The sequence below is a fragment of the Triturus cristatus genome, chromosome 10 (assembly GCF_964204655.1).
Source record: "Triturus cristatus chromosome 10, aTriCri1.1, whole genome shotgun sequence".
NCBI lineage: Eukaryota > Metazoa > Chordata > Amphibia > Caudata > Salamandridae > Triturus > Triturus cristatus.
The window spans coordinates 323,905,914-324,372,866 of record NC_140593.1 but is presented as its reverse complement, the minus strand read 5'-3'; the positions used below and the strand labels follow the sequence as shown (position 1 = coordinate 324,372,866).

The 466,953-nt window shown below is 44.6% G+C and overlaps 2 protein-coding genes across 3 annotated transcripts in view; one reads left to right on the top strand and one right to left on the bottom strand.

Moving 5' to 3' along the window:
- Window positions 1-52,116, top strand: part of MRC1 (mannose receptor C-type 1) — an 841,411-nt gene extending 789,295 nt beyond the window's left edge. Inside the window, exons 27-30 of the mRNA XM_085631521.1 lie at window positions 5,263-5,379; window positions 40,599-40,763; window positions 41,288-41,323; window positions 50,727-52,116. Coding sequence (XP_085487647.1) covers window positions 5,263-5,379; window positions 40,599-40,763; window positions 41,288-41,323; window positions 50,727-50,974 — 566 coding nt within the window. The 3' untranslated portion in view covers window positions 50,975-52,116. The remainder of the gene's footprint in view (window positions 1-5,262; window positions 5,380-40,598; window positions 40,764-41,287; window positions 41,324-50,726) is intronic.
- Window positions 52,117-217,459: 165,343 nt separating this feature from the next.
- Window positions 217,460-466,725, bottom strand: STAM (signal transducing adaptor molecule). Of its 2 annotated transcripts, none has more exons than XM_085631519.1 (14): window positions 466,514-466,725; window positions 407,756-407,840; window positions 395,067-395,142; window positions 394,884-394,979; window positions 381,732-381,878; window positions 372,597-372,687; window positions 356,008-356,179; window positions 326,745-326,839; window positions 312,245-312,333; window positions 309,613-309,700; window positions 285,768-285,822; window positions 273,714-273,864; window positions 259,848-260,020; window positions 217,460-219,359 (listed from the first exon to the last, which is right to left on the bottom strand). In XM_085631519.1, exons 1-14 carry the CDS (start codon window positions 466,551-466,553, stop codon window positions 219,149-219,151), a joined length of 1,569 nt encoding a protein of 522 aa, XP_085487645.1. In that variant the 5' UTR covers window positions 466,554-466,725; the 3' UTR covers window positions 217,460-219,148. The 2 variants fall into 2 exon arrangements, with proteins under 2 accessions (XP_085487645.1, XP_085487646.1); XM_085631520.1 differs by lacking the exon at window positions 466,514-466,725 and adding an exon at window positions 453,925-454,002.
- Between the last annotated feature and the right edge of the window lie 228 nt (window positions 466,726-466,953).

The window sequence follows — 466,953 nt, the reverse complement described above, 5'->3', positions numbered from 1 at the left end:
ACCGAAGCCGAGTCTCGAACCCGAGTCCCCAGTCCGAAAGTTGGCAGCTTTGTATGTTGTGCCACATTCAGCCCGTTTGTTGTGTGTGATGGCTAAATGCTTATAAGGTCCCAAAGTATTCATTCCCACCAAAGCTCCGACTCAGCAGTTTCTCCTGCAGGTTTTTATTTTTTATATTTGCTGAAATCTGTGCAAATGACTCAGTCTGTCACTAATCCCGGCAAAGTCACTCAGGCGAATAAGCCCCTCCCTGCCACACACTACTGTCTAAACAAACATACTCACCGGACTTTAGTGTAGGACTGTCCTGCCCCCTTCTGAATTTGCTCCCTCCAAAGCTCTGACTCCCCAGCTCCTCCCGCTGGTTTGTATTTGAAACAAGGCTACAGCATAGGACTTCCAAAAAATCTACTTTGCAGTGCATATTATATGAAACTACTAGTTGTTTTGAAACTGTCATAATAAATACATGCAGTAAAACATATTAATTTATGCTGTGCCGAATGAGTGTAGTTTGCACTCGCCATAGGCAGCACAGCGATAGACCTGCTCATGGGTTTCAATAACAAAGTACTTTATCTTGCAGAAAATGTATTCACTGGCATAGGAGCTTGTCATAGGCAGAAGCGCATCTACACGATCTCAGAAGGCTGCAGAGAGGAAAATGAACAACGCACAAACTAACACAATGTTGTGACAGCCCACACAACATGAGTGAATCACCAGGGCACTTTAGCTGAAAGTGATCAGCTTTATTTAATAAATGGCCCTGGAATAAAATAACTACAGCAGCTGTTTTCTCTTTGGCAAGTACCTGCTTGTCTCGTTGAAGTCACAGGCTATTGGCGTTTCACAACATCATTTCATTTCTTGGAAAAAATCCTCACTTGTGAGAAAGTCTATGGATCTATTGTGTGGGTGTTAGTTTTCTGAGGTTCCTCATCCAATATGGTGGTGCAGCCTGACCTTTTCTAACCTTCCTCTTCCTGGTGTGTGAGTGCACTCAGTCATTTATTCTGATTAACAGATGTATGCTGTACGCCCCCTTTCGCCATCTGAAACACTCCAAATGACAGCTTGCCATCTCTCAGTCCTGCAGGACATGAGGAACGCACACGCAGTTGTTGACCTGGTACAGAGTGAACCATTTCTCAGCTTTTATTTTCTCCCCCCAAATAAGACTTACCACACACATTAAATCCAAGTCCGCATTGCACCTCGTCCACTTGTGCTTCACTTCACCACCTGGAAAGTTCCTGCATAAGCTTTGACCAATCAAATTCATTTTGTTCCCAGACCATGATGCTGTGTAAATAAACACACTCCCCGGACGTTCGTGTATCGCCGCCCAGCCCCTTCTGGGTCTCTGGGTACATACTGTATCTACATTTGGGTTCCCTGGTATACATATTCTATCGCTCCTTTTTTCCAGTGCCTCTTAATCTGTGACAGTTGTGATGCTTGGCATTTAATATTAATAATGGATTCAGAACATATTAACCTACATGCATAGTTTAAAGGATTCCAGCTTAAGGAACCCATTTCTGTTAAAAAAAAAAGAAAAGAAAAATTAGACTCCCCTGGGAGTTGTAGCAACGCTGCTGCCGGCGACACACCTCGGCATTGGTAATGCACGTGCGCAGATTGTTATAGTGTTACGCGCATGGCTGGCAATCTGCCCACTGTCTTTACAAATACCCCACCGATCCTGGCAATGCTCCGAGGCCTCTACACCACCCCTCCCCCTTTCTATCTCTACTACCCCGGAGTGCTGTATGTTTATTCAGCAGCAGAAAAATCGGTGCTCGCTTAGTGCTGAAGGTACAAAGGGTCTGCACTTTTAAAGTTTAATTCCCAAACTGCATCTAAAACACAACTGATTACATCGCTGGCCTTTTCAATTTGAATGTCAGTAGGTGCCTACATTTATCTATAATGGGCATTGGCTTTATTGTTGCAATTCTCGTGTCGGACACAGAGCGCCATCTTCAAAGCTGGATTTTGTTTGTCATTTCAATTTAACAATGAACGGCAGATCCCATAAAGCTGCTTCTTGACCCATGATAAACTAACAATATAATACCTCCTCTGTGTGCATCATGCTTGGGCAGCGCTTTTACTGCCTTTCTGTTGCTTCAACAATCCAAAGTGACGCAGAAGAGGGAAGGTAAATGATTTTATAATATGTTACTTCATGATACTTTGCAGTCACACAGAGAATTTTATAGTGCTGTTCACATGCATGGAGGCATTTGTCTTTCTGTAGGCGTATTAAAAAGACTTGGAGTGTGTCTATAGATCTTTACTGAGGCAAGCATGAATTCCTGCATCAGAATGCATGACCCAGTGAGTAGTAATCGTATAGCTCTTCAATCACTGATGGCACATCACCCGTACTATTATGCTGCATAGCTAAACACTTATAAGGTCCCAAAGGCGAGACCTATTGGCTATGCCATTGCTTGTTTTTAAATGCAGCCCGTTTTTCTCAAAGGAAAATGGGATAAATTTAAAAATAAAAGATGAAACTTTGCAGATACATTTTTTTTAAAAGCAGGGACCACTGCCTGCTCTTAAAAAATGTTTGTTTTCCATTCTCAAAAGGGAATGGGCCCCATAGGGACTCCCATTTGTGAATGGTTTAGATATGAATGTTTTGCAACCGAGATTCGGTCGCAAAACATTCATACAGCCCATTCAGATTCAGTTTTTGGAAGGGACGCCCTGAACACTCCGCTTTCAATTACCGAATCACAACCACAAATTGTAATTGGGTAACGTGTTACAAAATCACAATTTGTGTTTCAAACAAATGTAAAAGCATTTTTGTGGTTGGAAACAAACCAATCAGCCATATCAGACTGCAATTTTTTTTAATACATGTGGCCCTATGCTCTCCTTTCACAGCCGCTTCTAAAGTCTGAAATATTCTATGTAATTTAGTCTGTCTGGAGTCTAGTCGGGAGCAAGGGCCTGAACCAAACACTTAACTATTGTATATCAAGCTGTCTGCTCACTTGGTGATGCTCAAGGCACAGAACTAGGGGCTAGATGTACGTACAAATGGTCGCATAATACTGGTAGCAATTTGCGACCAGTGTGCCAATTTGCAAAGCAATCTATGTACTGATAGGTCATTTTGCAAACTACTGTAGTGGCGTAACGAAAGTGGAGGGGGCCCCCTTGCAAAGTACATTGAGGGCCCCCCTGTGGACACAGTCAGGAGCTTTCAGACCAGGATACTGTGGTGAGGGGGTCCCCCTGGAGCTCGGGCCCCCCATACTGCGGGGGCCTATGTTAAGCCACGGAATTACCGATTCATGGTGGGTCGCAATTCGACCTACCCCAAGATTATTAATGAGGAATGTTGCAATATGTGACCCACTAGGAATCACTGCCATCATAGATATGATGGCCTGCTGGGGTCAGCAGATCACATGTCTGTGATTGCTTATACTTAAAGCTTTAATTTGTGTTTTTAAATGCAGCCCGTTATCCATAAAGCAAAACAGGATGCATTTAAAAATATAAAATGAAATGTTTCATTTACATTTTTTACAAGTAGACAGTGGGGCGTGGAGCAGCTACCTGCTCTTAGAAAGTAGTTTTAGATCATTCTCAGAGGGGAAGGGGTCCAAAGGAAACCCCTCAAATTTGCAAATGGGTTACCGCCAACTTTGAGTTGGCAGTACAGTACAAATGTTTTGCTATTGCATTTCGGCCACTAAACATATCACTACGATTTGGTATTTAGAAGGGATGCCCTAAACATGCCCCTTCCAAATATCAACTCGTTATTAGGTTGCAAACCCAAATTATTTGGTGTACTGTAGTATTTAATTCAATAAATACACATAAAAGTTCCCATGCATCTTACAAAAGCGAAATTCTTTGTATGTACCTCTTTTTGAATCAGTCCTCACATTCTATGGCAACTCCTGTCAGGTAGTTTTGTGCATATATAAGACTGACATCCTGGATGAATTGCAGGAATACTCCTGGTAATTCAACAAGGACTGTTAACATAGTGTCAATCCTCATGTTTGCTAAATACGTTGGCAAATGGGTATACCTCAAATACATAAACATCTATAATGGAAAGCACTAGCCTGATGACCACATTCTTGTGTGTCTCCATTTTAGAGAACTGGTGAAAATCAATTTTTTTGAGAAAAAATGTATTTCTGTGGGAACAAGCATTGACAAAGCCAGTAGGAATGGCTTTAGTGTGCTAATGCATTCAGCGGAATCACATTAAAACCTGACAAATTAAGAAGCAACAAGCTATCTACGTTGAAGGCTTCCATTAATCCAATACAGTCCTATATTTATTTCTATGTCACATAATGGATGGCAAGCAAACATCATTATAGTTCTTTTTTAGATTCTATGATATAAATTTCAGTAAGTTTGAACAACCGAAATTTGTTTGTGGAAAATTTTGTGAGATGCAACAATTACCAATGCAATTAAATATCCTACCCCAGTTTGCATTGCAGTAATTATGTCCTCTGAGCAAACACTCCTTTGTGTGCAAGGATCAGAATTTATCCCTGCTCTTTAATCAGGGATAAATCCCTTACTGCCAATGAATGAAACACGTTTCTTATATACGTGTTTTAGACATTTAGGGGCATATTTATGAATGTGCTGTGTCACCCTTGCGCCACGCAAGGTGTACAAGGGCAACGCAACAACAAAGTCTGCATTTATCAAGCAATCTTGCGTGTTCCTGCATGGCTTGATAAATCTGGAGTTATGCAAGACAGTGTAAATCGCTCCCACGCCTCCACTCATGGAGTTTGGTGCATTCCCAGATTTACTATTATTGGTAGACCTGGGAATGTGTCAAAATACTACGCTTCCATAGGTGAGGCGTAACGAGGAGAAATATCTGTATTTCTCCTCGTTCTTTCCTCTTTCACTGTGTGCAAATGCCTCTTAGAATTGATTTGTTTAGGAAGGTGTCCCTTCCTGTACAAAAACAATCCTGCTTACAACATAGGCACCCTTGCACCATGGCACTAGCCAGCCAAATGTGCACCAGAGCATAGCCACTCTCCGTATGATGTTAACTATGGCGCATTCCTTCCCTTTCACGCAGCGCAGCACAGCAAGGTGGCTTGCTGTGTTGCGTTGTGTTGCATTTTGTGAAAGTTTGACAAATATTTCCCTTAAGGTAAAAGCTGAAGTGAACATTTCAGTTTTCAGAATTGTTATTTTTATTTTAGAAAGTAACTATATATGATTTATGATTTGCAGGAGCCTCTCTAACTTCTATTGAAGATGTGCATGAAAACACATTTATATGGCAAGAACAGGAACAACAAAGATATAAATCATCAGATTTTTGGATCGGACTATTCAAAAATGTCGAAGGTAATATGTGCGTTTTTTTCATAATAGTTACCTATACTGCATGAACATTAAGAATGAATGATCAAAGAATGGCTAAGACTTCTGAAAACTATGGTTAGAAAATAAAAAAAATGCAAATGTTGAGAATGTATTTATATCTTTATTAAACAAAAGGAGGTAAAGTACAACCACGAACTATTGGGCCAAAACAGCAAATGACTCAAAGGTAAATGCTTGCATTCCGTATGTGCGATGATGTTTTGAAATTATATTCACAGTGAGGTTTTTCCAAAAAAGTTAATTCAAATAATGTTTTCCCTTTTTTTTTTTTTTTTGGCAAAAGTAGAGGTGTTTTTCTATTGTACTGCTTGCTTTCACAAAAGAATATAAATAAGACTATGTCAAATAAAATATCGAAAACTTCCTGATATACTGCAGTTCCCTGGATATTGCCTCTTCCTGTTGCATGGTCGCCTTAATCCCACGAATATACCAGTCATTGACAAAGGCAATAGGTCGACTTTAATGTTCTTCTATTGCACACATTATGCACGCCTATGTATGTAGCGCCAACACATTAAAAACTATTTGCTTTGCCAATGCTTGCTAATAATCTGAATCGCTTCAGAAGTAAACATAGTTTTGTTAAAACCTATCAGCTCTGTATATGAAATAATGACATATTACTGTACTATCATAGAGTGCTAACTATGCATGACCTTCACCAGGAGAGTCGCAGTTCCTATTTCTGAGAACGGGTTGGTATAGCAATAAGCAACAGTCAACTTTGCAAAAGGTCTTCAGGAGCGCTACAACATGTATTGCAGCATTTTAGAAACTTTTGATTCCTTTCAGCTAGGAAGATTCGTTTCAATATGCATATTATACAGCAGATGATAGATTATGTGGGAAATGCGGCAAACCCATCATTTTGCGGAAAATGCTACAGCCATAAAATTGCATAGTTCCATTGGTGCTGACTATAACCTGAGCATGTGCAATGTACTGTACCAATATATCAGGATATAAAATGCTTAGATTTGTAACTCTGCCATAACGGTGAGAACAAATTCAGCCTAACACAATATCTCACTTGAAATAACACAGTTATTTACTTCACATCAGCATCTAGCAAAAAACAGACACACACTCTTAGCACCTGATTCAAAAGGTAAACTTAAACTTTTGTGTAAGTTGATTATATTTTGGGTATTCATAAACTACAAGTTTAATTTTACAGATAGTAATTTTACGGCTGTAGAGACTCTGCAAAAGATGGCAGATACTCTGCATAGAAAAAGTTAGGCCTGTCCTATCTTTTTATGTGTGGAGCTCTCCATCCAGAATGCGGAGTCTCCAGAGTCAAAAATTACTGTTAGTAAAAATAAACTTGTAGTTCGTGACTGTTAGATGATAGTTCTGACCATCTGAGCCGCCTGGATGTTTTGCTTTTTGGACACCTAATTGTGGAGCTTTTACTGTGGGAGAGCCACACAAGTTGGGACTCACCCACAGTGAACTCATGATGAAAGAGACTGCATGTGGATTTTACCGGTGTCCCCCTGGCTTGACTATGCCGCTGCGCTGCAGCTGGAGTAAGGGGCACCGGGCTCGTTACATGCAGACACATGTGTACATGTGTGTGCACATGTGTAGGGCTGCACAGGGGAGATTCCTGGCGTGCGCAGCCCAGGAGCAGGTACAGATAGAACGGTGTGGCAGGAATTATGCAGAGCTGGGTGTGACATGGAATAGGCTTTATACAGTGGGAAGAAACATTCCAGGGAAAGTCAGTGTGCTTTACTGTTTTTCACTTCATTATTCTTCTATGAGGATGAGAGCACCTGGGATAGTTTCACTTTCCTAGGGCCTACAAATTCCAGACACACACTAAATTCCACTGTAACTTATGTGAGAGGAAGTATTCTGCGGAGTCCAAAGTCATATTTGTACTGCTTTTGGGTCATCCAGAAATGTTATATATCTTTGAGTCAGCTCTTAACCAGGGCCTGGCTGGTGCTGACCCTGCCAGGCTGAATTAATGACCTTCCTCCCCCAAGCCAGTCCAGCACAACAAGCATTCCAAGGGCGAAGGCCTCCACTCCAAGAAGAGAAGATGGGTGGAGCTACAGGTTCATCCATCAGCAGCTGACACCTGGTGCCAAGCACCAAGCTGCTTCGGAGAGAAGGCAGTGAGGGGGGAAGGGGCTCTCAGAGACCATGTGGCATGAGACCCCTGGACGATGCCATTTTGAACAAACCCAGAGGCCTGGGCAGGAAGGAGGGAACAGGGGCAGAGAAGTGATATGTCGCTGTGTGATAGGGCAAACAGAGACTTCCTGCCAGCCCCCACCACAATCTTTTAAAAGAATCTGAACAGGAAGAGGAGCTCTCTTTGGGGTGTGGTCCGCTGAGGCAGAGAGTGCAAGAGAGCGGTCCAGGACCAGTGAGCAGAAGCCTGGGCCTGTGCGCAAGGAGAAGAGAGGCCCAGGAGGAGAGCCAGGTGAAAGGCTGGTGCAGGGAGTCAGTGAAGACAGCTCCCTGCTGCATGCACCCTCTTTGAGACAAGGAGGGCAACGGAGAGTGGTGCTCCCAGTGGCTGGGGAGCACCACTAGGAGCAAGAAGAGGCCAGAATTAAGAAGATCGGACCCCTGGGGGCTGAGATATAACCCCCAAAAGGTAGGTGACCTTTGAACTCTGGCCGACCGACGATGAAGAGTGTGGGGCTCCGCCGCCGGTCTCAAAGATGCCCCCGGGGTGGGTCAGGTCCCAGGGGCTGCCCCCAGAGGAAGTGAAGTCGGCGTGCGCCGTCGCGCACCCCGTGAAGATCGGGGGAGGGGCCCGAAATCCCATTCCGGGCCCCGTGTGAGGAGGAGGAGGAGAAGGGGAGCACCATCGCGCCCCCCACAAAGATGACTCTGGGGCCCGGGATCCCAACTCCGGGCCCTGCTGAAGTCGGGGAGTGCCATCACACTCCCCATAAAAAGTGCCCAGTGGGGCCCAGGACCCCATCTCCGGGCCCCAAAGCGAGGGTAGCTGGGTAGCTCTGTCGCGCTCCCCGTGAAGGTCGGTGAAGCGGGGGGCCAGTAGCCCGCCCTGGCTCCTAGCGTAGAAGCTAAGTCGGGGAGCGGCGTTGTGCTCCCCGTGAAAATGGCCTGTAGTGAAGACAGAGTTTTGCCTGCACACACTGCTATGTAAGCATAAGCGTTTTAGACGTTAAAAGCCATCTTGCCACTTTGGCGCTTTTGCACACAATACTACACGCAACTGTTATTACTTACTTGCTTTTTCTTCACACGAAAACTGTCTGTTTTTCACATCCCTAGACTTTCACCACGACCTTAGTCTGAACACTGTGTGCAGAAGCCTTCAAGGTCAAATAACAAAGTATGCTGTTGAATTCAGGTTGATCGGCCCACGCTCTAGACACAACAAGCACACAGCTGCAAATATCTGAAACTCGGGTGCCTTTAATATTGCATTGCATTCATGATACTGTCACTTGGAGAAAACATTTCCAGCTACAGAGAGTGTTGCTGATCCTGTGATGTGATTCACCTAAGCTGATCTTGGAGGTATGGGGTTCCCCATTCAAGCCTAGAGACCTTCTATTATTATAAAACTAGCTTCTAGCCAGGGGAGGGTGGAACACAAGGTGCTATAGGACCTGTTTCCACTATCATTATAATATGATTTCTCCCTTTGTGTTTTATGGAATTGTAACAATGCTGATTGTTTTCTTTCTAATCATTTGCCTGCTTATGTTAGCCAAAATACTGCATCTTAGAGCACGTAGTTAAAAATAAACATTTTAAACTTGTCCGTGTCTCAGATTACTCACGTTGTGGACTTGTATGAGAATAAAGACGAAATAGTGTTCTTGATTCCCACCATTCCTGAGAGTACTCTAAGTCGCTTGTTCTGGGTTGTCTAATCATTGGTAGCTTCGCTGTAGTACGAAGAACAAATGAGACACTGATGCTAGTCGGATAGGGGTTCTGGGCACTGGGGTGAGTTTTTGGTACACCACAATTCACTGAGGTCCTGGTTTCTTGAGCATAGTTCTGTTCATGTGCAGAATCCCCGCAACAGGCCCAGGGGCCTGGGACCCCATCCCCGGGCCAAGAAAAGACGAGGAGGATGGGTGAGTGCTGCCAAACTCCCCCGCGGCCAGAGGAAGGTGGAGGGAGTACTGTTGCATTCCCCCGGGGTCCAGCAGGAGTGGCGGGTCCTCCATGTCTGCCCGCAGCAGCAGGCAGACCAGAACAGCAGTGCCGGCTCCCACGGCAGCATGCGAGGGTGCTGGCCGGGCAGGGAGCCGGCGGGGCAGCCGGGGTTGGACTCCCTGGGCTGCTGATTGCCTTACCTGGGGGTGTGGGTGGGACCGGGCCCCCCAACGAGGCAAGAATGTGGCAGAAGACCACCAGCACCACCAGCGAGGCTCTCCCTGGCTCAGCGGGAGAACCGCTCATCTAATTTCCACGGGGCTGGAGGAGAAGCACCCCATAATGCCTTGCAGGCCCGGACCGGCCTGCAAGTGAAAGCAGCGTTTCCTCTGTTTGTGGTTGCCCCAGGAGAACGTGGTCACCACCCAGTGAGTGCCAAGGTGCAGGGGGTGCTGCAGGAGAAACGCAGTCTCCCCCAGCACAAAGAGGAAAAGTCCCTCCCTAAGTTACTGGAAACTCAGGAGAAATAACCCCTCAAGAGCTCAGCCAGCAGTTATCAACATCCTGAAGCTGGCACTTTTGTTCTGCAGCTGGGGGGGTGTTAGGGACTGCTTCAATGTATGGAAGGCTATGCTGGGAGATGTCTGGAGCATGGCATCCCCTGGAGGCAAAGAGGTGCAACTGCATGAGAAGTGCATTTGCTAATGTTATTTCTATGGAGGAACTGTAAGTCACATGTACAATGTCAAGTCATAAGCAATGAGGGGTTATGTTGCAAGACATTCCCGCTAGGGTGTCTGGCTGTACATGCTTAATCCTGTGATTTCATCATGAGAAGTGCAATTGCTAATGTTATTTCTATGGAGGGACTGTAAGTCACATTTGTAATGTGAAGTCATAAGCCATGAGGGATTATGTTGCTAAACATTCCTGCTAGGGTGTCTGGCTGTATATGCTTAATCCTGTGATTTCATCTGGGATGCCTTTTAGAGGTTGTAATTGCAATGCATTATAAATGTTAACAAGTCTAATAAGTACCTCATTTTAAAGGGATGCCTAAACATGTATTCTTGCTACTGCGTTAGGTGAAGAAGAACCCAGACTGTTAGCCCCTAAGATGTAGAGGTGTGTACTTCATGGTCAGTATGGGATGCTCATTCAGGGTTATGTGTCAACAGGGCAGGTGTGCCTATTTTAAATGCTGGTTGAGATAATGGGGTGGGTCTCCACTGGGATGGTGCCAGTGTGCAGAGCCCTCGCTCCAGGTTATGTTCAACTAACTGCATTAGGGGGCAAGATTATGTGCATACATGGGAGTGGTGGTACTAGACCCCACCCCCCCTGCGGGAGGGGTGGAGATGTTATAAATGTCACAAAGTAATTCCAACAGCTTATGTATATTTGTAAATTGGTGCATAGGATTGAGTAGTGTGGGTGTTTAATAAATGTACTCTTACTTTTATAAAGCAAAATACAGACTGGACAATCACTTATTGAGTGTTATTTCTGCGTACCTGTAAATAGTGATTACTAGCCCACACGACCTCCCTTAAGTAAGTAAGCCTTAGACTGCTCTGCAACGCTACCCTCTGAGAGTCAAGCGTTACAATAGGGTGTGTGGTTCCCAGTGAAGGACAAATGTGACATGTTATTTGTGCAGGCCTCACAGATACTGCCTCGTGTTCCAACAGTGAATACAAAAAAATAGTAAACTTTTACAAAGGTGTACGTTTACCTTTGTGAACCCGGGCCTTATGTTATTAAGCATTGTAATTTCACATTAATTCTTGAGGGGCATTTATGATTCCCTCACCCTGGTTATCTGAATAGTACCAAGCAAACATAAGGAGATGATGGACAGAGCACTTAAGCTTTTCAGACACTCACCCCCAGTCACAGATCTGGGGTTAATCCATCATCGTTCTTTATCTCACTTCGCCACCTCAGTTCAGACCCAGCTATATGCAAATCAGTCTTGGCCCTCTGCCTCATGGGAACAGTCCAGGAAAAGGCGTTTACAACGCATGCTTTAGATCGCATGCCATTACAACACGGTCGTGACAACGACCGCATTGTTACAACGTGAACCATTACATCGCAAGTTGTTACAACGACTTGCTCTAGGGGGTCAGACTGTGTTGGATTTACAATCCAATACCTTCCCTGCTCTTGCATAAACTGGAGTAGGAATAGTAAATTATACTATTCCTAAATCCAGCGCACCTCCTACAGCAAGTAGTTGTAACGACTTGCGATGTAATGGTTCGCGTTGTAACAACGCAGTCGTTGTAACAACCACGTTGTAATGGCATGTGGTCTAAAGGAGGCGTTGTAAAGAGATATATTCGAACAGTCCAGCCTGCCCTGCCAAGCCAGGTCTTCCCTGGACTGGAAGCAAGCATCCTAGGACCGGTTTCGGGGTACATGCCACATCATTAGTGCATGCATCTTACACAAGCTAAAATACATAAACACTCTCAGAACCCCCACACAGACTATAATTGAGTTTCAGAAGGCCTTTCACAGGCCTGGACCCTGGTGTCACTGTAACTGCTGCATGCTTGGAAGGCAAACTCTCAACTACAGAGTAAAAGCTTGATATGTGCTTGAACCTGTTGCCTAACTCTGGCTCAGGTCAAGGTGCTCTTGGAACTTCAAGCCCATTATGAGACGAGCTTTCATGTATCCTTTGCCTGCCACCCTCAGTCTACTCAGGATGTGCTATTTTGGTGAGAACTTCCAACTTTGGAACTGAACAAGCTAGGTTCACGTTTTGTGATTGGCTCAACAGCCTGTGATTCCAGGTAAATTTCCAGTTCTTAACAAAATGATTGTGACCTTGTGTAATATAACTGCTGTTCATTTAAAGCGCTTCAATACCTCTAGGTCAAACTCACACTAAATAAAAACTGCAGAAAACTGCACAAAGTGGTAAAAACAAAGCATTAACATAAAAAGAAGAGACAAAAGGATAGCCATTTAGTGGCTGATTAGTACAAAGTGAAAACATAAAACCTGGATTAATTGCAGCTTTCCCACTTAACTTGTGTGATCCTGGGCAAATATTTTATTCACCAAAACTATACTAATGTTGCTCTATAATAATGTGGGCCACATACAAGGTCCACAAGTGTGAGTTCAGGGGAGGGTATGACTCAAATGTCATGTTAAAAAAATATCAATTTTAATAAGTACTTCTCAGTGCAGCGCTATATTGTGACATATTAATGTCAAAGCTTTCATATGTTATAGAAATACAGTTTTGGGAATTTTGAAGAGACTGTATCATATTTTACGTGATGCTTGTTGTATGTTTTACATGGCAGACAATTTCAGGGCCCGGCTCATGAATTGGCTCTAAGAGCAAAGCCAGATCCTTAGCTTGGCTGTGGGGATCTCCCTGTCAATTTTTTGCCTCGCCCAGTTTCAGTTTTAAAGACAGTGAAAAGAACATTACAGCGTTCTGTCACTGAGATGGAGGAAGCACTTAACAGGTTCCTTCTCCATGGCCTCTTATACCATGACAGGATGGTCCAATGGTCGTGATTGGGTGGGCCTGGCGCACTAGCCCCCCTTCTCTGCGCACCCACTGGCTAGAACCGGGCCAGTGCCCAGGGCTGGCACCTTCATGCCATGGATGAACATCAATACACAAGGGCCAGCCTTTTGTTCAGCATAGCATCCCTACAAAAAGAGGTACTTAAGATTACAGTAAAGTGCTTGCAATGTATTGCATAGCTGCCAATGTTCCCTCTAATTTTATTTTCTGTCTGCGGCAAAACAAATGGGCGTGTAAGCTTTCTTAGCTGTGTAACATTGCTCAGGCAAAGGCGATAGTACATCAGAGAGATTTATCGACCTTTGTGCTAGCCTTACCCTCGAATAACAGTGGGACTGAGCATGTAGTTGATTCTCTCCCACCGTCATGCAAGCGGACAAAAAGGGATGGGACTGTCTCAAAAGAGAGCCTTGGGCCGCTGGCTCAAACAAAGGCTATATCTCTTACTTAACCAATAGATGGTGTTATTAGTAATAAACTTCAAGGCTGTATGGATTCGCTTTACACAAAGTTGGAATCACTAAGTAAGGGGCTACTGCATCCACTAGAGCTGCACTGTGGGAATATTGACCAAGGTATCCCAGGAATCAATGGTGTTTTGCCCTGGTCAGTTGCACCAGTTCCATCATCCTCAGGCCAGCTGGCTGGCGTGCTGGATTGGGTAGTGGACTACACAGCCATCAACTCTGCAAAGGGTGATACCCTGGCATCTAGACAAGGGAGCAGACATATCCCCCCAAGAGTGCCACCTGTTGTAGGCACCATGTTTCCCCTTGTCAGCTCCGGTCCTGTCAGTCGTGATTATCAACTCAGCCTAAATCCACAACCCCTCATTGACATCCCCCTGAAGCAACTCTCTTTGTTGTGATCCTTGGAAATGTGCTGTCTCTGATCAGGCACATGGCTGAATCATTTGCCCAATTAAAAAACTAATTGTCCCACTGGATAAACAGACATTCCAACTTGGGGCCTTCTATTTACAACTGGATTAGTACGGTTAGAAAGGTCAGCTAGTTGGGTTAATGGCGAAAAGTCACTTAAGGGGGAGTGTGTGGTAGTTAACTTCAACCGGCCAAGCATGAAGGAGCAAGTCCTTGCCGGAACAAGCTCTTTTAGATCAGCTGCACCATCCTCAATAAAGGTGCTCCCCCTAGGATTCTTCTACAGACCTGAAGAAGTATGCTCCACACCTTGGATAATGGTTGGGCCTCAGAGTTTTGGCATGTATATATAAGGAGAAGCTTAATGGGAGAAAAAAAGGTTTGAGGGAAACAGCTTGGGATGATCTTATGTAAGTCAGTACCTTGAAAAACAGCTCTGCATTTTGGTGTATCATTTACCACCCCTGTTTCACACAAGATGTTATGTCATCATATACGGCCAACTGATGAGTTACTCCTTTTGAGGGTATATAAAATTGTTTATTTCCCTCTGCACCCCTGAGATAGGGACTTAAAAATGGGAGAAGACAAACATCGAATTTTCTTTAGATGGGATTACCCGGGGTATCATGATTCTCACTAGACAGTAGGCCCCAGGCCCTGACGGAATCCCCCGGACCTGTTTGTGCAATGTGGAATTTTTGGGACACACATTGACTATGATCCTGAACACAGTGCTCAGGGATGGTCCCCCCTCCTCTTGGCCTACGACAGTCATAGTGCCTATTTTAAAAAGGGAGCTAAAGACAATCCCCAGTGTTACAGGCTCAGCCATTCTGTTGTAAAGGTCCTGGGCTGGGTGCTATTGGATAGACATTCATGCTGGGTGGAGAAGAACTATGTTTTTCTAGACTCACAATATGGTTTTAGGTCGGGCAAATCTATTCTTGATCAATGTTTGAACCTCTATATGGTTATCAATAAATATACATTTGCCCACTCCAAATCTGTCCACCTCGCCTTCATGAACCTTTCATAAGCCTCTGACAATGTTAATAGAGATTTCCCCCCTGCCTGAAATATAAACATTACTTAGTCATAGGGGATTTCAATATTCACTTTGAGAAAGCCAACAACTCTTCAGTCTTGCACCTGGAGAATGACATGCAGTTTCTTCAACTAAAGCAGTGGGCCACAGGGTCCACTCACATTGCAGGGCATACTCTGGATTTACTATTCTCAAATTTCTATTCAATTTTCATACAGTAGATTAAACCCCTGTCCTGGACAGACCACTCACTTATATATTTTGTACTTAAGCTCCCAGTAAACTCAACTAAGCCCTTGAGGCGCTCACAGGGGATAAGGAGAGCATGGAGGCTGGTCACCGAAGATACCTTTCGGTCCCATTGTCGCCCAGGAATCCAGAGGCCCTAAGTATCCTCCAGACCAATAGCGAAACAACGAACCTCGAAAAAGCAATCACCAACACTTTAGATTTGTATGCACCTAAGCTGCCATTAAAGCAGTCAAACAAATCTCAACCAGGAAAGTGGTATACACATGAAGTCAAGGCAAAGAAAGTGCAAAACAACAGAGCATCACTGGAGACTATCTAAATCACAAACAGATAGACAGATATACAAGACAGAGTTGAGGAATTACAATAAAGCCATTAAGAAAGCTAAGACCTATTTTGCCAGACGAATTAATGAGAATTGTAACTCAAATAAGGAGTTGTACAAAATAGTAAGGAAGCTATGCAACCCAGTGAGCCTCACCCAAACCTTGCCACCCTCAGAGGAATGCTGCAAAGAAATCAGAGAGTTTTTCTCAGACAAACTTAGTAAAATATACTCCACATTTAACACCAACACCCCACGGTTAGCAATCAGCTGTGAAACTTCAACCCCTCTCCCTGAAGCATTTGCTTGCATGGGCAGCTTCTCCCCATTTACAGAGGAAGAAGTTGCTAAAACAATGGGGGAAGTTAAGTCAGGGTCTCCCCTTGATCCCTGGCCTCATTTTGTTTTTTCTCGGATCATACTCATAATCTGCCCATACTTCACCCAGCTATTTAACAACTTGCTGGATACCACAGTATTCCCAGAAACATGGAAATAGTGACCCCCCTTCTGAAGAACGCAGGAACAGATGTGCGCAATTCCGCAAACTACCGACCTCCCAACTCCTGTACCTTTACAATGTCATGGAAAAACTGGTTAATTGACAAATGTCGAACTATCTTGAGTCAAATGACCTAATGGACCCCTCCCAAACTGGCTTCAGAGCCACTAATAGTATGGAAGCAACTCTCCTAGCCATGTCAGACAACATAGGATCCTTGGTTGACCAAGGGAAAGCCGCCGCTCTGATTTTATTAGTCCTATCGGCGGTGTTTGACACTGTCTCACACAATCGTCTACTGGAGATTCTTCATGGAAAATGAATTCATGCTAAAGCCCTTCAATGGCTGAGCTCTTTCTTAAACAACAGACTTAACTTCCCCCTTTGTTTTAGGAACTTCTTCCTTTGTACAAATGGGGGAGTTTTCATCTAAACCAAAATCCATCAGCTATGGTGTTCCACAGGGGGCATCCCTGAGCCCCACACTCTTTAATGTCTATGTGTCATCTTTGGCAAAAATCAGCGAGAAGTGGGGCTTTGGTATTTGCTCCTATGCAGATGATACCCAACTGCTGATAACCATTGAAGAACGACATGAGAACACAAGATTAAAACTGAATAACTGCCTCTCGGAGATGGCAACCTGGATGGCAGAACACTACCTTAAATTAAATGCAGGGAAATCTGAAATTCTACTTTTTGGAGGAGCTAAACTTGTCTGGAATCCCACTTGGTGGCCCCAGACACTGGGTAATGCCCCAGCTCCAAAGCAATGCGCAAAGAATCTGGGGGCCCTTATGGACAATACCCTATCCATTCAGGACCATGTGCAGATTCTATGTGGAAGAAGTTTCCTAATGCTGATGCTCTTAAAAAGGCTATTTCCTTGGATCCCGCAAGATTGTAGGAGAACTGTCACGCAAGCATTACTTACCTGTAGATTAGCTTATGGTAATGCATTGTTCGTGGGCATGGCAGACTACCTCTTCTCGCACCTACAAGTGGTGCAAAATGCCGCCGCGAAACTGGTATGTAACAAAGACAGACTCAGCTCAGCGTCTGAGTGCCTAAGACAACTTCATTGGCTGCCAATGCACCAAGGAGCGAAATTTAAGCTGCTCAGCTACACACACAAGGCTCTGCACCAACAAGGGCCTCTTATCCTACAGAATAAAGTTGAATTTTATGTACCTACCAGGTGCCTAAGATCACGGTCTCTAGCTCAAGCTAGAACAAAACGCATTAAGAAAGCAAGGGCAGGGGGTCGTAGCTTTTCATACTTGGCAGCAAAGCATTGGAATGAACTACCACAAGACCTCCGCCTTACTGAGGACGATGTTGTCTTCTGGAAAAACTTAAGACCCTCCTGTTCTCTAAAACCTAATACTGACCAAACTCATTAACCCCTCAGTCATCTACCGGAGTCTTAGCACAGCGTCGGGATATCCTTCCGCATGAATATTGTGCTTTACAAATAAATATACAAATATACAGAAGGTGGAGTATTCTTTTGGGTAAGGGGTGGACCCAAACATAGTTTATTTGTTATGGGATATCCATGCAAATATGACTGTGTCAATTAGATACACAAATGATTCTGCACGTACCAACAGTTTTAAAACGAGGATAGGAGTACGCCACAGGTGCATTGTAGGAGGCTGGCTTAGTTTATGTTGCACACTTATTTAAGTGAAGTACCCTCCACTAATCCAGCCAGCCCTAATGGTGATGTTAGTCATCATAGACAACCGTAGAAAGTTCTCTAAGTGGTAGCTGTGGAGAGAAGCCTCAGGCTTAGTCCAGAAGGAGCGTTAAGCAGCTTGTTTTACCAGAACTAATCATGTAGTGTAGGTTAAACGAAAAAGAATCAGACAGTGTAGTTATAATAATAGTTATATTTACTATACACACTCACTAACACATTGGTATATCTTCTACCCGGATATATCAACACAATACACACAATATTTCAAAAGTAGAACAGGTAAGTAGCTCAAATACTCAGTGGTCTCCAGGAGGAGACCAAACCATACAGGGCCTGACTGCCTGTAGCGGGCACCAGGCATTCCCCAGGTGGGCTGCCAGGGTTGGGGGCTGGTTTTGGGCCCCTGAGGGCCGATTTTGTTACAGGGCCGTTTTTGCAGCATAGCTGCAATATCGGCCGCTGTAACGAAATTGTCCGAAACCAGTTGTGGCAAACAGCTCGGCCGCACCCCCAACCCCCCAGGGGGCCAGCCGAGCACTCTGCCAGGGCTGATTTTGGTTCCCAGTCCGGCCCTGAAACCATATACTAATAAAGTGGAATGCGAACTGCGCCCGAAGTCCAAACTTGATCCAGAAGACTTAGAAGAGTTGAGGACCGAAGGAACCACCTGAATTAAGTACCCAGGAACCCCACAGGAGCTGTGTAGAGAGTGGAAACACAGCTGCATACTCAATACATGTCATTGGGAAAGTCACGGTTGCAGTTTTGGAGGCGAAGGACCCTTCCCAGTGGACCCTGAAGAAACCCTGAGGAAGATGAAGGTTGGAGAGTCACCCCACCTGTGGATATCCCAGGAACCAGGATACCTACACCAGGGAAGCCAGGTGCATTTGCTTGCATGGGCAGCTTCTCCCCATTTACAGAGGAAGAAGTTGCAAAAACAATGGGGGTAGTTAAATCGGGGTCTCCCCTTGATCCCTGTCCTCATTTTGTTTTTTCTCGGATCATAGTCATAATCTGCCCATACGTCACCCAGCTATTTAACAACTTGCTGGATACCGCAGTATTCCCAGAAACATGGAAACAGGCCATAGTGACCCCCCTTCTGAAGAACGCAGGAACAGATTTGCGCAATTCCGCAAACTACCGACCTCCCAACTCCCGTACCTTTCCAATGTCATGGAAAAACTGGTTAATAGACAAATGTCGAACTATCTTGAGTCAATTTACCTAATGGACCTCTCCCAAACTGGCTTCAGAGCCACTAATAGTATGGAAGCAACTCTCCTAGCCATGTCAGACAACATTGGATCCTTGGTTGACCAAGGGAAAGCCGCCGCTCTGATTTAATTAGTCTTATCGGCGTTGTTTGACACTGTCTCACACAATCGTCCACTGGAGATTCTTCATGGAAAATGAATTTATGCTAAAGCCCTTCAATGGCTGAGCTCTTTCTTAAACAACAGACTTAACTTCCCCCTTTGTTTTAGCAACTTCTTCCTTTGTACAAATGAGGTAGTTTTCATCTAAACCAAAATTCATCAGCTATGGTGTTCCACAGGGGGCATCCCTGAGCCCCACACTCTTTAATGTCTATGTGTCATCTTTGGCAAAAATCAGCGAGAAGTGGGGCTTTGGTATTTGCTCCTATGCAGATGATACCCAACTGCTGATAACCATTGAAGAACGACATGAGAACACAAGATTAAAACTGAATAACTGCCTCTTGGAGATGGCAACCTGGATGGCAGAACACTACCTTAAATTAAATGCAGGGAAATCTGAAATTCTACTTTTTGGAGGAACTAAACTTGTCTGGAATCCCACTTGTTGGCCCCAGGCACTGGGTAATGCCCCAGCTCCAAAGCAATGTGCAAAGAATCTGGGGGACCTTATGGACAATAGCCTATCCATTCAGGACCATGTGCAGGTTCTATGTGGAAGAAGTTTCCTAATGCTTATGCTCTTAAAAAGGCTATTTCCTTGGATCCCGCAAGATTGTAGGAGAACTGTCACGCAAGCATTACTTACCTGTAGATTTCTTATGGTAATGCATTGTTCGTGGGCATGGCAGACTACCTCTTCTCACACCTACAAGTGGTGCAAAATGCCGCCGCGAAACTGGTATGTAACAAAGACAGACTCAGCTCAGCGTCTGAGTGCCTAAGACTACTTCATTGGCTGCCACTGCTCCAAGGAGCGAAATTTAAGCTGCTCAGCTACACACACAAGGCTCTGCACCAACGAGGGCATCTTATCCTACAGAATAAAGTTGAATTTTATGTTCCTACCAGGTGCCTAAGATCACGGTCCCTATCTCAAGCTAGAACAAAACGCATTAAGAAAGCAGGGGGTCGTAGCTTTTCATACTTGCCAGCAAAGCATTGGAATGAACTACCACAAGACCTCCGCCTTACTAAGGACTATCTTATCTTCAGGAAAAACTTAAGACCCACCTGTTCTCTAAAACCTAATACTGACCAAACTCATTAACCCCTCAGTCATCTACCGGAGTCTTAGCACAGCGTCCTGATATCCTTCCGGATGAATGTTGTGCTTTACAAATAAATATATAAATATACAAAAGGTGGAGTATTCTTTTGGGTAAGGGGTGGACCCAAACAGTTTATTTGTTATGGGATATCCATGCAAATATGACTGTGTCAATTAGATACACAAATGATTCTGCACGTACCAACAGTTTTAAAACGAGGATAGGAGTACGCCACAGGTGCATTGTAGGAGGCTGGCTTAGTTTATGGTGCACACTTATTTAAGTGAAGTACCCTCCACTAATCCAGCCAGCCCTAATGGTGATTTTAGTCGTCATAGACAACCGTAGAAAGTTTTCTAAGTGGTAGCTGTGGAGAGAAGCCTTCAGGCTTAGTCCAGAAGGAGTGTTAAGCAGCTTGTTTTATCAGAACTAATCATGTAGTGTAGGTTAAAAAAAAAAGAATCAGACAGTGTAGTTATAATAATAGTTATATTTACTATATAAACTCACTAACACATTGGTATATCTTCTACCCGGATATCTCAACACAATACACACACTATTTCAAAAGTAGAACAGGTAAGTAGCTCAAATACTCAGTGGTCTCCAGGAGGAGACCAAACCATACAGGGCTGGACTGCCTGTAGCAGGCACCAGGCATTCCCCTGGTGGGCTGCCAGGGTTGGGGGCCGGTTTTGGGCCCCTGGGGGCCGATTTTGTTACAGGGCCGTTTTTGCAGCATAGCTGCAATATCGGCCGCTGTAACGAAATCGTCCGAAACCAGTTGTGGCAAACAGCTGGGGCTGCAACCCCAACCGCCCAGGGGGCCAGCCGAGCACTCTGCCAGGGCCGATTTTGGTTCCCAGTCCGGCCCTGAAACCATATACTAATAAAGTGGAATGTGAACTGCGCCCAAAGTCCAAACTTGATCCAGAAGACTTAGAAGAGTTGAGGACCGAAGGAACCACCTGAATTAAGTACCCAGCAACCCCACGAGAGCTGTGTGCAGAGTGGAAACACAGCTGCATACTCAATGCATATCAATGGGAAAGTCAGGGTTGCGTTTTGGAGGTGAAGGACCCTTCCCAGTGGACCCTGAAGAAACCCTGAGGAAGATGAAGGTTGGAGAGTCACCCCACCTGTGGATATCCCAGGAACCAGGAAGTGACATCGGAAATCACCGTAGACCACAATGGAGGACTTCAGTGAAGATACCACTGGCGAAGAAGGTGAAAGAGTGCGGTGTACTCCAAGGGTGCATTCTTGAAGTGGAGTACCTGGAGGAAGAGGGGACAGAGTCTATGCCACTCCGGAGTGGTCAGGAGGCACGGAAGACCAATGAGCATCGATAACGGAAGATGAAGAAGAGTTGGTGGTGACATTGTCGCTGCAACTGTGAGGTCCAGGTGATGCTGTGGAAGACCAGGAGCCGCTCATGAGCTGTCCCATGTCAGAAGTCAAGAACCAGGGGGTTGTGTCCGGCGGGAACACCAACAAGCCTTGGCAGCAGCAACAGACATGGAAAACAAAGAAGGTGCAGTGTCGGTACCAGCAAGGTCGGGAAACTCACCAAAGATAGGAGAGTCAGAGCAGGCCCGAGCAAAGAGGGGAGCCCACTGGAGCCAAAGAAGACCCTCAAGAGGACCCACTGGCCGAAGGCACAGAAGTCGCAAGAGGACCTCAAGCAGCTCACCAAGGATGCAGACCCACTGTGCAGAGGATGTGGTGAGGATGAAGATCTTGATAGGAAGAGATGCTGGAGGCTGGAGTTTCTTGGAGCCTCAAGATCTTTGGAGGAAAGAGTCAACAAGCCTTGGCAACAGCATGTCACGCTGTGCACAGGGGTTCTGTTACAGTGGTTCTGACGAGGGATACTGGCCTCAAATTCGGTGAGAAGACAGTGTAGGCCTCGAGGGAGTTTTAGATGCTGGGCCTTTAGAACTCCGGAGGACGTCAGGAGCTGCAGACTGGTCAGCTTAGTTGCAGAGCCTGCCGCTGCAGGGGAGTGACTCCTTCACTCCAAGGGAGATTCCTTCGGGTGTCTTTGATGCCCACAGGTCTGGAGAGGATCCTAGATGAAGCACAGGCACAGGCAATGCAGATGTCTGGCAGGACGACAAGACCAGGAGAAGCAGAAGTCTTCCCAGATACAGTCTCGGTTCCCAAAGAGTAGTCCAACCACGTCCAAAACGCCCAGATGGTAGAAGTTGAAGGGGTTTCGGATCTGAATCTTGTCCCAAAATGAATCTGAAGAGCCAACCACAGGTGAGCCCTTGAGTACCCAAAGGAAAGGGTTGGGACGATTCAGGGGTCCCTCCAGAGGAGGGGCTGTACAGATGGGAGGACACTCCCATGTCCTTTGTCCAGTTTCGTGCCAGAGCGAGAGCCAACGGCTCCCTGAACTGGTTCCACCTGGAGTATGCAAGAAGGGCACCAAATGTGCTCTTCAAAGCAGTCTGGTGGTGCTGGCAAGCACCCCCACCCCAGCCCAATACACTAAGTCCCGTCTGGGAGGTGGTCACACCTCCCTGTGACAGGAAACCTATTGTTCTACCTTCCCCTGCTTGTGCTCAGCTCCGCAGCAGAAGGGCAGAGTTGTGTGTGTGTGGTCAGCAGCAGTAGTAGCCTGAAAGGCTGGTACCAGGAATACAGGGGGGCTCCCTAGGGGAGCCCCAAGTACATGGGATCCTGCATCCAACACTGGAATCGGTGTTGAGGTAGGATTTCAAGATGTTTGATACTAAACCTGACTGGTTTTGGTGCAGCCAATATATAGTTAGACATCTCGTGATTGACTTGATGTCCATTATATGTATAAATTGGCTGATCACACTTAGAAAGCCTGGAGAACTCCTGGGTTTGTATGAAGTGTCCTGCTCCTGCAGGTCACCCTCACTCCTGTACCAAGCACCCTGCCTTCAGGATTGAAAGGCCTGCCTTAGGGGTGACTTATTGGTTTTAAGCACAGTAATCTCAGATATCAAGAAACTTATGTCTGTTGTGAGTGGTGTTAGCACCAGCTCACACAGGCTGCAATGGCAAACCTGTAGTCACAGTTTGAGTGGTCTCTCATGGGTGGCATAATACAGGCTGCAGCCCATGGGAGACCCCTGGTGTACCTATGCCCTGGGCACCTTAGTAATATATACTAGGGACTTAGAAGGGTACACCAGTAGCCAATTAGAAAGGTACCAAAGAACTTAAAATAGTCCAATTTAGGGAGAGAGCACAGTCGCTGGGGTCCTGATTAGCAGGATCCCAGTCAGACTAGTCAAAAAACAGAATGACACCATCAAAAAGTTGGGGTAACTATGAAAGTAGATTGTACTTTCCTACATGCATTCTTTCCCGTTTTTATTTATCCTTTATATAAATGGGCTTGAACAGGCACTAGTACCAGCCAAGGTAGATTGCTCCCATATCGGTCCTCGACCACTCACAGTACTTTCATATGCGGATTACGGTGTATTGATAGCAAGGCAGCCAAGGGCTTGCAAAGCCTCTTGAATGCCTTTGACATGTTCAGGAGTAAGTTGGATCTGTCCATTAACTTTACTAAATCATTTATTATGGAGGTGGGCCCTCACTGGAAAAGATCTAAAACATTCAGCATGAGTAATCACTTGCTGGCAAAGGTTAGGTCATTTCCCTATCTGTGTGTGTTATATGGTTTCAACATGAGCTGGAAACCTTCAATCACAGCAAAGAAAGAGGAACTCACAAGGTCTGTTGCAGCCATATTTAACTTTGCTACAGGATCGTGGAGTAGACCTCTCAAGGCATTCGTTAAGATAGGCAGGGTATAAAGCGGCAAAAAAAGTTGTTTACAGTACTGTGCCACATTCTTTTGTTTTCCCTATATCTTTGTAGTGCGGGGCCTCCTAGTACCTGAGCAGTGTCCAGGTGAGGTGAGGTCTATTGCCCTACCACAAAGGGTAAGCATAAAAATTAAAAAAATGTTTTTGACATACATTGGTTGGTTTGGTGACACATCATGCATATGAGACCGATACACCGTACTAATGATATAACGTTTTCCTTCACAGAATTCACAGTAACCATTGTGAATCGGAGGGCTAATGTTCATGGTTGTTACAGGTTGTACCGTTCCGAACCATTTTTACTTTAATTTGTTCTTGGTGATGGTGGTGAATTCTATATTTCACTATTAGGAGTGCAACTATTATACGAACAGAGGCCCTGACGAATGCCAAGGGATTCAATACCCGTTAGGCAGAAACATGTTGGCCCTTATGTAGACAGATAATTGTCACTGTCTTCTTTTGCACTGTTCTATTTTTTAATTAGGAGGTGTGTCCAGTCCGCAGAATAAAGTATTTAAAAGGAGGACATTCCATCCTATTTTAAATCACTTCTTTGTTCGTTGCACTATTTTTTCTATCTTTACCATTAAAAGATCAGTCATTATGGACAGTTTGTGTATTTGGTGGATCAAATCCTGATACAACAATAAGGTGCGGAGCTGAGTGTCTCACTGATCAGGGGACCAGCTTCATTTGCACATGGGTTTGGCCAAATGATATGACTGATCATTGAGTCTAATTTGATGGAAACCCTTTACAATCTGTTGTGGATTAATCAGCCATTTTGTGAATAATCAATGATGTACCGGTCTTTTTTATGCATGTAGTGTTAGCCTTTTCTTTCTTCATCTTTATTAATACGTTATGTATGTGCGTTAAAGATATTTTTGTTGACTCAGTATCGATAGTGTAGCCTCTCTAATCTGGCTGTTAGACCCCCCTGTATTTCGTGTGTTATACATTCGTTAAGATTTACCAGGCCAAGTACATCCCAAAGGTAGCCTATGTGAGTGATATCTGGGGTTTTGTTGGCATAAATGAATTTCAGATCATAGAAATACATTTCTCAGATGCTTTTTGTGTGTTCCGGAGTCAAGTATCTTGGTGATCAGCTTGACCTTTGTCCTTTGTTGGGCTGGATTATGGTATGGGCCAAGGAGGGATTCAGCCTCAACCATTTAATACTCAGGAGCCATACTTGACTCTGGTGAAAAACAACATGGAAAGATTTTTGCTTTTAAGATTCAGATTGAACCTACTGCATCTATCTTTAGCCCACCCTAGAGGTTGCCATGATCTTACATCCCTGAGACCCTGCATCTGCGACAATAGGATTTAACAGGATAAGTTGTATTTTATTATGTTTTGCACATTATATAGTGTGCTTAGCAGAGCTTTTATTGCTCCATCACTCAAAGGTAGAGGCTTCACACAGGTTCACCCAGCTCGACTGCTCTTACAGATGTTATAGCATGAGTTCATCATCTCAAATGTTGTGTGTTTTTTACAAGCTGTAATTATCCTCAGAATTGTACAGGAAGATTAACCATGTTGCTTAATTTTCACAGTTTTTATGGATTATTTGTTTTTATGATAATGCTTTTATGACCTTGATGTATGCTTTTATGGTTTTAAATGTAACCAAATCCATTTATACTGATTGATTGATTGACTGGGCACTGAAAGAGTGTTCAGTAGAAGTAAATACCTGTGGGCATATTTACAAGAAAATGACACAGAGCAGAGCTGCGTCATTAGGAAAGTGCAGGGATGCGTCGTATTTGTGCACAATTGGTTGCCAAGCGCCAACGCAGGCACCTTTGCACCATCGTGCAAGGGTGCCTGTATTGCAGGTATGATTGTTATTGTGCAGGAAGGGGCACCTTCCTGTACATAAACAATCATTTATGGTGTTGTCCTCCTCCTATGTGGGCTGCACACATAGAAATAGCAAATAATGAGGAGAAATGAAGGTATTTCTCCTTGTTGCACCACTTTAGTGCCTCCCCTTGTAAATCTGGGAATGCGTCAGAATCCATGCGTGTTGCGTGGCAACACACACAGCAACACCCATGGAACGCCCTTTTCACGCAGAGTAATGCATGATAGGGCGCCATGATTACAAGGCCATGAAAAGCCATGCAGGCTGGCTTTGCAGGCCTTCTAAATATGGCTCAGCTTTGTGCGCCACAGAGCGTAAAAAAAAGTGACACTCAGGTGGCCAAGGGGCCTTGTAAATATGCCCCCTGGTGGCTACGAGAGTTGTGAAAAAACTAGAAAAGATAATATTTGCAGGAGCACACAAAAATAAGTAAGTATGTTTGACTTCTGACCTTTATACTCCCCTGGAGGCAGTAGAGTTTAAAGTAATTGTCTCACTGCTAAAAAAAATAAGCACGTTTTAACCAGCATTCAAATATTTTTTGATATTGTGAGCAGAGACATCATACACATATTAGGTTTACTGCAGCAGAAAAAAAATCAAGTGTGGTCATAAATTGATTATATATTGTTAGAAATGTGGTTACTGGTTGAGGGGGTGAAACTCTACTCAAGCAGCAACCACAATTCTTGTCAGGGTGAAGCACCAGCAAACCCCACATTAATCTGCGTTGAACTCCCTGGTAGCTTGGCACAAGCAGTTAGACTTATCTCAGAGGCTTAACTTAGAGGCAATGTGTAAAGTATTTATGCAGCATTTCAAACAATAATAAAGAGAAAACACAACTCAAGAAAAATCCCACATCAATTTAGATCAAGATTTAATAAATAATTTAAGACAAAAATGATAAAAATCAAATCAGTACAACCTGAGATATACAATTTTAAAGATTTTGTGAAAATCAAGCACTTAGAAGCAAGCACAGCAAATGCCATTACCTGGCTGCGCCAAACTAGGACAAAGTCACAAGTTCAGTACGACCGTGATTAAGGGCTGAATACATGGGCCAACTTAGGCCCACTTATCAAAGTACCTTGAGCCTGTTGGTAAATGTTGCGTGGTCCCGTTTGGAGGATGCGTCGCACAACGGTGTTGCAAAGTCCTGTGGTGGTTCCAATGAGCTGCAGCTGGGATGCCAATCCCTGCATTGAGGATGAATCACGCAGTGGCAATTCCGATGAATAGTTGCTATTATGGGAGGCCCTATGTCAAGAATGCTTCACCCAGTGGCAGTTGCTATGAGCTGTGGTTGCAATGCGACGTCTGGTGTGGAGGATGCATCGCACAGTGCCAGTTTCGATGATCGGCAGTCGCAATATGAATCCCTGCAGTGGGGATGTATCATGCAGCAGCGGTTCCGATGCGAGGCTGCGAGGAGATGCATTGCGCTGTGTAGCCTGGTGAGTCCCTGTTGCTTCAGAAACAGGAGGTCAGCCGATTGACCCTTGAGCTTGTTTTGGAGTCTTGGGACACATGGGCATGCTGGAGTCAGCAGGGCAGAAGCAGCAGCAGAAGAGTCCTGGTGCAGCAGAGCAGACATTGGGCAGTAAGTTGTCCTTCGTCAGCAAAGCAGCCATGGCAGCGGGGCACACTTCAAAAAGCTAGTCAGTTCCTACTGCAGGGTCTACAGGTTAAGAAGGGCTCTGGAGAGGGTCAGAGGCTCCTGTTCTTATACCTGGTGTCTTCTTTGAAGTGGGAGAAGTTTTTAAGGGTAGCCTCCCCCCCAAGGTGTTGGAAGTCTTCTTCTTCCTACAACTGTCCACAGCTGTCTGAGGGCACAAATGACTAGTGTGAAACCCTTTGTGAGTGTGCTCAGGCAGAAACGTTGTGATGTGCAAGTGTGGTAGGTGACAGCTCTGCTCCCTCATTAGGCCAGAGTGGCCCTTACTGCCAACACCTATTCCTCCTTTGTCTCAATGTCTGGGAGTAATACACAAACACCAACTGCCAGATACACCTAGTCATGTGATAAAAGATACAGCCTGTAGGCTTAAAAGTTCCATTTTCAGAATTTTGATTTAAAATCCGACTTTAGCATTAAAGAGGATTTTAAATTCCAATTCTTTAGACACAAAACTCCGTATTCTTACCTGCTCCAAACTGACAGCACTTATTAAATGCAATGCTGCAACCCAATGTTATCCCATTAGCGAGGCAGGCTTTGCAGTAGTGAAAAACTAATTTAAGAGTTTTTCACTACCAGGATATATAATACTGAGATTTACATGTCTGACTTTGTAAATAAACCACAGCCTGCCCTTTGGGCTGTTTAGGGCCTACGCTAGGGGTGATTTATATGTATTAAAAAGGAAAGTTTAGGCTTGGCAAAAGGTTTACTTTGCCATATCGAAATGGCAGTTTAAAACTGCGCACACAGGCTACAATGGCAGGCCTCAGATATGTTTAAAAGGCTACTTAAGTAGGTGGCCCAACCAGTGCTGCAGGCCCACTAATAGCATTTAATGTACAGGTCCTGGGTACATGTAGAACACTTTACTAGGGGCTTACAAGTAAATTAAATGTGCCAATTCGGCTAAGCCAATTTCACTATGTTTAAAGGAGAGAGCACAAGCACTTTAGCATTGATTAACAGTGATAAAGTGCATAGAGTCCTTATAGCCAACATAAACAGGTTCAGAAAACAGAAGGGTAAAGGCAAAAAGTTGGGGGTGACCCTAGCAGAAAGAGCCAAGTCCAAAATATACAGTATGTTTAATCTTAGATAATAAGTTGTTGAAATACAGTGTAAGTAGCCCCGAACTGACACAGCCACTACTCTTTGAACACCACCACTTAAATTACAATATGTTGCACATCCCGCGATTTGTGGGTCAATTAAACAATTACTCAGTTCTACTATTTCCTGGAAAACTGCAAACCAAAACATATATAATTTTTAAATATGCCTATGACTGTGACAGGTGGTACAGAGTCGTGGAGTGAAGTGTATTTCAAAGTGCATGTATGAGTGCATGCAAACAATATTCTTGCCAAGGAGAAGTAGAATAATACAGTGGCGGCTCCTCCGCTAAGGCGGAGGTGCATCGCCGCACTGCTCACGGAGCAGTGTAAATGGAAAAATAAATTGATAATAACGGAAGTTATTACCATTTTATGTATCATATCGTCAGGCTAGGGCGGGGCTTGGCTCCCCTGACGTCAGAGACGAGGAGTGGTTGTGCAATATGTAAAGTGCGCATGAATGTTTGACCGGCCCTCTCGGGCCAACCAACCAGCCATGCTCACTTTGCATGTTCTCCATGCAGGTTGCATTACAGCCTGCATGGAGAACATGCCCAGGCACCCATTCCCTCGCTGAGCACCGAACCACGGCGCTCAGCACAAATCACAATGCTACATTGTAGCATTGTGATTGGCTGTGGGGAGCCTGGGTGCATCCTGGAAGAGATTCACTCAATGTGTGAGAGACGAAGTAGAGACGTGGCGTGATCAGGTAAGTGACTTTTTTTTATTCACCCCCCCGCATCCACCTCACCCCGTCACACCCGTACCTTACCGGACACTACATCAATAATAATAACAGTTAGTTCTTTCTGTGCAGATGTATGTGCTCCCAAATAAATGGTTGCATTTTGAATTTAAGATGCGTGAAACATAGAGGGTCCGCTTCACAAAGCGTCTCCGCATTTGAGGAGGAGGCCCCGCAGTTGTAGAGGGGGGCCTGCAATTGTGGCTGGACCTCCACATCACAGTTTCTCATTGCAGCGGTCCCACCATGAGTGTGGGCCCACACCATTAGTGTGGGGCAACCACCAAGACTGCGGGCCTCCAACACGAGTGCGTTGCGGTGCAAGGGGGGTCACCTGGGTTTTTGGCCCCAGGCTTGTCGGCCATTTTGGGAAACTACCAAACCCACACATTTATGAAAACTAGACACCCGGGGGAGTCCAGCGAGGTATGGCTTGTGTGGATCACCCAACGTTTCTCTAGTCAGAATCCCCTGCAAACTTCACATTTTGATAAAAAATCACTTTTTTCTCAAATTTCTGTGTGGGAAAGTTGTAGGATCATCGGGCTGACACAAATTTCTCCCCCATGTCTCCCGATAAAAATGGTACCTTACTTGAGTGGGTGGGTCAAGTACCCGCGACAGGCAAGGGCCCAAAACGTATTGAGGAGACAGCAAAATTACCTATTACAAAACAACCTGGTATTTCAAGGGGGGTCACCTGGGTTTTTGGACAGGGCTCGGCAGCCATCTTGGGAAACCTACCAAATCCACACATTTCTGAAAACTAGACACCTAGGGGAGTCCAGCGAGGTATGGCTTGCATGGGTCACCCAACGTTTTCCTACCCAGATTTCCCTGCAAACCTCAAATTTAGCTGAAAAAATCTCCACAGGGCCATTTCCTGTTGCAGCCACTATGCCTACCCACACATGTGAGGTCCCATTTTTATCGGGAGACATGGGGGAATGCTGGGTAGTAGGAAATGTGTGTCAGCCCAGTGATCCTACAACTTTCTCACACAGAAATATGAGAATAAATTGATTATTTCAACAATATTTGAGGTTTGCAGGGGATTCTGGGTAGGGAAATGTTGGGGTACTCACGCAAGCCATACCTTGCCAGATTTCCCCGGGTGTCTAGTTTTCAGAAATGTGTTGGTTTGGTATGTTTCCCTAGATGACCGCCGAGCCCCGGGCCAAAAACTCATGGGACCCCCTTGCAAAACCAGGTTGTTTTGTGATAGGTAAATTTGATGTCGCCTCAATAGGTTTTGGGCCCTTTCTTGTCGCGGGTACTTGACCCACCCACGCGAGTGAGGTACCATTTTTATCGGGAGACCCGGGGGAACGCTGGGTGATAGGAAATGTGTGGATCCACGCAGATTCCAGACCTTTCCCACACAGAAATTTGAGAAACAAGTAACTTTTTCAGCACAATTTGAGGTTTGCAAGAGATTCTGGGTAGGGAAATGTTTGGGGACCCATGCAAGCCATACCTTGCTGGACTTCCCCGGGTGTCTAGTTTTCAGAAATGTGTGGGTTTGTTAGGTTTCCCCTAGATGACTGCTGACCCCGGGGCCCAAAACTCATGGGACCCCCCCTTGCAAAACCAGGTTGTTTTGTTTTAGGTAATTTTGATGTTGCCTCAATTGGTTTTGGGCCCTTGCCTGTCGTGGGTACTTGACCCACCCACACAAGTGAGGTACCATTTTTCTCGGGAAGACTTCGGGGAATGCAGGGTGGGCGGAGTTTTGTGGATCCACACAGATTCCATAACTTTTTACCACAGAAATGTGAGGAAAATATGTTTTGTTTTTACAAATATTGAGGTTTGCAAGGGATTCTGGGTAACAGAACCTAGTGAGAGCCAGACAAGTCACCCAATCCTGGATTCCCCTGGGTGTCTAGTTTTCAAAAATGTATAGGTTTGCTAGGTTTTCCTAGGTGCCGGCAGAGCTAGGGTTCAAAATCTACAGCTAAGCACTTTGCAAAAAAATGGTCAGTTTTCAATGTGAAAATGTGGTGTGTCCATGTTGCGTTTTGGGCCGTTTCCTGTCGCGGGCACTAGACATACCCATACAAGTGGGGTACCATTTTTCTCGGAAGACTTTGGGGAATGCGGGGCGGGTGGAATTTTTGTGGATCCACGCAGATTCCAGAACTTTCCTCCACAGAAATGTGAGGATAATTTGGGTTTTTTGACAAATTCTGTGGTTTGCAAGGGATTCTGGTTATTAGAACCTGGTGAGAGCCAGACAAGTCACTCCATACTGGATTCGCCTGGGTGTCTAGTTTTCAAAAATTCATAGGTATGCTAGGTTTCCCTTGGTGCCGGCAGAGCTAGGGTTCAAAATCTACAGCTAGGCACTTTGCAAAAGAAGTGTCTGTTTTCACTGTGAAAATGTGCTGTGTCCACATTGCGTTTTGGGTTGTTTCCTCTTGCGGGCACTAGACCAACCCACACAAGTGAGGTACCATTTTTCTCAGAAGACTTTGGGGTATGCGGGTGGGTGGAATTGTGTGGATCCATGCAGATTCCAGAACTTTCCACCACAGAACTGTGAGGAAAATGTTTGTTTTTTGACAAATGTTGAGGTTTGCAAGGGATTCTGGATAACAGAACCTGGCGAGAGCCAGACAAGTCACCCCCACCTGGATTCCCCTTGGTGTCTAGGTTTTAAAAATGTATAGGTTTGCTAGGTTTCCCTAGGTGCCGGCACAGCTAGGGTTCAAAATCTACAGCTAGGCACTTTGCAAAAAAGGGTCAGTTTTCACTGTGAAAATGCGATGTTTCCACGTTGCGTTTTGGGCTGCTTCCTGTCATGGGCACTAGGCCTACCCACACAAGTGAGGTACCATTTTTCTCAAAAGACTTTGGAGAAAGCAGGGTGGGTGGGATTTTGTAGATCCACGCAGATTCCAGAACTTTCCACCACAGAAATGTGAGGAAAATGTATTTTTTTGGACACATTTTGAGGTTTGAAAGGGATTCTGGGTAACAGAACCTGGTGAGAGCCAGTCAAGTCATGCCATCCTGGAATTCCCTGGGTGTCTAGTTTTCAAAAATGCATAGGTTTGCTATGTTTACCTAGGTGCCGGCAGAGCCACGGTTCAAAATCTACAGCCAGGCCCTTTGAAAAAAAAGGTCAATATTCACTGTGAAAATAAATTGTGTCCACGTTGCGTTTTGAGCCGTTTCCTGTCACGGGCACTATGCCTACCCACACAAGTGAGGTACTATTTTTATCAGGAGACTTCAGGTAACTTCAGGTAACAGAGAATTATAGAGCAACTGTTATTACCAATTGACTTTTGATGCATTTCTGCCATCCAAATGAAAGACAATGTGTAAAAAAGAAGTCATTTTGAAAAATTACCGGTAATTCTCATGCTAGTATGGGTACTCACAATTTCGGAAATGTGCAAATATCTACTGTTTCTAAATTCTATATTTTGTTCCAATTTCAGAAATACATAGGTGTCTTTCATACTGATTTTTCCATGTATATATTTTCCCGAATTAATTGCTATATTCCCGGTACATAGTAAAAAACCATTGCAAGACACTTCTCAGTTATTGGCTCTGGGTTCGTCGGGTTCTTGGTGAACCTACAAGTCCTATATATCCCCTCAACGAGAAAGGTCCAGCAGATGTAACGGTATATTGCTTTCAAACAGCTATCATAATTAGAAGAAGTTATAGGTTAGAACGTTGATACAAATGGCTACTTTTTTCAACTAATTTTCAATGTTTCCTATATTCAACTGTTATTTTCTATAAAGAAACCTTGAAGGATATACTCAAATGACCCCTCGCTGAATTCAAAATTCTGTCTACTATTCTGAAATGTATAGCTTTTTCAGGATCCATTATTGATTTAATGACCTTTTCTACTATTAACTGGAAGGAGGTTGAAAGCACAAAAAATAGCAAAAATAGGCTATGTCCCAGACAAATGCCAAAACTGTGTAAAATCTTATGGTTTTCCGACAAAAGTCTACTTGTCCCTGAAATCTGGGAAAATTGTGATTTCAGCACCACAACCCATTTGCAGGGAAAAAAAACAGAGGCTTTCATCTGTAGCCCTTTTTTCCAATTTTTCCAAAAAAATACAAAATGTAGCTATATTTTGGCTAATTTCTGGGTCCCCTCCAGGGTAATCCACAAACCCTGGGTACCTTTAGAATCCCCATGATGTTGGAAGAAAAGAACACAAATTTGGCATGGATACCTTATGTGGTCAAAAAGTTACAGGGGCCTAAGTGCAAACTACCCCATATAGCAAAAAAAAGGCTTAGCACGGGGGGAAAGGTCTAGCAGCGAAGGGGTTAATAGGCTATGGAAATATAGGGCACAGAGAAAGAGAGAGAACAAGACCATAGTGTTTTGCATGAACAGCGTGTTTTTAAATGTCCTTTTGCTTTGCTCGTTGATTGGAAATGCAGCAGTGTTATTCCACTGCACGTAGATCATAAACTAACCAAATTGTCTGCATATCTATCCATTGATCTGCTTATGCATTTGTCTCTGACAATAAGAGGGGGTTGTTGCAAAGGATTGTGGGTATGCAGATGAATTGGGGCGGGATATCTGCATACCTAAGTTCAGTGCTTAATTTGAGCCAGTGGATAAAGTTGGAGCCCCGGGCACTCATTTTTGGGGACTGGCACTTATTTTTCCGCTCCGAACTTCGAACAAGAGAGGAAAAAAACACACGAGGGCAAGAAGGACAAAGAGATAAACAGAAAACTGTAACAAGGGGAGAAGCAGGAACCTGCAAGAATGAGATAAAGGGACCAACCGAAAGTGTGTGGTGGTGGATTAAAGATGCATTATGTAGAATTAACATTAAGCTGCTTTGGTATTCGGCATTCTGACATTCAGTAGCACCATGTCCTATAGTGGGCAGTCCCAATACGGTATACTGCCTGAGGGGTTGGGAAAAACAAAGTGATTAGAAAGGTTCGCGGTGATGTCTAAGGTGTAGGCCAGATACTCCTGGGTGGTTTTCCAAGTGCCCTCACACACCCTTGCGGGTGCAAAGCATCATCATCGGGCGTTGCTCCTCGTGGGGGTGGCGCTGCAGTCCCTCACGGGCCCTTCAGGAGGGCTCTCTGTCAGAGATCTTTTTATTGGAGTAGCCGTAGTTGTGCATGCGGGTGTGTGGGGATTGTGGGTGACGTGGTGAGACTAAAAAGACCTGTAGGGACCCCAAACGGTTTATTAATGAGTCCTACGGGTCTGGTTAAAATCTAACGGGGAGTGGTGCCTAAGTAGCACTCTAAAAAAGTAGGGGAAAGGTAGGCTGTTCTGCTACTCTCGACCCGTATGTGATAAAGTATGAGTGAGAGTGAGAACGTGAGGTGGGTGGTCAACATGTTTCGCGCTTCCCTGCGGTCCCTAACGGATCCGTAGCGCTTCGTCAGGACCAGAAGTAAAAGAGTAACAAAAAAATTGATATAGGTGAGAATGTATCCTATATGTCCATATTCTAGGGATCACGGTTTATTCGTGTCCCTAAGACATCACCGCGAACCTTTCTAATCACTTTGTTTTTCCCAACCCCTCAGGCAGTATACCGTATTGGGACTGCCCACTATAGGAACTGGTACCATTTTGTGTATATAACTATCTTAGGAGCGCTGGTACAGGACCTTCTCTTTAACTCTTGCTCCTGGTCCCCCTCTCAGTGTGTTTACGATTCAGTAGCACCAGTCACGAGCTTCTGACCAAAACCTTGGGTCCCGGCACTCATTTGTTTGTCTACATTGTTTAGATGTCATGACAAGCATAGAACATTGCCCAAATACACTTTATTTAGAGAAGGGATCTATGCTATGTTTACTAAAAAACATGTTTAATTTGCCAATGCCTGCTTTGGCATCTTATAGTTTGCATGTAGGCACTCCCAGCTTCTTTATGCCAGACTTGACAAGTGCCACGCATCACAGGTCAGACATTTCGCAAATCATTAGTCATTCCCGCATTCCAGCACAGGAACATTTAGTCACGCAATTTCGAGTTGTTCTGGGCTCAGAAACAGTGCTTTTTGTGCCACGAGTGTGAAAAGCTATTTGTAGGTGCACTGAAAAAGACTCTTAAAATCAGCATTTAGCTGCTCCCAGTGCCTGCAGCCAGGACAGGGGTGGAAGAAACATTAACAGCTGTCATTGTTAAACCTCGGAACACTGCGCACTGTTTCAAAAGGCTGATGCTGGATGGCCCATACTTACTGCAGAAGCCGGTAACTTTAAATTCAGTGGCATTATGCACCGGTGAGCAGCACTATCCCAGTGCAAGTAGATTTGAACAGAAAGTGGCACTTACTGCTAGCGCTCCATATGACACCTCTTTGGATAATTTCTGATGTTTATCTCCACAGCCATTTATCTGTATGGTTTTAATCACAATTAAGTTTCACACATAACAGAAAGGAATGTCACACATCAGCGCACTTGAACTATGGTAGTGTCTCACATAAGCAATCTAGTACTTGGCAGCTATGTGAGGCACTGCATGGACATACAGTGTACACAGGTGCTCAAGCACACACATTACAGGGAATATAGATTGCTGATGAGGAGCCCCGGGCAAGGTTTGCTGGCCTGCTTTGAAGGACTTGGCAGCACTGCTAAGTACAGGCAGACTACTACAACCTACACTGAAGTTCTTGGAGAGTACTGCCACCATTTCAGGCAGAGCTGCAAAAGTTCCTGAAAATAATGCTCCCCTTTGGTGTACTGCACCTGAAGTATTCCTGCCTTGTTCACATATATAGAAGTACTATGTGCAGATCAGATGGGCTGAATTCTGCGGTGCTTTCTCTTTATTGAAATACCCCGCTCACCCTGAGATCGACAGTGAGTCTTTTTTACTCCAGACGAATCTTGGAGAATGTCATGCTGTGACAGCCTCTGCCCCCCAATCAGGAACAATAAAACACTTTCTAACTATTGAATCAAGAATTTTCAATTCTAGTTCAAACATAGAGGCGAGGATTACTCTTCTCTTTTCTTCACTGTAAGACATAGCAGCAAATAAAAACATTTCAAAACATTAACTACATTCCCCCTCATAATGTCATCCACCAATCACCATGAATCAAACCCCCCAAGTGTAAGAGGGAAATCTGGCTCCTGCTTTCTTTGAAGGAAAAGTCTTGCTGTCAGTCCATAAGAACCTAAAACTTCAATACTGGTAAAAAACCAACATTTTAGAACTTAGTCCACCACAAACTGTCCTTGATCTTCAGGCTCAAGTACCCCCAAAACAGGTCACTGAACACCGATATGTTGACCTTGCATATACTAAGCAATGTCTGCAAATTGCATTTCTTCTGTCGTGATCTTCATTCCATCACCAAGTCTACTCCTACTTCTGTTCATTTCAGGAAATAGAAAACTCAACAATTGCAACAGCCTTTGCCAAATCAGGAAAGGAAACTTAATTTAATTGTAAAATAACATATCAAGCATTAAATCATGCACATATGTGCATTAATCACTGGCGGGGTAATCCTCACTTCCATGTCATTAATAGAATAGAAGATTCTTGATGCAATAGCTAGAAAATTGTTATTCTATGGCAAGACCGGGTGCTCAGATTAAACTGGTGTAACACTTTCCGACAACAACAGAAGCAACATTTATAATAGGTTTGTAATATAATGTTTCAAATGTACATTCAGCCGCATTCAAGATATTCTCTATCCTGGACCCCAAGTAGTAAGCTTTTAAGGCCATAGCAGCTCCTGCAGAATGCCCTCCTAACTTGGAGATAGCAATACCAGCCTCAGACAATAGCCACCCTACCCACCTGGGCAAAGATGCTGAAGTCACTGGTAGAAAAGGTTTTTGTAGAGCAATAAACTGTTGCCTGATGACTCTTTTCTAAATTCCCTCCTAAAATCCATGTATGCTTTAGAGCATTGTACCACACACAATTTAGGACTATTTGGACATGCAGGGTAAGAGATACATCTAGAATGTGTAATTATATTCCTAGAAATATGAAATCAAACTCAGAAGAAAACAAAATACATGTTAAATCCAGACCCATGCATATAAGATACCCATCTGCATGAAATCAGACAGAGCAGCATTGTCAATTTCACAGATAATTGTTTACATGCCACGTACGTTTTCCAGCCATCTCTCAATCTAGTGAAACACTACATTACCTTCCCATAACACGAAGGAGTATATTTACTAAAAGCTCACACAACACACGGCAGCAATGAAAGTTGATGTGCTGCATTGGATGAATGGAAGATAGCTGAACAGCGCCATATCTACTAATAAATGACCCTCTTCAGCCCACTTTCTGCGCAGGCGCACTTGAAGCTGCCTAGCATCAACGCTTGCACCCTTGCTTATTGTTTGTGCTAGAAGGATTACCTTCCTTCACGAAACCAATCCGAAGAGGCAATTTCCTCTTTCTATGTGTGACGCAGAATGTATCACACATAGAAAGAGAAAGTAACAAGAAGAAATCAACATTTTCTCCTCATCACCATCATCATCATCATCTGTGGTCGGCACACTATTTTGATCCCAGGTTTACTAGCTTTAGTAAATCTGGTATTCCCTCAAATGTCAATTACAAAGTCACACAAGTTGGCACAAATAGCTCCTACCCTGGATTTATTACTCCCATTAAAAGGCATGTTTTCTCTTTCAATGATTGGCATCACGCAAGAGCAACGCAAATCCCAATAAATCTGGGCCTAAATATTTAGGCTCGGAACGATTATAAAGTTGAATGCCACTTAAAGGTTTACAGACTAAGGGGTATTCACCCACTGGTTTACCATCTACCGTATTGTGTCCTGCTGAAATAGCACAGCAGAATGTATTCATTGACCTGTATACCAAACACTTAGCTGCTACCTTATGACAGAAAATTAATCACTGGGTGTACACATGACCTCAAGGAACCCACATCTCGCTTGGTGCACCAATATACCAATCTCTTCAAGGTTGAAAAATATCATTTATGCGTGTTGTAGGACCATGCCTGATGATTGTAAAATTCTGTTTGCTGCAACATTCCAGCTATTTGCCAACAACTCCCAAAACCCTTCAAGCCATGAGCCATAGCTGTCGGGTCCGAATCAACTGGTGCAGTTGACCCAATGGGTCTCTGAGTGAGAAGAAATAATAGGGTTAAGAGTTTTGAGTCCTTCACATCAAAGTCAATAGCATCAAGTCCGCATCCAGCCTCATCACTTGTGATATTACCCTCGAAATCATCATGAGGGTCAAAACGCATAGTGAAGATTCTCATTCCAGTCTTGAAGGGTCGCATCTGTCTCTATTGCCAATGGGTCCGGCCTCCAACTAAAGAGATTCTCCTGTTTGGTTCTACAGCCTGAACATAAACAAGTCCACACTGCACAGATCCTGCTTCTAAATGAAAGACTGAAACACCTGAGAATGCAGCTTCTAATCATTGTTATCCATTAGATATATATAATTCGAATCCGCTATGTTAGCCGTTGTCCCTGAATGTTTTCTGCTATCACAGATATGCAAAGAATCCATGGCTATTTTCATCAATATCTGAGATTTTGTTCCTACCTAGCTTGTTGATGTAGCTGATCATGGATATATTGTCCATCCTCAGAAGAATGCAGCAATTCTCCACTTGAGGCAACAGAGTCTTGATGGCAAATGAACCCACAAGGAGTTCCAAGCAATTGATGTGATGATCTAGTTCCATCTCTGACCATCTGGCCACGTGGAGACTGTGCCACATTTGGCTCCCCAGCACCAAGTGCTGGCATCTGATTCTATATCTATCTCTGGTTGGCAGCCAAAGATGGCTCTGCTGTTCCAGGCTTCCATATGTGCTAACCGCCATGACAGCTCTGCTGTGGCATCCGCCAGCAACCTCACCTGGTCCACATATTACAGACCCCTGCAAAGGTGTAGAATCTTCAATCTCTGAAGGGCCCTGTAGTGTAGTGGTCCTTGGAAATATGCCTGGATTGACTATGCTAACAGACCCACAATCCCAGCCAGTATTCTCAGTGGTTAAATCTGTTTGGTCATTGCCAACCTCAATTCGTGCTTGCTACTTTACATTTTCTGCATCAAAGCTGCAATTGAGTTTTTAATTGCACCTGAAATCCCAGAAAGTCAGATATCCTTCACCAATGGCCTGACTGGGTTGTGGCTGTCCATTTAAGAGCATTACATCATCAGTCCTATTTAGAGTGGATGGCGTGATTTTTTTTTCACTTTGGGACAGCCAAAGTAAAACTGGCAGTTCCAAACTAAAAATAATGAGAATCCCCCCCCCATATCCGGGAGAATACTCCCAGTACATCCGGACTACTATATGTTTATTTTTCAAACAAGAACTCCCACCATGGGTGTTTGATTTCGGAACACAAAAACATTTGCTGAGCTCTGCCTGAAACATAGCGGTCACTCAGCAAGCTTCCAATGCCTTTAGAGGAGCTGTCATGGTGGTGCCTCTTCTGAGGGCACCGAGATCTCTATATGGCCAGCACAAATCTCTAGGTAACGTGGGCAGTAGTCCAGCCAGGGTGGCGGAAGCATTACCTACACAACCCTGACAATGGCGACCCAACTGCCATAGTCTAAATTCAAGAGACTCACACTGGTCACAGCCTTTGAACTTGCCCTGCTGGAGCATTTTGACTTCCATTAAATGAAAAAGTCAGATAGTAAAATTTCTGACCGGGACGACCTGTATCCAACATCAGCTTCATTGGGGTTGGTACAAAATCGATCCTATGTCCCAAAACAGATTAATTGTCAATGCTGTCTGGGATGTAGAAATGTGGAAACTCATACATTGGTACAGTGATAAGAATCACATTGATTAGGTTTGATGTACTGCAAAGGTTTATTAAAACTGTTTTCAACTAGATTTAAGATTCTAAACTAGGTCATATTTTGAAGTACTGAAATATTGCTGTGTTTGTTAGGATTTTATAAAAGTATCTTTTTATTGTTCAGAATTGAATCATAAAATTAATTTATTTGACTTGCTTTGCTGTTTTAATGTAACATTGTTTTATACATATATTTTTATTTTAGGAAGTTGGTTGTGGTTAGACAACAGTGTTGTTGATTTTGTAAATTGGAAGAACAAGTATCCCACGGACGATTCATCACAATGTATCGGGATGAGCAGTCTTGATGGTGAATGGTCCGATCATCACTGTTCGTCCTACAAATTTTATGTTTGCAAAAAAAAGAAGGGTGAGCAGAACTACGTATTTTACTTTGATTATATCAAACCTTTCGTGTAATGAAAAACTAGATCATGTTGAGAGTTACTTTAAAACATTCTATGACTTATGTTTAAAGTTTACCAAACTAGATTTATTTAGCAATGAAGGATGAAACAAAACCATTGTATGAGTCTTCTGGTCACAGGCTTTTTAGGTTCTAATGAGAAACTTAATTTACAAATGAACTACAGTAATCTAAATGAATGCAAATCCATTTGATATTTTATTGCGCATTCTAAAATATGTATTACAGCATAATAAATCTTACTATTGGCCTGTGGTTCTTCATACATTGCTTTATTTATTCATACATAGAGTGCATTAATGGTGATTTAATGCCATTCTTACATTTTTTACAAATAATATATATCTGTGATGGAGCATACAATATGAAATGTACTAATATGAGTATATTTTACACTGCTATATTTCTTGTGGGATAAGAAACATTATAAAAAGTAATAGGTTTTTTATTTTGGCTTTTTTTTCTAGTTCTCGATGCAACTGTATTACCAGCAAAACCGCAAGGTAAGATAAATGTCAACTTTTACAAAAACCATTCTCATTGCTGCTATAAGACAATGAATGATCTCTTTTTTGGAAGACATTTTTTCTCAAATGCACAGCGTTCAAAATATATTTCAGCGAAAGAAAATACATGAAATACAACAACAACAAAATGAAACAAGATAGCTCCTCTGTAAAGTTTCGAAACCTTTTTTAAAACATGACAATAAGTATTTTGTAAATGTGTCCAGATGCTGAATTCCTAAGTATTTACTTTCATGCGCATATGCTTTTTACCCTCCAGCACATGCTAATATCAACATATAGTGATTAACAGAAATGTCTCAATATTTCACATATTTTTTTGTTCATTTGTTCTTTATTTTGTCTAACACATGTTTCGACACCCCTGGGAAACAATCCTGCGGCTTCATCAGGGCGGTTGATTTTCTAGGTCTTCCTTCCGGTTATAATTCCATCCCAGCCTGCAATTATGCAAACCTCGGTTAGAAGACGGGTTTCCTGGTGCTTCAGTATCCTGCATTTGTATATTACGTGTGTTTTTTCTTTTCCTTGCATGCCCTATTTTGTGTGACACAGGCTGATCTTAGGCAGAAACAAGTGCGTACATTACTCCAAAATAGGGCACGCAAGAAAAAGAAAAAACGCGTGTAATATACAAATGCAGGATACTGAAGCAAGAGTATGTATCTACCAGAAATATTGTTAGTGAAGGAAAATTACTTTTTCTTTTAAACATTTACCACTCTTACATTTAAAATACTGGTGCGAAAAATCAGTGGTCACAGAATGCAGATGGAGCAGAAACCCATCATCAAGATAAATCTGATTTTTAAGGCTAACTCAGAAACGTGTTTAGGAAAACTAGAGCAGCCTATGAAGTAGAAATGTTTGATCTAGGAGGTGGTTTGAATTTGACTCCCCTGAAAGGTCTGCATAACATACGATTGTTGGTCCGAAGACCAGTTATTGGATGACAATTTGGTATAACTTAGCTCCATAAGTCATTCTTCAAAAACATTTTAACATAACTAGCTGCAAAGATGAAATGTTATTAGTGCCCAAGTAACTTGCAGTAGAAGACTGCTAAAAGCTTTACATGTGGCACAACATCACCAAAACTGGCTTATTTATAATTCCATTAAATGGTCACTGCACAAGATTATTATTATTGCTAGCATTGTTATTGCTATTATTAATATTATTTTAAAAGTGCATCTGCACTATAGCATCTTGTTGCAAGGTATTATCTATTGGCAGGACTTAAACTAGACCTGATCAACACAATAAATGTTTTGACTGACAGTGTACAAAGTCCAAATCTAGTGATGCTTTGAACATCAAAGGGAAGGTCATTTTATATTTTCAGGGCCAGGACTCAAATGACTCTTGGTCTGGTTCAAACGCAGATAAAGTGAGGAACAGAGCAGTGAAGAATCAGAAAATAGTTCTGTAGGAAATTACCACCTTTTGTGAGGCGTACCTCACATTTCTGCCCTTTCTGTTTTTGCTGGCTGTAGAACTCTGTGCACTTTACTGCTGTTGATGTAGAAAAGCACCCATGCTCCTCCTTTTAAAATGTTTGAATTGGTATACTCATAATTGGTATATTTAACTTACAAATAAGTCCCTAGTATATGGAACAAGGTGTGCCCAGTGCCTGTAAGTTGAATGGAATCAGTGGAGGGCAGCAGCTATTGTACCATCCACAACAGTAGCAGTGCAAACATGGCTTCAGGCCTTCTACCACTGAAGACTGACTGTAGTTGTATAAAAACGGTATCTTGACCTGTCAAAATAAATCCTTTTGATGGGTCGAAACCTCCCTATTAAATACTGATACTGACACCCCTATGTAGGCCTTATAGTTCCTAAGGCAGGGTTTAAAGGCAAGAAATGTAGGATTTGGATGTAACATGTCCTCACAGTGATTAGACACGAAAAGCTCTTTTCATTGTGAAGCTATGTAGGATGATAGCTCCTAAGGCAGCATGCATGGTATTCAAAAGCAGGATATGTAGAAATTGGAAGTAACATGTCCGTACAGTGAAAAGCCCCACTCAAATGACAAACACAATCCTGGTCAGCTTGGACCACAAACGCTACTAAATAAACCTGTGCTTAACTCCCTGATAGCTAGGCACAAACACAGTCAGGCGTAACATAGTGGCAATGTGTAAAGTATTTATGCAGCACTTAAACAGTAATAAAGAAAAAACACAAGCCAAGAAAAATGACATACCAATTTAGAAAAATAAAGGGAAACTAATAAACCATATTACAACAAATTGACCAAAATCCATTCAGAAAAACCAGAGATATGAGTTTTCAAAGTTTTAGGTGAATATAGCTCAAAGAAGCACAAAGCACCACTCACGGTTATCTCGTTGTGCTGGACTGGGGGACAGTCACAAGTTTAGGCCAACCGTGATTGAATGCGGGTTGAATAAAGGAACCAGGTTGGTCATTCTGGAGGGTTACCTTCTTAAGTTAACGGAGAGGTCATTGTCAGTTGGATCAACCGACTGGGAATCACAGACAGTTGCTGCTGTAGTGCGAAGAGCCGATCTTCACTGGAGATTTGCATTGGCAGCCAACACGGGTTGTCACTGTAGGCATAAAGAGCAGGTCTCACTGTAGCTTTGAATTGGCTGTTGACACCATCAGCTGCTGTTGGCACGAAGAACAGGTCTCAATAGAACTCAGAGCTGTCGGTCGACGCTGACGGCCATATGTCGACAAGAAGAGGTCACTTTGCTGTCAAGAGGAGCCCAAACCTCTATATCTTCACCTTTTTCTTCAGGAGGAGTGCACTCTGATGCCAGTCAAGGGTCCAGGACCTGGGAGGCACCTCTTGGGGATCAGGACCGCTCTAGCAGAGGTCAGCAGCAGACCACATGCAGGTTAAATTGGTGCTAGTCAGCTGGGCAGTTGCAGGGGGGTCCCTGGAAGCTTGGTGTGTCGCTGCAGCTCAATACAGAGGTCAGCCAACTGACTGTTAGAGTCACTATTGGGGTGCTTGGGTTCAAGGCAAGGAGGTTTAGTCTTCCTTTTCAGACAGCAAGGCAGTCCTACTTCTGAATCTTCAACAGGTGCAGAGGTGATCTGATGAAAGGGTCTGCAGGTGTCACCTTTATAGCTAGTGCCAGCCTTTGTGGGGGAGAATTCCCTGACCTAACCCAAAAACTCGTTCTGGTCAGTTCTTCCCCTTCCCCTGGTCCTGGCTCCAAACTGTCTAGGGTGACAAAGGTAAGGTCAGACCTGTTGTCAGTTTTCTTTGTGTGTGCTGCAGGCAGGGTCTTTTGAAGTGCAATCAGGGCAGGATACAGCTGCTTCCTAGCCATTATGTCCGGAAGACCCACTCCCCTCACACCTAGGACTTCTTTGGTCCAATGTCTGGAAAGAATAAATAACCCACAACAGTAGTGTCATTCACGGTCCTGTGACCCAGGACACTGGTAGACAGGCACAGTTGGTTTAGTCAGAAAAATGCATACTTCCTAAAAGTGGCATTTTGAAAATTATAAATTAAAAATCCAACTTTACCATTGAAGCGGATTTAGATTAGAATTAATCTGAGTGGAAACAATATTTCTCTATCTGGTCCCAAACTGAAGTTAGCACTTAATAAGTGTAATAAGACAACCCAGTTTATGGGAGAGAAAGCCTTACAGCTTTCAAGATACTTTTTGGGGAGTTTTCACTGTCAGGGCATATAAAACTTAATCCCACATATCCTACTTTTTAAATACTGTGTGACCAACCCCTTGAGCCTTTACGACCTACCTTAGGGGTAGCTTATAAGTATTAAAAGGGAAGCTTTAAGCCTGGCAAAAGGTGTATTTGCCAGGTCGAAATGGTAGTTTTAAACTGCACTACAGGCTGCAGTGACACACCTGAGACATGTTTTAAATGGGTACTTTAGTGGGTGACACCATAAATGCTGAAACCCACTAGTAACTTTTCATTTATAGGCACTGGGTAGAGGTGGTAACACATACTATGGGCTCACAAGTAAACCAAATGTAACACTCAGGTTTATGCCAATTTCAAAATGTTTTAGAAAGAGAGCACAATCACTTTACTTCTTGTTAACAGGGGTAAAGTCAACAGAAACCTAATGCCAACAGAAAAAGGGTCAAAAAAATCAGGGGATGACGGCAACAGTCTGGGTGAATACCACCCCGAGAACGTCAGTCCAAAAAAAACCCTTCCAGGCTTCAGACAGGTCCAGAAAAGGTGTCCACAGCATTAGCTCTCCAGCACCACCAGGTGGCATCAGGCAGCCCCAGCTGCGACTGTGCACCTACAGGTCACAACAGGGATTATTAGGAGCAGCTTGTGTGCTAGTATCGGTTTGTGAAATGTTTCTGTGTCCATTGAGACATGCATAGAAGAACTGAGAGAACAATGACAGCGACAAATACAGTACAAGTTTACATACTTTGGGACATTGGCATTCACAACACTACCTCTTCATGGTAGGGTGATGAGAAATCTGTGGGCAAATTATAAAACCACTAGAAATGTTACTGAAGGTAAGTATCTTTTATTTCTGATGGTAGAACTTCCCAAATATTCATCACAATATGATTGAGTCCCAAAGCCATAACTCCCTGGGAGGAGAGATAGATTAGTGTCTGTTACCCAAAGATGTCATGGACCATTGCTTTACAAAGAAGCTGTCACTGCATGCCTGTGATCCTTGGCTATAGTACTTGGAGGCAAATGACACACAATTGATGGACGGAATGCAGAACAAATAGAAACATTGACCCCCAGTCAAGAGATCTGGGTTACATCCATCATTCTTTTGCTCACCATGCCACCCCAGTTTAGACCTGGCCATATGCAAATCAGCCTTGCCCCTGTGCCTCATGGGAACAGTCAAGCCCGAACTGCCAAGCCAGGTCCTCCCTGGACCGGAAACAAGCATCCTAGGACCGGTTTCGGGGTTTCACCATATAGTGCTTGGCAAGAGTATGCAGAGAACACCTTTTAGTACCTGGCAGATATCAGCCACTTGAACAGCTCTGGAGGAACAATCACTAATGAAGTATAGCAAAACCCGATACAGTCAATGACCCAGCCCCTAATGGTGTGTTTGATCACTGCCTTGCCCTTCTTAGCGCCTGTGTAGCCCACAAAGAGCTGATCATCCACTCTGTCTTGATAAGAGCAGTCTATAAAGTAAAATACTGTGCGTCTTAGGTGCAGCCTGTTCAACCTGTTCAATTTGACTCACTGTGTACAATTACATGTCCAATCTTTTCCATCCACAATCATGTATTTTACAGGCAGCAGATATTCGTTGGATACTATTTGCTTTATGTATAGACTAAGGACAGATTCTCAGCATTATAAATATCCGGTGTTTAAACCATGGACAAATTCATATGACACCAATTTATTCTGCTCCTCTTTGAAATTGGTGCCCATGTGCCTTTAAATTTCCCCTAGGATCATAATTGATTAGAGTAGGTTCACTGGGTAACATCTGATAGTAAATATGTAGCTATGCCTGAGATATTCTTAACCTGAGTTTGGTGTGCTACAGACATAATTGTATTGTTGTCGTTCTCATAAACAAATCCCTGACCTTCGCCATTCTATATTTTCACACTCTCACTTCTTCAGATATGATCATCTGAACGCACCCACTTGCTACCATAAGCAAACTAATTATGAGCATTACCTCCAAATCTGCTTTATGTTAGTCTACAACCCACTGCAAGGTGCCACCCGGCTTTCAGACAGACTTTCTAGACAATAGTGGACAGTCTTGTCTATTTTTATAAATGTTACACTCTCACTTGCACCGTTCTATTATTTTCTGACATATCAGTATTTCCTGCAAATCCAATTCAGGGCCAATCTGAAACTCTTTCCCCCTTCATCCACCTCCTTTAGTTACATAGGTGGACCTGCATATCACCTTTAAGTACTTTTTAAATATGATCACTCCCACCAAAACTGACATGTTTTACAATATTGCATCCCCACTTCCCAGGCATTAGCTTGTCTAAAAACATGATTTCAGCATTATACATTTCTTGCACTAGTACTTATTAGTACTTCATATACATCCTTATTGGCATCTTTCAGGACCGCCCCACCTCTTTTTTCAATAGCCGATCAATCCCACTTGCAGAGGTAGAATCTAGCATATATAACTCTCCATCACTCAGTTGGCGTACATGCGGTTTCTCACAACTTGCCATCCAGAACCAGTTATTAAATGCCTGGCACACTTCCTCCACTAACAAGAGCACCAGACCACAGAGAACGCGGCAGCAGTACTGCAAGTTGGCCCAAAATGCAGACCACTGCACCCAACACAGTCCTCCCCTAATGCTGCTTCTCTATGGCACCTTGTGGGAGCTCAATAAGGATCCCTGTGCAACTAACACGGTATCCTCAATATCTCAATATGTGCCCTGCTCCCTGGCATCAAAACCTTTTGTGACTGCCACAATTAGTTCGACCCTCTTTTACGAAGTGAATCTTTTTGTTATCATATGTCTGTAGGTTTAATCTGCTGCAATTTAAACAGGACTACTGCTACCTAACTATTAAATCTATTAAATAAAGCCTCTAACTCAGACCTGATTTCTTCAGCAACTTTGAACCTAATGGTCTAATTTATCTTTTCCTATCCTTTCTGATAGGGTTCTCCAGTCTCATCAATTCAATTATAAAGGAATGATCACAATCCCTTAAGGAAGTCATTTCCCTGAATCTGTCTTTTAACAAATAAGCATTATTCATTCCTCTCCTTCTTATGTTAATAGGTATTCCTTGTTAAATCCTATTATGTTCCCATTGATTGCACTTTGTATAAAGACACAGATAGGAGAGTAATCAGTCCATCCTAGTAGGGATGTCACATAGAATTAAGGTAATCTACCATCATATTATAACTCTGTAAGGGCAGAGTTCTGAGTTTATGCCTGAATACACTCCCAAGCATCAACACAATTTCATTATGGCTTTTGATATCCCTTTTCTCACGTCAATCTAATTCTTCTCTCTCTTTGTGCATCAATCTGCCTGCGCCATATCAACTGGACAAATAGCTCTGTTACTTTACTCATAATGAATCATGTCTTCATAGGCTTTTGTGATTTGTCACTTGTGCTATGATCCACTGTGTGCATTGGGGCATCATAAGAAAAGAAACACTGATTATGACCAGCTCCGCTCTTATCTTTGGCAGCCTTGAAAAAGCCCCAGGCTTTAATGGTGAGAACGAGGTGAAACACATGCTGGCTAAAAAATTACAGAACGACGCCAAAAAATTATATTTGAAACATAAATATAAAATCAATAACTTTTTTTTTTTTCTCTGATAGATTTTACTCTTTTGTAGGTTTTTATGTATCATCTTCTGCAGGGATTCAGGCCCTCATAAATCAAGGAAGATGAGTATTTGGGTAGATGGATATGATGAGCTAATAAAATGATAGCATATGCAAATTAATTGCCACTTTATCTGGCAGTACAAGAGTGGAAATTACATTTTTAAACTGTTGATGTCCCAGCTCTAGGAATCGACCTTTAGAGAAAAGACAAAAGCCCACAATTCAGAGCGTTGGCCCCACCTCTAAAAAACGCCGAGGCTGATTATTGTTAATGGCGGTCAGCAGCGCTCGGCTCAGTTACACGAATAGGTCCCCATACTGTGGGTAATAATAGGAGCACTTAACCTTACCTTCCAATTCAGCTCCCCACAAGATGAGGTCTGCATATCTAACCAGTTGCCACTAATCTTGTGGTAAAGAAGAAGATAGCTATTTAAGCAAACATTATTTTTTACTGCAATTTTAATTATGGAGTAGCCTCATACAGAGGCAACCAATTGCTAAGTCTTTCACATTGACAAAAGGCGTCCTATAGTAGCTTGTGGTGCTGGCCTCTCTTAGGAAAAGTGAAATAGATTTGTCCCGCCTCAAGACTATGGATAGCTACTTTTGGAAAGTGATATCTCACACTCATCTCCTATAATGATGACATCATTTGAGAGGATGGCGCTTCTGTGGTAGTTTTCATTCAATCAGTGGAAGCCTGCACTGATGTTCAAGGAGGAAAGTAACTGCAAACGTATTCATTTGGAATGTTAAGTCCCAGCCTCCTCATAATATCTCTTTTTTGCACGCTTTTTGTAAAGTAGAAATAACAATATTCCCTTGCGATTCCTTTGGAGGGAGATAAAAAGGTCTCTAGCTTATGCAAAGTGTACAGCATCATTTCTAAGCAAACACTAGTCCTGTCATTTAGTATGCAAGCATGTGTCAAAACTGGTAAAAAGTAATTTATGTATATAATAATATATTCTAAGTGTTAAGATGCAAGACACATTTACATAAAAGGTAGCTGGAAAGTAAAACAGTGAAACGGCCCAGTGATCAGTGTAAGGTGAAAAGGGTGTGGATCATTTAAAGGTGTGATCACTGTACGATAGAAAGGGTGTGGCTAATTTAAAAGTGCAAACAAAACAAAATATTTCAATTAAGTTACAATTGCAATAGAGTTTCCCTCATGATCAGTAACTAACGGGTTATCAATGATGTTACTCCTAAGGACGGTGGATCTTTGAACCATGTTGCAGACAGCAATAGATCAGTTAAAGCTGTTTCATGATGCATGTCAAAGTCAAAAATGTAAAACCGCTGTTTCACTGGACTGTGCTTTTCATACCTGCTGTGTTCTGTGCTGTATCCCGACACTTGCCCACTGTCTGCATATCGTTAACATTTTTATTTTACCTGCATGTTTCGCAGGGACTGTTTGTTTTTATGGAAATGGTTATTGATGTGCATATTGTCCGACTACTTCAATGAGCTAATACAAGATCACTGCTTGTTGTTTTGCAAAATGACCAAATAAAATTTGTTGTTAAAAAAGAAAACAGTAAAATCGGATGCATCTCTCAAGAGGAGCATTCCAAATAGTGGCGTGGGTAACCCGTCACTCTGTCATCGGTCATAGGATTCCAGATAGGCAAGTCCAAAAATGAATTTCTGGAATCATTAGGCACAAACAGGTCTAGTTTTGTGAAAAAGGGGCTAAGAGTTCAATACTCCTGGTGACCTTGTAACTTACAGGAGTCTGACACTACATAGGAAAAAAGCTAATTTTTGTACGATGTAAATTATTTGAACCGAATATCTGAATTGCAATAGGACTTTGTAGTTTTGAACATGCATCTTGGGGTTTTCTTATTTTCAGTCTTTAAATATCCTTCGCTTTTTAATGAATATATCAAAAATAAAGTTACGGCATCAACTATGCATTATTAAACTAAACAAGTTATTTACCTGTTTGTGGTCTGTAATGCATTATTAACTAGTATATAATATGAGCGTGTACATTTATGAAAATAATTAGATTTTTTTTTCCACAGAACATAAAAATGAAGACACCCCTGTTCATTCCCACGGCAAAGCTGGAATTATAGTTGGAGTGGTTTTGTTTGTTGCGGCCGGCACTATCCTAGCGCTCTATTTCATCTACAGACGAAAGCATAGCCAATTAGTACCAGACATTAACTTTGAGAACACGTTGTACTTCAATGGAGCCAATGCACCTTGTGCAAGTGAGACCAAAGACCTCATGAACAATATTGAACAGAACGAACATGCTCTCATTTAGTGCAGCACAAAAAAGGGGTGATTCTGGCTGTGATTAAGTGGCACAGTGGAACTACTTGTACCAGTAATGCAACATCATTACCAATGTTAAAGAGCCTGTGAGCAGGCATGGAGCAAAACATTTATAATTCATGAAACTGTACTGGGCAACAACTATCTTAAATTTATGTTTTCACTGTGCTGCTGTTCTTGCCAGATGAAACACAACTGTGGGATGCAAAGCTTGATTAAGTCACGATTGCAACAGAGGTCAATGCACAATGATTTGCTTATAAAAGCCTTTGAGATTCTTTGAAAATTCGAAAATACTCAAGTGTTAAATAAATAACTGAGAATCTCCACACCACATATTGTCCAACATCAGACATGTCTTACAAAGTTACTGATATCAGGACAATCATCACTCATACTAAACATTTCCCAATAGCAAGCGAGGATAAGGAGATTCAGGAAAGAAGTTGTTGCCTTCAATAGATTTAAAGTCTGTACCCCTCCTCGCTATTACATAAACTGCAAGTATCCTAGTAACCAGGCTCCCCCCGCTCATGACTAAGTTAACACACCCTGACCAGGTGAGGATTATCCCTGGCCGTAACACGACGCTCAATATTCAATGCCTTCTATTGGAGTCCAACGATTACGACCACAGTGAAACAGCAGTGTTTGCTGCAGATACAGAGAAGGCATTCGACACCCTAGAGTTGGACTATGTCTACGGTGTAATGGTGCACATGCGGATCGGTAGGGGCTTCCTGACATGGACTAAGCTGCTGTATACACACCCTGTAGCTAAGGCCACACCGGTAGGACCATATCGGACAGTTATCGGGTTGAGAGCGGAACAAGGTAGGGGTGTCCTTTGTCACCCTTGCTCTTTGTGCTAGCTATGGAGCCTCTGGCTAGTCTTGCCCGGAAAGAAAATAGATACCATGGGTTGCAGGTTGGTGGTCACCTACATCGGATAGTCCTATATGCAGACAAATCACTAATTTTCCTTAAAAACATGTCAGGTGATCTGGCCGGCGCTAGTGCCATTCTTGAACAGTTTGCCTCGTTGTCAGGCTTGAAAGTTAATAGGCATAAATCTAGACTGTTCCCAACAGAGATAGGCTGCAATCCACTGGAGGGATTAGAACTAATGCAGTTGGAGCCCCTATGCCTGTCATATATAGATCAAGCTGATTTACTGGAAGGAAATGTGGGGCTGGCTATCAGGTCACTTCAGATGAAAATGGATTTTTGGAGCACCTTACCATTGTTTGTGGCGGGACGAATGGTGCTTCTAAAGATGGTGGCACTTTCATGGCTCCTCTATTTCCTTGATCATTGCATTCAGATAGGGGCCGGGCCATAGGAGGATGGTGCTGATGACCATGCAATGCCCGATGACAGGAGGAGGTCTGGCAGTCCACGACTTTGAGGCGCATTGTATCGCAGCCCAACCACAATGGTTTGCACAGTGGTTGGCGAGCAGACAGACCCTGGACAGAGTTGTAGGGCTGCCTGTTCGGGAGATACCCTGTTTAATTACAGCACTGATGGGAGTGGCATGTCCTGCAGTGGATAACAACCAAGAGTTCCAAGTGATATCCAGGCACTGGCACAGGTGCTCCCACAAAACACGTAGGAAGGTCCCATTTTCACCTCAGTTACCCATTAAAATGTTAGCACATCTACCGCATGGTGGACATGGGGGGAATTAGAGGATTGGTACGCCGCCAGGGTGACAAAAGTACGTGACCTGTTCGGAATGGAGGAGCTCCTTCAGTTCGAGGAATTCCATGTGGAATTCAACTTCCCACAGGGCCACTTCTTACTCCATAAAGTGGTAACAGCAGCATTACACAAATTGGAATACTGGTACATCAGAACCACAGCTCCATAAAAGCTGCCAGTATATTGTCTTATCTTCAGGTACCTTTAAGGTGGTAACATGCCTGTATAGGGCAATACAAGAGGATATGCTCTGACCACTGGTGACTTTACGGGATCACTGGGAAGGAGATCTAGGCAAACCTAAAACCAGAACGTGACTGGGAATTAATGCTGGCCAGAATTCCTAAAGTATCAAAGAATGCCTGATTCAAATTGATCAATTACTATATCCCTCACAAAGCGTACTTCACTCCGTGGTGCATCAATAAGTATTTCCATTTAGCCGATGCAGCATGCCAGAGGTGTAGGGAAGTGGAAGTTGAGCTCCTCCATATGTTGTGGTCTTGCCCATCACTGAAAATTTTCTGGAAAGAGAGTACGCGAATAGTAGCTGCAGTTATAGAAGAAAAGGAGGTCCCTGCCTCTCCTGGCTATTGCTTACTGAGCTAGTTACCTCACAACTCTAAAACCAAAGTCACAAGTGGATTTCAAGATCTGACTTTTATACTAGCAAAAAGGGAGATCACTAGGAATTGGAAGGCCCCTGGGGGTATCCGGGTGACCATATGGCGCAAGGAATTGGAGAAATGGGTAGGGTGCGAGTGGAGAGTGTTGTGGAGAAAAGCTAGGAGGGGAATAGGCACCTAAGATGAGGCCCGAGCTTGGGAAGCACTGGTGGATAGCCTTATAGATCCAAAGCCAGAATCACAGATAGTATCGCCTGTGGAAATCGCCTGCTTCATTCGTGCTAAAAGCCTTAGTAACAGTAATTTGCAAACTGATACACTCCATAGACACAACCACTGAAACCATCACCAGGAGGTTCCATGCGTATCATTCTTCTCTCTAGGCCGTCGATGGACATGGATTGGTGTTTTACACTCATACAACTCTCTGTTGTAACTTCTGGGGGGAGGGAGGGGAAAGCAGGGAGTTCAAAAAGGCTGCAGGATATGAATGCGAGGCACCGAGATGTGTTATTGAACAATGTATGACAATGGAAAATGCCTGTTTTTGTGCTTTGCATTTGCCTTGGAGCCCAATAAAATTTGTTTGAAAAAAAAATACATCAACTGCAAGTGCACTTACTAACTTTTAGTTTTTGACAACAGGGAAAACATTTTACCTATGGAAAAAGCACTTCAGCCACACCTCCATCAATTATGCAAGTGTTCATTTCCCATTGAAGGGATTAAGGACCTGATTATGAGTTTGGCGCACCAGTGGTCTGACTGTCTTATTACGACTTTGGTGGTCAGACCGCCATTGGACCGTCACAACCTCTGGGCATCCTTGATCCCTCAGCAGTGGCATGGCTGTTAGAGGCTCGCAATATGCTGGCGGGGCCCTGCGGCACCGCCAAGCATATTACTAGTTTCCTCATTGCCACACTTTTAATGGCAGTGAGCCCGCCATGAAAAGTGTGGTGGTAAGAAAACAAAGGGGCCCTACCGGCCCTCCTGTTACCTCAATGGCTAGGGATGCATTCAACGGGGCACATGGCATACCTCCCTATGTGCATGCACCCCCTGCTCCTGCCTGGCATGGACTTCACAGTCCATACCGTGCAGGAATGGGCTTTGGAGCTCCCTCGGCTCTGCAGTGCTAAGGCTCACTTATGAGCTTTTGTACCACACCACCGCGCGACCGCCAAAAGACTGCCCTCCAGACCACGTGGAAACTCCTAATCTGGCGGGTGTATGGCAGTGGAGTTTGGCTGTTTGGGAGCAGGGCGGTGGCATGCCGCCCCGCTCAAACACAATCAAACTCACAATCAGGCCCTAAATCTCCATCCTTCTCTTGGGTGAAAAGGGGACAGAGGTGCGCTTGTCAACATCCACAAATTCGCCCACTTGTGGATTCCTTGCATAAAACCCTTTAATGTGAGATTTTACAAGCGAAAAAGTAATTTTGGACTTGGGAGATAAGAATTTCTTCCCTAAAGTTAGTCTTACCATTTATGAAAAACATCTGGTACATTTACACACTCATAAATTGCATATGCCATTTGTTTTGGAAGCTTTTCCAGATTATTATTATTTTTTTTAAATCTAGACACATATGGAGCATATTTACCGGATAATAGCCTACCGAGGTGCAGCAAGCCATCTTGCTGCGCCAAGCTGCGTCACTAGGAAAAAGCATGGATGCATCGTATTTACAACAATAGAATGTATTCATGTGCTTTCCTCTGCACTGGCGCACAATAGGCTGCCTAGCAACCACGTAGGCACCCTAGCACCATGATGCAAGGGTGCCTGCATTGCAGGAATTATTCTTTTTGTGCAGTAAGGTGTCCAATTGATGGCATTGTCCTCTTTCTTTGTGTGCTGCAAAATGAGGCACACATAGACAGAGGAAAAAACGAGGAGAAATAAAGGTATTTCTCCTCGTTGCACCACTTTTACGCCTCCCCTGGGGAGGCGTTAGAATCTGACGCATTCCCAGGGTTACAAAAGGTTTACGAAACCTTGTAAATTTGGGAATGCGTCAGAATCCATGGGTGTTGCATGGGAAAACCCACAGCAACACTCTTGGAAATACCCCTTTCGTGCAGAGTACTGTGTGAAAGAGGGCCATAGTTACAAGGGCATTAAAAAAGTCACTCATGGTGGCTTTTCATGGCCTTGTAAATATGGGCCAAGACACTGCACCACTGGAGTATCAAAAAAAGTGATGCTCCAGTGTCGTCTAAATATGCCCCATGATCCCTTAATCTAAAGTATTTACCTCTTTCTGTACGACCCTATCTGGAAACACAAAGGTACAGGTTGAGATTTACACCGTGGACTGAACATACTTTTAAATACATTTCCAATTCACAAACATTCCCATAAGTACGACTGAAACGTAGCACTAGGTACAGGTTTCCTTCCTGCCCTCCAACTGGGAATGTCATGTGATAGTTCCCAACTGTGCCTCATTCTCCTGTGCAGTATGTTAGATAATGTAGAATTATACATAGGGAAAAAGAAGCATCCTCTGAAAATGCACTGCTTTTTCCCCCCTTTTCTCTGCGAGGAAACCATTTTTCCCAAGGAAGGAAGACCACCCTCTACACCCCCAGCAAATCTGGAGGTGATCTGATGATCTCCTTCCGATTCTAGAAGTGGAATAAAAATCTCCGATGATTTCCAGGTTGAGATTATTTGGAAATGTGCATGTTTAGGATGTACCCTATCTTCTAAATTAACCACATTTTGGAACTCCCCCTTCCCTTACTCCATGAATGGACTACTACTGTGTATTATTCCACACTAATTGCAGGAAAATCTGCAGTGGTAAATTCATTTATGCCTGCCAGAAACCCTTCTGTGAATGTTTTTCAGCTTTAAACATATGTTTATGGCCAAAAAATATCTCTGTGAATAGGGCCCTTTGTGGTCCAGTTCCTATCCAGATTAAGTTACTATCCTACTTAGGTGTACTTCTGTCCCTACTACAAAAATGTCAGTGATGCTCTTGGTCTTGCATGTGTCTTAAAGAGTAAACTTCGAGTAAAAAGAGTAGAACACTTCTATAGTTTAAATGTTTTTATTGCATTTTCAACATAGGTATATGCATGTAACAACTCTCATACAGGCTCAAGTGCGAACCCCTGCCGGGCCGGTCCACATCGTTTCTCACATGGGTAGCATGTACCGGAGCTGCTCAATACTTTGCTACGACCACGCTCCTTGCTTATATAGCACATAACATAACATATCCCCCCAAAAGAAAGGGAAAAAAAAGAAACCCCCACCCTTCCCCATCCCTCCCCGTGCTCCGCGTCATTCCTAACCCCTCGTTGCGCTGCTAGTGCCCTCCTTCTTCCGAGGTTTCCGCAATGCGCAGCAGTCTCAGATATCTGGGACAGGTGACTTCCCTAAATTCAGCGGCCAGGATCGACAGGAAGGGCCACCATAACTCTCCAAATCTCTCCCCCCACCCCCGCCATGGTCAGTGCTAGTTTTTCCATACCCAAGACATACCATAAACGATACAACCACCCCGTAAAAGCCGGCCCCTGAGGAGTACCCCAATGGCGGAGGATGTTTTGGATAGCAGACCCTAGTGCAATAGTCATCAGGCGACCCCTACGGGACCGTAACGGGTAAGTCAATGGGTTGGGCAAACCAAGGAGCACATATGCCGGGAAACGCGGTATCTCCGTCTCAAAATGCCTATCAATTTCATCTAACACTTGCTGCCAGTAAGATCTGAGACGGGGACACTCCCACAAGACATGGGTGAGACTGCCCACCACCCCACAACCCCTCCAGCACCGAGCCTCCCGCGCCCGATCCATCTGATGCAAGCGCTCCGGGGTGTAATACCAGTACGTCACAATCTTAGAGAGAGTCTCCGTGAGCCCCATATGGTATGCAGAGTGCCTTGCCCTATAATATATATCCTCCCATTCCTTATGGCTCAATGTTCTCCCCAATTCTCGGTCCCATCTAGTCCTGCTAGAGTTATAGGAGTGCTTATATATGATCTGCAATTGCTTATAAAGGTCAGAAATGAGGTGTTTATCTGTCGTGCGGGTGATGAGCCACCGCTCATAGGAGGAGAGGCGCTGCTCCGCCCCAGAGCGAACTTGTGGCTGAAGCACCCAGTGTCTTACTTGCATGTATCGCAGTCTCTCCGTCTCCCGCAACCCAAAGTCCTCCCGTAGCTGCGTAAATGAATGTACCCCTCCCTCCCTCCCATAAACATGGCAAAGGGACCGGCAACCTGCCTCCTTGCATCACGCATAGGCGGTTTCTTCCAGGCCGGGGGTGAAGTCGGGATTGCCCATCAGCGGGGTAAGCGGAGACGGAAAGGTGGTCAATTCGTGTAGAAGATTGGTGGCATCCCAAACCTCAAGCGGGACCCGCGTGATATAAGAGGCATATAGATTCAGGGGCCTGTGGTGTTTGCGTAAGAAGGGGATCTCCTGCAGAGGGCGCGCTGCTATAGCCTGGTCCTGAAACAGCCAATGTTTCTCCGATTCCCATTTACTCCATTCTACCAAATATCTCAATTGGGCAGCTTGGAAATAGAGTCGTAAGTCCGGAACTCCGAGGCCCCCCGCCTCCGGGCTCAGCATCGTCAGTGCCCGCCGCATGGGTGGCCTCCGCCCCTTCCAGACAAAGCGGGACAACTCCGACTGCATCGCATTGATCCATCCCGTCGGCGGACGGAGAGGGATAGTACGAAAGAGATACAGAATCTGCGGAAGGACGGTCATCTTTACTGCTGAGATCCTACCCAACCAAGAAAGGGGGCAGTGCCGCCACCGTTCAAGCTGACGACTAATTCTGTCACGCAGTAGCGTATAATTCAGGTCGACCACAGCGGGCAGCGATGGGGCCAGTTGAATCCCCAGGTATGAGATTGCAGTAACCAACCAGCCAATGGGAAGGCAGGTCTGCAGTTTCGCCCGAGTAGAACTAGATAGCGATAAGTCCAAGGCCACGGACATCTCTGCATTCACCTTAAACCCGGCCGCACGAGCAAACCCATCCAGCTCCACCCAGGATGCCGGGAGAGCAGACAGTGGGTCAGACAACGACAACAGGACATCATCCGTGTATAAGCTTATCGTGTGGACATAACCCCCGAACCTAATCCCCGTGACCTCAGGGTTCTGTCCCAGCCTCTGCGCCAAGGGCTCCATATAGAGGGCAAAAAGGAGGGGGGACAGAGAACACCCCTGCCTTGTGCCTCTCTCAATTCGGAATCTGGAGGACGTGAGGCCATTCACTCTGACCACCGCGGTGGGAGACCTATAGCAATTGAGGATGTGCGTGCGGAACCGTGCACCCAGACCCGCCCTCTCCAACACCTGTTCCAGGAATGGCCAGTGGACGCGGTCAAACGCTTTTTCAGCGTCAATGGCCAACATCATAAATTCCCCGAGGACCCGAGTAGCCTTTTCAATAAGATGCAAAATCAGTTTCGTGTTGTCCGCCGTTTGGCGTTCGGGGATAAAGCCCGCCTGGTCTGGGTCTACGAGGAGTGGCATCTGGGGGCCGAGGCGGGCAGCTAGAATCCCGGTATATAATTTTAAATCCACGTTAAGGAGGGATATTGGACAGTACGATCCGCAGCGCGAACTGTCTTTCCCAGGCTAGACCGCAATCGAGGCATCCAGTAGGTCGCCGGGAATAGCTCCCTGTGCAGCGAAAGAGTTAAACAGCCGGGTGAGGATCGGGGCCAGCTGGGGGCAAAATTTCTAGTAAAAGATGGCTGAGAAGCCTTCAGGGCCCGGGGACTTGCCAACCTTGAGACGAGAAATGGCGGATACGACCTCCTCAAGCTGAATATGTCCATCTAAATGATCAGCTTGCGCCTTAGTGAGGACCGTTAGAGTAACCGAGTCTAGAAAAGCCGTTCCGTCCCAACGGTCTAGGGGGGCCTCCGCGTATAGAGTCTCGTAGAACTCCCGAAATGCGTCCGCGATGTCCCTGTACTCCGTCGCCTCCACCCCATCCGCCCGAGCGATCATCCTGACTCCCTGCCGCTGACGAGTCTCCCGGAGCTTGTGGGCTAAAAGGTGGCCGCATTTGTCCCCCCCTGCATAATAGGCATGGCGCAACCGTAGCACCGCAAACTCTGCCCTATCCTGGTCAAGTGCCGTTAGCTGGTGTCGAGCGGCCTTAAGCTGCCGCCAAACTCTCGGAGCTCCCGTCCGCTGATGTATCCGCTCCAGTTCCCTGACTTTCTGCGAAAGCTCGCTCCGTTTGCTCTCCCGCTCCCTATTGTCCGCTACCGAGATGGAGATGAACTCTCCCCGCAGTACTGCCTTCAATGCCGACCACTGCGTGGCAGGTGTGGTGTCTGTGTTGTCATTGTGTTTGAGGAAATCCCGAATCTGATGCTGGATTTTTTGGAGCACTGCCTCCCGGTGCAGAAGGGCATCCCGTAGACGCCAAACCCTAGATGGCCGCGACATGGGCGGGAGGGTGAAAATCGCGGTCACCGGAGCGTGGTCCGACAAAGATGCTGTACCTATCTCCACTGCCATAGAGATCGCCCTCGGCGACGAGGATACTAGGAAGTGGTCTAGCCTGGCGTAGGTCTTATGCACGTTAGAATAGAAGGTGTATTCCCTGTCCCGCGGATGCAGACTATGCCATAAATCGCAGAACCCCAGCTCCTGCAGGTGCAGGAGCCCCTCTTTAGAGATAGCCCCAGTCTGGTGAGAGCGCTGGCTAGATCCGTCCAGGGCATTATCAAAAACCAAATTAAGATCCCCTCTGATGACAACATTGCGATCAGGTGTAGCCGTGGCCTCCAGAATTGCCGCCCTCAGAAATCGCTCAGCCCCCTCGTTTGGACCATACAAGGAACCAATCGCAAACGACGCTCCCCCAAGAGCAAAGCGGTATATCAATAATCGTCCCCTGACCTCCGCTACCTTGTGCAAAACCTCCCCCCGAAATCGCTGCGCTACCAGGATCGCCACCCCCGTTGTTTTAGCTGGACCCGAGGAGAAGAACTGTGTGGGGAACTTCCGGGACCGAAGTCGGTGACAGTCCCGCCCCAGTAGATGGGTTTCCTGCAACAAACAGAGATCCGCGTGTGAGTTTTCTAAGCAAGATAAGACAGCCCGTCGTTTAACGGGATTGTTAAGACCCCGAACATTCAGGGTCAATATCTTAAGTGTGGTGGGTGGCATGATGTGTTTCCCCTGGACTACTCTGCCCCTGTGTGGTGTCCCGTGTGGTGGCGTCCGGGCCTCTGTAGTGTGACCCTGTCAGCGCCATAAGGGCCCTAATGAGCACTCTCCCCGTGAAGGAATGGTAGACGTGGAGCACCGTCCCTCCCCCCTCCCCCATCCCAGAAACTCCAAACCCAAAAAACACAACCTCATAGAAACTTAGAACAAAAGGTCCATCATTCGTCCATGATCGGCAATATGACATTGGGGAATACCCACTAAAAAGTGGAAAGAAGCCCTCCCTCCCGCCCAGGTCTGGATTCACTAAGCAGAGTTACTAAGATACCTTGCTTAATCAGTTCAGCCAGTGTTTGTACCAGAAAGGTCCGAGGAGACAGCCTCCAGCGCCGACCGGCGGCCCCTCGAGATCTCTGCTGCCGGCGGCTTCTTGGGCCGGCGTTTACACCCCTGTTGACGCCAGCGAGGCCCAGAGTTCTCCGCCCCCACTGTGGGGGGGTCCCTCAGCTTCTGCCTCATCCGGGGGGTCCACCCCCAACAACTTCACATGCCAAGCCAGTAACAACTGTGTCTCTTTCCTTGACATTGAACTGTACGTGAAAAATGACACCCTACACAGCAAGCTGTTTCGCAAGGAAACGTCTTGCAACGCAATCCTTCACGCAAGCAGTGCACATCCCCTGCATCAAATACGAACAATTCCCTACAGAGAGTTTTCCAGGGCCAGGAGAAACTGTAGCGAAGAATCTGAATTCAAAGACTGTCTCAACGACATGCAACACAGATTCTGTCAACGCGGTTATAAACCCTTGATCATCAAGAAAGCAACCAACAGGGTTAAAAATATCCGAAGAGTTATGACCCTACAACCAAAAAACCAAATACCAAATATCCGAAGAGTTATGACCCTACAACCAAAAAACCAAAAAACCAAAAACCTCTAAAGAAACAGACAAACAAACTGTGAGACTCATCACAGAGTACAATGCCATCAGCACCACCATGCGCAAAAGCTTCAATAAACATTGGAACACTCTACTGACCGACAAATCGCTAAGAAACAACATAACAGCACACCCACAAATTACCTTCAGAAGAGGAAGAACCCTTGGAAACAGACTGTGCCCCACCACACCACGCTCAGCTCCAACTTCCTCCTGGCTAACCAGTCACACGGTCGGTTTTTTCAAATGTGGAAGCTGTGGAACTTGCAAATGGGCCATGAATGGCACCAAGGATTTCAGTGGATGGAATGGCAAAAAATACAACATCACTGCTAACATTAACTGTAACACCAACTTTGTCGTTTACATTCTACAATGCACCTGTAAATTACAATATGTGGGAAGTACGATCAGACCTCTAAAAGAACGCATCAGCGAACATGTTAGAGCTATGCACAACGAAGATGCCAAGTACCCTATGGCTACGCACATAGCTACATGCAAAACTCAAGGACCACGCAAGAGCCTGACTTTTTTTGGAATTGACATCGCCAAAAATAGTGTCAGGGGTGGTAATCGTGAATTAAGAGTGAGAAGACAGGAAGCATCATGGATCATGCGTCTTCAGTCGGTCAAACATGGTCTCAACATTGATCACGAGCTTCAGTACTTCTTAGGGTCTTGACTCCTCATACCTTATGCTTTCTGCTTAATCATGTAACTCTATCTGCTTACTCCTACTGGCCCGCCAGCTGCATCTTATCTACATGTATCTCTGAACATAGTGATGATTATTATGTTTTTCACCCACCAAATTACCGTTGTGACTTGGGTATTTTACCCTATTTATATGTGCATATTCTGGTCTATTTTCTCTCCTTTGCCCGTTTCAGGTGTTTATCTCATGCATTTTGTTGATATCCACGATTATTGTCACTTAGCCTCATTGGCCTCTCCATTCTACTTTAACATGTTTTGTCTTTTCTGTTGTCCAAGTTTATTCTTGTCACACTCTTACATTCGTACCACCCCTGTTTCTCTTCTTATAATTCCTCTACAGGTGCCTTTTGAACCTTTACTGATGTTTTTTCATACTCAGTAACACACTTACTATCCTTTTCTCCTTTTATTTTCCCCGGTAAATATCACCCCTGTTGTGTCTTTCCCTCTGTTGACCTTCCGTCCCTCTATTTCATGCACGTTACCAGTTTTACCACTCGACCCATTCACGCTACCCTTTGTCCTCACTTCCGGTTCTACAACCGGAAGCACCTTCATCCGCTCTAGTTGTTTCCAGACCTGGAGACTATTTTACTTCCGGTCTTACCGATACTCGCCATTCCGCACCCAGGAATCGCGAGTTGATCCCATACCCGAGACCGCTCTTCAACCGGTAAGGCCCTGCACTACACACCCCTTCCCCTTCCCTATATTTTTTGTAATTCTACCTGTACTGATCCACATTCCCTGTCTCTTCATGGTTACAGATCCTGCTATTATAGCTTTATCCGTGCGATCCCAGTTCCCGCCGTTTCCTCAGCGGGTCCTTCACCTCGCGTGACTTCGCACTGAGGTCTTTATTGACATATACAATACCTTCCGTACAGGTAGCTGCCACTCCCCTTACTCTTTTTCTTTTTATTCACGACTTATTCTGTGCTCCTGTCACGTTTCTCTATTGTTTTTCTACCCAGGATGTTTTTTCTCATTAGCATTTCACCTTGTATTGCTTACTAACTTGTGCCCTGTACCTGCCATGCATTTTTTCCATTTAACTCTTGTCACTGACAGACACGATCTACTGTTGCATTGTGTGCACTTATGTCTGTTACTGTCATTTTTTGACTTCGTTACTGTTTCCTGAGTTTTCAGTTTATACTCTAGTTCGCAATTTTGTTTTTACCATGAATATCATCATTTAGAACCGTTACTTTTCTCAAAAGGTTTCACTCTTAAAGTTTATGTTGGGTTTTGACCCCATGTGACCTTCAGGTCGTTTCCAGTTCTACATGTGTTCTCCAATGACTGTTTTCCGTCCTGATTGTTTCCACCATTAATGTGTTTACTCTATGAATTCTCTTTCATGATTTGATCGCCATTTGCTATGAATCCTTCCTCATGCCTTTCTATATCCTCTCACTGGCATGACTCACTATATTTAGCTTAGATCATTACTGCCCTCGCACTTCTCCACTATGGATTACTAGTCTGTAGTATACACGTTACACGACCTCTTACTTTTACTTCTACCTTCCACCTTGCCTACAATAGGCACTCTCTTATTCTTTCTTGTAAAACTTAATCATTCCACGGTTATTTTAATGTTTTGCATCATAGGCACTCACTCACTCTTTCTTGTAAGACTTAGTCAATACACGGTTATTCTAATGTTTTGCAACACTTTGCCTGCCTCACTTGTTTACACTCTCCGTTTTGCGTTGACCACGAGCTTGCTTGACCATTTGTTATAATTGGCTCCCCCTTCCTAATACACCGTAGAATCCTCCGTCTCCTTCACCAACACCATACGTCGAGCCGGTCTTTATGACATCATCCTTTTTCTTGGCTTTCATCATTTTGACTGTTGCCATGGCTCCATTTATTAATATTTATTGATTTTTAATCCTTTTGTTGTCATTTGACCTTGCGTTTACTTTCATTTTCATTTATTTTTCCCTATTCCTTTTCCTTCCTTAGCCCTGATGAGTCACAACAGCTACACGTTGTGACGAAACACGTGTCGGCTGATTAATTTCTTTTGTATATTGAATTGAAACTTTTCATTAAAAGAAATCTTGCACGCAACACGCCTGATGTCGACCAGTGTTTATCCATTAATAAGAATTTTTCTCACACCTTCTGGCTCATGTTGAATACATACAGAACCTGATAACTATCCATACGTGTGCACAGGATCTCATTTTCAGTTATTGTTGTAGGTCTTGACCTACGCATTGCAGGGGTAATTTCATTGGGTTTGTCCCCCCTGACCTAGTTGCACCGGACACCATTGTTCACTTTACTCAACTACGTACACGCTTGAGCGCCAAGCTTCCTCCAAATCAATCAAACCCTTACTACTGTCAAAACTACCTTCGGGAGGAAGGGCAGCCGCATCGTGTGATTCAGCAACTTCTGGTATATTACCCTAAACATTCTCTCTGTGATATGGATAGAGACAAGGTCGCATCAGATCTATTCGAGAATCTAGCCAAAGGTATCCCTCTAACCAGCGCTACCTCCAACAACAACTCTCAACGTAAGGAAGGACAAAAGGATAAGTTCATCAGACTAGAACGACTTAAGAAGACGGAGAATTCTCGGTGGTGGGATAGCGCCACCTTGAAACAATACCTAAGGTTGAACAGAGTCCCCAGAGGACTACGCTCACAAATATTCCCCACATTTGATGATCTGGATGACGATCTGTTGGGAAAATGGGAAGAAACTCTAACTAACAACTCTAAAACTCTCATTCACATCCTGATAGAAAATGCAGAACGAAAAGTGACGAAACTCCAATTAGAAATCACCACTCTGGAGAAAGAGATAGAAGAGCTCAACCTGAAAGACACAACTGAAAAAAACTACGCTATCCTCAACGAAATCCTAGCTAAACACCAGAACGATATAAAGGAAAGAAAAACCAGACAACTTAGAAGAGACGAAGCAGACTACAAAGAGGGCCGTGTCTTCACCTTCGCTCGCAAATACGACCAACTAGTATACAACCCCACCAAAGCTGTGAACATCTCCAGATCCTCTATCTCCTCAAGCACATCTTCTCTTAATACAGCACCCACAAGTGATAGTGATCCAGAAACCACAGGACAGTCCAATCCCACACCCACGACTTCAAGTAGTTTTTTACGAGAAGTACAAGCAATCAGACGAGAGACCAGGACGCAACAGAGACCAGGACTAGGAGACAGAAAACCCGTAGAGGGAAAAGATCAGGACAACGATCAATACAAAAAGAAACTGAGATCTGGCGACGGCAAGAAACAATAACAGCCAATACCAACATTCAAGTAGTCAATCTTTCCTCCACACCACTCAATACCAACATGGTCTCTCTTCTTAACAAAGGTCTCAATTTCAACCCTTATGAATCAGGAGACTTATGCAGATCAAAGATAGATCTCTTCAAATTCATCAGGAATTTGAAACTAAAAAAACATTTTGAACTCATGCCCATATCTAACACAACAGGGAGAACCAATATCTGTCTCCTGGACTCCCAGACCATCAAAGATGTTAACAACACACATCTTCTCCTCTCCATTACTGAAACGGATGATCCACCATGCAGCCTGGAATCACTTCTACAAGACCTAGATATTGATCCCTACGGTACTATACCCAGTGGCTTAAAAACCAAATCCAAATGGACACCCACTCTCCCGGGTGGGAATGCCATAGATGTCTTCCACAATCTTGTACTTGAAGATCTTGACAAATATGAAAAAAGACTCATGAACAAAACGATTAGGATCAAAGACAATTTGACTAAAGGAGAGAGATCGGCGCTCAAAACACTCAGTGCTGACCCCAATATCATCATAAGAGAAGCGGATAAAGGGGGTAATGTGATCATTATGAACCGTGCTGACTACCATAATGAAATAATGGGCCAACTCCGAGACCAAACTTGCTATGAACATCTTAACTACAATCCAATTGGCCAGTTGAACAATCTCATCAACAAAAAAATACTAACCTGGCAAACTCTAGGTATCATCGATGAAGACGAGGCACGGTACCTGAAAGTAACTAAACCCACCTTTCCCGTGCTTTATACCCTTCCGAAGATTCACAAACGAGCACCTTTTCCACCAGGACGACCAATAATCTCAGGTATAGGCGGTCCCACAGAAAGGCTTTCACAATATGTTGACCTCTTTCTCAACCCCATTGTAAAAAATCTGCCGTCCTATATTCAAGATATGAAACACATTCTCAGCATCCTTACAGACATACAATGGCAACCCAATATGATCATGGCTACCCTGGATGTAGTTTCTCTGTACACATCCATCGAACCAGACCTAGGTTTAAAGGTGGTGACCAAGTCTCTCCAACACCGTTCGGCATCATTGTGGGAACACACTAATATGATCTCAAGTATGATGGAGATTATACTTAATACCAATTACTTCCTTTATGACAACCAATGGTACAAACAAACCAAGGGAGTAGCAATGGGTTCGAAATTCTCCCCATCTTTTGCCAACCTGTATATGGGTGCACTGGAAAATGAATGGCTGTGGGGCAAGAAAGCAGCCCAATGGACGGATTTCATCGTCTTTTGGGGAAGGTACATTGACGACTGCTTGCTATTCTGGTCAGGCTCACAAGATCAACTTGATTCCTTCTGCAACTATCTTAACTCCAACAACATGAACATGAAATTCACATGCCAAGCCAGTAACAACTGTGTCTCTTTCCTTGACATTGAACTGTACGTGAAAAATGACACCCTACACAGCAAGCTGTTTCGCAAGGAAACGTCTTGCAACGCAATCCTTCACGCAAGCAGTGCACATCCCCTGCATCAAATACGAACAATTCCCTACGGAGAGTTTTCCAGGGCCAGGAGAAACTGTAGCGAAGAATCTGAATTCAAAGACTGTTCCAACGACATGCAACACAGATTCTGTCAACGCGGTTATAAACCCTTGATCACCAAGAAAGCAACCAACAGGGTTAAAAATATCCGAAGAGTTATGACCCTACAACCAAAAACCTCTAAAGAAACAGACAAACAAACTGTGAGACTCATCACAGAGTACAATGCCATCAGCACCACCATGCGCAAAAGCTTCAATAAACATTGGAACACTCTACTGACCGACAAATCGCTAAGAAACAACATAACAGCACACCCACAAATTACCTTCAGAAGAGGAAGAACCCTTTGAAACAGACTGTGCCCCACCACACCACGCTCAGCTCCAACTTCCTCCTGGCTAACCAGTCACACGGTCGGTTTTTTCAAATGTGGAAGCTGTGGAACTTGCAAATGGGCCATGAATGGCACCAAGGATTTCAGTGGATGGAATGGCAAAAAATACAACATCACTGCTAACATTAACTGTAACACCAACTTTGTCGTTTACATTCTACAATGCACCTGTAAATTACAATATGTGGGAAGTACGATCAGACCTCTAAAAGAACGCATCAGCGAACATGTTAGAGCTATGCACAACGAAGATGCCAAGTACCCTATGGCTTCGCACATAGCTACATGCAAAACTCAAGGACCACGCAAGAGCCTGACTTTTTTTGGAATTGACATCGCCAAAAATAGTGTCAGGGGTGGTAATCGTGAATTAAGACTGAGAAGACAGGAAGCATCATGGATCATGCGTCTTCAGTCGGTCAAACATGGTCTCAACATTGACCACGAGCTTCAGTACTTCTTAGGGTCTTGACTCCTCATACCTTATGTTTTCTGCTTAATCATGTAACTCTATCTGCTTACTCCTACTGGCCCGCCAGCTGCATCTTATCTACATGTATCTCTGAACATAGTGATGATTATTATGTTTTTCACCCACCAAATTACCGTTGTGACTTGGGTATTTTACCCTACTTATATGTGCATATTCTGGTCTATTTTCTCTCCTTAGCCCGTTTCAGGTGTTTATCTCATGCATTTTGTTGATATCCACGATTATTGTCACTTAGCCTCATTGGCCTCTCCATTCTACTTTAACATGTTTTGTCTTTTCTGTTGTCCAAGTTTATTCTTGTCACACTCTTACATTCGTACCACCCCTGTTTCTCTTCTTATAATTCCTCTACAGGTGCCTTTTGAACCTTTACTGATGTTTTTTCATACTCAGTAACACACTTACTATCATTTTCTCCTTTTATTTTCCCCGGTAAATATCACCCCTGTTGTGTCTTTCCCTCTGTTGACCTTCCGTCCCTCTATTTCATGCACGTTACCAGTTTTACCACTCGACCCATTCACGCTACCCTTTGTCCTCACTTCTGGTTCTACAACCGGAAGCACCTTCAGCCGCTCTAGTTGTTTCCAGACCTGGAGACTATTTTACTTCCGGTCTTACCGATACTCGCCATTCCGCACCCAGGAATCGCGAGTTGATCCCATACCCGAGACCGCTCTTCAACCGGTAAGGCCCTGCACTACACACCCCTTCCCCTTCCCTATATTTTTTGTAATTCTACCTGTACTGATCCACATTCCCTGTCTCTTCATGGTTACAGATCCTGCTATTAAAGCTTTATCCGTGCGATCCCAGTTCCCGCCGTTTCCTCAGCGGGTCCTTCACCTCGCGTGACTTCGCACTGAGGTCTTTATTGACATATACAATACCTTCCGTACAGGTAGCTGCCACTCCCCTTACTCTTTTTCTTTTTATTCACGACTTATTCTGTGCTCCTGTCACGTTTCTCTATTGTTTTTCTACCCAGGATGTTTTTTCTCATTAGAATTTCACCTTGTATTGCTTACTAACTTGTGCCCTGTACCTGCCATGCATTTTTTCCATTTAACTCTTGTCACTGACAGACACGATCTACTGTTGCATTGTGTGCACTTATGTCTGTTACTGTCATTTTTTGACTTCGTTACTGTTTCCTGAGTTTTCAGTTTATACGCTAGTTCGCAATTTTGTTTTTACCATGAATATCATCATTTAGTACCGTTACCTTTCTCAAAAGGTTTCACTCTTAAAGTTTATGTTGGGTTTTGACCCCATGTGACCTTCAGGTCGTTTCCAGTTCTACATGTGTTCTCCAATGACTGTTTTCCGTCCTTGATTGTTTCCACCATTAATGTGTTTACTCTATGAATTCTCTTTCATGATTTGATCGCCATTTGCTATGAATCCTTCCTCATGCCTTTCTATATCCTCTCACTGGCATGACTCACTATATTTAGCTTAGATCATTACTGCCCTCGCACTTCTCCACTATGGATTACTAGTCTGTAGTATACACGTTACACGACCTCTTACTTTTACTTCTACCTTCCACCTTGCCTACAATAGGCACTCTCTTATTCTTTCTTGTAAAACTTAATCATTCCACGGTTATTTTAATGTTTTGCATCATAGGCACTCACTCACTCTTTCTTGTAAGACTTGGTCAATACACGGTTATTCTAATGTTTTGCAACATTTTGCCTGCCTCAGTTGTTTACACTCTCCGTTTTGCGTTGACCACGAGCTTGCTTGACCATTTGTTATAATTGGCTCCCCCTTCCTAGTACACCGTAGAATCCTCCGTCTCCTTCACCAACACCATATGTCGAGCCGGTCTTTATGACATCATCCTTTTTCTTGGCTTTCATCATTTTGACTGTTGCCATGGCTCCATGTATTATTATCTATTGATTTTTAATCATTTTGTTGTCATTTTACCTTGCGTTTACTTTCATTTTCATTTATTTTTCCCTATTCCTTTTCCTTCCTTAGCCCTGATGAGTCACAACAGCTACACGTTGTGACGAAACACGTGTCGGCTGATTAATTTCTTTTGTATATTGAATTGAAACTTTTCATTAAAAGAAATCTTGCACGCAACACGCCTGATGTAGACCAGTGTTTATCCATTAATAAGAATTTTTCTCACACCTTCTGGCTCATGTTGAATTCATACAGAACCTGATAACTATCCATACGTGTGCACAGGATCTCTTTTTCACCCCCAACAACTTGCAGGCTTCCGACAGTGAGCGCAGCTGGTATAGTTTGTCCTCCTTCCGAAACACCAGGCGAAAGGGGTGACCCCAGCTGTAGGGGATGTTGTTCTGCTGAAGGTGCGTCGTAAAAGAATGATCTCCTGCTGCAATGTCGCGACTTCCTCATCTCTCCCATCACTCTTGCCCTCCAGCTCCGCTACCCTCTCCCCGATGCCGTCCACATCTCGGCGGACCTCCTTGAGTTCTGACTGGAACTCCTGCTTGAAGGATTGTATGTCCGCCCGCAGCGCGGCGAACATAGACTCCGTGAAGGCTTTAGTAATGGGCTCAGACCCTCCGCCTTCCGGGCCCGTCCCGCCCGCGCCCCCTTGATCCGAGGCCACGGGCATCTTCCCGTCCGGACCCCTGGAGAATAGGTCTTTAATGGTTTTGTCCTGCCTCTTCCTCTGGTTGGACATCACCCCGCTCTCCAAGCCCCGGGGTCAGCTTGTGGGGATCCGCGGCCCCCTCCGCCACTCCTCCGCCAGGGAGCCGCTCTCCGACGAGCCTCTGCGCCCCAAGACTCACCACCGCCACCACCAGCTCCTTCAGCGGCCAGCGCGGACCTCCAACGTCCCAATGTACACCAGCTGCTCTTCTTTTCCCACTCGGTCCGCCAGCTCACTCCGGCTACCGACGTCGCGGGCCTCGCCCCCCACGTGTGTTGACCTTCTCCTCACCAACGCCCTCAACGGCCGGCAGGGTCCCCCAACTCTGCAGCGTTCTCCTAGCGCTCCTCCAGCCCAGCTCGATCCTCCTGTGCTCTCCGGTCGCCGCCGTCGCGGTCCCGACCCCCGGCCCTCAGCGTCCGTCTCGTTGTTCTGGCTCGGGGCTCTATTCGCCCCTCACGCTCCCTGGCGGCGCTCTCCCTAGTGTGGCAGATATCCGGCTCAGCGCCACCGCACCGACGGGCCCCAGCAGCCAATGTTTCCTCCTAGCCTCGACCCAACTCCAGCCAGTCACTCCGGCGTCCGGGGGGGGGGGGGCGCTGCACACCGCCTGCGACTACTAGTGACCCAGTCCCTACCCAGCGCCTCCAAGACCGCTCCACCAGGCTCGCGGTGTCCCAGACCAACCTTCCACAAGCGCCGAACTCCGATACTAAGGACCCAGCGACAATCTCCAGGTGCCGCTGGCCGCCAGACCTCCAGCCCCAGACTCCTAGGCAATCACCAACTCCAGATCAGGACGTCGCCTCCAGCAGGGGGGATGCGCGCAGCCGACCCCAATCTCCAGGGACGCCGATGGACCGGTGCGACTCGCCCTCCTGGGCTGCCCCTCGGCTCACTGCTCCTCACTTCCTTTGCTGCCGCCGCTCGGTGGCGCGGGGGGGGGGGGGACACACGCAGCTCCAAGCTCTCCCGGGCCCCGACCCCGCCACTGCTCAAGAACCCGGCTCCCGATCCCACTGACTCGCCTCTGGTGTCGCTCCCGGCCGTCCAAGATGGCGGACCGGTCTCCGATGCAGCAGCGGCTCCACCACGCCGGTTCCCGGGACTCTCACTTCCGTCCAGGCAGCCCTCCTGAGTATGCGGGTGGCCGCCGCCCCGGGGGCCAGAGATCTCCACAGCCGCTCCTCTGTCCTCCAGTAGCCCCTCCAGGACCAGCCTCGTCTGCGCGGCCTCAGCGCCTCCGCCCGCCGCCTCTCTCCCCTTGCTCCCGACTCCGCTCACGGCCGCCAAATGTGGCTCCGCTTCCAGCAATCTCGTTCCGGGGACTCTGGGGATGCCACTCGGGTATCCTGAATGCTGAGAATGACCTTATGGCCGGTGCTAGATCCGACCTCGGCGGGAGCTCCGGAGCAGGACGATTGCTCACTCCGCCATCTTGGCTCCGCCCCCTCAGTAGAACATTTTTAAACAACTGGAAGAATTAATCCTAACATCCTTTGTTTATTACTTTTTAATATTGCTACGTGATCAGGTAGTCAACAAACACATATTCCTCAAATGGGTTTTAAAGGGATGCTATCATTTTGCCAGATAGATTTGAATCTCACTTTAAATTAGCCAAAGAAACCTTCACGACTATTTATTTTTATGGCCTGATTGTGAAGGTCTGTAAAACTAATTCCTGTTTTATTCAAGGGATGTCATAAGAGAAAAGAGCCACACTTCTTCTCTAGCACCAATCTTTTTTTGCCATCATCACATTAAGGGTTTCTTCTGGAAGTGCTGGTCTCCCAATACGGTAATACCGCACACTGGAATTCTGATGCTGCTGTAGTAATTCTTGGGTTTAAGATTAGCTACCTATTCCTCTTTTCTTTGTGCAGTGGGGAAACGCAGCTGAATGCTACTGAAAATGGATTTCATCACCAAATTCCACATGTTACAATTGAATTCTGGGGAATTCAGGGACACATTCCACGGTATTTTACTGATTAAAATGTTTCCTCTGAAAATCCCTGTGTGGTAATATCGCATTGGGTTATACCACCTATATTAACATACCAATTTGGGCGGAAAATGCAGTTTTCTTCCAAATCTAGAATTCCACTATACTAGGAATGATGGCCTAAATGTAGACATCGCACAAGGGGCCATGTCTCCATTATATCTCTGCTGTCTTAGAGTTAAAACAGAGTTCACTGTACATCTTGCCTAGATCCATTTAACACTCCCTGAATATTTACCATTCACAGATACCCTCCATGTACTACAGGCACACACATGTACAGGAAACTACAATACCTCAACTTCCCCAAGTGATGTATTCACATGTCCATGAAAAAAACATTGTGTTCAACATATCTATGTTAGGGTTGATAATAGGCCTGGAAAACGGACCATGCATTAAGTTATTCGTAAACATCTTTGTGGATATAGCCATTGACCGTAATCACAATTTGAAATACATGCTTCCACTCTTCGATATACCACAGAGAATGTTCATACAGGCGACAACTTAACCCACTCAACTATTCCAGCAGCAAATTGAAAGTCAGACACTTTATGATGAAACTGAAAGTGGAAGACAATTCTGTTTAATTTCATAATTGTAAAACATATTAGTTCAGGAACAAACTCGCTATCTTATGTTTCTCTTGCGAAATACAAAATGTTACTTGCTAAAATCTTTTAAATTAAATAACTGTCCAACGAATTAACATAATTGCCTTTCTTCATTTTTAGATTGAGCCTAGACAGCGCTATTCTATGTGTATTAATAAATTAACTGCATTCTGTTGGCTGATGTCTGTGCCATTCAAAAATGTAGCCTTTGTATTGGTTTTGGGTTGGAAAAGTCCCTCCCTTTTCTCCTTCTGGAGATTTCACTTAGTGAGTATTTAGTTTGGCCATCACACTGTGTAGCGTGTGATGGCCCCTGTTTCCAGAGACATGCATCTGTTAGCAAGTATCCTTATCTTAACTGCAGTTTTTTTCCATTCGACATAAAGAAGCCCTGTGCGTTAGTTTCTGTTTTGGCATGCATCTGTTACCAATTATCCTTATGGTAACTGCAGTTCGACTTTTATTCCAACCTAAAAAGCCATGTGGCTTTGTTTTCGTTTTTTTTTTGTAAGAGAGAATAATTGATTAATTTAAAAACCAATTCCTATTTGTTGTTGCGAACGTAAAAATGCTATTAAAGAACTACTGAGCAATTTATTGTACTAGTATTAAACATTGTCGTCCGGTATCACTTTCTGTCTGCACGTGTATTCCGCTGCAGTGGGTGCAGTTCTCCGGAACCTAGATGAAGAGGTGTAATTTTAACTGACAAAGAGGATGCTAAGGAACTATGTTCAATGGCAGCCTTCTCGCGTGGACGATAGAACCTCCATCTGGTGGAAAAATCACACTGCCTCTGAGGCTCATGTTTTGAATCGGTAAATGACATTTGTAAACACTCATTGTTCACAAGTACAGGTCCAGCCTTCGATTACATGCTGGTTACAGTAATCCGGACTCAAGCGGACAGCACCCCAAACTGTTGAATGCACAACACCTCTTGTAGCAGGTGCGCCTTGCTCCGTGCAGTTAGGTATGTGTGCCACAAAATATAAATACACACTGCCAAGCCTTTGAACTTATATATTGAGAATGTGTGCAAGTGCTAAAAAGCAGTTTTACCATAAACAAAGAATCGCGCACTCTCAATGTTATGTTGGCAGTCACTACCACCAGCTGTCTAGGAGCTGTGGTTATGTGAAGGAAGCTTACACTGCGACTACCAGTGCCCATGATTTATATTCATGAAGCTTCGCCAACACTGGCTCAGTATAAAAACAGCGAAAGTAATTGGTACTTTTAAGAAGCAATATAGGGAAAATGTAGGTGTGGTGCAAGAGAGGGCCAAGCTCTCCGTGGGGACCTGTTTCCCCAACATCTTGTTGAACTGCCGGTAATGAGGCCCGGCTCAGTTAACACCATGGGTGTAACATACACTACTATATGTCACATGGTGACTTGGGGAAGGGCTGCATGCTCTGTTGAAGTGCATTAGGAGTACATTGGGGCGTTTAAAACTCACTCGTGCGTGGCTTATAGGGCATTATGGATGAATAACCAATACATTGTTTAATGTTTCTAAAAGCAGATTCTTAAATCGATATAATTGTCAGTGAGCCTACGGTGCGGGAGTTACCTATTTAAAACAGTGTAGTAAAGTGGCTTTGTGTTTTGTGTCTCAGGGTAGGATCTGTGGTGCAAGCCCCTCAGGCAGCATACACCTTTTCAGTGGTTCCACCATGTTTTTTGCCTTGTCCACAGAACCGCATAAAGCAATGTTAAAGCTACACAGTCAGATTGTGTTCTCCACCTAATCCCCAAATTTAGCGGGTAAGAACAGTGGCAATAAACAGGACATATAAAAAACTATTTAATGCGTTCACAGCACTATAGACTTTTTATCTCTGCTACTCTGATTATTTTTACCAATCAAATATGTATGCAGTAACACTATTACAAACTCAACAACACACAATACAAACTAATTCCATTGCCACAGACTTCTTGGAGCATGCATCCTATTTCTTTCAGTATGTATATGCGTATGCACTTCAAAGAGCTTTCTTTAAAAAGGTAGACTGTTGGAAACTGTTTGTTTTCTCGCCAATAAAATGCAGATTTTCAAAAACACAAACTGCTCCCTCTATCACAGACTTCTTGGCACGCACCCCTCTGTTTTTTTTTTGCAACTACATGTCTACACATTTCAAACAGCTTCTAATATAAGGGTGGTCTTATGGAAACTGTTACTTTTCACGCCAATAAAATGCACATGTAAACAAAAGCAAACTGCTAACAAGGCCAGACTCCTTGGCACACGTGTCCTTCGTTCTTTTATCATCTACGTGCGTGTAGCACTATTGGCTAACTAACCTATATCTTCACAAAAAACGGCTGAGTTTTTAGGTCTCGCCTAGCGATACTGCGCACATGCGCAGCTCGCTCAATGAGATTTATTGTAAATGAGGAGTTGGAGAAAAGGGCAAGAAGCCCCGCCCCTTATTTCCATTGGCTTGCCTCACCGTTTATGGTAAACGGTGGGCTGCCATTGGAAATAAGCTTTCTGGGGTGCCTCCTTTTCGCTTTTTTGTCCGGCCCACCTGGACTGGCTCTCCTGCTTTCCTTCTGTCGCAAAGCACTTTCTTATCTTTATGGGGCCATGTGTTTCTAATTAGAAACACATGGCCCCATAAAGACAAGAGATCGATGCTTGTTAAGACTGGGCATTCTCTACCTCAGCTTGTTCTCATTCTTTTCAAACCAAACAATTCAGAAACACGAAATGTATTTACGAGCGACCCTGAAACCAGATGAAAGAGGCACGTTCCTGTCGCGAACAAATAACCGCGGGCCTCTTTGATTTTCTGCAGGGCTAGCCCGCAGCAGAAATCGCCATGAAAGCCCGGGCTCATGGAGGAAGCAGGGTGTTAAAACTTGAATTTCCAGTCTGTCAGGAGAGGGTTCGGCAGAGAGCCGACACCAGGACCTCGCAATGTGACCCCCCCTCCCTCCCACTACCACCCAAACAGCGGGAATGGCGAGAGCTTGGTTTGTTTGGTAGACACATTGGCTGCTCATAGTGAAACACATCCCTGGGCACCTTCGCACATCTCAAGCTGTCACCTAGCTGTGCAACAACTTTTGCGGCAATGACTGCAGGGAAAAGTAACCAGGCCCGGCCAAGGGTTATTACTGAGTTACACAGCATTTGTTGCATTTATATTCTTTCTGCTTTATCTTTACCTTCGTTGCTGCCTCTTTGTTTTTATTGCCCATCTCCCTCCTCGTGTTAGGAACCCCACCCCACCCCCACCCTCCTAACACAAAAGCAGCTGTGGGGTTAGGATACGGCGGAGAGCCGATGCCAGGACCTCACACTGTGACCCCCCCCTTCCAACACCACCACCTCCAACAGCTCCCACCCGTTGCCTGCCTCCGTTTATTTGGGCGGAGGAATGTGTAGGTCCATTAACCCTTTCAACCTCTGTGTCTACTTACAACAGTATGCAGTCATATGCAGCGTGCTGCCGCTTTAAATTTGCCCTGCACCTAGCTTACTGACTTGCTGCTAGTTCCAGGCCCCCGGACATTCTTGTCATGTATTGTTGAAGTTTTTCATTTCAGAGAACAAACATTGCATACAATATTCCACCCACGCCTTCCTTCTCGTCTTGCACTTTCACTCAGTCAGTCCCTCAAAGGCTCATTCTCCCGTCTGTGTTTTCTCCATGTTAGGTAATGCTGCGGCAGGAGAGGGGGTGAAAGGCCGCCCCTTCCCCGGCATGAACTCGCCAAGAAACGGCAAACATGGTTTTGACAAGTTACGTGAAGTGGAACATTTTGGTCCATAGTAGCAGTAAAAACAAGCATTTGCAATGCAATAGGTCTCGCAGTTACACGAGTTAAAGCTATTGGCATTGTAAATGACAATGCCTTTTATATATATTTTTAAAACGAAAACCAATATAAAAGGCATTGTTATTTGCAATGTCAATAGCTCAAACTCGCGTAAATGCGAGACCTATTGCATTGCAAATGCTTGTTTGCTTTTAGCATCCGGCTGTGTGCCATCTACACAGTTATCAACTATTTTTACCACTGTTAAGCAGCACATGCGGAATAAAGCAACCGAACTGTGAATGGCTTTTTCAAAAAAAGACTCTAAGAAAAGCTTAACTCTGACCGCAAAATCGGATTTTAAAACGTTATGGAGCGCAGTCTGAAGCTGAACGTCCGAGAGCGCTCCTTGTCATTGGTGTGCGCCAGCACACACTGCCCTTTACTACTATTTATATACTAAACTCCAGTACAGGGCGAAACCGATTGGCTTTGCCAATGCTTGTTTGACATGGCATGGTACTAAGTGGGACTGCCTACAGGAGTTGATTTGCAGGAAGTTCGAGTTTTTTTAAGGAGACGCTAGAATTGAAATATTGAATCAACTGATAATCTGTCTCAACACCCCATGCAGAAATACTCGAATTTTAACCTAAAAATATTCGTATCCTCTTTTTGTGATTTTATTGATGTTATGGGCTGAGCTTCGGTGTAAGCACTTAATAATTTGGAAATCTCAAATACTCAAAAATTTGAAATTCTACATTTCATATGAGAAATTTGCCAAATCCATTCTGAAGAGGACACCGAATTCCTTCCCTGTGATAGGATAAGATATGAAAAACAAAATTGGATAGACAGAAGAAATTGTGAGTCAACTATACAACGAAAGATGTGTAAATATATATTTATGACATTGATTATGCATCTTAATTTACACATTATGAAAAAGTAGATGTTTGTCTTCAAAGTGGCAGATGGTGTTTATGTATTTAATGTTAAGGTTTGATTTTGTGCCATATCTTTCAGTACATGGGTTGTCATATTTTTGTTGCCGAATACAGTTGAATATGCAGATGGCGTCCTCAAAGAATTAGAATTTGTAATTTATTCCAGTGAGGAATATTTTTCTCCTGCAGTCATTAATGGTTCAATCTATTCATGCTCTTCAGTCATGGACAATATCAAGAGATAAATACATAGGCCTCGAACACGAATACCTATATTTATAACCGTGCCCTCAACCCATGGGACAATCTAATTGTTTCCTGTAAACTTCGCTCCTGCATTCTTATTTGAAATTACAGAGGCCAAAACACTGAAGGCTTCAAATGAAGACGCATCTGTACCTGCTCTGAGAAGCTGGAATATCTTGTGACTGAACACAGCACTTACTCCTGCTCTGTTCCCATTTTGCAACAAGCAGTGGCAAAGCATATGTGTCTGTCATTTGCCGCAAACCTTTTCTTTTGGCTTTGGCAATGCTTGTTTTGTTTTGTCATGATTTTTTATACAACTTTATTGCTGAGGGAGCACAATAATATTTTAGGCTGCAAAAAGGACACATTGCTATAGTAGTCACAGGAGCTGAAGTTAGTTACATTGTGTTAGAAATGGGGGTCTCTAGTTGGCGGAGTTAGCTACCTTTGTCCAAATAGGGACCATTGCTTCTAGTCAGGGTCAGGGGGATACACACTTTAGATAACCCTTGCTCACTCCCTGGGCAGCTTGGCATGAGCAGACAGATTTACCCCAAAGGCAATGTGTAAAGTATTTGTACTCAAAACACACAGTAATACAGTGATAACATCACAGATGGACACCACACCAGTTTAGAAAAATCAAGCATCTTTATCTAAACTCAACAAGACCAAAACAACAAAAACCCAACATACATGTAATAAGAATATTACTTTTCAAAGTTTTCAAACAACTTGGTCTATAGAAAACTATGGATGCATGATTTCTCTCAAAGGACCTGTAGTTGTGATCAAATTTACAAGGCCAAACAGCCGCAGAGATGGGAAGTGTCGAGAACACAAAGAGATGCGTCAGTTCCTGAGACCATGGGGAGGCGATGAGACAGTTCTGCTGCATGCTGGCGAAGTGATGCATCGTGTCCGGTCTGAAGGGGGAAGTGATGCATCGACTGCAAGACGATTCTGGTCCATGGGTGAGGAGTCGAGAAAACTAGCCGCACAGGTAAATTGTGGGGAAATCCGGGATGCATAGGTGATCGATGCGGTGGCGTCGAGCGGCGCTGCATCAGTTTTTTCAGCAGCGAAGCGTTGGTTCATGCAGTGGCGCCAGGTGCTTCGTCGGTTTCAGAAGCGGCGATGTGTGGACATTATTCTCGCACAGCGGTGCTGCGTCAGAAAAACAGCTGCAAGAAGAGTGATGCGTCAATTTTCTTGTAGTTATGTTGCTTTATTAGCTCCCAACAGCAGGAACAACCTCCAGAGTCACAGGCACCTCTTGGTAGTTCAGAACTCCCAGCAAGGAAGTTCAGGGGAGCTGGGGTGAAGTCTTTGTGTCCCTGAGACTTTAGAACAGGAGGCAAGGTCTACTCATGCCCTTGGAGATCTTCCTCAAGCAGGGGGACACAGCACACAGCAAAGTCCTTCTCCTTTCCTTGGCAGGAACAGCTACTGCAGGCCAACCCCAGACAGCACATAGCAAAGGGGCTGTACTCCTCCTCCAGTTTCTCTAGCTCTTCTCCTTGGTAAAGGTTCCTCTTGATCCCAGAAGTAATCTAAAGTTCTGGGGTTTTAGGTCGAATACTGAGACACCAAAATGCATTTGTTCTATTTGTGCAAGGGTCTCTGAGCCCAGTTCAACCCACTTCTGTCCTTACTGGTGTAGTATGACCACTGGGGGTGTAGACAGCATTGTGCAAGGGAGACAGGCCCTGTTCAGGTACAAGGAAAATCTCCTCCCACCACTCTGAATGCAGCCCAGGTCTATGGAGCCCAGACCTGACTCATTCAGGAAAGGCAGGACACACATCAACCCCCATTGAGTATATACTTCTCGCTTTGGGGCATGCTGATAAATGGTCCAAAATAGGATTATCTGCTGGCAAACGACTGTGGAGACAATAAAGCTTGAAAATGTGCAAACTAACATGACCAGTCGGTGATTCAATTTTAATATCCACCATATGTCTTCACAAAGGCACACTTAGGATGAGCATTGCCTCCTTTTGATATCCCTCTTAGATATATCTGCACTGATCCATTCTGCAATTCATGATTATGTTTCTAGCTCTATTTTCCGAATGTTGTACATTAATCATGAACAATTCAAAGACTTCATTCAAAGACTTAATTGCTAGGTTTTAGCGATATTTGGAAGGTATTTTCTTGACAAACTTCCTGATATGTAAATATTTTTTAAAAAGGGTGTGTCAGATTTAGTCTATTAATCTTGAATTTCTACAAATACGAAAATCCCATCCATCATCACTTAAACCAGATTTTCATGATCACTCCTCAACCCAGAGCCCATTACACCATTCCTAAAAATACTAGGTAAGCTTGGGTTTTCCCATAGTTTTCCCCATGTTGTAATGGGTGAAGTTTTCATCATGATGCAGAAATGTAAACAGATCTGAAAAGATTTTCATCAGAAATTCTAAAATAATTTAGCATAACTGAGCTGCAGAAAGTATCCAGACTGATATTTTGCTTCGACTATTTGCAAAAAAAAAAAAATAATAATCTCAGAAGATATAGAGCAGCCCCATCGACATATTCATTCAAGCATTTGCCAATGGCAAACCAGAACTACAATTGAAGGTGGACATTACCCTTCCCCCTTTGCCGGACAACAGTGCGAGACTTCACTAAGCTGATCAAAGTGTATTTTTACGCGTTATGAAGAAGGTAACAGTCACATACATTTAGATTTTCAAAAAAGTGCATTCAAAACATAAAATGAATTGTGAGGTCAATACTTTAAGTCTAATATGATGTCAGGAGAAGCCCGGGGAACAAGACTCGCTGACATGTCATGACTCTGATGTCCTGCTGCTCCGTATACAGGATGTGGATGGCCCCGGGATTTTCTCCGCTGAGCCTCCCTGTTTCCTGCCTTCAACTGAAATCAACTGAATTCCCAGCCCATTCCAGGACTCCGGGCCGGGTTTTGCTCCGCCGCAGCTACTGGGCGGGCTTGGCTCCGCCAAACCGGGACCACAACTCCCATCACCCCCGATTGCCGCGCCCGGCATCAGCCAGCGCCTGGAGGCGCATAAAGGTGTGCTTGGTTCCTCGTCCCGCGAGACGCACGCGGGTCGCGCCGGGAGAAGCCCGGGACAAGGGCGGGACCGTCTGTGGCCTTCAGGGGCCATAGGAGGCCGGGACAGGCCACCCCACTGTGTACTCTGTATGAAGTAAGGTTCCCGCTGTAAGGATTGTCAGGCGTTCGCTATCTGTGATTGTTGCTCATATTTGTCAGTTAATACCTGTTGGTTGCTTCCCTTGCTGTTGGGGCTATTTATCCTTCTTGCCCAGTAGTGGGGTTAAAGGACTTTCAAGACATTCACATAAATGCAGAGACTATTGGTTTAACATTGGCTGTGTTTTTGTTATTTTGGAATGAGTGGCCAATGCACCTTACAATAGTGTGAATCATCATAGTACTACCAACAGACGTACTGGTTAAAACTGCCAGTTTTTTAAAGTGCCGTGACTAATTGAAAAAAATGTTATCTGTAATTCTGCAAGTTTGATTTAACACAAACGAGTATCATTTCTGTGCATCAGAATGGGGAAAAGGAAAGCTGTGGATAGTGGGGAAAGCGGTCATCTAAAGAAAGGTAAAAGAGCAAAAAAACCTTCTAAAACATCGAACCAACCTCACGCTGTTATGGACCGTATTTCCAATCATGTTGGAGAATGCGAGGACATTCGTCTCACTCAGCCAGGGCTGTGTAGTTCCTCTGTTGTGGCCTGTGAACCCTCCGCTACAGCAACCATTAGCAAAAAGCAACCATCCTCAGTTATTCCAGAAATGTTTAAAAGGCAGCTTCCAAAGGTCCAACAACCTTCCAACTCAGACTATTGCTCGCATGCAGTTAGTATCAACTCTCCCCCGTCTGGTTCCTGCCCTCTTCCATCTCAAGCAGATGAGCTTTTTATTACTTGTTCTAATCGCTTTTTGCCCTTACTTCAAATTCCCCTGGAAGACACTGCTCAGTCAGTGTCTCCAGGGAATAAAGTTGCAAAATGTTCTTGTTCAGTCCAGTTTAATAACCAGATAAATGACCTAAAATATCAGACGAAGCATCTTATGAAAGAAGTTACAGCACTAAAGGAAATGCTGGCTAGTTTAAATCAAGCGCTAATATCAAACATCAATAAACAGTCTTTAGCTACCCAAGATTTGCCCCACACACAAGCGATTAGTGTATTTAATGTCAAAGAAGGGAATCTTAATTGTCCAACTGATAAGAATGTAGCTAACGTACACAAGGAAAGAGTTTTTAAAACTCCGTCTAGTGATCCTTATGGAATCGTGTGCCTATAAATGAAGTTGCAATTAGAACAGGTAAACCGTATAATCGACCAAACAGAAGTGAAACCCTATCTGAGCACGCCCATCCAAGCCTGACTAGACCAGGCCCCTTTATAAAATCAAGACCCAGTGAGTATTCTCGCTCCGGGTCTACAAAGTCACATATCTTCTTAATTAACGTCCCTAAAATACAGCCTAGTCTAATTAGAGAGGATGAACAGTCCCTGATTAAAAAGAGTATCCAGTGGCTTCAACATGTACGTAAGTGCAGATCACCAATCAGGGAGGATATATCCTCTGCTACAAGATACTGTACAAAGGACGGAGCTACCGATTATGTGGGTCTTGTCCTTGTCTCACCACTGTTGGTAGAGAACCTGTTAGCTTTTGAGTTAAGGGCATCTCATCTTATCCACACAAATATTAGACTGAAATTGAGCCCTCCTGAACCTTCTTCCTATTTTTCATATAACTCCCATGATAGAATGCTAATTGGGGATTCATCCCTTCAAAATATTGACTGACCATCAACTGGCATGTATTTACAGGGAGGAATTGTGAAGACTAGCAATGAAAAAAGTTACGAAAGCTCTTGCACGAACCTTCCCAATGGTATAAGACCAGGAGGGATGGACTGCGGCAGAAAAGATGATTGGTCATTGACAAATTTGAACATGTTGAGAGTAATCAATTCCAAATTGGGAAATATAAACCCAAAAACAATGCAGCTTCCAGACTTAACCACTATCGAATTAAGTGCACCATCTATGACTAGTTCCGTTAATAAACTGGGAATCCACGATCTACCACCACTGAGATTTGTATCGTGGAACATAGCAGGGTTGCTTAGTAAGACTAGCTCATCCGATTGGATTGAATTTATTGACACGTTAGATATTGTAGCATTCCAGGAGACCTGGGCGGTGACTCCGATTTTTCGTCATGGCTACCTCACTTTCCATAATCCTGCTCTGGGTGGACATAAGGGTAGGCCTTCTGGTGGCTTAATTGTCTGGGTCAGGCAGTCTTTAGCCTTTAAGATAACCGAACTTGAGACTGATAATGTGGATATTTTGGCGTTGGCCAGTAGTATTAAAAATCAGCAATAAATTCTTGTAGTCAACCTATATGCTCGGGGGCTGGTAGGTGGTAGGTCCTCAATGACTATCACTGACCTTAATAATTTTTTAGCCAGTAAAGGGGAAGGGTATAATGTAATCATAGCTGGCGATTTCAATACTACCTTTGAGCCATTAGACTATGAGGATAGCCAATTAAGTATAGATGAAGACATCCAATGGGGTATTCCCCAATTGGAAATTGCACCAATCAAGAAATGGACACAGGCAGCTCTCCAGCTCACCAGCTGAAAGCTTTTAGTTTGGAGAGAGGTGTGCGAGCAGTAAATGGTTGTACTCCATCTGACCGCTTAGGATCCCACACATACAATAACGGCTTGAGAAGTAGCCAAATAGACTATATTTTTATAAATGTATAGTACTGGTCCTTTGTAGTAGATATGAAGGTCTGTAGTAGGAACGAAAGCGACCATACCCACTGTTGCTTTATAAAAGGTTTAGCCCAAGTAGGATCTTTGTTACCAATAGAGCTAACTGAGACTGCCGATGCTGTAATTAGTAATGATATGAGGAGGGTTAAGTGGTCCCGGGTAATCTAAAATGAAAATTCCATCACAAGCATGAATGCTGAGGTGCAAAAGACGCTAGACCTCCTTGATCAATATTCAAACCAGGATGAAATAAATGAAAATATTAAGCATATTCATTAATCCCTGTTTGAAAATATTAGGAGGTTCTTTACTAAACCTTATACAACCCCAAAGCTATCATACTTAAAGCGTGACCACTGGTACAACAAGGCATGCAGGTTAGCTTATAGACAGTTGTCATGGGCGATAAAATCTAAAGATATACATATGATAAGACTAGCCCGTAAGGAGTACAAATCGATCCAATACTCTGCTAAACGAGCTTGGGATGAACAAAGATGGAAGGATCTTTTGATAGCTAGCAAAGCGAAGAACCCTCAATCATTTTGGCAGCTTGTCAAATGAGGTCGTGGAGGCCAAGGAAACATCCCGTCAAACCACATTGCCCAAGACCATTGGGTATCGTTTTTTGAAGGTCAATTCGCTGTCACGGGACAAGTATCTCCATTCCAGCTCTAAGTATAGAGACACCGGCCCAATTTTCCCTAAGGGAAGTTGAATTAGCTGTGATCTCGGCCCCCATAGGTAGGGCTCCAGGTCCCGATTGTGTCCCAGTGGATTTATTCATGTCAGACAAAGAACTCTGGTTAAGGTATATACTGTTTCTGGCAAATGCTATCGCCAGTAGAGCATCCATCCCTGACTCCTGGCGTGGGGCGGAAATCCTCCCCATATACAAGAAGGGGGATCGTTCGAGTCCCAATAATTATAGGCCTATCAGTTTGAGTGACTCTACGCAAAAGATCATGGCCAGATTGGTCTTGAATAGAATTTAATCATGGATCACGAAGAACAATATATTATCCCCCTTTCAAGATGGTTTCAGGGCTTACGTGATTACGATAGACCAAGTATTTTATTTATTTATTAATCTAGGGCTGAAAGATGAACTGAAAGATATTCTGTCGCAGATTGTAGATCCGCCCGAAGAATGTGGTGCCTTTATGGATTTAGTGGTTAAATTAGACCATCGACTAACAGAGAGAAAGGGAGAAAAGACTAGAGGGGATTATTCTCGATTATTCCTGGCAAAGAGTGAAAAGAAAGAAGCCAGGGACACCTGTGAACCTATGCAGATAGGAGGGATCAAAGGACCTCTGACTCCCGATGAAAAAGAAAGACGAAGGAAAGCAAATCTCTGTCTTTATTGTGGCAAGGGAGGGCACTTCGCAAGAGAATGTCCAGTTAAACCTAAGACGTCATTGAAAACCACTACTGGTAAAACCAGTATGGTGGTGCAGGCGGAAAACTAACAAGCTTGGGGAGTAGCGAGGTCGCTCTTCCAAGTCTTATTGTGTCACAGACCTCTAAAGATCTAGCCTATACGGTGGATTCAGTACCTAGACATTTTTCCATCAATGTGGTGTTTCTTTTACCTTCTCAGTTACGACATGCCATGGCCATTTTGCTTGACTCTGGAGCTACTGGAAACTTTTTGGATATAACCATTGCCAAAGCCTTGGGAATAGAATTCGTTCCAAAAAGGCATCCCGAAAGAGTTCGAGCAGTAGACGGGTCAGAGTTGTCCTCTGGCATGATAACATACCAAACCCCTGACCTTCTTATGCTATGTGAAAATGATCATACAGAAGTTATTGTATTCGACCTCATTGATACTTCTACGTTTGGAGCCATTCTAGGAGTTCCTTGGCTCCAGCGACATAACCCCCAAATCGATTGGATTTCTAGAAAGGTCACATTACGGTCCCATTATTGCATAAATCACTGTTATAGAGAAGTCACTCCTGTGCATTTGCCTGTATGTTGTGCTCTTTCTACAATCGACAACTCTCCTTTACCAGAGACTTACCATCAGTTTGCAGACGTCTTTGATGAAGTCAAAGCGGTGGCTTTACCACCCCATAGATCCTATGATTGTAGAATTGACTTGGTACCTGGCGCAGACCTACCGGTCAGTAGAGTTTATTCCCTTACGGAACCAGAGATCAAGTACCTGTCTGAATATCTATAAGACATGTTAAAGAAGGGCTTTATAAGGCACTCCACCTCCCCAGTTTCTTCTCCTATATTTTTTATCCCTAAGAGGGAAGGAGGCCTTAGGGCTTGCCTGGACTATCGCGCCCTTAACAAGGTAACCATTAAGAATAAATACCCTCTTCCTCTCATCTCCAACCTCTTGGATCAGGTCAGAAAAGCCACCATTTTTACTAAACTGGATCTGAGGGGAGCGTGTCATTTGAATCGAGTCAGAGAGGGGGATGAGTGGAAGACGGCCTTCCGCACGAAATTTGGACTCTATGAGTATTGCGTTATGCCGTTCGGTTTGTGTAACGCTCCGGCGGCTTTTCAATTTTTCATAAACGAGATCTTGAGAGAATATCTAGATATTTTCGTCATTGTCTATATAGACGATATTTTGATCTACTCTCAGAATGAGGAAGAACATGTGAAACATGTGAGCACGATTCTTAGTAAGCTGCAAGAGAATCATCTGTTTGCTAAACTGGACAAGTGTCTTTTCCATACCCGCAAAGTGGCCTTTCTGGGGTTTGTTATCTCTCCAGAGGGAATACACATGGATCCTGCCAAGGTGTCTGCCATTACCAATTGGGCGAGTCCTACCACAGTGAAAGAGGTCCAATCCTTTCTAGGATTCGCTAACTTCTATAGAAGGTTCATCAATCATTTTTCCGAACGCATCACTCCCATTACCAAACTACTCAAGAAAGGAGTAGAATTTGTATGGACCCCAGCAGCTGAAACCGCTTTTCAAAACCTAAAAGATAGCTTTACCTCTGCTCCCGTTATTCAGCATGCAGATGAAACACAGCCCTACTATCTAGAAGCTGACGTATCCCAATATGCAGTAGGGGGGGTTTTATCTCAACGGGACTCTAAGACTAGAACTCTCCACCCCGTAGCCTACTTCTCTAAGACATTGTCACAGGCAGAACAAAATACACCATTGGAGAAAGGGAATTATTGGCCATTAAGCTAGCTTTCCAAGAATGGCGCCATTACCTGTTAGGGTCGCCCCATGTAATCACTATCTATTCCGACCATCGGAATTTGCAATATTTCAGGACAGCTAGAGCACTCACTCCTAGACAGATGAGATGGGTGTCCTTTTTCAGTGAGTAAGATTTTGTGATCCAATTCCGTCCAGGAGTGAAACAAGGAAAAGCGGATGCCCTGTCTCGATTAGGCAAGGAACATAGTATGGCGGTGGAGACGCCTGTTTCTATCATCCCTGAGCATAAGATAGTAGCTATGGGAGACAGTGGTAGCTTAAAACCGGATGATTTCCTTCCTCAACTAGAGCAAACCTTGACGTTAGTGAATCAGGAAGAATGGCTAACTAACCCCCAGAACAAGATAGTCCACAACCTCTTTTATCATGACAATCGGTTGTTTCTTCCTACCAAAGACACCCAAGTATTGATAATGAAATGGTGTCATGCTTTACCCATGGCGGGTCACCCGGGAATAACCAAGACTCTGCAGACATGTCAGCGATGGTTCTGGTGGAAAAATATGTCACAAGATATTGCTTACTATGTCAAGGCATGTCCGACCTGTGCTCGACAGAAATCTCTACACTGTGCCCCAGCTGGACTGTTGCACCCTTTGCCTGTTCCCTCTAGCCCGTGGTCTTCCATTAGCATGGATTTCATAACAGACCTCCCGCAAACTCGAGGATACACCACTATCTTAGTGGTAGTTGATATGTTATCAAAGATGGCTCATTTTATCCCTCTTAAACTACCCACTGCCATGGAACTCACGAACATATTCATACAACATATTGTCCGTCTTCATGGAGTGCCATCTGTGATTATATCCGATAGGGGCCCCCAATTTATTTCCAAGTTTTGGCAGGGATTATGTAAGGCTCTCCACATAGATCACCGTCTCTCTACAGCCTACCATCCACAAACTGATGGACAAACAGAAAGAACAAATCATACGTTAGAACAGTTTTTGAGATGTTTACCATTGTAGGAGATTGGGTTCAAGCCTTACCTCTGGCCGAGTTTGCATACAACAACACCACACACTCAGCCTCCAAGATTTCACCTTTTTTCTTTACCACGGGATACCACCCCAAGTTCCTTCCTTTGAATCTACCCTCTTCTGAAACACACACTCCTGCAGTTGCTGATCATCATACTCTTCCCCTATCTATTTGGGAACAAGCCAGAATTGAATTACTTGAGGCTAAAGAAAACATGAAGGTTCAAGCTGACAAACACAGGCGCCCAGCTCCTGATTATAAGGTGGGAGATCAAGTGTGGCTAGCAACCCGCAATCTCAAGTTAAACGGACCACGTAAACTACAACCCAGATACATAGGTCCTTATAAAATCACTCAGATAGTTAATCCTGTAGCCATGAAGTTACACCTCCCACCTGAAATGCAGATACATCCTGTTTTCCATACGTCTCTACTAAAACCCTACGATTCACCCTCCTGTCCTGAAACCCCCCACCTCCTATTACGGTTGAAGGAGAGCTAGAATAGGAAGTTAACCGTATTATGGATTCCAGGAGACATAGAGGTAGATTGCAGTATTTGATAGATTGGGTGGGTTACAGTCCAGAAGACAGAACTTGGGAACCAGCTGAAAACGTGCATGCCCCTCTGCTAGTGAGACGATTTCATGCTTTACATCCCTCTAAACCCAGACCTGTGAGGCGGCCGTTAGGGGGGAGAACTGTCAAGGCTCAGACCACTTGTGTGGTGTTTCGGGACTACAGGTCCCAGAATGCTTAGGTAGATGAGGGTGTGTGCTGTCCCATACTGCCTGGGGAAGTGGCCAGCTGATTGGGAGGTTCTTAAGCCTTCCACGAACTCGCGCTCATTGCTTGGCTTCACCTGGGAACCCTGCCGGTTGCCGTTTGTTTGCACTTGCCTTTGCCTCCTGTAAACCCGTGAAGGATTTCTTTTTGGCTTTCAGTCTGTTGTTGTTTGGCATTCCGAGGATTCTGCTATTCGACCTTCACCCCCTAAGTATCTCCCGGTGAGATTTTGAACTGCCTCTTCGCACCTGTTTCATTTCAAGCTGCTAGAGGACACGGACTTCTAAAAACAACAAACCATTGGATTGTTCGTGATATATTTTTTTTTGTTGCAAAAGCTTAATTACGAAGCACCGCTTGTCAACGCCAGTCCGTGTTGACTTCCCTGGCGGTATTTATTTCTTTGCATTTCTCAATACTAAAGTGACCTCGTTCGGAACAGTGGATCATGTTAAAAGAAACATAAAGACATCTTTGGTTTTGAAAAGCACGAGACGACAGAAATGGTGTTACAAGTCACCCTTTCCTGCTCCTGAATTATATCGGTGGTTGGAGTTTCTGTTTAAAGGATTTTTTGCTAGAAGGCAGCTTTCCTTTTTTTTTTTACCTTCACTTTACCAAATAGACTTCGAGACTGTCACCAGATGAACTCTGTTGCTTAATTTTTAAACTGTTACCTCTGCAGATGTGGAATGCTAAGGTAACCTCCTATTCTACGTTGGTGAATTCTGACGCCTTTTTGGTTTGCACTTTGAATTAACCACCATCCTTATTTTTCCTTGGTGGAGAGACTCGTGCATATCTGAGGAATCATTTCAAAGGTACAGTATGGGAGAGTACCCAACCTAATGTATGAGATTTAATGCTAGACAGTCAGTCAATGCAGTTTACACATAATTTCCACGTTTAAGATTCTCTTATGCTTTGTCTTTGTATTTAGATATTGTCCAGTGGGCGAGCGACACACCAACGCGTTTTGGATACGGTTATTGAGTATCCTGCTGGGTCTCTTCACTTTTTTAGGATAGTAGTATTCCTCTAGTGTATATTAGTATAGCACTGGGGAGACTGTATCCTGGAAGAAGGGAGAGATATATTCTTCGCTCCTGGGGAACTGGTGGAGGACACCAGTTGTAAGCCCAACAATTAGTATATAGCCTGAATTGAAAAACATAGAAATTTACCAAAGCAAATGCATTTTAATTTTTATTTAGGAAGAAGAAGAAAGAAAGAGGGAGAAGGAAAAAAGGAAAGAGGGGAAGGGAGGGAAAGAAGAAAAAGCATATGTTAAGCAACAGCAACATTCCCTAAAAAGCAACAGGATTGACTTGTTAAAGTTAATAGCATTTATGATGGTTCTTAGTTGGCAGCAATGGATATAGATTGAACGTATTGTCTGGATAAGAAAGACGTAAGTGGTGACCAAAGTAGATCTTTTTTCATTAATAAAAGAATAGAGGTAGCGAATGCATGGTCCAATCTATGATGATGGCATAATAAATTCCACCAACCAATGAAATAAATTTTTGTAGAACCTTTCCAATTTGTGGTGATAATCTGTAGGGCTAATGCTATGAACTCGTCTATTAACTTTCCCTGGGATTGTCATAAAGAGGAGGAACCTCCTAAGAAAATATGTAGAATATCAAAGGGAAAGGTTGTGGACAAAATATCGTTCAACTTCTTCCATATGAGCGTCCAAAGCTGTTTAACAGGAGGGCAAAGGAAAAACATATGTAAGATATCACTCTTGTCATGTGAGCAAGACCAGTATTTTGCATTGTCCGTCAACTTAAATCTGTGAAGATCCACGGGGGTGAGAAATATTCTATTCTAAAAATAGTATAGTGTTTGTATTGTGCTTGCTGAGCGATATGACGTTTGAATTTTGGCCTGCAAGGGATTGCCATGTCTGGAGAGAGAATTCTTGGTTAAGATCTGCTTCCCAAAAGAGCTCCACCTTGGATTAAGTTCTCAAATCGGAGGGGCGGGACAAAATCCTATATAAACCAGAGGCTTTCATATGGGAAGGAAAAATCTCGATTAATGGGGTGAGGGTTGACTTACTAGAACATGGAGAGAATCCTGATTGAGGAGAGGAAGAAGAAGAGTCTTAAGATGAAGGTTGTGTGTAGCATGAAAAGAGGATATGCCGTAATTTTCCTGAATTTCAGAAAAATCCATAAGAAAGCCGTCATTGAGTATTTGGCCAATGGTAATAATCCCTATAGTAATCCACTCTCTCCGCGAGAGGACTCTGTTATTTAGTTTTAAGTGTTTGGTGTACCAAATGGGAGTTTGTAGAGAAGTATCTATGCAGGAGTTAGAGGAAACAATTAGAGGTTCAGCAACAGCTATGGAGTGGGTAAGTATTGGAGAGAAAAAGGCTATAGGGGGGTTGAGAGAGTAGAACCACCTTGTTCAAAGAAAAATGTGTGCATTTGGCCTGTTCCGGTTGACCCCGTGTAGTCACTTCTGCTTGAGGCGTTAGCGCAAGAGAGGACCAAATTTGTTTCAACATAAAGGCAGAATGGTATTGTCTAAGATTGGGAAAATTGACCCCTCCATTTTCCTTTGACTGCTGCAGAAGTACTAATGAGATTCTAGGCTTGCGACTATTCCATACAAATTTAATTAGGGAGGAATTAACACTATTTAAAAAAGAAAGTGGAAGGGATACTGACAACATAGCGAGGTAAAAATCGACTATCGGTAATAACATCATTTTAATAGTTGCCAGCCTACCCCACCAGGACAAAAATAAGGGGGACAAGCCTTCTATTAAAGCTGACATTTTTGTATTAATTTCATTCAAATTAAGTTTAATAGTTTCTTTGATGTTGTTTGTGTATAAGATACCTAAGCATTTTATATTTTTTGAGTTCCATGTAAACCCTGTGTCCTTGAACATGTCTGAAAGGCAGTTTTTGTTTTTTAGAGGAATAACCTCTGATTTATTTATATTAAGTTTATATCCAGAAACTATGGAGTATTCCTGTAATAATGAGAAAAATTCCAGAATGGATGTACTTGGGTTAGTGAGGTATAGCAAAATGTCATTTGCATAAGCAGTAAATTTAATGTCTATGGGCCACATGCATCAACACATTTTCCCATATACACAGAATAGCCAAAACCCTTTGATGCATCTGCCCCTATATCTTTAAATTGTGTGAAGAACGGCACATTTTCTCTAGGAAGGGTTCTAGAGATAAGATAAATAATAATGGGGATGAAGGACATCCTTTTCTAGTCCCCCTATGGAGGGTAAAATAACTGGACTGCTGACCATTGACCAAAATAGAGTTAGAGGGATCAGAGTATAATAACCTAATATATTGAAGGATATGAGGACTAAAGGCCTGCCATTTCAATGCTCCAAAAATGAACTCCCAGTTCACATGATCAAATGCTTTGTCTGCATCTAGTGTTATGGCTGCCACAGGGAAGTTCAACTTGGAAACCAAGTGAATCATGTTAAGGAAAGTTCTCGAGTTGTCCGTGATGAAGCAACCTTTTACAAACCCCGATTGATGTATATCAACTACGTCAGGTACAATTTGGTTAATACGGATTACCAATAGTTTAGCAAAAATGTTACAGTCTGTATTAATCAATGAAATAGGCCTGTAATTACTCCACTGGGAGGGGTCCTTGCCTCTATTCAGGATCAAACAAAGCATTGCTTGAGTAAAAGAACCTATTGTTCTTCCTATGGTTAAAAAAGGAGTACTAAGAAGCAGCAGTTTAGGAATCAGCAGTTGTTTAAAATGTAGAATAAAGCGCACAGAGAATTCACCAGGCCAGGGAGTTCTGTCTTTCTGAAGGTGAATCATGGCATTTGAAATTTCTTGCTCGGAAATTGGAGCATACTGAGAGGATAGATCAATATTGTTTTCAGGTGACTTAAGAATAGATTGAAAGAAGGCATCAATCATATCCTGTGAAGGGGAAGACTCAGGGGTATATAAGTTGGTGTAGAAATCTGTGACGCATTCTAATATTTTAGAGGCACTAACATGCCGAACCCCAGTTATGTCTGTTATAGCGACAATTTTAGTCTTTTGCTTTTTAATTTTAAGGTAATTAGTCAAAGATTTGCCAGCCTTGTTCCAAACTCCATACATTTTAGTGTTAAACTTGAGCAAACCTTCACAAGCGTCGTCCCAAGACTGTTTGTTATATTGCATTTTTGCCTGAACAAGTTTAGACAGAGTGTCATTGTGGTTTGAAGAAAAGTATTTGTATTCAGAGGATTTAATTTGTCCCATGAGTAGTGGTGATTCTTTAAGTCTCTTCCTGTTTTTTTTTGCAACGTAATCTATAATGCAACCCCTGGCCATTGCCTTAAATGCTTCCCATGTAAAATTCATGGGTAAGTCTGAGGGAAGGTTATTATCACAAAATTCCTTTGTAAATGATGTAAACTGCTCTGTAAACTGACTGTCCAGCAAAATAATATTGTTAAATCTCCATTTACATGAAGTGGGCGTACAACTAGGGTAGTCCAGCTCTACAATGACTGGGGCATGATCTGAAATAAGTATTGAACCCATCTTGGCGTGTGTCAGAAATTGTAGAATAGGTTCTGAAATTGATAGAAATTGTAGAATAGGTTGTGTGCAAAAAGTATAATCTATTCTGGAGTGGGATCTATGCACAGGGTAGAAAAAGGAGAATACTAGAACATCAGGGTGAGAGACTCTCCAAATATCTATAAGCCCTCTAAATGCGATGGCTTTGTGGAAGGTCTTGTGCATATTGTTTGGAATAAACTTAGTTTGAGATTTCCGGTCTAAAAAGGGATCCATAAGTTGATTGCAATCACCACCTATTATGAGATTTTCAGATGCATGAGAAGAAAGAAGAGTTGACAATGCATTCCAAAATATTAAATCTACACCATCAGGACCATAAACATTACAAATAGAAAACTGAGTATTGTTTATCCTAATCTCTAATAGAAGCCATCTACCAATGTCATCTTTGGCCTTGTTCAACAATTGAATAAATAACGATTTATGAAGTAATATTACAACACCATTCCTATTGTTAACAGCTGGGGAACAAATAACATTCCTGACCCAATGCTTACGTAAGGAGCTTAAGTCGTGCTCTTTAAAATGCGTTTCTTGCATTAAAGCTTCTTGACACTTCATCTTTGACAAATGAGACAACACTCTTTTCTTTTTGACTGGGTTACAAATTCCTTTAACGTTCCAGAAACAATTCGTAACCCACTTATCAGGGAAAAAAACGTAAAGAACTATTAAAAAGGCAATTAAGAAACCAGTAAGGACCATCAAACATAACCAACGAAAACAATTTTAAGAAAAAGAAGTGGAGATCCAAATAGACAGCATGACCCACAGACAAAAAAGTAGTTAATTTAAGATAAAAAATAGAGGTTATTGTGAAAGAACATGTATATCCTGCCATCTATCTTGTTGTGTTGTTGCTTTTGCCCAGATGTGTTCGGGGTATTAGGGCATAACCCATGTTTTTTGGATACCATCTGATACCAGGTAGTAAATAATAGAGATCCAGAGAAATAGAATTGCTTTTTAAGAGGTTTGTTGCAAAACAAAGAAGAAAGAAAAAAGGGGAGGGAAAAGAAATGAAGTGAAGGAAGAATTGAAGAAATAACACAAAAGGCATGAGGAGAACACAGACCCCAAGACACATAAGAAAGAAAGATGGCAAAAATCCAAAAAGCTTTAGCCATGCACGTAAAGAACAAAACAGAAATATTGTCAAAGAGATAGGGGAACGAGAAAAACAAATACCGCTATTAAGTGGAAAAATCAAGGTTAAAGAAATATGATTACAACAGACGTTGGAAAGACGTTGTAAGAGAAAAGAAAAACCTGAACAATACAGCACCATAAGGACTTATCATGCAATAGGGAGACAACACATCTGAGCAAAATGTGAACATTGGATTCGAGTACAATTGTGAACAAATAAAACATCATCGATACTAGAATGATTTGGGGACCTGCAAAAAGAGAGAAAAAAATTGTTGTTAAAGTACTAAAAAATAAAACATTTTAAGATTTAGTTAATTCCATGTCTTCTCCTTTGTGCGCATTAATACATTTCTTAAGCTCTCCAGGATCCTCAAAAGACATTCACAGGATATCCATGGAGTTAGCCTAAGTTCAAAGAACGGTAAACTTCTACATCTGTTTAATGTTTATATTAGGCCAAGAAGAAGTAACCAGGAGGCACACGTTGTGGAAGTATTGGGCAATGCCCTAAGATCTGTAGCTCCAAACGATATATTATAGTGGGTGATGATTTGAACTGTATATATGAACCTATATAGGATTAGAATTAGTCATGGAGGAAGAACATTTACCTATTGGGGTCCCACAATCTGTAGCAGGTTCATCGGTTCCATGCTCTGTAGCAGCTGTGCAACTGCTACATTTTACATTAGAACATGGATTAAGGGCATGTAGTGGTTGAATCATGCACTTAAGTAAAGATGGGTCTTCATTATATACCTTTAAAAGGGGAAACTCTCTAACTAAGATAGACTACATCTTACACAGTACAGACGAATGGCATAGAATTTCGGCCTTTAAAATTAATGGGAAGGAATATAATGACCATTTTCCCTTGCGTTTACAAATGTCAGGGAGCCTCACTGAAAATCAGCCAGAGATTACCAAGCACCTGCAACTGTAACAGTCCCTTGGAGACCATGATTGAAATATATAACATCTTTTCCGAAGTGCTTGGTTCTCACGTAGAATGTGTCCAATTATTAACATCAATTATGGCTATGCATCAATCTATTTTGACTGCCCTAAAATAATTATTGACAAAAGCTAGTAAAGGTAAAGAAATTGCATCAAAAGAGTTACAGAGCATTCCTTGATATAATAAGCAATGTAAAGAGGCCAAGATATTCCTATTAGTTTGCTTAAAGGGGCTAATAACAAAAAAGCATTAACCTATGCACAGAGAGAATGGGATGAGGCCAACTGGAATGATTTACTCCATGCTGGTGAAATAAAAGATTGATTCACGTTCTTGAAAATAATAGCGCATGGTATTAAAGGCGCAATCTTCCACACAGAATATTATTTTGATCCTGCCACTTGAATCCAACACTTTGGCAGCTTCTACACAGAGGTCAAGGGAATTTCTAACGATCAGTGTGAGTTAATAATCAATTGTGTAAACCATTGTTCAGCCTACAGGATCCACTTTACCTTAGAGGAAACAATAACGGCAATTAATGCTATAAAGTTGGGTAAGTCTCAAGGGCTGGATACAAGTCTGGGAGATTTGCTTGGGCATGAACTAGAATAATGGAGTCCTTATGTTATCCGAATTAGTAATGTGGTAGCTTCAGATACACCCCATCCCACTTGGAAGGGTGCCAAGATAGGAATGATATTCAAAAAAGGGAGCAAACTCGATCCTGGGAACTATAGGCCAATAAGTCTTTTAGACACAATGCAGAAAGTTTATGCTAGACAAGTTCTGGATAAATTGAATAACTGGATTAGTGGAAATAATGTATTAACAGTTTACCAGGCAGGGTTTAGATCTCAAACTAGCGCAACTGATCAAGTATTTAGGCTAATGTGCATTTTATGGAAATATGCCAAAATAAGATCTGCCCATATTTATATTGCATTTGTAGACTTAAGGGCAGCATTTGGCCTTGTCCCAAGGGGGCTGCTCTGGGCACAATTGAAAAATCAGGTATTCCCTGATGACATCCCAGCCCAGATAGCTAGGTTACACCAGGGTAACTATGCTATGGTCCATTGGGGGGCAAATGGTGAACCAACTGAGCCAATCCCAATTAACAGAGGAATCCGACAGGGGTGCGTGCTCGTGACTCCCCTGTTCTCACTCTTTATTTATGATGTTGATCATCTCAACAAGTGCAGACATGAATCGACAAAGCTCTGCGGGTCCCCGGTACCAGCATTGCTTTTTGCTGATGACACCATTCTGGCCTCGCAGACGCAAAGGGGTATCCAAAACCTTCTACATAGTTTTAATGAATACCGCACTGGAAAGGGCTTGGAAATAAACATTAGCAAGAGGAAATGTATGTCTTTAAAACCCCATAGGTCCTTTACAAAAAACATCCATGTTGCTAAGAAAAAACTTGAAATGGTTTCACATTTCAATTATGTGGGTATTAGTATAGATGCTAGAGTGCCGTGAAATCCCCAAATAAATCACTCAAAGTTGATTCTTACACATGGTGCAAGGGCAATCTCTGGTAAGATCATAAGTCTACAATAAAAACTGTTTAGTCAGCCGAGGCTGCAGCATTGTATGCGGCTGAGCTATGGGGCATAGAAAGTTTGAGGCAGCTTGCAATTGAGGAAAATAAATTCATGAGGGGGCTATTAGATCTCCCAGCAGCTAAACTGCTAACACTTCTTTTCCACGATCTTAACGTAAAATGGAGTATGTTGCAAACTTGAGAACTCTGCTCTTTTGGGTAAGGCTGTGGACGATACAGTAGTTGAATCTTTATAGAGAAGGCCTTAATGAAATAATAGTCTGAGTGAATTGCAAACTCTTTCCTGGCTATGTTATGCGGAAGCATGGTTTGTTAAGCTTAGTTTAAATGATTATGTAGACGCACCACAAACACTGTCCCAGAAGTCCAAGAAACAATTGAAGCAGACATATTGGGAGCATCAGCTGAATATGCTGAATAGTAACCCGATGTGAGAGGGATGGGCGGAAAAAGAATCGAGGAGGTCTTATGCGTGGATCTATGATGGCGTATTTATTAGAGATATAGGATGGAAAATAAACAAGTAAACACAGGTGAGCTTCGTGGTAGGTGGTTCGTGATTGATGCCGCCGTCTCGTCTGTCAATGGGGTCCTCTCCAGGTTATTGGTGTCGCTCCCCGGGTACCATGGAAAGAGAAGAGACAACAGGCGGTAAGTATGACTGTCGAGGGGGTAAGAATGATTACCACCACCAAGGGCAAAGTAAAAGGAAAAAGGGGTTGACACACCCAGTGCTCAGGCTCAGGATATGGTGAAATACCCGTCTATTCAGTGTAGGCCGTAAGAATAGGTATATGGAACAGAAAAGTATCAGAATCATACGCTCGCCCCTTGCTTCAGGTGGCGAGTGCTTTATAGGCTGCACCATTTACTAAGCTATGTCCCCCGGTCTTCAGTGCTTCACAGAGTGGAGTCAGGGAAGTGCTCGTTGATGTGGTCTATTCGTGCCCCTCTCTATTCGGTAACGTTTGACAAAGCATGCAAGAAGGGCAGCAACTCCCTCCCCGCCCCTCCTATCCTCCCAGTCCCCTTACACGTACCGCTGAAGCCGTAACTCTCCAGAGTTACGGCGGCATGCAGGCGTCCTCCGGGGGCGTCCACCAGTCCTCCGACCACTGCTCCGGTTCTGCTGCCGCTTCATCTTCTCCCTCCAGGCTGGGGTCGACGCCGTCACGGTCCTGAGATGCTCCTGTTCCCGATGTCCTCGTCTCCTGATTCTCCGGCGGGTCTCCGTTGGTCCGTTGTTCGCCGTCGTCTTCTTCTTCGGCGTCTTCCGGAGACTCCCCCTTCGCTGCCGGGTCCGTCCTTCTAAGTCCCCAGGACTCTTCCCATTGGACCGCTTCCTTCAGTGGGCATTCCTGCGGGGAAGACGAGTTCGGGTAAATTAACCCTTGTCTGACTGGCGCGTACCGCTCGATGGGCTCCTCCTCACATCCCCCTTCCCTAACTTTCTTGCCAGCAAGAAAAGGATCAAGTGGATATCGGGATAGATAATCAGCATTTGTTTGCTCTTTTCCTTTCCTGTGCTGGGTCAGAAAATGGTATGGTTGGAGTGCAAGGAACCATCTCAATATTCTGTCATTATGTCCTTTGTTCCTGGACAACCATTCTAAGGGGGCGTGGTCCGTAAAAAGGGTAAATTCACGACCCTCCAAATAATACCTGAGGGAGTCCACAGCCCATTTAATGGCTAGGGCTTCCTTTTCGATAACAGCGTATCTTTTTTCTTGTGGAAACAGTTTTCTGCTTATATATAGGACAGGTCGTTCATGCCCCTGGGGGTCTACCTGGGATAACACAGCGCCTAATCCTGTATCTGAGGCGTCTGTCTGCAAAATAAAAGGCCGGGAATAGTCAGGGCTGAGTAGGACCGGTCGCGATGTAAGGGTGTCTTAACTGCCTGAAAGCCTTAGTAAGGGTAGGTGAGGGCTGTTTCAATTCTTGTTCGGTTTTTGTCTCCTTTCTCAGGAGATCGGTTAGGGGTGAGGCCAGTTGTGAAAAGTTGGGTATGAACCGTCTGTAGTACCCTAGTAGTCCAAGGAATGCTCTTAACTCTTTCTTTGTCCGGGGAAATGGAATTGATGTGATGGCGGCTATCTTTTCTTCCTGTGGTTTTATATATCCTTCCCCCAAGAGATACCCCAGATATTTCACCGAGCGGGCTGCTAATTTGCTTTTGGCTGGATTTATAGTTAGACCGCTGTTTCTCAAGGCTTGTATTACAATACTGAGGTGGGACAGATGCTCTTCCCGAGAGGAACTATGAATGACAATGTCATCGATGTAAGCTGCTGCAAAATCAGCATATGGTCTTAACACCTGATTCATTAATCTCTGAAAGGTGGCAGGGGCCCCGTGTAACCCGAAAGGTAATACTGTGAATTGGTATAACCCACTAGGGGTGGAAAAAGCAGTTTTTTCCTGGTCCTGGGGTTTCAGGGGCACTTGCCAATACCCCTTACATAGGTCCAGGGTGCTGATATAGCGCGCCGTACCCAGTCGTTCTACCATCTCATCGACTCTTGGGAGAGGGTAGGAGTCAAATTGGGAAATCTTGTTGACCGCCCGAAAGTCGATGCAGAACCTGATGGACCCATCCGGCTTGGGCACCAAGACTACTGGGGAGTTCCACTCGCTATTGGAGGGTTCAATGATACCCATCCTTAGCATGTTTTGGACTTCCTGTTCTATGGCTTGTCGTCGTGATTCAGGGAGGCGGTATGGTTTTAGTTTTACTTTCTTGTTAGAGGGGGTGGTAATGGCATGTTCGATTAAGGTAGTTTTCCCGGGCTCTAGGGAAAACACTTCACTTAAGGGTCTTAGGTGGGCCTCTAGGTCTTGTCTTTGGTTTTCTGGTAGGTCAGGGTCGATGCTTTGGTGAAATAAATAGGGAGGACTATTAGATGTCCCTATTAGAACAGGAAGGGCTCCTTCCCACTTTTTTAATAGGTTTATATGGTATATCTGAGTGTGCTCCTTTCTTTTGGGATCCAGTTCCAGTCGGTAGGTGACTGGAGTGACCTTTTCTATAACTCGATAGGGACCCTGCCATTGTCCTAACAATTTGTGGTCGGACGAATGGATCATTAACAAAGCAAAATCGTTTACCTCCAAACTACGGTCCTTAGCTTTTTTGTCGTATTGGGCCGATTGTGCAGCTTGGGCTTGTTCCATATGGGCGGAGACAATACTACGGATTTGTCCCAAATGGGTTTTTAGATTAAGGTCATATTCCGGTAGGGGCTTCACTCCCTCTGGCTCTTCTTCCCATTCCTCTTTTAGCATATCCAATAGGGTGCGAGGTTGGTGCCCATACAATAATTCAAAAGGGGAGTAACCCGTGCTTCTCTGGGGTTTACACCGAATAGCAAAGAGAGCCAGTGGAAGCATGTCCTCCCACCGTCGGGTCTCAAGTTCCAAGAGTTTTTTTAAGGTTGTTTTCAAGGTAGCATTATATCTTTCTACTAATCCATCCGTTTGGGGGTGATAGGCTGCTGTTCTTATTTGTTTAATGTTTACCAATAGACATACTTGCTTCATTAGACGCGATATGAACGGAGTCCCTTGGTCAGTGATGATTTCTCTCGGGAATCCCACCCTGGAAAAGATGTTTATCATTGCTTTGGCGATTTGGACTGCATTCGGTTGGCGTAGGGCCACGGCCTCGGGGAAGCGGGTGGCATAGTCCACCAATACCAACACGAATCTACAACCACTGCGGGATGGAAGTAAGGGACCTATAATATCCATCCCTACTCGTGAGAAAGGTTCTTGGATTAAGGGCAAAGGATGTAAAGGGACTTTTGGGGGCAGAGTCCTACTATTCTTTTGACATATGGGACATTCTTTACAATATCGACGTACTTCTTGATAAATACCTGGCCAGTAAAATTTCCCTAAGATGGTTTTTTCTGTCTTTTCCTCTCCGAAATGTCCCCCCAAGAGGTGGCTATGTGCCAGGAACAGCACCTTTTCTCTGTACTGGCGGGGAACCAACAGCTGATGGGGCATGTTTCTTCCCCCTACCCTATACAGTAATCCCTTCTGGACTATGAACTGGGGACCTACTTGGGTTGGGTCTTCTTTTTCCAGGGCTTTGTTCCAGGCCTCTCGTAGGGTGGGATCTTCTCTTTGGGCAGAAAAGAAACCCCGATCATATTGCCAAATGGGTGTTTCGGTCTTATGGGTTAGTGCTACTCTTGTCCAGTCCCTTTTTTCTCGCTTCTTCTGTTTTCCGCTTTTCTTTGGTTTGCCGGCAGGAAAACCCTGTTCTGGTACTCGTGCAAAGGGGGCTGTACTCCTCCACTCCTCCCCTTCTGTCCAAGTCTCTCTTACTAGTTTTGACATATGAGGGTAGTCGTTTCCTAACACTAAGGTTTCAGGTAGTCTAGGCACCAAACCTACCCGGAGGGAGTGGGCCTCTATGGACGGCTCGTGTTGTATCCGCACTTCAGTGGCGGGATACTGTTGGATGTCCCCGTGTACACATTGTATATTGACGTGGCCTGTGGTGTGGGCAACCCATCCGGGTATGGCCTGGGGTCGTATGACACTTTGTAGGCATCCCGTATCAACCAAAGCCTGTCTCTTTTCACCATTAACTAGAACCTCTCTATGATAGGGAGGGCGAGAGTCAGAAGGACTACAGTAGTAGTTACGTGTTAGGCCAACCTCCATGGGTTCCTCTTTCTGGGGGCATACCCTAGCTATATGGCCGAAGGCCCCACAGTTATAACACTGGGGCCCCGATGGTGGAGTAGCTCTGACGGGTACTGGGAGGGGGCTAGGCAAAAGGGTGACCGTTTCTGCTTTAGCAGTGGCCTGTCGGGACGGTCGGATAGGGTGGGGTCCTGTCCGTTTCCAATGGTCATCGTCTCGCGTTTTCTGTAATTCTTGGGCCCTATTGAAGGCACTAGCTATATCAATAGCCCTTTCCAGAGTTAATCCGGTATGCTCGCGTACCCATTTTTGTACATGGGGATACAAAGAAGCTAAATACTGCTCTAGATAGATTTTTTCCATAATCTCTTCTTTGGTTGCCGTCAGAGGTTTTAACCACCTATCTGTCATGTCCCTGACACGGTAGGCCAGAGCCCTGGGGGTTTCTTGTGGCCCCTCCTTGATCTGTCTTAATCGTAGCCGATAGGTGTCGTCATCTATCCCCAGTCTTTCCAGGATATTCCTCTTCACTTCATCATATGGGGTAAGTCCTTGAGGGTTAACGGCCTGATACGCCGCTTGTAATTCGCCTGAGAGGAGAGGACCCAGGTATTGTCCCCATTTCTCTAAGGACCATCCTGCCGCTCTGGCCATTCGCTCGAAATTGGAAAAGAAAAAATCGGGGTCCTCTCCCTCGACATATTTCTGCAGGACAACTGATGGAAGCCCGGTATGTCCTCGTGGTTGACTCAGAGTGTCTGCCAATTTTCCTATCACGCTTTCCTGGGCTTGGCTTTGTGTCGATAGTGTTTGATGCAGTTTTTCCCTATCTTCTCCTGCCACAGCCAGGAATTTCTCCATTATACGCCCTAGTTTCTCTTGTCCTTCCGCCATTTTCTGAAAGGCAGCCTCCATTTTCCCGGATCCCACTTCTGACACCAGATGTGAGAGGGATGGGCAGAAAAAGAATCGAGGAGGTCTTATGCGTGGATCTATGATGGCGTATTTATTAGAGATATAGGATGGAAAATAAACAAGTAAACACAGGTGAGCTTCGTGGTAGGTGGTTCGTGATTGATGCCGCCGTCTCGTCTGTCAATGGGGTCCTCTCCAGGTTATTGGTGTCGCTCCCCGGGTACCATGGAAAGAGAAGAGACAACAGGCGGTAAGTATGACTGTCGAGGGGGTAAGAATGATTACCACCACCAAGGGCAAAGTAAAAGGAAAAAGGGGTTGACACACCCAGTGCTCAGGATATGGTGAAATACCCGTCTATTCAGTGTAGGCCATAAGAATAGGTATATGGAACAGAAAAGTATCAGAATCATACGCTCGCCCCTTGCTTCAGGTGGTGAGTGCTTTATAGGCTGCACCGTTTACTAAGCTATGTCCCCCGGTCTTCAGTGCTTCACAGAGTGGAGTCAGGGAAGTGCTCGTTGATGTGGTCTATTCGTGCCCCTCTCTATTCGGTAACGTTTGACAAAGCATACAAGAAGGGCAGCAACTCCCTCCCCGCCCCTCCTATCCTCCCAGTCCCCTTACATGTACCGCTGAAGCCGTAACTCTCCAGAGTTACGGCGGCATGCAGGCGTCCTCCGGGGGCGTCCACCAGTCCTCCGACCACTGCTCCAGTTCTGCTGCCGCTTCGTCTTCTCCCTCCAGGCTGGGGTCGACGCCGTCACGGTCCTGAGATGCTCCTGTTCCCAATGTCCTCGTCTCCTGATTCTCCGGCGGGTCTCCGTTGGTCCGTTGTTCGCCGTCGTCTTCTTCTTCGGCGTCTTCCGGAGACTCCCCCTTCGCTGCCGGGTCCTTCTAAGTCCCCAGGACTCTTCCCATTGGACCGCTTCCTTCAGTGGGCGTTCCTGCGGGGAAGACGAGTTCGGGTAAATTAACCCTTGTCTGACTGGCGCGTACCGCTCGATGCGCTCCTCCTCACACCCAAGTTTAGATAGATTAACTGTGCAATTTTTGGAAGTTAAGGCATGTCCAGGGTTTGAGGAGTTGTTAGATGTTGTTTATCCTTTTTGGCAAGAAAGGTATATTTGAAATTTCGCTATGGTATCCTTCAAACGAAAGCTTATACAGCAAAATGGAATTTGGATAACGGGCTAAATGATGATTCCCTATGCACTTTAGCAAATGCAGAAAGTATTGCACATATTTTATTCTTTTGCCCATTTCATGACAAGTTTAGGAAGAAGTGGATTCACCCTCTCTGTCAGAAGTTGGGATTTAGAAAGCACCAGGAAGCCCTGAGAGTTTTGTTGTTTGCAACATTGTCCTATGTTGTTTTTAGCTTGAGTAGGTATTTATTAGCATTTGAAATTGTACTGAAAAAATAGGTCTGAAGTTTTAATATTTTTAAATAATGTATTATTGTTTATTTTAATTTGGGGGGGTTTTCTTAGTGTTTAAAAAGGTGAATTGTATTTTAATGTAACTTTTATGGTTAACAACCTAAATAAAGTTTAAAAGAGACAGACAGAAGCTGTGATACCAATAACACTGAATTTAAGGTAACCCAGTGACAAGCTGTCAAAGCAGATCCACCATGAATGACGAACACAGGAAATGAAACCCTGCAATCAGTTTGGAGAGTGATCTTGTAGAATGTAAATATGTTGAGGATATTGGTGAAATGCCTCCAAGGTCACAAACCACCTTGCTTTTTCCTAATGGGCATGGAGAGGCAGTTTATTGGCAGATGCACATATAATCAGCTGTCAAATGTTGGATACACAAAATGGGGGAGGGGTGGAAATATCTGCCTTTTAGATTAGCCATGAAATGGTTAATCCAAATTGGTGTAACCTTGGCGGGTAGAGTCAGGTATGATCGCTTAGACCATTTTAATTCTTACTTAAGCTATTTTTAGTTGTAGTTCGGTTCTGAATCATCGGTATAATTTTACCACGTTAACGATTGACGCACAATACGTTCGGGTTTACCTTTTAAACCGACTTTCCTATTGACGAAAGTCGAGTTGTCATCACTATTTCTAAATAATAACACTTGAAGAACTGTACTTCAGTTAAGCACGGCACATTTGAATTATTTGGGAGCACATTTTTACGTTTGGTTTTTCCACGTTCTAGTTTGGATATTTGAACATTTGGATTGGTTGGCACAAACCACTGTTTCACTTTACTTTAGCCTAAATAATTGTGTGAATGTTCACTTTTATGAAACAACAGTCGCGCATTCAGTCACTTATGAATTGCATATAACAAGCGAATCAGATGCGATAACGACATGTATATAATACGGACTGGCCCACCTACTGCATGACTAATACACTACAGTCTTTTTTACTTCTAAGTTCACGCATTCTAGCTCTGACATTATTAAGAGCCCGTATTTCTGTTTACAGGGAGAACCCCCTGAAGAAGGGCACGCCCCGAAATGCATTGGGAATTAACCCTGTGACCCGAGTACAATGTACTATCAATAGTTACAATTACGAATTGTGCAAATTGAAGGTTTTGTTTCATTGAAATTGTTCATGAAATTACACACCGTGAGATTAAACAGCTATGATTGAACATTTATATTTGATTACACTCATTGAAGGAAACAAAGGTGGAGTGGAGTGCTTAATGGGATAGACCTTCCAGTGGTGAAGGATCATCTTTTTCATTTCTATGCTACATCCCTTTGATCAGGAGACAGGATCCCACAGCACCCGAAGAATTTTAAAGGATATTAATCTGACTACTAGGATTAACAAGGAGTGCGACCGACAGTATAAATCACATATTTACCTTATGGTAATTAACATGTTGAGGACACAAAGCTGGGATGTTGTATTTTCCTGAGGTTACCATGAAAATACAGAGAGAGATAGGTGCATTATTGCTTGAAGCAACAGTGCCAAGGCTTTTCAGACATTAATGATGTTCTTGACCACATTATGCATAGATCAATGCACAGGACACAGAACAGTGCAATGCCTACAACTTTAGCCAAATTTGTAGGCTTGATGGACCTCATGTCTGTATGAAGTATGCTGGAGTATGCCAACAAGCTCAACTCATTTCTCTCTAGACTACAAAGCACCATGTCTAGGACTTATTATTTTTCATGCCCGATTTATCTTCCCGCTTGGTTGACTCCATGAAGCTTTTGGTCCAGGCAATTTCTGATCATTCACCACTATTACTCACACTGGGATCCCATTGTAGGGATAGAAACGGAACATAGAAACTAAAACTAGACACCTGGGACTTGAGGGTTAAATCTCAGGTCTGGCATGTAGAAACACTGACCACCCAGAGTTTTTTTTTTTTAACTGGACTCTGTAGATTCTGGTGTGATATTCTGGGAACTTTACAAATCTGGGATAAGGGGGCTAGCTCTATCAGACATCATGCAAAGAAACGTATGCATACCCAATTGATTAGGTGGTTGAAATCCCAAACAATGAGTATCAAGCACAATTTGCTAGACATACCAACAATGGAAAACAGTAGAGCGCTGCAGCATCTAAAGATTGAGTATGTGGCATTAATAATTGTTGCAACTCAAACCCACTCCATCAGGGGGTAAATAAGAAACTATTTATGATTGAGGATATTAATCCAGAAAACTCTTGGAAGGGCTCACCAAAGAATTATAGCCAATAAATAGATAGGAGCTACTACGGTCACCATGGCGTAGAGGATGGTGGCCAAGAAGGGAAGTTTGCAGAATTCGTATGACACCTTACAGAACGGCACTCATCAAGGCTTCATGTCTCCAGTGGAGATATGGAGCAATTTTTGGATAGTATAGTTTTACCCAAATTGTCGGGTGAACATAGGCCACTCTTAGAATAGGATCTGACTATTGTAGACGCTGCAACTACAGTGTCCGGGAAAAACACAGGGACACTGACAGACTATAAGTAGAACTTTAGAAGTGGTTGCAAAATTTTTAGGATCTGAACTGTTACAGTTATATGAGCAGTGAAATAGGAGGGGGAAGTGTCCCAGACTAGCTCGATGCAACAATTGCTCTAACACAGTGGGGGAAAGTGAGTGAATAAAGCTCATCAGATCAGATGATTTCTTTAGTGAATGTGGAAACAACAATAATTACTAAAATCCTTGCAAAACATCAACTCCCTATTTTGTCGAACTTAGTGCACCATGTCCAGTCTGACTTCATGCTTCAGAGAACTACAAGCTTTATTATGAGACAACCTTATCTAGAGAAAAGACCGTGCCAGAATGAAGGGGTACACAAGCAATTTGGTTGTTGGATGTAGAAGAAACATTTGACTCAATAGAGTAGTGCTTTTGACTCATGGTTCTAAAGGTGATCAGTGCAGGTCTGGTTTTTCGAGGATGGGTAACCATGCTGTATGTGCAACCACCAGGGGCAATTACACCTTAAACTGGAAACATCTGGACTATACCCAATTCACAACTGGCAGGAGACATGGGATCTAAACTATCACATACTCATTTAAGAACATGGATTGTGATACTTGGAAATAGAAATGTATTAAGGCTATTAATGGCCATGCATACATGGATCATGTTATGTATAATATGAGATTGATGGTAGCACACAGAGATATAGCTATATATTGCGGTATTATGTAATGCCTGTTGGCATACCTACAGGAGAGGAATGGATTGCTGTACAAGTATTGAAAAGTCAATATATAAACGGAGGGAAATGTGAAAGTATTTGAAATCCTAGGTGGGGTGATAAGGGGCGTTCTCATCTGGTGAACTAACTGCTATTTGTGGAGATCGGAGATGGTATAGGTCTCATCATTGGGTCGCTGGATGATGCATAACTACGCCTCACAGACAGTTATAATGGATCGATGGTCAGACTGCCAGGGCCTGTAGCGCATGTGCATTGTCCATGTTCTGTTTTTAAAAAAATAAAAAAATAAATAGATAATACCGTCAAACTAGTCAATTCCAATACATACAAATTCTGCATTTCTTTTGGAAAATGCATATTGCGTACATAAGCTCGACAGGGCCGCCTTTCCATACAAATAAAAAGCTTCCTATATTTTATTAACTGAATATTTCAATAAAATGGACCTTACATATTGCTTTCTGATTTTAAATCATTGACGACTAATATGTCTGATTGCAACAGTTACATATATTTACCACAGTTCTTGCCCAGACATTGTGCAAGTACTGTAGGGCATCTTGACATTTATGATTCGTGACCATGAGGAATATAAACGTCATAACGGCATCCTGGGCACACATTTTCATGACGTATACATTCATCAATGAAGAAGTTTCAGAAAGTGGGTTATTAATTTGAGAAGGGGAGCCCTTACCAACTCAATTAATGCACAGTTGTAGCTTAAGCACAAGACGCTGACAATTCCCTGGCGAAATGTGTGGTACCAATACTTTTAAAGAAAACAACATAATACAATAACATTCTCAAACCAATTTAGACAAAGATCAAGAACATTAATAAGCAAAGGAATACCAAGATCATTAGAATCAGATACGGGAAACTGGAGATATGATTTTTAAAATTTTAAAGCAAATAGTGCCTAAGAAAGTAAAGCACCATTAACACACTTCCCATTTGTCTAGAATGTAGGTACAATTTCAGGCTCGCAGCAATGGAGCAGAAGTTGAATACACCCAGCGAGTCATCACAGTTTTCCACAGGACTTAACCCCAAACTTTCCATGACAAATAGATCTTACTTCCATACTTTTGAGGGCTAATTTCGTGAAGATTGGTCAAACAACGCCAAAGTGATAGGCAAGTCAAAAAATGCTTTTCCAATTGAAACTAGGTCTTAACTATAACTACCCACTGGTGACCGCCAGTAGGTAATATATATAAATATATATATAAATATATATATATATATATATATATATATATATATATATATATATATATATAGACAAAGGAGAGGTTGTTTGATGTTGAAAACGGCGTAGTTCAGCCGTCAGCAGGCACCGCCAGTAAGTGTGCCAGTATCTGCCCGAAAAAGAATCTTGTTTGTGGAACGCGGAAAGCGGAGGGCAACAGCACTGCCGAAGACTGGCTTTGGCATGGTTTTTCACTAGTTCTGAAAGTGAGCTGGTATTAGACGCAACGGACCTTTAATTATGTTTTTTTTAAATCGGGACATCATCCACTGGAGGATTATAATTGAATCAGGACAGAGAGCAACAAGTACCAGAATGCACTTCCCAAATTATTTGGAGACTCACCAGGGGGTGATCATTTTAAACAGCTGTGATTCACTTGTTTGTTTTCTGTTGTCCTGCACTGATGTCCACACGGGCTCGCCTCTGAAGAAGGTCAATCGTGACCGAAATATATAAGGACTGCTGTGTTTAAATTAAAGGATTCAAGTTGTTGGAGTGCTGCTTCTCTCTTTATTGAAGGAGAGATTGATATATATATATATACTCACGCACATACATATATATGTATATATATATATGTATATATATATATATACTATATATGTATATATAGGCATATATATATGTGTGTGTGTATATATATATATATATATATTTACTTAAAAAACCATAGGTTTCACACATGTTATAGTTAGCTGGACATTTCACTCGTGAAAAACCATTGAAATTCCCCCGTTATAGTTAGTGCAGGCAACTATAACTCACGCGACCGCAATCCTCTGCTGATGATGTCAGATATTACATCACTGTATTTAGACACTTATTTACCCATGTCTTCTTCCATTAATTTTTAGCTATACATATATTACAAATATTTTTTTTTTCAGAAAGACACATATGTCATCAGTGATGTAATATCTGACATCATCAGCAGAGGATTGCGGTCGCGTGAGTTATAGTTGCCTGCACTAACTATAACGGGGGAATTTCAATGGTTTTTCACGAGTGAAATGTCCAGCTAACTATTAACATGTGTGAAACCTATGGTTTTTTAAGTGAATTTGCAAGGTTTTTTAAATGCTAATTCCTAACTATAACGTGTGTGAAACCTATGGTTTTTTTCAGTGAATTTGTACGGTTTTTTAAATGCTAAGTTATGTATTTATTTATTTTTTTAAAGTTTTTTCACCGTGCGCGTACCGTACGCGCACGGTGCGCTACAAGCACCGTGCGCGCGCTGTGGGCACTTGGTGCGCTTCGCGCACCAAGCGCCCACGATGCGTTGTTCGTGCCGTGCGCGTACGGTGCGTGCACCCCGCGATTTTTCGCAACAAAAAATAATTCTTTTTTTACCCTTGGGGGTCCTTCAGTGACCCCCTGACAAAGGCTAGGGGGTCAGGACCTGTCCATCCTGCCCCCTTCTCACGTTTTCCCCCTTTGTTTTTCATTGCCTCAGACTGCGAGAGACACAATGGCGGCCGACACTTCCTGATTTCGACCGATTCGAATGTTTACTGACATCTAACAACCAATCAGAATTGCGCTCGCGCACATCATCGTGCGCGTACGGTATGCTTACCGTACGCACACGGTGCGCGCCTATAGATATATCTATGCTTTTAACTGCAATTTTCGCAGGAACTAATGAACAGATTTACACCAGACCTGCAAAAGGCACATCCCTGAACTGAGGACTACCTCTCTGCCAAATTTCAAGTAATTCTGTTCAGCCGTTCGGGCTGTAGCTTGGACTAAAGGTTATATGGAAAAATGCATGGGGAAAACGCGTTTTGGGACCCCCCCTTTTTCTCAGCCCCCGCTTGACGAATCCCCCCGAGACTTTTAGGGAAGGAGCGGAGCGCCCCACCTATTTTGAAAATATCGCGAGGATTCGTCAATCGGCGCCAAAGTTATTCCAAATAGAATGTTGCAGATTTCCTATGGAAACACGGTCCTAACTATAACTATCTACTGGCGACCGCCAGTAGATAATATATATATATATATATATATTACCTACTGGCGGTCGCCAGTAGGTAGTTATAGTTAGGACCACGTTTCCATAGGAAAACCTCAACATTCTATTTTGAATAACTTTGGCGCCGGTCGACGAATCCTCGCGAATTTCTCAAAATAGGTGGGGCGCTACGCTCCGCTCCTACCCTGAAAGTCTCGGGGGGATCCGTCAAGCGGGGGCTGAGATAAAAGGGGGGTCCCAAAACGCGTTTTTCCCATGCATTTTTCCATAGGACCTTTAGAACGAGCTACAGCCCGAACGGCTGAACAGAATTACTCAAAATTTGGCAGAGAGGTAGTCCCTAGGTCAAGGAAGTGCCTTTTGTAGGTTTGGTGTAAATCTGTTCAGTAGATTCTGAGAAAATAGCCTTTAAATCAATATATATATCTGAGCCCGCTTACGGTACGCTTACCGTACGCTTACGGTAAGCGTACGGTGGCGTGCGCGAGCGCGATTCTGATTGGCTCTTAGATCTTAGTAAACATTCGAATCGGCCGAAACCAGGAAGCGGCGGCCGCCATTTTCTGTGTTTCACTCTGAAAAAAAAAGAGTGAAAACAAGGAAAGGGGGCAATGAGGAGAGTTACAGACCCCCTAACATTTGTAAGGGGGTCAAAGATGGACAGAAAAGTACAAAAAAAACATTTATTGATTTTTAAAAAAATCACGGGGTACGCGTACGGTAAGCTTACGGTAAGCGTACGGTAAAAAAAATAAAAATAAATAAATGAAAAGCAGATTTAAGAGTTTAGAAATTAGGGAGCTCTAAAAAGAGCTGTTGTGTTTATGAAGTCATTTTTTTAGTGGTACCTACAAGTAAGTACCGATGCAGAGTCTAAGGTTCAAGAGGAAGACTCTGTTCCCTTCATCATTGAAGTGCACACCATCTCCTCTATAAATGTCTTGCATGTCATAACGCAAGTTGTTGTGGTAAATGGCACCCATACCATAGTCACGGAGGAAAGCAGAAACAGATTTGTTGACGTGCTTTCTTGCTTTGTCAATCTGCGGACAGAAATGATTGGACCAGTTCCATTTTTGCCTTTGGCATATGTTGGAAAACACAAAGGCAGTTTTAGGGAAAAGTGTAAACAGTTGTGCAAAGGTGTCCTTCATAAGCATTTCCAGACCTACCCCAGTCAAAGTGCCTAGGTCATTGCCACCACAGTGCACTATTATGAGGTCAGGGTGTTGGATTTGAATGAAGGATTTCACCAATGGCATCAATTGGTGCCACTTTAACCCTCTCTGACCAATCCATTTAATGTCTACATTTGGCAAAGCAAGGTCTCTCACCATACCTGTTTTCTCTGCAAACTTTTCACTCCAGAAGACATAGCTGTGCCCTACAATCCACACTGTGAACATCTTCAGAGGAGAACTGGATGCACTCAGGAGGTGTCTTTCAGTAGAATGGCAATATGAAAATAAAGACAGTTTGGAAATGGAGGCATACATATTTTTTTCAAAACAAAAAGAACTGATTGGCTGTTTCATACCATTCTAGAATAAAAACTAGGCTGTATGTGTAAATTAATAGAAGCATGTTTTGTATTGGTACAAAAAAATGTGTAACCAAAGAACAGTACTATGGATTTGCTGTAAGGTTTGAAAAGTCAAGCACTCTTGCTCTGTGGAATTGAAACATTGTGTGTCGAACTTCTGACCTAACTCTACACAGCAGTGTTCCATGAGCTGTTGCTATGGTAGCAGGCAGAAGTCAAGTTGGGGGAAGGGTACTAGGCAGAAGTCAAGTTGGGGGAAGGGTACTTTTGGAAAAGGGTTGGTTTTCAACCAATAGAAATGTGTGATTACATTTGAAAAAAAGGGGGAAGCACTGAGATTTGAAACTTACATGTATATGTGTGGAAAAATAGAGGGAAAGTTTGCCATTATCTGGTTCTGCTGAGAGGAGAGAGGTGAACACAACAGAGATCCTGGCTCTGATAATCTGCTGTTTGAGTGTCACATTTCTTTCACAACTAACTAATTTTAAAGGTGAGTTTACAGTTTGAGAGGGGATGTATGTGGTAACTTAAGAAATGAATAATAGAAATGGGAATTGTTTTTGTTCTAGTTACACATGGTGGTTTCATAATGTGTCAGTCTGTAAAAGTGATTTACACTTGCCCCGAAAAAAAAAAGAGCAGTAAGTGTGCTTTCAAATTGGCAAAGAAATTTCGTTTTGGGACTAATGTGAAAACATGACTCTGTGTGCATAGAGGAATTATAGGCAGAGATTTATTGCGTCTTGCTCTGGTGATTTCACAGTTGCATTAGATGGAAAGGGGGAGCGAATTTTTGGGGGAAGAAGCAGAGTCTTAGCACACACCCATGTGCTTGCCATGTATAGTCATGCACAGTATTTAGAAGCGAGTGGGGTTTTCAGGTTTAAGTCTGTAATGCAAATACATTCAGCATCACTAAGGCTGGTTGCCCTTGCTGGAGTGTAGGCAGTCACAGAGAATGCACATGGTGGTGGTCTGAAAAAACAGCTTGGACATGTGCATTTAAATAAATCAAAAAAAGTGGTTTCATAATGTGTCAGTCTGTAAAAGTGATTTCCAATTGTAAAAAGGGATTTTCACTTGCGCCGAAAAAAAAAGAGCAGTAAGTGTGCTTTCAAAATGGCAAAGAAATTTCATTTTGGGACTAATGTGAAAAAATGACTCTGTGTGCATAGAGGAATTATAGGCAGAGATTTATTGCGTCTTGCTCTGGTGATTTCACAGTTGCATTAGATGGAAAGGGGGAGCGAATTTTTTGGGGAAGAAGCAGAGTCTTAGCACACACCCATGTGCTTGCCATGTATAGTCATGCACAGTATTTAGAAGCGAGTGGGGTTTTCAGGTTTAAGTCTGTAATGCAAATACATTCAGCATCACTAAGGCTGGTTGCCCTTGCTGGAGTGTAGGCAGTCACCGCGAATACACATGGTGGTGGTCTGAAAAAAACAGCTTGGACAAGTGCAATTAAATAAATTAAAAAAAAAGGTTTCATAATGTGTCAGTCTGTAAAAGTGATTTTCACTTGCCCCGAAAAAAAAAAGAGCAGTAAGTGTGCTTTAAAAATGGCAAAGAAATTTCGTTTTGGGACTAATGTGAAAACATGACTCTGTGTGCATAGAGGAATTATAGGCAGATATTTATTGCGTCTTGCTCTGGTGATTTCACAGTTGCATTAGATGGAAAGGGGGAGCGAATTTTTGGGGGAAGAAGCAGAGTCTTAGCACACACCCATGTGCTTGCCATGTATAGTCATGCACAGTATTTAGAAGCGAGTGGGGTTTTCAGGTTTAAGTCTGTAATGCAAATACATTCAGCATCACTAAGGCTGGTTGCCCTTGCTGGAGTGTAGGCAGTCACAGAGAATACACATGGTGGTGGTCTGAAAAAACAGCTTGGACATGTGCATTTAAACTATACGCAAGCAGCGTAGATAGATTATGTGTACGCGTACTAAAAAAAAATAAAAAAAAAAAAGAACTGGAAATAAATTTTACATGTTTATTTAAAAAAATATATTAAAAAAAAATATTTAAGGATTTTAAAAATTTAAGCATAGTCTTTATAAAAGGTAAGAAAATTAAATTAAAAATATGTTTGAAAAAATTGAAGAATAAAAAAAAAATTAGCATTTAAAAAACCTTGCAAATTCACTGAAAAAACCATGGGTTTCACACACGTTATAGTTAGGAATTAGCATTTAAAAAACCTTGCAAATTCACTGAAAAAACCATGGGTTTCACACACGTTATAGTTAGGAATTGGCATTTAAAAAACCTTTGAAATTCAGTGAAAAAACCATAGGTTTCACACACGTTATAGTTAGGAATTAGCATTTAAAAAACCTTAGAAATTCAGTGAAAAAACCATAGGTTTCACACATGTTATAGTTAGCTGGACATTTTACTCGTAAAAAAACAATGAAATTGCCCCGTTATAGTTAGTTCAGCTAACTATAACTCGCGCGCCCGCAATGCACTGCTGATGACGTCACATATTACATCACTCATGACATGGTCAGTGACATCACTCATGACATCACTGATGACATCTCAAATGACATCACTGATGACATCACTGATGACATCATCCTTGTGATAGAGTGGCAGACCTCCTCTTCCCCTAATATAACCTTAGACACACACATTCAAAAATAGAAACTACAATGTTCAAAACAATGGACATACCAATACCAGTTAAAACAACCTATTCAGTAATTCTAAGATCCACATACACATCCACTCATTCACCAACAGTCCAATTCAGTCACTCATACATGTACTCACTCATCATATGTACTCATACACCTATACATCCTGTTACACAATGCCACTAATCCATAGAGTTACTCACACACATAGTCACTCATGCTAACAAAGAATCAAACATACATTTACTTGCATATACAGTTATACACACACCACCACACTTACTTCTACGGAAACTTACACATACTTAGTCTTTTAAACAATCACTTGTAGAAACACATACTTATTCATACAAGAACTCTTTCAATCTCTCACTCTCACATATACTCACATATATACACCAATAGTCACATATACTAGTTTAAAACATATGTAGTTACTCATAAAGACACTATTGAGACAGTCATTCACTCAATAACACATCCATGCACACACTCATCCACCCATACAGTCCTGCACACATGCTGTGTTCAACACATACAAACAGTGAGTCACTCATTCATACACCTATGCACTACGTAATACCCCCCACCGAACCATGCAGACACTCATACTGATACTCAAAAAACCAACTAATAACCTATATAGACACCCATGTAGCTACTCACCAACCCATGCAGCCACTTATACACAAAGTGAGAGACTGATACAGATATATACATATTTAAACATTACTCACTAAAACATGTATTCACTATGATACACTTAATCAGTCAGTTAAACAATCAATTTTTCAAAAACAAATCATCCATTTAGACACTTATATACCCATTTATTCTTCCATCGACCTTGAGATATACATATATAAAACATATTTAATTTTCAGAAAAACCCACATTCACTGGATGATGTCATCAGTGATGTCATCAGTGATGTCATTTGAGATGTCATCAGTGATGTCATGAGTGATGTCACTGACCATGTCATGAGTGATGTAATATGTGACGTCATCAGCAGTGCATTGCGGGCGCGCGAGTTATAGTTAGCTGAACTAACTATAACGGGGCAATTTCATTGGTTTTTTACGAGTAAAATGTCCAGCTAACTATAACATGTGTGAAACCTATGGTTTTTTCACTGAATTTCTAAGGTTTTTTAAATGCTAATTCCTAACTATAACGTGTGTGAAATATATGGTTTTTTCACTGAATTTCAAAGGTTTTTTAAATGCTAATTCCTAACTATAACGTGTGTGAAACCCATGGTTTTTTCAGTGAATATATATATATATATATATATATATATATATATATATATTCGCTGAAAAAACCATAGGTTTCAGGCATGTTATAGTTAGGAATTAGCAGTTAAAAAAACCTTAGAAATTCACTGAAAAAACCATAGGTTTCAGGGGCGTTATAGTTAGTTGGACATTTCACTCATGCAAAACCATTGAAATTCCCCTGTTATAGTTAGTTCAGCTAACTATAACTCGCGGGCCCGCAATGCACTGCTGATGACGTCACATATTATATCACTCATGACATGGTCAGTGACATCACTCATTACATCACTGATGACATCTCAAATGACATCATCCAGTGAATGTGTGTGTTTCTAAAAATGAAATATGTTTTATATATGCATATCTCAAGGTCGTTGGAAGAATAAATGGGTATATAAGTGTCTAAATGGATGATTTTTTGGGGAAAAATTCATTGTATAACCGACTAAGTGTATCTTAGTGAATATATGGGTTAGTAAGTAATGTTTAAATATGTAAATATCTGTATCAGTCTCTCATTTTGTGTATAAGTGACTGCATGGGTTGGTGAGTAGCTACATGAGTGTCTATATAGGTTATTAGTTGGTTTTTAAGTATCAGTATGAGTGTCTGAGTGAGACGCAGCGTGATTGAGCCCTCGGACAGTGGAGAGCAGGACATTGAGTGGCTGTGCGAAGAGGAGGCAGTAGCGCGAGCGCCATCAGCGACACGAGGCCACACCCACATATCACCGGGTCTTTAAAATCGACCTCACATCTCCCGCTTCGCGGGAGACGCAGCGTGATTGAGCCCTCGGACATTGGAGAGCAGGACATTGAGTGGCTGTGTGAGGAGGAGGCAGTAGCGCGAGCGCCATCAGTGACACGAGGCCACGCCAACATATCACTGGGTCTTTAAAATCGACCTCGCGTCTCCCGCTTTGCGGGAGACGCAGCGTGATTGAGCCCTAGGACATTGGAGAGCAGGACATTGAGTGGCTGTGCGAGGAGGAGGCAGTAGCGTGAGCGCCATCAGCGACACGAGGCCACGCCCACATATCAACGGGTCTTTAAAATCTACCTCGCTTCTCCAGCTTCGCGGGAGACGCAGTGTGATTGAGCCCTCGGACATTGGAGAGCAGGACATTGAGTGGCTGTGCGAGGAGGAGGCAGTAGCGCGAGCGCCATCAGCAACACGAGGTCACGCCCACTAATACCGGATATAGCTGTAGGCGAAGTCCCGGACGCGGGACACGCGCGGGCGGCGCCGGGCTAAGCCCGGGCAAAGGGCGGGCCATCTGTGGCCGTCAGGGGCCGATGAGGGCCGGGCTGGGCCACCCCCCTTAACCTTCAGGGACCCAGTAAGACACTTTGGGACATCTTGTTTATTGCATTTCACTGTAGTTCACTGACGTTTGGAAAGTGTATTGTTGTGTATGCTGTTAAATGGCTGGGAAAGGGAAGCGTATAGCGGGGGGAGCGACAGTGACGGGTACTTTAGATCAGTTTATCACTAGAGCCGTCTCGGTTCTTGAACATGAAATTGCTATTACCGAGCGGCGCCTTTCCTCAGAACCTATGTATGCCAGACGTTCATCTATTGGCACATTGGCTCTGGTTAAATCTCCAAATATGTTAGAAGGACACGGTAGCTGTGATTTGCTTCAGCAAGGAGATATCGAAACAAGTCCTATTTTGTTATCGGATAGTAAGAGAAACAAGGAAGCCAATGGCGTGTCTGTCTTGGCAGCGGAGGGTCCTTCAAGTTCCGAAGTAGCTCTTCCCCAGACAAGGGCCAGTAATAAAATATCTAGATCTGCTAATCCTAAGAGGAAACGTGGTGGGGAAGTTCAAGGCACCAGGCAGTTGAAAATTTCTAAAACAACGAAAAGTTTGACTAAGCCAGGTGCCTTAACACCTGATGACTGTCTGGTGATGGGTGAAGCTAACAAACCCCTTCCCGACATATCTCATACTGGAGACATGATTTCACAGATTGAGCAGGTGGTTCGATCATTAATACTCCCCCCTCCTAGAATGGGTAAAATTAGTTAGCGAAAGAATCGAACGTTTGGAACAAACAATACTTGATAACTTTTGTTCACTAAAAAACGTTGTTAAACTGTCAGCAAAAGATGGAACCAAGCCTAATTCTTTATCCCTTGACAAGTCTTTGATTACCATACCCCCTCCTTTTGTTAAACCTGTGTGTTACCTAAGGCCAGCTCAGACACTGGCCCCCAAAAGGTTCGGGCCAATATTCATCAAAGCTCTGGCGGATAAGTAATGTATCTGTGGATAATTCCACTAAGGATGCCACAGGAGCGAGAGATGCCGTATATCCTGCAACTCATGGAAAACCTCCTAAATCTCCCTTGGCTCATATCCATCTTCCCCCCGATTCCCTTCCTTATATAGCAGTACTAACTGGTGTCCCCGAATTAAAGGGTGGTAAATTTGAATCTTTTCAAGAACTCAAAAATAAAGTGACCTTTTGGTTAAGTAAGAACCGACCAATCCCAAACAACATGAATGGGAAGATTTTATTTGTTAGAAGGGTCAGCTGGGTGGGTTCTAGACCAAAAGATGTCCTGGGCGACTCCATAATTGTAAACTTTAAAGAAAGGTGCATAGCGAGTTTTATTTGTGACTACGCATTCCCAGGGACTACGCCGGGGATTGAGGTGCATGATTTAAACTACTTTTATAATCGGGCCCCTAACCTTGAGGGTAGAACTAGACAGGAATGGGTAGCAAGGGGAACAAGCTCTGGGTTTACCACCCAAACCCCCGTCCATCACAGTGGTTTGAGCATTCTAGATGATCTGGATTGACCGGGGATGAAAGGGTCTAACTTAAAAGCCCCTAGGGATGCCTTGGTAGTGGGAGTCGAGTTTGCGGGTGGCCTAGATGTAGCTTACTTAGCCTTACCCAGGATGTCTATCCTGTTTAGTGACCCTAATATAAACTTGTGTAGGGTGAACCGGAGGTCATTTGATGTTAGTTCCAACGTTACTCGCCAGGATACATCGTCTGGACTAGGATTAGGCACATTGATCTCTTGGAATGTCGCTGGTTTGAAGGCAAAGATGGACTCCCCCGAATGGCTTGAATTCATAGGTAATTATGACATTTGCCTCTTCCAGGAGACCTGGTCTGCCGGGCTATTTGAACTTTCATGTCCCAGCAATCAAGGGTCATAAGGGCCGCCCTATGGGTGGACTAACTACTTGGGCTCGACAGGATCTATTTCCTAAGGTTTGTGTGATATCTACAGGGTCTCCTGATATCCAACTGGTTAGGCTATTTTCGGGCCCTAAGGGCGTACTTGACATCTATAACCTATTCCTTAGAGGGACCAAGGGGGCTAGGTCACGGGTCTTGGACACTTTGGATTCCCTTATAGACGTGCACTCAAGCGAGAGGGGAGTGATCATCGCTGGGGACCTGAATGTAACGTTCAAACCCCTCTTGGATCCAGACTCTGATTGGGGCCTCGACCCCGAGGAGGACCGGCTGTGGGGTATACCCGGTTTGGCCCTTGCTCCAATTAAAAGATGGACAGAGGTGGTATTGCAGGTAAATGCTCTCTGTCACGAGAAAGGCCTAAGGGCATTGAATGGCAGGACGCTGGGGGATAAGAAGGGTGTTAGTACTTTTGATAATGGCCGCTCTAAAAGCAGGATAGATTATGTACTCTGTTGTGTGAAGTTATGGCAATTCATCAAAGATATGGTGGTTGAACCAAGAGTAGAGAGCGATCACAACCCCATTTGTGTAACACATCGGTGGTGGGGGAGTACACAACCAGCAGAAGAGGTAACGAAACTTGTTAGACAAGGCTCTTCCAGGAAACTACAGACCTATCAGCCTAATAGATACCACCCAGAAGATCATCGGGAGGATGGTTTTGAATTTGATGTTAGATTGGACTGAAGACAATAGGATTCTGTCCCCTTTTCAGGCTGGTTTTCGCAAACTGACTAGTACAGTGGATCAGGTTTTTCGCTTTGTTCAACTCCACTGGAAGGTAGTTACTCTGGGTAAAGGTAGTCTCTACATCGCTTTTGTGGACTTAAGAGCTGCCTTTGATTTAGTGCATCGTCTGCGGTTGTGGGCCGTCCTTGAAAAGCTTGGGCTTCCCGCAGAAATTTTGACCCTGGTAATGAGGTTACATGAGTCTAATTTCGCAAAAATACAGTGGAGAGGTCCTGGTGATGTCACCCTTGAGTTCCCGGTAGAGTGTGGTGTGCGCCAAGGTTGCACCATGGCCCCCACGCTCTTCTCACTATACATTAACGGGATAGTCGAACGCATGCTTAGCGTTAATATAGATGCTCCTAGGCTGGCAGGGGTCGTCACACCGATATTGATGTTTGCGGACGACACGCTCATTGTATCAAAAACTCCGAGTGGTCTGCAAAGAGCTTTGTTGGTGTTTGAAGACTTCTGTCTTGGCCACGGTTTGGAGGTAAACGTGGCCAAGACTAAACTCATGGTTTTCAATCCACATCCAAGCTATAGAGCGGGAACATTCTTTATGAACGGTCAACCGCTAGAAGTGGTTAACAACTTTGTCTACTTAGGCATGCATGTAACAAACGACAATAAGTGGAGCAAGCATATCGAGATGGCCGCCATGAAATTTAGGCAGATTTCGGGAGCCCTTTCGAGTGAGCACAAAAAATCTCTCACTAAACCCATTAAACCAGTGCTCCAAGTTTATGAGGCCAAGACCCTAAGTTCTGTATTGTACGGGGCTGAGTTATGGGGTTTTGAACGGTTAACTTCTTTAACTGTTGTTGAAAACAAATTCTTTCGCAGTATAACTGGGCTCCCACAGAGTACACCTTTGGTTCCCCTAAGATACGACCTAGGCAGGAAGGCCATTATGGACCTAGCCAAACTCCGTCCGGTCTTATACTGGCGGAGGCTCTGGACTACTCCGGAGCTTTCTCCATACGCCAATGGTCTTTTGGATGTCATAAAATCTGATAAGTTCCATAAGATTATATGGTGAGGAATCTCCGCGAGACCTTGATAGATTTGGGTTTGGAGGGGCTGTGGAGTGATCCAGTGGCAGCCTTGTTCCCTTCAAAGAGATCGTTGGGAATGATTTATTGGGAACGAGTGGATTATCAGGTCTGGAACAGAGCGAATTGCTCCAGGATGACCAGTCGGTACCTGGAGGCAAAAGTTTCACCCGCTCTGGAATCCTACTGGGACCTGATCGCCAAACCTGGCGACAGGAAACTCTACTTTCAGCTAAGAGCCGGTTCCTTACCACTTAGGTCCCTTACAAGTAGATGGTATAGAGTAGGTGTGGAATTATGTCCTGCTTGCGGCCTGCAAGCCGAATCAATTGCCCATTTTCTGTTTGTTTGTCCTGCATATGCTAATCCAAGAAGAGTCTGGTTGTCTCCTATGTGTAAAACTCTAGGTACACGGAGTAGTGCTGTTGCTCTAAGAATTTTATGCACAAGTTCTTTACCGATTGTCTCTATCGCTCTAGCTAAATATCTGGGCTGGGCATGGTTTTTAAGAAATAATGTTCCCATGTACATACCGGTAGTTCCCCCATGAACCTACGTTAAGTTGGATTGTGGGTTTTTTATAACTGCTGTTTCCCATCCTTCTTTTTGTATTTGCTGTTTTCTTAATACCTTATTTCACCTTGTCGTCTTATGATCTGTTTAATGTTCTTTTAACTTACATTTTTAAGTATTTATTGATGGCTCCAAGTATTTTATAGGGCACTTAATAGATGTTTTTACTTTGTTCTTTGTTTGTGTCTTTTATGATCTTTTAAAATCGAATAGACTATGATGATGATGAGTGTCTGTATGGTTCGGTGGGGGGTATTACGTAGTGCATAGATGCATGAATGAGTGACTCACTGTATGTATGTGTTGAAGTCAGCATGTGTGCAGGACTGTATGGGTGGATGAGTGTGTGTATGGGTGTGTTAGTGAGTGAATGACTGTCTCAATAGTATCTTTATGAGTAAGTACATATGTTTTAAACTAGTATATGTGAGTATTGGTGTATATAAGTGAGTATATGTGAGAGTGATAGACTGGAAGAGTTCCTGTATAAATAAGTATGTGTTTCTATAAGTGATTGTTTAAAAGACTAAGTATGTGTAAGTTTCTGTAGCAGTAAGTGTGGTGGTGTGTGTATAACTGTATATGCAATTTAATGGAAGTTTGATACTTTGTTTGCATGTGTGACTATGTGTGTGAGTAACTCTATGGATGAGTGTCACTGTGTAACAGGATGTAATGTATAGGTGTATAAGTACATATGTTGAGTGATTACATGTATGAGTGACTGTATAGGACTGTCGGTGAATGAGTGGATGTGTGTGTAGATCTTGGAATTACTGAATAGGTGTGTTGTAAATGGTATTGGTATGTCCATTGTTTTGAAAATGTTAGTTTCTATTTTTGAGTGTGTGTATCAAAGGTTATATTAGGGTGAGAGGAGGTCTGCCACTCTATTACAAGGATGATGTCATCAGTGATGTAATTTGAAATGTCATCAGTGATGTCATGAGTGAGGTCACTGACCATGTCATGAGTGATGTAATATGTGACGTCATCAGCAGTGCATTGCGGGCGCGCGAGTTATAGTTAGCTGAACTAACTATAACGGGGGAATTTCTGTGGTTTTGTACGAGTAAAATGTCCAACTAACTATAACAGCCCTGAAACCTATGGTTTTTTCAGTGAATTTCTAAGGTTTTTTAAATGCTAATTCCTAACTATAGCATGTCTGAAACCTATGGTTTTTTCAGTGAATTTCGAAGGTTTTTTAAATGATAATTTTTAAATGTAATAATAGTTATTTGTATTTTTTTATACTGATTTTCTACAGTTTTTTAACTTTTTATTTTTATATATTTTATTTTTTAAATTACATTATATATTTTTAATATAAATGGAAATAAAAATGTTTTTTTAAATATTGAAACTGAAATGTTTTTTTTCTTGAATGTATAAGTGCAGAACTATAAGTGTGTTAGTTAGGGGACTGCATGCATAGTGGATAGGGGTTTGAAGCAGTCCATGTGCTAAGGCCTGGCTCACTGCATGAGTACTTGGGTACTGACTAAATGATTAGAGTACTGCAAGGAGAGTGCCTGGGTGAATTTATAAGTGTTTGGGTTTTCGTGCAGTGAATGGATTACTACATGGTGCTGAATGGGTCACTAGAGGAGTGCAAGGGTAGTGACAGGGTGTTTGCTGGAGTGTATGGATACTGACTGGGGAAGTGAAGGTGTGAAAGACAAGTGTGTAGGTGGTTAGAGGACTGCATGCATAGTGGATAGGGGTTTGAAGCAGTCCATGTGCTAAGGCCTGGCTCAGTGCATGAGTACTTGGGTACTGACTGAATGATTAGAGTACTGCAAGGAGAGTGCTTGGGTGAATTTATAAGTGTTTGGCGCAGTGAATGGATTAATACATGGTGCTGAATGGGTCACTGGAGGAGTGTAAGGAGAGTGACAGGGTGTTTGCTGGAGTGTATGGATACTGACTGGGGATTTGAAGGTGTGAAAGGCAAGTGTGTAGGTGGTTAGAGGACTGCATGCACAGTGGATAGGGGTTAAAAGCTGTCCATGTGCTAAGGCCTGGGTCACTGGATGAGTACTTGGGTACAGACTGAATGATTAGAGTACTGCAATGAGAGTGCGTGGGTGAATTTATAAGTGGTTGGGTTTTCGCGCAGTGAATGGATTAATACATGGTGCTGAATGGGTCACTGGAGGAGTGTAAGGAGAGTGACAGGGTGTTTGCTGGAGTGTATGGATACTGACTGGGGAATTGAAGGTGTGAAAGACAAATATGTAGGTGGTTAGAGGATTGCATGCATAGTGGATAGGCGTTTGAAGCAGTCCATGTGCTAAGGCCTGGCTCGCTGCATGAGATCTTGGGTACTGACTGAACGATTAGAGTACTGCAAGGAGGGTGCCTGGGTGAATTTATAAGTGTTTGGGTTTTGGTGCAGTGAATGGATTAGTAGATGGTGCTGAATGGGTCACTAGAGAAGTGAAAGGAGAATGACAGTGTGTTTGCTGGAAGTGTCTGCATACTGACTGGGAAATTGAAGGTGTGAAAGACAAGTGTGTAGGTGGTTAGAGGACTGCATCCACAGTGGATAGACGTTTGAAGCAGTCCATGTGCTAAGGCCTGGCTCACTGCATGAGTAACTAGGTAGTGACTGAATGATTAGAGTACTGCAAGGAGAATGCCTGGGTGAATTTATAAGTGTTTGGGTTTTGGCGCAGTGAATGGATTAGTACATGGTGCTGAATGTGTCACTGGAGGAGTGCAAGGGGAGTGACAGGGTGTTTGCTGGAAGTGTATGAATACTGACTGGGGAATTGAAGGTGTGAAAGACAAGTGTGGAGGTGGTTAGAGGACTGCATGCATAGTGAATAGAGGTTTGAAGCAGCCCATGTGCTAAGGCCTGGCTCACTGCATGAGTCCTTGGGTACTAACTGAATGATTAGAGTAGTGCAAGGAGAGTGCCTGGGTGAATTTATAAGTGTTCGGGTTTTGGCGCAGTGAATGGATTAGTATATGGTGCTGAATGGGTCACTGGAGGAGTGCAAGGGGAGTGACAGGGTGTTTACTGGAAGGGTATGGATACTGACTGGGAAATTGAAGGTGTGAAAGACAAGTGTGTAGGTGGTTAGAGGACTGCATCCATAGTGGATAGACGTTTGAAGCAGTCCATGTGCTAAGGCCTGGCTCAGTGCATGAGTAACTAGGTAGTGACTGAATGATTAGAGTACTGCAAGGAGAATGCCTGGGTGAATTTATAAGTGTTTGGGTTTTGGCGCAGTAAATGGATTAGTACATGGTGTTGAATGGATCAGTAGAGGAGTGCAAGGGGAGTGACAGGGTGTTTGCTCGAAGTGTATGGATACTGATTGGGGAATTAAAGGTGTGAAAGAGAAGTGTGTAGGTGGTTAGAGTGTTGTAAACTAAAACGGCGATATGATTAAGCATTCACTAAAGACATGAATTCTCTCTAGTTAAAACATGTTTCTTGTCTTAGGTTGGCTAATGTCCGGACTCCATTTTGTATTGTCATGTCTCCACGTGCTTTGCACGAGAAGAGTCCATCTTTTTGTTAGTTGCTCTTGTAATCTGCCCAGTAACAGTCTATAAATAGCTCCTTTGTCCGTCTGGCGCATGCCCAGACTTGACCACATCTGTTATCAGTTAGTCCTTGTTTGACCATGTTTTCGCGGGCTCAGGAAATTGTTAACTCCGCCCACATATTGATCCTGTATCGAAAATGTCCTTAAATGGTAATGAATTTTGCTCCACGTTGTATCCACCCACTTATGAGCCCCTCTGTTGTGTATAAAAGGGGACCGTGTACGCAAGTTCTTTGTGCTACTCTATGCAATACTGAAGAGTGTTGTGTAGGTTGTAGGACCACCCTTAAGGGTTAATAAACTTTGTCTTTGTATTTGCAGCTTCCGTGCCAACTTCCTTCTAGCTTTTGTTACAGTAGAGCGAACCCTTGTATTCTGCGGGCCTAGCTGGGGCCTGTATTCATCAATTGGCGCCCGTCACGTGGGGCTCATCGGCGACTCGGATGCTCGAAGGACTGGTCGTGACGAAGGTGAGGAATTTGGCCGGGGATGTGATCACTGCCAGCGGCGTTTTTAGTCCTGGCATCCCGAGGTTTTCTTCCTTCCCTTCCGAACTGACCTTCTGGGTGGCGCCGGTCCTCGACTGAGACCTCTTCTGTCGGTCTGCCGCGACAGCCGTTTGGGCGAATTTTGGAACTTGGCAGTTGGAATCTGGACACTCTTGATTGGTAAGAACCGTTGTACGGTACTTGCTCCGAGTTTTGAAGCCTGGGTTGGCTATTTGAGTTTGATTTGTGATGACCGGTCATATCTTGTATTGATTACTGTGAGAATATATGCGTTGCAACACATATAGGCAGGTAATGTGGAGATATTTCTCCGGAGTTGTTTAAATCTGAACGGCGCAAAATTTAAGTGCCATTTTTTTGATAATACTGCATATTTTGCATTATTTTTTAGCATGCCTGCTTTTAGCGCACTCCGTCGGTGGTGCTGCTGCTTTGGAAACCGGTTAAATCTCGAGGAATCTGCTCCAGCCCCCCCCAGAGGGGACTCCTAATAGGGATATGTATGTGAAGCATGGTCTTTCCTCTATAATGTACAGCACAGTGTGGAGGAAATACACCAAAAAGGATCCTGAGTTACGATGGCCTTTGTATGGATCGTTTGATATGCGTAAGATTGAGTATGTGGAACAGTGTATGTGTAAACGGCGTGCTCGCCAAGACATGTTTGAATGTGTACGGTTATGGGTGAAGGAAGTGCGTGAGCGAGAGAAACGTGAGAAAGCGCTGTTTGATAAAGAGCAACGGAAAAATGATCATGTGAGAGCACAGGAAGCGAAGCGTCGGGAGGAAAGAGAACTGGCGGAGAGACAAGAGAAAGAGCGTAGGTTGCAAGTTTCGGGTCAATATGCTGTCCGCCAGCCACTTTATCCTGTCCTTACTAATCTTGAAGATGATTTTTATTTATTAGATCGCTCTCCGCCCCCTTATGTTGGCGCGTCCGCCCCGAGATCACAGGATTCTGGATCGGTTTCGGATAAGGTAGACACGCGGTCCATGTTATCAGTTGAGCGTATGGGTGAGCTTCGGAAAATTTCTCTGCGTGTGCTTAAAGGCAAGCTATCCCTTGCTGAATTGTTGGAATCTTTGGAAAGTTGGCAGGTTAGAGAGAAGCTGTATTTTGCTGCAACTTTATCTGATGAAGTGATTACTGCCTTTCGGAAATATTCAGATGTTTTTGAGCCTGATGATGTAGTATCAGATTCTAAAGCATTACGTAACAGTGTTTTTTCTCCCTCTGAGGTACCCGATGCGGTCCGACGGCTGTTTGCATTGCGGGACGCGGCGAGTGAACTTAAAGAGAGAGCGCGCCTACAGGCAGCGGAGAAGGAGCAATCGGATTCACATATCGGCGGCGGCCAACCATCTACTTCCCATTCAGATAAGAGCGAACTAGTGCATGCTAAACCGATGCGAGAGGCGGCACCTTTGTATGTTCCTCCTAAAGGAGCAGGAAACAGTTCAGATATATCTTCCCCCGATGCTAGGGGATATTTTGTGTATAATTGGGTTTATACTCCCTGGCATAGGGCTGATGTTATGGCATTAAAGAATGCATTGCCTGACCCCCGCAAGAATCCAGCGGCCTTTTACGAAGAGGTCGAAGGGGCCTTGAATTCTTGTACTATGACTTTAGCGGATATAGATTTGTTCTTTGGGCTCATTTTTAAGCCTGGGCAAAGCACTACGCTACGCTCGCGTAGTTTGCGAAGTTCGCGCTACTTCGCACTACGCGAACTGCACGTAGCACAGTGCGAACACGCGTAGCGTACTGTTGCGTAGTGCTGCGGTCATTTTTTGCTTGCTCGCGGTCCTCAACGTCAAGTTGGCGACCGCGAGCAAGCAAAATGACATCCCGGCGAGACTTTTTCCTTGTTCGCGATCAGCAACTTCAAGTTGGCGATCGCGAGCATGGAAAATAAACCTCCCGGCGAGATTCCCAACGCGAGGAGGTCAGGTTTCTCATTGCGAGTGGTCGCGTATGCTCGCGACCGCTCGCGATGAGAAACTACCATTTCGCGTTGAGAAAGCTGAAGCTCGAGTAAAAATCTACTCGAGCAGCAGAAAACTACAGCTCGCACTGTGCAATATGCCATTTTCAATGATTGCACAGTGCCGGTTGCTTGTCTGCACTGTGCAATCATTGAAAACGACATCTGGCACAGTGCGAACAAGGTACTACGCAGTTCGCGAAGTGCTACGCGTAGCTCGCGTAGTGCGAACTTCACTTTGCGTAGCTTCGCGAAGTGCTACTTCGCGAACTACGCCCAGGCCTACTCATTTTACCACCGGATATGTGGAGATCTGTGCGGAAGGTGGATGATGTTACCGCTTTTAAGGCTAGGTGGTCTGAGATTGAGGATGAGGATAGGGAGAGAAAACCCGCGCTAAAACCACCACGGATTATTTTAGACCTTCCTGCCGCTATCTTGACTAAGCTGAAAACAATTATTCCCCCTAAAAAGATTGACTGGAATATGTTAGCCTCATGTAAACAGAAGGTTGATGAATCGGTTTCAGATTTCTTTACACGCTTTGAGGAGACGTTTCATGATTTCAGTGGTCAGTCACTTACGGATGATACGGGTCGACATCTTTTTGTCGATAAATATGTGCCGAATTTATTACCGGGAATAGCAGCTCGATTGAAAGCGAGTGAAAGTTCTAGGTCCACCTCGTCTCCGGCATCCCTCCTGACTATGGCTCAGTATTATGAGCGTCAGGAACAAGAAGCGAAGGGGAATGAGGAGAAGAAATTGAAAGATTTGAAAACTAAGGTGATGTTAGCACAAGTATATGGTCCGCCTCGTCGGGGTGTCGAAAGAGGTAGAGGAGGATTCTATGGCCCCCCCTTCGGGTCGGTCAGATGTTAATAGAAATCAATGTGCGTATTGTAAACAGTCGGGTCATTGGGCCAGAGATTGTCCGGTATTATATGCATCTCGTCAGGGACGTGGTCAGGGACCACCGAGAGGTAGAGGGGGTTTTTCGAATTTTAGAGGGAACTCTAATGATCGTGCTCGATTTGAGCCTAACGTACAGCAACGGGATAGACCTAATGTATTTGATCGGCAACATCAGTATCAAATGTCTGGGAACGACCGTTCTGGGTACCATGATTCACAGCATGCGTAGGATTGCGTTGGATGGGGGTTGGAATCAGTTGAAGTGCCGGTTGATCAGAAGGGTCCTTATGTTTCAGCAAATGTTTTGGGTTCTACTGATCGGTTCCTAGTTGATACAGGAGCTACTCGTAGTGCGCTGTCCAAACAATTGGTTCCGAGGGCTCCCCCATCTGGCTTAATGGTTACATCGGTAGGGTTTGATGGTACACTCTCTCGAAGCCCTCTATCCCGACCCCTTGCATTTCATGTTGACCACTTTTCTGCAACCTGTCCGTTTTTGCTTGCCCCGAACACGCCTGACAACATTATGGGTCTTGATATGCTCAAGCACTTCAGAGCAACGATCCGCTGCTCCCCTACTGGAGTACGTGTGATCTTAAACGATAATCACCCCATGACAGAACGGATGTGTGTGGTTGCAGAGGATACTGTCTTAGCTTCCCTCCCTCGTACTTTGTGGGCTACTTCGGATACTGATGTGGGACAGATGGTGATTCCGCTGGTCCACATTAGTGTCCAGGAGGGTGCGGTGTTACCTCGCCTCCCTCAGTATCGTATTTCCCAGGAGGGGGAGGAGGCACTCATACAGATTGTGCAGGATTTGATTAAGGTGGGAGTAGTGGAGGAAGTTCCCTACAATGTCTGCAACAGCCCTATTTTACCCATTTTGAAAAAAGATACCGATACCAGGGTTTATCATTTTATCATTGACTTAAGGGAAGTGAATAAGATAGTGATACCTCAGTATCCAGTGGTTTCTGATATCACGACGTTACTCACTTTGGTCCCGCCAACGGCGACCACGTTTTCAGTTATTGATTTGAAAAATGCTTTCTTTTCGATTCCTATTCATCCTGATAGCCGATACCTTTTCGGTTTTAGTTTGAATAATAGGTCTTATAGATTTTGTAGAGTCCCTCAGGGTTATACAGAAAGCCCTAGTATTTACAGTCAAGCATTGAAAAGGCAATTGGATTCCTTTGTTCTGCCTGAGGGTGTCGCCCTTATACAATATGTCGAAGACATCCTGTTGGCGGCCGACACTCCTGAGCTGTGTGAGAAGTGTACGTTATCTTTGCTTTCCTTTTTGGCATCTCACAATCACAAAGTGTCGAGGAAGAAATTGCAATTCTGTAGACCAAAGGTGACTTATTTGGGTCACCTTTTGTCTAAGGAGGGGCGTGCACTCACACCAGATCGTATTCAAGCAATTTTGGACACGCCAGTACCTTCCACACAGAAGGATGTGCGTGCATTTTTGGGTCTTGCTTCTTTCTGTAGGCAATGGATATTGGGGTTTTCACACATAGCTAAGCCATTGTTAGCACTTTTGACAAAAGACACTCCGATTCCTCTTCCCTGGTCAAATGAGTGTGAAATTGCTTTCCAGCAATTACGACAAGCCCTTTGTTCAGCACCAGTGTTAGGTACCCCTGATTATATACGAAGCCCTTTTCACTGTATGTGCATGAGAAAGATGGATGTGCATTATCAGTTTTAGTGCAGATGCACGGCGACAAGCAGCGCCCTTGTGCATATTTTTCGGCTGTACTTGATCCTGTTGCCCGAGCATTACCTGGGTGTTTTCGCTCGGTTGCGGCGACAGCTGTGTCAATACGCCAAAGTGAGGGAATTGTGTTATCTCACAAACTGTTGGTATTAGTTCCCCATGCTGTTGATGCCCTGCTTAATCAGACAAAGACGCAGCATTTGACCAGTGCTCGTTTAACGGGATATGAGTTGACGCTTTTGGCTCCTCATATTACGTTAAAGAGGTGCGCAACGTTAAATCCAGCCACATTGTTGCCGTTCCCGGAAACTCAGTCTGAAGCACGGAAAGCACATGATTGTATTCTTGTGACTGAGGAACAGACAACGGGTCGTATTGATCTCCAGGATGCGCCCTTTACAGATGTAGATGGAGAACTATGGGTGGACGGATCATGCCTGAAGCTACCAGATGGTACGACTTCAGCAGCGTATGCAATTACCACATTACAAACAATAGTGGAGACTGCATGCATACCGCAGAAATCAGCTCAAGCAGTGGAACTGATAGCATTAACACGAGCATGTGAGCTCAGTGCAGGATTGTGTGTGAATGTTTATACAGATAGCCGCTATGCCTTCGGAGTAGCGCACGATTTTGGCCTACTCTGGAAGGAGAGAGGGTTTCTAACGTCACATGGAGCACAGATAATGTATGGAGAGTTAGTTCACAACCTTTTGACTGCATTAACATATCCAAAGAAGATCGCTATAGTTAAATGTAGTGCCCATAAAAAGGTGGTTGATAAAGTTGGAGAAGGGAATGCTTTAGCAGACCGGGTGGCACGAGAGACTGCGATGCAGCCTGGCGCTACTGCAATGTATGTTGTGAAGTCACAAGCAGAAAGATGGCACGATGCTAGGAGAGAAGTGCTGGAGATACAGAGGACCGCTTCCGATAAGGAACGGGAGCAATGGTCCAATGATGGAGAATTAGATGATGAAGGGTGTTGGAGAAATAAGCAGATGGATAAATGGAAGTTACCCACAGCTTTCGTACAACCTATGGTTCAGATGGCACATGGGCTAGCGCATGTCGGAGCTTCCGCAATTGTCAAATTACTCACACAAGTTTGGGAGCATCCGGAGATCGCTAGTACGGCAAAGAGGGTAGTGCAGACCTGCATGATTTGCCTGAGGTACAACCCAGGAAAGGGTACACTAACTCCAGCAGGAGGATTTGCGACACCTACTGCACCTTTTGAGGTTTTGCAGATGGATTACATTCAGCTTGAGCGCTGTAACAATCTGAAGTATGTTCTAGTAGTGGTATGTGCCTTCAGCAAATGGGTTGAGGCATACCCTACGAAAGACAATACTGCAATGACTACAGCCAAGATGTTATTGAAGGAGTTCTTCCCTCGATATGGTGTTTGTAGATTGTTGTGGAGTGATAACGGACCTCATTTTATAGCAGACGTTATCAAGTATGTCCTGAAAGGCCTAGGCATTACTCAGAAGTTCCATGCAGTGTTTCACCCTCAGTCTGCGGGATTGGTTGAGAAATATAACGGTACTTTGAAGCTTAAGATCGCTAAGATCCAAGCTTCGACTTCTTTGACTTGGCCAGACGCTTTACCGCTGGCATTATTGTCAATAAGATAGATACCGCATTCTCGGACCGGTCTCACACCCTACGAGATCGTGTTCGGACGCCCAATGAATATTTGGGGTCCACCAAAACCGAAGTCAGTGTATGATGTACCTTGTGTAATGATGAATGATTATCTGGCACAGTTAACGGATAATTTGGTTTCTATTCATCAACAGGTTCGAGAGGCGCTCCCTGATCGGTCCACAGGTGAAGGTCATAATCTCCGACCTGGCGATCAGGTTATGATTAAGGTGTTCGAAAGGACGAACAGTCTGGAGGCGAGATGGGTTGGTCCTGAGCAAGTCTTGCTCTCAACGAGGACAGATGTGCGAGTTTCCAATCGGAAGAACTGGATCCACTCTTTGCACTGTCGTAAAGTGCCGCCTGGATTAGTGGAGCCTGCTGTGTTGACCGACCATCGAGAAATCCTGACTGCAGAGAAAGGCCGTGCTGTGGAACCGGACGACACTGAGGAGCTCTTCCCGGACCAAGCGATTCCTGGAGGAAGAAGATACCACCTCAGACCGAGGAAGTGATTTTTTTTTTGTATCCAAAGACGTTGTCAGAACGGCCCTTAGGTTAGTGAAACGGAGAGCCAATGAGGCAAGGGGGGGGATCAGCCCTGCATTAGTGTAGTGACACCCGTCTTGGCCCGCTGGTGAAGAAATCAACGGCTGCCTAAGGGGAAGAGTTCTGACAACCTTTTAGTTTCAGGAAGATATTGACTTTTTACTACAAGATGGAGAAGAAGAAGATTCTTTGTGCGACAAGTTTTATTATCATTGTAGCTATTGTTGGTATAACCACATGGTTTGTTGAGGATGTGACTCCTGCCCGTGAGTTGCTTGTTTTGACCACTCCAGTGCCTGAGGAGCACTACTTTTATACCCTTCCGTATCAAGAATTGAAGCATCGTCAGTCTTATTTGAATAACACTTTCATCCAGATGTTGCATCATACCCATGTTGCTACAAATGCTACGAACTGTTGGATATGTGGTATGATGCCAGCTCATCAGAAGAAAGGAGGAACGCCATTCATACCTCTTCCTTTCTCTCATAATGGCTCTTGTAGAGCATGGTACACTTTGCTTTTTGCCACATGGAGACCTACAGTGGGACGATTACTTTTCAGACTTAATAGGGAATGTCATCAGGATAAAGAAGGCTATCCACAAGCGAATGGGACAATATGGGAGTGGGAAGAATATCGACCAGACAATGAATCGATCCCCTACATTTTCACGAACACCAGAGACACTGCTGGGAATGAACAATTTGTGATTCAAGTGGCACAAGCTCAAGCAGACCTGTGTGTTCAGAGTGTGGGTTATATTCCTGTTGGTGTTAGCGACTGTATTATTGTGTTAAACATAGATGGATTAAACAATAATACTTTCTTAGCCTCCCATAACACATACTTTGTATGTGGGAATAAGGGTTATTATCGTTTACCAGCCGGGTGGTCTGGAGTCTGTTATGTAGCGTTCTTATTACCTCCTGTATTCTTAGCACCTGCATCCTATCATAAAGATTTGAAGTTGTTGAATAATGTGACTGTAAATAGGTATAAACGTACTCTATCTATTGATGATGTTGATCAAACTGATACTAGCTTACAGCAGTATATTGATTTTAACTTAGGATTGTTTTTCTTTGTTGGAGCTGCCCTAAATAGTAGGAAGGTTCGAAGATTAACAAGAGTTGTAGAGGCTGTGACGAATCAAACCGCTGCTGCTCTTGGGAATCTTACGGAAGAATTACAAATTACTAGAATTGTTGCATTACAGAATCGTATGGTATTAGATGTTATGTTAGCTGACAGAGGTGGAGCAAGTAAAATTATTGGAAGTAGTTGTTGTGTGTTCATTCCTGACCATACGCCATCAGTTTATAACGCTATTAACAAATTGCATAAAATCGCAGCTGAGATTCATACAGAAAATGGCACTTGGACCTTTTCTGGATGGTTTTGGGCATTGATCACTACATGGGGATGGAAGGTTTTAACTGGTCTCTGTATTATTGTAGCAGTTCTGTTTTCCTGTTGCATCTGTGTTCAGTGTGGCCCTTCACTCTGTTCTCTATGTGTGTCATTCTGTATACCTGATAAGAAAGCTATTGCCAATGTCACCTATCAGAAACATTTAACCAAGGAGGTGGAAGAGATGATGAAAATTGACATATATGATGATTATCCTAATAAGCCGAATGTCTTCAGTAAATGCTGAAAGGGTCGTCTGTTGAAAACTAAAACGGCGATATGATTAAGCATTCACTAAAGACATGAATTCTCTCTAGTTAAAACATGTTTCTTGTCTTATGTTGGCTAATGTCCGGACTCCATTTTGTATTGTCATGTCTCCACGTGCTTTGCACGAGAAGAGTCCTATCTTTTTGTTAGTTGCTCTTGTAATCTGCTCAGTAACAGTCTATAAATAGCTCCTTTGTCCGTCTGGCGCATGCCCAGACTTGACCACATCTGTTATCAGTTAGTCCTTGTTTGACCATGTTTTCGCGGGCTCAGGAAATTGTTAACTCCGCCCACATATTGATCCTGTATCGAAAATGTCCTTAAATGGTAATGAATTTTGCTCCATGTTGTATCCACCCACTTATGAGCCCCTCTGTTGTGTATAAAAGGGGACCGTGTACGCAAGTTCTTTGTGCTACTCTATGCAATACTGAAGAGTGTTGTGTAGGTTGTAGGACCACCCTTACGGGTTAATAAACTTTGTCTTTGTATTTGCAGCTTCCGTGCCAACTTCCTTCTAGCTTTTGTTACAGGAGAGCGAACCCTTGTATTCTGCGGGCCTAGCTGGGGCCTGTATTCATCAAGAGGATTGCATGCATAGTGGATAGGCATTTGAGCAGTCCATGTGCTAAGGCCTAGCACGCTGCATGAGTACTTGGGTACTGACTGAGTCATTAGAGTACTGCAAGGAGTGTGCCTGGGTGAATTTATAAGTGTTTGGGTTTTGGTGCAGTGAATGGATTAGTACATGGTGCTGAATGGGCCACTAGAGGAGTGCAAGGGGAGTGACAGGGCGTTTGCTGGAAGTGTATGGATACTGACTGGACAATTGAAGGTGTGAAAGACAAGTGTGTAGGTGGTTAGAGGACTGCATGCATAGTGGATAGGCGTTTGAAGCAGTCCATGTGCTAAGGCCTGGCTCAGTGCATGAGTGCTTGGGTACTGACTGAATGATTAGAGTACTGCAAGGAGAATGCCTGGGTGAATTTATAAGTGGTTGGGTTTGTGCGCAGTGAATGGATTAGTACATGGTACTGAATGGGTCACTAGAGGAGTGCAAGGGGAGTGACAGGGTGTTTGCTGGAGTGTGTGGATACTGACTAGGGAATTGAAGGTGTGAAAGACAAATGTGTGGGTGGTTAGAGGACTGCATGCATAGTGGATAGGGGTTTGAACAGTCCATGTGCTAAGGCCTGGCTCACTGCATGAGTACTTGGATACTGACTGAATGATTACAGTACTGCAAGGAGAGTGCCTGGGTGAATTTATAAGTGTTTGGGTTTTGGCGCATTGAATGTATTAGCACATGGTGCTGAATGGGTCACTAGAGAAGTGAAAGGAGAGTGACAGTGTGTTTGCTGGAAGTGTATGCATACTGACTGGGAAATTGATGGTGTGAAAGACAAGTGTGTAGGTGGTTAGAGGACTGCATCCATAGTGGATAGACGTTTGAAGCAGTACATGTGCTAAGGCCTGGCTCACTGCATGAGTAACTAGGTAGTGACTGAATGATTAGAGTACTGCAAGGAGAATGCCTGGGTGAATTTATAAGTGTTTGGGTTTTGGCGCAGTGAATGGATTAGTACATGGTGCTGAATGGGTCAGTAGAGGAATGCAAGGGTAGTGACAGGGTGTTTGCTGGAAGTGTATGCATACTGACTGGGAAATTGAAGGTGTGAAAGACAAGTGTGTAGGTGGTTAGAGGACTGCATCCACAGTGGATAGACGTTTGAAGCAGTCCATGTGCTAAGGCCTGGCTCACTGCATAAGTAACTAGGTAGTGACTGAATGATTAGAGTACTGCAAGGAGAATGCCTGGGTGAATTTATAAGTGTTTGGGGTTTGGCGCAGTGAATGGATTAGTACATGGTGCTGAATGTGTCACTGGAGGAGTGCAAGGGGAGTGACAGGGTGTTTGCTGGAAGTGTATGAATACTGACTGGGGAATTGAAGGTGTGAAAGACAAGTGTGTAGGTGGTTAGAGGACTGCATGCATAGTGAATAGAGGTTTGAAGCAGCCCATGTGCTAAGGCCTGGCTCACTGCATGAGTCCTTGGGTACTAACTGAATGATTAGAGTAGTGCAAGGAGAGTGCCTGGGTTAATTTATAAGTGTTTGGGTTTTGGAGCAGTAAATGGATTAGTACATGGTGTTGAATGGATCAGTAGAGGAGTGCAAGGGGAGTGACAGGGTGTTTGCTGGAAGTGTATGGATACAGACTAGGGAATTGCAGGTGTGAAAGACAAGTGTTTAGGTGTTAGAGGACTGCATGCATAGTGGATAGGCGCTTGAAGCAGTCCATGTGCTAAGGCTTGGCTCACTGCATAAGTACTTGGGTACTGACTGAATGATTAGAGTACTGCAATGAGAGTGCCTGGGTGAATTTATAAGGGTTCGGGTTTTGGCGCAGTGAATGGATTAGTACATGGTGCTGAATGGGTCACTAGAGGAGTGCAAGGGGAGTGACAGGGCGTTTGCTGGAAGTGTATGGATACTGACTGGACAATTGAAGGTGTGAAAGACAAGTCTGTAGGTGGTTAGAGGACTGCATGCATAGTGGATAGGCGTTTGAACAGTCCATGTGCTAAGGCCTGGCTCACTGCATGAGTACTTGGATACTGACTGAATGATTACAGTACTGCAAGGAGAGTGCCTGGGTGAATTTATAAGTGTTTGGGTTTTGGCGCATTGAATGTATTAGCACATGGTGCTGAATGGGTCACTAGAGGAGTGCAAGAGGAGTGACAGGGTGTTTCCTGGAAGTGTATGGATACTGACTGGACAATTGAAGGTGTGAAAGACAAGTGTGTAGGTGGTTAGAGGACTGCATGCATTGTGGATAGGCGTTTGAATCAGTCCATGTGCTAAGACCTGGCTCACTGCATGAGTACTTGAGTACTGACTGAATGGAGTACTGCAAGGAGAGTGCCTGGGTGAATTTATATGTGGTTGGCTTTTGGCGCAGTGAATGGATTAGTAAATGGTGCTGAATGGGTGACTGGAGGAGTGCAAGGGGAATGACGGTGTTTGCTAGAGTGTATGTATATTGACTGGGGAATTGAAGGTGTGAAAGACAAATGTGTAGGTGGTTAGAGGACTGTATGCATAGTGGATACGGGTTTGAAGCAGTCCATGTGCTAAGGCCTGGCTCACTGCATGAGTTCTTGGGTACTAACTGAATGATTAGTGTACTGCAAGGAGAGTGCCTGGGTGAATTTATAAGTGCTTGGGTTTTGGCGCAGTAAATGGATTAGTACATGGTGCTGAATGGGTCACTGGAGGAGTGCAAGGGGAGTGACAGGGTGTTTGCTGGAGGTGTATGGATACTTACTGGAGAATTGAAGGTGTGAAAGACAAGTGTGTGGGTGGTTAGAATACTGCAAGGAGAGTGCCTGGGTGAATTTATAAGTGCTTGGTGTTTTGGCAGAGTAAATGGATTAGTACATGGTGCTGAATGGGTCACTAGAGGAGTGCAAGGGGAGTGAGTCCTAGAGCCAGTGCGATGCTAAAAGACACTTGGAATACAGTTAAAACACCTACATACACTAGGGAACACTATGTGTTGGGGTACCCCTGTGATTAGAGTGACCTCCTCTGTAAGCCCCTAGAACATAATAGGGCAGGGGAATTAAAACTACCTCCTAAAACGCGCCACAGGGCGCGTTTTCACACTGGTGAAGGGAGGGGGGCTAAGCTGACGTGTGCAAACACGCCCTGTGGCCGTTTTAATTTGGGGGATAAAGTCCCCTTGAATCCTGAGTGTCCCTTGGGTCCAACTAGCCCAGCAGGTATCTCCAGTTAGCGCCACAGAGCTGCGTTGCAGAGAGGTGTAATAAGTGGCACGGCCTGGACCACCTCTGTGCAACGCAGCGCAGTGGCGCTTACTGGAAGCACCTGGTGGACTAGTTTTGAAGGAGAATTATTTCCCCATCTTAAAACCCGTCACAGGGCGTGTTTGCACACGCCACCTCAGGCCCCATCCCCTCCCTTCACCACTGTGTAAACACGCCCTGTGTCCATTTTAATTTGGGAGATTAAGTCCCCTCGAATCCTGAGTGTCCCTAGGGTCCAAGTAGCCCACTAGGTACCTCCAGTAAGTGCCACAGGGCTGTGTTGCAGAGAGGTGTAAAAAGGGGCACGGCCTGGGCCACCTCTCTAACGCAGCCCCCTGGCGCATACTGGAGATAACTCTTGCGCTAGTTGGCCCTCAGGGACCCTCAGTAAGTATTGAAAGAGAATGAATTCCCCAACTTACAACTCGCCATGGGGCGCGTTTGCACAATGGTGAAGGAAGGAGGCGTGGCCTGAGGTGATATGTCTGCAAACATACCCTGTGGCACGTTTTAAGTTGGAGAATAAATTCCTCCTCAATCCTGATGGTCCCTGGAGGCCATCTAGTACACTAGGTACCTCCAGTATGCGCCAGAGAGCTGCGTTGCAGAGAAGTGTTCAGAGGCCACGCCCCTTTTAACAACACTCTGCAACGCAGCTCTGTGGCGCTTACTCGAGGCACCTGGTGGGCTAGTTGGCCCCCAGGGACCCTCAGGTTTGAAGAGGAATTAATTCCACAACTTAAACCACGCCACAGGATGTGTTTGCACACATGTCAACTCAGGCCCCGCCCCCTCCCTTCACCACTGTGCAAAAGCACCCCGTGGCGCGTTTTAAGTTGGGGGATTAACTCCCCTTGAGTACTGAGGGCCCCTGGGTACAACTAGCCCACCAGCTACCTCCATTAAGCACCACAGAGCTGCGTCGCAGAGAGGTGTAAAAAGGGGCATGGCCTCAGAACACCTCTCTGCAACGCAGCCCCCTGGCGCATACTGGAGGCTCCTGGTGGACTAGTTGGCCCCCAGGGACCCCCAGTATTCAAGGGGAATTCGTTCCTCATCGCGTTTGCAGAGTGCTGAAAGGAGGGGGCGTGGCCTCCGGCGCGATGCCGGTCTTTTAATTTTTTTATTTTTTAAGAAGGGGGGCTGTGTGGCCCCCCTTCTTTTCCTAATATTCTTGGCCCTGGGTACCCCATCCCCCAGGCCCTGCCCCCTATTTTTTTTTTTTTTAAATAATAATCTGGTAGGGGGCCGCGTGGCCCCCCTCCAGAGGCCTTAATCGGCCCGGGGACCCCATCCCCAGGGGCATGGCCTATTTTTTGTTTTTTATTTGTTTTGGAGGGGGGCTGCGTTGCCCCCCTCCTCTGGCCACTTATGGCCCCGGGGACCCCATCTCCCGGGGCCGCCCTTTCTTTTTTTGGGGGGAGGGGGGCCACGTGGCTGGCCCTCTCCGTTGCAGGCTGTGGGGGGGGTCCCCAATCCCCCAACGGTCTCGCTGGCTCCCCGTGTCCTTCGGGAGTCAGCATTGCTTTTTCACATGGGGAGCTGCTAAGATGCAGCTCACCGTGTGGAAAAGCAATTTGGTTTGCTATGGCAGGGCGGGAGCCGCGAGGCTCCTCCCTGCCATAGCAAACTACAGTGTCCCAGGGTGGGCACCTCGGAACACTGCAGGAGCTGGCCCTGGGGGCTGGCAGTCCCCAGGGCCACAACAAGGCTCCAGGAGGGGGGCCGCGCAGACCCCCTCCCACAATTTACAAAGCCCCGGGGGGTGGTGGTCCCCGGGGCAGGGGGATCCGTCACGGACCCCCAATTTGAATATTTAGAGCCCCGGGGAGGTGGCGGTACCCAGGGCGTGTTGGGGGCTTGAGCCCCCTAACACAGGTTTTGTTCTTAATTATTTTTTAAAACAAGCCCCGGGGGGTGGCTGTCCCCAGGGCTGCGGGGGGGCCATGAGCCCCCTGCATATATTAGCAGAAAGCCCCGGGGGTGGCGGTCCCAGGGGCTTGGGGGGCCTTTGAGCCCCCCACCCATGTTTTTTAAAGCCCGGGGGGGTGGCAGACAAAGGGCTGGGGGACCCCTCTGGGCCCCCCATTACTATAATATATTGCTCCCGGGACTTGGCCCCCCTAGGGGCTAATTATCAATGAAGCACGGGAGCCCGCGCTTCGTTTTTTTTCCCCATGGCGGACCCCACGCACATCCCGCGATTTACAAAAAATACATAACATTTCGGGCCATGGGGGTCCTTGTGGGACCCCCTGATCAGGCCTAGGGGGTCAGGGTGTTTCTACCCCTGCCCCCTTTGTGTGTTTTTCACGTTTGTTTCACTGCTTTCTTGTGCCTCGGTTCTACCGAGGCACAAGATGGCTGCCAACACTTCCTGGTTTGAAGTGTTGAGAGCCAATTAGCATAAAGCTCGTGCTCAGGAGGATCCACGGCCCTAGATATATATATGATTTTACTTTTGATTTTCTCAGCAACTACTGGACAGATTTACACCATTTAACAAATAGGCATGAGTCTGAACCAAGGGCTACCTATTTGCAAAATTTGGTGTAATTCCGTTCAGCAGTTCGGGCTGTAGCCACGGCTAAAGGTACCTATGGAAAATTGCATGGGGAAAACGTGTTTTGGGACCCCCCTTTTTTCTCAGCCTCCGCTTGACAAATCACCCCGAAACTTTAAGGATAGGAGCAGACCGGAGCGCCCCACGAGTTTTTAAAATTTCGCGAAGATTCGTCAACCGGCACCAAAGTTATTGGAAATAGAATGTTGCAGATTTCCTATGGAAAATAGGTCCTAACTATAACTATCTACTGGTGACCGCCAGTAGATAATATATATATACATACATAAATATACACACACGCACACGCACACACACACACACACACACACACACACACACATATATATTACATGCTGGCGGCTGTCAGTAGGTAGTTATAGTTAGGACCTAGTTTCCACAGACAAAGCATTTTTTGTTGTGTTAATAACTTGGGCGCCATTTGACAAATCTTAACAAAATTTTAAAAATCTTGTACGCCAATCACTTCAGCTGCTGTCTGGAACCTTTTGAGGTGATTCGTCAAGCCGTGGCTGGGAAGAAATTAGAGGTCCCAAAACATGTTTCCCCCATGGAATTTCCCATAAGAATTTTGAACACGTTTACAGCCCGAACTGCTGACCAGAATTACAAAATTTGGCAAAAAGCTGCATCTTGGTCTAGAAATATCTCTTTTGTTATTTGGTGCAAATCTGTTCAGTCGTTTTTGAGTTATTGAAGGGAAAAGGATTATAAATATCTAGAGACAAAAATCTTTCAAGGATTCGACAAATCTCAAAATGAGATTGGATTGGCTTGCACCACTTGAACAGAAAGTGATGTCAGCCATCTTGGGACATGGACTCTACCGAGTCCCAAGAAAAAGGTAAAACAGACAATTTTTTTACAATTGCAACAAATTCATGGAGGATCCACTAATCGACAGCAAAAAAAAAAAACAGAAGCACGCATCCAAGTGCTTGATTTTTATTTTTCTCAGGTCGCTGGGGGATTAACATTTTATTACATTAGGGAGGGGGCGCATGTGGTTCCCCTCCCCAGGCCCATTATGGACTCAGGGACCTCCAACTCCCAGGGCGGAGCTGATATTAAACAATGGTAGGAGGGCGGTGCATCCCCCATCCTGGCCTAATTTCGGCTCCAGGAAAACCATCTCCCGGGACACGGTAAAAATGTAAAATGGTCTGCATGCCTCCCCTTACTGGGCAAATTTTGGCCCTGGTGACCTCCATGCTCCTGGGCCCGGTCTTTAAAAAAAATGGTTAAGGGGCCCCCATCCCTGGGGCCTGGGCGTGCAAAATGGAAAGGGAGGGTGGCAACGCAGCCCCCCTCCCGGAGCCAATAATGGCCCTAGGAACTCCATTCTCCAGGGCTGGGATCCTATGTCCTGAGGTGCCTACCCCGGTACATGGTGGGCTCTCTGCATGCAGTAGTGTGGGTAGGGAAACCTCTGTTTGCTTTTGCTTGGCAGGAGATGTGTAAAGCAAGGTGCTGGGCGAGAACAGTAAGTCTGCTTCCAGCAGGTAGGAGCCGGGAAGATGCTCTTGCCGTCTGGGAGGGGACTTTTCATCTGTTTGCCTGCCCACTGAGAAGCGAGCATGGAAACAGATGCAAAAGGTGCTCCTGCATGTAGGGAGCAGCATTTTGACCTTCTCCCTGCATGCAGAATCAATGCCAGCTCCTGCAGGAGGCAGCAGGGACCATGGAGGCAGCAGGGGCTCCCCACGTGGCTCAAGAAACGAAGCGTGAGAGCCCGCGCTTTGTTTAAAAAAAAAGAAATTCAGCCAGATTCACGCACCCAGCGTAAATTTGGCAAAAAGTAGTTTTTTTAAATGCTTTGTTTGGCCCTGGGGGTCCTTGTGGGACCCACTGAGCAGGCCTAGGGGGTCAGGGTGTTTCTACCCTACCCCCTTTTCTTGTTTATCTTTTTTTTACTGTTTTCTTGTGACTCGGTAAAACAGAGTCACAAATGGCTGCCAACACTTCCTGGTTTGGAGTGTTGACAACCAATCAAAATGAAGCTTGTGCTTGGGAGGGTTTGCGAATCCTCTTCGGCCACCAGATATCTATATTTTTATTTTTTTAATTTCTCAGGAACTACTGAACTGATTTACACCATTTAAAGCAAAGATTGCACTCTGGAACAACAGCTACCTCTCTGCTAAATTTGGTGTAATTCTGTTCAGTAGTTTGGGCTGTAGCCGCGACAAAAGTTCCTATGGAAATTAACATGGAGAAAACGTGTTTTGGGACCCCCCTTTTTTCTCGGTCCCTGCTCGATGAATCACCCCAAAACTTTCAGGACAGGAGCTGACCGGAGCAGGCCATTTGTTTTGACAATTTTGTGAAGATTTGTCAAACAGCACCAAAGATATTGGCAAATCAAAAAACGCTTTTCCTATGGAAAGTAGGTCCTAACTATAACTACCTACTGGTGACCGCTAGTAGGTAATATATATATAAGAAATTGGTTATTAGTTATTTAGGATGTGAGGCCACAAACTCCCCTTACTGGGAACCAACCACAACCTTTGTAGTGCTTGGCTCTCTCGAGGTAGCGAAGAAGAGCAGTCCAAGGCCTACTCAGGTGAGGTGGAGTGGGCTAGTAATCACCATTTGCTTGATAGCAGTAATAACACTCAATAAATGATTATCCAGTCAGTGCTTTTTCTTTGTAAAATGAAAATTACCTTTATCTCACGCACACACGCTCTTTCTCTCTCAGGTCAACCATGTATAATTAATCAAATATTCAAAATTAGGAACAAATGCTCCAGCCTTAGGAGTGGTTAAGGTAAGATTATGAAGCTGGGGGGTGGGTCTTAATGTCTTTGACATATAAAATGGGTGAATGGACACTGGAACAAGAATTAAATAAAGAGGAAGTGCATGACAGTGTCTGGATTTGTATAAAACTAGTAAGTCATACATTAGATGGATAAGAATTCATCCAAAAGATAGTACTAAAGTGTTATCGAGCGGGCCAGTATGAAGTGTATGGGTACCCAATCATAGGTCATGGTAGAGGTTTCAACAAAGCATCATGAAACATTGGGCTATCCTACACTGTATATTTGTCATCCCCATTTTGCATTCAAACATACTAAAACCCTGAGGGATCTCCTGGTCCACACTAGACTGAGTACAGTTACCAAGGAGAATCAACTCACTCTTTGGGATCTTCTTCCTGTCACGGGTCATTCCCCTTGTGGATCCTGTGGGGTTTGTCACCTTACCAGGGCCACTATAAAGATACACCTCAATCATGAACAGGTTTGGGCACAATGTAGTCATGCCAACTGCAACACTAGGAACTGTGTCTACCTTATCACATGCCCATGTGACCTTCGATATGTGGACATGACAATGAAGTCGGTTAAAATAAGAATGATGGAACATCGCAGTAGCATATGTTGCAAACATAACACTACAAAAATGCCCACACACTTTTGTAATCTCAACCATAGCCCTGAGGACCTCCATTGGACTGTACTAGAGGCTAACAACAGGTGGAACAGAATGTCCCTCTTTAGAAAATAACATCAATGGGTATTTTAGTCTTTCTACCCATACACAAGGACTGAATGACGACATCCCTTGTTGGGGAGGATAATACACTATGCAAATTTCTGCTGCATGGTTTCCCTGTTATTCTGCTGGCACTTCTGATTCACCCTAACCTGTGACTATCATAGTTCCTAACACAGGCCCCATACGGACCCCTATAAGCTCTATTACAGGGTTCACCCTGCTCCCTCGTCTCATTCACCTAGAGTTGCGACTACTATGGTTTCTTATATGGGTCCTATTTGCTCAGTTATGGGGTCCCTCCATCACAACATTATAAGATTTATGATTGGGTAACCATACACTTCATACTGGCTCCTGCTCCATGACACTGTAGTACAATCTTTTGGATTCCTTTTTATCCAACTATTGTATGACTTACTAGTTTCATACAAATCCAGAAACTGTCCATTACTTCCTCTTTACTTATTACATTTTTATTCCAGTGCTCATTTAACCACTTTATATGTTACACATTTGGGCGTGCTATCCCTTTCTCTACTTCTCTTTTCTGGTCTCTTTGTGTCATCTGCATCCAAGATGGCACCACTTTTTATTAATTCCAGGCGAGACCGGTAGAGTTGCACCAGCTCTGCTTTTTGTCCCCCTTCAGCTTTTACCATGGCAGGAGCTCTGTTCTCTATGGGCTGACACTCGCATGACTAGCGAGTTTCAAGTTTGGACCGCCCATTCACTTGTTCCTTCAGCCCACCCCTTCAGCGGACACACTGCCTTCACAGTAGGCCTGACCCTCCAAGGGCCAGCCCTCTCGCAGGCAACATGGCCTGCCCCTAGGGGACTCACTTTCTGCTGAAGATTCCTCACCTTTTGAATAGATACCATATCAGTACCTAATTGTAGGGGTGCTGTGAATGAAAGTCCTACAGGACCAAGAGGGCAAAGAGCCCTTCTCCGTGGAACCCTTCTTGGTGGACATAGCTCCACCTGGATCCAAAGAAAAATGCTTCATCAACATATAGATGGACGTCCATGTAGCTGCCTGGCAGACATCTAGGACATGGACTCCGCGTGCCAACGCAGTGATAGCAGCTTTGGCCCTGGATGAACTAGCTTGCAGTCCTTCAATGCAGAGCACGATCCAGCATGAGATGGTATGCTTCTGCAAAGCTTTGCTTTTTTTCGCACTGGCATAGAGTTTATCGTCTACTCGGTGGTCATTGGTACTATTGGTATAGAAGCTGAGGACTCTTTTGAAGTCCAAGCTGTGGAGTCTCTCCTATTCCTTACAAAGGTGAGGTGGAGCATAGAATGCTATCAGGGTGATGGTATGACTGACATGGAACAGTCACAATTCCTGGTAGTAAGGGTGCCCTAATTCTCAGAACTAGCTTATTAAGGGAAAAGGTGGAGTATAGTAGATAAACAAAGAAAGCCTAAAGCATGCCATGCTGAGATGATGGCAAGTAGGAACACGTTTTTGATGGTGAGGAGCCATAGAGGACAGCTATTGAGCGGCTCAAACAGAATACACATTAACCTCTTCGCTGCGGCGGAATTTCCGCCGCAGCGCTCCCGCGGTGCTGGACATTCCGATCTCGGGCGTGGCATGACGTCTCCCGGCCGTCGTCCGCACACGCCCATCGTGACGCATGACGGCCGGGAGACGTCATGAGCACCGAAGAGGCTAAATAAATAAGGACAAGATTAAGGTCCTGTTTGGGCATCACAAAAGGAACAGTGGGAAACAGATGCTGCAGCCATTTCAAATACCCCATCACAACTAGTGATTTAAATAGCGAAGACTGATCAGGCATTCACAAAAGAAGGCCAAAAGGCTGAAAGATCACCTTTAACAATATCCAAAGCAAGGCCTTGCCGACCAAGGTCTAGAACAAATAACAGGACATCAGACAATTTAAAAAAAAAAAAATTTATGGTACATAGTTCAGGCGTATATCACATCCTGACAGTCTTCCAAATCATAACCAGCAAATCATCAAATACAACATTTTGTTCTGTAGCATAAGAGAGAAAGAGTCAGCCAGTTGTAGCAATGTATGGAAGAAAAAACAATGATGGAGAGTAATACATGCTCTTAAGGCCTCTCAGGGTGCCGTACTTCACTTTTAGAATACAATTAAAAAACACAAAACAATGTACAGAATCATCGAACTATATTTTCCCAGTTGTGGCACAGTGAATTGTGCTTTATGGTATTTACTCATACCTTGTGGTATTTTCCGGTGTCATAGAACTTAAGGGGGCGGGGGGAATGTGTTTAGGGCTCATTTTGAGGGTGACGTGCTATTGGGACTATGCCGCGGGGAATCGAGTTGAGTCCACTAAAGGGATGGGCTGAGTAGGCGGACGGGATGGTGTGTTGAGTCGTTCAAACTCTGAGTTTGTTGGGAAGAACCTAACGCAGATAATAAAAAATTACAGAGGGGCTGCCACACATCTTTTGGTCTGGAAGATGGAGGCTGGAGTGAGGCATATAGCTCACTGGTGGTGTCGCAGTAAGTCAAACTCGCGAGCCAGTCTTTAACACTGGAGGGGGTCTCTTTCCCCAGTCAAGGGCAATCTCCCGGCTGGCAAGTAGGAAGGTCATTGCTGTGTTTCAGCTAATACTTTGCAGAAGGTCTTCTTATAACCCAGCAGGGCCAGATGGAGGGTGGGCCGAGGCAGAAGCACACAACATGTCTACAAGTTCAAGTCATGTGCAGGAAGTCTGCTTCCATGTCATGGCATTTGGGGCACTCAACGGATTAGGTGTGATCAAACCTGTTTTGACTTCTACTGGCTGCTCCCTTATGTCTGGACAAAGCTATACCTCTCTGAAGAGCTCTAATGAGAGCGAAACTTGTGTCAGTGGTTGCTTTTATTCATTTCAGGTTGGCTTGGATGGTATTTTACCAATCCAAAGCTGTAATACTGTGCCTGGAGTGGAAAAAGGCTTTGGTCATTTTACAGCTCAGTATGGGTAGCACTGTGCTAATTCTATGCTTAAAGACTGATAGAAAAGCAGTGTCGCTGGTGTTGAGAGTGCTCTATACAGGAACTACTTTCCACCTAAACCTGAGAACTACTTCTTTTTTCCATATTACCTACTGGCAGTCGCCAGTAGGTAGTTATAGTTACAACCTAGTTTCAACCTAGTTTCCATAGGAAAAACATTTTTTAATTTGCTAATAACTTTGGCGTAGTTTGATGAATCTTTGCGAAATTCTCAAACAAAAAAGTCTATCCAGGTCAGCTCCTATCCTGAAAGTTTGGGGGTGATTCGTCAAGCGGAGGCTGAGAAAAAAGGGGGTCCCAAAATGCGTTTTCCCCGTGTTAATTTCCATAGGAAATTTTGCGACAAGCCTGAACTGCTGAACAAAATTACCGCAAATTTGGCAGAAAGATAGTGCTTGGATCAGAAAGCAACTTTTTTTTAAAATGGTGTAAATCCGTTCAGTATTTGCTGAGAAAATTGAAAAATAAAAGTTTTGGTATCTGGGCGGAGCATAAGTACCCGAGCACTAGCTTCACTGTGATTGGCTGCCAACACTCCAAACCAGGAAGTGTTGGCAGCCATCTTGTGACTCGGTAGAAGCGAGTCACCAGAAAACGGAGAAACAAAGATATAAAACAAGAGAAGGGGGCAAAGTAGAAACACCCTGACCCCCTAGGCCTGCTTAGGGGGTCCCATAAGGACCCCCAGGGCCAAATAAAGCATTAAAAAAAAGATCGGTGCAATTCGCGCTGGGGTCGCGAGTTCTCGTGTTTTATTTTAATGAGGCCCCTGGGTGGGCTAGGTCCTGGGGGTATTTCTTAAAATAATAAAAGCGGGGGCTCGCTGGGGCCCCCGCAGTCCCGGGGCTTCACTTATGTTGGGAGGGGGGTTCAGTAGGCTGTGGAAATTAGATCGGGAAAACAACAATGCGCCATATTGTGGCCTTCCTTTAATATAATGCGGAATAATGTTCACATATTATGCAGTGTTCACTTACATCACGGATAGAGTGACTTTGTTACAGGAAATGTATTAATATGTGGGAGGGCGTGTTCTGTATCTGTGCGAGGAACAAAATTAAACGTTTAATTGGCTGTGGTATTCTAACAACAAGCTTCATGTTCATTGGCTGTGAACCATCGAAAGTAGAAGTGTTTCCTACCATTCACTTCCCCTCCGCAGAGTAGCAAGGACATATAATTGTCTCACATGTTGTAAGGAGGACCTTCCAGAGCTTAATGTTGATTGGTTGCGAACTATTGAAAGTAGAAGTGTTGCTAGGTATTCCCTTCTCCTCCGCGGAGTAGGAGGGACATCTGATTGGCTGACGTGTTCTAAGGAGGAGCTTCTAGAGCTTCATGTTGATTGGTTGCGAACTATTGAAAGTAGAAGTGTTGGCAGCCATTCACTTCCCCTCTGCGGAGTAGGAGGGACATCTGATTGGCTGACATGTTCCAAGGAGAGCTTTCCCAAGCTTAATGTTTATTGGCTGTAAACCATTGAAATTAGAAGTGTTGTCAGCGATTCCTTCCCCCTCCGCGGAGTATTAGGGACATCTTATTGGGTAACGTGATCCAAGCGGTAACTTCCCAAGCTTAAAGTTCATTGGCTGTGAAGCATTAAAAGTAGAAGTGTTGGTAGCCATTCCCTCCTCCTCTGCGGAACAACATGGACATTTTATTGGCTAAAGTGTTCCGAGTACAAGTTTGCTCCTTATCGGGTTGGAATGGTTCACTGCTGTCAGCCATTTTGTGACGCACTTCCAGAGGAGTACGGGAAAACAAAGTAGTAGAGGGAAGGGTAGGAACACTATTAACTCTGTACAGTGGTCACAAGGTGGTGGAGAGGGATTGTGAAGATAAAAATTGTTTTTTATAAATTTTAAGGACCATTTATATAATTGCCGTGGGGTGTGCAAATCATGGCGGAAAAATAACAGAGTGTGTTGCGGGCTTCTTTTTATTAAGTTTGTGGGTGGGATACGACCCAGGAGCACTATTTACTTATAATGTGGTGTTTACTTTTCTGACGGGGAGGTGTGGTTGCGCTGAAAAAATTTCAGTTTAGGTTTCAAACAGTTTTTATTTAGCAATTACAAATGAACTTTCTTCGGATACGGACGCTGTATATATTAAAGGGGTGACAAATAAAAATGGAATTTCATAAAATATCACTTAAGCGTGGCCACACCCTCCGTTTTTCTGCTATAGTTTGTAAAAGTGTTGCCCCATATTCTTGATAATATAAGAGGGCATCAGTTACTTGTAGATAAAGTAGAAAAGAAGTGCTACAACAAACACTCCCGCACTACATCATCTGAGGTCAGAAGAAGAAGTAAAAAACTGTTTATCACAAATGACTTCATATTACATAGAAATGAATGCATTATCATTTTTCAAGTTTGTATTTTGTAAAATTCGGGAACGTTCTGTCGTAGTGCTTAGAGGTCGCACACTGTTCAGCTAACAAATCATGTACTCATTTAAGAATATATCGGATAGTACTATTATAATATACAGTACTGGTCTTTTATATTCTAAAGGGAGAAGGTAAATAGGAACCGCAACTGAGAAAAATAGAAACTAGAAAATAACTTTCAGAAATGTAGGGTTTATATATATATAACGAGTGACACCATTGTTACAGTAAAAAGAAAAGGAAAATAAAGTTATAAATACAACAGAAGATCAATAACGAAATACTTTCGAGCTGTGAATATTTTCAGAGCTTCTTTTCTCCGGGGCTTCAAAATGTTTGATCTTCGTGGCGACGGGTCATAAACTCCTCTGAGATCATTAGGACTGTGAAAATTATAATATACATATTCACAGTATATGATCAAAAGGGGGAACAGACTAAAAACCGGAAGCTAGCGACGTTGCTTATATATCTTTACTCTTTGCGCCGACGGGTCATGAACTCCTCTGAGATCACCATGACTGTTCATATTATAATATACATATTGACAGTATATGATCCCCAGGGGAAAAAGACTAACAACTGGAATCTGGTGACGATAATTATAAATCTTTAGGGTTAGCACCGATGGATCACCAACACCTCTGAAGTGAAGTACAGTGTCAATATTATAATATAGAAAGTCACAATATATAAGCTGAAAGGAACCAAAAAAGGAGCAATGTTTGCTGTAATCTGTCTGTTTCTGAAAACAAGCTGCTGACGTTACAGAAAAAAAGGCAAAAACATGCAATAACACTTTTTTATAGATATAAATGTTTAAATATTGACAAATAGCTACGTATTATAAATATATACTATGCCATAATCAAACAACGTACAACTCCGGAATATGTTTTGTTGCCCCAAAACAAAAATCCAATGCTAGAAAAGGGAACCTTCATCACAGAATGGACATGGATAAAGTACTCGCGAAAACGAAACTAATAAAACAACGGGTGTGGTTTATATACTTTTTGGTTATTGAGTAGTCTATGGAAGGAAGATGCGGCTCCGCCTATTTAGATGTCACGTTTTATAGTTTACACGTGCTCATGTTTTAACTGTTTAACTTGTGCACGTGTTGGGAAAAGTTACAAAATGTGAAGCTGTAAAGGTTTCGATGTCCATCGTAACACGTATAAGGTCCTTAATATGTTGGAGAGTTTAAAACTGTTACCCGGCAAACTGTGTAATTTGCATTCTCATGATTAAAAACATCCAAATAGAAGACATTAAAAAAATATAGTTCACAATAGAAGAAAAAAATACGTGCTAATATTTGTCATCACTATGCTGTTAAATTTTTAAAAAATCTGCATTTGTAAAGTGTACAGCTACCCCCCGGAAAGGTGTGCCGGCGCTTGGGACATTGGGAAGATTAAGCAAGGTGTTGCCCACAGTGAGATAGTGAGGGGCTAACATGCTGCTTGAGCCGGGAATCGAACTGTGAACAGGTATTATAGGTGCTGCGTCACACTTTTACTACACTTATATGTTAATTACGGCTAATCAAGTTGTAAACATTTTTAATTATAAGTAGGGCTTCCTGTTTTCACTGATTTTTACAGATAATTACAGACAGAAAACTATTTATTTTCCTCTCTGTATTTATTTTAAAATGTGGATAAATCTGGAAATTGGGTTATTTTTTTTGAGCGATTCTAAATGTTGTCAACCATGACTACCAGGCCAATAGGTCTGCCGTTCTAAAAGTAAAAGGGTCAAAACAATAAAAGAATTTTAATAAAGAGCCTTAAACAGCAATATATATGCTCGTAAAAGAAAACATGCACATTTTAATATCAAGTTTGTGCATATTTTTTCAACTGAGAGTGTTTATATGACTGAAAACGGTCAGTCCTTCTGGCGTGAGTGCATATTTATCAGACAAATAAATGTGGAAATATACTCATTTCAGATTCATTTTTACACAAAACCCAAAATATATATGGGTCAATACAGATACAATTATTTTAAAAAATATGGATAAATACAGACGGAATTGCCCAAAAAACTAAATACCATAAAACCAGGAGCCATAATTATAAGTTATAAAAGACTACTGTTAAGTTAGTTTTCACTATAAAAAGTATACACTTCTTTTTAAAATTTACTTAAAAAACATTATAGGTTATAGGGACATTGTAGTTAGAAATTAGCATTTAAAAAATGTTTGAAATTTACTGAAAAAACAATAGGTTTTACAGAAGTTATAGTTAGAAATTTGCATTTAAAAAACCTTAGAAATTCACTGAAAAAACCATAGGTTTCAGGGGGTTTATAGTTAGCTGGACATTTCTCTCATACAAAACCATAGAAATTCCACCGTTATAGTTAGTTCAGCTAACTATAACTCGCGCCCCCGCAATGCACTGCTCATGTACCAAAACATGTTTTCTCCATATTAATTTACATAGGAAACTTTTGTCGCAGCTACAGCCCGAACTGCTGAACACAATTACACCAAATTTGGCAGAAAGGTAGCTCTTGGTCCAGAGTGCACTCTTGTTGTTAAATGGTCTAAATCCGTTCAGTAGTTCCTGAGAAATTCAAATATTTTGAAATATTAATATCTGGTGACCGCGGTGGATCCACGAACCCTCTTGATCCCGAGCCTGACTGTGATTGGCTGCAAACAGTTCCAACCAGGAAGTGTTGACACCGTTCTTGTGACTCGGTTGAACCAAGTCGCAAGAAAAAAGGTGAAAAAAACAAGAAAAGGGGCAGGGTAGAAACATTCTGACCCCCTAGGACTGCTCAGAGGGTCGCACAGGGACCCCAAGAGCCAAAAAAAAGCAGCCAGAAGAGTGGTCTCCCGTGGTTAGTTTTCTTGAAGCTTTTGGGTGGTCCAGGTCTCAGGGGCAATGTTTAATGATAATAAGGGGGCCTCCACAGCCCTGGGGACCGCCACCTCCCCGGGGCTATTCCCCCCCCCCGCAGCCCTGGGCACCACCACCTTTTTGATGAAAATAGTGTGGGGGTGGGCTCATGACCTCCCCCACACTGCCCCGGGGACTGCAACCTCCCTAGGGTTTTATTAATGGGTGGGGGGCGTCTCATGTGCAGCTCCCTTTGTCCAAAAAAAAATGCCGGCTTCCACAGGAGGCAGGGAGCCAGCAGGGACTGTGGGGGCATTGGGGCTCCCTCTGCGGTTTCCAATCAGTGGCCAAGCCCCGGGGGATGGGGTCCCTGGGGCTCAAAATGGCCCAGGTAGTGTGGCCATGCAGGCTCCCCCCCTATTCATTTATTTTTTTAAGAATGTGGCAAGCCCTGAGGGATGGGATCCCCAGGGCCATAAATGGCCCCAGAGGGGAAGAGGGGCAAGCTGCCCCCTCTCCCTTTTTTTTTTTTAAATGGCCTGGCCTCGGGGTGTCCCAGGGGCCGATATCAGGCAATGGAACTGGGGGGCCTAAATTATTTTTTTCCCTCGTGATAGGATTCACTACCCTATCATGGCTCCCAGTGTAGCGTTGCGGTGGATTCGCGGATCCATCTTAAATAAAAAATTAAATAGTATATAATTCAGAAGGTAGTTTTGCATTTGTGAACTTTTTTTATAGAGCTAGTGAGATTGAAGTTAATAATTACATTAAATTTGATAGAGTTAGAAAGAATATAAAAAAATAAAAATTAAAAGTTAAATTTAAAAAGTGTATTGTTTTGTAGTACATTGAATTCCTGCTTTTGTTTTTGCGGAGTCGCGACGGGTTCGCAAATCTGGAAAATATTTAAAAAGAGTATGTATGGGATTGTAGGGGGGAAAACATGGCGGCCGGCTGATAGCGGGTCGCGAGCAGCTACCAAGGCGGACGGCGGGTTTCGTATTCTGTTTGTGGCTGAATCGTGTATTAGACTTTGGACGTGCTTGTTCAAAGCGCACTGACTTTCACGGAACCTTTCTTTTTTGAAGGGATGCCAGCATCGTCGTGATTGCTTTTATGTAGAGAGTTTTGCCAGTCCACTTTCCTTGTCGGTCTCCTGTAGCGCGCGGCGCACGGCGTATGGTGGGTTCAGCGTTCAGATCTCAACAGAGCTTGGAGAGACTGCACGATGTCGCAGAGGAGGTACCTGCGAGCCGAAGTTGGGATAGGGAAGCACTTGAGGTCGGCAGGGGCTGCCGTGCTGCTGCCAGGATCGTCTTCAGAGGGGGAGGACGGGGGAGAGGCAGTCAGGCTGCTCCAAAGTCTGACAGGGAGAGGAGATCAGTCGAGCGGTTTGCTCGGGTAAAGACACAGGTACTTTCCTCTCGTGCATGAGAAAAATCCCAGCAACGTCATTGTGTGGCACTAGAGCTCTTGCCCGCCGTGCAGGTGGGATTTGATAGTGATTTTTCAAGGGCAGTGCTTATCGGCAATCAGTCATTTGTTCAAGAGAGTGGGAGTGATACTGCTACAGCTGCTGGTGGGGGGATGCGAAGGAGGCATCGCCAGGTATGCGCTGAGGAGCGCAGGGAGAGTGGTACAGGACTTGGGTGGTAACCAGGGAGGTTTACTACACATTGAGGAGGTGATGAGGGAGTGTGAGACACGTAGAGGTAGGCAACGTGCTAAAAACAGTACAGTTCACAATAAGGTGTCAAGGGGGAGTCTATTGGATAGCAAGGTTAAGGTGACTCCCTCCCTTACATCGTATTTTAAGGTGCTCCATAAGACTCTGGTCCTGAAAGCTACACATTTAGTGGAGCCAATTACTTCAGGCTTTGCTCTGATGGGGGAACAGCTTCATCCCAACTGTGGATCTGGTTCTGGTTCTGGGAACTTGGGAGAGGGTCCAGACATAGACCTGTGTGATTGGTCGCCCCATTTGTCCCCTAATCGTTTTCAGGCTCTGGCTCCAGTTATGGGTGACACTCCTCAGGTACAGGCTCAGGCTCAGATACCGGCTCAGGATGGGGGTCTCTCCAAGCCTAGGTGCTCTGGTTCTGGCCTTGTAGTTGCTGCAGCAGCAGGTATTGTTGTGGCGGAAGCAGGGACCATGTTACCGCAGGGGAGTGAACACTCTGACCAACTGAGTGTGTTAGGGGCAGAGTCAGACCCAATGTCATTGCAGGAGGGTTGTGATTCCCCTATAATTGTTATGCTTAGAAATCTTAGTTTGGAGATGCAAAAGAGGTTTGAGAAGTCAGAGTCAAATCAGGAGAGTATAAGGGAGGCCTGTGGCCTATTAGAAAAGAAGAATGACGATTTGAGCTCGAGTACGATTGCACTAGAAATGGAGGTTAGAGATCTTAAGGCCGATGTTATGGTTAATCGAAAGGATTTAGATCAAATTAAGAGTAAGGAAAGGGAATATGACGAAAGGGTAGAAAGATTGGAGAATATGCAGAGGAGGAATAATGTGAAAATTCTAAAACTTCCGGAGGGGAGAGAAGGAGAGGATATAAGGAAGTTTGTAGTACATTTATTGAAGACTGAGTTACAATTGGAGGAGACTGAGGAGGAAATCTCCAAAGATATTCAGAGAGTGCATCGGGATCCTTTCAGGCTGAATCCGAATCGTGCTAAACCCAGGAGAATTATGATAAATTTTATGTCATTTAATCTGAAAGATCTTAGAAATTGCTCTTAAGAAGAAAACGCTGGAAATTGGTGGTGCTCAAGTTGAAATCAGGTCAGACCTATCTACAGTCACAGCTAACAGACAGTGGGAGCTTTGCAAAAGAATTGAACCGCTGAGGAAATTGGGGGCATCGGTTCAATTAAAATTTCCTGCACTATTAAAGGTGATCTGGAATAATAAGATGCACTCTTTTCGTTTTGTAGAAGAGGTAGATACATTTTTGGAACAGTGTCAATCAGGTAGCCTAGGTAGTTTTCGAGACTCTTGTGTGATATCGTGGATCTTCTCTTGGTGATAGGTTAAGACTCTTTTCACTCTATTCACTGTGGTTCTATATTTTCTTTAATCCGCCATCCGTTAAGGGGCGCTCATACGGCTTATTAGCCATGGTTAATAGAAAAGGGTTTTCCCAGGTAATGGGGTGGGTTGTAGGGGTTTGGTGGGCTTGGGAGGGAATGTTTAGGAAAATCCTCATTTGCACTTTTGTTGTTATTGGTATTGGTATTGTTAATGGTAGCGAGGCTGGGTTTGCACACTTGAGGAGGGATGACTGGGGGTAGTTTAAACGAATTGAGGATTTTATCGTGGAACGTGAATGGGTTGCGTGTAAGGAGAAGAAGGGAGTTGATTATACAATATTTGAAAGATTCTCCAGCACAAATTTTCATATTACAAGAGACTCATTTGACTGGTGAGGAAAGTAAATTGCTGTTCTCATCCCAACATTGGTTGGCTCATGCAGTATATACTCCACAGACAGCTGTAACTAAAGGAGTGGCAGTTTTAGTTAAACAAGGTTTGAATATTTCAGTGCTAGGTGAAGCGACAAATGTTGGTGGGAGATGGGTGATTGTTAATTTAAAAGTATGTCGACAAGTCTATGTTTTAGTGGGTTATTATGGTCCGAACCAGGACGATGTGGGCTCTTTAGATGACTTGGCAAGGGAATTGTTGAATTTTCCTGGCCAGACTATAACGGCTGGTGATTTTAATACAGTGTTAGATCATAAACTAGATAGATAACAAGGCAGTAGAGCAGCGGTAAATCCTAAAATGGCGAACAGAATTAGACTGTTGATGTCTCAGTTGGGGTTGAGGGATATTTGGAGAAGGAGGTCTGGTAATTTGTTAGGGTTTACGTTCCACAATGAAAAATACAATCATCAATGTCAAATTGATTATTTTTTGGTAGATTATAGGTTGGTCGATTCAGTCTCGCTGGTTGAGCATATCGGTGTACATCTTTCGGATCATTCTGCTATTTTTCTTAGGTTGACACTGGGTGATGGCTCCTCGGCCTCAGTCTGGAGGTTGGATTGAACGATACTCTCTGAAGTGGAGATAATGGAGAATCTGAAACAGGAGTCAAGAGAATGTTTTGAGAGTAATCAGGGCTCGGCTAAGATTGAGATTGTCTGGGACACATATAAGGTGTACCTACGGGGAAGGTTGGGAGCATTGGCAGCTAGAAAAAGAAGAGTATATTATTAGACCGTCTCAGACATTGAGGAGAAGATTTGGAAGCAAGAGGCAGCTTTAATTAATCTAGTTAACTTGGAGGTCAGGGACAAGTTGGTATATGATTTAAATTCTTAGAACCAGAGTTAAAGACAAGTGGGATGCTAGCCAGCTTGCGCATTTTGAGTATGGGGAGGGCTGCAGTAAGCTTTTAGCTTGGAAGATAAAAAGTGAGCAAGTGCGTAATGTGATTAAAGAAGTGAAATGTGATGTGACGGGATTAATAACTAGTGATAGTAAAGGTATAGCTGCAGCTTTTTATTTTGAGAAGGTTTATCAGGAGGATTTGGTGGTGGATGATCAGCAAGTTTTAAGATGGGTGGAACTCTTAGCTCCTTTATCAGATGAGCTTAAGGGTGTTCTCAACCAAGAGATCACGCAGGGAGAGGTTCAGGGGGTTATGAGACAGGGTAAGCGGGGTAAGGCTCCTGGCCCGGACGGCCTTCCGGCCGAAATTTATAAAGCTCTGTCTCCAGTCTTAATTCCCACTTTGACACAGCTGTTTAATGGGATTTTTACTGGTGACACTTCTCTACCCCCTTCATGGAATAAGGCAAATATAACACTTATTCTTAAACCTGGTAAATCTCCTAGGAATGTTGAATCTTATAGACCCATTTCCCTCTTAAATTCCGATTATACGTTTTTTGCTAAAATTATGGCGGCAAAATTGAATATGGTGATTTCATATTTAGTCCATGAGGACCAAAAAGGTTTTATTACAGGGAGACAGCTTAAGGAGTTGACCTTTTCTCTTATTGGTTCTATAGATCTAGCCTCGTCGTATGATTTGCCCTTGGCGGTTATCGGATTAGATGCCAATGTCAATTGGGCATATTTGCACTCTTTAGTTAAACATTTAAATTTGGGTGCACATTTTCGTAAAATTCTGTCAGCCATTTACCGCGCCCCTATAGCAAGAGTGATTGTGAATGGGTCTTTGATACAGCCAGTAAGGATTCAGCGAGGCACTAGGCAGGGGTGTCCGTTGTCTCCACTTTTGTTTGATCTATATATAGAGCCTCTGGCTTGTATGATAAGACTTTCTGGGAGGATTGTGCCCTTTGAGGTGGGAGCTTGGTCGAAGAAGATCGGGCTCTATGCAGATGATATAATAATTTATACTTCTAAACTGCAACAAACCATGACTTACTTGTTGGATATCACGAAAAAATTTGGGGCCGTTTCGGGCTATGATGTTAATAAGGAAAAAACTGAAGTAATGGCTTGGAATACTGAGGGAATAGATTGTAAAAAAGATATGAGGTACCTTGGTCTAAGAATTACTCATAACCTGTTGTATCTCACTAAGGTCAACTTCTTCAGACTTAAAAAGGAAATCAGTGCCAATCTAAGGGGTTGGCTGCATCTACCGCTGACTCTGTTTGGCCGTGTAAACTTTGTTAAAATGGTGATTTTGCCAAGGTTAACATTTTTGTTTGAAACAGTGCCCTTATCCTTTAAGGAGTGGTTTTTAAAACTTCAAAGCGAGATTGCTACTTTCCTTTGGGTATCTAAAGGGTCGCGTCTTTCATGGAAGAAGCTAAGGAGACGGTTGTTGAAGGGTGGTCTGGCAGTTCCAGATTTTCAATTATATTCATGGTCATTTTTGTTAAAAAATATGAGGATGCTCCTGAATACCCCGACAAATTCAGCAATTGGTAGAATGTATGAAGCCATGCTCAAGAAGCAGGATTTTAATGAGAATGGATTTATGTATAAATTTGCTGATCCGAAATTCTTTAAAAAGGTTAGGTTGAAGGTTTTAAGAGACATTGCCGAGACTTGGTATAGAATCAGGCGGGCGGTTAAGATTCCATATTATAGTCAGAAGGCCTCAATCTGGGATGCCCCAGGATCTCCACCGTGGTCAATGGACTTGCTGGCTCGTCCTTTAAGGGAGAAGGGTCTCCAGAGATGGGAGCACTTATTCCCAGATGGATCATTAATCACGTGGGCTCACTGTGAAGAGGAGTGGGGTTCTAGTTTCTCTAGATTTAAGTATTTACAGATCCAGAGTTGGTCGGTGGGAATCTCTAATCAAATTGGTTCTTATAATGAATTGGAGGACAAGCTGTTTTCCACCCGTCCTTTCAAGAAAGAAATAGCGCTGTGGTATTAGTCGATGCTTGAAATGGAGGATGGCCGGTTTACGCTTCCAGAGACCTTGTGAGGAGACTGCTTGCCGGCGTTTGCTACAGAAGATCAATGGCAAGTAACAATGACTATGCTTTATAAAAGTGTGAAACCTGCTTTTTTAAGGAGGAATCATTTTTTTACGGTACACAGGGCATACTGGACCCCTCGAAGACTCTCAAAGTTCAGTTCAGGTGGTGTGGTGGTGTGTCCCAAGTGTAAAAGCCAGAGTGAAGACGATTTGCATATGCTTCTGCGATGTCCGAAGATCCAGGCTTTCTGGGAGGCTGTGGTTTCCTATTTGGCAAGTATCCTGGGGGCCCAGATTCAGGTAAGCCCAGAGCTGGTTATATCAGGAAGAGCTGATTTGCAAGGTAAGGGCACAGACAATAATGCCAAGCTTATTTTTTATGCTGTGCTCTTGGCCCGTAGAGAGATATGTAAATTATGGGTCTCCCCGGTACCTCCAACAGAGCGTGACTGGTTGTGTTCTATGAGATATATGCAAGAATGGACATTTCGGATCGGACAAAGAAAATATAGCAATTTTGGACTCCTTTTTTGGCACGTTTAGGGGAAGTGTAGGGTGTTTTGTTTTGTAAAAAAATTTAAAACTCCAATGATTAAGCCCGAGCCCTTCTCGGCTGGTGAAGGTTTTTGTTGGGTGATCGGAAGGGTTTGGGGAAGGGGTGCCTTGGTGTTAGACTTTGGTATGGCTTTCCTCTTGTCTATCTACTCCCCTACATTTCTTTTGTCTCCCTCTTAATCTATTTCCAGTGAAATGAGGTTGAAAAGCCCAGGGCGGTTTCCGTAGAGTTTTGGGCGGCAAATAGGCAAATGAGGAAAATGAGGAGAAAAAAAAAAAAGATTATGTATGTTAAAAAATAAATAAGATTAACTGTTGGGTTATAGGGTAGCTTTAAAAGAGCTGTTTTCATTCTGTTTTCTTCATCTGTGAAATGAACTCCATCGCTTCTGTAGATGTCATGCATATCAAAACGTAGATTGTTGTTATAGATGGAGTCCATCCTATGGTCTCAAAGGTAAGCAGAAACAGCTTTATTGACATTCTTTTTTCAGCTCAATCTGTGGACAGAATTTATTTGACCACTTCCATTTCTGTCTTTGGCATACATTAGAGTATACAAAGACAGTTTGAGGCAAAAGCAACATCAATTGTGCCAAGGTATCATTCATCAGGATTTCCAGCCCTACCCCAGTCAATGTGCCTAGGTCATTACCATCACAGTGCACAATCATTAGGTCAGGGGGATGGAGATGCAAAAACGTTTTAACCAAAGGCATAATTTGGTGCCACTTTAATCCTCTCTGTGCAATCCATTTAAGATACATATTTTGTAAACCTAGGTCTTGTTCAATACCTCTGTGTTCAGCATACCTTTTGCACCAGAAAACATAGCTGTGTCCTACAATCCATACCTTAAGCATCTTGAAGGGATGTCTGGAAGGAATGAAAAGATGTCTGTAGCAGAGGTAGTAAGTTGGTAGAATGAGAGGTTTTTAAAATGGTGGAGAACATGCTGCTTTTTAGAAAACCAATAACTGATTGGCTGTACATCAACATTGTGCACACAAAAATAGGATGCATGTTACTTTCCTAAAGAGGCATGTTTCTGATTAATTATTAAAAAATGTTTGAAAGGTACAGTATATAGGATAAACTAATCTTTTGCAAAAGTCAACCACACCTGCTATTTGCATTTGTAAACTTTTGTGCTGAATTTAAAAATGTGGTGAACTTGCGACCTTCGGTGGAGTGGTGTGGCTCACTGGTTAGAGGCAGCAGACCCGGAAGCAGAGGACAGCCCGGGACCAGGGTTCAATTCCCGACGCGGCAGGGTCGTGGACCAGGGCCAGCGGACTCGATAATTCTCGCTTCGGTGCCTACTCTAACCAGGGATCACACTCGGCAACTCTGGGCATTAGCTTGACTCATCTCCACAACGGCCCCCCACATTCGCCGGGGATGCCTGGTTTCACCTTGGAGATACCCTGGCGGGACCATCTCACAGGGATAGCCAGGACGGGTTCCCCAGCGGTCTACAGCGCCACAACGCCTCAGGGCAGCAGTGCGCTTTACAAGACACATTTACATTACATTATTTCTGGTAAAGTTAAATGTTGTAGAAAGTGTAACTATGTAAACTTGGATTAAACAGAATGGGGGAAGGGCTGAAAAGTAACTGTGGTTAAAATGTGAAATGGAAACTTCTATGTAAGTGATATGCTACTAAATTAAGTTTTCCCAAACCACTAGTATGTTTAGAAGTAGTGTGTTCTAAAAAAAAATAACACTAGTCTTATTGGATATAGGTATTTGAACTCCCGTAAGGGTTCACGGCTCCATGGCAACGATACACTGCGCAACCGCAGTAGAGTTGCGACTCCAGTAAATTACAGAACCAGTTTGGGTACTTTTAGAAGACACTTAGAAAGGGTAATATGTCTAACCAATAGAAATATGTTTCAGAATTTGAAATAATGAAGGAAGCATTTTGATTTGTTATTTACATTTATTTGTGTGCAGAAAGAGAGGGAAAGTTTGCCATTACTGGTTTTATCTTGTTAAGAGTGGTGCATTACATTTATTGTGTGAAAAACAAAATCTTTTAAAAGCTTCTGATGCTTTATATTTTGCAATACTATTTGAAAGGTGAGTTACAAATGAGTAAGGTGTGTTATGCATTATGTAGTAGTGCTTCATTCTGAGTAGTGATATTTTTAACTTTGAAAAGCATTAGGTTTAAAGTTTGGATATTATTAGAGAAGTGTGATGTTTGAAATATGTTACGAAATGTACAAATGTGTATTGGAGTTTGTCTTATTGTACTGAAAAGACAACTTTAAATGGGTTGTGCATACTAATATGTGTACTTTGGTAGATGGATTAGTGATTATGGTAGTTTGTATGAGTTTTTGAAAAAGTATAGTTGAAGTACGCTGTATAAATTTAGGTGTCTGCTTGAAATGGGAAGTGCAGTCTATCAAGTTTAAAGGGCCGCATGGTCTTGTGACTGAGGTATGTCTCTACCTGTACATGTATTTTCACACGTTATGCATCTGAAGATGCTAAGACATATAAAACACAGGTATACATCTATTTGTATGTTTCTTTAATATATGATGCCACTAGTAAAAGGTACAGATACATGTATGCACGCTTTGAGGAATATGGTGAGACTTACAACAGCGATATGTGAGGAGTTGCTGTTTTATATTTGGCTACGCCCAACACTCTGGGTAGTTGCTGAATAGTGAAGCTGCAGCATAAAAGTGGGGTTTAAGACATGTTGGCAGAGGGATTCGCAATTAGACTACTTCGTTTGAGTCTGTGGAAAGGAACATTTGAAGTATGCCGCGTAAATTTAGGTGTCTGATTGAAATGGGAAGAGCAGTCTGTCAAGTTTGCAGGACTGCATGATCTTGTGACTGAAATATTTCTCTACTTGTACATGTATTTTCACACGTCTTATGCATCTCAAGATGATAGACATATAAAACACCGGTATACATCTATTTATATGTTTCTTTTATGTATGATGCCACTAGCAAAAGGTACAGACACATACATGCATGCATGCTTTCAGGAATTTGGTGAGACTTACAACAGGGATATGCGAAGGGTTGCTGCTTTATATTTGGCTAGCTCCAACACTCCGAGTAGTCGCTGAATAGTGTAGCTGCACTCAAGATTTGATTAAGCAAGTCTGGGAGTCTGCAAGTCCTTGTGCAGAGCAGGCAGCAAGGAAGGAAGCAAACCAGTGGCAGCGGCAACCATTCCTGAAAAGACAGGAAAGGCCGGGAGCAAGGAGCCCTGAGCTGGTAGCGGAGAGCCGGAAAGCCAGGGTGGTTTCCCATGACCACACAACCCAGGTCAGCAATCACATGCTGCCAACGCCCTAGCCCACCAAGTGCAGGTCCGGAGTGGTGGACGGGGCTGGTAGTGGTGTTGCAGTGTGGAGGAACATGACTGGGCAATGCCAGCCTGCCGCACTGGTGACCGACGCCTGAGATCCACTGAGCTTGTTGTTTTCCTTGACTCCATCTCCTTGCCGGGCCCCCTATTGCAAATGGCAGGTGCCCCAGGATCCAGGGGGGGAGAACGCCGAGCCGCTGATCTGCTGAGATGGACTCTGGATTCTGGGTTGAGCAGGGTTCGCCGGAATCAACTGTGGAGCAGGTGGCTGTGATTGTCCCTCACCTCGCCCCCCACTGCCTTACCACCACCTACTAGCCTCACCAACCAGCCTTACTAGCTGCACCAGCAAGGTACGTGTGGCAAGTGCGCTCTAAGCACCAAGCCCCGGGCGTTGGATGGTGATTTGGTGAACCGGAGGCTGAGGACAAGATTCTGGTGAGTTGGGAAGAGGCGGTAGCAGGCCAGAGACATGGCCCTGCTTGCACACACGCTAGGCGGGCACGCGGCTTGCACGGCAAGGTGGTAGGCAGCAGGTGTGGCTTGCTAAGTGGGTGGCTCACTTCTCCCCCCCCCCCCTTCCTCCTTGTGCAACCCTGCAACCTAATACCCAGACAAGGGCAATAGCTTCAACCGACCAAAGACCATTTAAAGGTCCTTTATAGTGCCCTGCTAGCCAAGGATAAAATGCTGCCTCTTAAAGGGGGGACAAAGGATTAACAAAGGCATCACTCGATCTTAGTCAAACGACCAGCAACGTTTGCTGTGACTGTTCTGACTGCTCAAAATAGACAGAGGAGGTGACAGGTGCACTAGCGGCCCTGCGAATCTGTAATGGTGATAACTTACCAAATTAATTAACCATGCGATCAGGCCGGCTCAGGAAGACGCCAGAAGTTAAAGTCACCGCCCAAAAAAGACACCCCAAAAAGCAAAAAATTGTGAAAACAGCAAACACAAATGGCGCAAGTTTTTCATCAAGGAGCCCATTAATTTTGCCAATAGCCTCCATGTTCGACAAATCATTGGCGAACGCACAATCACCTCAAAAGTCAAGATTTCAATTTCTAAAGGACTCCGGGTCATCTTTTTGTGCTACACCAGGGGAAACTTTCGGTCTGATGACCCCCTAATTCCCACTAAAAATCTTTCAACGGAGAGACATAAGGGTGGAAGAGCAAGCCACAATAATTACTTCAGGGATACTAAACCTAAACCCTACTGAGAACCAAAGCCCGTGCACATGGAGTGAACAACCAGTAGATCAAGGCAGGAGTAACCAAGGCCTCACTGCAAAATACCATCACAACAACAACGTTAGTACACGCTGCATGGGCGATACCAACATCAAAATAGGACATCAAGAGTTGCAACTTGCTCTTAGTAAAACCGATGGAGAAAGTATGCCAGATATTCTAGATAGTCTAGATACAAAACAAGAGACTCAAGACCATGACAACTCAATGAGCATCTCCTCTCAGGCCTCTGGGCAAGGTCAAACAGTTAGCCCACAAAATTATAAATCAAATAATGAAGACCTCGCGCTCTCATGGCTAAATTCATGCCTACCCACTACATGTTTGGATGAGTAGTAAACCTGCAGTAGACATACAGGAGGTACAGACAGAGGCCCAAGGAAGAGAAGAAGTGGTGAATCAGTTATCCAATGCAAACTACACCAGCAGACAATACAATCAGATTTTGGACTCAATTCACCACCTATTTCCAAACAAAATGAGAGATCTAGTTGCACACCCAAAAAAGGGACAACTAACAAACGGTTATCCAGCGCAAATTACACCAGCAGACAAGACAATAAAACTGATTCTGGATTCAATCCACTACCAAATTCCAAACAAAACTAAAGATCTAGTTGTACACCCAAATAGGGACAACTAACAAACACAGCAATATTAACGTCCAAACGGAATTCATTACCCTGTTATTGCAAGCACTGCAATCATCAACAACTACCTTGATAATGCAGTCAGATAAATTCGATATACAAATAGATTTAATGAACAATATTGCATATATAGCAGGAATAAATGTGAAACTCAATTATCTAACTAATCTAATTAAAAGAGTGCAATCATATTATTCCTCACAGGAATCGGCCTGTACATGTGGGCCAATATTAGATAAACTGAGTTTCTTACCAACATTACTAGAACAGATACTTGGTCTTAATAAACGCCTGGTCACCCCTGCTACTCACTCAGAGACTGTACTCATAAAACAATCGGATGCAACCACAAGCCAGATTCAACTGCAGGTAGCTGTAAACTCCATCTTGGAACCTAAAAACTAAATTCAGTTTGTATTTGCATTTGTAGTTGAATTTGTAGGGCGCACAGCTACCCACAAGGGGTCTCCCGGCGCCGATAGAGTTAGTGATTACCCATCGCAGTTGTTAACGATATTTGTATTTGTAGTTTCTCTCTGCTGAAACGGTAGAATGCACAAGCATCGAGCAAGCGGCAATACAGAATGTTACATCAGGGCAATCAGAAATTAAGCTGACACAATCTAGAGACACAAAAAGAGGGAAAGGAAAGCGAGAAACAAAATGACTGAGCACGAGTCCCAGCAAGGCATCAGCATATGTCCTATCTTTTCTAAACCACAGGTAGAATCTTCCATTGAAAAACATCCTGCAGTAATTACAACAGATAGCCCCCTATGTACCACTACCACTTTATATGAAGGGACAGGTGGCACAAACATAGATAAAATTTGGGCTACCAGAAAACATACAGAGGACACAATCCCAATTAAAAAAGAGGTCTACTTTTCAAGGCAAGCCCATAAGGGAATGAACCGAGATGACCGTACCTCCTCCAACACAGTAGCCGATTTAACATCGTATAAAAATACCCTAAATGTGGGACTGCTGGGCAAGCCTTTGGTCGAAACAGGAGAGCGGGAAAAAAAACACCAGGATCTCAATAGTCTCTGATGACGTGGTTCCTCACAAGGAGGCCGAAACACACAAGACAGCCACCCCAATGAGACCACAGACACAAGAAGTCAGAAAGGAATTAGGCAAAGGGAGAACCAATATATCTCAAAAAGACCTGACCTACTCAGAACAGTATCTTACAATTCACAGGGCCAGGGATGCAAATTACCCTTACAGGACAGTACATTATTACTTGCCTGTGTGTCCCACTATTCACAATTAATGTTAAACATCATCATGTACTACAGTTTTAAAAAAGCTTTTATTTCCCCCCGAGAAAATTTTGAAAAAAAGAGTGGAAAAATGGTGCATTTGCAAGCAAATTTGAGAAAGCAGAAAGGTTAATAAAGCAATGAAGAAAGTGCAGTTATTACAGTAATAAAGAGATCATGTCATATAACATAGGTAGCTGCTTATTCAGTATAACCACAGAGCTTCATAACAGACTTTGAGATATAATGCATTTCTGAGTACCTCACAGGTGTTTTTTATTTAACAAACAACTAAACAGGTGGTCAGAAACTAGCAGCATTGAACATACATATGTTTACTTTTTGTATCTAAACTCAGCACGTCTGTCTTTAAGAGCAGCAAACTTTTCAATTACTTGAACGTTAAAATCAGAGATATTTTGAACTAACTTGCTCTCTATAGAAAGCATTGCCAAAGCATTCAGTCTTTCCTGAAGCATGGTGTTTCTTAGGAATGTCTTAATCCTCTTAAAGGCGGAAAAAGATCGTTCTGCCTCTGCTGTTGTCATAGGAGTGGTTATGACAATTTTAAGTAAAGTCACTGTCTCTGTAAATGTCTTTTCCATATTAAGTTTATAAATTAAAGTCAGCAAAGCCCTGGCATCTCTGGCATTTCGGTACACAGGCATTGAGTACAGTACAGTCAGCTCACTTTTGAGGTCCTCTTGGTTGAGCATGGGATAAGCTTCCACAGCCTCATGCAGAGCATGCTGAGGGAAGGATTCACCATATTTTGCAAAGTTTTGACTTTCCAATAATGCGGCACTCACCAAATGTTTTGTGAAAGCAAACCGTTCTTGTGCATGCACAATTACAATGTCACATATCTCCTTTGCATTTCGGACCAGAGTGGTGATGTTTTTCCTGTGGTTTCCAAAAGTTGAAGCCTCTGGCAGTTTGCTGTCTAAATGGTCAACCTCATTTCTCACTATGCTTATGCGCTCGACAAACATAGCGGTATTTCTTTTCACAGAGACAGTATCGATCTCTCGTGCTTGTAACTGATTGTATAAATTTTCGACAGCTGACATTATGTCTTGAAATAAAAACAGAAAGAACTGAAACTCTCTATCTTCTAGTGTTCTAGCAAAGCCACGGGCTTCACTTTGAGTTTTGAAATCAAAGGTGTCATTGACTTCTATATTATGAAAACATTTCACAAGGTCCTCCCTATATTGATATATTAGTTGGACTGTACGTATGTTAAAGTTCCAACGAGTTGAGGATCCCCTTGGAACCCTTTTGTCCACAATCTCCTGAAGTGCTTCCGTTCTTTTTGGGGAACGTGAGAAGAATGCTGCCATGCCTCCTACATCCAGAAAGAAAATTCGTGTCGTGGAGATCTTTGATACTGCCTGCTGCATAATAAGATTAAGTTGGTGGGCGTAACAGTACACGTAATGAGCATAAGGGTACACATCTCTAATTCTTTTCTGTACTCCACCAAGGCTTCCACTCATTACGGACGCACCATCATAGCTTTGTGCAATACGTTTTTTTTTTTGGTGCACCTCTGGAAAAATGAAGTTGAGTTGACGCAGTATAGCTGCAGTAATGGTTTCTGCAGTTGAGTCTCTTAAATGAGTGAAACCATAGAACCACTCCACAACATTATTGTCATTGTCCAGGTACCGAAAGACTAATACGGACTGTGTTTGTGTGGCCACATCAGTGGTGTCATCAGCCTGAATAGCCACAAAGTCTGTGTTTTGCAACTCTTGGACAATATGGCTTCTCAGAATTTCGAGCATACACTCAAGGAGTTCATTTTGGATAGTTTTAGAGGTGCCCTTAAAGACTGTAGCAGTTGCTAAATGTACTTCCATTTCTTTGTCTATGCTTGCTATTAAATCCACAAGGCCTTTGAATATTCCTGGATTTGTGGAATCTTCTGATTCATCATGGCCTCGCAATGCCAGTTCGAAAGCACCACAGAAACGAATGCAATCAATTAATTTTGATAGTATGTGCCTATTCCTATCAACTGTTTCATTGTGTTTCTGTATTGTTTGGCGGTATGCACTGCTTATGTGCTGCTCAATCGGTGTGTCTCCCAACATTCCCAGTCTTGTTACGTTTTCCATATGCTTTTTTGTGTGTGCATGCTTCTTGATTTTTTCAGACAGATGCTTCAAGTCTATCACTCCTTCTCTTGTCCAAGGAAAATCACCATTAAACAGCAAGCAGGGGAAGCAGAACAGTTTGTTTCTTGTCGGACACCCTGTAAGCCATTCAGCTTTTGTGTACCAGGTGTTTGAGAATGTACGTGTGTAAGATTTTCATCTGTCCTGGGTAACTTGTTGTAGTTGTAGGTCTGGCCGATCAGGTCCTAATCTCTTTATCTGTAGTTTCTCTTCTAGTTGCCGTGCATGAAATGACCGTGTAATTAATTGTTCTACCGTATTCATCATGTCGATGCTGTCCTTACCAATATGAAAGAAGCCTGTCAATAGTCAAAGTACAACGTATAAGATTTGGTGCAATAATAGCAAATTTCAGTATAAATACATCTATCTTGTGCATTTTCGCAATATATCTCCAATCCAACAGCTCCCCTTTGCGCAACAGGACTGCTAAAATACAGCCTTACCGCTGCTCGCTGCCTCTGTGTGCCATAGTGGTTGCTGAAGGCACTGAAACAGACACTGTTTGAGGGCCTTGAAGAAGGCAAGGAATAGATAGTGCCTTTCACAACCGTTATTGCCCAAACCACAGGGCTAAGGCTCAGTATTAGTAAATTCCATCCACTGAGGGAGGGTACAATGTACAGAATGTGCACCCACCCCAACCACCATGTAGAGTGACCAGAAACATAGCCCTAACTCCAATCTAAATAAAAATATCATCAGTTTCCTTACCTTTAACACTGGTGTTTGCTGGGTCGTAGCTGGGATGAAAGAGCAGCAAAGGAGGTTGGGGCCTCTTGTTCTTTGTCCAAAAATTGCCCAAAAATTAGGTAAAGGTTCCAGTTGCAACTTGTCAGGCTTTACCAGGTGCTGAAAATAAAAATATAACAATTTATTTTTGAAAGATTAGGGTAATCAAACAAAGACTGGGGGGAAAAAACATAACGCTACAATTTTTACCTTGCAGTTTGCATGCAGCTTAGATGACAGTTCATAGCTCACTGTTGTATGTTAGGATTTTTACTTACAAACTTCAATTAACAAAATGATCTCTCTGACAAATGCAGTGACTCACTGACCTCATGTGTGACGGTAAGCGGCTGCTTCTGACAGCCCTGTGCAGCAGTGGGAAAGTGTCTGCTGCGCGGGAAGAATTAGAAACAATTGGGGCTAATACCCCAATAGTAGGCCCATTTTTAAATATTTCGTCTGCCTTGCAAAGCTGGTCGAGCATTTAAAAAACATGATGTTGGTGGGGCAGCTTTCTTTAAAAATCCGCCCACCTCTATGTGTACAGCACTTACTATCACAGAGTTATCTCACCATAAATAACAGTAACACGCGGATTTACAATTACCAATCTCAGAACTTTTTTCACATGTTAGGAGTTTTTGGTGCATCTTTGTATGCTGTCACGTATATCTGGGATTTGAACCCTGAACTTTTTAATATCAGGCAGATTTATTTCACCAATAAATATATATATCTGCTGTGATCATAGTTGTTATCTGGCCCTATGTCTGGTGTGGGGAGCGTCGAGAAAGGAAAAAGGGGAAGAAGAAATGACCGGTTGTGAGAGATGAAAAAAACCGTGGGAGTGAGGGAGAGATTAAGGTGCGGCACCATGTGACAAGGTTCACCATGCTAACAAAATAGTAATGCGCGTTAACCGTCTCCCAACCAGTGGGTACCACTTTAAGTTTTGTGTACATTAAGAGCTAAAAAAAAAATTTTTTAAAGGGAGGGTGTTAAAAGGTGCAGCCTGCTGTACGAATAATGCAACCTGAGCGGCAAAGAGTGAAACCGTAAAAGATGCCTTTTGCATCCTTCTACTACGAAGAAAACGCATGCACCTTGCATCGTGTCATGCACTCAGTTGCCTGGTGTTAATTTTACCCAATAGTTATTCGCATTATGGCACTTGTAGTTTCATGTTTCCCAATATAACTAATGGGGGATGGGTCTAAATGCTCAGCATGCAAAGCCAGCTAGACGAAATGCCTGGATTGGTTGAAGGCGTCACCTGTCAGTCAAGCATGACGTGATTGCTTTCTAAATATGCAACGTCTGGTTTAACATCAGATACAGCTGTGTACTTTACTGCATCTCTGCTTTCTGAACCCAAAATGGTAAAGACAACATGTAGTGGCCACTTACATGGGGACTTGGGGCACGATAACCACACCAGCTTAAGCGCTTTTAAATGCTATGTGTGAATAATTTACTTAGTCGTGCTTTAAATACTACGCATGTTGGTACTGCAACTTACCAGATCAATAAATAATAATTTCTTTCTTTGCATCCTGGGATTTGTAGTTCCGTTGATCACGAGACTAAAGTGAAAGAATATAATGGAAACAAACGATGACGGGATGGGTTATTGAGGCATGGACACCGTAAACTCGGGAGCTCCACAGTTCAGTTATTTTCCCCATTATGAATGCGGGGCAATAACCAAAAGAATGGCATAAATAAAACAGGATTCGAGAAGACGCCTGTTATAATGAAGGACGAATCTCTCAAAGATTTAACTATCTTTTTTCAGAAATCATCCTACAACCTGCAGTGTCACCTCACAGGCTCAACTGACGGAAACGTTCCAACTGTCGGTGACACTGGAACATACCAAATAGGGAAGGTATGAAGGGGTGAAGGGTTGTGGAAGAGACTACATAGTGTGAGTGAATACAATTGTTGATACAAAATTATAAAGTCAGTAACTCACAACTCTATAATGATATATATATTAATTTTAACTAGGCCGCGGCCGCGTACTACGTAGGTTTGGGCCGTTTGGCAGACACACTAACTAACATAACACTCAGGTAGCTGAAATTCGTCTTGCAATCGCAGAAAATATTCCTCGTCTAGAGCCTTACTCGTCCTGTAGTTCCTCTAGGCAAAGTTTTTAAAAGGGCAGCAACATACATTTCATTAAAAGTCAACTTTTAGGTTGGCTGTGCAAAGATACTCGCTAAACGTTACGTTACATGAGGCAATGGAGGCAATTGTGCATGTTTCAAAAGCAAACAAAATACCTTTCTGCCAGCCAGGCCAGGTGAATAACGTAACGTCGACGACTGCGACAGTGCGACTCGTGACTGACTCCGTGTCCGTGAGTGACTCCAGTCATGTGGCAGCACTGGCGCGGGGTCGGGGACGAGCGACACGTGCCAACTGCCGAGTCAGCGAGCGTATCAGCGTACGCCTCGGGAAATCAGGCCAATCACTACTGCATGGCTTGGCTTCACATAAGCCAGCCACACTGTGATTGGCCATACAAGTGCGGCGGCCATACAAGTGCGGCCACCACCCACGCGCGGCACCATGCAGGCTGCGCGGTGTCTTAGCCAATCATGGCGCTGCATTAGCAGCGCACTGCAACAGGATTGGGCCAAGAGCAGGGTTAGTCCCTGCCCATAATGAGACCCGGGGGCTGCGGTCCCTCGCCTCGCCACACCCACACACTGCCTGAGAATGAGTCGCTAGGGGAGGAGGGGGGAGGAGGGAAGGTCAAGGCAGTGTGTGCGTGTGCGCATGTTCGGGCCAGTCATGACTAGCCCAAAAATTGACATGCGCACACTGCTGCTGCTGCCTGCTGCACTATTCGCGCTGTGTGTCAGTCACTCACTGCAGCAGCCCCGCCCCCAGTGCCGTCCACATTGAGTCGGGCTTATCCCGATTCCCGGAGTGCGTGCGGCGCCGTGCGCGAGTCAGTGGCAGCACAGTGCGTGCGATCGATTTCCAAATATTTATTTAAGCATGATGATGACTGTGAGTGACTGTGCTTAGTGGGGCAACGCCCCAACGCCCCCAATGGACGGACCGCCACTGGCCATGGATGCACTGATGATGCAGAAGAGTGATATACAACAAGGGCAATAACACGATGTAATCAGACAACTCAATGGATAATATGGATGCCCGAATACGAAACACAAGGTAGACACGACATCTTGAACAGAAGCAATATTTTGAAACTCACGGCCGAAAAACCGGAACTAAAGCATTTAGAATTGGCAGACCTTTTCGCAGTTAAATTTTTCACAGGGGGCCATAAAACTACTAAAGAACAAACACTAACCACATAGCAGACGGCAGAGCAAGCACACCAGATATTAAATAGCTCATATCGATTTGCAGCCTGGGGTATACAAATATCAGCACCTACTACAAACCTGTTACCCATTTCCTCTAAAGGAAATCCAAACGCTTCGGGTCAAAGAAAAACTAAACCAAACAGCGGTATCCAAACAGGTCTATTCGATCTTACAAAATGCTAAGGGTAGGAGCGGCATAGACCAGACCGCAGATAGACCCGCCAAAGATCAACAAGAGGAAATAGGCTCAAATCCAAACCAATGGAACTGGCTTGCCAGCATTCTTAATAATAGGAGTGGCTGAGAGAAATGAACGGTCAGTAGCTCCGAAAGAGGAGCCATACACATGCTATCAAAGAACATAGAGAAAAGCCACTACTTGACGAGGGCCTTCCTCTCCAGGAGTGGGCTAGTGGGGATATAATAGCTCTGCAAGAGACGTGGTCGCAGGAAGACCTTCCAATAGCAGGCTTCATTCATTACACAGTAGCAGCAGAAAAATGTAAACAATACGGTTGTGCAATATGTGGGTTGACAGTCTACGTATCTATAGCTCTAAAAATGATAACAGATCAGTTGAAATCTCCGGACCCCAGTATACAACTAGTTAAATCCACGGACCAATGCTCAAATAATAAAGCACAATAATACTGATGAATGGGTGGCGGAGCTTGCCGGCACACAAGGAGCTTCGCAAGCCATTGTGACAATCCGACAAGTATCCTGACATCCTAGTGGTGTTGCAGTCTCATATGCATCGCATCTGCAGGGAAAAGCGGACCTGGTTCAAATAATACCTTTCCCGCTACTTGCAAAGCTTGTGTGGTGCATGGAGGTGCTGAGCAAGTGCGGGGCTTCCTGTCACCCAATACTGCGGCCTGCCTCAGTTACGGAGGTAACGCTGGGCCCACCGCCCCCTTTATGCCGTCGACTGGACCCGTTGGTTGTACAAGCGGTGCTACAAGCTGTGCGACAACGCGGCTGCCAAGACCAGCGCCACCTGTCGCCCCAAGACAGTCATGGGTTCCGGACGATTTGCCTTCCCCAGTGCCTGCTGTGAGTGTGCAGCCCAGTGAGCTGGCGGCTGCAGTCTGGAGAGTGCGGATGTGCATACCGAGCTGATCGAGTAGCTGATTGTCACCGGGAGATGTGGCGAGCGTCCGCCGTCCCCACGAGTGTAGAGTATCCTGGGCTCAGTAAGAAGCCTCACGGGCTGCCGTCAGCATGATCACTCAGGGGGGCAGGGGGCTGACTTGACTGCGGGACCCATGCGCTGCCAAACCACAGTGAAAAGGCCTTGCTCATTTCAATCCAGGATGCTGGGGCTGTGAACTGATCCGCACGCAGATATCAGGCGCACTAAAGAGCACCAGCGGAAAGAGACATTTGCTTGGTACCCAGTGCGGAGAGGGAAGCAGAGTGTAATCCCTGCTGCACTGAGTCCCCCAGGTATAGACCTGGATGCTGCTAGGAGGCCACCCCCAGATCCTTGAATATTGCATCTTTGTTGACTTGGGCCGGTCTTTTCAGAGGAACACTGTTACCCGCGCGGATCAGTCATCCTGAGTATACTGGTGGTTAAACCTCACCTGGGTGCAAGCAGGTACCCCTCACCCCCCCCCCTCCCCCCACCCCCCGCTGGCCATAATTATCCTTATCTGCTGAACGGGGAGCTGAGCCTGTAACTCGCCAACTGACCCCTGTCCTGGCTTAGAACCCTCACTGCAAACCAGGGGAGAGAACCCCATGGCCTTCGTTTATAGGGGGCAGCGGGGTGAGAGACACAGGGCCTGCAGCGATGGGAAAGGTGGATAAGATGCAGCCTAAGCTGCAGTTTGAGCAGCGAAAATCAAGGAACAGGGAGATGGGTGGAGTCCAGTCCCCTGAAAGACAGAGAGACTTGCCCGAAGAAGCGACTGAGGACATCCGACAAATCCTGTCAGCCATGCAAAAAAGCCTGAGCACAATTGAGGGGAAAATCGATTCACTGGCCTACGGCATGGATCGTATGTCGGAGTGGCTAGACAAGTATGCGGAGTGCCTAGATATGGCTGAACGACATGTGACGGAGATTTAGGAGGCCCAAACAGAGTCAGACTCCACGCAGAAGCAATTTGGCAAGATTCTTGCTGTGCTGCACGATAAGGCAGAAGACTTGGAAGCCAGATCCAGGAAAAGTAACATTTGCATTATTTGTCTCCCGGAATCTACAGCCATGGGCATCATGGAGGTATTCACCAAGAAGCTTTTAGTAACACTACTGGGTCATGACACTTTTTCCTCCATGTTTGTGGTGGAGCATGCCCATTGATCCCTCGGCCCCAAGCCTTCCCCGGGGGCACAGCCGCGCCCAATGATTGCACAGCTCCAGAACTATAGAGATAGGGACACTGCCCTGAAATGAGCCAGAGAAAAGGGAGAACTGCAGAGGGGGCGGAGCTTGCCGGCGCCAAAGATGGCTGCCTAACAGACGAGCTCCGCATTACCAACTAACTATCCTGCAATAATCCGGCATTAGCCACTGCTACTTACTCAGTAAAACGGTGCGCCCTATAGCTGAGGTGGTCCGCTTCAAGCTGTGATGACTCCGACGCCTGGAAGCACGAGCTGCACGGAGCGACTGGCGGAGCGATGAGGGCCGCAAATCCCCGGACCCTCGCATATCGCAGGCCCGCCGGAAGTTAGCCCTGGCTGGGTGGCTGGGCCTGCGTGACCTGGCTGCTGTTCCGGAGCGCCACGACCCACCCATGGTGGCTGCCATAGACGTCGCAAGGTGTGGTGTTGTCGGCGCCTCCTGGCTCTGCATCGTGGTGTGGTAGGACGGAGCGCTCGCCCGAGAAGGAGCTGAGGACTGCGAGCGCTCCGTGATTGTTGAGCTCCTGCACCGGCAGTTTGGCGGAGTGCGAAGAGAGGTATGGTGTGAGCTCGCTTGAGCCAATACATTGACTCAGTGACTCTGCTTTGATTCTGCTCTGTCAAAAAGGGCTGCTTTAGCCTTAACGAGGAGCGGGGAGTGAAGTGAGGTCTGTTGCACGTTGCGCCCCAGGCTATGCCCAAGACATTTTAAATATGGCAGCTCAGTGGGGCTGGGAGTGTTCACTGTTCTGCCCCGAGTATAGGCGGTACTTCGCTACGGGAGTCAGCCGCCTCCACGTTCCTGCCATCGCTGAGGGGCACGGTAGTCCTGGGGACCTTCTCACCACATTCTACACTGGCTCCCCTGGTTCCTATAGCAGGACACCTACTGATTTACAGTGGCTGGGAGCCCGTTTGTGGTCTCAGGGAGCAAGTGGCACAGCTTGTTGTCTAAGATGGTGAGTGTGGGGGCATACCCGGCTCCAACAGGTTATACCCCAGCAATACGGTAGTAATGGGTGTTGCAGGTCTTGCCGAGCAGCCGTCCCTGAGTGGAGCATTGTGGGCCGGGTTTGTTCAATGCTCTTCATATCGAACTTACCTGCGGTGCCCCGAGATACTACTGGAAGTGTGCTTGTGGGAACTCTCAGATCTGGTGTGCCCTACTATAGCTGGCAGCTATGGGCAGAAAGGACAAAACACAGCCAAAATTATCCTTTGTACAGCGCAAACCTAGGGAGCGTATACCGTCCATAGATTAGGGAGACGACAGCGGCGACCATGCACGGGAGTCCCACGATGGGGATATAAAGTCCATGCTAGCCTCGGTGGAAAAGGGCCTACAAACCTCGTTATCTGTCCTGGGCACGAAGATTGACTCCCTCTCCTATCGTATGGACAGGATGTCCGAGAGGCTAGACAAGCATGCGGAATGCATTGACATGACCGAACGCCGTACCGCAGAGGTGGAAAGAGGCACAGACGGAAATGGATACTGGCCACAAACTATTGGAAAGGCGCTCCAGGTGCTGCAGGATAAGGCTGAAGACTTAGAAGTGAGGTCCCAGGGGAGTAACAAGAGAATTACTGGCCTTCCCGAAACAACGCCCACCAGAAACATGGAGCAAATTGTAGAGAAATTATTGGTCACGCTCTTAGGTAATGACTTCTCGCCCAGGTTTGTGGTTGAGAGAGCAGCGGCGGCGGCCTGCGTCCGCCGCCGGGTGCCCCACCACGGCCGATAATTGCAAAGTTACTAAACTACCGCGACAGGGATGCAGCATTTAAAAGTTGCCAGGGAAAAACAGTTGTTGCACTACAAAGGCTCTACCCTTTCTTTGTTTCCTGACTTCACTAAGAAGGTCTAGGAGGCACAGCACCAGTTTGCGCCACTCAAGAGACAGTTAAAAGAGCAAAACATAGACTATGCGATGCTGTATCCGGATCGACTCCGTGTCCATCGCCAGGGCCAGTCCCGGATTTTTACAGACCCCAAGATGCTACAGTAAGCTGAGAAAGACTGGGCGAAGGAAAAACAGCGCGGTCCGGATGGTGATGCCGAGTTTGAAGCAGTTGGAGGATCCTTGGATGAGCAGGACTGAACTATTACGTGCCGTAACACAGATAAGACTCGTGCATTCAGGGATGTAGAATTCCTATAGACCGACGCCCGGGACATATTGTTTGGGGTCAAGGGCAACAAGTTTCCATGTGTATTTTGTCCTTGGGACAAGTAGGCCCAACCCCCTACATCACAAACCCTTTGACTGCCAGTTTACAGTATCACATTATGGATCAGGGAAAGGCTGTGACTTCAGTTAAGGTAATATTGTGTCCCTGTGTTAATGCTGTTCAAACTTGTATTTATGGTTCATTAATGCAAAACCTTTATTATTAGGGTGAGTGATCCAAGTTAATGTTGTAAGTTCAGACTGTACTACTGACAGAGGGTCCAGTATAAAAATGTGTACACACGTTTTCAATGTTTAGCAATATGAGGCTATGCATACTGCTCCCAGAATTATCTCTGATTAGATGCAAATATATGCAGAAGCTTGAAAGCAAGATTGATTATTTTTTGCTTTCAAAATAAAATGTTCACAAAAAAATGCAAACCCATTTTGCTAAACTACTGTAAAACTTTAGGTACCATTTTCCTGCAGCATCATTTAGTAAAATGTGATGATGTGTGCTAGTGTTTCCCAAAAATATTCATAATGGAAAATCAGTGTAACCAGTTTTAATAAGATTCTGGGAAACAAAAATAAACAAACATTGGTAAAACCAATAGGTCTGGAATTGTTGGTCAGCCTTTTGGTTTTGTCAATGAGTGACTTGTTTTGGCATGTTTTTTGTAAAACCTTATTGGTGTGGGAGCTACCGGGCCCTCATTATAACAAACATTGGCAAAAGCAAAAATTGTTTTGGTCTCAAAAAGCACACATTGCAACAGTAGTTCCTGGCACTGAACAAAACAACTATGTGTCGATTATGCTCCTTGTGAAAGAACAGACTGTTGTCACTCACAGTGAAGCTAGCCGACAGAAAGAGAGAGACAGAATTTTAATAAACACAAAATGTCATGGTTAACGTCAGACCTAATCAGGGGCCCAATTATTAAAAAAAGTCTCAAAAGTGCACTCATGTCCTTGCATTAAGTGCAGATATATGACTTTCAAGAATTCACAAGACTTTACAGAAGTAGGCCAAGAAATAGTACTCCTAGAAAATATTTGTGAACTGCATTTTAGCATGAGCTAATATGCAGGTGTAGATGTGCTCATGCGAAAATCTGAGTGCTTGCAAGTTCACTTTCCCTCCAACCATTTTTTCCCCAACCCTGAAAAAAGTTTTATCGCTGCCATTGTCAGGAGCAAATTTCCAACCTTTCTCAGTATGGGAAAAGATTAGATAAGAGTTGGTAAAAAACCTTAAAATATGCAAATTAGTAGGTTTGCACAGACTCAAAAGGGCATTCCAACCCTGATACTAATGCTTACCTTCAGCGCTAGTATGCAGATCTGCTGAAATGTGGCAACATAAGGGAATAGCTAGTATTCAAACCCTACTATGGAAGGAGCCCTGGCATAATCGGAGAGGCTATTCCGGAGCTCTTATATAATGAGATTGCTGCCATAATTTGTCACCGCATTGCATGGCACTAAAGGGACAAGTGGATTTTGTTACAGGACAAGTAGATTTATTAAGCAAACTGCCCCATGGACTAGTAGATATTTGATAAAATTCCACACCCCTGATGCATTTAAGGGGAATGTAGCGTGTTAATAATACATTTGAGATATTGCTGGCCTCGGTTGGTGCTGGATGGGAGCGGGGGCCAGGAGTGCGGCATAGCCAAACTGTCACGTTTTATTCCACCCCTATAGTTTGTATAGCTGCATCCAGCTTAGGCGTGGACCTGGACAATAGCTGATCTGCACTGGTGCACCGTGGGTATGATGTGTATTCCACTCTGCTAATGCGTAATATTTGTTTGTTGGGGTGTGGAGGGGTTCGACAACTAATATTTAGCAGGTTGACAGTACTCTGTTGGCAACCTCCGCCTACCAGTGAAACACACACCTGGGGTATTGTCCTTGTTGATTTTTGGTGGGAAGGATGTACGCTGTCTGTTTTGAGCAGTATTATGTAGGTTTTGTTCAGGGGGGGGGGATTTTGGATATTTTTCGCCGGGTCCTGGTTGGGGGGGCCCTGATGTAGGTGGGGGGAGAGTTAATGGGACTCAGTAGACATATTAGGCACGACGACATGCACTCCTTCATTCTACATGGTAACAACGCAACATACACATTTCGAACATGACGACACTCGGTAATCCCAAGACGACGGTTGCTAAGGACGGTCAAGAACCATGAATGGAAACACTTAGAGCACTCACATGGAATCTTAGAGGACTGAACGATTATAGAAAGGTCCGTAAGGTCCTTTCATATTTAACAAGGCAAGCAATAGATGTGGCACTATTGCAAGAAACGCACCTTCCTCTTAATTGTTATGTTATGTTAACAGGTATTTATTAAGCGCACGGCTTCTCCCGGGCTATTCCCCCATGTTGCGCTGTAGAGGCCTGCATGGCAACATCCACGCTGCGGGCTTCACCACGCATGCACAAGGTGTGCTCACATGGGTCAACCCTAAGTCATCACTCACTATTAATCCATTGGCCACTGATGCCGAAGGTAGATATGCTATCTCTAGGTGTGGTGGGAAGGGCATGGATTTACTCATTGTCAATATATATGCCCAAACTTTGATAACCCGCTGTTCTTTTCCAAATTATCGGACAGAATTGGGGGCTTCAGTGGGGGCTTCCAGCTGTGGGGGGGTGATTTTAATCTGGTTCGGAACCCTAGTTTGGACAGATCGGGGGGCCCTGAGAGACACATTACTGTTGCTGCAAGGGAAGTAGAAAGTGCTATGGTCAGGTTTGACTTGAGTGATGTGTGGCGCCTGAAACACCCGCACAAAGGTGGCTTTACTCACTACTCTGCATACCATAACTTGCATACCCGTATTGACTATTGGCTCGCGGCTAGCTCACTTAACGACAGGGTCCGCTTATGCCAGGTGTTGTCGCATATTCTTTCCGATCATTCGCCGATCCCAATGGTGCTGGATAACCCTCGCCAGTTTATATCCCCATTTACTTGGAGATTTCCACCCTACTCCCTACTAGACGCAGTTTTTAAAGACAAACTAGCTGAGGTAATTGTGACCTTTTTCAAAAAAAATGTGGGCTCGGTCGATGACTATCAAGTTGTCTGGGAAGCATTCAAAGTTTACATTAGGGGGGTCACCATATCAAAACACTCGGGGGTCCTTGGATCTATACGCAGGCGCCTAACGGACCTAGAGGGGAAAATTAAGGTGCTAGAGCGTCGCTTATTGACGGACACGGGAGATATTGTTAAGAAGGAACTCACAGACATGTTGGAAGCATATCATGAAGCAGCAGATGACGAAATCAAACATCTTGTCAAATACGCCAAAGCTAGAGCGTATGGTGAGAGCGAAAAGGCCAGGGTCTGTATTAGCGAAGTTATTTAAGAGACGCAGGGAAACGGTTCAGACGGTGGAAGTCAGGTCAGAGCAGGGCGACCTCTTAACTGATGTGGCAGAAGTGGCAGATAGATTCCGACAATATTATACTGTCTTATATGCCTCTCGAAATCTGCCTCAGACGACGAGATTATAGATTACTTACATACAGCTTCCGTGGCTTTCTATTACACATAGGGAGTTCCTCATGAGACCCATAGAAAAGGACGAAATCCTCCTGGCATTGTCTAGCATGAGTGCGGGGAGTGCTCCAGGGTCCGATGGACTTACGGTTTCATTTTATAGGGTCTTCGTAGATCAACTTCTTCGACAGCTGGCTTCTCTGTTTGACGACATGTGTGTTACGGGAACTATGCCACCATCTATGTCCGAAGCAGTTATAGTTGCTCTCCTCAAGCCCGGTAAGACCTCGGAGGAGTGTTCCTCTTATCGCCCGCTGTCATTGCTTAATGTGGACACAAAGATTTTTGCAAAGATCCTTGCAAACCGTTTGGTACCTCTGGTCCCATTACTAGTGGCACCAGAACAAGCGGGGTTTGTCCCCGGTAGGAATCTAACCTATAATTTACACACTGTATTTGGAGTTCTGCAGCATGTCAGGATGGAGACGCCGGCTGTTGCTGTCTTCCTAGACATAGAGAAGGCATTTGATTCTGTAGAATGGTCGTTTATGACCCAAGTGTTGACTAGGATGGGTGTTGGCCCTGTCCTTCTTTAACTGCTGAGCATACTCTATAATAGACCTTCGGCCAGAATAAAAATAGGAAACATAGTAAATGACCCCATATGAATCTCTAGAGGCACATGACAAGGCTGTCCATTATCGCCTTTATTATACGCGTTGGTGGCTGAGCCACTTGCCTGTGCACTTAGGGAGTATCAGCAGAATCGGGGTACATGCTTCCTACGCTATAAAATTATAGTGTCCACATACGCTGATGACACACTGCTATATGTCAGACATCCAGAGGCTAATCTTTCGGCGTCCTCCGTGAGGTGGTGCGCTTTGGTGGCCTGTCAGGCCTGCATATCAAATGGCAGAAATCCATTATCTTTCTGCTCACGCCACGCATGTCCCAGGTTGAACCAGATTATCCTTTGCAATGGACCACTGATGCGGTGAGATAATTGGGTATCAAACAATCACATGGACCCTGAGATAATAATTAGGGAAATTTACTGGGCGGCCTTCAGCAAGCTAGAAGATGATGTTGAGAGGTGGATTAAACTCCCGTTGTCTCTCCTTGGTAGAATATCCATCATGGAAATGGTGGTCTTACCGCGCTTTCTGTTCTTATTTTCCAATATCCCCATGGTCCTCCCGCGTGCCTTATTCACTCGTCTAACCACAATAATGGTGAAGTTGGCTTGGGCCGGTAAGCAGCCACGTGTTAAATGGCAAATACTGGTTCTTCCTTATCATATGGGTGGACTTGGAGCACTAGATTTTGATTTATATTATAGGGCAGCGCAGTGTGCCCATGCACATTATTGGATACATGGCACCCCAGACATCCCACACCTTCGTATAGAGTCTGAGGTGGCATCTCCGCTCCCCCGCCCTGCGTTACTGTTTCAGACGGCAGATCAGAGGACGGGTTTTTTGCATTCTATTAATGCCACGGCGCATGCTTGGCTCTACCTGCTCCAACAACAGGCGGGCGCGATACTGTTCTCGCAGTCTGCCCCTCTTGATTTGTGAACTTGGCTACCACCATGCAGCGATAGGGGTGTCACACAAGCAAAATAGGTGAGCTGTTTGTAGGTGGGGTATGCAAAACCTGGGACGATCTTAATCACCATGATCCAGCACCTTCCATATTGACACAATTCCAATTCAACAGAACGCAGCACACATTGCGAGAAATTTTAGGAGACGAATACCTTGAACCCCCGGAATTAGTAGCTTTGACACGCAATATACGTACGAAATCCCCAAAGCGAATCGTAGCTAATGAACAAGTTACTTACCTTCGGTAATGCTTTTTCTGGTGGATACAGTATCTGCCTGTGGATTCCTCACCTTGTGAAAATCCCCTGCGCCAGCATTCCACGGAACTTTTTCCCCAGCTCTCTACGCCGACGTGGACGTCATAATGCATCGGCTCCGCTCGCGACTCCGTATGACGTCACCGGAGCCATAAGACGGCCATGACAGCGTGATGGCGGCAGTTCCACCCATTTTTTCCGTGCCTCCGAGGCGCACAGGTGGACCAACGACAGATTCAAAGTATACACAATATACAATCAAATATACATAGTACATAAACAAAAGGAAAGCTAAAGAAAACAAGCATTTCCTACCAATGTACCAGAAAGAAAGAAGCTGCAAAGCATAACAACATCTCAAACAAGACATCTTTTAAGGTATACAAAGGTGGACAACGGGGAGGCGGGTGGGCCAGTGAGGAATCCACAGGCAGATACTGTCCACCAGAAAAAGCGTTACCGAAGGTAAGTAAATTGTTCTTCTGAAGGATACATCTGCCAGTGGATTCATCACCTTGTGAATAGATTCCCACAGCAGTCCCACTCCTGGAGGAGGGTGTCCACCTTCCTATACCAAAACGTCTTGCAAGACAGAGTGCGCGAAGTGGCCCTCCCTCCTCATCTCAGAGTCTAAGCAATAATGCTTTGCGAAAGTATGGGGGGAGGCCCAAGTCGCGGCTTTACAAAGGTCTGCCACAGGAACACCCCTGGCCAAAGCAGATGAAGACGATTTAGCTCTAGTTGAATGAGCCCCAATACCCTCAGGAGGAACCTTACCAGCCAGGGCATAGCAGATCTTGATGGCAAGGATGATCCATCTCGATAAAGTGCGCTTGTGCACAGCTCTTCCTTTAGAATGACCAACATAACCCACGAAGAGCTGATCGTCCAGATGAAAGTCTTTCGTTCTGTCCAAGTAAAAGCTCACAGCTCTCTTTGGGTCCAGGCGATGAAGTCTTTCCTCCTCTTTGGAGGGATGAGGAGGTGGATAAAAAACAGGGAGAGCAATAGACTGCCCCAAATGAAACGGAGAAACTACTTTAGGCAAGAAAGCAGCCCTGGTCCTGAGAACCATCCTTTCAGCATGCAATGTTAAAAGCGGGGGTTTAGAACCAAGAGCCTGAAGCTCACTCACCCTCCTTGCCGAGGTTATGGCTACAAGAATGACCGTCTTAAAGGACAACAGCCTCAAAGGACAACATCAGAAAAGTTAAGACAAGATTAAGGTCCCACTGTGGCATTACAAAAGGAGTAGGTGGAAACCTGTTTGTAAGTCCTTTGATAAACCTTAGAACAATAGGAGATTTAAATAATGACGGTTGATCAGGAAGACATAGAAAAGCCGATAAGGCCGATAGATAGCCCTTGACCGTGGCCACAGCACAGCCCTGCTGAGCCAGGGAAAGAGCAAACTGAAGCACATCAGAAAGATGGGCTTTTAAAGGGTCAATGGATCTCTCTCCACACCACTTAACAAACTTAGACCACCTATATGAGTAAACGGATTTGGTGGAGTGTAGCCTGGCCGATAAAATAACATCCAACACATCAGGCGGGAGAGAGAAAGAATTCAGGTTGCCCCGTTCAATCTCGAGGCATGAAGGTGTAAGCTCTGGAGGTGGGGGTGTAGAACCTGCCCCTCCGACTGCGAGAGGAGGTCTGCCCTCAGAGGGAGACAGAGCGGAGGGCACGAGGAGAGGTGGAGAAGATCTGTATACCTGTTACAAGCCGTCCCGTGGGTCCGTTGTCAGGATCGAACGGCGGCCTTCCTGAAGAATAACTACATCACCCAGAGGTCTGTGCGGTGCACCTGGGACGTGCCTACGCATTTCCGGCACGTGATGACGTTTCCGAGGCGCGCGGTGGTGAAGAGGGGAGCAGACGCGCTAGGCTGTGTCGGATATTCCTAACGGTTCCTGAGGTGCAGTAAGGCCATGCGAGAGGCAGTCACGCTTGGGTAAGGGTGCGCATGCACCGTGAAGTTTGCTTGTGGAATTCTAACATTGTTCTTGTACGTGCCTTTGCTTCAGGCACGCGATCCTACCTTAGGATTGGAAAGTACCAAGCTGTCATTCCATGCTGAGTGCGAGTGTGTTTAAGGAATCTACGGGTGTGCAGCGTGTATGAGAGCGAGAGAATTTGCGCCGTGAGGGAAACGGCTTCATTCAGTAAAAAACGAGCAAGAGAATACGCGCCGTGAGGGAAACGGCTATATTCATAAAAGAAACGATTGTATAACTAAATCCCGCTAAACTCTGAGGAATAAGAGTTGTGAGGCGGAAACAAACTCTGGTTCATGGTGGAGCACTGAGTGCCGAAGCCGGGGTGCGAACCGGTAACTAAGTGCATTGACATTCCATGGGCGAAGCCGTGTTGCGAAACGCTGGAGGTTAGGGAATGTCAGAGAGTGAATTAAGAAACTCTTTCATGGATGTAATAATCCTTTTGGTAAAATTGGCAGGTTCATTGTTGGGAAATATAAACTATGGTAACTAACCAATCTGCAGAAAATCCCATGAACCACTGCACTGTTCAGGACATTCTATTAAATCCTGGTTATTTTCTTTTACAGGTACTATAGCTTCCTCCAGGCATTTCACATGTGACATATGTACTGTATAGAATACGCATAGATATCAGGTATAACCGTGTGCTTTACTTGTTGCAGGTCTCCCTCCCCGCTGTCCCCATCCTTTCCTTCCCTCACTTGATCCGCTCTATCTCTTGCGCTATTATAGCTATCAGAGAGGAAACGATCAAGGGGTGGAACCCTTTTGAGCAACGAACCAATCCTGAAGAGGTCCAAGGATTCCACTCGAAGCTATCGGAGCTGACAGAATATCCGACCTTACCTATTGTTACTTCCCGGTTGGTTCGGGGCACAATGGCCACCCTAGAAGACGTAATAGCAGCGTTACAAATAGTCCAAACTGAGGTAGCGGCCTCCAGAGCAGAAACAGCAGCATTACAGGAGCGCGTAGAACGATTGCAGCGTAACCCGTTTGATGCAGTAGGGAGTAGAACTACTGGTGGAGGTGCATGGGGAGGGGGTCCGTCTCAAATGCAACCCACTCCAGTTACAGTCGAGATCCCCACGCCCATTCCCTTAGCCGCCCCAGAAAGATTCCATGGGGATGAAAAAAAAGTACAGGCATTTTTAACGCAAATCATGCTTCATTTCACGTGCCGGCCCAAGATATTTAGCACCAACCAGGCTAGAGTAGCCTTTCTGATCTCCTATTTGGCAGGAGACGCAGCACAATGGGCGGTTCCCTTGGTAAGGAAAGATGATCCCTTTTTATACGATTGGGACGGGTTTCGGGAGGAGTTTGAGCGCGTTTTTGACCAACGAATAACCCCGGGCGTAGCACTACGCTTCGCCCACGTAGTGTACGTAGCGCTGCCTGCATCGCACTTTCCGAAGTAGGCGAAGCAGGGCAGCGCTACGCACACGCCGAGGGCGAAGCGTAGCTGCCTGCCACCCGCCACCCACCTCCCGCCTGCCGTCCTTTTAATAATATCAGCAATGAAAAATAAATTAAAGTAAAGCGACTTACCGTAAGCGCGGCGCCTCCGGGGCTCCCTCTTTCTCGTTTCTAATTTCTTCTGGCAAATGCGCATGCGCGGACACCCGCGCATGCGCATTTCTTGCGAGAAATGCGCATGCGCGGGCGTCCGCGCATGCGCATTTGTCAGAAGAAGTTAGAAACGAAGAAGAGGGAGCCCCGGAGACGCCGCGCTTACGGTAAGTCGCTTTACTTTAATTTATTTTTCATTGCTGATATTATTTAAAAGGAGGGCGGGCGGGAGGTGGGTGGCACGTAGTGGGGCTACGCGAAGCGCGTAGTGTGCGTAGATTTGGGCACACTATGTGCTGCTTCACGTAGCCCCACTACGCCCACCCTTACCAACGAACCCAGTCTTATTCCGTAGATAGGGAATTGTTAGAATTAAAACAAGGGAACCGGGAGTTATTGGTATATGTGAACGCGTTTCAGCGATTAGTGGCAGAAACACAGTGGCCCGAGGATAAACAAGCAGCCATCTTTCACCATGGTCTTAGGGATGAGTTGAAGGACGTAATTGCCCAAATAGACCCTCAACCCCGATCCTGTACCGATCTCATTAACCTCGCTAGACGGTTGGATCATCGTCTCTCAGAAAGAAGGGGGGACAGAAAGAAATATGACCGTCCTTTTGTGAGAAGCGATAAACCACGCGTGTCGGTGGGGGGGGATCAGGAACAGTAACGGAACCTATGGAAATAGGGTCAGTGAGGGCGGCCCTTACACAGGACGAAAGGGAACAGAGGAGAAAGCAAGGCTTATGTATGTATTGTGGGAAGAAAGGGCATTACGTAAAGGACTGTTTGGCAAAACCCAAAGCTAGAGAAGGAGGGTTTGCGCGGGCTACTTCACAGATAGCACCAAAGGCGGAAAACTAAGAGGCCCAGGGATTGGGGGAGGAAATGCCAAGGGCCAGTATGAAATTCCTTCTGTGATAGGCGAGAAAAAACATTTTTTTGTGAGTCTGCATTTACGTCTCCAAGGAAAAAAGGTAGAAGTACCTGCCCTTTTGGATTCCGGTGCAACAGGCATCTTTATGGATGACGACGTAGTGCAGAAATGAGAAATTCCAAAGGTAGCTAAACAACATTTGGAAACCGTCCTGACCGTAGACGGTAGAAATCTGGTTTCAGGACCCATAGGATTTAGCACCCCCTCCCTTGAGGTCAGCTGTGGGGAAACCCATCTCGAATGGTTAACCTTTAATATCATTAAGACGCCATTGTATGGGGTCATCCTAGGATTACCATGGTTAATGAAACATAACCCTACCATAAATTGGGCAGATCACAGCATAGTCTTTGATTCCCCGTTCTGTGACCACAGCTGTCGTCCGGAACAAAGACCTGTAGAAAGATCATTGGGAAAGGAGTACATGATAGCCACAGCGGCAGAAAAGGATGTGGTGTTACCTGAAATATACGGAGAATATGTAGATGTCTTTAATGAAAGACAGGCGAACCTACTTCCTCCCCATCGCCCATATGATTGTCAGATAGATCTGGTTCCTGGAGCGGTGGTGCCATGCGGAAGGATATATGCCCTGTCAGAAAAAGAAAATGAGCATTTGCGAGACTATCTGGAGGAATACCAAAAGAATGGGTTTATTAGGCCATCCAAATCCCCAGCCGCATCACCCCTTTTTTTCATACTAAAGGCAAATGGAGAGCTACGAACGTGTATTGACTTTCGCGCCTTGAATAAAGTAACTATCAAGAATAGCTACCCGCTTCCACTGATATCGATCCTACTGGACCAGGTAAAGAAGGCCGTAATATACACCAAACTTGATCTCCGAGGGGCTTACCACCTCGTTCGTATGAGAAGGAGCGACGAATGGAAAACGGCCTTTCGCACCCGATACGGTTTATTTGAGTATCAAGTAATGCCGTTCGGACTTTGCAATGCCCCTGCCGCATTTCAGTACTTTCTGAATGAGGTGTTGCGGGAGTATTTAGACAGGTTCGCAATAGTGTACATAGATGACATTCTAATATACTCAGAAGACGTCAACCAGCATAAACAACATGTAGGAAAGGTATTAGAGGCATTGAGAGCCAATGCGCTATACTGTAAACTCAGTAAATGTGAGTTTCACGTAGACCAGGTTGAATTCTTGGGGGTGGTGATGTCAGCACAAGGGCAAACTATGGAAGAAAGAAAGATCAAGGCAGTGCAAAAGTGGCCTACCCCTACAAACGTTAAGGATGTACAATCCTTTCTAGGATTTGCCAACTTTTACAGACGGTTTATCTTCCACTTTTCTGATATAGTGGCCCGATCACTCAGCTACTCCGGAAAAAGATCAAATTCATCTGGACTCCTGAAGCTCAACAGGCATTTGTACAACTACGAGAGGCATTCACAACGGCCCCTGTTCTGGCACACCCAGATCCTGAAAGGCCATACCTGGTGGAAGCCGATGCCTCCGAAGTGGCCATCGGGCCGGTCTTATCTCAGAGAGATCCCGAGAACGGCCTTTTGCATCCCATTGCTTTCATGTCCCGAAAGCTAATCGGATCCGAAATCAATAACACCATAGCGGAAAAAGAGCTGCTCGCCATACGGGATGCCTTCAAAGAATGGCGGCACTACTTAATGGGGGCCAAACATACCACTACAGTGTATTCCGATTACCGGAATTTGCAATATATGACCTCTGCTCGCCTCCTATCCCCCGACAACTCAGGTGGATGTTATTCTTCGAGGAATTCCGGTTTGTGCTCACCTACAGACCAGGGAGTGCGAACAAAAAAGCGGATGCTCTTTCAAGACAAGAAAGCACACCCGCACCTACGGAACCAATAGCACGATCCATCATACAGCCAGAGCAAGCAATCTGTGCGGTGAAATCCGAGCAATTCCTCACTAAGGTAAAAACTGAGATGGAGAGGCCAAGATGGAAAAGATGGTTATCAGACCACCCGGATTGGAAGGTCCGTGAAGGCCTCCCTATGAAGGGGAAAAAGTTATTCATACCTACCCCGAGCTTAAGACAAGAAGCTATACAATGGTGTCATGCTTCCCCCACCTCGGGACACAACGGAAGAGAAAAGACACAAGAAAGACTCCAAAGACAATTCTGGTGGCCATCAATGGCCAGGGATGTGCAATCACTGATACAGACATGTCTTGTATGTATGCAAACCAAGCCCGATCGTGGTAAACCCTACGGGCTACTACGACCACTACCAACCCCTGATACGCCTTGGGAACACATATCGTTGGACTTCATCGTGGGAATGCCGAAAGATCAAGGGTGTACCACAATCATGGTGGTGATCGATAGTTTAACAAAGTTGGGCCACTTTATTGCATACCCTCGGCTACCCACTGCTGGTCAAGTAGCCCAACTATTGCTCACGCATATAGTACGACTACATGGCCTTCCAAAGACGATAGTCACAGACAGAGGCACCCAATTCACGTCACAGTTCTGGAGGGTGTGGTGTTCCGCATTGCGTATTGATTCAAACATGTCTACTAGCTTCCATCCCCAGACGGATGGACAGACGGAGAGGCTAAACCAAACCCTGAAACAATATTTAAGATCTTACGTCCATGGTGCTACCGAAGCTTGGGTTGAGTGGTTATAGCTCGCCGAAATCGCCTACAATAGTGCACAACATAGCACCACAAAATATGCCCCGTTTTTTGTCACTTACGGCTTTCACCCGCGGTTCCTACCCTTCATTCTACCCAGAGAAGCCACAAAGGTACCAGAAGTACAAACAAGGGTAAAACGGATCCAAAGGATTCTCAAAGACACTCAAAGCAACGTTCAGAAAGCAAAAACCGCATACAAAAGACAAGCCGATAAACACCGAAGACCAGAACCATTGTACAAGGAAGGTGAGGTGGTATGGTTATCCACCAAAAACATACGCTTTCGGCGCTACAGTATCTTCAACCCTCGCTACATATGTCCTTTTAAGATCCTAAAAATCATCAACCCGGTAGCAGTGAAACTAGCATTACCTAATCACATGCGTATACATCCGGTTTTCCACGTCTCATTGTTGAAGCCAGCTCACACTCCCGTACCCCGACACCCAAAACCCATCTTGATAAACAACGAACCAGAATATGAAGTACGTGCTGTGATGGACTCCAAGAAGAGAGGGAGGAAGGTGTGGTACTTGATTTCCTGGAAAGGATACGGCCCGGAGGAAGACTCCTGGGAACCCGCGGAAGCAGTCCACGCTCCGCGTCTCGTGCGAAGGTTTCATTTTCTGCATCCGGATAAGCCGAAACCCTGACAACGTCCCTCGGGGGAGGGATGTACTGTTACAAGCCGTCCCGTGGGTCCGTTGTCAGGATCGAACGGCGGTCTTCCTGAAGAATAACTACATCACCCAGAGGTCTGTGCGGCGCACCTGGGACGTGCCTACGCATTTCCGGCACGTGATGACATTTCCCGAGGCGCGCGGTGGTGAAGAGGGGAGCAGACGCGCTAGGCTGTGTCGGATATTCCTAACGGTTCCTGAGGTGCAGTAAGGCCAGGCGAGAGGCGGTCACGGTTGGGTAAGGGTGCGCATGCACCGTGAAGTTTGCTCGTGGAATTCTAACATTGTTCTTGTACGTGCCTTTACTTCAGGCACGCGATCCTACCTTAGGATTGGAAAGTACCAAGCTGTCATTCCATGCTGAGTGCGAGTGTGTTTAAGGAATCTACGGGTGTGCAGCGTGTATGAGAGCGAGAGATTGAGAGAATTCGCGCCGTGAGGGAAATGGCTTCATTCAGTAAAAAACGAGCAAGAGAATACGCGCCGTGAGGGAAACGGCTATATTCATAAGAGAAACGATTGTATAACTAAATCCCGCTAAACTCTGAGGAATAAGAGTTGTGAGGCGGAAACGAACTCTGGTTCATGGTGGAGCACTGAGTGCCGAAGCCAGGGTGCGAACCGGTAACTAAGTGCATTGACATTCCATGGGCGAAGCCGTGTTGAGAAACGGTGGAGGTTAGGGAATGTCAGAGAGTGAATTAAGAAACTCTTTCATGGATGTAATAATCCTTTTGGTAAAATTGGCAGGTTCATTGTTGGGAAATATAAACTATGGTAACTAACCAATCTGCAGAAAATCCCATGAACAACTGCACTGTTCAGGACATTCTATTAAATCCTGGTTATTTTCTTTTACAGGTACTATAGCTTCCTCCAGGCATTTCACATGTGACATATGTACTGTATAGAATACGCATAGATATCAGGTATAACCGTGTGCTTTACTTGTTGCAGGTCTCCCTCCCCGCTGTCCCCATCCTTTCCTTCCCTCACTTGATCCGCTCTATCTCTTGTGCTATTATAGCTATCAGAGAGGAAACGATCAAGGGGTGGAACCCTTTTGAGCAACGAACCAATCCTGAAGAGGTCCAAGGATTCCACTCGAAGCTGACAATACCACACCCTTCTTGGCCAATCCGGGGCGACCAAAATAACTTGGGCCCAGTCTTGGCGAATCTTCCTCAGAACCCGAGGAATCCAGGGTATGGGAGGAAACGCGTAAAGGAGTTGTGAGCCCCAACTCAACTGAAACGCGTCCCCCAACGCTCCCTGTATCGGATACTGGAGACTGCAGAATGACAGGCAGTGCGCGTTGTCGCGGGTGGCGAAAAGGTCCAACCGAGGAGTCCCCAACGTCCGAAAGACCTGACGAACCACCTCTGGATGGAGCCTCCATTCGTGGTCGGCGGAGAACTGCCGACTGAGACTGTCCGCACGCACGTTCAGCACCCCGGCCAGATGATTTGCCATCAGACAAATCTGATGGTCCTGAGCCCAGGACCAGAGACGCAGAGCCTCTCTGCAGAGACAAGGCGACCCCACTCCTCCCTGCTTGTTGACCTACCACATCGCGGTAGTGTTGTCCATCAGGACTTGAACAGACTGACCGCAAATGGAAGGGAGGAAGGCCTTGAGTGCCAAACGAATCGCCCGCAATTCCAGAAGGTTGATGTGAAGCAACCTTTCCTTTGGAGACTAAAGACCCTTGATCTCCAGATCCCCCAGATGAGCACCCCACCCTAGGGAGGAGGCATCCATTATCACAGTGGCCACCGATGGAGGTAGATGGAAGGGCTTTCCTTGAGACAGATTGCCCTCCACGCTCCACTTAGAAAGATCCGCTGCAGCTTCTCCGGAGATCCTGATCGACTCCCCGAGATTTCCGTTGTGCTGATACCACTGCCTGCGGAGGCACCACTGGAGCGCCCTCATGTGCCAGCGTGCATGGTTGACCAACAGAATGCAGGAAGCGAACAGACCGAGCAGACGAAGGACCTTCAGAACTGGAACAACCGCTCCATTGTGGAATAAAGGGATCATCTCCTGAATGTCGAGAATTCTTTGAGGAGGAGGAAATGCTCGACACACAGTAGTGTCCAGTACCGCCCCTATGAACGGGTTGCGTTGAGAGTGCACCAGGTGAGATTTGGGCACATTGATCGAAAAACCCAAGTCGAATAACAGCTGAGATGTTACCTGTAGATGACGTTGCACCATCTCTGGGGACTCTGCCTTCAGAAGCCAGTTGTCCAGGTAGGGGTAAACCGGAATCTCCGACCTCCTGAGATGAGCAGCCACCACTGCCATCACCTTCGTGAAGACTCGAGGTGCGGTAGTAAGACCAAACGGGAGGACCGCAAACTGGTAGTGTTGCGACCCAACCGTAAAACGGAGATACTTCCTGTGCGACTTCAGGATTGGGACATGGAAGTACGCGTCCTGCAAGTCGATCGACACCATCCAGTCTCCTTGCTGCAACGCCTGAAGAACCTGCGCAAGGGTCAGCATCTTGAGTTTCTCCTGTTTCAGGTAAAAATTCAAGACTCTGAGGTCCAGGATTGGACGCAATCTGCTGTCCTTCTTGGGAATCAGTAAATACCGGGGGTAGCATCCCTGACCCCTTTCCTGCTCTGGAACCACCTCTATCGCACCCTTTGGAAGCAAAGCTAGAACCTCCTTCTGCAAAAGAAGCAGATGGTCTTCCGAGCAGTAACCCTGGCAAGGAGGGTAAGGGGGAGGAAACTCCCGAAAGGGAAGGGCGTACCCAGTCTCCACGAGGTTTAAAACCCAAAGGTCGGTTGTAACAGATTTCCAACCTCGCAGAAAGTGAGACACCCGACCCCCCACAGGTCTCACATGATCTAGGATGGGGGATATAGGGCTGCTTCCCTGAAGCTTCGTTGGGAGCAGAGGAGGCAGAAGATGAAGATGGGTTGCGACCAGCACCTCTTCGTCCTCTTTGTCTTCCTCTATACGATCTATAGAGGGGATTCTGCTGCTGCTGTTGCTGCTGCTGCTGAGGCTGCTGGAAGGAGCGAAATGAAGATCTGCCAATGCCTCTGAATTTCCTAAGCCCAAATCCTTTAGCAGGAGTCTGCAGACCCAAAGATTTCGCTGTCACCCTGCTCTCTTTAAATCTCTGCAAGGCAGAATCAGCCTTTTCGCCAAAAAGTTTTTGCCCGTCAAAAGGCAAATCTACCAAGGTGGCCTGCGTAGAAAAGCCAGAAGAACGAAGCCACGCTTGCCTACTAGTGGCTATCGACGAACCCATTATCCTTGCCACAGAATCAGCCGGGTCAAGTCCCGACTGAATTACCTGCCTTGCAGCAGCCTGAGTGTCAGTGACCACCTCCATAAAAGAAGCCTTATCCCCTTCTGGCAACTTAGGGGCTAATGATTTCATGGAGTCCATCAAAGCATGAATGTAGCGCCCTAGCAAGCAGGTGGCATTAGTGGATTTAAGCGCCATGCTCCCTGAAGAAAAGGCCTTCTTAGCTGCCTGATCAGCCTTTTTGGACTCCCTGTCCGCAGGAGTCTGAGGGAAGGCTCCTGAAGCATGCTTCGAGCATGAAGCCTGCACCACCAAGCTTTCTGGAGAAGGGTGAGAAGATAGAAAATTTGGATCCCCAGGAGCCACCCTATATCTCCTTGCCACCTGTATGGAGACTGCCGGCGAAGAAAGTGGCTTACGCCAGACATCCAAAACTGGCTCCAAAATAGGCTCATTAAAAGGCAACAAGGGTTCACTGGTCGAAGTTGGCGAATGTAGTACCTCAGTCAGAAGGTTTGGTTTATACTCAGCAGAGGGCAACTGCAAGTCCAGCAACTCTGCGGCCTTCTTTATCACTAAATGATAAGGAGCCAGCTCCTGCGGTGGAGAGGATCTAGTAGAAGAATGCTCCCACTCCGGAGTTGTATCAAGAACACTAGCCTCTTGGATCCCTTCAAAGTCGTCGGAAGATGTATCCACCTCACCTTCTTCCGCCTCCTCCCTATAGCGCTCCTCTTCCAAGACTCTCTGAGCCTCTCTCCTTGAGCGGATCAGAGGAACCGGTGCTGGCGGCGCCGTACGCGGAGTCGGTGGAACCGAATGTGGAGTTGGCGGTGTCGGAGGCGCCGGACGCGGAGCCGAGGGAGTCGGCAACGGCGTCGAGGAGGGCTCCGAAGAAGGCCGATCCAATCGAAGTCGAGATGGATCCTCAGACGGCGCCGGAAACTGCCACGAAGGAGCCATCGGCAAAAAGGGCATAAATGGGGCCTGAGCATAATGCTGCAGCACCCCCAAGGTGTATGCCATAGGACCCACGGAACCAGAAGGTGCGCCGGATGGGAAGGCAGCCCGTTGAAAAATCCCATACATAGCATTTAGAAAATGCGTCGAATCCACACCCGGAGTCGGGAACTGTGGATAAGGGATCGATCCCGGATCCGGCTGAGGCGTACCTGGAACCGGAGCCGCCAAGTCCTCGACAGGAGCCACAGGATCAGCCGGCTCTGGAGAAGGCTCCTTTTCCTGTTCTTGCTCGACCTCAGAAGCAGAAGACTCCACTGGCGCCGGTGACTGCGCCAGGGACCGCGCCGGAGTCCGCTTCGGCGAAGGAGATCTCTCTGGAGACTTGGATGGAGAAGGAGACACATCCTTACTTCGACGTCGAGGCGAAGTCGATCTCGAAGCCTTGCTTTTCGAAGACCGCCGCCGAGCGCTATGCTTCCTTTTCTTGTGGTGTTTCTTCGACTTTGAAGAATGCGAAGTCGACGACTCCGTCCTCTATCTCTCCTTCTTCCTACCTCTCTTCTCCTTCTTTGCCTTGGCCATGAAGAGCTTCGCCTCTCTTTCCTTCAAGGCCTTGGGGTTCATCCTTCTGCAGCTGGAATAGTCCTCCACGTCGTGGTCAGAAGAAAGGTACCACAAACAATCTTCATGGGGGTCTGTCATCGACATGTGGACCCCACATTCCCTACAAGGTTTGAAACCTGACTTCCTAGTCGAAAACATGGTGAATTCACAAACAGTAACCACTACAAGACTACAAAGTAGCAGGAGAGTACTGGAAAAACCGTTGCGCGTCGATGGCGCAGAAAAGAGGGAATTGACGTCATCACGCCGACGTGGCTCTCTTATGGCTCCGGTGACGTCATACGGAGTCGTGAGCGGAGCCGATGCATTATGACGTCCACTTCGGCGTAGAGAGCTGGGGAAAAAAGTTCCGTGGAATGCTGGCGCAGGGGATATTCACAAGGTGAGGAATCCACTGGCAGATGTATCCATCAGAAATTTATAACACCTCAATTGCATACAGAGCTAACCATTATACCAAAGCCTGTTTAGCATGGCAGCGAGACTTGAATTTCGAAATTACTGACTCTATGTGGACATACTGCTGTACCAGTACCCAACGTATCTCGCTTAATGGGAGGCACAAACTGGTGCATTTTAAATACCTAAATAGGGTTTATTACACTCAGGAAAGAATGCATAGATATGGTTTACGTGATGACACTAAGTGCGATTGTTGTAATGCGCGACTAGCGGATTTCCTCCATTTGGCCTGGAACTGCCCAGGGTCTCTGCCTTCTGGATCTCCGTTTTTACGGAAATAGGTCAAATTACTAAGCTTGCCCTTGAACCTGACCCTACTTTGGCATTACTGGGCCACTCCGAATTCATTCCCAAGGGGGTCAGAAGGTTGGTTGATATGGGACTGTTGATGGCCAAACGCAGGGTGGCAATTAACTGGTTTCGTGGACCACTTCCCACGATCACTCAGTGGAAGAGCGACATGACATTCTGTAGCACACAGACAGAACTTTACAGCGAACTACTCCCCCATGTAACAGGCCTAAAAACTTTTGGGAATTATACAACATATACCAATTTGCCACAGTAGGTGATGTTAGTGAGACGCCTGACCCACTGCTAGGCTAGGCTATTCTGCGATCTGTAATCATTTTTCACCACATTGTATTTGTGGACTTCCCATACTGTTGAATGATACCATGATTACATGTAAACCCTGCGGATGACTAAGCTTGGGGTGGGACAGTGCTACTGGGAATGCATAACGCTTTGCCATGACCTCTGTATACCTGTAATATCTACAAATGATGCCTACGGTCTCATGTCTGTAAAATGTGTGTACAATGCAGTGTCTCACTGTTTTATGTTCTAAGAAAGTCAATAAAATAAATTAATAATAATAAAAAAAGGGGGAACTGCACTTTGAGGGCTCCTCGATTTCATTATTTCCGGACTTTTCCATGAAGGTTCAGGAAGCAAGGAGACAATTCGCCCCCTTGAAACGCAAACTGTGCAACCATAACCTCGATTTCGCTATGTTCTACACCGCCAGGCTTAGGGTCAACATGAACGGCAACTCAAAGATTTTCCTGGACCCTAAGTCCCTACAGAAAGCCCTTAAGGAATACTTAAAAACAGAGGAACGGAGCAGGAACTTGGAGAAGCTGTCGGAGGCGACTGGAGGTGACCTGGATGAGGAAGATTAGCCTGTCAAAACACGCATGCAGAGGCAGTAGGGTAGGTTCTATCTGGGTCTGATTCTTGAATTAAGGCTCTCAGGTGGGGGTTGTTGCTGACTGCTGGAGCTATATGGGGGGCATTATGAATTGTACATTGGTGCCTATATCCTGTGCACTCTGGAGCGGCCACAGAGACTTTGGCCCTATTGAATGCTGGCGCTGATACTCTTGGAACAGACCTGTACACCCCTGGGGAGGCGTTGGACACTGGCCCAATTACATATGTTTAGTTGCTGGATCTACTTTATAGACTCGGATGGCATTGCTGTAACTCTACCTCAGTGGAGTATAGTGCAGCGGAGTGTCCTACCACATGGCGTTATGCCAAATCTCTTTTAAGTTGGGAGGGTGGGGGTCTCGACCATGGCAAGTTGGGGAAGGCATGGCGAGTTATAATTGTTTGTTGTTATGATCACAGTGTGCTTAACATGTCTAGATACCATGCTAAGGGTGCTTAACAGCAGGTCAGCCCAGTTAGAAACATGGCAGACAGAAACCGTACAGGTCTGTTTACTATGATCAGCTATGGCACAGGGCAGTGGTAGTGTAGCGCAGTTCCTAACATGGAACATCAGAGGTCTAAATGGTTTTCGTAAGGTGCGAAAGGTGCTGTCTTACCTCACGAGACACGGATTTGATGTCGCCCTTTTACAGGATACCCACTAGCCCATAGATAGCAAAATTCTGACACGCAGATGGCTACACAGCCTCTTTCATGTGGCGGCTTCTCCACACACGATAGGGGGTACTCACATGGGTACACTCAAAACCAGGGTTTACTTTAGAAGCTGTTGAGACAGATACTGAGGCTAGATATTCAATTTCCAGGTGTAGGGGGAAGGTTTGGTCCTCCTTGTAGCTAACATATATGGACCAAATTTTGATAACCCACAATTCTATCGTGATCTACAAGATTGATTGAGAGCTAATACCTCACTTCCGCAACTCTGGGGTGGGGACTTTACCTGCGTACTCGACCCATCTCTAGACCGATCTGGGGGACCAGCTCGGCGCCCATCAGCCGCCGCCAAAACTATCACTGATGCTATTACTCATTTAGATATGACGGATATGTGGCGTGCTCCCTCCCCAGGGAGGGGAGGTTTCGCTCACTACTCTGCCCCGCACGACCTGCACACTAAAATCGACTATTGGTTCATCTCCAGAGTTCTATTACCCCAGGATAGGGAATGCACGATTCACCTGCGCTCTTTCTCAGATCACTCACCTATAATACTAGATATTGAAAGACTACTAGAGAGGCCAGCCCCTTTTACATGGCGTTTTCCCCCATATTCCTTATTAGACAGGGTTTTCAAATCTGACATATCTGAGGCCATAGAATCCTTTTTTAATACCAACATTGGCTCAGTACCCCGATTTGCCACAGTTTGGTAAACTTTCAAAGTTCACACTTGAGCAATTGCCATCTCAAAACATTCAGGAGTCCTACAACCACGGAGAGGGCGACTTGATCACCTAGAGAAACGTTTAGCTGACCTGGAGCGGGTTGCCCTGGGAGGGGGGCGGTGATCTAACCACGAAGGAGTTAAAAAGACATTGGAGGAATACCATGAAACTGCAGACAGTGAGGTAAAACATATGAGTGAATATGCGGTGGCTAAAACGTATGGGGAGAGTGAACGGCCAGGGGCAACCTCGCCGGCATTGCTGCAGAACAAAAGGGAGACGACTGGTATTGTAGAATTGCATGCAGTGACAGGGGAGTTATTAAGCAACCAGACTCATATTGTAGACCGATTCAGCCACTATTCGGACTTGTATCGCTCAAGAATGTCAGTGGATGAAGCTGCCATATTGAACTACACATCAAACTCCCTTGGTTAACTGACAAACATAGAGAGTACCTCATGAGGCCCTTAGATTCTTGGGAAATTCTCACAGCTTTAAAATCCATACGCTCGGGTTGTGCACCGGGACAGGACACCCTCACCGTCACGTTTTACAAAGAATTTAAAGATGGATTAGTTACTTACCTGTAATCCTAGTTCTCTTCCAGGGGTATCCTCATCAAAGTCATAAGCATTAGAATATTCCCGCCCATGTGCGGGATCCCGGAAACAGTATATTATATGTGCCCCACATATATATATCCATACATATATACCTATATGTATACACAAGCAATTGCAGCCCATAACACCCTAGAGCTGAACCATGCTGTAAGGAATTTCCACTATACATAAGAAAATAGCATTATAAACATGTGAAACAACATTATAACTTGTTTGGAAACTGTTTTAATGCTTAGAAAACAGCAGAAATTCTTAGAAAACACTGAAAGCATAGGAAGCTCCCAGGCTGCATTGCAAATACCCAGTCTAAAAAGACTGAAAAGCTAACTAATAGCTGCATAGCAAAAAACTGACACCGTGCCTTTAAGGCACACCTGACCCCCACCTTCCCATCATGCCTCAGGGGTGGCAGTTAGGTCAGTTCTTTGCGGAGACTGAAAAGTCATGGCACAAAGAAATAATAACCTCTGAAAACTATCACACCTTTGCCCGGGGAGGCGGGAGGGTTGCTTATGACTTTGATGAGGATACCCCTGGAAGAGAACTAGGATTACAGGTAAGTAACTAATCCTTCTCTTCCAGGGGATCCTCATCAATAGTCATAAGCATTAGAATAGAATAGCGAGCCTCACCTCATCCCCCTGCGGGCAAAGGAAAGAAAAAACAGAGAAGGAACAGTATGCTTAGATAGACCCCGCTACCCAAACAGGTTCCTCAAGGAGGCTTGGCCTACTTGGGCATCCGCCCTGGAATTGGATTCGAGGCAGTAGTGCCTGGTAAAGGTGTGAACCGATTTCCAAGTGGCCGCCTTGCAGATCTCTGCCATTGGAACGTCATGCAAGAAAGCTACTGTGGCCTCTTTCCCCCTAGTAGAATGAGCCTTAGGGGCCAAAGGTAAGGGCCTTTTCGCCAGCTGGTAGGCTAGGGTAATGCAGGAAACAATCCATCTGGAAATGGATCGCTTAGCTGCTGGGAAGCCTGTTCTCATGGCGCCATAGTTGACAAACAGCTGATCCGTCTTCCTAATGCCTCTGGTACTTGCCAGGTAGAATTTAAGTACCCTCTTGAGGTCTAAGGAGTGGAGCGACCGCTCAGCCGGGGTCGCTAGATTCGGGAAGAAGGATGGCAGAGAAATGGACTGATTAATATGAAAATCAGACACTACCTTAGGGAGAAAAGATGGATGTGCCCTTAAGACCACTTTGTGCTGGTGAAAAACTGTGTACGGCTCTTTAGTACAGAGAGCCTGGATTTCGCTTACTCTGCGTGCCGATGTAATGGCTACCAGAAAAGCGGCCTTCCACGACAGATGCTGTAAGGAAGCTCTGTGGATCGGCTCAAAAGGTGGGCCCATCAACTTGGACAACACTAAGTTCAACTCCCACGGAGGAGAAGGGTTTCGAACAGGGGGGTAAACTTTCTTCAACCCCTGCAAGAAGTCCTTGACCACCTGCATCTGGAAAAAGGAAGGTTGACTGGGAGACCTCCTGTAAGCTGTAATGGCAGACAAATGGACCCTGATGGATGCATACTTCAAGCCTGATCTAGCTAAGTGAAGGAGGTACGGAAGGATGACGTCCTCCTGCCCTTTTGTAGGATCAAGGTGATTCTCCCTACACCAAATGAAGAACCTCTTCCACTTAAACGCATAAGACGCTCTCGTGGAGGGTCGCTTCGCTTCTTAGAGAATATGCATGCAGTCAGGTGGTAGACCTAAATGTCCGTATTGCAGAACCTCAGGAGCCATGCTGTTAAGTTCAGTGAGGGAAGGTTGGGATGTAGAATCCTCCCGCCCATCTTGGTTGGACAGCAGGTCCGGCCTGCAAGGCAGTCGCCTGTGAGGTCGCACTGAGAGATGGAGAAGGTCCGGGTACCACCGCTGGCGCGGCCAGTCCGGAGCTATGAGGATCATCTTCATGTCGGATCTGAGCAGCTTGGATACCACCTTCGGAATCAGAGGCAGGGGCGGAAAGGCGTAGGCAAATGTCCCTGACCAGTCCATCAAAAGAGCATTCCCCCTGGTCCCTGGATGGTGGAATCTGGACGCGAAGGCGTGGCATTTTGAATTTTCGTCGTCTGCAAACAGATCGATTTCTGGATGACCCCAACAACGGAACAGGTCTGCCACCACGTCGTCGTGCAGCACCCAGTCGGGCTGATCTTCGAAGTGCCTGCTGAGTGCGTCTGCCTTGATATTCAACTCCCCCGGAAGGTGCACTGCCACTACCGAGAGGTTCCGGGTGAGCAGCCAGTGCCAGATCGCCTGTGCCTCCAGGGAGAGGGGGCGTGACCGAGTCCCGCCCTGTTTGTTCAGGTAAAACATGGTCGTGGTGTTGTCGGTCTGCACCAGGACTGAGTCGGTCTTGATTGCTGGGAGGAACGCCTTTAGAGCAAGGTGGACTGCCCGAAGTTCTAGCATATTTATGTGGTAGCCCTGTTCTTTTGCCGACCACCGACCTTGTATTTGGAGGCACCCCATGTGGGCCCCCCAACCTTGCAGCGATGCATCCGTCACCACCGATTGCACCGGAAGTGGGTGGTGAAACGGGACTCCCACCAACAGATTGTCCTGACGAGTCCACCATGCAAGGGAAGATATCGCCACCTGGGAGAGAGAGATTCGATCTCCCCAACGGCCTGTGGACTGATCCCATTGGTCCTTCAGAGCTTGCTGCAAAGGTCTCATTCGCAGTCTGGCGTTGGGAATGAGAAAAATGCAGGACGCCATGGATCCCAGAAGAGATGCTACCTGCCGGGCTGACGGCCTCTGCATCTGCTGCATAAGCCTGCATTTCCTCCTCATTGAAGACAGTCTCTCCACCGAAGGATACGCTTTTCCCACGCTTGTGTCCAGAACGGAGCCAAGGTAGTGGATGGACTGAGTGGGCTGCTGCACGGACTTTGCCATGTTGACGTGAAGGCCGAGAGCGTGCAACTGTCTCAGACAGGTCTGGAAGTCTTTCTTCACCTGCTGCTGGGATGGAGCCTTCAGCAACCAGTCGTCTAAGTAAGGGTAGACGAAGAGACCCTGCTTGTGTGTTTTCTATTTGGTGAAGACTCGCGGAGCCGACTTGAGTCCGAATGGAAGGACTTTGTACTGATAATGCTTGCCTCCAACCACAAACCGCAGGTACCTGCGGTGATGTTTTGCGATTGCAATGTGAAAGTACGCATCTTGGAGGTCCACCGAACACATCCAATCCCCGACTTGCAGATGTGGACATATTTGGTGAAGCGCCAACATACGGAACTTTTCCTTGACGATGACTTTGTTTAGGAGACGAAGGTCCAGAATCGGCCGAAACTTGTGCTCTTGATCTTTTTTGGGCACAAGGAAGTACCGGGAGTACACTCCTTTTCCGACCTGCGAAGGAGGAACTTTTTCTATGGCCTGTTTTTGCAGAAGGGCCCTCACCTCCTTTTGGAGCAGTTTTAAGTGGTGAGGACGGGACCTTTTCGGCGGGATGTCTTTCGGACGCGCTCGAAAACGTAGCGCATATCCATTTTGCAGTATATTCAGCACCCAGCGATCTTTTGTGATGCTGTCCCACTCTGCTAGATGTCGTGACGCACTTCCTCCCACTGGAGTGGGCAACGGTCATAGAGGAAGCCACAGCTCATGACTTTCCTCCTCTTGTGGTAGTGGAGGACTGCTGCTGGTGTCCACCTCTGCCCCTGCCGGACTTTCCGCCTCGAAACTGCGATTTTCCTTGGGGTTTACTCTGAGACCACTGAGGGGTTTGAACCCTCTGTTGAGGCCCCTTGCGTTGGGTGGGTCAAAACGGCGCTTGAATTCCTTTTTCTTCTCCAAGCCCACAGCTTTGAGGGTGTCTAGCTCAGTTTTCATGCGCCCCATCTCCTCATCCGTGTGAGTACCGAAGAGGGAGTTGCCAGAGAACGGGAGGTTTAAAATCCGTTGCTGTGCGTCTGGCTTGAGCCCTGTCAGCCGCAACCAGGACGACCTCCTGGCGCACACGCCGTGTGTGTAAGAGTGGGCTGAGAGTAGCGCACCGTCCGCCGCTGTGCTAATCGACTGATTAGCCACCAGAGCCCCTTCGGTAACAATCTCTTCAAAGTCCTTTTGGTCCTCTTTGGGGAGCTTGGACTTGAATCGCTCCATCGAGTCCCAGAGAGCCCTATCGTATCTGCCCAAAAGCGCCGCCGCGCTGGAGATTTTGAGGGACGCCGCCGCGGAAGAGCAGGCCCTGCGTCCCCAGGAGTCCTGGGTTCTGCTCTCCTTATCTGGAGGTACGGAAGAGGAGGCCGACGCAGTCTGACCCTTTCTTGCAGCCGCCACTATTACGGAGTCCGCAGGCGGGTCCATCTTCACGAAGACGGGGTCAGAGGTAGCTGGCTTGTATTTTTTGAGGATACGAGCCGGAACCGCATTGACGGTCGCCGGGGTGAGGAAGGTGTCCATGACTGGTTCCATGATTCCTGGGACCAAAGGCAGCAGTGGACGAGAGGCAGACTTCTGGTGAAGTGTTTCAAAAATCACCGACGTGGTGACTTGGGGGACTGACATCTCAATCCCCAGCTTCTAAGCTCCCCGCTGCAACACCTTCTAGTAGGTGTTGATGTCGTCTATGGGCGAGACCCTGGACACTGGGCTGCCCGATAGCGCGGGTGAATAGTCCCTGATGGAGGACCTGGTGGACGAGGAAGAGGACGATGATGGAGTCCTCCGCTCCCGGCGATTATCACGAGCCCGTGATCCAGATGAACACCCCTCCCGCCTGGGGGAGCGCGATCTGCGTCGCCTGCTGTCCGGCGACTTCTGACGTGCTGGCCTGGGGGGACTAGCTCTGTCCACAGCCACCACCAGCCGTTGCAGTGGAGAGTCATGCACTTGACTGACGTATTCCCGCAGCCTCCTTGTAGCCCCAGAGTCCTGCCAATGATGTGCTGGCAGCAGCCATCTGGGCGACAGAGAAATGGTCCCTTGAGTCTGAGGGGAAGACCTATGGGGTTGGCCGGCAGGCTCTCGTGGAATTGCCGGTCGTGGAGATGCCCCTGAGTGAGAGGAGGAATGGCGCGACGCCGACTCTGTCACCAGGACCACCGACCTGTCCGAGGCCTGTCTCGACGTCGAGCGTGGTCTTGACGTCGATCCGTGGCGTCGCTTTCTTTCTCGCCGGGACTCTTCTCTCGACGTTGAACGACGCCTCGATGCGGACCGGCGGCCATGTTCAGTGGGCGAAGAATGCCGCCTCTACGTCGAACGGCGATGTGAAGCCGACGACGGAGGCCCTCTCTCCCTCGACGCCGAACGCCGTGGGGATGCCGGCAGAGATGCTGCCACTCTCGATGTCGACGCGGATGCCAACCTCGACGCCGGACGCCGTCTAGATGACGACGGCGGAGGATCCTGCTCTCTCGACGTCGAACGCTGATGGAGCCTCGACGACGGAGTGGATCGTGCCCTCGACGACGGAGGGGTCACACTCCTCGACGCCGATCGTCGCCTGGTTGACGACAGCGGAGGTTCCCTGCTCCTCGACGCCGATCGTCGTCGGGTTGACGACGGCGGAGGGGTGGTGTCTCTCGACGCCGATCGTCACCGGGTTGACGACGGCGGAGAGGCTCTAGATCTCGACGCCGATCGTCGCCGAGTTGACGATGGCGGTCTGGACTTCGACGTCGACGACGTACCTGCTCTCGACGGCGAGCCCGCTGTCGAAAGTCCCTTCTTGGAAACACGACCTACCGGAACATCTTTCCTCAGCGCCGAGCCCGACGCTGAGGCGGAAGGACGAGAGGACTTGCTCCTAGATGAATCTCTAGGCCTCTTGGAGCCCTTCCTCACCGGAGATCGGCCTCTGGATGGTTGTGCCAGGCCATAAATGCGAATTCGCTCTCTGTCCTTCAAAGTTCTCTTGGACAGGCTCTGGCAGTGAGTACATGTCTTGGAATCATGATCCTCCGGTAGACACAGGATACAGACCCTATGAGAGTCAGTCCTGGCCTTTTTCTTGCCACAAGCAGGGCAAGGATCGAAAAGAGAAGGCATTTCAAGTTGGAAAAAATGCCCAAAACTGCCTAAAAAAGACAGCCTCTTACCGGCTTAGATGTAAAACGTCGAAGTAAGGGAAAAAACAGTTGAAAAATAGACAATATTTTCTGACAAACTCAGAAAAAAGTGGAGCTCTGTTGCCAGGATCCTTCCAGAAGGAGCCGGAAAGAACAACTGACCTAACTGTCACCCCTGAGGCATGATGGGAAGGTGGGGGTCAGGTGTGCCTTAAAGGCACGGTGTCAGTTTTTTGCTATGCAGCTATTAGTTAGCTTTTCAGTCTTTTTAGACTGGGTATTTGCAATGCAGCCTGGGAGCTTCCTATGCTTTCAGTGTTTTCTAAGAATTTCTGCTGTTTTCTAAGCATTAAAACAGTTTCCAAACAAGTTATAATGTTGTTTCTCATGTTGATAATGCTATTTTCTTATGTATAGTGGAAATTCCTTACAGCATGGTTCAGCTCTAGGGTGTTATGGGCTGCAATTGCTTGTGTATACATATAGGTATATATGTATGGATATATATATGTGGGGCACATATAATATACTGTTTCCGGGATCCCGCACATGGGCGGGAATATTCTAATGCTTATGACTTTGATGAGGATCCCCTGGAAGAGAACTTCTTGTTCCACACTTGATAACGCTGTTTGAGGAAATTAGTGAGACTGGGGAGATGACCCCTCTATGAGGGAAGCCGTGATAGTTACGCTTTTGAAACCAGGCAAACCCCCTAATGAATGCTCCTCGTTTAGGCCATTATCACTGCTTAATGTTAAAATATTTGCTAATATTCTTGCTAACCGATTGGCCCCATGTCGCCTGGTCGAGGGACCTGAGGAGACCCACGAAAAGGACACAACTGACGGGACTTTTACACCTCCCCTGCAGGGTGCTGATGGCCCCTTTAACGTGGACTGGATCACTGCGGAAGGAGGTGTGGCTCGGATGACGACATCGGGAGCGGACGAATAAGAATGCCGCGAGTTCCGTAAAGCGGAAGTTCGGAGACCTGACGGCGCGAAAGCCCGAGGAGGAGATATCGGAGACGCGGAGGAGAGCGAGGCGAGGAGGGAGACCGAGGAGAAGAGAGGAGAACGAGATTCGAAGGAGCAGAGAGGAGCGGGGAGAGACGGCGAGCCAGGAGGCCAACGGAACCACTTCTCGCCCCGCCACACCCCCGGAGGAGTGTGGCTGGGAAAGGTACGGGGTCGTATCCTGAGCTTCTTAAATCACCGGGAGGACGCTAGGGGAGGGAGTTCGCTGTCGGGAGGGCACCCGGGCTGAGGACGTTTTCTTGTGTTCAGAGAATCCCTCACTCACTTACATCGTTATTCTCAAACACGAGTGTTCTTTTGGTGCTGGAACCCCGGTGACCCCTCACACCCCTTTCCCCCTCAAATTTCGGACGTGGAGGGTCGTATATTAATCCCTATTTTTTTCCTTGCTTTTCGGGCCCCATCGGAGACATTCCCTACCCCGGGCCCTGCAGAGGAGAAGGAGAACAACAAGGAACCCGACCTATCCCTATCCTGGAGTATAACAAGCCGGAAGACCACCTTTCTCCCAAAGAGAACGAGATAACGCTTGTATTAACCTGGAATAAAGCCTCAACCCTGTACTTCAGTCTATTGGCGTTATTGGTCTATGCAGGGGAAGACAGCGCCTAGGCGACACCCCATTAGTACCACAAGTGGTTGGTCCATAACAGGCAGGGTTTTTCCCGGGGCGCAACTTGACGTCAACCTACGCACTGTATTTGGGGCGATACAGCATACTAAACTAGAGATCAAGGCTACTGCGGTCTTTTTTGACTCAGTGGAATTGGACTTTATGAATTCTGTAATGAGGAGCATGGGCGAGATATTCCTAAAGCTAGTTGTGGTCCTTTACAATTTCCCATCTGCTGGAATAAGAGTAGGATACGCAGTGACTGCCCCGATTAAGATATCCAGAGACACTCGCCAGAGGCCATTATCACCCCATCCTATATGGAATTGTTGTGGAGCCACTGGCTTGTGCCCTCAAGGAATACCACGGGCAGGGAGGGATTTGGTTCCCGGGATATAACTTAATAATATCCACCTATGCAGATTACACTCTTCTGTATATTAGAAACCCTGAGTCCAATCTATCCCTGGTATGAGAGATGTTGTGCGTTTTGGGGCATTCTCAGGCCTAAAAATTAATTGGTCCAAATCCACAATATTTACATTAACCCCAGCCACGGTACCTATCGAATTAGACTTCCCCCTTACCTGGTCTGATGACCTGGTGCACTATCTGGGAATTCAAGTCCACTCAGACCCTGAGTTAGTATGTAGTGAGAATTATGGTAAAGCAATTGCTAAGTTGGAGGAAGATGTGAACGCTGGATCCGCTTTCCGTTGTCACTCCTTGGTCGCATTTCTCAGATGAAAATGGTGGTGCTGCCTAGGTTTTTATTATTGTTCCAAATGGTTCTTCCCGCTCACTTTTTCTAAGTTACTAGATCATTGCTGGTGAGGCTGGCTTGGGCTGGTAAACAGCCATGCGTCCAATGGAAGATTCTCACTCTCCCTTATGCTCTGGGCAGGCTGAGAGCTCCAAAACTTTACTATAGGGTGGCACAATGCTTGCATGCTCACTACTGGGTCCACAAACAACCCCCCACCTGCAGATAGAAAAGGTGGTAGCAGCGCCCTCACTATTACCAACTGTTATTTCAGGCTCCAGGCGGACATACTGATATCCTAGATTCAATTAATGCCACAGTACATGCAACAACCTGATGAAGAAACAGGCGAGCACTATATTGTATTCCCCATTGACTCCATTAGAATAGTGCCAATGCCTGCTGATTAGCAGGTAAAGGGAAGTGGTCATTGCACTAGCGGCACTCAATATAACCAGAATTGGGGACCTGTTTCCAGCAAGCAACATGCATGACTGGGCTGAGATTGAAGCCGAGGGACATAATGGTCCCACTTAGTGTGATTTAGCTTCCACAGAGTGAGGCATGCCCTCCGTGAATTACTTGGTGATGACATGATGGAACCCCCGGAGGTCACCCCCTTCTCTTTTCTATTGTGCTCCGAGTCCCCTAACAAGATAGTCTCCACTATTTACAGTGCAGTGCAGGGCTACCGTAAGATTGTTTATAATAAAGCTAAGCTAGAATGACAGATCGATTTAGAGGTGGTCCTCGACGACAACACTTGGAGTTATCACTGTGAATCAACGCAGCGCATCTCTCTAAATGGTTGCCATCGACTAATAAGTTTTAAATTTTGAAACAGAGCTTACTACATGCCAGCCCGGCTGCATAGATATGGTTTACGTGACACAGCGGAATGCAAGCGCTGTAGAGCCAACCCAGTGGATTTCATGCATGTTGCTTAGGTATGCCCAGAAATAGCCAACTATTGGAGATTGATATTTCAAAAGCTGAGCGAAATCATAGAGCTACCATTTCCCCCTGACCCCCTGTTGGCGCTTCTAGGTTTCTCAAGACAAATAAAGAAGGACTCCGGCCGTTTGACAGACATGGGGCTGTTGATCGCAAAGCGCAGAATAGCTATGCGTTGGTCCTGGGGGCCGGCGCCTACTCTAATGGAATGGTCTAAAGATATGCTTCATTGTAACACACAAACCGAACAATATTGTGAACTACTCCCCCCGCAGAACCGCCCCAAACATTTTTGGGGCTTATATCAGAACTAGCTAGCAGGAAAGGAGTCAAATGTACCGCAGTTAGATGATCCCGATAAGTTGATTGTGTGTGCTCTAATATGCTCACTTGGCTTTTTATTGTCAAGCCGCCTGCTTCCTGAAATGTGGGTTGTGACTGTGTGGGTCTCTTGTTTTCTACAATGCTATCATGGCTTTCCCATGCGCACTGCCCCTTCCTCTAAAACTCAGGTAAGACGAGCTGCCAGTGCTGCTGCCGTACAGTACAGAAGGAGATGTTTGTGTTACGTCACGGTTTGGGCACCTCTGTTTATTGCTCATGTACCCAGTCACTCAATGCTGTCATCACAGAAGTATACTGTGGTCACTGTCAACGTATATTACGTTGTTTTTTTAATTTGCTTATAATTGTTTGCAATAAATCCTAATAAATACATTTAAAAGAATACTGATCAATTATTATACGCAACCAACGCTTCAAACTAAAAAGTAGAAAAAATGCTCTTTTGAGTAAAACTATTTCAGATCTATATTGTGCTGAGCCTGCTTGGAATTTAATAGTGACAGGAGATTTCAATTCAAACCTGATTGTCATCCGGATGAAGATGAAATCCCAGCAGTTAACACGTACTGGTGAGTACCACAGCAATTTCAAACTAGGACGACTTGGTTGACCGAATTGGTCAGCAATTAGCAACAGACAATTCTTCAGTTGTGGACTTGGTGTGGGCTCAAGGTCTTTCAGGGGAGGCGGGTGAGTGTATTGAAAGGGGAAATTAAACCAAGAGACCAAGCATGAAGAATTAAATGGGAGAAGGTGCTACCGGAGGCCATTTTAGACAAGTTGTATGCAGGAGAGTATATCAAACTGCCACTCAGCATAGAAAAAAAGGTTATTAGGGAGCAGGCGTGGGAAGCCCTCTCTCAGGTCAGTGTACTGGCTAATAGCTCTGAGTTTTGGGAAGTGGCTAATAGTCCTTACTTTTCTGCCTCGCAAATTTCAAGAGCGGACTGCACTATCCCTGCTGACAAATGGGTCTCACATTTTGAAGGGTTATATAGGGGAGTTGACTCTGGAGAGGCCAACACTTTGAGGGAGCCAGGTTCTGATATTAAACCATTGCTCTTTAGTGTAGATGGGGTCTATAAAGCTATTATGGCCACAGTTGGGAGCAAAGCGCCCGGATAGTGTGCCATCTGATCTCTATAAAGCTGACCCTGTGACCTGGGCTAATATTTTGACACAGGTTTCTAATGCAGCAGCCTTGTGTGGTTTGCCCCCCTTATGGTCCACGGCTAATATTCTGCCCATTTTCAAAAAGGGTGCGAGGGACGATCCACTATGCTACCGCCCAATTTCTCTATTGGACTCTGCAGCTAAGATTGTGGGAAATGCGGTACTGGACCACTTAGCTTTATGGTTAGATAACTGTAATGTCATCTCTGATTTACAATATGGTTTCAGGAAAGGTAGAGGGACCTTGGACCAATGCATTAATCTACATCTGGTTATTGGAAAGTATACCATTGTCAAAAAGGGCTGTTTGCATATGGCGTTTATGGATCTAACATCTGCGTTCTATTGTGTCAACAGTTCAAAGCTTTGGCCCATCCTATTAGACATGGATGCTGATAAAGTGGCCTTCCTACATAGGTCACACTCCAATCTGACAGTATCGGCCAGATATAATGGAAACGGCTCACTCTCAGCCTCCTGGGAGGGTTGAGAGAGGGGTAACACAGGGTTGTATTTTGGCCCCCCGTCCAGTTCACCATATATATTAAAAAGTTAGGAGACGTTTTGTCAGCTGCTTGCAAAGACATCCCCAGGGCAGGCACTAAATGTATCCCTGCTCTGCTTTATGCAGACGATGTGATGTTACTTGCCCAGACGACTGTGGGTCTACAAAGCCTCTTAAACAGTTCCACTGATTTTATGGTCTCTCTTGGCCCGTCAATTAATTTTTCTAAATCACATATTATGATGACAGACCGCACTAAACTCTCTAGACACATTTTTTTTTGCAGAATGCGGAACTAACAAAAGTTCCTTCTTTCTCCTATGGGGGTGTTGTTTGATGAAAGGGGGTTATGGGTGGCACAAAGAGCTGTTAAAACGAATATTTTGGCTACAGCTAAAGCGTTTAGGGCACCCTGAACTGTTCACGCACCATAGGCAGCTTTGCCCAAGAGAGAGGAGTGATTACTTGCGTATCTTCCTGGCTAGGAGGGTGGAAGCAAAGGAAGATAAGGAATTATCAACAATAAGACTACAATAAGACAATATATAATATTGAGTGCAGGGCCCTTAGGGCAACCCTATTGGTCTTATATTAATAATCTCCACCATCGTTTACTCCCAACTAGATTTAGATGTAACTTTATTCATTGGTGCCTAGCAGTCCCCAGAGGTTTTGCAAAGGCAGGTACCCAACAGCCCTGCCCCTGTGATAATTTTTCAGAACAAGATGTTCTACATTTTATTTTCTTCTGTGATTTTTACCTTCATTCCCTAAAAAATATATTCTCCTGCTGCTAAAGAATTGCAATTTTGCACAAGTGATGCTTGCCCAATATACCTACAAATGCTGTCTTCACCCGTGATCTGTTTTGGAGTTGCCAACTTCTTTACGGGGGATACCAAAGAGGATAATGGATGGAGCGTTTGAGCAAATCAAACACTCACCCCCAGTCAACTGATCTGGGTTTAATCCATCATCATTCTTTAGCTCACTCCATCACCCCAGTTCAGACATGGCCATATGCAGATCAGTCTGACCCTGTGCCTCATGGGAACAGTCCAGCCCGAACTGCCAAGCCATATCTTCCCTGGACCGGAAACAAGCATCCTGGGACCGGTTTCGGGTTCATAACCCTAATCAGTCAGGCTATCTTGAATCCAGTGGCAAAGTGAGCAAGGGACCCACATCTGAACACACCCTGCCAACATAGGGCGATAAAGCGATAAAAAAAGGGGATAATGGATGGAGCGTTTGAGCAAATCCAACACTCACCCCCAGTCAACTGATCAGAGTTTAATCCATCATCATTCTTTAGCTCACTCCACCACCCAAGTTCAGACATGGCCATATGCAAATCAGTCTGACCCTGTGCCTCATGGGAACAGTCCAGCCCGAACTGCCAAGCCATATCTTTACCTGGACAGGAAACAAGCATCCTGGGACCGGTTTCGGGTTCATAACCCTCATCAGCCAGGCTATCTTGAATCCATCAACTGTTGTTTTTGCATTTGTCACCCCGAGTGGGAAGGGTATGCCCAGACGTGGGTCCCGTGCTCTCCATGTCACTGGAATCAAGCTATCCTGACTGAAGAGGGGTGAAACCCCGAAAACCGGTCGTAGGATGCTTGTTTCCAGTCCAGGGAGGACCTGGCTTGGCAGTTCGGGCTGGACTGTACCCATGCGGCACAGGGTCAAGACGGATTTGCATATGGCTGGGTTCAAACTGGAACGACATGGTGAGCAAGTGAGCAAAAAAACGATGGATTTAGGACCAGATCTCTGTACTGGGGTGAATGTATGACATTGTTCTGCATTCTGTCCATCAACTGTTGTTTTTGCATTCGTCACCCCGAGTGGGAAGGGTATGGCCAGAAGTGGGTCCCGTGCTCTCCATGCCACTGGAATCAAGCTATCCTGGCTGAAGAGGGGTGAAACCCCAAAACCGGTCCTAGGATGCTGGTTTCCAGTCCAGGGAGGACCTGGCTTGGCAGTTTGGGCTGGACTGTACCCATGTGGCACAGGGTCATGACTGATTTGCATATGGCTGGGTTCAAACTGGAACAGCATGGTGAGCAAAAAAACAATGGATTTAGGCCCAGGTCTCTGTACTGGTGTGAATGTATGACATTGTTCTGCATTCTGTCCATCAACTGTTGTTTTTGCAACTTCTTTACGGGAGCACTTAGACAGAGTAAGAAGCTGTTTAAGGATTAATATGCCCTTTTCTGTGTTTATGCTGAGAGGAATTATATATGTTTTAATCATGGGTTGTTCATAGATATTTGTATTTAATGGCTCTGCACATAACTACTTGCACTTTACATGCTTCTTTTATATAACTCAGAATTTGCATTCTTGGTGTATTATAATGTATGCCCTGTTCGATTGCTTTTACCAAAGGTTTTAGAATTTAGATGGTTTTATATATTCTTAATCTCGAACTTATATAAGGAGTGCTGGTTTGTTGCATTTAACCGTCACACACCGATGGTGGTTTTAGTATTTACCATTTTTTATGTGCTTTTATGGCCTTTGTTGGCAAAATAAAGATTCTTTGACTTGACTTGAGTGGTAGTGAGGGAATTCATGGACAAGAAGGAAATAGGGAAGGGGGGAGCCAAAAAAGACTGTTGCACCGTGTGCGACCAGTGCTAGGGCCAACCCTGGCTGGAAGTGTTAGCCCCCCCAAAGTTCGGGCTCGTTGCACCCCTACTACATAGCGTGCCGGTTTCACTCACAGCATGCCAGGTGAGGACCGGGCCACAAGTGTGTCAGTCTGTGCCCGTCAGAGGGAGGAGGCTGGGCTGTGCCCTGTTTCTTTCATCTGTCTTCAAGGACGGGTAAGTGAAAAACTGCAAACACTGACCCCATTCCCAAGGGCACCAAAATTGAAGGCTTCCTCAAACATGCCATCAGTGCGTTTTCCAAGGTTACTGAACTTGCAGAACGCCACCTCTTACATGATGGCCTGGATCTTTTAACTGGCTCTGCTCTTACTTCATGCCCTGCACCAGTCGATTCCCTCAATGTTTTTCCTGAGCTCCCATCGTGACCCTCTTGCTCTATGCACTGGCGCGGCTGTCACCAGTACCCGGGCACTTACAGAACCTGTGGGTAAAAGCTCTATGAGAGGCAAGGCAGACCTAACCAATTGACAAATCTAGCTGCTAGCCTACCACTTGCTCAATCACAGACTTACCCTTTAGTAGCACCCTTGTTAACATTAACCTATTATGTGCCAACCTTTGTCCATTACGTAAGGCTCTGCTCAACTCTCTATTGAAACGCTTTAAGATCTTAGAGTCCAGTTCAGCATGTTGCTGAGCGATTGCATCTTACATACTCCATCTCGGACCTCAGCCACGGTTTCTTCACGTGACCAAGCGTCAGCTTGTATATCCACCTTGGGTGATAAAAATACATCCATGTCTACACTACCTGAGCCTCACAGGGTGGTTGCTGTGCGCCCTGCCCCGAACACCAACCACATCAGCAATTCTGTGGGCCAGACGGATCTTAATGTTCCACTGAAAGAGATTCTTGATAAAAGGCTCCACTCGACTCCGGTTTCCACCCAGAAAGACCCCGACTCAAGCACAGTGCGAATTTACAGTTGCCCACAGTGAATCTGTTTACGGACGCTTGTCCATATGTTCTCATCTTAGCAGATGTCCCCAGCACATCTGGTCCTAAACCAACCTCTCAACTTGAAAACAAAGTAGTACATTGTCTGTGTATATAAAAGGGGCTTCTGTATGAACTATGAGCAGAATCTGATGCTTAGAAGGGTTAAATGGATTGGGTCATCCAATAAATGCTTCGCCGACAACTGTGAAATATAAGTACCCGTAATTTGTTAGTGATCTGTTGAGAAAGGTTTGCAATGCCCAGCAAATGAGTGGCACCATTAAGGCTCTACCATCTGGCTTTTTCTACAGGCCACCTGTCCCTCCTCGCCCTATATTTCGGCCCCATTTGCCCTCTCAAGTTACCCTGAGCCTGGACCGCTGGATTCCAATTCAGAATTTCTTTCAGCCATTGGAGGGCTTGCAGCAAGTTGAATGACTGCCTACTCTGGCTCCAAACACCTCTAGAGCTCAGGCCGAAGGCCCCCCTCGGAAGCTCTCTCCGATTACTCTTTTTTCTTTTTGTGTGCAACTTCAAACTTGCAAACCAGAACATTGTCGGAATTACCTCAAAAATTTCCATGGCAGGCTGGTCAGATTTCCGGTCTGATTTTGACATGCCATTCTTTCAAGAGACTAGGGCTGCTGCAGACCTGTATTTTAAAGGTTTTGTTATTCCACACTTGTGGTCCTTTCTGGTTTAGGCAGGGCTAAAGGGGGCTTCCCACTTGGTTGAAGAAATCACATGTGAGAGTCTTGAGGGTATCAAACTATTTTTTGTCAATCTGAAAAATCTAGGGTTTTGCTTGATCAACTTTTATAATGAAGATTTTCCCTGAAACAAATTTGGTGAACAGCATTTGTGCTAATCCTTATCACACTGAACATTCGTCCACCCTGATTCTATGTGGCGACTTTAACACAAAACTCTTAGGGAATACAGTGAGTTTTATCATTAGTAGTATTGATAAGTGTACTTTTTATCACAGCCCTCAGATGCTCGTGGCTCACAACTGCAGGAGTACACAGCTGAGCGCCATCTTCTAAACGCGTTGGAAACAGACAAGCCAGGCCATAAAAGTATACCCACTTTATTTGGCAGGGACTGTTATTCTATTATTCATTATATTTTTCTTTCTAGGAGCTTGTTTCAGTACCTGCTTATTCCACGACTACTTGTCCAACATTTATGCTCCAGTGAAAATTCCCTTTAAAATCTTTCTGCTACTGGGTTAGCAAAACAAACGGCAGAGTTGAACTTTATGCCTTCATGTATTCTCAACTAACATGAACAAGCATTTGCAATGCAATAGGTCTCGCATTTGCAAGAGTTAGAGCTATTGCCACTGTAATTGATAATGTGTTTTACATAGGTGTTTTTGTTTAGAGTGGTGTGGATGTTTGTGGAGTGTAGTGGAATTATGTGGGCTGTATTGGAATTGTTAGATGTGGAAGTGAAATGGGTTGGAATTGCGTGGTGTGTAAGGTGGGTGTGTGTGTAGTGGAATTATGTGGCAGATGGGGCTGAGAGATGCAGAGAATAGAGAGGAAGATAGAGAGGAATAGGTAGTGTGTGCAGGAAGTGGTGAATGAACTCCAGAGGAGCAGAAAGTGTGTGTGATCACTTGGTCCTTTTCCCGGGTATCCCTCCTGTATCTGCTGTCTACACCCATGTCATTTTATACAACATTGTTCAGTGGGTTGAGCAGTTGTTGCAGTGATTTAGGATTGCGCTAGAAACATGGAAAAAGGCAGGGCTGCCTGAGCCCTTATTTCTTATAATGTTGATAAGAGTTGTTTTTGCAATAGTAGTAATCAATGCAAGTAGACAGTTTAGCATACACTGCTACTCAATTGCTGTGAGACAAACCCACACACAGTTCTGGCAGTGGACCTCCTTCATGTCACTATTGAGGTTCAAGATTGCTCCCACTATGCACCTCAGTGCTAACCAGAAGCCACCTACTGCAGCATGCATTCCCAATTCACTGTGCTTTAACTTTCTCGCTGCATGCCAACCCTGAAAACAACATTGACATTATGAAACTATGTCCCTAACACAACACCCATGTTGAGTTTGTGCCAGCTGTCTGCAGCCGGCACGTCAGTGCTCTTGTGTGCCTCCTGACGCCATCTCTCACGAGGACCTCTGCACAGAGCCCTTTAACAGCTTTCCATTGAGGTGCTTGTCAATCGGATTATTGGGGTACAAAACCCTGGTGGCGGTCGGGAGTGTAAATGATCCAGCATAGACTGGTCCATTGCACAACTGGTGGGAAAAGCTATGCTTCGGGTTCACTGCTTCTTCCAGTGAATTTTCAAAACCCTCCGTTTCTTTTGTTTTTTATTCTGTCATAAATATATGCTGGGAAAAAAACTAGAAAGACCTCAGGGGCGCCCGATGTTTCCCTCTACCAGTAGTGAGATGCATTAAGACATAAGAGGTCATAGAAAGGGCCTCTGTGCAAGACAAAGTACTTTGGCGCTCTACATGAGTGTGTCAAGCGCTGTAGAAGAAACACCGTTGGATCCAAAAGGAGGCGCGGATGAAACGCCTTTGAGACATAGCTGTGCTCATCCAAACAGTTCAGCCATTAACCCCACTGACACACCACAAACAGTGCGAACACGAGCTGTACACTAGCCGAAGTGAGGGGGCTGGTGCACGTGGCTGCAGAAATACAGACAATGTTTCAAAAGTAGGTGCCCCCGCCCTTGCTCTAATAGCGCCCTGGGCGGACACAAAGGTTTCACCCTTGCTACTGCTGTGAATGAAATGATTCAGAGGCCAGCCCTCAGCTGGCTACATGAAGCCTGTGACTGCACCACTCAAAATTAAAGGGACGGGGAGCAGCGGGAATGTCCCTATTGCAAGGGGAGAAGCGGCAGTCTGATTTGAAGCACCTGTGACACAGCCATTAGCAAGACGGCCTCGCCATGACGTTAATAATGTCATTGCGCATGACGTGCGGCCGCCATCTTAATGTGGGGCAATGTGAATTAAAAATTGTAGCAGTAGTGATTCTCTCTGCGCTTTGCTGCGCGTAACTGGAAATAAATGTAAATAGTTGTGGTTACGATTCTCTTTGCCGGGAGGAGGCGGGGGAAACCGCGTCCTCAGAAAAAGTAGCTTAATTTGACCTCTGACTTTGAATGCACAGCAAATGTAACATAAGGAGAACATTATTTACAACCCTGTCTACAGAAACAGACCTGGAGCCACTGAAAACATCCAGCGCTCTGGTCAAACGCTGTTAAAAAAAGGGAAAAGGAGTCCCTAAACAGATGTTACAATGGGACAAGCAGAAGGGTACAAGGACTAGGGCACTGCACTGTGGGAGTAAACAACAGAGGAAAAGGAGGGACAAAAAGGTAGAATTGACCACTAGCAGGCAAGGATTTTTTGGGACACTGAAATAAACAAATCAAAAGCAGTGGGCTGGTTTAAGCCCACAAAGAAGTATATACAAGAGGTCTCAAAAGCTCGACCCAAAATGATATGGTGGAACTAATAACATCTACATTTAACAGTTCAATAACGTCAAAAGATTGGCCTGACATAGGTTGAAAACATACAAGGGTAAATGTCTGTAAGTGTACTTCGAATGCAACGTCAGTGCAGGAAGCCGACTTAATAACAAATCATTAAAGGACACACATTTTGCAATTGTATATTAATTTAGAACACAAACTGATCAAAAGAGAACTCAGCATTACCTGATGATTTTGTTTAATAATTCTTCAGCTGTACATAGCATCATGCAAAACCAAAGAGTACGAAATGCAATTTTTTTCTGGTTGCAGGAAATATAATACACAACTTGTAAACTGTTCTCATAAGACGATTAAAAAAACGACTCTTTGATCATTTAAAACAATGAAAAACAATTGAATACACATTAATAATGAACTGTTCGCTCCCCTTCAACTCTTCGTGCTGCTAATCAATTGAAGCATTGAATAATCGCCGCCTGCAGATGAAATAACTTAATTGCTAAACAATGCTAGACTATACAACATGTAGTATATTTAAATATGTACATATCCTGAAAATATACAAAAGAATACAGGCAACTGTAGTGATACAGTGCCCTTATTTAAAAAAAATGATGTAAAAGCACACAAGTGTGTACTTCTGGATCCATAATCTGCTCTTTAGTGACCAAAATTAATCGGATCAGACTTACACAATGTAGTGTTATGTTTTCTTTCCAGTTACTTTACAGCTGAGTGCCAACCAAAACAGTTTCCCCCATCTTTGGTATTTTACCCCACTAAAAAAGCAATCTTAAAATGCAAAACACCCAGCTGCACTAAGACATGGAGAGGCCTAATCATTTTATGGTTTAAATAAGTAAGTGAGGTACATGCATGTTTAATGGTCTCACAGTATGTTAAAGTAATTTGGAAACGCTACATAAAATAATTTTTAAATGTATCTGAAGAGGCAATCAATGCCCTCATTTAGTCACCAGAAACAAATATTATAAGTAAAGGAAAACTGCAATCACTGGTATTTAGTCCTCTAAATTCAAGACCTATTTTCTGTTTGAGATGAATACACACACACACACTTAAGACAGACAAAGGTAGAAGAACTGTTCCACGTAGCTACTCTGCCACTATAAAACAATATACACAAAGGGCCTCATTTAATGAATTGCAATAACCTAAAAACACTCTGGTTAGGGGCAGATGCCGCAAACTTACCACACGGCCATGGGTCCTCCACCAGTGATAATCCTGCTGAGGCAGATTTACTCAATATGATTCTGGATTACTGGCAGATTTTGTAGTACTGACCACCTCTAAATCAGGCCCTAGGAAGGATCTCAAAGGTATTACAACATGGTGGCTCTACATCCCCACCGGAAATCCTGCAGAAGGCGACTTACTGCATCCGTCAGAAAATAGCACATTTCAGTTTACTCTTCTCTAAATGAGGTCCAAAGTCTTGCATACATTTGCGGAATACAATAAATCGGGATATCCACTGAATTATTAATTATGAATGGGAATGGATTTAGAATAGTTATTGTCTGTGTGATCCGACCCATCAGCTAACTAAATGACTACCAGACAGTCACACAATATGTACAGCACATATAAGCAGTGACACTGAGTTTTGAAATCCGACGATCAGCCAATTTCTTCAGCAATCTATCGTGTACCAACCAATAGGCATTTTGAAATAAATCAAATGTCTCAAATATTTGCATTCATCTGCAAAAACAAAATCGTAGTTGTTTGAAAAAGCTGGAGAGTCAGTGCAAATTGAACACAGCCACCAGTTTGATGAACATAAGACTGTGGCTAGACTCCTACTAAGCAGAAGATACAAAGATAACGAGTAAAGTCATGGTCAGCAGTGTTAGCAGAGGTGGGAATTGATGGGTATCCAAGTCCTATAGCAATGCCTTTTGAGAGTATGCATTTTGCTGGCTGTCTGCTGACTGTGGAAGGCTTGGAGATGCTGAACTGTAGCTTGGCACCTGTGGCATATTAGGAACAGCATTATGATATGCGCTAATGTCAGAGGATGTAGCCGGAGGAGGGCTGTACACTGAAGCTTGGTTGGCATATGTAGGCACGGGCGCAGAACTGACTCCGGTACCACTGAAAAAAATAAACACAACAGCAATTACCAATCATTTAAACCATGGGTCATTTAACTGCAGTACACTTTGTTTCCGTCCATAAACCATTCAGAGACAGCTGGTGTTAAGGCGTGAGATAGGCGTCACCTGACACCCTGGGAGCAGTAACAAAAGGGTCAGAAAAAACACCGAGCATATGCTGCTCAGTGACAAAGATGTGCAAATCTGTGTTTTTAGGTCTCGCTAGAGCCAGCGCATGCGCTGCTCTGCGAGACATTTAGTATGGGCTTCAAAAAGTGCTACCACAAGCTGCTTTGGCTAGCCTAGCGCTTGCGTTCACGTGCACGCGCACAACCACCAGCTTTCAGCGCCCGATCAGGCGCCATCTCCCTTTCCTCTCATTTGATTGCTTTCACGCTCCTCCGCCCCTCCCCTCCCGCGCAGCTTTCACTTTCGCGCGCGGCTAATGCTTGTTTTATAGTTACAAATGCACTTGTATACGTAGATTTACAGTGCAAACCTTACTGGGCCGCAACCGTTGAGCACAATTAACATTTTTGCACATTTAGAAATAGATTACCAGGCTAGTATTAGGCTATTCTAATAAGGGTTTCCAGTTAAAGAAGGAAGTAGACCCCTCTCTATTCGGCAAGAAGCTGATGTTTACACTCCAGCACTGAAAAACACATGTCCAGTCCTGTGTACTCGAGGGAGAGCCCGGTTGGTAAGTGCTTGGTACACTGGATTATATTCTGTGCACATACCTTCATATAAGCATCAATGTCACTAGGTATGTATGGCGGCAGACTTCAGCCGCCATTTTTAAGAAGACCCTGTTACTATCGCACTTAAGGCTGTTTCATATGCATTACAAACTCAAATTATTCTCAAAGTGCACAATTATGCTCATTTTCTCGGTCGTGAAAGTACAACATGCTGAGTTGCCCCTGACACATGTAGCTCCATTTTCCACGAAAGGTTTTAAAGAGCTTCTTAGCTGCTACTTGACATAAGCGACTCATTATAAATGTGATATTAATTTGAACTCTCTCGGAGGGTCAAATCATTATTACTACACCCAGTAAGAACCGTGGGGATTGTAGGGGATTGTTTAAATAAGAGTATTTAAAAACTCTCTGAATCTTAGAAGATTGGGTTCGGCACGAACCTCGAGAGGTAAATTGTTCCAGGTTTTCAGGCAACCTGCAAATAGCACAAAGATCTCCACAATGTGTGCTTTAACCCACTGAGCTTTCTACTGGCATTGGATCCAGTCACTCGCAGGGTCACACACGCCCTATTTTGAGAAAGTGCATAAAACTGCTGTGATATCTTCCTGCGACTGAAACCTGAGGGCCAAACTCGAGCTCACAGCCATGCATCCTCCATGTGCAGGAAATGCATATATCAACTGAGCTATTGTACTGTGATGAGAACGCGTGGCCTGCTGGGTAATCTATCTCAATAGAAGGTGCATTCATTTGCTATGCTGTCTAACTGGAGTAAGAACATGTGGTCCGCATTGTTGTACTCAGAGCTCTACAGATGTGGCTTTAACACATGACCTATTTTATTGGGATTAGAACCTGTGACCTAAAGGTTACACACAGATCTCTAAACAGGTGCATTAACCCGCCGACCTCTCTAACCGGCTAAGCTGTTTGCACCGAGGCTACACCTGCTCAAATGGCAAGAGAGAAGGGAAGCGCCTCGACAACATTTTTAAATAATCCTGGAATTCTAGATACTTTTTAAACAAAGAGGCGCACTTAGTCGCAACATTTCTGGCGATGTTCACAATCCCTTAGCCTTTTAATCTATCCCACGCGGGTGTTAAACAATACGGCATTGTTTTTAAAAAAAAAAAAAAAAAACTCTGCTGGCTTTTGAAATACATTTTTAATCTTTTCAGCTATGGTGATTTTTTCTTTAGGTCTGTTCCTGTTTTTTTTTTTTAAACAGCTCCGCTTACAATTACAAAAGACGGCACAGTATTCTGAGCAAAATCACATAATTTGTACATGCAGACAATATTGCAGGATGTCAAATTTAGCGTTATTGGAACACTGACAGCGCGTGCACTTATGCAGTGGGCTGCTGCACTAGAATCGGAAGTTACAAGCGTTTCTGGGGTGGACTTATACATATTACAACAAGCATTGGCATAGCCAATAGGTCTCGCCTTTGGGACCATATAAGTGTTTAGCCATGCAACAGTTGATGTTTTTGCACCAAGGATATTGTGATGAATAACTAAATACTTATAAGGTCCCAAAAGTGAGACCTATTGGCTGTGCCAATGCTTGTTTTGAGGGGGTGGGAGAGGATAGTCCTTGGCCATGAGCATGTGTTGGCTGGGCAAGGTTTTTCTTGAGCAGCGAGGACTCACTGGTGGGCGCTGTGTGTGTTACTGTCAGGAATAGACTTACTTTGGGCGCTATTCACATGGGCCACGGAGGGGTCAGAGAACCTCCATTAATTTCAATGGCTGGGGGCAAGGCAGGCTGTTTGAGACAATGTAGGAGTGGGTGTGTCAGTGGCCTCTGCCTTTTCCACTGAGACCCAGCAACTCCTGTTGATTTTCTTATGATAGTTGGGCTGGGGTCTGGGGGAGTCCGACAGCTTCCTTTGAGGTTCAGCTACAGTGTGGGTTCATAGTTGGTGCCACTGCATTCCAGTCACCAGGCGCAGGGAGAATAAGTAGGTGAGTGAATTTTGGGTGAAGTTTTCTTGCATGATTCATTAGAAATTTGGGTGCGTTTATATTATGTGCATTTTGGTGTTTCTTATCTTGCTAATAACTCACAGATACATGTCTTGTTCATGAGTGCTGACAGCCTACGACCTGCCGCACACACAAGGCATGCCTGACAGGCGGACCCTCATTTAGGCCACTCAAAGCACCTAATGTGCATTTAAATTCTTAGGCTCCGAGGTTGACAATGGAGCCAAGGGCACAGCGGGGTCCTGAGGTGTACAAGCCCCTCTCTCTGTCTGTGTATAATAATGTATATAAGTAAACATGCTTGGGTTGATAAACTGACAGACCACAAAGGTAAAGCCATCAAGCCCCTCATGTTCCCACTTCCAAGCAATTATCAGTGGATAATAAAAATGTCAAGATAAGGATGGTGAATAATGCACCTGAAACCGATTGGAGTTTTCTTTAGTTGCAGTTCAGGGGCGTAACAAAGGACCCCACAGCGCTCACTTCAAAACTACAGTGCGGGCCCCCACAGTCCTAGCTGGCCTCATAAGAAATTAAAGCCTAACCGTTGTCACTTCTGCAGAGGCGGATGAGTTGGAGTGGGTTCACTGCACAAGCTTGTATTTCCAGGCCTTACATAGTGGGTGGGACCCCTTCGGTGACCAGTGAAGCCTGTCAGCAGCACATTGAACTAGAAACCTCCCCTGCTGGCACATACATTTTATTACGTTATACAGTATTTGCTGATAGAAACAAATAAAGCGCCTATAGTGGATTTAATTTGCATTTCCACATGCATTACAGAATAACATCCTGAATACCCTAAGGATGTCTGTTGATTTAAGTTTCTGAAATAACTGGGACACAAACTGTCAGCACATCAACCCCTTTGTAAAAATCAAGAATAGTGAAACCGGTTTTTAATGTGCTCTATCGTCACTCTCACTACAGCGTACGCTGATCACTCAATGGTATCAGCATTTCTTTTATGAGAGGAGTATTTTAAAACTCGTGAAGTTGAGTTCTGAGAGGCACGAAGTAAAACACTGGGCATGACAGGTGTCAGAATGAGGGTGTAGGGGTCCCTCACCATAGCTTGCAGGGGTGCTCCCTAAAACTTTGTTACTCAACTGTTGCAGTTTTAACTCATCCTAAAGTGGGGAACAGGATAAATGCGCCTCCTGCAAAGCCACACGATGTAACATGGAAAGGATGTGACGTAAAGGTCAGAGCTGCTGACTTTGCAGCTGGGGAGCCAGGTTCAAGTCTGGTTGTCAGCTCAACATCCTGTGATTCTGGGAAAATCATTTAGGGCCAGATGTACTAAGGTTCCCGTTTGCATTTCTTAACCCCTTGAGTGCCCCGCCCTTTCCCCGCCCTGTGCCGGCCCTTTCATTAGCGGGCGGGGTTCATGACGAGATAGTCTCGTCATGGGCACAGCGCAACCGCGGCCCATGACGAGACCATCTCGTCATGGGCACTCAAGAGGTTAAATAGTGACTCAGTAGGAACCGCTATTTAAGAAATACAAATGGATATATACAAAACCTGCGATTCCCTAATAGCGATTCCTACAGATTATGAATTGCTATTAGGGAATCGCAAATAGGAAATGCCATTACATTCCCTCCTATGGACGAAACAGGAAATGGTTTGCATTTCTTAAATTGTGATTTCCTAATAGGAAATCGCAGTTTAAGAAATGCAAAACCATGGGTACCTCCGGGCTAAAGGCCCCCCTGGAGGCACCCTGAATTGCTTTGAGCACAAGTAAGTGCATATATGTCCTTGAGGCTTATGTTGCTTCATGTCGCAATAAATAAATGCATTTTTAATGCATTTTTTCGTTTTGCACATGGTTACCATCGACTTGAAGTCGATGGTAATTGCATTTCTTAAATACCCAATCCGCATTTAAGAAATGAGTTGTACATGTGCTTTAGAAATAAATCGTAAATAGGTAATCCCTATTTGCGATTCCTAAATTGCGGTAGCAATTTGTGATTTCTACAGTGTAGAAATCGCACATTGCGACCATTTTTTGCCCTCTGTAAATCTAAAAAGGCCATTTAGCATTTCTTAAATGTCCAAAATAGCAATTCTGCCCGTTACGAAATGCTAAATGACTTTGTACATCTGGGCCCAAGTCTCCCGTGCCTACTTAGCGCTCCAATGCCTTCGAGTCGAGTTTGCAATGTATAAAACTGCGAAAAAACCGTAAGGTCACATAATGTTTCCCATTTAATACACCTGTCTCCTTTCCTTTGTGCCTCCCCTCACCCCTATCGCTGTCAGTGTCCTTCCTCCTGTATATGCATGTGCTGCATGGCTAAACACTTAAAAGGTCCCAAAGGCGAGACCTATTGGCTATGCCAATGTTTGTTTTGTTAGCACTCTAGACTAATGGAAGTTTGTGGGAAAAAAGGTGTAAGGTTCTGAACCTGTGCTTTGCAATTTACATGCAGCTGTTTGATAGTTCATAGCTCACTGTGCTATACTAGGACTGTAACTTGTGAACTGCAAGTAACCAAAGGCTCTCTGTGACAAAAGGAGTAACCCACTGAGCTATCCATGTAAAATACTATTACGAGCGGTGATAAAATGGACAGATTAATAGTGTAAGAGCGAAGGTGGTAACAATTGTGGAAAATGAGCAAAAAATGCTAAAGAAAAAATGACCAAACTACATTAAATGGTATAAAAGAATGAGTGAAAGAAGGAGAAGATGTGCAGGGGCAAATCAGAGATGGGTACGGCTAAGGAAGGTTAGGAATGGAGGCGGCGGTCAGAGAACGAAGTCTAAAAGAAAAACACAAGACAGATGCAGGACGGGGTAAGACGAAAACAGAGGCAAATAAAAATGGAGCTAGAAAAGGGGCGAAATGAATACATAACATAAGCTGGATTCATTGTACAAAAGGGAGACAAGGCTAGAGAGAGAGATTGGAGGGTAACTAGGCCAGAGGGAGAAACAAAGTGAGAGCGTGAAAAACGGACTCACCCAAAATGGTAGAATTGATACGTGTCTGGAAATGCAACAAGCGGGACCACGCAACCGCGAAATGGAAAGCAAAACATGATACAGAACAGATGGCACCCTGCGCACCCCTGCTCGCTCCCGCAAGCTGGAGGCCACCACATGCATGAGTTTTATGAAAGTCTGGAGTGATTCCAAGAGGCCCTCTCCTAGAGCAGCGCATGCACGCTGCGTTAGGCTCGACCTAAAACCTAGGAATGTAAGGAAACATGAGTCAATTCTCAGAACCCCTGGAAGTGACTAAAGTTTTGACAAATGCTGTTCAATTAAGTGGTGGTAATTTTGGAATTTGAGACATGTTGCTATTTTTCACAACGGTTTGAGTTCCATTTAAAATTGTGACAACAGAAGCAATTGCAACAATAATGTTACTCAGAATGCTCATTTGGATTGGTATGTGTGTGCAGATGATACTTTTGTGTATTCTGGTTTAAATGATTTTGCAATCAATAATAATAATGATGATCTGGTGGAAAACAGGAGGGAAGGAGTAGAGGGTGTTGCCCTTGGAGATGGCAGCGATGCAGTGGAGGAACTAGGCATGGAAGGGTGTTCTGGAGGTGTGGTTAGTGAAGAGGGCAAGCGCACAGACAAGCGTGTATGCACCAAACCAAAATAAATGTCAGACTTCATCTGCGATGACCCATGTAAATAAGTACTCATCCAATATGTTTTATTTTCCTTCTTTCTACTTTGTTTTGGGGGGGGGAAGATGTGTTGTGTTTACTTTTGCATGTGTTCTCTACATTGCATAGGTGTTCCATGTTCCGCGCCACCTCCTTGTCCACGTCAGTGATTCAATTTTAGATCCCTGGCAGTGGATGTTAGGAGCTGGATGAAGAATGAGGCGTTCCCCCTTCTTGCTGCACCAGTGTTTCTTTACATGAATAAAGGAACTCAATTTACTTCACTCGTGTTCGACTCGACTTTACACAAACAGCTTTAGTTGCTTGATCGCCCTGCTATCAGGTGGTCAGGGAAGCGAGAGCCGATGAGAGCAGAGGCAGTGACATCACAAAAGGCGAGGTCACAACCAATGCGGTGAGAAGAAGCGAGATCAGAACCAGTAAAATGGAAATCCAGTGAACTCCGAGCCATGAACGTTACAACGAGAGCCGGCTCCAGCAATGTCCAGGGATGCCCACCCCTGGGACATTGCAGGTTGCTATGGCATGGCGGAGGCGCTGCTCCCACCATGCCATAGCAAACTCTGCTTTGCTTCATGGAAGCGACAGTATTGAAAATGCTCTCGCTTCCATGAAGCAAAGCAGAATTGCTTTTGGGCAGAGGGAGCTGCATGTTTGCAGCTTCCTTTGCCCAAAAGCAGTGAGGACTCCTGCAGGAGGCTGGGAACCGGCAGAGACCGTGGGGGCCTTGAGGCTCCAACCGCGGTCCCCAACGAGAGGCCAAGCCCCGGGGGATAGGGTCACTGGGGCAAAAAATAGCCAGGTAGGGGCCAGAATGCCTTTTTATTTTTTAAATGGCCGGTCCCCAGGGGTTGGGGTCCATGGGGCCGAAATCCACCTGGGAGGGGGGCTGCGCGGTCCCCCCTTCTTTAAAATACATTTAAAAGAAATAAAAAGAAATGGCCAAGCCCCGGGGATGTGATCCCCTTTCTCCACTACTCTGCAAATGCACCTCCTGGCACGCTCTTGTTTGGGGGATGAAGTCCCCGTCGCTGCTGAGGGTCCTTAGGGGCCAACTAGCCCATCAGGTACCTCCAGTAAGCCCCACACAGTGGGATCGCTGAGAGGTGGTTGAGGGCCACGCCCCTTTTTACACCACTCTGCAAACACGTCTCTTGGTGAACTGCTGGTGGGGGGATGAGGTCACCTTTTGTCCTGAGAGCCTCAGGACTAAAGTGTACTTCATCCCCCAAGCAGCAGTGCACCAGGATGCGCGGTTGCAGAGTGGTGGCGTGGCCTCAGACCACTTCTCAGCAATCCAGCTGTATAGGGTTTATTGGAGGTAACAGGTAGGCTAGTTGGCACCAGAGACCATCAAGAGGCAAGTCGACTTCATCCCCCCCCAACCAAAAGCGCACCAGGAGGGGAGTTTGCAGAGTGGTGGAGAAAGGGCGCATTGCCTACGGCCACCTCTCCGCAATCCCTCTCAATGGGGCTTACTGGAGGTAACAGGTAGTCTAGTTGGCCCCTAAGGACCCTGTGCAGCGAAGGGGACTTCATTCCCCAACCAAGAGCATGCCAGGAGGCGTGTTCGCAGTGTGGTGGACAAAGGGGGTGTGGCCTGCTATCAGAACTCCGCAATCCTGCTGTGTGCGACTTACTGGAGGTAATAGGAGGGGTAGTTGGCCCCACAAGGAAGTCCTTGGGAGCCAACTACCCCCCTTGTTACTTCCAGTAAGTTCCACACAGTGGGATTGCTAAGAGGTCTTCAGAGGCCATGCACCTTTTGTCAACCACTCTGCAAACGCGCCTCCTGGCGCACTACTGGTTGGGGGATGAAGTCCAATTTACTCCAGAGGGACCTTGGAGGCCAAAAAGCCCTCCTGGTACCGCCGGTCAGTACTACGCAACGGAATTCCTGAGAGCTGGTCGGATGCCCAGAACACTTTCTGCGCCACTAACATCTCTACAAAGTGAAAACATGATTTTGAAATTCAATGAAAAAAACATAGGTTTCAGGGACGTTCTAGTTAAAAATTTGCATTTAAAAAACCTTAGATATTAATGGAAAAAAACAGGTTACAGGAACGTTACAGTTAGGCTGACATTCCACTTGTATAAAACCAGAGAAATTCAGCCGTTATAGCTAGCTGAGCTAACTATAACTCGCTCCCCTGCAAGTGAAGACATCATCCACATAATCTCTGATGCACCTACTCACACCCCAAAATAACCTTTTATGCATCACCATTGTCAAAACCATTCACACACCCATACCCGTACTTACACACCCACTCACTCATTCATAAGTATACACACACATCCACTCACTCACCCATACAGCCACTGATACACCCAGTCACTCACCAATACAGCAACTGATATATGCATTCATACACCCATACAGACTCACACACTGCCACTCACCCATAGAGCTACTCACACACCCACTCACTCACCCATAAAGTCACACAGCCACTGATTCACCTATACAGTTATACATACACACACACCCACTCATTCATACAGATACTAACACATACTCACTATACAGTCACTGGCACAAGCACACACTCACCCATACAGCCACTCACAACCAACTTACTGACCAATACAGCCACTTATATATCCACTCATATACCCATACCGCCACTCACACACTGTCAGTTGCTTATAAAGCTACTCGCACACCTAGTCACTCACCAATAGAGTAAATTACAAAGCTACTTACTCACCTATACAGTTATACACATACTCATTCACTTATTCATACTGATACTAACACATACTCACTCACCTATACAGTGACGGACACAAGCACACACTCACCTATATGGACACACTCACAATCACTCGGTCACACATGCAGTCACTCAGATACTCCAACACTCACCTATACTGCCTTTAACATATGCAGTTACTCACCCATATACCACTGAGACATCCATTCACTCACCAACACAGCCATACACATACTCACTCACCCATACAGCCCCTCGCAGATGCACTCATGAACCCATACACCCACTCACACATCCATGCAAAAAGTCACCCACCATCCCACCCACCCACACAGACACTCAGGCACACATACAGGTACTGAGAGAACCAATCAATCACCCACCCATAGAGACACTCATGTAGCTACTCACCAACCCATGCAGCCAATTACAGACCAACTGACAGACTGATACAGACATTCACACACATTAGTCACTCAACATACATTTACTGAGACAATTATAATCACTTACTTATACAGTCAGTCACTCACTCACTCACCGATTCATCCATACAGACACTCGTACACCCATTCATTCTTCAATACACCTTGGCGTATGGAAAATGTTACTTGCCCAGTAAGCATCTGTTCTTGGCATGTAGAGCTGTAGATTCACATGCTTTGCATACTCCTGCCATCTAGTGTTCGGTCCCGATGTTTGTACTTTGTTTTCCTTCGAAGAAGTCTTTCCAGTCACGAGGTAGGTGACTCCTCCTTTCGGTGATAGTGCACATGGACATCTACTCCATTATTTAATTGTTTTCCCACAGAGGGTGAGAATGGAGTTAGTAAGAGTAGACTAGAAATGTCCATGCGTATGTATATAAGGTAAGTTAGAACTGCAACAGGTATAGGAAACCCTGGGAGGCGGGTGGGCGCATGTGAATCTACAGCTCTACATGCCAAGAACAGATGCTTACTGGGTAAGTAACATTTCCCGTTCGAGGCATGTGAGCTGTAGATCACAAGACCATGTTTCAGCTTTACAGATGTCAGCTTTGGGAATGTTTCCTAAGAAAATCATAGTAGCCCCTAGTTCACGGGTGGAATGCGCTCTAGGGGGTAATGGTAAAGTCCTCTTTGCTTTTGCATAGCATGTTTGAATAAATTTAACTATCCACCGAGCAATACCAGATTTAGAAATAGGATTGCCTTTGTGAGGTGGAGCAAAATCCACAAACAGCTATTTAGTTCTAAAAAATGGTTTTGTTCTTTCCATGTAATACAATAATGCTCGTTTAACATCTAATGTGTGTAGAGCTCGTTCTGCCATTGAATCTGGTTGAGGAAAGAACACAGGCAACTCAACAGGTTGATTGATGTGAAAGGCAGATACCACTTTGGGTAGGAATTCGGGATTAGTGCGAAGGACCACTTTGTTGTGGTGGACTTGACAAAATTGTTCCTCTATGGTTAGCGCCTGATGCTCACCCACTCTCCTCAGTGTTGTAATAGCAATGAGGAAAGCAACTTTCCAAGTGAGAAATTGCAGTTCACATTTGTGCAATGGCTCAAAAGGTGGACCCATTAGTCTGGTAAGGACAATGTTAAGATTCCACACTGGAGCAGGGGGAAGTCTTGGTGGAATAACTCTTCTGAGTCCTTCCATAAAAGCCTTGATAACGGGTACTCTGAAAAGAGACAGATGCTGTCTATTTTGAAGGTATGCAGCTATTGCAGCAAGATCTAAGCGTATGGATGTGTAAGCAAATCCGGACTGCTGCAAGTGTAGTAAGTAACAAATGATATTTTGAATGGAAGCATCTAGAGGGTTGATATAGTTGTTATTACAAAATATAACATGCCGCTTCAACTAGGCTGCATAGCAAGCTCTTGCAGTAGGCCTTCTGGCCTCTTTAATGATATTCATATAGTCTGGTGGAAGGTTGATATAGCCAAACTATGATTTCAGGTGCCAGATCGCTATGTTAAATGGCTATTAGGGTAATTCTCAACATTGCTAAGTTAGCATGAGCTCTGCTGCCACGATGCTGATTTTGCGTACGCTACTACATAACGTTATTTTTCAAGACTCTGTTTGTGCCTTTCACATGAGAACTGTCTGCTTTCTGCACTCTCTGCTATTCCTGGAGTTTAGTCTGAACACGATGTGCAAGATTGATAAACATGCCCCTTGTTATTTTGTTCAGGTCAGTGCCTAGCACCTAGACAAAACATGTTACACAGCTGCACTGCTGAAAACTTGTGCTTTGATATTACGGGGATGCATGTTGTTCACACTAACTTGGAGGGAAACCTTTCCTTGGAGAAGAGCTATGCTGTTCCTATGATGTAAAGCTTTCATCTAGACTCTAAGGTATGGGGTCTGCTGACAAAGCCCAGAGATCTTCCTTTATATAATAAGCCTCAACTTATCATGGGGAGGGTGGTTAGGCCTTATAGTCCTTTTTCCACTGTCTGTATATAATGACATCCCCCTTCATATTCTATGGTATTGTAACAATGCTAACTGTGTTAAGTTTATGCATTTTGCTGCTGGTAGTGGCTTGTATACTGCACTATAGAGCATGATAGCTAAAATAAACATTTTAAACTTTACAGTGACTCTGACAATCCTTATTGTGGACAAGTACGAGTGAGAGAGCGAAAGAGGTATGTCTTGCTACCACGATTCCTGAGAGAGTCGGGAGTGTTGTGTTCTGGGTTGTCTAATCATGTGTAGCTCCCTGATTAGGACGGAGAACGAATGAGACACTATAGCTAGTCGGTTTGGGGATTTTGGGCACTAAGGTGGTAGGAAGGTACAACTACGTAGAAAGGGAACCCCCTCTGTAAGGTAATTGAGGCCAGGGAGAAAGAGGGAAATAATGAAAACAAAATAACAGAGAAAACTCCCCTTTGACCTATATTGCTTTACAAAACAGATTGTATCTGGTATGGGTATATACAAAATCACATAAATACAACTACATCATGATAGAAAACAAGTCAGATTATTTATCTTATCATTGATTTGTAACTTATGGTCACTTTTTTTCCATACTCAATATATCATTTGAAACATCATACAATAATATATTTTAATACATTTTGTTTCTCCTTTTTTATACAAATTATATCTCTATATTTCTTTAAAAAAGTGCTTACAAAAAATGGTAAACCCCCTGCAACAAGAGCAACACTATTCCATTAGCAGCCATACCCATTCATTCAACACAAACATTCACAATTGTCGGAGCTCAAGCCTCCTGTATTATTAAATGGCCGCACCGTTAACTAGATACCGAGACGTGCATGTCCTGCAGAGAATAAAGACTCTTTTTAGAGATTCCTTTGCCATGCTAACTTGAGGAGGTGAAGGTGTTTATACACGCTCCCATAAGTTTTAAATGCAGGTCAGCAGAGGGAACTGATGCTTGGCTTTCGGTTCTAGACCTTCGACCACGCCTCCTTCCTGTATCTCCCTGTGGATTTCCTGCTCATCTATTTCTGGAATCCTGCTTGCTTGGCGGTATTCATTTTATTTTTTCCACTGACCGCTAATTATTATATTTTATTATTTGGTGTATGTCAGCTGACTCGCGGCCGCGTTTAAGGAATATCCGTGGCCGCGTCTTGACTCTTGAACTCGCGGCCGCGTTAAGGGATATTCACGGCCGCGTATTTATTTTTTTAACTTGCGGCCGTGTTTGAGGAAATTCGCGACCGCGTCATTGTTCTTGGACTCGCGACCGCATCCTTGTTTTCGAGTTCGCGGCCGCATTTTTGTTTTTGGAACTGCAGCTGCGACTAAGTTCCTTGCGATCGCGTCTTGTGCCTTTTTTTTTTATTTGCGGCCGCGTTTGAAGTATATACGTGGCCACGTTTACTACTATTCTCTGCACTAGCCTCTGAGAAGTTTCTTTTGCTGCCACTATTTCTGGACTTCTGCATACGTGATCCCAGCAGCTTATTTGTTTTCTTTGCTTTGTGGGATACGAATATACCAGCACATTGGACTAAATTTTGTGTGCCAAAAGTATACCAGGATAGTGGATTCGTTTTCAATCACTGGAATTACCGGCCATTTATTGCTGACCGAGAAAGAGCCAAGAAGACACTGACTGTTTCACCTTATATAAGCACAGTCTATTTCTTATCAATTCTGGAGACTCTAGCTGGTAAGTGGAACTTTTATCTCTGCAGAACAAGCATGCTATTGCAAACTAAAGTCTGTTATAGTACAGTTGAGGAAGAGATTTATGAGAGCTGTTTTCTGTTCTTAAACTTTCTCTTAGGTTGCTATGCATGATCTTCTCCTGTGACCTGAAATCCTTGAGTCTTCTGGGGGAATTCAGTTAGCCTTCTTGTATGAGATTTACCCATTTCCATATTGAGGGCTGTCTTTGGAAGCGTGGAGAGTCTCTCTTCGTTCCTGTGGATTGGGCACAGTTCCAGGTTAGTGATATCTGCAACAGAAAGCCAAGCCCACAAATTACTTTCCACCTGAACGAAGATGAACCCGGAAGGGGCATGTTCTCCCCTTAATCCCACACTCAAGAGGCCTTCTTTTGAGGAACTCGCGAAGTAGGGAGAACCAGTGCCTCCATACGGAATTAGCTCAAGCTAGACTTCAGACTTCTCTAGACAGTAGTGCAACAGAGATGATTCAAAAGAATAAGAAAACTTGTATTCAACCAGCCCGTTTCACGATTCCCTCTTCCGCTATGGGTACTGCCTCCCCAACTACTGAAAATCCTCGACCTGTACATGTGACAGTTTATACACCTAACCCTGTCCCCCTGGCCATGCCAGAAAGGTTCAATGGAGATAGCTCCAAATATAGTGTGTTCATAAATCAATGTCTTCTACATTTCATGTGTAAAGCGACGTCTTTCCCCGACGATGCCACCAAGGTGGCTTTCGTAATTTCTTATTTAAGTGGAAATGCAGCTAAATGGGCCATTCCTTTGGTAGAAAACAATGATCCTCTCTTGAATGACTTCCATCAATTTAAAGAAAAGATGCGAAGTCTGTTTGCAAAACATACGTTTGTTCGAGCCAGTGACAACGAATTACTGAACTTAGGACAGGGGTCTAAGGATCTTCTTACCTACCTCACAGAATTCAACAGACTCGTAGTCGAAACTGAATGGCCAGAAGAAAAGAGGACCTCCTTATTTTACAGTGGGTTGAATGTCGATTTAAAAGACCTTCTCTCTCAAATAGTAGATCCTCCCGAAGAATGTCATGCTTTTATTGATCTAGTAGTCAAACTTGATCATCGGCTAAATGAAAGAAAAGGTGAAAAATCCCGTAACACTCCGTCTCGTTTTGTGTTAACTCGAGGTGAAAAAAAAGAGAGTAGAGAAAATAAAGACTCTAGTGAACCTATGCAGATAGGGGAGCTAAGAGCCTCTTTGACCGTTGAAGAAAAGGATAAATGCAGAAAGAGCAATCTATGTTTATTTTGTGGCAAGGGAGGACATTATGCTAGAGAATGTCCAGCTAAACTTTGTTAATTCCCTAAAACAATAGCTGGAAATCAAAACCATGCATCTTCATCGGAAAACTAAACAACTTGAAGAAACAGGAAACCGGTTCTTCAAGTTGTTGGTCCCGTGAGGTCTCTCAACGTTTAGATCAGATTGTTGCTCCTGTTGCAAAACATTTCACCCTGTCTGTTACACTAATTATTTCGGACCAGCGCAGAAAAGCAATCTCCACTCTTTTAGATTCCGGTGCTACTGGCAATTTTCTGGACATCCGTTTAGCACATACGTTAGGCATTCCTTTTTTGCCCAAATCTCGGCCTGAACCGGTGAGGGCAGTAGATAGGAGTGAATTGTCCTCTGGTCTAATAACTTATCATACTCCTGACTTAACCCTAGTATGCAGTAATGGTCATTCAGAATCTCTTCGTTTTGTCTTGATAGATACACCCAATTTTGGAGCTATTTTAGGAGTCCCTTGGTTACAAACTCATAATCCTCACATAGACTGGACTACTCGTACAGTCACTCTGAAATCCTCCTATTGTTTGTTACACTGTTACAATGAAGCCAGCCGAATAGAACATCCTTTCTGTTGCGCACTTGATACAGTAGAAGAAACATTTAACACCCCTTCTATCTATGAAGACTATAAGGAAGTCTTTGATGAAGTCAGTGCCTTAACTATTCCTCCGCATAGGAGTTAGGATTGTCGAATCGATTTGATTCCAGGAGCCGAGTTACTGGTTAGCAGAGTTTATGCTCTGACCGAATCTGAAACCAAATATCTGCAAAAATATATAACTGAAATGTTGGAAAAGGGGTTCATTCGACATTCCACATCTCCTGTATCTTCGCCCATTTTCTTCATTCCTAAAAGAGAAGGAGGTCTGCGTGCCTGTTTAGACTACTGCGCGTTGAATAGAGTTACTATAAAGAATAAATACCCTCTGCCTCTTATTCCAGTCTTGTTAGATCAGATACGTGAAGCCAAGATTTACACCAAACTAGATCTTAGAGGGGCCTATTATCTGATAAGAATCAAGGAAAGTGATGAATGGAAGACTGCTTTTCGAACTAAATTCGGACTGTATGAATATTGCGTCATGTCTTTTGGACTTTGTAATGCCCCTGTGGCTTTTCAATTCTTCATCAACGAGATTTTAAGAGAATATCTGGACCTATTCGTTATTGTCTATATAGATGACATCTTGATTTATTCACAGAACGAAGAAGAGAATGTGGGACATGTGAAGAAAATCTTGCAACCACTCAAAGACAATCACTTGTTTGCTAAATTAGACAAGAGTATGTTTCACACTACTAAAGTAGAGTTCCTAGGCTTTGTGATCTCTCCAGATGGAATTCACATGGACCCCAAGAAAATAGAAGCCTTGATCAACTGGCCCAGCCCCACCTCGGTAAAGGAAGTGCAATCCTTTATAGGATTTGCAAATTTTTACAGAAGGTTTATTGACAATTTTTCTGACCTTATTTCACCTATTTCTCGATTGCTCCGCAAGGGCGTTGCCTTTAAGTGGCCCCACGATGCAGAGCAGGCCTTAGTAGAATTGAAAACAAAATTTACTACTTCCCCCATTCTTAGACACGCAGACAACACTCAGCCTTTTTATGTAGAAGCGGATGCCTCCCAATTTGCAGTAGGAGGGGTTTTATCACAACGTGATCAGGTGTCTGGCTGTCTTCATCCGGTAGATTACTTCTCCAAAACACTCCTTCCGGCTGAACAGAATTACACCATCGGAGAACGTGAGTTGTTGGCCTTAAAGCTGGCTTTCCAAGAATGGAGAAATTATTTACTGGGATCCCCTCACACGGTCACTATTTATACGGACCATAAAAATCTACAATTTTTTTTAATCTGCCAGGACCCATCTCACCCCGACAAATGAGATGGGTCCTGTTCTGTTCTTTAACGAATATGACTTTATCATCACTTATCGACTCGGCGCTCAACAAGGGAAGGCAGATGCATTATCTAGAATAGGACAAGAAAAGAAAATCCATAGAAACACATTTTCCCTCATTGTACCATGTCATAAGATAGTAGGGGTAGGAGATCGAATGGAGAATCTATCCCCACTATTTTTAGGTCTCGCCTGAGCCAGCGCATGCGCTGCTCTGGCGAGACATTTAGTAGCTGCTTTGAAAAGTGCTACTTTGCCGGCCACCAGCTTGCTAGAATGCGCACAAGAGCGCGTGCGACGTGCACAGCTGGCATTTGGCTTCTTTGATCGCGCGTGTGAAAGCTTTCCCCTACCCCCTCCCTTTTCCGACTCCCTTCTCGAGCGCAGCGATGCAAAGGTACGTTTGCGTGCGTCTCTCACAGCTGCAGTGCCTCGTTGTTTTATATGCTTGTTCTATACAATAAGGCAGCCATTACCATCTAAACTAATGAACAAACACCCAAATACTTGAATACCTGATCACACCGCGTGACGCCACCTTTACAAACACATTGTATAATATGTGTATACTTTTGCCGTTTTATTATAAACTGTATATGTTTGAGCTGCAGCACAATGTGCGGGGAGCGGGGCGGCCGGTCTCACATTGTATTTTTAGATAGATGGTCAGACTGTAGATATTTACTCTGCCCCTGATATTTCTCGCTCTCTCTGCAACTGAGAGTCCAGGAGGAGGTAGAGTGCACGAAGGACGTGATTAATCAATCACTCTCTCGCTCTCCCTGCACTCTTCCTTCAGCCGTGCTCCCCATCTTTCCGGCCTACCCTTCCCTCCCCTGTGCAGGAGCACACACTTTAGCTCCTTCTTATCTCCTTTCCCTCCCCCTTTCACCAGCCACATTTCTTTGCTTCCCTCTCCACCCTTTGCTCCACCGTCTTTCATTCTTTGTCTTACCTCTCACATCTCTCCATCCCATCCCATCCCCTCACCCTGCTGCTCTGTCTTATCTCCTCCTTTATCTCTTCTTCCTCCCAGCACAGAAAGCTCTTGTGACCCCCCCGTCCCTTCCCTCGTGCCCGCTCCCTCCTGTCGCCCTGATATCTATCGTCAGTCCCCGCGCTCACATCATTCGCCTGTCTCTGCCCGCCTTTTCTTCTCACGGTCTCTTCGTTCTGTCTCCATCTTTTACGAAGAGCTGCCTCCCTTCCTGCCCTCTTCCTGCAGTCTGCCTCTTCCTCCCCCGCCATAATAAACTGTTTTCCATGATCTCCAGTGTAGCACCGCCTGGCCTAGCCTCTCACTCCGATCTTTTGTCTAGTTTCACTGGTGCAAAGTGTGACTGTGAATCTCTCTCGTCAAGCTTTAAGTGCGTTTCTGCACTGTTGCCCACAGTTATGGCCGTCCTGTTTCCAGAGCACAATTTTCACCATTGTATGTCCAGTTTGTAGGTAAACTACTCCCTGTTGGTGCCGACTACCGAGTCGGTTAATTATTCCTACGTTCATTCTATACTTTCCCCATCCCCTCTAGCTCTTCACTTCATCATGCTTGTCTCTTATTTTCTTACCCTTTGTTTCAATCTTTTTTTAAATTTTGTCTTCATTCTTCTCTCGTCTTTTACTTGTTTTACATTTTCTCTTCATACCCATTTCTTCTTTTGTTGGTCCACTTTTCCTTTTTTTTCCTTCTGTTTCCCTGCTACTCTTTCTCTTGTGCATAAACAAATACAACGCTCTCGTTAATTACATTTGTTTAGCTACTCTTACACAAACATGTCTAGGCGCTGTAGCTGGTACTGCTAGGAAGAATTCATGCACATCCTAAGACAAAAATAGTTTTACACTAGGTTTAGGTTTAAAATGAGCATGTTGGTTGCCTGTTAATCACATTTGATAGGATCTCGTAATCCCTCCTTTCATCTGTTCTCTTCTGGCCTCTGCACTGTATCTCTCCTTCGTACTGCCCTCTTTGGTCAGTTAAACCTCTCCCCCCCTCTATTTTCCGTCTAGCGGATCCCACCATGGATGAGTCCAGGCTCTCTCCTCCATGCTACTGCAGTATGTCATTAGGTGACATGCCTCTGTGCTCATTTTCCGCACTGCATCCTCAGATTTGGGAACAGGGTCTTTCAACTTCTTTCGAATTCAGAACCTCAAACGCTTTGTTTTGGCTTTCTCTCTCCACCGATTCTTATTTTGTTGAGAATGCTATGGGCCTACTTCTTCTTTAATATACATGGTCTCAAAGCATACCACACATCACTTCTCTGGCCCATGCAAGTAATGACGTGTGTATTTTTAGGTCGAGCCTAGTGCAATTATTTTCATGCAGGCTTTATTGTTTTGCAGGCCGTCTCTACCCGTCCCTTCTACCCCACACACATTAAATGGTTCCTTACCTTCTGTGACAAGCATTGGCATAGCCAATAGGTCTCACCTTTGGGACATTATAAGTGTTTAGATATCCAGCACAATATCCTTTGTGCAACAACATCAACTGTTGCATGGCTAAAGACTTATAAGGTCTCAAATGCAAGACCTATTGGCTATGCCCATGCTTGTTTAATCAGTTATTACATGCTTATTCTACCATCTCCACCTCTGACTGGTTAAAAATCCCAGAAAATAAAATTCTAGAAGGACTGTACTATCGTGAAGGAAGATTGTACATACCTACTGTTGACTTACAGCGGCAGATTATTAAATGGAGTCACAACACTTCTCTAGGTGGACATCCAGGTGGGGAGAAAACAATTCAGACATGTCAAGGTTGGTTTTGGTGGGAGGGGATGACTAAAAACATACTGACTTATGTTAAATCCTGTTCTGTTTGTGCGAGACAGAAAACATCTCATTCAGCCCCTGCTGGACTATTACGACCCACAGCAGTTTCCGAAGTACCATGGCACTCCATCAGTATCGACTTCATTACAGATCTCACACAGACACGAGGCTACAATACCATCCTTGAAGTGATCGGCATGTTTACCAACATGGACCACTTTATACCTTTGAAAACATTCCCTCCTCTAAAGAGTTGGTACAGGTGTTCCTTGAACAGATAGTTCGGTTACATGGCCTCCCTTCTGTAGTAATAACCAATAGGGGGGCTCAATTTGTGTCTCGGTTTTGGCAGGGTATTTGTGTCACACTTGGAATAGACCATAGACTTTCCACTGCCTATCACCAGCAAACAGATGGTCAAACTGAAAGAACCAATCAAACCCTTGAACAGTATTTGCGATGTCTGCTCGCCACTATCACCTCTGATTGGGTTCATGCTCTTCCATTGGCTGAATTTGCATACAATAATACCACACATTCTTCAACTGGTTTTTCTCCCTTTATCATCACCCTCGATTCTTACCCATCTTGTTACCTACCCCATTAGTGGAGATCCTTGCAGTAAATATCCATCATACAGTTCTTTTAGATAATTGGAGAAAGGCTAAACATGAGCTACTAATAGCGAAAGAAGCCATGAAACAGCTAGCAGACAAAGATCGTAGCCCTGCTCCAGAATATAAAGTAGGGGATCAAGTTTGGCTGTCCACCAAGAATTTAAAACTAGAGAGCCCCAAAAAACTACAACCCAGATATATAGGTCCTTATACAATTACTAAGGTTATCACCCCTGTCACTTTATAACTAGAATTGCCTGAAGAACTGCGTATCCATCCTGTGTTCCACACTTCCTTGTTCAAAAAATATATTCCTTCATCTGAACCTGAGGTGCCTTCCCCCCCTGTCTTAGTAGAAGGAGAAAAAGAATACGAAGTGAAACGTATTCTTGATTCACGCAGATACAAAGGCAAACTGCAATACCTGATGGATTGGGTGGGTTATTCACCTGAAGATAGATCATGGGAACCAGCAGAACATGTACATGGTCCTGTTCTTATACGTCGATTCCATGCTCTTCATCCTACTAAACCCCGTCCTGTGAATAGGCCTTTGGGTGGGAGAACTGTCAGAGCTCAAGTCTCCTGTATTATTAAATGGCCTCACCGTTAACTAGATACCGAGACGTGCATGTCCTGCAGAGAATAAAGACTCTTTTTAAAGATTTTCCTTGCCATGCTAACTTGAGGAGGTGAGGGTGTTTATACACGCTCCCTTAAGTTTTAAATGCAGGTCAGCAGAGGGAACTGGTGCTTGGCTTTCGGTTCTAGACCTCCGACCACGCCTCCTTCCTGTATCTCCCTGTGATTTCCTGCTCATCTATTCCTGGAATTCTGCTTGCTTGGCGGTATATATTTTAATTTTTACCACTAGCAGCTAATTATTATATTTTATTATTTGGTGTATGTCAGCTGACTCGCACCCGCGTTTAAGGAATATTCGCAGCCGCGTCTTGACTCTTGAACTCGCGGCCTGGTTTAAGGAATATTCGCGGCCGCGTCTTGACCCTTGGACTCGCGGCCGCGTTTGGAGGATATTCGCGGGCGCGTCTTAATTCTTTTTAACTTGCTGCCGCGTTTGAGGAAATTTGCGACCTCATCATTGTTCTTAGACTCGCAGCCGCGTTTGGGGTTTATACGCGACCTTGTTTTCGAGTTCGCGGCCGCATTTTTGTTTTTGGAACTGCAGCTGCGACTAAGTTCCTTACGATCGCGTCTTGTGCCTTTTTTTTTTTTTATTTGCGGCCGCGTTTATTTCTTTTCTCTGCAATAGCCTCTGAGAAGTTTCTTTTGCTGCCACTATTTCTGGACTTCTGCATACGTGATCCCAGCAGCTTATTTGTTTTCTTTGTTTTGTGGGATACGAATATACCAGCACATTGGACTAAATTTTGTGTGCCAAAAGTATACCAGGATAGTGGATTATTTTTCAATCACTGGAATTACCTACCATTTATTGCTGACCGAGAAAGAACCAAGAAGACAGAGACTGTTTCTCCTTATATAAGCACAGTCTATTTCTTATCAATTCTGAAGACTCTAACTGGTAAGTGGAACTTTTATCTCTGCAGAACAAGCACGCTATTGCAAACTAAAGTCTGTTATAGTACAGTTGAGAAGAGATTTATGAGAGCTGTTTTCTGTTCTAAAACTTTCTCTTAGGTTGCTATGCATGATCTTCTCCTGTGTCCTGAAATCCAGGAGTCTTCTGGGGGAATTAAGAAGTGGCCGTTTGTTCAGGATTTATTCCCCATATCTCCTTCAGTTAGCCTTCTTGTATGAGATTTACTCATTTCCATATCGAGGGCTGTCTTTGGGAGCGTGGGGAGTCTCTCTTCGTTCCTGTAGCTTGGGCACAGTTCCAGGTTAGTGATTTCCGCAACAACAAGCACTTGAAACACTTATACACATCAGGGTCTAAACAGAAAACACAGATGTAAAAAATCTGCAAAGCAAATTTTAGATGACCATGGACATCAAAGTCGGGTCAGATGAGGTTAACAGGCGTTTCGGTGGGTTTGAAACACAATGTAAATCACCTTCTTCGGGACCTTTCCCAAATGGCATAGGTTTCCACAGAAACTTTAAAAAAAGGGGGTACAAAGTAGTTCTTGAAATTAATCAAATCCAGACACGATGAGGATGCAAATAAGTGGAGCTTGAGGCAATAATACCTATTTTGCTGTGGGCATAGTCCACTAGCGATGCCTGTGGTACAGAAATGTGTGCCTATATTCAAAGTCTCTTGGAAATATTAGCAAAAGTTTGCGCGGTTTTAGTCAATCCAATTATAAATAAAGATGTATCTGTATGCTGAGTCTTTAAACCAGTGATAGGATGTAATTGGTTATGATGTGGACTTAGACGCTCACATCAGAAATGAAAGAGAATATCCCAACGTTCCCTCAGTGAGTATACCCGAGTTGACAATTCTGTCCTTCTAACCGCTCTGCATCCATGATATACACGTAGGAAGGTACAACCCCTATACACCGAGGTCCTGTTTTCCTGCGCATAGTTCTGTGTATGTGCAACAATCCTTTGGATCTGGATGTCTTATCTCTCCATGGCTCTGTGTGAGGAGACTGGGTGTGAGATGTAGTTTTTGATGAGGAACTGCTGAGAGCTCCAACAGTGTAGTGAACCAAATTTGACGGACCCATGTGGGAGCTACTAGGATCAGTGTGAGGGATGTTTGTCTGAGCTTTCGAACCACTAGTGGAATGAGTGGGAGAGGCAGAAAAGCGTAGGCAAATATCCCGGACCACCTCATCCACAGTGCATTGCCTTTGGACAACGGGTGTTGGCACCTGGAGGCGAAGTTTGGGCATTTTGCGTTTTCGGGAGTTGCGAACAGATCTGTGGAAAACCCCACACTTGAAAGAATGGGAGGAGAAATGGAGAGTGACGTTCCCACTCGTGAATCTGTTGTCTCTGCGTGCCGAGAAGATCTGAGATCTGATGGTTTACTCCTGGGAGATGTTCTGCCAGGAGATCAATTCTGTGACGTATGGCCCACCTCCACTGGCAAAGCAAAAGGATGATAGCCTCCAAGACTATTAACTTTGCCAAGCTTTCATGACTATTTTTGACAGAGATTAATCGGGTCAAATTTGTTTACGTTTTTTGCCCCCAAATGTTTGGGATTATAAAGGTAACTTAGAAGATAGGCAAATATGGCTAATTTTTATTAAAAAAAAGAAATCAGGGAAAAAAGAACGAGACTAGAAGGTGTGTGTTATTGCAAATTTGTAAGTGGTAGTCAATACTTGTGCAATTTCGATTTATCTTCAGATTGAGGGGCAAAAGAAGTGTTAAGGCCATAAGTCAATCAACCTGTTCCAAAGGGGTAGTTCCCTTGAAAGTTGCAGTGCTGGATGAGCTGCACATAGAGGATGATTGTGCAACAGCAATACTGGGCCTATACAAATATCCAAGAGGAACTGCCTTAATGTTGCTCAATGCTGATCCAAGGTATGTCAATCTATAAAGTAAAAAACATGATCAGCTTGGGATCCCTAAAATGAATATCAATATAGTCTCCTTCCTCTCTTTTAGGCCTATTATCCACCCAGGGTACCCTCAGGACAGGAATGATGTCCTTGTGCAGACTATCACAACTATGATTTCTAATCATTTGACCCAGCTAGTAAGTAAGTCTATTTTTGAGTTGCAAATCCTCCTCTGCTTGATTAGGATGTAATGCTGGGACACTTTTAAGCATAATCACAAGAGGTATTATTTTAACTTTTTTTTATTTTATACGTTTTATATAGCGCTAGCTAGACCCAGGGTTATCAGAGCACTTTACATACACAAGGGAAAACAAGTTGAATTACATAGCAGGACATAAGAATGCATAAAGATATAAGCAAACATTATAATCAGGCATACATTACATAGCAGCACATAAGGATGCATAAAGCTATAAGCAAGACATTATAATTAGGCATAACAGTGAAGGGGAGGGAGGAAGCTCGGTAGGTTGAAACAGTCAGGTAACCACCTATCCTTGATGGACAAGTGAGCAGGGAGTCAGCTGGGTTATTGAAGTATAGGTTTGTTGACTTTGACGGTAAAGTATTTCTTGAGGAGAAGGAGTTTCAGCTCAGTTTTGAAGCAGGGGAAGGAGGGGTTGCATCTGAGGTCTGTAGGGAGTGAGTTCCACATCCTGGGTACGTTACCAGAAAAGGATCGGGACTGAGTGGTTCTCCTTTTCAATTTCGCAGGGATGAGAAGAAGTGAGTTGAGCTTCTCAGAGTTCTGGATCTTCCAGCTTTTATCAGTCTGCTGTTTAGGTAGTTGGAGGAATGTGAGTGAAGGGTTTTGTGTGTGATGCAGGCCAATTTGTAGATACATCTACCTTCAATGAGAAGCCAGTTGAGGGTTGGTGTGATGTGTTGAAACCTTTTTTCCCCAATTAGGAGTCGAGCTGCTATGTTAAGGACCGACCTTAGTGGGGCTAGGTGAGCTTTTGGTGTCCCTGTTAGGATGGCCTTCCCGTAGTCCTGTTTGGAGAGGACTAGGGATTGTACAATAGTCTTGAAATCATCCTGGGGAAGGAAAGTTTTAATTTTCTTCAGGTGTTTTAGTGAGTAAAGTGCACCTTTTGCAGAGTTTTTAAAGTGGTCCTTCATCGATAAGTTCTTGTCCAGGGTAATGCCTAGTGACTTAACTGAGTTGGATAGGACGAGAGAGCAGTTTAGGGCATCTAGGTTCTTGAGTCAGTTTGGATAGGAAGGCGGTTACTTTTTGAAGCAAACAGTATTAATTCTGTTTTGTCCGGGTTCAGCATTAAGTGGTTTGCGTTAAACCAAGCTTGGATCTTGGTTAGTGTAACATTGAGGTGTTGGATGTCACTGGGTGATTTGATTTTGTAGTAGAGATGTGTGTCGTCTGCATATAGGTGATATAGAACTCCTGCTTGCTTCAGAAAGCTTGTAAGGGGTTCCATGAAGGGATTGAAGAGGGAAGGGGAGAGGATCGAGCCTTGAGGGATCCCCAGTGTGACTCGTGTTGGCATAGAGAGACAGGAGTTGATTTTAATTTGTTGCGAATGGTGCTGAAGGTAGGAAGTGAACCATTTTAGTACAATGCCATTGATGCCAGAACGGCCCTTCTGAGTCTCAAGCAAAGCTGGATGATTTATTGTATCGAAAGTCGCTGATAGGTCAATAAGGAAGAGAAGACAAGCTTCACCTTCATCTAAGGCTCTGTGGATATCATCTGAAATATTGAGCATGGCTGTTTCGGTGCTACAACCTTTCCTGAATCCCGATTGAAAGGTGTCAATGAGGTTAAAGTAATCAATATGTTTGTTAAGTTGTTGGAGAACGCACTTCACCAAGGTTTTGGCTAGGAACAGGAGGTTGGAGATACTTCTGAGGTTGTTGAGATCGTTAGGGTCAGCCCCTGGTTTTTTGAGTTTGGGTGTGATTTGTCCATATGAAGAAAGTCTGGGACACAACCTGATGTGAGAGAGGAGCTGATCATTTTAGTCCAGAAAGGGGCAATGATGTGGTTGAGTTTTTTTGTACTCTTGTGGATGCGAGAGGGTCCATAGTGTGGGAGCTAGGCTTTAAGCTCGCAATAATATTGAAGACCTCGTTTTCCGACACGAGTTTGAAGTCCAACCAGTTTGCATCATTTTTCGATCGGCAGCAGACCTGGTTTTCCTTGGTATGATTAAGTTTTGCAAGGTGAAGGGTAAGTATAGGGGATAGGTTAAGATTGAAGGTGGATTGGAGGTTTGGATGAAGGATTTCTCAATTTTTGTGACTTTATCTGTGAAGAAGCTGGCAATTTCTTCGCATCGATCGTTGGTGGCTTTTATTTCGTGTGTGGATGCGCCGTTCGTTTGACTTTTAACAATGTTGAAGAGTTCTCTAGGTCTATTCTTGGCCTGGTCTAGTTGGCTGCGGAAGAAAGAAGCCTTTTCTCTAAAAATTTGCTTTTTGTCTCCCGACCGTGCAGTCCTAAGTAGCGCTAGGTGCAATGTCGATGGGTTTTGTCTCCAAGTCCTTTCCTCATGTCTTAGTGGTCGTCTTTTGTTATTGAGATCCACGTTGAACCATGATTTAGATTTGATAGATCTCAATTGTTTAAGTCTGAGTGGCGTTACTTGATCTAACACCTCCGTCATTGTTGAATTACAGTGAACTGTGAGGTCATTGGCCGTCATAGTGGTAGGCTGGAGCTGAAGATGGGCATGAATCTTGGATTCAAGTTTGGTAATAGGGACTTCATTGATCTTCCAGATCAAATGCTTGGGTTTGTCAGGTCGTATTGGTTGGTATCTGACAGGTGAGTCAATATTAAACAATATGAGGTAGTGGTCAGACATGTCAATGGGAGAGATCGAACTCAGAGAGACCAGCTCATTTTTGGTGATGATCGCATCTAGAGTTGCTCCCTTAATGAGTGTTGGCTCATTGCAGAGTTGTTTGAGGTTGGTTATTTCAAGCAGGTTGGAGAGGTTCTGGACAGTGGAGTCTTCTATGTTGTTCCAGTGGATATTGAAGTCACCCAGGGACACGTCTTTCGTGTCTCTTAGGGAGAAACATGTTATTAGGTCGGTTAGTTCTTCGGTGAAGAGGGCACGCTCACCGGGGGGATGGTAGATGGTGTGAAATTTGATGGGAGTGGTGCCTTTGACTGCAAGTTCGACACCAAGGTATTTTAATGTGGTAATCTGTATGCCTTCTTTGTGAACGAATGCTAGTTCGCCACCTGTTTTTAAAGGTCTGTCATGTCTGATGATGTTGTAACCTGGCGAGGTAAGGAGGTCTAGAATGGGGGTAAAATGGCAGTTGAGCCAGGATTCTGTGAGGAATGCTATGTCTATTTCTTCAGCAATGTCTGTGGCGTGTTGTACTGCTGATCTACAGTTGAGGAGCATGCATGATAGAGGGCAGGAAGTTTCAATGTTAGGGTGTGCTGTATGTATAGAAGTGTATTGCGCGGGGGGTCTGGGCGAAAGGGCAGTTCTGGGGAATCTATTTGTGCCAACTATGACTGGGATTGCGACGGGACCCGTATTCTGGCTCATTGCGAGGTGAGCGTGGTTGATCTCCTCCGCTTCCATTACTGAAATGAGAGCTCGGTTAGGTCGATGAGCCAGCCTCCCCAAAGGAAATGAGGGCCATGGGGTGTCCGGTGGGGCCATGGAAGAGGCTGTGTGGGGGGAAGGTGTGTGACCACCCGGAGAGTATGAGTAAGGTGGCTTTAACAGGTAGGGACGGTCTTGTTGTAGGATGTCGGCAGCTAGGGAGTCGATTTTCTGCTCCATTCTGGTCAATTGTTGGGTAAGTGAGTTAAAAGAGTCTCTTGCCTTCGGAGGGAACAGTGGTGTAGCTTCTGAGGGGTAGTAGCAGAGCTCTAAGATGCTGCACCTCACCAATATAAAACCTGACATTTAAGATGTTGTTGCTGGATCTAACATGCATGGCACAACCCCTGCATTCAACATTTTACCAACATGTCTTGGATTTGTTACTAACTTGGGGGATTCTGTTGTAATTGCAATTTCTTGCAGACCACTTGCTGCCCCCTCTTCTATTGACACTTCACAATTAACCTCTGCATGTCCTGTAGATTTATGCAACCCTTGATCTGCCAATTCCTTTAGAGTCGACTCTAAACCTCTAAGTCTGGAGAGCATAGGATCAAGCAGCGTCGTAAGGAAACCCTTGATAGCCTTGATATAATCCTTGATAGATTTACCATCTGGGGAAGCTCAGTTTGATGCAAAACCGCTCCTGTACGTGGTTGGCTGTTTTGAGTCAGTAAATTATTCGCAGTCTTAGTTACCAACTTGGTCCCAACGGGCGTTTTCCTTGAGCCTGTATTGGCATGACGAAGGTTGCCTTTTTTTTCGTTTTCGGGGGGAGGGGATCCCCCAAAGGGTCATTACTGGTGGACAGGGTCTTATAAGGCAACAATAATAAATATTCAGCATAAATAGAGGGATTACATGACTTCCTCGCTGTATACCTTGTGTTTGTTTAATTACTGCACAATCTGAACTAGATTTTAAGGATGAATTATTGTTCAAGGCTCTAGATAAGGCCTTCTTGGTAGCCCCCATTCTCTCTTCTACACATTCTCTTTCTGAATTGATTGCACCCATTGCAGTTGTTAAAAAGCTAGTTAATGACGCTACCAGCAGGCAAGACTACAGAAGCTGACTTTATGTTACCAATTATTCCTAATCTTAGTCAATCACAATGGGGCAAATTCGGACCAGGTGGAGTGGCCTAGCACAGCCTCGTTCAGGTACCCCGCCTTCAGTACACTGCAGGGCTTTGAGTCCTGCCCTCCTTTGAGCATAGCTTCCCGTGCTGGTGGCTGTGTGTCAGAGTTAGATGCGCCCGAGAGGCCCAAATCAGGTGCTTGGCCTTCAGCACACTGCAGGGCTTTTTGGAGCTTCGAGTCCTGCCCTCCTATGAGGAAGATTTATTAGAAAACGCAGACAAGCCCTACTACATCTACAATTATTGTAGTCCGACTGGGTGTGCATTGTGATTTATAAATTTATTGCGGGAGCTATAAAATTGTGAAAAATGGTAGCCAAGTAATATGACAGACCTGATATGTTTTTAGACCCATGCTTTAAATGGGATGATCGTTATGCACAATTACTCTTTGGTGTGTTAGTAAGGCTCCTTAAATTTTTATTATCTATTGTACCATGTGTACTTGCACACAGCTTGCCAGAATAGTTTATATCTACATGATATGTTTTAGTCTTATGCTTACAGGGTAATTGTTTTACTAATTTCTTCAAAAATCACTTTATAATCTGTTTACATCGTCTCACTAACTGTTATTATTTGTTGCACTAGTGTAGCTGCTCGTAGATTGTGTCTTGAATTATGATGAACAAATTAATTTGGGATTGGCGTTTAAGGTTTCCTTTTATGAGATTATTTATTGCAGTTTTATGCATAAATGAATTGGTATTCTTTTATGGTTTTTAACCGAATAAAGATTTATTGACTGAATGACTGAGGTGTTAAGCCCATTGATGAGCCTAACAGCCTACACTTCTGAAAAGTTTATGAAATTCTGAAGTGTACAAGCAGTCATTTGTGTAGATTGCTCATCATTTCACAATGTACTAATAGGTCGGGTCACAAAATAAAGAATCATAATGGGTCGCGCATCTAACTACGCCATTCATATTAGTGATATGGGTTGCAAATTGCGGCCACCATGTCTGTGACTGCTTTTAAATAAAGTATTTTTTATTTATTTCAGCCATTTTTCCTTGAACAAAAATTAGATAGGTATAAAAAAAAAAAGAAAAATAATAAAAACAAAGAAGGAATATGCTACCTACCAGTATGCATCTGTTCTTGGCATGTAGATCTGCAGATCTACACACTGTGCATAGATCGCCATCTGGTGTTGGGCCCGGATGTTGCAGTTGTTTTTCTCTTGGAAAGTCTTTGGAAGTCACGAGGTATGCGACTCCTCCTTTGGATCATATTGTGCATGGGCTTCGACTCCATCCTCAGATTGTTTTTCACCAGAGGGGAAATGATGGAGCTTTGTAAGAAACAGGAAAGATGCCCATGTGTGCTGTATCTAAATAAGATAAAACTGGAACAGATAAAGGTAGCCGGGGAGGCGTGTGTAGATCTGCAGCGCTACATGCCAAGAACAGATGGATACTGGTAAGTAGCATATTCCGTTCGAAGCATATGAGCTGCAGATTACACACTGTGCATAGATTGTGTAGCAGTACCCCCTATTAGCGGCGACCACCAGTATCTGTTGCAGTTGTTTGAAACAGTGTTTTGAGGACAGCCTGGCACACACTAGCCTGTTGCTTAGTTTTCACATCTACACAATAGTGTTTAGTGAAAGTGTGCGGTGTAGACCATGTGGCTGCTTTACAGATATCATCTAAGGGGATGTTCCCTAAAAATGCCATGGAAGCTCCTATCTTACGTGTAGAGTGGGCTTTAGGGGGGACAGATAGCGTTTGTTTTGCTTTGTGGTAGCAAAAGTGTATGCATTTAACAGATTTGGAGATGGGGTTGCCTTTGTGTGGTGGTGAGAAAGACACGAACAGTTGTTTGGTCTTGCGAAAAGGTTGTGTTCTCTCGATGTAGTAGAGTAAAGCTCTTTTGACGTCTAGGGTGTGTAGAGCTCTTTCTGCAATTGTTTGTGGCTGCGAGAAGAATACGGGCAGTTCCACAGATTGATTGAGGTGAAAGGGAGAAATGACTTTAGGAAGGAATTTTGGATTAGTGCGGAGAACAATCTTATGATGCATTTGCAGAATAAGTTCTTGAATGGCGAGTGCTTGTATCTCACTGACCCTTCTGAGGGAAGTAATGGCTACAAGGAAAGCCGTTTTCCATGTTAAAAATTGAAGCTCACATTTATGTAGAGGTTCAAACGGAGGCCCCATTAGTCTTGTGAGAACGATGTTTAGGTTCCACACCGGTGAGGGTGGCACTCTGGGGGGAATTATTCTCTTAAGGCCTTCCATGAAGGATTTTATGGCAGGTGCTCTGAAGAGTGATAGATGCTGTCTGATTTGTAGATACGCTGCTATGGCAGCAAGGTGTAGTCTAATAGACGATTAGGCTAGGTTGCATCTTTGTAGGTGTAGTAAGTAGCCTATGATGTGTTGGATAGACACATCTAAGGGATTGACATTATTGTCGTGACAATAAATCACGAAGCGTTTCCACTTGGCTGTGTGGTAGGTCATCGAGCTTCTTTAATGACGTTCATACAGTCAGGGGGAAGATTAAGGTAACCAAATTCTAGGATTTCAGGAGCCAGATCGCAAGGTTGAGCTGAGCTGGATCCGGGTGTCTGATCTCTCCTTGGTTCTTGGTTAAGAGGCGTGGAGAGAGGTGTAATTTTTGGGGCGGAACTACGGAGAGTTCCAGAAATGTGGTGTACCACGGTTGTCTGGCCCAAGTTGGAGCAGCTAGGATGAGAGTTAGGGAATGTTGCTGTAGTTTGCGCACCACTAATGGAATGAGTGGGAGAGGCGGAAAAGCGTACGCAAATCTGCCTGACCAGTTTATCCATATCGCATTGCCTTTGGACAATGGGTGTGGATATCTGGCGGCGAAGCTTGGGCATTTCGCGTTTTCGTGGGTGGCAAAGAGGTCTATCTGTGGTTGCCCCCACGTTTGAAAGAATGGTTGAAGAACTTGTGGATGAAGTTCCCACTCGTGGATTTGCTGAGTTTGACGGCTCAACAGATCTGCAATGGTGTTTTGGACTCCTGGGACATGTTGGGCTAGGAGAATTTTTTTTTGAGGTATGGCCCACCTCCATATGGTCTGTGCTAGCTGAGAGAGCTGCAGAAAGTGTGTGCCGCCCTGTTTTTGGATGTAGTACATTGCTGTAATGTTGTCTGTGCGGACTTAGGCAGCCTTGCCTGAGACGTGTGTTTGAAAGACTTTTAGGGCTAGAAATATGGCCAGTAACTCCAGATGGTTGATGTGGAGTAACTTTTGTTGAGGTGTCCACCTGCCCTGCATGGTGTGATGTAATAGGTGAGCTCCCCAGCCGGAGAGCGATGCATCCGCAGTTAGAACTATTTGAGGAACCGGCTCTCGGAACGGTCGCCCTTTGGAAAGGTTTTTGGTGGTCCACCACTGCAGAGAGCGATGGGCACGGCCGTCTACCAACACCAGATCTGATAATTGACCCTGAGCCTGGTTGCATTGGTGTGCTAAGCACTCTTGGAGAGGACGCATCTGGAGTCTTGCATGAGGTACTATGAATATGCAAGAGGCCATCATCCCTATAACTTGCATAAACACTCGGGCTGGAAGAGAGTGTTGTGGTTGAAATTTGGTGCGAAGAGCTTGAATGCTTGCTATCCTGGCAGGACTGGGGTAGGCTAACGCTCTTGAGGTGTCTATGGTGGCACCGAGGTATTGTTGTATGTGGGACGGATGCAGATGGGACTTGACATAGTTTATTGTGAAGCCCAGGTCGTGAAGTAGTTGGATAGTGGCGTGAGTGTGTTGTACACACTGGTTGTATGTGCTGGCTTTTATGAGCCAGTCGTCTAGCTATGGGAAGACGTGGATGTGTTGTCTTCTCAGGTGTGCTGCCACTACTGCTAGGCACTTGGTAAACACTTGTGGCGCTGTGGTGACTCCGAAGAGGAGTACTTTGAATTGGTAGTGGTGACCAACCAATACGAATCTGAGAAACTTCCTGTGAGCGGTGTGAACGGAAATGTGGAAATAGGCGTCCTTGAGGTCTATGGTGGTCAGGAAGTCGTTTTGGGAGAGCAGAGGAAGCACCTGCTGGAGTGTGACAATGTGAAAGTGGTCTGAGGGTATGTATTGGTTTAGGGGTCAGAGTTTCAGAATGGGCCTTAGAGAGCCGTCCTTTTTTGGTATGAGAAAATATAGGGAAGTGGAGGGAAGTCACTGGGTGGGGGTGGAGGCAGAGCGGGAGGTGTTAGTTTTGCCTCTGCCTTTGTTGTTGTTACCCCTGTAACTGCCTCTTTGGTAACCCCTAGCGAAGGTGGATTGGGTAGGGGTTTTGTAGGAAGTGGAGGCGCTTTCGGAGGAGTAGCCTCTGGTGTTGCTTCTAAAGGAGGAACGGCGAAAGGAGCGCCTGGGAGCTTGCGACTGCAAGGCTCCCATAGATTTTGCCGTGTCTGCGTCCTTTTTCATTTTTTCGGGGGCTACATCGACATTAGGGCCAAACAGATGTTTCTCATCAAAGGGGTGGTTGAGGATGGAACTCTGAACCTCAGGTTTGAACCCTGAAATGCATAGCCAGGCATGCCTACGCAGAAGGATGCTGGTATTTATTGCCCTGGAGGCGGTGTCAGCTGCATCGAGGGCACAACGGATGGAGGTGTTGGTTTTACCTTCTTGAATCAATTTGTTGGCCCTATGTTTATATTTGTCAGGGAGGTGTTGCATTATTGACTCCAGTTCATCATAATGTGCCCTGTCATATCTGGCTAGGAGCGCTTGGGTGTTAGCAATACGCCAGATGTTGGCCGCTTGGGACGCCGTCCGTTTGCCAGAGGAGTCTAGGAGTTTACACTCCTTATCTGGCGGTGGCGCCTCACCTGATGCCTGGGAAGTGGCATGTTTCCTTGCATTGGAGACTACCATGGAGTCTAGTGGTGCGGGGCCTTTAATGTAGGGTGGATCTGTTGGGGCGGCCTTATATTTTTTCTCAATGCGAGGGTTAATGACCCTGGCCCTAACGGGGTCTTTAAAGATTTCTGGTGCATCTTTAATAACCCCCTTAAGCATCGGCAGAATTGAGGTGGACCTCTGTGCAGTGTCAAATATATCTAAGAGGAAATTCTCCTCTACGGGGTCTGTGTGGAGATCAACCCCGTGGTAGTGGGCAGCCCTATGGAGTAGCTGGTTAAAGCCCATCGTGTCCTCGAGGGGGGGGGGGGGAGAGGGTCTAGAAGGGTAAAGATCGTCCTGCGGGACGTTAGGGACGTCTGGAATGTTGTAGTCGTCCCATGGGTCTGGGGAGCCCGTAGGAGTAGGGTCCCCTATTGGGTGGTCATCCGCTCCGTCCCCTGTGTCGTAGGGAATGTCATCTTCAACCTCATCTGGAGATGGTGTGGGAGAATTATGGGGTGGGGGAGGCGGAGGAGGAGGAGGTGGAGGAGGAGGAGAAGGAATCCTTAAAGGGGAGGTGGCAAAGTCTCTCCTTTTTGGTGGTGGAGCTGGTGCAGGCTTGTCCAGTGATCTTTTTGTTGGTACTAAGCGTCAAATGCCTAGTCTTTGGATCCTTTACGAGGGTCTTTTGGTAAGGATCGGGTCGAAACAGTTCCTCTGTAAGGGGCAGATCCTTCGGTGCCGATGGTGTCGGAGCCGTGGGTTTCTTAGGTGTCGATTCGGCAATGGTTCTTGGTTTGGAACCGTGGGGTTTAGAAGTGTCTTTTGACTTCCTTGGTTCCGAGGTGGGTTTAGGCTTCAAGGTTTGGGAGTCGAGGCTTTTCGGCTTCTTGCTCGGCTCCGAGGATGTTAACGGTTCCAGTCTTCAGCGCCGAGAGCTTCGGTGTCAAGATCGGCGCGGACGAGGAAAGGGGCGTTTTCTTTTTCGGTGCCGATGAGATTTTTCTACACCGAGGGTAGACTGGCTCGAGCCCGAGCTGCCTGAAGGCTTGATGGGCTTCTCAACCGGGCCCGGAAGCGAGGTATGGGAAGCAGTCTTTTGGTGCATACCTAGGCCCGAAGGCGAAGGCGTGACCAAAGCCTTTTTCAATGGCGTGGAGGGGGGTTTAGGGTTGGGTCGACGTCTGTACTCACGCCTCTCTGTGCCGGAGTGATGTTCTCGTCGTCAGCTTCGGAGGCGCCGATGAGGCCCTCTTCGGTGTGCTGTTGTTCCGGAACATCGACGCCGTCTTCTTAGATGTCGTCAGGATCGAAGTCGATAAGTGAGCCATTTTTCTCCTTGCTAGTCGGTCCCGGATCGTCTTCTTCGATTGGAAGGAGGCGCAAGCTGGACAGTCCTGTGCCTCATGTTCTGGAGAGAGGCAGAGGTTGCACACCTCATGGAGATCGGTGTGGGGAAACTTCGACCCACATCGAGGACACTTTTTAAATGGCGTCCTTTCCATCAGCCAGGACCGGAGCCCAGATAGTCCCGAAGGCCTTCGTCGATGACCGGAATCGAAGACTTAGATTGTTGAGAGTTGCGTCGAGTGTGGAGAACGCGATCGAGACAATACCGTCGGGGGGGGGGGGGGGGGTGTGGATTGGGGGAGAAGGATTGCGCGCCGAACAGGAAAACTGGAACGGTTCTGAACTGGAGCGCGAAGAACACATCCGAGCCCGATGGCGGAAAAAAACTATCTGAGGATGGAGCCGAAGTCCATGCACAATATGATCCAAAGGAGGAGTTACATACCTCGTGACTTCCAAAGACTTTCCAAGAGAAAAACAACTGCAACATCCAGGCCCAACACCAGATGGCGATCTATGCAGAGTGTGTAATCTGCAGCTCATATGCCTCGAACAACCTTTTTTCAGGACTAGACAGTGTTCCTCCTAAAAATCTTTGTGGAAAAAACGCGGTAAGAGTCATCATTTTAGGTAAAAGGGGGAGCTTCACCGAGACTTGTACAATGTAAACCGCTCATGTCCTTTTCATGTTTAAAGGGGACCCCGGCAGTGTAAACAAACATTGTACTGTTGAAAGTGAGGTGATCGTAATTGGGGGGGAAAAAAAGCAAAAACTGGAGATAGAAGGTGCAGAGGTACAAGCAAAGGGGGAGGGGGCGAGGGGGAGGAGAGAAAAGAAAGCATCCACCAACAGGATCGAAACCAACAAGAGTGACAAGTGGGGAAGAGGTGGGGGGGATGCGGGAGGTGGAGAGTAAAGGTCAGAGCTAAGAAGTGTGCCGTTCCATGCTCTATAATTGCCTATGGACGAGCCAAGAATCCTGCCATTTTATTTTTTCTTTGGTATCTGTCTTTCTGCGGTTAATTCAGGTTAATGGTTCACTTTCTGGAGCAGATTTGGAGCCTGCTGCGCCGCTAGTCTCTGGCTCTGAAAATAAGCAGTGAGGGGCGGGACATTAAGTGAATTGTAAGCTGTCACGGGCGCTGCAGCCTGAACTGCTTTGCAAACCAAGACAAGATAAAGGCACTCAAACTGCATGCGCGTGGCTGCTCGCTCCCGAGGCAATACTCCATGGGAGTGAACTACTTAGAGAAGGTGGTATATGCACCCACCAGTAGTCATTTGCAGGCCTCAATTTTTAAAGGACACACAGCAAAGCCTATCCAAAGTGTGGGAGGAGTCAGACCCCACAAAGTAAAAATAACAGATCGCCTAACAGCGCAAGCGCTGTTGCCACAACCTAAAAAAAGGGTAATCCTTGGTTAGTAGTGGTGCCTTCTGCCCACCTTGGTCGGCAAATTAGGGATAAACGTCCTGATATCAAATTAGCTTTCTACATCGCTATGGCAGGCAGACTGGGGGCTGGGATCAGAAACACTATCTGGGACCGAAGGGCAGGCCAAAGACATCCAACCCCGATAATCTTTCATGTAATTTCCATGGTGCTAAAGGGTTTTCTGCCCTTGGTGGCAGGGGGAATAGATGGGAGGCAAATTTGGGTAAACTCATTGAGTTGCCCAACCCCGTGTGGGGGAAAAAAGCAATTTACTTGCCTTTTGTAACACTCTTGCTGGTAGAGACGAACTGCAGATTACCGTCCTTTTGAATGCTCTCCTGGCGGCAGACTGGATCTGGAAACTTTTGAGCAGCACCTCTGCGTGCCGGTATGCGGCGCTATACTTACATCATTCCGCTATGGAAATTACAACGTGGGGCCCATATAGGTGCCATTCCCACACACTGACAATTGGTTTAGAGGCTGTCCACGCAACTAGACGCAGAACCCTAACAGAACATTGCCTTGGACCAGTGTGCCGATCTCTAGACTTGGGACCCTAATAATGGATAGAGTCCAATATACAGAACAGGAAGCATGAGTGTCTCTAACAGAAAGAGCGTTATTGAAAGTAAGTATCTTGTACTGCTGTACTTTCGTAGAATGTAAAAGCTAAGCACTCTTTTATGGCTCAAGCGATGAAGTCTCTCCTCCTCAGAGGGGTGAGGCGGAGCATAGGATGCTGGCAGGGTGATGGTTTGACCAACGAGGAATGGCATTGCATCTTTCGGCAAGAATGCTTGCATCCACAGAACCACTTTATCTGGGAACACCATGGTGAATTACAGATAGACGCAGAAAACCTGAAGCTCACTCAGTTGCCATGCCGATGTTATGGCGCTGAGCTGTGAAGAGGCTGAAAGGGAGTCTACATCAAAAAGATGAGCACCAGGTACACATGGATTGGGCTGTTGCCTGTCTCCCGCTCTAGGACCTTGACTGGATCCCAAAGCAGCATCGCACCTGCAGCGCTTACGTAGCCACCCCAACATGCACAGTACTGAAATATGGGACAAACTAGCTATTGGGTGGGGTCTGACCACATTCCCATCGCCAAACATCCCCACTGCGCAGAACTCCAACTTCTCTCCCGCTCTCCCCCAGGGACTGGGTAAAGGGCGAATGTAGAATTCTTCAAGACTTATTCCAGGACTATAAAACCCTTTGACCGGTAGAAAACTGAATTCTGTCTCCCTGACTCCACCCGCTACCAATACTTTCAGTTACAGCACTGGGCTCTCCACCCTCCCAATGCTCTGGCAGCTACCTGCTTACTCACCCCTTTTGAAACCCTAGTTCGCTGCTTTGAAGGAACCTGCGGCCTGGAGTCAAAGACATACGATGTCCTCCATCAATCACGTCTCCTTCCCCACCATCCCTACCAGTGGAAATGAGCCCCAGACAACTCTCCTGACATTACAAAGAAACAGTGGGAACTGCTGTGAAGGGAGACTCCACAAATACATAGAAGCATCCCTCAGCAGGAGGCAGCCTACAAGGTAATGCTCCAGTGGTACAACACTCCAGCCTGTCTACACTCTATATATCCCACAGCCTCCGCATCCTGCTGGCGATGTGGGGCACAGGTAGATGATTTTCATCACATATGGTGGGCATGCTCCTCTCCTATCTTTGGAAGGAGATTTAAAACCACATAAAGGATCTTGTGGGTTATCCAATTCCGGCAGACTACCATACAATCAGCCTGGGGTTGCGCCCTACATCGTTAGAAGCAATGACTCACGTTGACTTGTATCTCATATGCCACATGACTGGCACAGCCAAGCAGCTAATAGCTCAAGCTTGGAAGTCTCCCTCTGCTCCTCAGGCAGCGTCTTGGTTTACACCGCTTTGGCACAAACGACACATAAATTGTCTTTTACGGATAAAAAGTTCTTGCGCCTATGTACGCCTCTCCCTCAATACATGTCTTGTCTAGAATTGTTATGCTTCCAACCCCCCAGACTTCACGCCCCCATTACCAAGAACACTTGGTTGGAGACCTCTGAACCCTCTATGGTCTCCCTAGCCCCCTCACCCCCCTTCACACCCCCAGTTCTATTGATGCACTTTCCGATTAGGCTTACAACAGCACGTGAGCAAGGCAATATGCTCCTCTCCTGGGATGTTTTCGCCTTCTATTTAGGAGTGCATCGGCAGGCACACAGGCTCTTTCATACCCTCTTGTCTGTATTTCAGTATATTTTCTGCAAAAAATCGGCAAGTGCTGCTTATGTTATGTGTATGCTAATTGGTGCGTTTGTTCTCTACATTGCGAATGGGCTGTAACACTGAAAATTCAAATAGACAGAGTTGAGTAAAAAAAAAAGAAAAAGCTGATAACCAAGCTAAGGTCCCACTATGGCATGAGAAAGGAAAAGGCAAGTGTTGTAAGCCTTTCAAAAACGCATCACACCTGGTGATTTAAAGGAGGGCTGGTCCGGCAACCGTAAAAAGGCAAAAATGCACCCTTTAGGTGTGCCCAAAGTAAAGCCTTGCCGAGGGAAGAGATAAAACAAACAGAACATCAGATAACTTAGCCTGAAGGTTATCAAACCCCAAATATGTTCCAACTTTAGGTGTATAGTTTTTGTCGCCGGACGCCTGGCTGCCAAGACATCATCAACCACCTCCAAAGGAAGGTCAATTGTGTTCAGCTGTCATTGCTGAATCTCTACATGTGAAGGAGCAGACTGAAGGCACCAATGAAGAATTCTGCCCCCCTGTTGCTGACACAGCATGTATTCCCAGTGAGGTAGCCTGATCGGGGGACAGATGCTAAAGCCCAGGAGTTCTGGATACCTTACTCTCCTGGCCCAATCCGGGGCCACTAGGGATGACTGGGCCCTGTCAGTCCAGATCTTCAGAATTCTGGTCAGAAGAGATACCGGCGAGAAGGCATACAGGAGTCCGATGGTGCACTCTAAACGAATGAGTCTCCTAGTAAAAAACACCATGGAAACGGCAACATTCAGAAATGCTGACATTGTGTGTTCTCATCGCTGATTAATAGATCGAGGCAAGGTTCTTCCCACTGCAGAAGAGCCTTTCACCACAACTATGGTGGGGAGCTGGAGGTCAAAAACATTGGCAACAAAAAGCACGACAACTTCATAAGAAGCACTCTCCCCAGTGGCTGGACCATGAGGTGAGAAAATTCTCATCTCAGGGGAAGTGTCTAGGACACTGGCTTCCTGGAGATCATCATACAAATGTTCTTTGTGGTATGGTTGCCCTTTATCACCCGTTTGTAATTGTCACCCGAATCTGGACCAAACAGAGAACGCAACGCATATGTCCTTCATTGTGGAGGTGTCAAGTCAAGTGGGAAAGGCAGTGCTTCGATAGAAGTCGAGGGTTGGCTCCGTTTAGGTCATAACTACGCTGACCTGGAGTTGAAGAGCACAAAGGGCACAATGTCCTACATCGTACAAGCTTCGAGAACTGGTGTGGGGCGGAGCGTCAGAGTTGGTGCAGGAGTCAGAAGAGGCCTGGTAGTAGATTCAAAGACTTCAACTGGCGATAAGGGCGAACTCGGTGGTGCTATGCCAGATTGAGGGCCTCTCTGCTCCTTGTGGCCTGTAGGAGCACCAGAGGGAGTCAGTAATGCTCCGAAGAGACAAAGCATGGCCTTGAGGAGCTCTTTGATCTGCTTTGGTGTCCCAGACGGCCCCAGAAAGTCATGTTGTGCTGGGGAAAAAATGTAGGATGGGTCTCAAGGTCTACAGACTTCAGGAATGAGACCGAGAGGCATAGCTGACTCCATAGCACTTTCTCAGTAGAATGTGAGTGGCGAGACGGGGCAGAGTCTTACTTTGATTTCTTATGTTTTTCTCTTTGACTTCCCCAAAGAATTGGAGCACAACGATGACTCACCTTTGGAACGAAATCTACGCCTTCTGGACCGAGAACAGGACAACCCTCCGACTTGGACTGATCTTGTTGCAGTATCTTCCAGTGCTTGGCGACAGAGTTTTACCTTGCGGTCCCGTATGGCCTTTGGGTTCATCAACGCGCCTTCCCATCTCAAGTCGTATTTTCATTTTGCTGTGATAAGGGCGCTATAGGCATCCTATGCAGAGCACAAATAACAGACCTACCACAGTAACTTGGGTCAGACAGATGGCTGCAAAAGATACATAATGCCTGCAGTGCCCTTTCACACAGACATAGCCACCTCTTGAAGATGAAAGCATCAACAGACTCCTCCAACGGCACCAAGAGACAAAGTAATTGGTCAATGTTTCACTGTACAAAAAGTGTCAAACATATCGCATGTGAAAAAGCTAATTGATTGGATACTTCTTTAACGTTAGCAGTTTGTTTGAAGGAAGTTCTCATTTTTGCAAAATAAATGTTCTAAAATAGCTAATCTAAACAGTAATTCTCCCCTCTGTATGCTCACTATAATTATAATATAATGTTAATCACACTGATATGATGCTACACTAAATCAATGTGATACATTTCCTGGAAAAGGTAATGTTGCTAAGAAGCAACAATTGATAACAAGCGCCTTGATGAGTTTATTCAGGTGTAGTAAACATGGTACATAATATTTACAACATGAAGACAGAACATCTTGCTGGGTGAAGTAAAACAGAAATAAATGGTCAAATGCACGATTGGTGTCTTTTAAATGAATGTCTAACATAATTACTTGTAGGAAGGCTGGACTTGCTGCGTTGGCAGTGAAGTGTTGACAGATGGAGGACCAGCACCTTGACTGAGAGCGGGATTTTGCTCTGGCGTAACAGCGTAGTTCTGGATATGTCCCATCTGTCCATTTCCCGTAACCAGATATGTACCACTTGGAAGCTGTCCAGGGTAAACCTAGTAAAAGATACACAAGAAGGCTAGCTTAAAAACAGGAACAGTTTGAGAGCATTATTTGCAAAACCCTAGACTTGTCTCGTCCTTCATAGCACTATCAGATTTGAATACAGACATGCAGACACACATATTTTCTCTATATGATAGGAAACATGAAAGCAATGTTTCCAAAACTGGTTTGGAAACATATTTAAAGTAAGTGAAGCCAATGATACAATTAACAAGGAGATAATTTATTCAGTAAACGATTGCCTAGCTGTTTCATTAGCTTTGCAGACAGAATATGTCGGATTCAAATCCACTCTATACTTGCACCATAAAGTGGTTGGTCAGAAAAGTACATTTTATTTAAGATTTCTTTATTGTGAGCACCAACATGAAGTGCCTGCCATGAGACTTTCTCTATGACATCAACCAGTGGTTTGCAATAGCCCAGTGTCAGTGTCAGTTTTACATCTTGTGTTATGCACTTGTGTATTCTTCAGTGTACATGAGGCAAAGATTTTGTAATGCTCTACCTGATGGAGAGGTAGGGCATGTCACCCGGAATATTTGCATGGATGATCCTAGCGTCACATGCTTTAAACAAACAGTATTTGTGTAGAAGGCAGATTCAAGATGATAGCAAAGAAAAATAGGTTATTCAATTCTTCCATAGATTGTTTTGCAAATGTATGTGTCAAACGCCAATCTGGGGCTGTACAATAATCACTACAGTAACATTTGAAACGCAAGCATTGCTCCTTGAATGCTGAAAGAGTGATTTCTAAGTTTCAAAAGTAACGTAGTTTCACAAGTAACGTATGACACATGTTCATGCAGATTGTCTAATGTAATGATCCATGGATAGGCCAATCAAGTTGGTAACTGAGATAAACGAATTTTTCCCCTACAAGATAAAAAGAATAATTTTATCCTTCTGCACTCCTTACACATATTCAGAGAATACATGGCCACTTTGCAGACTTTCAACGTATCGAGACTATCTAAAGGGTTTTGAAAAAACTGGCGATTTAATACTTTCATTTACAAAGTCCACCCACAAAGTCATCCACCTTAATGACAACCATCTCCTCGACACCACTGAATCTAGGTTCAGCCCCAACCATAGCACAGACAATACCATTAATGCAGCCACATGTGTCATCCAGATGATCATGTTTTTTTAAGGAACAGTGGTCCCATGCAAGAGTGGTAAAAAATGGTTATCACAATTTCTACAATGAGAGATTGGAATACAAAGGAGCAATCAATGCAAATGTATGAAAGAAAATTATTTATGATGAAAATTCGAAAAACATAATGAACAAAACAATATGTGAACTAGCCGTGAGGAGGTTAAAAGGGAAATCAGCCGATTTCCTTAACCCAGGCTGGTGACTTAAAAAGTGACTTTTTGCCCCCCCCCCCTTTTTTCCTTCTCTCCCTCCTCTCCCCTATCACTAATACTCCTCCGAACTCCTATAGGCTCCATGCGGCCCCCACTCCCTTGTTGGGGCCCGCTCCTCCTCTGGTTATTCTCCTCCGAATCAGACTACCTATGCTTACATTCCTTTATCCTTGACTCCTCCACCGCCTGGTCTTATTCCCTTCCTTCCCTTCCCATTCCATCATGGCCATACGCCCCTTTGTTTCCCGGCACTTAGTCCTCCCTCTATTTCCTCTCGGAATCCTCATATAGCCCGCCCCTTCCTGTTCATTCTATCTTTCTACCACATCGAGTATACTTCCTGTTACTCTGCATTCCCGGAAGCTCTGGATCTCAGTATACCGCTGGATCCATACCAAAGGCATTGATTTTCTCGCCATCTGGATCGCACGGCGCGGATCGCCGCAACGTAGCTCACCCGCATGGTTTTCCATCCCCTTGCACGGTAAGGAAAGCCCAGTCCGCCACCCCCGCCCCGAGCCCTTATGCCTCTACGCTACTAGCCTGCTGTCCTCCTTCTACTCCTCAGCAGCAGAGGCCCTCTTCAAATCCCGCGCTTCGGGCCTGGAACATTTCTCCGTTACCAGACGCTGACCCAACGTTCGCGCATACTCGCCCTTGACATCGGACCTCCCGTGCCGCATCTTGCTGCACTTGCCGCAGTTTTCCGACTCGTCCTCATCCCTGCAACCACGTAAGTCCAATGACTGCATTACGGCTCTTCTTCCCCTCCCCTTCCTTTTTCTCCCCCCCCCCCTTCTTCCTCTGGTTGTGCTGCTCTGATCTGTCGTACCCCAGCTCCCCTTGCCCCCCGCCTGTGCTCATTCGCCCTTTCGGCATCCACGTACCTTTTTACCATCCCCCACTTCTCTCCGATTCCCTTTTCATCGCATCAGGCCCCCTCAGCTTGCCGCTCCCGTCACCTTTCTAATTATCCTCACACTATATCCCTTCTCCAATTTAATCACCCTTCTATATCCCTTCTCCAATTTAATCACCCTTCTTCTCTACCCCTCCCTCTCCTTTTCTTCGCGTTTACAGGCACTTATGATCTCTCTCATTTTTATCAGGCCTTCTACAGACACCATTTCCCTCTAACATTTCGTTCTTTTCCCCTACCTTCCTACAATCCTCCCTGATATTTTTCCCCCTCTCCTCTATCCCTCCTTATTCAGCGACTAATTTTAACCCTAAAACCCCCCGCACCTCCCTTCCTCGCCTTCCCCTCCCCTTTATTTTCCCACCTACCCAGGCTACTTCCCAGGCACCCCTACCATCGCCTTGTCCTGAAGAGATCTCACTATCCGTTTGGGGATCGAAACGTCGTCGAACGTCATCTCTAAACTCAATTCTTTACTATATATTTGTTGTTTGAGTATGAGATGTTGATCCGACTTTTACGTATTCTCACCGTTCACCAAAAAGTCACTTTTTAAGTCACCAGCCTGGGTTAAGGAAATCGGCTGATTTCCCTTTTAACCTCCTCACGGCTAGTTCACTTATTGTTTTGTTCATTATGTTTTTCGAATTTTCATCATAAATAATTTTCTTTCATAAATTTGCATTGATTGCTCCTATGTATTCCAATCTCTCATTGTAGAAATTGTGATAACCACTGTTCCTTAAAAAAACATGTTTACCCCTGGTCCCGTCAGACCCTTCGGGTTTTCCTGGTCTCCTTTTTGTACCTTAGCGCAATCACTGGATTGCAAGGAATTTCTGTGCATTCCTCCTACTTATGTTCCAAGTGGGCCCCGTTCCCTCTCCCCTCCCCCACATGTTAGATCTTCTCCCCTTCATTTTAAACCCCTTTTTTCTCCCCTCCAATCGCCCGCTCACCATCACCGGCTATCCCGGAGCATGGCCCAACACGCACCTCTGTATTCTGATGACTATATTAAAAGAATTCTAGAGGGTCCGTCGTTATTTTCTGATACCACTGAGAGTCCTAGTACTTCTGAAAACACCATATTTGAGCAACTTGAAAAACTCACCAAAAATGTATTAGGCTACAGTTGATGGTTCGCATGCTCACTGAGTATTTAAAATCTGACACTATTCCCGTAGGTCTCCAAGTCCGTAATATACCTGGGGTCTTTACAGATATCAAAAAATACCTGACTTGCTTTAGCCACATTGGTACTACATGCTCAAGACACTGGATGGTCTTGGGCATAGACATTGCTAACGAAGAAGCCAAAAAACTGGAAATAGAAATCAAAGATATTGAAAGGCAAATTAAAGACAATAGCACTATTACAGACGCCAAAACCCTACTAGACATAGTTGAAAAGACCCTCTGAATTTCATAGAATCGAACAAAATAAAAAAATCATCAGTCAAACGTGAAGTAAAAAACTCTAAAAAATAGAAAGAACATACCCTTACTTAGTTGAAGACTTCTACACCAATAGAGCATACTTGGGCCCTAGAACACAATGCCCTTGGGGCAGATTCAATAAACAACAAAACATAGTTGGTTTCTCTGACACCTCGGCAGAATCCTCTGATAACTCTGACTCCACAGAAGGCCCTAGCACGTCCAGACCCAGAACTAACAACTCCACTTTTTTAGGCCTAGAACAGGGCCGGCAACCCAATCGCGGTACTTCCCGCCCTCCACGTTGGTACAGTACCCCAGGTGACAGACAGACACGCCAAAGATACTACCAAATTGACACATCAGAACTCAATGACTCCTCCTGAGGAGGCCCACTCTATTGAAACTATGTCTGAATTCGACACCATTCCTATTTTTAATCTCTCAAATCACCAACTGTCAGAGAAAGAGACTACGCTACTTAGCAAGGGACTGTCCTTTGTCCCCACAACCAGACCCGATTATCTACAACTCCAGATTGAGCTACTTGAGCCTTTTTTCTTAACAAACCCTACATACCCTCCACCGCATTCACATCCTTCCGCCCCCCCCCCACCTTCTCACTACAGTCTCCCAGCCGAAATATTTACCTTTGAGAAACTCATTCTTAAAGAAGTTGCCCTACATGAACAGACACCTAAATGTATCCCCTACAACCTCACACTACCTGAAAAGAATGCCTTACAAGAACTCAAACAATTGGATAGTCTCACTATCAAACCTGCTGACAAGGGCGGTGGCATTTTCCTTCAAAACACTGACTCCTATAAACAAGAGATCCTCAGGCAACTATCGACACAAGATCATTATTTGAGACTCCCGACTGACCCTACCAGGGAGATTCAAAAACTAATTCTGGACATTACAGAGGAAGGATTGTCACAGGGCTTCCTTAGCAAGAACAAATTCCAGTACCTGAACACCAAATCCCCCCGCACTCCAGTTATCTACACGTTACCCAAAATACACAAAAATGCCACCAGCCCACCCGGACCTCCCATTGTCTCGGGTTGTGGGTCCATCCTCGAACCCCTTGGTAGATACATTGATCACTTCATTAAAGAATTCGTCCCTACCACCCAATGCTACATTAAGGATACCATGAACATGGTTAACCTTGTTGAGGAACTTCCATTCGACCCCCTCTCCAGCCTCCTATGTACACTCGACGTGGAAGCCCTATACACCAATATTCCCCAAGACAAAGGCATTAATGTTATAGGAATGGTACTAAACTCAAGACCACAACCCCACGCAGTCCCCACCTCTTTCATCCTTCACCTTCTTAAGATTTGCCTCACCAGGAACTTCTTTCTTTTTGACGGTCATTTCTATCAACAAGTCAAAGGTACCAGCATGGGTGCAGTTTTCGCCCCAAATTTCGCTATACTATACATGGATTGGTTGGAGACAAACACAATACTATCCCCCTTGAACCCCTTCAGAAGTCACATCCTCCAATGGAAACGCTATATAGACGATATTTTCCTTATCTTGAATAGCACTGTAGACAATCTCCTCCATTTACAACAGTGGCTTAACACACACAGACATGGCCTTAACTTTACTGTCAACAACAGTAACCATAAGATAGCCTTCCTGGACCTATACATCATTGCTGCTAATGGTGGACTCTACACCACACTGTACCGTAAACCTACTGACAAAAACATTTTACTTTCATAAAGCAGTCACCATCCCAGGGCCCCTCCGCGACTCACTTCCTTATTCACAACTCCTTCGCATCCTATCTAAGAAACTTACCAGCAGAGGGTACCCGCGCAAACTTGTCCAAATAGCACTGAAAAGAGCTTGGTATTGCCCTAGGGAGACCTTACTCAGTCCTAAAACCAAAATAACTGACGAAAAAATTGCTTGTGTCACCACTTTCTCACCCATATCCAACACAGTGAAGAAATGCATCCTGAAACATTGGCCTACACTCAATGCTGGCCACCTGAGGTTAGAACGCCCTCTCTTTGCCTTCAAAAAGAGTAAAAGCATCAAAGACCATCTGGTCAGGGCCACTCTCCCAGACACTAAAAAGGACGCCACCATCAGGACACTTTGGAATCTTCAGCCCCTAGTTGGCCACTTCAAATGCACCACCTGTAGTGTCTGCAATCTCACCTTAGACACCAAAAAATGTGTGCATGCCAATATTGATATCACTCTTCGTAACTTTTCCAATTGTAACACCTCTAATGTTATTTATGCGATCACTTGTCCTTGTAATTTGATTTATGTGGGACAAACAACACAGAATATCAGAATACGGATCTGCCAACACAGAAGCAGGATCCGTTGTAAAACTGCCAATGCCCCACTCGTCGAACATTTCACGGGTCTGGACCACACCGAAGATGACTTAAGGTGGCAAGTCATTAGCGTGATACAGCAACCTGCCAGAAACACCAACATCGCTGCTATTCTGGACAAAGAAGAACTAAAATGGATAATCTGCACTGACAGCTTGCACACAGGACTGAACCGGTTGGAGGACTGGTCTAACTTGCTCTAACCATCCCATGAATATGTCAGAACGTTTTTGGTTATGCTATGAAGAGTCTTAGTTGCTTATAACCGCTTGGATTTCTTTCCATTTGCCTCCCCCTCTTCTCCCCTCATTCTTGCCCTCCCCTCTCTCCGCCGCCCTCCACCCTATTTATTCACCCAGCAATGTGAATATTCACCCGCATGCCTCTCTCTTTACTTCCCTCTCCCGACTTTACCCTCGCTCTATCGCTCTCACCTTCATCCATCATCCATTCGCCTTGCCACCCCCTTTTCATCGTTAGGAGTGCAACATTCTCCCCCATGCCCTTCTCCTCTCTGCATGGTATGTCTATTCCGCCACCCCCGCCCCACGCCCTTATGCCTCTACGCTACTAGCCTGCTGTCCTCCTCCTACTCCTCAGCAGCCTTCAAATCCCGTGCTTCGGGCCTGGAACGTTTCTCCGTTACCAGACGCTGACCCAACGTTCGCGCATACTCGCCCTTGACATCGGACCTCCTGTGCCGCATCTTGCTGCAATTGCCGCAGTTTTCCGACTCGTCCTAATCCCTGCAACCACGTAAGTCCAATGACGGCACTATGGCTCTTCTTCCCCCCTCTTCTTCCTCTGGTTGGGCTGCTCTGATCTGTGACACCAAGTTGTGGTGATCAACAATGTGTGTTAGCTCCAGGATATAGGGTGGCTCAAGGATACTCTCAATGTGAGATGCTATTAGTAGGGAATGGGTGCGAGAAGGAGTGCTTGCGAAAGTTTCCGGGGTGACTGAGTCGAGAAAATACAAGCTGAATAAAGTTTTGTTAAACTAAACGCGTGGTAGAGGCAGAGAAAAGCCGAATGTTTTGATAACCAAGTGCGTAAAATAGTGGAGGTGAACTCACCTCTGGAGCGAGAAGGCTGTTACGTTTAAATCGAATGGGAAACCCGCATAAACTGAAACGATACACAATGTGAAAAATGAAGTATAAACATTAACAGAAGTGTGATGTGGACTCATAAAAGTGCAGGGAATTGTATGAACTCACCCCGCCGGGAGTATTGTGGCTCAGGGATCGGGTAGCCGAAAAGTTAACGATGTTGAAATCTATGGGGCAAAAAGCGGTGCACCATGACTATATCGGCGGAAAACTGATGATGGAGATAAAAAAGCTGAGGTTCAAGGAAAATAGCTTACCGGTATGTTGAAGGATTGGGGTGAGCGTGTTGGCTTGTTAGATGGTAATGAGGTATGAACCAGGAACACGATTCAGCAGTTAAAGCGCGCGAGTGGCGTAATAAACATGAAAACAGGACTGGGAGAAATCGACCATGGTGGCCATTTTGAATAGGTATAACGGCTGTTAAGAACGAATGTGTAGCGATGATCAATAAAAATCAGGAAAAAACTGTCGAACAAGGGCATATGTACCCTTGTGTAAAAAAAGTTATAAAACAAACAAGCCCGAAATCTTACTCTGATAGCTTCAAAGAAAAATGCACATGAAAGTAAATGTGCGAATCCAAATGAAAGTATAGAATAGGGGGGTATCATGTGAAAACATATATATGTAAGTGGTGATTAGAGGCATCATAGGAATAGAGAGTGAGGATAGAGAACAACCTTGTCCACCAATGTCATTAGTTAGTGGCAGACTGAGTATTCTTGTGTCAACAAACAAACATAGCAGATATTATCCTATGATCAGTATAAATTGTAGGCTGAACTTAGTTGTAATGACAAGACTCAAGAAAAACAAACCTTTACAGAAAACAACTCATGTCAAACCGATCATTCAACCCCGTGGGGGACATAGTTTTAAGTTTTTGAATCCAAAATATTTCTCTTTGAAGCAGTAATTTAGTGATGTCAATGCCTGGTCGCACATTAATTTTTTCAATGACTTGGAACCGCAACTGGGATATTGAGTGTTTAGCTTCATCCCAGTGTGTGGCTATACTGGATGTAGTGTTTTTATTTCTAATTTTGCTTTTGTGTTCAGTTATTCTAATTTTTAGTTTGTGTTCGGTTTTGCCTACGTAGGCTTTCCCACAGGGGCATTTTATACAGTAGATAACGTGGGTTGAATTACAATCACTGGTATGTTTTAACATGATTTTGGAACCTGATACAGGGTGTGTGAGCACATTGCCAGATATAACATTATTACAATGTATACAAGTCGTGCATTTCTTAGTACCTAGATGGTTTTCAGGTTGCTGATTCAAATTTGGTGTTGACAAGAGGGATCGGAGATTTTTCCCTTTGGTATAAGCAAAGAGGGGTTTAGTGTGAAATAAACCATTGAAGTCCGTTTCATTTTGCAATAACTCCCAGCGAGTGTGAATGATTTTTTTGATAGAGTGTGATACTGTAGAATATCTTGATACAAAAACAGATCTTTGCTCGGCTCTGCGATTTTGTTGAATAAACAGTTCAGTCTGTGGTTTAGCTAAGGCCTTGTCAAGACAATTTTGTATGATATCGTCCGGATACCCTCTAGCTTGGAAACGTTGTCTGAATTCTTCAAGTTTGATATTGCATGTCTGGGTATCTGACCATATCCTTCGGATACGGATACATTGAGAGAAAGGTAGATTTCCAATTAAGCTTTTAGGGTGGAAGCTTGTATATGCCAATAAACTGTTACGGTCTGTGGGCTTGTTATAAATCGATGTCTCAAACTTGTTTGACAAAGTTTTGGTAATCTGTACTGACCCCCAGTATTGTGCACAGTGTTACTACCCTCTTGGTTAGTTTTTCTCCTTGTTAACTCTTTATGCTTGAGCAGATAGCAAGCATCACACTGTCGCACCTCATCCAGCTTTAAATTATCAATAGATAAAATAAATAGGAGTGCGCTTCCCCCCTATTACTCAATTTGAGTGTGTTGGAGACACTTCTGGTAAGTGCTGGCTTTGATGAGCCAGTCGTCCAGGAATGGGAAGACATGGACGTGCTGTCTTCTGAGATGAGCTGCAACTACTGCCAGGCATTTGGTAAATACTCTGGGATCAGTAATGACTCCAAATGGTAGTGCTTTGAACTGGTAATGTTGACCCGCTATCACAAATCTGATATATTTGCAATGAGCGGGATGAATTGGAATGTGGAAATATGCGTCCTTTAAGTTTAGAGTAGACATAAAGTCACCCTGCTGAAGAAGTGGGAGCACTTGTTGATGTGTCCCCATGTGGAAATGTTCAGACAGTATGTAGTGGTTTAGTTCTGAGGTCCAGAATAGGTCTCAAGGAGCCGTCCTTTTTGGGAATTAGAAAATACAGGGAGTACAAGCCTGACCGTTGATATTGTAACGGTACAGGCTCTATGGATCCTTTTAGCAAGAGAGACTGGACTTCCTGTTTGAGCAGGTGTAAATGTTCTGGTGACATTTTGTGAGAGTGTTGGAGGATTGGTGGTAAGCGCCAGGCAATAACCATGATGGATAATTCCTAACACTCATTTGTCTGTAGTTATGGATTGCCAAATGGGGAGGAATTGTAGAAGACGTCCCCCGACAGGTGTTAAATGATCGGGGAAAGGGTAGGCAAGTCACTGCTTGTTAGGGAAAGGGGAATTACGTGGTGTGGAACCCTTGCCCCAACCTTTGCCATTGTTGTCTCTGTATCCTCCTCTAAAGAAGCCTCTGAAGGCTGAAGATTGATTGTTGCCTTTGTACGAGGCAGCAGTATTGTCTGAGGATGTGGTCGTGGACCCCCCACGATAGAAAGAATGACGAAAGGAGCCACAATTTGAAGGAGACTGTAGGGCTCCCATTGATTTAGCTACCTCAGTGTCTTTTTTCATTTCTCCAATGCCTGATCTACTTCGGGCCCGAAGAGATGCTTTTTATCAAATGGAGTATTCAAAATGGATTGTTGGTCTTCAGGTTTAAACCCGGAAATCCTTAACCAAGCGTGCCTCCTAAGTAACACACTAGTGTTAATCTCTCTAGCTGCGGTGTCAGCAGCATCTAATAGAGGAATTGAAGATAAGCTTTCCTTCTTGTACTAAATCCTGAGCTTTAGCTTTGTGCTCATCTGGGAGATATTGGAGCAATTGCTCCATTTTGTCCAAGTGCGCTCTATCATACCTGGCTAATAGGGCCTGGGTGTTGGCTATACGCCAATGATTCGCGGCCTGGGCGGCTACTCGCTTGCCAGAAGCATCTAATAATTTTGTCCATACGGGGGGAAACCCGCGAGGTTTGTGAATTTGCCCTTTTACTGGCATTAGAGACAACTAATGAGTCTAATGGTAATGGCCTCTTAATAAAGAGTGGATCTGACAGAGCAGGATAATATTTTTTTACTATTCTGGGATTGAGAATACAAGCACAAACAGGGTCCTTAAATATATCATCGGCATGTCTCATTATGTCTTTGAGCACAGGGAGAGTCTAACTGGATCTATGTGTACTACTGAGAGTTTCAAGCAAGTAATCCTCTTCTAGGGATTCTTTATATAGTTGCACCCTGTGATACTCTGCAGCTCTAGCAAGTAATTCTAAATACCGTATATTGTCGTCAGGAAAGGAAGGCTTTGCAGGGAAAGGTCTAGGTCATGGTCAGTAGGTGAATCAGTACTGTAGGAGGAGGAGGATAGGGGTTAGTACAGACATTCTTCCTCTTTAAAGGAATTTTATGTCCTCTGACTCAGGTTTGCGCTTCTGAGGCAGTTTAGTAAGAAGATGTCATGTATCAGGATTAATGTAAAGTTCCTTTTGTTTTGGGTCCGATTTGGGGCGTCGAAAATCGGATCCTGTAGCTTCGAAGGAACATTTTTCGGTTTCGGCACCGAGGTCTCCGGTGCCTGGGTGGAATGACTTTTCGGCACGGAAGGTTTGAGTTCTGAAGCCATTTTCGATTTCAACGTCAAGGATTTCGGCTCCGAAGCAGTCTTCAGCTTCGAGCCCAAAGGTTTCGGCTCGGTGCCTGACTTTGGCTGGCTCGATCCTGAGCCGGAAGGCTGAGCGACGTGTTTCGGTGCCGAGCCGGGAGGCGGGGCATTAGAAACATCTACTCAGTGTCGACCATGGCCCGAAGGTGAAACCGAAGCCTTTTGTTTGGGTTGAGTTGGAATTCGGGTCAAGGGGTGTTCGGTACTCACGGGACGTTGACCTTGCAGTATGTCATCTTCCATTGAAACGATCTGCACGCGTCGCAGTTCTGTTCACTGTGCTCCGGGGATAAGCACACTATGTGTGAGTCTGTGCGCGGATACTTTGCGTGGCACCGAGGACAGAATTTGAATGGAGTCTGTTCCAGCGGTTAGGCCCAATGGCCTTCCACCCGTTTTCTGATCGAAATAGAAATTTTCTTCAACCGATATGATACGTGGAGAAGTGGGATACGAGTATGAAACAATACCGACGCGGGTAGAGTGGATTACGCACCGAGGGGTACCTGAAGAAGGATTTCAAACCGGAGAGCAGCAATACATGTCCGAACCCGATTGCGGAAAAAAACGATCTAACAATAGAGTTGATGTCCATGCGCACCATCACCGAAAGGAGGAGTCACCTTACCTCATGACTGGAAAGACTTCTTCAAAGAAAAACAACTTGCAAACATCCGGGCCCAACACTAGATGGCAGGAGTATGGAAAGCATGTGATCTACAGCCCACATGCCTCGAACATGATGTTTTCCTACTTAATTGCAAATACTGTAAGTCAGTAGACACACATTTTGAATAATGAAAAGGCCATAGAATATTTAAGGACCTTGCGGTTTTAAGTGTTAGAGACTGATGCCGACAGGTTTTCAGATAGTATCTTGCATTTACAGGAAAGAGATTAAGTTTGTGTGTGTGGTTAGTTGTTCTCTGTGACCGTGCTTTAGGTTATGTGATTTGCACTGTGGTTATTCTTCAAGGTCCCTGCAGAAGGAGTTCCGATTTGCAATTTAAATTGAGAACATATAAATATTTGTAACTGTGCGCATACTATTAAGTTGTGCTCATTATTTAGCCTTTTTAATTTTTTTTAAAGAAAAACCACAAACTGGACTGCCGCACTGACACAATTATGGCCCAGTAACTTCAGAGGTAGCTCTATCCATTCTTTCAACACATGAGGACGCAGGTACTTGTGCCAATTCCCCCTGAGACCACTCTGCTGCCTGTCTACCTGCTGCCATCTGTTTGTGTCTCCTCGGCTCGGTTTTGCCTTTTCTGCTCATTTTTCTGCCGTTTTGCCTTTCCTGTTCATTCTTCTGTCCACTTTTGCCTTTTCGGCTCTTTTTTCTGCCCTCTGTTTTGCCTTTTCTGCTCGTTTTCCTGTCCCCGTTTTGTATTTACTGCTTGTTTTACTGCCCTCTTCCTCTTGGTTTTGGCTTTCTGCTTGTTTTTTTGCCCTTGGTTTTCCTTTTCCTGCTCGTTTCTTCCCTCTTCCAGCCATTTCCCTTCTACCATCACCCAGCATTCCGCACTGCCCCCAGGACCTACATAACGGAGGCCGCAGCGTGACCCCACTGAGCAGGTCTTCATGCCAGCTCCCCCTGTGACAGTTCTCCTGTCCAGGTTGCCCACAATTCACTATCCTCTGCTGCCTGTCTCCCTGCTGCCCTCTGTTTGTGCCTCTCCGCTAGTTTCTTGCTCGGTTTTGCCTTTTTTTCCCTCCGTTTTCCCTTTTCTACTTGTTTTTCAGCCCTCAGTTTTGCACTAATCTGCCTTTTCGGCTTATCTGCCCTCTGGCCTTTTCTGCTAATATTTCTGCCCTCTGTTTTGCCTCTTCTTCTCATTTCTTCCATGGCTTTCCAACAGAGACCTCACACCCCAGCACCCAGATACCCTCAACGGTGACAGTGCTGCACTCTACAAATGCTGAGTGAATGATTGATGAAAATAATATGCCCTAAAAAAAAATTTCAAAACTGAGTAAGTCACCAGGCAGTGCATCCTTATACAGTATCATAAAATAAAATCGAGTATTAATACAGGCTAAAATTGTTAGAACTTAAAATGGTCAATTGTCAGTAGATTTGAAACATATATACATTTCCTATCCGAATATTTCGGGTAGTGGTGCGCTTTATAAAACACATTCGGTAGCGAACAATTCCAAGAAACAAATTGTAAAGTGCCTTCATGTTAACGCTCATTTATATCATCTTGGACAGCATTAAAAAGTGTGTTTAATAAAAAACCTGTATGAAAGACAATTAAACACTAGCTAATTTCTGAGCTCTGGTATGAGCTATATAATGTTAGTCCATAGTCCCTCTGGTCTATCAGAGTGCTCATGTAGGCTTTAGGTTGAGGCCTTATGGGATATACCCGCCGTGGCCTATCGTGGAGATCTATAGACACAATGTGTACCTCATTGGCAGCTCATATATCATAAGTAAATATAGTCATTTTTACCTACCATTTACCTTGTTACACTAATCATACCTGAGGTGATGTAGTTGTTGACTGCATATAATACTGTTGGTTTGGCACTTTTGCATACATTGAATACATCGGGTCTTCGTTCATCAGCTTTGTGTACATTGAAAGAGCATCCATCACCTTTACATTTAATTCCGAGAGTTCTGAATGTTTCCTAAAACAAGACACAAAATGCTCATAGGTATTTTTGATTGCTACAAAGTAAAAAGACATTCCCCTTAATAAAACGTTCAAACCACTGAACTGTATAAAGGAAAGAAACTCACTAATAATTTTACTTAATCGGTTGAGATAAAACAGGATGATCTCTGTTGTAAAAGTACCGTTTACATTTGCAGGGTTCTTAATAAAAATGAAATGAGACATGAACTTCACCCAATGGGTGGCTATTTAAGGGGGAGGGGTCCTCCTGGTCTGAAACTCGTACTGATAATAAACAAGAGACATGTTTATGGCACTGTTGAAAGACTGGGTGTCAAGGGAAGAAATTGACAGCACTAATACCACCAGTATGTGGGAGATGTATCGGAGGCGAGGGCTGGATAAAAAAGGAAGGAAGTAGAAAGGTGAATAAGAACGATAATAAACAGGTGAATCAGAAATAGGTGGAGTCAGTGGTGAAGGAGGAAAGACCAGCAAAGGACCGAGAGAGAGAGCCCGGCAGGGAAAAAGAGAGAGAGCACTGTTTGATGAAAGGGAAAGGTGTGAGTTATGACCGGGCAGACGAGGACAGGAGCAGCAGTGGGGGCAGCAACCAGGAGTTGCCTGAAGATTATCAGAGTTTATCCGAATGTGACATGGGCGAAAGTGCGCAGGGCGAATTTAAATTAGGGAAGTGGGCAAGCTCAGATGCAGGTGTAGGCTCGCAACGATAACAGACCCCATCTTAGGGTTGAGATTTATTGGAAGAATGGGAACATCCAAAATATGCAAGCCCTAGAGGATACAGGAGCGTAGGACTCATTAATACATGGAAACCCGAAAAAGTGCCAAGGGCAGTATTTTACAATTACAGGTTTGGGTAGAAAGGAAACACCAGCAGTACAAACTACGGTCTATATGAGAATTGAGAGCCTCCCAAAAAGAGAATACACTGTCTTGATAGTGCCCATTCTTGAGTACATCATTGGAATTGACATCCCAAAAAGGCATGACTGTATTTGGAGGATGGATGTTAGCAGTTTGCATCAAAAAGGTACATCTCAGTTGCTACCACGAGAGAGGGTAATTTAAAGATTCCTCCAGTAAAGGTGCCCAAACTACTAAGATAATTCATATGAAACATTACAGAACTCAGGGAGGGCATGAGGAGATCAGTGAGACCGTCCGAGGCTTGATAGAGGCAGGGGTGGTGATTCCAATCACTACCGCCTGGAATAACCCAGTAGTGCCCGTGCGCAAAAGTGAGAATAGTTGGCGCATGATAGCTGATTATCGTGAATTGAGCAAACATACTCCTCCTCGGACTGTCGCTGTCCCAGATACGATTACCTTAATTGAGAAAATACAGAAACACACTGGAACATGGTATGCAACTACTGACATTGCCATTGCTTTTATCACTATACCGAGGGGCCAATAACAATTTGCTTTCTCCTGGAACAGTAGGCAAATTATATTTCAACAACTGCCCCAGGGTATTTGCATAGTCCTACCAACTGTTACCGGCTGGTGAGTGAGCACTTGGATGAGGTATCAGTCATTCCTGGGGTGCACCTTTGCCATTACATTAATGGGAGGATACAGAGAGAGACTAAAGAACAAGTGCAGGTCCAACTGGACAGGATTGTGGAACACTTGCAGAGTAAAGGGTGGGGGATAAATCCAGCAAATGTACAGGGATCCCTTCAAAATTTGAACTTTTTGGGTATCCCATGGCATCAGGGACATAGGGAGGTGGTGCTACAAAAGATTAAGGAGTTTGCGGTGCAGCGAAATAGGAAGGAAGCTCAGAGGTTCATTGCATTGTTTGGTTTTTGGGGACAGCATATCCCTCACTTAAGTCAAATTTTGTCCCCTTGGTACAAAGTTACACGAAAGAAACATGTTTGAGTACAGAGCAGCAACAGAATACATTTGAATCAGCAAAGGAGACTATACAGCTTGCCTTGGATTTGTGGCGAATACAAGTGGGTAATGTTGAGCTGAAAATGACAGCCCAGAGGCAGTATGCCAATTGAAGTTTGTGCCAGAAACAAGGAAAGATGAGGGTGCCTTTTGGATTTTAGCTAAAGAAGTTACCAGATGAAGAAGAGTGGTACACTCCATTTGAAAAGCAGTTGCTTGCATATTATTGAGCCCTGGTGGACACCATTTGACACGGGGGACAATGGAATTTTGAGACCCGAGATTCCTATAATGCAATGGGTGATGAGTTCCCCCAAGACTCATAGAAAAGGGCATGAGCAGGAAAGCCAGCATAATCAAGTGTAAGTGGTACATGCAAGACAGGGCCTGAGTAGACCCCAAAGGTACTGCAGTGTTGCATGAGCAGGTTGCACAGTCCCTAGTGGAAGATACAGAGGTGTTACAGGATGTGCCAGAGATACAGGAGTCCCCTGTGAAGTGGGCTGAGCCGTTTGCAGCATTCTCTTCAGAGGACAAGAGACATGTATGGTTTACTGATGGCTCAGCTAGGTATGTGGGGGCTAATAGGCATCGGAAAGCAGTGTCGTACAATCCTGTGACCAGGATATTGCTAACTACAACTGGAGAGGGAAAGAGTAGTCAGTTTGCAGAAGGATATGCTGTGCATCAGGCTTTGAAACAGGAATTACCTGGAAAGTGTCATATTTACACAGACTCGGGTTCCCACATGGCATGCCCATAACTGGATGATACATTCAAAAGATGGGTGGGGTACGAAGTTCTGGCAAGAGATCTGGGAAATGTTACCGCAAAGCACAGTTTTAAAAAAAACTTTATTGAGAATAAAGCATGTTACATTTATGCATTCAATTATACAGTTTGACATCTAGTCTTTGGCGGAATGGCATCATGACAGCGACTCATTGAAAATGCATGGTAACTCGATAATTCTCTGGGCATGCAAACATCATTTTAGGCTAGCATGTGTATAAGTTGCAGAACCCCCATGTCATATAGCTGTAGGCCTGTCACTGTCAGGGATTGCGACTACATTCAGGGCCGCTGAGTCTGGGGTTGGTCAGAAGGTTCCTCAGTATCATCTGATTGACGGAGGTATGTCACCAGGGGAGCCCAAATGTTGTGCGGCCTGCTAGCCAGAGGCATTAATATTCCAATATTCACTCAAGTGCGTCTGGCAATTGAGTGAATATTGCTGCTAACCAGTGCTTGGATAGTGGTGCCGGCCAGCGGCCCCAATGGATTGCCACCCTGCGCATGGCCAACACCAACATCATTGATACCAGTCTGCGGCTGGCATCCGGGACGTCTTTAACATGTTCCAGTAAGCATGTAAGGGGGTCAGGTGTGATGGTTTCGAAGGTTATAGTGCTAATGATTTTGCACACATCCTGCCAATAGTTCGCTACTTTCAGGCATGTCCAGGCCAGGTGTGTAAATGTTGCGTCAGGTGTCGAACATCATGCACATCTCGCGTCCACAGCCAGGCCCATTTTGTGAAGTGCCATTGGGGAATGGTAGAGCCTGTGCAGAAATGTAAAGTGTATCAGGTGCAGTCGATAGTGGGTGGAGAGTGTTTTAGTCTGGTTACAAGAATAATGCCATTGTGCTGGTTAAGGTCCCTCTGCTAAATCTGCCACCCATGCACAGTGCGCACACTCATTGTCTGCAGAGGAGGCCGCAAGAGTGAGCGCATGCAACCTAGTGACAAGTCTGCGCGGGTACGTGGTCATGTGGATGTATCCAAGTGCTGCATTTGGGAGTCCGGGAATGTGTCATTAATGTTTCTGCAGGTTGCTCCGATTTGATAATATAGCAGGTTGTCAAGGGGAGTTGGGTTTTCGGGGAGAGGGAGAAACTGTTCATTGGGATAAAGGTCTGCGTTGGTACGTGTGCCCAGAGTCGCAGCCCGGCACGCCATACCACTGGTCTGCAATGGAGGGAAAGAGGGATTGTTTGCAGGTTGCATTGCCGGCGCATAGAAGGCTTTGTCCCCTGTGTGTCTGCGGATCCCCTCCCACGCATACATTCAACTGTGTTAATTTCACTTTTGGGGGCTGTGTATGGCAGGACCAGTGCCGTTTGAAGTGGCCAAGGGGAGGTGAGATCTGTCTCAACTGCCACATGCGGTAGGAAGGGCGTCGGGTACAACCAAAAATGAAGGAGACTGGCCTGGGCACAGTGTGCATAGAGCTTAAAGTTTGGAGCACCCATCCCACCACGCGAGAAGGGCAGCGTCAAGGTTTCGTAGGCAATATGAGGAATAAGATGATCATGTTGGAGCACAGTCTTTTAAAGAATTGTGAGGTAAGTGGCAGTGGAATATTTAAAAACAGATATAGAAACTCAGGCAAAATCACCATTTTGGCTATCGAAATTCGGCACACCAGAGAGTGGGAGGTTTTTCCACACAAGAATTTTGGTTTCCAGCCATTCCATAGTTTTACCGAAATTTGCTTTCCAGAGCTCCTCCTTGTTGCTGCTCAGCCATATACCAAGATACTTAGTCGGTCCCGTGGCCCAGTTTATCAGGTATTCCATGAAGACTGGCAGTGGCGCATCAGGTAAGGGAAAAAGAAAGGATATACTCCAGTTTATTTGTACCCACAGAATAACCTCCAAACCGTAACACCTCTCTTGTCATTGGTGCCAGATTTTCCTGTGGCTTGCGAATGTACAATGCGACATCGTAGGCGCACATGGAAGTCACCAAACTGCGGGTCGAAAACCCAATGCCACGCTGCGTATGGTGCTGTCGCAGCCGCGCTGCGAGTGGCTCCACTGCAATAGCGAATAACATTGGCGATAGCGGGCAGCCCTGCCTTGTGCACCTAGTGATAGTAATAGTGGATTGGTCAGTTAATTTTAATGAGCGTCGATGGCAATGTATAGAGTAGTTGATTTTGTGAATAAAGGCTGGGTTGAAGCCAAGGTGGCCAAGCAGAGCGAATAGAAAGGGCCACTCTAGTGAATCATATGCCTTAGTGACCTCCAACAAGGCCACCACCGCTGGCAAAGAAGGATTGATCCGATGCATTACAGAAATGATGGTGCGCAGGATGTGCGACGTGGCGCGGCCCAGAATAAAACCAAAGTGGTCTGGGCAAGCTATTATAGGCATAAGAGGGAGAAGCCGATTAGCCAACAGTTTCACGTATAGCTTATTGTCAGTGTTTATTAATGATAAGGGGCGATACGAATCCTAGCATTCAGGTGCTTTGTCAGGTTTAAGAATGAGAATGATCAATGCCTCTCGGAGATTGGGTGGAAATTGACCAAGCATGACGGATTCATTATACATTTCGGCAAGGTGGGGGATAAGGATAGGCGCGTATTCTTTATAGAAAGCAGGCGTCAGCCCATCCGACCCTTGTGCTTTATCGCCCGGGAAGCCAGCAATAACCTTTGCTATCTCCTCGGTAGTGAATGGTTCATCTAGGTATTCGGGGTGTTCGTCACTGAGACACAGTAGTTCGATGGAGTCGAAATATTGCTCTATAACATCGTGGGGTGTCTCAGCACCAGCAGTGTAAAATTGGGAATGAAATGCAGAGATTCTAGTGTTTATTTCACTGGGGGACATGGTCCTTCCCGCAGTATCATATGATAACTCTGTTATATATGAGAAGGCATGTGGCTTTCTCAGTAGGTTTGCCAGAGTTTTCCCGGGCTGGTCGCCCTCTCCATACCGGCAGGCCTGCGCCTCAGGTATGCCACCTCGCGTTCAGCTTCAGTGTGGTACTCAGTCAGCTTTAACCTTGTGTCTGCCAGTGTAGCAGGGGAATGGTCTGTAATGCATCTTTGGTCGAGTAGCTTGATTTCTGCCTCTAGCCGTTCCAGGGTACCTCTGATGGATCGGAGCACCCCAGACTGCCTAGCTATGCATTCCCCCCAGATCATCACCTTAAAGATCTCCCAGAGGGTCGAGGGCGAGTCTACCGAAACAGTGTGCAGTTAAAAAAAATTGCAATAACGGCGCTGAGCAGCTCCTCCCTGAATGCAGCATCGCGAAGCGTGGGGAGGTTGACACCATGCAAACGTGTTGGGGAGTCGACGGGACCCGCATGGCTAAGCGCACCAGGGAATGATCCGATAGAGTACGCGCAAGGTGCTCGGCAGACGTAGCCCAGCTTGCAACATCCCGAGTTACCAGCCACAGATCAATGAAAGACCAGAAGCCATGTGTGTTGGAAATGCAGGTGCCCTTGAGCCCTGCAGGGTGCGTTTGTTGCCAGGCGTCAGCCAGTATGTTGTCCTGCATAAGTGTACGCAGTGTAGGCGTGGCCAGAGGGTGTTGCAAATGCGCATCCGAGCGGTCCATTGTGCCTAGCGGTGCAATGTCTCCACCCCATATCAGCAGGAGGGGGCCATCTGAGGAGATTATTCTCTATATGTGAATGTAGAATTCTGGGTTGTCCGTGTTTGGACCATAAACTGCTGAAAGGGTTACAGGCTGGGGTGCAGAGAGTCCCGGACAGTATCACATATCTGCCTTCAGCATCTCTGTGGGTTTGCGTAGCGTGCCAGGGCAGGCCTTTTCTAAATAGTATAGTGAAGTCTCTAGCATAGTTGGAATAAAACGAAGAGTAGGATTCTCCCCAGCATTTTGAGTGCAGTCTAGCAGCGTTGGTGGTTGTAAGGTGTGTCTCCTGCAGAAAGCAGTCGTCAGTCTTATGCCTAGTAAGATCATTGAATGCAATCGATATCGTATTCAAAATCAAACAGGAGCAACAAGTTAACAAAGCCCAGGAGCTTGAGATTCCTGCGCCATACCACCCAGGAGCTGCCCTTCCCCTCCCCCTCCCACTCCAACCCCCGAAATAGGTTGAGAATCATGCTGTCCCCCATCCAAGGAGCCCCGACTTGGAGAGTGCCAACAGAACACAGGAATTATTCCTATAGGGTACATGGGCTCGGCCAGACTTCCCCCTTGCCAATGAGGCAGGGTGCTGAACATTAAGGTTCGCAGTGAGGAGGAATATGTATGATTTTAGTTGCCAACAATTAAACAGAAGCAAGGCTATGGTATAAAGTTGTGGCACCGCTAAACATCAAATTTGTGGCCCACCATAACCAGAACAGCACTATGAACGCCGTGCCCCGACTGGCAGAGTCAATCATTGTCACTTGTGCGGCCATCTTCAGACGATGCGGGACGATCTCGGGGGAGGGATTTCTGTAGTTGTTTAGCAAATGTCAAAGCAGCTTTCGGGTCTGTAAAGTATCGGCAACTTGGCAGGGTACATGAGGGCGTATGTAATTGTTGAAGTAATCGTTTGGCAGGAAGGAAGTCTCTCCGGGCAGCTTGCACAGTCAAAGTGAAGTCAGGGTAGAACGAAAGTGTGTTGCCTTAGTGCCTGACTTCTCCCATTTCTCTTGCCTTCTGAAGAATGGAGTCTCGGTTGCAATAATTTAATAGGCACGCTATTATTGGCCTTGCAGGGGTCGTAGGTGGTGGGCGCAGGCCAAGAGACCTATGCGCCCGGTCAACAATGAATAGATCGGATAAGACTGTGCCAAAACGTTAACGTAACAAAGATTCCAAGTAGTCTTTCATTTTAGCAATTGCGGTAGATTCAGGAATTCCTATAATGATAATATTATTCCTGCAGGAGCGGGATTCGAGATCTTCATTCTTTGCACAGATGATTTTTACGCCTTTATCCATCTTCAGGAGTCGCTGTCGGATCTCCGCACCAGTATCATCTGCGTCAGAGACCCTGGCCTCCAGCTGCGTTATACGGGTATCGTGTGAGTCCTCCCGCTGGTTGACCTGCTCAAGATGAGATGTCGGGTGGTTGATTTTAGAGTCAATGGTCTTCAGGCTGGATTTGACCTCGAGCAATAATGAAAGTATGCCCTCAGGTGTGTCCGTCTTTGTGGCCAGCTCACTGGCTTCATAAGGTGGATCACCGCATTTGCCTGTCTCGCGGCCCTCGAAGGTGAGAATAGGATGTTTAGCATCAGTCTTCCCCATTGTGGCCGCAACTAGTAAGCCTAGCCTGATAGGGAGATCGTCAACAATGGCGGTGTGCAGCGGTCTCAAAGCGGGGCCAGGATCAGTGCAGTCCACCCAGCAGCTCCCGCACGCCTCTACGACCCAATGGGGATCCGGATCAATCAGCCTCCACGGGCGGCCCAACAATTGGTGTTCACAGTACAGGCGTAAATAGCAGGAGGTGGCAGGGGAACGCTAGTTCAGTGATTATTATCAGGGCCTGTATGAATCTCTGTCCCGTCGGAGGCCATCTGCTCAAAGCTGGACACAGTGTGGTTGTTCTCCCCGCTCTATGTCAGCCAGAACAAGGCCGGTAGCACTGGGCAAGTCCGTGGTCTTCAGATCAGCGCGTTTCGGGGCGCCTGTCCAAGTCCAAGAGTGCGCGGGGGGGGGTAATCTCACCCCCCACGCAGGAGACTGTGGAGTGCTACTATTGGTTTCGTGGGGGAGTGGGCATACAGCTAAAGGTTTGCTTCCAGGAGGGTGGTGCAGTGCTTGGTGTCACACTCCCTGACTAGGACAGCATCGGGGCTGTGGGGCTCCTGCGGCGCAGGATCTTCAGCGCTGCAGCGCTCATGTATTTAGGGCCTAGCCAGCTTGAGTTCCCCGCCAGCTGCAGTTCATGCACACCTCGGGTGTGGGGCTCTGTTAGGGGGCCGCCAAGATCTTGCGGTTTGCCTCCTCCCAGCACCAGCACCTTACTTGTTTAATGTCTGGGCGCTCCAAGTGCCACACAGCAGTTCCTCTCCAGCACGGCCTCCCAGCATGCGGCGGGTCTCTGGCTCTGTCGCCGCAGCCCGTGCAGAGAAGGGCAGTTCTGCTGGGTGGCCGAGCCACCCCTTCCGCCTAGCATGGCCAAAGCCTCGCCACATACAGCAGCGGCACCCGGAATCCAGGAAGTGGGGTTAGCAAAGGATTGGATGGGCAGCTCCCACCAGTTCCTCCAGTCCGGTTCGCATCGTGGGTTGGATCGCACCGCTCCTCTTGTAGGTCACAATCACAGCGCGGTCCTGGCAGCACCCTCCCTCAGCCAGCAGGCTCCAGCTCTCTCTGTATCCCGGGTGTCCCTGGGACTGTCAGAAACAGCAGCGTCTGTGCTAGTGGCGATTAGCAGCACGGGCCTGCCTTCTGTGCAGCTGTACCTCCCCGCTGCTGACGGATTTTGTCAGATTTCTTCGTTCGGCCAGCAGAGCTCGCTCAGCGCACAGCCATCTTACCGCTGGCAAGACCACCGCAAAGCACAGTTACTGTATATCACGTAGATGCCCACTGCCAAACATACTCATACAGTGTTGTACTTCCTTTGCAGATGAAAAAGCCAACATTCTGGAGGCCGAGGCGGTGACACTGATTTGACGGGAATAGCTATGTGGGCGCACCAAAAATATAGACACCTGGGAGAGAAAGCCACTAACAGATGGGAAGAGAATAAAAGGATGCATATTTCCCTAGATTTGATCAAAACTGAGATTATTCAATGTCCCATTTGTCAACATACACAAAAGAGAACAGTTCTACAGGTGGTGAGAGGTCAGCTAGGTAGGGCAAAGCTGCCAGGGCACACATGGCAGATCGACTATATTGCGCCAATTCCAATTAGTCTGGGTTGTCAGTATGAATGTACAGTGGTGAATACTTATCTGGCTACTTGATAGCCTTTCCGTGTAAATGCGCCACTCAGCAGAATACTTTGAAAACACTGAATCTAATTATTTTCCATTATGGTATTCCATTGCAGATCTAAAGAGGCAATGCGTCTCATTTCTAAGGCAAATTGGTGCAGGATTATTGTTCACAGCACAACATAGAGTGGATTTATCATATCTGGAGTCAGAGGCTTATCCCATAAAGAATGAATAGACAGATCTTCTATTGCCTCAATTAGATACTTCCATGTTGGTGAATTGATTTTATTCTTTTCCAGGTTTTAATGAATGATCCTTTTCGTGCAATGATTTGATTTAGCAGACCAAATTCTAATCTTACCTGAGCTGGTGAGGCATTGTATGGAAGTTTAAAAAGAGATCTAAATATTTTAGTGACAGTTATATTTAATGTTACTGCATCTCTCCTCTGCATTGACTCGCTTCCATACGACATAGTTGGTTGAAGTTTTGCAGATATTATTTTTAGTAGTGGTTGGTGGCTAGAGCCTCCTAGTGACCTCTGTGATGAACGAAATGCTAAGAGTAAGGAGTTTCCCTTCCTCTGTAAATCCATAGGATGTGGCTTGAAGTAACCCTTCTAGTCAAATATTACTCTGAGGTATTTACGTTTTAACTTGTTCTAGTCGCCAGTTTGTAGGAACCACTTACATTTTTTATGAATCTTATTATTGTGTTTTTTCATTTATTACCATACCATTAAGTAACAAATAGTTTGAGCAGATTTTCATCGAACAATGTCAAATAAACCAATAGTGCCAATCAACTATGGAGATCCCATGCCATCAAAATAAAATGAGGCACCTGACAATGATTATGCCTCATAATTTGTCAAACAATCCCTTTACTCTCTTATATTAATGGATGGCAACTTGGGACAGTCTTCCTTTCTAAGAGGGTCTGACAAAGGACTGAAAAAATTCTTAGATCTGATAGAGCCAAAACTACTAACATACACTTCCATTTCTTCAGCTGTGCCTGCTCTCTACAAAAAGCCTATAGCTGGGCCATATGAAGTGAAATAATGCATGCCCTCATCACATGACTGGTTCAAATCATGAGCTTTAGAACTAGGCTGTAGATTAGGTCCCACACCAGTAGCAAGTTTAAAGTATGCCCCATCAAGATGGTGACTTACTTTGATAATTGATTCAATGGCATATAAATCAGCCTGTTCAATATTTTCTGCCCATTAACAGCTTGATTCAATATGATATACTTACATGCTAAGCCTTCAACTGTGTTGAGATAGCAATCAAGGATGCTGTAATGGGCTTCAAAACAAAATCTTAAAGCTATTCATCCACTGTTAGCAGTAATTTGATGAATGCTATAGTTCTCCTAGTTGTAATTTTACTTGGGTTTATATTTCAGTAACAATATTTCTATCATTGTAAGTATGCCTGTCACGGATACATTCAACAAGTGAGAGCTAACTATTACAAGAAACAATGTAGAATGTGCAACATGTGTAAATACTAATGTATTACGAACTGTTTTTTATAGGTAATGTGTTTGTGTTGATGTTTGTAAATTAATGAACAAATAAGTCTTTGGTTTGAAATCATATGTAGTAAATATTATAAATTCTACTTGAATGTGTAATTTAAGCATGAGAAATTTAAATAAATGTAAGAGAGTGGGAATCTGTACAGCATCCCAAACTGCAGTGCAAGGCTAGCTGTTCCTAAATGTTTTCTCTAAAGGAACAGGCGGAATACACATTTAGGTTTGGTGCATTGCTATACACAATTGCCATCAAACCAGTGTCTAGGAACCAGGAACATGCGGTCTTCATGGAGGCCTAGTGACATGAGCAGACTACTGTGGATGTAGCCAAATCAAAATGTGCTTGCAAAAGTAGTTGTGGTGGTTCTTTGAAATTAGAGTGGCAGATCTGCAGAGCTTGTAACCAGGACCAAAGAAGTCATACCCTCACAGAACTAAATGTAGGTAAAAATGTACATTTCCCCTTTTGTAGACCCTAGAGACAGCATACAATGTAGGTAAAGTGATTATGTTTGCACTAAAAAGCTTTAAATCTAAGTACAAAACAATTAGCTTAGTTCCCATAAACATAGAAAAGATGTGCAATCCTAGCAGGCAATAGGTAACATGTTAACAAATATTTGTCAAGGAATGTATTGAAGCTGGGATGTTGAAAACTCCAGGCAACCCTCTTTAAAAGGACAAAAGCCCAATGTCTACAACTAACATAGCTTTCTGACCTACGCAAGGACATTGTCACAACATGCGCAGATGCCAAAAGGAAAACTCTGAAGAGGATACCTGTCAATGTCTTGCAGCTTCTCATCGATGAGCGGACCCATGTGGTTGCAAGCAGCTGAGCAGACAAGAAAAATAAACATTTTAATATGAATATTATTGTAAACGGTAAATAATCAACTTAAAGCAAAACAATAATGTTTCCACAATTCAAGAATATTTCATTTACCCTAAGCCAGTGAATAAGTGGACAGGCAACACTAACAAGTGACTTCCTTTTCATCCTGGGTTTGCTTTGCAAGTATTAGGAATATCAACTGAAGTCCTAAACATTTTACCTGGAATGCTACAAAACTATAGCTATCTACACACAGAAAAAGATATATATATATATCTTCCAAACGAAAGGCAAAGCATCAGGACGCCCAGCCTGTTGGATCAGGGCTTGCTGGGTCGCGTTCATCCCCAAAATATTCCAAAAGAAAATTGCACTCTACCTCCAGGATTGTGCAAAACAAGCCCAGCCACCGTCCTTAGTGACAAACCTTTATTCAGGCAACAGTAGGTGCATAACACGTTTCAACTCACATGAGTCTTAATCATATGCATCCAACAAAGGGGCCACCCACGGTCTTTTTATAGAAACAAATAGTAAACCGTGATGAGGGTCACATGACACTACTTTAACATTAAAGGAACCATTTCTGTTGGAAACTGTACCCTTAAAGCAACTTATTTGATGTAATTAGACACAGTGCACAATTCAAGGTGATACTATGCTTGGATGAATCCAGAAAGTTCTTTATCTCGCTCTCTCTATATATATGTATATATCTCTCTCTCTATATATATATGTATATATCTATCTATCTCTCTCCCTCTCTCATATATAATTTTTTGCACGGAAAAAAACAAAGGTTACAGGGACGTTATAGTTAGGCTGACATTTCACTCGTACAATACAGAAATTCAGCCGTTATAGTAGCTGAGCTCAGCCTAACTATAACGTTCCTGTAACCTTTGGCTTTTTTCAGTGAATTTCTGAGGTTTTTTAAATACCAATTACTAACTAGAACATTTCTGGAACCTGTGGTTTTTTTCAGTGAATTTTTAAGTTTTTTTAAATGAGATTTCCGAATTATAATGTCCCTGAAGCCTGTGGTTTTTTCAGTGAATGTCTTAGTTTTTAGGTCGAGCATTCGAGACCTCTTGTATATACTTTAGTATATACTTCTTATGTACTTTAGTACATACAGCCCAGCCATAGGCTTCCCATTTGCTGGCTGCCTTGTCGCTCTCATATTCTTTCTCCCCATTTACCCACGGCATGCATTTGTCATGCCTCTTCCCGTGTTTAGCCATTCCTGAGAGCAGGGATTCAGTACAATATAAATAAACAGGTCACCATTTTAACATCTGTTCAGGAACTCCGTTCTTCTTTCATGAAAAGCAATTCACAGGTTTGGTCTTGTTTTCACCCGCTTGCTTCGTTTTTGTAAACAGGTCTGTAAATTTTGTCATCTAGTCACATTTTCTGTGCATTCAAAGAGCAAGTCAAATGTCTGATGCTGTTTGCCAACACTTATTTTCTTACTCTGACTTCAAAGCTAGAGGATTTCCTGTTTTGCTTGCACGTCCCCAATCACTCTCCCCCTTGCCGCTTGAGCCCTGCTGGTGTTGCTTGTTTGTCCTTTGAGTTAGAGCGTCTACGGGTTTCGAGCATTAACTTCTGGACTTTCACTTTTCTCGATTTAGGACTTGTGCCTTGGTCGCTCATTTAGCTTTACAAATGTAGCTGTCCCTGCTCAGGCAGGGCTTGCCCATCTCAGTAAATGAACATTTACGGGACACTTAGCTGCGAGGGGACTCATGTGCTTCACATCGTGCCAGCCCTTTCTAGCAGGGCGTGTGAACACACACCAAGGTGTTTGTCACAAAGGGTAACTAACCTTTCACAAATGAAGAGGCAGTTTTGAAGTAAATGTTGCATGGCTCCAAGCATCTGGAGCCCCGCTACTCCGAAGCGTGACAGGGTTTGAACATTTCCTGAAATGCAGCCAGAGGTTTTCAGTTAAGCATCTTGAGTTTTATAGACTCTTCCTTTCAGGTGTAATCAATCGCTCCTTTCTCTTCCATTGATTGTTGTAAAACGTGCATTTATAATGTGAATATAATAGCTCATTATAACCCACGTGCTCCTTTAAACATTGTTGATATTTATGTTTCACTGGGAGCCTAAGAAGGTCATTTTTTTTAAATTATGCTTCCAATGTTTCCTTGCACAGAGGCAGTCTAACGTTGGAAATGTGGATTTGTTTCTGTTTCGCGTACTTTTTTTTAAGTTCAAGCCAACATGAAACAAATTATTTAATCTTGTGGGTATTTATTTGCAGGGCTATGTGCTTTAGATATGAATTTAGATATGAAGGGCCACCTAGTGGAGAAATATTTCACATCTTAATATTTTATAAAGTGAGGCGAATGTGCTGTTGAAAATCGCTCTGATCTTTGTTTATTACGCCTTCCAATGCTATCTTCTTCAAAACCAAAGTCGAATTTGCAAAGATGAGCATTCAACCGGAAGGCTGGTATTACATCTTCCAAAGAATACACAGACGTCTGTCTAAGTGACATGACGTCCCCCAAAATAATAATTTTCCTGCTCCGAATAAGGTCTTTATCTTTGGTGTGGGACCCTACTTGATAAAATAAAAGACCAGCCAGTTGAACAGAGCCAATATTTTATCACATTTAGTAGTCTGTTGACACTGGAGCTTTCCTTTCCTTTTAATACAGTCATCAAGGTTTGGTGCTTTTCTCTTTCACCTGTATTTGCTATCAATGTTTCCCCTTTCCATCGCTCCCTCCCTTTTATCAAAATTCAGACACTAGTTAATTCTCTCAATAATTGTTTGGAAACTATATTTTTTAATCAGTGTGTGTCTCTAAGAAGTAAAATTCCACTCAGAGGTGACCCTAAAGGAGGTATGGACTTCTATTATTTTTCATATAGTGATTCAAATGGTCCCAGGTTTGACTCCCAATGAGTCAACTCCTCATCCTTTCTAGGTCGATATTAAGTACCAGTCACCTCTTTTATTCAGCTCCAGGAACCCAGAGGTGAATGTGCATTTTTCACAAATATACCTTAAGTATGCCAGTATTACCTCATTTGCTTTTGTTTGCATATCAGTAATGTGAGGAGTAATAGGATTTTTTTCGGTGTAGCCGACACGTCAGAGAAACAACCTTGTATGGCTAGAAGATACCCTATAATTTTACATTTCAACACAGGATAGAAGCACCCAATATACCCATGAAGATTAACCTTATGATTCAAAATATTGCCATCTCTGCCTATGTAGGCATTTTTGCTTTTATTTCAATAGGAAAACAAAACGGATCTTATTTTTAGCTGGGTTTTTTTTTTTTTTTTTGAAACCCACAATGGTACCGGATAGTGAAAATTGGAAACTGAGATTTGGGAGGAGACGTGCTGGTTACAGTGTGCAAAAAGAACGTGTGAGCATGGAAACAACTTTAGACTGCTTGAGGCACAGCCGTGCAGAATGTTTCAGAACATTATAAGCTTTTATTAATTACTCTCCCGTCAGCTATAACCCTTGCTATTCTGTTGTTTGCAAAGCTGAGTTGGGTGGGGGTGAGCTTTTATGGAGTCAAGTCAGAATGGGTAACCTAGATTTTACTGTTCTTTAAAAACAAGGCAGTAAGCAAAAGTCTTAAATATCATATGGCTGCTTTAATTAATTTTGGAAACACCTTAGAGATTGGAGTTGTCACACAATTACAGGTCTGCGGTGCAGCAAAACCTCATGGCCTACTATTGATCACTGTGCAAGCCTAGGTGTAGAAACAGTGACTTTGTAGCTTACTGGATAATGACGACTGGCCCGGAATCAGAAAGATGTTGTTGTGACTTATTTTTAGAGTACCTATGTCTTAATGTTGACTAAGCCATGAGTACTCCTGACTTGCCCCTGCAATACAGGAGAAAGTTAAGAGTCTTGCTACAAGGACAATCACACACACTAAGCAAAATCTTTATGGATCGGTTCCATTTAGGAGCTGAACGCTCAATGGAAAAATAGGTCCAGCTGTGTATGCCATGTTTTTTGTCTGATATTGTCATTGAGTTATGTTGGTTGGTTCATAGTTGCTGGTCCTTATAGCTTCCTAGCATTCCATAGGTGCCAGGATTGTGTATGTTTAAATTGGTGCCTAATTTAGTGAAGTAGTATCTCCATCGCGTAAAAGCAGTGTCCAGTCTTGAAATGGAATATTGCCAACTGAGCATTGGTAAGATCAGTACCATTGGAATTCTGTACCCACCTCCACTTTGGCCAAGCTCAGTCTTTTTATAGCTGATGTTCCCACTCTTATAACTTATTTATTAACGCTAGGAAAGTACTTTGCATAATAATTGCAAATGTAATGCCTGCAGTTAGATGTACGAGACTGCCAACCAAGGCCCTTTTAAAAACATTTTGGATTCAAAACTCTTTGAATGCTTTACACGTACTTATCATTCAAGTTTGTAAAACAGGCAGTCATGTATGAACCATAAAGATAGTAATGCTAAAACATGCTACAGCTAGTGCTGCTGAAACATACTACAGCTAGTGCTGCTGAAACATACAACACCTAGTGCTGCTGAAACATACAGCACCTAGTGCTGCTGAAACATCACACAGCTAGTGCTGCTGAAACATCACACAGCTAGTGCTGCTGAAACAGCTCATTGTTGTGCACAGGATCAACGCACAGGCAATTTTCAAGTGTGTTCTTCTAGCTGAGCCTCAAACTTGCAGGTTTTCCTGATCAGGTCATGCTTTTGCATAAAAGCTGATCTGTGAATTGCTGGTGTCGACTACTGCAGCTGCCACATTGATATCCAAAGAAAAAGTTTTTGGACATATTTCAAATCATATCAAAACGGGATTTGTAAAGCGTGGCTAATCACCGGTGAGGGTATCCAGGCACTGCTTCAGTACACGGTTAAATGGGTACTATATACTTATACATAAAACACCTTGACAAAATAACTTCCCTTGAGTTTAGCTTGCCACCAGCTGCCAGCATATTTAACAAATGCTCAAGGTGCAAGAAGACTCCTCATTTGTTGTTCCAAGGAAATCCATTCAGACTCAGTTTCCTCACAATTCAAGGGTGACAGTTTTGTTTGACTTTCTAGCCATCAGTCATGTGCCCTTGGGTTCGAAATTAGATGCAGTATTGTAGCACATACTCATTGTTTACATGTCTTCTACCTCTGCATCTGGAGGTAGCCCAGAAGGTGCTTCCATTCCAGAGTCCCACATATTGTCAAACTATGGTGCGTGCTTCAGTTATTACGTACCACTCAACATTGAAGCCCTTTCCCGTTATTTCTGCATGTAGTAAGAGAGGAACAGTGTCAAGCAGCCTGGTACTTCCCCCTAACTAAGTACACTGGCTGAGAGCAGTAAAGTAGATGGAAAATTCGTTTTAGATCGAGCCTACTAGAGAGCGCATGCACTGGCTATTGTGAGGGACATTGTGACTTACCTAGAATATGGAGGGACTTCAATCACGCCCATTGCTTGGCTTTCTAGTCACTCATTTGTCTGCTTCTTATGCGAGTCCCAGTATGTCAGTCTTGAGTTTGTCTCTCCTGTGGTGCATTCCTGCTTTACCGTGTCTTTAATTGGCTTTAATCTCTACTTTCACTGCTTGTATTTGAAGCAATATTTTATTTTCTATTAAGTACTTCATAAGTGTTTTCAAGCGGTCTCCCTCGTGTACTTCTCTCCCTGTGCACTGTGTTGCTCTCTGTCGCCATAGTGCTTCTCCCCGCAGTGTTGTTTTCTCCTCACTTGCGTCCTTCTGCTCCCCGTTTATTATTTGACTATGCACCCACACACTCTTATTTCTTTACCCCAATCTCCATGCTGCTTTTTTTCCTCTCCCACCCATGCCTAGGTGTCTCCCACCTTCCATCATATTGCCTAGGCATCCCCTTGTGTTGCTTCTGTTTGTCCCTTCTTCTTTTGAGTTGCTTCTGTTGCCCCCCCCTCAATCTCCCCTACTGTTTTCCTGAACCCCACCAATGCTTGTTCCCAACTAACGTCCTCTATTTGTGCTCTGTTGTCTGAACAGTCCAAAGTGTGAGTGTTCTTGGGCCAGCTGTACATGCAGTAGATGCTGTTGTGAACTCAATGTTAAACCTCACTATACCGTATTTCCTGTTCAGGGTAGCTGTGGTATTCCTATTCTTTTAATACGCTTGCCTGCCACTTCACAGGTTGATCAAGAGATAAATTACTTTTTCATACACTTTAGAAAAAGCAAGCATTTTAAAGCAAAAAATGAAGAATATATTTGTGATAACTGCATAATAATATGGGACAGCTTATATTACTGGAAAGATGTGTTGTGTTCCAATTAATCCTACTACCCAATGCATCACAAAACCTAAAATAATTCAATGAAAATGGTCTCATTATCAGCTACCTTCCCAAGAAAGCCTGGAGCATGGAATGAGCTTGTGGCGCACACGAAAACAGTGTCAATATATTTCATTAAAAGTGTACTAAAATGGCTTGCAGTTTTTTGGCTATATTAATTGGAACACAATTGTGTTCCAATTAATATAGCACAAAAACTGCAAGCCATTTTCTCAGGAATTCCGCTGCAAAGGACTTACAGGAGGTACAAGGAGGGCTTTTTGGCCCCCAAGGTCCCTCAGAGGTAAAGTGAACTGGATTCCCCAACCAGTAGTGCGCCAGGAGACACGTTTGCACATTGGTGGAGAAAGGGGTTTGTGGCCTCCGAAGACCTCTTAGCAATCCCAATGTGTGGGACTTACTGGAGGTAACAGGAGGGGTAGTAGATCCCCAAGGACGGCCTTGGGGGCCAACTGCCCCTCCTATTACCTCCAGTAAGACCCACACAGCAGGATTGCTAAATTCTGAAAGCGGGCCACACACCCTTTCTCCACCACTTTGCAAATGTGCCTACTGGCGCGCTCTTGATTGGGGGATGAAGTCCACTTTACCTCTGAGGGACCTTGGTGTCCAAGATGCCCTCCTAATACCTCCTATAAGTCCTACGCAATGGAATTCCTGAGAGCTGGTTGAAGGCCCATCCCCCTTTCTCCACCACTCTACAAACGTGACTGCTAGTTAAAAAACCTTAGAAATTCACACAAAAAAACAAATGTTACAGGGATGTTATAGTTAGCAAATAGAATTTTAAAAACCCTATAAATTCACTAAAAAAGACCAAAGGTTACAGAGACGTTATAGTTGGAAAATAGAATTTTAAAAAACCTTATAGTTAGGGTCAGATTTTACTCAGACGTTATGCTAGAACTCACGCCCCCACAATGCACTGCTTATGACCTCACATATTACATCACTCATGACATGGACAGTGACATCACTGATGACATCTCAAATGACATCATCCACAGCATATCTGACAGACCCACTCACACCCCTATAGAATATTTTATACACCCACTGCCACTCCCACACAACCATTCAAAAACCCATTCAGAGCCATACCAGTACTTACACAACCACTCACTGATTCATTGATCTATTTTATTTATTTATTTATTTATTGATATTTATAACGCGCAACAGCTACCCTCAATGGGTTTCCCGGCGCAAGGGATAGACTCAAGAAGAAAGCAGACCATATGAGAAACAACACCTTAAACCTCAAAGCAGCACAGATCATTGAAAAAGTATAGTTTTCAACTTTTTTCTGAAAGCAAAATAATTAGTTTCCATTTTTAGAGAAATGGGTAGGGTATTCCAATATTTGGGGGCAAGATGTGAAAAGGCCCGTCCCCCCATTCTTGTAAGCTTAAAACGAGGGATAACAAAATCGCAATTGGCAGAGGATCTGAGAGTGCGACTGGGCCTATAAGAGTGGACCAAACTTTGTAGATATCTTGGTGCAGAGCCTTGCTTGATTTTAAAAAGATAGCATAAGGCTTTAAAATTGATGCGACTAGGGATCCGAAGCCAGTGTAGATCACGCAGCGCCTGAGTGGCCGATTGTCTTCTCGGAATGTTACAAAGAAGCCTGGCCGCTGAATTTTGGACCACCTGAAGTCTGTTAACAGTGGCCACATCAGCACCAAGATAAAGGACATTTCCGTAGTCCAGGCGAGATGTAACTAACGCCTGGACAACGGTTCGTCTGGTGGAAGAAGGCAGCATCCAGAGAATTTTCTGGAGCCATCGCAAGATGGCAAAGCAGCTGGCGGCCACCTTAGTGGCCTGCTGTCGCATGGAAAGTTGGTCTCTATGATAAAGCCCAGATTACGAACCACAGAAGATGGCTGGGGAAGGGATCCCATTTCCTCAGGCCAATGTTGAGGGCCCCATAAATCCTTATGCTTTCCTAGGATAAGAATTTCGGTTTTGTCACCGTTTAGTTTAAGAAGATGGCTTTGCATCCACTCCGCTATACGTGACAACCCGACTTTCAGAGCTGATATGTCATTACTCTCGCAGCTGGAAAGGGAGAAGACAATCTGAGTGTCGTCGGCGTATGAAAAGATAGTTAGCCCTGCGTCCTCAGCAATAGACGCCAGGGGTCTAATGTATATGTTGAACAACAAAGGGCTCAGTATAGACCCCTGGGGGACACCATACGCCGAAGAACATGTGGAAGAGGTGGCTTTCGCGGAGAAGACCTGAAAAGATCGCTCACTTAAAAAGGAGGCAATCCAGGCCAACGCAGGGCCATCTATTCCTAGGGAACACAGAGAGTCCAAAAGAATGGAGTGGGACACGGTATCGAAAGCCGCACTCAAATCCAGAAGGATGAGCACAGAGGTTTCCCCACGATCGATAGCGTGTCTCAGACTTTCCGTTACTCCCAGAAGGGTGGTTTCTGTGGAATAGTGGGATAGTGGGCGCGAAAGCCACATCCACTCACTCATCCATACTGCCACTCATAGAACCACTCACTCACTAATACAGTTATTGACATATCCAGTCATACACCCATACAGGCAGTCACACACTGAGTGATACGCCCATACAACTACTCACACATCTAGACACTCACCCATACAGTCAATCTCACAGACACTTACTCACCCAAACAGTTACACACCCACCCACTTACTCATACAAATAGTAACATACTCACTCAGCTATACAGCTACTGACCGAAGCATGCCACTCATACAATGACTCACTCACACATACAGTCAATCATATACACCGTCACTTACGTATACTACCTTTCACATGCTCAGTTAATCACCCATACTGACACATGCACTCAATCACTGACACAGCCATACAGATACTCACTCACCCATACAAATTCTCAAACACAAGACAGTACCCCATACAGCCACGGACTCACCCACTCACTAATTCATACAGGCAGTCACAAACCTCCTCGCCCACAAACACAGACAACCAGACAACCATAGAGGTAGTCAGAGAACTAATCAATCAACCATATAGCAATTCACATACCCACTAACACACTCATACACCCACTTAGACATCAACTGACAGAGAGATACAAACATTCACAAAACCAGTCACTCATCCATACACCCACTCAGATACCTAATCACTCACTTACACAGTCTCTCACGCACCCACGGAGTGATCCACATAGTCACTCATACACCCACTGATTCACAAATACACCTTGGTGTATATATATTTAACACTCAAACTTTTTAAAAACACTCACAGTCACTGAATGATGTCATCAGTGATGTCACTGATCATGTCCTCAGTGATGTAATATGTGAGGTCATAAGCAGTGCATTGCGGGGGCGCGAGTTATAGTTCATTCAGCTAACTACAATGGCTGAATTTCTACTATAACGTCCCTGTAACCTTTGTTTTTTCTTTTGTCAATTTCTAAGATTTTTTTATTCTATTTGCTAACTATAACATCCCTGTAACCTTTGTTTTTATACATACATACACACACACTCCCCAGTGGCAGTTGCTATTTTTGTTCTCCCTATAACTTTGGTCCAGTGGACAGATTTGCACCAAATTTGCCACTTGCTTAGCATATACAACAAAGGTCCGGCCTGCCAATTCTTAAGTAGTTCTGTGCAGGGGAGAAAAGGAGGGAGTGGAGGCCCCATGGAAGATGTGTTTTTGAATTTTATACCCAAACGTAAATTTTGCTGGCAGCAAAAACCATTGAATGGATTTAGACCAAACACGGTATTAAAGTAAAACTTCACACTATGAAAAGCATGCTTTTTGAGTAATCTTTTCTGCCATTTTTGAGCCAATCATGTTTGGAAAAAGGCATCAGTGGGATGAGTATTATCCACTTTCACATATCTTGGTCGTATACGTCACAATCTCCACAGGTCCCTATTTTTTTTCTAAAGCATTAGATGTACTAACGGCCCAATTCTGAGTTTTGGCAGTCCATAGTATGCCAAACTCATGGTGGAAGTGGGGTAGCGGTCGGGGACTACCGTACCAGTGGTCCGACAGCTGTATTACAAGTATGGCGGTCGGACCTCCAGGGGACCGCTGCAAACGCCAGGGATCCGCGATCATAGAGCCTGCCATTAAAAGGCTGGCAGTAGGTAAGCAAAGGGGACCCCTTTTGCCCCTGTGAACGGGGATGCATGCAGGAGGGCACATGTTGTGTCCCACGTCTGCATGCACCCACTTCTCTGCACGGTATGGACTGCACGCTCCATGCTGTACAGGAACATCCTTAGGCGCTCCCATTGCAGTGCTATTTTGATATACACTGCAATGGGACTGCAGCGCTGCCTGCCCACCAGACAACGAGGAAACTCGTAATCAGGTAGGCGAGCGGCAGTCAACTCCGACGATCTGGGAGCAAAGCGCTGGCATGGCGGCCCTCTCCAGGACCGCCAAAGTCGTAATCAGGTCCTTAGTGAGGTTCTAATGTTTTGCAGCAACCAATTGAGAAAAAACATATTATTGGAGTCATGCATTGTTCCTCCGAATTTTTTTTGGGCTGATCGCTTTTTACAGTCCCTGAAAACATTCTTATTCATAACAGTTATGTTAAGGGGAGCACCAACGGGGTATCTGTTTAGCATCAAATGACTGAAGGTACAAACCTTAATGATGACCTTAGTTTTGGATCACTTTGCAATCTTCTTGCCCATTTCAATTTCTGTCAATCACAAATAATTTTTGACAATTTATTGAAGGGCATCAAATCTTTTTTTTCCTGCAATCTTGAAAATCATCATATTGTATAATACAGTGATTCCAAAGCAATCCCTCTTCAAATGTTGAGATTTATGGTGGGTTCAGGATTCAGTACTTGCGTAGGAGTGGAGACTGACTTTTTCAATTTCACTTGAATATCCAATTCCGGTGGGAGGAAATCTAGTTTGAAAATCTTATAACACAGATGGCATTTGGCTTTGATTAGATAATCATCCAGTTATGGGCAGTTGAGTATCTTTTGCCATCTTGGGCATGCTGATACTACTAACATGCATTTGGAAAATGTTCTGGGAACGGACTTCGTACTCAATGGAAGGACCCTGTACTGCCAGGGTGAGTTTCCCACAACAAATCTCAGACAAATCCAGTTTTTTAGCATGGTTGGAATGTGTCAGAGTGCAGCCTGTAGAACTAGTGAACACATCGAGTCCCCCAATCTGAGTTGAGGGAAATCATATGAAAGGGCAACATGCAAAATGTCTTCTTTCTTATCAATTTGTTCCCTTACCTTAGAGCCAAGATTGGTCTGTATCCCTATTTGGGCCCATTCTTTCAGAAGAGGAAGTACATTGAGCAGGTGTCTTTTCCTTCCTCCGGTGGTTCTATGGCAGTTTTTGTTAACAGAATCTTGCTTCATCCTTCAGCACGCATACCCGAGACCTCAGTACTCTCTTTGTAGTTAATGAAGGAGGTGGTGCCTTGAAACAGCTCATAACAATCTTGCACAATATTCAGCACCAATTTATTTTTGCTTAAGCTTCACCACTCTTCAAGTTTAATATTCCCCCCCACCCTCACTAGAATGATGTACTGTCAAAGTGGGCAAGTCATTGCCAAATGTTCTGGGACTTTCAACCAAAGCCTTGCTGTTGTTGACTAACATGACCCTTTGATATCCTGCTTTGGTGGCACTAAAGACTGCGTTGAGGCTGTTGGTACAGTTGTTGGGTTTGAGGTTGTCTAAAAGTGGGATGAATTCTCTGTGGCTGGTATGGATGATAATGCCTTTGCTTGAATTTTGATCTGAAACGCTTTCTCTGCTCCTCCAGTCTACCCACCTTTAGGGTCTCTGCATTCATTCTTTGCCTTTCTGTGTGTGGGCCAAATAGAAGAGAGCACATGAAAGGTAGATTAAAAATATTTTGTTTGCGAATTGTTCAGCCTCATTATCAAGTGAAATAAGGGTGATCTGCACAAAGTGATCTATGGCAGGGTGCACTATATATGTATATCCAGTGATGCATTTATTTCATAATCGTCTCCTGGTCTTGAGTCAGGTAATATTTCCAAGCAGTCCTTTTTGTGGAGGTGATCAGAAATCATCTTCATGGATTGCCATAAAACTCTGTCATAATGGTCCGAGTAAGCGGTCGTTCAATACCTTAGCTGCACCATGTATCTTTCCTCAGAAAGCATCCACTCTTTTGTTCACTCTATCCAGGAAGCATAGCTGTCTATATTGCTCAGGCATGAAGTTTCCACATTGCTGATTGCTAAGGCCAAATCTAGTTTGTGGTCAGCTCTTAGAAACAGTGAATCTTGTTCTGGTGGCTTGCATTTTTCCATTACCTCAGACGTCGCTCGCTTCAGCAACTTCTCATCGCCAATCTTCGCAAATCTAGGAACTAAAAGGTAGTAGTGGCTTAGATTACACTCCATGCTGTAAGATCGCCACAATTACTGAAACGGACATCTGCATAGTTTAATTTGGTGTACAAGCTATGGTTTGATAGGCAGTTATGTGGGTAATGGATTGTGGAGCGAACAGTAAGCATTTTGTACCAATAACTTCACTTTTTAAGTGAATAAACAAATATATATTCTATTGTTAAGATTAAAACCATAAAATGTCATGAATATTAAAACCTACATACATCTTAAATGTAACATCCCCTGCAATGCAGTGATTCCTGGAATTATTTTATTAAAAACATTCCAGTTATGTAATGTCTTTGATGTGGTGCCTGCGATGTAATGACTCATTATGTTGTGCCTCGAAGTATTGGGGGCATACCACTCTATGTTCGTGAAGATCAGAGAACAAATTGAAGATTACACCTCAAAAGAATAACTCCAGAATTACCTTGATGACAGGAAAGAGTCATGTTCCAACATGCCTATCGCACAAATTGTAATATCTGAATTTCCTAACCACATTGGCTATAGCTTCAGCTGCTAGATCCTTACTACTGCCTCAAGTGGCATGGACTACCCAGGTAGAGGAAAGCTACCCACATGGATTATAAAGTTGAGACCACATCATTGGCATGCAAATCGTTCTTTTCATTTGAGTCCTACGAGATCTCTGATCCACTGCTCTCAACCTCAGACGTATAACTTCTGCCTAGAAGAATGCCCAACATGTTATCACAAGGTTTTTTGTGTTTTTTTATTAGCAGAAATGATAGCAGACCTATGGTGTACCTATGTACCACTTATGTAAATCAGTGATGCCCACCACTGCCGTTATTATGCTAAGACCACTATTATAGACACATATGGACAAGTTACTTACCTTCGGTAATGCATTATCTCGTAGAGGAATAACCTAGCCGTAGATTCCTTACCTTTGAAAGTCCCAGGTGTCAGACTGGATCCTGAAGATTTTTCTTGAGCACTACACCTGCATGCATACAGGTGACATTGGTCGACTCCGAGAGATGTCATCAGTGGCAACTCAGTCATCATTACATCCGTGTCATCTATGGAGGTGCCTCCATGGTGCGCGGACGTCAGTACCTTTCACGACTTTCCGCGCCAGAAGAGCGGAGCCATGAAGTTGACGGACAGTGGTGAGTTTTTAAAACACTAGGGCCCTGAAGGGGATCAGCCGTGGTATGAAGAACTTATCCACAGACCGGGGAGGGTGGGTGGTCTGGTAAGAAATCTGAACTGGATTAGGTCTCTACCAAATGAGACATTACCGAAGGTAAGCAACTTGTCCATCTGATAGAGACATCTAGCTGCAGATTCCTTATCTTTGAACAGATACCCATGCAATACCATCCCTGGAGGAGGGGCAGCGGAAAGTTTAAACCAGAAAGTCCTGCAGGACCGAATGGCCAAAGAGGCCCTCCCTACTGATCGGATTGTCCAGGCAATACTGCTTGGCAAACGTGTGCAGGGGCGCCATTGTAGCCAACTGACAGATGTCAAGAACCGGAACACCACGCTGGATAACCCATCGGGGGATGGTCCTCTATTGCACAGCATGACACTTCTTTGCTACAAAGCATCGCACAAAAAGTTGGTCGCCCACCTGGAAATCTTTAGTGCGGGTGAGGTCGAACGATAACGCTCTTTTTGGGTCCAGACGATGGAGACATTCTTCTTCCTTAGAAGGATGTGTAGGGGCATAGAAGGTGGGCAAGGTGACAGATTGCCCCAAGTGGAAAGGTGTCACCACTTTAGGCAAAAAGAAGCTCTAGTGTGGACCACTACCTTGTCTTGGAAGATGGTCAGGTAAGGAGGCTGATAAGAAAGTGCCTGCAATTCGTTCACCCTCCTGGCAGAAGCTATGGCCAGAAAAAATGGTGTCTTAATTATAAGCAGCCAGAGGGGGCAATTGTGCAGTGGCTTGAATTGTGCACACATTAGATAAGTGAGTACCAAGTTTAGGTCCCACTGGGGCATGATTAAAGGTGAGGGGGGGAAACAGATGTATAAGCCCCTTCAGGAATCTATTTACAATGGGGGACTTGAAGAGTGACTCTTGGTATGGCAACCACAGAAAGGCAGAGAGGGCCGAAAGGTAACCTTTTTGAGTGCCCAGAGCAGACTGCTGTTGGCCAAGAGATAGGATGAAAAGGAGGATGTCAGAGAGGGAGGCAGACAGAAGATCAATAGACCGTTCTGTACAATATTTACAGAATTTTTGCCATTGGCAGGCGTATACCAACCTAGTGGAGGGACGCCTGGCTGCCAGAATAACTTTGCATACTTCGGGAGGAAGGTTGAATGCTGTCAACTGTCACCGCTGAATCTCCACACAAGGAGGCGGAGGGTTGACATATTAGGGTGGAGAACCTGCGCCTGCAACTGCGACAGAAGATCCTGTTGAAGGGGCAGCCTGATCGGAGGATCGATGCTCATCTGAAAAATCTTGCGATACCAAACTCTCCATGCCCAGTCTGAGGCCACAAAAATGACTTGAGCCTGGTCGCTCTTGATCTTCTTGAGCACTCCAGACAGGAGTGGTATGAGCCAGATCTATCCAAGGCCCTCTCCACTGCTAAAACCGTGCTTGCACCACCTCCGGATGGAGATGCCATTCGTGATCCGCTAGGCACCGGCGGCTGAGTTTGTCCGCCCTGGTGTTCAGGGAACCAGCCAGGTGTTGAACAACCAGTGTTGTTTCAGCTAAGTTCAGAGAAGCAGGGCCTCCTGACGAATGGTCCATGACCCCACCCAGCCTGGTTTGTTGCAGTACCACATGGCGGTGTTGCTGTCCATGAATACTTGAACCAGCCTTCCCTTGAGAGAAGGTAAGAAGGCTTTCGGATTGCATGAAGTTCCAACAGGTTGATATGGAGCCCGGTTTCCGCCAGAAACCTCTGATCTCCGCCTCCTCCAGATAGCTGCCCCATCCCAGAAGTGACGCATCTGTCACCACTATAAGATCTGAGTGGGGAAGGGAGAGGGGTCTGCCTGTGACCCATTCATGGTTTGTCAACCACCATTGCAGATCTCACACAGTTCCTTCTGAGATCTGGACCAGGTCGCTGAGATTCCCGCAATGCTACACCCAGTGGAACGTCAGGTCCCACTGCATAGCGTGCATGTGCCATCAGGCATAATGTACTAGCAGAATGCAAGAAGGCAGGAGGCCTAGCAGCCTCAGAGTTGGTCTCGTCAAATTCCAGGATTGAGACTGAAACAGGTATCATAGCCTGAATATCATGGACTCACCGTTCGGGAGGATAGGCCCGAAACTGTACTGTGTCCAGAACAGCTCAGTTGAAGGGGAGCATCTAGGAAAGAGTCAGGGGTGACTTTGGCGGGCTGATAGTGAACCCCAGTGAATGCAGAAGCTTCACCATAGCCTGGAGGTAGAAGACGACAGCCTGGGGCGAGCCTGCCTTCAACAGCCAGTCGTCGAGATAGGGAAAGACTGAAACCCCCGATATCCACAGATAAGCTGTGACCACTGCCATCACCTTGGTGAACACCCGAAGGGCACTGGTGAGGCCGAAGGGGAGCACGGTAAACTGAAAGTGCTCGTGGCTCACCGCAGGTAGCGGCGATGAGCAGGCAGGACAGGAATATGGACATAGGCGTTCTGCAAGTCCAACGCTACCATTTAGTCTTCTGGATCAAGGGCAGACAGAACCTGAGCAAGAGTGAGCTTCTTGAACTTCTCTTTTCTGAGGAAGTAGTTGAGGGCTCCGAGGTCAAGGACAGGACCAAGGCCTCCATCCTTTTTGGGAACCAGAAAGTAGCGGGAATAGCAATCACAGCCTATTTCAGGCACCGGAACTGTCTCTATGACTCCCTTGGCCAAGAGACTCACGACTTCCTCTTCTTGAAGTAGGGCAAGGTGATCCTTTGTCAGGCGATCATATGTAGAAGGCATGCAGGTATGGGTAGTCTCGAAGGGGAGGGAGTAGCCCCTTCGGACTATCAGTAGATCCCACCTGTCCAAGGTGATGTCTCACCAGTGGCGGAGGGGATGGCGTTTCCGATGATTTGTGAGGATCGGACAAGGAGGGTTTGGAGGTGGATTAGGGACGGGGTTTTTTGCCTGCCCTGACCTCTGGCCACCCAACCCATGGGGTTGGGGCAAGCGACGTCCATGGCCACACAGAGGTTGCTGAACTTGTGTGGTCCTCTGGCTAGGATAGGGCTGGCGTGGCTGGAAGCCCCTTCCATAGCCACAAAAGGAGCCAAAGGTGTGCGCAGGACGGGATGTTACAGAAAGGCCCAAGGACTCAGCCATAGCCCGCGACTCCACGAAGCACTCTAGCGCCGCTCCCGCCCTATTTCGGAAGGGACGGGAGCCATCAAAGGGCATGTCCATAGGGTTGGTTTGGACATCCCCAGAGAAGCCAGACTTCCTCAGCCAGGCATGGTGCCTAATGGCCACTGACAGGGAAATTGCCTTGCCCAGTGAGTATGTTGTGTCAAGGCCACAGCGGATGGTAAACTTTGCTGCATCTCTCCCGTCTGCAACAGCTTGGGAGAGGGCAGCCTGGGCCTCCTCCGGAACTTATGGCACCACGTGCGCAACAGTCTCCCAATTCGAATGGGAGTAACGACCCGACAGGCATGCAATGTTTACCTATCGCAATTCCAAGCTGGTGGAGGAGAACATTTTCTTTGTGAAGGTATCCAGCCTTTTGGATGCGCTATCCGGGGGTGCAGAACGGAATGCGCCTAGAGAAGTATAAGCGTGGACAACCAAGCTCTTGGGGTCGTGTGAGATGTGAGGAAAGCTGGGTTGCCCGGTGCAGGGCCGTGGCGACTAGGAATAGTGCTATTCATAGGAGCCCCTGTGCTGGGCTTGAAAAAAGTGCCCAGAAGAACATCAGTTAAGGCCTAAATAAATGGCAGCAAGGATTCCGAAGTGCAGACGCCAGGCTGTAGGACCTCTGTCAAAACATTGGTTTGACTGCCACAGTAGGAAGCTGCAGGTCCAAGTTCTCCACAGCCCTACATACCACCATGGCAAAGAAAGCTCCCTCCTCCATAGCCAGGTTAGGAGGGGAGGGCATGCCAGGCTCGTAGGGGAGAGCATGCCAGGCTCTAGAGAGGTATTCAAGCCACAGGCATCACCCAGGCCTAAACGGAGCTCTCCCTAGTGAGGGGGACTGGGGCTGCGAGCTGCGTGTAAAACAGAACGTGGTGATAATCTTTATTTTGGCAACAATTTTGAGCCCATCTTGGAACGCTTTTTACTTGTTGTGTTTTTATTCTTGGGGGCTTTTTAATAGCGTTAAGGGGAATTTTAAATCAGGCACACTGACACACTCTCACCATCTTGTGATTCCTGTGATTCCCTTCCACTTTGCACAGCCGCTTTTTAGCTGACTCTCGGCGGCTGTGGGCGCCATCTTTCGTGAGGCTGGGGGAGCGCTCTAGTCGCGCCGTCCTCCCACCCTCCTTTCTTCCTGTATAATGTGCAGACCTGCCAGACGGCGCAGCGGGCTGGCGCAGCGGGCGCGCTGGATGCGCGCCGAAGCCGCGCCTAAGCCAAGCCCGTCTGCGCCCGTCCGCGCCAGGATCGCGCCGGTTGCAGGACACGCCAGATTACAACCATCTACCATCAGGTATACTAACAGGGAATTATTAGCATTGCGTTTTAAGACAGGTGTTCCGTGTAAGGGTTGTCCCCCCACTGATTCTCTCTGGGGCCCCTTCTCATGCCTACATTGCAATTGGTCCCTTCCCGGGTCATCCCCTGAATTGCCTAAAAGTTCTGCTCCCTCGATTCACGGCAGGAATAGCTTCAAGGGAGGCCTCATCAATGCCCGTTCCCTGTGTAGTCATAGCCAAGACATCCACGATTTAATAATAGGTCATGATCTCAATGCCCTTTTTATTACAGAAACTTGGCTCAACGACTCTTCTAATCCCGATTTGGTCATTGCCCTTCCTCCGGATTTCACTATCTTCAGGCAAGACAGACCAATCAGACGGGGAGGGGGGGGTTGCATTCCTTGTTAAAAAATCCTTTTTCTGTCATACATTTGATCTGGGCCCTCTCAGGGGAGGTGAGAGCATCGGTTTCTCGATCAAACTTGATGCCTCTACCTCCTTTACAGGAGCCCTAATCTACCGCCCCCCAGGAAATGCCACCCCCTTCCTGGACTCCCTAGATGAAGTTCTCGGGTCACTCATATTACGCTACCCCCATTTCACTTTACTAGGAGACATGAACTTGCATCTGGAATCGCGTGTCGACCCTCATGCTACTTGCTTCCAGCATACCCTGAACATCTTTGGACTGACCCAACTAGTAACTTCATCTACCCACTTAGCTGGCCACACTCTCGACAGCATCTGTTCCAACCTAAGCTCTATGACTACGTCCCCCCCCATTCCGCAAATCTGGACTGACCATAGTTTCATTCCCTTTGTCATTAAGAAACAAGCTCTTGTCTCTTTAATAACCAAGCGCCCTCAACCCTTCGCCTCGCTCAATTGGAGAAAGGTGATTGACCGTATAAGGCCCGATACCCAACCACTGGCCACGGCCCCTAAACTGACGGGAGATGTTTCGGTCGATTCTCGCAATTTCCACGTCTGGATGGATCAGATCATCTCAGATAATTCTGACTCTAAAGGCGATCGCATGAACTGCCTTAAAAGGAAGTCTAGTGCCCCTTGGTATACCCAGGCCCTAACTGAGAGCCATCTACTTTGCAGAATAAAAGAAAGGAAATGGAGGAAAACATACGACGTGGCCTCAAGAGCCCTTTATGTTCAACAGAGGAAATTATACCTCTCTAGCATAAAGGATGCCAAAAAGGCGTACTACACAAAAGCTATTAACGATGCCCATCAGAAGCAAAAAACCGTCTTCTCCATAGTCAAATCCTTTACTCACCCCAAAGCTCTCCAGCCCGAAATCCCGCCTTCCGAAATTTTGTGTAACCAAATTGCAGATTTCTTTGAGGAAAAAATTGCAAAAATCCAAAAGGACTTTCCACCTCCTCTGATTTCCTCTATTCTGCGTCCCCCAAAACAAACAGTTGACAACCACCATTCCCTTCGCAATTTCCAACCTGTCTCCCTCCAACAGACCCATAAGGCGATCTTGGCCTGCAAATCAGGAGCACCAACCGACTCCTGTCCTCCTCGCATCCTGCATCACCTAATCGAGGTGGTCAACCCTACCATCAACACAATCATAAACGCATCCTTAGAATCAGGGATAGTGCCTAATGAATGGAAAAAGGCCATCGTGAAACCATTGATGAAAAAGCAGAATAAATCTCCAACGGACCTTACGAATATGCGCCCTATCTCACTTCTGCCTGTTCTAGGAAAGATCACTGAACAGATTGTGCACTGGGAATTAAAAGCTTTCGTGGAAAACCATAACATTCTTCACCCCCAGCAATCTGGGTTTCGCCCTAGCCACTCCACCGAAACGGCCTTGATACAACTCTCTGATTCCATCAAGTTCCTGCAGGATGAAGGAAGGCAAGCCGTCCTCATCCTGCTCGACCTAACAGCAGCATTCGATACTATCTCTCATGTCATCTTGATTGACAGGATGCGAGAGATCGGTGTGACAGACACAGCCTTAGCATGGATAAAATCCTTTTTGTCCAATAGGTCCCAATCTATATCTTTGGGCCCTCACCTATCCAGTGATAAAACCATTACATCGGGAGTACCGCAGGGGTCCGTATTAAGCCCACTCCTTTTCAACATATATATGGCACCCCTTCTCACTGTGATAGAATCTCATGGGATCCTCGTTACATCATATGCCGACGACACCCAACTTGTCGTCTCTATTGACAAAAACCACTCGGGTGCAGAGCCCCGGTTTCAGAATTGTCTCACGGAGGTATTTCAGTGGTTGAATAAAAACCACTTGAGGTGCAACAGTGGTAAAACTGAAATTTTACCATTGGGCCAGGACCTACTCTTTTGCCCGAAGGATTGGTGGCCCAAAGACTCAGAGGCCCCACCTAGTGCAGTGTCTGCTGCGCGCAATCTGGGTGTGCAATTTGATGTAACTCTATCCTTTGACGATCATGTCAGGATTACGGCCGGGTGCTGTTTCAGTCTTATTAAATCCTTAAAGAAATTCTTTGACTTCCTCCCCATTGCCTCCAGGAAATCTGTCGTGGTAGCACTGATACTTTCCCGACTCGATTACTGTAATGGGTTGATGGCAGGAGTGAAAAAGTCCACCTTGAAGAAGTTGCAAAGTGTACAGCACGCGGCGGCGGCAAGACTGGTGCTAAAACTGCCCAGGAGGTCCTCAGCCTCAACTGCATTAAATTCCCTTCATTGGCTGCCATTGCACAAGAGAATCCTTTTTAAACTTTTACTTACAGTTTTTAAATCTTTGAAAAATATAGGTCCTAAATACCTCGTCAAACGTTTTATTCATTATAATCCCGCACGATGCTTGCGATCTTCAGGCGCTAACCTCACCAGGATTCCGAGATACAAATACCAAACCAGGGGTGGAAGAACCTTTACAGTCCTAGCAGCTAGGGCCTGGAACAAACTGCCCTTAAGCCTCAGACTGACCGAGACCGAGCACCTCTTTAGGAAACAACTGAAGACCTGGGTTTACCAGCAATCTGATATCTCTGTGCTGGCAGCAATCTAGATTTTTCATCATCTGATCCCTATATGCACGCTCAGCGCCATGATGCTCCCTTCGGAGCGAAAGTTTGCGCTTTACAAATATCCAAAAATACAAATACAAATACAGTTCCTCATACCAGTCCATTTCTTCAGTATGAGGTAGGATTTCTAAGGGGTCCTGCGTCCCCTGCCAATCTTCCTCAAATCCTAACCCCTCAAAATAAGGCTGAGGATGCGACATAGAGTCCAAGGGGTCCATCGGCGCCGGCCTCAGTGGACGCCCAGCTGGCTTCGTTTTACTGGGGATGAGAATGGTGCTCACGCAACCGGCGGGTGCCGACCAGAGTCTTGGAATCAGACGCGGCATCAGGGAAGGTGGAAGAGGTGCGGACCGTATCATGAGGAGCCATGGGGGCTGGGTCTGGAGCCGCAGACAAGGAACCCAATAGAACTCCTTCGTTTTAGCCCTTGGGGCCCGAAGGTGTGCTGGCACCGTCAGGCCACCCAATATTGGCACTTATGGCGTCATGAAATTCTTTCAACTGGGCTCCCAGTCCTAGAAAGGGAAGGAAACGCAGAGAAGACCCCGGCACACGTTCTGCAGAACGAGGCCTCAAATGTCGAGACTCTGTTGCGTCGTGTGATGGACAGGGAGAAGTCGAAGCATGCTTCAACTTCTTGTGTTTCTTGTGGTGCTTCTTACCTGAGCCTTTCAGGGACTTCAAATGGGAGGATGAAGACTTGGTGCTCTCAGAGCGGTGCTCGAACATTCCTCTTGACCTCTGAGGCGCCCAAAGCCAGGCCCGAAACAGCCCTAGGGACCTCTCCCTCAAAGCTTTAGCCACCACGGCACCCAGTCGGAGAACGACTTTGGGTCGTGGTCCGCTCCAGGCACCAAAAACACATGAGATGGGGGGATGCGTGAACGAAATGGTGCGGTGACAGGTGCTGCACGGTTTGAATTCTGAGGTCTTTTTTTACATGGAGTACCAACACATCAAGAAAAAAAAATGTTGAAAAAAGCTGTCAAAAAATGACAGGGGGTAGCTCTCTTCGACGGATCTGCAAAGGCTGGCATGGAACAGACATCAGCTCGCCAAGGTGGCACCTATATAGACGATGCAGATGTCACGTTGACCGAGACAGTGCCGACTACATCACATGAAGTCCCAACGCCACCTATCGGCGCACAGGGGTACTGCTAAATAAAAATCTTCCGAATCCAGTCTTACGCCTTGGAAGTTGAAAGGTAAGGAATCTGCGACTAGATGTCTCTATAAAAGATATAATGCATTTCTTACAGGTTTTTTCAACTGTAGTTATTCACACTACATGCCATGATGACAAGAGCAGCTCTCTCATGCATCCCAAATTAATCTGATAACAAAATAAAACAGCATTTGCTCAGTCTTCAGTTGCCCATGACTGATTTAGCCAAGATAAAAGATCTCCAAGAACACTGGTATTGGACCCACATATTGTAAGCTACAAAACGTGAGCTGTAAACGTCTGGTCAGTGCTTAAAAGTCTTAGCTCTCAGGTATGCACATTTACTAGGTAATGTTACATAGCAATAGGCACGTAGGAAATTATACATTAAACAAAATAATGCTCACTCGCTTGATTTCCTATAAGGTTGTTTTTATAATCTTGGTTATTTCCAGTATATTCATGACTATATTAACAATAGTCTACATGTGTCTTTAACTGTTTTGGAAATGTTTTTAGTATATCAATCCAAATATTTGTGTGTGTGTGTGTGTGCTAATCTGAAGGGTAAGGCAAGAGGAAATCACAGGAAACATTTGCAGACTCTGGCAGGACAAATTGGCTGTCCGCCAAACAGAACCTTCATCAGGCAAGTTATGAGGAAGGGGTCGTCCGTCAGTTTCCTCTGCTTTACATGGCAGAAAGATACACCGTCACGGTCTCTGAGGACCAAAACGTAGCTTTCGGTTGTGACTGAAAACTTCAAAATGCAACAGAACCTTCATAAGTAGCACTATAGGGCAGAGTTTATCTAAATCTTCATAGCTATTTGATGGATATCAGGCCAAGTAGAAATAATAAGGAATATGAACAGGCTATTGTCATTATTACCTTGATGTTCTTTGACCAAATATGGCCGGAGTGCAGAATCAGAACTCCTTGTAAAATTCGGTTAGGTATGTAATTTAATTCCTCCAAAAAGCCAAAAGCGTATGGTGCAATACAATTAAAAATTTGTTCAAACAATATACGTTGTCAACAAGATTAATCACAGCTTTGAAATAAAGCTACAATGACCCAAATATCCTAGGAAATCTAGGATAGAATTACGTTAAAGGAAAACCAATGTGGACTGAGAGACTCACACATATAGTTTTAGCATGTTTGTATTAGTCACCTAGTGAAAACCTAAATGTTACCTTCAAGATGAAGAAGCTCAAGAGAATCTGTCTGCTCATCTGTTGGGTCTGTGCTCTGGAGCAGATGTAGTAAGTGGTCCATTTTTTCCTGCGAAAATGATCACAATACGTAAACTATGGTACAAATGCAAGTAGTCAAACGAGCAATGTTTCTGTTAATTACTTTTTTTTATGTAAGGAGATTTCAGCAGATAACTTGCAATTTAAAGTAGTGTGTCAAATGAAGGAGCTTGAGGGGATGAAAAACATTGGCACTAGAGTAAAAACTTGAGGAACTTGGACTTAATCATACATCCTTTGTTTCATCCTTTATAGTCTTATAAATGAGAAAGTTCATAAGGGTAGGAAAGTTAACATGAGCTAAATGAGGCATCTAAATTTCATAACAGTATCTCAATTACACAGAACATTCATCCTATAAAGAAATTTGACTAACATACAAAATATGATCTTAGCTACACAGATACAAAAAATTATTACAACAAGCCAAGTTATTTGCACACCTAAGTAAATCTTAAATGCAAACAGTCATTTCTGAGGCCTTCATGAATTGAGTAATTTGTCCACATAATTGGGATTTCCTCACATTAGAATTCTGACAGTTAATTTTAAAAACTTGGAAATTTCATCAAATGAAACTGCACAGAACTAGCCCAAGACAAATCCACTGTCACTCAAAGTTTTATTTGCACTAAATACTAAAGAGAACACCAATATAAAATGAATTATTTAGCTACACGACAAAGCAAAATAGAGAGACAGCAAGTAATACTGCAAAACGAAGAGCTGCTGTCAAATGATTTTTAAATGCTGCGGGCAATTTCCATTAACAATCTATATTACTTGAAGCCTTCTTCTTTGACATCTGTCAAGCACACAGTAAAAATATTGCAAAACGAAACTGAGTTTGCAACTAGTTAATCGATAGTCCGATTGCAGTAGCTAGTGAATAAGGGGTACAAACCTCTTCAGTCTCTGTCATAAAGAGAAATATAGCATTTTAAGTGCTATTGGAGGTGATATTTTTACCTGGGATCTAGCCCATCTCTGACCTCCTACAAATCTGGAGCACAACGTAAATCTTGTAAAACATATAACAAGTGTTGCTATGATGCATAGTGCTAAAATAACTTTCCTATCCTGTGACGCTTGTGAAAGGACAAAAAGCCAACTATTGCAAAATTGCATTGACTTTGTCATTATTCCCACTACTGGCCCGCCCTTCCTAAAATTTACCCACTCTGTTTTCTTTGTAACAGACATATCAAGAACTTCGAATCTTATAAACACGCCTGCTCCATTCAACCTGGATATATTGAGGCTAAACGCAGATCGCTCATCTAACTTCTAACTCCTGAAAGCCCAGTTCCTAAGATGCTTTGATCTATCTCAGGCGTCTCATGACACATTTATTAAAAAAGCATTCTCCACCGCAACAAGGTAAAACACTTAGAGTAAGGCCAAGAGGAGCTATTGTCATCTTAACAGTGTATATTTTTATAGCAGCTGTGGCAATATACTTAGCAATATTTACTGACAACCGGGACACCCGCGCGTCTGGAAGGCAAAAGCAGCATGAACTTTAATTCAATGATCTTGTAAAAAATGATTTCTTGCACAGTGCACTTCTCTCTGCTCTTCTGGGGATATTGGCCTTGGTTGCCACAGGAATGCTTCTAGGTTGTTAACGAAGACTAAGAAAAGCTGTAGCTAGAATGCACCCCTGCCATCCTCCTCATGGTACAGGGAAAGAGTTTGCATCGGAAAGTAAAAACCTCAAAGAACTGTAAAATTAAATCTTTTATTGAAATAACACTATCATGGGCATTTGTGAACAGACATAGTAATGATTTTCCAAGCATGTTCCAAAACGATTTACTGACAGTTGTAAAGTGATCTCTGTAGAAAAGATACATTTTCCGTTACTGCAAGAGTCCAGGAATAAAATTTCAAAAGCAAAATTTCTTGTAGTGTACATTGAATAGACGGGGGAATAGAATGGAGATCACTTCCACCTTATTGGCTGGAGTGATAATTTCTAATGAGGTGGAAAAAACTAAAAATGTTTGTCCGTTTCTTTTCATATGGCTTATTGCTCTTCTGCCCTGGTATTGTATGCAGCCAAAAGCTTCTCACCTTGACAACAAGGAATAATTCCACCATGTGAATCTATGAAAGATCCTATTCTGGAGAATTTGCATAACAGTCCCACAGAACAAATGGAGAGGGGGGGCACCTTTCCAAGGTAAAATGGTCTGCTCTATCATATACACATCAATTGCCACTAACCAGCAGTTTCACCATAGTCTAAAGACCGGGCAGTAGCCAGCGTTGACTGTGGGTGGAAGTGCCCTACAATCCAACACAACATGCGCTTTCTACTTGAGGATCAATAAAGAACAATGTGGGCTCTAAGATGTAGACAACACAGATTCCGAAAAACAAGTACTGGACAGGTGGGACACTGGCTGCACAGTGCAAAGACCTTAGTTTAGATACTGTTAAACAGCACAGGTCGCAAACAGCACTTGGCACTGTATTCTCTTCTTTTTAGCATTTGGGAAGATAAAGCAGCATGTGAATCTGTTCTTAGTGAGAAGCAGATAAATTGAACTCTGGTTATTTTACTTACTTCATCAATGAAAACAAGTTCAGGCTCCGGCTCTATAGTTTCTACTTGCACCTCATCGCTGAATTGAACCGTCTTCTTTTCAGCTTTTACTGTAAAATGTGTAAACAACATTCTTTAGCAACATGCTCAATACTGTGCTTGCAATGAAATTTGCAAAACTGTAGTGAAAAGAATGGTTTTTAGGTTTAATTAGCTTTTATTCTTGTGCAAAAAAAACAAGTACAATGTTTTCACACTGGAGTTTCATCCCAAGTTACTATGGGAGTCTCAAAGAAGTAAGAGAGTAATTATATTCAGTTATCGCAGAGATGTGCCACAAATAAATATTATACTTAACGGGGAGATTCAAACAGAGGAATTCTGCATACAACACACAAATAATAGGAATAAAACACAAGTTGTTTAAATCCTAGTTCCTATATAATCTCTTTCATGAACAGTGAAAGAACAATGCATATGCAGAACCCGGCACACATTTCAAATATAGACCTTTTTATTTTTTAACATTCTGCAAAAAAAAAACAAGCATTTACAATGCAATAGGTCTCGCATTTGTTAAAGTTGGAGCTATTGGCATTGAAAATGGCAATATTTTTTACTTTTGCTTTTTTATTTGCAGTAAAGTAATTATATTTACATAGTGCTATTGCCATTGGAATGACCTTGCGGCGCTGGAGAACGAGTTAATGGGAAATAAAAAGGGAGAGCCTCTGATGAAGGGAGGTACAGGGTAACGAGGAGAGCGGGGGAACAGGAGGACAAGGAGAGAGGAGGGACAGACCGTGAGGTACCGGTGGGGGGATGCCATTAGGAGACATGAAAGGCGTAGTTAAAAGGAGGAGTCCGGAATGAAGCAGATACTCTGGTAAATGAAGGGGCAGGATGACAAGGAGAGCCCATGAAGTGCCGGTGGGGAGTGCCATAGTGAGAGACTGAAAGATTGTGATAAAATAAGTGACTGGGTGAGAAATGGAGAACTTCTGGTGAAAGGAGGGACAGGATGACGTGGGGAGAGATAGCCCGTGAAGTTTCGGAGGGGAGTGCCATTAGAAGACAGTGAAAGGCTGAGGTGAAAGGAGGAGCCCACTAAGAAGCCCCAAGTTTCTGGTGAAAGGAGGGACAGTGTAACAAGGTGAGAGGAGGGACAGTGTGACTAGGCGAGCGGAGAGACTGCCATGAAGTACTGGTGGGAGAGCCGTAAAAAGAGAGAGAATGGATGAGATGAAGGAGAGACTTAAAGGCTGGGATGAAAAGAGGGACTGGCTGAAAAACAGAGAGCCTCTGGTAAAAGGAGGGGCAGAATGACACGGAGAGCGGAGAGACAGCCAATGGGGAGTGCCATTAGGAGAGATTAAAAGCTGAGGTGAAAGGAGGAGTCCGGTATGAAGCAGAGACTCGGGTGAGGGAAGGGGCAGGATGAAAAGGTAGAGTCCATGAAGTGCCAGAGGGGAGTGTGCAATGAGAGACTGAAAGATTGTGATGAAATAAGTGACTGGGTGAAAAAAAGAAAGCCTCCGGTGAAAGGAGGGACAGAATGACGAGTGGAGAGATAGCCCGTGAAGTACTGGATGGGAGTGCCACTAGATCACAGTGAAAGGCTGAGGTGAAGGGAGGAGTCCACTAAGAAGCTGAGAGCCTCTGGTGGAAGGAGGAATAGTGTGAAAATGTGTAAGGAGGGACTTTGTAACAAGGTGAAAGGAAGGACAGTGTGACAAGGAGAGCGTAGAGACAGTAATGAAGTAGTGGAAATGTTTTCACGTATGTTATTTTGTTTACAGTGGAGGTTTTTTATTGTAAATTAGAGTTAAAGCTATTGAGGCTGTAAATCAAGCGATCAGCGCTCAGGAGACAGCGGGAAGGAAAGTGGTTCAGCGTGGAGGAGGGGTGGGGAGATGAGATGCTAGGACAGGAGAGCAAGTTGGGTTAACAGTGAACAGCGGGAGGGGGGTGATCTGGGTACAGGAGAACAACAAGCTGTTGGCCCGGAACTTTCAGAAAAGCAAATCAATTGGGTTGCCAGTGTGAAATAAAGAAATGCCAATTTATAGTGAAAGTGACTCTGTTCTTAGACAACGAAAGGCGCGCTTAAAGTCAAAGCGTCGCCATTTAGAAAATAAATAAAGATGCAAGGCGGTGCGGATTGCTCGCTGCCACACATCCCTGTCCATTTTTCCATGTGTGTACTTACTTCAACGTCTGAGTCAAAACACATCAGTGGGTATATGAGCCTTTTGGATCTGACAACAAAAGGTAACAAGACAAGCCCGGCGGAGCGTGGCGTGCGCGCTTGGCGGGGGTGCGCATTCCAGGCGGGGGAGCGGACCCTCTAAAGTGCGATGCCAAACGGATTGCATGGCGGCACGATGCGCGTGCTCGCCATGCGATCAGCTTTTCGGAGCACTTTTAAATGCCCCTTACTATAGTCTCGCTTTGCGATCGCTTGCGCGATAGCAAGGCGAGACCTAAAAATCTTACCAATAGGAGGGAAAGTATCATCTTTTCCCTTTTCTCATTTAAAAAAGGTGAATTAAAACCAAAATACTCACTGTTAAAGTGCATTTGTTGAAACTAAGCCCCATACTATATTTACTCTTTAAAAAGAAAAAACAAAGGAGTCAATGGTACTCTTATGTTTACACTTCTGTATAAATTCAGACACCCGCAGCATAAAGTACCTAGCAGCTACACTATCCCAGCATACATAGCAGAGCAAGTGAGGAAGAAATGGTTCTTTTTGTGTAGATACTACATTTTAGGGGTGTCCCTGAAGCCATAATTATTAGAATAATTCCATGCTGCGTGTGGGGATCCAGAACACATAACCGAATATCAGAGTGGTTGAACAGTCCAACATGCCCCTAGTGCAGAGGAGTGCCCTCAAGATCCTATCATAGGCATTGTTTTACGGACTTTAGTCTTATCTTCCCCTTCACAACAGTGTTGCAGCACCCTTCACACCAAATTCTACCTAACATGTCAATGTAATGAGAAATAAAATCCTGATAGTGTTTAACATTGAGAGAGTTAAAAAGCATCCAATCCCGTCCTGAGTGATGTATGTGAATTAATGGAAAAACGAAAGCTGAGAAACCAAATTCAAAGCTGAAAGTAAAGTTTATTTATAAAGTGAGTAGTTAAATAAAACCATTACACCACCAATAAAACCAGAGAAAATATTAAAATAGAGAATTACAAAAATGTATAGAACAACCTTTGTTATTGCAAAACGGTTCACAATCATTTGTGATAAAAAGACCTTGGAGCACAAATAAAGTGCTACGAGTTCTCATTAGAATGTAAACTTAGCTGTGCGATTGTGCAGAGGTATAAGTGCTGACTGTGATCGTCTTAGTGCAAATGTTATTAAAATGACAGTTTATTAGAGTGAGAGGGCTCGGCAGCAACAGACTTGGCCAAACAGAGCTCGGCTTTCAAGCTCCTCCGTTGTGAGCCTGGCGGAGCGGGCTGTAGTCGGACCGGGGTGTGATTATTTCCTTGGCCTTGGTTTCAAAAGCTGTTTTTTCAAGTTTCAACTCTCTGAAGGTATTTCACCAACTTGCAGTTCAGCTGTGTGTCCGTTGGTTTAAAACCGACTATAACGGCCTTTTAATATGATTTTGTGATCCTCCAGAGTGGATTTGCACATTATAAGGAGCATTGTTTCAGGACCTTGTCCGCATAGCCAGAACAGTCAGTCCCCTACCCTTGACTCGCTGCCATGGCGGCAGATGTAAAACTATTTCAGGAATCTCCTTTGATGCAAGCATTAAACCCGGAGTAGAGGTATGGTTGGGCTTTCAACGTGGTGTAGCTGGCTATTGTCATACCCAAGCGTGGTGTCACTTGGAGAATGCTTCTTAATCAGTCAACATTGAGACTCGCTAAATTAGTTTGTTCACTAAGGTTTTAGACTGAAAATAGCTGATCTGTGTTTCCCACAGAAAGTTTAGACCTAGAGTTGCCAATGAAGATGCGATGTGGGCTGTAGCTGGGGAATAGGCTCTTGAACCAATTTCCTGACATAGATGGTCGTTCAGAATTTGCATAGCGGCCTTTTTTTTTTTTTAGCTTAAAGCAGCATTTAATACACGCCCTTTTCCTGGCCAAGATTTGTTTTGTTAGGCCGAATTCCAGCCTTACCTTGGGAGACAAATGGAATAGGGACCTAAAGGTTTTGGCTATGATCTTATCCAGGAGGCCATCACTTCCCGTTAAGGCCTTCCTACCGTATGGTAGAGTCGACAGCAGTTTTGCCTAAATTATTTGCAGGAGTGGAGTAAACAACGGTCTGTCAAGTTTTGCTCCGAGTTGATGAAAAACCATCGGTATGAAAATTGACTTCCAGAAGAAAGCACTCTTTGTGATGCTTAAAAACCCCAGTCTGTCGAACAGTAATCAAAGATATTTATATTCAGTAGATGAATAGAGTATTGTTGTTACCAGGTGGCATGTCATGGAGCTAGTTGTTTGTTTCCATATAACCATGGTTCTAGTGTTTTTTCAAGTTTATTTCCATTAGGTTCTTCATTAAATAGGCGGACGTGGTGTTCAGGAGTCTTTGGAGGCCGATCTGGTGCATGTGCATTGACCTGTTCTAAAATCGATGGTAAACCTGATGAAAATAGATTTAAGCGAATAGAAGCAATCATGCACACCTGCCTTAGGCCTTGGTTTGTTGAATTTTTCTGGACAGGTGGGTGCCCCTCCCCAGCTTAATCCTGATCCATGTATCCGTGTGGAGGAGAATCATGGCTTGAAGCAGGCCCGGGGGATTTTCCAGCTAACTAGCTTCTGCTAATGCTTGTTTCGATCCACATGTTCAAAGGCCACTTTATAGTTGATAAAGCAGGGGAAGAGAGGCTGGCGATTATGCTTACTCTGGTCAATTAGTAATGAAAGGGCTGATAGGCTTGAGGTTGTACCCATATCTTTAGAGAAGTCGGTTTGGTTGGGGGGTATTATTTGCTGTTCTGCGGCCCAGGGCATTAATTCCTCCAAAAGGCAACCCGCAAAATACTTCGACTCCACGTCGAGGAGGGCTATCAGCCGAAACTTAGCAGGGTCCGAGCTGTCATCTACTTTATAGATGGGGAAGATAATCAAGCTCTTCCATGAGTCTGGTATAAAATTGGCTGTTATAATGCTATTAAGAACTGGCTCCATGCTCTCCACCCAGAACTCCTCAATCTCTTTGAATATCACCATGGGGATGACATCGGGTCCTGGCGCTCCTGCTCAGCGGCCCTTTACAATTTGTTTTTTAATGATCCCTGCTTGCAGCTTCAAAGGACGGTTTTTACTATGATCGTTTGCGGTCTTTCAAAGCGTGAGATGAGTCCCACTTGTTTCTCTAGGTGGTCTGTCTGAGAGGACTTTGGTACTACTGAAGCGAAGCACTGCATGAGGTGGTCCATTTTGATGCAATCATTATTGAGGCGCAGTTGAAGTGGTTTGACAAACACTCTGACTAACGCTGCTCCGATATATTTGAAGTTGAGGCAATTTACGTTAGGCCATTTAACTCGTTCACAGTCTTCCAGGCTCTTATGTCTGCTAGTTTTGATGTCATGCAACAGCCTGGCCCAGAATTTGTTTTCAGCCTCGCTCCTGAAGCACCAACTGTGTTTGCTGTAGGCTACTCTGCCTTTGCCATTTCAGCTTGAAGGGATTAGTACTCAGGTGCCTTTTGATATGCCCTTAGCGCTTGATTTGCCTTGTGTTTTAGGCCTTTTAGTTTGCAAGAGATTGGAATCTTCGTGCTTCCCATCTGTTGACCAGCACCCCTAACTGACAAGGCGTAAACCAGTAATCCTCCTCACGAACTGAAACCCAGTTTGTTGAAACAGCCTCCCCTTTAATTTTTAATTTCTGAAATATCATTTCTGCAAGCTCCAGGAGGTTGTGGACTGAGCCAGTTGACCATTTTATTCTTCTGTATTTAACTGCTGAAGCGGAGCTGCCTGTTTCTACGACAGGCTTGTGATAGGGAAAGTTAGTAAGTAGGCTTCATTCTGGGGTAGAAGATCACTTTCCTATCTTACCACTATTTGAAAACTATCAACAAGGTACAGCAAAGAGGTTGATAGTATTGTCTAGTCGATTAGGGAGCTGCTTGTACGATTGTGGTAAGAAGCCACTGGTGGGCTATTAGACAGAAAGCAGCCATTAACTACTCTAAGACTAAGATGTTCTAGTTTGCTGATAAATACTGTGCCCTTATTGTCCGTTCAGCAGGATGGACATTTACTTTGAGTTGGGATTGCCCAATATGTATTTTGGGCTGCCAAAATCTCATTCATCGGTGGGGAGCCCATCATGTTCATATTAAAATCCGATGAGAGAACTATTCTATTGGATTCGAGACATTCTGAAGCTACATGATCTTGGTTTCCAAATATTCTATCACTTTGTATTTCAACTTTGCTATCAGTGGCATACATTTACTATTGACAGGGGAATGTGTGATGCTTCCAAAGGGAAGGAGAACTGAGAAATCATACTGAAGGAAACCAAATCATAACAAAACAATTTTAAGGAAAGGGAATTTTAGGGAAATACAAATAAATAAAGGAAAGTTCATTCTAAGGAAAATCACATTAAACTTGGGTGGAGTTTAGGACTGGTGAGGGTTTTTTGTGTTCAAGGATGGCTAATTAGGAATTTTTAGGAGTCAAGCACGGGTGGAGTTCAGGCGAAGAAAGGGGGTTTTTCGGGTTCAGTGATGGGTAGAGTTTAGTGGTGGTGAGGTTTTTTTTTTAGGTATCAGTAATGGGTAAAGTTCAGGGGTGGGGATGGGTTTTTAGGGTTCACGGATGAGGTGAGTTGAGGGGTTTGGGGTGTCTTTAATGCTATGGGATGTGTTGAGAGGTTTTAGGGTTCGTGGGTGGAGTTTAGGGCTGGTGAGGGTCAAGTAATGGGTAGAGGTTAGGGGTGGTTAGGAGTGTTTTTTGCATAGGATTGGGTCGAGTTTAGGTTGGTGAGGGGTTATATGGATTCAGGGACATGTCGAGTTTAGATGTAGAAAGGGGTTTCTAGGGTTCAGGAATGGTTAGAGTTTAGGGGTGGTGAGGGGTTTTAGGAGTCATGGTTGGGTGGTGTTTAAGGGCAGGAGGTCTTTTTTGGGGGTTCACGGGTGGGTGGAGCTTGGGTGTGTTAAGGGGTTTTATGCGCAAAGATATGGTTGGGGATTAGACATACAAAAAGGGTTTTAGGGGTTCAGGAATGGGTGGGTGCATGTATTCTATTTACACCTTAAATAATAAGCATGCAAAAGCACATTTTGAATAAAAAGACATTGTATGAATTGGTTTCTATGAAATGGTGAATGCCATCCATTCTGAAAATGAATGCCATCCATTCTCAAAATTTCCATTAAACAGTGTAGGTGAAATGGTTTCGAAGACAAAGGGCTGCCTAATCCCAGAATGCCTTATACTAGCAATTGTGTCATATTTCAGGAAGTTTTGGCCCAAGGAACTATACAATTAAAACATCCCTTTCAAAACCCTGAAGACATTGGTTTACATAACAATGAAGACCTTTCAACCCTGAGCCTCTCCCACAACTTTAGTTTCTCCAATATCTGGCTTAAATGAAATAGAGCTCATACACCATACCCGATTCAGTCATCAACTATACAGTAAAAATACATGCTTCATCTCCAGACTAATTGGCTTCTACCGACAAAGAGAGCAAAAAAGGCTGTAACAGACAAGAAAATGTGTGCTATTGCAGCTGCACTGTTAAAAACAGCTACTGCAGCTTTCTTCGCAACTATGATGAAGAGATATGGAATATGCTGAAGAACCTTTCTGAAGAGAAAGAGCAGCGATAGGATTACAAGGTGGTGGTCCATGAAGGTTGCCTGGTTATCAGAGCATGTTATCAGAGTAGATTCTGCAGAGTTAGTTGCAGAACAATTGGACACAAGGATAGGGTAGCGAGGATGACAAACTCCAGCTATTACTAGATCGAAGCAATTCCTACTGCGGCGGTGCTTGAGGAACAATCATGCTGAGGGAGTTTCCATACTACAAAAAGATGTTTTCCTCTTGGGCTGGGAGCCTATTTAGGCAATCTGTCTGTCCAAGGCCTGTGGTCAGAAAAGGAAAGTCTTTTTCACATCAATGTCTCTGCACTCAGGTATGTCTATCCGGCGCTCTAGGCTTTCCAACCTTTTCTGAAGATAAGCCGCATCTCAAGAGGTAGGCACATCATTATGATGCACTGTCTGAACAAATAGGGTGGTACTAGATAAAAGACCCTTTTTTGTAGGCTCAAAACACTTTGGCCAAGGTCTGTGGCTAGAGAGCCGACAATTAAAGCAGTTCACTTAACCAGGAATTTCAAATCGTCAAGCAGGCACCTTTGCAGGTTTTACAATGAAAATTATTAGATTTTTAATGAAGGCATGTGTCAAGAAATTTTTGCAGATTGTCTCATCCAAAAATAGATCTATTTCATCACAAGACCAGAGGCTATCATTATGTATTATTCCTTTAATGCGACTCCAGACGGCACCTGGAAGTATTATACATCACAAAGAAAACATTTCTGAATAGACTAGTCAGCTCACATAAGAAGTCCATGCAGTGAGTATTCTGCCTCTTTTAAATGTTGCTCCTCACAGATAAGTAACCTCCATTTGTTATTGTTCTGTTCAATGTTTCTTCTTAAATAATGTTTTCTGTTTAGAGCTTAAGTATGGATTAAGTATGGTTTACTACTAGAAGCGCTGCGTAGCCATTTTATTGCCTTTTTAAGTTTGTTTTTCATCACTGTTTCCAATTTACAGAAATGTCTTGCTTTCTATTATTTACTTTCTTTGTGGGTTCATTATGGCAGTAATTAGGCAAGAGCACTTCGTGTATCAATGTGATTAATAAGGCACGCCCGAATAAAGCACAGCCTACCTGCTCTTGCTGTGGCACAACGCCCTCGATCCTCAAACCTGACCCGCATTGTCCTGTTGCCCTGCTCCTACTGAGGGGATTTATATTTTATGGGCCACAGGGACAAGGACCGCCACAGAGGCGCCAGTCTTGCTGGGCTTTCAAATGCGGCAGACTGCTATCTGCAGTAGGCCGCATTGACGTGGCTTCATGAGGAATGCACTTGGAAACGACCTCAGCACGTTGTGAGGCACCATTTTAAATTGGGACTTGAGTGGTAAACTCATAAGACGCCTATTCTGCCGGTAGGGTCACTGAACGTGTCACGCTGATAAACAGTTGATGGTTACTGTACACCCCTCTATAGTGATCAGCTGGCAGCTGATCAGTGCGCTGGGTACTTCATGAAGTTTTTTTTTTTTAAATCTGCCTTTTGTTCAGTGGCAATTTTATCCTTCCAGTAGCAATTTTATCCTACCACTCGACAAAATATATATCTTAATTACAATATGCCTCATTAATTAACACAGACTGCCCCAGGAGTGTTTTTTTTAGCTATCTGGTTAGTCCCATATCCATTTAAACCCCATCATGTCTTATCAGGAAGAGACCCTTGAGACCCAGCAGGGGGATTTTAATGAGGTAATGAGGAGATGATTAAAGGAATAATTGAGAGCGAAATGCTCTTACGATTGAGAAAGATCCTTGATCAGGTCATGACATTAAGAGGTAATCAGAGTGATGAGGAAAGAGAGACATTGTCAGGTGAACACTTGTCTCAGGTTGGCAAAGGCGGTAAGAGGAAAAGAAAGAGTAAACATATCTAAAAAGAGGCAAACCTTCTAAACAAATGTGAGGTCTGAGCACCTCACAGAGTTTGGGAGGTCTAAGCACCTCACAGAGTCTGGGTGGCGTACATGACACAAAAATGAAGGGTGCCCGATGCAACACAGGAGATTCAGATGCTACATTTCTGAGATTGGGGACAAAGAGTCACTTAATGAGAGCCCCTTTGATGAGTATTGTCTGGATTTAGATCAAGACGATCTTGATGAAGACAACCTCTTTAGGGAGTCGGACTTCCCCTCTACTTCCAAAGCTACCATTAAGGATCCATTAGGAGGGGAAATATTCTCCCCGGATAATATCAGGCACCTGTGCAGTTCTGAATGGTTGCCGCAAGACCACGTAAAGGAATCCACTTGATAAAGGGACACAGAATGTTCTGAGAGCAGAATGCTCAAGACTAGTAATTCAGAACAAGTTTGTCTTACCCATAATCTTGATCCAAGGTTAATAACATTTTTGTTTAAACTGGGTCGGGACCCTAGAAAGGGTTTGGAGAGGTCCCTGAAGTCATGCCAGGACTGCCTGCTCGATGTGGAAGGGCCGCTGGCAAGAATTATAGTTATGGTAGAGGAGGCTCACACTTATGACCTCCCCAGGCATCACCCTTTTCCGGAGCTGGAGTCAAAGAGTCAAAGTATTCTTAAGAAATGCTAACTCTGTGCTAAATACAGAAGAACGCACGGTCGTTTTGATGAAAATATGCCCTAAGCTTGGTGACCTTGAGGAAAAAGAACCATCGGAGAACCCAAAACGGATTATATTTGGGGAAGACATGATTAAAACAATAAGAAAATATGTGTCTACATTTACAGCTCTGGATAAGGCGCAATATGCACAGTGTTTAATCCAAGTGTTTTTGACGGGCCAGCTGAAGGGGACTTTCTGTTGGCTGTGGCCCTTAGAGGTCCCACTTTAACCTCAAACAACCAAGAGGCTTTGGAAGAAGTTACCAAGCCGGAAGCTTTCAGAACAAATCCTTTTAACCCCAGAGATTGCTCCCTTCAGAGGAGAAGAAATAGGTCAAAAGGACAGGACATGTATGGATACCACAGTGAGAACTGCAATTTCACTTTCTTTCACAGGAAAGGTAGGGGGACGCCTCAGACTTTTTTCCCCACATCTGTGAGACTGTAACACAGGATCCTTGGGTCTTGGAAACAGCCATGGGTTCAAGAACGATTTGCGCAAAGAGCCCTTTCAGGTAGTTACCCCAAGAGAATAAACCTTAACCTCTGCACAAAAGCGTGTTGTAGAAGAGGAGGTGAAACCTTGTCGCAGAAAGAAGCGATCCTTCAAATAGCCTTAGAAAGCAAGGTTTTCGTGAGTACTTTGTTCTTGGTGGAAAAGAAGCACAAAGGGTGCAGACCAGTAATACATTTGAGAGACCTAAACAGATTCCTAACATACAGACATTTAAAGATGGAAGGTATCCATCTTCTGAGGGACATGTTGTTGAGCAAAATTGGTTAGTGAAATTAGACCTGAAAGACGCCCATTTCACAATTCCAATGTCCAGGGAATCCCAAGTTTACCTTCAGTTCACCTGGTAGGGTCGACTCGATCAGTTCCATACTCTACCCTTTGGCCTCTCCTTGGCACCGTGGGGTTTTACCAAGGTGATGAGAGATGTAACCTTCTACCTCAGGGAGAGAGGAGTTTGGGTGATTGTTTATCTGGACGATATACTCCTAATGTCTCAATGCTGAGTGCAGATATTACGGGACTTGTCCTTGGTCATGACGCTCTTGGAAGATTTGGGATTCATTGTCATCAGGGAGAACTCGGTCTGAATTCCTTCCAGGTCCCTAGAATTCTTGGTTTTCACTATACGTACTGTGAAAGTAATGCATATTTTGCCTCTGAAAAAGATGGTCAAGATCAGGAAAGAGATGAGGTTTGTCCTCAAACAGGAAAATTAAACATTGCGGGAATTGGCCAGAATACTAGGTCTTCTTTCATCATCTATCCATGCAATTTTCCCAGGCCCATTGCATTATCGGGCCTTGCAGAGGATAAAAGCCAAGGCCCCTAGGGAAGGCCTATGATATGGAGACAAAATATGCCTGAACAAGGAAGCCAGATCAGAAGTGTCTTGGTGGTTTCAGAATCTGGACGCCTGGAATGGCAGAGTGATATATTATCCCCAGACTTTATCCTCAAGTCTGATGCCAGCTTGACAGGCTGTGGTGCACCCCTGTGTGCTCGAGATACTGGTGGCTTGTGGTCACACATAAAAAGAATGCATCACATAAACTACCTAAATTTGGCAGCAGGTCTTTATGTACTAATGAGTTTCAGGCATCGATTGCAAGCAGAGCATCTTAAAGATGGACAATGTTTCTGCAGTAGCGTATATAAATCGTTTAGGCGGCACAAGATTAACAGGCCTATCAAATATATGGCTTTTTTTCTTAGAACACAAGATAAACCTCAAAGCAGATAATTTACCTTAGAAGGTGAATGTTTCTGTAGACTGGAATTCAAGATTCTTACAGGATTTCAGTGAATGGAAACTGAACAGTTATTTCAGGAGACTAACTCAGTGTTTGGGACCCATAGAGTTGGATCTTTTTGCGAGTAGGCTGATGTTTCAGCAGGAAAATTCTTAGAGCTGGATGCCAGACCCCGGTGCTCTAGCGGTGAACTTTTTCCTTCAAACTTGGAAGGGAACGCATGCATGTGCATTTCACCCCTTCGCAATGATTCTGAGAGTTCTCCAGAAGGTAAGGCAGGAGAGGTGGTTAACTGTCATGATAACTCAGTTTTGGGTCTCTTCCCAAGGACCTAGGAGCTTGCTTGCGGCGTTCCCTTTTTCCTTCCTGCAAAACGCAGACGGGGAGGAGCAACCGTTGGTGTTGACGGGGACTTTGAACCTTCTTGTCTGGAAAGTATCAGGAAATCTAGAGAAATGTCAGGCCTTTCTACAAGAGCCGATGTGCTCTTCCAGGAGTCCTGGGCTCCGGGTGCCCACAGTAAATACAGCGGAATCTGGATTATGAAACAGGCTGGTGTAGATTTACAGAAATTCTAGGGGTGGCAGATTGGAGGATATTATGAAGGAGGCTGATTGGTCTAAATCCTCCACCTTTGAACAGTATTATTGTAAGCCAATTGAACATATGTCTTAGGAAATGTTGATGGGCAACCATCATGCATAATAGTGTCTGGTCTTGTAATGAAATAGCGATTTTCCGAATTTAATAACAAGAGAATTGCTATTTGCCTTACACCTCAAAACTCCAAACGTCAAAGCTTTCCATCCAGGAGATGGGAACCTGGTTCCCTTGGCAATGACCTTTTGCTAAACTGGTCGCAGAGATTACTGTAGGTCTTTCCAATCTTTCCACTGACCCCAGCAGTCCTATTAAACCATTTGAAATTTGCAGGCAACAATGCTCTTCATTGCCTGCAAGTGGCCCAGACAATGGTGGTTCACTGATCTTCTGCAGATAAGGAGTAAGAGTCGGTATACCCAAGAATAAGTGCAGTCGAGTAAGAGTGAGCGAGACAGAGAGAGTAGGGGTGGGACCAGAGGTAATAATATTGATAGGTGTAGAAGTGGGTGCCACGAATAGGAGTTAAGAGTAGGAACTAGCATGGGGATAGCAATACACATGGGTCTCAGTAGGAATAGGGCGAAAGGGGGGGAGTTAGTATAAGATTAGCAGAGTTAGGAGTAGAAGAGGGAGGAGGAGCAAGGGTAGGTGTGGAGACAAGGTAGGTGAAGGAGTGCATCTTCACTGGAGTGCGCAAACATTTCACAGTCTATGTACTACAATTGAAGCACATTTTCTGCAGACCAATAGTTCTACGGGCCAAAAACAAGAAAGAAAGAAAAGAGGAAATATTCCTGTGGGCTCATCCAAAACGTTAATGACATTCATCTAGCAACAGAGGAAATGTATTGAGCCAAAGCTAGTTGCAACTGAAGGGGGTTGAGCTCGAGCCCCACTGTTTATTTTTGTACATCACATTAGCTATGCAAACACCTAAAGGGGTTACGTTACGTTAAAATTATTTGTAACGCGCACTATCACCATCGGTTTCTTGGTGCTCATTGACAGGTAACGTAATCCAGGATGAGAGGGTTAGTCATATGCGGATTGAAAAAGCAGGGTTTTTAAAAGTCTGCGGCAACAGTCGTACTTTGGGCAGAGACGGAGTGACTGTGGCAGGGAGTTCCAAGTGGAGGGGGCCTGGACAGAAAAGCTCAAGCCACCGTGCTTTTTTCTTTTGAATTTGGGGACCTCAAGGAGATTAAATGATGCTGAGCGAAGAACTCTAGAAGGGATGTGACGGGTCAAGCCCGAAGAGATGAACGCGGGGGCTGCATCCGAGAGGGCCTTGAAGGTAGAACATGCCAGTTTGAAAGTGCAACGTTTGGAAATAGGGAGCCAATGCAGACTACGGAGGAGGGGAGTGACGTGCTGATGTTTGGGCTGGCGGAAAATCAGGCGGGCAGCTTGATTCTGCACCAGCTGTAGTCGGTGAAGGTGGCATGCAGGAATTCCCGCGTACAGCATGTTGTCAGTCTTAACTACAATTGATCCAGTGAAATGCAGTTTCCATTCTGAAACAAAACAGGTGTAGCAATGAAAGCGAACTCATATAGTTGAATTCTGAAGTGATCTTCAAAGTTTAATTTTTATTGTATGTATAAAATAAATGTCAATATGACGCAAACATAGTAGGATCAATAATGCATTTTAAAAATTCTCACTTATGAGCAATAATATTACTCACTCAATAACATTACTCACTCATTTCTGGTTCTGCCGTGAGGTCAGCCGTTACAAAGTTAGAGGGAAATAGCCCAAATCCCAAATGGGTTTCACCTTTCCACCAATTTGAGTCACTAAAAAGGTATGGAATAAAGCAATCACAATCAAACAAAATACATATGTAAGAATACTCTAGTTTGGATAATATTCTGATGTATATCTGCAAAACTTGCAATCCTACTGTTGTATAAAGAATAATGCAAATCAACTTACATACAGGGGCTATCAATGAAGTGAGGCTTGAGCTTACGAAAAGAAAAAATGCAAGACAGGTTCTTTCCAAAGTTTTAACATGCTTCTATTGAACATACAAAACCATTTTATATAAACACACAATTAACACTAGTTGTAGTCACCCCAAAGTATAAAACAGCACTGATTACCATTAGCTACAGTGAAAGGAACCACCAGTAGCACTAATTCCACTAACATTAAACGTTACCTGCCACGCAAGGGTCTACAATAATGGTGTAGGTGTCCACTATGCCTTTAGGATGTTCTGATAGAGGGCGGGGTACTGTTAGCTACAGTGATAGCAAGGATTATCGGAGATGCCTCAAATTCTAGCTATTTATTTTCAGGATATTTTCCAGTCTCTTTTTCTCTCACAGTCTAGGCCCCTCCTTTCTAGCTGCCTTCTTCTGTAGGGGTTTCTGTCCTTCTCCTGGAGGTTAACTCATCATTTATGGCAGTTGAAACTCGCTCAAACTTTTATCATCTCTGACCTTTGTCTCAAGCATGGCTGTCTATAATCTCTTGAAGAAAGAGTTCAGCAGAGTGGGACCCATTAGGATTAGAAATGACAGTAAAGAAGGGGGTGAGGGCTTGGGGGCACATCCCAGCATTGAAGCAAGGGGATTCTGGTCCTGAATGTGAAGTTAGCACCCAGCCCTCTGAGATCCCGAGTTATTACTACTTCTTATACACACTTTGTTGATAAGACCAAATGGAAGCAATCGCCTGCCCATTATATGGATTAGGTAATCAGGCCAGCTACCCTCTCCATGCAAATTCCTCCAAAACCTTTGCATCAGCCAACCTGGCTGGCATCTTAGTGCAAAGTCCAACACATTTTACACAGAATATATACCGGAAAAAACAATGGTTACTTACTGTTAGTCCTGGTTCTGCATCTTAGGCATCTTCAACGAAATCGTAAATGTTAAAATAATTCCCTGCAGCTTGCAGGGACCCCAAAACACGTTATCAGATCCAATCCAGTGTTCAACATAACCAAATGCAGAGAATCACCCTCAAAAAGACAGCCAGGCAAAATATCCACACTGTTTAATGAATAGACTTTTTCTCAAACCTACATTATGGTGCCTATAGCCTGTGAAGTGGTACTGTGACCTGTGAAGACTTGGGCACCATTTTAGCAACCCCTGATGACTTTTCTCTGCTCTACATTACGTTTGCTCTCTACTGATGAAGGGCTAAACCAAGAAACACTTGTCTAGAGATAACAGCACTTCTTGTACCAACTTTGGTGAAGAACTACAGCAACTTTGAAAGTAATCGTACTGCATTTACCAGGATGCAATGGGGAGAACTGTGCTGGGATGAGAAGCAGAGTGATCCCTCCCCCCTTGTGTTTGAAAGGCGCCAATGAGCTGACAAGCTTTCCTGGGATGCACCTGTGTGCCTGTGGAGTGGTACTGTGACCTGTGAAGACTTGGGCACCATTTCAGCAACCCCTGATGACTTTTCTCTGCTCTAAATTACTTTTGCACTCTACTGATGAATTGCTAAACCCAGAAACGCGTGTCTAGAGATAACAGCACTACCTATACCAACTTTGGTGAAGAACTACAGCAACTTTGAAAGTAAGCGTACTGCATTTACCAGGATGCAATGCGGAGAACTGTGCTGGGATGAGAAGCAGTGTGCTCCCTCCCTCCTTGTGCTTATAGCATTAACCGCTGTCTAAAATGTTAGGTCCTCATCAGAAATCATTTTTCAATATTCCTATGAATAGATTAAGAAAGGCCTTGCCTCTTTGGAAACTCAATTTGGTTCTGCTGCAAATGTATGCCATTTGAGTCTATTCTAAAGGCTTCAGTGCAGCATCTGTCATGGAAAGCATCTTTTTTAGTCGCTATCACTGCAGCTAGCAGGATTAGTGACATTTGAGTCCTTTCAGCAGTGGAGCCCTATACTAATTTCCATCCTAATATGGTAGTGATGAGCACCCTTCCTGTTTTTCCTCTGAAGGTAGTTTCAAACTTGATCAACTTCCCAGTTTTCTTAAACAATCCAACTATTCCAGCTGAGTGTTCCACTCATTTACTTTGACAAAACAAAAGAATTATGTAAGTACAATTAGTTGTTTTATCAACTATTGACCCATACATATAGGGCTTGCTTCTCTAAACAGTTCATTTCTCATTTGACTTTTTAATGTATTACCATTAGCAGTTAGCGAATAAGCATCAGCCAGGGTAACCCAGGCCTCTTTGCACTGGAGGGCAAGCAGGTATTATGGCCTCGCTGAGAAATTTCTGTTATCAGACAGCTTCAAAGTGGCCATTTTGAAGTCAGTACCCACCTTCACAAGATGTATGGTGAAAAACTGACTAGGGCATAAATCAAGCAACTCTCAGTAATCTTTCTGGAAATGGGTCTCCCTTGTCGTGTAGCTCCTAGGAATACCCTGGGACCTGCACATTTTGGATGACCTAAACTGAGGACATTGTGTCCCAACCGCTTCGGGACACCCCCACAGGATACGTCAGATATTTGACCAGCTAGCTCTACAGTGCCACTACCACCCCCCTGTATTTTACAGTGGTGTAGGTAGTTTGCGGCAACCACTGATCATGAGAACCCGGATTTCTCAGGGATCGTAGAAAACTTTACAGTACGTTTCGCTCAGACACTCGTGCTTGCTTACTCTCAGAAAATAGACAGGTTGGCGATTAGGATGTTTCAATAAGTATTTATTGGTCCAGCCACAGTCTTGTGTAAAACATATGTGCTGCGACAATCAAGAGACAGAAGCTGGCAAAACAGATTGCAAGTACAAATATAGTAAATAGTAGATACATTTCTACCATAGTGCTTGTTGGACCTAAAGTCCTAGGGTAGCTTGGCTCAGGTGGAAAGGCCTCGTTTCGGAGTAACATGTCGTGCTTGCATCACACTCACCTCAGCACTCCAGCGTATCACCACTAAAAACAACACTACACCAAGGTTTTTTTAAAAGTTAGAAAAGCTTTATCTTTCCTTTTATCAGGTTTCTCTTTTCTTTCTAATGAAACCAATCAGTTTTTATCTACACCACATTAGGGTCAAAACATTTCGTTGTGGTTAAATTGGCAGTACTTAAGTACCCTAGCCCTGATGTGAAATCAAGCGCGCCACCTGGTGGTCAAACACAGCACAGCAAATTCAATAACGCTTTAAATAGAGTCATTAAACATAGCGCTGCACATAGCAATTTCATAGCGCCTTAAATAGAGTCATTTACGTAGCACTACACATAGTAATTTCATAGTGCCTTAAATAAAGTCATTAACATAGCACTGCACTTGGTAATTTCATAGCGCCTTGAATAGTGTCATTAACATAGCACTGCACTTGGTAATTTCATAGCGCCTTAAATAGTGTCATTAACATAGCACTGCACTTGGTAATTTCATAGCGCCTTAAATAGAGTCATTAACATAGCACTGCACTAGGTAATTTCATAGCGCCTTAAATAGAGTCATTAACATAGCACTGCACTTGGTAATTTCATAGCGCCTTAAAAGTGGCCCTTCCGCTTAGCGGTGTACTCAGTACCTCATTAGTGCTATCCCCGGCAAGTACCTAAGGCCTTAACGGGACTCTCCGTCTGAGGCGAGGTCCTCGGGCCCCAACTTCCTTGTCCTGGAGCCCTACAGAGGCAGGAGATGCTGGTGAGGTGGGTCCCAGGTCAGGGGGAAATGTTGTGGCTCACTGGGCCTCCCCAGGGGAGGGCGAACTCTGGGCCTCTCTACGGACTCTGCGCTGGTTTTCGCCCCTCACGGACCTCCTCTCAGTCAGCGCGGTCCGGCGAGGTGGTGGGGGCTCTGCAGGACTCCAGACGGCTCCGGTGTTTCCCTTAGACTTCCAGGGCCCGCAGCCGCCGATGCAGCGCGACCTGCAGGGCGCAGCCCAGTCGGCAAATCACCCGGCGGCGGGGGCGGCGTCTCGCAGTCCGCCCCCGTCACGTGATGGGGGGGAATCCGCTTCACGGCCTTGCGCGGCCCTCACAGGATGGCTCCAGGCCTGGTGAGGCCTTCGCAGGGTTCCAGTGGGCTTTCCTGCCTTCCGACTGCAGCAATGGGGCCATGGGCTTCTCCACGGGCCCCGATGACTATGGGGCGATCTTTCCGGCCCTGGGCCGCAGCGGTGAGCTATTCTCTGGGACAGCCCCGACAGGGGTGGCACAAATTAAGGGGTGGCCGGCAGTTCGGGGGTGGCGAAGTGTTCGGCGCCTAGCGCCCCCTGTCTCCTCACAGCGACGCCCAGGCTCAGGACAGGTTGGTTTGAATTCGGCAGGCCACACGCCAGTGGCGGAACAAGATAGGGGGGACCCAGGCATAGTCAGGAAAATGGTGGATAAGGTCAGAAATGGTCACTCTCTTCTCCAGTTCTCTTCAGGGGTCCTGACTAGGCGGGGAGCACAAAAAGTTGACGTGATCCCAGGGTCAGAGGCTGAAGGCAGGGCCAGGTCACGAGGTAGGGGGTGGTGTCAACCGAGGGGGAGAAAAAGCAGGCCCTAAGAACAGTCAGTTCCCCCCCTCTGGCGCTCCTACCTCCCCACTCAGGTGCCTTACTCCTGACTACCTCAGTTCACTCCCTAAAATGGCCGTCGCACCTCACCTCTATATATAGCCTGGGCCCTGACAGGCTAGAGTGGCCCAGAAGGTTCTGGAACTCCTCATGCCAGCCTATGGCCCAGGTTCCAAGGTGACAGTTTAGGCCATCATTTTCTGGAGGAGCGCTCTCCCTCCCTCCATTTTAGGGAAGCGCCTTGCGCCACACCATCAATTAGTGATGATGGGGCACCCAGAGCCTCTAAGCCAACACCAAAAAACACTAGTGGACAGAAAAATTAGAGGGTAAAGGAAGAAAAAATGAGGAGGGGACAGCCAAAGGGCTGGAAGGTCTAACAGTGCTAATAAGATGAACATAAGCAGTTCAGATAAAAACAGTAGCACTTGCATACTCCTAAAATGCGGACCCCAAGTTATTTGCCTAAATGTTCCTAGCCTAGATCTGTATGTGTAGCATGTATATGTGTATATATATAGCCAAGAAACCCCTAGGAAAGAACCATCCCCCCTCACCCTATAATAGAGGACGAAGGACCCCGTCTCTGCTTCGAGGAGGACACCCCGGAAGGGATGTCAGACCGCTGCATGTCGAAGATTCAGCATGTATGAACCCGTGTCAGCTTGGATGGAATTCTCCTCTAATTTGCAGGGGGTAATAAGGGTCTTGTATACTAGATTGGTCACTCCACGGTTTCTTATAGAATCAATATGTTTTGAAAACAACCGTAAATGTTTTGGAAACAATCATGAATGTTTTTCCAAACAAACGCAATCATGCACAGCTGGCTGTTGCCCAAGGATGAAAAAAGTGGTGACCCTTATACAGAATAATTATACCTTGCCTGAAGACATGTTTATGTACGTCAGGTACAGGGATTATGATAGAGTACAGAGAGCCTGGTCTCAAAGAGACAGGAGCAAGCCACTAGGTAAAAGGTCACCTGTTTCAGAACCGTTCTTGTTCTGTGGATTGGACAATGTACGTAAAAAGGGGTATACATGACCGGACTAGCTTAATGGACATGACACCCTCTTTGAAGAACACATAATTTAGAAAATGCCGACCAGCACTTCATTTTTATGAAAAAACTTGATGGTCCGTTAGTATGTTTTGCAATAGCTTAATTTCTATTGTCTTCTTGAAAATAAAAGAACTAAGCAAAGAATTCCCAAACATAAATCCTTGAAATTAAAGTTCCCTCAGTTGGTCCTGCCAGCACACAAAGTATTAGTAGACAAGCATTTACAATGCAACGGTCTCGGCATTGTTAAAGTTAGAGCTATTGGCATTGCTCATGACAATGCCGTTTCTTTAAATGTTTTAAAAACAAAAAACATAAACAAAAATGTCATGAGCAGTGCCAATAGCTCTAACTTTACCAATGCCGAGACCATTGCATTGTAAATGCTGCAACCCCACTTTGTCAATTAGCAATCTGTGGGTGATGAGACAAAATATTATCAATTGAGTTTAGTATGAATTTCCTAAAACAAAATAAAGAAAGACTTTGCACATTGGGTGATCATTAAGTGAGGGAGAAGCCCAATGCTAGTATCACAGACCCCCTCAATGCCTTATAATTAAAAAAATGTCTTGCATTCTCCAACTAACCAAATGAATATACTTGAATAGTCTAAGCTTAAGCACATGCATCTCAGTTAATGCACACCACCTGCCTCCCTATGTGGGTATCTGTGCCCTCGTATCAAAAGTGAGTGTTGCAAAGGGAACGGTGTCAGCTTTTTTGAAACACTGCTTAAACAAATACGAGTAACCAAATAAACAAGACGCGTGGCCGTGAGACGTGCTTTGTGGTGGGGGAGGGGCGGAGAGGTGCCGCGATGAAAGCCAGATGGGAGAGTAAAGCCAAAAGGACCGAGGAACACAGGGGGGTGGCAAGACATGCGCGAAGAAAGCCAGGTTGCTGAAAGCTGTTGGCTAGTGTTTACCTTACATTTCTGCCATTTCCTTATGAGAACAAGTGCTTGTTTCTGAGAAGTGCCGGTACTCTCCAATTAAAAGTTATGTTATGTTATTTTGTATTTGTAAAGCGCACAGATGCCCCAGCCAAGCGGCGTCCCGGCGCTGTAAAGGACAAGCAACACAACAACTGATAACACGAACCAGTCATGACCACTAAGCCTCGGGAAACAAAAATGTTTTCACGGCTTTCCTGAAGAGAAGGAGATTTGACATAGACCGAATACTGACAGGCAGTGTATTCCAGAGGCCAGCCGCCAGAACATCAAACGAGCGGCCGCCCATTCTGGCTCTTTTAAAGCGAGGAACCTTAGCTAGAAATTGACCCGCTGAGCGAAGTGCTCTAGCAGGGGTGTAGAGGGAGATGGTCTGGGCTAGAATGGGAGGGGAGGCAAACTTTAGAATCTTAAAAGTCAGGCACAGCACTTTGAATTTTATTCTCTGCCTGACGGGCAACCAATGTAGATCGGAAATAGAACGCCTAGCCGAGCAAAACTTAGGCAAACCAATCAGCATACGGGCGGCCGCGTTCTGCACACGCTGAAGGTGTGTGAGCTCTGTTTGGTTAGTGCCCAATAGAAGGCCACTGGCATAATCCAATCTGGAAAGAATCATTGCCTGCATTATAAGTTGCCTAGTGGGGGCATCGAAGAGTATTATGTCTCTCTTGAGAAGTGCCAGCACTCTCCAATTAAAAGTATTCCATCTCGGAAGCTCCTAATCAGAGAAAAGGCATTAGAACAAACACACTATGGAACATAGTGCTGTCCTTTGGCTACACTCTGCTGCAATGAATACGTCTTGGAGGTACTGCAAACAGTACAAAATCACATTTCAGCATTTCTTTCCACCAAAGAGGAGAAAGTCAGCCAAAAGGCTAACTGCCTGGAAAACAGCTCTGGCTCGCGCCTGCCAAAGAATGAAGGAACAGAAGCGGAAGTGGGGCCTGGCAAGGCCTCACTGTGCTGTGCATCTGAATCTCAAACAGGACAGACAGGCGCGCTGTGGGGGCTGGCCACTGTCTGGAGACTTGCCGTAGAACTAAATCATGAGCGTTTACCAAACATCGAATTTACTTGAAAACATATTTTCAGAAAGTAGTTTCAGGGTATTTTAAAGAACAAACGTGGTTAGCAATTTATACAATAAATGACATTTGAATATGGCATGAGTCAATTGAGACTGCTGGTTATGTCAGGTTCACAGGCAGCAATGGTAAAGCGCTCTCTATCTTTACCCCTTCATCTAGCTTGCTCTTCCCCGATGCTACTAATTCGAGCATTAACACTTTTCTTACTCTGGGCACAGGTTACCTGCCCGTAAACACGTTTCAGCACACATGCGGCATACCAAAACACCCATTTTGCGAGTGTCTTCTTTTTGAGTTTAGATTGCATTTATATAGCGGCCAGCCGCCCACTACCCCAGACGAGGCGTCGTCGTGTGCACGAGCAGACCAGTAGTCCTCTACCTAAAAAGGAGAGGCGCAGATTCTATTGCAAGAATTGCCAGGTAATAGTGCAGTGGACTATGCGGGATCCGTTGCCTTTGAGCTCTTAAAACACCACATTAATTCTATGTCCATCCCACATAATTTGTCTTTCATTGTCACATTATTTAGAGAACGCTCAGCTTAATTAGCTCTCCTCTGCCTCTTAATTCCAGGGGCTCTGTCCATACAGGGGGGAGTTCTCTGGGCTTCATGCACCGGAGTATTCTCACCATCAGTCGGCCACATGAGTCCCTTAAGCTGGGGTACCACTAGAGATATGAGTTAGGGGTCACCAGGGGTCCCTGCACCCCTAGTGTTCTGACTGTTGACGTGTGAAGACCCACACTGGTCCCCTTGCACGATTTCACACTTCCACCAATAAACGGACAACCCGTACCGAGACGCTCTCGTGCACCTTTGCACCAATAAGTGAATCAGTGAAGTTGTGAGATGGGCTACAGTTCACTTATGGATTGTGAGTATTGGGGTTTAGACATTACTGCTGCAGCACTGGCCCAGCCCCTCTGAGCTACCTGCCAGTCCCATCAGGTCCACGGTTCCATGTCGGGTTTTGGTCGGATGCACTGGATATTTTGCTATTTATTTTTACTTACGGGTGGTTTGCAAACATCTCAAACACAATTAACACATTAATGTACGTACCGCACGGGGCGAAACGTGAAATTAAAATCTTCATTATTCCCTTTTTAGCGATGGTCGTAAAGGAAAGAGGGTCACCAGCGTGACAGTGCTCCTGTCACGGGCACTGTACAGTGATAGATGGTCATTATGCAGTGCGGTATTGAGGGTCACTGTGCAGTGCTACACAGAGGGCCGGTGCGTGTAATCCTCCTCGCAGTGCTGGAATGGAAGGGACTCGTTTCACTGCTGCCAGAAAAGTCACCATACTGTACACGAGTCCAGACACGATTCAAAGTCTGCATTCCTGCAGTGAGGACCACAATGCAGTGCTGCAGAGGAGGCCACAGTGTGCACTGCTCTAATGAGGGCCGGTCTGTGCAGTGTTGTAAAGAGGTGCACACACTGCTCACTTGTCGCAAGTCAACAGTGAGTGTGGCTGCACTAATGTAGTGATCATCGCCCCTGGTGCAGCGTTGTGCAGTGTTCACGACGGCCATTCTGTGCAGTGCTGCTGTGACGGTGTCTTGGTACACTGCTGTGGGGGGCGGGGGCGCAGTGCAGCCGTACAGTGAGGGTCAGGCTCTACAGTTGTGCACTAGACATTTGTAGTGCCGCGCTGAGACCTATGTTCCGCACAGTCACCGGCTCCGCCTGGAGTCCCTTCACCCCTGCCTGCTGCAGCCAAGGAGACACTTCGGGTGAAAGTCTGTCGAGAGACGGGGAAGTGGACCTGCTGGAGGCCACTGCAGAGCTCTGAGTATTGCATGTACCAGGGCACCACACCCACCGCATGCACACAGGCCATCTGCAGCCGAGAGAGCACACTGCCTTTACAACTCCCGCAGAGCCATTCCAGCGCAAAACCAGGACAGTGTGGAGGAGAGGTGAGCAGACCAGAGCAGCAACCGGACGAAGGGGGAGCGGACGAGCACACGACTGCCTTTCTCCGAGGCAGAGCAGAATGCCTCGGAGAAAGGCAGCGGCATTTTCGGATTCGGGGGCGTGTTTGTCTTTTCTCTCCTCCAGCCATTGGCTGGAGGAGATAAAGAGACTTTCTGCAAAAAACACGCCCACCGATCCGAAAAGGACGGGGCCTAATCAGAGTGACTGACCTCTTCTCCAGTGGCTGGCCAGCATTTACGAGGCCAGCCAATGGAGAACAGGGGAGAAGAGGGGCTGGTTCAAGCCCCTCTTCTCCAAGTCATTAAATCTCCGACTTCCGGTTCTGCCTTTCGGCAGACCGGTAGTCCTCGACCTAACAAAAATGGTGGATTCACAAATCACTGCTTCTTCAGAGCCCCTGCAAAATAAGGATTTCTATCTTCGGTTCGTAAGAAAGGAAAACCTGTTACAACTGAACCCTCTTGCACCAAATTTTGAAACCATAACCTCAATAAAAGATCATTGGCCCAAGAACAATTTTGAAGGAGAAGCTCATCCAACTTCAGAAAATTCCAGCGGAAAGTGGTCACAGATTCACTATTGTACTTTGGAAAAAACACTGTTTTTTCACAGTAAACAAACCACTGAATCGAGAAACAAAATCTTAAACCTCCTTTATAAGGTCCATTCATGTCATTCTCTAAGAACATCAGTATTCAAATTAGTGGCATTCCCGAATAAATCTCAACCAACAGTGGCAAGAGTAGAACTCTGGTCTACCATAATTCCTTCCACAATTTTGAAAGAGAGTGGCTCTTCACACACAAATGGATTTCAAAAAACATATACAGCAGATCAAATAAAGATAACCGAGATGAACGAGAGCAGGATTCATTGACACAATCTAACAGGCTTTGGCGTCAAGGACTCACTGCGCACCCCTGAAGAAAAACTAACCATATATATTAAAGATGGGGAGAGATGAATTTGGAATAGCAAACCAGCCAAATTAGAAATGGTATCAAAGGTTAACGCTTGGTCTTGTATCTCCGGTAACCTGAACAGTGATAGGCTGGAAAAGGTAGACAAACCAAACACAAGGAGATGATGGATGGAGTGCTGAAACTTTTCAGACACTCACCACCAGTCATAGATCTGGTGTGAATCCATCATCATTCTTTAGCTCACTTCGCCACCCCAGTTTGGTCCCAGCCACATGCAAATCAGCCTTGATCTTGTGCCTCATAGGAACAGTCCAGCTTGAACTGCCAGGCCAGCTCCACCCTGGACCAGAGACAAGCATCCTGGGACAGGTTTCGGGGTAACACCCCTCATCAGCCAGACTAGCTTGAATCCAGTGGCAAAGTGAGCAAGGGACTCACGTCTGGGCATACCCTGCCAACTTAGGGCGAACAAAAGCAAACACAAGGAGATGATGGACGGAGTGCTGAAACTTTTCAAACAAACCCCCTTTTAAGCAGACTTCTGACTATTGTATCATGGATAATTACAGGCAAGGATCCCACTAATTCTGGAAAACTCCCCTGCAATAGTGTCTATCCAAGAAACATGGTCTTTAAACACTTTTGACCAAAAAGATTATTTAATATTTGAAATTCCAGCAGTGGTAGTGTGAAGAGAGCACATAAAAGGAGGACTCTCAATTCTATTAAGGGAAGAAATACAGTTGGATCTTAAAGTGTTCAATATATCTAACAGCAATGCTCAATGCATCAAGATAAAGTACTGGAAAGAAAGACCCGTCGCTGCCCAAAATTTGCTTATCTTTAACATCTACATCCCTCCAAGTTCTGACCCACTAATGGTAAGAACTTTAGAGAAAATAGAAACCATAATAGAATCAAAATGGAATCTACATGCATCACCAACAGGCGACTTTAACTTTCCCAGCACCAATATTCCCAACTACCATAAAAGCAGATAAGCGAAGGAAAATACTTCTCGAATTAGTGAACGAAATCAATAGAGTAATATTGAACAGAAGAGTAGAAGGAGATGTCCTAACCGCATTCACGACAAAGGGAACTTTTAGCTTCTCTATTTTGGATTACATAATTTGCAGCCAGGATTTAATTGAAAAAGCCCTATATTTAAATTCACAATTCACACAGGAAAGTGATAACACAATTCTGTATCTGAAGACTGAAGTTTCATTACTGCTTACCTCTCCATGTGCCTTAATGCAGGTGAATGGTAACGCGGTAATTGATCAAAAAGAAGTGCGGATAACATGGAGTACAAACAGCACTAAAATGAACATCTGCAATAATCTCTTCACTACTGGACCAACATAATTGTCCCATTGACCCATAACAGCTTTTATAAATACTGTTTCCTCCAAATATCACATTTCCTGGAAAAGGAAATCAATAGACCAAATAGAAAGTAATCAGATCTAGCAACAATCAACTCAAATAAATTAATTAGACTACAATTTCTGAATTATTCAGGGGACAGGCAGAAAGAAACCTCAAAGTACAAAAAACTTGTAAACGGAAAAAAGAAAGAAGAAGTCAAGAACTAAAGGATAAAAATTAGGTACATCTTTAAGTGCAGTCAAGCAAAAAAACAGCACAGCATTCTGGAGCATAATAGCTAAAGCAACAGGAACAAAAAAATCCTTACAAGCCTCTCCCATATCGTCGCTTGATTGGGAAAAATATATTCTTGACCTATATAAAGTAAAGAAGATCTCCGACAACTCTGGCAAATACAACCATATGAACATTAAAAAGAGCCGGGATATCTCAGCACCAACTGAACGACAAATTGCTCAATATATACAGGATGCCACATCTTCCGCAGCGATGGTGTGGTAAATAAAATACCGGACTGAATTTCATACGGAATCTTAAAATAAAGTAAATAGCTCAAAATAACAAGAGGCAGAATCCGTGGTATAAGAGGTTTTCTAAATGGGCTTTATTCCATTCAAAATGGCCGACTCGAGTCGCGGCCTTCAGGTTCCGTCACCACGAGGGTTCAGGAAGTGAAGTACAATAATTTATTAACAGACATGTATTTTTATAATAAGTACATTACAATGAAACGAATGTAGAAGGCGTAACATTTGATAAGAAAAGTGACAAAACAGTGACATAATCGAAACTAGGCGTAATAAGGAATAAAAGAAACATGATTGGTTAGAATTATCAGACATAGGTGGATCTATAAGATAATACTTGGCATAGATGCGCGCGCAGCAGTATGACGTGTAATTGACGTGCAACTAGGGGGTGAAGGGGACTTGACATTAACTCTACATATGGAGACGAAAAGTCTGAGGGGTCAAGTCAACCTAATCCCAAATCATATCTAACATCCTATGTTTAGAGAACTATGTTATCCACAAGGAAGGACTCTCGGACAGAATCTATTCTATACTAACTGTGTGTGCGTGTACAAGCGTCTAAGTGTCTATATGAGATGCGAGGGGCAGAAAACTTTCCATGGCAACAGGGCTATGAATCACTTGCAGGAGGACGGAAAGGCTGAGTCCTTTGCTTGTGAGCTAAAGGAAATGTTTACCTAAATCACTGGACAGGAATGCATCGGCTGGAGAGCAAAATAGATAATTCGAAGGTGAAATACAACTTCTTGGCAGACAGGCGAAAACTGGCCGAGGCAGGCACCGTTAGCTGCACAGGGAGTAGGACAAAGTTCATGGATACAGATGCGAGCTCAAGCTGAAGCTGTCAGAGACAGAGAGCAGGGAAAGGCTTTGAGGACAGAATCGGGCCTACTCGCCTGAACTGTAAAAATGGAGTAACTTAGCCATATAAAGTCGGTGGCCTGTCATACCTAGGAATCGAATATCCAGCCCATTGATGGCGGATCTGACAGAGAACATGTTGACGATAGACACACATATGTTTGCGTCTTAGAAACTGGAACTGGAGGGAACATACATGTACTTGTAACATGTATATAGAACCGTTGGGGTCCAAGATAGGGGACATAACTGATCAGGAAAATCCACATTTCCACATTCCCTCCTTGTCCCCTACTTGCCCTTCAAGAGATATCAATCTTCATCATTCCATCGATTTGCTCATGGAGCATCATTTCTTCTTCCTTCTTCTTCCGGTATTTTGAACGAGAACTGTGATATGGAATGCATGATGTGGCACACAGACCACAAATCGCTGGTCCACATTGTAGGCATAAACAACAACTGAAGAGCATAAGAAGGCCAATACCTAGGAAGGATAGAACTCTCCATCCCCAGGCTGATATCACACTCCAAAACCACCCGGACCACGTCCAAGTGCCTGGATTCTCGTGTATCTGGCTTACAATCTTATGAAGGCGTGTTATAGCTTTATATACAGATGGCGAATTTTCTGGTATGAATATGCAGCAGCTGGATCCGATGACCCTGCAAGCTCCGCCCCTATCGGCCAGGATGACGTCAAGGACAAGACGATTCTGGAGAACAACAATTCTCATCACTGATTGTTCCTCTGTCAGATTGCCTAGGGCGGCTATAGTCTCGTTTACTACAGCTTCAAGAGTCTTGGTTAGTCTACGTATCAGCTTACTATTTGATATAGTACCTATATAGGGAAAGATACCTTTATTGAAATCTACATACTTGTCCCATGCTGTCTCAGTATAATCGACAACTGGGAGATCTCTTTGCTCTCTATTGTGTACTAAATGAACATTTCGATAATAATCAGGGGGAGCTAAGAAAACAGGTGGCAAAAGGAATGCTATGTAACAGGTGCCATCCCAATCTAGAGGCAGACGCATATATGCCGTCTGACCACATATGAAGTAAGAATGGCGAGAAGCTCTAAATGAAGATTTACCTTGATCACTATATTCTACTGTAGTAACGCATTGGCTATGGCCCATATGTATGGAACCAACTTTTCTTACACATAATTCACCCTTAACTGGAAATACTGACATAGTGGGCAGAATTAGTTCAACTTCGGATTTGACATTCAAAATCATAAGATTAGGCGTAAAATTACCTAATTTATACACTTCATTTTCTAAATCAGTTCCTGTTCTACTGGGGTGACCCTCCTTATTAGGGTGACAGACTTTGAATAAAACTAGATTCAGATTTCCCCATATCCAATGTTGTTGATAAACTGCTGTGTCTGGGTCTATGGAATTTAATAAACTAAACCATGCTCCACAGGAGCCATTGTGTGTGAATGGATGTGGAAAGAAAGGCAGAACTCCTTTGTTATTCTGATAGGGAGGAAGTCGGCCACACACCCAACAATTGGTGGCATTACTAGTCTGATGGGAATGATGTAACATACTAATGAAGGTGTTATTGCGCAGCGCAAGTCTATAGGACAACTCATGTGGGGGTAGGTCACTAAAAGAATGTTCTGCAGCAACATTATAAACATGTCTAGAGATAGGATGATATATGTGCAAAATCACACTCGTAATAATTACTAAAATACTCAATAAAAACAAAATTAATAATGTCCTCATACAGTAGCTACGCAGTGATTTACAATACGCCTGTCGTTTCAACATTTCTCGGGTATTTTCTCTACTCAGGTCCAAGGGATACATGTCGGAGACAATTCAACCGCTTCACCTTGGAGAGGACTTAAACAATCAAATTGCTCGACTGTTTGGGCCTAAGCTTTAATTTATAGTACTGAGAGTCATTCTGTTCAACAAAAGGAAGTTTTGAATCAGTCTGTGAGGGAGTGCAGGGCACAGTGTCTATATCTGAAGGTAGTCCATGAAATTTTTTGACGTGACTTGAATGAATCCACCCTTTACGTCCCTCGATCTTCACGGCTGTTCTTGTGGTCAACAGGACCAACTTGGGTGCTTTCCACCTGGGCTCCAGTTGACTTTTCCTGTCGAAATTCCTGACGAGGACATAATCGCCAGGAATTACATCATGAGGTTTCACCTCGGTGTTGTCGGGAAAAGCTGCGATTACCTGTGAACGACAAGATTGTAGTGCAGACATCAAGGAAGCCAGGTAATCTGTCAGCATATTACAGTCAACATCAGTTATTTTACGGGGTATAGGCGTCCCCCACATATTCGGTGGTCTACCAAAGATCACCTCATACGGGGATAGCCCTGTTCGAGAGTGTGCTACCATCCTCATGTAAAATAGCGCAACTGGTAAGGCTACTATCCAGTCCACACCCTTTTCCTGACATATTTTAGACAGTCTGATTTTTAAAAGTTGATTATGTCGTTCCACGAGACCTGCTGCCTCGGGGTGTCGGACACAGTGGAATTTCCACTGATATCCCAACAAGAGTGAGACATGTTTCATTAATTCGGATGAGAAAGGCTGGCCGTTATCTGAATATACAACACGTGGTAAACCGTACCGTGGGAAGAATTCTCGAACTAACTGTTTGGCAGTAGTCGGGGCAGTGTAATCTGATACGGGATACGCCTCTGTCCAACGGGAGAGAGCGCAGACAACTACGAGGACATATTTGAATCCTCGACAACGTTCCATCTGAATATAATCCATCTGGAGGACTTCAAAAGGATGGTCAGGAGGCTGAAATCCACCCTGCTCTACGGGAACACTCTTTCCTGGATTAAACTGACAACATATCATACAGGTACGAACTTTTTGTTTAGCTGCTGCTCGTAAATGTTTGTTGAACCAAATGTGCTGAATGCTGTCTAGCATAGCCTTCTCTCCCAAATGTGCTGGACTGTGAACTGTAGCTATAATGGCTTGAACCATGGAATCAGGGAGAAACCATACAGATTTCTCCTTCGTCATCCATCCTTGATCTGTCTGGATCCCTCCTAGTTCCGTCCACTTCTTTATTTCTTCTGCTGTGGCATGTGTCTGTATGTCAATTACGTCAAGTGCGGGATCCTTAATTGTCATACACTGTGTTGGGGTCTGAACTATTGGCTTTGTCATGTCTAATGTGCGATTCTGAGCAGTCTGTTTAGCTGTTCGGTCAGCTAAATCATTTCCTTGAGAAATGGTATCAGTAACCTTCGTGTGTGCTTTACATTTCATAATCGATATAGCAGTGGGTAGATGTATTGCGTCTAACAAGGCATGAATGAGGGGCCCGTGCTGAATGTGGGCACCATGGGACGTTAGATAACCTCTCTCTCGCCACAGCACGCCGAAGTCGTGTACAACTCCGAATGCATAACGTGAGTCAGTGTATACATTAACTTTCTTATTTGTGGCTTGAATACAGGCTTGCGTTAGAGCAATAAGTTCTGCTGCTTGGGCTGACAGAGTATCTATACAATGTGTCTCAATAACTTCAGTGTCTGTTGTGACTGCATACGCGGCCACTAAATCTCCTGTACTTGCTCTCATGCATGATCCGTCTACATACAACGTCAGGTCTGGATCTAACAATGGAACGTCTGTCAAGTCATGTCTAGGTTTCGTCTTTATTTCAATGATTTCAACACAATCATGAGCTAGTGGGTCTGTTCCAATTACAGGTAATAGTGTAGCAGGATTCAATGTATTACACCGTCGGATCTCTATGTGTGGTTGAAACAATGTCAGTTCATAACCGGTAAGTCTTGCTATGGTCAAGTGTTGTGTTTGTGTTCGGTTCACAAGAACCTCTACTGCATGTGGTACTTGAACTGTCAATGGGTGTCCTAATACTATGGCATCGCTTTGTCTGATTGCTAAAGCTGTCGCTGCCACTGATTTCAGGCATGCAGGCAAAGCCTGAGCTACGGGATCTAATGTACTGGAAAAATAAGCACATGGCTTGCGTGATCCTGCTTGATCCTGAGTGAGTACTGACAAGGCAGTACCTTCGCGTTCTGTAACAAAGAGTGTAAAAGGTTTGCTATAACATGGTGTTGCTAAAACAGGTGCTTGACATAAAGCTTTCTTTAGGCTTTCAAAAGCTTGTGTATGTTCCTGAGTCCAAGGGAGAACAGTCGATGTGGCTGCCTCCTGTGTGGTTAACTGAATGAGTGGTTTTGCTAGAAATGCGTACTGAGGGATCCACTGCCTACAATATGAAGTGAGGCCTATGAAAGCTCGCACCTCCTTTTGTGTCCGGGGTATTGACATGTTAGCAATTAACTGGATGCGATCTGGTGTAAGCTGCCTTCCCTCCTTGGACAGCGAGTGACCAAGATAAATAACTCGCTGAACACAGAATTGCAGCTTAGAAGGGGACACCTTGTGCCCCTTGTCGGCTAGGAAATGTAAAACTGTCAGAGAAGCTTTTTCACATTCTGACTCGCTTCTCGCGGTGATCAGCAGATCATCGACATATTGAAGCAGTGCAGTATTGACTGGCATGTGGATACTGTCAAGTTCTCGTTTCAGTGCTTGGCTGTAGATGCTGGGGCTTTCTGTAAATCCTTGAGGAGCGCGTGAGAATTTAAAGCTGCGCCCATTTAAACTGAATCCGAACAAGTATTGGCTTTCCGGATCTATTGGGACGCTGAAAAAGGCATTCTTGAGATCAATTACAGTAAAAAATGTTGCTTCGGAATCAATTGCTGTCAACAATGATGATATATCAGGGACCACAGGGAATTGTGGTACAATACACTTGTTTAGTTCACGCAAATCAATAACCAATCGGTACACTGGTGGGGCAGTAGGATCAGTTCGTTTAAGAATCGGAATTATCGGTGAATTACATACATTGGAGTCTGTTTCTACAACTACTCCCTGGGCAATTAGCTCATCAATGATTTTCAGCAAAGCCACTACAGCATCATGCGGTAACTTGTATTGTCGCATTCGTGGTAGTACCACTCCTGCTTTCAATGTAACTCGATAGGGTGTAATGTTCATGCAGCCAACATCCGTAGGGCCTTGTGCCCATAGATGTACTGGTAAAGTCTGTAGTCGGGGATCCATGTCTCTAGACACATAGTGACCTTTAAAATCACGCAAAAACAACCTTACTCCTTCCGGAGAACAACATATTATGGCTCCTAGTGCTTTCAGAGTTTTAATTCCTAACAGATTTTCTGGGCATGATTTAGTAAGCAATAAATCTGTAGTTCGTGTCAAAGGTCCTATCGTAAGTGGTAGAGGCTGTGATACTTCATTAACAATAGGTTTTCCTGAAAAACCAAGGGAAACATTTTGAGAGCCTGAGAGGGGTGCCCCTGGAACTTCACTACGTTTTATGGTTGTTCGACTTGCCCCTGTATCGAGTAAGAATTTTCTATCTTGACCTAATAATTCACTATGTACATAAGGTCCTTCTTGATCTACCGGAATCTCGATAAGCGGTAAGTCAACTTCCCTCTCTAGGCTGGTTCATGCGTAACGCTGATACTCAGGGTATTCATACTGTGCAGTCTGATACATTTGTCGTGTTGTGGTTTGTGTGGCAGTAGCAGGCAACGGTGGTGCAGCTGGCACAAACTGTATGGGTTGCTGTGAGGCTGGCATGGACTGTTGCTGAACTGGCATGGACTGTCCATGCTGCATAGCTCCTTGTTCATTCTGATCTTGTCTAACTAATCGTGGTCTCTCTTTTGCAATACCTGTAGCTATATTACGTTTCAGGACTGGACAATCGTGTACATAATGGCCTAGTTGTTTACAGTAATTGCAGGTTCCTTTTACAGGAACTGCAGAATCACCAGAATGTGTCACACCCTTTTTGTGACCATCTGCTGGTACTGTCTGAGAAACTAGCATTTTCATTTTTGTATCCTTCATGCGTCTATGCTCGTGTTCTTGTTCATCCCTAATTCTATTGTGATGATACTGTAACATTTGTAGCATTTGCGACGGAGTGTTACTTTGCCAGGTACTCTCGAATTTCAATATTCTATTCTTCACTGGGGGCAATGCATTTTCCACTAATTTTGTCACAAATAAATGTGGATATGAATCACTACTTGCTTTTATACCACTATTTATACCAAAACATTTTTCAAATCGAGCATAATAATCGCTTGTGTCTTCATCTTGCTTTTGTTTACAGGCTGTGATTGCACCCCAATCTTCCTTTTTTGTAGTTAATAAACGTGGCAGTACCTGTACTAGTAAACCTGGTAATAGTTTAACTTTATCCCCGAGCCCCGAACCTGCAGTTCGGCTCCTTTCTTCCTCTGCTAATACTGTCCAGTCTATCTTTTGGTCTCCCACTTCCCACTCTTTTTCTTTTAGTTTTTCATAAATGCCAGCAGGCAAAAGCACCTTTAATATCGTCATAATATCAGGAAAGGTGTACTCTCCCATCAGTAACATGTCTTTAATTTCTCGGTGGAAACCCGCTGGGTCTTTGTCATGACTAGGTACTACTTTCTTCATTTCTAATAATTCCATTTTTGATATGGGTGTGTAAACAAATACACGGTGAAACTCATTGTCTTCGCCTTTTATTGGGTGCACTTCCCGTAAAGGATTTTGTCTATCCATGTAGTACGGTGCTCTTTCTCTGGGGGGCAAGGAGAGAGAATCTGGATTTACAAAAAGGACGTACTGCTTACGTGACACTAATATCTCTTTAATTAGCTTGTTACTAGAACCTCTCCATCTGTACGTAAGTAGTTCCGTTAATATATCAGGTAAAGGACCAGGGTCAGTATGTTGGCTCTTATATAATATGAGGAGTTGCTGAATCATATAGATTCCAGCTAAACGTTGTTCATCTGTACTGAGGTTGAGAAACGTGTGTGCTACGGTCTCATCACCGTATTTTTCAGGACTAACAATCCAGTGAACGGCTGATCTGGCTAATTCTTGCTCATCTATGGAATCGAGGAGGTGATAACCCCTTCGTTCTCGTAGTATTTTATCTGCGGCTTGAAACAAATGTTCAGGAGACTTCAGATTCATTACAGGCGTCGGATACGTTCTGCTATTATTTGGACATACAGAGTGTATTGGATCAGAAAAACATCTAGTATTTTCACAAGATCTTCCTCTGCCTACATAGGCTATGGTCTCTGACTGTCTTGCAGAGTTCCCTGATTCGGACACTTCATCTTGCTCAAACTCGTCTGTTCCCAATCTTTCTTCATGAATACGCTCTATTTCTTTACGTATTTTTCGGCACATGGCTATTATACAATTTTGCTTATCGTGTCTCCCTTCTGATATATTCTGACTCCATCTTGTAAGAATAAGCATTGCATTCGGGTCTACCCCCGGACGATCTTGATTTCTGATTACACAGTTTATGAGGAAACGTAACAGTTCCCCCTGTATCTCTACTTTCTGGAATTCCATAGCTCTGTTAATACATCCTGGATCTCGTCCTGTTTGAACAAAATGATATATGTTATCTAGATGCGTAGTCATCCCTGGTAACCTTGCTAAATACTCTGCGGCTCGCCTGATACGTAATGATGCCAGGACCATTTCGTCCTCTTTACCGACCACGGGGTCATATCTACAATTTACAAGGAGTTCCTTAAGCGTACGTTCATTTACGAATTTTGGTGTACGTGAATGTGTTGACTCTTGAAAGACAAGTTTATTTATTCTAGGTGGTGTAAAAGTACTGCTAGCACCTCCCGTGGCCCCATCTGGGGCGTCGGGTGTGAAAGGGTTCGTCGAAAGTGACACAGCAACTATGGGTGTTGATACCTCTGTAGAGTCGACTGCGGAGACAGATGCGGAAACAGATGTGCTTGCCGACGCTTGTGTCGGAACTTGCTGTTGCACGGGGACAGATACCTGATCCTGACGTTGAACCCCTCTGCCAGATGGTCTATGTGGTGTGGCGTTAGCATACTCGGGAGCTGCATCGTCTAGATATGAGGAAAGAAAAACATCTTCTGCGGTTCTGGGATGCCCCTTTGGATGTACCTTAATTGGAAATAATGGGGGTGGCAAGTCTTTTGGCATCTCTGTAACAGCCTTAGGTAGTCCTTCGGCTAGAAGGGGATACATACCATTCATAAGAGCATTTCTTTGTCTATTCACTTGTTCTGATTTCACTCGGATACCTTCCTCAATTAATAGATTTTCTTGAACTTTATTTGAACTTTCTTTACTCCTCTCTTCTTGTCTACGTGCTTTTTCTGTTCGTCTATGAGATTCTTTACGCCATAACTCAACAGCGTCTTTCTGTGACTGTCTGACCTTTCTTTTCCATAACTCTTCCTCCACTTTCATGATGCACTCTGCATCCCAGGTTCCCGCTATGGGCCACCTTTGACTTTCCGGTAATCCTTTGGTATAATCTACCCATAGATCAAGAAACAATATGGCATCTAAGCCATGTTTATGGTACATAAAATGCCCTGGGGTGTCCCTAGGAGGAATAGGAACTGCTTCTTCAAGCACCCCTTTTCTGGTAGTAATCTGTCTTAACTTCGAGAAGAGCGGCATATTGACAACTGATCTGATACTTACTCTTGAATTTTCTTAATACGAAAAACACCATAAATGAACAGTGAACAATGAACAGTCATTCATACCACAATATGCAAGACATTTCTGAATACTTTAAACATTAAACATTAAACATTATAACAATGATCGACAATGATGACAGTCTGCCTAACTAATCACCACGCTGAATTCTTGACAATAACTGAATACTTCGGAATACTTGATATACTGCTAAACAGTACATATACACTGCTAAACAGTGCAGACCGGATTTGTGTACCCAAATCCGTCTTGACCGGCACAACCTATGTGCGCGTCAACACGCCTCCCCGGCGATGGTACTCACCGAGTAGCTCCTTGAAACGGAAGGCCTCAGAGAATGGACAGGACTCGATAACTGCGGACATCGGACCCTCTGGACGTCGGGATTTCGGAAAACCTGGTGGGCCTCTGTATACCTCGGATCTTGCTCTCTCAGCTAGGCTCTGGTCGGGATACTTCGCACTTCTCACCGCCTCGTCTGGGTTGATCGCAGCCTCAGTCGCCCCCGCTTGACCGGAGGGAGCTTACAGGAAATCCTGCTGGTACGCGTTTATGGTCCGTCCAGCTGTGGCAGGAGACCGGGCCTGCAACGCACCGCCGGCGCGTGAGATGAGAAAGTGTCCCTGTTCGGGCGCCATTATGTGGTAAATAAAATACCGGACTGAATTTCATACGGAATCTTAAAATAAAGTAAATAGCTCAAAATAACAAGAGGCAGAATCCGTGGTATAAGAGGTTTTCTAAATGGGCTTTATTCCATTCAAAATGGCCGACTCGAGTCGCGGCCTTCAGGTTCCGTCACCACGAGGGTTCAGGAAGTGAAGTACAATAATTTATTAACAGACATGTATTTTTATAATAAGTACATTACAATGAAACGAATGTAGAAGGCGTAACATTTGATAAGAAAAGTGACAAAACAGTGACATAATCGAAACTAGGCGTAATAAGGAATAAAAGAAACATGATTGGTTAGAATTATCAGACATAGGTGGATCTATAAGATAATACTTGGCATAGATGCGCGCGCAGCAGTATGACGTGTAATTGACGTGCAACTAGGGGGTGAAGGGGACTTGACATTAACTCTACATATGGAGACGAAAAGTCTGAGGGGTCAAGTCAACCTAATCCCAAATCATATCTAACATCCTATGTTTAGAGAACTATGTTATCCACAAGGAAGGACTCTCGGACAGAATCTATTCTATACTAACTGTGTGTGCGTGTACAAGCGTCTAAGTGTCTATATGAGATGCGAGGGGCAGAAAACTTTCCATGGCAACAGGGCTATGAATCACTTGCAGGAGGACGGAAAGGCTGAGTCCTTTGCTTGTGAGCTAAAGGAAATGTTTACCTAAATCACTGGACAGGAATGCATCGGCTGGAGAGCAAAATAGATAATTCGAAGGTGAAATACAACTTCTTGGCAGACAGGCGAAAACTGGCCGAGGCAGGCACCGTTAGCTGCACAGGGAGTAGGACAAAGTTCATGGATACAGATGCGAGCTCAAGCTGAAGCTGTCAGAGACAGAGAGCAGGGAAAGGCTTTGAGGACAGAATCGGGCCTACTCGCCTGAACTGTAAAAATGGAGTAACTTAGCCATATAAAGTCGGTGGCCTGTCATACCTAGGAATCGAATATCCAGCCCATTGATGGCGGATCTGACAGAGAACATGTTGACGATAGACACACATATGTTTGCGTCTTAGAAACTGGAACTGGAGGGAACATACATGTACTTGTAACATGTATATAGAACCGTTGGGGTCCAAGATAGGGGACATAACTGATCAGGAAAATCCACATTTCCACAATGGTCCCGACAAAATCCCAGTCAAAGTCCTTCAAAGCAATCCAGAACAATGGAGTAAATTTCTAGCCCCCATATTTACTTACTGTTACGAAACTGGTAAATCCCTAATTCATGGTGGGGGAGCATTATGTTCCCACTCTTGAAAAAAGGCTCTCGCTTAATACCCAATAATTACTGTCAAATTGTTCTGTTGGAGGCAACTGGGAAGATCTTTGTGGCCAGTGTCTTGGACCAATTGAAAGGCTGGGCCTTTGCCAGAGGGGTTTTCCCAAGACTCAAGCCAGATTTCGTCCAAAACGCTCTGTAACAGAGAGCATTGAAACACTGCAGACGATTATTGACCAATATGTAACACTGAAAATGCGATTCTCCTATTAACATGAATGGAGAATCTGGATTTCATTAAAGACTCGGAGGCTAACATTATGCATATAACTTTTAATGCGTCTCCAAGAAGCCGCATACATCATAAAGATAACTCTTAAGCAAACATGAGGCGCGGGATGCTGCGAGTGAGGGACTGAAGCCGGAAAGGCAAAAGCACGTGGTCAGACGAGGTGTGCATCCCCTCGACAAACACCAGCAAATTCAAGCAAACATGGGACGCCAGACGGTGGGAGGGGGAGAAGCCGGTGGAGGCAGAGGTACTTGACCAAATCAAAAGCGCATGCACTCAACAAGTAGCAAAACATTAAATATAGTAGCAAAACATTAAATATAGTGTAAAATCAACGGAAAGAAACAGAGAATAATTAAAATGAAGTAAAAGGCATTATCTTGTAAACAAGATTTACTCAATGGACTATGGCATTATCAAATGGAGAAGAAAGCGAATGAACTTATCTGCTTGGAGCCGCATTCAAAAGAGGCTGTTTCCTAGGAGCTCATGCGTTTTACTTGTTTTGAATATTCTATTGTGGAACACTTATCTTTATGATGTATGCGGCTGCTTGGAGACGCATTAAAAGTTATATGCATAATGGTAGCCTCCGGTCTTGTAATGAAATCATAGGTTGTTTACAGTGCGTTTGTAGATTTTACAACTGCTTTTGACTGAGTAGACAGACCCACACTATGGAAGAAATTAGAGAAGATGGGAATACCTGAAAATCTTTTAAAGATAGTCATCTCACTATAATCAGCCACTTAGTGTAGAGTACAAAAGGGCCTAACCCGAATAATAACCACACAAATGGCTTAAAACAGGGCTGTCTTTTGGCACCTCTTCTATTTTCCCTATTTAGAAGCAACCTCCCTGATTGTTTAGAAGAAATAACTTTCCTCTAAAGATAGCATCTACTAACATGCATATTTTAATGTATGCCTATGATGTGGCTATATTTGATCTTACACTAATCAGCCTACAACGAAACTTAAATCCATTATTTAGCTATAGAGAGATTTTTTTTTTTTAAGCAAACTTTCTTGAAACAAAAGGTAGTACCTTTCAGAGGGAACAAACATTTTACTCATTTTGACTGGACACTCGGCGGAAGGCCAATAGAGGTAGCTAAAGAACATACCTACCTGGGGAGAATCTTCACGCAAACCCTACAAGATTCCTCTCATTTTCAACATATAGGCCTGAAACTGCCCCTTATTTGATCTTATGCTCTCAAATACATTCCAATTAATAAATGCGGAGCTACAAATAAGAGACAAGGGAACCTGCTTTGTAAAATGATAAAGGTTAATCAAGCGGTTCTATTCCAAGCATTGCTCTTTGAGTTGTCCATAGTTAGCTCCTTCGCTAGGGCTATTAAAAAATAATAAGATGGGCGGATAATTTATTACACGCCGAAGCAGGATCCTTAAGGGGCTTACTAAAACTTGAGACATTTAAAAACGAGTTGATGCAATATACTTTTAAAAAGAATCTTAACATAGAGTTAGATCTTTCTCACTGCACGATAGCACTTTTAAAGTCTTGGACCCCTGCATTCCTGAGGTTATTTTTGAAAACCCTGACTCCAAGAATAAGCTATGAGCTCGATGTCAAAGCACTGTTCCCAGTTACCACAGTGTACACACTACGCAGACACTATAGAATAGAAGACTCAGCAAGGATACTTATGGTTTACATTAGAACACACGGTGCAACGCTGTATTATTCTAATGCGGTTGGGGATTTTACCACAAATTTCTTTACAAAAAAACTGGAATAATTCTGACAGTATTACAGGCTTATGTGATCTTCGCAATTGAGGTGTGCAAGATACATCTCAAACTATCCAAACATACTATTGGTAGAGGTAAGATCTGGCTTTTTGAAACCTATAAGTCTTAGATAGAATATAACTACCGTACAAGGCTTAATAACGCTTTTTAGATCTCCACCGAAAGAATTTGGCTGCTATAATTTGCTTACATTTTTTAAATGTTTTTTAAAAAATATTTTATCTTTTTTGTTGACCTCAGTAGAGGTCTAAATCAAATCAAAATCTATCTATCTATCTATCTATCTATCTATCTATCTATCTATCTATCTTGTATTGACTGGGAGTTTTGAGGGTTGTTGAAATTGATTTTATTAATATCCGATGGCACTTTGCACTTTATAAAGTTTATATTTACGAGGAAGCCCTCCTTGGGAGCCTAGTGGTCTGATCAAATATGACCTATTGTAAATGTGGATGGTATCAGGCACTTTATAATGCTATTGGTTTCAATTCAATTCTTCTTTATTTGGTTTAAACTATTTCAAAAAGTAAAAGTACATGATAAAAAGAATATAATAAAATTCCATGTTAAGATCAAACAATATACATGATTCACTTTAAAATCAGGACTGCCATCGCCATAAGATGAATTAAAAATTAGAATTCATATAAAATCTAGGACAACAATTCAAAGCACAGATGGCGTAGTTATAAAAGCAAACTAAAATTCTCGTGCAGACATTGACTTATGACCTAGCACGGCAACTTTCAAAAACAAAGTAACACAGTTAATAATAGCTTTACCATCCAATCGGAGTAGTGCATTATTAGCTTCTCTAAAATCACAAATTTGTAATTTCTTAATCACAGGAAATAAGATGGTTTTGGTGTATATAGAATAAAAATTACAGAAGAAAAAAAAATGCAGCACAGATTGGCCAGATTTCCCATCACAGGGACATGGACGGATATCAAAGTTAGCTTGAAAGCCTAATGGGAAGTTCTAGGAGTATTTTATTGTATTTTCCCTAAAACGAAAAAATAAGTTATGTTCGCAGTAATTCGTACGGCCAATCAAGTAACTTTGGGGTTGACCGATCCGTCCCTGGTTTCTAATTAAGTAAGTCGATACGCTTGAATTTGCTAACTCACTGTTTATTCTGTCTGCCAAGTTGGTACCAACATGCCCTCAACTGATTCTTAATGGTGGTACCCGGACCCTCTGGGCTATCAAATAGCTAGCGAAAACCAATCGTGAGCAGGAAGGATTCAACACACTGTATCCAGGGGATTTTCCTACCATTAAAGCACATGAGGCAATCTTTTATGATGTCTTTCGTAAGTGCTCCTTCTGTATTTTGCCAAATTGCATACCAGAAAAGCAGCGGTCAAGCAATAATATAGTCTTCAACAAAGGGGAGACCCAACTCATTGTGGCAGATACAACTAGTGCTCGATATTGGCACTCTCAGCATTTTTCTACAAAATTAATTTTCCTCTAATTGCACTTGATGACAGTTCTCTGTTCCGCAGACCTCGGCTCCATAGGTCGCAGATGGGAGGCACTGTGCCCTATAGTGCTTTAGTGAGGGAACTAAAACGTTCCCTTACTTGGGGCGAGGCAAGCTGAGTAGACAGTTTATTCCGACTGTTTTCTATGTGTGCTTTCCAAGAGCCACTGTCATTATAGGTCAAGTAAGTAAAAGTGCTAGATAAAATATGTTCACCCAACTTCAGGGATGGCATGTTATATTTCTTTGGGCCGCATGACAGGATGAAGGACTTATTAAAATTTGTTTGCAGATCTAGTGATGCCATGAATTTAACGAAGCCATTCACTAAGAGAGAGAGGGCCTTCCGTGTGCGAGCCATCAACACTGCATCATCGGAATACAATAATGCAGGTAATGGGGAGCTTCCTATCTTGTGGACGTCAATAGTAATAGTTGAAAAGGGATGAAGGTCATTAATATACAGGATAAATAAAAGCGAGGCTAAAACACAGTTTGGTCTAATCTGAAACTTCACCATTGGTACTGATCCTTATTCTAGCTTTCATTCCTCTGTGCAAATAAGCTAACAAGTGCACTAAAGCTTCTTCCAGACCCAGGGAGATTAAAATAGACCAAATAACACTATCAAACGCTGTTGTTCGGTCCATAAAAGCTAAGTACACAGGGGAACTTCTTGCTTACGTATACTTTCCTATGATTCATTTAAAGGTTAAGGCACTGCTCTATAGTGCTGATGGTTTGATTTGTATCTTATTGGTTTTTATCTGGTATATTCATGTACTAGATTTTTTTAAAGTGTTTATTGTTTTATATTGTTTTATACTGGGAACTTTATATGCTTTGGAAACATTGAGAAATAAAGAGTTTTTGGGCAAACTGCTCTCTTTACACTTAAATATATTGTACAATCAGTTTTGGTCTTTTTCTTGTACTTTGCAACCAAGAACTTCTCGGGAGATGCCTGAAGCTTGCTTTTCTATTCAAACATGTATGACCATAAATGAGCATCCTCAGATGCAGAAGAAATTGGTACTTATTTGCAGTCCTGGTCCTGCATCGTAAGCATGTCAAGTGAAATCGTGAAGGACCTGCCCTCCTCCCCTGCTTTGACTGTAATCAAACAGCATGGTTTGTTAAGGAGATTTAGGCTAAAATTCAGAACACTTTGCTAGAGTAGGCTTTTGAGGTTGCTCATCTCAAATAGGTCCTGCTGGAATCTTCACACTCAGATGAATAGCAGTAAAGTATATAACTCTTCTAACTTACTTCTATCAGGATGTCCTGTTCATCTTTATTTAGACAGTTAGGTAGCAGGTGTGCTCAGATTTACTTTTGAGAAGGGATTTAGATTAGGAAAATTGTTCCTAGATAGGCTTATTGAGGGTCATTTTCTGCATTTGGGCATGCAGGACTTTATATCTTATAACAATATCAAATAATGGAATTATTCTAAGAATTTTGACTGTAAATGAAGATCGTATATTGCAAAAGCCAAGTTACCTGCCAGATGGAGATATCACATAGTAGGCTCTAGCTAAGGAGACAGTTGCATAGGTTTGCAGACTTATGTATGATGCATATAGATAGCTGCCTAGACTTAGTTAGCTTACCTGTCGTCAAGTACAGTTATGATTTCCCCCGCCTTGAATGTTAGCTCATTATCTTCAGCAGCTTCAAAATCATAGATAGCTTGAACCTTTCGGCCCTCAGGCTTATATGCAAAGAGGCTGGAAGTACTTGGATAAAGCTGTTGCCTTTGTTCTTTTAATGATAATTCAATGGCTGCAAAATAGGATGAGTCATGTAAATACAGAGCATCTGTGAACATATATACGTTGCCTTACACATTTGTGGGGGGCAATACACCAGCTCTTCCCCAAACCAAGCCAAATAATGGTGATTGACAAAATCAGATTGTTAGGTCTATCTACCTTAACGAACATCACAAGTAGTTTTAGAGTTTAGGGGGTTATGGCAATCACACTATTCAATCGAAGGAGAAATTAGCATGCAATCTGACAGGAGGGGCCGGGATACACTAAAGTGAGGAAAGAAATGTTCTTCACCAATTCCAAACTAGTCTATTTTCAATCTCAGAATCAGTGTTACAATTCTATTCACATATAAATTGGGAAGAATGTAATTAAAGGTAAATTCATGAAATGCCATACATGAAACTTTTCACATTAGAGAAAAGCACACTGATGCCTACATACAGGGATTAGTCCACTAAATGAAACAAAAATAATGCAAGCTACTAGAGAAACATACTACTACAGTGATCACTAATTTAGAGGTAGTTTAGAATCGAATAAGTGACATTGTTAGGATCCTTGTTGAAACCAAAAGGTAAAGTCTTCAAAACCTCTTAATATAATCGAGCTCTCACAGATTCATTTTGAATAGAGAATGATACCTAGCCAATTGCACTGGAAAAGGTTATACAAAAGATCTGTTACTTCAAGATACCGCTTCCAGGTGTGCAATCAACAAATCAAATATATTAGATAGGTGTCCAGAAGCTGTGGTGGCAAGGGAAATATATGTTGAAAAAAACTCAATGTCAAAATGATACCACAATGAAAACTGTTGATGACTAATGCAACATAACAAAGAATAGACTACTACTAACAGACTGGCTATCTTCAAGAATTCAAAAAGGAGACAGATAAACACAATTTGGGCACATCTTACACAAGTCACAAAAGCACATCTCAAATGCAACTGCAGCTGGCAGGATCACCAAGTGAGATGAACATTAGTTTCTGGATTATGTGGTGATTTTCAGGTCATGACTTTGAAGATGGCAAAGCAGTCTCAGTCTTTTATCCTTCCAAATGAGTAACATTATGCTCTGTAATAGCAAGACCTGTTACTTCAAGCACTTACAAACTGAAATATGTTATTCATAAAACAAGTGCTTAGTATTATTATTAAAGATCTCACGTCATAGTTATAATAATAATAAGAAGAAGAAGAACTTGTTTTTTATGTAGTGTTTCATTCCACACTTCTATTTCTAAGTGCTGTAAATACCTGGTCTTGCTTTTACCAATTCCCCCTTTTTTTCTATTCTTAGGCTTGTTTCTTTTTTTCAGTGACTACATTGTTACACTACTGCTGAGCAGATTTTCACTAATAAAACTTGCATGGCATAAAGATTATATTTATGAGTGAAACTCTGGAAAGCATTAGCATAACAAAATAGTCCCAGAGAAAGAAGCGAGGGAAATAATGGAATCAAGAGAGGGGAGACAATTGGGGGGATAAAGAAAGAGAACATAGATGAGGTGACTTGGTAATCTGCTAATGTGCACAACCGCTAAGGAGCACAGAAGGCAGAATAAGAGTAAAAAACAAGCAACATTAATGGTATCATTATGAAAGAGGGAAAAACAAACAGAAACTGATAGAACATTAGTACTCAAAATAGATAGAATCTAACGTAGCAAGCAGACAGTTGATAGACACTAGCTATGATCATCACTAAGATGTACAGATCATAAAGAGGGAATTGAAAGGGTGACAGAATGAATATGCTACTTACCAGTATGCATCTGTTCTTGGCATGTAGGGCTGCTGACATTCATATCTGTGCATAGATCGCCGCCTAGTGTTGGGTCCGGATGTTTGCACGTTGTTGTCCTGGAAGAGTCTTCGAAGTATCCTTGGATAGGTGACTCCTCCCATGGACTACAGTGCGCATGGGCATCCTCTCCATCCTCAGATTGTTTTTCGCCATTGTGGCAGTGATGGAGTAGATACAGAAAGTGATGACCATGCTTGCAATAATTCTGAGAGCTGCAGCTGTGACAGGCGCCGGGGAGGAGGGAGGGCGATATGAATGTCAGCAGCCCTACATGCCAAGAACAGATGCATACTGGTAAGTAGCATATTCAGTTCGAGGCATGTGGGCTGCTGAATTCATATCTGTGCATAGAATACATAGCAGTGCCCTCTATTGGCGGCGGCTACCCGTGCCAGCTGCAGCGGTCTGAAAAAGTGTTTTGAGAACAGCCTGTCCTACAGCTGCCTGCTGTTTTGACTGCACATCTACGCAATAGTGTTTTGTAAATGTGTGTGTAGTGGACCATGTGGCTGCTCTGCATATATCATGCAGGGGAATATTTCCTAGGAAGGCCATGGAAGCCCCCAACTTGCGTGTTGAGTGGGCTCGTGGTGGAATAGTTAATGTGCGTTTTGCCTTTTGATAACAGATTTGAATACACTTAACTATCCATCTGGCTATCCCTGCTTTGGAGATGGCGTTACCTTTGTGGTGTGGGGCAAAGGCAACGAATAGTTGTTTTGTCTTCCTGAAGGGTTTAGTCCTGTCGATGTAGTACATGAGGGCCCTCCGTACATCTAGTGTATGTAATGCCCGCTCTGCAACAGTTTGTGGGTTTTGGAAGAAAACGGGCAGTTCAATAGTCTGGTTCATGTGGAACTGCGATATTACTTTGGGCATGAATTTGGGGTTGGTACGTAGTACGACCCTGTTGGCGTGAACCTGAATAAATGGCTCTTGAACGGTTAGTGCCTGGAGTTCACTAACTCTTCTTAGGGAAGTGATCGCTACCAGGAAGGCTACTTTCCAGGTAAGGAATTGAATCTCGCATGAGTGTAGAGGTTCAAAGGGTGGACCCATCAGGCGTGTGAGGACCAAGTTGAGGTTCCACATTGGAGCCGGTGGGTGACTAGGTGGAATGACTCGTTTGAGTCCTTCCAAGAATGCTTTGATGGCAGGCACTCTGAATAGAGAGAGGTGCTGCCTGGTTTGCAGATAGGCTGATATTGCGGTCAAATGGACACGTATAGAGGTGTACGCCAGATTGCATCGGTATAGGTGTAAGAGGTAACATATGATGTCGTGGATGGATGCGTCCAGCGGGTTAATGTCATTATTACCGCAATAAATGACGAACCTTTTCCATTTGGCTGCATAGCAAGCTCTTGTAGTGGGTCTCCTGGCCTCCTTGATGATGTCCATGCAGTCAGGTGGCAGATTGAGATAGCCAAACTCTAGGACTTCAGGAGCCAGATCGCCAGGTTCAGCTGTTGCGGATCTGGGTGCTGAACCTCTCCATGGTTCTGCGTCAAATGCGCGGGTTTGATCCGCAGCCTTTGATGCGGTACCACGGAAAGTTCGAGGAAGGTGGTGTACCACGGCTGGCGTGCCCACGTGGGGGCAACTAGGACGAGTGTCAGGGAGTGTTGTCGGAGTTTGCGAGCCACCAGCGGTATCAACGGTGCTGGGGGAAAAGCGTACGCAAATCTGCCGGACCAGTTCATCCATATCGCATTGCCCTGCGACTGCGGATGTGGGAATCTGGCGGCGAAGCTTTGGCATTTTGCGTTTTCGCTTGTCGCGAATAGGTCTATCTCTGGGTGACCCCACTGCTGGAAGTACGGTTGGAGTACTGATGGGTGTAACTCCCACTCGTGCATCTGGTGGCTGTGTCTGCTGAGCAGATCCGCCATCTGGTTGTCCTTGCCGGGGAGGTGTTCCGCCATGAGGAACATGTTCCTCTGAATGGCCCACTTCCACATGCTCTGAGCCAGATGAGACAACTGTGGAGAGTGTGTCCCTCCCTGTTTCTGTATGTAGTACATTGCGGTCATGTTGTCCGTCCGGATCAACACGACCTTGTTGCACAGATGTACTTTGAAAGCCTTCATGGCCAGGAAGATTGCCATCAGTTCCAGAAGGTTGATGTGCATCTTCTTCTGTTGTGTCGTCCATAGTCCCTGCACTGTGTAGTGGAGTACATGAGCTCCCCATCCCTGGAGAGACGCGTCCGCTGTCAGTACTATTTGTGGAACAGGCTCTTGGAACGGTCGGCCCTTGCAAAGGTTTTGTGGATTCCACCAATGCAGAGAGTTGTATGCCCGACCGCTCACCAACACTAGGTCTTTCAACTGTCCTTGAGCCTGATTCCACTGACGTGCTAGGCACTCCTGAAGTGGGCGCATATGTAATCTCGCGTGCGGGACTATGAAGATGCAGGAGGCCATCATGCCTATCAACTGCATAAACACTCGCGCTGGAAGCGAGTGATTGGGTTTGAACTTGGAGATCAGCAGTTGTATGCTGTTGATCCTCACTAAACTTGGCTGAGCTGAGGCCGCCAGAGTGTCTATAGTCGCGCCCAGGTACTGTTGTACGTGTGCGGGCTGGAGATGGGACTTTGGGTAATTTAGTGAGAATCCCAGACTGTGAAGAAGGTGAATGGTGCGGGACATATGGCTTGCACATTGCTGGGCCGACTTCGCTTGAACGAGCCAGTCGTCTAGGTAGGGGTAGACGTGTATATGCTGCCTCCGTAAGTGTGCTGCCACCGTAGCTAGGCACTTCGTGAAAACCCTGGGCGCTGTTGTCACGCCGAAGGGAAGGACTTTGAACTGATAGTGCTGCCCCTGAACAGTAAACCTGAGGTATTTTTTTTGTGTGAGGGGTGGATGGGTATGTGGAAGTACGCATCCTTGAGGTCCAGTGATGCTAGGAAGTCTCCCTGCTTGAGAAGCGGAAGGACTTGCTGTAGAGTGAGCATGTGAAAGTGCTCTGAAAGAATGTACTGGTTCAGGGGTCTCAGGTCTAATATAGGCCTGAGCGACCCGTCCTTTTTTGGAATTAAGAAGTAGAGGGAGTAAACCCCCGTGCCCTGCTCGTGGATGGGTACGAGCTCGATAGCGCCTTTTAGAAGCATACTTTCTACCTCTTGCTGTAAGAGCGTTAAGTGCTCTGAGGACATAGGACGGTTTCTTGGTGGTATTGTGGGTGGAGTGGAAGTTAACTCCAGACAGTAACCGTGTTTTATAATATCTTTGACCCACCTGTCCGTGGTGATGGAGTTCCACGTGGACAGGAACCGTTGTAGCCTTCCCCCGACAGGTGTTATGTGGTCGGGAGGAAGGGAGAGGGCGTCACTGCTTGTTCTTGGGGGAGGACCTGGTGTTGCCGTAGCCACGTCCTCTGCCCTTGGTACTGGAGCCACGATAGCCACCTCGGGTGTTCTTATCGTAGGTGGTCTGCGTATTACCCTTGTTATATGTTTGTTGTGACCCCTGTCCTCTGCCTGCTCCCTTGTTTCCGGGGCGGCGAAAAGATCCGCTCCGAAAGGACTGAGTTTGTAGGGCGCCCATGGACTTTGCAGTGTCCGTGTCCTTTTTTATCTTCTCGAGGGTGGTGTCAACCTCAGGTCCGAACAAAAAGTCGGGGTTGACGGGCTGATTAAGTATATTGTTTTGTACCTCAGGCTTGAATCCTGAGATACGTAGCCAGGCGTGACGTCGTAGGATGACGCTAGTGTTGATGGCCCTGGCAGCCGTGTCTGCAGCGTCTAGTGCACATTTAATGGCAGCATTTGTGAGTAGCTGTCCCTCTCTGATAAGGATTTCTGCACCTTCTTTGTAGGGGTCAGGGAGGTGCTGAAGAAGTTGCTCCAGTGTGTCATAGTGCGCTCTATCGTAGCGAGCGAGGAGCGCTTGAGTGTTAGCTATGCGCCATATGTTTGCAGCTTGTGCGGCAACTCGCTTGCCGGAGGTCTCTAGCACCTTGGACTCTTTGTCCGGGGGAGGAGCGTCACCCGTTGTCTGCGAGTGTGCCCTCTTGCGGGCATTCGCCACAACGATGGAGTCGAGTGGTAATTGGCCTCTGATGTAAGTAGGATCCCCAGGTGCTGATCTGTATTTTTTATCGATCCTGGGGTTTATCACTCGTGCCCTGGTGGGTTCCTTGAAAATGTCAGTGGCTGGCTTGAGGACCCCCTTCAACATTGGCAGAGTCTTTACATGTCTTTCTGAGGATGCAAAGGTGTCCATTAGAAAGTCATCTTCGATGATATCAGAGTGAAGCTGTACATCATGGTTGTTTGCCGCACGTTCAATTAGAGCGTTGAACGCCGCAGTATCCTCTGTGGGTGATGTTTTTGGCCCATATAGTTGTGTGTCCTGTGCATCAAGAGGTGCACTGGGGTCTGCAGGGTCGCCCCAAGTTTGGTCAGGGTCCTGCTGGTCATCAGGGTCCGTGTCCACATGGTAGGGGACTTGTTCATCCAAGTAGTCCTCCAATGCATCCGTGTCGGAGCGTGTGGGGGAGGCCCGGTGTGGATCCTGGTAGGGTGAATAGAAGGGTTCATACAGGAGAGGTTCTGAGTCCACAGGCAGCTTCCTCTTTAGCGGGATCCTGAAAGGTTCCAATGGCGGTTCCGAAGTTATCCTTCGGCCGTGGAGAATCATCCTGCCAGTGTCGGCGTCGATGACGTGTGACGGAGACGGCTCGACAGGTGTAACCGCAGTTTTGGTGACCTGTGTCCTGAGTTGAAACGCCTTCGGGATTGTGGGTGGAGGCAAGCCGAAGGTAATGCTGGTCGGCACCGACGAAACCGCCGGAGCCGAACCGGAACCCGACGGGTCCTGGAGGGCGTCCTTGGATCTGCAGCCTGGCATCGCGCCAGGCCGTACTCGGGGCGCCTTAGAGGTCGTGGCCCCCGCCAGGGTCGTCGAGGCGGCTGCAGATATCTTCTGCGCCCGTGGCGCATCGAGTCGAGGTGCGGAGATCACCGTCGACGTCTTCGACACGTGAGGTTTTGGTGTCGTCGAGGGAGTGCTGCGAGGCGTAGCAGGCGGGACGGCCCTCGGTGTCGGTGGCGTCGACGCCGGTAACCGGGCAGGTTTGTCGGCGCCGATGACCTTCTTCCGTTTGTCGACTCCCATGTCGCCCGTCTCGAGTTCGGCACCGAAGTCTCTCTTGGTGCGGTCGGTGCCGACCCGGTGCGCTGGCGTCGAAGGTGTTGAAGGCCTCGATCCGACTAGCGCCACTTTCAGTTTCGGTTTCGTAGGAACCTGAGCAGCTTTCGGTTTCGGTTTCGTGGAAGGGAAACCAGCTGGCTTAAGCGGTAATGGCTGCCGCTGAACGTCCGAGGCCGGGCCCGAGGGCGGGGCCGAAGGACTGCGTGATAGGTCTCGGGTAAGGCCCGAAGGCGATCCCTCGACCGGAGCCATAGTCTGTGGCGCTGGTGAAATTTCGGTCTGAACAGGTAGGCCTTGTTCATCATCGGAGCTACTCTCTTCGGCCCCTAAGGCCTCCTCGTCGTCTCCTACCTCGGTGTCGTCTTCACCTCTGTGGAAGAGTGACTCGTCGGCCTCGTCCGATCCGGGTTCGTGTTCGTGTTCGGAAACGGGACTGGAGGGTAAGACTTCTACTTCTTCGACGTCGTCAGCCTCGTCGAAGATGTCAGCTGGGGCCGGTGCCGCGTGCTGCGCTTCGAGCCTCGCCGCTCGACGATTCCGCAGAGTCTTCTTTGAACGGAACCGGGCACAGGCCATACATGTCGATTCGTCGTGGTCCGGCGAAAGGCATTTGTTGCACACCGGATGGACGTCGATGTGTGGGTACTTCGCATTGCATACCGGACACCTTTTGAATGGCGTCCTGGATTCCATCGTCGAAGTAGAGTCGATGGACAGGCAAATGCGAACAAAGTCGGTGCTGAAAGTTAGTAAACTAACAAAAAGTATCGAAACCCGATCGATAAACAGTACCGACGCGAACTAAAGGCCTTGTGGCCTCGACAAAAGTTTTTCCTAACTTGAGCTAAGATAGCACATCCGAACCCAATGGCGGAAAAAAACAATCTGAGGATGGAGAGGATGCCCATGCGCACTGTAGTCCATGGGAGGAGTCACCTATCCAAGGATACTTCGAAGACTCTTCCAGGACAACAACGTGCAAACATCCGGACCCAACACTAGGCGGCGATCTATGCACAGATATGAATTCAGCAGCCCACATGCCTCGAACAGACGTTTAAGAAGGGAGAAGGAAAATGATTAGCACAAGAAGAAACAAACATGAATGACTGAGAAACAGCTACATTGAGAGGTTTGTAGGAATGATACAATCCGTCAATCAGCGAGTCTTATAAGGTATTTCTGTGCCTTCAAAGAATATCAAAATCATTTACATGCACTGTGCAGTATACAACGTAGTAAACACATTCTTAAAAACATAAAACTTAACAAGGAGTACATCAATGCGGACAGTGTACAGTAGTATATATGTATTATTTTGTTCAATGCGACTTATTTCCTATAGCCATTTGGTAGCCAACAACAGTCCTAGGTGTTTGACCGACTGGGAATTCTCCAGAGAGATTATGTCATGAGGCTGTTTCAATATGGACTTGCTAGAGAGGTAGAGCCCTACCCACTGTCAATGATGAAGGCTAGTTACTTCTTATCAGGGAGCGGTGTGTGGGGTGGTAACAGTGAAAGATGGGCCCAACAAATTGAACTGATTGCTTATTTGGGAGCTCAAGATATTTAAGAGAGTAGAGGGCCAAAACATAGATGGTTCCTGTGATGCTTCTTAAATTTGAAACTCATTTTGGGCGTATCCTCATTCTCAGTCTAAGAGTGCAGACAGAGGTTTGTAGAGGGACACATTTGTTCAGCTAGTCTGACACTCTATCTCTCACCACTGGCTTGGATGCTAGTCACAGTATTGCAGAAGCAATTCTTTGCTCCACTGGAAGCCACAAGAAAGTTGTCATGATGGGTGGCGTGGTTTTGTTATTTTAGGGACATTCAGACACATTATCCTCCATTCTATGTACATCTTGTATTTCTTTTTTAAGGGTTCAGCAGTATATTGTACTCTAATAGTCAAGCTTTCAAAGCTTGATTTGGTAGCATAACTGCATTAGCACAAGGGTCGTCTTAGAAGAAAACAATGCTGCATTTAATAAACACACTAAATTGTTTCTAATAATGGCGCAGTTGTGATTCAGTCAAGGAAAACAGACCAAATCATCTGAAGATTTCCATCCAGAATGGAAAAACGTTTTTGCTGCTGCAATCTGTGGGGGTTTGAAGCGAGAGCTGTGTATGAACATCTCCCAAATCTAATTTAAATGATGAGGAAGTAATGGACGAAGCCTCTGAGATTTCATAAAAACTGGAGTTCAGATTTAAAATTCTACTCAGTCTGGTTATACTAAGACACAAATTGTTCAAAAAGGGGACAGAAGGTGGGAGAGTGCGTGGATTCATATATATATAAAATGAAATGTATAAACTAAAATGACTGTCACAATGCGGCCCCCACTGGAGGGGAAGATTTGTATGCACTACAACTCCCAGAATGCGGTTGTGGAACTACTCACCTGCGAGGCTCATCAAAAGAGCAATTAACCAGAAGCACGCAGCAGAAATGATAAAAGCGTTGCAGTGCATGCCGAGAACTGACAGTGCTTTACCCTACGAAGAAGGAGCAAGCAGCTTCGAAACGCATCAGGGTGCAAAAAATGGGGACAACGACCTGATTTTTGTAATAAAATTTCCTGTGGAAACCATCCCTGGTGGAGTGCGTTCCTAAGCGCAGGACGTTTTTTCAAAGATATATATATAAATATATATATATATACTATGCATAGAGTGTAAAGCAGTACTCCTCTAGCGGTGGCTTTAGGGATGAGATAGTGCATTTGTTTGAAATAATGTTTGAAAGATTGTTTGTCCAACTAGAGCTTCTTGTCTTGCCTGAATATCCACACAATAATGTTTTGTAAACGTAATGGGTTCTTCCATGTTGCTGTTTAGCAAGTGTCAGTAAGATGGATATTTCCAAAGAAACCATGGTTGCTCTTTTTTCCTTGTTGAATGACCCCTTGGCATAGTTTATAATGTTTGTTTTGCTTTATTATAACACATTTAGATACATATAATAATCCATTTAGCTATTCCTGCTTTTGAAATAGCTTTCCTTTTTTGTGGATTTGAAAATGAAACAAATAGTTGATGTTTTTTCCTGAAGGGCTTTGTATGTTCCAAGTAGTACAGAAGTGTCCATTTAACATCATGGAGTGTGCAAGGCACGCTCTGCAACGGTCTCTGGTTTTGGAAAGAAAACTAGTAACTCTATATGTTGATTTAAATGGAAAGGCAATATAACTTTAGGTAAGAACTTTGGGTTGGTGTGTAAACGCACTTTGTCTGGGAACACTTGATAGTATGGTTCTTCCACAGTGAGTGCATCTATTTCGCTAACCCTACGTAGAGATGTTATTGCCACAAGAGAAACCACTTTATATGTTAATTGTATTTGACTGCAGGCCCTCACTCCCTTCCAATGGGCCCAGCGCTCCATCAAATATTTAGGTCTTAACTTAACCGGCTCCCTAGCAACAAGGAGGCAAACCAATTGGCCGGAATACAGGCGCTCGATCCTGTAGGATCTACACAGCTGGAAGAGTCTTCAGGCTTCATGGGCCTTAACCACAATCAAAGTGTCTATACTTCCAATTCTGCAGGGTATGTACAACAAATCGCTAACCAGATAGAGGACTGTCTAACCAAGTGAATGAGCACTAACAATCTTAACCATCTTTAAATAAATAGGTTACATTATGGAGACATTATGTGCTTTTATCCAGCACTCTCACCTGCTCCCATCATTCAAAATCTAAGTATTAAAATCAACATTCTGTTAACTTTGTCAAATCAAATCTCAGTGGTGGTGAAATACTGTTGTAATCCATTGTATTTCTTGAAACCCATTCTCCATCTATTTACTTTACCTCACAAACTCCAGATCCCAAATTCATTTATTTAATTCATGCTGGATTACTGCAATTCCATTGATTGTGGTCTCCTATAGTTTCATATGCATAGACGTCAGTTAATCCAGAACTCCACTGCTAGGACTGCATTGGGTCTGCAACCTAGTTACCACATATTGGTTTCTCTCTCATCCTTACATTTCTTTCCAGGTAAGCAGTGTATTATTTTTTAAAAGATGTGCCCAGGTACATTAAGCAGAAAATTCACCATGCACCTCATAGCTGCATTCGAGATTCAAGTGGTATTGTCTCTCTCACCAACTGAGATCAGGGAAGCAAAAACAAATAACGGTACCTAAATTCAGAAGAAAGATGGTTGAGGCAGGACAAGATTAGTGGCGAATGCCTTCCACTGGAATGCTCTCGCTATGCATCTAAGGATGATGTCCACAGAAATTCTGGCCATCGCTAAAACATGGCTGTTTTACATCACTTTTTATTAGTATGGTAACTGGTATGCACAGTGTTAGGAGGTTTCTCTACAGCACAAAGAAACCCATGGTTTCTGCTGTATGTTGTACTTAATAAATACCTAAAATAAAATAAATAATACAAAGGGGTTATACTTCTGCTCCTCTTCAAAATCCATCCGGTTCCTGATTACTAGAGTTAATTTTGAGCCTACTACTGCCATACAGTAGGGTGGCCCTCTTTGCTACTCCAGTCAATAGGAGTACATGATTGCATCTGTGCACAACAATTCAAAATTGGGCAACACAGATATTAAGCTAACTCAGGATGGGGTTCAAATTAGTGGTTGGATTACATCACTTCTCAGCAGTCACTTGATTAAAGGGTGAGCGATGAATAAAGAAGCAGCTGTGTCCAGGCTGCTTGTTTTTTGGATCTAGAGTGCCTTTTCATCAGACGTTTTGTTACGCTGCTTTAAGTACCATAAAGATCAGTGATCAAGAGTTGAGTGGTTTAGGCGATAGCACAACAAGATTTTACAAATATGCAAGGGTACCTTAAGCAAATATTAATACGTTTCATATTGTTTTGAGGGTAGGTAGCATGAGGAAGAAATTACTTTTACCACTGCACCATAAATGTAGGAAGCTGGCCCTGTATATACTATGAGTTACGGCGTGAGCTCTTCAACCGTACGATGACGGTCTAAGCACCACAAAACAACGGATGTGTGTGGGCATTAGGACCAATAGAGCAACTGACAGTGCTCATTTAAAAACATTGACTTCGTGAGAGCTGGTACATGGGCCCTTGGCTTTCACGAGCGATTTCTGTTTCAAAACAGATCTATCCCAGGGAGGTGATCGCAGTTCCATGACGCCCTGATGAATTTGCCGCAAAGTTAAGTAGGCAATGAAACATGTTGGCCATTCATAAATGTGGTTATTGAACATGACCGTGTTTTTAACCTTGGGGTGACTCACAGAGTGGAATAAAACGGGTCGAAATACAGACGTGGGTCATACCTAATCTTATCTGTAAGACCACACGGGTCTTTTTTCTAAGAACTTTTTTCTTTCTGATTGGTTTTTGGGCTGCCTAATATACCTTCCCTGGTGTACTTTTTTCATACAATCTTTTACACATTTCTTTTTCACATTATTTTCATGAGAAAGACATCGATGATGAGAAACTCGTGAGCACACTGGCGAGAACCAGCCAGCAGCTCCTCTGGTGTTGCGCACGTGAGATGCTTTCTCATTCTCCACACATTTTTTCTGGTTGATGCTTTTGGTGGAATGTTTTGCACATGTTGGGTTGTTTTAAATGTCAAATTTTGAGGCACTTGGGATGGTATTGATAGTTCATGATATGAACTACTTTTGAGGGTATAATAATTGTTTATATTACCCCATTTCCAATCCCATTCATTTTGAAATAGTGCTTGATATCTCCAGGTCTTGTAGTGTGTATTATTGCCTGTATATACTATACCAAAATGAGGTACAGTGTGCACATACTCCAGTGGAACCCCAAAGGTCGGCAGAGGTAAAAGTAGATAGCCCGTTACTCTCTATATATGGTAGTGTGGTCGAGCAGTAAGGCTTTATCAGAGGGTAGTGTTAAGCATTTGTTGTACAGCCTCAATCAGCAAATGATGTCACACACTCAAAGACTGAACCAATTTTGTTTGTATAAAATATTAATCAGTTATTTTATGTCTAGAACTAAGCCAAGCCTGGCACAGGTAAGTGAAGTAAATGCGTAGCAAAATCTTATACAATGTTTTTACAATTGAATGCAGGTTCAAATGCAATTGATTGAAATACAGGTAAATTAAAATGTTGAAATTACTTTTCAGATGACTTTTTAAGTTACTTTTTCTACTCGGTCTATGGGGTTGTATTTCTGGGGTTAGAACAAGGGTTCCCCCAGGGTCAAGCATGCACTCTCAAAGCACCCTCAGCGGTACTAGGGCGGCCGGGTGCAGAGTGCTGAGACCCAATGTTATCCAATGGGGAATAGAGGGCCTCCGGTTGGTGGCTGCTCACGAGCAGGCCACACGGTTGTGGGAGCACAGCTCCTGGAGCTTAGCTCAGGGCAAAGGGGGATCCAAGTGAGCACCCAAAGTATACTCGCAGCGGCACAGGGGCGGCTGGTTGCAGGGTACTGTTTTGGCATCAGGTGCCCTGTTGATTTCAATAGGGGTTCTCAGGTTTCAACAAAGACTGCAGGCTCGGGGACGAAGATCATCTGGAGGTGACCACCGTTTGGAGAGGTAAGTTGGGATGCCTGGGCATGCTTGGACACCGTCGGTTGGGCCACCGAAGGCCGTGGGACTTCGGGTGCAGGGGTGTCTTTAAGCGGCGGGTTCTCACCAGCCCCAGTCGCGGTCGACGAGATCCTCTAGAAAGGGGCTGCAGGCTTCGCTGGGAGATTCGAGGCAGGTCAGAGATCACCAGATCTCAGGTCAGCATCGCCAGGGAGACCTCCTCATGGTGTTGGGCCACTCTAACGCAGGCTGTGTGCGTCGGGTGCAGAATCGTGGATTTGGCTGGAGCCAGATTCTGTGGCGAGAAAATCCGGTGCTCAAGGGAGACAGAGCCTTTTCTGTGGAAGGCAGGTCCTCAGGCTGTTGAGGTTGCTGGCTGCAGGAGACACAGGGATTTCGGTTCTGTAGGTTCGAGGTGGAGACAGGCCGGTAGGGCTGGGACCAAGTCAGTGGGCGTCCTCATCTTCTTAGCTTTGGTACTGCTTTTTCAGTCGTCCTTCTTCTTGTCTTCTTAATCGGTTCTTGTCTGAGGAGGCAAGGTTCGGGGTGGCCCCTAAATACTAAATTTAGGGGCGTTACAGGTAGGTAAAGCTTGGGACCAATGGGTCCCTTCCTTGGGGTGAGTACACTCCCTATTATGCCACCCTCCAGTGGGAGGGGGGCATATGCCTCACTCTGATTGGCTGGGTCCCATCTGCGAGATGGCGGGGACTGAGAGTTGTGCTTCATCTCGCCTCCCCCACCTGAAGGGTGGGGTTGGCAAAGGTGGGCACACCTCCCTTTCTCACTTGGTTTTCACAGCGATTTTCCCGCCCAAAGTGAGAACCGGTGGGAGCCAGTTGCTGAAAGCAGCAAAAGGCCTAGGGAAGCTCACAAAGGCGGCAAGCCTTTGAAGCTTCCCCTTCGTGGACCCTGCCCATCCTGGGGGTGGAGGCTTGGCACCTCGTCCCAGGATGTGCATTGTTTCAGACCCCTGAGAGCAGCAGGCTCGCGACCCAGGGGTCCACAAACATGTCTGGTGGCAGCTGGCGAGCAGCCACTCAGCCTGGACACTAGTGTTAGGTCGTTTTTTAGGGGGCATCTCTAAGATGTCCCCGGTGTACATTTTTCATTAAATCCCACACTGGCATCAGTGTGGGATTTAATATGCCGAGAGGTTTGATACCATACTTCCCAGTTTTCAGTAAATCCATTATGGTACTGTGGAGTTTGTAATGACAAACTCCCAGCACCATATGCTCTTAATGGCACTACTGCACTTACAATGTCTAAGAATTGACTTAGACACTGTATGGGTACAGGGCTAATGCACCTGTACCCTCACCACTGGTATAGTGTACCCACCTAGAGGGGTGGCTGACCTATGCCAGGGCAGTGGGTTGTAGGCATGATACACAGGGGTGTGTGCCATGCCCACTCCTCACTACGTTCTGGACCAAATCATGCAGCCTGCAAAGAGTGAGAGTGAGTATATATATATATATATATATATATATATATATATATAATCTACTGGGGGTCGCCAGTAGATAGTTATAGTTAGGACCGTGTTTCCACAGGAAATCTCAAAATTCTATTTTGAATAACTTTGGCGCCGGTTGACGAATCTTCGCGAAATTTTCAAAACTAATGGGGCGCTCCGCTCAGCTCCTACCCTGAAAGTCTCGGGGGGGATTAGTCAAGCGGGGGCCGAGAAAAAAGGGGGGTCCCAAAACGCGTTTTCCCCATGCATTTTCCCATAGGACCTTTAGTCGAAGGTACAGCCCGAACGGCTGAACAGAATTACTTGAAATTTGGCAGAGAGGTAGTCCTCAAGTCAGGGATGTGCCTTTTGCATATATGGAGTCAATCTGTTCAGTAGTTCCTGAGAAAATTGCAGTTAAAAGCACATACATATCTATAGCCGCGCACCGTGCTCACAACCTAACGTGCGCGAGCGTAATTATGATTGGTTGTTACAGGTCAGTCAACGTTCAAATCGGTCGAAATCAGGAAGTGTCGGCCGCCATTTTGTTTGTTTTCAGTGCGAGAGTGGAAAAGGAAGGTGGCGAACGTGAAAAGGGGGCAGGGAAGAGAGTTCCTGACCCCCTAGCCTTTGTCAGGGGGTCCCTGAAGGCAGAAAAAAAACATTTAAATGCGTGCACGGTGAAAAACCATAAATAAATAAATACATACATAACTTAGCATTTAAAAAACCATACAAATTCACTGAAAAAACCATAGGTTTCACACACGTTATAGTTAGGAATTAGCATTTAAAAAACCTTGCAAATTCACTTAAAAAACCATAGGTTTCACACATGTTATAGTTAGGTGGATATTTCACTCGTAAAAAACCAATGAAATTCCACCGTTATAGTTAGTTCAGATAACTATAACTTGCGCGACCGCCACTCTATCACAAGGATGATGTCATCAGTGATATCAAGAGTGATGCCACTGACCATGTCATGAGTGATGTAATATGTGACGTCATGAGCAGTGGATTGCGGGCACGCGAGATATAGTTATCTGAACTAACTATAACGGTGGAATTAAATTGTTTTTTTACGAGTGAAATATCCACCTAACTATAACATGTGTGAAACCTATGGTTTTTTAAGTGAATATAAATATATATATATATATATATATACACACATATATATACATATACATATACACACACACCATTTACAACAGACTGACCTGTGGCCAAAGAGTGGCAATTGGGTTTTGTCTTCAATGCCGTTTTAGGGAAAGAACATAGGCCCTGGGTACTGGTTTGGTAGGAACCCAGGGCACACTCAGTCAAAGCACATCAGCAGTTTAGCAGAAAGTGGGGGCAACCATGCAAAAAGAGGGCACTTTCTTACAACAAACATTAAATCTTATTAGGACAAGCAACAGTACTTGCCTTTTGCAAGATCTTCCTCTTCTTTTTTGCTTACTACTGTGCCAGGATCCTTGGCAACAAGTGCTGGACTTGCTTTTGCTTGATCTGCAGCCTAGATGAGAAATATAAATAAAGGTAAAATGAAATGTGGCTGTATATGGCACCAAAAAACCTTTACATTTTTAAGATTAGCATTTTAGAGCTTCCGAAACAATAACTAGATATATATATTTTCTTTTTTTTCGCTGAAAAAACCATAGGTTTCAGGGGCGTTATAGTTAGCTGGACTTTTCACTCGTACAAGACCATTGAAATTCCCCGTTATAGTTAGTTCAGCTAACTATAACTCACGCGCCCGCAATGCACTGCTGATGACGTCACATATTACATCACTCATGACATCACTGATGACATCTCAAATGACATCACTGATGACATCACTGATGACATCATCCAGTGAATGTCTGTTTTTCTGAAAATTAAATATGTTTTATATATGTATATCTCAAGGTCGATGGAAGAATAAATGGGAATATAAGTGTCTAAATGGATGATTTTTTTTTGGAAAATTCATTGTGTAACTGACTGATTAAGTGTATCATAGTGAATACATGGCTTAGTGAGTAATGTTTAAATATGTAAATATCTGTATCAGTCTCTCACTTTGTGTATAAGTGGCTGCATGGGTTGGTGAGTAGCTACATGGGTATCTATATAGGTTATTAGTTGGTTTTTTGAGTATCAGTATGAGTGCCTGCATGGTTCGGTGGGGGGTAGTACGTAGTGCATAGGTGCATGAATGAGTGACTCACTGTTTGTATGTGTTGAAGACAGCATGTGTGCAGGACTGTATGGGTGGATGAGTGTGTGCATGGGTGTGTTAGTGAGTGAATGACTGTCTCAATAGTGTCTTTATGAGTAACTACATATGTTTTAAACTAGTATATGTGACTATTGGTGTATATAAGTGAGTATATGTGAGAGTGAGAGATTGAAAGAGTTCCTGTATGAATAAGTATGTGTTTCTATAAGTGATTGTTTAAAAGACTAAGTATGTGTAAGTTTCTGTAGAAGTAAGTGTGGTGGTGTGTGTATAACTGTATATGCAAGTAAATGGATGTTTGATTCTTTATTAGCATGAGTGACTATGTGTGTGAGTAACTCTATGGATGAGTGGCGTTGTGTAACAGGATGTATAGGTGTATGAGTACATATGATGAGTGAGTACATGTATGAATGACTGTGTAGGACTGTTGGTAAATTAGTGGATGTGTATGTGTGTGAGAAGTTGGCCTGGCATATGCTGTTCCTAGTTGTAGGGACACCTTGCACCAGTCCAATTCGACTCTTATTGATGATAGGTTTAAGACAACCTTTAAAGAAAGCTATCCTAGTGGTAGCTGTGGAGAGCAGCCTTCAGGCTAAGTCTTGAAGGAGTGTTAAGCTTATTGTTTTACCATAATAACCTCTTGAATAACCAAATGAAAGAGTAGCCCACACAGGTATATATATAAAGTATATGTATTTATTCTAGACAGAATCCCACAGTCACTTTATGTGGCTGGTGGCAAAGTTACACTTCAAACAAGCATTTATAAACACAATAAATAGCACAGAAATCAATGGGCCCCAGGGGGGGACCAAACCATATACTAAAATAGTGGTATAAGAACCACGACAATTCTACAGGCAATGCCTAGGGCATTCAGGATCGCTTGCCCCTTCAGAATCCACCCACAGTCAAGAGGAAGGGGACCCACGGGAGACGTGTGCAGTGCAAAGAGCTGCTATCGGGATCGCAATGTTAGCCTATGGAGAATGTCGCGGTTGAATATTTAAGGATGAAAGACACTTCTAGCAGTAGTACAAAGTTCAGGCTTGAGACTTAAGGCTTTGGAGAGCCCACCACCACGGGAGTACCGAAGTACCACTGTTACCTGCCCCAGGGAAGCCGGGTGCATAGGTCGATTCTGGTGTCGGGTCGCGGGCTGATTTTCAATGGAAAAGTAGTCCAAACTGCTGCTAGCTGAAAGCGTCGATGAAGTCGTGAAGATCTAAGATGTAGAAAAGGTAGAGAGGAACCTGAAAGCAGAGGGGACAGAGTCTGGGTCACGGCACAGTGACCAGGGGGGCTCACAGCAAGGAGCCCTTCGATGTTGGGTGCTTCAGGTGAGGAAGATGCAGCTTGGCTCTGCAGTCAGGGGCTCCGGGAGGCTTCAAGGAAGGCCAGCTTCTGGAGGGCGACTGTCCCACGTCGGATGAGGGTCGCTGCGGTGTTAGTGTCCCGATTGGATCCACTAAGCCTTGGCAACCGCAACCCAAACAAAGCAGCTGCTGGTGCAGACCCACGAGGTCTGAGGGTGCTCTCCTTTGGAGGGAGCGCAGAGCAGGCCTGGAGCAATCAGGGGAACTCTTGGATGTGAAGATTGTCCTCCGCCAGGGCCCACAAGTCGAGAGACAAGGGACCGCGGAAGGCAGCAAAATGGAGTGCGTAAAAGGGCTCCCACGGGCCACCGGAGTGGACTAGGGAGCTGAGATTTGGCACGGATGCTGCTTGAAGGTTGGCTCAGAAATGGGCCAAAGCACAACTTCCCCACTGGTCGGGGTCGTGTGCTAGGCAAGAGGTGGCCGGTGTCTCGGGGTATGCAGGGATCTCGGCACCCACGTGGTCCACGGTGCTCAGACTTGCTGGGCACGCTCACAGCACTCTGGGATGCTCTGGAGACCCACCTCAAGGTTGATGGAAGGCGTCGAAGTTCGTGAGAGCAGCGAAGTTCCAACCGGGTATCTTGCAGTTTTTCAGGTGCCTGCCAAGCAGGGGGATAACTCCTTTATCCCAAGGGAGATTTATTCAGTCAGCTGGGCAGCAGCTCGTCAAAGGTCAGTTCTGTAAAGTTCTGGATTAATCTGAGGCTCTGGGGCCAGGTTATTCACATATATCCCCAAGATTAGGGGATGGTCCCAACAAGAGCCTACCAATCAGAGTAGAGGCGGGAAAGGGTGGCTACACCCACTCCCCTTTGTGTGTTTCCCGCCTGGGCGAGGGGCAGGATGCCCCTGAACCGGTTCCAGGCGGTGTATGCAGAATTGGGGCTCTGCAGCTGCCTACGTGCAACTCTGAATGGACATTTGGTGCACCCACCCTGTTCCAATCCACATATCCTGTCTGGGGAGGTGCTGGCACCTCCCTGCCACAGGAGCCCTATTGTCCAGATGGCGAGGCTGGGGTTTTCCCCAGCAACAGCCAGCCAGAGTCGTGTAGGTTGCGGACAGTAGCCATTTTGTGGTACATGTGCACTTTTAAATTGGTGTCTAAATTCTACCGCTTTTCCCATATCGCCCTTCTAGCAAGGGGGAATCGTACCCTCATGCCCATGGCTGGACTGGGGGTATGATTCCTTCATGTTTGACACCAAACACGATATGGTTCTGTGTAGCCATTCTCAAGTTATTGCGATGACGCGTTTCACTTATAATGCGGTTAAAAGTATATGGTATGGCTACACTACAAACAACCCAGTAACGATTTTACGAAGGTTGCAGAGAGGTCCTACTCACGTAGGGGTCCGCCCTCACACATACCTCAGCACCCAGCCCTGTAGGATTACCAGGGCCTGCCATAGGGGTGACCTATGAGAGTATATGTGTTGTAATGGTGTGGGATATAGGGTACCTACATCCCTGTAAGGGGTGCTAGCACCACCTTACCCAGACTACAGTAGTGGTCTGGTGGTGTCAGTTTGGGTGGCTGTCCCAGGGTGGCACAACAAGTGCTGCAGCCCTGGTAGGCCTACTGGGGAACCCATGCCCTGGGTACCTAGGGTACCATCTACAAGGGACTGGTAGGGTATGCCCAGCATCCAATTGGTTGGTACCTAGGGTACTCACATCGTTTAACAGAGGAAGCAGATAGGCTGGGGTCCTGGATACCAGGGCCACAGCCTCGCTAAAGTCATAAAAACAGTCAAAACATCAGCAAAAAGTTGGGGGCAACTATGCAGTCGATGCCACTCTCCTACAATGTGGATCTTAGAATTACTGGGTTGTTGTAACTGGTATTGGTATGTCCACTGTTTTGAAAATTTTAGTTTCTATTTTTGAATGTGTGTATCAAAGATTATATTAGGGGGAGAGGAGGTCTGCCACTCTATCACAAGGATGATGTCATCAGTGATGTCATGAGTGATGTCACTGACCATGTCATGAGTGATGTAATATGTGACGTCATCAGCAGTGCATTGCGGGCGCGCGAGTTATAGTTAGCTGAACTAACTATAACAGGGGAATTTCAATGGTTTTGTACGAGGGAAAAGTCCAGCTAACTATAACGCCCCTGAAACCTATGGTTTTTTCAGTGAATTAATAAGGTTTTTTAAATGCTAATTCCTAACTATAACGTGCCTGAAACCTATGGTTTTTTCAGTGAATTTCAAAGGTTTTTTAAATGCTAATTTCTAACTATGCCTACAGAGATAGGACATGTGAACAAAGAAGAAAAAACGCACAGAAAGAAACCTTGCTGGAAAATCATCCTGTACCCTCAACTTTTTCAGACGGATACTGGTGGTAACCGAGTCTGACTAACCAGTCCTAGAGGCATTGCTATGTTAAAAGACACTCGGAATACAGTGAAAACACCTACATACACTAGTGAACACTATGCTTTGGGGTCCGCCTGTGATTAGCATGACCTCCTCTGTAAGCCCCTAGTATATAATAGGGCAGGGGATTAAAACTACCTCTTAAAACGCGCCACAGGGCGTGTTTGCACACGTCACCTCAGGCCCCGTCCCCTCCTTTCCCCACTGTGTAAACACGCCCTGTGGCCGTTTTTTACGTTGGGAGATTAAGTCCCCTTGAATTCTGAGGGTCCCTAGGGGCAAAATAGCCCACTAGGTACGTCCAGTAAGCGCCATTGCAGAGAGGTGTAAAAAAGGGGCACGGCCTGCACCACCTCTCTGCAACGCAGAGCAGTGGCGCTTACTGGAAGCACCTGGTGGGCTAGTTGGCCCCCAGGGTCCCTCAGGATTGAAAGGGAATTATTTCCCCAACTTAAAACGCGCCACAGGGCGCGTTTGCACACGTCACCTCAGGCCCCGTCCCCTCCCTTCCCCACTGTGTAAACGCACCCTGTGGCCGTTCTAAGTTGAGAGATTAAGTCCCCTTGAATCCTAAGGGCCCCTAGGGTCAAACTAGCCCACTAGGTACCTCCAGTAAGTGCCACAGAGCTGCGTTGCATAGAGGTTTATAAAGGTGCGTGGCCTCAGAACATCTGTCTGCAACGCAGCTCCCTGGTGCATACTGGAGATACCCGTTGGGCTAGTTGGCCCTCAGGGATCCTCAGTATTGAAGGGGAATTAATTCCCCAACTTACAACTGGCCAGGGGGCGCGTTTGCAGAGTGCTGCAAGGAGGGGGCGTGGCCTCCGGCGCGATGCCGGTCTTTTATTTATTTTATTTTTTTAAATAAGGAGGGCTGTGTGGCCCCCCTTCTTTTTCCAATTTATTGGCCCTGGGGACCCCACTCCCCATGGCCTGCACCCCAATTTTTTTTGTTGAAAAAAATACATTTGGCCCTCCCAAGGCCTTAATTGGCCCCGGGGACCCCAACCCACGGGTCATGGCCTTTGTTTTTTATTATTTAAAAAAATTATATATTTATAGAAACACCTAGGACATGCTGGACAAACCGTATGTACCTAGCACCATGACGATTTGCATGATATTCATTAAAAGGCAACTATGCATACAATGAATCTACGTGGAATGTATTTACACCGCTAGTGAAGCTCTGACGTGAATGACGCCCTACCATGCCTAATCCCGGCGCCCCCGCCGGTGGGTACTCTCCAAGTAGACACCCTTGTCGTTTATTTATACAAACATGGGTAGCTATTGACGGGCACATTTAATATACACGCACACCAAGCCATTCAAAGGGGATTCGACAAAAATTCGACCAAACTATGCAAGAAACCCCCCTCACGGTTAATAAAACACACATCCACCGCCAGATGTGTAATACTTTTCATTTTACTCTCTGGAAAGGAGACGAACCTCACTTGAGAGTCACAGCGTGCTCCTGGCTGAGCCCAATGCTGTGTTACACCCACCAGTGCCAGCCGAGTGCCACACACCTCTGTGTTGTATTCCACCAGCTAGTGTGTATGCTATCACACTCTCTAGCCCATGTGCACTGTAACACCACCCCGTGAATATGTCATGCCACACTTGCCTTCGCACGGGTTATATTGCCCCATCTAACGTACCTTCTTCGATGCCTATGTTATAACGCACAGCGCTATGCCATACATATTACAATCTGGGATCCATATCTTTGTCACAGTGCATATGCAACGTTACACTCTCCAGCACATATTTTATATTACAACTTTAGAGACTAGATAGGTTACAAACACGGCCCTGTGCATATTACACTGCAAGGCGCATAACGCATAGCATGCGCTAGTGCCTGTGCTATCTCGCGCTCTCCAATGAATCTGTCATTGCGCACAATGTATTGCATATTATATTTCATGCCCCGTTTCATCTTATATCACAGTTTTTGGTGCATAGTTTATACCATATACTATATCTAGTTTTCATTTTCAATCGTGCTCTCAGGACTATGTTCTATATAACACTGCGTCCACCTACCCTTTACATGGGCATTACATTTTGCGATGGGGGGTGGAGGGTCAGGGGGTGTTTCTGCCAAGTGAGCCCGGAGTCAGTCACAAACGTCCTCTTCTTCCTGAATAAAAGTGAGATTATGCTGCATACTTTAAGTAGTTCGCACAGACACACATTTTAAAAACAATAAAGTTCCTAATACCCACCTTCTCTGAACAGTTTGCTTGCCCCATCCACCTCCTCCCTATCCTCTGTTGTCTGAATCCATGGACTAGCCTCCTCCCTCCTGCCATGCATGGTCTGATGTGCTGCCACTGCCCTCCATTTAGCATGATGTACCTGTCCACTCCTCCTGCCCTCCATTGCCCAATTCTATGCCCCATCATTGACCTCCTGCTTAGCCTCTGTGCTTAGCAAAGAAATACCTCAAATGTCATTTTGCAATGGCTAAGAGGTTTTGCATGGTCCCTCGCTGACCACAGTAGGAAACTAGGCATCATTCTGGACAACAAGCTAACCAAGGCAACTCAGGTCAACTTTGTCTCCTCCTCCTGCTGCTTCTTCAACCTCTGCATGCTTCATAGGATATTCAAATGGGTACTCCAAAGCTCAAGACGCACCATCACTCAGGCCCTCATCTCCAGCAGACCAGACTACGGCAATGCTCTCTAAGTAGGGATTGCAGCTCACCTCCTCCTCCGACTACAGACCATTCAGAACTCTGCAGCCAGACCCATCCTGGATCTCCCTAGATGAACCCATATCACCCCCTACTTTAGGGAACTCCACAGACTCCCAGTTCAAGCTCCTGACCCATGCATACACGGCCTTACACAACTACGGACTGGCCTACTTGAACCAGACCCTGAACTTCCATCAGCCCAACAGACACCTCAGCTCCGCGTTCCTTTCTCTAACCGTCAACCCCCGCATCTGACAAAGCAGATGCGGAGGGCACTCCTTCTCCTACCTAGCAGCGAAGACATGGAATGAGCGACCCTTTCATCCACAGACCTCCCCATCACTTACAGAGTTCAGAAAGTTCCTGAAGACCTAGATATTCAGCTAATCACTGGCCCCTGCCAGCTCCTGTATACCATGGGTGACAAGAAGTGCTCTACATATCTACTGATTGATTGATTTGTGGGAAAGATTGACTGGTACATGAGCACCCAGTACACTGGGAAATGTCCCGTATAAGTACCACACCAAACGGAAGCTAATGGATTAAATTAAGGCCTTCTCTTAGTCCTCATAGATCATAGGACGGGAGTCTGATTGTTGGACAACACCAACAACATTGGACTCCTAGCAACTAAGTGTCTGACCCAAAGTTGTAAGCTCAAGGGCAAGTTGGCGGGATCAGCACTGTAGAGTACGGTAATAAGTGGGGAGAGGTTGTAAAAGACAAGAAAGGTGTCAGCCCAGAATGCCGTCAACACTGAAAGAAATGCAGTTGAGGCAACTTTAACGTCAAGAGACAGCCAATTGCAAAATACCTTTAAAGCTGAGGCGAACTCCATGTCGACTCAATGACTGACACAATCACAAACATTTTAAAGTAAATGAAGGTCCACATGCTACTCCACTTATTTGCATCGGAGACAAATGTTGTAATTACCTCCACTCCGGTCCATTTGGTGCACTTGCCCGATCCAAACAGGCAAAGTCACACAGAAGAAAGTAAGGAAAAAAGTTCAGAAATGGCTTTAAACAGAATTCCCATTTGATTTTATCACTTCTGAGGAAGCTTAATCTTTTTCCTGAGGAAAAAAGCATTCCCACTAGAAAAAACCCACCAAAATAGAAACAAATAATCAGAAATAAAGTTATTTCTAGAGGGCCCCAATTCTGATAAAGAATCAGGACAGGAAAGTGAAACTGGACAATGCAAAATGACAGAAGGGAAAGCAATCATCCGAAAAAAAGGCAAAAAAAATAAATCACATCTTCAATGAAAACATATAATTGAAAAAAATGTTCCATATATCATTTTACCACAAAAATAAATCTAAAAAGAGAAGTAGCCTTCTGTAATCTTCAAGAATGAGCGAGGAAATAAATAAATAAAATCGGTTCAATTGTTACTCTGATGCGCGTTGAGATTGTGGTTATTCTTGGCTGCTTTAGCGTGACACTGAGATTATTTCTTAGTATGAGGTGATATACCTTTCCCGAAGGTATTTCATTTTTTGCCTCTTTTTAAATGGAGGAAATGGCATTAGTGCTGTACTACTCCAGCATGTACAAGGTTTCTGAACCGAATTGGAGTCTACTCTAGGTTAATATATCATATTCGTAAATACGGATACGAAAATGCAGCCATTACATACGCATTCGCCATTTATAGTTGGAGAAATATATTCACTTGTTATAGCAGAGCCAGATCCTAAATGGAGCTTATCTAAAGTTTATGACAATTAATTGAGATCCCATGAAGAATCGAAAAACATTTCTGAAAAGAAGGCAGGACAGTGGGTTCAAAATGGTCTTCTAGGCAAACGTCAGTATTTCTTTAACATACCTGTGAACCAACGGCTGGGAACGAAACGCCTTGCTCCTTCAAATTTTTTATCATAGCAGATATAAGACTCAGTTGTGGATCAGTCTTAAATTCATCTGCCCATTCTACCATCAGGGCTTTAAGCTTTTCACACACCTTTGGATGGCCCTGTGACAAGAAAATTATCATTAATTAAAAAGAGACACATGCAAAAAGTTAAATTAGGTACCAAAACTATACAAATGGGTCTGACACATGCAGTGACAAGAGAAAGCGCTACAAAGGAGGTTGCTATTGCAGTCTCATAAATGATCAGATTGAAAACAAAGACAAGTGTGTCAAGCATCATCGACGCCACGTTATTTGTTAGGGCAGGCACAATTTACAGAAATAATTGTTGTGGTTCTTGACTGGGTACAAGGTGATGAGGAAGGGGAATTAACAGATGGCAAGAGGTGAACAGGGATACATTTTTGAAGAGGGCAGAAAAAAATAACAAATAAACTGAATACAGAATAGGCTGTGGCAGAGAACATGTGGGAATATAGTTTGTAGAAAAGTGGATTATTATTTTAGGTATACAAGTATCCACCTCAAAGGATAAGGTCACCACCAGCTAGATGTTATGCAAATTACATCAAATAAACCTGTGCTCAGTCCCAGGTAACGCGACACAAAGCAGTGAAGCTTAAATCAAAGGCAATGTGTAAATTACTTATGCAAAAACAACAGTTGATGGACAGAATGCAGAACAATGTCATACATTCACCCCAGTACAGAGATCTGGGCCTAAATCCACCGTTTATTTTGCTCACCATGCCATTCCAGTTTGAACTCAGCCATATGCAAATCAGTCTTGACCCTGTGCCTCATGGGAACAGTCCAGCCCGAACTGCCAAGCCAAGTCCTCCCTGGACTGGAAACAAGCATCCTAGGACCGGTTTCAGGGATTCACCCCTCTTCAGCCAGGATAGCTTGATTCCAGTGGCATCGAGAGCACGGGAACCACGTCTGGTCATACCCGTCCCACTTAGGGAGACTAATGCAAAAACAACAGTTGATGGGTGAATGTATGACATTGTTCTGCATTCTGTCCAAGTACAGAGATCTGGGCCTAAATGGTGAGCAAAAAAACTATGGATTGTAGGTCAACGAGGCGAAGCCCTGGTCGAATACAAGTGGATTTTTCCCAGTAAAAGTATGGAAGCCAAAAGGTCAAAGAACTTTCTACATGCCAACGCGAAAAGGGACTGTCATTTTTTTAGAAGTAAAATCCTCCCTGAGCTAGCTGCCGCAGAAATTGTAGCTGCTGCCGTAGAACAGAAGAACACATACCTGTCCAAGTAAATTGGCCCGCTGAAACTTTCTTACTGAATATTTTCGAAGACCCAAGGTGGAATGGGACTTAGTGATTTTTTCCACACAGGTGCTGAGAGCCTTAACTGGGACAAGGCTGAAACTCAATCTGATGCCGTGAAATTGACAGTTGGATGCTTTTTCCCCTCATCAGGTCCCACTGAAGCTCTGGAGGAAAGTTTTTCAATGTTTCTAGACTTTCATCTAGTGCCCAAACAACCAATGGAACACATTCTCAGTCCCCCAGGACCTCAGAGGAGGGCACTTTGTGAATCTCGCTGTACCAAGCAGAGGCCAACAGCAAACTCCAGTCCAGGTGCAGTTGCCACTTATCAGCTGGGACCCAGAAAGCCAGTCAACTGACCCTTGGAGACTTCTTTATCCTGGGAGCAAGTGAGCATGGCCAGTCCATCAGGGCTCCTCTCAAGTCACAGATCCATTACTCTTCTGATCTTCTAAAGGCCCAGAAGGCGTTCCTGATAAGGCATCTTGGGATGCCACATTTATGTCTGGCATCAGCTAGTAGGTTTGGATGACTCATGGGCACTTTCTAACCCAATGGGATAAAAGTTTCCCAGGGCAACCCCACTCCCTTTTTTAGTAGTTGCTGTCAGCCATACTGCAAACACTCCCACTGTGCCCCTCACTCTACAAGTCTATGATGGGGAAACTGTTCTCACTTTGCACAGAGCCTGTGCACACATCCACAGGTGTGGCCAGGTTAATGAGAAGTACTCTGTTCTGTAGTAAATCAAGACTGGTTCTGGCGTAGCTTTCCTCCTAGTGTGTTTGGTGCCAGTTTGACTAGAGGGGACAAAAGTGGAGGCCTTTCCAAGTGTCACCTCATATTTACTTGTGACGGGGACTTCCCATTTGAAGTTTATTAAGTTCCTGGACCAAACTCAACTGGTCTTTCTGCCTGGGGGAACAATACACCTCGCACACACAGGCCATTGTCTCTGCTCAGGGAGCAGTTTTCACACCGCTTTCAGGCCAAGTACTGGCTGGGCAGTTGAAGAAGAGCTAATACAAATTACCCTCTAGCAGCTTCAGGCAGGATAAAGGTAGCTTTCTAAAAGTTACGTTTCCAATCTATTGATTAAAAAAAACAACCATCATTAGATAAGATTTTTTTTATTAAATATAAAAATAAGTCTTTCAATGGAGTAAGTGGCTGGTTCAGTGAATACATATAGATTTAAGTGTATAATCTATATTCAAAACACTATTTGAATCCTTAAGGATACATTTCTCCTCTAAATAGCCTTAACTGGCAGTGACAAAGTTGAACAGATAGATATTCCCAGAACTTTGTTTTCATTTAATCAGTCTTAAGTCATTAAAACCCTTCTATAACCTTTGCTTCTAACTCACTCTAACACTCTACCCTGGCCACGAAGTAGTTTGTCCACATCCAGGCTGCTTTATCACACAAATTGTAAACCAGTCCCTGACATCATGCCATGTTCCAGATAGCCTAATGTTTTCAATGACACTCCCCTTGGCAATTAAAAGAGAAAACAATACACAAATCCTGGGACCTTGGGATTGCCAACATTTTGAATCTGAATTCTGAATCTCAATTCATTTAATTTCAAAATACTTTGGGGGAAATTTTGACACCCAATTTTGGCGTGGATAAGAGACTGCTTCCAAAGATGTGAGTCAATTTATTTTAAAAAGTGGACAGTTAGTGTCTTTCTTTTTTATTTTATTGGCCCTACCTGCAATCTTCTATGATGTGGAACATAATCTATTCCCACCCCTGTTTCAAGAAGAACTGTATCATTGTGCAGCTCCATTTCACATGGCAAAAAAAGGTCAGCTGTGTCTCCAATCCAAAATAAATTACGTATCACTGCTCTTACATATTTACCTCCGCCATCTAAACAAACATCTCAATGACAGAGCAATTAATTTCCACTACTAACCAAAAGAAATGCAGGCTATCTTACACATTAGTGATGTCAAGTAGTTGGGACTGGTGATCTGGCTTGGAGCTTGGAGCTAGTGATTTGCAGCTTAGTGCTTCAATAAGAGAGGCTCTTCTTTTGTAGCCTTTATAGTTACTAATAAACATGGAATAAATGCACATCCCTCGTGGGCTGTTTACTACTAACACCACCATTTTCAGTAAAGTATGCAAACTGGTCTGTTAGCGGGCATCCTAGCCACAAAACCTAGGCGGGTAAAACGTCAATATGTAATTGGTCAAATTAAGCATGCTTAAAGTATATCCTACTATTCATCCCTACACAGGAACGCCGTGTTATTACAGATGATTTGTTCAACCGTAATTTAGATTATGCATTGTATGCTGGTCTTGCGGACTATTAACTAGGGTGGCAACAAGCTATTCAGAATGCAGCTTTAGGGGCTTTATAAATACTTTGTATCTCTATCCTTAGGCAAGGTTTGCCAAGGCTGCTTGTCAAGCAAACAATATCTTTTAAATCTATGTACCTGAATTTAAAGCATTTACAGGTCTCCATCCTGACAAACCTTGCTCATAAAATACCTTCTGACATCAACACGTCACCATACATTAGATATCATTAGTCAGGTTACTTTAAACCAGAGGACCAGATTTGTACAATTGCTTTCACTTGCTTTAGATTAAAGGAAGTTGCTCATATTCTTTAGATCTTCCTTACGTTACAGAATGAGATTGCTTAGATCTCTTTATCTTGCATTATACTGCATCCCAATTACTTGGAACATCAAAACCCTAGCACAACCATCATATCATGTGTAGATATGTTATCCACACAACATAAACAGAACAATTCCACGATTTGTTGCAGTTTAATTATATCTTCTCTTTTATTCCCTTTTCTTTCTCTTTCGTTGGTCCAGCCAACACGTGTTTCGTCGCCCGGGAGTGCCCACGACTTCCTCTGGGCTGGAAGAGTGAATATAAAATATACTAGTAACACATACATCTCTATAATTATAAATTAAATTGGTGTACTGGTGAAAATCACCACATTTATAAAGTATATTAATCAGTGAATACCATTCAAACAGATTGTGACAATAAGTAAATTACAATACAGCAGGGGAGAAGAACAGACCCATATTGCTGAAAAAGAGTGTATATGAGATTAATAGAGAATCAAATAAGTCTCCATAGAAGTGAGAAACCAGTACTGAGACCTGAGTCCCTAAATACACCAATATTATTAGGTGAAAGTGAGAGCAACCATGCCACAAAGACATCTATATTGGACAAAATAGAAAAATACCAAAGTGGTGAATATGATTCAAGACAGTAGCCTAAAACAGTAAAGCAACACATGGATCAATCAATGAGTCACCAAATAGTCCCGAGTGCCTGAGTATCCCGTAAGGACATAAAGCTACCTTATGACCAGTTCTATTTCCGTCCTGGCCAGCCAAGCAGGAAATACGGTGTATCAGTCTGGAAAAGCATATATGGTCTATTCGGAAAAAATATATAAGACAGGAGGCACAAATCCATTTAATCTTAAACGAAGGCAATCAATAGTAGAATGATAATAGTATGATCCTAGTACGTGTCACAACTATAATACAATCTTGTTACTCAGTATATGTCAGGAATCCTATATCTTCTGTAGTGGGCTATATACCTGATCCTGTTTCTCCATTTTAGAATCAAAATTGATTCAATATCCATGCTTGAAAAGTCACAAATCATGCAACTGTTATCGATATGCCCAATATGAACCAAAACTTTGTTAATATCATAATATATGATCACGGAGTGATGTTGTAAGTATCTACGGCATCAAAATTATCATAGAGATGGTATAAATTCAAAGATCATCGCTAACAGTATGATCCACTATTTAACTACGTGGTCGAAGCCTGATGTAAATTTAAGTAAAGTATATGAACATACACATGATTATAAACTTAACCATAGTTAATAATAAAGCCACTCTTAGAATACACAAACCTGTAGAAGATTATTTCAAGTTACGCCAATCATTTCATTTGGCCTTACATAAAGTTGCTGCAGAATGCCCTGCATTCAACAGAAGCAGACTGTGCCACTGCTATTACCCTATTTTTGAATGCAGGAGAATCACTGGATTGCTTTAAGCCTGCATTACGGTCACTCACTGGATAGCAGTTCAAAACAACTGTAACGCCCTGAACGTCTCAGGATCGTTTAACAGACACGAAAATGAGAACGCAACCACTTGTGAAGGTTTAGTTATTTTAATGAAGGCAAAAATAATACAAGGAATAAACAAAGGTTATAGTCACTGGAATCCTCCAGGCTAAGTACATTACCAGCCCACAGCACGGATGGTCCTAACCGTCCTCTGCATATACGCCGATCCCGGCGTATGCCAACAGAGGGCAGAAATGAAATGGCCGACAATGCCAATCGGTAGGCTGTGAGGGGCACGAAGAGTGTTGGGGAGAATCGAGGAGTCAGGGAAACACCCAGCCGGGGTCTCTACCTGAAGGGAGCAGCCGCTCAACCTCTTCCTCAGACTGCACCGGGACGCGGAGTCACCTCCTGGTGATGTGTCACCGATACCCCAATCACAAGCAAAGAAGACTGAACCGAGAGCAGCCGCTCGATCGATCCCGTGGACTTCCGAGTCTGTAACGCGGCAAACACCTCCTGGTGTGCGTTACAGCTGGCAGTCCCTGTATCTCTGGTCGGGCTGGGAGTTACGACTCCAACCAGCAAAAGCGCCACTGCGCTGTGACTCAGCCGAGTCAAAAAGCGAAGCTCAATGGTTATCCGGTAGAGCTTCCGGGTCCTTCACAGGCGACGATGGGGCAAGACACGGCCCAGGGAGTAACGACTCGACCCACCTCCGTTCTTGCCTTACTGGAGCACCACTCCGGAACACTGCTCTTCACTAAGCAGGTACGTCGGTGTAAACACAATATCCGACAGCGTTGTACCTCCCGGTTCCTCCCTTTATAGGGCGTGTTTTCCTTGAGTTATGTAACAGCTCTCCTGTTTACATAAGGGCGTGTTTTTCTTGAGTTATGTAACAGCTCTCCTGTTTACATAAGGGCGTGTTTTCCTTGAGTTATGTAACAGCTCTCCTGTTTACATAAGGGCGTGTTTTCCTTGAGTTATGTAACAGCTCTCCTGTTTACATAACCTCTCAACCGCTAAGCATCCTGGGAGATGTAGTCCGTTTTCGCTGGTTACCGTTTTCCTCCCCTCGCATGACAGGAATTCTTGACAGTACATCCTCCCTCTCAGCGGCTCCCCACGGGTCCAGCGCTGGCAGGAAAACGCCGATGGAACAAGGAGACCAAGCGCGGAGCATGAACCCCTTCAGCCGGTTCCCATGACTGCTCCTCCGGGCCATAGCCTTTCCACGCAACCAGGTACCACAGCTTCCCCCTGCGCCATTTGGACGCCCGTATGCCCGACACTTCATACTCCACCTCTGACTCCACGCATACCGGCCTAGGTGTCCCAGACGGCTTGGAGGGTGCTGGTTTGAGCAATGATACATGAAAGACAGGGTGTATCCGCAATGACTGGGGCAAGCACACCTTCACGTTCACGGGACCCATACACTTGGTAATTCGATAGGGGCCCATGTACTTGGGATGGAACACACTGTTCTTTCGAAACCTCATGTTTCTTGTGGATATCCAGACGTAGTCTCCAGTGCGGTACAGTGGCCCGGGCCTTCTCTTCCTGTCTGCCGCAGCCTTGTATCTTCTCTTGGCCTCTATTAGGACAGCCCTTGAGCGCATCAACGTGTCTTTTATGTGTGCCACCCTGTCCGCTGTGGCGGGAATCCTGTCCTCTCTGAACGGATGTAGAAATGGCAAGAACCTGGGATGTTGACCATAGTTGCTATAGAACGGAGATGACTGTGTGGAGCTGTGAGTGACGTTGTTATAGGCTATCTCTGCAACCCATAGCAAGTCGACCCATTCTTCCCTGCCCTGGTCCACAAAACATCGCAGATACTGTTTGAGCGTTTGGTTCAGGCGCTCGGTTTGGCCGTCCGTTTGAGGGTGGTAGCTGGTGGACAGGGCGGTCTTAACATGCAGCGCAGTGCACCAAGTCTTCCAGAATTGCGCAGTAAACTGCGACCCCCGGTCCGACACGATCACCCCAGGCAATCCATGCAGTCGTACCACATTCTTTAGGAGTAGTGACGCCAATTCCCCGGCCGTAGGGACTCTCTTGCAGGGGATGAAGTGCCCCATTTTCGTCAAGTAATCCACCACCACCAGTATTGCCGTCATCCCCTGGTCTACCGGTAGGCCCACCACGAAGTCCAGTGATATGCTATCCAATTGGACCCGCTCACGCCCAGCACCTCCCTCACGAACCAGACCCCTGCGGTAGTAGTGGAAATGCCGGTAGCCGTCCCCTTGGCAACACCAGAGAGGTACAGTGGGGATCCTAACACAGTGCAGGTATTCCTCACACAAGTGGCGCTACATTTATCGTGCAAACCAAGGGCGTTCCCCACGAGTCAGGCTCGTGTGGCTTTCCTTATATCCTATTTGGCTGGAAACGCGGCACAATGGGCCGTACCTCTGGTGAGCAGGGACGACCCCATCTTATGTGATTGGGGTGCTTTTCGCGAGGAATTCCTGAAGGTCTTCGACAGAAGGGCTGACTCGTACACGGCGGACCGTGAAATGCTTGAGTTGAGACAGGGATCCAACGACCTGGTGCAGTATCTCAACGCGTTCCGAAGGATGGTTGCGGAAACCAAGTGGCCTGTTGCTAAACAGCCGGGGTCTCTACCTGAAGGGAGCAGCCGCTCAACCTCTTCCTCAGACTGCACCGGGACGCGGAGTCACCTCCTGGTGATGCGTCACCGATACCCCAATCACAAGCAAAGAAGACTGAACCGAGAGCAGCCGCTCGATCGATCCCGTGGACTTCCGAGTCTGTAACGCGGCAAACACCTCCTGGTGTGCGTTACAGCTGGCAGTCCCTGTATCTCTGGTCGGGCTGGGAGTTACGACTCCAACCAGCAAAAGCGCCACTGCGCTGTGACTCAGCCGAGTCAAAAAGCGAAGCTCAATGGTTATCCGGTAGAGCTTCCGGGTCCTTCACAGGTGACGATGGGGCAAGACACGGCCCAGGGAGTAACGACTCGACCCACCTCCGTTCTTGCCTTACTGGAGCACCACTCCGGAACACTGCTCTTCACTAAGCAGGTACGTCGGTGTAAACACAATATCCGACAGCGTTGTACCTCCCGGTTCCTCCCTTTATAGGGCGTGTTTTCCTTGAGTTATGTAACAGCTCTCCTGTTTACATAAGGGCGTGTTTTCCTTGAGTTATGTAACAGCTCTCCTGTTTACATAAGGGCGTGTTTTCCTTGAGTTATGTAACAGCTCTCCTGTTTACATAAGGGCGTGTTTTCCTTGAGTTATGTAACAGCTCTCCTGTTTACATAACCTCTCAACCGCTAAGCATCCTGGGAGATGTAGTCCGTTTTCGCTGGTTACCGTTTTCCTCCCCTCGCATGACAGGAATTCTTGACAACAACAAGATCACCCACCATGCGTTTGAATGCAGATGAGGCTACTCCAATTACCTTACCATTTCTAGATTACCAAAAAACTTGTGTGATCATTTTCCACGGCATCAGATTACAAGAGATAATGCACATTAGCTCCCCCGGAATTAGAGAACAGATGATTAATAAATCGTTAGGATGTAACATGTTGTATCATCTTTTGAACAAAGCAATCTTTAAAAAATTACTATAAATCTTCAACAAAAGAAAAATTTTTGGCAAGGGAAAGTGTTTTGCCTTTTTTATAGTGAAAAGGTGTTCTTAGGTTTAGTAAACACTGATTATTAGTAGTTCAAGCTTTCTTGCAAACACAGAAAAGTATAGCACAGGCAGCAGCATTGCAAGCTACATTCAATATATATCAAACTGTTACAACAAACAGCAGAAGTGGGGAAACCCTCCTCAGCAGGTAACAACTGCTGGTCTCATGCACCACAGTCTTAGATGATACATGGAGCGGTGTGGGACAGAGAGGGACTATTCAGGCGGGAGCACCAGTAGATGGTTTGTGGCTTGCTCTATGGTGATTTCGTTTGGGTCCTAGATCTGAGTGGAGAACCTGCTGTTTAGCCAAACGGAGAGGCTGCATCAGATAGCCCATTTAAAGGTTGGGTGTCTCTCAGCAGCAAACTGCACCAAGGAAGCAGTCATAGGGTTGAGTCAAATTTCAGTAAGACTAAGTCTGTATTGGGAAAAGAGGCTGCTCATCAGAAACTATCCAGTTCACAATGGTTAAAAGGACCTTCCAACTGCTCAGGATCTTCCAGTCCGCTCACTGAGGCGGACATGGTATAGGCAGTCGGCCACTAAAGAATCAACATACCTGTAGTGGTGCTGAACGATCTTCAGAGTGGGAGTACAGGTCTCAATGTTACATCATGGAAGTCATTGGGAATGAGAAAAACCTGCGTGCTGCGCAAAGAACAAGTATAGCAAATGAGCAATGCCAGTTCAGAAGGAGAGTGGTATGGGTGTGGCATGCAGCCAGTGGTGCATTTTGGAGCACACTGTATACACCAGTAAAGCATGGTGTGGCCAGTGGTCAAAGTCCATAAAGAAAAGTATGGGAACTGTGATCCTGAGTACACTGGAGGTGTACCCAGAGGGTGTATGTGGGGAGGTGCGGGGTTTGAGACGTAGCTCAAAGAACAATATATTCTGTAAATATTTTGTTAGCTGTTAATCTACATGCAAACTGCATACAAAATGTAATGCAGACAACTCAAATGAAAAATAAATGCAAATTAAGTTATGTGGGAAATACATTTTTCTGGTCACATTAGGTATCTGTGGGTTTACCCTGATGGTCACCGATTTGAATATTGGTCAGTGCCCTGGGGAAATAGTGATGTGTATTTGTAGTGCTAAGAGGTCTACGTCCATGACAGAAAGCACAGTGAACTAAGTAACTCACTAGTTTAAAACATGTATTACAGTATAAAGGTAGGTTGCACAAAAGCGGTCACAAAATCTCCCAAAAGATTTTGTTTAAATGTTTACAGTGGTCTGAAACAGAATGCGTTCAGTAACATGCCGTTTGCAGCTAGTGCAAACTTTTTTATAGGCTTCTGTTAAAAGGACAAATTCCAGATTCAATCAATTAAAACCAATTGTGGCTCCCAAGCAGCCTTCAGATTTGCAAATTAACCAACTGCACACTTTCACATCTCTATCTGGAGAAGCACCCTGGCTTGTTTCTACTTTAACTGTCTCCTCTTTCTCTCAATTAATGGGAAAGGAGACCCTTCTATTCCTCTTTCAACCTGCGGTAACGCAACCGTTCATGAACGGTTGTGTTTTTTAAATAGAAAGTATGAGAACTGTGTCGATTAACGTGATAAAAGCTTTGGAGTGACGTTTCCCTGTCCATTATGACCTAAGGGCGTGGTAGCGCATGGTCAATTACAGAAAGCCATATTCCATTGAAATAACAAAATCCACACTGACATGCTGTTTCACTGATACAACTATATAGCATAAAAACGATAATGTGTGGAAGTCGAGTTTCAGCAAATATTTATAATTCGGCATCACCAAATAAAAGGTCTTGGTATTTTTTAAACATATTAAATCTTTTTTTCAATCACACTTCAGAATTATAAAAGTTACAGAATTACATGTGTGCTTTTCTAACTGCTGATGTTTTGAAATATTTGTACAGTTCATATACTGCTACATGTAGTTGTGCTATAAAAGTATATAACCTTTCCTTTCACAAGCTCCGTGTCCCACAAAGATGGTCCGGTAGTTTGCTTTACGAAATTCTCTAACTTTGCAGTCAGAGAAAGCAAACACCAGTTTCCATGTTAAAAGAAATGAATAAATAGAAATGAATAAACAGAAATGTGTCAGACGGCATAGCTTGACATTGACCCGTCTTTGAATACACAGCTAACGTGACAAGATAAAAAACAAAATTTAAAGGCATCTTTATTGCTCATTTACCATCTGAACACCAGCTTGTTTATTTTGAGGATGCTGCAGCACCCTCAGCAACCCTACTTCCAGCGCCTATGAATGAGTGCATTCACAACACTGGGACTGGCCCACTGACAGCAGGGATCGTGAACGCTCCTCTGCCCCAAAGCCAATCAACATTCACACCAGAAAATGGCTTCTCTAGTCAATTGTGCCACATTTTCCCTCAACTTATAAAATAGGCTTCCACACACCCATTTGAGAGAAGGTGGGTGCCACAGGCGCCAATCCTTCACAACTGAAGTACCTTAAGAAACAACACACGTAAAAGAAAGAACTAGGAAGACAGCCTGAAAGAGAAGTCAGTTCAGGGAAATGCTGTATAGGCACATTTCTCTTCATTTCGTTCAGTAGCTGGAGCAGGTTTGTGTTTAGTTATAATACAGTAGTTTTCTGCAAAAAAAGGCTGTAAAAGCTACCCTGTCACAGACGGAATAATAGAGGTTTCACTAAATAAACTGTTCAACATTAAGAAGTTTACCTCCACCTTCAGAAAACTGTGTGTGGTGTGGTGTAGGTGTATGTGATGCATTTATTTATTTATGCATCCAAGTCCGGAGCTACAAGAGCCAGTATGCTGCGCATTCTCGCATTAAAGGTTATCTACTTACTCAACTATACCTAAGGGAGCCTCCAATCCTACAGGAACTACTGTGGGCAGGCCACGTTTCTATTCTTCCCCTGCTTATCACGCTGGAACTGCTCGCATCTCATTTACCTAACTAGGTCTCAAGATGAGTCCCACAGCCTCCCATATTACTGCCTACCTGTAACACTGCATCACACCCTCCGGCCAAACACTAGCGAATTCAGGCAATTGTTTTCAGGCACCACAATTTTAAGTCCTGATGATGATCCTAATACTGTTGTAAAGAATCGAAACGCCGTCGATAAATAGTCTACCTTATACACAACGATTTGTATGTTTTACTGTGTGTAAAGGTGACCTTCTTCTCAATTGTTTGTTTTATTATGATTACCTTATATAGACAACCACACGCTGCCTTATCCTTTTTGTTCTCTCCTTGTAATGTGAGTTCAGGGATAGGGGCTTGTGTCCCACCGTCTTTAACCCCTTCAGAGCGGCGCGGATTACCGCGCTGTGCTGAAGGGTTATTGCGCGGGCGGGGCCGTGACGTAGCGGTTCCGTCATGCGCACAGCGCGACCGACGCGCATGACGGAACCGCTCCGTCACAAGCATCGAAAGGGTTAATTCACATGTTCTGTTTATTTCGTTTAATTGCATATTAAACTGCCTTTGTCCGGCTGGATAACGGCTAAAATATAGTACCGATTGGAGCTATATTGATTCCTTTTTCACTCCTTCCTTACTTAGTGACCACTGTCTCTTAAAATAAGTTAGTTCCCAAGGCCCCTGTCCGACCGCAAATCTAGGTTCCCTTGTTGTTAACATGCATTTATGACTAATCACTGAGAATCCTACGATGCAGAAGTTTTCCTTCATATAATATAATAATAAAATAAGTCCATTTTTGTAAAGCACGAGCTACTCACCCTTACGGGTCTCAAGGCGCTGTGGGCCGTCGTGGAAATTAAGTGAGCTATTGCCCAGAGTCACATGGTGCTGAGCTGAGCTGCCGCCGGAGCCGGGGATCGAACCGTGAACCCTGTGCTCCGAAGTCAGCTGCCCTGGCCGCTGCACCACACCTCTCCACCTTCATCATAGGGTTTTCTTTGATATTCACCAATAGTAAAAACAGATTAGCAAACTGTGCCTATACTGGAGGACGCCCAAGGCAACAGGAGAAAAGGGACAAGAAATTAGGAATTCACTAAAAGAATGAGGCAACTTACCTTATTTAAAACGTTGCTTACTTCACTTGCAAAATCTCTAGAGCACACTTCTAAATGAAAGATTTTACCACAGTTTGATACACATGCTCCCAGAAGCTGCAATAAAGAAGGGGCAATGGTTAAACAAGGTTAAAGTCTTATGAACAGTTTACTAAAATAAGTAGATGCAAACAAATAACTTACTGTAAGTGCTTGCATTGCAACGTGTGGATCCTTATGGTTCACCCTTTTCATTATAGCACGCAGACTGTCTTTTGGTCTGGTATTCAATAAAAAAAATAAAAAATAGAAGAGGGACGTCAGGTCTCAAAACATTGGACATTATCAGAATTAAATGTGGTAACCTGATTCAGAAAATCCACTAAATTTTTTCTTCTTCTCCTCAATAAAATGCCCTTTGTTTGAAGTGTACCACGCTGCACCACACCCAGGAGAAATAAATACGCCCCACCCAAAATGGGACTGTCCAGTCAGAGGGGACATGACCTGGAATTTCAAGCTGGAATGCTCTAATTGGATTGTAAGCCAATGTGCAATTATAAAGTGATGCTTTTGATTTGCATATGGATGGTTCATGACTGAGGTGGCATGGTGGTCAAAAAACGATAGCCTGGGTTGTGGTTAGAGCAATTAACAGTGGCTGCAATTAAGTCAAACAATCCACCCAACACTTTTATTTTTCAAAACACAATGTTGTATGATGGAAGTAGAAATAAGTGAGGTGAGAGAGAGAGAGAGAGGCCTTAGGAGCGATCCTTAAAAGCAAGAGTATTACTTCACATACTCAAATACATTTGTGAATCAGCCCAGAAATGTCCAAATCGCTACTAAAACAAGCACTGGCATAGCCAATAGGTCTCGCCTTTGGGACCTTACAAGTGCTTAGGCACGCAGCACATAATTCCCCACAGGGTAAATTTGGGTAATGGAACTAGTGCTTAAGTAAAGTGCTTTGATACCTTTATTTGCAATATAGAAAAATGCAAAAAAAATCAAAAGGTATAAAAGAAGTGCTTGCGGGTTCTTGAGGTGGGAGAACGAAAAGATGCACTCTGTAGAGTGATTGAATAAAACATGTTTGGATGTGAGGGCGATCTGGCTGGGGTTATTGGGGGGAGTAGAAAGAGGGAGTGGAAACGAAAGCACAAGCACTTTGTGGAATGCTTAAAGCAACAAAAGTCACAGTCACTTTCCTGCGTAACTAACTGCATACCAAAGATAAGCAGGATGGCTCTGAAGAGAAACCAGCTTTGAGGTGCTTGAATCCACCCACCCTCCCTGCTGCTGCATGCTGACCAATGATTAGTTGCCATAAAAGAGCAACAAATGCTTTTTAAAGATGCATCAATGTCCAGATGAGCCTCAAATGCTTTATCTATAGATCACAATTTGTGTATATTTTTACTGGCAATAAGGCATCAGGCTATAACATTTTGAGCATATGTTACAATAAACAGCTTTTCCAAAAAGTAAGTTGTCATTAAAATCTTTAAACACATACCAATTCTTCCCCAACAACAAACAATCCTAAGCAGCACAAATAGATTAACTAAACAGAATGTAGCAAAATGTATTAAAATGCAAAATATGGAGTGTACAGCTAGTTTATTTTCCTGCAAACTAGGCTACCAAAACCACACTTATTTCAGATTAACATTAGTTATGATAGGAAAGACATAATAATCAGGGAACAGATAATGTGGCAGTAGCACCTAAATCAGCAACGAAGACAAGCAAAGCAATATTAGTGTGATTTTTTGAGTTGATGTAGGCTGAAATAATAGCCAAACAGACATGAAGTTGGTGGCTGTGGTGCACTCGAATAAACTGTATGCAGGTATATCTTTAAACATACTGATAAACATTCCAAAGATAATTTAACTGCCTGCGACACAAAGGTAGTTCTGTTACCAAAGTGTGTGCTACTTTGGTAACAGAATGTATCTTTCATCAAGACCTGTACAACATTAAATAGTGTTAGATTGGGCTTTGATTTATAGTCAACATCTCTAGTTGATGAAAAGAACAATGGCTCAAAAACACAGTAAACCATTACAATGATGTCTACAAAGCAAAAATATTGGGAATGTTAAGAAACAAAACAAAAGTGAATGAGTCAAATATAAGGCTATTAGCCGTGTGAAAACCCAGGCATGGCACAGGCAGGAGCGGTGTTCGCCATCGGCTGTAAAACACCATGTGTGCGTCTTTGCGAGAGTTCACTAAGGGATGTATCACTCTGGCTCTAATTAACAAAATCAAATAAAGATCCGCTTTAAGTAAATGTTAATGACCGGCGCCAAGAACACCACCCTTACATTGTCCGTGCTTCAGTCTTCAGCGTGAGAGGGAGTAAACCATTTATTTACTTGCCGAGGGGGAGCTGGGCAGGAAAACAACAAACTTTAAAAGTGGAAAAGGGGGATCTAAAAGCAAGAAACGTTTGTGTGTGTGTTGGTTGTTTAATTTTGTAACAAAACCGTTATTTAAAAATACACATAAAACTGCGGCCCCGTCTGTTCTTTGGTTTAAGCGATACCTATGCTTCTGTGTCCCGGGAGCCGATATGCTGCTCTTTCCCGCGCCTATCCCTCCTGTGGCTAACACATTTTTTGATCATGGCTCCTGGACCATTTGTGAATTTCCTGTGACCAGGAGAAACGCGAAGGGCTCCTGAACACTAGCCACCAGCTACAGCTGTGCAAATGTTGCCGAATTAAATAAATAGCTGGTGGGCGAGTCCCGCACAGCAAAAGAAAAGGTGTGCAGCTGCCAAGCTTAAAGATGAAGCACACAAATAGATCGTGGTGTGAGGAGCGAAAGGAATAGAGAAATAAACGCACAGCCCACAAGCAAGTTATGCTAAAATAAAAGTGCGAAAGGAATAGAGAAATAAACGCACAGCCCACACGCAAGTGATGCTAAAATAAATGCAGACAGTAATTATAAAACCTACTGTCTCCCGCCGCAAGTAAAAGATCCAGTTCCGGTGGGCGTGGCCAAAAGTGGATAGGATGGCAACCAGGAGGGACTAAGAACACTCCGGTGCAATCAACAAAGTATGTTTAGCATAATCACAAACGACGCTCGCCAATGAAAATTACAGGCGGAGCAGAGACACGACTTGGAAAACCGTATTGATTCCAAGAAGCCCTCACAGAGGGAGCAGCGCATGCGTGCTGCAACGCCAGGCAAGACCTAAAAACGTGCGGAGGGCCCAGTCCTTTAGATGTGTACTAATCCTATATGAACATTCCATCAATATTCCTATTTTAGATGTTTTGGGGCCAACTCGCAAAGATATTTAGGAGTACGTAAAGGAGTACTATAGGAGTACAGCTTCATATACTCCTAAATGCCTCTGTGAATCAGTCCCCTGTTTTCTTCACAATAGAAAAGACTGTGTACAGGTATAAATAACAACATAATCAATCAAAAATATCAAGTATTTAAATTAAGGTGGACAACCAGCGGCGCTGGATTGTCAGCAAGCAAGCAGAGTATTTGCTCATTTGCGTGAGCCAATCTGAAAAAATGACTCTGGTTGGATTTGTAGCATGACACTGCATTCCAGCAGAGCATACTAATGTACCATGCAATTTGACTTTTAAGAACGAAGTAAAGAAATGTATGTTTTAGGGCAGTGCCAAAGGGGTATTGTTTATAATTCTACTATGAGAGACTGGTTTTTTTGGTCTTGCCTGACCCAGCACATGCGCTGTTCTGGCGAGACTTTTAGTGAGGGCTTAAAAAAAATGCTGCCATGGCCGGCCTAGAGCTTGAGTGCATGTGCACAGGCGCCATATGGCTTTCCTCATCATGCTCATTAAGCGCATCGCTCGCCGCCAGTTCACTTTTCGTTTTGTTTATTCACTCACCTTGCCCTCTAGGACCCACCCCCGCCCCCTTCCTCTGCGGAGTCTGCTCAGCCCCGGCATCTTCGGCCTCTCACGTCACGTCTCCCTTCCCCCAGCTCCTGCCGCCGGCTGTGGTCCTCACCGCCCGGTCTCCTTCAGTGAAATGCTGCAGCTGCCTGGTTACCAGCCTTTCATACCAAGGAAACGTCACAATGCAGGCTTTCCAGCGTGTCATCATACATCACCACTTTGTGGATAATACCATGACTTTCAATTTCAGAGGGGAGCGGGCAAGGTGCGGGTATTCTCAAGAAGTTGGAGAACACCCAACTATTTAGCCACAAAAATGATCCTGCGATGAACCTGAAAGAATAATCAATCATACCCGACATACTTACTCTCCAGTTGTCTCTCCTTTTCTCTCTGCTGCAGTTGAGGCCCTTCTCCCCATCCCCCCACGCATTTACAGTGACCCTTGTGACGTCACACTGAAGGGACTGCTGTTTCATAAGTGTTCCATTCACAGGATTCCGCCTCAAGTGCTGCTTGGAAGGCACAGGCCTGTCAGGTAAAGTTTAGAACGCGGGCTTTTCTCAGCCTCTGTTTGAATACATATGTTCATCATAAGAGTTATCATCACAGCTGCTAGCACACCGCTTCTTCATTCTACATATTAAAAGAGTTTTACTGGGCCATAGCGACATCTGTGTCGGCTCCTCCCCTCGAGTATTATCCTGTAACCTCTTCACTCTTGCAAGATCTATTGTAGACTGTGGAAAAATGATCTAGTTCAATTCTAAGAGTTTGTGGAATAATATTTACATTTTTCACATTCTACAGTGTCAAATCCGTTGTACGGAAATGTAAGGCCATTCAAAAACCCACTCCACTTAATAAAATGTAGAAGAACTTCTCCTCCCACTGCTGATTCCGGCACACTAATACACCGATTCCTACAACTCCCCAGGCATGGAACTCTCTCCAGTACACCATCAGTCCAAACCCTCCAGGCATGACTTGCACCCAAGCCCTTCCCACCTACGCCCCTCCCCCCCTCAGACTCCCGTGCACCGACCTATTGCATGACCTCTCCATAAAAAAACAAGAGAGTCCTCAGGATTCACTCAATAATACAAACTCCCTCACCTGCCAGGAATGCAACCCCAGGTCCCTCCTACATATTTAATAGTAGTGGTAAATTCTGCTCGGAAAGTCCTGCTGCACTTGAGATGATTGTTGTTAATTCCGTCTTTTCATCATCAAAGAGCCTTTATTTGGCGAATCATGCCCATAAAAGAGATACATCAACACAGTAGAAACAAAAATAATCATAATACAAGAATTAACAAGCATTGGCATAGCCAATAGGTCTCGCTTTTGGGACCTTAGAAGTATTTAGTTATGCAGCACAATATCCTTGGTGCAACAACATCAGCTGTTGCATGGCTCAACCTTGTACCTTATAAGTGTTTGGCCATGCAACAGTTGATGTTGTTGAACCATGGATATTGTGCTGCATAACTAAATACTTATAAGGTCCCAAAAGCGAGACCTATTGGCAATGCCAATGCTTGTTAGCAATAGCAGCAACATTCTGTAATAACTAAAACAAATGAGCATGAAGAAACTTGAAAGGAAGCATCGTTGGAAGCACACAAGAATATCTAGTCCGTAGAAAGGTTAATTTAAAACTGACTGAGTTACAATTCCCACCAAGTAGTCTTTGGTAACAAGTAAAATCAGGAATTATATCAAGTGCTAAATAAAAACAACCATAGGCAATGCCAATATGTCTAGCCCTAGCAAGGTGGTGTGAGGATTATTCTATTTAAAAAATAAAAAATTCCATATGCCACAAAAATTGCAAAAGTATGCCAGCTTTCTGCGTGAGGCCATTTGGTTGCAACAAAACAATTGTACTAAAAAACAAGCATTGGGAATGTCATTCCTGGCTTTAAAGGAATATTGTATGGTAATATAAATCATTGCAAGTAAATAGCATGGGAACAGATGTATTTTTGTGGAAACAAAGAACTGTAGAATACTATTGGTGTAGGTTAAAAGGTCAGGTGGCAGCTGCACGATCTGGCCAGGCCTAAAAATCCATCTAGGTGGGATATGCTACCAAGGAAAATCGTCATAAATCTTCTAGTATCTAAGACACTTTAATCGCATTCCAATGTCATGTGTGTGTGCCCCTGAAAGTTTAAGCTTACGCAGCTGTATAAATAAACAAAATGATCAGAAGCAAACTACTTCTGCCCAATCAAAACATGTACTCCTGGCTCTCAATAGGTGGGTGGAGCAAAATACCATTTCTATTAGTGCTCACATAATTGTCTGGTGTCAGTTGCACTGTCAATCCAGATCATAAACCTGTGTATAATTTTAACAGACCATCATGGGTTCTTCCTAACACGAAGATGTAACGAGAACAGGCAAGGGAAGGAAAGTTACTGGTCTGTAACAGTAGTTCTCGAGTATTGGTATCTTTCATAGATTTACATACTTGAATCACTCCCTGTCGATGGGAGAGTCCCTCTGTAAAATTAGAAAGCTGTATAGCACTATGCACATCCTGAAAGGTCTAGAAATATCAACTTTAGTGACCTATTCACATCAGTTAAAAATAACTAAACTTCAGCTAATCAGAATACAGCACTCTGAAAACCCCTTCCCTTAGAGGATACCATAGCTCCGATATTCTAGTACAAGTGTGAAGAATAATTAGCCTTGCTGAATAGGTAAATCGTCTAAGGGCAGGACTACAATTACAGGTAGAAAACTTTTTTCATTCTCAGATCCTGGATCTTTCATATATTCAAATGCATGAGTCAGAACATGAAGCAGTTGAACAACACAAGCATGATCCTTACTGTGGACTGTTTCACTTCTACTACTTTCTTTTCCCCTTCCCCTTTCGTCCCTGCCCGAGCCCAAAAAGGTAGAGTAGCGTTCATTCTGAGGGTGATATCCACAATATTGCCCAATGAATTCTGGGTTGGAGCCACTGCTTGTCCAGTTCTTCCTAAAGGTATCTCAGTCATAGGCGGCAAAAGAAATGAGAAGAATGCAGGATACCATCATTCCTAACAATGAATTGAATGGATGTACTGAAAGTGCGCTAGGTTTATTGATAGTATACGCCTTTACAACGTCAGATAAGCCTTGTTTTTTGCAGCGTCTTTAACAGCTGAAGATCTGGCTTGGAGATAGCGGTTTGCAGCATAGTGCTTCAATAATGGAGTCTCTTCTTTTGTGGCCTTGATAGTTACTAATGAACACGGCAGACGAGCACATCCCTCTTGGGCTTTTTACTACTATCACCACCATTTTTAGTAAAGTATGCAACCTGGGCTGTTAGTGGGAATCCAAGACGCAAGGCCCAGGTGGGTAAAAGTCCAAAAATTTAATTTTTCAAGGTAAGCAAGCTAAAGCAGATGGTACTATTCAATCCTACACAGGAACGCCATGCTATTACAGATGATTTGTTCAGCTTTAAATTAGAATATGCATTGTACGCTGGCCACTCACTCAACTGACCTCAAAGAAAGAACCTAAAATGGCTATCTGAACAGATGAGCATCAGAAGGCCATCGACCCCCTGAAGGTGAACTGTACTGCAAAGTTCCTCAAAGTACCGGACTTCAGCAAAGAGTTTTTTGTGCCACCATAGGTGGATGATATAGGTGCCAGGGGAGGATGTCATGGAGAACCTACACTGCTGAGGTATTCACCTCCATACAGGGTACAGGCTTTACTATGGAACACAGGCTTGGGGATGACCATGACAATGCGGATGATCTTTACAGGTTTTTTCGCCTTAGCGATGAGAACTCCCATAAGCATGTGTAGCTCTTGCTGCCTTCAGCTAGAGAGGGCCAGTGTGAAAAATGATCCCATTTTGATAGTGGTCCTCAATTTTTTGCATGTGTGTATTTACTGCCTTTAAACCCCTTTTAAAGCATATGCTGTACACCAGAACTCCTTATTGTGCCTATTTATCTTCTCTATAAGCACTGCCTTAAGTGCACATAAGACATGTAAAGTTAAATGTCATATGTAAGCTGTAGTGTGTATTTGTACCACCCACATAGATGACAAAATTATGTTTCTGCCACAAACACCACTGCCTACAGCAGTGACACAAAAGGGAAAAATGCTTATGCCATGTAAGAAAAGCCTATCTTCCTACATAGTTACACATAAAGTGTGCCTTGTAGGCCCACAGGACAGGGTGCAGATATATAAAAATGGAGCTCACTACATATTGAAGTTTAGTGTGCCCTTACGGTCAAATAAAACACAAAAGCCATTTTACTATGTAGGCCAGGCTAGACGTTTATGGTCAAAGTGGGATTAAAATCTTTATTTTCTGCTTAGTACAGGGCTGGAAAGATGCTTCAAGTTATTTTCTGCTCAGTTTTTCATAGGCAGAAAAGTAACTTTGTAAAAATGTTGTTTAGACTGACTCAGAACTGGTTTAAAATTAGATGTCACATCTCACAAACTGGAATACACATTCATGGCTGGGAAAGTTGAGGGCCTGGACTATGATGATAATGGCTTACGTCTGGGCCCAGGAAAGGCTTATCGGTGTTAACTGCGTTATCACTATAGGAGGGAAAACAAGTGTTGACCATGTCAGGTAAAGGAGTGGCCAGAAAGCTGAAGACACGCAGCCTGGTGGCAGCTGGGCCCAACGAGCTTGAAACAGGGGCTCCTGAATAACTTTACATTAAGGCAAAGAGGAAGTGCTGCAAAAGGAGGTAGGGGCCGGCTAGACAATTGTTAGTACTGGGCTGCAAAATTCCTCCAATCACTGCCTAGTGCACAGGATGGAATGGGCACCTTCACCACCACCATTTCCTCCTCAGAACATTTCTGGAATATGGAAGGCTCCATCTGATGAAGGCAGCCCTGCTAGAAGAAGAATCACAACTTGTAACCCCTAGCTCCTGCTGGAAGAAGAGTATTCACACAAGCCTCAAGGACCTAACTCCAAGATGTCCCAGCTGCCTAAGGAGGATTATCACAGAAGACCTGGTTGGAGAGAGACCTGGTACCCAGAAGTCTGCCCTGAGGAGCTAGGGGCTGTAAGACTGAACAGAAAAGATTTCCCAGCAAGACTAAATCTAAAGATAAAACCTTTGAACAAGACAATCCACTTGGTATATTCAACCGCCACTACAACGTGATGGACTGAGATTTCAGGCCACAAACTGACGCTTTTCCAGAGAGCCTCACTTTTACTTAAGAAAATTATACATCTGGTTCCCCTAATATGATGAATCTTGGTGCTTTTTTGCACAATAAATTCTTCTATATTTTTCTAAATTGGTTTGGGAATTTTATTGAGTTCAATTCTTTGCTTTGGCATTGTTGGTAGTGCTTGAACTTACTGCACACTTGTATGGGGATTGCCTAGTGCTCGTACTATAGCTACCAAGGGTTAAGCAGAGATTCTATCAGAACTGTGCTTTGAGTGATTTTATTGTGCGTGTAATAGGTGTACTCACTCTCCCAAATGAATAATCCAATTTCTGAAACAGAATTTAAGAACACATTCCTCTTCCGCCTTCCCCAATAACCTAAGACCATCGAAGAGGTATTGCTGGTGGCCATATACGAAGCACAGACTACGCACTCATTTTGCAATGAAAAGCTGGTTTCCTGTATCTACCCGACACCCTGGGCAGTTGTTGATGAAAAGTCAAGGTTTATCTCAAAGGAGGTGGCATGAGGATGATTCAAGGTACAGTCAAACACAGATATCACAGTGGCAATAAAGTTACACGTTTTTGTGAAGACAACAGTTTAATACCTCGAATTATCTGTATGTGTGTTAAAATGAAAGTCTGAGAGTAGAATGTACACAAGGAAAGGTGTATCAGTGATAATCTGGGGAGGGGGGGTCCAGGAAGTACATACTATATACAATATGGGATCACCAAATCATCATGATCACTGAAATACTCATTAAAAACACAAATATGACAATATAATTATAATCTAAATGGTAGAGTGATTGAACCAGACTGTAAAATGTTTGCAAACCTAGTTGCTTTGTATTGGGCTCGCATGTCTGTACAGTTGGCTTTCCTATTAATCTTGGCCAGCAAAAACGCATATAAGAGCCATATCATGACATATTGTGAACAAGAGACACTGGAAGTGGAATAACGTGATGGGGAACATCAGCTTATATCATGACTTAGGGTTGGTGGTAGACAGCCCTTACAAATGCAGATATCGTGCGACATGAGGGAACAGAAAGGCGGCACATGACTGGCTCTACACGAGACAGGGTGGGGGAACACCATAGTCTGGCCTACAGGAACTAACAATCAGTGAGCCAGTAGGCCACAGGCCACACACATAGACTGCGTAAGTACTTCTCAATACGGCTAATGTGTAGTCCAACAATAAATGTTGGAATGGGGAATGACAAAAATAGACACTTCAGAGTGGCTCTGTTTTTGTCAGGCAGTTCACCTGCATTTGTTAATGAGGATTCTTGGAGAAGTATTCCTCTAATCTCTGGTGAGCTATAAGACTCTGTGAGCTAGCAAAGTGCTTCCACACAGTCGGTCAGTCAGCAGAAGCAGAGAAAGTTAGCAGAGCCTCCTTCAACAGACACTTCAGGCTTTCTCCCAGCCAAAAGGAAACGGGTAGACATCTATGTTCTGGAAGCAGCACGGCAGTATGCGCACAGGTCTATTAAATGTCAGAGTCGATTTTTTTCAAACTGAAGAAGCTCCAATTTAAATGTCCAGTAATAGGTCAAAAACAGAAACGCTACCAATCAATGCCAGAGCCTCTGCCGGTCACCAGTTTGAAAATCCAACCACCCAGGTTTGAAAACAGTATCCCACTTCAAATGGATTTCTGAGAGTACACCCCTTCTTTCTGGAATGGAATATGGCAGCTCGCTCCTATGATTTACTTATCGTGTACGACCTCTTAAAACTGCTCTGGTGAGAAACAAACAATGTGCATTTACTTCAGTCAAGCCCTTAAGTCAAAAGGCATATCAAAGGAAGAAACCATAGATGGAGCTAGACTCAGACAGGTGCACTCACGGAGATGGCAACCTACCTCCTATGCCTGTGTATTACCAGGTTTTTGATTGGTACAGCAGAAATCAAACCCACCTCTGCCAATGTTGCTTAAAATAAATAAAACAATAAACAAACATGAAGTGGTTCATTTTCCACAGACCACTGGTCTGCAGGGGAGGCCAGTAGTCATTACCCCCAAGTGCAACCACTGCCCCCCAAATACCAAACCTGCTGCCACCAGATAAGGTCAGAAAAAGTGGCTAAGGAGGCTACTCAGACCATTTGGAGTTGAGTGGAGAGCAGCGGTAGGTTTTCCATATCACATGAAACACCAAGTGTGACCAGGAAGTGCATAAGATATGCAGTTCCAGTGATTCATTGAGATCAGGGGTCCCACAAGCCTTGCCAAAAAGAGAATAATTGAATGGTAAATGTGGCAGGATGAACAGCTGCACAGATGGTTGGGATGTTTGCCCTAACATCTCCAAAATGAAGAATTAGTCCTTTCTTTACTCACAAGCAAGCATTTAGACATTTGCCATTATGACCTTCAATTGGTTTGTTTTATGAGAGGGCATCTACACTACTAGGCTTGCATTCCTAAATTTGTTATTTCACTGAACCGCTGTCTCGTATCAATTGTGTTGCCAACGTGTGCATTCCTAGACATTTTTAACAATATATAAATGTTACTGTGCAAAACTAGGCAGATACACGGAGTGCAGGTCCTAATCCAAAGTCACTCATATGTACACAATTGGTTCTTTTATTGCCAGCTTTCCATTCCCATGCATTTGACTTTGGGGTGGAGGGACGGCATTTGACAAAAGCATAACTCATTGAATAGATAGCCTCGTATGCATTGAGCAATTGCATCTTTATTGCCATATAAACAATGCAAAGACTTGTGCACCCATATGTCCATTATACAATCAATAAACAATGCTATATTTAAACAGCACAAATGTACACATTTCTATGCAAAGAGAAATGCAGTTTATTAGAATACATGATAGTGGTTCTAGGTAAAGGCACATACCAAACTAGTGAAGGCACAAGGCCTATGATTTTTAAATGGTCTTATGGAGCATGGAACAGACCTATTAATAATAAAATACTTAAGTATTTTTGCCTCTACACACAAACCTCCTGAAAAACGACTGATAAAGTGCAGAAAATGGAGTGTGTATACATAAACGTTGATGTCATGTGCATTTATAACCCTGCATAGCAGAGACCTCTCCATGTACAAGCCACATCGTTCACATTGAGCTCTGTATACAAATGTCTATTAACATCAATTTGTACATACGATTTTGATTAAGAGCAGCACCCACATTATTTTTTTTAGATATCTGCTTACAAGACGACACATAGATCTACTTTACAAAGCAAAGGAGGCCCTCCCTTTGTAGGGAAAAACAGCATAATTCTATTTTTAAATGAGTGAAGGAAATGCACGATTGGTTAAAAAAAAAAAAAAAGGGGACAGTATAAATATTTGAGGGGTTTTCTTTCACATGTCACTGAGAAACAACCTGCAAGAAGGGGCAAGATATGAAAGCAGTCATATGGCGGACTGTTTACATTAGATAATTCTTTAACCTTTAACCACCTGCTTGGCATGAGAAATTTATTCAAAGAGGGACCCAGCAAATGTTATTACAATTCATTTCAGGTATGGAACTCTAATTTGCGAAAAATATGAATGTTAATATTCCTCAAACTAAAATCCAGTTCTATCTACTACAGGGATGAAGGCAGAAGTTGGCCATTTTAGACAAATGAAGGTGACCTTCACTGTGTTTGCATGTGCTACGTCTGAACAAGTAGCCAACTGACCATTGTGTAAGTTTGGTAAGAATCGCAGATTTCTCGTTTTTATAGAGTATATAAACTAGCTGTCTGTCAAGTGCTTTCACACTCAGATGTTGCATTGGTGTTATGAACTTACCCTGTGCGTGACTGGCCGACTTTATCACAAAGATCCAAAATGAGGCCCCAGTCCTCAGCAGTGTTCATCTCGCTGGTCGCTTTCTCTGTTACGAAAAAAGTAAAGCAAAGCACTGACCTTTAATAAATATATCAGTCAATCTTTATTTCGATCAATTAAGATCATAAAAGGCAATATTACAGTAAAAAGAGTAATTAACCTTCCATAAAATGCTACAATCTATATACAATGTGCACTTACAGAAAAGATATCAATCATGTTAAAAAAAAAAATCCATACATTAAAATCCAGACATTAAAAATTGCGATTAATAAAACAGATTGATCTGAAGTTCATAATTATGTTAAAAAGGACATAAATGAGTCTAGCATACAATTGGCGTTGAAACAGGGGAAGTACTTTTTTGGGGCTCATAACTTTGTGACCTTTAATCTTTCAAGCGCAGTACCAAAAAGGGATCACAAAAGTATTATTTATATCTAGATTTAAAACAATGGATAGAAGAAAGAACAATGTAAACTTGGAAGTAAAACAAAATAAAATGTACTACAATGTAACTAAAAAATCTTTAAGATATACAGCCTTTCAATATTATTGTTACATTTGCTTATTCCTGTGAACAATTCCTACATTACATCTGCTAAGCTGTCGCCTGTTCTGAATTTACATTAAAAAAGAAAAATCTGTAATTAACAAATTTCGCATATCATGAATTTAATAAAAGACTTCTGAGCAAGAGGCTATCGTTTTTACTGTGAACACTCCAAAAGGGAAAACAACTTTGGTGTTAGATCAGACGAAAATTAGAGTTAAAGCAAGTTGCGTTTGTAAAAAAATCTAGATATCTTAAATTCAAAAATGGTAAGCTTTTGTGGAAATAATAAGCTTTACGTAGATAATAAATAATGTGACAGCCCGCAAGATATTTGTAGTGCGAGAGGTAGAGGTTACAGGGATGTAGGGTTGGTGAGTTGAGAAGAGTAATCATTACTATTTTTGATTATTTTGAAGAAGGGTTTTGCATCAGGCTTAAAATAAGCGGTAAAGAAACATCTGAGCTTTTATTGCTTCTATTTCCACTCATCAAGTAAGATTTTTTTTTAACTTTGAGATGAGAACAAGATGTATGTTATGTGAGGCATGTGTGTCATTTGTAAAGTGCCCAATCCACCAGTCGTAGTCTGATGAGAAGTAGATTAGTGGGTTTGAAGTTTGCACTGCAGACTAGTGTGATTCGACTTGTGAAGATGTGCTTCTATTCGAACGTGAATGAATGTGTTCCGGTGCTACATGACTATATGCATGTCATTGAGTTGGGATTTAATATCCTTGGTGTTTGATGTGCAATACTGAAGGCTGCACCTATCGAAATGCTTCTCATAGGGATTAGGCATGATGACCATTAGACCGATGTATAAATATGTAAAACAACGTGTGATAGCAAGCTACCAAAGTAGCCAATAAATGGCATATTTATAGGAGTTCTGTTTTACTGTGTTCTGTTTTATAATAGTGCATGCTGTGTGCTGGTGGAGAGCGCAGCTGTGAGCAGTGACACTCCACTATATGGTAATATATCTGATGCGCTGACTGAGTGTGCAGAGTTCTGTCTCCGGTGTAGCACTGGATGGCGCGTATGTGACTAAAGATGACTGTTGTAAGCAAGATGATAACCACCTACATGGCCTGTCTGTGGTATACTGTACGTGTATACATATTTCTGTACAATGTTTCTTGTTGAACGCCTGTTTTTTTCACTCCCTAGAATAATTCTGCAAAAGTGGGAGTAGGTGTGTAGACCAACCAAGCAAGTAAATGCGGAGGGGAGCATTGACCAATAGCTTCTAAAAGGATGCAGAAAGCTTATAGAGTGGAGGAAAGCTAGAGGGTGAAGCAGCTATCATTGAACAGCTGGCAGGTGGGTGAAGGCATGAAGGGCTGGGAGAAGGTGGATCAGAATCTACAGGAAGAGAGTGAGTTAGAGAGCTGGGAAAGGAGGAGATTATGAACTGCTGGGAGTCCCGGACAATCTAGTCTACACCATTTCCGTTACAGTCCAACTAAGCCAAGCTCTATCCATGTCCTACGAAAGATCTTGGTCTAGAGTGTTACTACGACTGGAAGACTGGAGTTGCTCTCTTCTATGAATTTGGGGAAATTATCACCAATACTTAGATATTTGGTTATGTTAACCACTGTTGCCTGCCCGCGACGCTTTCATAAAGGAGGACAGTTCCCTCATCTACAAAAGGAGGCATGCTTCATCATAAGGTTTGCCATGCAAGTCTCCATTTTCTCCATATTTTAGGACTCTGGCAACCCCATAAGCCTGATGTTATTGTGCCGGGACCGTGCTTTCAAACCCTCATTCTTGGCCTGAATGAGGGACAGCACCTTCTCCATATTGAGCGCCTTGCCAGCAACTTCATTTAACCCATCTTCCGTCGCGGAGACTCGTTGTTCAACTTCCCCATACGGACATTCTCCTTCTCCAGCTGCGCAGACATGTGATCTAGACGGTTGTTTACTGCGGCCATCGTGCCCTCAATGGCTTGAAGGCTGCGCTGCATTGCCAGCAGCGTGGTTTCGGGGGGAGGGGGGGCGGGGTGTGAGGAGGGTGTCGCCCGGGGCATCAGCCTCCAAGTCTGAGGCTGCCTTATGTGACGATTTGCCAGGTTTGCGGGCCTCAAATGTGAGGCGCAGTTGAGTTTTATCTGTTCTCCCCATTGCAGCCACTCTTAAAGGCTCCTCCTGTACCTATTGGAATCAGCGCACCTTGGAGAATTGCGCACAACGCAAACAGAGGTTGAAAGCTGTTATGGCAAGAGGTTCAGCAGCACACTGTAGGGCCGATCCGTCAAGTGCTTGCAGGGGAAGGCTCAGCGTACGCCGGGTACTAATAAAGGCCCCCCACGTAGCAGTACCGGAGTCTTAAGTTCCAGCTAACCCACTAAGAGCCGCACACAGCAGGGGGGCCCCAAACAGCTCCCTACACAATATAACCACTTGGAGTGTAAATCCCACTGGTGATAAGCGCAGACAGGTGCAGAACTGTACCGGGCAGCCGAGGAAGGCCCAGCGTAATATTTCCTCCCCGGTGGTTGTATAGAGGCAGGTGCTGGAGCAGCACAAGAACAGCCAGTTAATGCAGGCCTCAAACGCGCCCTATCCCAATTGAGCGTATGCAGAAGGGGCCAGGCAACACTGCACATGCACCGGCCACAGACGACTCCTCACTTCTACCGAGAGCAACCTGCAGTGCAGCAAGTTGGGCCTGCTCAATCCCCAGCACCAGCCACCGTGCCCGGTGCGCGCTCCCACCGGAAAACGTCGCAGCTCGCAGAGCCCAGCACACACCCAGGGCCCCTACCCGCCGCCACCGCAGCCTAGGGCCCAGGCAGCGCCGCACCCCACTTACCACCGCCGGTTACGGCACCGGGAGAAGATCGTAGGCAGCAAGCTTCCGCAAGTATCGCCCAGGCCGCCGTTCTTCTGCGCTCACAGCTATGCACTCCCAGGCTCCACGGCGGGTGCCGGTGCCCACATGCACCCTTCCGATCCCGCCGATAGTCCCGCTCCGGAGGCAAACAAGCGAGCCAGGATATCTTAACGATGCGCCATCAGGAAGCAGCACCCCGCACTCCAATTGCAACAGCAGGGGCTCCAGGAAATGCGCTCCACTACAGAGTTATACAGCGGGCGCCATTTTGAGAGCGCTCGCCTGTACAGCAGAGGCCCATTTTCCGGCACTGTGGTGGCCAAAATTTCTTCTCTACACCCCCGGTACTAGCCAGGGGGCCATACAGCTCAGTCCAGCCCAAAAGGGGTGCAAATGCTGCTCTTTGGGGCAGATAATGAACGGATTATGGCTCAGCCGGGCAGAGCTGCACTAGGGTGCGGCCATCTTGCCATGCGCCCTCTAGCGCCCCCTGACTTCCTTTCTTACAATTGCTTAATAAGGCTAGTGCTGAGCGTGAGAAGCTGGCCTGGTATATGCTGTACACTTATGTAAGTGGACACCTTGCACCAGTCCAGACAACCCTTATGGTGATTTAAGGGGTCTCAGACAACCTTAGAAAGCTCTCTAAGTGGTAGCTGTGGAGAGCAACCTTCAAGCTCAGTCCACAAGGATTGTAAAGCAGCTTGTTTAACCAGAATGCAATCATATAGTTTCGATTAATGTGAAAAATAACCACACAAGGTATTTATAAAAATATGTATTTATTATATAATACCCTCTAACACATACAAATATCTCCTACCCAGAGATATACACAATGCACACGATACTTTGCAAATAAATCACAGTAAATAGCACAAAATACACAGTGGACCACAGGGGGGGACCGAACCATATACTAAGAAAGTGGTATAAGAACCACGACTGGAGTCAAGACAATGTCGAGAGGACGTAGAAGTGCTGGGGATCCAAGGAACCACCTGAAGTGAGTGACTAGGAACCCCACGGAGAGCGTGTGCAGTGTGAATACATGACTGCGTGCTCCGTTCAAGTCTATGTGTAAGCCACGGTTGGACTTTCAGAGATTAAGGACCCTTCCCAGTGGAAGACAGAAGGTCGGAGAGCCACCCCACCCGTGGATACCCTAGTACCCACGTTACCTACACCAGGGAAGCTGGGTGCATAGGTGTGAAGTAGAGTCGGAAACCACCGTCGTTTCCGATGGAGGACATAAGAAAAGTGCAGCTTCTGGAGGAGGAGAAAGTGTCCGGTGGAATCTGAAGGTGGATTCTAGATGAGAAGTACCAGCAAGCAGAGGGGGCAAAGTCTATTTCACTCAGGAGTGACCAGGAGACTTGGAGTACAAATGCCCTCCGATGTCGGGTGTTGCAGGAAAGTTGACGAGTATTGTATTGTATTGTATACAGTATTTATAAAGCGCAACAAGCACCCTACGGGTACCCTTGCGCTATAGTACAAAACGCTGTCATCAGAGCGTGAAGTAGAGAGAAACAACAGGATCATTTTCTAGGGAACAGCCAAGTTTAAATTTGTTTCCTAAACAGAGATAAGGTATTGCAGTGTCTACTTTCCAATGGTAGCTCATTCCATAACCTCGCAGCTGCAAGACTAAAAGCCCTCCCTCCAGTTCTAGCTTTTTTGAATCTGGAGACCTTCGCTAAACAGGCAGAAGAGGAGTGAAGTCACCGAGTAGGAGTATACCAGGCCAGTTTCTTCTGCAACGGCTTTGGACCAGCACCATGCAAAGCCCTAAACACTATGCATAGGGATTTAAAGTGAATTATTTGCAGTACTGGCAGCCAGTGTAACTCGGCCAAACACAATGATGCAGAGGAGTCTCGTGGTCTGGACAACGTCATTTTCAACGTGTTGCAAGCATTGGACCAAATACTTCGGTGACTCCAACAGTAGGGCGTTACAATAATCAAGTCTACTTAAAATTACGCCTTGTACTATTAAGGCTTTGACCGAATCCAGAAGCAGCGGGAGAATCTTTCTCAAAGCCCTGATCAGACCGAAGCAACATCCCACCGTCTTATTCACTTGCAACTCCAAAGACAAATTGGCGCTAAATGTAACTCCCAAGTTGCGCAACATATTAGTCAGAACCAAAGGAGTAGAAGTCGCGAGAGGCCAAAAATTGTGAGGAAGGGGCGGAGGGACCTTCCCATCAGAACAGAACAAAATTTCGGTCTTATCCGAAGTGAATTGTAAAAAGTTGTTCCGAAGACACTGCGCAGTATCAAGCATACAGCTGTGGAAATTCTCCAGGGCGTTAGAGAATAAAATAATCTGAGTGTCATCAGCATAATTAAACAGCTTCACATTGTGAGCCCGAATTAATGGGCTCATATATATATTCAATAGAATCGGGCTGATGGCAGACCCTTGTGGAACGCCATGCCTAATGTTGAGAAAGGCAGATTGGAATGGAGGTAGAGCCACTGCCTGACCCCTACCGGAAAGATGGAATCGAAACCAGTCCAAGGCAGTGCCTACTATTCCCATCTCCTCTAGGCGGGTCAACAAAATGTCATGGTTACCCGTGTCGAAAGCGGCAGACAGGTCAAGCAAAATAAGTATTGCTGATTGCCCCCTGTCTGCCATTACACGAAGATCGTCCATCACGGTTACCAGAGCAGTCTCTGTCCCATGGTACGGGCGGAAGCCAAATAGTACATCCGCCAGCTTGTTGTTACATTCTAGGAACTGAGACAGAGATTTGCTGACCAGCCGTTCAAGGATTTTCACTGGATAAGCTAGAAGAGAAATAGGCCGATAACTACCCGGACAGGTTGGGTCAAGAGTGGCCTTCTTCAGAAGAGGCATAACCACAGCCTGTTTCCAGACAGAGGGCACAACCCCACAAGATAGTGATTGATTGCAAATCTGCCAGAGTCTAGAAAAAAGTTCTGAGGCAAATTCCTTCCAGATTTTATGTGGAAGGGGATCCAGCGGTGAGCCAGAAGAGACGCCCAAGGCAACTCTACCAAATTCTTCCTCTGAAGGGAGCTCAAAATGCTCCAGTAGGCTCGTGTTGGTAGTCCCTATGCCAGACAGGATTTCCAAAGAAAATACCTTGTCTATACCAGTGAACGGGACTGCCGCCCCGTTAATCCCAGCTTCTTCCCCTGCTGATAGATTATTTTTGAGACCTTTGATGATCGTACTTATTTTTTCATCAAAAAAGGACGCTAATCTGACACACAGATCTTGGGTTGGCTGAGTTTATATTTTGTACACACTGCGGCTTAGTGATATCATCAACCATTTTAAAAAAAACATTTGGATTTATTCTGTGCGTTCATGATAGTCTCAGCAAAATATTCTGCCTTAGTGGAAAAGATTTCTTTTTTGTATAAAACTAAGGCCAATTTCCATGCAGTCTTGTCCTCGTCTGCATAAAACTTTCTCCATTTTCTTTCAGCCTGTTTTTAGGGTTTTTAGTTTGTCATTCAACCATCTGGCCGAGGGTCTACCACTTCTCTTTCGATCTTTCAGATGAGCAATCTCATTGACTGTTGTCATAATCTGATTATGAAAGTCCGCATAATTCTCCTCTATTGATCTGGAAGTATCAAGGTACCCTTTAGTAGCAAACGTGGGAGAAAGCCTTATTTTACCCAAAATCCCCTTCCAGTCTCTGCTCGAATAGCTACTAGCTTCTCTAGAGGCTAGAGCTCCTTTATTGGGGATGAATGTCAAAAATGTGACCAAATGGTGATCGTCCAATCAACTGTGAGCACCTTCACGTGTCCGATGACCCCTTCCTCACCAAAGATAAGGTCAAGTGTGTGCCCCCAGACATGGGTAGGTCCCGTCACCCTTTGTAATAGGCCTAAACTTTCACAAAATTGAAAAAGGTTGTTATATCCTACATCTAACGTTCCTTTTGGCCATAGATTAAAATCCCCAACAATAATCAATCTAGAATGGGTGAGGGCCATGTTGTTAAGAACATCAATCAATGTCTGCAATTGAAGTGGACTAACTGCACCTGGGGGTCTATAACAAGCTATACCATCCAGTACGTGCCCTCCGGGGTCCTTTAAGGGTAACCCCAGGAGCTCAAATCCTTCCACTAGATCAATATCCATAGGGACAAAGTCCCACTTTTATTTAAACAAGACACGAAGACCGTGACTCTGCATCTGTGAGGACCAGGCGATGCTGAGGAAATCCAGGAGCCGTACACGAGCTGTCCCACATCGGATGCCGATTGCAGAGGGTAATGGTGTCCGGCAGGAGCACCAACAAGCCTTGGCTAATGCAACCCATGCAGAAGCCGAAGAAGGTGCAATGTCGGGACCAGCAAGGTCCAGGAGACTCACCAAAAGCAGGGGGAGTCCGGGCAGGCCGCGAGCAATCAGGGGAGCCCAACAGAAGTAAAGGTGAACCTCATTTGGAGCCACAGGTCAGAGGCACTGGAGTCGCATGAGGACCTCAAGCAGATTCTGGTCTCAGGAGATGCTCGAGGTTAGGGCTACTTGGAGCCTGAAGTTCTTCTTGGAAGGAAGCCAAGAAGCTTTTTCAACTGCAAGGGGACGCTGTGCACAGGCGTTCGGTTATTCCAGCCCCCACGAGGGATACTGGCCTCAAACTTCGTGAGAGGGCAGGGCAGTCTTTGAGAGTGGTGGAAACCACCACCTGTGTTGCAGAACATTCACAAGTCCGGAGGAGCTCAGGCTCAGCAGACTGGTCGACTTAGTTGTGGTGCCTGAGTATGCAGGGAAGTGACTACTTCACTCCAAGGGAGATTCCTTCAGGTGTCTTTGATGCGCACAGGCCTTGGTAGGTTGCTGTATGGTGAACAGCCACAGACAATGCAGCAGACTGGAAGGGGGTGAAGGCGAGCTTAAACGAAGTCCAGCGAAGGCCAGAGTGCCCAGATGGTAGAAGAAGAAGTGGTGTCTGATCTGAATCTTGTCCCACGGCGAATCTAGGGACCTACACTCAGGTAAGCCCCTAAGTACCCTAGGGAAAGGGTTGGGATGAATCAGGGGATGGTCTGTACAGAGAAGAGATTACTTTGTCCTTTGTTATGTTTCTCGCACGTGCGGGACCCAATGGCTCCCAGGACTTGTTTGAACTGGACTATGCATGGGGACACCAAATGTGCCCCACATGCAGACTGAGTGGCGCTGGCAAGCGCACCCACCCTGCCCCAATACACGAAATCCTGTCTGAGAGGTGGTCACACCTTCCTGTGACAGGATGCCTATTGTTCTGGCTTCCCTTGCTCAAACTTGGCTCAGCAGCAGGAAGGCAGAATCGTGTCTCTGGTCGGCAGCAACCATTTTGTGCTGTCCGGGTCTGGAAGGCTGGTACCGGAGATATGGAGAGCCTAACAGAGGGCTTTTCCAGTGCTTGGAATCATACCTCCCACATGGTTTATGGTGTGGGGGTATGGTATGATTCCAACATTTTTTATACCAAACATGATAGGATTCATCACAGCCAGTTTCGAGATGGTCATCGCGTAATTACGCGGTGCCCCTCTATATGGTATATGGCTGCTTCACTGACAACCCTGGAGAATGGACTCTGTAGGCTGTAGGGGTGTCCTGCTCATGCAGGGGCAGCCTCTCACTTATAACCAAGCACCCTGCCTTCAGGATTGTAAAGGCCTGCTATAGGGGTGAATTATATGTTTTAAGTACAGTGACCCTAGATATAGGAAGCCTATATCTTTATTAAGTGGTGCTAGCACCAGCTTACACAGGCTCTAATAGCAGGCCTGGAGTTCCATTTTGAATGGCCTCCCATTGGTGGCATAATGCATGCTTCAGCCCATGGGAGACCTCTGGGTTACCTATGCCCTGGGTACCTTAGTACCATGTATTAGGGACCTATAAAATGTACCCCAGTTCCAATATAGGATGTACCTAAGTACTGACCATAACCATTTAGGGAGAAAGCAGATAGACTGGGGTTCTGATTATCAGAATCCCAGTCAGATTAGTCAGTAACAGCTTAGCACCAGGCAAAAAGTGGGGGTAACCATGCAGAATGAGCCTACCTTCCTACACTGAGGTAGTAGCAGCAGCAGACCTCCATCAGTGGTAGTAAGGCAACTGGCGGGGGCACAATTTTGGTAAAGATCTGAGCACTTCATCAGGCAAAGACAGAGGTCCCCTATACTATTATTGCCGATTTCTTATAAATCCAGTGTAAATTGGATCTCTCAATAGGAACACAAAAAATAGCTAGTTGCAAAGGACCAGGAGATCCAAAAGGTTGAGAGAGTTCAAGAAGTTCTAAAAAAAAAAAAAATGAACACTTGCTTTTTCAAAGTAGGAGTACACTTTATATAGCCACCTTGTATAAATATTTAAACTTCTTAAACCATTGGAAGAGTGCACAAATATCTTGTTAGTTTAATGTTAGATTTGATCTTGTTTTACGCTTATCGAGCACGAACTACGTGCTAATGGAGTAAATTTTTAATTCTCTGACATTTCTCAGTACTATGGTTGTCTTAGAACTTTTATAGAATACAAAAGTCATGCCCTATTTTTTTTTTAATTCAAATGCTACTTACTTTTACCTCCTTATCTGATCATGTTTTTTTGTAGTTTATTAATGACAACTATATTAGTCATCAAATTCGCATTTTCAGCATTTGAACTGTTTTTGAATTATACATCGAATCCAACATAGGACATGGGGGACCTTGAACAAACTGGATAGATTAACATACTTGAGAAACTATTATTTTTTTATTATAGGCTTGCTACTGATGACAAAAGGCACAAGCTTAAAATATCTTGACCCGCCAGTGCCATTTGACACTGTAAATCTTAACAAGCAAGCTAAAAAAATTAATAGAATTTAAAAAAAAGGCATAAAGGCTATGTGCTGTCTTACCAATTTGGTTTGGTTATCCTATGTCTTAAACTGCAAGGTGTTAAAGGGTCTTTAGAGCAGGAGGTGGGCAAGTGGTTATAGACACAACAATACAAGGGAAGTACGGCCCTGGCGTTGTTGTTCATTGCAGATGCCACAGTACAGGAAAGGCTTGGGGAAAAATAGTGCCACAGAAGAGAATGAGCTGAGGAAGGTTGGAGAGTACTAGGGCTAAAACCACTGGAACCCCAGGTTTGCGAGGCAGCGATGTAGGTCGGTCTATTGGTTCAAATGGGCTCTTTCAGTTGAAAGAAAGAGTACATATTTCTGCTGCAATACATTTAACAGTACTAGCACTTAAAAGGAGCAAAAAAGCAGTCTAAATAGCAAGAACCTGCACTTCTATAATTCTATTTAAAGCACTGGGTAGGTCGTCTCAGGACTCATGCTTCCAGGATCCCCTTCTCCATGTACTATGATGAAGAGATTTCCCCCTTACATCACTACTGTGTAGTAATAACACACAGTACTGCGGGAACTTTAAGGATGAACTACAGACACAGCTAGCTCCGGTACTTGCACCCCTAGGGTCAAGCACTTTCCCTATGATTGGGGAAGGGCTGCGCAGCATTCTAATAGCAATTTTGGGGCTGCTCTGAGGGAGGCAGTAGAATCTCCCACTCTCTCCCCTGTCCAGAAAAACATAGCAGTGCTCAGGTGGAGGGAAACATGGCACAGTGAAAAGGGCAGCCTGGGGTCTCTCCGGTACTTACACCTCCAGGATCCGGTCCTCTCGTCGGACACCAGCATGGTCGGCAGCACCCCCTGGCAGAACGGCACTAATGCGCTGGAGCGGCGCGTACAGCTCTCCTCCAATGCTCTGCAGCTGGCCGCCCTCGCTCACCTGCCCGCGCACATTGATGCCGTAACCCAAGTCCGACTTTAGGATGCGGACTACCCGAGGGCCCCCGCCACCCACTCCCCCCGTGGGCACCAGCGGGCCCTCCCCGTTCCTCTTCGGACCCTCCACCTCCTCGTCCGCCATCTTCACTTGAGAGGCGGCGGCATAACGGGACGCACAAGTGGCGCAGGTGCTGCCGGGACGACGGGGACGTGTGGTCCCATCGCTCGTTACTTTGCTCGAAACTACATATACCGACATCCTACTGAGAAGCTTGCGATAGACTACGAAGGTGCTTGCTGTGCACGGTATGCCGGGATACGAAGTCCTTTAACTTTGTAACGTTGTTGACATTCTCTGGAATGGATGTCCAGGCATTCCAAAAGAAGTGGGCAGACTGCACTTCAAACACTCGTGATGGACACAGAATGGCGGGGCGGGGCTTCAGCGCGAAGTGGGCAGTTGCAATGCGGGCCAAATCAGCATGTGGAACAGTAGAAAAAGTATCACAGGACATGTGTATGGCTATACAATAATGCATAAGGGGCGGCAGGGAGCCAGCGAGCGAGCAGGAGGTGTGATCACGCCGTGCGCAGTACGCGTGCACATCTCCTGTCCTCTGAGTTGTGCTAACGCCGCTGTACGCATGCAAGCGTGTCTCAGAGTTGTGCTAACGCCGCTGTAAGCGTGCGAGCGAGCAGGAGGTGTGATCACGCCGTGAGCCATACGCGTGCACATCTCCTGTCTTCCGAGTTGTGCTAACGCTGCCATACGCGTGCAAAACTCCTGTTCTTTGTACGAGTGCACATGTCCTGTCCCACTTCGGCAACGAAGTCGACAACAATATATCCCGCCACGGCGAGCAACACATGCGCTGCGCCGCTAGGCGCGCCCTAAAAATGGCATTTTATGACGGATGCTTCCTGGCGGTTATAAATCCCAATATTCACGACTGACTGCAGAGCTCAGAAGCGCAAGTAGTGGCATCCAGTCTTGCATCTTTAAAGGAAGCTCTGGTAAAGCCAAAAGGCTTAGCCTTGGTCGGCTTGTCAGAAGATTATTTATAGATTTATTTTTATCACAAGCATAAGCATAAGCAACAAAAAAAAATAAAACATGTTACCACCTAAATGTGGCAGCCATATGCGTGCATAAAAAAAGGTATGTGTGCTTCCTAGAACGAAGATGCAGTTAGATGATATATTGAAGATGATATATTGAAACCCTTTTTAATTTTAATGCACAACAAAGGAAAATGTGTGCCCTCAGCACAAAGAAAAATTAAAAATTTGTTTCCAATAAACTAAGACATAGTTTAAACACATGGATTGCATCACGGACATCCACAGTAGGCGGACAATGCACCCAATAGGCAACAGCATTATGGGGGGGGGGGGGGGGAGAAATACTCCTTTAGGCAGAGGCAACACCAATATATATTTAAAAGTACTAACAATAGATCAGCAGACAGCTGTGCTGCCAAGCCAGATCTAATGAAAATTAAAATAGTACTTCAGCCTTGATGATGTTATAAAAAAACAATGAAAAATGGAATAGTAGTTTCCTAAATTATGACTGTGCAATATTATCACACACAGTAAATACCAGGCGCGATAAAGTACGCATTCTTTGCAAATTTTGACAATTCAAACCTGCCAGAATTTAGAGTGAAAAACTCAGTACCAGACATGCAATTTTGATGCAGTAAGCAACAAAACCTGCCCGTTACAACTGCTGGAGGTGAAAACTCTATGTAAGCCATATATAGCACCAGATAAATTCTTAACACCTAGACGTTGGATATGATCATAATCCCATCTGACGCCAAGAAATGTATAATTAGGCCCAAAATCGCACATTTTATGACTTGCTTAAAAATTCAGGAAAGTGGCAAGTTTAGATTATCTAGGTTCTGACCTACTGATTTGTTGCTGCATAGTAGGCAGCAATAATATATACCTATTCAGAGCTGACTAAGGATAAAGCACAGGTTCCCATCCTCCTGGAAGCAAGAGATAACATGCATTTCATAGCCACATAGTCTTGCTGCAATTTACAGGAAAACGTAATATTAACATAATGGATCTTGAGCAAGGTCGAAAATTTGATTCTACTAAATACAAGTATATAAACAAACCATACTGGCTAAGACAATCATTTTACAATTTAAAACCGCCTTCTCTTGGAGACAGTAAAATACAAATAGGTTCAGTTTGAACAGGGGCACTTATCTATGGCTTTAATCCACCTTGCCATGATTCTGTCTCAGTCAGCAGACTTCTACTTTTAGTAAGCCACCGCAGTCTAGGGACTCAAAAACACCAAATTGGGTTAAATGAAATCATGTAAAAGGGTACATCTAAAAATGAATATTCACGTTTGGAGGGAGTGCTGACTTTATTGACAACAATTGTGCTACAAAGACTCTTTTCAACCTAAGTCTTCCAGATTTCTACTGCTTCTTACTAGAGCTTCTAATGAATCATGGAGTTGTTGTCATACTTGGGCTTCCCATAGGTGTTCTTCGGAGCTAAAACAAAAATAAGGAATTAGCTCATCTCCAACATTGGATGATGTCTACTAAATTGTCAACATTGGTGCGAGCAGATTCACTGTCTCCGAGACGAATCAAGCCGAGTTGGGTATTAGATTCTTGGTTTTAGATGTAAATCAAGCAGCCATACAAGCCTCTTACGAAGTGTTGGCTAAGAGATTAGATGATGTCACGTTAAGAACAGAAGCTATTGAGTTGGAAATTCCTAAAATTAAAGAAACTATGTCTACTACCTCTGTGGAAATGGCTAACATATCGGCCCAGAATAAAGAACTTAAGGAAGATTTCGAACGTCTGGAAAACAATTTAAGACTCCTGAATGTACCTGAAGCCCTGGAGGGATCAGATATAAAAGGGTTCGTGATTTCCTTATTAAAAGGGACTGTCTTGGAGAATTCACCAGATGTGGATCTTGCATGTGAAATACAAAGGGTGCATCAAGATCCCTTCAAGAGGAATCCAGCCAGGCAAAAACCCAGGAAAATCCTGGTTAATTTTTTGTCATACTCTGAAAGGAGCTGATTCTATCTTCAGCTCTCAAGGAAGGCACAATAACTTCAGGAGGTCCAAGTCCGTTTTCTTTCTCTATAAGGTCTGACATCTCACATATAACCGCAACAAGACAGTGGGAGCTGGGGGAAGAGGCTCGAGGAGCTAAACAAAATGGGGGCTAAGGCTCAGTTACAGTTTCCTGCACTTTTATGTGTAATGTGGAATAACTATATGCACCAGATTCGTACAATTGAGGAGGCAGATGCTCTTATAGTAAAAATCAAAAAAGAATCGGGTGGAAGGGGGGGGGGGGGGTCGCTGATGTAAAGGGAATCCATGACAGCACGACCTTAGGTTAGATGTATTCTCCAAATGCCCGGGGGAGTGGAGACCGAATAGGTTCAGCCTATTGGAAGGGAGGGTTCCTCATGGAGGGAGGGCACGGGTAGAGGGGAGGGCACGGGTAGAGGGGAGGGAAAGAGGGCGGGAGGGGCACATCGGGTGGGGAGCAGTGGGGAAAATAAAAAACCTCATCTCACCTAATTCGATGGGAGGTCAGTCTTGCTCGCATACGTTTTCCAGTGGTCCGCAATCTCAATAGCAGGAACTTCATTAAAAGATAGCAAGTTCACATTTATCTCTTGGAATGTTAATGGATTAAGATGCCCCCGCAGGCAAAGATTAATTCTGAAATACTTAGAACTTTCCCCAGCCCAGATCTGTATTATACAGGAAACACACTTAAGTTTTCTAGAAAGTCGCTCTACCTTTTCCAAAGTTTCCTGGATAAAAGGTTACTGTACCTCACAAAAGACGATTAAAAGTAGAGGTGTTGCAATTTAGATCAAGCATGGGGTCTCTTGTTCCTTTACATCATTGCAGACGGATCAGATCGGGATGTGGGTAATAGCGCAGCTGGATTTTGGAGGTGTGGAGCTAGTCTATGCTTCGTTTTATGGCCCTAATGTCGATGATTTGACATATATTTGCAAGTTACAATCTAAATTAATTACAGCAACCCCCCCCCCTTAATCGTAGGTGGCGACTTTAATGTCCTTTTAGATCCACTAAAAGATAGGTCCAATCAAAGTTACTATGTAGGGGCACCCTGAGGCCGTCGCTCAATGATCAATATGTTGCATGACTTGGACCTGGTAGATGTCTGGAGGGCTAAGAGGGGAGACATTCAGGGGTTTACATTCCATAGTAAAAAACACAGTCACTCATCTAGGATTGACAACATTATAACAGATAGGTCTACTTTGGGAGGACTGTCGGAGATTTCAGTTCTACTAAGCCACCGCTCCGACCACGCCCCAGTGCTTTTTTGTTATCTCAGTAAAGCGTATAAGCTACAATCTAGATGGACACTTAATAGAGCTATGCTCCTGGACCCTGAGATAATTCAGGCTATTAAGCTATCCTCCCTAGAATTTTTCTCTTTAAACATGGGTTCCACGACCATGGACTTTATTTGGGACGCCTTTAAGGCTAACCTGAGGGGCAGGCTTCATGGTCTTATATCTTCCAAGAATAGAGCTGAGGCCCGGGTGCTCCATGATATTGAGGAGAGAATTCTCCACCTAGAGAATGAAAGGAATAGATTTAGCTATGGGAATCCAGGAAAACTGACACAAATCCAGGGCGGCCAGGCAAGAGTACAGGGGTAAATTAGACCAAAAGTGTATGGCACAGTGGCTCACTAAGAACATGCAAAATATCGAGTATGGGGAGAAAGCTGGTGCTCTATTGGCCTGGAAAGCAAGAGTGGATCGCTCTAAGAATAATATAAATGAACTGATAATAAAACAGCAGTGGGGATAAGTCAAGCAATGTCGAGGATATGCAAACCTGCCGGCTTTCCCTTTTTTCAGACCTTTATAAAGAAGATTTGGCCCCGTCCATTGGTCATATACAAAGATGGTTGAGGAGTAAATCTCTACCAACTCTCACAGAAGAGTGTCGTGACATCTTAGATGCTCCTATTACTCTCGAGGAGATCAAAGGTCAAATAAAAAAATGTAAAAATAAAAAGGCATCAGGTATGGATGCACTCCTCAATGAAGTTTATTAACTTCTAAGAGAGGAATTGACCCCAGCACTGAGCACGACTTTCGACTCAGTATACTGTCTTACAGGTAAAGTCCCTAAGTCCTGGAAGGAGGCTGCTATTGTATTAATTTTAAAGCCTGGAAAGGATCCTTTAAAAGTCGACTCTTATTGTCCAATCTCCCTGCTGAATGCCGACTATAAGATCTTTATGGGTATTTTGGCGGGGAGATTCGCTAAACTGGTCTCAAACCTGGTCCATATTGACCAGAAGTGCTTTGTAACAAGGAGGTTCATCCAGGAACAGACACAATTGTTAATAGGCAATATTGACTTGACCATTGGAAGATCTGACCCGTTGGCCATAGTGGCCTTAGATGCAGCCAAGGCCTTTGACAGGGTCTGCTGGGTGTACCTCTGGGAGGTATTAGAGGTAATGGGCTTTGGCCCAATCTTTATTTAATCTTTGAGGAACTGCTATCAAGGGGACTCTGCCAGGATCCTTTTAAACGGCATGTTGACCTCTAGTTTTAACATCCAGAGAGGAACTCGACAGGGTTGCCCTATTTCCCCCCTCCTGTTTAATATCTACATAGAGCCATTAGATTAGACCATTTAATCCCCCCGTTTAAGTCTCAACAATATACTTGTAAATTAGCTTTGTACGCTGATTACTTAATCCTATATACCAACAACCCCGAGGTGGCAATCCCTCGGGTTGAAGTCCTGTTGGAGGAATTTGGCTCTCTTTCAGGGTATTTGGCCAACACCTCAAAAACTGAGGTGATGTGTTAGAACATCGACCAATGGGAAGGTACAACCAGCAAAGAGCTAAGATACCTGGGTATCTATATCGTCAAAGATTTGGATAAAATCCCCCTGATGAATTTAAATAAAATTATTAAGGCAATAGATTGCCTATTTAGTAGATGGAGGAATCTTCCCCTGACAATATATGGGAAAGTAAACTTGGTTAAGATGGTTATTCTCCCTAAATTGACTTACTTGTTTAATGTGATTCCCTAGTAAGAGCATAAGTAAGGTTCAGGGTAAGATTGGGAGCTTTATTTGGGGCGATAAGGGAGTGAGGCTATCCTGGAAGAAGCTGAGGCGAAGGCTTAATAAAGGGGGTCTGGCTCTTCCGGACATTGGCTGGTATTCGGTTGCATTCCAACTTAAAGGCATCCGGATGTTACTCTTAAATTCAGAGGACTCAGCGTGGGGAAGGTTGCTTGCTGAAATGGCTACGATGGAGGGTGGAGGTGGGGGTGAGGGCTTTTTATATAAGCTTGGGGCCCGAGGTTCTTCAAACGAGTAAGCCTGAAGATACTTAGGGCAGCCTTGGAAACGTGGTATAAAGTGAGACGTAGATGGGGGAATCGGTTATTATTCAGATCTTGCACCAATTTGGGATTCGCCCGGCACACTCCTATGTCTTAGGGATGGTTTGGCTGTACCCATTAAGAGGGCAGGCATAAACATCTGGTCTGACTTATTAGATGCAGAGGGGAGTTGTTAAGGGCTAAGATCTGCACTGGGTTCTCCAAGTTCAAGTATCTACAACTTGTATCCTGGTTTGAAGCTGAAAAGGAAGATGTTAGAGGAAACTGGGAAATGGAGTTACCTCTTCAAACAGTGTGCACAATTAAGAAGGAGATATCTTTGTGGTACAACAAGTTTTTAGATGCTGAAGACCTGGAAATCCCATCACAATCCACGGTGTGGAAGCAAACTCCCCTCGAGCCCTCTATAGATGCCCTATTCGAGCCTTCTCTGAAAATACTATATAACTTCATCAAACCAGCAAGCCTGAAAAAGAACCACTTCTTTGTCATCAATAGGCTATATTACACACCAGCCAAGATGGGAAAGTTCGCTCCACTTCCTAAATGCCCTAGATGCACGACTCCGAATGCCAATGATTTCCACATCTTTTTTTAATGTTCCGATTTAAGAAACTTTTGGAAGAGGGTGGGAGACACTATTTGTAGCAATTTTAAAGTAAGCATAAAAGTCAATTTGTCTCTAGTGTTTTTTGGTGACGACGGATTGCTTAGCCATAATTTATCACAGACTCATATGGGATTGTTGTTATACTTAGTGATATTAGCCCAGAGAGAGGTCTGCAAGAAATGGAAAGACTCTATACCCTCGAAGAGTGATGATTGGCTTAAAGCTGTTTTTGTTATGACGCGCTTAGATCAGGATGGGATAGAGGGGAGCTCGATAAACATTTGGCAGCCCTTTACGATATAGGGTCGCAATTTGAGGCCAATATAATCAGTCCTATGATTACACCAAGCTCCTATCGAAAAAGAGCCGGGTCGTGTGACCTACGCAAGTGCGGTAAGCTGAAGGGCGCATAGATCGAAACATCAGCTTTGTAAGATCCGCAGAAGCTTATTGGTGAGATGAGGACAAAAAAAAAAAAAAACACATTGGTGTGATGCAATGCTTACGAAAATCCCTACAGGAGACAGACTGGTATTTTAATCTTGCAACCTCTCGAAAAAAAAATGTTAAGTGGTCTATCTACATCAAGAATGAATATGCCATTGGAAGTTATAACAAAGAATTGCCTTTGACCAAATAAAGGTATACTCTACTGTATTTGTGAGCCAAGACAGAGTCCACGATAAGGCAGACATGATATGTCAGCACTTTCAAGCTGCTCAAAATAATTTCATTACCACATCTTATTCAAATACAGGGGTGTAAAGAGAAGAGATGCAAACTGCTTTTGCTAAAATCCAAGAATCAGGATATTAGGATTTCAAAGTGTAAATTCATAATAAAGGCTATACAGATTCACTGAATTTTTGATAAGGGGTTATTATTATAATAAGACGGTAAACTATGACAATGCCACATGTACTTTTATTTGCTCTCCTTGGGTATACTTAACCCATGTCCAATCAATTATGTCTGACTACAAATTTTAAGGAGATGAATTCATGTGTGATGACTTGCTTATATTTAAGTGTAAATGTTTCATGGAGAAATCTGCTACAGTTCTTGCCTCAAAGCCTTTGCCATTTTGTGGAAACATAGAAGTTGCAAATGCATGCATATGAATGCCAGGCCGCAAAACCTGTGCTGTGTGTTTAAAATAGAAAATTAATTGTGGCAGACAGGTTAGCCATGGTCCTGCTGATCAAAGAGAAACATTTATGGAAATGCCTTTGAGGGAAACAAATAACAAGTATTTGTAATGCAATAGGTCTCGCATTTACAAAGTTTAAGCTATTGGCATTGTAAATGACATTGCATTTTATTTATCTGTTTTGATAATTAACATACATAAAAGGCTACCACGGGGCGAGCAGGTGAGGAATCTTGTAAAGTGAGGAGGGGTGCAAGGGAGCGAGCTGTCGGGAGCATACTTACAAGCCATCTGGAAGACGAGTCAGCCTGTTCCCCTGCCAACTGTGTCAGTTTGGGTTCAGAAAAGGCAAACGGTTCACTGGAGGCTGATGTGGATTCCAGCTAAGGCAACTTAAATGTCTAGATTGCTAGCAGTTGTTTGTGAAAGGGCTGCGCTTCAAACCAAAAGAAATGCAAAATGCAAGGTTTAACATGAACCAGATTCCACATTAATACAAACTTCCACAGCACGTCCGAGGAAAAAGGTGCTCTCAGATTTACGGCTTATACTCAAACGAAATTAGACTACAAACAAAATATAACTGCACCGGGAACTATCCTAGAAGTGGTTAATCCTTCATTTGGTAGTTTTATATAGCACCATACGGCAGTGGGTTCACTTTGGAGGGCACAAGAAAAAGGATACATAAACAAGCACTGCAAAACGTGCAAGATTTTGTTTTAGAAGGGTTTGCATCGACACAAGGGAACTTCTGAATGGCTACCAGTGCGTTACGACATATACAGATGCATAAAAGGTCATCTTCCAAGCGATAATAAAGAATAGCCATTGGAGATGGCCACCGAAGCATTCAAAGTTGCAAACATTTTAGCAATTTAAATATACCATTTGAACATGGCCAATTGCCATTTTAGAACAGTAAAGGAAAAATATGAAAGTAAGCAAGAGTAAGAAAAATAGGAAATAACTATTCTGTACAACTTTTCTGCTGCCGGGCCCTCAGCAAAAAAATTAAAACTTAAAAAAATATGGAGAGCGAAGGGAAAGACAATCAGGCAACCGAGGGACACAGCAGCATTGAGCAGCTTCCAGGCCATCGTACAAGTATCAGTGGTGGTGGGTTATTTTATTTAATATTTTACACTGGCAGCAACAGCACCTGCTTAACTATGGCTGGATCAGGATTTCGATGGAAAAGGCATACTTTGTTAACTTTTGCACCACTTCGGATTACTGGACAAAACTTTTCAAAAATTAAAAAGTATCCACTGTGGGTTCTTCATGAACAGTTTAGTGCAGATCCATCAGACGGAGGCCAAAAGAGTGAGGTCAACTGGTGAACCACTGAAGAAAGTCCGATAATTCATCCACGTGGAAGCGAAGTAACCACCTTCTCCCAAATCCCACTCCCCAGTTTAGAGCACGCACCCTCATTCTACTACATTACAAGGCGTTTGAAACTTTTCACTACAGAAGAGACATTTTGAAGTATTTTGTATTTCGTAATAAAAAATTTTTTTTTACGTACAGTTCTCAGATGAGCAAGAATTTTAAGACTTAGGAGTGCCGCGCGTGACCAGTTATTTCCTTGCTGTGATGATCAGCAATAAGGTCCATCTTACCAAAACCCCAACAATGGGAACTCGAACACAAAAAATATTTAATTGCAAGCAAATGAAAAATCCACATGCTAACCAGTAGACAAGCAGGTGCCCAAAACTTACTGAAAGTTTGCTTTTGAGGGTGGGAATTCTAACAAATTAACTTACGCAAAACAACGAAAATACCTTACATTTAAACCACAAACAAGTTTGCAACTGCAAGTAAATAAAGTAAAATGCAGATGCATGAAGTTTGTCAGACACTGGCAAATATAAGGAGGCCTGCAAAGAAAAGATTTAGAGCAAAGGCACTTAAAGCAGCACACGCAGCTCTTAACACAGCATGCCTGGAAAAACGAGATCATTTTCTTTAGTGTTTTACTTGGTGTCACACGGGAATGGGTAAATTATATCAGTTAGTGACTGACTGTTAGGCATGTGCGATGGGTCTACATGATCATGTTGTCTGCAACCTTGGCTTCCATACAGGAACTATTTATGAACATCAGGTTTAGCACCGAAGTGCGCTTCTTTTGAAGCATAGGTGTACATGTGAGAAGAAAACAAGCGCTGAAACAAAAGCGTGGCCGCGAAAGTTAATTGTTGTGAGAGAGAGGGGGAGCAGGAGGTGAGCCCGCGAGTGGTGCATGCGTGTGCAGTCTGCTCATTTTCAAGCACTGCACTCGTGCTTATGGTGCAACCCGGATTGCTCCCGCAAGGTGGATGCCGCCACAAGCACGAGTGTGTGCTTGAAAATGAGCAGAGCGACGGCTAAAGGCCCTCCTATGCAGCACATGCGCGCTGCGTAAGCGAGACCTAAACAATAACTGGCACAGCCAAAGGTTTGGCTCTCAGCCTCTTGCTTGTGTCAATGCTTGCTTTCGATGGTCATGGATTTTGCAAAACGTTATTGTTGTGGAAGTTGCCGAACTCGCATGAATCAGAAAAAAATGCTAAAAACAAAATGTTATTTTTGTTCTCAAAAAGCACAAATTGCCAATGGGCTCTGGCAATTAAATGAACTTTTAAGTGTGGATGTGCTCATTGTGGAAGAGCAGAATGCTATAATTCCCAGGAAATTTAGACAACAGCTAAATTATACTGACCTCATTCCCCATGCTGTAAGTGTTCTTATGCAAGTGAATGGATACAAATTGATTTAACAAGCATTTGCATAGCCAATAGGTCTCGCCTTTGGGGCCTTATAAGGGTTTAGTCAGAGCTATTGGCTTTGTTAACGTTTTTAATATGTGTTGTAGAGCATTGCGAATGTTGTGCAGCATGTTTAAAAGTTATAAGTTATAATAAAAAAAAGTTTTATAACCATTTTTGTCACCTTTTATATAACCTAGAAAATATTATATAAAACTGAAGTACCCTAATAACAACCAGAATTAACACCAAAAATGTGTTCTAGTTTTTTTGTTTATGCAATGCTGTCAATTTTTCCCTGTCTGTTCTAATGCTTTTTTGCTATAGTTTTTATTGTTAGGTGGGGGCAGTTCATCATAGTAACATAACATAACGTGTATTAGTAAAGCGCGCTTTCACCCGCAAAGGGGCACCTTAGAGCTGAATAACAGACGTCTATTGGTTGCCCAACTCAATAGTACTCATTTTCTCGACCCCAGAAAGGATAAAAGGCTGAGTGAATTTGCCGGGATTTGGACCTGTGACCATGAGGTCGAACACAGTCCCCTGCAGTGAGCACAAATACATGTAATACCAGGGAAACATGGTGTGAGTTGAGCAGAGTGCATGTGTGTATAGCACAGAGTAAGTGTAGAACACAGAATATACACCACACATGGGGCACATGGCAATATGTTGTAAATTATTTGCACAGCAGAGCTCACAGTAGGGCCCTGTTGTGGTAATACATACTTGGAGCTTAGAGTATGCAAAGCGCGGGGTAGAAAGGGTGCATGTAAAACACGCGTAAAAGGGCGGTAGATGTACATCACCGAGACCACAGAACAAGGCAGGCCACGAAACACAAGGTAGTAGTATATTGCACAGAAAACATGCCGAGAACAGAGCACGCCCACACGACTGCCACACAGCACAGAGTACACGTACAGCATGCAAGGTTGACATGGAAGTCATTCAGGTGGTGGTAGCGCGTTTAAAAATACAACGAAGTACCTTAATAAAAACCAGAATTAACACCAAAAATGTGTTCTAGTTTTTTTGTTCGTGCAATGCTGTCAATATGAACAATGGGAGGGTGGAGTTTGGGAAATAGTACCTTAATTAGAATAGGAGTAGTGGAGAGTTATTTGAGGAGATTCAAGAGATGCCAGATTTTTATGTCAAACTGGGTGGTGCGGAGTGATGCTGAGGTGGTTGTGAGCAGTGGCGGAGGTGATGCTCAGGTGATCCTGAATGATATTGAGGTGTTGCTGAAGTGGTGGTGTGCTAGTTCGGAGGTGATGCTCATGGGATGCTGAAAGATAATTAGGTGTTACTGAGTGATGCTGTGGTGTTGCAGTGCAGCTTAGGTAGTGCTGTGGCGGAGTTGGTGCTGCACTGGTGGTAGTGGTGCACTGATGAGGAGGTGGTACTGTGCTGATGCTAATATCGTTACAGTGCTCAGGTGGCGCTGTGGTGGTGCTTAGGTGGTGGTGAGTGATGCACAAGTGCTGCTTAGTGACGCTGTGGTGATGCTGAGGTGGTACTGAGTGATACTTTGGTGGTGTTGTGCTGGTGTTTAAGTTGTGCTTATTAATGCAAGTCTGGTGCTGCGGTGATGCTGCACTGGTGGCGATGGGGTGCTGTGTTAATTCTGAAATGGTGCTGCATTTGGGATTATTTGCTGTTGAGGTGGCGCTGCGCTGGTAATGAGTTGATGCTGTGCTAATTCCGTGGTGGGGTGAGTTGGTGCTGTATTGATGCTATGCTGATGCTGGGGTGGTGCTGCACTGGTGCTGAAGTGTTACTGTTTGATACTGAGGTGGTGGTGTGCTTGTGCAAGGTGGTGCTTGATGGTGCCGAGTGATACTGATGTGGTGCTGCATGATGCTGAGGTGGTGCTGAGGTGATATTTAGGTGATGCTGCACTGATGATCCGTTTGTGCTGAGTTGCGGCTGAGGTGGTATGTGCTGATGCTGTGGTGGGGCTGTGCTGGTGCTGATTTAGTGCTGAGTTGGTTCTGTACTGATGCGGAAGTAGTGCTGTACTGAGGGGGTGGTGTTGAGTGAGGTTTAGGTAATGCCGTGCTGGTGGTTAGGTGGTGCCGAGTGATGCTGTGCTGGCACTGAGTGATGCTGTGCTGGTGCTGTGCTGATGCTAACGTGGTGGTGTTGCACTGATGCTGAGATAGTGTGGTGGTGCTGCAGTGGTGGTGTTGAGGTAGTGTTCTGGTGCGGAGGTGGTCTGCGCTGGTGCTGAGGTCTGAGGTGGCGCTGTGCTTCGGCCGAATGATGCTGAGGTGGTGTTGTGCTTCAGTTGGGTGTTGTAGGAGTGCTGTTGCATGCAGTTGAGTGCAGTGGCTTTGCATAGATGACTGGCTTCAAGGCAACTCTGCTTATAAAAAACTGTAGGGCTATGCAAAGAGGTGCTTTTCTTCTATGATATACCATTACAAGCTTAACAGAAAAGTTAATGTAATGAAAAAAGCTTTCACACAATTGAAGTGTACCATTCAAAGTGTTTCATTTGTTTAAGTAAAAAAAGAATGTTTTCCTATAGAGCACTCCCCACATACTTAACAAGCAGTTGCAAAGAGTTTGAGCTATTGGCATTGTAAATGACAACGCCTTTTATTTATGTGTTTTGAAAACCTGCAAGTGGTGCGTAAATACGTATTTTGTAATTAAAGTCCTCACATAGGAGAAGCAAGGCTGGCAGCAAAAGAGGCACAATTTTGCCGGACTTGCTTCTCGTAATCAACGACTACAAGTACAAAATGCGTGTTTGCTCACCACTTGCAGGTCTTTAAAATACATAAATTAAAGGCATTGTCATGTTGACTTTTGTTTTGAAGTAGTCCAGACCATGTATGTTATCTCTGCATTTACATTTATTGAATGTTGAATTTTTTTTTGTAAATCAGACAGATTATGTCGCTTAATGGGATAGGTGCTCCTTTCAAAAATAAATTTGGCATTTAGCGACTGGTACTGTGGAAGCATCTGCTTTGCTAATTGTTTACCATCCGTTTTTGATACACAGAAACATACAAGTGGGTTGCGTCTGCTAAGCATTGACACATTCCACAGCGAATCACAACAAAGAGTGTAACACATATTACACACTCTTCCGTTTGTTGTTCTTTATGTATGTATTTCACCTATTATATTAAATCAGCATGTCTTTGTTTGAAAAACCACCCTTAACTCCCACAAATTAAACATGTAATCAAAAAGAACATAATGAGGTAATGCCATTCTTAGCTCAGGTCACCTGAATTTGTGGAGGAGGGCAGGTGTGGTGAAAAAGTGTGGCCAGAAAGAATAGTGACTAGATTAAGGGAGTAAAATTAGTGCCTCGAAGATGCTTGTAGCTAATCGGAGGTGGTATCAATGGAGCAGTAGCAAATTGGGCGTAGAACAACAGGGCTGTTAATGTTTTTATCTTTTGGAGATGGACAAGACATAATGGGTGCAACTGATGCATTTTACCAATATTACCAAAGTCCATGCCAGTGCACAGCACAAATGTGTGTGGTTGGCAAACTCTCAGGGACCATGAACACGTCATTTGAAGTTGCTACGATTTGCACATGAAGCCCCTTATTTTGGAACTTGATACACAAAGTGGAGCCTCCTATCTTAGTGTCTGGACTGTTTTCTGCTCCCGCGCGGAATGGCTAAAACAATACATGAGTGGAAGACATAGGAAGAGGGAGGCGAGGCCGGGTAAAATAAGCAAGAATATGAGTGGAAGACATAGGAAGGGGAGGAGAGGCAGGGAAAAGAAGCAAGGATATGAGTGGAAGACATAGGAAGAGGGAGGCGAGGCCGGGTAAAAGAAGCAAGAATATGAGTGGAAGACCTAGGAAGGGGAGGAGAGGCAGGGAAATGAAGCAAGGATATGAGTGGAAGACATAGGAAGAGTGAGGTGAGGCCGGGTAAAAGAAGTAAGAATATGAGTGGAAGACATAGGAAGGGGAGGAGAGGCAGGGAAAAGAAGCAAGGATATGAGTGGAAGACGTAGGAAGGGGGAGGTGAGGCAGGCAGGGTAAAATAAGCAAGGACAGGAGCAGAAGACACAGGAGGGGGGCGAGACAAGGTAAAGAGGCAAGGACAGGAATGGTGCACATAGGGCATGCACAGGAAAGGGGGGGGCGAGGCAGGCTGAAAGAAGCAAGGATATGAGTGGAAGACATAGGAAGGGGATGCGAAGCAGGGTAAAAGAAGCAAGGATATGAGTGGGAGACACAGGACAAGCACTGGGAAGATGACGAAATGAGAAATAGCTTGGTATTTAGAGGCAGTGTGTCTGCATAGACTCAAATTAATCGGACCAGCCTGCAAACGTGTAATAAAGAAAGACAAAAAACACAAAAAGTGTCAATCAAATTATAAAGGAAAATAAGTTTTCTCCTACAAAGAAAGGGGACCAAGAGAGGTGCAGATATACTTCTAAAACTACCTAGGGGTTGTCTTTCTTTATTACACTCTACCTTCACCACTGCTCTTCATCTTCTTTGTTTGAAAAAAATCGCGCTCCACCCAGTGTGTTGGTCTGCACCTGGGTGTATGATGCGGCCCAATGATGAAGCATGACACTACCAAGTGTGTGAGGGCAGTATTAAGAATTTTTTTGATTTTCCCGTCTCTACTGTATAGGATTTCTATTTGTACTGTGAAGTCTTTCTCTGTTGTGTGAGATCTACATATTACTAAGGGAGTCAGAGAAGACTCAATCCCTGGTCTCTTCTTTGTTGTGATATTTATACAGATAAGTGAACAGAGACAGTGAAAGGCGGACATATAGACAGAGACAAAGAAACAGAGACACGGTCAAAGACAGACAGATGTTGAAGAGGAACATGGCATGAGACAAATAAACAGACAAAGTCACAGAAACCATGATACCGAGGTGAGGACATAGAGAGACACAGGGACAAGCAGAGGCCACAGGAGAGAGAGGCCTTGACAGAGGGTGCTGACGGTCACACCAACAGGCACAGCGGCTAGAGGCGGTAGGCGCCAGGAGAGAGCGCTTCTCTACACCGTGTGTGCAGAGAGGAGCCCCGGCTTTAATGTCGTTGTTAATCTGCACTGTTAACATCGCATTATCCCCACATACATTGGATCACCAGTGTCTTTATAACGTAGGCAAAAAAACATGTACTGTAAGTAAATATAATAGAAATTCCGGTCCTGGTTTTTATGATGAGGAGATGAGGCTATATTATTGCAAAGCTGATATAAGCATTGTACGTATGTATTTTCATGTCTAAATGTGTATGGCTTACCTTTGCTTCAAAGTAGTAAATAAAATAGATTGCAACAATATTTTTATAGATCAACAGGTCTAGCCCCCTACGGCTCTGTATGCCTGCCTAGACATTGCAATATATCAGGCTGTTGATTTAGCGATGCGTCTACGGTTTATAAATGTATGCATACACCTGGTGCTCGTTGTACCTAGGGGAGAACCTAGTCGCATGAATCCGCCTAATATTATATATATATATATATATATATATATATATATATATATATATATATATATGAGAAACAAGGTTTGCCTTTTGCGGGAAGCACTCGCCGGAGACTTAGTTCCAATAAGGAGCTGCAGACACCTCAAACATGCGACAGTCACTTGCGACGCGTTTCGGGCCAACACCGCCCTTCTTCCATGGCAAACTGTCGGTTGGTGGGTCAAAACATAGGCCTCCAGTACATCCCCAAATTTAAAGTAAGTCACGCCCATGTGGGCCGGCAGAAAAAAAACCGCCGTGACAAAGAGGATTATGGGACTGGAAGTTTTATTTCAAAGTTGAATAATCCAAGTGGATCTGTTAAGGCCTTTCCAACAATTAAAAACATGAGTTCTTGTTCAAAGTTCGAGTGCAACACAACTCCCCATTATCAGGCCATCACCAGCTCACGGAAACAGCTGTCCCAGTAAACAGCACCGGACCCGCAGGGGTATTGCGGTGGTGCTCTCCCTCGACCTGGCGGGCCGGAATACATGAGAAACAAGGTTTGCCTTTTGCGGGAAGCACTCGCCGGAGACTTAGTTCCAATAAGGAGCTGCAGACACCTCAAACATGCGACAGTCACTTGCGACGCGTTTCGGGCCAACACCGCCCTTCTTCCATGGCAAACTGTCGGTTGGTGGGTCAAAACATAGGCCTCCAGTACATCCCCAAATTTAAAGTAAGTCACGCCCATGTGGGCCGGCAGAAAAAAAACCGCCGTGACAAAGAGGATTATGGGACTGGAAGTTTTATTTCAAAGTTGAATAATCCAAGTGGATCTGTTAAGGCCTTTCCAACAATTAAAAACATGAGTTCTTGTTCAAAGTTCGAGTGCAACACAACTCCCCATTATCAGGCCATCACCAGCTCACGGAAACAGCTGTCCCAGTAAACAGCACCGGACCCGCAGGGGTATTGCGGTGGTGCTCTCCCTCGACCTGGCGGGCCGGAATACATGAGAAACAAGGTTTGCCTTTTGCGGGAAGCACTCGCCGGAGACTTAGTTCCAATAAGGAGCTGCAGACACCTCAAACATGCGACAGTCACTTGCGACGCGTTTCGGGCCAACACCGCCCTTCTTCCATGGCAAACTGTCGGTTGGTGGGTCAAAACATAGGCCTCCAGTACATCCCCAAATTTAAAGTAAGGGGCCGGCTTACTTTAAATTTGGGGATGTACTGGAGGCCTATGTTTTGACCCACCAACCGACAGTTTGCCATGGAAGAAGGGCGGTGTTGGCCCGAAACGCGTCGCAAGTGACTGTCGCATGTTTGAGGTGTCTGCAGCTCCTTATTGGAACTAAGTCTCCGGCGAGTGCTTCCCGCAAAAGGCAAATATATATATATATATATATATATATATATATATATATATATATATATATATATATATATATATATATATATATATATATATATATATATATATATATATATATATATATATATATATATATATATATATATATATATATATATATATATATATATATATATATATATATATATATATATATATATATATATATATATATATATATATATATATATATCTATCTCCTACTGGCGGTCGCCAGTAGGTAGTTATAGTTAGGACCCTGTTTCCATAGGAAAACCGCAACATTCTATTTTGAATAACTTTGGCGCCGGTCGACGAATCCAATGGGGCGCTACGCTCCGCTCCTACCCTGAAAGTCTCGGGGGGGATTCGTCAAGCGGGGGCTGAGAAAAAAGGGGGGTCCCAAAACGCGTTTTCTCCACGCATTTTTTCATAGGACCTTTAGACACAGCTACAGCCCGAACGGCTGAACAGAGTTACTTGAAATTTGGCAGAGAGGTAGTCTACAGGTCAAGGAAGTGCCTTTTGTAGGTCTGGTGTAAATCTGTTCAGTTGTTCCTGAGAAAATAGCATTTAAAATCAATATATATATCTGTGGCAGCTTACGGTGCGCTTACCGTGCGCTTACGGTAAGCTTACCGTACGCGTACGGTGCCGTGCGCGAGCGCGATTCTGATTGGCTGTTAGATCTTAGTAAACATTCGAATCGGTCGAAACCAGGAAGGGTCGGCCGCCATTTTCTCTCTCGCACTCGGAGGGGGGGGGGAGGAAAAACAAAGTTGGATAATATGAATAGGGGCAGGCTAGACAGCTCCTAACCACCTAGCCTTGGTTAGGGTGTCCCAAAAGAACCCCCAAGGCCAAAAATTCATTTTTTTTTTTTTCGAAAAAACGCCGATTACGCTTACCGTACGCTAAAAAAAAAAATAAAAATAAAAAAAAAAATCCACCTTCCCCCCCCCCCCCCCCCCCCGTGTGCAAAAGGTGCCCGCCGTGCACCTTTTGTGCATGGCATATGCCCAAATAGAACATTTAATAGATAACCTTTCACAACGAAGCGCATAATATGTCCTCCGTGTGCGGACGGTGCGCAAAGCGCATCGTGCGTACATGGCCCATGAAGCGTAACGTGCACGGCACTAACTGCGTAAAGTGGGCACGCGGTGTGCACCGTGCGCGCACGGAACGAACTGCGTGAAGTGGGCGCGCACGCCACGAACGGCGTAAAGTAACTTAGCATTTAAAAAACCGTACAAATTCACTGAAAAAACCATAGGTTTCACACACGTTATAGTTAGGAATTAGCATTTAAAAAACCTTGCAAATTCACTGGAAAAACCATAGGTTTCACACATGGTATAGTTAGCTGGACATTTTACTCGTAAAAAACCATTGAAATTCCCCCGTTATAGTTAGTGCAGGCAACTATAACTCACGCGACCGCAATCCTCTGCTGATGACATATGTGTCTTTATGAAAAAAAAATATTTGCAATATATGTATAGCTAAAATTTAATGGAAGAAGACATGGGCAAATAATTGTCTAAATACAGTATTAGCATCAGCAGAGGATTGCGGTCGCGTGAGTTATAGTTGCCTGCACTAACTATAACGGGGGAATTTCAATGGTTTTTTACGAGTAAAATGTCCAGCTAACTATACCATGTGTGAAACCTATGGTTTTTTCAGTGAATATATATATATATATATATATATATATATATATATATATATATATATATATGTAGTATGTCATAAGCATGGCATACTTAATTGCTTCACTGAGTCATGCATGTTCACTGTAGAATGTTAACAGTGTCATCTGTGATGTCACTGAGTTCTAGGCTGATGCTGGGTGCTTAGATGTAAACTGGAGTTGCTGGATGGAGTTTAGATGGATGGGATCTCTAGGAATAAACCTGCACTATTTCAACTCTTCTGACTCCTGTTTCCTGATTGAAGGATTTCACACTGGCGTAGTCGGCAGGGAAACACCTGATGAGATCCCAACACGACCTCGTATTTTGTTTGAGGTATAAAGGCTCCTGAGATGTGCGTTACTTTTTAAGTGCCTGTTAACCTTGGATTGCTTATTGGATTCATCCCAACATGCGTGTGACATTCAAGGACTTTTGTAAATTACATAATCTACCGTGTAATTGTGGAAAATTGGTTGGAGAATATTCGTTATCTCGGGCTATACGAGTGTCTTGGCTTGTCAATAGATGGACTTCAAAAAAATGGATTACTTGGCTTTTACCATTACACGCGAACTTTGGTGTTGGTGAAAATTAGGGAAACATAGTCAATGGATTTTCCCTCCGCAACGTGCTAATTTTAAGCCATCACAAGTCCGGTGCTAACGGACTTCCTCGTTCTGTTTTGTGCCATCTTCAAGTAATCACAACTTTAACAATCAACAATTCTTACCTGTCGCGCGAAGCCTCCGACTTGAGAACCTGGCAAAGAAGGCTCGTCATCTATTTCATCTCGTCACACGCACCGGCGTGTGAACGTAGAAAACAAAGGCTCGTCATCTATTTCATCTCGTCACACGCACTGGCGTGTTAACGTAGTAAACGTGTGACGTCACTGTAACGTGGTGGCCATTTTGAAGGATTATGTGCGTTTCCTAGCAACCGTGAAACTTTTGCCGATACGCACGGCTTTCAGTTTTAAAATTTCTGGTGAACACAACTTGCTTTCTACATCTTGCGCTTCATTCTTTAAGAGGTAAATTTGGGACTAAAGTATTTCTTCATGTAATACTTCACATATGATTACCTCTTAATTATGACAACCCTCACATCAAGGTAATTACTTTATATGTGCATTGCATTTAAGCTATGTTATGATTTGTGCTTACTTTCATTTTGGTTTGGTTCAATTTTATGCTTAGCTCTGTATTTGTCATTTTGCTACGTGCAGATTCAACATTCAATCTCTTCACATTTTAAGACTATAATTTTTGAACATGCAGAATGTCACTGCGGCTCCATTTTTTTTGTCTGAGCCGGGCGATCCTAATATCAAATGGAAAAAATGGAAAGTCGTTTTTGAACGTTATGCAAGAGTATGTGGTCCGTCCCTTAGTGCGGAGAGGAGGTCTGCATTATTATTGCATTGTTTGGGGTCAGAGGGGCAAGACGTTTTCGATCATCTTCCTGACCTATCACGTGAAGAAGCAAATGGTCTCAATGATTATGAGATTTGCATTAAAAAACTAGATAAACATTACCTACCCAAAGTAAGTACCATTCTGGAAAGATATACTTTTGCAAAAAGGATGCAAGCTGATGAAGAGACAGTTGAAGGATATATAACCATTTTGAGGAAACTTGCATCTTCGTGTAAATTCGACGGCACTTCTGATGAACGTATTCGCGACCAGTTCATGTTTGGCTGCAATATAGAGAAAGTTAGGGAGGAGTTGTGGTTGCGCGATGAGCCCACTTTGGATGAGGTTTTAGTTGTTGCTAAAAGAATAGAACACTCCATTAAATGTGTCGCTGTTTTGAAAAAAGATTCGCCAAATAAGTGTAAAGTTCAAGAAGTGAAGAGCAAGAATAAAATAGACTGTAAAGTTAAGGATAAAACTCATATGGAATCTTCATCGTCAAAAGGAAAGACAAATGAGAAGTGGATCAACAGCAAGTATTTTAGATGTGGGAAATTAGGTCATTTGGCAAATAATCCTAAGTGTCCAGCTCTTGGCTTTATGTGTCCTAAATGTAAAAAGAAAGGCCATTTTGCCTCTATGTGTAATAGTAAGAATGTACCAAATGTAAAAAAAATCCACATATCTGATGATAGCTATGATGAATTTAATTGTGAAGAATATGAATGTGGTCAGATCGTTGTGCAAGTGGTAACTGGGGAAAGGAAGAGGAATTCACCAATGGACGAAATTATAGTGGAAGGAAAAAATACCAGAGTCTTATTTGATTCAGGGGCTAAAATCACAATTGTGGCAAGTGAATTCTACATGAACAATTTAAAAAGTAAGATTAATCTCTTAAAACCGGATATAAAGCCGTTAGCTTATGGCGGACAGCCCATTAAATTGCATGGTTATTTTGTAGAGCTTATTGAATACAAAGGGAGATTAATTTCAGGGAAAATTTACGTGTCAAAGAAAGGTGACAGCATTATTAGTTGGATGCATCAAGGAGATCTTGGGGTCTTCTTAGATCCCAATGCGGATCCTCCTATTCGGTTAAAATGTGATGTGAACTCCGTTGAGGAGGTGGGGAATGCAAATGACAATTTTGTCGATAGTCTCAAAAGAGATTATCCAAGTGTGTTCAGGAAAGAGTTGGGTTGTCTCAAGGGGTACAAGCATAAAATTCTACTTAAGAAAGATGCTAGTCCCGTATGTTGCAAGGTGAGGAATGTACCTCTTTCAGTAAGGGACGACATGCAGGAAGAGATTGCAAAATTGAAAAAGGGAGGTATAATTGAGGAGGTTGAAGGGACTGAGTGGTTGGCCCCGGTTGTAGCAGCTCGCAAACCTAATGGGGATCTGAGACTCTGCATCGACTTGAGACAACTAAATAAGTGTGTAATAATTGATAAATACCCTTTACCGAATATTAATGAGTTATTGACTCTATTGGGTGGAGCTAAGGTATTTAGTACCATTGACCTGACTTCAGCATACCACCAAATAGAGTTGGAAGAGTCGTGTAGGGATTACACTTCGTTTATAACGCCATTTGGAACTTTCAGATTTATACGTATGCCCTTTGGGTTAGTATCGGCCTCCTCTGTATTTCAGAGGGTCATGGAGAACATGCTTAAAGGCTTACCTGGTATTTATGTCTACCAAGATGACATTTTAGTGTTTGGACAAGATAATAATCAACATGATTTTCGCTTGAGGGCAATTTTAAAGAAGATATCTGAACATAATTTAACCATAAAAGCTGAAAAATGTAAATTTAGGTCCAACTCCATAGACTATTTAGGTCACAATATAACTTGTGAGGGTGTGAAGCCTAAGAAAGATTTGGTCAATTCTATCCAAGATATGAGTCCTCCCATTAACAAGAGTGAGCTTATGAAATGCTTAGGAGTTGTTGAGTACTACTCAAAATTTGTGAAGAACTTTGCTAATCGTACATTGAAGATGAGACAGTTACTAAGGAAGGGGGTAGATTTTCAGTGGACGGAAGACTGTGAGCGTGAATTCAATGACATAAAGAGTAAACTTAAGGATGCTCCTTCTCTAGCTAGCTTCAATCCTAAAATTAAACCAGTGCTGATTACAGATGCAAGTGAAAAGGGTCTAGGTGCTGTCTTGCAACAACAAGGTGAGGGTGGCATTTATACGGTTATGTGTTTGTCACGCAGCCTTAAAGATCCTGAGACGAGATATTCGGTGGTAGAGCGAGAATCTCTCGCAGTGTACTGGGCGGTAAGAAAGTTGAAGAAATTTCTGTGGGGTAGCAAGTTTGAGGGGAGGACAGATCACAAACCGCTAGTAGAAATATTCAGTAAAAAAAGGCCTGGATTTGGTATCTAGTAGGATTACTAGATGGGTGATAGGCCTGCAGGAATATAATTTTGACATAAAGTACATACCAGGTGTTGAAAATAATGTTGCGGATGTACTGTCACGCCTCACACCAATGGACTCGACTGAGGTGGATGATTGGGAAGATTCAAAAGAATTGGTGTGTGTAGTTGAGCAGAATATCATTAATGAAGAGAGATGGGGAAATGAAATGACTATGGATGATGTTCTGAATGAAGTTATAGATTTGGTTAAAAAGGGTTGGAATAGTAATAAACAAGGTTCTTCAGACTCCAGGAAGTTTTGGACAGTGCGTAATGAATTGTCGGTTGAGAACAACCTTTTGTTTCGGGGAACGAGACTGATACCTCCTTCTAGTCTCAGGAAAGAACTCATAGATTTAGTACACTCTTCTCATGCTGGCATAACCAAGTCTAAAGAACGCTTGAGAATGTCTTATTGGTGGCCGGGCATGGACATAGAGGTGGAACGGGCAATTAGGGATTGCATACCATGCTCTTTAAGTGAGAAGTCCAAATGCAGGTGCTTGAGGAATCTGTTCTCTAAAGAGGGTATACCCAATTCCATACTGACGGACAATGGCGTGCAATTTGTGTCGGTTGAAATGCAAAACTTTCTAGCTTCCAAGGGCTTCACTCACAAGTTGTGCTCTCTCTATCATCCCGAAGCAAACGGGATGGTGGAGAGATTTAACAGGGTAATCAAAGACGATTGCTTTATCAAAATCTATGTCCTCAAATTGGAAGGATGATGTGTTAAAAAAAATAGAGGAATATAGATTGTCTCCTCACTCAACGACTGGGAAAACACCCTTTTTGTTGTTTCGTGGGAGAGTTCCCAACACTAATGTGGAACCATCATGGGTCAACAAATATGAATTGGAGAAGGGTAAGGAAAAGGAATGTGATAAAGATATGATACAGAAGAGGGAGGAAGAAAAATGTAATTCGAGAAAGAATTACTATGATAAAAGAAAAAGTGTGAGGACAACTAAAGTTATGGTGGGTGATGTGGTCATGATCAAACGTCCTGGATTGATGGGGAATGCTATTTCTAAATTCATGAAACCAATGAGTGTTATTAAAGTGTTTAAAAATGCAGTAAAAACACAGGATCATAGAATTTGGAACTTGAATAGGGTTGTAGTGGTAAAAGGAAGGGTGGATGGATGTCGTGGGGACAACAATTATGATGTCAAGCCTAGCTCACCAGATGGGGTTAGGAATCGTGCTTCAACTAGAGTCTGTAAGAAGCCATCTTATTTATTGGACTATGTTTAGAGATCATGCCTTGTTTAGTAGGAGGTGTAAGCCATCTTATTTATTGGACTATGTTTAGAGATTATGCCTTGTTTAGTAGGAGGTGTATATTCAATTTTATTGTAAGTTATTTTGTATTAAATTTAAGGTGACGAAGGGAGGTGTGTAGTATGTCATAAGCATGGCATACTTAATTGCTTCACTGAGTCATTGCATGTTCACTGTAGAATGTTAACAGTGTCATCTGTGATGTCACTGAGTTCTAGGCTGATGCTGGGTGCTTAGATGTAAACTGGAGTTGCTGGATGGAGTTTAGATGGATGGGATCTCTAGGAATAAACCTGCACTATATCAACTCTTCTGACTCCTGTTTCCTGATTGAAGGATTTCACAATATACATATACACACACACATAAACCGCTCTATCATCCTAGCCACTGCCTCATGATCCCTTTTCACTCTGTTCTGTTCACCAGCTGACACTCTCCCACAAGCCCTGAAATGTGCTCAAACGCCTGGGAATCACTGTATACATGCTTTGTGCATAAACGGCTTCTGAAATACACTTAGCTCTTTCAGTTTACAGAATCTTGCATAACCGCTGGCAGTGAGACAGAAAGACATGGAGAGGGAAAAACGAACGGACAAGCAAACACAGATAAGCAACATAAAAAATGGTGTATAGAGACAGAGAGAGTGAGACACGGACAGTGAGACAGGGACAGGCATAGATAGATACACAAGCATAGATAGGGATAGACAGAGACAGAGCAAGGGCAGTGAGAGAGGCTAAACAGATAAGTACACAAAGACAGTGAAAGGCGGACATATAGACAGAGACAAAGAAACAGAGACACGGTGAAAGACAGACAGATGCTGAGGAGGAACATGGCACGAGACAGATAAACAGACAAAGTCATAGAAACCATGAGACCAAGGGGTGGACACAGAAAGACACAGGGACAACCAGAGGCCACAGGAGAGCGAGGCCTTGACAGAGGGTGCTGACTGTCACAACAACAGGCACAGTGGCTAGAGGCGGCAGAAGAGAGCGCTTCTGCACACCGTGTGTGCAGAAAGCAGCCTCTCATTTAATGTCGGTGATAATCTGCACTGTTAACATCGCATTATCCCCAGATACACGGGATCACCAGTGTCTTTGTAACTTAGGCAAAAATTCATGTACTGTAATTAAATCAATCAATCAATCATGTAATTTGTAAAGCGCACTACATACCCGTGAGGGTTTCAAGGCGCTGGGGGGGGGGGGGGGCTGCTGCTTCTGGTCGAAGAGCCAGGTCTTGAGTTGTCTCCTGAAGGTCAGCAGGTCTTCAGTTTGTCGTAGCTAGAGGGGGAGGGCGTTCCAGGTCCTGGCGGCGCGGTGGGAAAAGGATCTGCCTCCAGAAGTTGTTCCTACGGATGCGCGGGACCGTGGCCAGGGTGTGGTCCGCTTCCTATTGGGTACGTAGAAGGAGAGTCGATTGTGGAGATAGGCTGGTCCGGTCTTGGAGTGCCTTGTGTGCGTGGATCAGGAGCTTGAAGGAGACTCTCCTGTTGACGGGGAACCAGTGCAGGTTCCTCAGGTGGGGGGTGATGTGGTTGTGGCGCATTACGTCGAGGATCAGGCGTGCAGAGGCGTTCTGGATTCTCTGCAGTCTGTTGATGAGCTTGGACGAGGCTCCGGCGTAGAGGGCGTTTCCGTAGTCGAGTCTGCTGCTGACTAGGGCCTGGGTGACTGTTTTCCTCGTGTTTGTCGGGATCCATCTGTAGATCTTGCGGAGGGTGTTGAAGCAGGTGGAGGAGACTGCGTTGACTTGTTTGGTCATGGTGAGTTTTGAGTCTAGGATGATTCCCAGGTTGCGTGCGTGGTCGGTGGGGGCCGGGGGGGTCCCCAGTGCTGCGGGCCACCATGAGTCGTCCCATGCTGAGGGGTTGGACCCGAGGATGAGGATCTCCGTCTTGTCAGAGTTCAGCTTGAGTCTGCTTTCCTTCATCCAGTCGGCGATTGCCTTCATTCCCTGGTGGAGGTTGGATTTGGCGGTGAGAGGGTCCTTGGTGAGGGAGAGGATCAGCTGCGTGTCGTCGGCGTAGGAGATTATGTTGAGGTCGTGCTGTCGGGCGATGCGTGCGAGTGGTGCCATGTAGACGCTGAACAGCGTCGGGCTGAGGGAAGATCCTTGAGAGACGCCGCAAATGATCTCGAAGGCCTCGGACCGGAACGGGGGAGGCGGACTCTCTGAGGAAGATCCTTGAGAGACGCCGCAAATGATCTCGAAGGCCTCGGACCGGAACGGGGGGAGGCGGACTTGAGTTCTGCCGGAGAGGAAGGAGGTGGTCCAGTCCAGGGCCTTCTCCCGGATCCCTGCGTCTTGGAGTCGCGTGCGTAGTGTGCGGTGGCAGACAGTGTCGAAGGCGGCGGAGAGATCCAGGAGGATGAGGGCCGCCGTCTCGCCGTTGTCTAGAAGGATCCTGATGTCATCTGTGGCGGGGATGAGGGCGGTCTTGGTGCTGTGGTTGCTGCGGAATCCTGATTGGGACGGGTCCAGGATGTTGTTATCTTCGAGGTGACGGGTGAGCTGGGTGTTAACTATCTTCTCGATGACCTTTGCTGGGAAAGGAAGCAGGGAGATGGGTCGGAAGTTTTTGAGGTCGCTTGGATCCGCCTTGGGTTTCTTCAGTAGGGCGTTGATCTCGGCGTGCTTCCAGCTCTCGGGGAAGGTGGCGGTCTCGAAGGAGAGGTTGATGATTTTGTGCAGGTGGGGTGCGATGGAGTTGCTGGCTTTGTTGAAGATGTGGTGCGGGAGAGGGTCCGACGGGGATCCGGAGTGGATTGTGCCCATGGTCTTGATTATGTCCTCAATGCTCACGTTGGTCCAGGTTGTCAGGGTGTCGTGGGCGGCGGGGTGTGGTGGGTGCAATGCGGGGAGGTCTGCAGGGGTCGTCCGGGGTTTGAAACCATCATGGATGTCGGTGATTTTTCGGTGGAAGTAGGTGGCGAGGGAGTCACATAGGGCTTGCGATGGCGGGATGTCATTGGCGCTGGAGTTGGGGTTGGAGAGTTCCTTCACGATGGTGAAGAGTTCCTTGCTGTTGTGTGCGATGTTGTCAAGGCGGTCGTTGAAGGAGGTCCTTTTGGCGGTCCTGATTAGGTGGTGGTGGTTGCGGATGGCGTCTTTGTGGGCGGCGCGGCTGTCCGGCGTCTTGTCGTTGTACCATATGTTCTCCAATTTCTGGCAGGTGCGCTTTGAGTCTAGGAGTTCCGGGGTGAACCATCTGACTCTTTTGCTGGTGTCTCTTTTGGTGGGTTTTTTCAGCGGTGCTACGGTGTTGGCGCAGTCGTTCATCCAGCGTTCGAGGGTGAGTGCACCATCATCGGGGTTGGTGGGGTTGGTCGTACTGTTCCTGATTTTTATGATAAGGAGATGACGCTATACTATCACAAAGCTGATATAAGCATTGTATGAATGCATTTTCATGTCTAAATATGAATGGCTTACCTTTGCTTCGAAGTAGCAAATAAAACAGTACTGAGGAAAATCTGCAGTGCAAATATATCGACCAACTGTGTGGCAAATACCCAATGTAAACGTGGTGCATTTAGCATGTCTTTCTCTAACTTGTCGAATTAAGCCATGTTCACACCTGCTTACTGCTGTCTTTTAAAACATACCAAAAAAAAAAATAACAGAAATAACACATGATTTCTGTGCCCAGCAGCCACAGCCCTGTGAATTGGTGGCCTTCTCCTTCAACAGCACAAAGGGAGCCAGCGGCCTGGCCTTTCCCTGCTAATTACTGCGCGAGGCTGGGACGGAGCCCTCTCACTTCAAAGGCCCTGCGAGGGGGGGGAGCACAGGGTGTCTGCCCGTTTGCAGCTGTGCGCAGACTGGCTTTAGCTTTGCATAACATTATTCTGCTTCAGACTTAACAGAAGAGATTTGTATGTATTATTATTAAGGCACTGCAGCCTTGCAGGGAACTGGTTCAAGCAGCTGCATTGTATAAACGCGCCAAAAAGTTAATATTGTTTCTGTTTAGAAGAGGATGGGTGTGGGGAGTAGGTGAGGTGGCAGCCAACTGATGTTCATGTCGATTGTTGACTTGCCATCTGCTAGATAAGATAAGGAATGCAGCTGGCTCCCTGCACGCCGCTGCTCGCTCCTGACAGCTGGATGCCGTGGGAGCGAACATTTAGAGAAAAGTTAGGACATGCACCCGCCTTTGCCCAATTGCGTGTTTTCATTTCTGAAAATCACACACAAAGGCCAATAGAATGTGAGGAAGTTGAAAAACCACACTGAAAAGTTTCGAAAAAGTCTGGAGTGATTCCAAAAGGCCTCCCCTTTGAGCAGGGCATGCGTGCTGCGCTAGGCTCGACCTAAAAATGGGGCAACCTAACTTAAAGAATGCACACTACTGTGCTCCAGAGATATAGAGACTATTTGGAAAGTGTGGATACTTTGTGCACTACATGAGGTTATTCTACTTCTTCAAAAAAAAATACTGAGGTATAGAAATTAAAATGAATTTTCAGAAGTAAAATATTTATTAATTTAATATTTGTAGTAATGTACACATTTTCTGCAAATAATATATACAAGTAAGACAATGATTTTATCAGAAAGGAATTCTACAGGTACGGCATAAAGAGATTAACAAAGTATGGCATATGCCAGATTGAAGAAGAGACTGTGCATCCATTAAGATACTTCTTTTCTGAGTAGATGGTAGTGCATGAAATTTAGAAATTAAAAAAAAAAGACATCCCCATTGTCCAGCCCACAGGTCAACAGGCATCCTCAGTGGTACACTGATCAAGAGCTGGATATTCTGTCTCCACCAACTGTGGCCTGGATGTATAAACCAAAGTATACAGAATTACCAACAGAAAAAGCATTAGCAAAGCCATTAGGCCTTGCCTTTGGGACTTATCGGCTATGAAAAAGGATTTTAGCCATGCAGCACAGCAAAGCTGACTTCGGACTCTGATGGACATGCTATTAAGAGGGGTATGATAATAAACAGAGGACTTTGACGGGCAACATTGGGTGCTGAATGGTTGACATTTTGTTCAGCTTTTCCGAAACGTTCATGTGAAAGGTAGTTTATTGAAGTGATTTAAGGCTGCTGGAGAAAATAAAGTGAAGGAAGTTTGAGTATAATCCTCACCTCAGAGGACTGTGAAGAATTGACACTGTCCGTTATGATAGCTAGGAAATGTTTCACTCTTACACGAAACACAGTTGCCCACGCTTTCCTCATTCCACATCATTTATTCTGTGTTCTTGAAATTTGAGAACAACTTAAGGGGTATGGCCCTAATTCAGTTGCTAAAGGTTGGGTCTATACATGATTTCAAGTAAGTAAGAGGCCTTCAGTTAACTATCAATCAAAAGCTTGAAACATTTGAGACTGAGCTGGCATATGGACTTAAACTGGCACAAAAATTATTTATTTTCACATGCTTTCATTACTTTGAAGAGCACATTTCTACTTATCCACAACCTACAGAAAGTGTCCCAATTTGTGTTTTCAAATGAACTGTTCATACACTGTGGCCCCCTCATAATTACATGTACTATCAAGCATGTGACCAAAGCAATGAGTACTTGTCTCAGAATTGCCAGTCAGATCTTGTACAATCATAAATTACACAAAATGATTTTCTAAAGAAAGTTCAATTACTCCTTCTGATGGTACAGGATTATAATTTTTCCTTATCTGTTTCTCTTTCATATTAATCCTGTGGACGGTTATGGTCTTTAAAATATGTAGAATGCTCCTCGGTTCGAAATATGCTGATGAATTGTGTTTCAACCTCTTTGCAGGGGCTAATATTTATAGGAGGCATTAATCAGAACTGTGATCTTTGGTTTTCATAAAAAAGGAATGCAGTGCAATGCTTATGAATTAAGACCCAAAGGTCTGTCCGGGAGTAAGTGTCAGTCTTCGCGTTTGTTAGAGTCTTCTGATTCCATCCATTAAAAATGGTTTCTTGCTTTCCTGGTAACTGGTCCTGCAGTCAATCTGCGCTGCCTCTCCTGTAATTTCTTTCCAGTGGTGATCAGAAGGGAGCGAGCAGACATCTAAATTCAGCTAGCATGGTCAAGGAGAAAAACCCATACTGCTGAAAAGATGAGGTTCCCAGATGCATTAGATTATGGAGAAGCAGAGCATTTACATTAAGGAAGGCTTGTGAGAAGAAATAAACTGGCTCAGGAATTAAGTCTGCGTGTCACTTCTGTCATAAATGTTTCAAGTTTTTGATCACTAGTAGACTGGAACTCCCTTGAGAACTTTAATTCCTTCCTACAATGCTTTTGAAATCCATAAAGCCTCTTAAGCGCAAACTGGTTTCTGTATGGTTTAGTTCTACCTCAAAGGGAGCCATTGCACCTTACAAAGTAGTGGATAGTTATGATTAGGACTTTGCATCTCATATTCTTAACCCGTGGAAGAATGATAATAAAATTACATTTGAAAATCAATCTTTTCAAACAGACGGTGAATTAAAGACTATCTTCACCATAAGAGCAGCCAAAGCCCACCCTAAGTATCTGGCTGGACTCTAATAATTTATGCATTATTCTGCTTCTTATGTTTCTGTACCAGTGCTCTGAAGGGACCTAGGTAACATGTAGTGCTTTAAAAAATGAAGATAAATATACGGAGTAAATTACAGACAGCAGATTGCTTTGTGTGGTAATACCGGATGGAAGTATGAAAAGGAAAGACATATGAAAATCAAAGTTGGAAATAAATACAAGCCATAAAAGATCAGATGGGTCTTAGGTGGGACCTAAAGGTTATAGCCATTCCATTTTCATGGGGCAGGCCTGTCTGCAAACCTATGTTGACCTTGGGTTTGCAAATAAATGCAATAAGATACATATGTACTAATGCATTTTCTTATGGAGAGAGAATGGGAAAAGGCCTTTGACACCACACATTAAAGCCTAAAATTCATGAATGCTGAAGTTTAACACTCTAAGCGGGATTTTTTAAATAAGTAAAATCTGTCAATATTGTTGAATATAATTTTTGCAAGTATAGTGCTTCGGACAAGTTTAAGGGCTTTCTAGCTGGGGCCTTTACCCATTGATGTAGGTTAACATCCACAAACTCATAGCTTTGTGAGTTTTTCATAAAACCACTGCGAGTGGATTACATCCTGGAAACAGTTGTAAAAATAATCACATCAAGAGAATGCCCGAGTGTGTTTTTATGGAAGGAAGTGAACATACCCAAATTTATTGGGGGTTTATGGTGAGAGGGTTTCTAATGAGAACAATTAGGGGAGAGCAGTTGGCCTAACTTCTAGGGCGGTCAACCTCGAATCTTGGGAACTGGGTTTGAGTCTTGGCAATGACGCTGAACATCCTGTGATTCTTGGCAAATCACCTTATCTCCCCGTGCCTAATAAAAATGAAAGTATCCTCATGTAAAGCAACTGGTGCTATGTAAAGTGCTCTGATACCCGATACCTTCGGGTCGAGTTCCCGCTATGTAAAACTCTGTAAAATAAAAAAAACAACAAATAAAAAATAAGAAAAACGGTTTCAACAATAGGAAAAGTTGGATGTGCAAATGCAAGTTAGTGTAAATAAAGTTGATGTGCATATGCAAATGTGTCAAGCTTCTATAACCAGGATTCTTAACCAGGATTCTACAACTGTTTGCAATTTCACATCCACACATTTTATGCAGGCACGATGTGTGGAAAACTAAGACAGCCATAGTTATCCAGAAGCACTCCAGATATTTTTGAGCATTCCATGTAAGTCAGACACTTGCTGAATACATAGATACTAAAGGAGCAAATGTCTATCTTTTCCCTTACCCAATGTGAATTGGGCTGAGATCATCTTTTGCATAATGCATGCTTAAGAACCTGAGTTGGATAACTGTTTGGGTGAATGAGCTTACTCTAGGATGGCTAACGATAATGTGAGGTATGAGCCCAAATTCTTGCACAGTTTGTTTTAAAAGGCAAATGTTTCACATTGGGTCAAAATATTACTAGTAGCACAGGAGCAGTCGTAGTGTTCGTAATAGGTATTGCAGCTGAACTTCTATTCAGTTCGAATTTGGGTATAAAATGTTGGTTACTTGTTTTCTTTTACAGATGTTCATACCACACTGTTGCCATGTGTGTTCACTGTAAATAAAGATGTTACTATTGAATAATTTCTGACACTCAATGCAATCCCCTTCGAGAGGATGGCAAGCTGAGTCAACCTTTCCAGAACTCAAACTTGTGATCTGCTGATCACTGTTTTGTTCCAGCAGCGAACATTCAACTCAATGAGCTATCCCACAGTGGTCCTTCAATTCCAGCGCAAACAAACAGATAGTTGTATGCCTTCATTAGGAGTGGTCTGGAAATGGGCCACTTGTAGTACAGGCAAGTCCTAGGGCAGGGAAAATCCAGCCCATTACAACTTGGACTCTGAGGGTCCACTGAGAAATAAGTAATCTGTAATTTCAGGTCTGCTCAACCGTCATCAGGTATTTCCTTATTTTGTCCCAGACTTCACTCTGAGTTTTTCACTGCTGAACTCTAGGACAAAGTAAAAATCTCATAACTCGGAAGGGATTGGTTAACTGCTGTTATCAGCCCCATCAGAATTAAGTGGTCAGCTGTAATGTGGGTCATGGTGTTGCACTATACATCTACCTATATAGCCCCCCATATTTACCTTCCATATTTCAATTAGTTGTTTTAGAATTTCAATGTATTTCTTTGTGGTATTTTGCATTTCAACATCACTAAAAGCTGGCTAAGCCACTGGGCACTGCCCTGTCCAAATAGTAGAGGGGTGGTCTACCAGAACGAAACATCCATAAACAATTAAGATTGCCATCTTTTCTTTGAGGCAAGGAAGTTATGAGGGGAGGAGAATTAAACAGAGCAAAGAATTCCAGAGAATTTACACTGCCAAAACAGATTCTGCACACAAAGTTTAATGTATGACTCTTAGGCCCTCATTACGAAGTCCAACTGACATTGAATAGGAATGGAAAACGCCCAACAAGCAGTCAACAGATCCATCTTACAAATTAGGATGTGACAGTCCATGAGACAGTCGGAAACATCCATTTTTCCATTGTGGTTTGTGCTGCGACCGGAAAAGGGACACTGCACAAGCCGCTTTGGAAAAATGGTTGATTTCAAACATCCATGCCCCGTGTGCCAGGCACCATTTGGTGCCTGGCACACGGGGCATGGATGTTTGTGCAGACACCACAAGTGGCCCCCAGGTTTTACAGCAGAGGACGGGGAGGACAGGGGCCCTGCTAGGGGACCTAAAGTCTGTTTCTGACAGCCTTTCTATGGCGGTCTGACCAACCTTCAAAGGCTGCCTGAAAGAGACATCGTAATCCCTACGGAGGTGCCTGAGCAGGCACCGTCCCTATTGTGGGATATTACTCTCCAACCGACTGTCTGAAGCATCAGTCGGTCCCTCCTCCCGCTGTCTCCGACCGCCTGCATCATAATGTGGAGGTCGGACTGTGGCACCAGATGTCGGTACGACCGCAACCGATAGCCTGTCGATTGAGATCCGACAGAAATCTTAATGAGAGCCTTAGTTTGACGATGGGTCACGGGCAGGAGAGACTAAGCAGATGGGGAAAAGTATCAGCTTGACTAAGAAAGAAAGTTGCAGGTATTTTCTGCAGCTCTGTCTTTCATGATTCTGACACAAATATATTAGGCCAGCAAGGAGCTTGTGGAGGGAAATTAGGATGCAAATTACTCATTTCGTTGTCTGACCATAGTAACAAATGACAGTAATGTTAGGAATCGAAAAAAGCAAATGGAATGATTGGGTGTTTAATTTACAGAACTATTGGAATGGTCTACTTAGTTGACATAAAAGTTCACTGATTTGGGTTTATCATAATAGATGACTCGGTTTCAGCAGGAGGATGTTTTATCACATAGAATTGATGAGGGGAGGGCATGAGTTTTTAGTTTGGGTGTGGTAAAGACATGAATCCCCAAAGCTAAGGGAGGGAAATAAAAAGGTAGAAAGTTTTTAGAAAGATCATTCAACGCCTAAAATGAGAGTCAAGGCGACCAGTGCATTGTGAACAAGCCAATTAACATCCATCTTTGATAGGAATGTGAGGAAAGAGGCGGAAAATTTCTGTTCACAGTTTGTAGCAAAAACCCAATATTAACAAACAAGTGCATCCATTAAAAAATAGTCCTCTCCACATCTTCAGTAACACACACCCATTCCCCTTTTCACACTATTGTTAAGTCATTTACCAGTCAGTATACGACGCACCCTTTGCCAGTAATAGAACAAATACATCAACAATACAGACTGAACTTCTTTTACCTCTAGGCTTTTACAAACGAGGCTCCTGTGAAAGTCCAAATCTCTATTCACGACCAGGGTTTAAGGAGAAATGAACTGCTAGAGTAAGGAAATAAGAGTGAGAACTGTATCCCATAGTTTGCGATTGTGCAAAAGGGAGGTAACACAAAAAGAGGCTTTCAGGTGTACATTTACCTCCAGATTCTTTTTAGAGGTCAGAAGAGGCTAAACTATCTTGAGATTCACTCTATTTATATTCTAAAGTAAGCAGAGGGAGAGGCAAAAGCATGGTTACATTTCATCGGGCCCAAAGCTCTATAAACACAGTTTAAGTGGAATCTACTTCTCAATACTCCCTATGTCGGGAATGACAACAGCACATGCATCAACTGTACAACTGCGCACAAGGTCTATGCTTTGAAAAGACAAACAAGAATATTTAAGCATAAACATTTGGAAAAAGCCATTTTCAACGTACCTGCATCATACGATATGAAAAATCTATCCTGATTTGATATGACTCAAGGTTCTTAGTTTGCTTTTGGGTGTTTCTATGCTGCTTTAAGACTTAAGAAATAGTGCGGTGAATATGGATGACACATTTGTAAGATTTCTTTGTTAGCATTGTTAAAGTGATCCCATAAAGGCACGACTTCAGATTGACGAACTGCTTTGTGTTGCCAGCAACACAGAGCATAACTTGTCTTAATCATAAAACCCCAATTCAAGGTTAAACACCAACTTAAGCATAGAGCAGGAATGGTTACAGGACAGAGTGGTCTCTTGAGACAGCAAAAAGCCATAATAGGTTTGCGGGCAAGGGGGCGAGAGAAAAGAAAAGTGCATGCTAAGGTAAAGGGATGTTAAGCAACTCTCGATCCAACTATAGTATTGGAGGGTACTGAGAGCTTCAGAAAGCAGACAATGTATTTGCTCCTGTACAACTGTCAATGAATACCCAGCACTACTCCGTATATAAGTGGGAAAAGCTGGTGATGTGGGCACTCCAACAATAAGCTGCCAGGTTTTGCATAGAGAATGGTTTCAGTGAATGTCCTAAAGAAGCTAGAACCCTATCCTAGATGTCGCTAAAGGTAAGGAAAAGCTGCAGTTTTGATGAGTCCACTGAACTGGTATTTACTGCAAAGCGCTTGTTCAGCGCGCTCGCAGTTGGCAAAAAGCAGACCTATGATAGTTTAAAGTTAAAGATGCTTGACAAGTCTGTATCTTGGCATATGAGAACCAACTCTAAGGATTTCCTCCTCCTAGGTGTACTCAAGATTGCAAAGTGCTAAAAGTGAAATCAAGAATGAAAATAAAACTGCATTAGTCGAGTACCTTCTGTAACAGGCAGTGAAAAAAGAAAAAGAAAAAAACACCAGAAAGGATTCTATGGGTTTACACTTTTTTCTTAAAGCAACATACCTTAAGAAAATACCAACATTTGAAAGTAAGCTGGAACGGCCTCGTGTGTACTGTTTCCTCCAGATTGGTTTCCCTAAGGAAGTGCAGAGGCTTTACATTACGGAGCAGGTCGTAAGGATCTATGTTCACTAGGTGTTACATAACATGATACTAACATCTTTGCTGTCGCAATAATTAGGCTTAATTGAGTTAATTCTAACATCAAAACCTATTGAACTAGGCACCTGAACTTACAAAACCAAGAACATTAGTAAAAAAAAGAGACAGGATACGATAAAAACATTTGAAGAATCATAGGAAAACCAACAGCTTGACAAACCACCAAGGGTAAAACATTCCAAGTTTAGGGACCACATAGAATAAGCATTGGCATAGCCAATAGGTCTCGCTTTTGGGACCTTATAAGTATTTAGTTAGAACCTAGAAACAAGGGCATCAAAGCTCAGAATCGTTCCATCATTTTTGACATTGCATCAACAGGTAAACAGTTAAGAGAAGCTTCATGGGCTTAGTTTACATGTGTGAATACCAGTGCTACCATTGTAAGGACTGAGAATAGGCCAAACACGGGAACAGTTTCCAGAGGGACCATAACTTGTATTATCGGACTTCCAACACTGCTGAAATCATGGCATCATGGTAACTCCTTGATCTATTAGGATATTGAAAGGTCTGGCCTGGGTGACTGAAGAAACATCACCACAACTTGACATATACGGGAACTGAAGATTTGAGAGCTGAAGTTATTGCCCTGTATAACAACGTGTTCGAACATGGAAGTAGGGTTTACTAGTTTGGGATTTTGTTTAAAAAAACCTAGACCGAATACGTCAGTGTACTGAAGGCACTTACATGATTACCTCTATGAAACATAATGAGGGCAAAAGTACATACATGAAACACACACTCACTAAAACAAAGCATGTTCAGTCCAGTTATGAAGAGCTTCAGCACACAGCCATGTGGTATCTTTCTCACCCACGTTAGCCTATGACCCTGCACATCTAGATCAGTGTTTGGAATGTTTTAAGGATGTCTTGTAGAATCTATGTACAACAGCTGGATAGGCAAGCAGGGTGTTAGGAGGCCCTTGCTGGATCATAAACTCACATAATGATTTCTGCTGTCTGTTCTTCTGTGTGTCAAGGCAGTTTTGAAACCTTTACAATTTCAAGAGATGGTTAAATTGAGCACATCAAGCAAAATGAGTTGAAGTCGTTTTAAAATATCAAGAAATTTGGGCAAGCTGGAAAGTAATAATCAAAGGCTATTTTTTTCATTGATCAGCCTGCACTGCCATACTATAAGGCCAGTGTGCTCTCGCAGACCAAAAGGTTCATGACAAAGCCAAAATGCGGTTATACAATACCAGACCTAAAGGCTTTGCCAATATTTGTTTTTACCACATTGGCTGGGGAGGGGTCAAACTGTCAAAGCATTCTTCACTGAAAAATAAAATAAATCCTTCGAGACACAACCTCGAGGATGATCTCACAAACGGAGGTAAGACGGACAGGTTTTGCTTGTCTTCCGTGATGATGTTATTTGCTAGCACACAGTCACTGGTGTACACACACCTGGGTTCATCTAAATTCATCCGATAATGCAATGAGGTAAAACGCGCTTTACAAAAGTAACACCATAATACAATACATCTGATGTGACGTAGCATCTAAATCAGATTTCCGCAGACAGTTTAACTTGTAATGCAGTGCAAGTCACTTAATCTCACCGTGCCTAAAAATAATGTGTGCCTTTGTCGTCTATATTGCAACTGGCGCTCATGTAAAGCACTCTGATAGCTTTGGATCGAGTTTGCGCTATATAAAACTGAGACAACAACAAAAAGAACGGGAGTGACAGATGGAAAAACAGTGAGGGAAGTGAACGGATCATGGCGTAAATCTATTTTTGCCGGGGGACTGTCTGTCGAAAGAACGGACCTGCCTACTGAGGTCACTGTCCTCTCCCGGGTCTCAGCACCTATTGTCGACGCTAGCTATTCTCTTTGGAGGAGGCAGCCTGGATTGAGTGTCCTGGCTGTGACGTAGCATGTGTGCACGGGCACCAGTGCAAACAAGGTAAATGTAACCACCTACCCTTTTTCTGTGTGGAATGCCACCGTTATGAACCGGCAAAGAGCGCTCTCTCACACCAATGAATCCCGGCACACCTTCAAGGCCACTGATGTACACACACCTGGGTTCATCTAAATTCATCCGATAATGCAATGAGGTAAAACGCGCTTTATAAAAGTAACACCATAATACAATACATCTGATGTGACGTAGCATCTAAATCAGATTACCCCAGACAGTTTAACTTGTAATGCAGTGCAAGTCACTTAATCTCACTGTGCATAAAAAAAGTGTCCCTTAGTCGTCTGTATTGCAACTGCGCTCATGTAAAGCACTCTGATAGCTTTGGATCGAGTTTGAGCTATATAAAACTGAGACAACAACAAAAGTGGTGGTGCGCGCGCAGCAGAAGTGAAAGTGAGGGAAAGGAAGGGAGTCAGGAGCGGAAATGAGATCGCGCGCGCCTCTAGTTAAAAAAAAAAAATGAAGTGCAAACTCGCGAAATGCACTGAAAAAAACCCAACTCACCTATGCAGCACATCAAGCCCACTGCCCACAGGACCCGCGCCGGGCTCATGGTAGTGTAGTGAAGTCGATAGAAGTGATGAGGGAGGAGGCTCAGGAGTGACTTGAGGGTGAGTCCCGAGAGCTTTACTTTTAGTATGAGGAAGTGAAGCTCACCCAACCGCAGGCTGGAACTCAGGCGAAGTAAAGACAAGTGCGCGCGCCTCGCGCTCAAAGTTAAAAACAAATGCAAAAACAACAATTGATGGACAGAATGCAGAACAATGTCATACATTCACCCCAGTACAGAGATCTGGGCCTAAATCCATCGTTTTTTTGCTCACCATGCCATTCCAGTTTGAACCCAGCCATATGCAAATCAGTCTTGACCCTGTGCCCCATGGGAACAGTCCAGCCCGAACTGCCAAGCCAGGTCCTCCCTGGACTGGAAACAAGCAGCCTAGGACCGGTTTCGGGCTTTCAGCCCTCGTCAGCCAGGATAGCTTGATTCCAGTGGCATGGAGAGCAAGGGACTCACGTCTGAGCATACCCTTCCCACTCGGGGTGACAAATGCAAAAACAACAATTGATGGACAGAATGCAGAACAATGTCATACATTCACCCCAGTACCGAGATCTGGGCCTAAATCCATCGTTTTTTTGCTCATCATGACATTCCAGTTTGAACCCAGCCATATGCAAATCAGTCTTGACACTGTGCCCCATGGGAACAGTCCAGCTCGAACTGCCAAGCCAGGTCCTCCCTGGACTGGAAACAAGCATCCTAGGACTGGTTTCGGGCTTTCAGCCCTCGTCAGCCAGGATAGCTTGATTCCAGTGGCATGGAGAGCAAGGGACTCACGTCTGAGCATACCCTTCCCACTCGGGGTGACAAATGCAAAAACAACAATTGATGGACAGAATGCAGAACAATGTCATACATTCACCCCAGTACAGAGATCTGGGACTAAATCCATCGTTTTTTTGCTCACCATGCCATTCCAGTTTGAACCCAGCCATATACAAATCAGTCTTGACCCTGTGCCCCATGGGAACAGTCCAGCCCGAACTGCCAAGCCGGGTCCTCCCTGGACTGGAAACAAGCATCCTAGGACCGGTTTCGGGCTTTCAGCCCTCGTCAGCCAGGATAGCTTGATTCCAGTGGCATGGAGAGCAAGGGACTCACGTCTGAGCATACCCTTCCCACTCGTTAAGTTAAAAACAAGCGGGCGCAGCAGCAGGGGGAGGGGACAGAGGAGGGGGCCTGCGCGATTCACTTGTGGGAGCGAGCAGCAAGGCACGATAATTGAGAACATATGGCGCCAGCTGCTTGCTCAAGTGAATAGCCAGACGTGCACGCGTTGCCATTGGAAGAAATGCAACGCGTGCACCTTTTTGCCTGGAAAGCTGTGCCGATTACCAAAAGGTCTCTTTCCTATGCAGCGCATGCGCGCTGCGTAGGCGAGACCTAAAAAGCAACAATCAATCTTCCCATCAAACTTGGCAGACAAGACCAAATACCTTTTAAACTGTTGGAGACGTATTTTAGAGACAATATCTCAAAAGCAACAAACATTTATTAGCAGCCAGTGAAGGCTTTCGAAGAATAAAGAGAAACTGGCACTTCATAAACTCACAGTTAAGACTACAAAGAACCTTGTACTCTGCAGATACCTAAGTTGGCATGGTGAAACAGAAGCATACAAAGTGCTTGCGTAAGCGGGAAGCGAGCTGACCAAAGCCCACTCTGCCAATAAATGACTCTATTCAGGAATAAATTAAAGTATCCAATGCACACATTTTAATTTTTTTTTTTATAATACAGACACCAGGCTGCAAGTAATTGGAAAAACGATTTCACCATATAAATTAGTAATGTTTAAGTGATTCCATTTCCATCATTTATAAATGAAGACATTTTTGCTGAAAGGGCCTGACTTATTTGTTAAAGCCTGCAATGTAGCGAGTTACGGTTTTCTATTAAAGCAAAAAGAAAGTAACTAGCTCATCATCTATCACTTAAATGTTTGATTGGGTATTTACGCTTTGCATATCGGATAGAGCAATCCCTTCAGATATATATCGAAGAACAGGAATGAAACTTGCTGAACAGCTAACCAGCTAATTGATATGAAAAAAATCATTTCTCCTGAGACTGCAGAATCTGGCAAGAAATTGTCAAAGGGTGCTGGCCTTTGTTCCACCGTGACAGGAGGACCATGCTGCCGGCGACAGTGTAATTGCATGAACACACCAACAAATGTCAAACTCTTTCAGACTGGTAAAGCCTTGCGCTTTCTCTCTTCCTTCTCTAAATCTGCTATATTCTGCAATATTAGAAGAATAGGTTCTTCTGCAGTGTTCTGGAACGCTGCAGGCAACATGCTTATAAAAATCTTAAATCTCTAAAAACACATCAAGCTCGGATTAGATTAATTTATAGAGTAAACTGGTATAATGTCTCAGTTGTTTCTGCAACGCACTAAAAAGCCACTAGATGATGATTGCAGGCTCTTACACGCAAACCTTTGATAGCATTCCCAGCACCACAACACGCAACATAAGGAAGTAAGGACTCGCTACTGACAAGGACGAATGTGGAGTTCTTCCTCCAACATCACTGATCTTACAAGCAGGGGTAGCATGCTAGACAACAAAAGTCACCCCACCTAGGACCCTGGTTTAGAGGCATTTTCTTGCTAGGCAGAGCGACGGGGCATGCAGCTCACTCCTTCAGAGTTTTGAGAAGCATAGATGTCGATTTTTCTCTTTCTGGTGCACACAAAATGCCCCCTGGTCACAGGTTATAATAGAATTCATCAAGCAGCCCTCAAAGTTGGCAGGCTGAACGTCTTCTGCATATGGATGAGAGCAGAACTGGGTTCATCCAAACAGGGCTCATCCAAAAGAGACCCTAGTTTGTATACCAGATGAAACAAGCACTATTACAAACAAAGGGTCTACGCCAGTCCTCTGGGGAGGACACCAGCTCAAAGCTCGAGTGAAGAACATTGTCAACGCCTCCAGATGCATTAATATGACCCTGTTAACTGTGATGTGAAAAGAGAAGAACAAGCAAATGACACTTCATAGTGTAGCGGTCTAGTTGTTATCACGTCACGTTGACGTGACGGAGGCGGCGATGTTGGCGCCGGGGTGCGCGCGCAGATTAGCGCGCCGAGCAGCAGAGGGAGAGAGTGCCGGCCGACGCTCCTCGGTACATGCTCATTAGAATGCTAAATAAATATAGCGGTAACCCAACAACGTGCCTCGTGTGATTACTGAGCAACTTTACAGTGGCGACGAGGTCGGGACAGAGACCTGACCGACGCGGGAGCACAGGAGAGGGCAACACTCCACGTGGCCCCCACGAGGGAAGGAAGACACGCAAGCAGGTCACCAGGCCCAAAACGGAACACCAGACAGGCCTGCCTGGAGCGGTGGAGTCACGGAAAACGTCCTAGTCAACCACGTCGGACGATCCGAGGTACGGAGCAACCGAGGAGCGTGGCAGTGCCACAGTACAGCACACGAGCTGCATATAGGCCACAGGGACGACGCTACCCACAAACGGCCAAGAGCACACGCGCCACCTTCACACATATCCACGTACAGGGAGCGCTGCGCTGGCTACCAAAGAGGAGGAAGTGGGGTCTAGTAACAAGAGCCCCCAGAGAATCAAGCACACAGGGAACAACAACAACACCCCAGGCAGCCCCCCGAGCAAAGCCACCGACGGAACGAGCGCCAAGGAAGTGAAGATGAGTACCCCGGCAGGGTATGCGATTGCACCCGTGCAATTCCTAACGAAACCCGGAGACCCACTGATGAAATGGGAGGACTGGAAGGAATATATAGACAATTTCATAGGGGTCCTGGAGGACGAAAATGAAGAGCAGTTCACTCCTCAGAGAAAAAAACGTATCCTGCTACTAAATCTGGGCCCAGAAGGACTGAGAATATACAAGAGTCTAGTACCAACGAAGAGAGAAGACACAGACGACGATGTGTATGCGCATGCAGTGGAGGCCCTAGATGAGCGATACCGCCCCACCATCTGCGTTTCAGTGGATAGATATAACTTCCAGCAAAGGAAACAAAAGGCGGGGGAATCCATCGAAGAGTATGTAGCAGCGTTGAGAAAGCTAGCAGCCCCGTGTAAGTACGCACTGTGGGAAGATGAATTCATAAAAGACCAGGTGATCATGCACACCACCAGTGCAAACGTGCAAGACAAGCTGTGGGCGAGTGGGGACACCACACTCAAGGAAGTAATGGTCATAGTGAAGAGGGCAGAACTCTCGAAGAGGTGCGCCGATGCTACCAAAAAAGAGGCGGTCACCCCAACCATGGTGAACAGGATACAGGAGGGAGATCACCGCAAGGACCAGAAAAACAAACAACCCATGGCCAAAGGGACTAGCAGATGGCAAGGGAAACAAGCGGACAGTGAGAACAAGAAAACGTGCTACAGGTGTGGAAGTTGGTCCCACGAAGCCCACGACAGACGTTGCCCGGCATTCCGAGCCAAATGCCTGCACTGCGGTATCATGGGTCACTACGAGAAGGTGTGTCGGAAGAAACAACAGAAAGGTGTGGTGAAATATGTTGACCACAGTGCAGAAGACCTGGAGGAAGCCACAGAGGAAGAAGTGGTCACCGTCTTATGTATATACGATCAGGTATTGAGCGTAGACGCCAAGAGATCAACCAAACCAGTCCTAGAGATGTCCATGGGCGGCATCACCATTTCAGTAGTGGCAGACACCGGATCCCCATTTACCATTATACAGAGAGCAGTGTGGGAAGAACAGTTCCAATCCAAGTTGGGCCCTGAACTGGAGAAACTAGACATACGACCGGTTACCTATAATGGGGATCGCATTCCCATGCTGGGCTTCCGACGTCTACTGTTCGAGTTCAGAGGCCGATCAGCGCGGTGCAAACTGTATGTGGCCGAGAAAGGACCCTCCGTCCTAGGATGGTTAGACCAAGGCGACCTAGGCATAAAACTCGACCCAGGAGGGAAGGAACAAATTCTGCTCACAGAACAGGAGGAATGGCCGGACATGAACAGATGGAAGAAGAACTACCCAAAAGTGTTTGGGGGCACCGTAGGGAAAATGGAGAAATTTCAACATAAAATAGTGCTCAAGGACGGAGCCACACCAGTGGCACATAAAGTGAGGAATGTGCCCATAGCAGTAAGGGAAGCCGTCCAGACAGAACTCCAAGATCTGGAGAAGAAGGGCATCATAGAACCCATTACCTGCGCCGAATGGCTGGCGCCCTTGGTGGTCGTGATGAAACCCAACGGGAAGGTCAGGCTCTGTGTGGACCTGAGAGAACTCAATAAAAACATAGTGGTGGAGAAATTTCCCCTTCCCAAGATAGAGGAGATGTTGGCAAAAACCAGAGGAGTTCAGTGGTACTCCACCATTGACCTTACATCAGCTTACCACCAGGTAGCTCTACACCCGGACAGCAAAAGCCTGACATCGTTCATCACCCCGTTTGGGTGCTACAGATTTTGTCGCATGCCGTTCGGGCTAGCCTCGGCGGCAGCCGTCTTTCAGAAGATGATGCACCAATTGTTCAGAGACTGCAAAGATGTACAGTACTTCCAGGACGACATCCTAGTGATGGGGAGAGATAGGAGAGATCATGACCGGAAACTAGAAAAAGTACTACAAACACTAGAAGCCAAAGGTCTCACGGCAGAATGGTCGAAATGTCGGTTGGGACTGCAATCGGTAACCTATTTAGGCCATGAAATTGGGCGACAGGGGATCACACCCAAGACGGGGAACGTGAAAGCCATCGCGGAAGCACCGCCCCCCAAGAACAAGGAGGAAGTCAGATCGTTCCTGGGGATGGCGGAGTACTATAGCAAATTCGTGGTACATTTCGCATCCAAGACCTACAACATGAGGAGGCTGACAAGAGAGAGCACGGTGTTCCAGTGGACACCGGAAGCCCAAGCGGAATTTGAAGTCATCAAAAAGGGAATCCTAGAAGCCATACCACTCAAGGGGTACGACCCACAAGGCGCCACCATACTCATCACCGACGCCAGCGACAAGGGGTTAGGCGCTGTACTCATGCAAGACCGAGGAAGAGGGGACATGGAGACAATCAGCTTCGCCTCCAGAGCACTGACTGAGACAGAAGGCAAGTACAGCGTCATCGAGAAGGAGATGTTAGCGGTAGTGTGGGCCATGACGAGGTTCCGACAGTTCCTATGGGGTACCCGATTTCTGCTCAAGACGGACCACAAGCCGTTAGTGAAGGTACTAACATCGAGCGGGCACGCCAGCGCCACACCCCGGATATCGAAGATGTCCTTAAAACTGTTGGAATTCAGATATGATGTGGAGTACATCCCTGGAAACAAGAACCGAGTGGCGGACTACTTGAGTCGAGCGGCGGCCATGGAGCCGGGAGAAGAAGACCCAGCGGACAAAGGAGAGATGGTAGCTCTCATAGAGGACCAAGAGAAGATAATCAGCATACAAGAGTGGACGGAAGCCTACGAAGAAGACTCTGACCTTATGGAAGTAAAAGCGCACATCACACAAGGGTGGCCTGATAAGAAAAAGGTGAAAACCAACCTCAAACCATTTTATGAAGTGAAAGAAGAACTGACAGTAGGAGACAAGGGGATATTCATCTACCGGGGAGACAGAGTAATTCCCCCCACGAATCTCATCAACAAGCTGCTGGACGTATTACACGAAGGCCACCTTGGCATAGGGAAACTCAAGGCCAGATCGAAACAGAACTACTGGTGGCCAGGTATGGACGTAAGAGCAGAGAGGTATGTCAGAGAGTGTCCCCAATGTCAAGGGGCCGACAAAACATTGAGACCACTACGTCCAGCCCTTGGGAAATTCGACACTCCCTCAAACCCGTGGGAAGAGTTGTCAATAGACATTCTAGGACCGGTGCTGGATGACCAGAGCATACAGAAATACGTGTGTGTCCTCATCGACCGTTATTCCAAATGGCCAGAAATAAAGGTGAGCGAATCCATGGACACGGAGAACATCCTGGAGTTTCTATCGGAAACATTCACCCGAGAAGGAATTCCCAAGTCCATCTTAAGTGACAATGGACCACAGTTCACGTCGGAAAGATGGAAACAATTCATGGGAAGAAATGGCATCTCTGTAAAGCACACGGCCATATACCACCCGGCAGGCAACGGTCTGGTGGAACGATTTAACAGAGTGGTGATGGGGGCCATACAAGCGGCCATCACCTGTAATAAAGACTGGAAGAAAGCGTTGGAGAACATGGTATGGGCCTACAGAATAACGCCCACAAGCACGGGGTATAGCCCGTTTCAAATATTGAGAGGACGTGAACCCTTCACGCACGACAACAGAATCTGGAAGGAGAAGGTGGTGACCAGCGAATGGTCTCCGGCGGTAGTAAGAGCAAATCTGGAGAAAGCACAAGCCACCTACACCAACAACTACAACAAGAGGAGGAATGTGAAGGACACTCACTTAGAGAGAGGAGAATGGGTGAGAGTAAAGCTGGCGACCCTACAAAGAAAGGGAGACAGCAAGTACAGCAAGCCGATGCAGGTTAAGGAAGTTTATGATCGAGCGGCCCTGCTCAGTGATGGGAACGTGTGGTCGCAGGATCGCATGGCCCGGTGCAACAAGATATTGAGATGGGAACAGTGGGATCCGGAAGGTGAAGATACGGAAGACGGGGATGAAGAGAACAAGGAAGGCGGAAGTGAACAAATGGAAGAAGCAGGTGCAGGAGAGGAGCAAGAAGGTGTGTTAAGGGGTGAGGCCCCAGTGGTAGAGATGGACAGGCCGAGAGGCAATACGAACAGCGAAGGAGCGATGAGTGGAGGAACAGAAATCGAGGAAACGCAGAGCCAAGGGGCTCGAGGGAACATTGGTAAGGTGACCAGGAGTGGAAGACAAGTTGTAAGGCCTTCCAGGTTCCAAGACTTTGAACTAACCTGCGAACTGTAAGTGACTGATTTTTGGTTTGGTAAAAGGGGGAGATATGTAGCGGTCTAGTTGTTATCACGTCACGTTGACGTGACGGAGGCGGCGATGTTGGCGCCGGGGTGCGCGCGCAGATTAGCGCGCCGAGCAGCAGAGGGAGAGAGTGCCGGCCGACGCTCCTCGGTACATGCTCATTAGAATGCTAAATAAATATAGCGGTAACCCAACAACGTGCCTCGTGTGATTACTGAGCAACTTTACACATAGCACTCTAAATTGGCCAAAGCAAAATAACCGAGACTAATGCATATGTATATGATGAAACTGGAAATTGCCCAAATACCTTAAGGAAAGGCCTTCTACAAAGGTCTCGAAGTACAAGTAAGAACCATCTTCTGAAAGTTAGAGATGCGCAAATTATACAAACAGAAAGAACTAAAAGTAGTTTGAATCGAAAGTGAATTGCAAACTACAGTAGCCACACGTCTTTCTCATACTTGCACACTGGCACGGGAGCACTTACGCTTCCTGACAACCACAAGCCAATGAGCGATTCACATGAAGTGGTAGGCACTACAGGACATCTGGGTGGGAAGGGGTAAACCCACCTCTTGTAGAGGCAGCACTTACCCACATCTTGATCGTAAGGGTTGGTGTTGAACAAAGGCATGTCTTCGCCGGGGCTTTACTTTCAATGACAGGCTCCTAAAGTCAAAACCAGTTCAGAATTTCAGTGGACAGTTCGTAATCACTTCTTTAACGGACGTCTTTTGTCCCGTAATTACTGAGAAAAGAGAGCAAATCTTATGTCACATAGGTGCTCACAGCCAATTAAGTAAGAGGAAACATATTCTTATTTGGCCTGTGAAAGTGCGGCGATCTTTGATTCGTTTCGAAGAACTGATGTCATTGGATTGGCTAGAAAGCTTTTGTCAGCTAGCCTCATTGGCTGTGGTTGGGTGATGTATCGTGGCTTTGGAATGGTTGGAAAACGCTTACAACTTACTCATTGGCTGTGGGGCTCTGATAGCGTGCTTCATGATGCATGAATTAGCGTCTAAATGTCCCGT

What these genes read in the sequence shown, in the direction of transcription:
- STAM (XM_085631519.1), bottom strand. Translation starts at nt 466,553, where the DNA reads ATGCCTTTGTTCAACACCAACCCTTACGATCAAGATGTGG. An exon ending in TAAGCAACGTTTTAAATAAG is followed by an intron (nt 381,879 to 394,883) that starts GTAAGTTGCCTC and finishes TTCTTGTCACAG; the next exon opens with GGCCATCCAAAGGTGTGTGA. An exon ending in TCCCAGCCGTTGGTTCACAG is followed by an intron (nt 372,688 to 381,731) that starts GTATGTTAAAGA and finishes TTTCTCATCTAG; the next exon opens with GCTGCAGATCAAGCAAAAGC.